The sequence below is a fragment of the Lagenorhynchus albirostris genome, chromosome 3 (assembly GCF_949774975.1).
Source record: "Lagenorhynchus albirostris chromosome 3, mLagAlb1.1, whole genome shotgun sequence".
In the NCBI taxonomy this organism is placed as follows: Eukaryota; Metazoa; Chordata; class Mammalia; order Artiodactyla; family Delphinidae; genus Lagenorhynchus; species Lagenorhynchus albirostris.
The window spans coordinates 145720344-146282420 of record NC_083097.1 but is presented as its reverse complement, the minus strand read 5'-3'; the positions used below and the strand labels follow the sequence as shown (position 1 = coordinate 146282420).

Sequence of the window (562077 nt, the reverse complement as noted above, 5' to 3'; positions counted from 1 at the left end):
GTTCATATGGAGTGGTGTTCTATAAGGGGTGTCAGAGCACAAGTAGGGAAGGAGGCTATCAGTACAGGGGAGGAGTTGGCAGTGGAGTTGGGAAACTGATTGCATACTGGGAAATTGAGGAAATAAATACATTAATACTACTGGAAGCCAGATTTTTCACTGTGGGAAAAGGAAGTTACAAATATGGAAAGGGGGAAAACTAGAATGAACCCTGTGGTGTTGGATTGGAATTAGAAGTATCAATGAAAATTCATGGTTTTCAGAATGTAGAGATAAATACAGAAATAAGTTTAGGTGTGTGTGTATACCTACATATATGCCCTACTGAGAGTTCCTGAGGTCAGCAACGCCCCAATAATAATGAGAACACCTAACATCCAGAACTTGGCCTCTAAATATTATTTTCCACTTGTAGGAACCAGCCACTTGGAGAAACAGCTGATTCCAAGTTGGGGTATGTAAGTACAGAATATGTTTGGAACATTTTGGGTGCCAGAAAGTAAGGAAATCTTCAAAGAATGAAGGGGGCCAGTCAAAAGGACATAAGAGCCAGCTTGAAGGGACTCCCACCTGCCAAATCTAGGAAGAGTCGGGCATCAAAATAAATAATGATAGTAATAGATTATAACTCATTGAATAAAATAAGAAACCTTAATAATATACTAATATTAGTCCATGCTAATATAAGTAAATAAATGAATAAATTGAAAATTTGGTGAAGAATGGAATATTTACATAGTCTCATTGTAGTTCCTCATAAAATACTACTTAAAGAAAGCAAAAAAGAGTAACTTTTCAGTGCAGAAATCTGTCATTCACCACCTTGATTATGTGATTAATGTAGATAATATTAGTAATGGGGCAAATCTAAATCATGTGCCACTTGACAGAATGCAGTAATAACACAGCATCATCTCTGTGATAGTCTCACAGAAGATGCATATGCTGAATCTAACCTTGAAACATTATGATTAACATCATGCAAACTCAAATTGAGAGACATTCTACAAATACCAGGGTAGTGAAAGTCAAGGAGAGGCTGATCCACTAAGAAAACTAAAAGAGAAACAATAATTTAAACGCAATGCATGATTTGAACTGGATAATTTTACAGTAAAGGACATTTTGGGGATACTTGGCAAAACTTGAATGAGATCTAAGAATTAGAAGGTAATAATGTATCAATGTTAATTTCCCGATTTCATGGTTTTATTGCAGTTATGCAAGAGAATGCCCTTGGTTATAGAAAATCAACACGATGTATCAGGGGATAAGATAATTGTGCTTCTTACAATTGATATGTGTCTTAGGTTTGAAGAAGTTCAGTCAATGACAATTTTTATTATCCTTGAGACAACATCACTTAAATAGTTGCATGTTCTATCCATACAGACAATAATCTGTAAAATATTCCAAGACCCCTAGGACTGGTTCCTTGTAATGGCAGAAATCATTCTGAGAAAATAAATCCTCTGAGAGACTGTCTTTACCTAGAAGGCCTAAAGCAGAGCCCACCATGTCTACATCCCTAGGAACATACTTGGATTCCTGTTTTACTGTGGAAAAAATGAAGATACATTCTAGGCACATGCCAGTAACACTTGCCATGAATTCACTAATAAGATCTCATTGGGTGGTAATCTGAGAAGTCAATATGTTGGCCTCAGGAGTCCAGGGGAATCTGTCTGAATGATGGATGTACAACCAAATTTTAGAGTGTTGAAAGGAGACAATGGCTGGGTAAAGCATCAGTCACCCTACCTAAGAAGAGAGGTCACGTAATCATAGTGCTAAAAACAACATTGAACCACTTTCTGGACCAAAGTATAGCGGGCCACCACTCTATAGAGTGATGCTAAAAACCTCTGGAGAAGCCCACTTACAAAATGATCAGAGTATATATTTGGCTGGTGGTTTCTATTTCAAGATACAACTAGCATATTTGAAACTGGAAAAGAACATATGGCATTTCCAAAGGCCCACCTTGAAACCAGATAATTTGAACATGGACTATATCAGAGACACTTCACAAAGGGACTGCCACAGGCTTAGCACCTTCAGCAATGGCCCAGAATTGGCCATTTTGTAAATGAGCCCTTTGTGTGTTCGTAGCATTGGACATTTCATACACAGGCCCTCTTGGACTACCTCACCTACAAACAGCCTGGTGATGACCATTTTCAAGAGACACCAGAATTTTGAAAATGCGCCAAGGCAAGGCATATCTTAAATGAGCTATCCTAATCAAGCTTTCTTCCTCCATCTTTCTACTGCTCTACATTCATCCTCAAACACATACTTAAGACAATCTGTTTTAAACTGGGATGGTGTATGCCATTTTACAGCTCTCTGCTGCAATGCAATCATAGATGGAAAAGCCTTAGTCATTTCTCACACTGGTTCACCAACTCCTGATCTTCGGCTGATGGTTACCTGTAGGCAATTTTTTTTGCAAATAATATCCAATTGCAAATGATTTTATTGATTCTTAGAATATGTAAGGAATGTTATGCTAAGTTATCTCTTTGTGAAATAAAAGGTTAAATTCATTTAAAATTTTAATCTTCTTCAGTTCATGAATCATGCATTTTCAGCCTCTTTCACTTCCTCCATGATGCCTATCAGAGTTTAGTACAGAGAAATGCTTACAGTATCATTTGATTATTCTTGTCAACTGAGATGATATTTGGTCGTTATATGAATAAGGCAAGCTCTTAAGGTAGGAGAATACTGTTAAAAAAAAAAAAAAACTAGATCCTAGTTTGTCTGGAAAGAGTGATTCATTATACCTGAAATTTTGACATAAAATTTGACTTTCAAAATGCTTTGTAATTATAAAAGTAAATATAGGTGACATTTTATGTGAAACATCTACATTCCTATATAAATGTTTCCTTTCTCATAGTCACTGGATTCATATTCTTCATCTTCTTCAGTGTAGTCTCCATAATTCGTATTATTTTTTGTGATTTGGTTCCTTGCAGGAATTTGATATGTAAATGAAGAACCTATAGAGGCAACAAGTTAGAGTTTACATAAGTGAAAAATGCAATGTATTTAATAACTGTTGGCCTGCAAGTAGACCGTTCAGTGCGAGTAGACCTTTCAGTGCTATACTTACCCACACCCTACCCCCGTCTCTTTACCCCTTGTTATAGACTCTTTGTGTTCTGTGAAAATTCATATGTTGAAACCCTCTCCCCAACATAACTGTATTTGGAACAGGGCCTGTGAGGAGGCGATAAAGGTTAAATGAAGCCATAAGAGTAGTGCTCTAATCTGGTAGGGCAGGTGCCGTTATGAGAAAAGGAAGAGACACCAGAGCTCTCTCTCCTTTCAACCGTGTGAGGACACAGAGGAGGGCCATCTGCAAACTGCGAAGAGAGCCCGAATCCAGAAACTGAACCCTGCCAGACCTTGATCTTGGACTTTAAAGCCTCCAGATCTATGAGAAAACAAATTTCTGTTATTTAAACCACACTGTCCGTGGTATTTTATTATGACAGCCTGAGCAGACTTAGACACCCCTGTTCCGCCCTTCCTCCCAATGCACACTCTTCTCCATATATACTGGTACTCATCAAGCCCAGAATTCAACTACATGCAAGCTTCGATTACTTTATATTATCACTAGATCTCTCAAAGTATTTGAATTAAGTATGCACCACACATAATAATATTATTTATTTTTATTTGATGTACAAAGAACTGTGTTCCTAAGTGGCCAAGTTCTACTCTGCCTTTTCAGTTTTAGAATCTGTTAAGGGCATTATTCACCTTATAGCTGAAGGTTTGTATCCTTTTCCCAACTACTTCCTACTTCCTCCACCCCACAAGCCCCTGGCAACCACTTTTCCACTCTCTATTTCTGTGAGTTTGGCTTTTTTTAAAAGATTCCACAGATAAGTAATACCACGTAGTATTTGTCTCTGTCTGGCTTATGTCACTTAGCATAATGCCCTCAAGGTCCATCCATGCTGTCACAAACGACAGGATTTTCTTCTTTCTCATGGTTGAATAATATTCGTATGTATTATATTCATATATGTATATCTTATTTATCCATTCATCCATTGATGGATACTTAGGTTGTTTCCATATCTTGGCTATTGTAAATAATGCTGCAGTGAACATGGGAGTGCAGATATATCTTCAAGATAGTGATTTTCTTTCCTTTGGGTATATATCCAGAAGTGAGATTGCTGGATCACATAATAGCTCTGTTTTTATTTTTTTAAGGAACCTCCATACTGTTTTCCAAGGTGGCTGCACCAATTTACATTCCCACCAACAGTGCCTTTTTCTCCACATCCTCCCAACACTTACCTCTTGTCTTTTTGATGACAGCCATTATACCAAGTGTAAGGTAATATCTCATCGTGGTTTTGATTTGCATTTACCTGATAATTAGTGGTGTTGAGCACCTTTAATGTACTTGTTGTCCATCTGTATGCCTTTTTTGGAAAAATGTCTATTCAGATCTTCTCCCCATTTATTAGTTGGATTGTTTGGGGGTTTTTGCTGTTGAGTTGTATGAGTTCCTTATATATTTTGGATATTAACCCCCTTATCAGATATGTGATTTGCGAATATTTTCTCTGATTCTGTAGGTCGTGTTTTTATTTTGTTGATGGTTTCCTTTGCTGTGTAGAAGCTTTTTAGCTTGATGTAGTCGCACTTGTTTATTTTTGCTTTTGTTGCCTTTGCTTTTGGTGTCAGATCCAAAACATCATCGCCAAGACTGAAGTCAATGAACTTACCACCTATTTTTCTTGTAGGAATTTTACCATTTCAGGTCTTAAATTTGAGTCTTTAATCCATTTTGAATTGATTTTTGTGTATGGTGGACGATAGGGGTCCAGTTTCATTCTTTTGCTTGTGGATATCCATTTTCCCAGAATCATTTACTGAAGAAACTATCCTTTCCCCACTGAATATTCTTGGTTTGTCAAAAATTAATTGACCGTACATGTGTGGCTTTATTTCTGGGCGCTCTATTCTGGTCCATTGATCTATGTGTCTCTTTTTGTGCCAATACCATACCATTTTGATTACTATAGTTTTGTAATATAGCTTGAATCAGGATGTGTGATGCTTCCAGCTTTGTTTTTCTTTTTCAATAATGCTTTGGTTAATTTGGGATCTTTTGTGGCTTGACACAAATTTTAGGATTTTTTTTTCTATTTCTGTGAAAAATTCCATTGGAATTTTGATAGGAATTGTATTGAATCTATAGATTGCTTTGGGTAGTTTGGACATTTAAACAATATTAATTCTTCCAACTCATGAACATGGAATATTAGAATATTTTCCCACTTATTTGTGTCTTCTTCAGTTTCTTTCATCAGTGTTTTGTAGTTGTCAGTGTACAGATCTTTCACCTCCTTGGTTAAATTTACTCCTAAGTATTTTATTCTTTTTGATGCTACTGTAAGTGGGATTGTTTTTGCAACTTCTTTTTCTTATAGTTTCTTGTTAATATTTAGAAATACAACTGATTTTTTATATAGATTTTGAATCCTGCAGTTTTACTGAATTTGTTGATTAGTTCTACCTGTTTTTTGGTAGAGTCTTTAAGGTTTTCTATATATAGTATCATGTTATCTGCAAATAGTGACAGTTTTACTTCTTCCTTTCCAATTTGGATGCCTTTTATTTCTTTTTCTTGCCTAATTGTTCTGACTTAGGACTTTCAGTACTATGTTGAGTAAAAGTGATGAGAGTGAGCATCTTTGTTTTGTTCCTAATCTTAGAGGAAAAGCTTTCAGTTGAGTACGTACCATTGAGTACGAAGTTAACTGTGGGTTTGTCATATATGACCTTTATTATGTGGAGGTACGTTCCTTCTGTATCTAGTATGTTTAGATATTTTATCATGAAAGGATGTTGAATTTTGTCAGAGGCTTTTCCTGCATCTATTAAGGTGATCATATGATTTTTATCCTTCATTTTGTTAATTTGGTGTATCACATTTATTGTTTTACATATGTCAAACTATCCTTGCATCCCTGGAATAACTGTCACTTGATCATGGTGTATGATCCTTTTAATGTACTGTTGAATTCAGTTTCCAAACATTTGGTTGAGGACTTTTGCATCTATGTTTATCAGGGATATTGGCCTGTAACTTTCTTTTCTTATAACATCCTTATCTGACTTTGGTATCAGGGTAATGCTGACCTCATAATATGAGTTTGGAAGTGTTCCCTCCTCTTCTATTTTTTATAAGAATTTGAGAAGGATTGGTATTAATTTTTCTGATCACAGATCATCATAACAAATATAATAATAATGAAAATGTGAAATACTCTGAGAATTACCAAAATGTGACACAGAGACACAAGGTGAGCAAATGCTGTTGGAAAAATGGTGCTGATAAGATGTTGGACACAGGCTTGCCACAAACCTTCAATTTGTAAACAACACAATATGTGTGAAGTGCACTGAAGCAAAGCTCAACAGAATGAGGTGTGCTTGTATTTACTGGGTGCCTACACTGAGCAAGGCAGTGTGCTGGGTGATTGACATATATTCATTATTAAACTATGCTGTGATATTCCTGAGAAGGTAAGGCAACAGGACCAAAGAAGTGAAATAATTTGCTCACACTCTTTTTCATTCTGAAGCGTATTATGCTAGTTATCTATTTATTTAACTGTACTAGTGATTGTCAAACTTTAGAATGAATTGAGGTCATCTGGAACAATTATTTTTAAAAAGTGCAGATTCATGAGGCACACCCCCTGTATCCTCCACTCCAGATGTGGTAGTGGATAGGCTGAAACTTCGCAAGCAATAGTGACATCATTTTGAGTGAAGTTCTCTGTATTTTTAGGAGGCAAAGAAATAATAGGACCTACAAGAAAAAAATAATTAAGTGAGAAATTTGTGTTAAAAAATGGCTCTAGTATCTAAAGAAATGTGTTTGGAAATAATTTGTGCATGTATAAATTCAATTGGCACAAAATAATTGAGGGCTTTTAAAAATCACATAGTCAGTAGACTTTCAGCCAAAATTGCTACAAAAATACATGTGGTGCACTTATGGTCAATTAATCTATGACAAAGGAGGCAAGAATATTCAATGGAGAAAAGACAGTCTCTTCAATAAGTGGTGCTGGGAAAGCTGGATAGCTACATGTAAAAGAGTGAAATTAGAACATTCCCTAACACCATATACAAAAATAAATTCAAAATGCATTAAAGACCTAAATGTAAGACCAGATACTCTAAAAGTCCTAGAGGAAATCATACGCAGAACACTCTTTGACATAAATCGCAGCCATATTTTTTTTGGATCTGTCTCCTAGAGTAATGGAAATAGAAACAAAAATAAACAAATGGGACCTAAGGAAACTTAAAAGGGTTTGCACAGCAAAGGAAACCATAAACAAGACGAAAAGACAACCTATGGAATGGGAGAAAATATTTGCAAACGATGCGACTGACATGGGCTTAATTTCCAAAATATACAAACAGCTCATACAGCTCAGTATCAAAAAACAAACAACCTGGGCTTCCCTGGCGGCGCAGTGGTTGAGAGTCCGCCTGCCAATGCAGGGGCCACGTGTTCGTGCCCCGATCCGGGAGGATCCCACATGCCGTGGAGCAGCTAGGCCCGTGAGCCATGGCCACTGAGACTGCGCGTCAGGAGCCTGTGCTCCGCAACGGGAGAGGCCATGACAGTGAGAGGCCCGCGTATCACAAAAAAAAAAAAAAAAACCAACTATGAGATACCATTTTCAAATACACTAGGAGGGCTATAATTAAAAAAATTAAAAGATAGTAACAAGTGTTGGTGAGGATGTTGAGAAACTGGAACCCTTTTAACCTTATGGTAGGAATGTAAAATGTTGCAGGTCCTTTGGAGAACACTCTAGAAATTCCTCAAGTCGTTAAACAAAGAGTTGCCATATGATGCAGGATTTCTACCTGTAGGCACATACCCAAGAGGAATGAAAGCACGTCCCTACAAGAACTTGTACACTAGTGTTCATAGTAGCATTATTCCTAATAACCAAAAAGTGGAAACAGCCCAAACGCCCATCAACTGAAGAATGATTTTTAAAATGCAGTATATACATACAATGGAATAATAGTCAGCAATAGAAAGGAATGAAGTACTAACACATGCTCCAACATGGATGAACCTTGAAAACATCATGTTAAGGAAAGAAGTCAGTCACAAAGGACCACATATTGCATGATTCCATTTACATAAAATGTCTAGAATAAGAAAACCTATAGGGACTGAAAGGACATTAGCGATTGTCTAGTTCTGGACAGGGTGAGATGATTGGAGGGTGATGACTAAGAGGAGGGGGGCTTCTTTTTTGGGGCAATGAAAATATAAAATTGATTGTGGTGAATAAAATTGATTGTGATGAATGCACAGCTCTGTGAATATACTAAAAGCCATTACGTTGTATACTTTAGATGGGTGAATTGTAGGGTATGGGAATTATATCTCAATTAAAACTGTTTTAAATAAAAGTACCATGTCAAAAAATACAAAAGCCATTTTTTATAATATAAGGGATTAAAAATAGTCATTACTCCAGTATTTCATTTTCACTTTGTGGTTGGGAAAAGGAAAAAAGAATATTTGAACACTTACGTACCAAGCTTTGTACAATTCTTATTTAACACTACCAGTTGGCAACGTAGGTATTTTCTTAGTTTATAGGCGACTTCAAAGATTTTAAGCACCTTGCCCAAGGTCAGTCACATAGTTAAGTGGCAGAGCCCGGAATTAAATAAGGTTTGTCTATCTGCAAAGTAACTGTTTTTCCCGTTACACCATTTGCCCCATTATACCATAACTAGCTTTATAATTTTATTTCAACAATGGAACTAAATCTAAAACAGACTCTTTATTCAGAAAAGAAGTGAAACAATTAAGAATATGGTAAATTCTATTGTGGTGTTATTTTTTTTTAAAAAAATCACATAAAAATACCCTAAACTTGTACAAGTTGCCTCAGAGGACACTTTTATCCATTTAGAGGATAAAATTTAAAATATATGTATTAATATTTGTATTACTAAATTATGTATGCTAAAAATTCTTTTTGAAACATAATGAAATATCATCGTTGCATAAGTGATACAGCATCTTGGAAATTGACTTTTATGGCCCAGGGTACAAAAATTGAGTCATCTTTAGTCCAGCTGTGTGAATTTTCTTGCCCCCTTATTTAACTATTTGTTATAGTATCTATAGCAGTTGATACATGCCAACATTGTATGGTTATTTAATGGCTGATATGGTCCTATAAAGGCAGATAGCTTTTATAAATTTTATATTCTATAGCTTCTTTTCTTCATTTGAAGTAGTTTTTCATGAGAGTAATCTCAGGGAATCAGAATGGGCTATCAGTCAATTTAACATTAGTTTTTCTTTTTTGTTCTGAGAAAGCAGGAATGTCAATGCCAAGAGCACCAAATAAAAAACCAGAAATCACATAAATCCCCCTTTACACAGGCAAAACTACTCTATGTGGCCCTTGGAAGTATTAGTTTGTGAACATCCAATCAAAAATAAATAGGATAAGAAATAAAACAAAAAATGAACTAGTGTTAAATTGTTGCTTCTCAACATTAGGGAGTACATTTTATATCAAGAAACTCATAAAGAATAGATGATTTAGTTCAGCTCTCCTAACCACCAAATTTTCTGTCCTAGCTTGTGCTGAAAGCTTCCAATATTTGATAATACTTTTCATTTTTGTTTTTTCTCTTTTGGGAGTACTTTATGATTGCTAACAATAGTAACCTTTTCTTGGACTTAAATGAATCAAACATATTTAGTTTTAATCCTTGAATTGTCCACAAATCAATTACTCCATTCTTGGCTAAAAGAAACTCTAATATGACTTCACTGTTCCAGCGAATGCCACATATTAATCAGCGAAGTTGGCCCTTTAATTTTCCTGTGTATTACAAACTTAATCTACTCACAATAACCTGTGCTAATATCACTCATAATAAATCTACCTGTCTTGTCCGCAAAAGGTCTCACAGACTTTCCATAGCCCAAGCACGATCAAAGTTCAAACTCAATCTATCATATTATCTGCCAGAACCCCAAAGAAAATCGTACCCAATGGACTGTTAAACCACATTAGGTTTGTATTATTTAGCTCAAGAGCATTGAGTCAGAGTTAAGTAAAATACAGCTTTGAAAATATTTTAAAGGATTGGCTTGTTGTTTCTGGTAAGTGTATATATCAGTATGTTAAAATAAGTGCAAATTGTTTCTTATTGATGTAGGAAAATCGTAATTATGTTGGCAAATTGGTCATTTTGCAAAGCATGTGAATTCAGACCATTACAGGAAGGTATTAACATAAATTAACAGAGTAATGGTTAACTCTGTTTTTGTAAATGTGGTGAATTTTTAAAGGCTTGTCACAAGATTCTGAAAGAATCCTACTTGCTGAATTAATTTTCTTATACTTTACCTTCAAATAGTGCTATTATTCTTGTAGAAATTAGAATGTGGAGGGAGTAACCAAATCAAGAATGGAAGATTTTGTATGCCCAAATCACTGACATTACCAGTCCTTTTAGACTCATATTCTCAGCCTCAGGAACTCACAAATTACCCTGAAAAGTTGTGAATCAGTGATTAGAAATGATGTAGAAAATTCCTGAAAACTAGCTTTGATGACCTGGAAAATGATACTAAAAGAGATACCCTAAGTAAAAAAAAAAAAATTTAAGTGGACTCTGGAAAGCTTAGTCTTATGAATACCCATTAATAATAAATATGATAATGATAGCAGGATCACTACACTTCACGTGTCGCTGTGGTTCTAGTACTCTGGAGAAAACAACTATTGTTTCTCATTTACAACAGAATACTTTCACAATAATAGGTTAGAGCTGATTGGAGATATTATTTTGAACACATGGATTTGAGGCAAAAATATTCTCTTTGCTAAGCTATGTAATTCTCAGGAGTTTTGAGTTTCAGCACATCCAGTACTGCAGCACTCTGCAAACTGCATCTGTATCTGCAATTCTAATACTGTGTTAGAATGGGTTGACATTATTACAGTAGGGGCATTGCTGGTTAAGCTTTATTTCTTTCTAGGAATCTGCTTCTTGAGATCTCAAGCTTTTACCTGTCAGAAACAAATGTAGTAAGGAAAACTGTACCTATGGACTTTTGAAAACTAAGTGGAATATTATGAAATGCAAGTGTTTATAGTGTGAGCATGTGATAACACGGTGGATTCTAGGTACTGAGATAACTGTTGAACTTGCCCTATTTCATTAATAGCTATTAATAGACCTATATTTTGAAGTGTTTAGTGAGCCATTTAGAGCTCTGGAGAGCATGCATTAGGACATTTGAAAATCTATAAGAAATTGCAATGACTCATTTCTGAAGAATGAATTATATTAATATGGGGCTGCAAAACTATCTCTGTGAAAGTTACTGTTGTAATTGCTTTATTTTTCTTCATCTTTCCCAATGAGTATAGTAGTTTTATGTTTACATTGGTTTCTTTCTCCTAGCAAGGAAAATGCAGCCCTATAAGAACTTTGTCTTATTATGGCTCTTAAGAGCACTGAAATAAAAGCAAATGATTTCCCATTGACATAGGAAGTCTTTTCTACTTACTTATCAAGTAATGTAGATTTATAGTCTATTTACATGTAGTTCTTTCAAATGATGTAAGTTTTGACTCTCACACTAAAATGAAATTTCATCCAACTGATTATGTGCCATGTCCTTACTTTTAAAATGTATTGAATCCAGCACAGATATAATTCATAATTATCAAGGCATTTACCTTTTTGCATTTATCTTATTTTAACTCCATGTAGATATCACTAAATTAAAATTTAGTTAATTTTGCATGATAACTATAGAAGAGACAAAGAAAATACTGTTATTGTTGTTAATGAAATATATAAACAGAAACATTTGCTATTACTTGGTGAAGTCACATAGTGGAATTCTATTATAGTTAATTTTTTGATTCTTGTATAATTTTATCTACGGAGCACCACTAAATCAAGTCCTGGACAACTAACTCCACATGCCTGGAGGTCACATTACCCAGAAATTAAGTCAGATTATGACCACAAATGGATACCATTTGTCAGTGTTAGAAATAGAAAAACATATGCAGAGTCCTATATCCTTTATTCTTTAAAAATTCTACTGAATGGTATGGGGATTCTGCGTTACCTGATTCACAAGGTCCTTTGTGTTTTGTGCTAATATTGGTGCTCTGCTGAGAGTTTAGCTTCCTGAACTAGCAAACATTCTCATAGGTCTTTCCTTTCAGCCCACCAATGCTTCCCTAGGTCACACAGATGCATCATGGCTTGGAGATTTGTCCATCCATCAGCACCTCTTCATCCAGGACACATGCCAGGTAGTGCCTACACTGACCATAGAGATGACTATTTCTGTCCAAGTCACAGAGCTGACCTTCTGCATTCCCACTTTCTAAGCAGCAGCCACATTGATCCCATACAGTCCCAGACAAGCAGTTTGCAGGCTGGGAGCAGAGTTCTAAATCATATTTTCCTCAGTCACCACCTCCCGTGAATAATCTCAGTCAGCTCTCATGATGCAAAGTGGGGGGACTTTGCAAAACATGTAGTTGGGCTGCAAACATCACTGTGCTTACCAGAGGCTTCATTCCAGGCAATGAACATGAGCCTTGAATGTTTAGTTTTAAGCCAAGAGGGGGAAAAAGGTACCCATTTCTTCTTTTTCTTTTTCCTCTTTCCCCTCCAAAAAAGCAAAAAATCACAAATCTGCCACAGATGGTTTCAAGCCAATATTGACATCAGATTCCAAGTCTAGAGAAGATAAATAGGGTATTTAAACATCCACAAATGCTCTTCTGGGATGCAGTTTTTATAAGAGCAGTTTTTGGGTTTAAAACAAACTACACTCTTGGCAATAGAAGTGTGGTTTTGCTTCCTGTTGGTTCTGGAAGCCAAATCCTGAGACAGTTATTGTATGAGAATAGAATCGTTTTATACCACTTAATGGTAAAGCCCAAGAAGTATTAATGAAGAAAAATTATGTAAAGTATAAAGTTTATTATCGTGTGTGATTTTTAAAAAAAATTAGAGAATTTCTTTCTTTTTTCTCTCCTTACTTTTCTTCCTTCTCTTCTCTCTTCCTCCCTCTCTTTTTCCCTCCCTCCCTCCCTCCCTGCCTTCCTCCTTTCTTTTCTTCCTTCTGTTCTAGTCATAAGAGTTAGACTAACATTCAATACACCTAGGCTACTATTTTATAAAATACTAGAGAATATCCGTGGCCCAACCTAATTGGTCTCTGTTTATTTGAGGGTCAAGTGAGGTTTTAGGCCATTATTTAACACACTCTGATTCTAAAATAACTGCTAAACAAGAATAAAGCATGTGCATTCTAGTTAAACATGGTAAATTAGTTCTCACATGTTCCCTCCTCCAATCCCACTAAAATGACAGTGAAGAAATTTGGAAAACACACAGTAACAAGGACCAAGAAAAACAGGAGAGGGCTCCATAGCAAATGAGAAAATCAACACAATGTTGGAAGCTGGGAAGCAAATGAACAGGTGGTCACTGATTTAGCACATCAGAGGGAATAGAACCCTAGATATCTGTAGTGGGAGAAGGTGACAAGAAGCCAGCCATGTTGTACTGCAGAACTCCAGAATGTCAAGACTTGAAAGCAGTAGGAACCTCTGGAGACCAAGTTGTAGAGTGGGGCTGAAAACAGGGGATGTTTTGAAAATTAGTCTATAGCAGGGGTCCCCAACCCCCAGGCCTGTTAGGAACCGGGCCACACAGCAGGAGGTGAGTGGCAGGCGAGTGAAGCTTCATCTGCCGCTCCCCATAGCTCGCATTACCTCCTGGACCTTTCCCCTCCCCCCCCCCAGTCTGTGGAAAAATTTTCTTCCTCGGAACGGGTCCCTAGTGCCAAAAAGATTGGGGACTGCTGGTCTATAGGACAGTAAGATCCCTTCCAGGGTAGCTGGTTAAAAAAGATCCAGGAGTTAAATCTTGTAAGCCTTGCTCAGCTGTGGCCAGGAGGTTTACTGAAAGTCAGTTTACTGAACAGCAACACCTCATGCCCATTTTCCCTCTGGGCTCCCAGGATGCTGGCAGCCAGGTTTATACCTTCCGAGGAAGAAATGGGAGGGTCCTTCTATGGGGAAGCTTATCTATGGGAAATATAACCCTTGGGTGATGTCTTTGGATATTAACCAATGAAAAAGCTGACCCACCATCTCATCACCCTTTTATCACTCTCTTTAAAAGCTTACTAGTTGGGTGTTCTGTCCACATACAGAACTTCCTGTGTCATATTTAAGAGTGCGTCACAGTGATGCAGGCAAGTGGAAAAGCCTCTGATAAGAAAGATGAGAATCAAATAAGCAAATAGAAAAATACTACTTGTAGGAAATAGACAATTTAGGGAGTAGAAGAAAACTTTTTTTTTTTTAAACTGTATCTTTAGAGAGAGAAAAGGAAATTTTGCATCCCTGGAACAAGCACAAGATGCCATAATAAACAAACATTCAGAGAAGAAGAAATAGACCTCAGAAATGAAAAATAAAATGCCAAAAATAAAAAACCCACTAGTTTGAAGGAAAAGTTGAAGAAATCATCCAAAATAAAAATTAAAAAGGCCAAAAAAAAAAAATAGGCAAGAAAAGATGAGATAGAGGACCTTAATTCTTTTTGTTTTTTACTTCTTTATTGGAGTATAATTGCTTTACAATGGTGTGTTAGTTTCTGCTGTATAACAAAGTGAATCAGCCGTATGTATACACATATCCCCATATCCCCTGCCTCTTGAGCCTGCCTGCGACCCTCCGTATCCTACCCCTCTAGGTGGTCACAAAGCACGGAGCTGTTCTCCCTGTGCTGTGCAGCCGCTTCCCACTAGCTCTTTTACATTTCGTAGTGTGTATATGTCAGTGCTACTCTCTCACTTTGTCCCAGCTTCCCCAAGGATCTTAATTCTTGAGTTCCAATATCTAACTAGTAAGAGTTACAGAAATAGAGAACAGAGAATTATCACAGGGAAGGAAATTATGTAAGAAACCATACAGGAGAACTTTTCAGAACTGAATGCCATGCATCTCTAGGTCAAATGGCCTACTAAGATCCCAGCACAACAAATGAGGCCCGCTTCAAGAGTGATCAGTGTGGTTTGGGACAGTTTGTGGTTCCAGGACGAATGTTGGGGAAAAACAAAACAAAGCATGCACTCACAGAAAAATGTTAAATCACTTGATGCATTTGACTGACCATACTGAGAGTTTTATGGTTCTAGCAGAGAGCTAAGGATGGATTAGTAATAGAAACATAAAATACTAAAGAAATGGAAAGGTAATGCAATTATTAATTCCAGGGAAAACTGTTATACGAGAAAAGAAACTTTATCAAGATATGCTATTACTGTTGCTCATCTGTGAATAATATTTCTATGTCTAAATCAATGTAAATATTGACTACTGGTTTAGCCAAAAATTCTTATATTTTTATATTAGAAGGAAGAAGAGGGGAGGACATGGTGATTGAGAGTTAATCCTCATCTTTCATAGTAGTCAATTATAATTCGAAAATTTTAAAATCAAGAAAGAGCAATTAAGCATATTTGAAAAGAAAAGATGGTAGGAGGTAAATAGCAGAAAAAGCAGTCGAAAGAGGTTTGCTCTGGGGAATGAGAATTAGAGGTGGGGAGGGATGGTGCAAGGAACTGTTGCTGTTTGTTTGAAGTCATGTGGAACTCTTCAATATTCTTGGCTAAACGTGAATTTTAAATTAAAGGTAATAGTAACGGAACACAGTCGGATAATCGCTTATGGCTTTGAATCTTGGCTCTGCCCATCACCAGCTCATGACCCTGGGCAAGTAATTTCACCAACTTGGTCCTAAAATTTTCTTAAAATTGGAAAACAGTTTGCAGAGTTGTGTTGAAGAGAAAATAAGATACATATGTAAAAGCTTCTAGGGGATACAGAGGCACTTAATAAATAGCGGCTTTTCTTTTTTCATTAGTTCATGGCAATCAATAATTATAGTAAAAGTAAGTCTTCTTAGAATAATTAACCTACTCTGGCACGGTAACCTCTGGCCGAATATCACTCTGGGCAGAATATTGTATTGGCTTGCTTTAGACTCTTGCTAAGTGGCCTGGCTGTTGCCTGAGAAACAGTCATTTAAACTAGACATATGGATTTCTGTCTAAGTATGATAGATGAGGCAAGATAGCAGCTGGAAAAGGGGGACTCTCAAGGAATGGGGGTGGGAAGGGAATTGATTTTGGTTTTGTTCGAAGGGCTGGTGTCATTTTTCTTAGATTTGTCATCATGTCTTGTTTGATCACTTGAAATCTAGGTGTCAAATACCAGCTGCATGCTTTACAAAAGCAGCAGGTTTTATAGAAGAATCGGAAAGGTTTGGGAAGTAAAGAGGAAAGGAGGAGATAGTGTCTGATGCCAGTTGCCATCCTAGAGAAGGACAACTATCACAGGACAGGGGGCATTGAGAGATCCCTAAACAACGAAGTAGGATTAGAGGGGCAGCTGGATGTGAGTCTGGAGGGGACACATAGGAAGTGACCTTTGTGTTCCCAGTCTTGGCTAGTCAGCTTCCTTTGAAATCTCATAACCCCAACCTTAACCCAAATAACTAGCTCATGATATGTGGCTATTTATACTCCCCTCCCCCACTTTGACAAATGAGAAAACTTAAGCAAAGAGGTTAAATAATTTGCCCAACACTGAATATTTAGCAGAGCCAGGATCTGTACCCAGGTGAATCTCACTTCAAAGTCCATCTAGTTTTTTCATTCTGTCATTCTCTCTCTCTCTAGATATGAACTTTTTTTTTTTTTTTTTTTGCGGTACACGGACCTCTCACTGTTGTGGCCTCTCCCGTTGCGGAGTACAGGCTCCGGATGCACAGGCTCAGCGGCCATGGCTCACGGGCCCAGCCACTCCGCGGCATGTGGGATCTTCCCGGACCGGGTCACGAACCCGTGTCCCCTGCATCGGCAGGCGGACTCTCAACCACTGCGCCACCAGGGGAGCCCTGTATGAACTTATTTTTATGAAATAAGTGCATGCGAGCCTTTTGTAAGGCATAAAGTATTATATAAATCCAATATATTTTAAATATTCTTTAACATATGAAAGGCAAAAGACACCTGAAAATCAGAGAAGCAGTTTATACTTGTGTAGCACTCGGTGTATTTTAGTTTGTGGAGCAGGTTGAAAAAAGAGATGGGAATATGAGGCCAAAATGGAGAGGAAGTGGAGACAGAGATGAAAGGTGGTACATTTTAGTATTTCAAGAGAAAAAGAATAATACAATTATTTCTGAGTAGTAGAAATTGCTCAATTTAAACATTTGTTTCTTGCATAAAAAATTATATAGTATGAATTTTCTGGGTATAAAATTAAAAAGGTTGTTTTTTCAAGGCTGATCCACAAAAATGTTAGGTCCTTGCTACTTAAAGTGTATCTCGGGACTGGCAGCTCACCTACCTCACCTGGGAGTTTGTTAGAAATGCAGAATCTGGGCCCACCTGATCCCCGAGAACCCCAGGTGGCATGTATGCACATTTCAGTCTCAGAAGCAGTGCTTTAGGTCAAAAGCCAAAGATTGTGGATGAAGAGAAAAGGGTATGAATTTGGGCAAGGAGTTTGTAGGGTTACATATTTTTTTATGAGAAAAATGAATTTCAGGGAGTATCTTGAGTATTTTTTATGACTAATCAGTATAAACAAATCACTCCAATTGCCACAAAAATGACTGTGGCTGGGGAGTGGCAGTATGGAGGGAAGTTCAGTGTAAATAAAATTCATTAAACAAAGAAACAAAATGTTTGGGTATGAAAAGGGATTGGAACATTTAATTCAGCCTACCATTTGCCAGCTACGTTTTAATGAGCTGAGAAGAACTTAAATGAAATCTTGAAAATTTAGCTTAAAAATTTCCCTCTAATAATGTTATATATGTTATGAATAAAATAAAAGCGAAACTTCCTGGATTTCTTGCTTGTCAAAGCAATTCAGTATCTCATAAAGTTTAGTTTACTCCCATAGTGTGCTAAGGAGGAGGGAACAGGTACCTGGCACTTTGTGAAGAACCCAGGAATGGAGCAGGAAGTGGTACCCTTAGATCTCCTGAGTCCCCACTAGGGGATAGGTCACATTTCCTGGAAGCCTGTCATCACCATTTATGACTCTGCACTCTCAGCAGAGCATTATTCTGGAAGAGATTGGTGGAGACATGAGGCAGGGGGACAGAGATTCAAGGATTCACCGTTATAGCTTCAGGTATCTGACCTAAAGGAAATTACAATCCCTCAAGTCCTCAGGGAGCAAATTAAGAATTTACACTCCTTCAATCAATTCACTAACAGGTATTTAGTAAGTACATACTTTGTGAACAGCTCTGCGCAGTATATCAAAGTATAAGCCATAGTTCTTTTCTTCCAGAATATTCAAATTTCCATGACAGAATTGGCAAAGTAATTCATGGAGGTGTGGGTGATGTGCATTTGGTTAGGAGGGAGCACCGTATTTTGGCCTGTATTTAGGACTTGACAGTAGACAAAGCGCATTCAGAGTCAGTAGTAGCCAGTTTTCACATTTTAGAGCTATGCAAACACGTTTGAAGAGGTTTAGTGACCCATCCAAGGTCATCTCCAAGCTGACAGAGCTGGAAATAAAATCCAGATCTTCCATTGCTAATTCCATGAGGAAGAATAACCCAGAGGATGATGGTAATGATGGTGATTGTGATGACGGTGATGGTGGTGTCACCGAGTCCAAGCTCGTACTGCTTGCGGCTCTACAAGCCAGTAGGTCTAGAGACAAGGTGTTGCAACAAGGAATAGTGACTTTATTCGGAAAGCCAGCAAACCGGGAAGATGGCAGACTAATGTCTTAAAGAACCGTTTTATCTCAACGTAGAATTCAGGCTTCTTTTAGGCTAAGGGAAAAGGGGAAGCAGGAGCGTTCAAGGTTAAAGAGTAAAGGTGGATTGCAGACTTCTTGGAGCCACCTGGCCTTCAAGGAAACCATAACATTTCTTTGTTTTTCTGCTTGCTCACGTAGGCTGGATCACAAGGCTCCTGCAAAGAGTCATTAGCAGTTATTTTTACTTTACCATTCTTATCTCTGCTTATTTGCAAGGCTTTAGGCTGAAAGTGAACTTATCTACCACCCCGGGAAGTGGGATGAGAACTTTCTTCAGGGAGCCTAGTGAGCTATTTGGGCACAAGCAACATTTCTCTAATGTTTAACTCTTGACATGCAGGGCTAAAATAATAGAATACATAAGCTAAAGAACTAGGGAGGCAGTTTCAATATGGTGTTAGTTCTGTTCTTAGAGGTAAGGAAGGATATAAAAGTTGAGAAAAGCATTGCTAAAGACTCTCCTTATGAAACAAAAGGCATTCCTGTTACTTTTTCCACCAATGTTGTTTGTTCTGGCTGAAGGAGAAAAACGAGTGGCTTCAAGGGACTAAAACTGAGGACGAAAAGAGGGACTTGGGCATCCCAATGTGATCTCAGCATAGATGGGGCTTCCCAGAGCTCTGTGAAGTGGCTGTAAGTGAATAATCCTTATTGTAACCCACGACCGAGGTTAAAAAAATCAGGAGCTCCACTAAATGCATCTGGCAAGCATTTCGTCTTCCCTTAAATAAAATAAATTCCCTTAATAAAGCCAATGGAGGCAGGGTTGGTGGCAGGGGTGGGGGGCGGAGAGGGTGTGTATGATTTATTATGGAGCAAGGAGAGGGCCTTGATGGCTCTGAACCATCTATTAGAACTGCTGTTTCTAAAACCAAGTTGTACATTGGTTTCTCTTTTTGTGCCAATCTTACAGTTTTTAAAAAATATAACTTTTATGAATATCATCATTAGTGCTATAAGCACAGGGAAGTATAAGTTAATTCTACAGTAAAGTGATTATTAAATCCATTAGTCATATACAGGGAATCCATAATTAACTTATTCTCCAGCATCAAGTAAATGATTCTACTGTGTGCTTTAAGAAAGCAATTGTTCACTAATATGCAAAATACAGCAGAACTATTAGATCATAAAGCTTTGCAATCTTATAATTAAATTATAAATTTTACATATTTTAATAATACGCTTTATATACTTTAATTGTTTTCTACGCAAGATTAAAAGGAGGTGCCACGGTTTTTCTCAGACATATTGTATCTAGACCTGAACCGTGCAATGCTTAATAATAATTGATGAGTATCTACCAGGGATGACAGTAGTCTTTCAGAAGCATCAGATATTTCTTTGGATTATTGCTGAGGACGAAAATGAAGATGTGCATTAGCCTTAAGTGGAGTTGCAGCTATACCCTTGGGCTTTCTTTTGTTTTCCCCCCTTTTGCTGTTATAACAACCACAGGCATCTATGTTCTCTCTTCCCAGAATGGGCTGGCTTCCGTTCTCACTGCCTTGGCTGTATGCGTGGGTAAGGCAACATGCACATTAAATTCTCTGCAGGGGACTTATGCGCCTACTTGAGCAATCTATTGTTATTATATTTTAGATTAAATAATGATGCCATTCTTTTCCATGTGCACAATTAAATGTGTTTGAAAGACCTGGGAAATACCACAGATCTGTGCCTCGAGGGGTGCCTCTGTAACCTTCTGTTTTTCCAAATCCTGATTGTTGCAGGGGGAACTGTAGTGCTGCTTTCCTTTATTCCCCCTCCGAGTGAACCAACCTTTCTCAGATGGCTTCCCTGTTCCAGCCGGCTTTCCAGTTTTTAGAAGTAACATTGCATTGAAGATGCCCTCCACACAAGACGAATGAGAAGTTCATTCATTCAGCAAACCCTTATTGAGAGTTTACCACATTCCCAGCCCTGAGCTTAACACTCCGGGCATAACGATTTAAAAAGATGAGATTTCTTGACTTAGGCCTGTGAATCAAGCGTATCACTAAGGCTTACACAGTGTATTAGTTTGTTAGGGCTATCATAAGGTGCCACAGACTGGGTTACTTAATCAACAGAAATTTATTTTCTGGAATTCTGAGGCTGGAAGTCCAAAATCAAGGTGACCGCAGGGTTGATTTCTTCTGAGACCTTACTCAGGTGGTCAGCAAGGTGGCTTGCTAATGTCCACCTTTCTCGCTGTTTCTTCGCATAGTCTTTCCTCTGTGTGTGTCTGTGTCCTAATCTCTTCTTATAAGAACTCCAGTCATACTGGATAGGGCCCACCAGAATGACTTCATTTTAACTTAATTACCTCTTTAAAGACTCCTGTCCCCAAATATCATCCCAATCTGATGTACTGCGAGTTAAGACTTCAACATATGAATTTGGGGGAGGGGCACAATTCAGTCAGTAACACTAAGAGATCACCATTACCAAGCCCAGCCTGGAGTGGGGAAGGCTTCTTGAAGTCTGAGTGTTGAAAGATAAATAGGGGCCACTCAGATGACATATGGGGAAGGAGGATAGGTAATCTAGATGGATAGGGCAACATGTGGTGAGTAGTCTTGAGTATGGCCAGAGCTGAGTGCGTAATGGCTCGGGGAATGGATTGACACAATGTTGAATCTGGAAGGTGAGCAGGAGGCCAATGTTGGAGGGCCATGTGAGTCATGCTAAGGGATTTGGACTTTATCCTAAAGGCTCAAAGGAACCACTGAAAGATTCTAAGCTGGGGAATGGTAAGGTCCATTTTATTTTTTACAAACAAGGTGGTATATTTAGGGGCCCAATAGAAAGGTCACCAATGTCCCAAAATATCTTCCCTATGTGATTTGCCACAGGACCTGAAATTCTCAATACCAAAGAAGCACTCCTGTGGGTCATTGTCCTGTAGATGCAATCCTATTTATTTCCTTGATGGCATTAATCAGGATCTATAATTATTGAATTTTGTACATGTAGTTATTTCTTTGATGGTCTGTTCACTGTATTTCCTCTGCATCTAGCACAGAGCCTGGCATATGGTGGTTGCTCAATACATATTTGCTGAAAGAGTGAATGAGTCATCCTGGCATGAACAACATATAAAGCTATTAAAGCCAGTAAATTGACCCAGAGCCCCTGGAATAAGACACAGATCAGATAAGTTTTGGTGGCTGTAAGCAGAGAAGTATAAGCCAGACCTAGGTGAAGTTAGGTAGGACAGGCCAGTGGGAGGAGCCAGCGCACTGGCCACTACCCCACTTAGGTCTGTCACTGGCAGGCTGGGTAGGTGGGAGATGAGGACTAATTGAGATAATGCACATGGAAGTGATTTGCACACTGGACTGGGAAGCTAGATGGCCAGTTGGAATCACATCTCTGCCGGTCACTGTCCATGTGACCTTGGGAAAGTGGCTTACCCTCTCTGGATCTCCATTTCCTCATCTTGAAATGAGGATAATGATAGTTCCTACCTTTTAGGTTGTAGTGAGGATTAAATGAGTTACTATAAGGAAAACTTTTATAATAGGGTCTGGTACATCATAAGTGTTATGTCAATCTTGGCTATTATTATTATAATGTTTTAAAATTTTAATTAGAGGAAGCACAATTAGTCCCCTTGATTCTGATCTCTACTCCTTTTTCTTCAGCTTCTAAGCTACTCTTATTCAGTTTCTAAAACCTAAATTATATTACTTCCCTGCTTAAAAATCTTAGGCTTCCGGCTTCCCTGGTGGCGCAGTGGTTGAGAGTCCGCCTGCCGATGCAGGGGACATGGGTTCGTGCCCCGGTCCGGGAAGTTCCCACATGCCGCAGAGCGGCTGGGCCCGTGAGCCATGGCCGCTGAGCCTGTGCGTCCGGAGCCTGCGCGTCCGGACCCTGTGCTCCGCAGCGGGAGAGGCCACAGCAGTGAGAGGCCCGCGTACTGCAAAAAAAAAAAAAAAATCTTAGGCTTCAAAAAAATTCTTGGCTTGAGTTCAGATTATCACATGTATATCATGTGACTGTCATGTTCCAGGCTCTGGAACAGAAGTTGTGAAAAGGTAAATGCAGCAGCGCCTTATACTGATGGCTTCACATTGTTTCTAGCAGTGTTTCTCAAAACTTGGTCCACAGACTTCCCATTAGCATTTCTGGTGCCGAACAAAACTACAGTGAACCAGGTATGTAAGTGTTCAGAATAGAGTGAGGGCAGAAGTCTAGGGCTCGACGATATCACAAGGGTATGGAGAAAGGTATAGAAAAGAGCGGTAGTAAGTGGGACGCTGGGAACTGCAGTATTCTTTCTAAAGAATTGGTCACATCTTTTAACCACTCAGAAGAGAGCAACTGGGGCTGAGGGTGGTCCAAGCTCTTGGAAAAAAGGAAATGCATGAAGAATTCAGACACTTTCAGGCCGTCCTACACTGTGGCTACCTAAACCAAAACTGGCTTCCTCGAATTGGCTGACAGAGCAAGAGCCTGTTTCATATGTGAGTTCTGGACACAAAATCATTCTCTGTGGCAGCTCTGATATTGGCAGATGGGGGATTTGGCTCTGCCCTGTTTATATAACAGCAGTTGATAGATAGTGACTTCATAGTTGGATATTTATGAGAGGTTTCATTTCAAATAATACAGTTTTGGCCCGTGGCAATGCGAAGGCTGTTACCCATTATTACTGAGAAGCTAAATCTTTAGGATATTGTAACTATAACTGCAGGGTCTGTTTGATCTACCCGGAAGGACTGGAAAAGTTAATATTTTTCAAAGCAATGAAAGCTTTATTATAAAAAGTCTCATTAGGAAGTTATCTGTCCCTAAAACATATAGGCTATCAGAAAGTCAGGTATAAAAAAAGCAACTTTTCATACTTTTCTTTTACCTTATGACCTGTATCACATAACAAGGTAATTAAAAAGAAAAAAAAAGTTTTCTGCTTTCCATTACAGAAAGCAAACACCTTGCCATGCCCTCCATCCAGGTCCCAGCTCTGAGGTGAGCTGGTGAAGTCCATTCTGCACCCTTTCAAGACAATGGTCTTTGCTGTGTTAGGAACTGAGGCTTCTGCTGACATAGTGCTGTTCTCAGACCTAGAAACTGTCATCGAATCATGAGTGTCCTCTGTTTCCTCAGTTGTAAAAGAATACTACCCCATTTTAACACCACCTGGGCATATCTTCCAGAGTCTAAGGGTTTTAAATCCTTGCAGTGTGATGGGAGATCCTCGGCAGTTGGGTCTGGAAAAGATGAGTGGGTAGGGTGGTACAAAAACTCTTTAAGGATGCGTGCTGGGAATCATCAGGGAAACATCATATCACTGCAGCTCTTCTCAAAGGGACACTGGATGGCACACAAGGGCCCCATTCACAGGGGCTCTCTTGGTTTGGGGGAAGCGGACTAATAGCTAGATGGTTGGAGAAAAACTGGGCCGTTAATGAGGGTGATAGATTTAGCAGAGTGGTTACATTTTTTCCTTTTTGTATTTGTAATACAGGAAATTGAACAGGGCACACATAGCAACCCCTGACATTTTTGGAAGGCCTGTGAGGGGAGGTACGCCGGTGTTATGGGATGCATTGGGTCATCCCCCCAATCCCAACCCAAAATTCATTAGTTGAAGTCCTAACCCCTACTACCTCAGAGTAGGACTGTCTTTGGAGATAGGGTCTTTAGAGAGGTGATTTAGTTAAAATGAGGTCATTTGGGTGGTCCCTAATCCAATATGATGGGTATCCTTATAAGAAGAGGAAATCACAACACAGTCATGTGCAGAGGGAAGACCATGTGCAGACGTAGGGAGAAGACAGCCACCTGTAAGCGAAGGAGAGAGGCCTCAGAAGAAACCAACCCTGTGGTCCCCTTGATCTTGGACTTTATTATCCCCAATTGACAGATGAGGCACAGAGAGAGGGATTAATCTGACTAAGATCACACACAGCTAATAAACCTCAGGCAAGTCTCAAAACCAGGCATTCTGACTCCAGGGAGGGATGCTTGGGGAAACTGCCCTAATCTCCCGGGACAGAATTTGTTTCAGTATTCTTGGATTCAATGAATGTATTCATTCACTCAACAAGTGTTCACAGGACACTTTTTATGTGGGAGTCACTCTGCTAGGCACTGTGGATGCTCAGTGAATAAAAGCAGACAGAGTTCTTGCCTGTAGGAAGTTTATATCTCATGGAATGACAGTAACCAACGAATGTTTCAAATAGGTGTAAAATTACAGTTGTGATCAAGTTATGGGGCTTTTTAATGAAAGGCATATACTGCTACAAAATATGGAGACTTGAGCTGTTCAGAGAGAGAGGGAGGTGAAAATTAAGCCTAAAAGTAATTCTATAAGGACCCAGCCCTGTGGGTGATATTTGGTGAAAACTCCCATAAAGACTTGTTTTACTTTTGCTTATCTGAAACTATGGGTTTTAACCTTAAAAGGAAACTTTATGTGGTGCCAGCCCTTGGTCAAATTGTCACTTCCAAATCCCAAGGTTCCCAGCAGCCTCATGCTCCTTCCCACTTCCCTGTTTAAGTGTCTCCCATTCTTCATTCATCCTGAATTAAATGTTTTAAGAGTTATCTTTCCAAGGGGACAGGTACATTTTCTCTTGGATTAAGTCATAAGCGAAAAGACTGCAGGTCTAGTAGAGAGAGCTTCCTTGGGCAGGAGCCCTATTGAGAGGTGGTCTCCGTTTCACCTTGGCATATAGCCAGGCTGCTACTTCATTTTCAGTACATAATCCTATTTAGGCCAATTTTTTTTTTTTAAGTGTGGGAATGGTGCAAATAAGAGCTAAACTTTATTATGTAGAAATAAGAAAGGATGGGATGTGCATTTTAGGGTCTGACATATCAATCAGAAATTCTAGAGACTCTATCTTCACACTCTTAGGAGCACCAGTTTCCTACTTAAACTGGCAGGAGAAATCAAGTGGGTTCTATTTTGAGCTGTCCAACTAAACTTCAGTGTTAGCTGAGCCTAAACAAGAGCATCTGTTCTTGAAAGTAGAAACCCAGTGCTTGATACCCACTCTTTGTTTTTAAGTCTCTCTTAAATCAATAAGTGTAGAACCATTAGGTGCCAACAAAAACCAGTTAAACCAGAGACTGTAAGTTTTTTAACCAATAGTGTGTCTTTTATTTTTATACAGCAACCTAACAGCTAAAAGTTCTAATAAAATATAGATGGCGTTTACTGAGCATGCAACAATATATGCCAGTTATAGTGTTAAGTATACTGTACACTCTGTGTCATTCAAGCCTACAAGGATGTTTTCCTGTTTTACAGAGAAGGAAATAGGTTCAAAGAGGTTAAGTGGGTGGGGTCACACAAGTAGCTAGAAACAGGCAGAGCTAGGGCTCAAACCCAAGTTAACTCAGTACAAAGCTGTAGTTCCTAACCTCTCCAGTGCACTGCTTGGATTTCTCACAGGGTCAGTTTGCTTTTTCTCACCCTTGTGAGTTACTGGCTTTGGAGATGGAAATTTCAGTGGATATTCAGTGGATGAAGGAGACATGTTCTCACTGTTTGCATTTGTTTCATTCCACAGTATCATCTAACTTAGATCCAGATTCTCTATACTTCTAATAGCTCATTGTAAGAGGGAGGCAGTATGGTGTAATGGATAAAGCATGGTCCTGCGACCAAATAGACCTTGGATTCAGACCTCAGCTCTGCCACTTACCAACTGTGTAACATTGAGCCAGGCAGACAATCTCATTGAATCATTGTTTTTCTTATCTGCAAAATGGGTTAACAGCATTTACCTCATAGGACTATTGCCAGGATGAGAGACAGGGTAGGTCAGGTGCTTAGTATATGACTGACACTTAATAAATTGTAGCTATTGACTCTCATTTACACACCATGAGCTCCTGTCCTTTTATGTGACTCATAACATCAAGTCTCTCTAAAATATCTGTGAAGAAGAGAAATGACAAAAATGAGAAACGAGAAAACCACTGATGGACTGCATTGTGGTAATTATTCTTAATTTTTCCAAGAAGATTGAATAAGAGTTATTTTATGCCTCTGTCCTATTTGGAAAACATTATAAAACTTTGAGTAGACAACAGTGGTTATAGCACAGTGCTTATCAAAGCACTGTATGCTTTTTTGATAAAGATATAAGTTTATTGCCCTGTATATACTCTCTTGGTTAATAAAGTAAGCAAATGGGAGATAATTTGAAATAATTCTACCATTTATAGTGTCAGAACATACAACTTACCGTTAAAAATGCAAAAGATTCATTGCAATGAAAGGTATGGCTTATACGCACAAATGCATTTTTAAAACAATTCACCTGTGTGTGCTGAGAGGATTCATGATCTGAGATCTTTCACCTTTGCAGAAATGAAATAGGGTTTTCTTGCTAACTGCATTTGGGGAGCAGCTAGCCAGGTCAGATAAGTTGTGTGGGCAGGATGCCAGCTTTTGTGATCTTCCCTGCAGGGGCTTTGAGAAGGAATTGGTGAAAAGCTGGGTCCTATGTGCTAAAAAATGGCTTCAAAAAGTCCTTTCTGGGGAAGAATGATCTTATTTGGCAGCAAAGATTCCAGAGATACTCTGCCTAAAATTTCTGGGAGTGGAACAGTCCTGGCAGTTTGAGAGAGACCTTCAAAACATAGGCCACAGATAATGACTTTAAATCTGAACAGGGTTGTGGCTTTTTATAACAATACTGTAGATGTTGTCATCTTGCCGTGCTGCTTCTGCACAAGCAGAGCATGAAGCTGCGTGCACAGAACCATTTGAGGAGGTAACAGAATCAGCAAAGAGAACACTGGGCTTAGAAGACATGGCTTCTAGTCCTGGCTGTGTACTGTGTTTGATCTCGGAGGCATTCTCTGATGCCTTTGATCCTTATCTACTAAAATGGCCTATAAGCTGGTCGAATGTCTTGATGTCCCAGCTACATCCCAGTTCTGATTTTCTAGGGGTATGTAATGCATGCATAATCATATGTCAAATTAATTAGGACCCACTTCTATTACACATTTCCAAAACACTTTCATATTTATAATCTCATTGTTAACCCTATCACAAACCTGTGAAATAGGAAGGGCAAATATTTTTGTTCCACTTGACATATTAGTGAATTTAGGCAAATAGAGATTAAGGTAATGGCAGAGCCCAGATCTCTTGACTTTCATTCCTGGACTCCTACACCAAATGAAACTGGGTTAATCTTTTATGATATGTATAAAAGAGTATGCAATTGGATTCTTTGTGGAAAAAAAATAACTGGATAAGTTATGTTAAATTACTACAGGAGTAGATAAAACAAAGTTCTATTTCCCTTGTTGAGAATTTGCCTTTGATTCCCTCTGAAATGGATTAGAATGTTCTGTTAGGATGTAAGAAATATACAAACCCAGGAAAGGTACATCTCATATTCTTTTAAATGGATAGTTTCTCCTGGGACTTCTTTACGTTCTGAAAATTCACTTTATTATTACATTCTAAGGTTCGTGCCTTTAAATGCCACGGCATCTGAGTCTAACTTTTATTGGTGATATTTGTGTTTATCACTTTCCACTGTCATCCTCTCCCATTTCCTTTGTTTTGTTCCATAGATACGATTTGATATATGAATGAGAGCTTTAGATGCTTCAAGATATATTTTGGCGAATTGGTTCAATAACTTGTTATTGAAAAGCAAAACCCATCAGGGACATATTTGCCTACTTCCCCTAAAGAGAAATCTCTCATCAAAATCAACTGTTATTCATCAGTCATGCCACATTTCTGTATGTTATGAGGACATACCCACATTTTTTGTTTGTTGAATATGTCCATAGAAGTTTCAACCTAAAAAGCCAGCTTTCAAGACTACTTCAAAAATTTGGAAATTAAACAAATGTCTTACTCCATAAGATAATAAGTACAGCTGTAATTTGGATTCTGGCTAAACTTGCAAGGCCTGCTTTTTGTGCAGTTGCAGAATAAGTTGGTGAGCCAGACTGAAAGAGACCCTAAGAATGAGAAAGAAATTTGAATTTGGAGATGCCCTTTTATGTCACAACTTTGATAATCTCATACTTCTCAACTGAGTCTTCTCATTTTGTCATTCTGAGAGTTCTTAATGAAACTTTGGGGTCATACCCCTAGCCTCCTTGAGAGCTACCTTCAAGCCTCATTCAAGCCAACTGCCCCTCCTACCCACTGCAGAAGCCAAAGTCTTTGGTTGCATAGAGTCTAACTTTTTGCTTTCCTGTGAAGGTTTTTAGTTCATTACAATGCCTGTTAAGGTTTAGTGTTTCACAAACCAGGCATTGAAATGAAGAACTGCTGCATCCCCATACACCTTCCTAACTCTTCAACCACATGTTTTTTATTAGATGCCTTTTTGTCATGTTGTGGCCATATCAGAAAGAATAGCTGTCCTGTTCCTCCTTGGCACCAACATAGCAGGTTCAATGCGACAAAAGAAAAATTTTGCTTTCCGTCAGCTGTATACATTATTCATATTCAGTAATCATATTGAATTGGACTTTTCCTTTCCATGTGGCAAACACACTGTATTATTTTTTTTCCTAGAAAATATAGCTTTAATGCAGCTGTTGTCTTTTCCACCAAGGGATTTGCCATCTGTCTTCCCTTCTGACTTGACATTGAAAACATCTGGAGAGCTTTGAAAAATATAGATCTTGAGTCCATAGGTCTAGGGTGAGACTCTGGAATCTTTTGTTTATAAAGCTCTACCAGTGAATCTTATGATCAGCCAGACTTGAGAACCACTGTTCCAAAACATGTGTGTTGGGAGTCCCTAAAACCACTCACAGGTTCAGTGATTCTCTAGGAGAACTCACAGGACTCAGCATACAGTGGTACTCATGGCTATGATATATTATAGTGAAAGGATATAAAGAACAATCAGCTAAGGGAAAAGAAAAGCACATGGCGTGAAGCCTGGAGGAAACCAGGCATGGACTTCAAAGAGTATTCTCCCTGTGTCCTCCCTAGGCCATGCTTAATTTTTCCTAGCATGGAATTGAGACAAGTGCGGAATGCTGTCTACCAAGAAGCTCACCAGAGACTCAGTGCCCGAGATTTTTACTGGGGGCTGGTCACATAGGCACCCCCTGCTTAGCATGATCCAAAATTACAGACTCCCAGAAGAGAAGCAGGTGTTCAGCATAAACCACATTGTTTGTGCAAATAGGTTAGGCCCAATGAGCCACTCTTACCAATTAGGGAATAATAGGAACTCTCCCCAAATTCAAATTCCCAGATGCTGGCTAAGGGCCAACCTTGCAAAGAGACCATTCTTAAGGATAGCAGTCTCGGGCCTGTTATGTTAATGATTTTCTACACAGTAAGTGAACCAAGTTTCTGTATTGGGTAGGAGGAAAAACATCCAGATGAAAATGGAGATTTTCATGGTGATGAAGTGTGATATCCTATTCCTTAAGGATTTTAGTAAAATTCATGCCCTGACTTGAATAGGAAACAGGCCATCATGAATGCAGGGTATGGACCACTTGACTCTCCAAGACCAGTTAGGCCATGGCTCTAGTCTGGGCTTATTAAAGGAGAGATAGCTGGCTTGTAGGTGCAGATGTCCTCAAAGATCACAGAGACTTTGGATCAACATGCAGCTATTCACTCACTTTTTATGTTCTATTCCCCTTTCCAGTTTTCCAAATGGGATTGCTTCTTCTCTAATTTCTGGAAAAGCACAATTTTAAGTAATGAGATTGGGTGATCAAAGCCTATTTCACATCCAAGTCACTGAACGCTGTGGGTCACATGACTCCCCTTCAAATGCCCCCAAAGAAACCATAATTTTGGAAATCAACCTTGTGGGCCACCAGGAATATTCTTAGGCATACATTCTTTGTTAGCAATACTCGGTATGACACTTTAGTTTTGTGCAACCAGAGGCATCTCCCGGTATCTACAACCTCCCAAGATTACCTATCAGAACCTTCTGCTTTCAAGTAGGTGGATGGCAAAATCAAAGGGGAGGCAAGGTTATTTATTCTCATGGGAAATTTCCAGATGGAGACTAGATGTTCATCCGAGCATTTCATTATTCAACGGTATTTCATTATTCAATTTGCACATTTTCTTTCTTCAAAACAATTAACCTTTCTTTTAAGTTCGTTTCTATTTACTTTTATTCAGTTCACTTATTCAGGTGAATAGTGGCACAGCATGTCTCGTGTACAAAACCTTCTTGAACCTAATGACAGTCGTCATTCAGCCTTGCTTTTCAACGTGCAAAAGCTCCTTCTTATTGGACCTGTTTTCCATGATTTCAATCACTTCCATGATTTTAACCACTTTTCTCTGACTCTTTTTCCATTTCTGTACATCCTTCTTAAAAGTGTGGTAGCCAAAATTGGACTCAGTGTTTTTCAACACAAATATACTACAGTCTGATATATATAAATTCTCTACAAAAACTTGAAAAAGATGTATATTATATATTTTAAAAACATGAAACATGTATTCATATGTTCTTTCCTTCTTTAAATTCATTGGTAAAACACATAAATTATATTGACCATATATTGGGGCATAATCCCCTGTCTGTCAGGATTCAATTTTTAAAATGTCTATTAAGAAGCAAGGATCTTTGGCAGTAAATACATTACTAACTGGTCAAAATTAAGTATAAGCAAGTAGCTGAGAAGAACAGCTCTGTATGTGTAAGAGTAATGCACAGCACTGAGGAAAGACCACACCTCAATCCCGGTTGTCAAACTTTTCCTAACTACAGATTGTCACTATACTTTCCTGTCACTGAAAGCCCATACTGTGTTTTTTCTCTAATAGTACTCCTTTGTGTTGCCGACTTATTTTCAGCTTGTGGTCCACTGTAATCTCTAGCTCTTTTTTGCTATGCTCATTTCTCCATTTCTCCCTGTCTTTCATTTGAAAACCCTCTGTCATAAGCTTGTTATTGAATACATCTATATCTATATATCTTCCTTCCTATATTGAGAATATTGATATTAAATATTGATATTCTCAAAATCAAAATAATTTAAAATTGTATTTCCATAACTAAGGGTATTCTCAACTTTACCTAGTTTCATGACTTTGAGAAATTTGATGAGGTAGGTCTTGATATTTTCACCCAAGAAATAAATATTTTGAATAAAGCGAGTCAGGGACTGATCTGTGTAGGTAGGATACATGGGACAGATCTAGAGTATTAGGAGTTTCTACTGAGAAGTCTAGTGTTGTAGCCTACATAAATTTCAGAGTGATACAAACATCCAAGAATTTTTTTCCCCAAAGTATATTCTCAAACTATAAAAATATCATTCAACAAAAACAAAAGAGAATTCCAAAACAATGAAGAAGGCTTGGAAGGGAATCCGGGACGTTTTTTGAAAAGTGGACCTTTCAATACCACCAGGCCTAGCTGTTTAATTGCAAGGCAAGTATTGTGGTACAGTGGTGTCAAAGAATGACATTAACTGTGTCACCAGTGTTTATCTTCCTCAGTAGGAAATAGTAGGGGTACGTGTGTGTGTGTGTGTGTCTGTGAATATATATGTATACTGTCTGGGGTGAGTGGAACATGAGGATGGAAGAGTGTGAGCCCACTGAGTTTGTGTTATGATGTATACCTTTTCCAAATGGGATCTTAAAACACATATCCTATGGATGACCACTTGATTTGGGTAGCTAATATGGTATATGTATTTCACCGTTTCACGTCTTTATAGTTGCCTCCATTCTTGAATGGAGTTTCAGGGCAGATATTTCCTTTTAATCCTTTTTAAAAAGAATCACAAATATGATTGAACCATAGAGTCACATTCCACCTCTTTTAATTCTCCTATTCCCACCAGAAACATTTTGTTAAAAGCTCAGGTTTGATAAACCCATAGAAACTGAATTGTGAGAGGTATCGTAAGGGGAAAAGAATGAGAGCCTATGGTATAGGGGATTATAGAAAGCCATAGTTTACTTCTGAAAGGAAGGGTAAAGGGATACATTTATTAGAAAAGGAAGCTAAAGAACTAAAGATGGCAAGATTCTTTTAAAAGATTGAGCCTGAACTGAAAGCCTTTATCATGGCACACTCACAAGCTGCCATTTATGGTACTGTTGGCTGAGCTTGGCCAAGTGGCAGGGATGCACATAAGGTGCTTCTTATGTTAGGGTGAGCGTGGCTGGACTTGGAAAAGATAGCTCGCCTGTAGCCTGAATGTAGATTCTGTAAGAAGTCCCACTGTTACTCAGAAAGCTCAGGACCCAGGATCAACATTCTCCTACTCATGCAGGATAAGCCACTCAAAGTAGTCCAGCTAGAAAGATCAGGTATCTGAGCAAGGCCAAGTTGGCTTGTGATAAGCCACTTGTTTCTGGGTAATACAGCTCATTATCTAATAAGCGTCATTCCTGATCATTAAAACATAGGGATAAAAGCTCCTCTTGGAAGGATCCAGGGGATCTGCTGCTGGCAAAGTGTTGCGCAGTGTCAGAGTAGCAGATAGAATTGGACTTGATTCTGCAAGGCTTCATGACAATAGTCAGAATAAATTTTTTAAAAAGTTCCTCCATTTCTTCCCATGTTATGGGGAAAGGGCTTCAGCATTGTTTAGGACTGGCTTGCATATAATAGTAAAATGATAAGACATGTCAAATGGCGGAATAAAGCCCCAGAGCTCTCCCAGTTTGAGGAATCCATTATATCTTAGAAACAAGAGATTTATGTTTGAGATTACTGATCCACTAAATTTTTCTTCAAAGGTTGGACTTATTGGGAAATGGGGACAGTTCTGCTATGACATTAAATACTGTATTAAAAACTCACCTTGGTATTTAGTGCACTGAGTTCCAGGGAATTTACTTAAGCCCACATTTTATTTTATTTTATTTTATTTTAAACATCTTTATTGGAGTATAATTGCTTCACAATGGTGTGTTAGTTTCTGCTTTATAACAAAGTGAATCAGCTATACTTATACATATATCCCCATATCCCCTCCCTCTTGCATCTCCCTCCCACCCTCCCTATCCCACCCCTCTAGATGGTCACAAAGCACGGAGGTGATCTCCCTGTGCTATGCGGCTGCTTCCCACTAGCTATCTGTTTTACATTTGGTAGTGTATATATGTCCATGCCACTCTCTCACTTTGTCCCAGCTTACCCTTCCCCCTCTCCGTGTCCTCAAGTCCATTCTCTACGTCTACGTCTTTATTCCTGTCCTGTCCCTAGGTTCATCAGAACCATTTTTTTTCTTTTTTTAGATTCCATATATATGTGTTAGCATGCGGTATTTGTTTTTTTTCTTTCTGACTTACTTCACTCTGTATGACAGACTCTAGGTCCATCTACCTCACTACAAATAACTCAATTTTGTTTATTTTTATAAGCCCACATTTCATTGTAATCAAAACCAAAAACTAGAATATGTTATTCCCTAAATAGGCAGCAATGTATTTTATTTTATAAGTACTGTAGAGATTTAGTAAATAGCATGTGTGATTAATTTAGAAACAACCTCTGACACTTGACTCAATACACATAATAGCTTCCTTTTCATTTTTTATATGAGTTAAATGCAGACCAGGGAGCCACTGGGCAGTCAGTCCTGAGTAGGTTTGTAATCTTGGGCACCATGGGAATATCTTTCATTAAAAATAAAAAAGGAATGGGTTGATGTTTCTATTAAAAGATTCTGTAATGCTAGGACTTCTACACAGCTTAAATAATGGTTGGAGGGGGGTCATTGTTTGAGGAGAAATGCTCAAATGTTATTTTAGTCACTTGTGGCGCCATTGTATTAGGATGCACACTTGGCTTAGAATATCGTTTACATCATTACTTTGTTCTGTTGAAGACCTATGGCATGCAAACAATTCAGCATACTCTCAAAAATACATGTAGTATGCCCAGTAAAATACATTGGCTAGCATAAAAATCAAAGGAAATAGTAGTTTGGAATATCGATCAACATTACTGGGGTTTTGAATTGTGAAATAATCAACAATCCTGCCCATCTTATCTCGGAAGATGAACTTGAACTTGTCACTAGTTTTCATTGTCAGGTCACTGTAGTCAACGTTATCGCTGGAAATTTCAATGCTGGCCAAGCTGATCTTCCGTTTAAAGGTGGAGATGGAGCTGTTGATGATGTTAGTGATGTTGACTTCTTCCACTTCTTTTGCCTTCCCCTAGTTCATAAACAGGGCAGTTAGATTGATAGACTTGACTCAGCAAAATAAGTAAGTGGGTATTTATATACTTAGAGGCCTTAGTATTGAATAATTAGGTTTAGGAGAGACCAGTACTGAATGCCTCATAAATTGGCTGGTAAGCAAGATTTGGCAGTCCTATTATCCTGTTTATAGGCACCTGTCCCTAGGTCATCAGCTTGTATAATGGGAAGAATAACCATTGCCCATTCTAGGTGTGCAGGGCTGTGTGGTAAATGTTAATTGCTCAGACCTTGAAGCTAGCTGACCTAGGTTCAAATCCCATTCTGCCTCTCACTATTGTGAAATTTTAGTCACCTTAATCCCTTTAGAACTCAATTTCCTTGCCTGCAAAATGTTGATGACATTAATACTACCTCTTGAGACTGATGGAAAGATTAAATGGCATAAATTATGTAGAGCATTTAGTAGGTGTTTGATGAATTCCGTTCTATTCCTGGGAGGAGGGAATAATTGACTATGAGAGTTAATAGAAATCAGCAGTGTCTTAAGGACTTTGCCACACAAACAGAAATAGTGATGCTCCTTGCATTCCCATGGAGTTGCCATTCTCCACCATGGCTGGGACAACATAGACTTGGAAGAAAACTCCACGGTACGCAGAGACAACCTGGTCTGGGAAGAAAACTCCATGGGACACAGAGGCAACCTGGTACCAGGGCAGAGTCTGGGTGGGGTGGCGGCAGCCATTGTTGACTCTTACTCAGGCAGCACATCAGAAGCAGCCCAGGACTCTGACAGTGGCTGATCCACCATAGCTCACCACCATACCCCATACACACAGAGCATCCACACAAGTCCTGCTTGCCCTGTTGTTTGGCTCCCCGACAGGGCAGGGGTGGCAGAGGCTGGGGGAATGATCAGCTATGAAGGAAGGACAAAGGGGACTTGGACCCAAGGCTTCATCTGAGCAGAGCAAGGGCAACAATTGCTGGTGCCTGCGCAGGCAGTACATCGGAGCGCAGTACACTCGGCCCTCTCTCTGCAGCCTACCCAAGCCGAGAGCCCCCACAGGCCTCCCTTGCTTCAGCACTTCCCCAGTGCTGGGAAAGGGGAAAACATACATTTAAAGGGGACAGAGCCAGCATGGGCCCAACCCTCAGGGCTTCTGCTCCAGCAACTTGGGATCAGATCCCACCACCAATAGGGTGGTGATGGCCACTGAGCAGAAGGGAAGTCACACTTCACAACAGGCTCTAGCTCTAGCCCCTCCATTTCCAGTCCCACCTTCTTGCAGCAGAAGGTGGCAGAAGGTGATAGCTGCCAGCACACCCTGAGGAAAGACATGACATGCGTCAACACCAAATCCAGCAAAAGCAATGGGCACATGCGCTCTGTATAGGGACACATCCACATAAGGATGCCCATGCAAGACTGCAATAGGTAACTGTTTCACCTAAACTCATAGAGGCAGAGACATTTAAGCAAAATGAAAAGGCAAAGGAACTGGTCTCAGTTGAAAGAGCAAGAGAAACCCCCGAAAAAATAATGAAACAGAAATAAACAATACCAGATAAAGAATTCATAACATTGGTAATAAGAATGTTAACTGAATTAGGGAAAAGAATAGATGAACGCGGTGAGAATTTTAACAAGGAACTAAAAAAATATAAAGAAAGATGCAATCTTGGGAATTTCCTGGTGGTCCAGTGGTTAAGAGTCCATGCTCCCACTGCTGGGGGCCCAGATTCAATCCCTGGTCAGGGAACTAAGATCCCACAGGCCATATGGTGTGGCCAAAGAAAAAAAAAGACCCAATCAGAAATGAAGAATTCAATACTGAAATAAAACTCACACTAGGGCGCAGTGGTTGAGAGTCCGCCTGCCGATGCAGGGGACGCGGGTTCGTGCCCTGGTCTGGGAAGATCCCACGTGCCGCAGAGCAGCTGGGCCCGTGAGCCATGGCCGCTGAGCCTGTGCGTCTGGAGCCTGTGCTCCGCAACAGGAGAGGCCACAACAGTGAGAGGCCCGCGTACCGCAAAAAAAAAAAACAAAACAAAAAAAAACCTCACACTAGAAGGAATGAAGCAGACTAAATGATACAGAAAAATGCAGAAGTGGTCTAGAAGATAGAAAATGGAAATTACCCAATCAGAACAGCAAAAAGAAAAACAAATTAAAAAAAATTAGAATAGTTTGAGAGATATCTGGGATAACATCAAGTGTATCTGTGTTCATATTATAGGGGTCCCAGAAGGAGAAGAGAAAAAGAGAAGGGGATGGAAAATGTATTTGATGAAATTATGATTAAAAACTTCCCAAACCCAAAGAAGGACCAAATATCCAGGTACAGGGAACACAGAGGGTCCCAAGCAAACTGAACTCAAACAAACTCACACCAAGACATAATTAAAATTCCAAATGTTAAAGAGAGAATTCTAAAGGCAACAAGAGAAAAACAAGAACCATATACAAGGGAACCTACATAAGGCTATCAGCTGATTTCTCTGCAGAAACTTTGCAGGCCAGAAGAGTGTGGTATAATATATTCAATGTGCTGAAAGGGAAAAACCAGCAACTTAGGTTATATTACCCAGCAGGATTATTATTTAGAATTGAGGAAGAGATAAAGAACTTCTAAGACAAGCAAAAACTAAAACAATTAATCAATAATAAGCCTACCCTAGAAGAAATGTTAAAGGGTCTTCTCTAAGTGGAAAAGAAGAATCTAGAGGAAAGGGAAAATCCCACTAGGAAAGGCAAATATATAGTAAGAATTGAGGACCAACCACTTAAGCCAGTGCGAAGATTAAAAGACAAAAAATTGTAAAAGCAACTATAACTGCAAAAAACAGTTGAAGGATAAACATGAGATGTAAAATATGACATCAGAAACACAAAATGTGGGGGAGGGGAGTAAAAAATTTAGATCTTTTACAGTGTGTTTGAACTTAAGTGACTACAAGTTTAAAACAAGTAGGTATAGTTATAGGTCAATATATATGAACTCCATGGTTGCTACAAGTCAAAAACCTACAATAGATACACAAAAACTAAAAAGAAAGGAACATAAGCATATTATTAAAGGAAATCATCAAACCACAAGGCAAGAAACAAAAAGAGAAGAACTGAGAAGAACCAGAAAAACAACTGGAAAAGAAGTAATAAAATGGTAATAACTACATACCTATCAGTAGTTACTTTAAATGTCAGTGGACTAAATGCTTCAATCAAAAGACATAAGGTGGCTGATTGGATTAAAAAACAAGACCCACCTATATGCTGCCTACAAATGAGGTAAATACAGACAGACTGAAAGTGAAGAAATGGAAAAAGATATTTCATGCACACAGAAATGACAAGAAAGCCAGGGTAGCAATACTCATATCAAACAAAATAGGCTTTAAAACAAAGTCCATAACGAAAGACAAAGAAGGGCATTATATAATGATAAAGGGATCAATACAAGAAGAGGATATTACACTCGTTAGCGTAAATGCACCTAATACAGGAGCACCAAAATATATAAAGCAAATACTAACAGACATAAAGGGAGAAATTGACAGTAATACAATAATAATGGGGGACTTTAACACCCCATTTACACCAATGGACAAATCATCCAGACAGAAAATCAGTAAGGAAACAGTGGTCTTAAATGACACGTTAGAACAGTTAAACTTAATAGATATCTATGGGACATTCCATCCCAAAACAGGAGAATAAACCTTTTTTTCATGTGCACATGGAACTTTCTCCAGGATAGATCATATGGTAGGTCACAAAACAAGTCTCAGTAAATTTAAGAGGACAGAAATTATATCAAGCAATTTTTTCAACCGCAACAGTATGAAACTAGAAACTAATTACAGGAAGAAAATTGGAAAAAAACAAAAACATTTGAAGACTAAACAAAATGCCACTAGAAAACCAATGGGTCAATGGATACATCTAAGAGGAAGTCAGAAAATACCTCAAGACAAATGAAAATGGAAACAAAACTTTCCAAAATCTATGGGATGCAGCAAAAGCAGTTCTAAGAATGAAGTTTATAGCAATACAGGCTTTTCTCAAGAAACAAGAAAAATCTCAAATAAACAATCTAATCTACCATCTAAAGGAATTAGAAAAAGATGAACAAGCAAAGCCTAAAGTTAGCAGAAGGAAGGAGATAATAAAGATCAGAGAGGAAATAAATAAAATAGAGGCCAAAAAAATAATAGGAAAGATCAATGAAACCAAGAGCTGGGTTTTTTAAAAAGATAAACAAAATTGATATAAACCTTTTAGCCAAGCTCACCAAGAAGAAAAGAGAGAGAACCCAAATAAAATAAATGAAAGAGGAGAAATAACAACTGATACCACAGAGATACAAAAAATCATAAGAGAATACTACAAACAGTTATATGCCAACAAATTGGACAACCTAGAAGAAATGGACAAATTTCTAGAAACATCCAGCCTGCCAAGACTGAATCAAGAAGAAACAGACAATTTGAACAGACCAATCACTAGTAGTGAAATTGAATTTGTAAAAAACAAACAAACAAAACTAAACTAAAAAACCTCCCAGCAAACAACAGTCCAGGATCAGACTGCTTCACAGGGGAATTCTACCAAACATATAAAGAAGAGCTAATACCTATCTTTCACAAACTATTCCAAAAAAACTGAAGAGGACAGAACACCCCCAAATTCATTTTATGAAGCCACCATTACCCTGATACCAAAACCAGGCAAAGACACTACAAAAAAAAATTACAGTCCAATATCTCTGATGAATATAGATGCAAAAATCCTCAAGAAAATATTAGCAAACCAAATCCAACAATATATAAAAAGGATCATATACCATGATCAAGTGGGATTTATTCCAGGGATGCAATGATGGTTCAGTGTTTGCAAATCAATCAATGTAATACACCACATTAACAAAAGGAATGATAAATATCACATGATCATCTCAATAGATGCAGAAAAAGCATGTGATAAAACATCCATTCATGATAAAAACTCTCATCAAAGTTGGTATAGAAGGAACATATTTCAAAATAATAAGGGTCAATTTTTACAAACCTACAGCTAACATCATACTCAATGATGAAAAGCTGAAAGACTTTCCTCTAAATTTAGGAACAAGATAAGGATGCCCGCTCTTACCACTTCTATTTAACATAAATAAAAGACATCCAAATTGGAAGAGAAGAAGTAAAACTGTCACTACTTGCAGATGTCATGATACTTTACATAGAAAACCCTAAAATCTCCACCCAAAAATTATTAGAACTAATGAATTTAGTAAAGTTGCAGGATACAAGATTAATATACAGAAATGTGTTGCTTTTCTATGCACTAATAATGAACTATCAGAAAGAGAAAGCAAGAAAGCCATCCCATTTAAAATGGCATCAAAAAGAGTAAAATACCTAGGAATAAACTTAACCAAGGAGGTGAAAGACCTATACTCTGAAAACTATAAAACACTGATGAAGAAAACTAAAGATGATACAAAGAAATGGGAAGATATCCCATGTTCATGAATTGGAAGACATAATATTGCTAAAATGTCCATATTACCTAAAGCAATCTATGTATTTAATGCAATCACTATCAAAATACCCATGACATTTTCCCCAGAACTAGAATAATCCTAAAATTCATATGGAACAAAAAAAGACCCCAAATTGCCGAAGCAATCTTGAGAAAAATGAACAAAGCTTGAGGTATCACCCTCTCTGACTTTAGACTATGCTATTATAAAGCTACAGTAATCAAAATAGCACTGGCACAAAAACAGACACACAGATCAATAGGACAGAACAAAATTGCCTATGGTTAATTAATCTATGACAAAGGAGAAAAGAATATGTAATGGAGAAAAGACAGTTACTTCAATAAGTGGTGCTGGGAAAACTGTACAGCTTTAAAAGAATGAAATTAGAACATTTTGTCACACCATACACAAAAATAAACTCAAAATGGATTAAAGACCTAAATGTAAGACCTGAAACCATAAAACTCCTAGAAGAGAACATAGGCAGAACACTCTTTGACATAAATCATAGCAATATTTTTTGGATCACTTTCCTAAGACAAAAAGAAACAAAAGCAAAAATTAAACAAGTGGGACCTAAAATTAAAAGCTTTTGCACAGCAAAGGAAGCTACCAATAAAATGAAAAGATAACTTACTGAATGGGAGATAATATTTGCTAATGATATGAACAACAAGGGATTAGTATCCAAAATACATAGACAGGGACTTCCCTGGTGGCACAGTGGTTAAGAATCCGCCTGCCAATGCAGGGGACACAGGTTCAAACCCTGGTCCGGGAAGATCCCACATGCTGCGGAGCAACTAAGCCCGTGCGCCACAACTACTGAGCCTGCGCTCTAGAGTCTGCGAGCCACAGCTACTGAAGCCCACACACCTATAGCCCATGTTCTGCAACAAGAGAAGCCACGGCAATGAGAAGCCCGCGCACCGCAATGAAGAATAGCCCCTGCTCGCCACAACTAGAGAAAGCCTGCACACAGCAACGAAGACCCAATGCAGCCTAAAATAAATTAATTAATTTTTTAAAAAAGTAAGCTAAAAAAACAAAATAAAACAACAACAAAAAAAACCCAAAATATATAAACAGTTCATACAACTCAATATCAAAAAAACCAAACAACCCAATCAAAAAAATGGGCAGAGGACCTGAACAGACATTTTTCCAAAGAAGACAAAAAGATGACTAACAGGAAAATGAAAAGATACTCAACATATCTAATTATTAGAACAATGCAAATCAAAACAACAATAAGATATCACCTCACATCTGTCAAAATGGCTATCAGCAAAAAGTCTACAAATAACAAATATTGGCTAGGATTTGGAGAAAAGGGAATCCTTGTACACTGTTGGTGGGAATGTAAGTTGGTGCAGCCACTGTGGAAAACAGTATGGAGGTTCCTCAAAAAACTGAAAATAGAACTACCATATGATCTAGCAATTGCACTCCTGGGTATATATCCAGGTAAAAATGAAAGCACTAATTCAAAAAGATACATGTATTCCAATGTTCACAGATGCACTATTTACAATAGCCAAGATATGGAAGCAACCCAAGTGTCCCTCGACAGACAAATGGATAAAGAATATGTGATATATATATATATATATGAAATATTAGCTAGCCATAAAAATGAATGAAATTTTGTCATTTGCAGTAATGTGGATGGATCTAGAGAATATTATGCTTAGTGGAATAAGTCAGACAGAGAGACAAATACTGTGTGATATCACTTATATGTGGAATCTAAAAAATAAAACAAATGAATGTAAATAGCAAAACAGAAACAGATTCACAGATATAGAAAACAAACTAGTGGCTATGAGAGGGGAGAAAGAAAGGGGAAGGGGCGGGCTTCCCTGGTGGCGCTGTGGTTGAGAGTCCGCCTGCCGATGCAGGGGACACGGGTGCCCCGGTCCGGGAAGATCCCACATGCCACAGAGCGGCTGGGCCCGTGAGCCACGGCCACTGAGCCTGCGCGTCTGGAGCCCGTGCTCTGCAACGGGAGAGGCCACAACAGTGAGAGGCCCGTGTACCGCAAAAAAAAAAAAAAGAAAGAAAAAAGAAAGGGGAAGGGGCAAAATAGGGGTATGGGATAAGGTGATATAAACTACTGTGTATAAAATAGATAAGCAGCAAGGATATATTGTACAGAACAGGGAATATTAGCTATTATTTTGTAATAACTTTTAATGGAGTATAATGTATAAAAATACCGAGCCATTATGCTGTACACCTGAAACTAATATAATATTGTAAATCAACTCTACTTCAATTAAAAAATAAATTTAATTTAAAAAATAAATAATTTTTAAAAAAAGAAAGCCTACAGGGAGTAAAATAAATGAAATACCTATTCTTTGGCTGGTACATATGATCATTTGCCTTTGGTACTTGAGTAATATAATTGTGAAACCTTGTTCACAATAGTTAAACACAAGAGAAAAGGCAACTGGATCTTTGGGCTATTCTGAATCCTCCTTTCCTCACCATTGGACCCTGTGCAGTCCTGGCACCTTGCGGAAGTAGGGCAGCTCTTCTGCACTGGATCCCTATCATATTTTTGCCTGTTAGCAGGAGCTTTCATATGCTAACGTCTATCAAATTGGGCTCCCAAAGAATCCCAGGGTTCCGTAGGCCTGCAGAGAATAATAGTTAAGGGCATGGCCCGTTGCCCACTTCAAGTGGGAATAACAGGTAAGTGTCAGGCTTTGGAGCCAAGCAGATTTGGCTGGTGCGAATCCCAGCTCTGCCTCTTACTGTCTGTGTCCCCTTGGATAAGTCACTTATCTTTCCATACTCGGATCCCACAACTATAGAAATGGAGATAGCCTTACTGGGTTGTTACGAGCATTTTAAATGATATAATATTTTCAAAGAGCTTGTGACTGCGTCTGGCACATACATGCTCAATTGATAATAATCATTACTATTACTCTGAGAGCTGGACCATGGTGTTTCACAGCTAAGTCAGATAATAAATCCTTCCCTGTTAGCAGAAAAATATGCTAATTATGAAATTTGCCACAATTTAATTTTTCCATACATTTTTCAGTAAACCATTACTTGTATAATTTAGGAAAACAAAAATGCGACAAATGAATAAATATTAAATACATATTAATCTGAAACATAAGCAGCTGATCATGTTAGGTTTGATACTGGGTTTTCATGCATGCTTGTTCTTGCAGTTGTGATTTTATGTTGCATACAGATAACACCGTTATTTTCTGCTGGAAATTTAAACATATTAATATCTCACTGTATTTGGTGAAAAGAGCAGTCTTTTTTAAAAGGTGTCATGACTTCCAGATTCCCCCAACTGAACAAGGATGAGAATCACTGGTGCAAACTGAATCACTGGGGGTCGGGAACCAGGTCCAGGTCATCTCTACAGACCAGTATATGGCACAGGTGATGAATCATATATAGGGCCCTCAAAATTCTTACCCTATCTTTGGCTGCCATCTGCTGTAGGGAGCTGTAGTGGGCAACTGCATATTCCAGGAGGGCCCCAAACACGAAGCTAAAGCAGATCCCCAGGTACACGTCAATGGCCTTTATGAAGCAGTTGGTGTTCGGAAGAGAAGTGCGGGACCCAATCATCAGTGTGGTCATTGACAATACAGTGGTCACTCCTGGGGAAAAAAGTAAGCAACGTACCCACGTCAGTGGGCAGTGAACCTTCCATCACCCCGTGGCAGACTGTCTCCCTTCAAGACTTGGCAAGGTGAGGACAGGACTCAGAAATAAAGCATAGCTCATTCTGAAAAGTCTGTGGCCTTCTGGAAAAGGGTTGATTTGTCTATTTTATACAGATATGAGTGATATGATTTTCTAAATGTTTCACCTTCTGTCTTCTCACTGGAGGGAGGAGTTCAGTAAACAAAATAACAGACAATAGGCCATCGAATCACAATTCTCCCTTATCTGTCACTGTCAAACACAAGTTTAAAAATGCATTATTCCTAAAGTAGTCTCTCTGTCTCTCTTTCTCTCTCTGTAAAAGAGTCTCTCAAGAAACCAGCTCCTGGAACTGCCCTGGGAATATCAATGAAAACAATGGTAGAAGGTAAAAAAAAATAAGGACCTAATAACCCAGTTCTTAGAAATCTCCCGTTGGAGCTACTTACCAATGCAGGTTCTTGCAGGAACTGAATCAAGGGAGATCCAAAACGAAACCCAGGATAACACCACCAGGAAAGTGGAAGGAAGATAAGTTTCCAAAATGAAATACAGGACATTCCTCTGAAGCTCAAATTGCAAGACCAGTCGTGTATAATTTCCTGATAGGGTGAACAAGGGATAGGAAATCATCCCTGCTCACCTAGCAGAGTGGTTTCCCTGTGGGATGTTTAACTTCACTATATTCACATGAAGCCATCTGTTGTTCACCAAAACATAGTTAATCATGAACTGTCATCATAGTTTCAATGAAAGAAATTGCGGTTGTAGAGAAGGGGATTTGTGGGAATGCCCTCACCCAGGATCCTCTTCTTGTGCCTTTCTCTGTCATGGTATTCCTGCAGCATCATAACTGCTGGTTTCCTTGACATCTACTTCACTAGACTGTGAGCCCCTTGGGGACCTTTTCAGTAGTAGGTGTGGAGCAGGTAAAAGTGCCAAGCCCAAACCCTCCTGCCCCACCGCACCTCAGAGGGGTTCCTGGGCCCCAAAGGGACCAAGTGGAAAAAAGATGATATTTCTGACTCAGAATACAGCTCAGCTATTTTGCTTTTGTGCAGTTTGTCCCACGAGTTACCTGTTTCCTGCTGCGATCTGGTAGCTAACGTGAAATATTGTTGTACGGTGTACTGAGCAAGCCGCAGGTTCTCCAGCCCGCGCACAGAGTCATTCCCTCTCAGCCAGCTGAACTCCACGTCATTCCCATCATAGCCCCCTGGCAAGTGAAACAGTGCCCTGATCAGCAGAAGGTAGCAGATTGAACTGGTCTGGAAAATGCTGTGATATGGAGGAAACAGAAGCTCTATCTTGATGGTGCTAAGTCCAAGGATGATCCCATGCAAAATTTGGCATGATTTCTCAAGTGTAATTGCAGTGTCTACTCAGAATGAGATGACCTGCTAGGGCTTTTCACCATCAGCTGAGAACCGTTTCTATGCTAAGCATCGTATAGACCTGGTAGATGATAAGCAACTAGAAATGGCCTCTATCATTATTTAAATGATATTTTTGAACATGTATCTGTGAACCCACAAAGGCCTGTGCTAGACATTGCTTTTCAGGACAGTCTAACCCCTCGGAGGGGGTTCTCAGGGACTTTACAGTTGGTCTATTCATATTTTCATATTGGCATAAATGCAAAAACAAAAACCTTCAGCCAGCCACTTTATTGATGTGTGTCAACATAGGTGTTTGATAAATCCCAAAGCAGTTTTACCGATATAGCTGATGATAGTAATAATAGCTACCTTTTATTAAACAGTTATGTCCTTTACACATTATGTCTCTAAGGTTCTCATGAGCTTGCAAGGTAGACCTGCATATTTCTTCATTATTTAAAGCTTTTTTAAAAAATAAAATGGAAATGGATCTTATACTTGATATATATAAAGTAGAGCTTACATTTTTCCTCAAATGTTATTATTCAATAAATGCTGTGCCTTAGAATTGAGGAACTATAATGTTTTGCCCATTTTATACATGAAAATTATCAGATTCTGAGAGGTTGCATAAGTTTCTCAGGATACCAGTGCAAATGAAAAACAAACCAGGATTGTACCTCAAGAAAGTTGAATACCAAAGCCCATGGATGATGATAATAATAATATCTATCATTTAGTAAGCAATTACCTTTCTAAGTGCTTTACAACATTATCATCTCATTTAATCCTCAAATGATACCTTTGAGAAGATAGATGAATGGTTAATACGCATATGAAAAGATGCTCAAGTCATTAGGGAAATGCAAATCAAAACCACGGTAAGATACCACTTCACATCCACTAGAATGGCTGTAATTAAAAAGACAGACAGCAACAGATGGTGAGAATGTGGAGAAGCTGGAGCATTGCTGGTGGAAATGTAAAATGGTGCAACCACTTTGGAAAACAGTTTGACAGTTTCTTGAAGACTTAAACATAAATTTAACCCAGCATTTCAGTCCTAAGTATCTGTCCAACAGAATCAAATCAAATCATGTCCACAAAAGGACCTGTACACAAATGTTACAGCAGTGTTATTCATAACAGGTGAAAGGCGGAAACAAGCCAAAGAGACTTGTACTACTTGTATTCTTTTGTCTGGAATAAAAAGGAATAAAGCAGTAAAAAGGAATAAAGTAACTTAAAGTACTGATATATGCTTCATCATATATGAACTAAAAAACATTATGCTAAGTGAAAGAAGCCGGATGCAAAAGACCACATGTGGTATGAGTCCATTTATATGGAGTATCTAGAAAAGACACATTCATAGAGACAAAAGGTATATTAGTGGTGGTCTGGGAGCTGGTGGTGGCCATGGGGAGTGACTGTAAATGGGCACTAGGAGTCTCTTTGGGGTAATGGAAATGTTCTAACAATGGAATGTGGTAACGGCTGCACAACTCAGAAAATTTACTAAAAACCTTTGAATTGTACACTTAAAATGGTTGGATTTTATGGTATGTAATTTATACCTCAATAAAGCTGTTAAAAATAACTCTTTGAGTCAAATACTATTATTTTTCCTACTTCACTGATGAGGAAACTGAGGTTAATGCTACTCACCCAAAGTCACCCAGCTAGTGAATGGAAAAGCCCAGTGATTCTGGTACCTGTGATCTTAAACCTGGAACTTCATTCTCCAAGGCTACTGAGAAGTGGGATGCCAGTGTTGGGACTAACATTTTGTTAAGTCTTAACCTATGGTATCCACTGTCTGTCAGTGGTTATGTCCGCCTCCATAGCGGGGAGAAGTAGTCATGAGCTCTTAGAGGATTTCCAGGTAAAAATTGTCTGTGCACTTTCCCTTGGAAGCACGCCCTCATTTACTGAAGCCAGCTGTCCAAATAGGCCTAGAATCCCAAAGAAAAAACATATCTACAAAAGTAAGTTGTACAAGCCTCTACTTAGATACTTTGCTATTACAACTGGTAAATGTTCACAGTCATTACATTCTCACTGCTCTGTCCCTGAGTGGATATGGGCAATTGTGGGATGGTATCAATTCTTGTCTAGGGATGGTGTTCAGGAAAAATGCCCTTGGTGAGGTTTCTGTACCCAAATAACTGCTGATAAACATTCAATGAAAGCTTCCTCTGCTCACTGGGGACGATATTTGTGCAAGCGGAGTGCTGAAGTTTCCAAGAGAATCTCACTCCTGGGTTTTGAGATGAGCACAGCCATCCATGGAGGGCAATTGCTTTTTCTATGTGGGGCTGAAAATGAGTTCTCTTTTTGATAACCTCAAGTTTTAGTCTGCCCCCAAACAGCTGTATTGCTTCAAGAAGGTTTTGCGTGCATTTAATCAATAAGGTAATTAATCTGCCTGCCTGAGTCTTTAATTAAATGTCTACCTCTGAAAAACGCTGCCTCATAATGGTTGTGTTTCTTGGATGTTGGCCACTTGTGTCCTTATGTAAGAAGTGCCCAGTGGTTTCCAGCACTTGACTGTAGTTTTTCCTTCTTGCACGAGCCATGCCTTGATACCTTGATAACTCCTATATGCGGCATTTTCTTCCCAGAACACGTATCACTGGTGCCACCTCCCCATGGTGGGCATTTCAGAGTGGTTTACTAAGGAATCATGGAGATCACTCACGGTGCCAGGAGTTCATTTGACACACATCAACTTAGAGTAAAACCTCCTTCCTCATCACAAGAAAATCCCCAGATTGCAGTTTAGATGCCCACTTGCTGACATTACTAGATTAAGCTTTATATATGTATCAAAACAATTTATTTTAGAAGGTGGAAGCACTCTTGCAATAAATGTCAGTGATTGTTTTGTATACTTGCCATTTCTAACTTCTGCTGTGTTCTTTCTGGCTTCCATGAGTTAGCAGATTCTGAGACCCCCTCCTAGTCCTATTGACCCCTGTTTGCTTGGCTGTCTTATCCACTTTTAGGTGGAAATATTTGGTGCCAATGCACAGTGGTCCTCTCCCAAAGATGTAATACTGTAAGGTTTGGTTTTGAGCGGTCTCCAGATCTCTCTGGATGTACACCCAGAAGGTCTGAACCCATTGTAATCAACATCAAGGAGAGAAAGGCCACTATGTATAGGACACTCTTCATGAAAGCACAGATCTAAGTCATCCCAGAAAATCATCTAAGGGGCCCATACGATGTATACTCACAGCTTTCTAGTTGCAACTTGCATGTCTGTGTGTCCATGGGGTATTTAGACAGGTCCATGTTACATGCAACGGTTGTTGTGATTCTAAGAAAGGAAAAATGGATTCATAGAGAGTGTTATGAGGATGTTATAGAAAGTATACACTCCCTCTTAAGGGCCACTCCAAGAGAACTTTCACCTTGACTCTTACAGTGAATGTGTGACTTGGTGCCTACATTCAAAGCAGTCCTGAGTTTTTCTGTGCTAAGTGACACCTGTGAGACTCAGTTAAAGCTTGGGGTCCAGAGTGGAGGAAGTTGGAATGTTGGCAATTCAGAGGCAAACTTGCAACAACATTGCAGAACAGAATCATTCACTGGCTTGTTTGAGATGCTTTTTCATTCAGTTTTGAAACTTATTCTTCAGGAGAGACCCTTGAGGAGTCCGTGCCTATGCAAAATGCTTCACGTAAATTATCCCTTTGAATTTTTAAAGTAGCTTTACTAGGTAGGAAATATTATTATTCTCCTTTTGCTGCTGAGGAAACTGGAGCTCAGAGAGTCAAGTGACTTGCCTAAGGTCACAGAGCAAGAACTTGCCCCCAAATCTGTCTGACTCTAGAGCCAGGCTATTAATCATCATCCATCACTTGTAATCCTTGTACAGGATACTGTGTTATGTGCCATAATACAGACAGACACACACGCACATGCACACACACACACACACACGTGCTGTGGGAATACGAGGAAGGGGCACCTTAATACTGACTGGAGTTGGGGTCAAGGGAGAGGTCTATTGGACTTCTTGAAAGAGGTGCTGGCGTTCTGGCTGACCTTTGCAAAATTCAGTGCAGCTGAGGAGTGTCAGATAAACGGTCCGAAAATTCAGCTCATTGCCTAGCTCAGTCCTTGTTTTATAACTTCAACCTCTCACTTGGGATTTAAGATCAGCCTCATGAATATCTGGTTCCTGGCCTTCTGCTGAAGGCCTCTAGCAGTGTTTGCAGTCCTCGTCCAGCCCTGGCACAGGCAGCGATGAGTCCTCCGCCTGTGGGCTGCCTTACATAGCACTTTGGGGGCATCTTCCCTGTTCCTGCCAACCAGCGGCTCGATGAACGATTGGGTGGGAGGAAGTTTTGGCCTCAGGGATTTGTCGAAGGGGCAAAGGGGAGCCTGTGACTACAGGTGGTGAGGCTTGGAGGACTATGCTTTGCTTCTCTGTCTGTACAAGAATGACCCAGCTAAGTAAAGATGTATTCTTAAGCCACCGCCACCCCGCTGAGCCCCATGAAAGGAAAGTTCTTTGTATCACCTCTCTGTTTGCTCTTGCTGTTCCCCTTACCTCTTCTTGGCAAACTTCCTTTAACTCTTTAAGATTCAGCTCAGAGTCCTGTGAAAGCATCCTCTAACATCACCCCAAATCACTAACCTACTCTCCACCTTGGGGCCCCGGCGCCCTGACTTCCTTTCCTTATGTGTCTGTGTCAGGACAGTGTCTTATTCGGCTCCATATCCGCAGTGTCCAGCACAGGCCTGGCACAGAGCACACATTCTCAGTAGATTCTTGTTGAGCCAAACTGGACTGAGAAAGGGCCCTGCTGCTCTGGGGACAGGGATCTAAGAAGGCAGGCACATGAGAAGGGTAGGTGGTTATTCGAGCGCTGTTCAGAATTCCTTTGCCTTTTCTCCCCGCTCTTTCCCCTCCAACCCTGAGGTCGCAGGTATCCAATTACCTGAGAGCATACAGGACTGTGCCATTGGAGAAGAGGCGGATGAGCCTGTTTCCCACAGTGACTTCATGGAGGAAGGACTTTTTGGACTCCACGATGTAAGTGTCTGGCACCCAGAGGAACTCCACTAGGCGCGCATCCAGAGTGAAGCTCTTGTCGCCTTCGAACACCAGCCGCTGGTCCGTCCAGCGCTGTCTGAGGTATATGGTGGCTGTGTAGTCCTGAGGGGGCAGCCGGTGGGGAGGAAATGGATGGAGGGAGAAAGCTCAGAAAAGAGAAGGAAAAGGGTCAAGTCTTACTCCCCTACCCACCTCCACTGAGGTCAAGAGCACGTACTACAGTAGACATGGGTAAATAAAGTTTGTCTTGAGGTGGTGGCCTGTAGCAATAAGAGAACAAAGCACCTTATTGATTCTGGATAGTAATGCCCACTGCCAAAAGGGGGCCCCACAGGAGCATGTTCAGGGTCTTAGCTTACTTGCCCTCGATCACAGAGGCCACACCAAATTGTTGAAGGTTTTGGTGAGCAAGGTGCTTAGGTTGTCCAGGATTTACCCAGAGTTCACAGTGGACCCTCTAAACTGCCTTTAGTGTCACCTTATCTATAATGTGTTTTCTTAAGTGAGAGGACGGTTGAAAGCAGTTATGTGATTGTTGGTTTTCATCAGCTTGTCTCCCGCTCTGTGAGGGACCATGTGACATTCAGGCTTCCCCCCTGCACTTTTATTCTTGTCCCCCACTTTTATCCCTCACCAAGTACACCCACTCCACTCCCTCATTTCTCCCCTCCTAGCCTTTGAATCCACTTTCCTTCTGATACTCAGAAGATCTGTTTTACAAGCATCTTCCACTGCCTGGAGTTTCAGGATAGGTCTCCAGCTTCTGTCATTCCAAGTAAGTCTCTGTTCTGCTTTGAGTAGCTAGAACATGTGTCCTCATAAAACACAGGAGAGGGGCTTCTTGGGTGGAAGATGAGGGGGCCACACTTACCATGTTACTCTCTGAAATACTGGAAATACTTGCAATGTCCAGAGTCAGTGCTATCTGAACAGGTTCTCCTAAGAATGAAGAAAAACCAGAAAGACTTCCATAGAAACACAAACAGATTTCCTAACCCTACATTAGCACAGTTAAAAAAATATGCATATATTAGAAAATTATGCCTATTGGAAACTTTTAAACAATTTAGAAGTATATAAAATACTTCTAAATAAAAGGTTAATTTCTATCCTCCCCATCTCAGGAGGAACCACTATGTAGAGTGTGCCTCCCTTTTGTATGAAAAAAATACACAAATATGTAGTTAGCTAAATACATAAGAGAGAGACCACACCATTAATTAGTGTATATTTTAAAGAATGTAGCGGTATTTGCTACTTCTTACTTGGAGATTTTTTCCTATGGTGCTTGCAAGGGACTCATTAGAAATGTAATAGAGATTTGGTAATTTGTACACAAATATATTCCCCCCCCAACCAAGTAAATTTACCACAAGACGGCATTCAAGACTGCTCATGGTTGAGCTCCCGCTCACCTCCTGACACTTTCCTCCACCTCCTTTATTCTCCAAGAACCCTAAACTATTTAGAATTGCAGAGCTGTCCACGTTTCATCTGGTGTGCAGATGTTGGGCCTCAATCCTGGAGTCCCAGCAGATGGGCCAAACTCCTGAGAGGGCCTGTCTTAGCTCTCAGGACTGAGGTTTGGGAGCCACGATTCTCGGCGGCCAGGCCAGGCCAGGGACGTTTACTCCTCCTTAGGCTGGACATGCGGAACAAAAGCCCAGGAGTCAGAAAGACGTGAGTTTCGATGTGGGAAAAGTTACCAGATCCTTCAGAACTGCAGTTTTCTCACCTGCAGGTTTGAATATAATGCTAATGACATCAGAGGGTCACGGACAGGGTTAAATGAGACTAGGTGTGTGACAGCTTCTTTGCAGGGTGGTGGCAAGAGAGAATGGACATGAAGTGCCCGCCTGGCTGGACATCTAGAAGGTGCTCAGAAATAATTATCTGTATAAAGCCCCCAGCATTGTTCCTGTCACATCCTACCAGGCACTTAGTAAACAGCATTTCCCTTCCCTTCCCCTCTCCTCCGGTGATCTTAGCTAATTCTGGAAAAGCAAAAACGTTCCTCACCAGGTTAACAGATAGAGTAGCATTCACTTGCAAGATAACTGGGGACGCCTCTGGAAACTGACAACGCGTTAACCAGGAAAAGGAGAGGCCAAATTCAAAGGACGCTTAGAAACAGCACACTGCAGGGAATCAGACAGAGCAGCCTAATGATCGATTGAAGGAAACCAAGCCACAGGATATATAGGTAAGAATTTGGAAGTGGAGTTTTAAAGCCAAAGCAATTAACAATAATTAACTTAATACTTAGTGTTAATACTTGGTGGGAAAGGGGGAGATCTTTGAAGGCAGACCCTGGAGGGTGCTGAAGGAGTTATGGTGCTAAGTGGCTTTCTGCCCCTCAAGGCAGCAAGGTGCAGTGTTAAGAAGAGGAGCTTAGAGTCAGAGTGTTTGAAACCTCTGCTGGCCACGTCATAGCAGTGTGACCTTGAACAAATTGCTAAACTTCTCTGTTCTACGGTTTCTTACCTGTAAAATAGAGCTACTAATGCTAGCCAGCAAGGGTTGGGTTGGGAAGGTTACAGGATCTATCTTATGTGCCTGGAACACAGTGGACAGTGGGTCAGTGCTGGTTGCCCCCCTCCCCGCCCCTTGAGAAATATGGAGAATGGAAAACACACAAGAGCTCCAGCCTCAGTGTGGGTTTTTGTTTGTTTGTTTAGTTTGTTTCTAGGTAGTCTAGTCTAGGCCTTCCTTCCTTTTTTATAGACCGGAGTTTGCTCCTTCTTCCCCTTGAGTTACAAAAGTTATCTGTGCCACCAGAGGGCAGCTTTCTCCTAGGAAAGAGGTCAAAGCCAGGTTCTGGGCAGAGTTCAGGAGGGCCTGCTTGCAAACCTGTGCTGTCCAGCTCAGTCCCTGAAAAACCCTGTAGAGGTCTTGTCGCTCAAGGACATCAGGGTCTGAGAACTGGGTGGACAGACATTACGGAGAGCAACACTCCCTCCGTGGGCCTCGAGGCTGCCTTGTAAATGTAGGTTCTGTAGAAGGCAGCGTGCCACAGGCTCGTGACAAGGGGTGGGGGTTGTGCCTTCCCCTCCTTTTGACTGATGACCCCTTGCCCCATTTTTGCCCCAGGTGGATCTGGGCCTCACGTCCCCTTAGGTCCACTCCAGGCTCAGAATGGGCACCTTGCCCTAGGACTCTGTACCTTGTTGGCCCCTGAGCAACAAAAAGGGCAGTGTTGGGCTTCCCTGGTGGCGCAGTGGTTGAGAGTCCGCCTGCCGATGCAGGGGACACGGGTTCATGCCCCGGTCCGGGAAGATCCCACGTGCCGTGGAGCGGCTGGGTCCGTGAGCCATGGCCGCTGAGCCTGCGCGTCCGGAGCCTGTGCTCCGCAACGGGAGAGGCCACAGCAGGGAGAGGCCCGCGTACCGCCAAAAAAAAAAAAAAAGGCAGTGTCCTGGCCTAATTGTTTGGGATCTGGGAGGCAGAGAAATTGTTGAGTCTCCAACCAGATGTGGAGACTCATGTGCTTGTCGTTAGTGTTCAGTTGCTCCTGGGAAAACCAGAAGAGGTTGAAGCCCCCCAAGGTCCCTTAACATAAGGACCTCAAATCCTAATTGTGTGGCCAGGAAGCTATGTCTCTCAGATCTCCAACCGAAGGGGGTGTGATTGACCCCAGCTGCTGCGCTCTGAAATCTTCCACCACACTTGCTCGGAGGCCATGCTTCCCATGGGCTGCATCCCACCAGGGACTGAGCATGGCAGGAATACTAAGGCAGGCCTGTTCCTGGGAGGCACAGAGATGGGAGACTCCTCTGATGGGAACTTTAGCTCAAGAACTCCCTGGTGGCCTTTGCAAACACACTTAGAATCGCACTGTAGTCTAAGACTCCTCCACCAGCCTTCCTTCCCTCCCTCCCTCCTTCCACTGGGGTCAGACCTGCATTGCGGTCTGACAGTTCTCCAGCTTCCTCCTTTTTCTGCCCCATATTTTGTCATAGATATGGCTCCAATAAATATCTTGCACGGATAATCCCCTCCCAGTGTCTGTTCCTCAGAGGACCTGGACTGACCCACTAATACTAGATCTGACCAGAGAATTTTATCATCTGAAGGGAGGAGCAAGAAGGAAAGGGATGAAAATAGACTGCATCCTGATGCTGTATTTACACACTTCGTTTCATTCAGTCCTCCCTGTGAGGCAGATAATATGACCCCCAATTACAGAAAGGGAAACTGAGGCTCAGAAAGCTAAGATGCTTGCCCAGCAGTAGAGCCAAGGAGCCAAACTCAGGTTTGTTCCACTCCAAGGCTCTTTCTACTAGTTTCTGCTCGAGGTAACAAGACATTAGTGACCACGTTGGTTCAGTCTTGCATTTTACAAACAGAGAGGCTGAGACCCTGTGAGGAGGTATGTGGTGGCCTCATTCTTTCCCTCCTTGCCTCATTCTTCCAACAAATATTAATTGATAATTTGCTATCTGTTAAGTACCGAGATGCTGCTGGGTTTGGTGAGGTAAATAAAGCAAGACTCCCCCAGGGGACTGCAGCCTAGAGCTGAGAAAGACATAAAGCCAGTGACAGTATCACCCGGTAATGGCTATGACTTGGAGATATGTTCAAAACAAAGTGTGAAGAAAGGGGATGGGGCCTGGAGGAATCTGGGTGGGCTGCTCAGAGGAGGAAGCCTTTGATCTAAGACATGAAGGAAAACTGACATTTCACCAGGGAGTCAAATTGGAACAAGCCATTCTTGACAGGTAAACAGTCTCAGCAAAAAGCACGGAGACCAGGGAGGCCAAGGAGGTCAGGGGGCACATTTGTAGCAGGGCATAGTCGGGAGAAGTTGGGGAGATGAGACTGACAGACAGATAGAGGCTGGGCTGGGGAGCGCCTGGTGTGCCATGCAAAGGGCTCTGGACTGTACGCTGAGGATGCTGGGAAGCAGGCAGGTATTCTGAGCAGGCAAATACCTGCTCAGGGGGTCATCCAGGTGGCAGAGTAGAGGGTTAGCCTTGAGGAAGCAGGCTGAGGCAGGAGGACCAGGTGGAGTAGTCCTGGTGAGACATGGTGGGTTCCTTGAATAATGACACTGGAAGTGTGGGCAGAAGGCGGACAGCGTGTGTGAGGTTGTGAGGGGGCTCTAGGAACCTCCTCAGTGGGGGGGAGTATTTCTGTATCCTGCAGGTGGAGAGACCAGAGAAAGTGCTTTCTCCAAGGTAGCGTGAAAAGTCATTGGCAGCTGTATGTATCCATCACTGCCACTCCTTAACAGGTTGCAGGTCAGAAAACGCAGTCGACTAAAACCTCCTGAAACCCTTGTCTGCATATTGTCCCTGTTCCTATCTTTTTGAATTGATGTCCTGGGCAAAAAGAATGACCTACCACCAAAATTGGGCCTGAGAAACTTGTTATATCCTGCTGTGAGATTCTCAAAGCCAGGCAGGGACAGCTTGTCACTTCTGCTGGCCTTGATGGTAAACTGATTCCCCTGGATACACATCCTGGAAAAGAAAACGGGTTTCGGTGCACATGCTTGCTTACGTGTGGATAAACATGCATACACACAGACTTGAGCTTGTGTTTGCATGTCTGTGTGTGGTTGTGCTCAGATACGAGCAGTAACTTCCCCAAAGAGAAATCTCTGATTTTCAGCTGCTGAATTAATACATGTCCCGATCCCACTCCATTTTATTACCCATTTGCTATATATCACAGTGTCATGCTAATTTGGGAACACTCCAAGCATCTTCCCCCCAAACCCAAGGGGTTCATCCATCTATGACCCTTTTGGAAGCTTGACTTCTCCAGATAGAATAACTGGCAAGAAGTTGCATTTGTCCTGGTGCATCAGGGAGGGGAAGGCCTGACGTTCTGTCTCACCGTTGCTAAGTAGAAAGCGCTGCTGCCCCTCCCACCACATGCAAAACCCAAAGCAGTTCAGCTCAAAGCCACCGTGGGGTAGCAAAGCTCACCTTCCAGTGAGGAGACTCAGACACAGGAAGGTCAAGTGGAGACTGTGCCTCATGTTGAGGAGCTGCTTATGCAGAGAGGGGCTGAAGTAGAAATACCTGGGGAAACAGATGGGGTAGGTGAGAGGCAGACAACCCAAAAGGCTCACCTCCTCCCAGCCCAGCTTTTCTGTCCTGTGGGGCATCAGTTACAGCATTTTCTCCACGTCTGTGGGGAGCAGCCTCTTCCCACACCTTTCCGTTTCAGCTCCTGCCCCCTGAATGTCATCCAGGAGTGACTTCATTTTGAAGGATCACATTTTAAATCCAGCCCAAATAAAGGCTGAGGACTTGTTTAGAGGGTGGTTCACCAGAGCAGAAATATAGCTGGTCCACCCTGAGCTGCATATCTGGGGAGCCCCAGGACTGTCCTCACCCTGTCCTTGTCCTGACTTTGCCAGGAAGGACATCCTCGACGACACACTCCCCCTGACCACGCCATGTATCTGAGGGTCTAGGCCTGTTAAGCAGGTCACGTAGCCAGGAAATGAAAACTTCCCGAGGACCTCCATGTGCCAAGGAATGTGTTAGGTACTTTCCCACAGATCTTCTTGCTCTATCCTCACGGTGGCCTTGTGAGATGGGCAGGTTAACCCCTGCATTGTGTTGAGGAAACAGAACTCACGGAAAGGTCACTGTGCTAGTGAATGTCAGAGGAGACTCTGAAGCCAGGGCTGGCTGCCTCAAGACCCAGTCCCACTGGCTGCTCTCCCACCCTCCTGGACCTGCTCCCTGGGTGCTTTGAAGCAGTTCAGATGCTGTGGGTGAGCACTGTATGCGTGCAGACTGTCAGGGTAGGCATGGCCCAGGGGCATGGCCTCCTCAGGTTTGGGAGCTGCTGTCAGATGTCTCTGAGAGAGCAACAGACAGTCAGGCAGGTGAGCCTGTGACCCGTCATGCTGGTGACAGCAGAGTGGAGGTTCTTGGGGTGGGGGTGAGGGCTCAGGTTGCATTCCCAGGCAGATCCAGGCTGGCTCATACCCTCTGCTTTGGTAGCTTCTGTGAACCAGGCCACTTTCTAGAGTCTTGACGTGCTGGGGCTTAGGGTGCAATTCAGCCATTAATTAACATTATTTTACTTACAAAACAAACACATGCTTATTGTAGAAATGGAAATGAGATAGAGATGTATACAGTCAGAAGTGTAAATCTCAGTGATGTGTCATTGTAGGGTTATCAATTTAACAAACGTACACTCTGGTGGGGCACATTGATGGTGCAGGAGGCCGCGCACGTGTATGGGGCTCAGTTTTGCTGGGAACTTAAAACTTCTCTGAAAAGTAAAGTCTCTTAAAAAAACAGTGTAAATCCCTCCCTCACTCCTCTCTAGTCTCATACCTCCGAGATGACCACTGTTAACAGTTGTTTTATCCAAACATCTACTATGTGTATATATACACATATATCTTGGCAGGAAGAAAAATATTTAACAGCAAAATTGGGATGATAGTGTGCATATATTTTTGCTATTTACATTTTCACTTAATAATAAAGCAAATCTTTATTGAATATTGAATGCACACTTGTACTGTGCCAAGAACCTCTCCAGTCCTCACGACAACTTTTTGAAGTAGTAACTACCATTCTCATTTTACAGATGAAGAAACTGAGGCTTAGAGAGGATAAGAAAAGTCCCAAGGTTACGTAGCACGTGAGGGGCAGAAGTGAATCCAGGTAAGCTGAGCCAAGAGCTTTTTTTTTTTTTTAGCATTTTTATGGTTTTGTTTATTTCACTTGCACCTTTTTTTTTAAAAATTGAAGTATACTTGACTTACAAGTGCTTTTAATCACTGCACCTGACACATGCTCTTTCCCAATGTCAGTGGGACCTTTCCATGTCAGTTCCTATAGATCTGCCTCATTCTTTCTGATGGCAGCAAGGTATTTCATAAGGTCAATGTATTAACATTTATATAACACATGTCCTATATAGATACTAAGTTATTTCCAAATTTTTTACTGTTACAAAATCAGTAATGAACATCTTTGCACATATGTAAGCTCCTATAATTCTGCATTCTGTCATGTTTCTCTACCTCAGTCTTTTCCTTCTCACACATCAACAATACCATTATCAATCCACCAATGGTCACAATCAAACTTTCTCCCTTTAGTTCATTTCCTCAACCCTTGTCCTTCCCCTTATCCTCAGCATCGAGTTTAAGAAGCAGAGGTAGTTCCGACATGTGCAGGTTTCCACTCCCATTCCCAGAATCGCTATCACATAAATACCGTGAGCTCCAAACTTGTCATATTAGCCTCCTTCCTACACAGGCACTGTTCCCCTGTCATCAGTCTCTTCAGTACAGACAGAAACACTTGTTGGGAAGCAGGAGTGGATCCTGAATTAGGTTGAGGTGAGGAAAGGCATTATTACCATGGGTCCACCTTGAGCAAATCACAGAAGGTAAAGGTGTGTGGTGTGTGTCCTGGGTGGCAACACAGACAGGAACACCTGTGGCTCAAGTATCAGACAGAAGGTGCTTTACTCTTACTCTGCGCTTGCTCTGAGATTGTATTACTTCTCCCTGAGGTTCAGTTCCCTCCACTGTAAAAGGGATGGGAATCAATAGTTCTTCAGATGATGGTGAAACCTGATACAAAGTAGGTGCTCAGCAAATTCCAGACCCGGCCCCCTTCCCTCAGTCCCAGCAGGGCTTATATTTGGATCCCCTTCCCTTTCCTCCCTTCAGGCACTGGGAGGGGCCAGCAGTTCCCTTACCAGACAGCTGACAAGGCTCCTTAGGACAGGTCCTTCAGGGCTTCACGCTGGGCTTTCAGGTAGGGCATGGTCTTCTGGGTCCCCGAGATTTGCCCCATCATCAGCCCTGACCCCCTGGATGCAGGCACACAGTCGCTCTCTGATGGAGTGGATCTCTCTGCGGGAAAGACAGAGCTTCAAGACCAGCCAGGCAGACAGGTGGGTGGAGCCTCTCCCAGCTCCTCCTCTGGGTGGAGCTCTGACCAGGTTCTGGATGTCTGTGGGAATCCTCAGCTCTGGCTAGGGCTGCTGGCTGCCAGGCCTTTGATTCTGAGTTGCATCTCAGCCATGCTCCTGGACCACAGCCAGAAAAGACTCAAGATCAAAGACCCATGAAAGTCAAATAAAATGGGTAACGCCACCCATCATGTCTGGAAGATGAGTCTCCGGTTCTGAATATGGAGGACACCCCGCTGTCCTGGTATAATGGAATGGGGTTTTGCAGTGTGTATGACCTTGGACAAGCCATTCCACCTCTCTAGTCCTCAGCTTCCCATCCATAAAATAGAACTTGACCATTTCTAAAATTCTGATCCCTGGTTACGTATTTGAAAGCTTCTTTGGGATCAATAGAGAGCCTTGTCTATGTAAAAGAAGACTTGCAAATGCCAGGACCTCGTGCTTTCCACTCTGGGAAGTTTCAAAAAGAGACATAGGGGTCAAGAGAATGGGGGATAGAGGCTGAGCAGGCCAACCCAGGAAGAGATAGGAGAGACTCTGGGAGAAGTTTGGCTAGGTTTCTAGGTTGCTCCCCCTTCCCCATCCCTACCCCTCACACAGAGGATTTTCCATTCCCCACAAAGTCCATTTTAGGAGCATCCTTCTTCTATGGCCAGTTGAACCTCCTAACAGAAGTGCTTCACAGTGTTCTCTGAGCCCTCAGTCCTCCCTGTCACTATAGCCAGTGGCCTCGAAACTCACTCTTGGCTCCAGCCCTGTGGGAAGGCACAAGGAATTCCCTGGAGACTTGGCCTTGCACCCTGAGAGAGCTGGGAGCCAGGAAGGAAGTCAAATGGAGAGGCCCAGGAGAAAGCTGAGTCTATGGCAAGAGGCCCTGCAGCACCTCCTACCCTCTTTTTAAAATTTTTTTTTGCGGTACGCGGGCCTCTCACTGTTGTGGCCTCTCCCGTTGCGGAGCACAGGCTCCAGACGCGCAGGCCCAGCGGCCATGGCTCACGGGCCCAGCCGCTCCGCGGCATGTGGGATCTTCCCGGACCGGGGCACGAACTCGTGTCCCCTGCAGCGGCAGGTGGACTCTCAACCACTGCGCCACCAGGGAAGCCCCCTCCTACCCTCTTGACATCATTACTGAGCTCCTGCCCAGACCCCTACCTGTCTTGGAGGTGGGAAGGTGGGGAGATAGGGAGACAGTAGAAGAGGGAGCAAATGGAGCTTCAGGAAGTGAAAGGAGGTAGGAAGGATGGAGTGGGCCTCCATGTACAATGCCGCATAGATGCCTTTGGCTCCAAACTAGTTTCCTTAGAGTGCCCCTGCAGCCCGGCCAGCCTCGCAAATATTTCTGTGCTGGCTGGTGGGGAGTAGGAAGGCGTCTGGAAGTAGTTTGGGGCTTTTCTCAGAATTTCCAAGATGTTCTTACATAAAACAAAGGCTCAAAAGTAACAAAGACAGTTTGGAGCTGGGAGATGGGGATGGGAGGAGTGGGTATCCTCTGGCTCAGGAACAGTAAGACAAAAGAACATTGGGCAGCTAGCTGGGTGGCTTTGCCAAGTTACTTAACCTCTCTGTACCTCACTTTCCTTATCTGACAAATGGGGATGACATCATTGCCTATCATTCAGCAGTGATAGGTTTGATATCATATCCGAAATCACCTGGCATTTTGTAGATGCTCAATAAGTTGTTCTTTTTATCTGATGTTGTTAGTATCTTCTCATGTTTGTACTTAACCTATTTACTCCTCCATCCATCTAAGTATCTATCTATCTATCTATCACTTACCCAACCATCCAGTATTTAATCTTCCCAATCAGATTGTTAATGCTTTCATTGCATAGGCTTATATTGTACTTCTATGTAAGCATTCAGTAAGTATTTTAATAGACTGATTATATCAGAGTCAGGGCAAGCCAGACCTCAAGTTAATAAAGTAGGTATGATAAGGCTTCTTATCTCCCAGCTTCAAACAATGCTTCAATCTAGTGCCAGCTTCTTTCTTTGATGTCTTTCGGATCAACTGAAGAAATGCTTAGAGTGGGCAGTTTCCGGGAAAGCCAAGTTCTGGGGTCTTCTGCTGGGTCTGCAGAAGACCCAGCATCCTCTTCACCATCCAGGCCTCCTAGTTTCCAAGTGTGACCTCTAGTCTCCGGATGCCTGAGGTCAGTGGTATTTCAATATGCCCAGCTATGCAGGCACGTCGCCCATGGGTTACTCATCCTGGTGTCCACCTCTTACATCACCTGGCTATACACCCTCCTAGAACGTGTCCCAGAAAAACAAAGGCCAGAGTGCCTTGCCTGGGACCTTGATCACTACGCACATAGGATACTAAAAAGCCATAATAATGCTGTGCATTTTTATAGTGCTTTGCAGTTTTCAGAGCCTTTTCATATGCCTGCGCCTTATCTTATTCCAGCCACGTTATAGTTCGGTGAAGCAAACAGGATATGTTCCCTTATTCTCAATTTGCAGATGAGGAATCTGTGCCCGAGAGTCACGCAGCTACTAAGCAGTAGGCCAACTTGGACTAGAACCCAGGTCTTAGGATTCTGAGTCAGCTGCGTACCTCACACATCTGTTCAATGATGATGGGGAGTACAGAGGGACAGAGTTGAAGTGAATCTTGGGATGGAGACAGCCTTTGGATCTTCCCCTGGCCTAGGAGGCCATGGTGGGGCAAGGCTACCTTGTACCTGCTTGTCAGATTGAATACCCCACTGACCTGCAGCCCCAGCTGGAAACTCTAGGCAACCTTCACCCCTTTAGTTTCCCTCTCGCCTCCCCCTCGTCAACACCTGATTGATCCCTACCCCAGGCACCTTTTCATTTTGAAAATGTCTCATCTGCTAGTGCCTGGCTCAGGATTGCCTTATCCTGGAGACTGTGGTCTCCAAAATGAGGCCTCCATGTACCAGGTCCTGTGCCAAACGAGCCTCTGAGGTGTGGGGAGAAAATTATAGAACTTCTATGGCTTCAAACAATGGGAAAAACATTGCACTTTAGTAATATTTACTATGTAGATGGATACTGGCCTCTGACTGCTCTGTTGGTCACACTGTCTGAGGTCACATAGCAAGGTCACACAAGCCTGAGGATGGGGCAGGGTCTCTAAATGTGGAGTGCTTATGCATCACTCCTTTTCTTTCAGTATAACTTGACCTTCTGCAGTGTATATCGGCCAGGTTAAATGGATTTACGATTTGTTTTCGCTAAATTAACCGTAACGAAATGGACACGTGGCTTAAAAATGAGTCCTGCAAAAAGAAACTACTGAAAGAAGATAGCATTAATAATGCAAACAGAAGCAAATAGCAAGAAGACGGTAGTGTTGACACTTCGCCTACCTAATGCCTACCCTAGTTAAACATCTTGCAAATGAAGTTTTATGAGTTTCAAGAAATACCTGTTTCTATAAGTAAAGTTTTGTTCGCGTACAGCTTGCACGTTTGTTTACATGTTGTCTGTGGCTGCTTTTGCACAAGGACAGAGTGAGTAGTTGTGAGACCAGGTGGCCTGCAATTCTTTTCACTGTCTGGCCCTTAAAGGACTTTGCTGACCCCTGTCCTAGGTCACAGTCAGCAGGTCCACACCAAGCTGTCTGACTCCAGGACCCATACTCTTACATTCACAATAGACCCACCTCCTCACACATGGTCCAAGGTTCATATTCCTGAAAGTTCTTGCTTGGAGGATAAAAAGCTGCAAGGTGCTTACCGCCTCATTTTACATGTGTGAATTTTATATGTGTGAATAATTAGCACCCAATTTTATTTGTGCATCCAGGGTGACTCCTGGACACCCAAGGCCGCCCTTGTATGGACAAGGGGATGTCCTATGTACTCCTGAACACTTTAAGTGTTTATTGTGCCCTTGGGTGTGGGAATGAAGAACAAGCTAATTGCACAGAGAACTGAATTCAGTACTCTGTAATGACCTATATGGGAAAAGAATATAAAGCAGAGTGGATATATGTATATGTATAACTGATTCACTGTGCTGTATACCTGAAACTAACACAACACGGTAAATCAACTGTACTCCAATAAAAATTTAAAAAAAAACAAATGAAGAGTTTTAGTGGTTTTGAAGCCTTTTGGTTAAAAATATAAAAAATGCAATAATCAGTTTGCAAGAACAATTGATCGACCTCAGAGAAGATAGGGAGTTACCAGCTGAATTTAAACAGAAGCCTTTGCATAGTTGGTAAGACTGAAAATTTTGTATGTTAGTAAGCACAGCCATTACTGTGATACGTTATCACATTTCCATTTGTGATACCTCTCTGAACCTTAGTGAGATATCTTTTTTCAATTCTGAAAACTATGAGAGCCAAGTATCAAAATAATTTGAGCTTAGGGCTTCCCTGGTGGCACAGTGGTTAAGAATCCGCCTGCCAATGCAGGGGACACGGGTTCGAACCCTGGTCCGGGAAGATCCTACATGCCGCGGAGCAACTAAGCCCGTGCGCCACAACTACTGAGCCTGCACTCTAGAGCCCGTGCTCTGCAACAAGAGAAGCCCCCGCAATGAGAAGCCCGCACACCTCAACAAAGAGTAGCCCCCGCTCGCCGCAACTAGAGCAGCAACGAAGACCCAACGCAGCCAAAAATAAATAAATATTTAAAATAATTTGAGCTTAAAACCAGATGGTCTAAATATCAAATGGCAGAATGTTAATATGAAGATAAAACAAACATAATAAAACATATCAACCACGTTGCACTCGCTGCAAGTATTAGTATTCATAATAATTCCTTTCAGTGAAAAGTTTTTTTGTATGGTTAGCAAAATTGGAGTTTAAAAAGTAGTGTAATTTCATCTCTAGCACATCCATTTAAATACCTTTCTATGTCTTACTGTGATATTGTGATTTACAATAAGAAATATGTATTTGGTCTTCATCCCGTTCCTAGCACGGAGCTCCTAAAACGGTTGGAATTCATTAAGTGATAAGAGCTATAAATGGTATCTTTTGTTATGAGGTGACTTTTGGACTGACCCTAGGTCACCTAGGGATGAGGGCTGGTTGCCAGAGGAGACAACTATGTGATTAGAGATTTGGAACTTTCAGTCCCACCCTGGACTTCCAGGGAGGGAAAAGAGGCTGGAGGTTGAATCAGTCACCAGTAGCTAAAGATTTAGTCAATCATATTTAAGTAATGAAGCCTCCATAAAACCTCAGTGGGACAGGGTTCAGAAAGCTGGGTTGGTGAACACTTGGAGATTGGGGAGAGTGGCATGCTAGGAGAGGAGAGGGAAGCTTCCCATCCTTTCCCCATGCCTTGCCCTATGCATCTCTTCTATCTGGCTGTTACTGAGTTATATCCTCTTATAATAAACCAGTAATCTAGTTAGTAAAATATTTCTCTGAGTTCTGTGAGCTGTTCTAGCAAATTAACTGAATGGGAGGGAGCCCATTGGAACCTCTGGTCTATAGCTGGTTGGTCAGAAGCACAGGTGACAATCTGGACTTGAGATTGGCATCTGAAGGCAGGGGAGGGTGAGCAGTCTTGTGGGACTGAGTCCTTAACCTGTGGAATGTGATGCTATCTCCAGGCAGATAATATCAAAATTGAGTTGAATTGTAGGACACCTAGCTGGTGTCAGAAATTTGCTTGTTCGTGTGGGGGGAAAAACCCACTCACAGGAATTGGGTGCAATCATTACTTAAACATATGTAACGTATATTAGTATATTAGGAAGTGAGATGTGTATATGGTTTCTAAGTAACTAAGTGTATGTATATGGAGGGTATAGGATCAAGAAGGTATGGAGACAGTTGGGCCGGGCTGTTCTTTCAGCTTCCAGTTGTGTTTTGTCTACCACATATCACCAGACTAGTCTTCATAAAAACCCAGAAGAGATCAAATTACTACTCTGATTTCTGCTCTCTGTTGAGCCTCCCTCTCCTAGAAAGAGTGGCAGCCCTGCATACCTTCTTGATGTAAGAAGACAGGCTGAGTGTAAGGCATGGTGGGAACCATGGTGAACAGGAGAGTTCTTTGCCTAAAAACATTTCAACTTAAAGAATTGGACAGACAAGAGAATTGTGACCCTCTGAACAGGTGAAGGCTGACCTTGGGAACTGCTGTCCGTCTCTTGCTGCATCCTCCCAGATGCTTTCTACATTGTGCTCATTGCTAATTCGTGCTGATCTTTGCCCTGTGCTATTCCCTCCTCCTGGCCAAGTAAGCTTTAGTTAAATAAGCCTGATGCCATCTCCTCTGTGGAGCTCCTTGACTTTTCCTCCCTGGAGCTGCCCTCACAGGTTACTTTTGTTGGGTTTTATTGTTCTCAGCATGTCGCTAACCTGCCTGTCTCCATCACTAAGTTGGTGCTCCCTAAGGTCAGGTTCTTTGTCTTCCTAACTGGTGCATCCCCAATATCAAGGCCAAGTGCCTTGGTCACTTAGTGGGTTCTCGAAAAGTCTGCTGAGCCAATGAATGAATGCAAACAATGGCACCTGTATACTGGGTAACAGCAATGTATTTTCAGCTTTAGTGTTTACTTCTAATTTCTAATAATAATAAGTACATAACTTCTTCTTTCACCCTTTCACCCTCTCCCTGCAACACCCCTCATCTCCAAGGCATAAGCTTTCAGACTTTATATGCTTAAAGGACTGGAAAAAAGCAAAAAGGCAAGTGGTGAAAGTTCCTTTCTCGGCATTGTCTCTGCAGTGGAGACAAAGCTTGAATCCGAGACAGTGGTTCCTGTATCACCAGCGGTGATTACAACACGTTTTAACGGGGGTTAAAAACACACCTTCCCGGGGCCTCTCCCCCGATTTGCTGAATTGGAATCTCAAGAAATAAGGCCAAGGAATCTGAATTTTTATAAGCTCCCCAGGTAATTCTTATTCATTCTAAAATTTGAAGACTACTGCTGCCAGGTAGAGCTCCCATCTCATTCACTCATTGATTTGGTATTCCTCAATACCTGCTAAGCCTGTGCCAGGCACTGTGCTAAGTGCAGGTGGAATATTGCTTGCTGACTCAATCACACCTGCTCCTTCCTCTCTTAAAGCTCACAGCTTAGAGATGGAGACAGACAATAAAGAAGTAAAGGAACATATTCACTACAGCTTGTGATAAAAGCTGTGAAGGAAATAAACAGGCTGTAATAATAGGGATTAAGGAGGAAATGTCCCTTTGAGAGTTTGACATTTAAGCTGATCCCCAGAGGATGGGAAGGAGTTGGGAGGGCACAGGAGGCAGTGTGGGGGCTGGGAGGATACCTGTGGGAGCGCCTGGTCCAGGGAAATGAGTTCGGACTGGAGAAGCTGAGGGCTGGCCTCACGCCTCCTCAGTCACCTCCCCATCTCAACTCTTGGAAACTGTAATATCTGCAGTAACATACACACTAGCTTTGACTTTGATCCTTCACATCTCCTGGGGTTCAGCCAGACTCCCATTGTCCAATAATCCCAGAAGCCGGGGGGATGTTCCACTCCCTCTCTCCGCCCCTGGCTTCTTTGTTCTTCTTCCCTCAATCAGCCTTTTCTTCTGAGTGGCTAGGTCACCGACACCTTTAGAAGACTATGCCAGAAGTTGAGAGCATTAAAGACCTTAGAAATCACTCCCAAGCCACAAACAATCACTGGCACTGTTGGCTATAGGGCAGGTGGAGAAAGGTGGACTGGCCTGACCAGGAAGCAGTCCCAGTGGGGGTAGACCATCCGCGCCCGTTACTGTGCGCCCTGGGAAGCTGCTCCCCCTGGGGAAGTGGCTGGAGGAAAGATCTGTTGCAGACAGTGTGTGCCATGGCAATGGAGCTTCAGAGCCAGAAGAGGGCAAGCTGTCTCACCAAGCCTCTGCCATCACTTTATGGTAAAGAGCTCATGCCCAGTGCCCCCAGCCTTACCATATTCCCTCCACGCCAAAGATGAAACCAAGAAAACAAAAACAAAACCTTAATGTCATTGCCAGAGGCTCAGGCTATATACATAGTACATTATCTTTGTTTGTCAAAATGATTCCCTGGTCAGTTTCTGGGGGTCCTTGAACCCAAATATTCATCTGCATTCCCTGCAACGTTGCCCATGTTCCAGAGCCCAGTGGGGCCTCTCATTGCTGTAAAGGGGCCCAGAATATGGCACAGTGGCATAAAAGTTATTTTCAGCAGAAGGCATTTGGGCTCCTGATAAAAAATGTCTTATCTGCCTAAAAGCATTCCTTCCCAAAGCAATTCAAAAAACGTAATTATCCTAAAACTCTTCCCTCAGAACAACCAGGGAGATTAATTCTTTTCGCCAGAGATAAGAAGTTTCCACATCATACCTAAACAGGCATTGTTATAAAAACTATTATGTCTCCCATCTATTCTCATAAGGGCCATTTATCTTTCCTAAAAGTCATTTGTTTTCCCATAAGTGCCTCTTCTCCCTGTCCTACACACTTCTAAGAAGTCACTCTTTTTCTGTAAATGCCCTTCTCCCCCTCCCCTTCCCCATTAAGATGTTATATAAACCCCCAGTTCTAACTGCCTCTTTGAGTCCTACTTCTTTGTGAACTCCCATCTGTATGTGAATTAAAAAAATCTGTCTTTTCTCTTGTTAATCTGTCTTTCGTCAGTTTAATTCACAGGCCCCCAAACACTAACATAAGAGGATAGAGGAAAAGTTTTTTTCTATCCGGCAACTCTATTTCATTTACCAACTTGCCCCTGCCCATCCTGGATCCCTGGCATCTTCCCTGGAAGTCATGAGGAGTTCCTCTGGTTGAGAAAGGTTTGAGGGTCCGTTTATCACAAGGGGATGAAAAGTCTCTGGGGTGAAGCCAGCAGAGTTTGGGGCACTGGGTCTGGTTTGGGATTAGAAGTTTCAGTTTACATGGCTTTGTAGAACAGAACCCAGGTATTGGAGTCAAACCTGGGCTCCTATATCTTGGCTCCGACACTTCCTACTCTGTGATCTTGGTCAATCATCTAATCATTTTGAGCTTTAGTTTTTCATCTGTAAAATGGGGATAACAGTCCCTACTTTGTGGCATTAGCATATGTAGAATACCTTGCCCTATGCCTGGCACACAGGTGGTGCTTAATAAACATTTTTAAGCTGTCATTTCAGACCCAAGACCCTGAGTGGCCAGTGGCACCCTCCCTGCCTAGTGCCAGAAGCCTCCCAGCCTGAAGCACTAGGATCAGCATACCTGGAAGGGATCTTTGCAGGACCTGGTTCTCAGAGTTCTGCCAGAGCAAGTCTGAGGCCTTGGGATACAGATCTCACATGCTTGTGATTTACTTCAGTGACCTGCAGAGCAGCTCATTACTACCCTCAAGGCCAGCCCAGGTCTAGTCAGCTCACTGCTTCAGATAAAAACAGGCCCACAGCTAAGTTTCCTAATTCTTAGAAAGATAGGACTTTTATTACTTTCCCTTCATCCTTCCAACAGAATTTGAGAGCCCACAATGTGTCAGATGCTCTTCTAGGTGTTGGGGATGCAGCTGTGAACAAACAGGCAAAGTCCTTGCTTTCATGGAACTTCTGTTCTAATGAGGGGGGCACAAACAGAAAATAAATAAACCCATATGTAGATGCTAGAGGGGATGGGGGTTCTATTTTATATGGGGTGATCAAGGAAGGCCTCTCTGAGGAGGTGATGTTAGAGGGAGCCCCTAAAGGAAGGGATGCTGCCCCATTCCGGCTTCCCTCCTCCAACCTCTTGTCAATTCCCTCTTGTCAATACGCTTTCTGAAATTCTATTACAATCAGATGTCTTCCCTGCTTAAAAATCCTTCAGTGGATTTTCTTCTAGATAAAGCTGTGCACCTGAAACTATCACAGCCTTGTTAATCGGCTATACTCGAATATAAAATAAAAAGTTAAAAAAAAACCAAAAAGCCCTTTTGGCATAGCACTCAAATGCCTTCAGGATCTGGCCTCCAAGATACTCACCCTCCATCACTCCCTTATTCTGCAATTGTCCTTCCACACTGACTGGCTTACAGACATCCAGATGCCCCCAGGAGGTCTCTTGCACTCTTTCTCTCTCCCCTTCCTTCCCTCATCCATCTTTGCACATACTGTTCCCCTGCCTGGAGCATCCTTTGTCTTCTCCCTCCTACCCATCAGGCCAACCCCAACAGGTCCCTCAGAGTCCCTCCTGTTCTACCTGGTTTTCTCCCCACCCTCTGTGCTGACCTCTCTCATAGCAGGTACCACACCATAAACCAAAGAATTCATCGCTTGTATTCTTGCCTGGCCCCCACACCAGACTATGAGCTTCTAGAGAAACTCTTAACCTTTAATGCCCAGCATAGAACCAGATACTCAGTAGGTGCTGAATGAATTAATGAGGGGAGAAAAGAATTTGTTCTCTGTCACCTTACTGAGCCCGTCCAGCATGGCTTATTTTATTCAGCAGGAAAACTAGATCCAGCCTTTCTCTCCCAAGCAATGTCTCTTTCTCTCCACTGTCTCCTTAGGTTTTCTTTCCTCTGTTTTCTCCTTGTTCTCCTGTCTCATGCTGTCTGTCTCCCTTCCTGAGTCTCCTCTGCAGACCTATGTCTCCAGGTGTAGGTCTGGGGCCTGGGCCTGCACATCTGCAGCTCTGCTCAAACCCCTCCCAGCTGACCGAGACCTTTTTCCTGATGACCCAGACTTCCTCTGGGGACCAAATTTGAGATGTGCTGTGGGTCCTGGTTGGCTAGAACTGAGACCACTTTAAGTTAGAGGGCATTTACCAAGCCAGGTGGAGCCAACCTGGAGGCCACCCAGATCCGAGAACAAAGGAAGGCATCAGAGCTGTCCATGTTGCTGCTACCTAGATCCTAAAGGGTCATCTATGTGGACCACATTGACTGGAGACCAGACTCGGCCTTGGGGATTCCCTGGCCACCACCTTAAATACATGGCCCCGCTCTATTTTCCACTGGTATCCATTTTGGTCTTGAACTTCAGGAACATTCTGACCTGATACTTGCTTAATTCATTCTTTTGCCTTGAACATGGTGACCAGACTGTCTGACTTCTGGTCATTCTCTCAATGACCACATCTTCCTGCTTGCTTTCAATTATTTCACATTCCTTGATTGGGTTGGGCCCCTTGCTAGGTTCCAGGTCAGAAGTCAGCAAATGTTTTCTGTGAAGGGTCAGGTTTTACGTTATTTAAGGCTTTGAGCCCTGCTGTGACTACTCAACCCTGATGTTCTAGCACAGAAACAGTAACAGGTATTAGGGAAATGAGCGGGTGAGGTGACGTTCCAATGAAACCTTATTTACAAAAACAGGCGCTGGGCAGGATTTGACCCAGGGCCTGCAATTTGCTGACCTCATCTCCAGACTGGTGATGAGTCATGAACCCAAGCATGTGCCTGGAGCTCTGCCCACTTGCGGTGATGGGGTTCCTTTGAAATTAAGCGTTTGAAAACTGAATTCATTTCTGCGACTCTCCCCACCAAATCAACAACTGTTCCCTCTTTCTTTAATATAAATTCCCATTAGATTTGTTCCCCAAGGCCTTCCAATCAACTTTCCTTATTTCTTTTCTTAACCCCTTCCCCGCCTCCCTGAGGATACAGTCTCAGGGTTGTCACTTCTCCCCTATATTCCATGGATGACCCCTTGCTTGGGCCCTCAGGACTGCTTGCTGGAGTTGTTACAGTAGTGCGGTCCTAGCCGGGGGCAGCTGGCCTTCACCCCGAGGCTCTCAAAGCTGTCCCACCCAAGGTCATTACAAACCCAAACCAGCTTGGGTGGGAGGAGGTGTTCCTCCCTTCATTGGACGTAGATCTCCTTTTTGAGGCTAAGCAACATTCTTCTCTCATCAGAGAGGAAAACATAATGCTGGGCTGATCCACAGTCCCTCCTTTCATAGCACCCCCCTCCAAACCCTCCAGCTCCTTCCCCAAAACCCACACCCAGTGCTCTGCCTTAGCTTCCACCATCATCCTGGAGTGTGTGTATCATTCACTCAAAAGTATTTGTCAGGTGCCTCTTATATTCCAGGTGCAAACCAGACACGGTCCTTGCCCTTATGAGCATCCAGGTCAGCAAACGTTTTCTGAAAAGGGACAGATAGTAAATATTTTCAGCTTTGTGGGCCTTGTGGTCTCTCTTAACTCTGCTGTTGTAATGCAAAATAAGTCACAGACAATACATACACAGATGCTCATGGCTGTGTTCCAATAAAACTTTATTTATAAAAAGCAAGCAGTGGGCAAGATTTGGCCCACAAGTTGCAGTTTGCCAGTTACAATTGTTGTACCTTTTACAACAGCTTCATCCTGATGCTGTCTAAAAACTATGATTCTGTGAAACACCAACACCTGAGAACTGAGAAGTGCATGATTTCTTAAGAAAATGCAGTAGCACAAAAACCTTAGGACAGTATATTTGATGACTGAAAACTAAAATGGTACCCAGCTCAACTCAAATAGAGGTTCAGAAGTTTGAGTGATAGAAGTGAAGGTAACAATGGGGCGTGAGTCAAGAAGTGTTGCTTGATCCTATCTGGAATGAGAGCTGAGATTCGGGGAAGTTTATAGAAGAGGTAATCTTGAAAGGTGAGAAGGTGTCAGAGGGAAGAAGGGCATTCCCAGTGGAGGGAACAGTGTGAGTAGAGGCATGGGGACTTGACACTAGTGTGGCGTGGGCAAGGTTGGAGAGTAGGCGGGGTGCCTCATGGTCACCTCTGAATGCCATGCCCAGGAGTTGGGACTTTATTTTATGGGAACTAGGGAGTGAAAACAGGGAAGTGACATGATCAAATTTATGTTGTAGAAAGATCACTCTGGCAGCTGCTTTGTGGAAAGACTGAGCTGGAGAAACTAATGGTAGGGATCTCAGCTAGGAAACCAGGGCAGTGGTCCAGGCAGGCACTGATGTGGGCCTGAATGAAGGAGTCTGACCTGGGCCAGTCACTTCCCTGTCTGCCCCTCAGATGTAAATCAGATGATCTCTGAGGCTTGTTTGCTTTGGCCAGGGGCCTCGAGATACTGGGGAGGACACAACGTAAAGTTGGGGCCACGTTAGTTGGGCACTTTGTCCCTGGTGGGTAATGCAGGGAAAAGACTGGGACAACAGTCTCCAGGAGGGTTACGGGGTGGCTGGAGACACTGAACAGGTCCCAGTGGGCAGAGCGAGCCCTGGGAGATCTGGATCCTGTCCCTGAGACACTGAGTCAGGCTGGGAGCCTGTCCAACCAGTTAGAATGGTGAACACTATGCTGAACTATTCAGAATGTTCTGAGGGCCAGACACAGCCATTCCCGTGGAATCATCAGTTACCCACTTCTGGTCTCAGCTGCACTGTCCCCTGCCTGGTTTATGTCAGTGTCTTCCCAACTGCTTCTGCCCAGTCAGCCATATTTCATATTCACCTTCCTAGCCTTTCCAGCCCCCTACCCTGCTCTTTCCTTTTTCTTCGTATCTTATCCCCTTCTACCACCTTCCGTAATTCAGTCATTTACTGTGTTTATTGTTTATCATCCCTTGGGCTCCTCCCCATAGAATGCACGCTCCACATAGGCAAGGCCCTTCGTCTGTTTTGTTCTCTGATATATTCCAGTACCTGGCACAGAGGAGGTATACAAATTTGTTGAATGAACCGCAGCTACTGAATGCTGTTGGCATTCTAGGAAACAGAGAACTGTGGTCCTTGCCCAAGGACACACAGCCAGAGAGAGACTGACTGCCAAGTCCATGTTCCCTCCGCCAGGCCTGGCTGAGGCTGAGCTGAAGTGGGCCACGTGAGGGGGTCTCAGCCTCCGGACTCTCACTGCGCATTCCCTTGACTGAACTGCCTTCCCAGTGTCCTGCTCAGCCTCCCCTCTTTCATATTGAAAAGGGGGAATTCCTAGGCTAAGGAGGTCTGCCCTAGTTGGAACCTGGAGCAAGAGGCTGTACTGTAAGGGCCGAGGTGGTGGGGTTGTGTTAAATTTCCTCATGCTTAAGAATAGAGGTTAGAGACGCTTGGCTGGGGGTGGGGGAGTGCAGGTGGGTAGCAGGCAGGGAGGTGATCTGGCAGAGAGGCAGGGCTTGCACAGAAGAGCTAATTCTAGTGGTGCCTTGAAGACCAGTCCTCCGAGGTTAGAGAAATCAACCCAGCCCATTTTTGCCACAGGTTCCTGGCTTGCTTCCAGCCCGTCTTGCACCCTTGAATATTATAGACGTGTCACTCCAAGCTCAGCCTTAGAACGCGGCTTTCTAATCCCTGTAGTATGCATGTGCTTTGCAAACATTCGTGCAGCCAGTTCAGGTGTGACCATGGAGGTGGCCTTGCCAGACCTTCTCCTGGGCCTTCCCAGAGGTGCCAGCCTGTTGCTGATGGCATCTCTCCAAAAGGCTGGGGCACCTGCCTAGAACTTAACGAGGTGCTGAGATCTCCAGGAAGGTCATTCTGATGTGACCCAACCTTCTCCCCTTCTCCCCCTCTCTGTTCTGCTGCCACTGCACCCCAAACATGCCACGTTCAGTCACGCCTCTGGGCTTTGCATACCCTGTTCCCTCTTCCTGGAACGCCCACCCCGCTCTCCCCACTGAATTGCTCCTCATTCTTCAGGAGCCAGACCCAGTGCCGGTCTTTCCAGGAGGTCTTCCCTCTCTCTGACCCCTTACATGTGCACACACACACACACACACACGGATACTCTGTACACAGACATATACATTTATTTTCCATACACACACACAACATGCACACACAAAGACACACACGCACATACACCACAAACACTATTCACATATACACACACACACATATACACTAAGTATATATATAAAATACATATGTATCCATAATCCCTTCCCCTACACATGTACACACACCTATAGTTCCTTCCAGATACCCCCACTCGCACATATACATATTCCACCGTCCCTACACACATTCACACACCCTCCTGCTCTCCTGCCCCCCCACCACGACGCACGCAGCGCCCAGCCACCCCCTTCTTTATGCTCCATAGCTCACTAGGCAAAGCTGTCTTTTAGCAGGTTCTGCGCTGGACCGTGCTGTGTCATCCCCTGTTCCTCAACCTGGGCCAGAAGCCCTGTCTGAACCCCAGTCCCTAACAGAGCATCTGGCCCACGGGAGGGACTGAAAAGTGATTGGGAGGTGGGGACTGAATCAAAGTGAACTCATGAATGAAGGGTGGGGTTGAGATGAGCCTTAGGAAGGATTCAGGCCTGGTGTTCTTACCAGGAGCATGCAGCCCCGGGCCCCAGTAGAGTTGAGGTAGGACAAGCGTATCTTTACTTTAAAAACCAAAAATAAACACAAAAGAAACAAAGCAATACACCAGCTTCCCAGGTGAGTCTCATGTACACCCTTGGTCAAGGCCGCCAGCCCTGTTGTTTTCAGAGAAGGGAAGTGCCCTGGCGTGATGGTGTTGACTGAGCCAGCCTGACGGAGCTGGCTCGATGTGCAGACATGGTGGAGCTGAGGAAGTGTGCAGGCTTGGGAGTGGAGGGTCATTCGCTCTGCACACGGTGTGGATGGGGACCATGAAAGCCTTTGCTGGGGGAGGTGGCACAGTGTGGAGCAGTTTTGTCCACAGTTGGACAAGTGGCAAAATCAATGTCTGGAGACACTGTCACAGCTTGGGTGGGGAGGGGCAGGTGATGCTGGCGCCTACCAGGAAGAGGCCAGGGACGTTCCTATACACCCTACGATGCCTAGGCAGCCCCACCCCAACGAAAGAACCGCCCAACCTAAAATGTCAACAGTGCCCTCTTGAGAAACACAGGTGGAAAGCAAAGAACATGAGTTTTTGGAAGTGGTGTGAATCCCAACTCTGCCCCTTCCTGCCCATGTGACCTGGGACAAGTCACTTCCCTGCGGCCTCTGAACCTCATTTTTCTCACTTGCAAAAGGGGATACTTATGTCTGTGTCAGGGGGTTATTTTGAGGATCACAAATACACACAGCGGGAATTCCCTGGCGGTCCAGTGGTTAGGACTCTGCACTTCCACTGCAGAGGACCTGGGTCTGATCCCTGGTTCGGGGAACTAAGATCCTGCAAGCTGCGCGGCTTGGCCAAAAAACAAACAAAAAAGAAATACACAAAGCATCTACCTAGCTGAGTCACGGGGTGAATGGAAGGTGTGTGATTAACGACGGCCTCTCTCCAGCCCCAGAGCCTTCCAGAGCCAGACTCCCGAACCCAGGGTAAGCGACGTCCACCTTTTCCCCTGCCATGCCGTTTTCAGATCTTCCTCCTAGTGTCTCCCTGATCTCTTGGCTTCGGAAGGCTCCCTGTTCTATTACTGGCCTTCCTCTCTCCTCTCTTCGAACTCTGTGTCCATGTGGGATGGGGTTCTGAGCCCTTCATCTTCAGTCCCCCACCTTGAATATACATACATCTCTCCTTGAGTGGCTGTGTTAGCTCTAGACGTGTAAACCATTTCCTTGGACGTGGGGCATGGGGTATGCCTGTGTGTGTGCGCTTGCATGTTCATGCTCACATGCCTCTGTACACTTTCCTAGCTTCTCCTCTGGTGTGATTTTTTCAGAAACGAGGTGGTAGGGGAATCCCTGATTTGGAGGTGCAGCATTTTCATTTTTAAACATGTGTGACTTCACATCCTCAAGTATACTCATAATCTAAAAATAAGAGGTTATAATAATAATAAATGCCCACAACTGAAAGTGAAACTTCCCCGTCTTCTCCCAGTTTTGCTGTAACTCTAGCTTTTAGAGAAAACTGTCATCCTTGTTTGGACAGAAAACTGTCCAAGAATACCCAGAAGGGAACTGTGAGTGCCCCTTACTCTTCCTGAGCTTCTCTGGGCATTGACACGTTGTTCCCCCCCCGACACAAATAGTTTGTCTGTAGCATGTATGTTATTTAAAAATAATAAACTTGCCTTTTGATGTTGTAGGGGAGCAGAATTTGCCACCCTAAAATATGTCTCTTAGGCATATTAATTGTTTTAAGCTGGTTATTTTCTGAGAAACAGCAGATGTGAAGGACCTGGAAGACCAAGTAGGCCCTTTTGTAAGAAACATTTACCTTTGCAAGGGAAATCTCCATTTGTAAGGGTGTCTCCCTCTCTTAACCTCAAAAATCACCTTGACAAGGTTGCCAACACACTAACTCAAATCCCTACTTGTTCCTATTGGAGTCTTTCAGGAGCTTCCACCTTGATGCCTTTGCCTCCATTTGCTCCCATCTGCTATACACTACCCCAGGCCTCTTTCCTAAATGCAGATCAGATTATGTGACTCCCTTCCTCAAAAGTTATCAATGGCTCCCCATTGCCTCTAGCAGAAAGTTTGAAATTCCATAATATGCCATTTCAGGCCCTCCATGGTCTCTCCCAGCTGACTTCCCTGGCCTTTACTCCCAATGCAAGCTCACTCTCAACGTGCTGCGTCCTAAGTCCCAGCCATTCCGATGTGTTCCGTCTTTTCCTCCCTCCAAAGTTTTGCTTTTGCTGCTTCCATCACCTGGAATACCCTTTCTTTCCCATTCCCCCCTCTCTAAAGGTTACTCATCCTTTAAGACACACCTCAAACGCTTCTCCCTTCCCAGAACCTCCTAGTTGGAGTGAATCTCCCTGTCCCTAGCCATAGTGCTGGTGTTGATTGGATACACATTCTTCTTCCCCAGTATTGAAAGCTCCTGAAATTCAGGAACTGTGTTACTTATCATTGTGACTGATTTCCCTCCCCCTTCCCTGCATCTAAGTGCTTGGCACAGATTAGGATTAAATAAATTGTGGAATTGAAGGGTTTTCTACAAGCTCTTTTAGGAACCACTGATACTGACAGGTGGGGATGGGGGCTTGATGACCTCCGGAAGTCCTCCCCAGCCAGGAAAATAGCTTGGAGAAAAACCAGGAAAGACTGTAAAAATTTTTGCAAAGCGTATTCCAGTGGTTGGGAACCCACTCCAGCTGATGCCGTATTATTTTCCCATTTGTAAGAGCCAGGCAGCCTCTTTCTTTTCCCAGCCTCTTCCCCTTTTCCCTAGCTCCCATCTCTGGCCGTTCTCCAGGGGAAATTTATGTCTGTAATGGTGGAATAATTAGCTCCCAACCCTGGCATGCATTAACCTCGAATTGATGGTGTCAGCTAGTGAGGGAGAGGTAGCAGGAGGGCTCAGGCATTATGGCGCCTCTGACTGCATTTCTTTCTCTAGGGCCTGGCTTCAACTGAGCCATGGCTTATCAGCTCCCAAGCCCTTGCCCATTTTTTCACTCCCAAGTTAGAAAGATCATTATAGGTTTTCCCATACTCTATGACATCAGTAATCTCCATTTTAGTCACATCTTCCCCCTCCACCTCAAATAAATTAAACAATATATATCTTCCCACAAAGATTTCTTTACCCGTGGACTTCTGGTTGCCCTGGCAACAGGGAGTTGCAAGTCTTAACCCTCACTTACTAACTGTGACCCTGGACAAGCTGCTTGGCTTGAGTTCGTTTTCTTATCTGTAAAATGGAGATAATTATAGTATCTACCTCATAGGATTGCTCTGTGGATCCAATGACCTGCTATATGTGGGTGCTCCATCATAGGGCTGTACTCAATAATGTGAGCTGTCATGATTATTACTTGGTCCAGGTGAACACTGGGACCCTGTACCCTCTCTGGGCCTCAGTATCCTTTTCTCTAAAATAGGGGCCGAGACTTGGCCATCAGTAACTCTCAAGTGGACTGCTGAGATAGGATAGTTCTTTTGTCTCCCCACCACCCTGACTATTTATATACCCAATCCGGTTACTGTTTCTTATCACTTAAAGTCTTTCTTAATTTGTTCCACTCACCCATGTAAAAGATTTCTCTAATAGTAGTCATAATAGTCTGGAGAGAAGGGACTTCCTTAATTAGAGCTGCTCCCTTGCCAGCTGGAGAAGTCGCTGTACTTCACCAATTGCTTCCTCAGATGGTTTTTGTCTCTGGAAACCAACAAGGTCAGTTCACTTAATAATTCTTATATTGATATCGTGTTTTACTGTTTAGAGGGTTTTCCATCTCACTGGCCTCAATTCACCCTCCCAAATAATCCTATGGGATAGTTGGAGTAAATATTATCAATCCCATTTTATAGATGGGAATGCTCATTCAGTCAGTGAACGTTTGTGGAACACATTTTGTACGAGCTGCCCCAGCTCAGATGATTGGTGTAAGTGGCTGAGGTGTCATTGCTCTAAGTTGTGGCTCTGGGTGAGGGTTCCAGGCCTTCCTGTGCTGGGTCCAGTGTGCTTGCACCCCACCACATCTGTCTTCTGGAGTCGGCCCCAGTCACTAACCCCTGATTCCTGGTACTGATGCCCTCACCTGATAATCACGTCCAAGAGAGTGTTTCAGCCCAGGCAGCCCCCTTGTTGTTGTTTGCTGAGCCCGCAGCTCCCTGGTGAATTGCTGCTCACCCTCTAAGCTCCAGCTCCTCTCCTGTGGAGCCTTCCCTTACTTTGCCTTTCTTCGCTTCTCCCAGCACGGTACTTTGGATTCATCTCCATAACCACATTTATCACATTGTCGTGTGATGGCTTATGCACACTCCTGCATGTCTGTACCTGCACCCCACCACCTCCACATACATCCCCATCCATATACCAAGCTACTAGCTGGAAAATTCAGGCGGTCAGGGGCCCCTTCTATCATCCCTGAATCCCCAGAGTCAAGCCCAGCGTCAGCACAGGCTCAGTAACTGTTTGTTGAATGGAGGGAGTAATTCTGAATGGGTCATTCCATCTCTGAGTAAGGTTGATATCTTGTATCCTCTGGGTGTAGTTGAGTGAGGAAGGGGAGAGGATGGGGAGATGGAGAGGGGAGAGAGTTATTAAAGATGGAAGCAGGATACCAGGCCTGGCACCTCTGTGCTTCTTGGGGTAGATCATTTTAATATGGGATGTGTCTTGTTTATAGATATCCAGTAGCCATTAAAGACATGTGTGTAAGTATCCCTCCCAATCTGCTGCCCATGTTATTTCCTCCCAAAAGATCGTGGGTCAGGAAATTAGAAAGACAAAAAGCAGCCAGGCAACTTGCTTAGCGGAAATGAAAGGGAATTTCTTTTCTTTTTTTTTTTCTTTTTGCGGTACGTGGGCCTCTCACTGTTGTGGCCTCTCCCATTGTGGAGCACAGGCTCCGGACGCGCAGGTTCAGCGACCATGGCTCACGGGCCCAGCCACTCCGCAGCATGTGGGATCTTCCCGGACCGGGGCACGAACCCGTGTCCCCTGCATCGGCAGGCGGACTCTCAACCACTGCGCCACCAGGGAAGCCCTGAAAGGGAATTTCTGATGAAGGTCTCTCAAGTGCCGGGCTTCCTTGTTACCAAGTAGTAGTATCCCCATTTTACGAGTGAGTCAACAGTCCTAAAGCTCAAGTAATTTATCCAAGTTTACACAGTAGATACTGGGCCAAGGTGAGATTTGACTTGAGAACCCCCAGCCCCAGGAACACTTAATGTCTCCAGGCTCTTGTTGGGGACCAGGCAGAAGGGTCTTAGATAAAAACTAGACAGGTCAGGAGATGTGAAAGGGGAAGATCTCGGGAAGGTTATGTCGACCCTGGGAAATGGTTGATGTCTTCATAGGTGGACTCTGCTTCGTATCTATCTGATATTATCTTACCTTGTAAATAGTTACTGAGCTCAAGAAAATGGCAAGGAGGGGGGGACAGTCAGGGTCACTTTTCTATCCTGAAGGGACCACCACAGAGGGGCAGATGGGAACTGGTGGCAGTCATCTGAAGGGACCCTGAAGTGAGAGCTCCAAAGCTCCTGTGAGGGAGAGGGCTGTGTGTGTATGTGTACACGCTCACGTGTGTGAACTCCGTGTGTCTGTGTGCATGCCATGTGTGTGGACTCTCAGGAACAGAAACAGTCCTGTTCAGTGTGGTTCTCTAGGCTGTTGTTCCTGGCATCACCAACCATGTGATCTGCAGGAAATCTTCCTCTACCTCAGTTGGCTTCTGCTCCCAAGGACCATTTAGGCCACATGCCCCCACCCTGCAGGGACCCCTCTTTGACCAGCTCTAGAGCAAGATGATTAATTCCATTTTCTCAAGAGTCATGTTGTCTGGAGAATCATCTCTGGTTTTCGGGAAACTGACTGAACTGGGGGCTGGCAAAAGGCTATGAGGGGTGGGGGGACAGTCCCCTGAGCACACAGAGTTCCAGCTCCCTCCTTCGTCTTCTTTGTGCTCAGCACCCAGGTGGGGTTCAGGCTGAGCTTTAGGGCACTCAAGTGATCTACCTGGTCTAGTCCCCTTTCCCCAACCTCCAGCAGGATGACCCCAGCACCATGGATCCTGGACCTAGGACTCTGAGGGTGGGACTCCGGTACTGAGCCTGGAATTGAAGTAGTTTCCCTGCCTGTTTCTTGCCCCCAGTGAGGAAGTCTTGACATCGTCCTGTACTTGCACTCCACCATGACTTTTTTTTCTTTTATTTTTTAAGTGGTTTACATTCTAAATTTTATTTATCATTTGACCCATTGTAAATATCTGGTAGAATTATAATCAGGCCATATATATGTATATATATATATATTTTTTAAAGTAGATTTATTTATTTTTGGCTGTGTTGGGTCTTTGTTGCTGCACGCGGGCTTTCTCCAGTTGTGGCGAGCGGGCGCCACTCTTCGTTGTGGTGCACAGGCTTCTCATTGCGGTGGCTTCTCTTGTTGTGGAGCATGGGCTCTAGGCATGCGGGCTTCAGTAGTTGTGGCTCGTGGGCTCTAGAGCGCAGGCTCAGTAGTTGTGGCGCACAGGCTTAGTTGCTCCGTGGCATGTGGGATCTTCCCAGACCAGGGCTCAAACCCGTGTCCCCTGCATTGGCAGGAGGATTCTTAACCACTGAGCCACCAGGGAAGTCCCACCATAACTTTCTTGTCCCTTCTAGCTAATAAAATAATGGTGTGTACAGGAATCTTCATAGATTATGCACCTCATAGACTTTGAACTCTTCATAGATTATAAACTTCATAGATTACGAACTGACTCATCCAACAGCTAATTTACAGGCCAGGGAAGATGCTATTTGAATTATCTGTGGTTTCTGTATTCACTGATTCAGTCAACATTTATTATACCTATTCTGGTTCAAGTGCTGGGGAAATAAAGATGTTTAAGACATGGTCTGTTCCTTGAGGGGTTCATGGTAAGCTGGAGGAGAGAAAGTTGTCAACAAACAATCCATTATGCAATGGAGGGGGCGGGGAGTGGCATTATAGAGAAAGGAGCCAATGAGGTGAGAGAAGAGAAGAGAGAGGGTGGGACCATCTGTGGGCTGTAGGAAAACTTCACCAGGGAGGTGACAACCGAACTGGTTCTTGAAGGATGGGTATCATTTAGCCAGATGAAAAAGAAGGGCAGGGTCCTTCTGGGCAGAAGGAAGAGTGTGTACAAAAGGCCAGAGGTTGTGATGGGGAGAGTGTGTCCCAGGAAGACACCAGGATAGGGGACATGAAGGGGAGTGTCACCTGATGGGCCTGGGACCCATTTGGAGAAGCCAAAAAGTTTGGATATTATTTGACAACTAGGGAACCAGCAGAGGATTAGTCAGGGAGCTGCCTGCTTTCCGTACATGGCGTGAGAATATGGTTCGTGGGTTAGAGAAGAGCTCCAGCTCCGAGATCACGTGGTTGGTGCCCAAAGAGGCAGTAAGATTTAGGTGGGGAAAACCTCTTCCCTGGGACTACAGACTAACTGTGGTTTCCCATCTCATTAACTCTGCAGATCTGGCAAGAAAGTGTAGACGACCCAACAAACTTCAATCCCTACAGCTGGAACATACAGCAGCACTGAGAATACATCTTGTGCCATGAAGGACAACATATAATAATTTTATAATAGGAATAAATTCTTCATTCTCCAGCCAGTATGAAAATGCAGACATTTACATATACAAGTTTAGAGCAAGAAGGTCCTAATATCTTTTCATTAGATTTTGTTTTTCCAGTGGGTTTCGGGACTAAAGATCCGCCTCCTCTTCCTCCTACTTTTCTAAAAAACCTTTCTTTGTATTAAAGGTTGGAAAACCACTACCCTGAAGATGTAAGTGAATTGCTCCAGATCCTACTGTGTTCAATGGCAGAGAGAGTGTTGGAACTCATGAGAACGGTGGCGGCTGTGGAGGTGGTGATTCCTGAGTATGAAATGACATATCGATGGAGTACTTAAAGGTGGGGATGCACTGATGCAATTGCCTAGGGATTTTTGGAAACGAACAAACAAACAAGCAACCACCCTCTATCTTCTACTTGAATTATCTGGATCCCAAGACCAGAGGCCATTGATTTGCCACCCATGTTTTCCCTAGCTTCTGCAAGTATGGTCTTCACATCCCAGGAAGAGATAACTAGACAGAGGGAGGAGTGAAGAAAACATCTCCCTTCCTGCACTGCTGTCTGCACATCCAAGGAGCCAGGTGGGGCAGGCTTTTTGCTCAGAGCATCTTAGCAGGGCTTTCAGTGGAGGGCAGCATAATAAATAATGTAGGCCCCTCTCTGCTGCCCTTCATGCCTGAGAAGTTTGCAAAGCAGGGAAGCAGCCACTCTTACCCCTCATTCCTGGGATTCCCTACTTTGGTTTGAGGCTGATGCCTCAGTGTGAAGCTTTTGCTACTGTCATGGGGGAATCTCTGCAGCTGTGTTTTTTTTGTTTGTTTTTTGTTTTTTGTTGCGGTACGCGGGCCTCTCACTGTTGCGGCCTCACCCGCTGCGGATCACAGGCTCCGGACGCGCAGGCTCAGCGACCATGGCTCACGGGCCCAGCCGCTCCGCGACATGTGGGATCTTCCCGGACCAGGGCACGATCCCGTGTCCCCTGCATCGGCAGGCGGACTCTCAACCACTGCGCCACCAGGGAAGCCCTGCAGCTGTGTTTTATATGTAACTTATTAAGAAGTGTGAATTAAAAATTTTCTCTTTCACTCCTATATAGGGTAGTCAGATTTGGCAAATAAAAATATAGGGCATCCAGTTGAATTTGAATTCCAGATAAAGAAAACTTTTTAAAATATGAATATGTCCCAAATATTACATTATTTGGTGCTTATCTGAAATTTAAATTTAACTGGGCATCCTATATTTTATGGGGCAGCTCTACTCTCTCCACAAGGAAAATGGCCCAATATCTGTTTTCTCTGACCAGAGAGCAGTTGTTTACATGTTTTTGCCATGATGATCTGCTTTGAGCTTGTTAAAATAATTGGTCAAAATATACATGTGCCCTGGGGAGTTCAGATGTCTGCATTTCCAGAAGAGTGTAGGAAATTCAATCCAAATATTGATATTTCTGATGATTAATCATTAGCAGTGTTTGTGTCTGATGCCAGCGCCTTGTTTTGACTGAACCGATAGATCAGATTAGTGAAAAACAATAGCCCGTCACTTGCTTCTACCTGACCCCGTATCATTAAGCATCTGCACTTTTCAATGGGTTGCTTTGGTGTTTGTAACCATTACAGTTAGTGTGTAATTAAGACATGGAAAATACCTCCTTGTGGCTAGAGCCTTTCTGGCTCTGTAAATAGTACCTTTACTGACTGAACCAATAAACTGTTCACACCTGAGAGAGAGGCTGTCCCCCCCCAACCCCAGTAATTGGAACTAAGGTAGTCCTTTAAGAGTTACAGAGTAAAATTCACACAATATGAATGAAAGAAATCATCTGTAGATGTTATTCCAGAGGATGACAGAGGTGTTTTTGGAAAGCCTGAACTCCAATCAGGGTGACTTGGCAGTATGTTCAGGGGAAGTCCTACCATGGAGGAGGTGACAGGTCTGCAGTAGAATCATGTGGTCTCTGGAAGAACATCAGTTATCCAGAAGGGAGGGTGGGCCTGGAGCCTTGAAAAAGGTAACTCACAGGACAAGAACTTGGCAGTGTTTATCAAGGACCTTCCAAGGGAGAGAGGCTGGAATCTGCCAGGGTGTTTTCAGGTCCTGGAAAGGTGTTGTCTCTTGTGGGGGAAGGATATTTCATGAGGCCTCAGCACAGTTCTGGGTGACAGCCTCCCCCATACCCTCCCAATTTCTCTTGGCTTTGACTTCAACCCAGGAAGTGATGTTCTGTTTCTAATTGGGTCTCCCTATTGGATTTGCCTACAGGGATACCAGCACCGACCATGGAGCATAACTGCTCTGGCTCCCTCCCTCCCTCCATTTCTTCCTTCCTTTCCTTCTCTCTCCTTTTTTCCCTCTTGCTCTCCTTCCTCCTCCCCTCTCCATCTTTTTCTCTTTCTGTTCTTGTTTTTTCTTGTATATCTAGTTCTTAGATTTGATTAGTGGAGTGAATTTTGGTTTGTACATAAACCTCCTGTGAGCCTGGGTAGTCTGAGTCGGTTCCTCCAAAGTCTGGTCAACTTTCAGAGCATCGCCAAAATCAGGTTGCTGGACTTGTAATGCTGGGGGGTCAGGCACTAGAATCCGGCACCCTGAGGTGCCAAGTCCTTCTGCCTGAGGGCTCAACTCAACAGCTCTCCTGGCAAAGTCTCTGAGCTCTACTGAACTGCCACATCCTTGGGTGAATATGCAGTTTTGTGGTTTATAACCAATCCGGTTTTGTTTTACTTCCATAAATACTGCCTGTATTTTTCCAGAGCCTTTTAATCTTATTGTATAAATTCCCATAGATGGGCAGGCATAGATCTCTTCTAGAGTGAAGGGAGTCAAAAACAAACAAATGCTTCATTGACTACTGGGCATCTAATGATAGATAATATCCAGTAAAATTCTACTCTTTTTATTTATTTATTTTTATTCATTTGTTTGCGCCGGGTCTTGGGTGCGGCAGGCATGCTCCTTAGTTGTGGCATGAGAACTCTTAGTTGCAGCATGCATGTGGGATCTAGTTCCCTAACCAGAGATCGAACCCAGGCCCCCTGCATTGGGAGCGTGGAGTCTTAACCACTGCACCACCAGGGAAGTCCCTAAATTCTACCCTTTAAAGAATAAAAGACAAGTCTTCCTCGGGTGAACTGAGGCCAGGGGAAACTGGTGCAGTAGAGAATGCAGTGTTCTTGTGACCCCTGAGCCATGGATTTAGCACTTCAGTTTGTCTGCCAACCATGTGAGAAACAGGCGCCAAAGCCTTTACATTAAGTAGCTGCTCACTGCTGGCTTCCCTTGGCAAAATGCCGACTGGCTAACCTTTCTGCATCACTATAGAAAAGGTGAGTAGCTGTTTGCAATTGCAAGTGCATATAGAGCAGATACACTTTTGTCATCATGTTCTGCATCGTATATAGTGTGTGATGAAGCTGTACACAGAGGCAGGGGTTCTTGTGGCAGGTGAAGGCTGCTGACGCATCAAATTCCATCGCTTTCTGTTCTGGAGACTGTGTTTGCCATGCGGACATTGAGGCAAAAGAAATGACCAGAGCGACATTTCAGGTTCCTCTCCTTTTTGGTTATATTTTGTGTCCCATTGCTCAGGATATTGACTTAATATAAGAAGGAGGCAATTAATTTAATTTAAAGGAAAGCTTATTCATTCATTAAATAAATATTAGCAGAGCACCTGCTCTGTGCCCAGCACTGTGATGCCCTTTCAGCCTAACAGGAACAAACATGAGAAACAAACATTTGTTGCTGGTTCAATGGTGACCAGCAATGTGTGGTTTGGTGGCCTGGACCTATGTCCTTTTGTGCACATTAGAACTACAGGTCACCACTAGGTCATGACAATGGGAATGGGGCTGAATACTATAGGTATAGGACAAAGCTGGGAGGGCAGGGCAGGGATGGTCTGAGAGATGTCCAGACCTGGGCAAAGATACAAGATCACCCCAACATTCCAATCCAAAGCCTTTAGACAGAGTATTTGGGTCTAATTATCTACATCCAGTGGCTTTAGCCAGGCAAATATCTGGCAAGGTAAGTGGTTAAAATATTGGATATGATGTCAGGAGCTAGGAAAACCATAGAAATGGGAGGGGCAGGGTCAAATAAAACTGCCAGTTTAACAGAAGAGAAACATCTCTCCATCCTTCCATTCATCCATTCATTCAGGAAACATTTATTAGTATCTGTTCTGTGAAATTCAAAGATAAATAAAACATGCTACCTACCCTCAAGGAGTTTAGCACCTTGTGGGAAAGAAAGGCAAGTGATAATGATTTGAAATACTAACTAAGCCTTGCTTAGTACAATTTTTTGTGCCAACCCCTGATTTCCTCAGGGTGTTGAAAGAGGGCCAGGTGTCACTTGTACATGTTGTGGATTGCATTACAGGCGAGGAACCCTGAGCTTAGGGAACCCATATCTTTTATAGTGGATAGTAAACCTACCTGCCCTTTGCTTTGAATTTCACATTATCTACCTTCTGATGCTATTTGCTATATAAACATTCTTGAAAAGATAATCTATAACCAAGACAGTGTCTCCATTCACAAGATGTGCAGAAACATGAGAGACTCCTGGAAAACTGCTTTCCCAAGATGATCTTTTATTTTTTTAGGATGACAGCTTTTCTGGAAACAGTGAGGAGATACTGAGGGAAGTCTTTGACCTTGGTATCAAAGTGGATTTTGCCCTCCTCCTGTAGGACTCGATGCTGCTGGGGTATGGCCATGGTGAAACACGTAAATGAGGTCACCAGCGGGAGTGGGAAGGGGGCGTGGTGTAATCAGACACTCTCTCCTATGGGCCAATGGTAAAGGCTTTGCTTTATGAAAAACATGTGGCCCATCCTATTAGCATCTCAGAGCAGATATCTAAAGAGGAAGGCAGTCTGCGCAGGGTGGGCATGGAGGAGCATGTCGCGTACAATTCAGTGTGATGATCTGAAGGAAGGAAGGAAATTGAAATCTGTTGAGGACCTCTTATATCCCAGGCTCTGCAATCGATATTTCTACAACTTCCATTTCACTTAGTCTCATAATCAACTTTTTTCTTTTCTATGGTGGTAAAATACACATCACATAAAATTTACCATTGTAACCATTTAAAAGTGCACAGTTCAGTGTCATTAAGTTCATTCACAAGGTTGTGCAACCATTACCATTATGTAATTCCAGACATTTTCATCACCCCTCTATAGATTTGCCTATTCTGTGTATTCATAACAACCTTTAGATAGTATTGTTATTCCCATTTTACAGATGAGGAAGCCATAGCTCAGAGAAGTTCACATCCTGCCCAAGGTCACAGAGCTGGTAGGTGATGAATGTGATGGGTTCTGTACTGAGCTCTCCAGGTAGAGGAGGAAGGTCAGTCATTTGCGTGGCCCTTGAACGAGCTTGGCTTAGAAAGGCTCTCAGGAGCATGTCCCCTGTTAGTGTGTCCAGGGCGTGGAGCAGGGCAGAGGGAGGGGAGCAGGAATCCTGGGCACCGGGCCTGAATCAGAAGGCAGGCAGGCAGGAGAGGCGCTCCAGGTAGAGGAAGGATCCGACATGTTGTCAGGGGGTGGCCAGTCGGCCGGTAGAGCCAGGACCCCTGCGGGTCTCTCTTGCTAAGGCGGCACCTGGGGCAGAGGCAGCACCCCGATTCTGGAGGTGCTTCCAGCACAGCAGGCCGTGGCCCCTGTACTACAGATCTAACAGCTCTGTTTAGTCGGGTGAGCCTGCCAAGAGAATGCCCCAGGAAGTCAGGTTTCTTTTTCTCCAGGGAAACCCAGACCTGTCTTTGGGTGAAAGTCTCTCTCCTCAGCTGCCAACACCCCCAGGCTGCCTGGGGGGCTGAGTGACTGAGCGGGACTTCATGAATGGCCCCTGGTCAGAGGCAGTTGCCACCTGACGCCTCAGATGGCTGTGTGAGCCCTTTGTTCATCGCCTGGGAACCCATGAGAAGCTGGGTCAGGGCGCTGCACACCCACGCAGCCTCTCCCTTCGGCCTCAGGGAGGTCTTCACCCAAGCCACTGGGACTCAGGGAGGCCCTTTTCTTGCTTGGGGGCATATGGTAGGTGTGTGGGTGTGTTCATTCTTAGATTCCTAAAACTCAGTAGGCTCATGGCCTCTCCCTCTGGGGAATGTTGGTCTCCTACCTTCCCAGCGCCGGGAAGCAGAAGTGAGTGGGGGAAAGCGGGGTTTCTCTGGGGTGCCCTGGCTCACCCTCTCCTCTCGAGTATCTCTCTCAGTAGGGTATGGCATCCATCAGCCCCGAGGGTCCTCAGAAGGGTTAAGCATTCAGCAAAATGAGCCCTTCCGGATGGGCTGCACCGTAGCAGCTGTCGTGAAGGGCCTCCTCCAGCCCCCGAGGGCCTTTGGGACACAATGGTGGCTGCATCTGGCTGTGTCTGACTTGGGAGGTGAGGCATGTGCCTTCCTCCCGGCAGTGACCTGGGCGAGCCTGCTCTCTGGGTTAGGATGATGACCCTGCAGTGCCTCGTGGGGGTGAGTGGGAAGGAAGCGGGCAGGGAGGGCACGGGAGCTGTCTGACTGCCCACAGAGATGGATCCTGGGGCGAGTACCCTATTCTCACTTGGCAGAGCGGACACAGAGGCAGGACTGACCTGGGTTCACCCAACTCCGCCACATGCGGTCGGGTGCACTTGGGTAAATCCCTTGGCCTCAGCGAGCCTTCACTACCTCTTTTTACAAAGGGTGTAATACCCACCTCAGTGAGTTGTTGTTAGGCTTAAATGAGAGAATGCGTGTGAAGTACCCAGTAGATGGGCAATAAATGTAAATTTATTAAAGTCAAGTTATTGGAGACTTTGACCTTCCGTGTAGCATTCATGTATCCTAAGAGAGTTAGTGGATTTGCTCACGGCCCCATATCTCTGGGCCTCGAAGCCTGCCTTAGCCTTTTGTGGGACATTTTTCTGATTAGTCACCCTGGTCCCGGCAAGCTGCGTTTCTGTTCTTTGAGTGAGGAAAGCCCCTTGAGACTCCCGCCCTCTCTGCTTACCTACTTTGTTTAGAGCGATTGAGCCTGCATGTGTCATCCCTACTGTCCTGTGGCTTGGGGGGCAGAGAGAAGGATGGTTGTGTATGCTTTGCAGCTAGATGGCTTGGGCTGAAATGCTGGCTCTACCACTAATTGTCTAGGTGACCTTGGGCAAGTACCTTCACCTCTCTCTGCCTTACTTTCACCCTTTCTAAGATATAGATATGATCATCTTACATATATACGTCAGGGCTATTGGGCAGGTGAGATGATCTAATATACACATAGACACTTAGGACAAAGCCTTTAAGAGGGAAGGGGTTCCATAGCTTTTTGTTGTTATCAAGACCTTAAATTCTGTGGGTTTGCCTAGAAACCCCGTGGGCTGTGAGCAAAGTATGGATGAGGGGGACAGCAGCACGTTCTGTTTTCTAAATATGAGAGGTGGGGTGATGGGAGGGAGGGAGGAAGAAGATGAACATTTCCTGGTGCCTGCTGTGTGTCAGCCTCCATTGCAGGTATCTGTCCTACGTTGATTCATTTACCCTGGCGAGAATCCTGTGAGGCAGGTGTCTGTTTTTATCTTACAGAGGAGGCAGCACGTTAAGGGAGGTTAGACACCTTGCCCAGATGTTAGAGATGAGTCAGGGTTCAACTCCAGGTCTCTCTGAAAAGCACATTATTCTCCCATTCCCCCCTCACCCTTTCCTGTTGACTGAAACGGGCAGTTCCTAAACAGAGAGGGGACTGTTATTTAAGACCTATTCATTGCATTGTGTCCTGGTTGGATATATTTTAAGAGCTACCATAAGTGACTGTGAGGCAATCTATAAAGATTAAATACAAGTTCCTCATCCCAAACTGTCCTGGAAGGTTTCAGGTCAAATTGTTAACATGCCAGTGGTGGTTCTGCCATCAATCTGTCCCTCTGTTGACCTGGAGATTTGATTGTGTATGGTCATCATTTAGGGCCACGAGAAAGTCAGAAAGCTTCACGGCTGGCTCTATGACACTTGTCACTTAATGGTAACTTCCTTTCATTAAAAAGTGTGACTTTTCCCAGAGTAAAAGGAGGCTGCTTTCTTTCACGTTACAAGCCATCTAGAACCTTCTTATGTTTTCTGGATCCTAAAATCTTTAGAAACAGTTAGCACTGTGGTTTTCACGAATGGCAGCTGCACCGGCTTGGGCAGACAGAGCCTACAGGGGTTAAGGATGTAGAAATGGGAGCTTGGGAGGCAGAGAGGTGGTCCGGGTTATAAATGGGAGGTGCTGTTGCGGCGGGCACCTCTGGCTCTGGTGACGGGAGGACGTCTGGGAGGATGTGCGCACAGTCAGGGAGAGGGGTCTGGCGGGGGCGGGGGTCCCTCAGTGGGACAGTGCAGGAGAGTATTTCAAGTCGGGGGTCCGAGTCAGGAGTCCTTCAGTTTTGAAGAGAGGAGTGTTGGGTGATGAACACTCAGCATAGCTGTCTAGAGCAAGCTTCTCCTGCGAATGAGGAATCCACATTTTGGGAGCAGAGCGATTCAGAGGAAGGCTCCCCTCTCTTGGGGAGCCCCTGGGGGAAGTGCTGACATCAGAGACTGCCACTGGAAAGGGAACTCCTGTGCTTGTTCCCACCCTGATATCCCCTAGGTCGGGGATGATTATTCTGGACGAGAGGAGAGGAAGAGGAAGGATAACCTTCTATCAAAATGGGGACGCTTTCCCAGTGCCTGTCATATAAATCACAAGGCCAAAGCAGGTGGAAATGGCTTACCTTAGCTTCCCTCTACAAACCGGCATTCCAGCCCTTCTCAGTCTGTGGACCGTCCACCCCAGACGATAGAAAGGGTGACTGGGTCAAGCCTGACTGGCCTTTGTGGCCTTTACATACCCAGGAGCCACCTCTCCCAGAACTGAGTGGGTGGCAAGGAAAGACATAGCTGGGGATTGGGGAGCTGTGTCTGAGGCCAACAGATGTCCTCACACCAGAATGCTACAGCGTGAGGGACGAAAGAGAGCCGCTGCACCAGCCCCCACTACCCAAAACCCAGAGAGGGAGATGGGATCACACTTAGGTTGGGTTGTCCAGTTTGTAGATTTAGCAGTGGAGCCAATGTCTCTTTGATTGAAGGTGTGAACTAATCCTTGAAAAAATTCTTCCTGACTTACTGCAAATAAATATTTGCATCAGAGGGAGGTGGTTCTTGTGGCCCAGCAGAAATGGGCTTAAGAGGAATGAGAAATACCATCTTTAGCTAAGGTTACATTTTCTTCAGGTCTGTAAGGGAACACCACAGAAATCTCTGCCATCAGACAAATCTGTGAGTGGAGTGGATGTCATTTGTAGCAAAGGGGAGAGCTGACACCTATGCTGTGCTGTCCTGAGCAGTTACAAAGAGTAATGCATTAACCCCTGACCACAACTCTATGAAGAAAGTACTGTTGTTACTTATTATTATTAGTTATTACTAGTTAGGGTCCTTCAAGAAGCAGAGGCCAAAATGGGATTAGATGTGCCAGAGATTTATGGGGCCAAATGGCTGTGAAGGAGAAAGGGGGAAGATCAGTGTAGGGCTGACAGCTGTAAAAACGAGAGAGGGCAGGAAAGATTGGGTAGGAAGAGCCTCAGATAGCAGTGCAGTTCTGAGAAACCCTCAGCCAGGCTGATGGCAGTCTCCATGCAAAAGTCACCTCTTAGAAAGATCAGGTGTCCTGCAGGAATGGGCTGAAACTAACACCCCCTCCGCGCTCAGTCACTGGCTGGGCACAGCCTGAAGGATCATGTGGCCCCGGGCCCAGAAGCAGTCATCCCTAGGCTCCTTCTCTCCTGGGGTGGAGAGGGATGATCACGTTGACATCGTTGCCCCTGCTCTGAAGCCATATGCATAAGGTGGTCAGGTAGGTTCTCTTGAAGGAGTTCTGAGCAGCACATCTCCATGGCTGCCACACCCCCATTTTACAGATGAGGACACTGAGACACAGAAAAGTTAAGTCACTTGTCCCCTGTCTCATGGCTAATAAGTGGAAGAGCTAGCACCCAAACTGGCCTGGTGCCAAAGTCCACCCTCTTAACCACCAGGTCAGACTATGGGCTGTAAGACTATTTGTTGGTTTTTAGGGGAAAGTACTATTGCATTAGCTTTGGAATCAGGCAGACCTGCGTGTTCCTTCTCCCTCTGTCACGCGCGAGCTGTGGCAGATGGAGATTGGAGTATGCAAAGTGCCTGGAACCGTGGCTAGCACAGAGTAGGTGCTCAGTAAATACTAGTTCCTGATCTCATTCCGCCTCCTAGGGGAGGCCACCAGAAGTCACACAACACAAAAAGGGACAGAAGAAACAAGTTCCAAAAGAGGGTGGTGTTCTCAGTAGCATTGTTTCTTGGAACTCTCCAGAGAATCTGAGAAACAACTCCCCAGCCTGCCCCTCCTTTTGACCAACACCTTCAGGCCAGACTCATGCATAAGGCTTGGTTATAAATTGAGCCCCTCCTCCCCTCCTCCCTCGTCTGGTCTCAGCCTAGGGCTCTGTCTCCATGTAGCGGGTGGGAGCGTTAAGATCCAGCTTTCTGGATTATTGCCAGGAGTCCCATATAGAACCCAGCTTGGGACCCGGGACCATGACCAGCAGGAAATGGAAGATTTTCTGTATGGTTTCAAAGACCTGCTTCCTGCCATCTCCCATGTGCAGGGACCGAAGCCTGCAGGCAGCCTGGCTCTAGGAAAGGCCCAACCATCAACCTGGAGAAAGGAAAGGTGCCAGCTACTGGCTCTTCAGGTCAACTCTGTAGTAATGTCCATGTTGTTATATGTTTATGTTGTTAAAAACCTCAGTGATGCTGGCGAGGGATGTGTTCATTCAGCAAAGAATTCCCGAGTGCCTGATATGTGCAGGTGCTGTGTGAGGTGCTGGTACACGTGGGGAGAAAAATGTGATGTGGGCCTTCCCCTTAAGAAGCTTGCCATCCTGGGGGACATGGACGCAGCAACAGTGGAGCAGGTACTCGGCTGCGAAATGTGCAGTGAAGGGGAGGCCATCCACACTTGAGGTCGGGAAGACATCTCAGAAGTGGCTACAATTATATGAGGTCTTGAAGGGTGAGTTGAGGTTTGCCCAGGGGCTAGGTGGAGAGAGCATTCTAGGAGGAGGGACAGTGTGTACAATGGCATGGATGCAGGAAACACTGCAAGGGGAGCAGCCTATAGTTTGGTTTAGCTACATACAGACTCCTGCGGAAGAAGTGTCGGTGGATAGAGGTGGGCAGGAAGTGGGGAGCAGGCCATGAATGGCCTTGTAGGCCTTGCTGAGTAGATGAGATTTTATTATACACATCACGTGGGAGTCTTCTTATGGAATACAACAGAATAGAATCAACAATGACAGTAATTGCTATTATACAGATATAATAATTATTATAATTATTATTCTATTTTTTTATGTGAGTGCTTACTACGTACCAGATCTTTTTCCAAGGGCTTTACCTGAGTTAATGTGTTAATCCTTAAATTTAACACTTAACGCTGTAAAAGGTGTTATTATTAGCTCCACTTTACAGATGAGGAGACTGAGGCACAGGAAGAGAGTAAGTGGCTGGGCTTGAACCCAGGCTGCCGAACTCCAGGGTACACATCTGCCACTGCTCTTTGCCTAGTGAAGAAAAGCAATCGTGCAGAGCCCAGAAATGTGATAGAAACACTACTCCTTTCAGTGATTTGTAATTCCTGTCCTAGCCTTGCCTCTGAGATTCGGTTTTTACTTAGTGTTTTGGTGTCAGACTGCTGCGAAGAGGAATAAATGAGGATTTCAAAGGTTCGGAGATCTTTTCTTCTTTTACCCATTTTTTTTTCTTTTAACATCTTTATTGGAGTATAATTGCTTTACAATGGTGTGTTAGTTTCTGCTGTATAACAAAGTGAATCAGCTATATGTATACACATATCCCCATATCCCCTGCCTCTTGCGTCTCCCTCCTACACTCCCTATCCCACCCCTCTAGGTGGTCACAAAGCACTGACCTGATCTCCTTGTGCTATGTGGCTGCTTCCCACTAGCTATCTGTTTTACATTTGGTAGTGTACATATGTCCATGCCACTCTCTCACTTCGTCACAGCTTACCCTTCTCCCTCCCCATGTCCTCAAGTCCATTCTCTACATCTATGTCTTTATTCCTGTCCTGCCCCTAGGTTCTTCAGAACCATTTTTTTTTTTTACATTCCATATATATGTGTTAGCATACGGTATTTGTTTTTCTCTTTCTGACTTACTTCACTCTGTATGACAGTCTGTAGGTCCATCCACCTTACTACAAATAACTCAATTTCATTTCTTTTTATGGCTAATATTCCATTGTATACATGTGCCACATCTTCTTTATCCATTCATCTGTCGGTGGATACTTAGGTTGCTTCCATGTCCTGGCTGTTGTAAAGAGCTGCAATGAACATTGTGGTACATGACTCTTTTTGAATTATGGTTTTCTCAGGGTATGTGCCCAGTAGTGGGATTGCTGGGTCGCATGATAGTTCTATATTTAGTTTTTTAAGGAACCTCCATATTGTTCTCCATAGTGGCTGTATCAGTTTACATTCCCACCAACAGTGGAAGAGGGTTCCCTTTTCTCCACACCATCTCCAGCATTTATTGTTTGTAGATTTTTTGATGATGGCCATTCTGACCGGTGTGAGGTGATACCTCATTGTAGTTTTGATTTGCATTTCTCTAATGATTAGTGATGTTGAGCATCCTTTCATGTGTTTGTTGGCAGTCTGTATATCTTCTTTGGAATAATGTCTATTTAGGTCTTATGCCCATTTTTGGATTGGGTTGTTTGTTTTTTTGATATTGAGCTACATGAGCTACTTGTAAATTTTGGAGATTAATCCTTTGTCAGTTGCTTCATTTGCAAATATTTTCTCCCATTCTGAGGGTTCTGAGCGTTTTCGTCTTGTTTATGTTTTCCTTTGCTGTGCAAAAGCTTTTAACTTTCATTAGGTCCCATTTGTTTATTTTTGCTTTTATTTCCATTTCTCTAGGAGGTGGGTCAAAAAGGATCTTGCTGTGATTTATGTCATAGAGTGTTCTGCCTATGTTTTCTTCTAAGAGTTTTAACAGAGTCTGGCCTTACATTTAGATCTTTAAACCATTTTGAGTTTATTTTTGTGTGCGGTGTTAGGGAGTGTTCCAATTTCATTCTTTTACATGTAGCTGTCCAGTTTTCCCAGCACCACTTATTGAAGAGGGCGTCTTTTCTCCATTTATATTCTTGCCTCCTTTATCAAAAATAAGGTGACCATAGGTGCGTGGGTTTATCTCTGGGCTTCCTATCCTGTTCCATTGGTCTATATTTCTGTTTTTGTGCCAGTACAATACTGTCTTGATTACCGTAGCTTTGTAGTATAGTCTGAAGTCAGGGAGCCTGATTCCTCCAGCAACGTTTTTCTTTCTCAAGATTGCTTTGGCTATTCGTGGTCTTCTGTGTTTCCATACAAATTGTGAAATTTTTTGTTCTAGTTCTGTGAAAAATGCCATTGGTAGTTTGATAGGGATTGCATTGAATCTGTAGATTGCTTTGGGTAGTATAGTCATTTTCACAATGTTGATTCTTCCAATCCAGGAGCATGGTATATCTCTCCATCTATTTGTATCATCTTTAATTTCTTTCATCAGTGTCTTATAGTTTTCTGCATACACGTCTTTTGTCTCCTTAGGTAGGCTTATTCCTAGGTATTTTATTCTTTTTGTTGCAATGGTAAATGGGAGTGTTTCCTTAATTTCTCTTTCAGATTTTTCATCATTAGTGTATAGGAATGCAAGAGACTTCTGTGCATTAATTTTGTATCCTGCTACTTTACAGATTCATTGATTAGCTCTAGTAGTTTTCTGGTAGCAACTTTAGGATTCTCTATGTATACTGTCATGTCATCTGCAAACAGTGACAGCTTTACTTCTTCTTTTCCAATTTGGTTTCCTTTTATTTCTTTTTCTTCTCTGATTGCTGTGGCTAAGACTTCCAACACTATGTTGAATAATAGTGGTGAGAGTGGACAACCTTGCCTTGTTCCTCATCTTAGAGGAAATGGCTTCAATTTTTCACCATTGAGAACGATGTTGGCTGTGGTTTGTCATATATGGCCTTTATTATGTTGAAGTAAGTTCCCGCTGTGCCTACTTTCTGGAGGGTTTTTATCATAAATGGGTGTTGAATTTTGTCAAAAGCTTTTTCTGCATCTATTGAGATGATCATATGGTTTTTCTCCTTTAATTTGTTAATATGGTATATCACATTGATTGATCTGCGTATATTGAAGAATCCTTGCATTCCTGGGATAAAACCCACTTGATCATGGTGTATGATCCTTTTAATTGCTGTTGGACTCTGTTTGTTAGTATTTTGTTGAGGATTTTTGCATCTATGTTCATCAGTGATATCGGCCTGTAGTTTTCTTTCTTTGTGACATCTTTGTCTGGTTTTGGTATCAGGGTGATCATGGCCTCATAGAATGAGTTTGGGAGTGTTCCTTCCTCTGTTATATTTTGCAAGAGTTTGAGAAGGATAGGTGTTAGCTCTTCTCTAAATGTTTGATAGAATTTGCCTGTGAAGCCATCTGGTCCTGGGCTATTGTTTGTTGGAAGATTTTTGATCACAGTTTCAATTTCAGTGCTTGTGATTGGTCTGTTTATATTTTCTATTTCTTCCTGGTTCAGTCTCGGAAGGTTGTGCTTTTCTAAGAATTTGTCCATTTCTTCCAGGTTGTCCATTTTATCAGGATGTAGTTGCTTGGAGTAATCTCTCATGATCTTCTGTATTTCTGCAGTGTCAGTATTACTTCCCCTTTTTCATTTCTAATTCTGTTGATTTGAGTCTTCTCCCTTTTTTTCTTAGTCTGGCTAACGGCTTATCAATTTTGTTTGTCTTCCTAAAGAACCAGCTTTTAGTTTTATTGATCTTTGCTATCGTTTCCTTCATTTCTTTTTCATTTATTTCTGATATGATCAGAACTTTCTTTCCTTCTGCTAACTTTGGGGGGTTTTCTGTTCTTCTTCTTTCTCTAATTGATTTAGGTGTAAGATTAGGTTGTTTATTTGAGATTTTTCTTGTTTCGTGAGGTAGGACTATATTGCTACAAACTTCCCTCTTAGAAATGCTGTTGCTGCATCCCATAAGTTTTGGGTCATCATGTGTTCATTGTCATTTGTTTCTAGGTTGTTTTTGATTTCCTCTTTGATTTCTTCAGTGATCTCTTGGTTATTTAGTAGCATATTGTTTAGCCTCCATGTGTTTGTATTTTTTACAGATTTTTTCCTGTAATTGATATCTAGTCTCATAGCGCTGTGGTCAGAAAAGATACGTGATACGATTTCAATGTTCTTAAATTTACCAAGGCTTGATTTGTGACCCAAGATATGATCTATCCTGGAGAATGTTCCATGAGCACTTGAGAAGAAAGTGTATTCTGTTGTTTTTAGATGGAATGTCCTATAAATATCAGTTAAGTCCATCTTGTTTAATGTATCATTTAAAGCTTGTGTTTCCTTATTTATTTTCATTTTGGATGATCTGTCCATTGGTGAAAGTGGGGTGTTAACGTCCCCTACTATGATTGTGTTACTGTCGATTTCCCCTTTTATGGCTGTTAGCATTTGCCTTATGTATTGAGGTGCTCCTATGTTGAGTGCATAAGTATTTACAATTGTTATATCTTCTTCTTGGATTGATCCCTTGATCATTATGTAGTGTCTGTCCTTCCTTGTCTCTTGTAATAGTCTTTAAAGTCTATTTTTTCTGATATGAGAATTGCTACTCCAGCTTTCTTTTGATTTCCATTTGCATGGAATATCTTTTCCCATCCCCTCACTTTCAGTCTATTTGTGTCCCTAGGTCTGAAGTGGGTTTCTTTTAGACAGCGTATATATGGGTCTTACTTTTGTATCCATTCAGTCAGTCTGTGTTTTTCGTTTGGAAAATTTAATCCACTTACATTTAAGGTAGTTATAGTAATATATGTTCCTATTACAAGTTTCTTAATTGTTTTGGGTTTGTTATTGTAGGTCTTTTCCTTCTCTTATGTTCCCTGCCTAGAGAAGTTCCTTTAGCATTTGTTGTAAAGCTGGTTTGGTGGTGCTGAATTCTCTTAGCTTTTGCTTGTCTGTAAAGGTTTTAATTTCTCCATCAAATCTGAATGAGATCTTTGCTGGGTAGAGTAATCTTGGTTGTAGGTTTTTCCCTTTCATCACTTTAAATATGTCCTGCCACTCCCTTCTGGCTTGCAGAGTTTCTGCTGAAAGATCAGCTGTTAACCTGATGGGGATTCCCTTGTATGTTATTTGTTGTTTTTCCCTTGCTGCTTTTAATATTTTTTCTTTGTATTTAATTTTTGGTCATTTGATTAATATGTGTCTTGGTGTGTTTCTCCTTGGATTTATTCTGTATGGGGCTCTGTGTGCTTCCTGGACTTGATTGACTATTTCCTTTCCCATAGTAGGGAAGTTTTCAACTATAATCTCTTCAAATATTTTCTCAGTCCCTTTCTTTTTCTCTTCTTGTTCTGGGACCCCTATAATTTGAATGTTGGTGCATTTAATGTTGTCCCAGTGGTCTCTGAGGGTGTCCTCAATTCCTTTCATTCTTTTTTCTTTATTATTCTCTGCAGTAGTTATTTCCACTATTTTATCTTCTAGGTCACTTATCTGTTCTTCTGCCTCAGTTATTCTGCTATTGATTCCTTCTAGAGAATTTTTAATTTCATTTATTGTGTTGTTCATCACTGTTTGCTCTTTCAGTCTTCTAAGTCCTTGTTAAATGTGTCTTGTATTTTCTCCATTCTATTTCTAAGATTTTGGATCATCTTTACTATCATTACTCTGAATTCTTTTTCAGGCAGACTGCCCATTTCCTTTTCATTTGTTTGGTTTGGTGGGTTTTTGCCTTGTTCCTTCATCTGCTGTGTGTTTCTCTGTCTTCTCATTTTGCTTACCTTATGTGTTTGGGGTCTCCTTTTCTCAGGCTGCACGTTCGTAGTTCCCGTTGTTTTTGGTGTCTGCCCCCAGTGGCTAAAGTTGTTTCAGTGGGTTGTGTAGCCTTCCTGGTGGAGGGGACTGGTGCCTGTGTTCTGGTGGATGAGGCTGGATCTTGTCTTTCTGGTGGGCAGGACTTTGTCCGGTGGTGTGTATTATGATTTTAGGCATCCTCTCTGCTAATGGGTGGGGTTGTGTTCCTGTCTTGCTAGTTGTTTGGCATAGGGTGTCTAGCACTGGAGCTTGCTGGTCGTTGAGTGGAGCTGGGTCTTAGCTTTGAGATGGAGATCTCTTGGAGAGCTTTTGCTGTTTGATATTACATGGAGCTGGGAGGTCTCTGGTGGACCAATGTCCTGAACTCGGCTCTCCCACCTCTGAGGCACAGGCCTGACACCTGGCCGGAGCACCAAGACCCTGTCAGCCACACGGCTTTTGGGAAGTCTGAGGTCTTCTGCCACTGTTCAGTAGGTGTTCTGTAGGAGTTGTTCCACAGTAGATGTATTTCTGATGTATTTGTGGGGAGGAAGGTGATTTCCACATCTTACTCCTCTGCCATCTTGAAGGTCTCCTCATTCTGAGATCTTAGGATGAAAGGTTTCTGTCTTTAAGATCCATATTTCAAATAATTCACAGTCGTTCCATTGTTAATGTTGCCTGGTTAATGTCCTGCTCTCTGTGAATGTCAGCTCTTTCCCGAGAAGCTGCCTGCTGACAGCAGGAATGCTTCTGAGCTGACTGCTCTGCGAGCAGGCAGCAGGCCTGGTCCTGGGGTGGCCTCTGGAGTGAAATGCAGCAGCATTTCCCCGCCTTCTCACCAGGGGAGATTAACGTTATTGACCCCTACAATAGACCGGGCAAAGTGTCTAGTGGTCTATAGCTATTATCTCATTTCATCTTTACAACAACCTTAGGCAGGTGGTCTTAACATCCCCATTTTTCAGATGAGGAAACTGAGGCTTATGGAGGTGAAGACTCTTGCTTAAGGTCATACAGCTAATAAATGGCAGAGCTGGAATCTGAACCCAGTCTGACCGGCTATAAAACCTGCTCGCTTTCCCCCACAACATTCTAAGCTTGTGAGTTAAGTTTTATCCTCCCTGCTTTATAAATAAGGAAACAGAGGCTCAGAGAGGTATAATCACTTACCTGAGGTCACATAGCAAGTACATCGCAGCAGTGGGGTTGGAGCCCAAGCCTGTCTGTCTCCAAGGACTCCGGGACAACCTTTCATCCTGGTTCAGCCTGGACTCTAAGGAAGTCACAGTCCCTGGAATCAGGAGAATATTCTGTTCTTCAGTTCCCAGTTCCCAAGCCCAGCACCCACTCCTAGCTTTGTGGGTCTGGCAGAACAAAGAGGTTGTTCTGCCTTTTCTGCCTCTTCACCCCATGGCCTGGAGGGTCTGACTCTGCACTACTGGGGTGAACCCTGAATCAAAAATCAGAAGACTGGGTCAAGTCTTTGTGTCACCCCCTTGACCTTGGGCAAGTCACTCATTTGTAAACTGGGGGCGGTGAGTGCCCTGTTGGCTTCTCAGGGGAGCTGGGGGGGAGAATCAGAGCAAGCAATGTGGACCAGAAAAGGTTTTGAAACCAGCCCAGGATGGTACACCCATGAGGGAGTAGTATGAGTATCATTATCATTTTGTTGTTTTCTTCCTTCCCTCTCCCCTCTTGCTTTCCTGCAGCCTCTACCAGCAGGAAGGCACTGTGCAGGCCTCTCTCCAAACCCACAGTTAGTGACTCCCTTCTGGTGTGGCTTGTTAGACCACATTTCTCACAGTTTTCGGGCCCTCAGCCCTTGGCCCTCCAACTATCTTGGAGACCTCTCTCTCCCACCCCTGAGAATACTTTATTCCCTAAGGGGAAGATTCCGGGGCAGATAACCCAGCTGCTTTCCTGACCAAACCCAAAAGTAAATAAAGGAAGATTTACTGAGTACCTGCAACTTGCCAGGCACCTGAAATGTTTAATAGTGACAGCAACCCTGAGAATTTTTTCTCATTTACTTTTGATGAAAGCAAGGTTCAGAGGGGCCAGATGCTTAGGGCATGCTGGAGAAAGGATTCCAGCTCTGGGCTGTCTCACTCACTGGGAAGCCAGACCTTCTACTCCATTCTGCACACCCTGCCAACGGGCAGGTCCTTCTGATGCCCAAGTCTGTGGCTGTCTGTCGTGGAGGCTGAAGCCAGGACTAACAAGTCCTGGGCTGGGAAGATTACCTTTCCCTTCAGGCTGCCTAGGATCTTTCAATCACCAGAAGAAATGGAGACTCTGGGGACATCGCTATTCCTGGCCCCTTCATCCCAGCCCCACTTCAGCCTCAGAGCACCAGATGGGCCTGAAGGAGGCAGTGGGCCGAGGCCTTTGTCTGCATCCGGTGCCTGCAGAGGGCAGTCTCTGATGTGGGCGGGAAAGGACGCTGTACTTGGGAGTCAAAGATGCCGCTTCCAGCGGGCACCACCAACAACCGGGTGTGATCTTGGACAGGTCTCATCACTTCTCTGAGCCTTGGCTTCTTGGTCTGTGAAGTGGGACCATATCCTTACCTCACTGCCGTGTGGGCGGGATAAATGAGTCACCCTGTGAAAGTGCTCTAAAGGGAAAGCAGGGTAGGACCTGCTGCATGATGTGCAGGACTCAGAGCAATCATAAATGTGGGTTCCCTTTCAAGGCGGTGGCTGCGGAGCGGGACACTAAGCGCCGGGCCCTTGCAAGCACGGGGCCCCCTGCGTGCCCAGGCGCTGAGGTTAGGGGCGGGGGGGCGCATCCTCCCCCTCGCGGCAGCTGAGCACCGCCTCGGCTCCTGGGCCTCATGGTGAGGCCCAGGCTGAGGGTCCCGCGGCTCGTTCGGAGGGGCGTCTGCTCTATCTAGCGGCGCATGGCGAGCAGCACCGCCGCGCGCACCCAGCTGGCCACGGCCTCCCGTGTTCCACTCACCCTACGTGGGCGAGGGAGTGCTTCCGAGTCACACCGGCGGCCTCATCTTCGTTCCGCATCTCCCATCGCTCACCACGTCCTCTGCATTGTCCTCCAGGGTCTCACACTGGCCCTTCCCGGTCATTAGTTCCTTGGTCCACTCAGCCGCCACTCCCTCCCCATGGTTTTGGTCAAATTCACTGAGGTCCCCACCATCCCTCCCAGAGCTGGTCCCTCTTCGGCCTCTGGAGACACCCTCTCCTCAGCTCCGTTCCTGCCTGCATCTCCATCTTCCTCGGAGCCCTGTGGCTCTCTGCCACCTCCAGAGAAAGCCCCTTCCCCCAGCCTGGCATCTGAGGCCGTCCCCCTGGTAGCCCCAGCCTGACTCCTCACCGTCCCCATCTTGGCCTGTCCGTGATCCTTTAAACATCCCTGGCTTCCTGACACCCGTCCCTGACTTGGGGTCCCCTCCTCCTGCCTGTGGCCTCTCCAGGTCCCACCTCTGCTGGGAAGCCTTCCAGACTACTAGAATCCTCAGGGGTGCCATCCCCTTTGCGTGAACAGCAGTATGGGGGTGCTGCTGGAGTCAGAGGTGGCCAGGTCGGGGGCGAGCACAGAATGACTCTTTGTGAAATGACTTACATTAGGCGTTTAGAATGGCTAAACGTTGTTGTGGCCATTATCATCATTATTAAATTCTGTATCCATTAATTACTAGCAGTGACCTTGGGCCCCTGATTTCACTTCGCTGAGCCCCTCCCATCTGGAAAATGGAGGTATTATTTTTATTCCTATCGCAGAGGATTGTTGTGATGCTAAATGAGGCGCTGTACAGAGGTGCTCGGCATGGAGGAGGTGTGCAAGAGAGACTAGTCCTCTCCCTTTACTCCATGCTCTGGCCGCTCATCAAATAGTCCCTTTTCATAGTTCCTTCTTAGTTAACCAAAATTATTCTGCCTCTCTGGAGGCAGAATGCCTTCTTCCCAGGGGACTTTAGTCTTTTCTCTTAAGGCTTTCAACAGATGGGAGGAGGCCCAGTAGTCATGGAGGATAGTCTGTTTTACTCAAATTTAAATGTTAATCACATCTACAGAATACCTTCACAGCAACATCTAGATGGGAGTTTGACCAGAAACTGGGTACAATGGCTTAGCCACGTTAACACATAAAATTAACCATCACAGTGGGCTAACACTTATCATGTAAGGAGATTATAAGCTCATCATCTTATTCTTCCTCTGCCTCCCCGTACACCTCTCTGCTTCCTTTTCTCCATCTTTTACTTATTTTCTACCAGCCGGTTTAGTGCCTCTGTTGCTCTCGTCAATAGAATCCACAGTGGTCCATCTTTCTCCATCTCTCCCCAAGCACTCACCTATTCTGTGTCAGCATGGCAGTGAGGGCCTTTGGCTCCTTGGACTGGGCAGGGAGTAGGGGGCTAGGAGACAGGAGGATTGGGTACTCTTAGTTCCCAATCCTCTGCCACAAAATCCTGGCCACCCCTCAGGTGTTCTAGTATGGAGAAGGGGCCTGGCTTGGGCTTTGGGAGGTGGGTGGAAGCGGTGGACTGCATTTGTCAGGCTTCCTGGTAGGGGTAGGGAGCGATGTAATATAGCTGGAGAAACTTGGCTGGAACAAAGTGGCCAGAAGACAGACCAGGGAAGGTAAGATGATGAAGCTTGTTCATGTAAAGTGCTTCTTGAGGAGCGGAGGTCCCAGAGTGGTAGGTAAACCATGAAAGCTGTTGGTGGTGTGGCCAATTTTTACATTTTTTTCTTTTTTTGGCCACACCGTGTGGCATGTGCAACTTCCCTGACCAGGGATCGGACCCATGGCCCCTGCAGTGGAAGGATGGAGTCTTAACCCCTGGACCACCAGGGAAGTCCCCCCAGACCAATTTTTTAAAACATCTGTAAAATATAATTGACATACAATAAACTACACATATTTAAAGTGTATAATTTAATATTTTTGATGTGTGTATATACTCATGAAATCATCACACAATCAAAAAAATAAATACATCCATCACCCCCAAAAGTCTCCTCTCACCCCTTGGTGATCTCTCTCACTCCTTCTCTCCACACTGACCCTCCCCAGCCCCAGACGACCACTCATCTGCTTCTTGTCACTATAGATTAGTTTGTGTTTTCTAGACTTTTATATTAATGGATGTATACAGCATGTATTCTTTTTTGTCTGGCTTCTTTCATCAGTATAATTATTTGGAGATTCATCCATGTTATGTCTATCAATAATTCATTTTTCTTTATTGCTGAGTTGTATTCCATTGTATGATGGATACACCGCAGTTTGTTTATCCACTCACCTTGTGATGGACATTTGGCATTAGCCTGGTATATTACCACCACTTTCTAGTGGGGAAAAATGGTCATAGAATTTAGGGCAGAGGTTGTAAATTGATGACCTCTGAGCCCAATCCAAGCTCAATCCCAATCGTACACTTGCTTGGTTTGCTCTGCCTGGTGTTTTTAAAATACTGAACTACTTGCCAGAATATAGAAATTCAGAATTTTAGGGACTTCCCTCGTGGTCCAGTGGTAAAGAATCCGCCTTATAATGCAGGGGACCAGGGTTCGATCCCTGGTCGGGGAATTAAGATCCCACATGCCGCAGGGCAGCCGAGTCCGTGCGCCACAACTACTGAGCTTGCAGGCCTCAACTATAGAGAGCCTGCGTGCCACAAACTACATAGCCCATGCGCTCTGGAGCCCGGTGCCACAACTACAGAGCTCACGCGCCCTGGAGCCTGCATGCCACAACTAGACAGAAGCCCGTGTGCGCAACCAAAAGTCCTGCATGCCTCAACGAAGATCCCATGTGCTGCAACTAAGACCTGATGGAGCCAAAATAAATAAATAATAAAGGAAAAAAAAAGAAATTCGGATTTTCAACTTTACTTGAAAAAATTGTTAGGTCTAACACACAGGGCCCAAATTCCAAAAATATGGCAGCAGTCCCTAGAGCTGTGATATAGTTTCCTCCTTCACACTGGGTATATATTCTTTGGTTTTCAACTCATTTCTTTAGTCTGCTTTGCTCTGTATACACATTGAACCTAGCAGTTCCTGTCTTAGTGGTTAAGTGCAGCAGTCAGAAAGTCCTGGGTTCAAATCACTCTATGACTTATTAGGTATTTGATCATGGTCAGGTTATTTAATCTCTCAGTAACCTCATTAGTAAATGGGAATAATAACAGAACTAATTTCAGGGTAGTGAGGATTAAATGTATGAGAGTATGACATAAGTGTTCTGTAAATGATATTTAATATTAGTATTATATTATGGTTGCAAAGTATCAGTAGGTGGGAGAGCAGTGTAGTGGATGTGGCACTAGTCTGGGTTTCTGAGTCCAGCTTTGCTGCAACCCGTCTGTGTAGCTGTGGGCTTTGTTTGCTCCATCTGTCTTATGAAGGAGTGGGGCTGGGGTCAGTTAGCAAGTGTCAAGTTGCAAGTTACAGGAGGTTCAACTCAAACTGCCTTAAATAATAACAAATGGGGCTTCCCTGGTGGCGCAGTGGTTGAGAGTCTGCCTGCCGATACAGGGGACACGGGTTCGTGCCCCGGTCTGGGAAGATCCCACATGCCACAGAGTGGCTAGGCCCGTGAGCCATGGCCGCTGAGCCTGCGCGTCCGGAGCCTGTGCTCCGCAACGGGAGAGACCACAACAGTGAGAGGCCTGTGTACAGCAAAAAAAAAATTAATAATAACAACGAATGAATTTATTGATACATACAACCAAAACACTGGCAGGACATGTAGCTTCAGGTGAAGCTTGATCCAGCAGTTCAGTGAAATCCTCAAGGAGTCCATTTGTTTTCATCTCTGCCTTGACTTCTGTGGTATTATGTTCATCTATAGGTTGACTTTCCTGCAGGTTACAAAATGATTGCCTCTATCTTCCAGGGCTATGTGCTTTTGCATTCATGTCCAGCAGGAAAACTAGGGACTTCGTTTCATCGTTCTCTGTAAACACCCTAAAATTCATGATGATTGCACTGGCTTCAGTCTTAAGCCTACCCCTGAACAAATCACTGTGACCAGGGGCATGGGAGGTAATGATTAGCCTAGACTAGGTCATGTGCTCCATTTCTACAACTGTGAGTACAGTTAGCTGTCAGAATCTCATGGGTCATCAAAAGTCCACTCAGTGGGGCTGGCTACTCCTGAGGTTTTCCCCTTCTCTTCAAGATCTGGGTTTTTTGCAGAGGTGGTTGAGGTCTGCCAATTAGATTGGGCCTTATTTTGATGTGAAGGGACTTATTTCAGCTCCTCTAAGAAACCCATATGGGCATCTTTGTGCATGTTTCCCTTTAGAGGAAGAGTAATTTGGCTTGAATTCATGGACTTGTTTTCATGGCTTTAGTTTTCACGACAGCCGCTTTCTAACACCTTCTGGTGTTTGTATATAATTACAGCTAGTTTTAGGAATAGGTGGAGAAGGTCTTCATGTTCTCTAAGAAATGGAGCTGGGCATGGATTTTGGAGTTTGGCAGGCTTTTAAGCCCACTTCCAGCTGTTGTGGGCAGTTTCCTCCGTGTCTCTGGGCATCCTTTTTTTCATCCAAAGAATAGGTGCCTAGGATACCTACTTCACAAGGTTGCTGTGAGATTCAAGTAGGATCTCAACCACAGAGAGCCTGGCGCCAAGCAGTGGTCCCCAGTCCCATCTACATTTCCTCCTGGAAGCCTCTCCAATGGGCCTTGCTGGCCTCTGCTCAGAGGATTTATTCAGAGATGGGATGTTAGAGAACCACAGGATTGGTCATGATGGGATTCTCCATTTCCACAACAGATCTGATTTCCTTAATGGAACAAGAGATAGAATCTCAGAAGCCTGAGCAAGAAGTCACAGCAAGCCTAGGCCCAGATTTTGTATAAAAGCCTGGTGATCTCCCCCCCATCCCTGAGATCGCATCAAGCTCAGCTCGGAGGAGCCTTCCCCCCCACCCTGTTTAAAGCAGCCTCCCAAGTCATTTTCTATCACATCACACTTTTGTTCTCTTCATGCCACTTTAACTACCCCAAATCATTTTATTTGTTTTCTGTTTCCTCCCATTAGAAAATAAGATTCATGAGAGCACACATATCTGGCCTATTCATTACTTGTCTTAGGTTAGGTTCCTCTAGAATCCAGCCCTGGGTCAAGCGTGTGGGATTAAGTAGTTTATCCGGGAGGGGATTCCAGGAAGCAATGGTAGGAGAATGCAGGAAATGAGACAGGGAAGAGAAAGAGGTCAATAAGGGGTGTACTTTTGAGCAGATTACTATTGTGGGTGATTGGGGCTCAATCCCAGTGGAGAAGTCTGGGAGAAGGTATAGAGTTCTGCCTACTGCGGAGAGGGTTCTGGGGTATTGATTCACCAACTCTCATTGGTCATTGGCTAAGGGCTACTCCTGGGAAGTGCTAACTACCTGATTCTTCCTGCCTGCCCTGCCCACAAACAGAGTGGGGCTATCTTGGCCACAGTCTGTCTGTGACAGTCAGAGTGACAGGCAAAAAGTCACAGGCATTTGCAGCCAGCAGGCGTTGAGTCCACCTGTGCAGTCAGTGAGTGCCAAGCGTGTCTGATAAGTCATCTACTACACGGTTGAATCCCCATCAGCAGGCACGATGACGGACAAATAGTGACAATTTGTTGGATGATTCAGGAGGAGCAGGATCCCTCCAGGAGGCCAAGAGGAGGGTGTTCCAAGCTGAGAACCTCATTTCTCTTAATACCCCAGTTGCTGAGGGATGCATGGATTCACAAAAGCCCAGGCCTCTTTCTGTTTCTGTGCTTCTGTGGAAACTGCAGCATTTATTTTTTCCTTGTTCCTTTATTAAAAGCTTTGATGAGTGGTGGCCCATATCCTTGCAGTTGCTCCAACAGGTTGCCCTTTTCTCCCTACCTCACCAGGACAACCAACTTCCTTTCTGTTGATTATTCATCTTAGGACAAGTTTTGAATCTTCCTTCATTCTGATTTCTCTCTGAATATCTCCAGATGCTGATTTTCCTTTCAGTATTGGGTGCCGAGGACTGAATTGGACTTCTTACCTGTGGTCTGGCCAGGACGGGGAGAAGGGCAGCAGCCCTTCCACTCTTCTAGGGCCAGGGCTCTCAATTCTAGGTGTACACTGGAATCATCTGGGGAGCTTTTAAAGCACATTGATGCTCAGGGCCCCACCTCTAGAAATTCTGATTTAGAACCTGGGATAAGGCCCAGGCATTTGGTACTTTGAAAATTTTCCCTAAGTGTGCCTCCCCAAGTGATTTTGATATGAAGCCATGGTGGATAAACACTAGCCTAAATCTTACATAGGCATCAAGCAAAGGCATCTGAAAAGGTCAGAGGTAAGTGTAGGTTCAGGTGCAGCTTGATCTAGCAGCTCAATGGTCTCATCAATTTCTGGTTTATTTTTAATTTTTTTATTAAAAAAAAACCTCTTTGCCTTGCCTTCTGTGATTCTGGTTTCTCTCCCCTTTGGTTATCAGATAACCTCTCAGAATTCCTAAATCACTACCAACATGTCCTAGGACTGCTGTCTCATTCATGTCCAATAGGAGAGAGAGCATCTTTGCCCCATTGTTCCCAGTGCAAGTCTTGAGATTCATGCTGTGTGGACTGGCATAGGTATCAAGCCTAGCTCTGGACCAATCACTGTAGCCAGGGGGATGGTTCAGGTCCTGTGCTCCATTCCCAGCACTGGGTATGGTCCCCATTGTGGCTCTCTATGCACTTTACAATCATGTGGGCAACTTCTAAGGATTTCTGATGCCTGGGTTCTACACTCAAGAGATTCTACTTCAATTGATCTGGGATGGGGCCCAGGTGTTGGCATTTTTCAAAGTTCCCCAGGTGATTATGCTATGCAGCCAGGGTGGAGAACCATGGCCTAGACATTGTACAGCCTCGGGATGCAAGTTCACAGCCCACAGTGGAAAGGTCACAAGAATAGATCGTCTGCTTGGACCTAAGTATATGCCTTGCTAGGGGCCAGCCACATGTCCAGCAGCCTTAGATGACCACATGGCTGCACTCAGGAAGCTCAAATAGAGGAACAGAGCTGTGGCCTCTATAATTTCCAGCCATAAAGCAGCAGCAGCCAATGGCAATCAGATTGGGAACATTTCATCCATGCAGAGGTGTGGTGACCTGCTCTCGCTAGCGATCCCGGGTACCTGAGGCTTTTCCCTTCTCTATATCTGTTTTCTCCTCTATTGTTTGGATTCAAAGAATGCCTTTGCCTCTCTGAGCTGACTGGAGATGAGTGAGATTTGTGGGAGGTACTCTCAGTTCCTTGGGGCAAGGCAGAATCCCCTAGTAGGAAGGCTCTAGGAGAAAGTGGGAAGAGTTTAATCTCTCTATGGAGCTGTGCTACCTTAGGCAGTTTCCCTTACTTCTCTGAGCTTCAGTGTGCAAACCAGCAAAATGAAGACTCTACCTTCCAGAGCATTCTGCCATGAAATGAGATAATTCATAGAAGTCCCTAGTGCAGCCCTTGGCACATAGCAGGGGTTCAGAAAATTGCTTTTCTTCCAAGAATGCCACTGTTAGCTCTTAATCTTTTTAATGTGATGTCAAATGAGGAAACCAAGACCCACAGTGTCCAATATAAACAATCATTTGCTGTTTATAGGCTGAAGCCTCTTGATCCACTCCTGGACTCCAAGTCCCTCAGCAGGGGGTCCTGACCACCTCTTCATCTCTGTACCCCCAACCACACCACGTGAGGCTCCAGACTTTCTATACCAGAGGGTCTTGGGAGTGACGCTTGTTCTGGAAGCGGGGTGTTGTGAAGAGTCTCGTTTTTAAGCTGCATTTGCTTATGGTCACAGTATTCGCATTTGAGTTGGATGTTTGCTTGGGGGCAGGGGAGGGTGATGTGCTACTTGGCATAGTGCCTGGCACAATGTAGGCACTAATAACCGGATGCCAAAGGAATAGGCTAGCCTCCCCTTTCACAGCTTACCTCTTCTGCCCAATGTCGTGGATGAAATGAAGATTAAGAGTGTAAGAAATAGTTCTATTTATTGATTAGAAGATGGTATAAAATTACAACAATTTGCAGGCATCCTGGGCTTTCTGGGAGGGTCATGCAGTGCTGGGCTCTAGCAGGAGATGAAGTGGAGGCATGGGCCACTGGGCATTGGCTCCCTTCCTGTGCATGTTAAGGGACTTGTACCACCAGCATAGATGCTAATATGAGAGAGCATGATTGTCCTTGCCTCTGGAAACAAAGGACATGTGCAGTTTGGGTCATCAGACAATGCCATGCTTAATAATTCAGTCCTATCCTACATACGTTAGGCGCTGGCTCTCCCAATCTAGTCATAGTAGATTCTAATTGTTCTGTATAATACTCATTCTTCCCACCAAAGAAAGAGAAACAGGCACATTGGTTTGGGAGACCATCAGAAGCTGATGTGCATTTGGCTCAGGTCATCTCGCTTCCAGATACATCAAGGTCTGCTGGACTTGGAGGCAGTAGCCTGGGGCACGCAAACAGAAAAATGTGCACTACTGTTGAAGCTCAAGCAGAGGGACCTTCCATAGGGCAGCAGTACGAAGAGATGAGCATGCTTCCAAAACAAACCCGATTTCATCTTGTCTCTCTCAAGAAGAGGGAGGAGGAAGAGCTGGCAATCAGAGACTGAGCCACGTGATCCTGGGTTCCACAAAATGTCTCTGCAGAGAATTCTTCCAAAGTGCAAAATGTGTTTCTGTCCCAAGAGTCCGCGTGTAAAATCAGAAGGAGGGCCGATCAAGGTGTTAAGTTGGTTGTTTAGTAACGTCTCTGAGAGCCGAATGGCTGTGTTCACAGTTACATGACATTTTGGAACAGCTGGAGGGACCTCATGATGTTGTCATCCTGGGATGGGAGGAGGGGGAGAAGAGGATGGTTAGAATTCTCTGAGGCTTCTCCCTGAGAAGCTCTGTAACTTCTCAAATCTCCAGAGCAAATCTGCAGAATGGGTTTCCTATTCAGAAAGAACTCTGCAAGGGTATGAGAAACAGGGACTAAGGGGTAGGTGGGGACCTAGAAAGTGAGAAGTTCAAAGGGAGAAGCACCTTCTCTGGCTTTAAAGAGGAATTCAGAAAAAAAAAACACCAAATTTTCCAGTAAACAAGTGAGGACTACTTCTTTTAAGAAGCTGTGGGCAATTGCATTTTTATCAAATGCTTGTTCTATACCTATGGAGATGATCACATGTTTTTTTTTTCTTTTTTATTCTATTCTAGTTTACATTTTTCTATTGTATATTCTCTAAGGAGTAAGTATGGAAAGTGGTAAAGCCTCAAATATTTAGATATTAAACAACACATTTCTAATTCCATGGGTCAGAGAAAAATATTTTGAATTAAAATATAATGAAAATGTGACATATCAACATTTTGGGGAGCTAAAGCAGTACTCAGCTAAAGCGGTACTCAGAGGAAAATGTAGCCCTTTAAATGCATATATTAGAAAAGAATGGTTGAAGATCAATGATCTAAACCTCCATCTCAAAAATCTAGAAAGAAAACCTAAAAAATTGAATTAAAATAAAAAAGCAGAAGGAAGGAAATAATTTAGAGCACACATAAATGCAATAGAAAGCAGACCTAAAGTAGAGAAAATCAACAAAGTTGATTATGGGTATTTGAAATCTTTTAAAAGTTTCTAGAACAGGGAGGTATAATTGCCTGACAGTTAAGTATATGGATTCGGAAGTCAGGCTGCCTAGGTTCTAATCCTGGCTCTGTCACTTACGAGCTGAGTGACCTTAGGCAAGTTACTTAGTCTCTCTGTGCCTCAGTTTCTTCGTGTGTGCAATGGCATTGATCATAGTATCTACTTATAGGGTGGGTTGTGAAAAAGAAGTGAGTTAATTAATCAATATTGCTTGCTAATGTGAGAAACTAAATTGATTAAAAAACTGTTAAGCAAAGTCAAAAAATCATGGTACACTAGGGCATGGTATTTAAAATTAGAACGATGGAGTTCAAGTTCCATCTCTATCACTTATTGTGCTTTAACCACATCTCTTAACCTGCAGTGCCTCCGTTTTCTTTAAAATGGGTATGATGAATACTGATGTTCAGCTAGTTCATAATGATTAAAGTGTGGAAACGGTTCTAATCCTGTTGGTAAAAAGCTGCTGACCTGAGCCTCTCTAGCTACCTGGCTACCTGGTAACTGGTCCAGACCCCCTAGACTACCGAAAGATCCATCAACTAACAGGTTAATACCAACTTTAGCAGGGGTTGTTTAGGGCACTGCTCCAGGGCATTGGTCAAAGTCAGTTAAGAATGATCAATCCTCAGTCTACTCTAGTTATTAAATATTTTGACTATATAGTGACCCTACTACTCAGGGTTTTTTACATTACGTGAGGTTTACTTAATGTACTTAAAACTTGGTAGGTGCTCACTACATGTTAATAACGTCTCCCCAGCTTTCTTGCATTTGCAGTTCTTATTGGCTGGAATTCAGAGTAACTGTGCACCTTTCTGAGAAAAGGTAGGAGTATAAATGCATTTTTCTAAATTAGAGGAAAGCAATTATTTCCAGTTCAGTCTCTGGCTGACTCTGGGGCCAGTTTATGCTTTTAGCAACATCAACATCACCCTTGACCTTCTGAATGGGAATCTGCATTTTAACAAGAACTTCAAGGTTTGCACATTAAATGTGCAAAACTTCTGGTTTGCACATTAAAGTGCATTAATGTGCAAAACTTCTGGTTTGCACATTAAAGTTTTAGAAGCATTGGTCAGGGCACTTTTGTTAGCATGAAGATTTCTAGATCCCCGTCCCAGATCTAGAGTCTCTGGGTTGAGGCCTGGAAATGGGCATTTTTAGAATCATCCCGGGCGATTCTTATGCACACTATGGTTTAAGAATCGCAGCTTTAGATTTTTTTTTCCAGCTACTCCCTTTGTAGTCTGGGGAGTGGGTCATCAAGCCAGAGGAAGACTGAAAAATGACAGTGTTGCCCACTTGGAAGTCTTTAGTTTCACAGAGATCCCCTCTGGGCTTTCACATCCCCCTTCTTAGTCTGTGTGGCTCAGCCTGTGCTTACCCAGGACTAGCCACAGACCAGTCCGAGGAGTGGAGATTGTTGAAATTCTGAGTTGTTGCTGGTGATGGTGATGGTGGTGGCTCTAATCTGAGAAACTGCAGGTTTCTCATTTTCTCCCTTCTGCCCCAGATTTCCTTTCCCAGATATAGAAGTTTTCTGCCCCGAGATCTCTCCTTACCTCCTGACAGGATTCAAGAAATTCGTCTAAAGTCACGATGCCATCTTTATTTTTGTCCATTTTCTGAAAGACCCAACAAGAAGCACTTTAAAGAATCTGGTGATATGCATTCCAAAACTTGCTTTCTGTTAACCAACATTCCCCCGAGAATTAGGATGGTCTTTCACTGGCCAGACAACTCCACCCAGGCCCTGGTTACAGCACTTTGACCCCCATGAGCTTCCTTCAAATTAAAAAACTTGCTGTAGATGCTCATCTTCTCATCACCAGATTATTCTGCTGACACCCTAACATGCCTTTCCCAGTCTCACTTCTAGCCTGTCCATTTGGCAGAAAGAACACTGGACATGAGAGGTTCTACTTCTGTCTCTGTCACTTACTGTGTGACCTTGAGTGAATCTTTAAGCCTCTCTGAGCCTCTGCTTTTCCCATCTGCAAAGTGAGAGGATTAGACTAGAATGAGCTCTGATGTTCTCTGATACTCTCCTGCTAGGTTAATTTTTTTTATTAGCGCACCATTAAGATTTTGCCACTCTTCTATTCACGGACTAACAGCACCTACTTTTTACCAGAGCAAGGCTAAACTCTTCGGTCTAGAGAGCTCACCCCAGTTTCCAAGCCACCCTAGTTTCCACCTGATTTCCCCTTACTCCCCAGACACAAATGCTTAACACCTACACAGATGTGCTTAATGACGTCTTCTCTGTTTACTCTGATCCCCCAACCATTTTTATGGAATTTAGAGTCCATACTCTACCACTTATACTTAATAATATTCTTCCTTATTCTCTTCTGTAGTGCATACTTGTCCATTTAATGAGATAATCTATTCCTGGAGGGCAAGATATCTTGTAATTCTTTTCTGTTTCCTACCATCTGTAGTGCAGGCTTGGACACAAACCACTGCTCAGAGGCTCGTGGGTTGACTGATCTAAGTTGAGCTTAAAGCTCACGCACAGGTGTGTGCTCTTACCTGGAAGAAGACATCCACGTGCTGCCTTGGAGTATCTTCTTTAAGCACAGGATACGTGTATTTCCCCATCATGTCATAGATGGCTTTGACAATGTCCATCATCTCCTGGAGAGGGGACATAGAAGCACACAGGGTGGGAACCAGGAAGTTAAGCTCCTCTGGGTGACAGTCTGGGGCTCTTGGTCTCCTTTGAGAATGAAAGTGTTTAAAAGGAACTTCTTCAGCTGATGAGAGGGAGTTAGAAAGCAAGCTGAAGGGGCTATATTCTGGGAGCCTCCTTCCAGAGAGAGGGCAGTGGAAAATTCTCTTTGTCGTCGGAAGCTCTTGGGTAGCTTGCCTCTTCCTGAGCATTCCTCAGTGAGGGGTTGTAAGTGGGATCTGAGCGGACATATTCGTGTACTGATCAGCCCACACCCCATTTTTGGAAGACCCTGTCTCCGCTCCATAATTCCTTTGAATGGTTGGCCTGGGTGGCTGTGTTTGTACCAGGTGACCTGTCACTGTGACCACAGCTGATTGGAACAAATGTGGACATCCAACTACAGAGCTGAGCCACTCTATTTTTATCTCTTGAGAAGTCTGAGTGAAGAGTTGGAGCTGGTGCCATGGGCAAACCACTTCCAGGTTTTAGCTGAGATCAGGGGAGAGCAGACACCGAAAATTATTCTATTACAGGGAAGAACTTCCATAAAGAGTAGACTGGAGCAGGTGGAGTAGAGGAGATGAGAGGAATTCTGGGAGAAAGGGAGAGAAAGAAGAGAAGTGAGGAGAGTAGAGGGAGAAGGGAGGTGGGACACGGGGGAGGACAGAGAAATATTCTCATGAGCACACGTGCACACACACACACACAAACACATTCTCTCTCTCTGAGAAAAGCAGTTGAAGAAGACAGAGGTAGTAACAAGGACCAAGAGAAGCCCCGGAGAGGCAGTGTCTGAGAATGGTTACCCTATCCACTAAAACCTCCTCTGAGGTCTTCCCCCCCGCCCCGCCCCGCCCCCCCATGTTGCTGCCAACCGAACCTATCATTCCTGCAGAGGAGAGTGTGACCAACTTGATCTAAGACAATGCTGGAGGAGGGAGAGGAAAGAGAGGAATAAGAAGAGGAGACTGGTGTGACATGGGGGGAGACTAACAACTTCCTAGCTTGAATGGGGATTAAATGTGTTACACCAAACGACCTATATCTTCTTTTTCACTTTAAAAAATTATTTTTTAAAAGACTTTTTAGAGAAACTACCTATATCTTTACAAGAAATCTCTCAGCTTAAGCTCGTTTATGTTGATGATTTTCTAGCTTTGTAACCAAAAGATCCCTTTCTACAAAGGCAAAAATTACCATTCTTGATTGATGGGGCCAGATAGATGTTACAAATTCTTTCATATTTCCTTTCTAATCTTTCATTGATATGGAATAAGTGATCAGCACATACACATTAAAATAATTAACTTGTTCTTTTTACTGCTCTATAGATCTGTTTCCCCAAGAATGTGAGTTCTGAGGACACATGCTTGATCCTTCATTGCTAAGTTCTCTGCCCCTGGCACCATGCCTGCCATGGGCTGGGAGCCCAGTCACTGTTGAGTGGCTCTGTGGTGTTTTCCTGATCACACTGACCAGAAGTAGTGTTCCATGGGCTTCCCCATCCCCTACTTGGAACGGGGGAAAAGAATGTAGGAAGGCAGTCTTGTCTTCAGGATATCTGATGGAGTGTCTACAGAGACCCGGGGGCCAGCTTCTATCTTGGGTTCCTTGCTGCTACTCCTCATTCCATGTGCTTATTTTATTTAATTGTTTTTGTTTTTTTTTTTGACCTATTATTAATCATTTTAGACTTACACAAAACTTGCAAAAATAGTACAGAGCATTCATGTATACCTTTGACCCAGCTTCCCCTAATGCTAACGACTTGCATAACCACAGCACAATGATGAAAGCTAGGAAGGTAATAATGCTACAGTACTAGGAACTACAACACTATAAACAATGCCACAAAACTATTAAACTATAGAGCTTATTCAGGCTCCATCAGTTTTTTCCCCCAATGCCTTTTTATGTTCAAGGATCCCACGTCGCATTCAGTTGTTGTGTCTCCTTAGTCTCCTCTGATCTGTGACGGTTCCTCATTCTGTCTTTGTCTTTGGAGACCATGACTCTTTTGATATGAGTACTGGTCATTTACTTTGTAGAATGTCTCTCAGTTTGGGTTAGTCCCTGGTTGTCTTATGATTAGACTGAAGTTATGCATTTTTGACGAGAATACCGTAGAAGTGATGTTATATCCTTCTCGGTGCAACATATCAAAGAGGTACATGGTGTTGCTATGTCTTATTACTGGCGATGTTAACCTTGATCACTTGATTAAGGTGGTGCCTGTCAAGCTCCTCCACTGATCTTAGAATCTGTTAGTGGATCTTGCCTGCAAAAATTATTACTGTAATGTTTGCTTAATGGGGATTTTGTATTTCCTTTATTCCTTCTATGTTTATTAATTGGAATTCGTCTTTAAGGAAGAGTTGTCCTTCCCCTCCCCCATTTGTTTATGTATTCATTGATTTAAATACATATTTATTATTTATTTAAATACATAATATATTATTTGTACATATATATTAGTTAGGACTCATGGACATTTACTTTATTTTATAGGTTATAACCCAAAACTATCAATTTGTATTTTGTTGCTCAAATTGTTCTGGCTTTGGCTGTTGGGAACTCCTTCAGGCTGACTTCTGTGGTCTTTTGACATACCCCGCCCCCCATCTTTTCTTTTTTTTAAATAGCACTCCCTTTTTTTTTTTTTTTTTTTTTGCTGTACGCGGGCCTCTCACTGTTGTGGCCTCTCCCGTTGCGGAGCACAGGCTCTGGACGCGCAGGCTCAGCAGCCACGGCTCACGGGCCCAGCTGCTCCGCGGCATGTGGGATCCTCCCGGACTGGGGCACGAACCCGTGTCCCCTGCATCGGCAGGCGGATTCTCAACCACTGCGCCACCAGGGAAGCCCTAGCACTCCCATTTTTTTCAGCATTGCAAGATGCTCCAGGATCATCTCCTTGTATTTTCTCTTTCCCAGGCCTGGAATCAACCAAGTCCAAGGAGCCTAGTTCCTTTTATTGGAGAATGATGTTTAGAAACCAAGGTCTGGGTGCTAGGTCTACTCATTGCTCCGGGAGTGTCACTGCTCTTAGGTCCTAACAATGGACAGAACTAGGAAATGTATATCTCTGTCCATGTGTTTAATTAAAGATGTATGCTTTACAAGTCCTTAACACCCATATGGCTATAGGTTTATTTCCTGAGTAACTTTTATAACATAAAAAACGTAAAGATAAATTTTTTTTTTTTTTTTGCGTTACGCGGACCTCTCACTGTTGTGGTCTCTCCCGTTGCGGAGCACAGGCTCCGGACGCGCAGGCTCAGTGGCCATGGCTCACGGGCCCAGCCGCTCCGCGGCATGTGGGATCCTCCCGGACCGGGGCACGAACCCGTGTCCCCTGCATCGGCAGGCGGACTTAAAGATAAATTTTGATTGCTCTCTCAGGATTTTCATTGCCTACAGTTTTGATGAAACTATTTCCAAATGACTGCCTGGGGAAGATCCAGCTATCTTTTCTAAGATGCTGCTTATTCACACTTTCTTTTCCTTTTAAGGAGTACTTTATTAATCCTGCCATCCAGAAAGGTCTGATGAGTATTAATGGGGACAGTTTTGTCTAGTTTGCAAATTAAAAAAAGGGAGCAGGAGTTAGTAAGATTATTCAGTGATGGAATAATGGTTGAATCAAGGTTGAAGATCTTGTTATAAGTCTCATTTTAGGGTCCTTTCCTTATATATTTTGTAAAGTAGTAGTTGAATATTTTGGAGTATAAGATATTGAGTATATATAGAAGCATTTAATTATTTACAAAGTTGAGATAATATTATACATACTACTGTATAGTGATTTTTAAAATGTAATGTAACATACAATTTTTTTTTCTGATTGCTCTTACATGGTTTTAAATGGCCACCTGTCATTCCATTATATGTATTTACTGGAATTCTTACCACATCTGCTATTAGTGGATATTAGGATTTTCACATTTTGGGGACTGTTCACCACTTTATCTTCAGCACCTAGAACATCTAATAAGCCCTCAAATATATGTTGACCAAATCCATGACTGAATGAATGAGGAATGAGAATTGGAGAGAAACCTGCAGGGTTGAGGTGAGGACTAGAGATGACATTTGTAACTCCAGGCACTGTACCTGGCACACAGGAGCTCAGGAAGTGGGATGCTATAAGATGCTAAATCCAAGCTTTGACTGAGATGCCGGGATACAGTAGATACCAAAGTGAGTTTTGAGATAGACCTGTGGGTATTTCACTATCTAGATACCACATATACTTTGAGGTTCTAAAAGTGTCAAGCAGTGAAGATTCAGAAATTTATTTGTGATGATTTATTTAGAGATGGCTGCACCTGACCCCCTTCTGAGGTTTTATTAGTAGGCAAAATAGGTTGTGGCTATGATTCAACTGGAATCTCCTCTTCCTCAAAGATCGCCCTTTTCTCTTCTAGGTGATGCCTGCAATGCTACTATTCCAGTTTTTACCTTTAACGTGTGGCTTTTAACCTGTTAAAATGCAAATTCCCGTGGGAGGAGTTACTCTACACTGAAATAAATTATTTATACCCCCTTTCGAATGTGCATTGAATAAGTGAGAGTGAATGAATCTGCTTAATCCTTTCTTGAGTGCCCGTGGACAGGGCAGGGTAGGGCAATGGGGGAGGTCAAAGGTGACCTTCATTTTGTCGGGAACCACCTCTGCCCCAAAGCAGATCCCTCCTCATTTGGACCATTTCATCCTCATGACTAAGGCTGTTTTCTCTCTAATTAGGTGCCTTCCCTGTAGCTCTCGCATGCCCCTGGCCTCAGCTCACTTACCTCTTTGTTTATGTATCCATCTTTATTGATGTCATACAAATTAAATGTCCACCTTAGTTTCTCATGGACGGTTCCTCTCAGTAAAATCGACAGAGCAGTTACAAAGTCCTGAGAAGTGGAAGAGGCATGAGAGACATTAACCACCAAGCCATCGGGGGGGGGGGGGGTGAAGCTCTGTCTTTGGGTCAGACTCTGTGACTTCTTTTACAGAATGGTATCTCCCAGGTCCTCTGTCCCCAGAAGGATGTGGCCAAGCTCAGTGAACAGCCCCACCCCCCTTCCACTGCCTACCTTGCCCCATTTTTGGGAAGGAGCTTCTGGAGGAAGAACGGAGCTCAGTGTGTGCTGACACCTACTGTTGCCTTATCGCATGGCTACAATTATTGTACAAGTGGTGGTATCATCTGGTGGCTAAGAACATGGACTCTGGAAACATACCACCTGAGTTCAAAGCCCTCCTTTACCACTTACTGTTTGAACTTGGGAAAGCAACTCAATCTCTCTCTGCCTTAATTTCCTCTTCTGTAAACTGATAATAAATAATAGAACCCTACCTTGTTACGGTTACTGTGAGGATTAAATGAGTTAATACATGCAGAGCACTAAGTACAGAGATTGCAGCATGGTCAGCGCGGTGTACATGTGACCGATTAGACTGTTATTGTTAGTCCCTGAGGTCCTGAGTTCCTGGAGGGTAAGGGCAGTTGCTTCTTCTATCTTCAGGAAATCCTTGTTAAATGGTAAAGGACTGAAGCATTTGATGGTCCACTCCTCCCAACATCTCCATGGTTTAGAGGAAGAGTGATGGGGACCCGGGGCCTCTCAGAGACAAGCATACCTCGAACTTCACCGAGCCCGTCTGCGTGGTGTCGAAGGCATGGAAGAGGTAATGGGCATACGTGCTGGCATCTGCAAGGCACAGAAGGAAAAGCAGGTGATGGGAGCAGGGGTCCTGCAGAGGGGAGATCACTTAAAAACAGTAAGAAAGAGAAGAGAATGATGCTAGGGTGATAGAAGGGAGAAGATTACAGAGTGGGAAAAACTGCTGCTGTGACCTGGGACCCGTTTGGCTTTTCTGGGGTTTAGGTGGGAAGTTCTGGCAAGAGCTGAGACAGGCCCTTGCTCCTAAGTCTAGCCATCCCCAGAGAGAGACGCTCCTGCCTCTCTATGTGTATAATTCTTGTTGGATGAATGACACGGGACTTGTGTGGAGAAGATGCTCTTCTGAGTGGCAGCACAATGCCATGGAATGAGCACCCATTAGGGAGCAGACAGACCTGGTCTTGGAGAGCTACCTAGCTGTGTAACCCCAGGCATCTAACACAACCTCTCTGAGCTTCACCTCCCCATCTCTGCACAATGTTAAACTTTTCATATAGCCATAACATCAAAACCATCAACCAGCCTGCCACATAGTAAAAACTCAATATAAGAGTGGCTCTATAGGACTCAACAAACATCGGTTCTGGGGCCTGCATGGGGTGAAGCTGCCCCCAGCTGGGAGAGTGGTCCTGTACTGGGTCCCACACCTAAGAAGGCTGCTGAAGAGGTCCATGAGAAACGGAGCCCAAGAAGTGTCTGGGACACTTGGATCTCTGTTTCATCAGGACCCGGGGAAGGGGTCCTGCAGGAGAAGGCTCCTGGGGCAGGAAGTAAGTTGGCATGTGACACATTGAAGCCACAGGGAGAGCCTCTGATGCCCCAGACCCGTGGGGTCAGAGCAGGTTCCTGCAGGAGTCAGGCAGAATGACATAGCGGCTGTGAGCCTGGCACACTTGCTAACCTGATTTATAAGCACAATTTTATTCAACCTGCATCTTTTTGGACTCCTTTATTTTTATAGTCTCTGGTATTTACTAAAGTTCTTTTTCAAGGAAAGCTGTTTTAAGGAAAGGATGGAGTATAGCACAATGGTAGGCCTATCTTGGCAAAGCTTTAGACAGACACTTTGGGATCTAATTCTGGTCTGCCACTCACTAGCTGTGCAATCTTCCGTGAGCTGCTTAGCCTCTCTGAGACGTAGTTGCCCGGGTCGCAGATAACAATACCAGCTTTATAGAGCTGTTAGGAGATTTTGTGATATTGCTTTATCACTCTCCTCTCTGGGAGAAGGTCCATTTTCAGAGCTCTTTTCTGCTAAAGCTTCAGTGAATTCCACACCCTGCAATAAGGGAGGAATTCTGCTCGTTCTCCCCAACCTTGAGGAGGAGGCAGATAACAAGGAAGTATGAACTTGGAGGAAGGAAGGCTGCCAGGGGATGAAGAGAGGGAGCCAGGAGGGATCTGTTTCAAGATCGGACTCACCTCCATGCGGGAAAAACTGGGCGTAGATCTGCTTGAATGTTTCTTCGTTGACCATACCACTGGGGCACTCCTGTGTGAAGGGGGGAGAGTTAGCGGGACTGTCTGAGAGCCTTGGGGTTCCTTGTGATCCCTGGCGGGCGGGGACCGGGCAACCACCTGTGCACCTCCGTATCTCCAAGGTGAGTGTCTGGGACTTAGGACTGAAGCTGCTTTGCAAAATGATGAGATGTCATCAGAGAACGGGCACTGTGAGGTGGAAAGAGTCTGGGCTTTGGGATTAGAAAGACCTGGGTTTGGATCCTGGCTCAGCCCCTTCTAAGCTTTGTAACTTGGAGTGAGTCAGTCTCTGATTCTCAGTGTCCTTACCTGTAAAATGGGGCTACCAGTACCTTTCCAGCAAGGCTACCATGAGGTTAAATATATGAAACTGAGGTAAATTAATACATTGGCTATCAGGCTTGTACTTCAGTCTGTGAGCTCGGTTAGCAGCAGACCTAAATCCCATCATTTCTGGGGCACTAACAGTATTGACAGTGTGAATGGGTTACGCTAAGGCTGGTATCTGGGCCAAGGCTGTGCCATCCTGTGAAGTCTCTGGGCTGTTGGCCAATTTCCCATCTACTGAGACTGCCTCATTCTTGCCTGGCATCTTCCTCTAGCCAGGTGACCTTGCTCTCCTGTTTCCTTTATAGATTTGGCCTTCCTTTTACAACTACACATGTGCAAAAATCTCTCTGATGGGTCCCTTTGGCATTTGGGAGAGCTTAGTCCCAAATGGGAGATCCTGCCTGGGCCTTCAGAGGCCCTGTGGGTCTTACATTTTTGAAGCCTCGATAAAGGACTTGCAGCTCCCTCTTGGTGAAGTTGGTCTGGGCCTCAAGCTGCTCCAGTCCCTCAGGCCGATGGCAAACCATGGTCATCTCCAACTCGTCTTCAATCTTATCTGGAACCAGAGGAGATGGCATTGAAGCAACTAACCTTGGTGGTCACTCATCAGCCCACAGTCTGGGCTGTCAAAAGGGTGGTGTGGCGACCTGAGACATAGGTTCATGGGCTGGGGGGGTCACACTGCAGATGACCTTCCTGCTTTGAACCCCGCCTCCCCGCTCAGTCACTTTCTGTCTTACCATCGGTCCAGCCATTACTCCAGCTGTGTCGGATACCACCTAGGGAGGGAGCTTCAGCCTTGGAGATAAATGTGTTCCAAGTGGAGATGAGGGCAGAAGTGCTAAAGATAAGTCCACATGAAAACATTTCCTTTTCTTTCAAAATAACTGCTCTGCATCTTCAGTTTGCTGCCCATTGAACCATCTGAATATTCTAGAGACACAGGTAAGTGAGCAGATTGACTAACATCCTCCAAACAGCAAAGGGAGACAAATTCATAAAAAAACCATAGAGTAAACTCTCACCATTTAGGAAACTAGAGGAAGACTAGCTTGATTTGGCAAAAAGTACAAATTACAGCATGTTAAGTATTAATTTAAAAATATGAATGCACTTCCCGGTATTGTAATACCTACCAGACATCCTTAAATAATAGGAAAATGACTTAAATGGGAGCTACTTTATATAAATGAAAGCTTCTGAAGTATTTGAAGAGCTCTAAAAACAGTTGTTTTAAGTAGTAGTTTATCCCTCCTACACATACTATTATACAATGCAATATAATTTTGCACCAGGTATTTAGAAAGTGTCATTTAAAGTATCCCATTGCTCTGTCCATCTCCTACTGTAGGATCACAAAATCTAAATAAGTGTAACTTACAACGTTTTACCATCACAGAAGGTGAGTGTTTTCCTCCATCTAACCTTCTTGGCCCATTGTTGCCATGCAGGTATCACCAAATCCATGTATTGAGCAACTGTAAATAGGGGCTGGCAAGAGTAGTCATGAGATGGGCATCACTCCATGATGATGGAGAGTGAGGACAGGCTGAGTTTCTATCTGATAGAACAGGATGAGCAGGTGCATTACACTGTGTGCACTTCCCTAGCCAGTGTCAGTCTTTTTGCATCAGATTCTCTCCGCAATTGTCACTTTTCCTTTGAGACGCTGATCTCAATGCAAAAGGAATCCGTCAAAGTGAGTTTATATCTTTTATCTCCTCTCTAAGGTAATGGACGTTTGGGTAAGGTTCCAAGGGAGAGACAGAAGAACCTGGTAACAATTCCCAACTGTCATCTTTCTTACATACTGGGAAATATATATCATCTTATCCTACAGAGAGTAAAGCAGATTATTCAATATAAATAAGACTCTGTTTATGCAAAACAGCTGGAAGTGGCCAATTTCCTTATAATTTGAATAGAGCCTTTAAATACTGTTATGTTTCTAGCTAACAAGTTAAGTAGCAATTACTTAAATACTGCAGCATTCTCAAACAAACAAAAAACCCCACGTAAGTCTAATTCAGAACACTCACATATATTTTCAACTCATTTAAAATTAGAATTCAAGTTGTTGGTTTAAATTTCCTAGCATTAGATTTAATAGCAATTTTATTTTTAAAAATGCACAGATGTTTAACCCTGAAAAGAGGTGAAAGTTATATTAAAATGTAAATAAGGAAGACACAAATGTATTTTTGGAAGAAAAGGTGTATTTTTGAAGGCATCTAGTATACATTTCCGAGTTTATCTTATCCAGAAGCTTAAAAGATTTTTTTTTTTTTCAGTATTGACTGTGATTAGATTCTTCACAAGCTCAGGGAAATCTCTTTGCAGAAATTTGAGAGAATCTTTCTGACTCAGAAACTGCACTTGGTAACTGTCTCTTTCCTTAAGAATGCACTGGTTATAGATATATCAAATATTAAAACCACTTCATTAAGATAGAACTGGTTTGTTTACTGTCTGACCAGCAGGCTCAGTTTCTGTATCGAAGAGATTCTGTAACATCTGAATATTGACTGCCAAGCTTTTGTTTTGTTTTGCTTCTTCATCACCCTCTAATTGTCAGACTATGGTACATCAGTTGCTGAAGGAAATTTACATATTTGGGATTCAAGATGTTGATGCTGGGAAATCGCCCGCACGGTGGGTGTTAGGGGCTTCAACCAGTGGTTCTTGAATTTCTTTTTACTGTGTTTCATAGTAAGAATTACAATTGACATCACAATCCAGTATACATAAAGGGAAAATTTTATAAAATGTTTTGAAGCAAGGGTTTCATGAAATAGAGTACCATTTCATGAAATGGTACTTTCCCTCAGTAATGTGGGATATACTCTGTTCTCAAATTTAATCATTCCTTTATAAAAATGTGCTGATTGTGACTCTCATGGTCATGATTTGGGAATGGAAAACACTAATTTAATTTGCCTACACTTGTAGCAACCGTATGGGTGCCTCTACAATGGCTTCTGCATAATTTAAGCATTCTTTTCCCTCACATCAGCTCTCCCTTCTCTTTCTCTGTATGCTTCGTGGTTCTGGCCACTGTAAATATATTCTGAAGAAACTCTGAAAGGGGCTGTGGAGGTTTTAAAATCCTTGCTTTCCCCCAGGGAGCCTCTGAGTGCTATCCAGGCGGTCCCACTAAGGGAAGGGGGGTGTGGCCCAGCTCTCTGGTTGGAGGAAGAGGAAACAGAATTAACAGATGCGAGCCTCCTTGACAGTTTCTTCTGAGGTTTGTTAAGAGTTTCTGAGGCCAAGTGTTGCTTGTTATTATTATTTTTATTATTAAAAATAATGTTGAGCCAGTTACTAAGTCAGGTTGAGTTTGGATGATAAAGATAAAAATTAACCCAGAGATCTAATACAATGGTGATCACTACCTAACAAGAGTAAATCAGAATACCTTTTGTTTGTAAACTACTTTTGCTTACAAACAGAATACCTTTTGTTTGTAAACTACTTTTGCTCTGTAAAATGTTTTCATGCCCGTTGTCCCACTAAAACTTTGTGTGTGGTGGGAAGTGGGAGAACATTACCCTCTCCATCAGAATATTAGAAAGATGGGGGTCCTAACAGATCAAGAGTTTTCTAACTATAAGTACCTTAAAAAGTGACGAACAATCTATCACTGGGGGCAGTTAAAGCAAGCTAGAATAACCAACTGTAGAGGATGCTACACAGGTAATTCCCAGACTGAAGGAGAGTTTGGAGGAGATGATTCAGATTATGTGGACCTTAATGTTTTGGGGTCACAGACTCTTCTGAGTGTGGATGAAAGCAATAGGCCCTCTTAGAAAAAGAAAATGCACCTAACCATGGCATTTTGCCTGTACTTTCCATGAGTTCCTGTATCTTTCAAACACATGGAGCCCATGTTGAGGACTTCTAGCACGGGAGATGTCTTCCACACTCTGTCACTAACTGGCTTTGCCTGAGTCCTAGGTGACAGAGCCAGCTGGTGACAGGACTGGACCTCAAATCCAGCCAGTCCAGGGCCTGTTTTATAGATCTGGCTTCCATGTGCCTCTACAATGGCTTCTGCTTCCCTCGAGCACAAAACTGCAAATTGATTGTAACCATCCTTGCAGTAGTTCTGCTCTTGACAAGCTCTGTGCCCGTGTACAAGTGAGGCCCTTAGACTATGAGCAACAGGACGGCCCAAGTCTTTGGTCTTCTCTCTGCTGAGGGTCTCCTCTGTTAGGTCCATAACCATTACACAACCAAAGACCATGGCTGTGACCATCTCCTTCTTCCTGTACTGGAAAATATTTTCTCCATCATGGGGCCTCTGGATTGGATTGTGTAACCACCCATTTAGTTTTGAGGTTACAAAATGTGTTGGTCATTGGCATGAACCAGTCCAAAGATAGGTTTTGTTTGGCCCATAAAATGTGTTTTAATTTTGTTTGGAATTTCCAACATTTAAAGTTGAGAGATTCATGCACAAGTTTGGATTTCTGATTTCTCTTTGAAAATGGGATTCTCTGACAACTTTGGTCTCACCTTCTCACAAGGTAACAGCTTATCAGTGCTGAGCAGGGGCTGATCCCTCTGAGCAGTGAAAGCCTCTAGTGTGCCCTCTGTTCACCCCTGGCTCACTTACTTCACTTGTGTTCCCTGCTTGGTCCTGCAGGCGTCTGAGTTTTGGGCTCCTGATCGATACCTACTTGCCCTTCCACCCACTACCATTCTCCTACCTCACATCACCCAGGCTACCGCCTCTCTCTCCCTCACCGTTTGTTTATTTAAACACATTCTGCTTTGTTTCACAAAGGACTTGAAGCTGATTATATGAAATACATATAATAAAATAAAAAGAGATAAGGTAATAGGAAAAACTGCCTCAGAAAATATTGATTAGATGAGGAGGTTGAGACCCCGGGGGAAAAAGAGAACATAGAAATCCAGGTCATTTGTTCTAAGCAGTTCCTACACTTGAGACACAAATTGGCTCTGAGATTTTACATATATCTTATTGTCTGTGAGAGAAAAACATATCAGTTTCTTAAGGGGAGCAAAATTTTTCCTGTAACTTGTCTCTAAAAGAATGTTTCCAACTCTTTCTGTTTAGGTGGGGTTTGTTGTTAAGGGGCCCAGAAAGTTGGTCAGTGAGAAGACTAATTACAAAATATATACTTGATGAAGAAGCTCTCCCGCTGAAAGTAATGTGAGCAAGGTAGTCAAGTTAGTTTACACTTTTTTACCTCTCTGATACTGGTAATACCACCAGGCGATGTCTAGGAAACAGTAAGAAAACATTTTACCAAAACCACTCATCAAACAAGCAAAACACGCTTTTAGTTTCCATGGAAGGTCTGCTCTGAGGGTGTCCAGGTCGCCATCCAGCTTGACATATGCGAAGAAGTCTCTTGTTAGCAGAGCTGGGACTGACCTTCTCCCATGGTCAGAACAGGTAAGAGCAACGGGTCACCTTGCGGTGCCCACGGCTCCCAGCAGGGAGCTCCTTGAGCATGCCCGCAGCCATGCAGCCCGAAGAGAGGTGGGATGGCATGGGGCAGAGGATGAACGGATGTGGATGGGCCTTGGAAATACCTGCATGTTTGATTGAAGAGTGGCTTGTAAGATAAGCCTCCACAACGGAGGCCCCATTGCCACGCTCTGCCACTTTGTGATTTGAAACTGCATTCTTGCAGGATTCTTTATTCACTCACTCAACAACTATCAATGAAGTACCTACTACGTGCATCTCAGTGAATGAAACAACCCTGTTCCCTGCTCTCATGGAGCTTACAATCTACAAGTCTTTGCTTCTCTCTTTCCTTCTCAAGCTTGATAAGTAACACAGATGCAGAAGGGGAAAAAGGGCTACTGAAAAAATGAATTAGCACATTCGGATGAGTGGGCAGGGCGGTTGAAGGCAAAATCCCCTATTACACAGAATGTAAAACATAAGGAAAAACATCAGACCTGGAAAATCCTCCATTGCACGGTGAAGTAGGGTGGATCCAGGTCCCAGAGAGTGGGAAACAGGCTCTATTTGCTGCTCTCCTGCTGGCCTTTTTGGACCGATTTGGGGGTCAGCCTAGTTTCCTCTGTAGGCTATTATGTGAACTTCCTCCTGTCTTTCCAGTATCCCTGACCAAGAGTGCATATGGCAGACCAGCCACCACTTTAAGTGTGTCTTAGTCACTCCTTACCCACAGCCCCAGGCAGGAAAGCCTTATTTTCCTGCTGCCCCTAAATGTGGTGGTATAGGTGGGTGTCCTTTGGTAAGTATTTCTGCTCTCGTCTCCTGACCTGAATCCCATGGGAGAAACTTATTTTGCTGGATTTAGTTGCCGCCTTTTATCACTCTGATAGGTAGCATTTGTATTTATTTGTTTTTCTAGTAGAGGTTTTTTTTTTTGGTTTTTTTTTTGCGGTATGTGGGCCTCTCACTGTTGTGGCCTCTCCCATTGCGGACCACAGGCTCCGGACGCGCAGGCTCAGCGGCCATGGCTCACGGGCCCAGCCGCTCCGCAGCATGTGGGATCTTCCCTGACCGGAGCACGAACCCGCATCCCCTGCATCAGCAGGCGGACTCTCAACCACTGCGCCACCAGGGAAGCCCTACTAGTAGAGGTTATTTTCAGAACGGTTTTAAGTTTATAGAAAAATTGCACAGAAAATAGAGAGTTCTCATGTACCCCACCCTCACAGTGTCCCCTATTTTAACATCTTGCATTGGTGTGGTATATTTGTTACAATTGAAAAACCAGGATTGATATATTATTTTTAATTAAAGCCCATAGTTTACATTTGAGTTCACTCTTTGTGTGGTATAGTTCTATAGGTTTTGACAAATGTCTAATGCCATGTATCCACCATTATAGTATCCTACAGAATAGTTTTACTGCTCTAAAAATGCTAGGGTAGCAGCATTCTTGCAGAGATATGTCTAAAACTATGGACTGAGCTTCTCTGGCATGCCAGGAATGTGACAGGTATTGGGAGACAGATGAAAAGATATAATGTCTGTTCATATGGAGTTCTTAGACTGATGGGTAGGGCACACACATAGACCAAGAATTACAAACTCAAATGCCAATATTAGTTGGTAGGTAATTTAGATGAATTGGATGATGTATGTACAGCCATAGAGAGTGGTGGGGACTGAGAACTGGCGAGCCATTGCCCCATGAAAGGGAAATAGCTGTTATGCAGCCAGTTGTTGTCACGTAGAATTTAAGCCTGGTGAGTCCAGATCTTCAGATTTTTCAAGAGATGCTACTATTAAAAGATGATTTGTGTCCTGATTCCTAGCTGTTATCCATGAATTTAACATTTATACATACAGCATGGGCCAAATATAATATTCCTGTTTGTAGAATATTGTGAATTGCTGGTCTGGAATTCTTCATTGGCAAATCATTCCAAGCAGTGTGGATATGGCTAAGACACTGGGAGCCAAGAGGAGGAAGCTCCTTAACTAATGCCACTTGGATGGAGGAGACTAGAAGGGGCCGCAGGGAAGATTTCAAGGGGAGGTGATAATGTATTTGAGTCTTGAAGGAAGAGGGACAAAGGAACAGCATATGAAAAGGCACAGAAGCCGAAAAGGCCCTGGAATTGTAAACTTTCTTGTAGCAGAGCTGACCTTCCACTGAGAAAAGCTAGAAAAGGAGGATTAAGAAAATCACGTCTGTTTGGAGAGCTACCAAGATAGCCTGAACTTTAGAAGCCATGATTCTGGAGGGAAGAAAAACTCATTAAAGTGAGTCTGACAATCAATGCTGCTTTTTAACTCAAGTGCGTTTAAAGTGGCATGGGTAATGAGATTGAGAAACTGAGCAAAAATGGTCTGCTAAGCAAAGAATGTGAGCAGAACTCTCAGCAATCTGGGAAGACAAAAATTGGATCAGTGCCACAAAGACATTCAGGACTTGAGGGGCCCAGACTGGAGGGGCCACAGAGAAATGAGCCTGGTAGCTCTAGCTGCTTATTCCCTCAAGGCTTTTGCTAATGCCTAAGTGACACAGGTCAAGAGAAACTGAGCAAAAGCCACGGCCAAACAGAGCTTCGGGCAGGCTCACAGTGTTGGGAGTTAAGTGCTGGAGTTCTGGGTCTTCCTAGGAGGAGGGTTCCTGGTAAACACCCAGGCTTTCAGTTTGACCCCTAAAGGATTACATACTAGGAGCAAGAACAAGTTAGAAATAGATCAGGCCTTACAAAGATTGAAATCCAGCCTCAAGATAGCTCAGCCCCTGTTTGGATTAAGTTTATCTGCCCCTACTCTGTTACCTCCTAGAAGTTGAAGGCTCAGCTAGGTAGTTTACAGATTTTTTATTCTAATGTCCACTTTTCATTGAAAACTTGCCAGGCATATTAAGAGACAGGACCAAAAGAAAAAGATAGAATATACCAATGTAGTAATAGATTTATGGGATTTAGATATTGGACCAATCAAGCATGGGCTTTAAAATAATAATGAAAGATGCTCAAGAAAATAGATTAAAAAGGTGAAGAATTCTACCAGAGGACCAGAATATATACAAGAAAGTAAGTTTAAAATTCTAGAACTGAAAAGTGTATTATACAAAATCAACAACTAAATAGACCAATTTATCAGTAGGTTATGCACAGATGAAGAGAAAATTAATGATTTGGTAGATAGGTTGAGAGAAAAATATACTTGCTGATTGATGCACAAGAGAGAAAAAAATGGGAAGTACAGATAAGAGCATAAGACATGATGAAAAATTCTAACTTAGGTATAATTGGAGTTCCAAAAACAAAGGAGATAAAGAATGATGCTGAAGCAATATTTGAAGAGATAAATAAATGAGAATTTTAAAAATGGATGTAATAAATCAAGCCACAGATTCAAGAAGACTACAAACCTCAAGGAGATAATCACAAAGAAAAACCACACTAAGAACATCACAGTACAACTGCTGAAGTACAAAAACAAATAGAAAATCTTCCATACAAGAGAGCAATCTTCAAGTTATAACCAAACCTTGACTAAATGCTGCTTGCAAGCATAAAGACACAGCAAAGGCAAAACTAAAAGAATGTAAAAGGATACAGCATGCAAATACGAATCAAGAAATCCTGTCATGGCTATTTTAACATCAGCTAAAATAAACTTTAAGGCAAGAAGCTTTGCTGGAGAGAAAGAGGGAGTTTTCATAATGAAAGGGGCCATTCACTAGGAAGACATAACAAAATTCTAAATTAGTATGCAATAAGAATGGCTTGAGGGCTTCCCTGGTGGCGCAGTGGTTGAGAATCTGCCTGCCGATGCAGGGGACACGGGTTCGAGCCCTGGTCTGGGAAGATCCCACATGCCGCGGAGCAAGTAGGCCCATGAGCCACAACTACTGAGCCTGCGCGTCTGGAGCCTGTGCTCCGCAACAAGAGAGGCCGCGATAGTGAGAGGCCCGCGCACCGCGATGAAGAGTGGCCCCCACTTGCCGCAACTATAGAAAGTCCTCGCACAGAAACGAAGACCCAACACAGCCAAAAATAAATAAATAAATAAATTTTAAAAATTAAAAAAAAAAAAAGAATAACTTGAAAATACATATAAAGCAAAGGCTAACAGACCCAAAAGGAGAAATAGCAAATTCATAATCAGAATTGGAGATTTTAAAACACCTGTCTCAGAAACTGATAAAACAAAAGATCAATAAGCGTATAGAAGATATGAGCAACGCAATGAACAAACTTGGCCTCACTGACACATGTAGATCTCTTTACCCAACAATCATAGAATACACACCCTTTCCAAGTGCACATAGAACACTTACCAAAATTGATCGTTTCCTGGCTCCTAAAGCCAATCTCAAAAAAGCTCAAAGAACTGAAATTATTCAGAATGTTTTCTGTCCAAAGGGAAATTAAACAAGAAATCAAGAGTAAAAAGAAAACAAGGAAATCTCCAAATGTTTGGAAATCAAGCAACATGGTTCTAATTCCTAAGTGTCCCATGTATCAAAGAAGAAATCTCATGGAAATCAGAAAGTATTTTGAAGTAAATGACAATGAAAATATGACATATTGAAACTTGTAGGATGCCATTAAAACTGTACCCAGAGGGAAATTTAAAAGAGCATAACATACTCGAGCTGCAAATAATTTATGTGACAGTGTGCATGAAATTGAATGCTGTGCTATCTCTTTTATCATATTTTTCGTGTTTCCAGAGATTCATTTTTAATGTTGCCTAAACTATGTTCGTTACATTGGAGACTATATTAGTGATAGCATGCTGGCATTTGAAAATGTAATTTTTTACTCTCCCCTATATATAGTTTGTTGGTTTATTCTGGGCAACTTTAACACCATCTTTTGATTGACAAATTACCCCAAGGTAATCAGGGGTGAAGATCCTTGTTGGTGTCTGTGTGGAGCAGAGGGGGAAATAAGCTCCGTTTGGACCCTTAAGGATAATCCTGGAAGCTGAGATTCTTACAGCCAAGGCTTAGAGGTGAGTCATAAGCTCAAGCAGACACACACAGCACACAACTCATCAGCTCTGAATTTTATAAACTTAACGATGAGTCCCAGGAGTGCTGAGCCTTGATAAAGATTTTTCTGAGTGTTCCAGACATTTTTTTCAGTCTTCTTGGTTCAATAAAACTCAAATCATGTTTTGCTCCAAGCATTGGTTCTCTTAATCTTGAAACCCTCCTGACCCTTTTAAACAAAACTGAATTTATATGTTTCTCATTCATTTACACCTTAGTCCTGAAAATGTTCTGAAAAAAACAGAGTCCTACCAAAAATAATATTTGAGTATTGCTACTTCCATCAGATGGGAGGTTTTCCAGATGAAATGTCTCAAAAATATATATATAGGGCTTCCCTGGTGGCGCAGTGGTTGAGAGTCTGCCTGCCGATGCAGGGGCCACGGGTTCGTGCCCCGATCTGGGAGGATCCCACATGCCGCGGAGCGGCTGGGCCCGTGAGCCATGGCCGCTGAGCCTGCGTGTCCGGAGCCTGTGCTCCGCAACGGGAGAGGCCACAACAGTGATAGGCCCGCGTACAGCAAAAAAAAAAAAAAATATATATATATATTTACTTGAAATATATATATGTATATATGTGTGTGTGTATGTATATATGTACATATATATAGAGAGAGAGAGACAGAGAGAAAGTATTTCAGTTCTCTGACCTTTCTCCTCAAATGGGGGTGTTTTTGAGGGTGGCCTTCAGATCAGCACGCTGGGTGTGTGGAAGGGGCATGTCAGATGCACCTTGCACTTCTTGGGGGTGGTGGTAGTGGTAGAAATTGTCAGGAATGTAACGCAATTATTAAAAGTCCACAAAATCACTACACAGATTGTGATGTAAGTCACCGTTCTTTTGATTGTGTGGCAGTGTAACATTCACACAGTTTTCACCAAGAATGAGAAAACAAAGAAACTCCTGGGAAAGAAGTAAGTCACCTGCATCCCAGGGTTGGCAGGAAGAAGGAGCCCTAAACGGTATTTCAGGACAAGGAGCAAGGCTACATCTATTAGGGACTCTTGTGTCCCCTCATCTCCAAAGCAAACACTTCTGTCCAGCTAAGCCCCCGACCAGGCTGCAGAGTAGAAATAAATGTCAGGTTCACTGCAGTGTCTCAGACACAAGCGAAAATCTCTATATAATGTTGTAAGTGGACCTCTTTGTCTGGAAAAAGTGTCCCAGGATGAAACTTTTGATGATTTATTTAGGTAGCTCCAGCAGTTTCTACAGCTCTAGGGGGGAAGTAGTTATATCCTGCCACCAGCTAGTATTCAGGAAGTAGTGGGGAAACCTCCCACCATGTCTCCTTTGGTCTCAGCTGGACATTGCTCGGAAGTTCCAGCACATGGGGACTGTCAGTTAATGAGCAGTGGCTGCCCTGCTTTGGGGACAGAGGGCATACTACACAGGATGAGTGGTTCTAGAATATTTCTGCAGGAAATCAGAGGATTACATGGGTGGGATTTTGTTACTTCTCTTGACTGGGAGGCTAAAATGATTTATTGCAAATGAGGAAGAGGAAAAAACAGTGTCTAGATGCTTTTAGTATTAAGATGGAAAAATGAAGGTACAGAGAGAGGCTGAAGGAATTACTCAAAGGAAAAGTAAAATTGCCATGTGAATAAGATTTATCTCAAGTTGGCATAGAATTTTCTCATTCATGGAAAGTCATTGGATCAAGGTCAGGCTAAGGTGTCAGTCTTTCAGTCTGCTTTTTGAAGAGTAGTTAACTGCCACCCAGATAACTTGACAACTTCCTGAGTGACGGTTTCCAAGCAGAGGGCTTGCTTTGATGCGCTGGTAAGTGTTTAACAACTGGCTCTTGGGGGAGTGGGGGAGAAGCCTGCTTGACACAATTTTCCAATATCCTTGGTGCAAATATTCCCATCATAGCCTAGTTCAGACTATCAACATGAAGTCACTGAATATGGATTTGGGAAGTGAAACCCATGATTCACCAGTATGACCTGACTCCATCACATTCTAGCTACTATTTTAGAAGAGCTGTCTTACGCTCAACTATCCCAAATTCGTGTACTAAAGACCTGAAAACCCGTTCAATATTCGTGAAATACTCAATTTCACAGAGTAGGTTTAGCCCCTGTAACCCAACCAAATAAACCCTTTCTTTGTTAGTGGAAAAATAAACTCCTGTATGCCATATAGAATAATCACAAGCAGGGAAATAATGGAGACTGGCCAAGTGAGCTTTCTCTGGAATTCAGTATTAATGCATCCTCATAGTAAGTGCCTGTCTTACTTGGTGAGCTCAGAGAGCACGCTAATAGTTTTAGAATTGATCTAATCATCTCACTGTCCCTAGGAGGTATGTGGTCATTAGACTAATTTGAGTTATAATCATACCCATCTTGTAGCTGCGAATCTAAAGAGATAAGATATATAAAGTGCTCTCTGCATACAGCAGGTGCACAAAAATGTTATTCCCGCCTTCTAGTGTATTAAGATTGTGATTTTAAGGGTCATTCTCAACAGCAGAATCCAATAATCCTGTCTGTTAGACACTTTCTAGGTCATGATTACAACTTTTCTGATGGATCTAGTTAATTACGTGTGCTTCTCTTCGATATAGGAAAATTTTCTTGTTCTGTGATTTACTCTGTCAGATAGGCACCCAGTTGCCAGTTCAGGTTGGACGTTAACTAGCTAAAGCGAATATTATCATTCTATATTAACTGCAATGGACATAAGCAAACACAAGACTCTGGATGAAAGAGCTGTTAAGCATCTCGGTCTGCAGACAGCCAGGAAACAGGGCAGAGTTTCTGTGGGTGGTGGACACCAGAAATGCAGGGCCTGCGCTGTTAGCAAATAGACATAATAACTGCCGGTCATTGAGAAAATTTCCTGCCTCTTCTCCCTTAGAGTTATTACATGGCTCTATGCCCTCTGCCCTTAATAATACAGACACAGTGTGCCTTGCTATGGTCCATTTCGTAGCTGGAGAAGGGAATTGGATGTTACCCTCAACTGGAACAGGAGCTGCCAGATGCAAGGACTGCAGCCAGGTTGTCTGAGAATGTCTGCCTGCCTGCCCAGAGGCAGGGAGAAGGTGGCAAGGTGTCATCTCCAGGACTCAGCTCGGAAGCCTGTTAACCGTGCACTTAATAAATGAAGACTTGGCAGACACACCTTGAATTATTAATGAAGTTATTCAGCTTTGATTGTTTCCTTCTTTGGTGGAAAGGTTATTCACTCAAATGCCTTTGATTAGACTACACAGTACATCACAATTGGGCCTATTTTATGTGCAACTTTATGGTGATAATAGTTCTGTCTCATTTAGAAGCAAATCAGACGTTATGAACTTCGTGATTTATTAATGTTTTGATTTCTATAAATGTCAGTACATCTCATATCCCATCAGAGAGCCCGAGAACAATCAGTGCAGGGCCAATAAAAATGTAAAATGAAACCATCGTTAAAAAAAAGGAAAGACTGCCTGTTAAAAAAGCCCTGCTGCCTCTCTGAATTGTTTCAGGATCCAGGTCATTACCACGAAGGCCTCCTCCACCCCACAGCCCCACCCCTACCCCCTGCACAGCCCCACTTAAGCACAGCCTGCATGAGACTGTCTGGGGAAGCTCCGTCCTGCTTGTTTATTCTGTGTGGACTGAAATAAAACACAAGAGGTGAAGAGTCGAAACTGGAGGGGCCCCTGGAGCCTACCCCCAGACTTCTCATCCTCGAGAAAGCAGGATAAGGGGGTCCCTCTCCATCAAATTCACCCCAGTACAACCCACCACCTCTCTGCTGAATCTTCAGGATAAAGCCCAGATTCCCCAGCTGGCGTTGAAGAGTCTCTCCTGGGGGCCCAGTTTAGCTTTCCAGAACAATTCCCCACAACTACACGGCATGGATCTTTTGCAATAGCTGCAGATTCTACTGGTATGTGGACCCCCATCTCTGCCAAAGCATGTGATCAGCTGATCGCAATCCCAGGCACCCTTGAAACCTAAGAGCCATCTCCTCCGGGCAGCTCCCAAAACCCACCACATGGAAAGCTCTCGGTCTGTCCAAACTCCTGAAGCACTTCTTATCTCTGAACAATCACCCAGTAGCTATCAGAATCTACCTTTGGGTGTTGCAGTTTACATTTACAGGAGTGAGGTGAGGTGGAGTGGGGGTAGGGAGACTATGTCTTGTCCTTATTTTTGTTTTGTTTTTAGTATCCTACTATATGATGTCTAGTATCTGCTTTGCATATAGTAGGTGAATAGTAAGGGCTCATTATTTGCTAAAAGTGTGTAGAGCTATTAGGAGCTGAATGGGAATTACATTAAGAGTCCCAAGACAGCAGCCAAGAGACTATCTGGAAAGCAGCTGGCTAATTTAGTGGCTAATTCCATCATTTGACAGTTTAGTTCAGAAATCACAATCTGGCAGTTCCCAGGGTACAGTTGTTATCTCACTCCTTTTAAATGTGAATTTTGCCAACATTTATTTCACATAAAATATGGATTTTGGCTTCTCTCTAGAAATCTGAAGTTACAGCTCTGCAGGCCTGCATTATCCCATAGCACAACTGGCTGGAGTGGAGGAGAAGCTGCTCGCTCTAGACAGAGCAAGTGTACTCTAGTAAACCGCAGACCCTACTACTCCCTATTACCTCTCCAACACTAAGACCAAGGGAGGGTTGTTATCTATCATCATTCATTTACATTAACTGCCTGAGTCTGTGGTCCTGTTTAACAGCCCCTCTCTCCTACCCCATACCATGTTTTTCCAAGTGACTTTTGTGTGTTTTGTGATATTCTAGAAAGGTGACCGAATTTCATTTTTGGGGTTCCAGGCAACATGGAGAAAAAAAGGGTGCCCTGTGATTAGAGAGGACCTTTGTGCAGATTCAGGCTGTGTCCTTAGATGATGCTTCTGTGCTGCTAACATCACATGCATCAAGAATGGGGTTGACATACAGGTTCTGTTTCAGTACATTTCAGCCTTCTATTTTACAGAGCACTCTTCACATCGCTTAGCTCCTGTGAGATACGTGTTATATTATTTTCATTTTACAGAGGAGAAAACTGAGGTTCAGAGAAAATATTATTATTCCCTTTTTTTAAGAGAAATGGAACCAGAGATCTTATGAGACATCCCTGAGGTTATCAAGATGGTGAGTAGAAGTGCGAAGACTAATCTCATCATCTGATTGACAGTCAGATACTTACTGGCATAAAGGACCACCCTATGGGTCTCCCCTGGGCCCACTCCTGTGTCTTTGTGTTTGTTCCTCTGTCTCAGCAAATCAGGGGCTACATTCCTCTACCCAAGCTTCTCACACTTTCTGCACTTGAGGATTTACAGAGCCCAGTCTGTGGCAGGATGGAAGACACCAAGTGGCTTCAGCCTTTTTCTCCCCATAACTTCCCCTGCCTCAAACTCTGCCATCCATTTAGCATTTCTAATTTTGTTTCCTGTTTCTGAGTATGAGGGTAGCCTTCACTATGGGTGACAAGTTGTAGAAGTCCCAGAGCATATGAGTTACAGAGAGGTACACTGATCCTGCCCTCTAACTTCACAGATATGGCTCCCGGGGCCCAGAGAGGGAACCGGACTTGTCCAAGGTCACACACTGGATTCCTGGCAGAGCAAGATTGAACTCAGGTCAGTCCTTCTGGCAATCCAGTATTTTTTTCACAGCACTATTTACTCCTTCAACAAATAATTACTGAGTGCCTACTAGATGCCAGTCACTCTTCCAGGCACTGGGGATAAAGAAGTGAACAGAGGTGGTGATGTGTCCTGTGAATGACGATAACACAGGGTTACAAGACTAGAGAAATGGGTCACGGGAGGCACTATTTTATACAGGGTGGTCGGGGAAGGCGGCAACCCAATTAGGCATCAGTAAGTGGGGAATAATGGTAAGCTTTGCAGCCAAAATAGTCAGGTCTGAATCCCAGCCCTGCAGCTTCATAGTGGACAAGCCTGAGCAAGTTCTGTATTCTGAGACTCACAGTAAAATGGGCACAGTACCACCCATCTCCCAGGCTGTTGGAATCAGAGGAACCACTGCACAGAAAGCGCCTGACTTGTAGAAGGCACTCAGTGAAGTCCCCTCCTCACTTTAGTGCAGGGGCCTCAGCTTTCTAATAGGTGTCTTTGCTTGGCTATGAGAGGGGTGCAACCTACAAAGAGCCCACATAACACTCCATTAGCCAGGGTTGGCCAACGGGAAGGCTTTTGTAGATTAAGAGGATGAAGGAGCCAGGGTTAATTAGCTGAGTTAGTTTGTGAATATGCATTAGTGGGTCACAGGGCTCTGAAGCTATTTAATCTGAGTGGTGGGTGGCAACTGCTAAGCTTGGAGCGATGCTTTGATGAAACTTCCCAGATTGGAGCTGTGGCTTGGAATTCCCAGCCTTTCTGAGAGAAACAGTATTTCTCATCATTAGACATAAGTCTCAAAGTGGCTTACAGTAAAGCTTAAGTTGGATCATAGAAGTCTTTGAAAATTAAGTCTCAAATATAAGAAACCCAAACAGCTTCTGCATGTGCCTTCTCTGTGAAGCCTTCCCAGGCCCCCCACCTTCATCTCGAGGCCTGATAAATTCTGTCTATAGCGGTCAATTCTACGGGATTACGGGGTGGGGACACTGCAGGAGAAGGCACACTTTCTTTTTCACTTTACAGCTTTGTTACCATTTGAAATATTTTTTAAGCTATATGTATGGATTGCTATTATAATTTTAATGTTTTGGTTAAAAACATTACATTTTGAGTAGGATAATGTAAGTAGATGCCATTTATTTCATTGTGAAGCTGGTCCTAGTTAAGTCTGGCCCAGTGCAATCGGTGTTTTGTAGTGCGATGGGTCTAGTTGTGTTTGTTGTGATGTTTTTGTGGAATCAAAGTTTTTTCAGACAAAACATTATATTGCAATGGTCACTGGTGCTCATCACAAACTATTTTTGGTTCTCCTTCCAGGCATTTCCTGCTCCTTTGAAGTTAGGTATGATCATGTGACTGGTGTTGGCCAATCCAATGGGAACAGGGGTGATGTGTGTCCTGGGGTGAAGGTAGAGATTAAGCGAATGATCTCTGAATTACAACTGAGCAAAGTGAAGGAAAAACAAAGGAAAGGTAGGGGATGTCATAGGAACTTAAACAGAAAGACCTAGCCGTAACTGCAGGGCTTCTCTGTAGCAGTCCAGAAGGCCGGGAAGGGGATGGCCAGGTGGAGAGTGAGGGCAGAGGGAAGGAACAGCCTCTCCAAGGACTCTGCGGTGAGAAGAAAAGAGGCCTGCTCTGGGAGGTGACATCTGCATCTAGGAGATGACAGAAAGCCCCCCAGTACATCTGGAGGCTGGGACATGGTGAATAAGGGACAGAGGAATGTGAGGTGGGCATGGACCATATTGTGCCAGGCTTGGGGCCCATGTGAACAGTTTTAGGAGTGGCAAACAGCAAAGCAAGTACAGTACAGAGGGTTTTATCTTTTTGAGAAGCCAGTGGAGAGTTATGAGTTATAATATTAATCACCCAATGAGGGCTGATGTTAATCATAAGAGAACTGATGCATCCTTGACCCCTTCCCACTTGCTGGGGCTTCATGGAGAATGGCTTTGCAGTGCAGGTCTCTGCCTGATGGCTTTGCATCCTTCCTGTCCTTGCTGGCTCCTTGCAATAGAGAGCCTCTGTTAAGCAAACAGGACTGAGACCTTAGACTCGGTCCCAGCTCTCTGCAAGTGAGGGAAAGGGAGGAAAGTCTTTTTCTCCCTATCAGTTAATAATTATACCTACAATTTGAGATATTTGAAGTTTCAGCTGGAATGCCAAGGGGCATGGTTATTCCTATTTAGAATGCCATAGGCTGAGTCAGGCTTGGCTGGAGACCTGACTCCATGGCGTCAAGAAAACTAAAGCTGAAGAAATCTCCTAGGACTGTTGAGATTGTTTTCTAGCTAATCAGTAACTTCCTTCTTTATTCTTATGTTAGTTGGCCTATGACCCTGAAGGGGGAAACAGGTCCTAGTAGTTGTAATTAAAATGGAGAGATTAAATATGCAAAAGAGATGTAATAATTATTGAAGCAAAGTCTAGGAAGCTAGGAAGCAATGGGACATGGATTAAGGATGTGGGTAACCCTGTACATATTTCATATCATTTCTCAGAAATATTCCTAGAAGTGGAAAAAAGAAGGCTTTATAAAATAGGAAATTTCTGTCTATCTATCTATCTATCTACCTATCTCTAGCATATCACATATAAAAATTTTAGCAGTGGTTATCTGTGAAGGTTGGGGTTTGGATGGCTGTTATATGTGTATTTGTTAAACTTTCTGCAATGATTAAGTACAAATTTCTAAAAAGGAGAAATCCATGAAGGTTATTTTTAAGTCGACTTAAAGAACAAATGTGGAACACCTCGGAAGCCCTGGTATTGGGGGTGGGCAGATGAGGATGGAGCACCTCTGGCTTGGGGAATCTTTGTGTAGCCTTGGCAACATGTTAGATTCATCAATCTCAGTTTTAACACTGGGAAACAGTAGAAACCATCTCTACATTTTAGGGCTCTTGTGAGATTTCAATAAGTTGATGAGCAAAGATGCAACTGGCATGGAGCAGGTGATAAACCGTTTCTGATAACTCTTCCCTGACCTGTGAAGAAAAGAGACACAGCCCGGCTAGAAGCAGCGGTTTGGACAGGGTGCCCTCTAGTCTAGAGGAGGCATTTTTCAGATATCAGGGGGTGGGAATGAGGGGGGAGGGTCTTCCATTGGTCAGAATAGTAGCTGACATTTCAGAAGCATTTCCTAGGTACCAGCCCAGCATCTAGGGCTTCATGTATATTATCTCACGTAACCCTTCCCAAACCCTGTGAGCTACCCTTTTAAAGACAAAGAACCTGAGACTCAGAGATGTAAGGTAATCTGCCCAAGGCCACACAGTTAGTAAATGACAGACCTGAGACTCAAATCCAGGTGTGCTTGATGCCAAAACCCATGTTCTTAACTGCTGTGTTATATTGCCTGAGCTTTATAACCACATCAAACCGGGTTGAAATCCCAACTTTGTCACTTGGATGTGATCTAACCCAGGTCTCATGGTCCTCACGGGGACTAAATGTGACAAGGTATGTGCACGACCTGTGCCTGGTGCCCAGGAGTGCTTGTCATGTGGCAGCTCCCTTGCTTCCACATCTGGGTCCCCAAGAGGATATTCCCACAGCTTTTTGGTCTTCTGAGGAAGTTTCTGAAAGCTACGCTGCTGAAAAAGCAATTTTTTGCTGTAGCTGTGCGGATAGATTTTTAATATTTAATTAGGGAGACCTTCAGCTTGGAGAGAGGGCAGGACTTGTTATTAAATCCCTGCTGCTTGGTCTCCCTCACTTGCCCGTGGGATTATTCATTCATTTCCAGTCACACAATTTAATATTGCAACAGCTAATGGGGAGATGTTGATAATTTGTAAAACTGGTTGGTCCCGAGGCCACTGGAGAAGCTCCACGCCTGGGCCCGGTGTGGGGCTAAAGCAGATGCTATGGAGAGAGGGCTCCTGAGAGGTTCCTGCTTATTATCTTCAAACATTCATGAGTGCCTTCCGAGAAGCCATGTTGAGAGCAGTGAAGACTAGAGTGTTCACTGCACAGTTGCATCCTCAAGGAGTTAGGACGCCGGGACACCTGCATTCAATGCATTAAAGGGCTTTTGTGGTAACATTCATACCCAGGATTTGTTTTATTCAGGTACCTTAAGACACACAGACGTGAAAATGACTGTCATGAAGAAGAAGTTTATACTCACAGATCCCTAGAAATGGGAGGCACAGTATGACAATGCAGGGCCACACAGGGAAGCACCAGGGTCAGTCAGGAGGCAGAGCTGGATTAGAGGGGACAGCACGGCGCAGAGCCTTTGCTGGGGGTTTTGTGGGAAGGAATCGGCAAGGCAGGATAGGTGTGCTGAGAAAGCTTAGGATTGGAAAGTTTGAACAATGTGGCAGCCTCTGGGCTACAGGGGTGGTCCCTAGTTGTCTGGTACCTGGCCCTGGGGTGATTTAGGGCAGAGAGAATATCGGCTTGGTGTGTGAGAGTTAGATAAAGGAGACCGCTGCGGTCTGGGCTCTGCATTGGCTGGCTTGCATACAAAGGTACACGTGCAGAGTAGTCATCTGTTATCCCTAGGAATTAACTAGCTCTGTAGGGGGGCAGTCTCTCCAGGATGAAGGCCCCAAATGCCACAGCATCAAGAATACAGAAAATTAGAAAATATAGTCAATGGAGTTTGGTTCTGCAGTTAGATAGACATGGGTTAAAAATGCCTACTTTGACATTTCCTAGCTGGGGCATTGGGCGTGAACATCCCTGGGACTCAATTTCACATACTCAGTATCTTCCCTAAGGGCTACTGCAAAGGTCCAGCCTTCAGCCTGTAGGCTCAACCATACCAATGGATTCTCTGCATGAATAGGCAGAAGGATCTTTGTTAAACAGTCATTCATAGAGCACCTAATGATGGAGTATCTAGTACACGCCAGGCACTTTGACAGGCAATGTGATTACAATGGTGAGCAAAGGCAGATGTGGTTCTTGTTCCCAGTGAGGTTATGGTTTGGAGCATGGGGGACTTAACCTCAGAATCACGGACACAAATACAAAATTATAATTGAGAAGTTCTGTAAGGTGGAGCTATTTGATGCCATGGGAGGGAGTGGCAGGGGGCTCTGGTGTAGTGTAGGCAGTCAGGGAAGATTTCCCTGAGGGAGTGATGGTGGGCATGAAATCTAAAGCCATGGGACCTCACTAGATAGGAAAGAAGGTGTGTGTGTGTGTGTGTGTGTGTGTGTGTGTGTGTGTGTGTGTGTGTGTGTGTGTGTGTGTGTGATTCTAAGTGGTGGGGGGAAGATGGGGTGGAGCTTTTCAGGAATCTCTTGTGTAGAGGCTGTGGGGAAGGAGAAGACAAAGTGGTCAAAGGAAATACATCTGAATATGTCCCCAACTTTAAAGCCTTTAATGGCTCCCCACTGCCCGCAGGACAAAGGCCATGCTCTTTAATGAGGTGGTCAAGGTCCTTTATGATCTGCTCCCTGCTTAGCTTTCAGGTTTTATCTGTTGCTTCTCTCCTACTCACTGTCACCCCGCTACACATCTACTCACTCTCTAGAGGTACTTGCTGTTCCCCCAACACAACTTCCTGGGTGACATTTTCATACCTTTGCATGTACTCCTGCTCCCATCTGGTGCCTGATTTCCTTCTCTCTCTGCCGGCATATTTCCTGGGTCTCCTTCAAATCTATCCCATTGCACTGCACACCTCCACAGGACACTATTTAGACTGCAGTGTGAATGGTGCTTGCTGGCGTTGTACAGCTCTCTATAAAATGTCACCTCAAGGGCTACTTCCTCTGAAATGGAAGTTTTTCTGTCTTCCCCAGACAGCATCAGTTAAGTTCCCTCTCCTGCAGCAACCATCACATGGCATGGTAAATACAGAAAGGCTTTTCTGTCTCTCTTGATCATGGGCTCCTTGACGATATGGCAAGTTCAGTCACTCATTTACCAAATACGTATTGCGCTCCTGTTCTGTGCCAAGTACTGTTCTGGGCACCAGCAACATGGTCACAAATAAGTCAGACAAGTGCTGTGTTCGTCAGGACTGAGATGTTAAACAAATAATCACTCAAGTGAATTGCATAATTATGCAATTATGAGTTGTCTTAAGCGCTGTGAAGGAAAAGAGTGGTGGCAGCATGAGTCAGAAAAACCAGAAGGAACCTAGTTTAAGTTTGGGGGAAGGAGAGTCTGCAGACATATAAGCTGAAAATAAAGATGAGAAAGAGCGGTAAAGAGTTTCAGGGAGAGGGAATAGCATGTGCAAGGATCATGAGATGAGAGCGAGCTTGGCCTTTTGAGGAACTCAGTGGAGGCCAAGTGGTGGAGCAGAATGATGGAATGATGGAAGGAGGACGTATCAGATAAGATGGCAATTGGTCAACTCAGCCAACTTCAGGATTTTATCTTTAAAGCAATGGGAAGCAGAGGTATCAAGTTTATAATTGCCCCAAACTGACCTAATTAAGCTTAAAAGTTCTTGCACAGCAAAGGAAACCATTGATGAAATGAAAATATAACTTACTGAATGGGACAAAATATGTGCAAATGATATGACTGATAAGAGATTAATATCCAACATATATAAAGAGCTCATACAACTCAACAACAAAAAAATGAAAAACTCGATTAAAAAACGGGCAGAAGAACTGAATAGACATTTTTCTAAAGAGGAAATGCAGATGGCCAACAGGCACATGAAAAAATGCTCAACACTGCTAATCATCAGGGAAATGCAAACCAAAACCACAATGAGATATCACCTCACACCTGTCAGCGTGGCTGTCATCGAAAAGAACACAAATAATAAATGTTGGCAAGGATGTGGAGAAAAGGGATCCCTCCTACACTGCTGGTGGGAATGGAAATTGGTGCAGCCACTGTGGAAAACAGTATGAAGGTGTCTTAAAAAGCTAAAAGTAGAACTGCCATGACTCAACAATTCCACTCCTGGGTATATATCTGAAAAAAAAATACTAATTCGAAAAGATACGTGTACCCCAATGTTCATAGCAGCATTATTTACATTTGCCAAAATATGAAAGCAACCTAAGTGTCCAGCACAGGTGAATGGACCAAGAAGACGTGTTTGATATATATATATGTATACACACACACACATACACACACAATGGAATACTACTCAGTCATGAAACAGAATGAAATTTTGCCATTTGCATCAACATGGATGGACTCGGAGGGCATTATACTAAGTGAAATAAGTCAGACAGAAAAAGACAAATGCTTTATGATATCACATATACGTGGAATCTAAAAAGACAACGAACTAGTGAATACAACAAAAAAGAAGCAGACTCACAGATATAAAGAACAAACTAGTGGTTACCAGTGAGGAGGCGGGAGGGGGCAATATAGGAGTGAAGAAGTGGGAGGTATACACTATTGGGTATAAGATAGGCTACAAGGATGTATTGTACAACATGGGGAATATAGTCAATATTTTGTAATAGCTGTAAATGGGGTGTAACCTTTAAAAATTGTGTTTAAAAACTGCCCCAAACCAGGAACTCACCCAAGTATCCATCAACGGTAAAATAAACAACAAACTGTTAGCATGGTCAAGCAATGAAATGCTGCTACACAGTGATAGGAATAAATTAACTACAGCAGCATCTAACAATATGGATGAATAGAGTGCAAAACCAAGTAAAACTAACCTAGGCTATTACAAGTCAGGATAGCGGTTATCCTTGGAGAGTGGAGACCCATGAGAAGGAGATTTTGATTCTCTCTGGCAGAGAGAATCCACCAGACTTGCTGATGTAGTGGACAGGAGTGTGAGGGAAAAGGATGGGGGCTGACAAGGAAGATTTTCCAGGCTTGAACAATTGGATGGATGGCGGAACTGTGCTGTGCAGTGCGGAAGGCTGGGAAAGAGCTGTCACGTTTCTCTCTGTACCCTTGGCCCCAGCAAGGGGCTGTTACAGAGGCTGGGCTGGATTAATGCTGACTTACCTTTGGTTTGTAAGTCAATAACCTAATGATCAGCGCTGGGAGAACAGCTGGTTACCACCCCGTGTTCTACACCTTTCATCTTCTTAGGTTAGTTCAGAACTATTTGTTCTCTAAATTCAACAGCTTTTTGTGGAAGGGTTTATGGATGTTTGTCAAATGGAAAGAACATACCTATTCTCTTTATAGTTACAATGCCAGGTTATGGGCATAGGCACATATATGCAGCAACTTCATATGTTCCTCATGATTCTAGATGTTGAGAAGAGAGGAAAGAACATTAAAGAGAGCCTCTCACTGCAAGTTACTATGTTCAGTGCATTTCGTACCCTGCATTACATACTCCTTAAATAACCTCATGAGGATTACTTTATAAATACTCATTTTCTAGGTCATTAGGGCTTGGTTATTAGTCACCAAGTGACAGAGCTGGAATCTGAACTATGTTTGTCTGTTTGTTTTTAAAGTTTTATTGGCGTATACTTGATTTACAATGTTGTGGTACTTTCTGCTGTACAACACAGTGAATCAGTTGTACAAATACATATATCCACTCTTTTTTAGATTCTTTTCCCATATAGGCCACTACAGAGTACTGAGTAGAGTTCCCTGTGCTATACAGTAGGTCCTTATTAGTTATCTATTTTATATATGGTACTGAATATGTGTCAATCCCAATCTTCCAATTTATCCCTGCCCCCCTTACCCCCCGGTAACCATAAGTTTATTTTTGATGTTGCCACATTGCTTCTATCTGATCAGGGATGAAGTTCTGGGGATCATGTGTCTTAGTGGGTGATGGAGGACATCTCCCCATCTCAGCCTCTATGACGACAGGAGGGAGTCCTGATGCTCAGAAGGTGCTTGGAGACCTCCAAAAGAGAGCACCTCTCAGGTTCTGTTCGCCCTTCTTTTTTTACGGGAGCACAGGCTCCGGACGCACAGGCTCAGCGGCCATGGCTCATGGGTCTAGCTGCTCCGCAGCACGTGGGATCTTCCCAGACCGGGGCACGAACCCGTGTCCACTGCATCGGCAGGCGGACTCTCAACCCAGGGAAGCCCCTTGTTTGACCTTCTTTAAAAAACATTTACCCATAATGTCTCTTTATAGGATAATAAAAATGAACCATCTGTGGTTCATTGGGAAACATGTCTCAGGCTTATTAAAAATATATGAATTTTTACTTTAAGATGGGATGACCGTCTTAAATTTTGAAAAAAGTATTCAAAATTATAATCCAAAATGTATTATATATTAATTTATTTTTAATAGACATATTTCTTATAGATTAGCATTCTAATTATTTCTGAAAAAGTGGGCAGCAACGAGGTAGGGTTTCCAATTAAAATTGTCCTGAAGATAAATTGATGTCTCTGGCTGAGAGCACTTCAGCCTTTTCCCCCATCTGGGAGTAAAAGCATCTGTCATCCTGGAAGGGCCAGGCTGGGATTCTCATTTGTGCTAGATTTGCCCCAAGAGCTTGAGGTTCTCCTCAGGAGTGGACTGGGGTGCTTCCAGCCACGGTTCCTGCAAAGGCACCATCCAAGAGCTGCAGGGGTGAGGGTAAAACCCATTAGGATGGAACTGTCTCCAGCCTGCCTCTTGCTGCCTCTCTCCTCCCAGCCATCTGCCCTCTCTAAGCCCCCTTTCTGCTTGCTAATCCCTCCTCCAAGCGAAAGCCACAACATGCCTGCTGCAGCCATGAGGGCAGCTCTCGTTATGTGATGACAGGAAAATTTATGGGTCTTTCAAATGCTTTATGTAATTGTAAAATCTCAGTATTTATAGTTTGATTTGAAGCTCAGTCACGTCAATTCAAATCAGGTCTGAGAGCCTCCTGTGGTCAGATGTTTGCATCTGTAAAGTTGGAGAAGTGAAAAGAGTTGGATGCTGCCCCCTGGGAGTGTGGCTTGATTCCATACCTGTCACACACTAGACATGTTGCTCCTGTAGTTAGGTCACCTGCCCAATGGCGTTTCCTTGTGTGTGTTAAAGACTCTCCCTTCTCAGGGTCTTCCCAAGGATGAGGTGGATACCCAGGACACAGCACATAGTAGGTGTGCAGGAGGTGTGGCTTCTTTCCTTTCCCCTCCTGCCTATGCCTGTGTGAAGAGGTGGGGTGGTGAACTGAGCTCTGGGTCACCCTGCCTGGGAGTCAGTCTGGCGTCATCTTTAAGGGACAGCATGTAGGAGGGCTGGCCTGACCCCTGGGAGGTTCTTCAGGGCAAAGAACACTGAACCACATCCCTCAACCCCTGATTCAGTGTTCTCTGCTGGGCTGGGCATTTCCATTCTCTGGGTTTTAATTCCTTCTGCAGTGGAAAGAGAGGGTGGGGGGATGGGGCACTGGATTTCTACTCTTCTAGCCTTGGGCAGTTCTCTCTATATTTTTAGTTATTAATCAATTATGGATCTAGTCTCCAGAAACTTCTCTAAAGTCACCTTGAGCCTATGCTATTTTCAATTTATATTAATTTCCTCTTGAGATACCAAGTTTCATTAAGTTTATTGGCTTTGGTAAGTCAAATTTCTTTTAATCGGTCCTAGTTTACTTCTTTTCCTCTAATTTTAGTATATTTAGGATTTGCTCAACATTTCTTTCTTTTTTTTTAACCTGTAAGCATGTCCACACTCTCCATATTCAGATTTCAGGGAAGAGAAGACTTACATAAAAGAAGTTTAATGAACTCCTACTCTGTAAGTTCATGAAGTCCTACTATAGGTAAGGATATGCTAAGTACTTTCCCATTTGTTAATCTCCTTTTATCTTCCCGTCAATCATGGGAAGTAATATTAGTATCTCCAGTTCACCACTGTTCACGTGAAGTCTCAGAAAGCTTAAGTGACTCTCCCAGGGTCCCACAGAGAGTAAGCGCCTGTGCTGGGATGCGGCGCCGGGTCTCTCTTTCTGTGAGGTAATATTGTGGAGGTAATATTTCTTTCTGTGGAGGTAATATTGCTTACACAATGTGGCAACAGAATGTTGCCATGTTGTAATGTTGCACCCAGCTGCTTTCTGCCTTCCTTCTCCTTCTCCTTCTCTCTCTTTACACATCGAGAGATGGAAGTGGTTATTCCTGGAGCTGTTCGGCATTGACTCTTTGCTTCTCCAGACCTGGAGGGGTTTTTTTTGAAGCCTCCATGTCTTGTCTGAAAAGGACTGGAGACTCGAGAGCAGGGGTCCTCCAGGGCTCCCGTCTAGCAGCCCGCTTCTTTTCTGTTGCACTTGGCTTCTGTGGGATCTTAGGATAAAGCCATCACTGCTGCAGCTTAATGCAGACCTGGCTGAACAGCAGCCCATACATTTAATACCATGCATGTTTAATCGCATCTGGCCAATGAGTGCATTACATGTTTGGGGATCTTTACTTAGGTGGTTCTTGGGGAAAATTGAGGGCATGTATATCAAGCAATTTTTGAATTATGTCTCTATTAGCATCTGTGAATATCTCCCCAGGGGAGCCAAGAAAACTCTATTAGCTGAGCATTTTAAAACAGGATTGGAGGAAGCAGTGGGGGAATATCCCATAGGAACAATAACTACAAACAGCACTTCCATGTAAACAGGTCTTAATGTGCCTTCTATATTGAATTCCTGAGAGTGAGGCTCTGGGGTGGTATCTCAGTGCCCCCTCCAGGACTGCACCCCTGAAGTGCTGGGAACTGAGACAGAAGGCTTAGGGGGCCCTGCTGGCTTCCTGGGTACCAGAAGCCTTGCAGACCATGGCAATGCTGAGTTGTAGGCAACATGACAATAACGGCATGGTTGTGTGACCTTGAGGAAGTGACCTTGGGCAAGTCACTTCCTCCCCTTGGGCCCTTAAATTGTTAGCACTGAGCTAAATGCTTTCATACAATTCATTTCAATTAATTCTCCTAATGTCCTGCAAGGTGGGTTATATTACCCCATTTTAGAGATTGGGAGTTAAGTAGCTTGCCCAAAGTTGTTAGTCAGCAAATGGCAGAGCTGGGGTTTAAATTCTGGCCTCTGACTCTAGCTTGAGGATTATTTCCATGACACCAGATCATTTTCATGCTCTTTAGGGCGTTGTCCAGCTAAACATTCTATGAAGTATACCTTTTCGGTACCAGAAGCTTGGTGATCTCACCTCGGCTTTTGCAAAACTCTCTCAACTTATTGACACTCTAGCAGCCATGGGAACAGATATATCACTCATTAGTTCTGTGTTTTATTTATGGCTGCTGCTGGTTCCAGTGTTCTAGGGGTTATGGCTGGGGCCCAGTGCACCCATAAAGCATCCTAACTGATGGTTGGTCATCATAGTGATGGTGCTGTAGAGAAACCCTGGCTGGATCACATCCCTTCTGTCTACCTTGAAAGCAAGTATGTGGGTCTTCTTACATAAAGTGGAATCCTGGGATCATTAAAACTTCAAGGTTGGATAGACCTTAGATCATCCAGTGGATTTTAAACTCCCATAAAGGCAAAGAATTCTTTAATCAAAGGAAATTTTGCTTGGCGGCTAAGTATGTAAAAGAGATGAAAGCAATCAGATGCTAGAGTTGAAGTGAGAGATCAGAAGAATGTTGTTTTCCTTCTTCAAATCCCATAGGGTGGTCTTTCAGATTTTGCAATTCATCGTTTGGAAACTGGTGATCTAATTCAACCTGCTCATTTTACAGTTGGCGAGGGTGAGTTCAGGGAGGGACACTGACTGATGTGCCCGAGGGAAGGGCTGAGGCTGAAGTCCGAATCTATTGACATGCCGCCAGGGGCTCTTTTCTTAACCATGTAAACAATGGCAATGAGTACGCCCCAGGATTGGGCTTGAAAGGATTCTAAGTCCTTTGCTGTGAATAATTTGCATGAATCCATTCATTCATCAGCTTTTACTGAGTATCAGAGTCGGAGAACTTGTTCTATTCTTAGAATATTCTCTAAAATATGAGGGGATTACCCCAGGGTGGGCTAGAAGGGGAATAGCACACTTCTGTCAATATTTAGGATGTATATTAGGAAGGTAATAGAGACATTCGGAGTAGGAGCCAGGCTTTGGAGGAAAACGAAGGCCCACAAGAGAAGAGCGAGAAGTAACTGTGTATGGTGTGGGATATGGGGTCTTTGCTGTGAAGTTGGAAGCCTTTGTCTTGGGCTGCCAAATGCATTTCAAGGTGTGAGGCAGTTTGGGAGATAAATCTCTGGGTCATCCATTATTTATTTATTCATTCATTCAACACTTCTTGAGCATCCTATGTACTGGGCGCTGTGTTGGGCAGAAGGAATGTATGGTGAATAGGACAGACATAGTCACTGTTTTCATGAGTCAGCCTCTCCCCAAGTCTTTTCTTTGCTTATGGGATAAAGACATTTGTTCATTTGTTCATCCATTTAACAAACGTTTCTTCTTGGTGTTGGAACCAACTATCCTCTTAAAGTTGATTCCCTTAGGAGCTACAGCTCAGTGACTCCTGAGGAGACAAGCCACACCAATCATCTTTCTAGTTTTTAAAATAAGCAAATGTGAAAGCAGCTAACAGTCTAAAGCCAGTAGACAGTTGTCCCTCAGTGTCCATGGGGAGACTGGTTCCAGGCCAACCCACCTGTAACAGATACCAAAATCCACAAATTCTCAAGTCCCTTATATAGTAAAATGGCATAGTATTTGCATTTAACCTATGTACCTTCTCCTGTACACTTTAAATCACCTCTAGATTACTTATGATACCTAATGCAATGTGAATGCTATGCAAATACTTGCTCAAGAGCAACAAATTCAAGTGTTGCTTTTTGGAATGTTCTGGAATCTTTTTCAAATATGTTCTATCTGCAGTTGGTTGAATCTTCCTATGTGGAAGCCACAGATATGGAGGGCCCACTGGACTATGTTAGTACCATAATTAAAATAAAAGATTGTACTTGGGTTCTTCCCACAGAAATTCACTGACAAAACAACTGTCTAAGCAGGGATCCGTTTTTCAAGAGTGATTCGAGATCAGTTAGGGTGCAGAAGGAATGGAACACTGTCTAGATGAATTTCGATGGAAATGGATTAGAAGCAGGGAAGTCAGGGAGAGAATGAATGGAAAGACCAGCCCAAGTGGGCATCACAGTAGAAGGCTGTGAGTAGCATGAGAGAGATTTGGGGTCCTGGGGCTGGACAGACAGAAGACCAGAGGCACGGAGAGGGAAGGTGAAGGCAGAGAGGAGGAATCTATGGACAGATTTGACTTTTTAATCCTTACATGTTGCCTTGAGGGAAATAAAGGAACAATACTGCTGTGCTTACTTATTTCAAGGGCATTGGATCAATGAAGGACTGTGCTGAATATACTAAACAAGTGACTAGGTGGGTGACACTGAACTCTTTATTTTGGAAAACCTCAAATGCCCAGCCTGAGAGATGCCCAACGAGGTAACTAGACAGATTTTTTTTTACAGTCAGGTTTATGGACCCTGGATACAAAGGCTGGGTTCCTCCCTGGGGCTGATTTTGTCTGGGGGTGATGGTGTTCTGGCCACAGCTCAAGTGCAAAGTGGGTTGCTGTGACTTTCCTTTGCAGAGTAGAGTCTCTAGAGATGGAAGCACAGAGAGCAGTTGGTAAACTGTTAACTAGCTAAGCAGACTTCTCAAGGCTTCTGATGATAGAATGTAAGTTACTGGACACCAAGTGAACCACAGAGAATCAAGTGCTTGCCTCAAAACTGGCTAAATCTCCTTCCTGTTATTGCCCCCCTCCCTCCATCCTTCCTCACTCACTCCCACCTCTTCACCTCTTACTTCCCTGCCTCTTCTGACCATTTCTCTCTCCTCTCCCCTCTTTTTTTCTCCCTCTCACCTTCCTATCTTATTTCTCCTCTTCTCCTTTCTCTCTGTAGTTGAAGACATTATGGACTTTTTAAGCAGGATAACTTTATTCCTTAAAGAATTTATCTTCACTTTTCTTAATATAAACGTCAGGTTGTGATCCTTCTCTGTGAGTTCCCGGGAATCTGCATCATTATCTTTAGCTTCTGGGCACTGGTGTCACAATAGTACTTGGGAATAAAAGTGGGGATTGGGATGTCAGGGCAAGCTACTGGCACTTTCACTTTATCTGTATTGTAAAGCATTGTTTGAAAAAGTGAGATTTCAGAGAAGGTGGAAGCTCTCAGCGGAGCCGCAGTCCCCGGCTGCCCGGTTGTGCCCTGCTTCCTCCCTCCTGCACCACCACCTCTCTCTAGGAGTGACTGAGGGCCCAGTGGCCCGGCCCTTGCCACCTGGCATGGAGCCTGGGTCCCCGTGCAGCCCTAACTCCCTGCTTGGTGTCTCTTCCCTCTGCGGTCACTGAGCTGCCCCAGAGCCTGAGCGGAGGGCAGCACGACGGCCTAGGCCGACTGTGGCCCCGCGCTGGCCACACTGCCATTGCGCTCTGGTTGGACCCTGCTGGGCAACACCCGGTCCACCCTCGGGTCCCCACACCAGCTGTGTGGCTGACGGGGTCTTGGTGCTCCAGCCGGGTGTCAGGCCTGTGCCTCTGACGTGGGAGAGCTGTGTTCAGGACATTGGTCCACCAGAGACCTCCCGGCTCCACATAACATCAAACGGCGAAAGCCCTCCCAGAGATCGCCATCTCAACACTAAGACCCAACTCCACTCAACGACCAGCAAGCTCCAGTGCTGGACACCCTGTGCCAAACAACTAGCAAGACAGGAACACAACCCCACCTAGTAGCAGAAAGGCTGCCTAAAATCATAATAAGGTCACAGACACTCCAAAACACACCACAAGATGTGGTCCTGCCCACAAGAAAGACAAGATCCAGCCTCATCCACCAGAACACAGGCACTAGTCCCCTCCAACAGGAAGCTTACACAACCCACTGAACCAACCTTAGCCACTGGGGGCAGACACCAAAAACAACAGGAAATACAAACCTGCAGCCTGCGAAAGGAGACGCGAAACCCAGTAAGTTAAGCAAAATGAGAAGACAGAGAAACACACAGCAGATGAAGGAACAAGGTAAAAACCCAACAGACCTAACAAATGAGGAGGAAATAGGCAGTCTACCTGAAAAAGAATTCAGAGTAATGATAGCAAAGATGACCCAAAATCTTGGAAATAGAATGGAGAAAATACAAGAAATGTTTTAACAAGGACCTAGAAGAACTAAAGAACAAATAAAGAGTGATGAACAACACAATAAATAAAATTTAAAATTTTCTAGAAGGAATCAATAGCAGAATAACTGAGGCAGAAGAATGGATAAGTGACCTGGAAGATAAAATAGTGGAAATAACTACCGCAGAGAAGAATAAAGAAAAAAGAATGAAAAGAATTCAGGACAGTCTCAGAGACCTCTGGGACAGCATGAAATGCACCAACATTCAAATTATAGGGGTCGCAGAAGAAGAAGAGAAAAAGAAAGGGACTGAGAAAATATTTGAAGAGATTATAGTTGAAAACTTCCCTACTATGGGAAAGGAAATAGTTAATCAAGTCCAGGAAGCACAGAGTCCCATACAGGAAAAATCCAAGGAGAAACACGCCAAGACACATATTAATCAAATGATCAAAAATTAAATACAAAGAAAAAATATTAAAAGCAGCAAGGGAGAAACAACAAATAACACACAAGGGAATCCCCATAAGGTTAACAGCTGATCTTTCAGCAGAAACTCTGCAAGCCAGAAGGGAGTGGCAGGACATATTTAAAGTGATGAAGGAGAAAAACCTACAACCAAGATTACTCTACCCAGCAAGGATCTCATTCAGATTTGATGGAGAAATTAAAACCTTTACAAACAAGCAAAAGTTGAGAGAGTTCAGCACCACCAAACCAGCTTTACAACAAATGCTAAAGGAACTTCTCTAGGCAGGAAACATAAGAGAAGGAAAAGACCTACAATAACAAACCCAAAACAATTAAGAAAATGGTAATAGGAACATACATATCAATAACTACCTTAAATGTAAATGGATTAAATGCTCCAACCATAGACAGACTGGCTGATGGATACAAAAACAAGACCGTATATATGCAGTCTACAAGAGACCCACTTCAGACCTAGGGACACATACAGACTGAAAGTGAGGGGATGGAAAAAGATATTCCATGCAAATGGAAATCAAAAGAAAGCTGAAGTAGCAATTCTCATATCAGATAAAATAGACTTTAAAATAAAGACTATTACAAGAGACAAGGAAGGACAGACACTACATAATGATCAAGGGATCAATCCAAGAAGAAGATATAACAATTGTAAATACTTATGCACTCAACATAGGAGCACCTCAATACATAAGGCAAATGCTAACAGCCATAAAAGGGGAAATCGACAGTAACACAATCATAGTAGTGGACTTTAACACCCCACTTTCACCAATGGACAGATCATCCAAAAGGAAAATAAATAAGGAAACACAAGCTTTAAATGATATATTAAACAAGATGGACTTAATTGATATTTATAGGACATTCCATCCAAAAACAACAGAATACACTCTCTTCTCAAGTGCTCATAGAACATTCTCCAGGATAGATCATATCTTGGGTCACAAATCAAGCCTTAGTAAATTTAAGAAAATTGAAATCGTATCAAGTATCTTTTCTGACCACAGCACTATGAGACTAGATATCAATTACAGGAAAAAATCTGTAAAAAATACAAACACATGGAGGCTAAACAATATGCTACTAACTAACCCAGAGATCACTGAAGAAATCAAAGAGGAAATCAAAAACAACCTAGAAACAAACGACAATGAACACACGATGACCCAAAACTTATGGGATGCAGCAACAGCAGTTCTAAGAGAGAAGTTTGTAGCAATATAATCCTACCTCACGAAACAAGAAAAATCTCAAATAAACAACCTAACCTTACACCTAAATCAATTAGAGAAAGAAGAAGAACAGCAACAAAAGAACCCCCAAAGTTAGCAGAAGAAAAGAAATCATAAAGATCAGATCAGAAATAGATGAAAAAGAAATGAAGGAAACAATAGCAAAGATCAATAAAACTAAAAGCTGGTTCTTTGAGAAGATAAAATTGATAAGCCGTTAGCCAGACTAAGAAAAAAAGGGAGAAGACTCAAATCAACAAAACTAGAAATGAAAAAGGGGAAGTAACAACTGACACTGCAGAAATACAGAGGATCATGAGAGATTACTCCAAGCAACTACATCCTGATAAAATGGACAACCTGGAAGAAATGGACAAATTCTTAGAAAAGCACAACCTTCCGAGACTGAACCAGGAAGAAATAGAAAATATAAACAGACCAATCACAAGCACTGTGATTGAAACTGTGATTAAAAATCTTCCAACAAACAATAGCCCAGGACCAGATGGCTTCACAGGTGAATTCTGTCAAACATTTAGAGAAGAGGTAACACCTATCCTTCTCAAACTCTTGCAAAATATAACAGAGGAAGGAACTCTCCCAAACTCATTCTATGATGCCATGATCACCCTGATACCAAAACCAGACAAAAATGTCACAAAGAAAGAAAACTACAGGTCAATATCACTGATGAACATAGATGCAAAAATCCTCAACAAAATACTAACAAACAGAGTCCAACAGCAATCAAAAGGATCATACACCATGGTCAAGTGGGGTTTATCCCAGGAATGCAAGGATTCTTAAATATATGCAAATCAATGTGATAAACTATATTAACAAATTGAAGGAGAAAAACCATATGATCATCTCAATAGATATGGAAAAAGCTTTCGACAAAATTCAGCACCCATTTATGATAAAAAACCCTCCAGAAAGTAGGCACAGAGGGAACTTACCTCAACATAATAAAGACCATATATGACAAACCCACAGCCAATATTGTTCTCAATGGTGAAAAACTGAAACCAGTTCTTCTAAGATGAGAAACAAGACAAGGTTGTCCACTCTCAGCACTATTATTCACATAGTTTTGGAAGTTTTAGCCACGGCAATCAGGGAAGAAAAAGAAATAAAAGTAATCCAAATCGGAAAAGAAGAAGTAAAGCTGTCACTGTTGGCAGATGATATGATACTATACACGGACAGTCCTAAAGATGCTACCAGAAAACTACTGGAGCTAATCAATGAATTTGGTAAAGTAGCAGGATACAAAATTAATGCACAGGAATGCTCTTGCATTCCTATACACTAATGATGAAAAATCTGAAAGAGAAATTAAGGAAACTCTCCCATTTACCATTGCAGCAAAAAGAATAAAATACCTAGGAATAAGCCTACCTAAGGAGACAAAAGACGTGTATGCAGAAAACTATAAGACACTGATGAAAGAAATTAAAGATGATACAAACAGATGGAGAGATATATCATGTTGGATTGGAAGACTCAACGTTGTGAAGATGACTCTACTACACAAAGCAATCTACAGATTCAATGCAATCCCTATCAAACCATCCCTGGCATTTTTCACAGAACTAGAACAAAAAATTTCACAATTTGTATGGAAACACAAAAGACCCCGAATGGCCAAAGCAATTTTGAGAAAGAAAAACGGAGCTGGAGGAATCAGGCTCCCTGACTTCAGACTATACTACAAAGCTACAGTAATCAAGACAGTATGGTACTGGCATAAAAACAGAAATATAGATCAATGGAACAGGATAGAAAGACCAGAGGTAAACCCACGCACCTATGGTCACCTTATTTTTGATAAAGGAGGCAAGAATATAAATGGAGAAAAGACGCCCTCTTCAATAAGTGGTGCTGGGAAAACTGGACAGCTACATGTAAAAGAGTGAAATTGGAACACTCCCTAATACCACACACAAAAATAAACTCAAAATGATTTAAAGATCTAAATGTAAGGCCAGACTCTGTTAAAACTCTTAGAAGAAAACATAGGCAGAACACTCTATGACATAAATCACAGCAAGATCCTTTTTGACCCACCTCCTAGAGAAATGGAAATAAAAATAAACAAATGGGAGTTAATGAAAGTTAAAAGCTTTTGCACAGAAAAGGAAAACATAAACAAGACGAAAACGCTCAGAACCCTCAGAATGGGAGAAAATATTTGCAAATGAAGCAACTGACAAGGAATTAATCTCCAAAATTTTCAAGCAGTTTATGCAGCTCAATATTAAAAAAACAAAACAGCCCAATCCAAAAATAGGCAGAAATCTAAACAGACGTTTCTCCAGAGAAGATATAGATTGCCAACAAACACATGAAAGGATGCTCATTATCACTAATCATCAGAGAAATGCAAATCAAAACTACAATGAGGTATCACCTCACACCAGTGAGAATGGCCACCATCAACAGATCTACAAACAACAAATGCCAGAGAGGGTGTGGAGAAAAGGGAACCCTCTTGCACTGTTGGTGGGAACGTAAGTTGATACAGCCACTATGGAGAACAGTATGGAGGTTCCTTAAAAAACTACAAATAGAACTACCATATGACCCAGCAATCCCACTACTGGGCATATACCCAGAGAAAACCATAATTCAAAAATAGTCATGTACCATAATGTTCATTGCAGCACTATTTACAATAGCCAGGACATGGAAGCAACCTAAATGTCCATCGACAGATGAATGGATAAAGTAGACGTGGCACATATATACAATGGAATATTACTCAGCCATAAAAAGAAACGAAATTGAGTTACTTGTAGTGTGTGGATGGACGTACAGACTGTCATACAGAGTGAAGTAAGTAAGTAAGAGAAAAACAAATACCGTACGCTAACACATATATATGGAATCTGAAAAAAAAAAAAAGGTTCTGAAGAACCTAGGGTCAGGACAGGAATAAAGACGCAGACATAGAGAATGGACTTGAGGACACAGGGAGGGAGAAGGGTAAGCTGGGACAAAGTGAGAGAGTGGCATGGACTTATATACACTGCCAAATGTAAAATAAATAGCTAGTGGGAAGCAGCTGCATAGCACAGGGAGATCAGCTCGGTGCTTTGTGACCACCTAGAGGGGTGGGATACGGAGGGTAGGAGGGAGATGCAAGAGGGAGAGGATATGGGGATATATATATGCACTGATTCACTTTGTTATGTAGCAGAAAGTAACACACCATTGTGAAGCAATTATACTCCAATAAAGACGTTAAAAAAAAGTGAGAGTTCATTCATGTATTGCTTGTGAGATTACTATGTAAATAAATAGGAAAACATGTTTTTACAAATCAGGTGAGTTGAACATTTCATGTTTCTTTCTCTGAAGAATCTCAAACCAGTCCCATGCAGTTGTTTTGACTTGTGTGTGGCCGTTACTTTTTCTCAGAATCTGTGGCCTTGGATAGAAAAATAAGTTTTAAAAAGTTTATCGTCCTTGCTCTGACATATTGTGAAATACCAGCGATTTTAGCTCAGCAAATCTTGTGTGTCTTTGTGTTGGGTTTTAGATTTTCTCAACTACAGGATGGATGTGGGGAGGTGGGCAGGTAGCAGAGTGGATGGGACCTGGAGTCAGTCTCATTTTGTTGGTCAGGTTCGGGGTCTTCAGGCTGCAGCTGAATGAAAGAGTCCTGGACCTGGGCGCCTCCGGATAGCCCTCCAAGACCCAGACACTGGGAAGGCTTCTGACCACAGAATACATTCTCCTGACTGGAGGCGAGGAGGTCCTGGCTGTCCTGCTGCTTGTCATACAAGTAGAAAAGGTTTAGATATAGAACTCGGGGGCCACCCAGAGCAGCAAATGGAGTTGTCCTTATGGGGAATGACAGGCCTGAGGAAACCCCTCCCATTTACCTTGAAAGGGGTATTTCTGGGAATATAATAAGCCTTGAAAAATGATAATATAATGAACAGACTTGGTGGAGAGAAAGGTGGGAGAGGTAGAGGAAGTAAGTGTCCTTTTCTCCCAATATTTTAGAGAAGGTGGATAATAGACACTACTTAAAGCCAACACTTAAGTAATCAAGGATTGTGTGCCATTTAAAGTATAATTATATCCACAGAAGAATTAAAAACAACAAACCAAATCTGGAGGTAGAAAGAGGAAAAAGAAGCAACAAGAATATATTGTATAGCACAGGGAATTACAGCCATTATCTTGTAATAATATTTAATGGAGTATAATCTGTAAAAATACTGAATCACTATGTTGTACACCTGAAAATAATATAATATTGTAAATCAACTATACTTCAATTTTAAAAAAAAAGAAAGATGAAAAAGAGAAAAGAGAGAGGTTGGGGTTAAGGTTGTAGAGGAGTAATTCACTTGAGCTGTTTCTGTTTATTCAGTGGTAGGAGGGTATATGGACTCTGGAGATGCACACACACACATACACACACATTTATCAGCAAGATCATGCTCTTTTTAAAGGCTCTAGGGGAGAATCCATTCCCTTGCCTCTTCCAGCTTCTGGTGGCCACCAGCATTCCTTGACTTGTGGCCACATCACTTCAATCCTTGCCTCCATCTTCACATCAACTTCTCCTATTCTGTCTGTGTCTAATCTCTGCCTCTCTTTTATGATACTTATGATGACATATAGGACCTACCGAGTTAATTCAGGGTAATTTCCTCAAGATCCTTAATCATACTTGCAAATAACCTTTTTCCTTATAAGGTGACATCGTTTCCAGGGATCAGGACCTGATATCTTTGGGTGCCCAAGATTCAGCCCACTACAACCCAACTTTATTAGGGTATAAGCCCTTTACCAAAGGGAATAATACAACTATTTGATGAGTAGAAGTGGTGATATTCCCAATGCTCCAGGCACAGTTTAAGGGCAAGTTTCACTGCATTTGGACAATGAAAAGTGCTCTGGAGTGGAACTCAGAAGGCTTGAATTGAGTCGTGAAATTGTTACTTCCTAGTCATGTGGCCTTGAAATCGAAGCCCCAGGACCTCAGTTTTTTTAACACTATAAAATTAGTTCAATGATAATATCGGATTTTTTTTAATTAATTAATTTATTTATGGCTGTGTTGGGCCTTCCCTGCTGCATGCGGGCTTTCTCTAGCTGTGGCGAGCAGAAGCTACTGTTCGTTGCCAGGGCATGTGGGATCTTCCCAGGCCAGGGCTTGAACCCATGTCCCCTGCATTGGCAGGCAGACTCCCAACCACCACGCCACCAGGGAAGTCCTAGGATTTTTATATATCACAGGATTTCTTTGTTGTCCAAGTCAAACATTATATGGGCAATGTTTTCTTAAGCTACAAAATACTAAACAGTCCATAAACAGTCCATAACAAATGGTTAAAGTTGGATATGTGTGGGTAGTTGGCTTCATATGAACCATATTTCAAATCTTTTGCCATCAGGTGGATCCAGCAAATCTCCAGAGTAATACTACATGTTTCACACAATTTAGAATACATAGAAAATGGACTTTCTAAAGGCCCCAATAAACACACCTGGATTCTCATGGTTTCCCCAAGTTTACCAAGTTATTATTGCTATTTTTTTTTTGGTCTGTTGTTCTTGTGTAGCTTGTGACATTCCTGGTTTCATGAATAAGTTATGGTCAGAGACAGAAAAATAACCCTATATTTAGACAGATATAAGATATGGTAGCAGGAGAACCCACTCTGAGAAACACTGATGTGTGCCTCACTGCTTCAGGCAGTGCTTTGAGCTGGAGTAGTGAATCACTTCTGAAGTTACTGTGGCAGAGCCCGTAGACATGGTGCTTTGGGGAGAGAGGGCTCTCATCTGGTGAGGGTGAGGTTGCATAAAGCTGGCCCAGCAAGCAGTGAGAAGAGAGGCAGAGAATTAACTGGTATTGGTCTCTGAATCTTCTGGGGGCATTACTTGTCTGTCACCTCCACACCCCTGTCTTGATCTTCTCTCTGCAGCCCCTGCTGTCCTCACTTTGGTGGAAGGGACGATGAGCTTGATGGATCAGCAAGCCCTGGCAGTGAAGGCTGGGTATGCGTGGTGACATAGCACATAGGGGAAAAGTCATCTCAGTGTTCCTACTCTGGAAGTCTCACTGGCAACTGTCAAATCCAAAGGGAAGGCTTATACTTCCTAAGAGGCCTGATGGACTTTAAATCGAAGACATAAAGCATGGCTTTTGTCTTTTTTGTCTGATGAGTAGTATATTCATTTGATTGGCATGATCTAAGGCTGGAAAGAATTAAACACTTATAAAGTACCTGCTATGAAACAGAAAACAAGCTTGGTACTTCCCCATATGCTGCTTCATTTAATCCTTACAATATGTAGCATTACTACCAGTGTTTTGGGTTGAACCGTGTTATCCAAAAAGATACGTTGAAGTCATAATCCCTGATAACTTAATGTGACTTTATTTGGAAATAGTCTTTGCATTTGTAATCAAGTTAAGATGAGGCCATTAAGGCTCTAATACAATATGACTGGTGTTCTTATAAGAAGAGGAAAATACCATGTGAAAACAGAGACACAGAGAGAAGATGGCCATGTGAAAATGGAGATAGAGACTGAAGTGATGCTGCCACAAACCAAAGTAGACCTGGAGCTACCAGAAATTGGAAGAGGCAAGGAAAGATTCTCTTCCAGAGGCTTGGCCCTGCCAACACGTTGCTTTTGGACTTCTAGCCCCCAGAATTGCGAGAGAATACATCACTGTTGTTTTGAGCCATCCACTTTGACATAATTTGTTACAGGAAATTAATACAAGCATCATTCTCATTTCTCTATTTTTACAAATGAGGAAAGTGAAACCTGGAGAAAAGAAACTTGCCCAGGGTCACACGACTGATAAATGGCACATCCAGGATTTGAACGCAGCTATTTTGACTCCAGGCCTAATATCTATGCTACTTCAAAATTACTACTGAAAAATAAAATAAGAACAAGACCAAGGGCCTAAGAAAGACTACTGATGGGTTCTTTAGAGATGTTCCACTGCTCTCTTTAAACTGACTGCATCCTGTTGGTTCCTCCAGTAGGAGGAGGTCTTCTCCTCTTAATAATAAGTGAGTGAATAGTTTCCCATATCACACACACATTAAAAATGGTGTTTTGGGCCACAAGGTGAAGGCTATAGCATAGGAGCATATGTGTGGTATAGACTTAAAGACAGACCACAGACTCCATCTGGAGGGGGCTTACTTGTTGAGGTACTAGGTGTCCAGGACAGAAGATGAAATTTTAGAGACCAATACCTGCTTGTTGCTGTATCGTTGGAAATTTTATGTAACTTCTCTAAAGCTGTCTTCTTCCTTATATAAAAGGAACAATGATATCAACTTGCAAGAGTTATTAAATTTTTTCCCTTAGAGTGTTATTTTGAGGGTTACATTAGCTCACGTATATAAAAGCACCTGGCACTACACCTGGGACATTGTAGATGCAGAATAAATATTAATCCCTTCCTTCACCTGAGTTCCTGGAGGCAGTCTTAAACATACGTTCTCTACTTTTCACCTTAATCCCCTCATTACCATAACATTAGATGAATAACTGATATCTTCTGTGGTAATAAAACCAAAAGCTGTAACCTTGAGAAGTTAAAGCAGGGGAAGGGAGATGGTCACCTCTGGCTATGGAAAGGAAGGAACAGGGTAATATTTCCACGCACCATTAGCCTTATAAGGAAGTAGGCAGCTCTTGCATTAATTTGTAATCTCGGTGGGTGTCTGCTCTGAAGCTCTGAGTAGGGATGGGACACATTCTCTTGGGATCTGGTGGAGAACAGAGACTTTGCTCAATTGTTATGACTGGCAAGCTGAATTTGGAGTTTAGAAGAGCACGTATAAGGGACTGAGGGACAGGAAGAGTCTCTATTTGCATACAGAACTATTCTTCCCGATTGTTAGATTTCAGGTGGTTTTTAAGAAAGAAAAAGTTTTCTGAATATGTTTCAGCTTTCAAAATCTCAGAGAAACACAATCATAGAGTTGTAGAATCATAGATTCACTAAATTTTAGCTAAAGCTTTAAAAGTTCTTACATAGGGCTAACATATAGAACAGATAAAGTGGAGCTGGTTTTGTGGAAGCAGGAATGAAGGGCTCAGAGTCTGCCCTACCACCTCCTGCTCAAAACCAAATAAAAGAAATCTTTGGTTACTCCAGAATTCCATGAAGCAGAGATCGAAAATCATCACTATTGCCATAGGAAACTGAGATCCAGGTAAAACAATGATTTGAACAAGGTTAAACAGAGACAGATTATTGATAGAAACCAGGTCTTGTAACTGCTAGTCCAGAATTCATCCAACCACATCATTCTGTCCTTCAGTCTCTGGCCTACTTCAGCTCTGATTGGTACTTTAGCTAGTCCTTTGTCTGCAAACGTATTTCATTATTATGCATGTGATACTACCTCTTGGGAGAGGAATTCTGTCTACACCATGCAGTTGTGGAAGTATATACATCAAATATGAATGTACATTGTTGGAGGCTGGTCTTGTTTAATGCATTGCTCATCAAAATTGGAATCTTTTCTGGATCCTAATTTTACGTGATAAGAATTATCTAGAAAAACTATGTTCTATTTGGAGCAAAGTCTCATGAAGAGGAAGAAAATACTCTCTATTTCTTGAGCTCCTTTAACTTTCGGGACCAAACCACTAACTTTCTAGTAATAAACATTAAACAACATGGTTAACCTGAATTTTTAACTATATTCTCACTAAAGAATGGAGTTAAAGTCATGGCTGATTAGGTGGTTTTAGAGTAAAGGTTCTTATGCGGGTTGAGGATTAAGGGCTGGGGAAAGAAACTGATACTTGTTTAATGTCTTCTAGCTGCTGGGCACTGTGATCAGCATTTTACAAAATCTTTTACCACCATAGTCTTCCCAACTACTTCTTAAACAAAGTTAATCAGTACGATGACTTTTGACAGTCATTGACAGTCATTTGACAGTCATATAGACAGACTATACCAACAATATAGTCATCAGACAATCTGAGAGAGGATTTTGATGTATTCTGCTAGTCTCACACAGCTAGTAATCCACCAAGACTCATGCATATAGGGTAGGAACAGAAGATCCTAATTCCCCTGCCGCTCCCCCATCACTCTCCAGGAGCCACGTTTCAGCACCACGGACAGCGCATCACTCGCGCGCTTGGAGAAAGGCCGGAATCAATACAGCGCTGATTTAGCCGGGCTTTTTCAAATCTCTCGGGTCTCCGCGCGCCACTTTCCATGCATATTCTAAACTACTCTCACAACAACCTAAGCTGAAAAACACATTCATATAAAACGGCAAGCTCGGGGATTTGCTTACCGTCTGACAAGTCAATCAGCCCGAGGTAGTGCAAAAGTTTCAGAGAGGACCACACGACCACCACTATTCCCAATGTTTGGAGCCCCTCAGACTCGCCCTCCGCCCACATCCTCACGGAACACTGGCGCACCAGCAAGACGCCAAGCGGGCATTTAAAGCCGGAAAACCACGCTTCCAAGCCTCCTTTCCCGCTGTTCTAAGTGTACGGTTTATTTCCGCCTGTCTTTCTTCCCTCGCAGTCTCTCCCCCCTCCCTCCCTTCCACTCCTCCCCGCTCCCTCCTCCTTTCTCCTCCTCCTAGCTGGCAACGTCTATGTTTTTTCATAGTAATCTTTGCTTTTATTTCATTTTCTCCCAAGGCAGTTTCCCTAAAGGTTTAACCAACCCCTAACCATCTGCTACCCGAGTGTGACCTTAATTGGCAACGTCTCACAGCATATTCTCTCTGCCACTCAGAGGGAATGCATGTGAGAGTAGACATAAATGAAGACAGAAGGGAAGAGACTTAATGCTTTTGATCTGAGATAGACTTAGACGTGAGGGTTATTCTTCAAAAGGACAACAATTTGTTTTTACTTCTTCAGTTACAAACCCGTCAAGCTTATTCTGGGATATAGGTGGTTCCTGCTTTGACATCATAAAATGTCCCTGGAAACCGGATCATCAAGAAGGTAATTGTAAACTGGGCTGGGCCCACAGTTATATTTGTGTTTAGGCAGGTTTTATATCAGTATCAGAAATTATTAAGAGGGTAGTCAGGCTGACTAAATGATCACTGGGCAGCACTGAATGAGCAAAACTTCTGGAAATAAAGCAAAAAAAAAATATGGTGAAGCAAAAGATGATATTCATGTATCCTAAACTTCTCGGCTCTGTGGGGAACTTTACAATTTTCCTGCACGGGATTGTCAGCAGTGAGCCTCGTGGGGAATGGTAGTCAATGTGGTGAAGAAGGAAGATTGGAGACTAATGTCACAAAGACCTTGGGAAAGTTCCTTGATCTCCATGAGGCCCAGTTTCTGCTTCTGTGAATACACTTACCTCAAATAAGAGAACCCATGCCAAGTATGAGAACAGAGTATGCATTTAAGAAATGCTAGTCTCAGATTTTGAGAACACGCTATGCTGGCAACAATGTGGGGAAAAGACACTCTCATGAATTGTGGGTGGGAATGTACATTCATACAACCTCTTGGGAGGGAAAAAAATACATCAGAAATAGTGTATATACCCTTGGGTCCTGAAATTTCACACACAGGGATGCCTACATGTGTGTGCAAGTATATATATGTGTACAGCATATTCACTGCGTCATTTGTTTATAACAGCAAAAGAGTGAGAAAAGTATATGCTTATCATTGAGCACACTGGTTAAATAAATTACAGTGCATACATAAAAGGAATACTATATAGCCATTAAAATTATATATCTTGTAAATTTAATTATAAATTAAAATTTATTCTCTTTTTAGAAGAATACTAAAAATATATAATTAAATGAAAATGTTGTTTAGTACATTACCATTTTAATTTTGAAAAGGGACAATTTACATTTTACCATTATCATTTTAATTTGGAAAGGGACATATACCCATACACATGCTGGCATATACATAACATATTTCCAGAAGGATAACTGATAATTGAGAATTTTAGTTGCTTCTGTAGGGTCTGGGGCCCGAGGGAGACCCACTATGAAAATTTCCTCCCGTGTGTGTAACTGACTTTAAACAACAACAATAACTAAATGTGAAAGCTCTTCTCTCCTTTCTTTCCTTCTTTCTGAAAGGGGGAGACATATTCTACATATCTGAGTGAGACTCAGGAAACTCTTGTCTTCTCTGCTCTGTAACTCCCCCATTGGTTCTATATATCAATCTCCAATTTCACTGGTGCCTGGGCAGTGCCTGGAGTCAGTCTATTCCAGCTTGTGAAAGCTGATTGTTAAAATTTCAGGAAACCAGCAAGACAGTTGTTACACCTTTGGTGTCTTGAAATCAACCACAGCAGGAGTATTTACACCAAGAAAATTGGCAAACACTGTAATTGAGTGCTTCCTCCCCCTCCTCACCATTACAGGTTTACCAGGACACCACTCTGCCATTCCAGATCCCACCTGCCCAAAAGGAAACCTGACAAATTCACCTGCCCAGGGGTTGTCCTGCCTTACTGTGTTTTCTATCCTGTGGAGCCCTAGCGAGAGAAATACTTAACCCAATGAGCTTCGTGGTATTTTAGGCATTAGCACAGCCAGACATGAGGAACTAAATTAGGAGCAGAGGTATTTCCAAGTTTCTGGTAAGTCAGTACTCTGTTCTCTTGCCTTCTCTATAAACTCTCCTGGTTTGCACTGCTCCTTCCTGCCTCTCTGTTGCTTCCTTTCCAACAGCTCTCTACCTTATAAGACTGGTGCTGTCCCTGACTTTCTCCTGCCTCTGCATTCACCCCCTTTGCAAGATTATGTATGCTCACTGCTCTAGATGTCAGCTCTGGGCAGATGGCTCTGGTCTCAGACACATTTCTGTCCTGCATTTTTACCTGTTGTATTATTTCACCTTGCACAAAACATTCTCAGTTCAGTTCCACCAAGATGTATTACTCAGCATTTGTTAGATGCAAGGCCAGATGCTAGAAACTAGACTTAATCCTCTGCCACTTTCTGGAATTTCTGGGAATAAACGACATGAGAAGGAGGAGTGGTGGTTCCCACTTTCTGCCTTTGCTGTCACCATGCAAGGACTTAAATTCGTTCAAGAATTCTGGTCTCAAAGACAAGCACCCTCCTGATTGTCTCCTAACCCTGAGCTTTAGGAACATCTGCCTCTCTCATGTGAGTTACGTCAAAGATAACCAGACAGATTTAACTACTATTTTCTAGAAATTGTGGGGTGCTTTACACAGGCCATTTCCCTGGATTCTCACAATATATCTGTGTGAGTATTTCCACTTTCCCAAGAAGATCACAGAGGGAAATTCAGGTCTCATAGGTGTATGAGTATTAAACCCAGGTCTACCTGCCTCCAAAGTCCACATTTCCCCACACATCCAGCTAATAAATGGGTATCTGTGGTTTGATACTAGTGAGAGATCCATGAATTGTTTATTAAAGAACCTGCTTTTTCTCACATCACATTTCCATCCAGCATCATGGGGTGTCTGCACAAATCTTCCCTCTACATGTAACCTCCCTTTAAAGTTTTATTGAATTTCCATCTTTCATTTGATGAGAAATTCTTACCCTAACGGGAACACTTATGGAATCCATTTCACAAATTGCTTTTTCTTATTTCCATATAGATTGTAAGGTGAATATGTTTGCGTTGCAGATATCAGCCTGCATAGAATTGGACACTTTTCTCGCTTTGTCCCAAATTATTATTTTTTGGCCAAGAATCTTTGTTGGCCCTCTTCAATTCTTTATCAGCACTAGTAGGCAACTTTTCCCCCTCTGAGCTGTTTGCCATAAAGAAACAAAGGACTGGTCATTCATGAGACGTTCCCCCTGAGTGAACGTGGGGTGAAGGTGGTGAACCGACCTCATGTATCAGCTACCGGACTTGTTCTGACCCAGACACCACAAAACACAGGATTCCAGTTCAGAATTGTCACAGTCTGACACATGAGTACTGGCTATGGTTTCCAAAGTCCCTTAGGACTCTTGGGAACCAAGATTCTCACACTCACAAACGACTAGTGTCTATGTCAGCTCAGGATGCTATAACAGAATTCCATAGACTGGGTGGCTTCAACAACAGATATTTATTTTTCACAATTCTAGAGGCTGGGAAGTCTGAAATCAGGGTACTAGCATGGTCGTGTTCTGGTAAGGGCCTTCTTTCTGGCTTGTAACTGGTTGCCTTCTTGCTGTATCCTTACATGGTGGAAAGAGAGAGAGCTCTAGTTTTTCCTCTTCCAATAAGGACACTAATCCAATCATGAGGACCCCATCCTCATGACTTCATCTGAACCTTATTACCTCACAAAGGCCCCACCCCCAAGTATTATCACATTTCAAATTAGGGTTTCAGCATGTGAATTTTGGAGAGACACAGACAGTCAGTCCACAGCACATAGTTTTCACCAAACAATTGCAGGTACACAGAATCTCTGCGTGAGAATTTTAGCTCTGCCACCTGTGTGACCTGGGACAAGTCATTTAACTGTTTGCAGCCAGCCTCCTCACCTGTAAAATGAGAATACTCTTGGTACCCGTATCATAAGATTGTTGCAGTAATGAAGTGCGATAATGCCATAAACTGCTTAGCACAGTCCTGGACATGCAGTGAACGGCAGCGTGACATAGAGGTCCAAAGCAAGCCTCCAGGGTCAGACTGCCTGCACTGACTCTTAACTCTGCCTCTTACTTAGTTCTGTGACTGCTGGTGAGTTACTTAACCTCTCAGTGCCTGAGTTTTCCCACTAGTAAAACAGATATAATCATAGTACATACTTCAGACAGTTGTGAAGACTGAGATGAATGAGTTATTATTCATAGAAAGAACTATATTAGTATCATTATTATTATTCATACACTCCAGGGGATCATCAGCAGCTGGGTCCCATGGAAAAGTCACAGATTGAGTATGTACACGGAGTTTTGGAAAAAGCCTTTTCCATTGGGGGTTTGGATCTGGGGACAGAAAGGAATATTCTTTCAGGTATGGGAATAAGACTTTCTCTGGAAATTTCTGGGTAGCATGAACTTCAGTTTTCTAGCCACAAATCTTCCTTCCAGGCAAATGGTTTCAGTCGAGTCTGATTTGTTGCTGCTTAAAATTCATTTATGTTGGCCCCCAGCAGTCAGAAAAAAAATTCTATTTTAGCTGGCTACTTCTGCTGCTTACAGCTTGCTTTTTGCTGTGTAACCTGAAGTAAACAGAGGTGTCCTGTGGTACAGGGCCCCCCAAGATTGGAGCAGTTCACTTAGCTAACCGAAAACACATGGGCAACGCTGTGTCCACATTCACTTGACTCCGTAGGGCTTGCTGCTGGTATGTGGGTTTCTGTGTGCTTCTCCCAGACATACTGTCTAAATCTCATCTGGATAAACTAATTTGGTAGAGGCCTCATCTTCTGGAATGTTCTGCTGCAGTTGGTATAAAAATAATGCCAATAATTGCATTTGGAGTTCTCTTTTCTTTAAAAGGTGGGAAAGAAGTGAAAGAATTCCTCAGAGCACCATCTCAGAGCTCTCAATTCTACCAGAAGGCGAACTATTAACTGCAAGATGGTTATGATTCAGAGAGAAAATCATTACTATTCCCATTACTGGTCAAAATGCGAAAATTATTCTAGTGTTCTTTATCATAGCCCTTATCTTGGTGCTCCTTTCGGGGCACTGGCTGCATTTGTTTAAATTAGTTTTATAATGAAGATGATAATTGTACAATAATTAAGTAATGATATATCTCTTCCTTCCTTCCTTCCATCTTTCCTTCATTTTTCCCTCCCTTCCTTTTTCCCTCCCTCTCTTTCCTCCCTCCCTCCCTTCCTCTTTTCCTTTCTCTCTCTTCTTTCTCAGATATTTACTGGGCCTGTGTTAGACACTATGCACAGATGAAGAGGAAAGCCTTTTCCGTTAGGAGGGTCACAATGTCTAAAAAATGCTCTAGGATTTCTATTGGCCAGGCCAAAAAGTTCGTTCGGGTTTTTGCATAAGATGTTACGGAAAAAACCAGAATGAACTTTTTGGCCAATCCAGTAATTGGCAAAATTGTTTCACCTTTTACGTTACTTCACATAGTGAGGTTTCTCAACAAATATTTGTTGAAAAATACTGTGCTTACTCTTCATAATAAACTTTCAAATTAGGGTGCAGCATTATTTTCATTTTACAGAGAAGAAAACAGGGGCCAAGAGAGGGAAACTAAATGTTATCTGCATTTTTCCTGGGTTGGACACTGTGTGGGACTTTCACACAGGTATTTTCCTTTTTCTTAATTATCACAAGAATGAATACCAACTGACAGAGGAAGCTCAGACAAGGGTGTCCCAGGAGGTGATAAAACTAGTTGGAGGCAGAGCCAGGCCTGGAGTTCAGGTCTTCTGTGGATTCCTTCATTGAGAGTATTCCCTGACTCCCCAGGACTCCAATTCTCAGTGGTCAGCAGTGGGGGCCATGAGGGGTAGAGTTCAGAGTTGGTCCTGGTCCCCGTTTTTCCTGTTTCTTCTCAGTTCTTTCTCTCAGGCCCTTTGCTTCTCTCCCCAATAATAATAACTACAGTAACACAGCCGTCCCACCCTGGGTTAGAGATTTTATACACTTCGTTAACTCACTCAGTCCCAACAATGATTCCACTTCTTCGCTAGTCATTATTGCTCCTGATAGCATATTTATGGGAAGGGGCAGATGCTGAAAGGTAAAAGCCTCAGTGCATGGAGCTGGAAGCCCTTCTCTCATAAACACATCACTGGGGAGAGATGACCTGCTTCAATCAGCTTCCCGTGGAATCCAATGGGGGAGTTCTCCACGTCTTGGGTCCCAGTCCCTCTGTGGGCAATTCTCAAAGGCAGATCTGTTTATCTGATTTTATCATCAGCTCCATGGAGATGGGGGGCAGGAGAGACAATGGGAGAAAAGCATCCCGGTTTTCTTCTTGGATTTTAGAAAACCCTCAGAAAAGATTATCTCAAGCACCTCACAAGATTAGTTTTAGGAGGATCTTGAGCCCTCTTTCAAGAATTCTGTGTCCTTTGGGATGAACTTCAAGACCTCCTCTCTTCCCTCCCCACGACACACCAAACTTCCAGCCTGCAGGACTCATTCTTCATTCTGCATCTCACCAGCATCTCTTTCCCCATCACAATCCTAGGCTGAGGAGGTGGAAGCATAGGTCTCTCTGCTAAACGCAGGCTAGAACGCAGGAGTTGATGCTTCCCGGCAGGCAAGAGTAATGAGCACATTTATTAACAAGTGCACCATGTTCATGTTGATTGTCAGCGTGAATCATTTTTTGGTTTGAGCAAAACGCAAGAGGGAGGGGATATGGGTATATATATATATATATATATATATACATATAGCGGATTCACTTTGTTATACAGCAGAAACTAACACAACACTGTAAAGCAATTATACTCCAATAAAGATGCTAAAGACAAAAAAACCCTGAACTGTTGTCAGTGAACATTCATTTGTAAATAAAGCCAGGGAATAATGGCATTTAAATGACCACCAACATGGTTCAGTTTTTTACCTCTTTTGCTTCCTCAGGAGGGATCCAGGCTCCGTTGGAATTTCAACACACATTCTTCTCTTCCTTCCTTCCCTCCTCTCCTGCATTGCTTTCTTCCTTCCTGCCTTCCTCTCTCCAATATCATGTTCCCTAGGGCCCAGTGATACAACTGTGACTAAGATCAGTCTCGACCATCAAGGAGTCTCCGGGTCCAGTGACTGTACTTCCAAACAGAACCACAGATGGGCACCAGTTCCAGCCAGCTTTCTTCTAGACCAAATGCATTTGACATTGACTTCCTGGCACAGAACTTGACTTGCACTGCCCTGCCCATTCCCTTGTCTCTCTGTTTCCTCACATGGAATGCTCTCTCCCTCCTCTGCCTGGCTAAAGCCAAATCAGTCATCTTCCAGAGCTGAGCTGAAGTCTGGACTCTCCACGCTCTCTAACCTGCTCTTCTTTCTCCAAATGCAGTGCACGTATTTGTCAATCGTGCTTTTTGGGGAAATCTCTTGCTTTAATTTCTTGCATTGCTAACTAACTCTCAGTTACAATTGTGAGAGTTCTTATTAATGCAGCAAGGTAGCATGGCATAGACACAAGGACGGGGATTTGAAGGCAGGCCTGGGTCTATTCATGTCTCTGACACTCACTAGCTGGATGACCTTCAAATGACTTGACCTTGCTGAGGCTTTGTTTTTTCACCTGAAGGTAGTGGTGCTTCCTGAGTCCTAGGACACCTCTGTGGCCAGGAATACAAGGATGGTTTCAAATACTCTGGCAGGAGCATCCGTCTTCGTTCCAGGAGCATCCCTTCCTACCCCCCAGGGATATACTTGTCCAGGGCCTGTCATAGGACAGTTCATGGGCTGAGCTTTGAAAACTGGAGGGAGGGATGTTTGCTTATGTGTTTACCTACCTAGTAGAACCCCAAATCCTTTTTTTATGGAATCATAGATTATTAGAGGGGAAGAGTAAACCAGAGGAAGCATCCTGAAGAATTCTCCAGTGACCACGGATTCTCAGCCCTATAACACCTGAGAGATGACACATTCCTACTGGGGACAGTGGTCAAGGCGGTGACTCTTGCTTGGGGATATGGAGAGTGAACTGGAGAGAGGATTTCAGAATCTCCAAGAGGCAAATATGCATAATTAGGAAAAGTTCCTCAAGTGATTTTTCTCTGTGCTCTTCCCTCATTAGAACTGATGTACTCTAACTCCTTTAAAAAGTATTATAAAATATTTCAGACATAGAAAGAGGTATAAAAAATAATCTGATGAATACTCATATACCCATCTCCTAGAAATAAAGTTATACCAGTAGAGCTGAAGCCCATGTACCCTGCTTTGATTACAACCCCTTCCCCTCTAAAATAACCATATCCTGAATTTGGTGATTTTCACTTCCATGCATTTCTTTTTAGTCTTACTACACACACACACACACACACACACACACACATATATCCCTTAAATAGTATATAGCATAATTTTACATGTTATTAAACATTACAAAGATAGAATCATATCACATGTAGGCTTCTGAAATTTGCTTTTATTTTTTTGCTCAAACCTATGTTTATAAAATTCATCCATGTTGGCATGTGAAACTGTAGTTCATTCATTTTCACTGTTGTATTAGATTCCATTCAGTGGCTAGGCCATGATAAACACACCATTCACCTGTTAGCAGACAGCTAGCTTGTTACCTCTTTTCTGCTATTGCAAATCTTGTGGCTCTGATCAGATTGAACATGCTTCTGACGCACTTTTGCAAGAGTTCCTTTTGGGCAGTGGTTCTCAATGGCAATTTTGCCTCCAGGGGACACTTGCCAATGTCTGGAGACATTTTTGGTTGTCTCAACTGGGGATGCTACTGGAATCTAGTGGAGAGAAGCCTGGGATGCTGCTAAATATCCTACAATGCACAGAACGTCCCTCACAACAGAGAAATATCTGTCCCCAAATGTCAAGAGTGTGGAGGTAGAGAAACTGCTTTAGGGGAGGAGAAGAACTGCTGTATTACAGGGTTCGTGCATCTTTGATTTAAATATTGCTAAATTGTTTTCTGAAGTGGTTGTATTAATTTACACCCAAACTAATGGTATGTGTAAGAACTCCCATTCACCCCTACTTTATAGATTAAAAACCCGAGGCCTGGTAGAGGTGTGGAGTGACTTGGACAAAGGTATGGAATGATAAGGACATTATAAAACTTTGACAAAGACATGGTGCTATGTTTTCCCAGAGAGAACACATCAAAGGAATATAAATCTAGTCCTTCAACGCAAGAGACATAACAAAGTGTCTATTATGTGCCAGGAATTATTCTTTACATTCATTGTCTCTAATATTGCAAAACTGTAGAAGTTAGTATCAGAGAATAGCACAGCACACTTAATAGCATGAGCTTTGAAGTCAGATAGACCCAGAGTTGTGTCCTAGAACAGTTATTTACTAGCCCTGTGCCTCGGGGAAGTTACTCGACTGCTCTGAGCTTCAGTTTCCTCATCTATAAAATGGGGATCATAATAGTACCTACATCATACTATTGTTGTGAAAGAAATAATGCAATAGGTGATCCATGAATATTAGCTGTCATCATCATCATCACATCATCACTGTCATTTAATAGAATAGAGCCTCTGAGTTTAAGTAAGTTGGCAAAAGGTTACAGCTAGTATGTGGTAGAACTAGAACTAGAATTTGAACTCAGTTCCATCTGACTCCAAAGTCCATCTCATTTTAACTGTCACGATGCCTCCCTAAGAAGGGAGGACTCCTAGCCCCATCCCAGTAATTTGGACTTTTTTTGTGGGGGGGAGGGTGGGTGCAACCCATATGAATTATTAAAAGTCAGACTCTGTCAAAAACTTTTAAATAACACATTTTAATGGTTTCATGAATATTTAGTAACTCAACTAAGTAAAACAAATGCTGCCGAGACATCAGTCCCCTGGGGACCTGCTGTGATAGACAGACAAGGATGATCTGTAATTAGAACATGGACTGCATGCAAATGGTGGGTCTGCAGAGTCTCTTACAGATTATGAGTCTTGTCTTTACCACATTATTGCTATTAACCTGCCCATCCCTGAAGACAAACCAACTGAAACCTATCACCTCTGCAAAGGATCACAAATTTAAAGTTAGTGGTGTCAAAATGAATGATGCTTGCCTTCCTACATCCAGTTTGCAAATCATGTCCTCCAATTTCCCGCCCCCCCCCCCATTTCCTCCTGGGAAGACATTTGTCTTTAGAGGTTGGCAATGAGGCATTTGCCATTACATACATTCTGACATATTTTACATATGCTCCAAGAAGCCGGAGCTAAATTACACTGGTGAGTTATTAAAAACAGCTCTCAATGCTATTATTATTTATTGCATTTCCAACTCTCTGCAGCAGCTGATTACACTGCTTAATCTTGTATTTTTTTTAATTCTCCACCCTGAAATGAACTCTCCCTGCAATGAATAAGCAAGGTCCATCACACCAAGTGCCCTTTGGAAAAGAAAGTTTGGATTCTGTAAAGTAGTTTGATGGACAGCCCTGGAATCGAGCCTGTTTCCCCAGGCTTAATCCTCTGTTTCTGGGGAAACAGAGGCTAAATATTTCCCATGAAGTATGAACATCTCTTCTCCAAAGCATTTCCAGAGGGAGTTCTCCAAATCACAGGTCTCACCACACCAGTCCCTTCCATACAGTGTCCACTGCCACCTTTGGCTGTCATTGAAGGTCCTTGGTGATCTGGTCCCCGCCTACCTCCCAACCTCACCTCTCACAGTACCGCCTTTCCATCCAGGGCACAGTCATCACAGTCGCTTGTGTTTCTTATCAGGACCAGTCTCTGCTTTCTGAGCTTTCCCACGTGCTGGTCCTTTCACCTGAAATTTTTCCCCCACCCTTATTTCTTTTCCCAACACCTTTTCATTTCAGACTCATCTTAGGAACTATCTCCTTTGGGAAGCCTCCCCAGTGGGCAACAGAAGCGTTTCTTACCTGCTTCCATGAAACCCTGCACTTACGTCTATTGCAGCACTTGGCACACTGTATTGTCATTATGCATTTATGTATCTGTTTCTTGTCACACTGTGGACTGCTTGGGAGCAAGGGTAGATCTCGGTTGTTTAAGCTCCCAGAATAAGGCCTAGCCCAAGTGCTTCAGAAATTAAGAAATCCCAAAATGGAAGCAGTAGAGTGGAGTGGAAAGAGACAAAACTCTTGAATTAGGCATTTATTCATTCAATCATTCATTCAGTCAACAAATATTTATTAAGTATCTATTATGAGCCAGGTACTGTGCTAAGCAATAGAAATACAATGATTAAGAATCAATGGTTATAGTGCTAACAGCCTAATGAAGGAGAGGTACATGAGTCAAATAATAGCTCAAGCATTTAATTACAGGCTGTGATAAGTGCCATAAAGGAAAAATACTCAGGGCTATGACAACATAAACGTAGGACCCAACTCAGGCTGGAACTGGTGTAGGGAGTTTCATCAGGGATGCCTTCCTTGAGAAAGTGAGGCTTGAGCTAATTGCTGAAGGATCATAAGGCATTAACTAGATGACAGGTAGGGCAAGAACATTTAAGGAAAATATTGCATGTGCAAAGGTCCTGAGGTGAGTGGGATCCTAAGTGTTGAAGAGGTGTTTGGGAACTGACTGAAGGCTAGTGTTAGAGGCAGGGAATGGGCAGGGCCGGAGGATGTGGAGACAGAAAAGGCTGGGAGGCACTCTAGGGTAGGCCACGCAGAGTCTCATAGACTGTGTTAAGGATTTGTTTATCCCGGGCACAATGGGTTTTAAGCAAAGGAACATCATCATGAGTGTATGTGTCAATGTGTGTTGCATTTTATAATGTCTGCAATGTAGAGGACAGAATAGAAAGTGACAAAGTACACAGAAATTGAGGGTGATGTACCTGCAGACTGCCTCAGATAACACAGTGGTGGCAAGGTGGAGCTGGGACCACATGGAGGTGGGAAGCCTTCTGGAGATCCTCATGGAGATAGCTTGACCATATTTCGCGGTCATAAGCCCTGTCCAGGATGTCCCCCTCCCAAAGCAGAAGACTGTACTGGTGAAGCCTCAGCCTTCCCTGGGGTTAGCTGGTTTGGGGGGGGGGGTCTCTGTTTTAGAGTTGAGCTCTTCTGGGCTGTCATACTTGAGCTCAGGCTAGCTCTATAATTTATATTTATGCCTCTAGGATAAAGAGGTCAGAGAACTGGACTTTAAATTGTAAGTTCTGCCTCTAAGAACTTCTAGGTCTTAGAAGGGTTAGGTCAGCTCCAAACTAGACTTAATTTGCTACCTTGAGAAGAATGGGACCTTGGGATGTGGTCTGGCTCACCTTTTCCTTCCTTGCATCCATCCATCTATCCATCCATCCATCCAACAAATATTCACTGAGAAAATACCAGAAGAGGCTCTAGAACCTGGTCTCTTGATCCCTAATACGGTACTTGTTCCGCCCTGGTCCACACCTGTCATTATGCGTTAGTGTCTCTCAGCTATTGCGAAGGAGATGAAGTTTGGTCCACAGACTGTCACAGAATTTTGCTCTTTCAGTTCTTCGGTTGCTGAATTGGAGCACCAGGCAAACCCTGCATTCTTCTTTCCCAGTTTAATTGGCCCATTATTTTAAACTTTTGTAGATAAGGGAATAAAAAAGTCAGTGGAATATTGTATTCATCACATTCAAATTAATATGCTTCATTACCATAAAGACAAGGAGTGTGGTTGCAATATTTTCTCAAAACTTTTAATTGAACAGAACATGGGAGGGGGGAAAACCGAAAATGGAAACCACCAAGCTCAGATGCTGTTTTTCACTTTCTCAGAATGTGTGCTGTTTGTGATCTGCTCATCTTATTAGTGTTAATTATGAGCTAAAATAAAATGGCATTTAACACTGTGCTGAGACTTTAATTAAAGCCAAATCTCCATACCCAGTAACTCTCTGAAGTCCAAGGTAGTTATTCTAAAAGGGTTTAAATTTCTGCTGGGCCAACGGTACACCTATACCCACTCATTCCCCTGCTGTGTGAAGGCTGCTACTTCTGGAAACCATCCATCCCTTCAACAAATAAAATTTTACTTTAACATTTAAACTTGAGGGACCCTGGTGGCATAGTGGTTAAGAATCCTCCTGCCAATACAGGGGACACGGGTTTGATCCCTCGTCCGGGAAGATCCCACATGCCTCAGAGCAACTAAGCCCATGCGCCACAACTACTGAGCCTGCACTCTAGAGCCTGCGAGCCACAACTACTGAGCCCGTGTGCCACAACTACTGAAGCCCGTGCGCCTAGAGCAACGAGAAAAGGCACCGTAACAGGAAGCCCGCGCACCGTAATGAAGAGTAGCCCCCGCTCGTTGCAACCAGAGAAGCCCATGTGCAGCAAGGAAGACCCAATGCAGCCAAAAATAAATTTTAAAAAAACTTTATATATATAAAAAAATAACATCTAAACTTTAAAGTAGTTTGGGGGGAAGAAGACAAGTATTTGTTAAGGTCTGCTATATTTATGACTTCAAATATATTATCTGAAGCCTAATACAGCACCAGTAATATAAGGAACATTCAAGTAAGGGTAGTTAGTAGTATTGTATACATTATCTCATTTAATCAACAAAACAGTCCCATGACACGGGGACAGATTACTATTATATCTATTTTACAGGTAGTAAAACTGGGGTCCAGAGAGATTAGGTGACTTGCCTAAAATCGTATTCATTCCATCTTTTCCTGCTTTACAATGCGAAGCTAGAAAGAGTCTAAATTCATCTAAATTCATTCATTCGTTCAATCATTCAACAAATATAGATCACCCACTCTGTGCCAGGATCAATGCTGGGGCCTGGAGGGAGCTCAGTCCCACGGCTTCCAGAGTCAGTGGGGTAGGTAGACATTAGATGGAGATGACAAATCCATGTGCTGGGTGCTGAGAGAGAAGCAGAAGACCCAGAGGAGCATGACACAGGGGCACCCAAGTCCAGCCTGGGAAGGGTTCTCCAAAGAGGTAAGACTAGTGGAACAATTTCACCCAGGATTCCTACAGAAGGACCCAGTCAGAAGGGTGGCCTAACAGCTCTTCTTCCAGGGCCTCTGGCAACCCCAAGCCCAGCAGCCCAGCAGCAAACATGGCACAGTGCTCAACTAGCCAGACTGCAAGTGGACCTCCTTTAGATACCTGGAAACTATTCCCACATAGTATGTCAATGACTGACCACAGTCACCAGGACTGCTTGGCATCAGACACCATGGATAATGTTGACACATCAGTGCCTGGCATGGACTAGGCACTAATACATATATATATATATATATATATATATATATATATTTATTTATTTATTTATTTTGCGGTACGTGGGCCTCTCACTGCTGTGGCCTCTCCCGTTGTGGAGCACAGGCTCCGGACGCGCAGGCTCAGCGGCCATGACTCACGGGCCCAGCCGCTCCGCGGCATGTGGGATCTTCCCAGACCGGGGCACGAACCCGTGTCCCCTGCATCGGTAGGCGGACTCTCAACCACTGCGCCACCAGGGAAGCCCCATTAATACATATTTGTATTCCCTTCCTCCCCTGCCATGATTCCTCAACTCTGTCTGGTTCCTGGGTTCTGATACCTTGACTGGGCTCCCCCACTACATGCCACAGTCTCTTTATATGGAAGAGAAGTCGACACAGGAGAGCAATCACTGATATGGTCAGGGTCAGGGATTTCTAGGGCTGACTCATTGCTTAATGCCAAGGGGCAAGGCAGTGGCCCAGACCAGAGCAAGCCACCTGCTCCACGTCAAACAACAGAACCAGAACTTGGACCCAGGACTCCTGACTTCAGTTTGGTGGTATTTCCCTTTTCCTAACGGAGCCCAGTGGGGAACATTTTAGGAGATTCTCTTACACTAGGCAGGAGGTCAGGATGCTGTCGAAAGTGATTTTTGCCCATAGATTAGCTGCCTGTTTGCCCAACTTTGCTTTACTCCTCCTCAGGAACCTTGCTGCAGAGGGACTGTGTGACTTGCCCCATCAGCTCAATGCTTAGCCCCTCAGAAGTTTCTCCTTTTAAGCTTCATCTTCAGGGAAAAGGGAAGCAGTTTCAAGGAAAGTCATATATTGCTTTTGGCATCCCCACATCTATCCCCTGTGATTGTTGTTTTTAGGGGTGAAACCTGTGACTCAGAGTGGCCAGTTGCATCCTAGGGTCCCCTCACAGTGATTAGCTCTGGGAAGGGCACATGACTTGATCACTATGAACGTTTGGGATTCAGTTACATGAGCCAAAAAGTCCCTTTAACTTAAGCAATTTTAAGATAATTTCTCTGTTATTTGCAAGCTGAAGCGTTCTGAATGATGAAATAACAAAAATAGTAACTGATATGAACTGAGTGCTTACTTTGTGCCAGATACTGTTTGAGTTCTTACTTTTGTGAACTTATTTAGTATTTGCTGCAACCTTATAAGTACGTAATATGGTTATTCTTACATTGGGCCTGGTGAGGTTAGACAACCTACTGTATAAAGGGGACCTGGCAGGTAGGTGATGGATCTGGGATTTGAACCTGGGCAGCCCAGCTCTAGAGCCCACGTTCTCGACAGCAATGCAAGCCTATCCCTAGGTGTATATTCTTTTCAGTTAGACCCCAAGGGCCCTCTTTGCCATTTGCTGGTCTTGTAGAGAGGCAGTTCCTCTCCCATCTGCTCAAATTCTTGGGAAGGATCAGATCAGTTTCATGAGGTTCCCGTGGAGGAGGCAATTTGCTTGTGCAAATATTATACCCCAGAGGCCTGCCCACCACCCTAAGCCTGCGCTTCTGTCATTAAGGGATGTATTTCTCTGGATTATTAATAATAATGGTAACTTAAATAATAATAGCTTTTACGTGTTGAATACCTGCTATGTTCCAGGACCTCTTTTAAGCACGTTGTACACATTATCTCATTTAATCCTTAGAAAACAGGAAAAGTGCAGTCAACGATGGTGCCCAAGGTCACTGAACTTGGAAGTATTCTTATCCTCACAGCCTGTTGGAGGACATGCCCTGACTCCTGGGCCTCTTGGACCTATGATCGCCTAGAGGGAGAAGTGGGCAGAGACCCAGTGAACAGGCAACCCAAGATAGGCCAGAATGACTCATCTGCTGCAACCACAGCTGTGAGGCACGGAGGAAAACCAGTTCCCACTCCCTGGGGATATCCCTTGGTCTGATGGAGAAGATCAAGAGTGAAAGGACAGAAAGGACTCCTCAAGGGCCAGCAACTAGCAGAAAAGACCAGGTGAAAATACCCCGAAATGTTAGCTGTGGCTTTCTCTGCTGTTGACTGATTAGGAATACTCATCTTCATCTGTATTCTGTCATATAGTTGCTAAATTGTCCATAATAAGCATGACTTATCTTTATACTCATAAAGAAAATGAAGCGAAACAACAACCCATTATGAAAATTAATACAGGATTCTCCAATAAAAGGAATCCAGGTTCATTGGAGAAATGGCTGATTCTAGGGCTGGGGTAGGAAATATATAAAATGAGCCTAGAGCATCTTGTATTGCCAGAAAGTAAGGAAGTGCTCAAAAACCAAACAAAAAAACGTACAATGATGGGGGTATGTCAAAGACACACAGGAGCCAACTGAGAGAGCTCCCAATGGCCAAAGGTGGAACAATTTGAGCAACAAAAAAGGTAAAAGAATACTGGATTATAACCCAAAGTATAAACATAAATACCCCTGAGTCCATACTAATATAAACAAGTCTCTTGTGCCGGAGAATTCCAAATAATTGACGTAGATACTCCACCCCCAAGGAGGTAGAGCATAACACCCCAATCCTTAGGTGCGGGCTAGGCGTGGCAACTTCCTTCCAAAGACGACAGTATGGAAAAGGGGAGGGAGAGAAGCTTTACAGAAGAGAAACCTGACAAACACTACCTCTGCCAGGTGATCAAAGTCAGCATCATGATACGCCACGCTGATCGTTTGTATCCTTGACATGATGTGATGGAAATGGCACCTTACCTCTGCGGTCTTCCTCCCCGAAGCTAGTCAAAGCATGAGGAAAACTTCAGATGAGACCCAACTGAGGGACATTCTACAAAACTACACGGTAACGCCTCAAAACTGTCAAGGGGGAAACGTCTGAGAAACTGTCACAGCCAAGAGGAGCCTGAAGGGACAAGGTGACTAAATGTAGTGTGGTAGCCTGGATGGGATCCTGGAACAGAAAAAGGACATTAAGTAAAAACTAAGGAAATCTGAATTAAGTATGGACTTCAGTTAATAATAATGGAGCAATGTCGGTTCATTAATCGCGACAATGCCAAGGTGAGATGTTAATAGTAGGGGAAGCTAAGTGTGGGGTATATGGGAACTCTCTACCAGTTTTGCAAATTTTCTCTAAATCTAAAACTATTCTAAAATAAAAAGTTTATTTAAAAAAGTCCGGAACAGGGAGTGGCAGTGGTAGCAGATGCGTGTTAAACAGGCTTGGGGTGATCACTCAGCCCCAGTAGCAACTCAGCTGGAAGGAGAAACTGTTTAACTCCCAGTGACTTTGACTTTGCCTTTTTTTCCTTAGAAAAACCTGGACGTCTGTAAATAAGCCTCTTAGCTGGACTAGAAGGGAACAAGGTTATTGTATCTAACTGGCCTCTCCCCAGGTCCCACAGAGATCGCCTGGCAGTTAAATTCATTAACTTGGTATTTTCTAATGATTAACACTGATCAATAATCTGCTGGGTCTGGTCCTTAAATCGACTCCCCCATTAATAAGGATGAAAGCACCATTTTATTATCATGCCCTGGACCTTTTGCAGAAAAGGCTTCTGAGGTTTTGGGCTTCCATTCCCACTGCTGCATATCAGGTTAATTAAAACTCCCACTCAGGTCCCCCAAGCCTCATGCCTGTGACTTGGAACAATATTAGCTGGAGGGAAAGACTTCTCGAAAAATGGGTTAGAGTCTTTCACTCAGTGAGGCACTCTGTTATTATGTCAACTAAGTTTTATTGAGAACCTACTAAGTGCTCCAGTCTCTGCTCAAATGACCCGTCCCTAGAGAGACCCCACCCACTTTACCACTTTATCTAAAATGTCACTGCTGACATGCTCTATGGCTGCTGTCTTAGTTTTCGTCACTACTCGCTAATATATTTAACGTACTTTCTCACTGTTGTTTTTTTTTTTGTTTTGTTTCCCCACTAAATCGAAAGCCCCACGAAGGATTAATTCTAAAGGTGATGGAGGGCCGTGGAAAGTAGCATGGTAGGACTTGTGTTTTGGAAAGATGACTCTGCCTGGAGTGTGTGGACAGGACTGGAGCAAGGTGTAGACACCGTTGGAGGAGGGTATAGACAGGCCTGGAGGCGAGGGCAGGAATGAATGCACAAGGCCAGGGGAGGCAGTTCAGAGATCTGGTGAGACTGCATGGTGTTGATGGGATAGAGAGGAGAGGAAGGCTGCTGCAGGTGCCAGGAGCTAGAATGGGCAGGACTTGTGGAATGACTGTCTGGGTGGAGAAGAGGGAGATTTAGAGGATGACTGTCAGGTCTCTGGTCCACTGAGACTGGGGACACTAGGGAAGGACACATGGGGAGATGACCTGAGATCAGATGTTATCGTATTTCCTGGGAAAGGGGCATTTGATGTGGAATCCAGAAAGTTCTCTTTCTGTTCTTCTAACTCTGATAGAACCCCCAACTCCTCGTCTTCTATAGGAGAAACCCTGGAGAGTGGGACTGAAATCCGCATTAGCTGGCCTCATGTACAAGCTGGGTGGGGAGAGAACACTGGTGGGAGTGAGGGGGAGGTGGGGTGGGAAATGATGCTCAGGCCACCTGCCTCCTGGCTCCTAGTCAAATGTGACGTAGCACAACTTCATCTCAAATGCGCATCTCACGCATCTCAAATGCGTGTCTGTATAGACACGCAATACAGACCTTCCTGTTGAATTGCAAAGAGATGAGGAGGGTGCAATATAGGGTGGGCAAGCCGTAACCCACGTGCCTTTTCAGCCTCAGCTCCTTTCTTATCGCAGAGCTCAGGGTCCTCTGCTAGGTCAGGGAACACAGCTGCTGAAGGCTCCAGGTGGAGGTACAGGGCCCCCCTCTAACCACTCTGCTTACAGTCTTAAGACTTCCTCCTCCTGATTCCACAAAGAAACCACGATGGCTCTATCACCTTGATTCATCTACTCCCAGAACCTTGGAGGGATCTTAAAGGGCATTAGCGTCATCCCCTTATTTACAGGCCAGGAGAAGGCAGACATGCCTCAGCCAGCGTCAGACAGGAAGTTGTGATGGATATGACCTTCCAAGTCATGTATGTCATTGTACACACATGGACGAACTGTCATGTGTCCCCACGTCCACGGACATGCGCTCTCAGGGAAACACACATACAGACCCTTTCTTGGACTCCCTCTATGTGCTTCAGGCCATGGACAACCCCAAAATGTGTAACGCCAGCCTTGTCTGACCTCTCCTCTGAGCTCCAGACTCATCATCAGCTCAGTATCTCCACCTAAATGGCGAATAGGGAGCTTAAACGTAACAGGTTCAGAACCAAACCCTTGATTTCCGTCTCATTAAAACTGCTCCCAAGTAAATCTTCCAGAAACTGACAACTACCTCATGTCAAAAAACTAGGTGTCATCTGAAGAGGCTTCTCTTTTCTTTACCTTTCCAGTCCCCCTGCAAACGCCCAGAGGGACCTGTTGGCTCCATCTCTGAAATATATCACAAATCTGTATTTGTTAACCTGCCTTGGTTCTCTAGCAAAGTGATCTTCCTGTATGAACAGTTAGCCTGTGCTGGTTCCATGTCTAGGACACACCATAAAGAAGGAGCAAGGGGCAGACAAGGGCAGGGGTCACTGAACCCTGCTGGTGGTGGCGGGGAGCGTATAGACCAGGCATAGCCCAGGGCTCCACCTTGATGGGTCTCTGGGGGCCAGGTGGGAAGGAAGCAAGAGAGAGCCTGGCCCACTCTCACCACGTTCAGATTCTCTAGCCTAGAGGCAGATGCCAAGCGCAGGGCGGAAATCCACGTGTGTGTGGAACAGGAAAGCTGGGACAGAGGCCCTGGGCCTGGAGTCCTGATTTCCTCTTATGCTGGGTCTTTAGCTGCCCCCCAGCTAGTTGGGGAGACATGTAAGGGCAAGTATCCACTAACTGGGCTTCTCATTACAGAAACTATCCATCAGAAGCATTATGCGCTCAACTCTAACTGGCACTGCCCTGGGACCTGCTTTAAGCAGACAAATGACTGCCTTGTATAAAAATCATTCTCCTTTCAATATTAAGGGGAAAACGTTTTCCATTTTCTTTGATGTGGCTTTTATTATATCTTGAGGGGCAAAGACTTCCAATTTCAAAATGGAAATCATTGAGAAACATGATTGAATTTGGGAAACAGTTTTACAGCCAACGGTTCTGGACTGTGTCAGAAGTTCTAAAAGCTATAAATAGATCTATAATTCATTCAAACCTTTTGGAGCTCTGAAAAGTGACTGGGTCTCACTTTGTCATGCACCTGACTTAGAGTGCCCTGTCACTTCAGGTCTGTAATGTTCTACGTTCTTTTAGGACTAGGAACAACTTGAGATAAGCTTATTTCCTGGTACCTTTCTCCACACTCCTCCCACCTCAGTGGGTCATGGGCAGGATTAAATGGGCTAGTGTGCACCAAGACATAGGCCAGAGTGGCCAGTAAATAGTAGGTCTTATCATCATTCTCATCTTGGGACCCCAAAGGGGCCAAGAAAAAATCTAGGGGATTACTAGGAGATGAACAGCAGAGTCATGATGAAATGGAAGTAATTCCAATAGTAAAGCTCTTCTCTCAAGGTTAAAGCTCTGAAAGGCAATTAAAGCATGGAACGAAAAGGCAAGGAGTCTGGTTCAGAGTCTGGTTTAAGACAAAACGCAGAAGGTTCCCTGTGCTGTGCATATTAGTTCTTCATTCCCCTCCACATACTTTGGAACATGCAAGATATTTTCAGCCATGGCAAGACTCCGGGTGAGCCTTCAGGAAAGAATTCTCTAAAGAAACAAGGGAAAAAGAAGAAGGGAATTCTGCAAAAAGTGTCAACAATGCTTCTCTCTGGGTGGCAGGAATTCAGGTGACTTGTTTTTTCTTCTCTCTAATCCTGTGTATTTTCCAAGTTCTCCTTAATGAACATAGATTGCATTCACAACAAAACCCCAGGTTTCTTGCATTCTCTCTCGTGTGTCCCCTGCACCCTCCCACACCTTTGTCATGAGTCCCTTGGAAATATCCTAATTTGGGTTCCCATCTGTTTCTTGTTGGGATCCTGAGATACACTTCCCCTACCTAGAAGGTAATTGTAATCATGAAGAGAGCAAAGCAAAACAGTGTCATGAAATTCTAGTGAGAGGCGGCTGCTTGTCAAAGGCTTTTAAAGCCCTGCTTGCCTTATTTTGGTTATTAAAAAAAAAAAAAAAAGTGGATGGGGAAGACTAGCTTGTATTTGAGAAGTGTTAGAGGCACGCCGGCAAGAAATACAACTTGTCTTTGAAGTACACAGAATGGAAAGAGAATATGGCCCATGTGTCTCAATGTTTTTGACGCTGGGCCCCTGCACCACCTAAACAATCTCACGGACCACAGACCTCATGTTTCTGGAAACATCAGCTTAGAGGGCTGCTCATGTTGTGAGACTGTCAAGTTTGTAGGTTCCCAGGACCCAGACAAGAAGACCTGAGAAGTGTTATGTGTTCAGACCCATTGTGGAAGACATTGTTGTGCTGGAAATTTGGGACTGATGCAGCCTTTGGTGTGACCCTTCTCAAGGCAAATGTGATCAAGTCACTGGCCCTACTCATTTTTTCCTACATTCACTCCCTCACTCATTCAGCAGATACGTCCCACATTCCTGCTGCAGCCCTGCAGGTGCCGTGCTGGACGCTGTGGCCTCAGTGGAGCACAAGATAGACCCTATCTTGGCTCCCCACCAGCAGCAAGAAGGGAAGGTCTTTATACCCGTGGGAGGTCCCCGTAATCTGCCCCTCCCCCTCCGCTTCTAAAACCCATCTCCTGCCATGTCTAAGAAAAGTGATGGCTGGAATGACATCCCGTACTCTTTTACCCTCTATAGAATCCCCCAGGCTAATTTTTTTTTTTTTTTTTGGTCTCTGTGCTTTTGCCTGTACTGATCCCTTTGCCTGCAATGTCACTCCTTTAGGCCCAGCTCGGGGGACCTTCTCCATCACCTCCTTAGAGACCTCTTGGATGGCCCCTGTGGGGGCTCCTATTCCAGCGGTTACCACATTCGAGGCCTCGTCTATTTCCTTCCTGGGGTGTGCTCCCCAATGAAGGAGGTGTGAAGCCAGGGAACCCCAGAAATGCAGGCTGCAGGGTCAGGCCCAGAACTGTCACAAGGACTGAAAATAGAAGTTAATTCTAGGATACTTCTTGCACACTTGAGTCTGTGCACTGAGATTCATTCCTGGAAAAGCGGGAGGAAGCTTTTCATGGGGCCTGGCTCATATACATGCCCCGTAACTGAACGGAGCTGCTGCCCAGTATTAGGACAGGGCTCCCAGGGGCTTGGAGGAGCTGACAGGCCATGTCCTCCTTGGCCCTTCCCCTCAGAACTGCTCTCCTCTGGCTGCTTCAGGAAGTCAGGATGGCCAGAGGCCAGAGCTCTGAGGCTGGCAGTGGGAGGAAAGGGCACACAAGGTCAGTGCCAGCCTGTTCTGCCCTCGCTCTTCCCCTCACTCCAGCTCCTCCACACCAGCCCTTTGGGGCCCCAAGGCCTTTCCAAGCCCAGCCCTTGTTCCAACCACCCACAAGCTTTCTCCCAAATGCAGATCTTCTGCCCTGTGGCAGCATCATCGGTCAGCAAGCAAGATGACTGACTGCTCTGAGAGGGACCCACTTCCAGCACAGGATTCTCCCCACAGCAGGAGCACGGGAATTAACCTGTGCTCTATATAGTTGAGGGGACAGGGTTCCTCCGGGAAGCACGTCAATTCTCAGAGCACAATGGCAATCAGAAGTGGAGTGAAAATAGGGTTGAGATCCCAGCCACAGAATGTGCCTGTTTTCATCACACTGAAAGCCAAGTCCCGCGCCCGCCAACCCCAACTCTGACACACCACGGAGGGACAAAAGCAGTCTGGGCCACCTGAAAATGCAGAAGAAGTCAGCTCTGGAGAACTCACTATACTCTAAAAGGCCATCAGCGCACCCGGGACCTGTTTAGTGATGGTGGGCACAGTGTTTGGGGCTGGCCTTTCTGGGCAGAGCCACCTGAGAGTATAAGCAAACGTAGCCAGGTGGAGGTAAAGCTATTTTTACATGAGAGGGAGGGAGGGAGGGACTATGAGAGAACAGTGAAAATTGAGTGGAGGAGAAATTCAGTCTTGCCACCTAAAGCAATGCTCCACAGTGACTTATGACCTCTCCTGCCTTGCCTTCCAAGTGGTACCTCTCCCAGCGCGCATCTCACCGGGCTGAGTGTGACCTGCTTGCCGACGTCAGCAACCATCAGACCTATGTAGTTTTCATACAGCCTGGTCCCAATACATGCCAACTTCATCTAATGCACAGCTAACAGAGATTTCTCCTAATGTTGGAGGAAAAAAATGACTTTTGTTGGATGCATTTTGAGTTGGTATCTTTCCATGTATTATGTTTTAAGGATGATTTAGGGAATCTCAAGAGTAATTTTGATTATGCCCAGTTGTTACCTTTGGTCTGACTCCAGAGCCACTGAAGTCATTATTTTATAAACTTCTTCATTGTTAACTTACCAGTCCTTGTTATTGTTATAAGTGGTGATGATGTAAACTCCATCCCTGTTTATTTTTGAATTGTTCCAAATTTCGGATTAACATGCTCCAAAATAATGGTTTTATGATACCCATTATAAATAGAGCTCAGAACCAGATTGTGTTAACATCATCTTACTACATTCCAAAAAGCCACGAAGAACATTTCACACCATTAACCAGATAATGTTAATGCAAGTCACGTACCTAAATGTGAAACTACTGACTCTAAGAATACTCTGGAAATGAGTTAACACTGTAATCATCACCAACAAATGACTAACCTAATTTAATCACAGGTCGACTTGAGCTCTATCCAGATGCCTGATATACAGGTGAACCATGCATAATATCTGCACAGGAAAGAGGAATGAACAAACCCAACAGTAGCTGGAAAGAACGCTCTGTTTTAAATATGTTTTACCCTCATTAAATGCATTAATATTCATGAGTAAATGATTATATATATGAATTTCCTATGGTAATACCCCAGATTCAGCCAATCCTCCCTCTTTTTAAATGGCTACCCAGCATCAAAGTACAGCATGATTTTATGGTGGCCAGAGAAGTATACACAGTTTCACAAATTTATTAGCTCTTTGTGAACATGACTGGAATGTGAGTTCATTCAGGGTTTCAGGTGCAATTTACCCTTTGGGCTGTCCCCATGCACTGAGCCACAGAGCCTGGCTCATGGTGGGTGCTTGGCAACATCTGACAAATGGTTCCACCTGAGGCCCAGTTGCCCCTCTCCATCAGTGTGCCTCCGAGAAGTCCTCCCTTTGGCTTAAGGTAAGTGGAACTGGTTTCTGTTACTTGGCATCAAATTAGGGATTTTTATGTGCACCGACAGCATGAGTCTGGATTGGGCAGAGAGGGTCTCACAAGTTATGGCGCAAAACCCCAGGTCAAACCCAGAGGAAGTCTTGCAGATCCAAATTTTACGACGATGATGAAGAGTGAGACGGAGGAAGCAAAGGAGGGGATACGCTCATTTCCCCCGCTTCCTGCGCTTTGCCAAGGTCACACCTGGTAGCAGGAAGACTTCTCCCACTCCCCAGGTACACGCAACAAGACGCGAAATTCTGCGTCCAGAAAACTCTGACAAACGCCATCCCTCCTGACCAGCATTGACAGAAAAGGGGTCCAGAGCTGGGCTGTCTTTCCTTCACTTGCTAAGCAGCAGTCCTGCCTGGCTGGGGCTCTGCCTCTGAGACACCCGGCAGTCTCGCTCCCCACTCCTCCCCCTGGGGGTGGGAAGGGCACTGGGCACTCTGAACACAAGCCCAGACGTTCACTCCTCCTCCACCCCTCCCCCCACCTCCCTGCAATCTGGTGTGTGTTCTCTCATCCTAAGCAAGCAAAACTAAGAAAGAAAATCTGGGCATATTAATGTCTAGAACCAACCTAAATGGCTGTAAGCTTCTGGAAGGCAGGGACTGTGCCTTAGTTTTTGTTTTTTGTGGGGTTTGGAGGGGAGCAGTGTAGGGAGGGGGGATGCAGAGTGGTGTCAGGAAAAGTACTCAGGCTTCGCTTAACCAGTTCCAGCTTCCCCATCTGTAAAATGGGAATGCAGCAACTATCTTTCCATAGGGATGTTCAATGATAAAAAGAGAAGATATATGTAAAGCCAGTGGTACATGCCTGCCATGTCGTAGGCATATAAATAGTAGATGGCAGCCCCTCCCTGCCCCAGCAGGTACCCTCGAGTTTGATAGCTAACGTCACTCAGACAAGCAAGTGTGAACACCTGCCGGCTTTTCCAACCCACCCGTCTGCTTTCCCCCTGAGGAGGCAGTGCCCCCCTTCTTCTGTGTCTGGCCTCCTCAGTGACTCCAGGTCCTCTCTTCCTGGCCCCCGGGAACCCCCTTCCCCCAACACACCACCAGGGACTGCAGCTCTACCCTTTGCTCTGTCTCCTGCCCTCTCTCCTCCCCAACAGCCAGCCCCCTCCCCCATCACTCACCCTGACAGCCACAAGCACCTATTTATTTGCCGACTAACTTCCTGGTGGTTTAATATCCCCTTGAATTACTGTACGATCTCTTTCAAGTTACATTTGATTATTTTTCACATTTAAAAACATGAACACAATTAGCCAACAATGGCGCGTGCCGTTACAGTCAGAAATAAAACAGTATTTGCAATATTATCTGTGCCTCTTAGACAAGGGCTCAGTCCCTGGAAATTACGTCTCCAGCATGGAGTGAGATCTGCCGTGATAGGTACCATATAAATGCATATGAGACAATAGACAGTTACAAAGGGAGAGGATGCTGAATAATTAATCCACTCGCCTCTCCAGGAACGTTCTTTATAAATCTGTCCCAGGCGTTCTTTTTTTTTTTTTTAACAGAAGCAAATATTTAAAAGTAAAAAATAAATTATGTCCAGGAAGGAGAGGTATAAAAAGAAAAATCAGTGGGAGAGAGATAGAAGATTATAGATGGTGAGCGTTCCAAGATTTCTGTAACATCACCCGGATGGCACTTGTAAAGGAGATGGATGAGGTGAGTCAGGATTGGTCTGGGATCAGATCGAAGCACTGGGTATTCATGCTGGATTAATGCTATGCACGTTTTACCTGGGCCCAAGTTTATGCGTAGTTGGAGAAGGAAAAACCCACCAGGACGCACTTAGAAAAATTCTAGAAATCTCCCTTCCCTTGACACTACTGGATTGCCAAGAATCTCAGGATAAGTACAGGATTTTATGTGATCCGGTCCAAATTTGGCTTTGATTTGCATCCTTCCCTTGAGGGGTATTTACCACCTATCAAAGTGACTTGTCTGATCTCTGGCAGCTGTGCCTGTTAGAAAGTTCTTCCTACAGAGACCAGAGTTGTCCCTCTGAGACCCACCTTTCCCTAGTTGTACCCCAAGAAGATCCCAAGTTCTCGGCCCTTCAGATATATTACCAGAGATCATGTCCCACCCACCCCTTCTCCTGGTTAGTGGGCCTAAAATTCCCCAGATCTGAAATTCCTTTGGGTTCAGAAGGTTCCTTTTATTATTTTCCTTCTTTTTTTTTTTTTTTCTGCGGTACGCGGGCCTCTCACTGTTGCGGCCTCTCCCGTTGCGGAGCACAGGCTCCGGACGCGCAGGCCCAGCGACCATGGCTCACGGGCCCAGCCGCTCCGTGGCATGTGGGATCTTCCCGGACCGGGTCACGAACCCGTGTCCCCTGCATCGGCAGGTGGACTCTCAACCACTGCGCCACCAGGGAAGCCCCCCGAAGGTTCCTTTTAAAATATACTCCTTGTACCAGTTACTCATAGCTTAGTGGGAACTATGGTGGTTATTCTCTTTGTTTATTTCGAATCTACATTCTTTATCAGACATACGCTTTGCAAATATTTCCTCTCACCCTGTGGCTTGCCTTTTCCTTTTCTTAAAAATATCTTTTGGAGCAGAAGTTACAAATGTTGATGAACTTCAATTTACTAATAGAGTGATGGTAAGAAAATCCTAAATTGGCAATTTCTTTAAAAGTTATGCATTCACTTATCATATGATCCAATAATTCCAACACCTCTCTTGGTATTTTCCCAAGAGAATGGAAAGTATTTGTCTATATAAAGACTTGTACATGAATATCAGAGTAGCTTTATTTGCAATAGCCAAAAAATTGGAAATAACCCAAATGTCCATCGACAGGTGAATGGATAAACAAACTGGTACATCCATACGATGTAAATACAATACTACTTAGCAATAGAAAGGAATGAAGTAGTCAGCTAGGTAATAACATGAAAATCTCAAAGTAATCACGTTGCGTGAAAAAAACCAGATAAGAAAGAATACATATTGTGATTCCGCTTATATAAAATTCTAGAAAACGCAAACTATAGTGACAGATAAGTGTTTGCCCCAGGTGGAGAATGACAGGATGGGGAGGCATGGAAGGAGGGGAATAAAAAATGGCATGGGGAAACTTTTGGGGTGATGGCTATATTCATATCTTGATTGTGGTGGTTTCATAGGTACAGCCATACGTCAAAACTAGTAAGATGTCACCGTTTAAATATGTACAGCTTCTTGGACTTCAATTATACCTCAATGTATCTGTTTTTCAGCACACAAACTAAACAGACAGTCCTGGAAGAGAAGACACTTTGATAGCAGGCAAAGGCAAATGTACTTGAGAGGAGGGGAAGATTGAGAACACGTTGAAATAAATCTTATCCCCATATGTATTTTTATTTTGCATAATTTATTCACTCAACTACTGACGGGCATTTAAGTTGTATCCAGTTGTTTTTGCTGTTGTAAATCATGCTGCAACAAATACCCTTGCATATGTCTCTTAAAGGACTTACTCAAGAATTTCTCTGGGGTAACTATTGAATAGTGGCGTTGTTGGGCCATTTTGGGGTCATATTCAACTTTTCTAGGCGTTGCCAAACTATTTTACAAGGTTAGTATAGTAATTTGCTTTCCCACCAGGAATGTTGCTCCATGTTCTCACCAATTCTTTATAAATTTCTTAATTCTTGTCAATCTAGTGATTGTGAAATCGTGTCTCATTGTGTTTTTTATTTTAACTTTTTATTTTATATTGGAGTATAGTTGATTAACAATGGTGTGTTAGTTTCAGGCATACAGCAAAGTGATTCAGTACCTGTATCTATTCTTTTTCAAATTCTTTTCCCATTTAGGTTGTTACATAATATTGAGCACAGTTCCCTGTGCTATACAGTAGGTCCTTGTTGGTTATCCATTTTAAATATAGTAGTGTGTATGTGTCAATCCCAAACTCCCTAACTATCCCTCCCCCCTACCCTTCCCCTCTGGTAACCATAAGTTTGTTCTCTAAGTCTGTCTCACTGTGTTTTAATCTGTGGTTTTCTGACTACTAATGAGGTTCAGCGACTTTGCCTAAAATTGTGACCCTTTAAGTTCTTCTGTGACACTACCAAACGTAAAATTGATAGCTAGTGGGAAGCAGCCGCATAGCACAGGGAGATCAGCTCGGTGCTTTGTGACTGCCTAGAGGGGTGGGACAGGGAGGGTGGGAGGGAGGGAGATGCAAGAGGGAAGAGATATGGGGGCATATGTATATGTATAACTGATCCACTTTGTTATAAAGCAGAAACTAACACACCACTGTAAAGCAATTATACTCCAATAAAGATGTTAAAAAAAAAGTCAATAAATGTATTCTGACCACACACACAAAAAAATTCTGTGAAATTATTTTTGAGATCTTCTGCCCATTTTTTTATGTTGGAGTGTTTGTTTTCTTCAACTTAGTTCATAGGCCATGTTCATATATTCAGGATCCTTAGTCTTCTAAGTATCCAGCATATGTGCTTTGGTTATACGTGCTGCAAATAACTTCTCCCCCTCCATGGCTTATACTTTAACCCTCTTTAAAAGGTGTCTTTTGGTGGAGAGAGCTCTTAATTTTAATGAAGTCAAATTTATTCATCTTTTCCTTTATGGTCTGTACTTTTCGTATCTTGTTAAAGAAATTCTTTCCTAACATGAGGCCATACATATATTCTCTTATATTGTCTTCTGAAAGTTTTATCATTTTTCTTTTTCACATTTAGGTGTTTAATTCACCTGGTATTGATTTTTATGTAGGGTATGAAGTAGGAGTTCAATTTAATTTCTTTTCCATTATAGATTACCAATAGTCCCAGCACAGTTATATAGAAGTCTTTTGTTTTCTCCACTGCTCTGCATGTCACATATCAGGTATTTGTATCTCTGGGAGTCTTCTTCTGAGCTATTGTTTTCCACTGTTCCATTGTTTGTTTATCTCTGTACAACCACACTCTCCTCGCCACTCTTGCTTTATCCTGTCTTACTAATTGGTTGGATCAATTCTCCTATCACGTTCTTCCAAAAGTATGGCTGTCATTCTTGATTATTTGCATTTCCATAAACATTTTGGGGGTCGTTCTTAAAGTTCCCAAACCGTTAGAATTTTGATCAGAATTTCATCAAAATCATTTTCCACTTTGGGGTGAACTGACATCTTTACTGTGTTGAGTCTTCCAGTCCAAGGTCATGGCTCATCTCCCCATCTATATAGATCTTCCTTAAGGCCATCAATAAAATTTTATTAATTCCTCCACAAATGTCTCGCACAACTTTTGTGAGATCATTCCTAGATATTTTAGATATTTAATATTCTTTTAAATGGTATTTTAAAAATTCCAGTTTCTATCTTTTTGCTCTTGGTGTTTGTCTTTTCATTGACTTTTGTCCAAAAATCCTGTTGAATACTGGAAATCTAATAATATATCTTAGATTATTTGAAGTTAGGCAAACATATCACCCACAAATAAGTTCTCTTCTAATTCTTACACATTTTGTTGATTTCTTTTGCCTTCCTTTGCTAGCTAGGATTTCCAAAACCACATTTAAAAGAAGGGATGTCAGTGCCCCCAAACTTAAGGGCATGCTTTCAATGATTCTTCCTTAGGTATGATGGTTGCTACATGCTGTTTCCAAATATCCTTTAACAGGGTAAGAAAGTTCTTTCTATTCCTGGTTGCTATGTTTAAAAAGATAATGGGCAGATGGTAGATTTTATCAAATGCTTTTACCTCATCCCATGTGTTGATGAGCCCATGATTTTTGTCCTTTAATCTGTTAATGGAAATTTCTTGAAGTGACTTTCTAATATTAAACCAACCCTACATTCCTGAGATAACCTCAGGTTTTTTATGTTGCTGGATTCAGTTGGATAGAATTTTGTTGAGGATTTTTAAAAATTATGTATATCTACATGAGTGATATTAGCTTTTAATTTTCCTTTCTTGGTCAGGATTTGATGTCAAGCTTATGCTTGCCTTGTAACAAGTTGGGAAGTGTTCCTTCTTAAAATTTTACTTGAATATGCATTACAATCAACTGGTAAAAGTGTCTGGGCCTGAGGTTTGTGTTGAGGAAAGGTATTCATCAACTGATAATTTCTCTGAGGTTATAAGTTTTTAACTTCATCTTGAGTCAGTTTTGGAAAGTCTCTATTTTTATAAAAATTTTTATATGTCCTATACGTTTTCTAATTGCAAGAAGTTTGTTCAGAATATCCTCTTAAATCTTTTAAGGTCTTACGTTTCCTTTTTCCTTCCTATTTCCTTCCTATTTATGTGTTCTCTGTTTTTCTTGATGAGTCTTTTAAAAAGTTTATCTAGTATTTTATTTATTTACAAAAGTTAATTTCTGCTGTTATCTTTATTAGTTCCTTTTTTTAACTTTCTTTTCTTTGTGTGTGTGTGTTACGCGGGCCTCTCACTGTTGTGGCCCCGGACGCACAGGCCCAGCGGCCATGGCTCATGGGCCCAGCTGCTCCACGGCATGTGGGATCTTCCCGGACTGGGGCATGAATCCGTGTCCCCTGCATTGGCAGGCGGACTCTCAACCACTGTGCTACCAGGGAAGCCCCCTTTTTTTTACTTTCTTAAGATTTATTCTGTTTTTCTTTTCCTAATAGGTTGTCCACTTTGTTCATTAATTTTCAGCCTCCCTTCTTATATAAGCATTTATGTCTTCAGGGCCAAGCTGCACAGGGCTGGGGGATTCCCTTGAGGCCTGAGGCTTGTCCTGCCTTAGCTCTGGGCCCTGCTTCACCATAATCACTGCAGCAGAGGTGCTTTATGTTTTGTTTTGTTTTGTTTTAACATCTTTATTGGAGTATAATTGCTTTACAATGGTGTGTTAGTTTCTGCTGTATCACAAAGTGAATCAGTTATATGTATACCCATATCCCCTCCCTCTTGCGTCTCCTTCCCACCCTCCCTATCCCAACCCTCTAGGTGGTCACAAAGCATGGAGGTGATCTCCCTGTGCTATGCGGCTGCTTCCCACTAGCTATCTATTTTACATTTGGTAGTGTATATATGTCCATGCCATGCTCTCACTTCGTCCCAGCTTACCCTTCCCCCTGCCCGTGTCCTCAAGTCCATTCTCTACGTCTGTGTCTTTATTCCTGTCCTGCCCCTAGGTTCTTCAGAACCCTTTTTTTTTTAGATTCCATATATGTGTTAGCATACGGTATTTGTTTTTCTCTCTCTGACTTACTTCACTCTGTATGACTGACTCTAGGTCCATTTATGATAAAAACCCTCCAGAAAGTAGGCACAGAGGGAACTTACCTCAACATAATAAAAGCCATATATGACAAGCCCACAGCCAACATCGTTCTCAATGGTGAAAAACTGAAACCATTTCCATTAAGATCAGGAACAAGACAAGGTTGCCCATTCTCACTGCTATTATTCAACATAGTTTGGGAAGTTTTAGCCACAGTAATCAGAGAAGAAAAAGAAATAAAAGGAATCCTAATCGGAAAAGAAGTAAAACTGTCACTGTTTGCAGATGACATGATACTATACACAGACACTCCTAAAGATGCTACCAGAAAACTACTAGAGCTAATCAACGAATTTGGTAAAGTAACAGGATACAAAATTAATGCACAGAAATCTCTAGCATTCCTATACAATAAGGATGAAAAACCTGAAAGAGAAATTAAGGAAACACTCCCATTTACCACTGCAACAAAAAGAATAAAATACCTAGGAATAAACCTACCTAAGGAGACAAAAGACCCGTATGGAGAAAATTATAAGACACTGATGAAAGAAATTAAAGATGATACAAACAGATGGAGAGATGTACCATGTTCCTGGATTGGAAGAATCGACATTGTGAAAATGACTATACTACCCAAAGCAGAGGTTTTTGCTGAACTGGTTGTGACCTGAGGGCAAGGGCAGGCCAGGGCTTGAAAGAGCCAACCGCACCCTGGGCTGCCAGCTGGCTCCCTCTGCTGGTGGTCCCAAGTCTTCCAAAACCCCTTCAGTTTCTGAAGGCTGCAAACCTCAGTCATCTTGAATTCTCTTTCCCTACCTTGTCCCCTGAGCACTCACTCTGTGACCTGCCTGGCTGCTGGGGACATGGGCACAAATCAGCACTAGTCTGGATGAGAGACGGGCACTCACGCTCCTGCTGTTTCTCAGCTCAGCCCCTTCTCCCCTCAGCCCTGAACAGATGCAACAGAGTTTTGACTTGGCCTCTGGACTCCTCCACTCTGCTGCGCTCTCCCAGAAAAGCCAGACGGGTGCTCACAGATGTCGACATGTTCAGTCTCTGCTCAAAAGTCATACTGTGCCTTTTCCATTATGGTTTATCCCAGGAGATTGGATTTGGTTCCCTGTGCTATACAGTAGGACCTTGTTGTTTATCCATCCTAAGTGTAATAGTTTGCATCTACTAACCCCAAACTCCCAGTCCATCCCTCCCCCACGCCCCCTCCCCCTTGGCGACCTCAAGTCTGTTCTCTGTGTCTGTGAATATATGTCTATAAATGGAGTCACTTGGCTATATAGCAGAAATTAACACAACACTGTAAATCAACTATACTTCAAGGAAAAGGTCTACTGTGGCTTGATCACTGACTGCCTTGGGCATCTGTCTGGCCGCTCCATGAGAGCAGGGATCCATCCTCAGCCCTCGGCCCTGCTGGGCTTGATGCAGACATAGGTAGACAAGTTTAAAAGCAAAATGAAGGGGACGGGGCTTGAAGTAAATTCCGTACGGAACTCCCCCGCGTCTGTCCTTTAGACCTGGCTGTGGGCAGGAGGGCACTGGCCTGTGGGCCCCGAGCCCTCACTCTGATAACGATACTGGGAAAGCAGGACTGGAGGCCGGTGGAGGCCCCCTGTTGCCCCCAGGTTTATTCAATGAACTGGGACCATTTAACAACAGTGCCCATTGGGAGAGGGGCAAGTGGGGGGGGCGCTCCGTCTGCTTCCACAGGCTTTGGAGGTCTGTGACACTAGCAATGATGAGTATCAAGTTCATGGTACCGTGTGCATGCAGTAAGTGCTCAATACCTGTGGCCCCTCCCCTTTTTCCTCTTGCCCACCTGCTTCTTGAGGGCAGCCCCTGGGCTCTTCACGCCTTTCCCTTCTTAGGTCTAGAGAGAAGCCATGAGGAGTAGCAGAGATGTCAGCCAGGAGTCACCTGCAGCTCTGCCGCCCACTGGCCTGTGATCTGGGGCAATGGCTTAGCTGCACTGTCCTCATGCACCTGACCCAGAGGAACTGAAGACACCTCCAGGGAGGCCGTGAGGATCGAGGGGGACGGGAGTGGCAGGGAGTAAGTGCTCCGCTCATAAATGCCGGTGCTGATAGGAGAGCCTGCGTCTTGCCCTTCTCAGGGCTATTGCACTCTACAGGAGAGGCGGGGTGAAGACCCTGCCGGGGAGGACAGTCTGGCATGGGGAAGGGTTAAGGGCTGTGGGACTCAGTGGCATCCTCAGAGGACCTGAGTCACTTCTTACAGGGGCACCCTCAGCTAATGTGAGGAGGACGCTCATTTACCCCCACTTCACAGGCAGGAGGGATTCGGGCAGGCTGGGGCGAGCCTGGGTGGTGGGAGAGGTTGGAGGGGGAAGGTCTGTGCACCGGGTTAGGCCGGTCCTGCAGGAGGCGACACTTTGGGGTGCCTCACTCTGCCCTCTGCTGATGTCGTTTGTTTCCTCTAAGGGTTTTGCACCTTAGTCTTAACAGTAGCCACACCAACTGATCACCTTACGATCATTTTCAAAGAGACTTTTATAGGGCTTAAAAATGAGCTATACTTATGCTTGTAGGGCTTTCGTGGGCATCAAACTAGGAAATGCACAAGGGAGCAACCGGCCCCTGTTATGAAATGCTGGGCGTTTCAGTTACACCCCTCCCCCACAACACTGCAGGATCCAGGGCTTCTGAGCCCTTTTTCCAAAGGCCTCCTTTACGCCAGAGGGCGGAGTGGTTTCTGAACAGAAACATCCCATCAACTTGATTTTGGGAAACCAAAGCCGACCGAAAGGCCGAAACAACCCCAAGAGGATGGGATTGCTTTTGAGTCTCGGCTGGGACCCAGGGGATCAGGCCTCCCCTACCCCAGCAGACGTGAGGGTCCAGGGTCTGGGACAAGGTGTTGAGTGTATGGGTCTCCCCTGGGAGACATCCACTGCTGTCTGGGGAAGGTCCTGCTGAGATTCAGGCCATATCCTGGGGGCCAAACACGTGCCTGGTCTTAGGGATATTTCATTTGCTTTTCAGAGAGGGCATCCTGGGTTTCCTGCCAGGAAACTAGCTTTGGTTGGGGGAGGCGTGGGGTTAAAGCTGGGGGTTTTGGAGGCATCTATCTCTCCCTTCATCCCGTATTCCCGATGGATAGAGAACCCCAGGAGCAGCCACCCCAAAGCACCCTGGGAGAAATCATATGCAAGTCTTGTGGGAGCACCTCTTTCTAAAGCATCCTGGGAACAGGATTCACATCCCTGGCATGTCCCGTTCCCTTAAAATCTAGAGAAAATGAATTCGCCTAGCTCTTCGGGGAAGCTGTCCCGAACTCCCTTCCGGGCAAGAGATGGCCCTGTCCACAACAGGGTCCTGAGGCTCGGAACCACGGAGAAGGTGAAGGGGGTCAGGGCGAGGGTTAACAACCAGGTCCTGGGGTTGCACACACAGGTGCCTCTTGAGCCTTGGACGTTTTAGTGCCAGAAATGAAATGTCACTAGAAACCCGGCCTTACAGTGACGTCCCAGTCCAACATCCCACATGCGCATTAACTGTCTAAAACAGTTTAAAACAGTTTTAGACTGTCATTAACAGTCTAAAAATTGTTCCCATCGGCTGGAACTTTGACGTGAGGTGATGGGTGGGATACAGTGACAGGAAGAGTGTCAGGAAGAGACACAGTGTCAGGAAGAGACACTAAGCCAGGGGTGGGTGACATGGCTGGGGGGATGCCATGAGCTTGGAAACGGCCGAGGCTGCATGCCACAGAGGTCGAGGGTCTTTTGGAGCGCCCAGGTGGGATTGATGAGGTCCCCCAAAGTTCCCTGCATCCTTGCAAACCATGCCAGTAGGTCTCAGCCATTTGAAGCTGCCAGACGAAACTCTTCAGAACAAATGTCACAGATCATGGGGAGATACCCCCTTGGGGCAGGCAGCCCAGTGCCAGCCACATGCACAGGCCTTACGGTACCTTATGGTACCCAGAAGCCACCGTCCCCTCCAACCAAAAGCCACGCCTCCCCCAACCAAAGCTAGGGGCCCTCCGCGGGACCCCGAGGTTTGGCATCCCCTTTCCAGACCCAGAGCAGTCTCCTCTGGGACAGGAGAAGCCTGCACATTGAAACCACCCTAGCTAAGAATTGAGATGCAGTGAATCACTCGTGTCTTACTGTGGCCGCTTTTGCTCGCAAACTGCCAGCGTGTCATCACACAGCCCTCCCGCTGCTCCAGTCCGACTTACCTGCAAGAGAGAACACAGATGGGGATGACAGACACCTTCCCTTGGGACCAGCACAGCCTCCGGGACGGGGCCAGTGCAGCCCCTCACACTGAGGGAGAGGTGGCTCTGAAAAGGCCTCCCCAGCGTGGCAGAACCCTCAGGGTAACCCTCACGTTTCTCTCGATGCCTTGACCTTGACCAAGTCAACAGCCTGAGAGAAATGTGATGAGGCTCAGAGGTGGAGTCTGGAAAGAGGCTCTTCCCAGGAACCCAGGGTGATGGGGAGGCCGGGCCCACGGACCTCCACGAGCATGAATGCACAGGGAGGCCACAAAAGAGATTTGCCTTCTGAGCGGAGAGGTGGGAGCTTCCTCTGCTTGGACCCTTTCCTTGGGGCAGGGAACATGGGGACCAAGATATATTCTTTTCCTAGCATCCAGGGGCTCTGTGGTTCAGTGAATACTTTATCCTCTGCACAACTGCAAGCCAAAAGGAAGTAGCAACTCCAGGGTGGAGTTTGGATTCGCCCTTAAAGAAGATGCTCCCCTTGCCCGTTTCCTGTGCATCCAAAGGAGGCAGGAGTCCATTCTGTTCATGCCACGCCGAGCTGCCTTTCACTGTTTCCCTGGCAGGATACTCCCAAGTTTTATAGTTCTCCAGACTATGAGGTGTGTTGGGGGCTCAGGCAATGGCAAGACAGCGCTGAGAGTTTTAAATAACGAGGCTTCTCCTCAAATATATATGTACATGCCTAGCACTCACTAGGAGATTTTAGTAAACACTGTTTCTCCTCCCTCAATGTTATGCTCCACGTTTCACTGAGTTTATATGCTCGGTGTGTGTATAGACTAACAGATACGCCTCTGTTGTCAAAAGCCTGAGGTACCAGTCGAACACTTTCACTGCCAATTTTTCTCCTGGAATGATTACTTTTAACCCAGTCCTGGATATTGACCTGAGTTTGGGAGCACCATCATCCAGGGGTATACAGCCCAAACCATAAGGCAAGTAAATGTTCACTTGAAATTCAAGATGGCAGCTCTGGGCTCAAGCTCACCTAGATTTAGTTGACTTTTCCATACCTTGCTAATGTCTAGTACCAGGCTAGACTACGTATCTTCCCTGCATGCTTTCTCACAGTGTTGATATGCTAACATACATTGTGACACTTCCTGGCTATTGGACCACTGTCCCTGTCTCAGGAGATGGGAAAAATATCTAACTCTCATATCAACCACTCAGGAGTCAACCTTGACACCTCCCTGGTCCCTATTTCCATGCTGAATCCATTACCAAGTTCTGTTGATTCTACCTTCTAAAGCTCTCTGGAACCCACTGTCGCTGTCTTAGACCAGGTCACCACCATCTGTGGAACTGATGGCTGGTGCTCATGCAGCCTTCTTGGACCATGAAGCATCCATGGACTGATGCTGGCAGAACAGGAAGATGGAAAGAGCCAGAGTTCTTGATTGTTTGAAGCTGCCATCCCAGCCCTGTACCAACCACCTCCTGCTTTCTATTATGTGTGAGGGAAAAAAACTTCATGGTCTAATTTAATGTTATTTTGAAATTTGATCACATGCAGCTAAACCTTGTCCAACTGAATCACTGCAGCAGACAGAGGGCATCTGACCTGTGAACAAGAGTATACCAGGTGGAACACACATGACTCTTGAGTTAGAAAGTGTCTGGGCAGGGAGATGGGAGGACAGGAAGGTTCCACAGGTGAGAGTGGGCCGTGGGGACGTGTTGGGGAAGTTATCGCTACCACATATGGTTGAGCAATTAGTCAGCTCCGGTACTATATGTCCACCTGTATTACCTCAGCTACTCCTCACAACACACAACCTTATGAGTCTGACTCGTTATTATTTCCATTTTATAAATGAGAAAAGTGAGTTTAGGGAGGTGAAGTAACTTGCCAAGGTCACACAGTCAGTAGTGGGGGAAGGATTCAACCCCAGGAAGCCTGGCTCCGGGGCCTGTCCCTCAGCTACTGACTTCTGGAGGTGTGTTTATTTTCTTAAATATGCAACAGATGAGTGTTTTTTATTTGCTTGTTTTTTCTGTTTTTTTTTTACAAGTTGCTGAAGTACAAACAGAATTGACTGTCAGTCTTGAAGAAAACCTAAAGATCATCTAACTAAAGGCTTTCAGTTTATTATATTATTATTATCATCATTATCATTATTAAAATTACTAATCAGTAGCAGTAATACTAGTAATAGCAGCTGGAGAGCCTCTGGTCAAACACAGTCTCTTGTGGAAGCCTGTGAAGAAATAAAAAGTAGGCTACCCTAGGTGAAGCAGGGTGTGGGACCCCAGGGAATCTAACATGCTTTCCTGTCTCTCCCACCTGCAGAGGAAATGACACCAATGCTCTTCCTGGGCCTTCCCCAGGCTGCTTCTGCCCTCTGCTGGTCACAGCTGGAATTGGCGGACATCTCCTCCCAGCGCTGGGACACAGGAAGCCCCAGACTCCAGCAAGAGGGTACTGCGGAGGCTTCCTCAGCATCCACTGCTCCCACCGCCCTGTCCTCGTTGTGTGCGGAAGTGTCACACGACTTGTTAGGAGCAAAAGGGAGAGACTGCTTTATGTGAGGCTTGGTGCTCCCAGGAACTGCCCACAAGGTTACTCTGGACATCTGGACCAGGATGGAGAGGAGGAAGAGCCCGACTGGAGTGGGGCAGGGGCTGGGAGGAGAGAGGGAGGAGGAGGAGGAGAGGAGGGGAGGGGGAAGAGGGGGAGGAGAGGAGGGGAGGGGAGGGGAAGGGGAGGAGGAGGGGAGGGGAGAGGGTGGAGGGGGAGGAAGGTCTACTGGAGAGACTGGGACAAGGTCATTATAGCCTTTAAGTGACTGACAGACCTACATCCCGAATCCAGCAATTATTACTTATTTTCAGAAACTGCCACTGAGAATGGTAACATAATTTCCATTCCACAGCTGTCAAGACCTTAGACTATGAGGTCAAACTATCTAGATTTGAGTCTTAGACACTGGATGTGTGCCCTTAGCAAGTTACTTAATCTCTTCAGGGCCCACTTTTCTCTTCAGGAACTGGGGATGCTCCAGGCCATAGAGAGGTGACCGAAAGGAACCCACGAGCAGATGCAGGTGGAATGCCAGCGCACGCCTGGCACGGGGCAGAGCTCAAAACCATGGAGCAAGCGCAATTACTGTCCACACAACACTAGCAAATGGCTGCAGGGATGTGAAGCCGGTCTGGCTTCCTGCCCCTAAAGGCAGGGAGCCGTGAGCAAGGACGCTGGAGCGTGGGCTAAGGTAACAGGTGCTGTCCTCTGAAACGCAGACTGTAAACCTGCATCTGTAAACTATAAGCCGTCTCAGCTTGCCTAAAGTCTAGGTCTTGGAGCTCTCTGAGCACTCGCCCTGCTCAGGGGCCACTTTTCTTCCCCCCTTTGGCACCTCTCACTTCCCCCTGGTTTCAGCTGAACAGAGAGAGCAGAGCATAGACAAATCTTTCTCCTGGAGTCCCGGCCCCATTTTATTTGACATTCGTTGATTCAACAAATATTTACTGAAGGCCTTTTCTGAGCCCACCACCATTCTAGGGGTGGGGGAGTGAGCAGTGAACAGAATAGATGATCAACGTGTCTTCGTGGAGCTTACACTTAAGTAGGGGTAAAGGGAGACAGGAAATCAACATGTAAACAACTACAACATGTAATGTGATGAAGAGTGAACACATCAGGGAGAAACAAGAAGGCAGGGAAGGGGAGAGGAGGGTTGCTGTCTGAAACTGGGAGGGGGGTTGTCAGGGACTGTCTCCCTAAGGGGACATTTGCACAGAAGGAGGTGAAAGTCTGAAGCTGTGCATGTGGATGTCTGGGGGAAGAGTACTCCAGGCAGAGGGTGATAGCACAAGCAAAGGTCCTGAGGCAGGGGCGGGGGTGCCACGTTTATGGACCAGCAAGGAGGCTGAGTGGCCGGAGCAGAGTGAGTGAAGGGGTGGGGATAGAAGAATTAATGGAGGTGGGGGGGGGAGCAGTTAGGATCACGTCAGGCCCTTGGCCTTTATGCTAAGTGAGATGGAAAGCACTGGAGGGGTTCTGAGCAGAGGAGGGACATGGTCTGATTGATTCTGTAGAGTATCCCTCTGTCTGCTGGCAAAGAATGAACTAAAAGAGTGGGAGGCAGGGGCAGAAGTGGGGAGCCTCATGCAATCATTCAGAACAGAGATGGGGGTGGTAGCTTCCCAATGAGAAAGGCTTGCCAGACATTTAGTGTCTGGAGAGAAGAGGGGAACAGGGGTGGTAGAGGGATGTCTGAACCAGTGGGTCCTGGCCCACAGGACTCTAAGGGGGCCAAGGAGGAGCTGGAAAGGCCAGAAAAGTCCATATCCCACCAACTAGCTGGAATTCATGCATATATCTTCATTTTGATCTAGGTAGATGCTGTGGTCCTAAAAATAACGTTAATTTTAAAATGTTGCTGATTCGTTGTCTGCTTTGAATGCATTCGTGTTTTTGTTCAGTGGATCCTACCCGTTGTTCTGCTGGTGGTGTGGATGGATTGGGGGTGAGGCCAGCCCACTGCAGACACAGAGGTGGACTTTGAATGCAGATAGCCTGGTTTGCAGGCCTGGCTGTGCCACTATAAGCCATGACCTTGAGCAGGTCGTTTCCCATCTCTGAGCCTCTGTGTATCCATCTGTGAAGTGGGGATGGTAGGACCTGCCCCAGGGCGGTCGCTACTGTAGGGGGAGCACTTGGAATTCTGGAGGTGTTTATAGGAGGTGCCCCACCTCCTGCCCCAGAAAAGCCAGCCTCTGTTTTTGCTTTACCATGGGCTTGCTGTGTGACCTTGGGGGACCTGTTCATCTCTTTGGTCCTTCATTTCCTCGGGTATCAAACAGGGATAAATGCAAGATGGAAAATACCTGTTCAGAGGGCTGGGATCAGAAAGTGTGACGCGTCATATTGGTTGAGTCACTGATGAGGTCTCTGCATGCAGAAGGCGCTCAGTCAATACTCTCCTTGCGGATGAATCAGTGCTGCTGTCCCAGAGAGGATCCTCGGGAGAGCCCAGCCGGGTTCCAAGGGCTCGGGCCTCTCCAGGCAATTCCCTGTGGTCAGAGCTCTGGCCCTTGGAGCAGGTGGCCTGTTTGCCCTCTGCTTTCTGCCTCTGTTGTCCCCGTGCGTCCTTCCTGCCTCCAGAGTGTGATGGGCAGGCCTCCAGGGCCCAGGTCACTCCCAGGTGACCTCATCCAGCATCACGGCTCTACACACCATCTCTACACCCATGATCCACAATTACCATCTCCCGCCCAGCTCTCTCCTGAACTCCAGACTCCTGCTTCCAGCTGCTTTCTTCCCATTTCCACTTCAGTGTCTAACAGAACCCTCAGACTTAAAACAAGACCCCTGAAATTTTCCCCCAAACCCGCCCTATGTCTTCCAGTGGCATTTAATGGAAAGTATTCTCCCAGGCGCTTGAACACAACTTTCGGAGACTTCCTTGACGCTGGCCTCTCTCACACCCACATCCAGTCCATCAGTGTCTCCTGCCGGCTCTGCCTTCCACATCAACCCAGAGATGGTCACTGCTCGCCACTGCCACCTGCTCCCCTACCACCCCTGTCCAAGGCGCCACCTCCCACTGCCTGGTGGCTTCCTAACTGGTCTCTATGTCTCCCTCGTCCAGTCTTATCACGGCAGCCCAGTGACTCTTCTGTAAACTGAAGTCAGATCATTTTATAAATTATATAAATTTAAGCCCAGAAAGTTTCTGCTCAAAATCCTTCAGTAGCTCCTAATTTCACCTCAGAATTGAACAAAGAGCCTTGAGAAGATACTTGTCTTGGCTAGAGACAAAACTTGCAACAAGAAACTATACCTACGCCCTGGAGCTTACAGTGTGGGAAACACAGACAGCAAGGACTACGCACTGATAGTTTCATATTGTGATGGTTCTATGAAGACCTTGCCAGCACTGGGGGAGGGACGCTCTCTGAGGAGGTGTTATTTGAGACATGAAAAAGACTGAGAGCTGAAGGGGACTCTTGAGACATTGACTTTAATAATTCTTCCTGCCCCATTTGTATATGGAGGAAAAAGAAGCCCAGAGTGGTGAAGTGACCTGCCCAAGGCCACATAGCATATTACTTACAGAACTGGAATTCCAAGGCAGGCTTCCTGACAGCCTGGTTTGTGGCTAATGAATGCCGGCCTGGAGCTGCAATTCCTGACAGTGATGTCTGGGAAAGCTATGAGATATTAATCTTCTCTTAAAAATGTGTGTGTGTGTGTGTATGTGTGTGTATATATTATATATATATATAATATATATATTATATATATATAATATAAAAATATATTATATATATAATATAAAAGAATAAAAGGAGTATATATCTCACACTTAGCATGTCCACACCTGATACTTCCTCTGATGAGCCACGATACTGATGTTACCCACTGGGTTAATGGTGACTCCATCCTGCCGTTTGCTCAGGCGCAAAAGCCCCTTGCGGTCAGTCTGGATTTCTCTGTCTCAGCCTCGCACCTGGTCTCTCAGCAAATCCGGTTGGCTCTATATTCACAGTACATCCAGAATCTGTCCCCTTCTCATCACCTTCACTGCTACCATCCTGGTCGGAGCCACCATCACCTCCCACAAGGTCCTTGCAGAAGCCTCCCAGCTGCTTCCCTGCCTCTGCCCGTGACCCCAGCCCCACCCCCAGTCCATCAGTCCGTGCACAACACAGCTGTTAACATGCCATTTGGGTTTCACTCCAAACCCGCCACCAGCTCCCTTTCTCATGCAGGGTAAAAGCCACAGCCCTACCCCTGACCTGCAGGCCACACACCTTTGTCCTCTTGTCACCTCCCTGGCCACTTCGCCTCTACCCTCCCCTTGATCCTCCGACCCTGGCACATTCCTGGCCGTGCACTGGCTGTTTACTCTGCCCGGAAAGCTCTCTTCCCAGAGACGTGCACATTCGCCCCTATTACCTTTGGGTTGTACTCAACCAGGCTAGGCTGTCCTGACCACTCTAGCTGAAATTTCAGGTTGTTCCCTGCTTGATTTTTTCTTTGCTCTTACGATGAGGTGTCCTACTTATTTTTCGTATCTTGTTTGTTGTCTACATATTTAATAAGGTGTCTGTTCTTCTGGGTGTGGCTCCCTGGGTACCCCTCTCCCCTAAACTGCTCCTGGCTTCCTGTACCACTCAGCACAGATTTCCGGTCAGGTCTGTCTAGCCCCCTTTGGACACCAGGTGGCGCCCATATCACGCCAAGCTCTTGGCTTCCAGGGTCCTTGAAGGAATGAGACCCTGAGAATCTGCCCAGGAGAGGCCAGTGGCCTGATCCCTCCCAGACACCACCCCTTAAAAAGAGGATGCTTTTTTTGACCCCACGATGAGGACTGGCTTCTCTTAGACCTGGGGATTCACAATTCTTCCCCGTGGAAGAGAAGGAGGCCTCTTCCTGGCTTACTCTGGACTCAAAGTTCCCTACCCCCAACCCACGCCAGGGAACCCTGCGGACAGCCGACTGTGTGCTAGGTGCTGTGCTGGGTGCTTTTCTCCGGTTTTCCCACTCAATTCTCACCATAGCTCTGTTCCCATTTGTAGATACTGTAGATGTGGAAATTGGGGTTCCGAGAGGCCAGGCTGCTTGTCTGAGGTCATACAGCTGGTAAGTGCAGAGCTGGGATTCCAACCCAGGCTCCCTTGACTCAAAGTCAAGGCTCTTCCACTGTATCAAACGTCCCCCCCCAGCCTCACCCCCAAGCAGAGAATGGCCTGCAGAGAAGGCAAAGTCGGAAGCTGGTCCATCCTTAGGTTATCACATTTCAGGAATCAGGGAGGGGAAATGACACTTGTTTGTGCTGGCCCTTTTCTTTCATTTTCTGCCCATGTCCCCGACAATAAGGACGTGTAAACTGAGCCCAGAGAGGTTCCGGCACTCGCCCAAGGTCACGCAGCAGAGCTGTGTTCTTTCTCCCCACCTCCCTGCCTCAGGGTCTCTGCAGAGATGCTGAGGTGGAGAGGCAGAGCCTCTGCAGCCTGTGCCAAAGGAGGCCATGTGCAGAGAGGGATGGGTAGATGCTCTTCAGAGCCTTGCAAGGAAGCACCAATGGGGGGGCCTCGGAGGGGGCCTCGTGAGGTTGAAAGAGATATAGGATTTGAAGACAGAATAGTAATTACAGAAGAATTAATGATCCAGGAGGCTTTGGTTGGGCAGGGTCTGATCTCAGGGTTCTCCTAGGGCAGGGGTCCCCAACCCCCAGGCCACAGACTGGTACTGGTACCAGACTGCGGCCCGTTAGGAACCTGGCCACGCAGCAGGGGTGAGCAAGCGAAGCTTCCTCTGCCGCCCCCATCACTGCCCACAGCTCCCCATCTCTCCCCATCGCTGCCCATCGCTCACATTACCGCCTAAACCTTCCCCCCAACCCATGGAAAAACTGTCTTCCGCGAAACCGGTCCCTGGTGCCAAAAAGGTTGGGGATTGCTGTTCTAGGGCTTTCTGAGTCTCTTCCCTGTCCTGTCACCTCGAGTATTTATTTCCCTCACTACTTTAAATATTGATTCAGATGCTTGCTCTCCTGCCCCACAGGTCCAGATGAGTCTGCGCTGTGAAACAGGCAGGAGGACAGGACAGGAACGAAGGGCCTCTGCTGTGGGGAGGGCTCAGTGCTGAGGGCAGACTGCTGTCCGGCTGTCCTGGCCCCCAGGGGAGGCACAGCCCTGACACGCTGGGGATGTCCCCGGGGGGTTGGTGGGTGTGGCCGTGTGGCCTGTCATTGCCATCGTGGCATCTGTCATCACTGAGCTGTGTGTGCAGCGCTATCCTTTCTCTGGTCAGGACTGGGGCTGTGAGCTGACAGGCCTGGCCCTGGTCACCAGCTCATCAGTGGCTAAGCTGGGATACCTCCTAGGTCTGTGGTCTCACTGGCCCCCAGGGCTTAAAGGTGGGAAGGAGGGGAGCCAGAGGGCCCCCCCCACACCAAGGAGAGACTGGGAGCACATGGCAGCCCCAGCTCCAGCCCAGCATCTGGGGGAGACGCAAGAGATTGTATCACCACTAGAGAGCCTTTTCCTCCGCTTCTGATGAAAAAGGAAAAATCAGCAGTTTGGGGCCTGGTGGCTCCATCGTTGGGAAGATGGCTCTCCGTCTATGCAGGGAGATAAATCTGTTTTCTGTTTCTGTTTTTTCACATAAATTCTGTCCAGGACAGCTTTTCTTTGGGTCTCCAGCTGCTTTTGAAAAGTCTTTGATATGGAGAATGGCAGAGACAAGTCACCAAGGCTCAGACTTGTCCTGGATTCCTGAAGCCCATTTGTGGCTCCTGGGGCCATGCAGGTAGATACCCTCAGCGTTTCTTGAGCACCTACTACGTGCCAGGCACTCACAGACGTTTTCTGCTTCCATCCTCACAGCTGCCCTGGGAGGGAGGAATTCTAATGCCCATTTCACAGATGAGGAAGCTGCCTGTCCAGTGCGCTCCAGACAGGCGCTGCTCTCTCCTGTACCAGGCAACTCTGCAGACATGCTCTCACAGAGCTGACTGTCCCTGTTCGTAGAAGAGGGAACAGAAGCTCAGAGAGGGAATCACCTGGGCAAGGTCACACAGCAAGTCACTGACAATCTGTAGCCCTGTCTCCTAATTCCTAACCCAGTGTCCCCTCCACTGTCCCACACTCAAGCTGTTCTCAGTTGCTTATACCTGGTATGAATGGGGGAAGGAGGTAGCCTTGGAGATGTGATTATCTGGACCCAGCACCAATCAGAATGGCTCCCTCTGAGCCTCAGTTTCTGGACCTGTGAAATGGGAGTGATGCTGCACTCTGGAATTATATCTTTTTTTTTTTTTTTTTTTTTTGCAGTACGCGGGCCTCTCACTGTTGTGGCCTCTCCCGTTGCGGAGCACAGGCTCCGGACGCGCAGGCTCAGCGGCCATGGCTCATGGGCCCAGCCTCTCCGCGGCATGTGGGATCTTCCGGGACCGGGGCACGAACCCGTGTCCCCTGCATTTGCAGGCGGACTCCAAACCACCAGGGAAGCCCCGGAATTATATCTTTAAGACAAAGTCTCACAATTTATTTCTTTTCTTCCAACCTTCCTCCTCGGACATTTCCTTCTAGATCACAAGGCCATGCTTGTTCCCTTGGGGTATCATCGTTTCCTAGGAGACTCCCTCCACACCTGGTCTCACTGTTCCTTGAATGTGCCGTGCTCATTCACACCCCCATGAGGTGCCCAGGCTGACCCCTCTGCTGAGAGTGCCCTTTTCTCTTTTTTTTGCTTTACATCCCTCCCTTGTTTCAAAATTTACATGGCTCCAAATTAGTTAGCAAGGGCCTTTTCTTCTGCCCTCCCCCAAGTCCCAAGGCACCCCTCTCCATTCCATTCATATAACTACACTCTAGATTTCCCAAATAGGCCAGGCTCTCTCTTGCTTCTCTGCCTCGGCACTTGCTGCCCCTCTGCTGGGCCGCTCTTCTCCCCTTGTGCACTGGGTGAACTCCTACTCATCCGTAAGACCCAGCCCAAATGTTCCCTCCTTTGGGAAGTCTTTCTTGGTCCTTTGGCCCACCTTGGGTAGAGGCAATTGAGACCACACGCTTGCTTCCTTACTCGTGTTCACCAGCGCATCGTAGAAACAATAATCATATGTTGATTGAGTCATAGCATTCAGCACATTGAATTATCAGTGTCTGTCTGCTGTCTGTCTCATCCACCCAGCAGTCATTAAGTAAATATTTATTGAGCCTTACTACGTGCCATCTATCTTTAGCCTCTTTTTCTGATGTGGCTGTGAGCTTCCTGAGGGGAGGGACTGTGCCTGGATCACCCCTGTATCCCCAGAGTCAGCCCTCAAAATTCTCACAGACTATTTACCTACTATTCACATCACACTCATTTCTGCTCTTCACCAGAGGGGCCCAGCTAACCCCTGACCCCAGCTCCCTGCCCTCCCTCCACAGGCCCAGACTGGCCCCGGAAGTGGATCAGGTGTTCCCAGAATACCTAGCAGCCTGGGCAGGGTCTGCTCAGCACTTGCCCGCTGCCCCCTCCTCAGCCCAGCTCCTGGGCGTGGAAAATACCCCATGTTGCTTTTTATGACAGTTATGAAGCAGACAGACAGACAGACAGACAGACAGGTCCAAGTCCTTTCCTTGGGGCCAGTGGGAGAGGGGATCATCTCCTTTCACAAAACCCATTGTTTATAGGGATTCCGGCCTGTCTGGTTTCCCTTTTTCAGGTTCAGGTTTAATCCATTTCCCAAATATGTTTGGGGGTGCCTTTGGTGTCCCTGCTAGGCGTGCCTGTGCTGGGGATTCAGAGGCTGGGGCGACCGGGGGGTGGCAGCCCTGAATGCTGAGGCAATCCTGCATGCAGAGGGGCCAGCTATCCAGAGGAGGGCCAGCCGGGGCTCCAGGGTGTGGGGAGCATGATGTAACTGAGCACTGGCAAAGAGGCCAGGGCTGCTGGAGCAGGCAGAGGGAGCGTGTAGCAGAACCAAGGCATCTGACCGCAACCTCTGGGCTGCAGTAGCTTCGCAGCTGCAGGGCCTTCTATTGGCTGCCTGAGGCCCTTCTTCACTCACACCCAACATCGGGCAGATGGGTCTCTGACTGACTTGGTGGGGCCTTGACTGTCCAGGGCCCCTCTCAGGGCAGGTCATGTTCCCCTTAGACCCCTGAGTTTCAGCCTTACCCCTCTGATCTCTCTCTCTCCTTCTGGCCCTGACCTAGGACCTTAGCCTGGAGGTCCCTGTGTGGACAAGTCCCCCTTCCCCACCCCCATGACTCCCCTTGTCAGACCCTCAGGCCTGCCTTAGAGTCCCCAGACCTGTGCCGGGTCAGGAAAGAGTGTCTGTTTCCCAGGGCCGCGAGTTTAAGCAGCTGGGCTAACACGAGATTGATGCTTATGTCAGGGGTGAAGGAGCGAACAGATGTTTTCTGAACAGCAAATCCATAGATGCAGGAGGCGGGAGGGGATGAGAAGGAAGGACAAAGCGATTTTGCATTCTGGAGTCAGCCTGGGGGCTGGTGGATGGAAGTGCTCAGCGGGGGCTGCGGGGAGGGCAGTCTGTGGGAAGCACCGGGTGGGCTCCGGTCCAGAGCTGCTCTCAGTGCCACGGGCTGCAGGCTGGAAGGAGGCCAGGAGGCCAAGGGTGCGGATTTTCTGTCTGACCCCTCCGTGCATGGCCGGAGGTCCCCGCCAGGGGACTGGGGGCCAAACCTGTGCTGCTCACAAAATCCTGCAAATTAACCCTGAGCTCTCCTCAAAGAGACACTCCCTTACCAGAAACGTATGTACCGCAGCGCTGTGTGTGTGTACATATTCACATAGCGATGGGCGTCTTAGCGGGACAACCAGACCTGGAGTGAGATCTTTAAATCATGGCTTTAGAGCCCAGCTCCTGGGCATGGAAAATACCCCATGTTGCTTTTTATGACAGTTATGAAGAAATAAGTGCCTTCTTCTTTATTACATGTGTTATTGATTTTTTGCCCTGCAAACAGTGTTCCTGGAAGTTTTCTCATAGGGTCTGGTGGGGGGCATTAGAGCCAGGGAAGAAAGCAAACCCAAACCCTTCGGAGTCAGAGAGACTGAAGTTGAAATTCTAGCTCTAATACCTATTGTGCAATTTTAAGGACCTCAACCTCTCTGAGCCTCAGTTTCCCCACTTGTAGTAATGGGGCTTGTGATATGCACACGCTGCTGTGAGGGTGAAAGGCCCTGGCTTGAATAAAGAGAGTTGGGCTCACAGGAGCCCTGGGGCTGATTTGTCCTGCCTCTAGGTGATGGAGGAGGCCGCGTGCGTGTCTGACGGGGGGCAGGGGGCAGCCGGCCATGGGCGTGATTCGTGCTTGCCTGGGAAGTCCCTGGGCCCAACAGTTCCCCATCTGGACCAAATGCCACAGGAGAGACCCTTTTGGCTGCATTCTCTTTTTCGAATGCTGTGTGTGTGTGTGTGTGTGTGTGTGTGTGTGTGTGTGTGTGTGTGTGTGTGTGTGTGTGTGTGTGTGTGTGTGTGTAGGGGGCGGAGGTGATCCCAAAGGCAGAAAATCCCCACGTGCTTCTCCACACAGCTGGGGAGGAAGAAAGGGTGGGCCAGGCCAGAATCCTCGACACTGTCAGAATGACACCAGGCATGGCTTCGGGAATGAAGACTTTTCATTAAAAGCTCTGACATGGGGCTTCCCTGGTGGCGCAGTGGTTGAGAGTCCGCCTGCCGATGCAGAGGACACGGGTTCGTGCCCCGGTCTGGGAAGGTCCCACATGCCTTGGAGCGGCTGGGCCCGTGAGCCATGGCCGCTGAGCCTGCGCGTCCGGAGCCTGTGCTCCGCAACGGGAGAGGCCACAACAGTGAGAGGCCCGCATACCGCAAAAAAAAAAAAAAAAAAGCTCTGACATGTACTGGAGAGAGGACACCTGACCTCCTCATCCTGCTGATACGTTTCCTCAGGGGCCCCTGGACCCTGGAATCAAGGGAAGGCCCAGGCCCCTCTCCTCTCCAGCTGGTCCCTTAAAGCGCGAGCCTGCCCCCCAGCCTCGGTGCTGGGTGGGGCTGAGGGCAGGGTGCGAGCGGGGCTCCCACCTCGGCCCTGGCAAGTCTCAGCCTTTTTGTACATCACTTGGGGAGAGCTAAACACCACAGGCTGGTTCGAAACAGACCCTCCAAGCTCTGTCTGCACGTCAAATCAAAGTACTCCAGGCTTTGGTGGATACCTGAGGGCCAGGAGCTGCCCTACAGCTTGGACACCGGGGTCCGTGGGGTCAGCCAGGCCCTTGGGCATTGGCAGGAGGACCTGGTATTTTGCGATTTTTCTGGGACTTGAAGTCATCTCAGCCCCTTCCCAGCGCAGCTTGGCATCATGAGAAGCAAGAACCAACCCCTTGAGCGTGGAGGGTAGCAGCCCAAACTAGTATGGGTCAGGCCGGCCTGGTGCTGGTTCCAGTGGGGAGTGCAGGGGGCTTGCTAAGGGGCAGAGGAAATCTGCTTGAAGACGCTCGAGAAGCAGAGCTTGCTCACAATTCAGGAGGCATGTGACCCAGCAGGGCTGCCCCGTGAGGGTTCCAGCCCAGGTGGTTTGCGATGCAAGGACTGTGCCTTGAGCTGCTGACGCAGAAAAGGGATTAATGACCAGCCCTGGGAGGCCAGAGAGCCAGGCCTGGAGATATAGATATTCTCTGTTACGTAAGAATTTTTTTTTTCTCATACTGTTCAGGGCCATTAACAGCTTTGTCACGGGAGCATTCTTTGAGAGCCACTGGGCAAACAGTGCCCTATGCCAGAGGCTGGGGTCCTGTTCCTGTCTTCCCCGCGAAGCCCACACACACACACACACACACACCCCAAAAAGGAGGCGGGACAGCCAGGACCACAGCCCACATCGGCCCCCAAGGAGGACACTGGCTACAGCTCCTGCTGCAGCCACCAGGTCACCTTCTCCCTGGAAGGTCACCTGCCTGTCTCGGGCTCCCCAGCCCACGGGGCTTAGGACACACACACACACCCTCTCTGCAAGGGAAGCTGGGAAAGTGAGTATCTGTTCTTCCGGACTTCTCGAGAGGGAGGTGGACCCTGCCTCCCACCAAAACTTGTTAGGTGGGGGAGTTTCTCAAATCTAGGAGACGTTTTCAAATGCTGAAGCAACCATGCCCATCCCTCCTCCGCCCAAAAGATAAATGTCACTACACGGAACTTGTCTGACAGCCTCACTGCAATGTGCCCCTCACCCGCCCATGTCTCAGTTTGCAGCCCTGAGAGGTCCAGCTTCTGACTCCTGCCTGGGCAGCAGGAGGGCGGGGCAGGGTGCCTTGGGGCTCCAGATTCAGGGAGAAGACCCTTCCCACCCCTGCCCACCCCCGTGTTAGTGTCCCTGCCCCTGGTCCAGTGTGGTTAGCTGCACAGGGAATTTCTAGTCAACTTGAAGCACTCACGCCAGACCCTCCCTCCCAGCAGCACCCGTTGGTTGGTTGGTTGGTTGGTTTCCTGGTTTACTGTCAGAAGCAGTGACACCAGCTCAGGGTGGCTGAGGTGAAAGGGGGCGGGGTGCCTCCTGCACCCCTCTCGGAAAGCCAGCATGCTCTGATTGGAAGAGCTAAGTGCTGGGAGCCTAAGAGTCCTGGGCTTGAATTGCAGCCTTCGCATCTAACAGCTGGGGAGGCTTGGACACGTGGCCGAGCCTCAGTTTCCCTGTTTGTCGAATGCAAGTACTCAGACCCGAACGGCACGGTGATTCTAAGAGTTAAAGGAAACAATGACTCAAACGTGCTTAGCATAACGCCTGCCACACATACAGTCCGGTCTCCACAAGGGTTACCAGTGTGGTCATACCCCCCTCTGCTTCAGACCTTCCAGCGACTTCCAAACTCCTCGCCATGGCCTGCAACTTCTGCAGGGCAGGGTCCAGCCTCCTCCCCGGCCACTCACTCCACCGCTCACTGCACTTTGGGAAGCTTTCGTTTCGTTATGCCCAGCGATGTTGTTCCCACCACGGGGCTTTGCCCAAGCTCTTCCCCAGGTCTGTGAAGCTTGCGCCCCATTCGTGGGGGTGTGGCTCCTCAGTGAGACCTGATCCCCGGGTCCAAAGCAGCACTGCTGCCCAGTTCCCAGCCCAGTTACGCTGTAACGCATTATATTGTTTTCCTGCCCTTCAAAACCTTTGTGTCTCTGTAATCATTGTAACAGGAGGTGGATGAAGACATCCTGCTGCCCAGGATTTTGGCTAAAGCTTACAATCTGGGGACAGCGGCTGGGAAGTAACCCTAGATACATAAATAGAAAAGAGTTGGTGGATGCGTGTTAGACTTGCTGAGAGAAAGTGCGACGGGTTTTGTGACTAACCACCCAAGCCAGTGTACAAGAGGATAGACGTTCCCAAGGAGATGGGGGGAAGGGAATTTGTAGGAGTAAGTGCACTTTTGATTCTCCTCCTTCCTTTCCATGAGGGGGCTCTCCCCGGGGTCACAGCCCAGTGATGGGGAACCAGAACTCCTCCCAGAGGTGAGGGTGCCCACGTGAAAGGGAGCCGGCATTTCATGCCGTGGTAGGGGGTCCTGAGCGGCAGACACCTAGTGCAGCCTCAGGCCTGAAGCTTGGCGACAGAGCCCTTGGGAGAGCTTCCTGAGTCCCTGGGGTCGGGGGGGTGTATATGAACGTAAGATTGGAGGCTGCATCCCCCTGGAGAATTCAGGAGGTGGGGGACTGTGCTGAAGCAGCCTCAGGTGACCTCCTACAGAGAGAGGGCAGCTGGGCGCTGCCCTCTGGTAAAGCGGAAGTTTGCCAGTTTCTTGCGGCCAAGGGGGCTGAGGAAGGTAAGCAGGCTTGAGGCATTTGCACAAGATACCCTCCCCCTCCCCCTGCCGAGAGGGCTGCTGCCTGGACAAGAGGACCCCCAGGCAGAGAGAGGCTGTGACTAATGGGGTGAAGGTGGCCCAGCAGCTGGGGGCACAAGGATGCTTACAGGAGCTCAGCTGACAAGGGCATCTATCTACAACAGGCTGGGAGAAAGAAAGTCCGCCACCAAGAAGCCCCACGAAAGAGCCAGCATTTGGAAGATGACAGCATGCCACGTGATAGAACAGCCATGCTGGCTGGGAGAAAATCAGCAGCAGCTCCAGCCACGTCCGAAGACCCTTGTCTCTCCTCGGCCAAGCCTCCCCGCTGCCCTGCACCAGAAACCGGAAGGTTAGGAAGGGAGGGAAAAGTTGGGAAGTGCAGGCTGGCTGTGCCTCCCCCAACCCCCCCCCCCCCGCCCAGGTCTGAGTGCTGAGACAGGCGAGAAATTTCAAACTGCACGTAAGACTTAAGTTCTAACTGGATGGGACTTTCAGACACTTGAAAACTGAAATTATTCCTGAGACGAGAGCTGAAGTGATTGCAAAGCTAGGAGAACAGCCAGAGACGTTCTAAAATAAAGACGGAGGGATATGAGAGACAAGAGGATGGTAAACAGTTTGGAGAAAATGAAGCTCTCTGTCGTCTGTACCCCATTGTGTTTAGACCAATCCATGGAACTGTTACCTCCTGGTTCCCTTACTTATTCATTCATTTCCTGCCTCTCCAGCCCCCACTTGACTCTACGCTCCACCAGATCAGGAATCTTCTCCTTCAAGGTCACTGCTGCGCCCCCAGTACCTAGAACAATGGCTGGCGCATAGTAGCATTCTACTGAGTTTGCCCCCAGTTAAAGAGACTTGGAATCCCCAGCCCCAGAGGCTGAAAGGTGGGCTGAGCAACTGATTGCCCAGGTCAGTGCATGAGGCAGGGCCCTTTCCCCCAGAGACCAGCCATCAGGGGCAGGAGGCCCAGAGCCTCGGAGGGTCTGGGGGTGGAGTGAAGGCTGGGCCTGGCTTCCCGCCTGGGACACAGGTGTCGCTGAGCTCCTGCTAAAAATGGCTCTGCGGGGGCTGGTGGCTCAGAGTCCCCAACAGAGCACTCCTGATGCTGGATAAGGAACTCTCCCCAGAGCCCTTCTGTGGGCCCGGCGCTTGGCATGCCCATCCTGTTAGTCTGCAAGCCACCACCAGAGGGCGATGCTATCACCCCCATTTCCAGGTTCAAGCCCTCCTGCGCATCCTTACAGCCCCTTGCATCCCACACTTCCTTAACCTGGAGCCTTATGAGGTGGTTTTCACATCTGCTTTGTTTAAGGGGAGAGGGTTGAGGCAGAAGGGGTATGTTAGTTTCTTAGGGCTGCCGTAACAAAGTACCACACACTGGGGTGGCTGAAAACAACAGAAACGGATTCCCTCCCGGTGCCGGAGGCCGGAAGTCTGAAACCAAGGGCCAGCTGGGCCACGTTCCCTTGAAGGATCTAGGGAAGAATCCCCCTTTGCCTCTTCTAGCTTCCGGTGGCCCTGACATTCCTTGGCTTGTGGCAGCAGAACCCCATCTCTGCCTCTGTCTTCGCAGGGCTGTCTTCTCTGTGTCTCCTCTTCCTTTTGTAAGAACACCAGTCATTGTATCTAGGATGATTTCATCTCGAGATCCTTAACAGATTCAATCTCCAAAGACCCTATTCCCAAATAAGGGCACAATCTGAGGTTCTGAGTGGACATGAATTTTGAGGGGACACTACTCAACCCAACCCCCAAGGACTCTTAATTGAGCACCTACTTTGCCCCAGGGCCTGTGCAAGCCACCTGCATCCTCTACTTTGCATTATGTTTCCACGCATTGGGCGACATACGTGATTATTTCCTCGTGGTTTTTTTTTCCCCAGAGGAGGAAACCGAGGCTCAGAAAATGGCCCTGACGTGCCGTAAGTCACATGGCGGCTCAGCCGGGGAACCAGGGTTGAGCTCAGGGCTGTTAGACTCCAAAATCATCTACCCTGGTTTACGAGCAGCTTTTGGTCTTATTCATCTTTTCGTCTCTCTTCTCCCATCATTTCTGGAGCCAGTGCTCTGCACATTGATAGCTCTGAAAACTGATCAAAAGAAAGGCACCCCTGACCTTGAGAAAGACCTGGAACAGGCGTGTCACTGACTTGGATACTGAACCTTATGTGGCTGCTGGGTGTGTGCTGACCATCCCCCTCACACCTCCCCCAAACAATGCTCTGTGCTGACGAGTGACACCATCTCTTATCACCTAGCTGCTTCCGCCCCACCGAGAAATCTGCAGCCCCTACCATCTTAGATCCGTGCTACCCCTGGAAAACAGGAAGGGCAACCACGATAATGATAAAAATCTAAACAACAGCTACAGTTTGTGAAATGCCTACTACCCCACAGGCTCTCAGCCAGGTATTCTGTACATACGATGTCTTGAAATCTTCATAGCAGCCCATATAGGTATTATTATCCTTGTTTCGCAGATGGGAGGATGGAGGCTCAGAGAGGTGATGTAACTTCGGAAGCTTGGAAGAAATAGAGGCTGGATGCTGACCTGAGTCTCCCTGACTCTGAAGTTGGTATTTCTGCAGCCCCATCTTGCTTCTTTCCAGCTTCCCTGCCACTGCCTCCTAGTACGACCAAGAGAAGGACACCTTTGTATACTACAGCAGATCCCCTGGGCAAAGGGAGGGAGTGGGAGGGTCCAGAAAGCTGCGTCCAGGTTGTGAGTCAAGAGGAATCCTAGGTCCATGGGGAGGGCCCCTAATAGCGCTCTGAATTTGCATATCTAAATTGGTTCATGAAAAACAAGCTCCCAGTGGACTGGGGGTGGGGAGTTCAGGAGTGTTGAATAATGAAGATTTTTGTGTTAGTTAGGTTGGTTTGTTTATTTGTTTGATGTCTCCTAAAATTTAACTTCACCTGGCTTGAAAAATAGAGAATTCACTGGCTTGTGGATCTGAGAAGCCCAGATGCTTCAGGCAGTTTGATCAGGACTTCGGCAACATTTTCTATGATGCTTGCCCCCTCCTCAAGTTAGTTTTGTTCTCATAGCTAGTTTCTTCACAGTAGCAAAATGGCGATAGCAGCTCTAGCTCTCACTCTCGGACCAAACTCCTTCTAGAGAGAGCTTTTCTCTTTCTGATCAACAAACCAGATTTCTGAGCTTAAATCTTACTGAACCAACTTAGGCCACGTGCCTTCCCTGCATCAATGATTAAGGCCAAGGGAACTAATGGGATTAAACTGCTGGGTTCAAGCCCATGAGTGACCAATCCCAGTGCTGGAGGTGGGAGGATGACATCTCAGCTGCTACGGGACAGGGAAAGCGTGGAATGGCTGTTGGGAAGACACCACAACATCTACTACAAAGATCTCTAAGGGGAAGGAAAATGGAACTGACGTCCTTTGAACATCTATGAACCAGACCCTGTTTTAATTTTTACAACACATTGTATGGTAGGTGTTTTTATTTCCATTTTCAAGGTGAGTAAATTGAGGTTCAGAAGCTTGTAGTTCAGGACACTCTTGACATTAGTAAGTGGTGGACTTTGGGTCTGAATCTTGGCCCACTTGCCCCTGCTCCTGCCATCTGCTGAGGGGGTTCTGGCCCTGTTTCCTCCCTTTCCTCTATCTCCTTCTTCAGACCCCTTACCCTTCCTCCCAGTTGGAACTCTGTGATTGGGGATGGCGGCACAGAGGTCTGAAGACCCCCGACTGAAAGGTGGACAGAATCCAGTGTTAACAGTGTCAGGGACTCGCAGGATCCTCTAATCTTCCCTGGTGCCATGAATCAACATTCTTCTTATCAGACTGTTACATAAAGGTACAGAGAGGGCAAGACGTTTTATTAAGATCACACAGCAACTAATGAAGGGGCAAGAACAGCAAGAGCTGGAAGGCCTGTATTCTAATCATCTCTTTTCTCAGTTGCTTTCAATTGCTCCCAGTGTTGTGGGTTAAAGCAGCACATGTAGTGTTTCTGCACTTGGAACAGGTGGACCCTGCTGGCACCCTCCGCCAGGCTTCAGGGGTGAGAAGCCCCTTGGCCAAGTCCCCTTCACTCCAGGTCTGATTTTGAGCTCCTCAGGTCCTGCTAGAGACTCACTCTAATCTAACAGACCTCCTTACGTGCCTCCTGCCTATAGGCTCCCAGGAGGTCATTTGCATCCATCATCTCTTCAAACATCACGACCGCCCTGTGAGAGGCAGGGCTCACTCTCCAGTCATAGAGAGGGGCAAGCTGGACCTCAGAGAGTTTAGCCACTTGCCCAAGATTAGGAGCCAGGCTCTGAGCCGGGTCCATCAGATACCAGTGCCCGACTGTGCCACTTCTAATGGAGGTACTGGGAAAGGATTTGAAGGGGAGGTGTTCTGAAAGATGAGGCTATAAAAGAGTTCCCTCATTGGTACAGTGCTTTTCAGACTCGAGGGATATTGCCCACAGAATCGCCAACTTACTCACTCATCCCACCATCCCTTCAATAATTATTTATTGAGCACCCACCCCATGTCAGCACTGTTCGGGTCTGAGCATCCAGTGATGGACAGGACAGGGTCTCTGTCCTTAGGAGGCTTCTGGTTATGTGATGTCTCACAACAGCGTGAGGCAGGCCAGATGTTGAACTCTCATCCCCATTTGATAGACTAGGAAACTGACGCTTAGCCAAGTGATGTGACTGGTCCAAGGTCACACACATTAAGCGAGTAACATTACTAGGATTTGAACTTTGGTTTTCCAACCCCCTCAGTTACACCGCCCTGTACACCAATGAGATGTCAAAGGAGAAAATGGCAGCTTTCTTTCTTTTTTTCTTTCTTCCTTTCTCTCTTCCTTCTTTCCTCCTTCCTCTCTCCCTCCTTTCCTCCCTCCCTTCTTTTCTCTCTTGGCAAAAAAATAGAGAGAGCGTGATAGTGTATTCTTACAAGGCTCTATGTGGAGAGCTGCAGTCATGGGGACACTAGGCCTGGGGACCCTCCCTGAGCTCCCAGAGCTTTGGAACCAAGGTCCGTGCAGGGAAACTATTAGCATGCGTGCAAGTTATTGCAGGCAACCCGGGGCTTTTAATCAGGCAGCATTTAAACTGTCCCATTTTGTCTGTGATTTCGCCGGATGTTTACATCATTTGTAATGAGACAAATTGGGACAAATTGCCAAGGACACTTATGTAAATGAAACCAACAGAAACGCTCCCATCTCTAGTGGTCAATGGAGGGCTTCTTTCACTTCTTCCCTCCTTTCTCTCCAGGGATGTTGTAGGGAAGAAATGGTCCTTTATATTCTGCAAACCTTCTCCCTGGGCAAACAGAATATTCCTTGTAAGACAGCCGCTTGACATCTCCGGTCGTAATTCTCTCCTTCGTCTCATTTACTCTCTCACCCACCTCGAAGGAAAAGTAATGGCACAATCAATGTGATTCTTTTAAATTTCTCTGTTGTTGCCCGCACAGAGAAGGGTTAGATCTGCTTTGCCTGGAGTAGGTCTGCAGAACCTTCGGAGAACTCCTCACTCAATTAAGTTTGGGAAACGGGGCTCCTAAGGTTAACCCAGAGTCTTCCCTGCAGGACGTTTCAGAGCCTTTGATATGCTAATGAGCAATGAGACTCTCCCAAAGCAGGTGTGGCTTATAGGAGACCTTTTATGGAACTGGTCCTGAGCAGAACCAGCTTTGCAAAAAGTTATGTGAACTCTGTCTCCAAAAGGTCCAGCCTATCTGGCAGCAGCCTGGACTCCCTCTGGCCTATTATACCTTGTAAGTCTGGCTGGTGATAAACCCAGATTCTGGAGGGTGAGGTCCTGACCAGATAGAGCAGGCATGACTGGGATATTTGGGAGCAAGAGGATCGTGGCGTGCGGGCCTGGAGGGGGCGAAATCTGACCTCGGCCAAGCATTCCACTCATCTTAACCTGCTGGCCGCATCAAGGACTTGTCATTTGTGGCCTCCTGGCCTTTGCTCCTGCTGTATCCTCTGGCCTCTATGCCCTTCTCCTCTCAATGCTTTGTAGTGAAGGCACATTATCCTGTTACCTCATCTTGTCTTGCCATCCAGACCTGAGATGTTCAGGGCAGAGACCCTGCATTCCTATCCTGAGATTCCCTAATCTCCAGCTCAGGGCAAATACTTATTACATGCTCACTAGGTACCAGATCCTGGGCCCTAGAGATGCCAGAACAAGTAAGACATCGACCTGCCCAGAAAGAACATGCTACTTAGTGGAGGCGCAGACAGGGGACCACAGTTACAATCAGCGTGATCACCGAAGTGATGGGGACAATCAAAGGGGGTAGGCAGGGCAGAGGGACCCTACCCAGCCTGGGGACAACCGGGAAGGCTGGATTCCAGAGGACAAGCAGTGACATAAGGGATAAGTAAAAGTTAGGCAAGTGAAGATGGGTGTATGGAAGTGTGTTCCAGGCAGATGGAGCAGCCTGGGCTAAGGTCCAGAGGCAAGAGAGGGCTTGCTGGATTAAGAAACTGGATGAAGGTCCGTGTGGCTCTGCGGGGAGCATGAGAGATGCAGAGACTGAAAAATGCCAGATGGGGTCTCTAAGCAAGAGGATGCTGAAGAGGGAGCTCCAAACCCTGCCTCTTTCACATGCAGAGGGGAGCCTCAGGCAGAGGGAGTGCCGGCTTTCACAGCTAATCAAATGTGCGGACAGGAAAACAAAGACCTGCCCCCTTACCCAGCCCCTATCTGAATACCTAGGCCCTGTGAGCTCCTGCCCACACCCCTGTCTTGTTGGCTCTGGGGAGGAAATTATTTGAAACTACCAAAAAAAAAAAGAAAAAGAAAGGAAGGAAGGAAGGGAGGAAGGGAGGGAGGGAGGGAGGGAGGGAGGGAGGGAGGGAGGGAGGAAGGAAGGAAGGAAGGAAGGAAGGAAGGAAGGAAGGAAGGAAAAGAAAATGTTAGTGGCAAAAGCATGTTCCAGCTTTTGTACGTGCTGTTCCCTCCCCCTAAAACTCTTCCCCCTTATGGCCACATGGCATGCTCTCTCGATTTATTAAAACCTCTCCTCAGATGCTCAGGTATCACCTCTGGCAAAAGACCCTCTCTGAACACCCGTTCTAGAAGCAGTCCCAGCCTTCTCTGTTCCCCACCATGCTTTATCTTTCCTCCACTGCACTTACTGCCTCCTGACGTTCATTACACGTTGATCTGTCCACTTGGTCACTGTCCAACTTAACTACTGTGATGGAAAGCTCCAAGGAGATGGTACTAATTTGCTGATATCCAGTGCCTAGCTCAGTGCCTGGCCCACAGTAGGTGCTCAATAAAAGCTGTTGATTGAATAAATAAACAAAAGACCAGTTATAAGCACCAGATGCTTCCATTTGTATTGTCTCATCAGATTCTCAAAACTACCCCAGAGGGGCTTCCCTGGTGGCGCAGTGGTTAAAAGTCTGCCTGCCGATGCAGGGGACACGGGTTCGAGCCCCAGTCTGGGAAGATCCCACATGCCACGGAGCAACTAAGCCCATGAGCCACAACTACTGAGCCTGCGCGTCTGAAGCCTGTGCTCCACAACGGGAGAGGCCGTGACAATGAGAGGCCCGCGCACCGCGATGAAGAGTGGCCCCCGCTCGCCGCAACTGGAGAAAGCCCTCGCACAGAAATGAAGACCCAACACAGCCAAAAATAAAATAAATTAATTAAAAAAAAAAACCTACCCCAGAGCATAAAAAATATCACCCTCATTTTTTGGGAAGGCTCAACAGGGGAAGGCACTTGTGTAGGGTCGGTCCCCAAGTCAGCCACTGGTGGAACCAGGATGTGAATCCAAATTTGCAGATTTTCACTACTCGCAACTTAATAAAGCCCTGTTAAGTGGACATTATAGTGCTCCAAAGCCTGCCTTCCCCTACTAAAGTAGCCCTGCTCCCAAACATGCAGTTCTGTGTCTTCTAAGGCGATGCAGCTCCCTGAGCTTTCTGGAGGAAAAAGACTAGAACAGCAACCGAAATGAAATAATAATAGGCATTATTTACTGCGTGCTTACTGTGAGCCAGTTGCTGTGCTCAGGACATTACTTGTACCAACTCAATTAATCCTCCCATCAACCTATGACATAAGGATTATTATTAGCCCCATTTGACAGATAAAGATACTGAAGCAGTTGAAGTAGCTCAAGGCCCCGGCAGTAAGTGGTGCGGTCTGGATTCAAGTACAGGCAGCCGGGCTCAGAGCCGGCACTCCTCTGTTCCCAAGGCCATGTGGGGTGACACGGGGGCAGAGGATTCTCCCTTTGACCTTCACCAACTCCCATCCAGTGGAAAACCTCAGGCCGCTGGGATTCTCTCTGCAAGGAACTAGTGAGATCAAGATTGTGATGGTGATGGGTTTTTTTTCCTAGGGCAGACAATTAATCAGGGGTATTAATGAAAATGCCAGCTCCATGACTGCAGAAACTTAAGTGATTTATTGGGAATTGGACTCAGGCCATTAAAATGTTATTACAGGCTTGTCAGTCAGCTCTCCATGCCTCAATGAAATTGTTTGGTGCTCCCGACTAGGAGCTGACTATGCCAGGGTGTGCTGTGCCTGCGACAGTGACTGTACCACAGCTGCACCCTGCATCGGGTCCCCAGGCCCGGACAAAGCAGCTTTCATGTTTCGTCTTGCTTTAATGATCAGTGAAGCTCCTACTATGTGCCGGGCACTGAGACAGGAAGTAAAGCACAGAGACACAGGTTCTGCCCTCAAGGAACTTGTCAACTCAGGAGGGAAACATGTATGTAAAGACGGCCATGTGAATGTGCAGGAAAACAGCACATGCAGTGATGTTAGAAAGCTCAATTCTGGCTCAGGGTGGATGGGAGGCTTCCTGGAGGAGGTGTCACTATGCAAAAAGAATTTCTTTCCTGGTAAGTTGCTTCTCTCCCCTAAAATCCGATGGGACTGATAGCAGAAATTGGTTATCTGAGGGTTTAGTGTACATGTGTTCTCAATGGGAAGCATAGCATCTCCACAGGGGTAAAAATTTGTTCTTCTGGGTGGGGTGTGTGTGAAAAAAACTTAACTCTTTTTATATTTAAAGCACAGGTATGCATATAGTACACAAACCAGTACAGAGCATATTTTTGGTATTAAAATTTCATGGTGGGGGGAAGAACAGGGGGAAAAAATGCCTAAAGACGTTAATGAAGAAAAAATTGAGAAGCTGGTATGCAACCAGCCCTTGGACTACGGCTCCCAGCACATAGATGGGGTGAGTGTGCCCTCCAGGCCATCTGGCTGATCGTAAACTGCATGAGTTATAGCCCACAGTGAGGAGGTGGGACCAGGGCTTTGGCTAGCCTAGACGCTGGCCAAACGAACTGACAGCTTTACTTCACTCCTTTTCTGCAGTCGTGCCCAGTGGAATCCTGTCAATGGCCCCACCAGCAGGGTCTCCGGCCTTCCTCTCGGCTGTGGCAATGTTTGGGAAGCAGATGAAGGCAATTCCCAGGGACTGACAGTCCTTCCCAGTCAGCTGTCTCCATCTGCTTTGTGACACAGCCAGATGAAGCAGGTCTCCCCTGGGAACACACACTTAATCATTCCACCTCAGGTGCTCTCCGGTACTTGATGGTTATTTGGGAATCAGGCATTTCCATTCATCACTTCTCTCGTGGGCAGCCAGAGCTGGATGACTTCCTGTTGAACACACTTAGTCCCCTCATTCTGTTCAGGCTGCAAGCTCCTGGCACATTCACCATGTTTCCTCTCCTGGGTCACAAAGAGCCAGCCACACAGAAACCAACCAGCCCCTGCTGAGGACTGACCAGGCAAGTCCTTGCATTCTCTTTTAGGGAAGCCCTCTGTTGTCTTTCCTGATCAAGTAGTCCTTCTTCTAACGTGTCTACACGTTGTTATTCATTCTATCAGTCAGGACAAGCTAGGATCTGCCACAGTAACAAACAACCCCCAAACCTCAATGACTAAAAATAGCAAAGATTCATTTCTAGCTCTTTCCCCTCCCTCCCTTCGTCCTTTCTCTTCTTTCTCCTGTTCCTGTCTTCTCCATCCATTTCTCTCCCCCCTGCTCCTTTGGGTTCAAAATCTTGGCTCTCTTACTTATTAGCTATGTAGCTTTGGGCATGTTACTTAGATTTCTTTAATGCCTCAATTCCCTAATCTTTCAAGCAGGAGGTAACCATAGTGCCCATTTAATGGAATGTCGAGAAATTAAGTGAATTAGTGCATGTAACGTTGTCAAACCGTGCTGAACATAACAGAAATACTCAGTGTTTTGTCTAATTACTAGCTATATTATTATGACTCTTTAGAAAGGAGTCAAAAAATGAAGACTGTGTGAACACCCGCACAGTCCTGATGGATGGGAGATGGATGCTGGACGCATACAGGGGGTGGCAGTGGTCCACACTAATTGGGTGGGAAGGGAGGTAGGGGGTAAAAGTGACAGAGAAGCCCTGACAGAAAAGGAGATTGGAGCTGGGATTTCAGGGAGAGGCAGGTGTTTGCCAAGTGGAGACAAGGAGAAGAGCAACAAGGATGAGAAGATCAGACACTACAGTCACGGCACTGGGAGGAATCAGCACAGCTCAGGGTGTGCTGGGGCGTGGGTGGGTGTTCCTCAGGAGACAGTCGTGATCAAGTGTGACTTCCAGCAACATCTCCGCTGTGTGAAAAGCGGATGAGACCAGGTGGGGACTGTTGCGACAATCAAGGGAGAGACAGGAGAGACATTGGGGAGGAGGAACCAGCAGAACCTACAGACTGATTGGCCCTTAGAGGTGGGGGGAGGCGTCAGCCATAGGTTTCTAGCCAGCCCAAGGGGAGTAGGACAGAGCACACAGCCATTATCAGAAAGAGGATACAAATCGAGTTCCCCTGAATTATGCTGGCCACGTTCACTCCAAGCCAAACCTAACATCGTTAGTCTGGGGCAGGGTGATCGGGCTGCTCTCCTCCTGCCACCATAACAACGAGACTCCACTCCATTAAACCAATTTACTGCATCTCCTGAGACTCAGGAAAACGGTAGCAATCTCTGGGGAGCGCTGTCTGATCCCTGACCTCCGGCTCACCCCGAGAAGCAGTGCGTTTTCAGCCCTGTAGGCAGAAGGCCTGTTTGCTGTCACTCATCCACGCTGTTACGGAGGTTCCCAGGATGTGTGATTCAGCCACGGGATCTGTATCCTCCTCTCCAGTCACCCCATTCGTCTCGGGAAGGGAGGGCAAGTGCTCCTTACTCGTGATGGCTCAGTTTTGCTCACTGCACTTAATTCCTCTGCACTGTGCCCGGCAGGGGCCTGCTGAGAGCTCTTGATCGACTTTCTGCAAAGCTGGCTGGCCTGGGTCACTTGAAAACCTGGCCCGTGTCTGGGAAGGAGGTCTGGAACAGGGAAGGGAGGGGAGAGAGGCTCCGAGAGGGAGTGTGCTTTGTGCCAGGTGTTTCTGGAGCTCACACATGCTTGTTGCCTCCTGTCCCATCTGTGTTGTAATTGGGTGTCTATATGTCTGGTTTTCTCATGGGCCAGGAGCTCGCTGAGGGCAGAGGTGCTGCTGTGGACATCTGTGTCTCCAACGCCCGCCCAAACCACTCATAAATGTTTGTGGATAAATCAGGGGGTTTATTCACTAGAATGCAAGCTCCAGGAGGGCAAGGACTTGTGTCTGTCTTGTTCAGTGCTACGTAGCCGGCACTTAGCACAGTGCTTGGCAAGTGTTCAATAAATACACATTGAATGAATGAGTGAACAAATCCTCTCTCCCAGCAACCTTGCAAGGTGGGTGTGGTAGGCTGCATCACTAAGTCATAATTCCTCACTCCCTCCCTGCCCTTCCCAGCCCCACTGGCATTGGGCTTGGCAGTGTGACTTGCTTTGACCGATGTAACAACTGGGAACCTGGGCCTGATTCCAAAATTGCTGCTCTTTGCTGTGAAAACCGTTCCTGGGAAGAAGAGTGGGCTCGGGACGTGGTGGTCCCAGGTTCTAGGAAAGCAGCCGTGGCCATGAACTCCAGGGGAGAAAGAAGGCTTGCCAGATAGCTGTCTCTGTGGCTTTGACCACAGAGTATATGATACCTCCCACAAGCACTATGTGGATGATTCCACATTTTCTGACATTTTGTTACTCTCAGCAACTGGCTCTAACTCCCTGCCCTGCCCCTCGGTCTCATGCTAACTTTGTTGTGCTGTGCTTTTCATGGGAATTAACCTTGCCTTTCAAAGATGCCATGAGGCATGGGGCAGAGAATTGAGTACCAGATGTGGACAGCTGGAGCATGGGCTCTGCAGAGCTCTCACTATAGGACCCCAGGCAAGTCAAGCCCCTCTAGAGCCTGGACAACTGGAAACCAGGGGCTCGAACCAGATAAGCTCCATCGACCTGTCCTGCTCCAATTCTAAAAGCTACCTTCCTCCCCCACCCCCAGCTGGGGCTGAGAACCATCTTTCTCAGAACCAAAGTTGACTAGAACTGGGATCTGAGAAGGCATCTCAGAGATCCTCAAGAAATGATTGATGAATCTGGGTCTCACTGTCAAGCCAGAAGATCTGAAATCACTTCTTACCTATGTGACTTTAGAAAAGTCAGCTCGTCTGGGGAGACCTCAGTTTCCTGATGCAGAAAATGGGTAATAATAGCTACCGTGGAGAGCTGTTTAAAAGATGAAAGGGTATAATACATGTGAAAGAACTCTGTATTAGGTGCCCAAGAAGTTTGGAATATACAACTCTAGAGTAATCCTCTGGGGGAGGTGGGAAAGGGTATATATCACTGTTGATGGAGGCCGATGGAAACAGGCTGACGGTTTGCTGTCTCACCTACAGGACATACGTTCTACTAGTTTATAACCACTGGACCACTTATTAAGGACTTATTAGTATATTAGTGGTCCTACTAAGCACATTACCCATGAGCTCACTGTGTTTTTTAGAACAACTCAATGAAATAGGTAGAACAGTTACTCTAATGTTACACATTGAGGAAACTGAGGCATCAGGAGGGGATTAATAGAATTGGCCAAGGTCACTCAGTGACTGAAATGCACAGCCAGGATTCAAGTCTGGATCAGCCTGGCTCCAGGCTCCTGCCTCCTGATAGCTATGCAAGGACACTCTCCAGGCTTCACACTACTGGGGACCGTGTGAGAATAGGAAGCCTGGCCAGCATGCTGTGCCTGACAACACTGCCTGACTGCCTGGGACTGCTTTCATTAAACTGTGCCTTAAGGCACATGGGTCTATGCTGAGGGGAAACTTAAGAAGCACCCTACAAAACTAATGATGGTGTTTACAATAGGGATTTGGTTAAAACACTAGCTCACTGCATCACACAGGGCTCAGGGGAGAAATTTCTCTCAGACGCCAATGTTAATAACTGGTATGTTCTCATTTGAAGGTAAGTGGTTCTCAAACTTAAACGTGCGTCACCATTACCCGGAGGCTTGTTAAGACACTGATGGCCAGGTCTCACTCTGAAATTCTGAGCTGGGGCTTGAGAATTTGTATATCTCACAAATTTCCGGGTCATGCTGAGGCCACTGGTCTGGGGATCACATATTGAAAACCACTGCTGTGGAGGTTTGCATAACAGATCATGTTTCGTTCTTTGCAGGGGCCGCTGGGAAGCTCAGAGACAGATTAGGGACCACCCCAGCAAAAGATCATGCGCTTTCTATTCTAACTTTACACCCAGCTTCCTTTTATTTTTTTTTACTTGCATTTTCCTATTTGTCACAACTTCCTGACTCACATAAATAAGCAAGTTAGCATTTAACAGTTTTTGTTCAACAGTACATGTCACCAAAAAACCCCTGTGAAATTCAAGCATGCGCGCGCGCGCACGCACACACACACACACACACACACACACACACATAATTAATCAAAAGACTCAGTGAAATGGCTAAATGCTTAGATTCCAGCATTAGGCTGACATGGGATTCACATTCAACCTCTCTATTCCTCAGTTTCCTCTTCTGTAAAACAATACTTCCTGCTTCCTAAGCCCTTTGGAAAGATTTTTCATGTGATAACGCATGCAGCACGGCGCCTGACATAGCTAGCTCGATAAATGCTAGTGATCATGATAATTATAATCTGCCAGAAACACAAATAAATAGCCATGTGGTTGCCATTGCTCTCCACTGACTCTCTCACTGGAAGGAAGTGAGGAAAAGCTTTCTCATTCTGTGTGATAAGAAGCCACCGTGGAGAAGACGGCTTTTTCTTCTCTGGTCTTTGCTATGTATGATTCTGCAGGAGACAGAGTGAACTCCACACACTGGAGTGCGGAGTGGTGAACAACTTTTTCCTGCCCAGAGCATGACATTGTGGGGCACAGCAGGAGGCCCTATTATATTACTGTCACACCAGGGGAAAACAGACGTCTCCCTGTTGGAGAGTGATCACAAGTAATGTTAAAACACCAAATCCAAGTATTCAGAGCCTGATCAGAGCCAGAGGAGCCTTCCCTGCCTCCACCCAGGATCATTCTTCCCACCAGGACCTTGATCCTGAGTTTTTAACTTTTCCTCCAGCAGAGAAGATTTTACAGAGCATGGAAGGAGCTGTATGGCTTTGTCATTTCTCTGAATGAAGAAATTTCACCTTCATGCTGATTTCATCTTCATTATGAGTCAGTCAGGTAGACATAGTTCTCCCCACTTTATGCATGAGTAAACGGAGGCTTGGAGAAGCAAAGTGAGTTGCTGAGGTCACACAGTTGATGTTATCTGACTTCAGCAACCATTCTCATGTGACTACAGGGTGAAAGCCAGCAGATCGGCTGCCTCAGGGTTCAAAGCTCTTTCACATTCTTCTCTCCCCTCTTGTGTTTGCTTACCAATACGGATGACAGCTGGCTGAAATGGGGTCTTATCTGGAATGAATTTAAGGGTGGCCTCATTCCCAGGAGGGCCTGAGGCCTGGGCAACAGTGGTGGAAGACAGGGAAAGATGGCAGGATATGCGGGGTGTGTCAAACAGGCCCCTGGGTCAAGTTCTGGTGCCCACTCTTTTCCTGCCTCGACTCCCTGGCCCTAGTACAGCCTTGAGGTAAAAACCTTCCAGCTGGTATCCCGGTGACCCAGACAGACCCACATCAGGGGACATGACTATGGAAGACCCAGCAAAACAAGAGGCAGGAGTGGTATGTTACAGCGAAGGGAGCCTTGGACCCGGGGTCAAGAGGCCCGAGTTCTAGCCCTAGCTCTGCCACTTGCTAGAGGTAGTAAGATCTTGTGTGTGAGCTGAGAGTGATGTGGCCCCCCCAGACAGCCTGGCCTCCAGCTTTACACTCATCCTGAGGCCGTTCTCCTTCATTCTATCCTCCCCCCTATAGTATACTGAATAATGGCCCCCAAGATGGCCATATCCTAAGCCCTGAAACCTCTCTGAATGTTCTTATCTGGCAAAGACTTTGCAATGTGATTAAGTTAAAGATCTTGCGATGAGGACGTCATCCAGGATTATCCAGGTGGGCCCTAAATGAAATCCCATTTATCCTTATAATAGGAAGGCAGAAGGAGACGACACATACAGAAGAAGAGAGGGGGGAGAGGTTGGAGGGATGTGGCCACAAGCCAAGGAACGCTGGCAGCCACCCAAATCTGGGAGCAGCAAGGAACACATTCTCCCCGACAGGGAGTGTGGCCATGACAGCACCTTGATTTGGGCCCAGTGATACTGACTTCAGAATTCAGCCCTTCAGAATGGTGAGAGCATAAATTTCTGTTGTTTTCGGCCCATCTAATCTGTGGTAATTTGTTACCAGCCATAGGAAGCTAGTACACCCCCACGCAAATTCAATTCTAAAAGCATTGGCGAGTCATACAGGTTTTACTGAAGGTTACATGGGGAGATGAGAAAGGAATTCACATTGAACATGATACAGCTGGAAATTAATCAGGCTCCACATGGAGATCTCTGTCCTCCAGGAACCCTCCCCTCAGCTGAGACCCTCATCTCGTCTCCATACAATCCTTCCGTGACCCCGGAGTGTCCAGGGCAATTTATCTACTGCCACTCTCGGGCACACACAAGAGCCTCCTTGAAACAGAGCACTCAGCAAGCCGGAATGGACCCCGCATAAGAAGACACTGTATTTTCTTTGCCATGAGTGGACCGAGCAGGGACTTCAGAGTCGGACAGATCCAGAGTCCTCCTCCAGGCTCTGTCACTCACTGCTGGGAGACAGTGACCTCTCGGCAGGTGCCTCATGATCTCATCTGTTAAATGGGGTTTGAATACCTACCTCTTGGGGTCACTGTAAGAACAGGAGAGGCACCCAGCCTTGGGTTTGGCATACAGTCATCACTCAATGATCATTTATGTTAGATAATGATGCTTGGATTAATTTGGCAGTTACTGTGGGTCAGGCATCACTCTAAACTTTTTACAGGGATGAGCTCATTTATTCCTCACCTCTGCTCTACGAAGCTGGCATGAGAGGCACAAGAGGCTAACTACAGTGAAAGTGTAGGCTGCTACTGAAAGTGACTGTGGCTGGTATGTGGATCCAAACCAGGGCGATACCACTCCAAAGCCACATTTTTAGTCTTGAAGGAGATGGGGGCGTCCCGTCAAGAACCTAAGCTGGGACGTGGCTGTGTCTGGGCGTGCTGGCGAACCAGGGGTGGCCCCTCCACCTGCCTCAGCGAGAGGACCTGAGTGTTTCCCGCAAGAGGACACATCCCGTTGCCTGCTGAGGTTAAAATAAGATAGGCTTCATCCCCACTAGGATGACCGTAATTTTTTTTAAAAAAGGAGAATAACAAGTGTTGGCAAGGGTGTGGTGAATTGGAACCCTTGTACTGATACATGGCTGGTGGGAGTGTAAAATGGTGCAGCTGCTATGGAAAGCAGCTTGGCAGTTCCCCAATAAGTTAAACACAGAATTAGCCTATGATCTGGCAATTCCACTCCTGGTATGTACTCAGAAGAACTGAAAACAAGTGTTCAAAAAAAAAACAACATAAAAAACCCCCTATACATGAAAGTTTGTAGCAGCACACTAGTCATAGAAGCCAACAGGTGGAAAAATCCTAAATGTCCATCAAATGATGAATGGGTCAACAAAACATGCCATTCCCACACAATGGAATATTATTCAGCCATCAAAAGGAATGACGCACTGACTCATGTTACCGCATGCATGACCCTTAAGAACATGATGGATGCCAGACACAAAAGGCCACATATTGTATTATGCCGCTAGTGTGAGATACCCAAAGGAGGCAAATCCATAGCGACAGAAAGCAGACTCGTGGCTGCCGGGGGCTGGGGGAAGGGGAAGGGTGGTTACTGGGCTTCCGTTTGGGTTGGTGAAACATTGGGAAATGAGGCAGTGGCGATGGTGGTACAACACTGTGAACATACTTCATGTATGTATTGAAGTGTCCACTGAACTGTACACTTTAAAACGGTTAAAATAATGATACACATGGACTTCTTCGCAACACAGAAGCAGACTCGCAGACTTGGAGAATGAAACTTGTGGTTGCTGGGGGCAGGGGATGGATTGGGGGGTGTTGGGATTGACGGGCACACACTGTGATATTTAGAGTGGATAACCAACGGTCAGGTGGGGTGAAACTGCTGTGTGTATAGTGCGGGGAACTCTGCTCCATACCCTGTAGTAAACCAAATGGGAAAAGAATTTGAAAAAGAATAGATACATGTATATCTATAGACACATATACATGTATATGTATAACTGAGTCACTCTGCCATACACCTGAAACTAACACAACATTGTTAATCAGCTATCCTCCAATATAAAATAAAAATTTTTAAAAAGAAAAGAAAAGCTAACACCAGAGGTCCAAAAAGTGGTTAAAGTAGCCAGTTTTATGTGATGTGTCTTTTATAACAATAAAAATATGAAGATGGGCTGATGTATATGATTCTACCCCGTCTTCTCTCACAGAAACTGTCACTGGAGGATGCCAAGAAAACGTGGAAGTTGGAGCAGAGGCTAGAAGACCTTGAGGAAGCGTAGACCCAGAAATCCTGGATCAGCTGCAGTGATGAGGACGCAGGGAGAAGGTTGAGCAGAGACAAGACAGAGGGAAGAGGGCAGGCTGCTGGGGCAGAGAGCACGGCAGAGCACCTGGGACGACCTACGAGCTCTCGCTCCTGTGGGAACCCAGCTCAACTTACAACCTGGGGGAACCGAGCCTCAGAAAGGCGAGCCCACCCACGTTGCCCATTGACACGGGGCAAGAATCAAACACAGGCCCTTTAGTCACTGTTCCATACTGCACCCCAGGTTGGGTTGATATCCTGCCCAAGTCATTTCCTGAGCTGGAGGAGGAAGAGAAGGAGACCCACTGGCTCAGAGAACCAGATCTGCTCAGAAAAGAGGCGCTGCAGGCAGCCCAGTGCAAAGGGCCTTTCTCTTTGCTGAGAGGTTGCCTGCAGAGACCTTCCCGGCCTGTGTGGTGTATGGGGATGCCCCAGCCCATCCTCTCTTGGGGGCTGAACCTGTCTCGGTGCCATTCTCAGTCATTCTGGCCAGATGAGGCCACCGAGTCAGTTCCTAGGGAAGGACAGGTCTGGGAAACGCCTGAGCAGCCCTCCGTGGAAGGCTCCCGCACTCAGCCCCTGCAGGAGGGCTCTCCAACCTCTATCAAGTACCAGCCGTGAGCAGAGAACAGGGACTTATTTTTCCGTGGCTTTCTTGCCTTCAGGCGCCATCTGGCTGACCTCCATCCCCCTCCCCGGGCTTCTTGGAGACCAGACTGCCCACGTGTGCACAAAGCCTTGCCATTCCCAACTGCCATTTGGCTTCTCCCTACAAGTGTGACATGGGCCACAGTGACGGTCAGGATGGGCTCTGGGCGAAGGGTCCTCCTCAGCGTGCCATCTGAGGTTTCTTTCCTCTGCAACTCCAGATCCCCTCCACTGAACCTGCTTTGTCCAACCTAAACAGCTGCCCCTAGGGCCTTTGGCACTAGAGAGGACTACTCAGGCTCTGACGCATCCCTACCCCACCCTCCCTACATGGCATGGCTCAGTCCACTCCCCAAGCGCATTCCAGTTGGCTTGCTGTCACTGGCAACCAAGAGAATCCTGATGGATAGGACGGGAGGAAATTCCCCGAAAATCACACCTGCCCTTCATCCTGCCCTCCCCGTTTCAGTAAGTGGTACCAGCCGTCAGTCAAATCAGACACCCGCGAGGCTCTTATTGTCCCTCACCCTCACCACGGATCCGTCTCCATGCCCAGTTGACTTTATTTCCTACCTCTTGAACTCGTCCCTTACTCTCCACCTTAGTTTGGGCCTCATCATCTCTTGCCTTGAGCGGTTTTCCTTAGTAGTTTCTCAACTGACTTCCATACCCACGGTATCTTTCCTTCCAACTTCTGCTTCTCCCCCAGACCACTCTCCAGTAGTAAGTAAAACCAGAGTGATTTTTCTGAAACCCAAATCTCATGCCCTGCCTCTGCTATCAGTAACATTCATTGTCTATGTGCTAAAATACAGACTTTGGCCTGGCATTCAAGGCCCTGCCCGGCCTGGGTGCCACTTATCCTATAGCCCCAGCAGAAGCACCCCCCGCAACCCCGCCGAGCCCCCGATCACATAGGATTCGAGAATGTGCTGAGCTCTCTCACCCTCATCCCTTGCTCATGCTGGCCCCTTTCTGGGACATCCTCCGCCCTCCTCTGTTTGGCTAACTGGTCACCTCCATGACCCCTGCCTTCACATGCCCCCCCATCTGTGTCACTTGCTCTCCTTGGGGCATCTACCCAGACCCCTGTGCACACCCTATCCAGTCACATGTCCATGACCCTCTGTTTACTTGTGTGTCTCTGGGGCATCTGTCTCATCTGTCATCATGGGCCTGGCTCCCAGCACAGGGCCTGCCACATAGTAGGGGCTCATTAAGGAATCAGTAAATAAGTTAATAAAAATGATCAGTGAGTCTGAGCTCAAGGGCTCTTGACTCTCAGGTGAGGAAAGTGGAAGCTATTCCTCCCGCCCCTCCTTCCCTCCAAGGGTGTGATTTGAACCGTTGAGGCTCCTCTTTGCACAAATTCGGCTCAGCAGAACCTCCAGGGACACTTTGAATTCCTGTAAATTACTTTCCTGCTATGACTTGTAAGCTGGGTTGCCAAGCAACGAGAGGGGATCTGGTCCTTATCAAAGGGCCTCATCCGCACATTATGCACTCGGAAGGTGTCCTAGCGTGCAGGTCGGGGGCGGGCAGAACCCCACTCCCTCAGCCCCTCTGCCCTGCTGGGCTCCGCAGCCGCAGTCTCATCCCTGGCCCTGAAAGGAGCTGGCCACGTTGGGGGCACCCGAGACAGTCTCTTTCTGAGCCTCTGTGCTGACTGGCTCACTAGGCTAGGGGGTCAGGAGAGGAGAGAGAGCTCATGAGCTGTGACCTGGTGCAGACCCAGAGACCACGCACTTTGCAATCAGGAAGCTTAGGGTTTGCAGCCCAGAACTGGTGCCCGGCCATGTGCCCTCGACTGTGCTTCTCCTTGCTGGGTCTGGTTTGCTCATCTGGTCAGTGCAGATAGTAAGACCACTCGCCAGGGCCGGGGGAGGATTAGATGAGATGATGTGAATCCCGCAGTGACGCCTGGCACTGAGGAGCAGCACGTGAACGGCTGCTGTTGGTTGTTATCTAGGAGGCCTGCTGCCACCCTGAGTAGTGGAAACCACAGCCTTGTGTGGTCAGGCCTGGAGCACGCGTCCCTCCTTGTGTCTAGCACCGAGCCACCAGAGGGAAATGAAATTAAAGCCACCACTGTGGCCTTTTGGGAAAGTCCTGTCACCTACCCTAGATGTCACAGCCTACATGGCAGACCGGCAGATACATGACTAGTCTGCAAGTTCCTGCGGCCGAGGAGCAGAGGGGGAGGTGATGAGAGGTGGAGAGCTGCGAGGCCAAGAGGGAAGGCTACTTCTGTGGGCTGGACCAGGGCCAGGGCACAGAGTCCCGTGGTAAATATTTGCTGATGGACTGGCCTTAAAAGCAAAGGAAATCCATGCATTGTGCAGGATCTGATCTTAACCTTTCAGAGCCCTGCACATTAAAGGCATCAGAGGAAGGTTTGAGTGTGGTGCAGAGTGGCGGCCCTTGGGCTTGTAGGGTCTCCGAATCATACATGGAGGGAGCTGCCGGCCTCACCCAAGTGGTGAGAATCCACGGTGAGGTCATTTCATGCTGGCCTCAGCTTGGTCCCTCTGGCACCATCCCATCTCATGGCAGCTTCTAGCCCCTGCTGCCTGCTTCACCGCTCTTTGCCAGGGTCAAGACCCAGGTTAGACTCCAGGCAGGCTGTGCCTCTTCAAGGACACCTTACTGGATGCCTGAAGGCTGCATGGTGGTCCCTTACTGTGCTGCGATGCCTCCATGATAGCAGGAAACACACGTTCCAACTTCGTTCTTGTGACCAAGCACAGGAGCCAGGTCTGGTCCGCGTTTGGTCTGCAGCCCAAGCACAGGGTGGGAAAGAGCAGGTGTCTATTACAACAGGTGAGAGGTGGAATGAATGCAGTCTCTCTTTCTGGTTTCTCCACTGCTAATGCATTTATTGTTTCTGCCTCTCCCTGCCCTCAGATTTCACTCTATTTCTTTCTTCTATCTTGCACAGCTTTTTAATACCACTTGTGTCCTATTGGGATTAAAAACTAAAAGAAGCCCTGAACAGCTAACCTGCCTCATGGGTGATGGAGCCAGAGCCCAGGATTCTCAGGGCAGAGCTGAAGCCAGGCTGAAGTTTCACGGGATGCTCTAGTCCGGCTCCCAGGCAAGGTTCCACCTTGTGCTTCCATCTCTCCCTCTGTCTCTGGGGATGGCTGGCAGCTGACTGTGGTTCTGATCCATTGCTCCCATAATTACCTCCAAATGTTATTTTCGTGAAGCCATATTCTCCTCCACACCACTGTGACTCCCAGCCATCCCCACCACGTGCTCCATTAGTTTCAAACCTGTAGCTGGTGTATTTAAAGGGCACCGCAGCCCAGTTCATAGCCCTGCATATGAACTGGGACAAGGCTGCTCTGGAGAGAGGGCAGGAACAGATGTTTATCGAACACCTACAAGGTGTCTTGCACTTGCCAATGGCAGGTGTGCTCTTTGCAATGACCTGCGGGGTTGGTACTGCATTTATAATCCCTGCTTTAAAGACTGAGGAAGCTGAGAGGGGATGCAAATTGCCCAAGGCCACGCAGGCCGTCCATGGCAGAACGTGGGCTCACACCAGGGCTGTCTGCTCCCGAGTCTGTGCTCCATGCTCTGCCCACAACTCCTCCCATGTCCCGTTCAGAAATGCCAGAGGTGACCCAGGATCACCTCTTGGGAAAGGTGCATGTGTAAACTCGAAAGAGGCCCTTTCTTGTCCAGGAAGCTCTGTCCCCTCTCTCTGTCTCCGCAGAGCCGGCAGCTGGGAGTCCGACTCCACAGTCTTCAACTTTCCTGGTGAAATTTCCTGTCACTAAATGTAGAGGTGTGCACTCATTGCCAAGTTCATGGCAGGCCTAATTCAGTAAACGTGCACTTATTTGTTTATTTGGACAGTAAGCAGGCTCACAACAGTCTTCTGATTTAAGCCCCAACAGAAAGCCCATCTTCTAGATGAGAAAACAAGCTCAAGGAGGCTGGCTAACTTGCCCAAGGTCACAAAGATGGTAAGTGGTGGAGCTCAAATTCAAAACTAAGTCTGTTTAACTCCAGCCCAATTCTGAAGCGCAGTATTTCCAAACATTAACTGGCCATCTGCTGGCTGCGTGATAGGCACGGCGCTACTCAATTTTTATGAGCTCTCTCATTGAATCAGCAAGTGGCACTGGACTATCTGTTATTAAATCATATTTATAAAAGGGGAAACTGAGGCTCTGAGCATCTGGCTGATTTGCCCAGGGTTGCACAGCTAAAGAATGGTGGAATGGAGGTTGGAATCAGGCCCTTTTGGTTCCAGAGGTTAAACTCTAAGCATCTGCTGTCCTACCCCTGCAACAGGACATGTCTATCAAATGCAGAGCACCAAGCTAGGCTCTTGGGAGGCAGCAATCAATGAGACGCGTTCCAGGGGAGGATGACAGGAAAGTCCTCAGTCACACTGCAATGTGAGAAGGGTGGGCTGAGGAGTCTGTCCAGGGTGGGGGAGGTGGAGAAGGGGAGGCCATGGGTGCATGGGGGCCAAAAGTGGCTCCCAAGAGTAGAGGAAGCTTAACATGGATCTTTAAGGACAAGCACGATTTGGGTGGGAAAAGAAAAGGAAGAAGGGAATTCCAGGCAGACGGAACAGCCTGTGCTAAGGCCCAGAAGCGAAATAGAGCATGATGTTCTCAGGGAAACGCAGGTGATTCCATGTGGCACTGGCCAAGAGTTCCAGGTGGTGAGCAACTTAAGAGGCAGGCCAAGGCCAGGTTGAGTAAAGTATGAGGTTACGAGCAGCGGTGCAATCTTATGGTCAATTAATCTACGACAAAGGAGGCAAGAATATACGATGGAAAGAGGCAGTCTGTTCAATAAGTGGTGCTGAGAAAACTGGACAGCTACATGTAAAAGAATGAAATTAGAACATTTCCTCACACCATATATAAAAATAAACTCAAAATGGGTTAAAGGAGTTGTATGGTTTCAGGACCCTCCAAGTCCATCCATGTTGTTACAAATGGCAGAATTTCATTCTTTTTTTATGGCTGAATAATACTCCATTATACACACACACACACACACACACACACACATGTGATATATATATCACGTCTTTTACATCCATTCATCTCTTGATGGACACCTAGGTTGCTTCCATGTTTGTCCTTATTTAAATACCTCATTCAGGTCAGTGCTGGAGGAAGGAGGAAGTGAAGAAGATATTCAGGTGAAATTCATATGCCAGCTCTTGGGTTCTCCAGTTTCTTCTCCTTCGCCCACTCACAGTGTTCTAACTTTTCACTCCCCCCTCCCACACCCATCACATGCTTATGTCCACCCCACAGTCCTAAGCATCACAAAATCTTGGGGTGGGAAAGCACCTCTGCATTCCTCCTGGCTATTGCCTCCTCTTTCACATGTGACCAGAAATATTCTACTTGATTGCCTCCAGGGATGGGCAACTCATTATATGAGATAAAGGACCTGTAACTGTCTAGTCGGGCAGTGGTTGGACATTAGTTGCCCTGATTTCATTTGAGATGTAAGAAAACTAAGCAGGTGCTACCATTAGATTGCACAGGATTTCTGGGGAAGAAAAGGGCCTCCTTAGCTGTGTCTGGGTGAGAGGTCACAGGTCAAAGATGAATGCATTGTATGCTGCAACAACTTCGCTCTCCAGTGTAATCACAATAGCATTTATTGAGCACGGACCGTATGCCTGGCATTGTGTATTAGCTCATTTTAATTGCTGCTTCCACTTTTACCCACAAACTGATGTCAGATTTTAGAGGTGACATTTGCAAGAGGAAGGAGGAATGAATTGGTTCTGTCTGGCTCCTGCTCTAGTGCCCCTTCTGGCCTCTGGTTCTGGCTAAGGCAGTATCAGTGGACCTCAACTCCAGGGCAGCCTGTAGGTCTATGCAGGCCTATGGGATCTCTAAACTGCCTTACTTATGGTCCAGGGCCTCAGCCTTGTGTTCTCTGCCTTCTCTTCCCTCCCACCTGACCCCCTGCACACACACAAGTAGGGGCACAGGAGGGAGCATTTCAGATGTGGTTCAGGGCCCGTCTGCGCTCTCAATATCCCGTTTCGGCTTCAGCATCTTAGATGGCAGGAAGCCTCTTCCCCTCTGGTCTCAGCTGGCTTCTGTCCCCTGGTCCCATGCAGAGCAGGACAGAGCCCTGTTCCTGCAGAAGGTCCCACAGAGGTGTGACGGGGCCCCCCGGGCATCTCCCAAGCCTCCCCTCCCTGCGCAAGACCAAGATCTCCTCTTCTGCAACCTCGGAGCCTCTGACCTGTGGGAGTCCTTGGTAATGGGCGGTGCTTGGGCAGGCAGCAGAGAGAAACCCTGCCCTGGCTCTGAGTGTGTGCAGCTGCGGTCAGACAAGCTCACCTGATCCCAGCGTGCACATGTTCGCACAAGGTTCCTAATGCTGAAATAACACCTCTACCTCCCACTTGTAACATCTCAAGCATGCCCGTCCATCTCTCTTGCTTCTTTGACCCTCATAAAACCCTGTGAGAGAGGCCAAGTACGTATTATTGTCTCCACCTTACAGATAGGTATTATTGTCCCCCTTTTACAGATTAAAAAATGAGGGTTGGAGAAGTGAAGTGATTGCTTCCCGAGAGTTGGAGTAAAAAAATCAAAGTCAGGTCCACCCAAGTCCTGGTTCTCTGCTTCTTTCATTCATTGTTTCCATGGGTTTGCTTCTATACCCACAGGGCTAGGTAACTTGTCTGGGGTCACATGGCTGAAAGATGGCAGCAACAGAATTGAAACCGAGAGACCACGGACAGGTATCCGGTGCAGGACGTGTGGAACTGGATGACGACCCTTCTCAGCCCCTCGCTGGCTGGTCGCCTCCTCACCTGCAGGTCCCTGCTGGTCTGGGCTCCCGCTGGTGATGTATGGGGCAGGGAGCGGGCTGGCAATTCCTTCCTTCTCTCGGCTTCCCTGGCTGCCAGAGAGGCAGGTGGCTTCCTCTCATTTCCCATTCAAAGGGCATTGAGCTTGCAGAAGGCAGATGAATGAGCTCTTCAGCCAGGGAAGATTTTGTTGCTAAAATACACAGTCTGATTATGAGTGATTGAAGGGCTAGGAGAGACTGCAGTTGTCTCTGATTTGTTCTGGTTTGAAGTAGTTCTAAACAAGTCACCAGGACGCAGGAGCGGGGGCTGCAGAGTTCAGCGTTGCAGGCCTTTGGCAGTGACACATTTCCTGAGGACGCCAGGGCCGTTTCTGACAATCCTGGACAGGGTTTTCAAACAGTTTTTGAAATCAGATTCGGTACATTTATCTTGTCTCCTTTCCATGTGGCATGAAAGCTTCCCCATTTTCTCTCTCTCGCTTTCTTTTCTTTCTTCCTTTTATACATATATATTTTATTTTATTATTTTCTTGTCCTCTCCAGCATCAGAAGTGAGCCGCAAATTAAGGGAAGGCGGCTTGGGGAACCGAAACCAGCCTGGTGTGGAATAATGATGTTATCCGTGGCCTGAGATTCGTCGTGCCACTGCCTCCCATGTCTGTCTGACAAGGAGAATCTGCTTGAGAGAATTCATCCTGTCAGGATTGAAGGCAGTAATTCAGGCCAGTGATTCATGACCCCTTTATGGGCCCATGAATCCATTCATCTTCCAGATTGATCTCATTCCAAAATCCACGATCGTCCATTCCAGCAGGAGGTGGCAGAGGGAGTGCGATGTGTGGGAGACGAGCCTCTCGGCCAGCAGAGACGAAGGGGGACCCTGGCGGCTGCTCCGCGTGACGGGAAACGCGGCTCCGTGAAGACGTTTCAATTAGATGGTTTGTGAGATGCCCGACTCAGCCCCGCAAGAAGGCTGGACAGCTCCTTCCTCACCAGGAGAGGATGACAGAGTAAGACACCTCCCGCCCCCCCACGCCCATTTGTCACTTCTGCCTTGGTTTGAGTCATAGGGTTGCTGCAGCTGCAAGCGACTGTCCTGCTCCTGCCCTTTGAACCGGACTGAGCCAGCCACCCACCATTCGTGAACTCTCCGGGGTCCAAATGCTTGTTCAGGGATGATGGCCCTGCCCGACCCCAACAGAGGCAGGATGACCAGACGTGAGGAACACGCACAGACGCTGGAGCCAGGTCAGCTGGGTTCAAACCCTGGCTTTTCATTCCGGTGGCTGCTGTGTGAACGTGAGCATGTCACTTCAGTTCTCCGCGTCTCAGTTTCCCCACAAAGCTCACCCATGGCCCGACTGTGTGGCTGAAAGGAGTTGAATATATAGTAAACACTGAGCGCTGCCTGGTACACAGCCAGTGCTCAATCAGTGTTGGCTAACCCCACACGCTCTCCCGCGCTTTGCCCGCTGGCTTCCTAGAAGCTCTGCCCTTGACTCCGATGTCTGCTTCCAGTCCCATTGGTTTGGGAACTCCCTGGACAACCCCCTTTGGCTTCTAGCATCTTCATTTCCTGTATCCATTTTGGCCTTGGTCACAGCTCCAGCTCTGGTCCACCAGAATGCCACCTACTAAGCAGGCCCCAAACTGGAGGGGTGTTCAGACAGGATGAGAGCTTTGGGACCGCTGTCCAGTGTTTGCACAGCTGAGGCCCAGAGAAAGGAAGGCACTCGCCCAGGGGCGTTCACCAGTGACCCCTGGAGCTGGCGTCCCGGCTCCAAGTCTGATGCTGTCTCCACTGTCCCACGATGTTTTAGAAGGTGCTTTCTTAGTGATGTCACTTCTCTTTTCCTTGACTGTACCTCAGGCAGGAGTCCTGCCTCGTGGACACCGCTCTGGAACACACCTGAGTCTCTCAGGTGACACCCAGTCTGGCACGGGTCTCAAAGGTAGGGTCCCTCAGTTCTCGATCCGAGAGGCGGCTGCCAACTGTGACAAGATCTCCACGTGGCAGCCGTGGCCTCACAACCGGTGTAGTGGGTGGGCTGGGTGGGTGTGTCACAGGGTGTCAGCATTTGCAGAGACATGTGCTTTTTTTTTTTTTTAAACAAATGGACAGATGAGCTTCCCTGTATGGGGGTGGGGGATTCCAATGTTCTAGAACAAGTTGTTTGAATTACTGTCTTTTTATTGCGTACGAGAGAATAAACAAACCCTTTGCATGTGCTTCCCTTCTTTGTTTTCAAAGCCATGTTCTTCAAACCTTGGAGCTTCAGAAACAACTTTTTTGGGTCCCTGCATCTTTATGTTGGAAGGAATGTCAGCTAGCCTGGTAAGTACACCACTGGCAGCCCTGTTATCCAGGCAGGTGTGGAATGAGCTTGGATGAAGCCCATCACCCTGACATTCCCCTGCCCCATTTTCCCCACACAGGCCTTCCTCAAGGCTACAAGAGAGCACTGCCTGTCAAACGCTTGCTCTACACCCATGGTGCAAACTTGCATAATGTAGGGGGATGATGGATCAGTTGTAAAGAGCCTGGCTCTTTGGAGTCAGAGCCTTGAGTTCAAATCCAGCCATTTGTTAGAAGTGTGATCTTGGCAAAATTATCCTTTGTCTCTAAGTCTCAGCTTCCCTTCGGTAAAGTGGGGTAAAATACCTATCCTGCGGAGTTCTTAGGAAGATCAAATGAGCTAACACGGGTGGTAGTTCCTTCTCCTCTCCCCTTCCTCTTACATTCTAGAACCTAAGCACTGTGGCCCACCACAGGCTACACCCCAGAGAGTTAGTCCTGGAGATGGGCAGGGAATCAGCCCTGAGGGGCCTGCAGGGGAGAGACGCAGGGGTCTCTTCCTTCCATCATCTTGGGGTCTCTACCACAGATCTTCCAGGCAAAGTGCTCAGTGCAAATACAACGCCCCCTTGCTCAGTAGATCGCAACCTTACCCTCGGGGGACAGCTCATCTTTTGAAATGCTCGGGATGGAGCCTGGGGAAGGTGGGCCTCATGCAGGGTCCTCTGCTTCTCTGGCCAGCGACACTTGCTGTGAGTTATTTTCACAGATTCCCCTACTGATGACACAAGGCATGGCCCTCGCAGACACAGCTCCCTGACCTGAGGGCTGTCCTCCTGGGCTCTGCTTCAGAGCAGACTCACAACTAGGTCGCACCACTGCGTCCCCTTTGCCTGCACCCCTCCTACACTCCATCGCCTACCCCCACCTCCATCCTTCACCCTTCCAACCCCCAGCCTCAGCATCTACCACAAGCAATGAATACCTGTCATTCAGAACTCTTGGAAGAAGCCAGGCCAGGGGAGCCGCTTGGCATGATTTTGGTGGCCTTGAAGTGGACTCTCGCACGTGGACTGGGGGGCTTGTCTGAAGGAGGGGTGGCCTAGTTAGATTGATCTGATGCTCCATCCCATCCAGTTGTGCACACAGCACTTAAAACCACATGGCCAAGTGGTACCTGCTACACTCTTCATGAGAAACCCAGTGGGAACAACGGCTAATGTTTACCACATGTGGACCTCGTGGTACTGCCTTTCACAACTCATTGAGGAGACTTGACAATTGTTATTTACGTTTAGAGAGAAGGAAACTGTAGTTAGAGTCTGTAACACCCAGCCCCATAGCGGGAAAGGCCGTCCTTGAACCCTGGCTTTCTGACTACAAAGTACTGTGCTCTTAGCCATGTAGATAACACCCGTCTCTTGGAGGAGGAAGAGACAAATGCCATCTCTTTCTGAAACCCAAGGCAACGCTGATCCAGGATGCTCCCCAAGGTGTCCAGCACCCTGTGGCTGGCTCTGTGCATCCTATATAATCCCAATGGATGTGATTTATTAGGAAGAAGGAGGCACCAACAAAAATAAGGAAAGACAGGAACATTTGTGGAGCTCCTACCATGTGCTTTATACCATGTTGAGGACTCAGAAATCCTGGCCTTGCCCACTTCTAGTTGTGTCATGTAGGAGAAGCTGCCCTTTGGGAGCCCTGGGCCTGTCATCTGTAAAATGAGAAGCCCCCCTCAAACAATATCAAATAACTCCTCATTGAGCAAGAATTATATCTTGACTCAATCTCTTAAGGGTAACCTTGTATTCCGTTATACAACAGAGGTCCGGAAAGGCTAATTGACTTTTCCAAGCTTATATCCCTCTTGAAGCTAGAGCCCACTCTCCCTTTTCTACAGTAATGGCTGGGAAGGGAAGCCCCCCGACACATGTTCCCAAACTCCAGCCCTCTATGAGGCCCCCCGTGAGGTGACAACCCCTTCATCTCCCTCTACTTGGGAAGAGCGACTGAGAGAACACTGGGGAGAGGGACCCCCAGCGAGGGGTGATATCTGTTTAATGAGGGGCCGTGGGAGGGTGGAAAACATACCTGATTTATCTTTGTTCCCTAAATACCTCTTAAATTCTCCCTCGAATACTTCTAATTCAGCAGAATGTGAACAATTATAGCGGGAAGCTATTCATAGGTAGAAGGGGGCTGATGGAATTATTTATCAAAGTGACATTTTAATTATAGTGAAGAATGAGTTTGTTGTCACCGAGATGGAAGGTGGTGGCACCAGGCCTCCACACACCCCTCCAGAGTAAATTAAAAATGCTCCCCTCTCCACGATAACTCCATTAGGTGCTGGGGACGCAGGGAGCAAATGGCAGGTTCTTTCCAGTACACATTTCTGAGAGTTGGTGTGACGTGAGGGGTTCTGCTTCACGCTGGGAGGTGGGAGGGTCTCCAGGACACGTGGGGTCGGTAGGCAGAAGCCAGATGGATTCAGAAGAGACTCCTTCTGCTTTCAGGGGGCTCTCCTCCCCACCTGATCGTGGACCAGGCCACTTGCCCACACTATCCTTGTGTCCCGCTCTCTTCTAGAAGAAGAGATATCTGCCTAATCAATTCCAACCATGCAGAAGTGTATACAGCAAAGATTAAGCCACTTGAAGTAAATGAACCAATTTCCTTAACCTCCCTGACTCCTGGGTCCCCTCCTCTGAGGCATCCAGCGTGTGCAGATTCTCCTGAATTGGTCCTGAGATAATCTACACACACACAAGCCTGTTTGTAGTCTGTGCTGGCTTCAATTTTCCCCTTTAGTTATTGCTGGGCTGTTTTGCCTCCCTAACTAGAAGGAAAGCGAGCAGAAGGCAAATTACGTTTTGTCTGTCATTCACCGACACCCCATAGCATGGCACTGTTCTTGGTTTCTACCATTTATTTAGTCAGCACCCGAGACACACCAGGCACCATGCTTGGCACTTGGCAGAGGTGTTAGTTCTAACCTTCCAACAGGCCACGGAGGGTTGAGTTTCTATCCCCATTTTGTAGATAAGGAAACCTAGATTTGGAGTGGCTAAGTCAAGCCTTCCAAGTCATGACATGCAGTTTTTGGGTGTAGCCCTGGGCCTGCATCTACTCATTCAACATTTCATATATTCTTACATGTGCCCGTCACTGCATCAAAGACAATTAAGAAACGGTCTCTGATCTCCAGGCATGCACAGTCTACCTGTGGGCGGGACAGGGAGGACAACAGATAAGTCAACATGCTATTAATGGTGTAATAATGGTCGCCTTCATAGAATGTGCTTAGTGTTTGGAAAGAGGAGGGTTGGTGTTTAAATATAAGCCCTGTCACTTTCTACGTCACACACGACCTTGGATAAGTCACTTCGGTTTTTTTCAGGGCTTAGTTTGCTTAAGTGTAAAATGGGCATAATAATACCCATCTCGTTGGGCTGTTACAAGCAATGAGGATAATATTTATAAAGAATTGAAGGGACTAGAATTTTTCCAAAAAAGATACCCAAATGGCCGATAAGCACATGAAAAGATGCTCACCACCACTAATCATCAGGGGAATGCAAAGCAAAACCACAATGAGATATCACCTCACACCCATTAAGATAATTATTGTCAAGCAACATAAAATAACTAGTGTTGGTTAGGATGTGGTAAATTGGAACCCTCGTGCACCACTGGTGGGAATGTAAAATGGTGCTGCTGCTATGGAAACGGTATGGCGGTTCCTCACAACGTTAAAAACAGAATTATCATATAATCCAGCAATTCCACTTCTGGGTATATATGCAGAAGAATTGAAAGTAGGGACTCAAACAGATATTTGTATATCCATGTTCATAGCAGCATTATTCACAATAGCCAATATCCAAAAGGCGGAAGCAACCCAAGTGTCCATTCAGGGATGAAGGGATAAACAAACTGTGGTATATACATACAATGGAATATTAATCAAAAAAGAAGGAAATTCTGACCCATGCTATACCCTGGATGAACCTTGAAGACATTCTGCTGAGTGAATAAGCCACTCCCAAGAAGACAAATACTGTATGATTCCACTTACATGAGGTCCTTAGAGTAGCGCAACTTACAGTGACAGACAGTAGAATGGGTTTCCTGGGGCTGGAGGGAGGGGGAATGGGGAGTTCGTGTTTAATGGGTTTCAGTTTCAGTTTTGCAAGATGAAAACCTTCTGGAGATGGTTGGTGGTGGTGGTTGTACAATGTGAGTGTATTCAGTGGTACTGAACTGTGCCCTTAGCAATGGTTAAGATGGTAAATTTCCTGTGATGTATATTTTACCACCATTGAAAAAAAAGAATTGAGAGATCTCAACAAGTGCTACTTCTCTCTCCTCTTTTCTTTCCCTTCTTCTTCTTCTTTTTTTTTTTAAGACTTTATTTATTTTCTTTATTTCTTTGGCTGCGTTGCGGCACAGGGGTTTCTCTCTAGTTGTGATGTGAGGGTTTTCTCTCCCTAGTTGTGGCGTGCAGGCTCCAGGGCACATGGGCTCTGTAGTTGTGGCTCACAGGCTTAGCTGTCCTGCAGCATGTGGGACCTTAGTTCCCCGACCAGGGATCACCCGCGTCCCCTGCATTGGAAGGTGGATTCTTTACCACTGGACCACCAGGGAAGCCCCTCCCTCCTTCTCAAACAAACTAAACAGAGCGTCCACCACAGTCCCGGTTCTGGGAACACAGCTCCTGCCTCCCTGTGGCTCAGACTTTACTGAGAAGAAGGACATACAGGCAGGTGATGATCACTCCCTGTGATATGTGCTTTGCTGGAGTTCAGCCTAGGGCGTGGGGGAAGCACAAAGCGTGCCTGATGTGTGTGTGTGTGTGTCTGTGTGTGTGCACGCACACACCTCGGGTTGCTTTGGGAAGGTGGAGGGGGGCAGAGAATGCTACCTAAAGGGGGTGACACCTCAGCACATGCTCCATGAATGTGGTGGTCAGCCTGACAGAACCTAGAAAAGCTCCTCTGTATCCGTGTTGTCTTCTCCTCCAGGCCTGCTCCATACAAACTGCTCAGGCTAACCCAGCCTCCCTTTCCCCATCCAGCAGCATAAGGGAGAGGGCTTAGAAGACACAGAAGAGGGAGGGACCACAGATGGAAGGAGTCTGCATGGAGCAGAGGCATAGATGCACTGCCCCCTCCACTCTGAGCTGCACTGGTGAGAAGTAAACTGTTACCATCTTCAGCCACTGAGACTCTGGGGCTGTTTGTTACAGCATATGTACTGTTAAAATAATAGGACTAATACAGTCCGGCAGGGGACCCTATCATTGAAAATACAGATAGTCTTAGGAGTGGTCGTGATAATAGTAAATCCTGCCCCGTCAGGTTGGTGACGAGCTGGGGGTGGAGGCAGTTTGGAGTGAAACTGGAACCTCTCCCATCCCTCCCATCACCCTCGAACCCAGTGTCCCCCAACACTGACCATCACCAAACCATACACCAGAGCCCAGCCACTAAGCCTCAGCAGTTAGATGAGAACATTTCAGCTGCAGTCAGCCATCCGGTCACTGGGGATCTCATTTCTGACTCAGACTTGCTTGCCTACACTCTTTTGCTTTGCCTCCTAGCACTTAAGTTCAGTTTGCAGGATGTGGCTCCCTGGTCCCCAAGCCTTCCCTTCAGGAGCTGTAGCTGGCAACTATCACAGTGGTTGATTAGTGCCAGGAGGCGAGTGACGTAGGCCAAAGCCGGGATCAGGGTGCTCTGGGATGGCAGCTCCCCTGGTCTCTCCCAGGCCGGCCAAGGGAAGCGTGAAGGTTTCCAGCTGCCTCTTATCCACACTCAAGGTCATCACTACTTGCTCCAAGTTGCCAGACTTGCATCGCATAATACGAATACCAGCACTCACCAATTACAGAGCGTGTACTGGATGCCAGTACCCATCCCCTACCCCATGTTGCAGAGGAGGAAAGAGACGCTCAGAGAGGTAAGGCCAGCCACTCGAAGCCATGCATCTAGAGAGTAGCAGAGCTGAGATTTGAACCCTCGACTGTCTGACCGCAGAGGCTTCTGCTCTGGGCCAGGCCTCACGACTTATGTTGAAGGTCAATGGGCTCCCAGGCCATCCTCAGCCCACAAAAAAGACTAATTTAAGTACAGTCATCAAGTACCTGCATATACTCCTCTCATTCTGGTCTGTGCTCCCACGTCATCTCTTCCGAGGGGCCTTCCCTGGACCCCTGTCTAAAATAAACAGCCCCCATCATCCCCAGTGTAGGGTATGCACAGAGTAGGTACTCGGTAAATATGTAAGTTTATTAATTTGAGACTCTGAATACCTAATTAAGTTAGGTAATAACAAATACCACTTATTTGGTACCTTTTAGGTATTAGGAACTGCACTAATGCTGACGTGAAAGTATCATCTAATTTTAATTGAAGAGGTAGAAACCATTATTATGCCCATTTTATCAGATGGGAAAACTGAGGGTCAGAGAGGAGAAACAATGTACTCGAGGCCATCAGCAAGAAGCAGAGGAGGTAAAAGAGCCCTGGTCTAACTCCCAGGCCTGGATGCTGAGCCTCTGCTCTATACATCCCTTCTCTCCTTGGGCTGACCTTGGTCCTTGACCTGTGGCCATTTGTAGTCAGACTGAGTCACAGGAAACAGTCTAGATATGGACATGGAACAGGGAGTGGTTTGCTCTGCAAAGCTACTGGGCTCCCTTGGCGACCTCTTGCATTTCCTTCCCTAGGGGAGCTGTGCCAGGAGCCTCATTCAGGGAGCTGAGGGTTTAGGAAGGCAGGCAGGTGTGTGTGTGTGTGTGTGTGTGTGTGTGTGTGTGTGTGTGTCTCCCTCGGTCCTGGTCTGAGGCTGCCCTCCTACTGACACCACCTAGTAAAACAATAGAGGGCATTACCGTAGGCGTGAGTGAGTGACAAGCACCATCACAAGCCGATACTTGCTTTTTAAAATCTTGCAAGAAACGAATCGTACATAGAATCCAGCAGGGAAATAGGAAGTCCCCTTGAGGACAATGCTGGGTGGCCCCAGGAGTGGGTTTATTAAGTGTGTGGGATGGAAATAAGAGCACTGGCCCTGCAGCCAGGCAGCTGGCATTAAGCCTCAGTGGATCTGCCACTCACTGGCTGTGTGGCCTCAGGTGAGTGACTGCACCTCTCCGTGCCTCAGTCCCTCATCTGAGAAATGGAGACAACAGTGGCTGTTGAAACAGAGGACCATGAATTCTATGAAACACCCAGATGAGGCCTCAGTACGTGGCTGGTTTCTTAGGTCCCTCCCTGACTTTCAGCTCCAGGGCATTGAATTTTTTACATTATGAACTTGAAAGGTTTAATTCTCCAGTGGGTCTGACCCTTGATGCCCAAGGGCAGATCTATGAGCAAAGCAACAGGTTCTCAGGGGACCCATGAGAGCCCATTTCAAGTCTGGACTGCTTGGAACAGGCTGGCTTTGTCTCTCTCCCTCTCTCTTTCTCTGTCATTTGTCCATTCATTCATTCACTAATTCATTCATTCATTCATGGCCTCTGTTATGTGCTAAACTTGGTGATGTCCAGAACAGGACGTACCTAAAGTAGATTCCCCCTGTGCTAGGCTGAATAATGTCCCCCTAAGGATGTCCATGCCCTAATCCCTGAAGCCTGTTACCTACGTCGTCAAGAGACCTTGCAGTGTGATTAAATTAAGGATCCTGAGATGGGGAGAGTTCCTGGAATTATCCAGGTGGGCTCAGTGTAATCAGAATGGTCCTTATCAGAGCCAAGAGGATAAGAGTCAGAGAAAGGCAATGTGATGACAGAGGCAGAGGTTGGAGTGATGCACTTTGAAGATGAGGAATGCAGGCAGCATCTAGAAGCTGGAAATGGCGAGGAAATGCCCTCTCCCCCGGAGACTCCAGAAGGAACACAGCCCTGCAACACCTGGACTTTAGCCCCTTAAGACTCATTTCTGATTTCTGACCTCTAAAACTGTAAAATAATAAATGTGTGCTGTTTTAAGCTACTAAAGTTGTGACAATTTGTTACAGCAGTGGTAGGAAACTAACACCCACCGCCCCATCCCACATTATTCTGTATCATGCAACTTTTTGGTTTCCTTCTGAGCATGCACTTGTAATTACAGACTTGTCGTTCATCTGTCTTCCCCACTGGATTGTGAGCTCCATGAAGGCCAAGATCCTGTCTGTTCTCGTCCCCACCGTGTGCTGAGCGTAGTGGCAGGCACACAGACACTGCTCCATGAATAGCTGTTGGATAACTGTTCTGCCCCTGTCCTCAAGGACCACGTACAGAGCAGTGTACAACCTGCTCTCAAGGGGAGTGCTGACCCATGGGTTGGGGAGACCAGAAATGTACTGACAAAAATAACAGCAATGCCTACTCGAAATTGAACGTCTACTAGGCCAGGTACTGGGTAAGCACTTTAGAAGCATGGCTTCATTTACTCTTGCCAGCAGCCCTATAGAAGATGAGGGAATGAGGCCCAGACTAAGAGAGATGAGGTTACTTCCCCTGGTCACACAGATGGGTAATAAATTTAAGTTCAACTGTCTGGCTGCAAAGTTCATGCAATTTCTATTGCAACAAACTGCTGTTTCTAAGGCCCATTAGGGCCTTTACATTCTCATCTATTCTCCTCCCCACCACCGTCAATCATGATCATCAGTTAGCAGCAGCAGAAGCAGCACCTTAATCTCAACACCTTACTACAGCACCTAATATACGCAAAGTGCTGTGAAGGTTATAAAGAAGTAACTGCTATTATTGTTATTATTATTATTGCAATTGTTTATTAAACACCTACTGTGTACCAGGAACCATGCCAAACACACATATGATCCCATTTAATTCACATGACCACGCCATGGGATAGGGATTCATTCTTCCCCTTTGACAGATGAGGGCACTGAGACTCAGGGACATTGACCAGCTTGACCGGCAGGGAGGAGGAAAGCTGGAACTTGAAAGTAGATTCATTTGACATCAGAGGCTGTGCCATCAACCGCTATGCTCTCCAGCCTCCCTAACTGCAGGGTCAAGGTTGCTTGCTTGAGAGGCACTGTCGGAGACATGTGGAAACACCAGCTCCTTCAAGACAGGGCTCAGGAGGTCCATGGTCTAGGATGGGGAGCGATCTGAAGCATGGCCAGCCTGGGAGACAGGCCTGCTCCTTAAAGGAGGGAAGGTGGCCCTGCAAGTGGGTCCCATGTGGACGTCTGTCATGGGCCACTCAGCCGATGGCCCCGTCTACCCTGGGAGGAATATTCGCCATGGATGCATTCAGCTCTATTTCCTCCATTCACTATGCCATCGTGAGCTGAGTTCTAGATGCCACTGGGTGCACTATTGCTCTAGTGACAACAGAACCATCTCTGCCGCAGGAATGAGAGGCGGGGGCTGATATGTTCACGGGTAACAGGCAGGAAGGGTGTGCCTGGGAAACATGCTGGTGGAGTTGAACATCTCTGAGCAAGGAGGATGGGGAGCTCAGGGGCTGAAAGGCTGGGGAGACGTCATGAATTCAGTGCTTGTTAAGGCCTTGCCGGGGAGCTAGGTGTCAGGATGCACCTGGTCAACGTCCAATGGGGGCTGGGGGTGGGAAGAAGGTGGTGAAATGTGGGAGAGGATATCAACAAACAGGCTGCAGAGTCAGGCTTCCTTCCTCTATTGGGTTCAAGTCCCAGCTCATCCTCTAACTCACTGGTGACCTTGGACAAATCCCGTCCCCTCTCTGAGCCTCAGATTTCCCCTCTGGAAAGTGAGGGAGTCGGATTAGATATTCTCTAAGGACACTTCCACCTGTGAAATGTTATGGCTTAATTAGGCCAGAGGCATATTGTTAAGGAAGCTAGCTTTGAACTCAGATTTTATTTTATTTTATTTATTTATTTTTTGCGGTACGCGGGCCTCTCACCGTCGTGGCTTCTCCCGTTGTGGAGCCCAGGCTCCAGAAACGCAGGCTCAGCGGCCATGGCTCACGGGCCCAGCCGCTCCGCGGCATGTGGGATCTTCCCGGACCGGGGCACGAACCCGTGTCCCCTGCATCGGCAGGCGGACTCTCAACCACTGCGCCAACAGGGAAGCCCCAGATTTTATTTTAAAAAACGATTTTTGTTTCTGGATTTACTACTTATTGGTGATGTGACCTTAGGCAAGTTACTATGCCTTTCTGAATCTCAGTTTTCTCATCTGCAAAATATAGATACTAGTAGTTCCTACCTCCTAGGGCTGCTGGGGATTAAAGGGGATAATGCCTAGGAAGGGTTGACCCTGTGCTGGACACTGAGGGCACTCAGTAAATGGGGGCCACTGTGATGACAGTCATGAAGCTACAGGCCGCTGTGCTCCAGGCTGTCAACTTATTTTCTTTGGGAGGATGGGGGATCGTTAGGTTCCAGGAGGTTGCAGAGGGAAATGTGGAGCAAGGGAAAGAAAGCACCTGGATCTCTCTGTTATCACTGATTAGAGCTGAAAATAAAACTGAAATTCAGCTAGAAAGAAGGAACATGTGAGTCACTGGGGAAAAGAGTCCTCCGCCAGCCTCCGAGACCTGTGAGTTGTCCCTCCACGTCTTCCTGTCCTTGTCACCGTGACCTTCCTCTCCCATGGGCTGGGCATCTCCCCCACACCTCACACAGATTACAAAGCTCTCCAGGCTGGTCCTTCAGCCTCAACTGTTCGCTGCCCCCTGCTGTTAAGTGCGACTTTTCTTACGTTATTCCCCTGAGCCCAAACCTTTCGCAACTCACAGGCTTCTGAGTTTGGAATTCCAAGCTCTTCCAAGTTCAAGTCCCAATCCCTCCTGCCATTCTTATCTCTAACAGTCCAGCCTGGCCTCCCAAGACCGCTGTGAATCGACCGTGAGCAGCCTCTCTCACTTCCTGCCTCAAGCCCCTTCTCTAAATCTAGCACTAATGAAGTAGTTCAGGCATTCATTAATTTATCTAGCCAACAGATGCGAATAGAATTTCTAAGACGCACGGAGTCTAGGGAGTGAGGCTTGGCACTGGCAGCCCGTGGCAGGCTGCTGTCCAGTCCAGTGCCCATGGCAGACATTACTAATGGATCACAGCTCTTTTCTACTCAGCAAATTCAGATGCAGCCTCAAAATTCTCAAAGCAATTCCTCAGGCAGCCTCTACTTATCAACTGAGCTGGCACAACCCAGATTCCATCTTCAGGTAATAGAGTCAGTCAGATGGGGGCTCTGGGCCCATCCCAGTGCCACTGCTCACCCTGTGAGACCTCAGACAAGGCAAATGTCCATTCTGAGCATCCACATCCTCAAGGTTAAATAAGGACAATTATTTTGACCTCACAGGGCTACTGGAGGATTAGAGCTCATGAATACTGCGAGATAACATTTTGGGGTTTTCTCATTGCTTTCCCCCCGTTTGCTCAGCAGCATTCACCGCCACAGGGGTGGGAGATGCAACCGGAAAGGTGAGAAAGATTTTCAGTTTATTAAGCCTCAGGTGCCTGAGCCCTGGAGATCATTTTGTGCCCAAAACAATAAATTTTGAAGAACAGAGGAAGAGGCAGCCTCTTCTGCCCTCAAGTTCAATAAAGCTTCTCTTAAACCAGGGCAAGGAGGGGAGGGAAGAAGAAAACTAAGATGTTTGTGGTCACTGAGAAGGGAGGGGAGGAAAGAGAACCCCTAAGTCAGTTTGGAGATAAGAATGCGACTGAAAAACAGGCTGGGTGCTGGGGTTTCTGCAAACAGCCCGGCACGAGAGCAGCAGAGATCCTAGGAAGACAGGCTGAGGCAGCCTCCTAGCACATGCATGCCCTGGCACAGTGCCCAGAGCAGTGGACAGTTCCCAAGCGTTGCCCGGAGGTGCTGGCAGGCGGGTGGGTAGCCCTGATGAGCCCACCTTTGGGGTGGGACAGAGAGGAGGCACTGATGACTGCCCAGGACTGGATGGGAATGAGGACGTCTCTGCATTTGCTGAGGTAGATGAGGGCAGCCGAGCTGGGTGTCCTGAACCCCCGCTGACGCACTGACCCAGAATGAGCTCCTCTGTCCCCGCTCCCAGCTCCGGCCCCAAACTTAGATGCAGCTTTTGGGAAAGAAGTTGGGAGAGAAACTGAAAAGACAGAGGTTAAGGTCCTGCTACCCAAAGGGCTGGGGGCTCAAAATGGTATGAAATTGAGTGATATAAAAACTACATTTCTTCCTCCCCTGAATTTGAGGGCTGCTGTTTGCTCACCACATATGCAAAGTAGCTGGTGTCTATTAGTATTGCAAATCTCAGCCATTTCACAGCTAATTCTTATTGCTAAACGGAAGTATTATTAAGTGTTTTTGTTGTGAGGATTAAATGAGATAATGTTCTGTAAACCCTCTGAAACACAGTAGGCGCTCGGTAAATATTAGCTTTCCTGTTTTCCCTTCCCCATTCGTGGAGTTAAATCCCTCCTACCCACAGATTCTGAGAACCGTCATTTCCATCGTGTAGGCAACTTCTCAGGGGCTGTGAAGACTTGATCTGACTGGCCTGCTGGCTCTGTTGTCAAGTACATTTGATCAGTTCATGAAGGGGTCTTTAAAAAATGCTTTGTGTTTTGATAAATTTGGGAATAGCAGGCTTGGGAGGCAGATCGCTCCCTTGTAATTCAAGGAAACGTGTAATCCTTCAACATCGAGCCTGCAGTAAACTTCACATTCATTGTCCCTGGCTCTTCCTCTACATTTAGGACCAGGAGTGTAGACTTGGAGAATCCCCAGGGAGGACTGGAAGGTGAAAGGTGTTATGGGGCTAAGAGGTCTACCCTTGGATTTTCTGGTCTTCCCTCCTGGCTTTCCCCTTCTCAGTCAGCTGGAAAGCTAGTCCCCAACTCTTTGGGAACAAGGGACTCCAAAAATCTGCCCCAGACCAATAATCTGGAGTTGATGACCTATGTGTCCCGTGGCAATCTGTTTTTGGGTGGCCATTGCTGCTAACCCTTTAACAGCCTGGAAAGATGCTAACACAGAGAGAAGGGGTAGATGCAATATTATATTGCTAGCACTTGCTACAATTTATTGAGCAACTGCTAAGTGTTAGGCTGTGCTGAGTACTTATATTTTCTCTGTTCTTCAATGGCACCCCTGAGAGAAAAACCTTATCCCTCATTTTACCGATTAGCAAAAGGATCCGGGAGAAGTACCTGCTTATGACTTCCCAACATGTAAGGGGCAGAGCCACCTGCCACCCAGGGCAAAGCACCTAGGTCAAGATGAACTAGAAATTGTTATTCAAACCATCTACATATCACCTGTCATCTGTTCTATATTGATGGGGCTTAAGGCAGCTGTGTATCTTTCTCATTCCATAGGTGGGTTTAATCATCATACAAGGATCCTTAAATCATTTTCCTAAATGAGGTGGCTAAGGCCTCATCTCACCTCATAATCTCTTCTGCGATGTTCATATCGCTTCTTGAGAGCTCAGCTTGCACACCCAGAAAGTCGCTGAGATGAATGAGCTCAAGGAGCCTTGGCACACAGGTGGTTACTTCCCCACCTATGCCCAAGGCATTAATGACTCACAGATCTCTCTTCCACTGAACCCAGATGCGGCCCCAGAATCCTTCTGAAACAGCCCTTCAGGAAATCACAGCCAATGAATTACAAGCTGGCGCAGGGAAGTGAATCCTATTCGTCATTGCAGATTGAGAAGACTGCTGGGGGCCCTTCATACTCTGATGCTCTAGGAGGCCTTGTGGTGTGGGAAGTGTAGCAGTAAGCTGGGGATCTGAAGCCCTGCATCCAGCCCAACGTGGCACTCGCTAGCTCTGTGACCTGGGACACGTTAGTTGCTGTCTCCAGGCCTCAGTTTCTTCACCTGTATCATTAGCTCTGTGGTCTCATGTAGTTCCAGTAATCCGTGATTCATGACACATCACCTGATAAGGATTGGATATGAAGTAAGCCCACAGAATTTTGCATCCCAGGCCAAGAAGACATCATCTAGGAGTGATGATGCCTATCTTTAGGCTTATTAAGAAGGAGTCTGTGTTAGGCATTTTAACGACAACGTAAAATGCTGTTTGAGGTGAGGCTCCAGCAAATCACAACCAAATGACATATACTCAGGGTCAAAAGTGCCTCAAAAATTATTTGTGTCATCTGACATTGAGACCCCTTTATACAAGACACTGCCAAGTCTCTGCTTGTATGCCTCCCATGACAGGGAGATTCCCAAGACTTCCCAAGGCAGTCCAACACTTTTTTGGACACTTCTGAGTATGTGAAAGCTTTTTCTTATATCCTGGCATTACTTCACCTCATTGGACATTGTAACTCTTGGGCTCATACAGGGCCATCTAATCCTTTTGTCTCTTAATAGATCATCAGGTATCTGCAGTTACTTTTCATGTCTTATGCCTCTATACCCTTGCTCAACCCCTGCCATGAGACCACCTTGTCTTCACGTTAAAACATCTTCAAGTCCTGCCACTATTCCTTACGTGATGTGGTTCTGAGTATCCATGCCCTGGATATGCCTGGAGTTGTCTATGTCAACATCCAACTTGAATGGAGTCATGTAGGCATGGTCTGCTCAAGGCAATGTGAAGTGGGAGCTGGTGAGGTAGCTGGTGAGGGGTCCTAGGGTCAAATGACTTGGATTCGGACCTCAGCTCTGTGTGACCTTGCATGAGGGACTTTTCAGAAGCTCAAATGCTTTGTCTGGCAATGAGAGTGAAAACAGTACTTGCCTCATGGGGTTATTACAAAGATTAAGTTAGCTAATGCATGCAAAATACACGCAGGAAATGCTCAAGTAATGTTAGTTATTACCACTCTGTCTTCCTAGAGATGGTATTTCTGTCAGTATAGACTAAAGAAATAATTATCCAGTAGTGTTTCTAAGAAGGTGCAGATCCCTGGGAGCAGTTCTGTCACTTTTGGAGTGGGCCATAGACCAGTGTGTTGTGGTGGAGGGGTTTGGAGGGGGTCAGCACACCTAAGCAATTAATGGCCAAGGGACCAATAGCCAACTCTCCTTAGAGGCTCAGAAAATAAAGTTTAGAGCAGAGAAGGCTAAACCCTGGCCTGACAGAAAGCACCAGGGATATTTATGAACTTGTAAGAAACTCGTTATTTTATTTTTTTTCTTTCCCGTTTAGGGCTGTTCATCCCACGGTGTTTAAGAGCTGATTCAGGGCAAAGTATGTGAGCTGTTAATGAGCTTTTGGGATGCCTTTCCCCACTCTGGCAGGGGATCAGAGGAGAAGCACACAGGGCTGTCAGAGGAAGGTGGAGAAAGCTGGCTTTGATTCCTTGTGAGCCACTCTTAAGTCCTGGCCCAGGAGGTCTTCCCACCTCCAAGCTAAGAGCCAAATCCAGCTCTGAGCAGGGGATGAGGCACCTTGGATTTCCAAGAAATCTCTCGAGCTGTTTGAAGAACCTCTAACTTCACTTTGAAATGCTAGAGGATCCAGCAGAGCTCAGCGGGGACCAGAGCCCTAGGGGAGGTTTATTATACCCAGGAGATGCCATTAACTCAGGCTTTCCCCGCTGGGCCAGGAAGATGGCATCACAGTGAAGAGATGTGCTCGCTAAAAATGCCCAAGGGTACTTCATGACACTGGCAACTGGTGGGGTCAGGGCAAGCTTCTGCTTAACCCTGAGGGGAAATAGGCAGGGTCGTCTTTCTGGCCTGCCTAAGGCTGTCTTTGGTGAATTTTTCATCGTTGATTCTCCAAAAGTGGTACATCAACCACCTTCAACATAACTAGGTGCAGTTACTTTTGAAAATGCAGATTCCTGGGGCTTCTGCAGTCCTGCTAAATCAGACTCTTGGGGGCAAGGCCTAGGATATTATATGCTTAACTAGCTTAATAGGTATTTTTTCATCTTTATTGGAGTATAATTGCTTTACAATGTTGTGTTAGTTCCTGCTGTATAACAAAGTGAATCAGCTATATGTATACATATATCTCCATATCCCCTCCCTCTTGCATCTCCCTCCCACCCTCCCTGTCCCACCCCTCTAGGTCATCAAAAAGCATTGAGCTGATCTCCATGTGCTATGCAGCTTCTTCCCACTAGCTATCTATTTTACATTTGGTAGTGTATATATGTCCATGCTACTCTCTCACTTTGTCCCAGCTTACCCTTCTCCCTCCCCGTGTCATCAAGTCCATTCTCTACATCTGCGTCTTTACTCCTGCCCTGCCACTAGGTTCATCAGTACCACTTTTTTTTAGATTCCATATATATGCGTTAGCATACGGTATTTGTTTTTCTCTTTCTGACTTACTTCACTCTGTATGACAGACTCTAGGTCTATCCACCTCATTACAAACAACTCAATTTTGTTCCTTTTTATGGCTGAGTAATATTCCATTGTATATATGTGCCACATCTTCTTTATCCATTCATCTGTTGATGGACATTTAGGTTGCTTCCATGTCCTGGCTATTGTAAATAGTGCTGAAATGAACATTGTGGTACATGACGCTTTTTGAATTATGGTTTTCTCAGGGCATACGTCCAGTAGTGGGATTGCTGGGTCATATGGTAGTTCTATTTTTAGTTTTTTAAGGAACCTTCATACTGTTCTCCATAGTGGCTGTATCAATTTACATTCTCACCAACAGTGTAGGAGGGTTTTAATAGGTATTTTTATGCTTCTTAGGGTTTGAGAGCCATTGCATCTAGATGCAGGACTAGTTCTTATGTACTTAATACATTCTGAGGCTCTTGTGGTTTTCAGAGCAGATAGGTTGTACATAGAGAGGTGGTGAATATGGATGGAAGAGAAGATAGTTTGGAGAAATTCATACCTGGGTTCTAGTCCCAGTTTACTGTATGCTGCTGAGTTTTGGGGTGGCTTGTTACACAGCATTATAGTGACAATTACTGACAGATAGACTTAAGCCATTTTCAAATTAGCTCACTAGGCTTCACTCATGGCCATCTTTCTGCTCCTCAGACATACCAAGCTCATTCCCACCTCAGTGTTTTTGCTCTTTCTGGTCCTTCGGCCTAGGATCTCATTCTCCCAGTCTATTCATGACTATCCCTCTCTCAATGTTCGTTTTTTAGCTCAAACATCCTTCCTCATAGAGATTCTCTTTGCCCAGTCTATCTAAGCAGACCTCTCCCCTCCCCAGCTCTCCTTAATTTCTCCATGGCATTTACCATTTTTTGAAATTTGTTTGTTTATTGTCCATCTCTTTCTGCTTTAAGATACCTTATTGGTTATGGTCATTTCTGCGTTCTCATTGCCTGGAACATAGCCTGGCATTAGTAGGCATTCGACAAATATTTGGTGACTGAGTGAATGTACCACATTTCCCAGCACCACATTTTGGGGAACCACTGCTAGCTCTGAGTGATTCTTCCAATGCCCTCTGATCTGTGGCACTCAGAGATGCTTGTCTAGCTTCTCCACCATTCTCAGCCCCCTCCTTAGAACTCACTTCTGTCTTTGAGATCCCTCTAGTTTTCATTCCTCCCTTCTCACTCTGTTGGCTCCATGAAGGTGGGGACTTTTTCTCCCCCACTGAGCCCCAGTGTAGAGCACTGCTGCCTAGCACACAGTGTCACTCAAGACATGCTTGTTGACTGAACGAATAAACAATACAATATGCACTTTGTCCCAACAATTCCACACCTGGCGATCTATCCTTAGGAGGTAATAACACCTGCACCAAGTCATTCACTGAAACATTTTTTAGAATAGCATAAAGTTGTAAATAATGTAAAGTCTATCGTGATGTGGAAGAACATGGAATTTGCAGCCAATATAAATGAAGCTCTTGACATATGTGCATTTAGGTGACTTTTAACTTTTTCTTTCCTGTTATAAGTAACACTGCATTGAACATCCTTGCCCTCAAAAACATATGCTCATCTCCCCTGTGTCCTTGGGATAGACACCTAGAATTTGAATTATTGGGTTATTTGGTATGAATTCTCTTTAAAAGCATCCTACTTTTTTCAAATACACCATGCCTTCTCCAAAAATTAATCAACAAAGTTACTTAGAGCACCTGAGAGAATACTGTTTCTTGGTTTCTTTAACTCTTTTTAATCAAATGAAAACAGTATTGGCCCAGAGTCAGAATTAACAGGCGAGACATTCCATATTAAAAGATTCAGTTAGAATGAAGACAAAGGCATCATATGAGCTCTGACATTCACACGCAACAGACACACAAATGGATTTCTCACTCGTTCCAGCTTTTGACTTAATGTATCCAGGCAACAGAAGTCTGGATTTAATAACAGATGTTCGCTGCATAGCAATCACCATATAATGCCAGGGTAGACTAAAACAGCATTTTATCAACCAATAAATGTGCTGTTTGCTTTATTTTACCATGTTGTTCTTCAGTTCCCTTCAAAACCGAGAGGACAGATTGAGTCACTCGGCATCTGCTGGGAGCAATATGCTTGGCTTCATTTAAAATGAAAAATCAGGTCTGTGTTTACATTTTTCACCAAAGCATGGGATCTGATGTGCTAACACTCCCAACTGGGCTAGCCATGGGGGTTTTCAGGAAAATCTCAGGGGAACTGGGACGGAAGTGGAACTCAGTCACCCTTCTGGGAAAGACATATGGTGGTCCTTCCCCTTCCATCAGCCCCACTGGAGGGAGGTCCGGATTTCCCTCACCCATAGACCGAGTGTGGGCAAAAGGACTCCTGCAGGGCTCCTTCCCACAGCCAGCAGCTTTGAGAACAAGAGTCTACTTTGAAAAGACCAAGCACCCAGCAATGTTTGAACAACACCTTTGTGTAACCTGTACATTTATGAATACACGGACACATTTTCTGAGGGAAAATGCTTCCAAGGTGGCAGCCAAGAAGAAGGTCATTTCGAGTCAGTGCAGGTTGGCTGAGACGAAGTCGGGGAAGAGAGCAAGAAGTTAACCTTTGTCAGGCATGTATTCTGTGCCAGGTATCAGGCTAACTTTTTATATATTATCTCATTTAATGATCATAACACGACCCTGAAGCAATACTCACTTGTCCTCTCTTTAGTGGAGGAGATAGAAGCTTGGAGAGTTGAAGTCACTTGCCCAAGCAGCTAACATATGACAGGGAATTGTGTCAGGGTGGAAGGTCAATCCTAAGCTAAATTGGATGTGACTGACTGTGTTTTCCAAAGATGCTTGTAACAATAGCTTCCATCGCACATACTCTTTTAGCACCTTGCCACTTCTCCATTGAGAGATAGAGTCTATGGCCCCTGCCTCTGAAACTGAGTGGGCTTTTGCAATAATACCAGCCAACAGGTGTGGTGGAGGTGATGCTATGTGATTTCTGAGGTTAGATCATAAAAGGCACTATGGCTTCTACCTTGCTTGCTGGAATACTTGTTCTTGAAATCTTTAGCTACCCTATAAGCAGTCTGGCTGCCCTGAGGTCACTATCTACTGTGAGGCCCAAACAAGAAGCTTATGTAAAGAGGAAACAGGCCCCTGACTGTAGCTCTCAGATGACAGCCAGTACCAACTTGCCAGCCACGTGAGTGAGTCATCTTGAAGGTGGATCCTCCAGTCCCCAATTGAGTTACCTCAGCTGACTCCACATGGAACAGAGACAAACGACCCCTGCCAAGCCCTGCACAAATTGCAGACTTGTGAACAAAATAAAGAATTTATATTGTTTTAAGGTATTACATTTGGAGTGATTTGTTACACAGGAATAGCTAACTGATACACTGGGGAACTCAGAAGAGGGTTAAAAGAGCTCCATTCATTCTCTGATCGTCAATGCCTGGGTATAACTTTTCAGTGAAGGAAAACTATGTTTTTTATATAACAGTTGTAATAAAGTGAATTTTTAAGAAGAAAGGGCCATTGTTAGCAGTCCTCTCTAACTCCTTTGCCCAGCCCCACACAGGAAAGTCAAGCTAGCACTGTGCTTCTAAAGGTTTATTGAGAAAAACTGTGCTCCCTTTTTTCCAGAAGGAGAGAGAATAAAGGGAAAGTGGGCTGAGTGGGTGGAAAGGAAGCAAGTGGGAGGACTAAGTGAGGGGCACTTTTGAGCCATTCAGCAACAGAGCCTAAGGGGTGAATGGTGGGGATCAGCACATACAAATGCAGTATAGACACAGGAGCAATAGCAAAAAATGGTCACCACCCTAAAAGGAGAACCTGGTCCCAACTTAACCTAAGAGTTTTTATTTGACACTCCCCATTCTCCTCAAACTGGGGAGGGGACCTCCCAAAATAACTGAGACCAAATTTTCTGCCAGGGTGGCAGGTAGCAATTTATACTCGATTATACTGATTCAAAGGTATAATGTAATTGACCCTTCTTGCATCCATTTTTCCTGCTTATAACTTGAGTAACATATGCCCTATTAAAGGGGAAAACATTAAGTGTTGACTCAACACTTGACTCAACCCTTTTGTTGACTCAAAACAGTAAGTGTTGACTCAAATTATTCATATCATAATGTTACTTAACATAGGCAAACATAAAGCTAGGTATAAAATCCTTACTCATAGCTCTTATTGAGCTATAAAACAGAAACAAATTTCCAAATTAAGCACAAATAAGACTGCAAAACTAGTAAACTTCAAATTAACAACATTAGTTTAATGTGAGGTGGTTTGGTTGAAAGTGAACTTCTGCCCGCAGTGTGACTATGGTGTGGAGTTGACATTTTTTTACATTTTACTTCAGCCTGCTGGTCTACCTCATGCTATACTGGCTCAACTCTCTCTTGGCTTTCTCCTGGAACCATCAGAAAATTGTACTCGATCACATGAGGACACTCTAGAAGGTACCTAAGTTCTTCTATTTTTTTTCCTTATTAGCTCGTAACAATAAAAATGAAAACAAAACAAACTCCAAAATAAACAGATGCCTAACTCAGTTAAAAGCATAAATGAAAATATGGACACTAAAATCACATTGCATAAATCAGGGATCACCAAACTTTTTCTGTCAAGAGCCAAATAGTAAATATTTTTGGCTTTGGGGGCCAGATGGTCTCTGTTGAGACTACTCTACTCTGCTGTCTTATTGGAAAAGTAGCTCTGGATAACAGGCAAACAAATGGGCACTGCTGTGTTTCAATAAAACTTTAGGTATGGACATCGAAATTGGAATTTTATAAAATTTTCAAGTGTCATGAAACATTATTATTCTTTTGATTTTTTCCCCCCAGTGATTTAAAACTGTAGAAATAATTCTTGGCTTGTAGGACGTACAAAAATAGGTTGGGCGTTGATTTGGTCCATGAGCTGTATTTTGTGGATTCTTGGCATAGATTGTGACAAGGTGGTTACAACCGATGATCTCGAATATTAAACTGATGTTTAAATAATTTACTATTTAAATGAGAAATTAAAAATTTTAAAAAGATGTTACCCTTGAGAATTCGTAGACCCTGGAGAATATCTCCAAGGATTTGAATTGAGAGGCAGAGCCTTAGAAAATTCCCAGAGAGCAAGCTCACCATGTTTAACTGGAAAAAGAAAAATGCAAGGGTGGCTGGAGTAGATTTCCTCAGTCCTCCATAGTATCTCCCTCCCCAACCCCCAAGCATAGGTGACACAGTAGGTGCATAAGAACAGTACCAGCAGTACCCCAAGACCATCCACAGAAGCACTGTAGTAACTGCAGCTTTTGCAAAAAAATGTTCCTTGCCCAGCCAGCTTGGAAAAGACTCTGTGGGTCTGTGTCTGGGCTCAGGTAAGAGAATGATGCCTGAGTTCAGGCAGGAGCCCTGATCACCAAGCTGGACTCTCTACTTTATTGCTTATTAGCTGTGTGACCTTGGACTTAACCTCTCTTTGCTTCATTTCCTTCGTGTGTAAAATAGTCACGTTGCCGCCAAGGTTCTTTGTCCTCTTTCTCCCCAAAGATATGAGGGGCGTCATGAGGCTTAAATGAGATAGTAGGGCTTTCCTGGTGGCGCAGTGGTTGAGAGTCCGCCTGCCGATGCAGGGGACACGGGTTCGTGCCCCGGTCCGGGAAGATCCCACATGCCGCGGAGCGGCTGGGCCCGTGAGCCATGGCCGCTGAGCCTGCGCGTCCGGAGCCTGTGCTCCGCAACGGGAGAGGCCACAACAGTGAGAGGCCCGCGTACCGCAAAAAAAAAAAAAAAAAAAAAAAAAATGAGATAGTAGATGTAAGGCGCTGGGCACAATACCCAGAATATAGTAAGCATTCACGAGATAGTAGCCATTAATAAAGTCACAGTAATGAGAGTTGTTGGGTAGTTGTTTGAGCCTCCCTGAGCCCCATCCGTAAATGGGGGGGCCCGGGGTAGTCTCACCCAGTCTCAGGGGTGGGTTGAATCAGGTGCCACAGGCCAGCAGCAGCCCCTCCCAAGACTTGCATTTGTTCCAGAGAATATTTCTGTCCCAGTCAATAACACTGTACAACTTGTGGTGAAAACTGAGAGGCGATTAATCATTGAAACTGGAAGCATTTGATCCTACAGCAGAGAGGAAACGGGAACAAGGGGCCAGTGATTTCAGCATGCCATGTATGCCTTGATCTTTTAAGTGTTGCCTGGTTGGGTTATAAACATTTCTCCTTTGGTGTGGGGATTCTGCAGGATCCTCAAGAAAGCATTGTGAACATAAGAAGGGAGTGTTTGGGGTGCACACAACCCTAGGCATTTGGTGGATTCCGGGTGTTGGGGGGCCCCCAGTTGGGTCCATCTGCAAGGAGCTTTTCTCTACTCGGCAGGAAAATGTGTGCAGAAGTTCCAATCTAAGACCCAAAACCTCTCAGCAGATGTTTTATTGGGCTCGTTTTGTTTTTGTTTGTGTGTGCGTGCATGTGTGTCTGTACGTACATGTGTTTGTTTAATTGAGGCAACTCTTAAAAATTGGGACATTATGCATGTAGTGTATTCCCAGCTTCTTTTGAAAAGTCAGGAAATCTGGCCACATTCCCCTGGGTAACAGCAGCCTGGGGTTGAGAAGCAGCTATCCCTTTAGACAGGGTCCGTGTGCCTCTACTCACCATCCCCTGCCCCACTCCCTTTCATCTTTTCTGACAAGTAGACTACTTAGGTCGTCATTTATTACTGTGCGTGGGGTGCTATTTGTCTTATAGTAGAGACATAGTTCTCTGTATTCACATCTCTATTAAATGTGGGGAAATGAAAGATCAAGAGGGATGCATTTTTCAAGGAAAAATGATGGAAAACATATCTTCTTGTGATATTGAAGAATATTCCTCAGTACTTTGTATGCAAATGGCCATCCCTGCTCACTTGCATGCCTCATCTGGCCCAGAGCTATGACTCTGCCCTATTTTCTAAGCCTCCAGAAATCCCCACCTTTAAGCCCAGTCTTCTTATTCATGTAACGCACTCAGCCAATGTCTAACCGATGCGTGCTCTGCACTGGGTACCCTGCTTGGCCCTGGACTGCAGTGGCGAATCAGGCAAACGTGCCCTCTGCCCTCTCAGACTGGCCAGCCAGAGGAATCCCAGCAATGCAAACAAGCCATCCCCCACAACCCGCCTCCCGCCAAAAAGACTGGTTGCCTTCATAGGGAGAAAGCGATAGCGGTATCACCATGGTGGGAAATGCCTAGTGAGTCAGCCATCTTTCCAGGAAGAACTGGTGTTTCGGCTGAGACCTGGAAGGGGAGGCACAGTGCAGTGTTCCAGGCAGGGGAAAAGCACGTGCAAAGGCAAGAAGGCAAGAGAGAAAGGTGTTTGAGAACTGCACGAAGCTAGGTCCCACGGGAGTACGCAGTAAGGAGGTGGACGGGGTGGAGGATTGTCCAGAAATGAGTCTAGCGGGGTGAGCAGCTGGGCTGTGATGTGTAAGCTGTTGGAAAGGATTAATGGCTCGCTGGGGGGCTGAAGTGCATGGATAAATCCCAGGAGCCAGAGGAGGGCAAGAGTAAGCCAGAGGGAATAAGATATTGCAGTGGGGGAGGGGGAGGGAGGTGAGCAAAGCTGCACAGACAGTGAGGCTGCAAGAGGGAGGCAGGGCATCTAGGGTAGCAGTCCCTCCGACATCCCTGCAGCAGGCCCCCGAACCCAAGGGTGACGGAGGCCCAGAGGACAGAGTGCAGGCTCCAGAACAGGACATATCTGGCCGTGCCACTTTCTAACGGGCCTTGGGACGTTACTTAACATTTTTTAGCCTCAGTTTCCTCGCGTATAAATTGGATAATGATAAATACCTCCCTGACTTGCTTAGCGGGTTAAATGAGGCTAAAAACATCTGGCACTTAAGGAGGTCTTAATAAAAGTAAGTTGATTTGCAATTGATTTTGGTGTGCATTTAAAAACCCGGTGCCTAACCTGGGATGACTTAGCTTCATTTCCTCCCATGAGGCTTCTCCTGTTCGGGGGCCCCCACCTGGGAAGAGCCCTCCCCGGTGCCTCTGCCATCTGTCGCTGGTGCCCGCTCCAGTGCTGACCTGGAGCCTGGCACGGGGCCACAAGCATAATTACCACTTCTGAATCGATTCCTTCGAGCCCTTTTGAGCAGGCTGAGGAAGGCTGTGATTAAAATGATTAAAAACCTGCCTCCTATTTCACAGCTTTTAATATTTGATAAGCTTTTGGAGAGAGGGATGAGAGCAGGGCATGAAATCTGGCAGTTCACAATCCCTGCTTCCAGCCCTCTCAGGAACCTATCAGGGCACTGAAAAAGGGGAGGGAGAGAACGAGAGCCAGAGCCAGAGCCAGAGGGAGAGAGCCAGAGAGAGAGAATGAATATGGCGAAGGGTTAGCTAGCATGCATTCTCCAAAGAGGGAAAGCACGGGAAGAAAAGGGGAGGAGATCCTCATTCTTTCAGGTTCTTTGCGGTTTTGAATGCCAGTAATAATTTAGATTATTATCATGAAAATAATGATAAGAAGAAGATAATAGCAGCTACCATTTATCAGGTACCCAATATATGCCAGGCATGTGTGTAAGGAATAGATCTCCTTTAATTTTCCCAACGATCTTATAAGGGAATAGATGTCTTCTTAATTTTATAGAAAATAGAGACTCAGAGAGGTGAAGTGACTTTTTTCTGGTATCACTCGGCCAGTGACTGGGAGAACTGAAATCCACATTGGGTCAATCGGACCCCACCCTCCACCAAGTACAGCCTTGTAGAACGTCAGAGCAGAAACAGGGAAATGCTGCAGAAAAGCAGGAGACTTTAGATCTCTCTCCTGTCCCCATCCATAAGCATGACAGTCAGTTTTCTTTGGAGAGAACAACTCCAGTGGTCAGATATCAATGCCTGAATGTTTTGCTATTTCTGTTCCTGCAGCTCCTAGCCTCTCTCCATGCTAATATCCTTCCTTTCAACCTGATCTTGATGACTCTGCTGGAATGTCAGGTCACCTAGGACAGCTTCCCTGTCTTGATTCAAATAACCCTAACAAAGCTTAGCACGGGGTTGAGCACTTTACTAAGTCCCGGGCACTGTTCTATCTCTTTTCCCCACCTGTTATCTTGTTATGCGCAACAACCTGACGAGTTAAGTAGTATTATTATCTTTATTTGACGGATGAGGAAACTGAGGCTCAGAGGTGTTGGGAAGTTTATTCAAATAACTCCAGTAGGAATCTGGACTGCCCTCCGGCGTGGAAAAGACAGCATGAGGCTTCCCAAAGCAAGGTCTGGGAGGGTCACAGAACGTCCACCAACAGTGTTAAAGAGTTCGTGGTTCTAGAAAAGCTAGTCAGCGAATGTCTTTCCTCTGCTGTGCATCTGGGGCCAATTATGTGGAGCTCAAACAAACTGCGAATGGACTCCTTAAGAGAGAGCTCGAGAAGTCGCTTTGTTCTCCTGATCTTGGGAAGGTAAGAGAATGTTTCAGATTACTGGGAAACAGCTATGTCTCTGTCTTTCTGAGGTTACCCTGAGCGCCCTGGAGGCTATGTCTGTTGAGGGAAGGGTCCCAGGGTTACAGCCATTGTCTGCTTTCCACTTGGAGAGGGCAGAGATACACCTGAGCCCATTCTGGGGAGAGTCACTCAGTGGTGGGGGACCTAAAATCCATCCTGTCTGACAGAGTACATTAGCCATTGAGAATTCTGAATGGGATGCAATGTGGGAGAGGGAATGAACAAGTGTAGGCAGTTTCAGAGAAAGAGCCAGGACCAAGAAGATTTCAGCTCAACACAGGTATGAATGTTCTCATAGAGCAGCCTGTGAAAGGAGACGCGAGCCGGCCACCGCTAGAAGTGTGTGAGCCAAGGCTGCGCATGTATGGGGGATGTCGTAGAGGGTACTTAAGCCTAGGACACAGTTTATGAACTTTAAGATCTCTTTCAACCTCGGGAGTGCAGTAAACACAGAACCGAAATCAATCTCTGTTCCTCCAGGTCATTTTAGCAGTCAGCACGTGTTTGGGACATACTAGATAACGAGGAAGTGTTTGTCGAATGGATGAATAATCTGCTGCAATAGATATGCACCAAAGTGTTCAGAAACACCAATGAGGGAACTATGTTCCAGTGGTAATAAAAGCCACAAAGTCCTCTACAGTTCAGGTAGTTCACATGGATAATCTCCTTTATTGTTCCCATGTTATCAATCAGGAAACTGAGCTTCAGAGTCAAAGGTCACACATGTAGAAGGTGGCAGAGCAGGGATTCAGAGCTGCAGGCATCTGACTTCTTAGCCATGCTCTACACACTAGGGCTGCCCAGACTATGGCTACAAACCTCACCCTTTGCTGAGGATGTAGCCTGGACCCAGGGCAGCTCTTCATTGAGACTCTGCCTGCAGTGGGGAGTGTTTCTAGGGCCAGAACAGGAGATGCTGCCTCCATAGTCAGGTTTTCTATCTGGTTTCCATTTTTCTGCTTGGAGATTCTTGGTCAGGTCTCTGCTCTCCTGAGAGCATTACCAATACTCCCAGCATTGGTGGCATCTTCATCCCCCTCGGGGCTCTCCCTGCTACTCCTCCTCTCAGCCACTAACTCACCTCCAACCAGCGACCTGCCTGGACTCTTGGGGCCCCTGACCCTTGTTTAGACCCCATAGTCCATTGCTGGCTCCTTGGCTTTGTTCAAGCTTCTGGCCAGGGCATCATCACCTTGACCCGCATCCACCATGCTTACTCTCCACCCAAACTCCAACCAGGATGGCCCGGCAAGCCCCCTTTCTTCCTGGCTCTGGCCTCAACTGTCTTCCTCATTGCTTCTTAATCTTTACTTCTTCAGTGATTCGATCCTGACCTTCTGTCTGAGCTCTGAAGCCCATTTCCATCCCTGACTTGTTGCCTGACCCATATGAGATCCTAATCTGATTCATCACTTCACCTCCTTTTGTCCTCTTAACTCTTCACCCTTGGTCTGACCTCTTTTCCTCCTAACTTCCCATCTGATGTTTGGTCTCATCTTCAACTCTTTCACTTCCTGTCTCCCACTCCAACTCATGCCCTAGACCGGGTGTGTCCACAGTGACACTTGAGGCACTTGGGACTGTATAACTCTCTGTTGTGAGGGGGCTTTCCTGTGCATTGTAGGATGTTTAGCAGCACACCTGCTCTCTACTCTCTACAGACCAGTAACACCTTCCTCTAGTTGTGCCAATCAAACATACTTCCAGAAATTCTCAAACATTCTCAGGGGCAAAATCCCTTTATGTTGAGAATCACAGTGTCTCACCCATGTGCCTACCCCTGCACTTCAGACACTGACCTGTATTCCATTCTCTTCCACAGCTGGACCTGATGCATTTCTGTTTCCAGCTCTCCTAGGTAACAACTATTACCACCTCTCAGGCTACAGACTCCTGACCTCCAGAATCCTGAATCAGATTCTTTTTCTGAATATCTGGCTGCTTGCCACAGACTTTCTGTTCTCCATACTCCATGCCACAGTTTCCTTCTTCCTGATCCTTCATTTTCCCCCTCCTCCTGGTTTATGATTTTGCATTTTTCTCATTTTCTGTGTCATGTGGAGATGAGGCATTGGACTTAAATACACTACCTAGTTTCTCCTCCCAACAATCCTAGGAGACAGGTATTATTTCCTCCCATTTTGTGCATGAAGAATTTGAGGTCACAAAGTCTCCTAGGGAGAAAGTGGCAGGGCCAGGATTACAATCCTAGATTTTCCAACTTAAAGCAAATGCTTTGAAAAATAAAGCACATTGTTTCTCATTATAAAATTAATGGATTTGAATGAGATGATGTATATAAAGTGCCTAGGGCTTCCCTGGTGGCGCAGTGGTTAAGAATCCGCCTGCCAATGCAGGGGACACAGGTTCGGGCCCTGGTCCGGGAAGATCCCACATGCCACGGAGCAACTAAGCCCGTGTGCCACAACTACTTAGCCTGTGCTCTAGAGCCCACGAGCCACAACTACTGAGCCCACGTGCCACAACTATTGAAGCCCACACGCCTAGAGCTCGTGCTCCACAACAAGAGAGGCCACCGCGATGAGAAGCCCGTGCATTGCAACGAAGAGCAGCCCCCCACTCACTGCAACTAGAGAAAGCCCATGCCCAGCAACAAAGACCCAACGCAACCAAAGATAAATAAATAAATAAATGTGTATATATATATTTATATATATATATATTTTAAAAAATAAATAAAGTGCCTAACAGTGCACACAGTGGGTACTTATCAAATGTTAATTCCTTTCTTTACCTATTTTTGGGGGGTAATAAATAGAAACTGTTAATTGTTTCAAAAAGAGCAGAGGGCCTTTTAAGTTCTTCCCTCTACCTGGTCCCACTCTCCACGGGGCTCTAGGTTCTTTAGGCAGAGGTATTACACGTCCCCCATGCTTCCTTCAGCATGTTGGACAAGGTCGAATAAATAGTTATTGATTGAACCATTGATTAAAGCAGCACTGGGGGTACCAAGTCACCTCCATGGTGACTCTGTGGGGAGAGATGTGGCCAGTGTACTGGCCCATGGCTGCTCTCAGACAAGGGTGTTTGCATAACTGGAACGTGCTGTCCCCATCTCTAATAAAGATCTGAACATCACTAATTGGCAGGCAGAGGCTGTGTTCCCTCTATGGGATCAGAAGGGAAAAGAACGTGCCCTGAATGTTAATTTCCTCTGCAGCCTGCACTTGGGGGTGGGGGGCGAGAGGGGGAGAGGAAGAAGGGCCGAGGGGGTACAATACATTGCACAGGCCGAGCTCTGGTTTTGTGGCCATTTCATTAAAATGTCCTGAAATAAAAATTAAAAGGGCATAGGATTTGGGGCCAGGTAACTTGGGTTAAGTTTCTGAATCTATTTCTTACAAGCTAAGTAAGAAACAAATCCCTTGGTCTCTCTGGGCCTCAGTTTCTGTATCTGTCAGGTGAAAATAAAATGATAAATGTAACTGGTAAAAACGTTTGTTGGATGAATGAATGAACCTGATACGTTTTTCAAAGGGATGCGACATCAGCAATATAAATAGTCTGTTTGTTCTGCAAGAGCACGAAGAGGAAAAAGTCTCATAAAAATAGAAAATAATGACAAACCACATGCAAGCTTCTGGGTGAGGTTGGCCAAGACTCTCTTGCCTCCTGTGGTGAAGAGCGACACCATGTCCTAGCCCAGTGGTGCCCATGTCTGGTTGGGCAATTATTTGAGGTGCTTTTAAAGATACAGATTCGTAGGCTACATCTCCGAAGAGAGTGTGGTTCAGTAGGTCTTGGGAGGGTAGGGAGAATGCAGGAATCTGAATTTTTATTGGTGCCCCCTAGCGATTCACCGTAGAGGCAATGCTAATTCAGGACCATGGTCAGCTCCTCCTCCTCCACCACCACCACCACCATCACCCCAACCCAGCCTTTTCTCCTGCCACCAACACCATTGATCACTGGGAAGACCAAATGAAGTATCATAGGAAAGACGCTGTTCAAATAATTATTGTTACTCTCAATTTACCGTCCAGGACCCTTAGGGAAATTTGAAGGACATATGAGCAGGGATGAGAAAATATGATTATAAGAAAAATATGGCGCTACACTTTTTGAACTCCCCCAGAACATGAGTATAGTTAATATATTATTAGCACCGGCTACTGTGCTAATAAACAATGTACTTAGCAAAGATGCATAATTACAGAAATTAGGCATGATAAAAAAAATTGTCAATAGTAGCTCAATGGTTTCTTCCTGCATCTCTGATGAACATTTGTGTACCTCTGGTGTGTGGGCTCCTCTATTTGATGACAACTCCTGTCGAAGATTCAGAAGACCTTTCTGGTGCGTCCGCTTCTTGATGTGTTCACAATGTGCTGTGACATGGCAAAGGAGGAAGAAGGATTGAGGGTCGTGGGGGATTGTGTGTGTGTGTGTGTGCGTGCGTGTGTGTGTGTGTGTGTAAGAACAATGTTTGAGAGCAGGGATGTGTTGGGATTGGAGCCTTCCTGAATATGTCCAACATCATAAAACCTCCACTTCTAAACTATATAGTATACCTTCCCATTCCTCTACAGGTAAGATATAAGAAAGAGGGAGACAAAGGAAGACTTTTACTGCATCGCTTACACCAAATATTTAGCACAGATCCCCTTGCCTCAGAAAACTCAGGCCGGAGTGTGAGGTGTCGGGGGAAGGACAGGTAAGGAAGCCCTGTGCTTGGGCACGTGATATCATCAAATTGAATTTAGGACCATGAACCTGTGTCCAGCAGGCTCCGGGTACCACTCCATACAGTTCCGTCAATAGCAGCCACTGGGATGTAATTCCAGGAAACTGAGCAACTGATTGAACCAATGCCGGCGCAATCACTAGATTCATTCCTTTCACCACTGTGGCTGCGTGGTCGGGGAGTGTAAACCGTGCCCCAGCCAAGATGGAGAGGAGCTACACCTGCCAAATCAATAGGCAAGATAGGACCCTGCACTCTGGGGAGGCTTCTAACCGAGAGTGAGGATGAGTAAATGATAGGTTGATGGATGGAGGATGGGGAAGCTCTGGGTTTTACAGGACTTCCTAGGGAGTTTCCAGTACTGTAGTATCCAAGACTGAAAAGGCAGATTATGGGGGGAACTAGATCTGGGTGTGGAGGGTTGTGAGTGGGGAGTGAAAAACGGCTCTGGGTAGCAAACCGACAGTCTAGAAACTTGGTGCCCTGGCCCTGGGCTCCCTTCCCAGAGTGGAGGGGAAAATGAACACCTGCGTTAGGACCAGGGACCGCAAGGGGCCACAGGACTAGACCTGGTCCCATGTGTTATTCCAGGGCCTGAACCCCATTCTGGGCAGATGTTCCACTTGCTGTGTTTCATTCTTCAGCTGCAGCTTAGAGCCCTGGGCTCAGGAAGACAGATTTCTCTGTACGACAATTCCAGGAAATTTTAGATGACAATTTGCCTCTTGTTGAACAGACTTTCTTGAGAAAATAGAGCATGTCGTTCTCAGACACGGCAGCTCAGGGGCTGGGAGATGACATGCAGGGGATGAGGGGATGGGGTACCCACAGGGTGCCAGGCTTTGAGAAAGGCTCTTGCAAAATAAATGCACTTGCAGGGACCCACTGGGCTTTGGGAACTGGACAAGGGAAGAGAGGCCAGAGAAGACAGCATTTATTTATTCATCCAGCACATGTTTATCAAATGTGTGCAGTGTGTCAGGCACCCTTCTTGCCTCTTGGGAACAGCTGTGAACAAGGCAGCAGAGGTCCCTGCCCTCACAGAGCTCAGGTACAGTCACGTGGTCCCTGGGCATGGATTTCACAGTGAAGCTTTGTGTCCTGTTGCTGTCTACTCCTTAATCCTTGTCACTGAACACTCCTGGGCTCACCTCTCCCTCCACACATGTGCTGGGCCCGCTGCCTAGAATCCCCCCCTGCCTCTTATCTGCCTGGCAAACACGTATTTGTTCTTTGGGTCTCAGCTTCCTTTGAGCTCCCCCAGGAAGCCTTCCCTGTCATCCTTGCTGGGCCAGCTGCCTCTTCTCTTTGCTTCCATTTGTCTTAGCGTTTGCCTTTTCTGTTTGCCTTTCAAAACATAATACAGCCTTTGAGGTTAAGTCTGAGTCTTAATCATTTTTGTAACCTCAGTTCCTAGGATAAGTCCTGCTACACAGTGGGAACTCAGGATATAAGTATTGCATGAAACTGAATGGACCACTCCTGTGTACCTACTGTGTGCCAGGCACTGTGTGCACTAAGCATCATGGGTGGTGGAGAGGTGAAGGAGACGTGGACCGGGGCCTTAAGATGCTCTCAGTCTAGTGGAGGGTGATCAGAGGCAGACTTTGCACCTAAGTGATAAGTAACAGATGAGCTTTAGGCAATGCCCTGAAGGGACAGGGACAAGAGGAGAAGCAGGCAAGCGCTGCCTCTAGTCTTGCTTCCCAGGTATCCCCTTCATACACTCGCTCCAGCTAACTTCCTGCATGTTTCTGCTCCAGCCAAGCGCCAACTCCCTCCCTGCCTCTTGTCACGCTGTCTTCCACGCCTGGAATGCTCTCAGCCCGTTCAGACTCTGCCCACCCCCACTGTCACGGTCACTGTGGCTGCCATGTCATCTACACGCCAGTGGCCCTCAGTGGGGCTGGTGAGGCAGGCGGGACGGCAACAGTCATCTGAGGATCTAGGGGCCAGCCAAGCAGAACGGGGACTTTTTAATTGACATTTAAATGTCAGTGTACCACATTAAATGTTACGGGTGTTTCCCTGCAGCCCGAGAGGAGCATAAACACATCTCTGCCTCCTTAACCACTGCCCACATTAATTACAGATGCCCTTTGTAAGTGGAAACAAACCCAGGGCAGATGCTACACTCCGGTCAGGACCTGGACAGCAGGTATGTCCATCCCATGTAGGATGCTTGGCCTGGCTGCTGGGCCCCAAAGGGGACCTCTTCTTATGAGAAGGATGGACTGTTAGAGAGAGAAATAGAGAGAGACCTGTACAGAGGGAGAAGCAGGGAGAGCAAGGGAGAGTAAGGGAGATAGGTGAGAGGTACAAGGAGGCGGAGAGGAAGAAATATGCAGCAGAAAACCCAGAGAGAAAGACATTAGGGACTGGAAGGGGGTGGGGGACAGGATGAAGAGATAGTATAGGACAGAAAGAGAAAGACAAAGAGAAAGGCAGACAGAGATAGAAAAAGACACAAAGATTCATAGAGAAGGACAGGGAAACTAACAGAGACGGAGAAAAAGAGACAGCAACTGTCTGTTTATAATAGCCAAGGCATGGAAACAACCCAAAAGCCTATCCACAGGTGACTGATGTAAGAAGATGTGGTATATATGTGGCATACAATGTATGTATGTATATGCAGTATACAGTGAAATATTACTCAGCCATAAAAAGGAACGAAATACTGCCATTTGCAGCAACGTGGATGGACCTATCATACTAAGTGAGTAAGTCAGACAGAGAAAGACAAATATCATATAACTTATATGTGGAATATAAAAAATAATACAAATGGATCTACCTACAAAACAGAAACAGACGCACAGACATAGAAAACAAACTTATGGTTACCAAAGGGGAAAGAGAGGGGGAGAGGGGTACATTGGGAGTATGAGATTAACAGATACAAACTACTATAAATAAAATAGATAAGCAACAAGGATTTACTGTATTTAACACAGGGAACAATATTCAATATCTTGTAATAATCTATGGAATATAATCTGAAAAAAATATATATATAACTGAATCCCTCTGCTGTACACCTGAAACTAACACAATATTGTAAATCAACTATACTTCAATTTACATAAAGGAAAAAATGATTTAAAGAAAGAAAGACAGGGACTGAGAAGCAATGACCTGCAAATGAAAATGATTCTTACTAGAGAGTCCTGGAAACTCAAATCTCTGGGATACCCACAGGCTGCCTGCCCCCTTCCCAAGTCTGGACCACAGGGGAAGGGTAGGGGGAGACAGAAATACTGGTAAACATGAGGTGGTCCTGAGAGGGAGAGGGTCAGAGAACTCACAACACTGTGGTGTGACATGGAAGTCTCACTGCCCCCATGGGGCAGCTGAGAACTGAGGCCCAAGGTCACAGGGTGAGACACCCAAGGTCATAGGCAGAACTAAGCCTAAGACCCAGGTCTCATCTTTTCCAAGGCTTTCGCCACGAGGCTGCACACCTGTCCAGACACTCTGGTTCTGTCCCTGATCAGATCTGAAGCCTGACCCATGCTTTTAGCCCAGATCCAGACTGGGAGTAATAAGTACCGGGGCGTGCACAGCTCGTAGGGTCAGGTCATGGGGAAGAGCACAGAGAATTCCCTCATGGGGCTTCCAGCTGGAAACCCAGAAGTGGCGAGGGAGAACTGGAGGGCGGTGAAGGGTTAGCTTATGAGCTCTGCCTGCCCCACAGCGAGCTTATTACCCTGAGAACTTGGCTCTTCCTGTTGCTCCTGCCCAGTGTGGGCTCCACAGGAGGACTTTAGGAAACTTCCGGAACCTGTGTTACGCTGAGCATAAGCTTTATCAATCTAAAAATGTTGTCACATAAACCTTCTCTTTACAAAGCAGTTGATTTACAGGAAATGAACATAGTATACAACGCATGCCTATGTTGCAAAGCTTACTACTGAGCATTACCTATGAAAGCCCTACTTTCCCAACTTCAGAAACACAACAGTGACCAAGTAGCTGAATGTTTCCTTGGAAATACTGTCAGCCTTATTTACACGGATGAGGGAAAAGCAGGAGGGAACTGGGAGAGTAGGAAAGGTGGTCAGGGGCTGGAATGGCAATCAAGGTGCTCTCTAGGGCTCGGGCTGAGGAGCCTACAGCTTTGGGGGCTTGCTGGGTTGTGGGCATGTCTGGGTTTATATGTCAGAGCTCTGACACATCTGTTTAATAGTCCCACCATTGTCTGGCAATTAAGTTCAGTTTCCCTAACATGCACCAAGGCCCTCACAGATCCTGGCCAAGAACACTGGGGATGGATGCAGAGGAGAAATGTCCAGAGTTGCTTCTTCAAGGAGCCCCAGCCTAGAGGAGGGTAAACAGACAGTAAACAGACCCTGGCAGCATGCAGTGCCCCCTGACGACAGAAGGCGTATAGATATGAAGAAGCCCAAAGTAAGACTCACTTAGCCAAAGGAGAAAAAGGTTAACAGAGGAGGGGATTTGGAGGTTGGACTTTGAAGGATGAATAGGAGCCTGCCTCAAGGCCAAGGTAGGGGAGGGCCATCCCAAGAAGTAGACAGATAAGGTGTAATGTTATAAAGTTTGGGGAACTATTTACTATGTTGTAAATAGTTCCTGTGCTAGGTACTGGGGAGGGAGCCAAAAATGAATAATATATTTGCTGCTTTGTAGATAATTGGATATATATGAAAATAACTAATTGTGGGTTTATTGTGATAGCTTGAATCAGAGTAATATAAACAATATTAGCCCTTCGGGGCTACAGGAGTAGAATTTTGAAGACAATGCATTTATCTTTACTTCTAACAAATTTGCAAAGGGAGTTTACTTTAATAGAGAGGAGGTGATTCTGTCTAGGGTGATGACGGATGCCACATTGAGGAGTGATGTTTAAGACGGGATTGGGAAGAAGATTCTCAAGAGCAGATCAGACAAGGTGTCAAATAAAGATACTGCATAGTCCAGGGTAGACTTTCCCTAAGAAATACTTAGAATCAAAGCCTGTCTGGGATAGAAGAGAACACAGGGATCCCTGTCTTTTTTTTAATCCTTATATTTTACAGATGGAGAAACTGAGGCCCTGGGAAGGGAAAGGACTGGTTCAAAGCCACTCAGCTTGTTAGGGGCTAACAAGCTATAGCTCCATAGGGTGAGCTGCAATTTCTGGGTTTTAAACAACTCTTGGATTTATAAGCACTTGATTTTATTAGATTTGTGTGTCACGGCTGATGCCCTTAAGGATTTCAGTTTCTGCTTTTCTAGCTCATTAAAACATAATAATAGACTTGGAGACCATTAGGGTTTTAATTCCCTGAATCAGAACTTGGCTGCCTCTTTCAGGGAAATGCACAGGTGGGTTGGATGGCAGCACCCAGGGTCATTCCCAACTAGCCCCAGGGGCTGTACAAGCTGACAGCTTCTCTGACAGCTGTCCGGGTCACTCTGAGAGTCTTCCTATGACCTTGAATGGAGTCACTCTGTCCGCTCCCAGTGTGCTCTGACCTTTCTCTACAGGTGAGCTTGGTGTCCCACCTGTCCGATGATGCAGCTGAAAGGGACTTTTTCCCCTGAGGTCCCAGCCAGCTTCAGTCTTCTGATCTTAGATTGCAAGAGCAGTTTAAATAATAAGCATCTTTGACTGTGGCGCTTTACATTCCAGTTCATCGTCCCAACCACCTGGGCAGGGGATGTGATGTAGCCATTTTATAAACACTCCAGGGAGGAAGGGGGTTTATAAACACACAGAGCTGAGACTTGTTGCCCAAGTCTGTGTAACTTTAAGTACAGTGCACTTTCCTAAACCAGAACGTCTGTAGTTTGCTAATAGACAAGAGAAAGCCTCAGTGCTGAGTGTGGAAAGAGGAGGAGAAGCCATAATATGACTATTATTTAGGGCTCCAATATGCCAGATGCTGTTCTAAGCACTTTACCACTCTCCTCTCACTTAAACTTCACAACAACTTTGTGCTAGAAAACTCAGATTAAGGCCCAATTTGTCACCGTGGCTCTATGATTTGACCCCTGGCGATGACTCCAAACTTATTCCTACCCATCTTCTCTTCCTCACTCCAGTCTGGCCACTCTGATCATCTTCCTGTTCCTCACACATGTTCCCACCTCAGGGCCTTTGCACAAGCTGTTTCCTCTGCCTCGAAATGCTCTTCCTAATAATGGTCACATGGCTCACACATTACACTCTTAAAGTGGCCTTTCCTGATCTCCACCAGCACTATATCACAATCCTGCGACTGTTAGTCCCTCAGAGGACAGGACCCACATTGTTCACTGCCGGGGACCTAACCCCAGGGGCAAAGCTTGGCACATAAGGGGCCTCAGGAAACGCTTACAGCATGAGCTGCGTGAAGAAGGCCAGGGGGAGGCAGGAGAGAGGAGGTAGGGAAAAAAGGCATGAGGTACCAGAACCTCCTACATATTTTCACTCCTCCAGGCCACATCTGTTTGAGATGGCTTCACAGTGGACAATTTTCAGGAGAGAAAATTGTTGACTTAAGTTTATCCATATTCATTCCAGAAAATAATCACCACGCCCTAATAGCGGCTAACACATTTGAGTACTTCCTGTGTGCCAAGTCCTTTCAATGCATGAATATGCTTCATCCTTTTGACAACCCCACACGGTGGATACTTGTAGAATCTTATTTTACAGCTCAGAAGAGAGGCCCAGGGGTGTTGAGTCACTTGGCCAGGGTTGCACAGCTAGCAAGGGGGCTGCACAGAGAGTGGGGATTGGAGCCTCGGCAGGCTTGGCTCTGAAGTCCACATGCTTAACCTCTATATCGCACTGCCTCTCAAGGGAGGCTGAGGGACCTGTCCAAGGTCACAACAGCTGGAATATGGAAACTTTAGGATATAAACCCAGGTCTGTACAAATCCTAAGGGAGAACAGCCCAGGAAATCTTTAACAGGCAGCATCAGCAACTGGAATCCAGGCTGCAGACCCGCAAGAATTCCCTGATGTGGCAGCTGGAGCCGACTGCAAGATGAGGGTCAAGAAATATCCTGGTGCATTAAGGGGTGCCTCCCCCCACCCCCAAGTGTTCCTGCCTTTCCTAATCACAGCTCAAGTTCTGGGACAAACGCCCAGGGCCTCCCTCACGAAATGAGCCATCCGTAGATGGGGCTGAAAGGAGACAATCGGAAGAAACACTTCAAATTGTCAGAGCTGGGCGGCTGGCTCCATCCTGCTTCTGGGCCCATCTGCCTCACGCCCCACCCCTCTCCTCCCCTCCCCGTCCGTCCCTCCGCCTCTTCCCCGCTGACAGCAGGCCCTTCCCCGCCTCTGCCCTGGCCTGGAGAGGAGACTCCAACCATAGGGAAGGGAAGGGTTGACAGCACCTGAAGATGCTGAAGAGGGTGGGCCCCTGGCGGTGAAGCACCTAGAGCAGCACACAGAGCAGGACTCCAGTAATCTCGCGAGACTGGCAGCTCAGAGGCATTTTTCCGCATCCTCACTCCCAAACTGTCTCTTGTAGCTCCTCCAAGAACTCTAGAGTTTGGGGACCCCGGGACACAAGCAGTATGGAGGGAGGTTTTATAGCGCAATGGTTTAGACGAACTCTCAGGCCAACCATTTGCTGTCTGACCTGAAAGTGGCCTGATGAGGCTCACTTTGCTCATCCGTCACCTGGGGATAACAACACCTGCTTTATGGGTTCTTGAGAATTAAGTGCACTGATGTGTTTCCAGCATCTATACCCAAGAATTGCTTGGGGCAGAGCCCAGGGGGCGGGGGGTGGCATCCCTGGGACACAGTGCCATAAAGTAGAAAGAGCAGAAGCTGTGGGGCCTGCTGGCCCTTGGGGAAAGTCCTGAGGCCACTGCAGCTGACAGTGTGGCTTTGCCTCTCAGAGCCTCAGTTTCCCCATCTGTAATATGGGAAAGGTGGCTGAGAAGGTTAAACATCAGACAGGCACAGAAGGTGCCCCATACATGTTGGCTCCTGGAGGAGTAACCTGTGTCCTTTTGGAGGATGTGGTTCCCACCTCCATCCTTCTGCCCACAAAGATCTTCCTTGGGGAGCAGTGTCCCTAGTGCACGGATCAGGTGCTCCAAAGTCACCCCCACCGACACTGCTGACAATCTGAGCGGCACATCTGCATTAACTTCAGGAACGGCTGAGCTCAGTCTTAGCCTAACGGGCGAAACTAGGTCTGCAGATTGTTTATTGCTGGAGCAAAGAAGAGCCTGAGTACTCTTGTTCTAAGAAGATGGGGCTGGAAGGAAAGCGATTCTGCTTCTCCTGCCAGCGATGAGGGATAATTACAGCTCTTGTCAAAATAAGATGTGGAGATAGAGCCCATTCCCCTGCCAGTCGGTTTCTCAAATCCCCTGGGAATCCCTGGTTTAATTAAATACCTGGTGCAAACGCTCGCTCGGCGCTGGGTGTTGGCAAAGGCAGCAACATGCCTGGATTAAAAGTCCACCCCAAACGGAGCCAGGATAAGCGCATTCCCCCTCCCCTTCTCACAGGCTCTGGCTGGTGCTGGGGAAGGGGGTGGGGGACAAGAAAAAGGAGAGAGAAGGGGAAGGAGAGGATGACAAACATGGGAAATAAATAGAACCAAAGGAAGCTCTGGCAGCAGCAGAAGGGATTAAATGGAACATAAAAAGAATTTCCCAGCTGGGAATCGTGCCTGCAAAGAAATTTTCTCTCTTGATTAAGAAAATAAAGCTCACATCCTTGAGTCTGGCCACGGGTGGTGAATCTCCATTTGGGGAAGGATGGCTGGGCTGCTCAGCCCTGGTTTCTAAGATGCTGCAGTTCATTAGGTTCATTCATCAAGCCACCGTCCCCATTCCTCGGGCCTCAAAAGCCACTGCCCTCTCTTTACCGCCTTGGCCCAGTTCTGTACATAAGAGCCATCCTCTAATCCCTTGACAGAACCGACTGAGCTTGGCTGCAGCATTAGACAAGACAACTGAAATCCTGAGATGACAACCGGAAAATTAACACTGATCATATCCTGAGTCTGTATAAGCCAGTGAGCAAACTGAAACTTCCTCTTAGAGGCTCCTGGGACCTTCCCATCTTTCTTAGTGGTCAACAATCCAGACCCCGTTCCGGCCCACCACCTACTGATTCTAGACTGGGTGTCTCAACGCAGTGGCCCAGCGACTTGATCTATCTAGTGCTTAGATATATTTTCTTGGGGACACACAGTCTTCTAAAAATCAGATAATTTTGTATGACATCTGGATATCCAGATTCTCATGAAAAATCAGAAGACATGGCCACACAGGGCCACATTCCCACAGGCCTCAATGGTCAGCTGGAACGGAGGACAGGCCACGGCCTTGCAAGCATTAGACACTGGCATGCTGAACTAGACCCTGGAATGTGAGGGCAAGAGCCAAGACACGGCCCTCCCACACTGCCTGCCCGCACTGTGCCAGGTATTGTTGGATCAGCTGTAAAAATCTCGCAGGAAGGATACGCCCGTGTTCACCCTTTTATCCATCCATCCACTCACTCAACACATGTTATGGAGCACTTCCTCTGTTCCAGGTACTCCACTAAACCTAGAGACAGAAGGTTAAATAAAATAGACAACCTAGGTCCGCCTTCTCACTCTGCGTTTCCAGTCTGAGACCTTCTCGTTACCTGTAAGGAACTGTAACTGGAAATGAACTCCTCTCAAAGACAGGCCAGCCTTCCTAGGAGGAGTCCTTACTCTCCCAAGATGATAACTGTGACACTGAACAACTCGGCAATACCACTATGTGTACAAGAGATGTGTTAGCCCTCTGAGGGGTAGGGTGGGGTGGAGATCTTTCCATTATTCTAGCTCACGAACAATAGAGGGGAGAGAGCAACAGGTAGAGTTAGAAAGAATGTGGATTCCACATGCTTGGGTTTAAATCTTGGCTCAGTGCTACCTCGGGCAAGTTACTTAGCCTCTCTGGGCCTCAGTTTTCCTCTCCTGTTAAATTGGGACAATGATAAGTCCTACCTTATGAAGTGGTTATGAAAAATAATATTTGCAAAGTGATTAGGACATAGTAAGAGTTCTACTTAAGGATATGATTGATAAATAAATGAGAACCAGGGATACACACAAGCTCTGAGACAGGAGGATGGGTCATGTGATTTCCAAGTATCCTTCCCTGATCAGGATTATAGGATTCATCTGCAAAACAGAGCTGTCCCTCACAGGGCTACTGTATTATCCAGAATGTGCTGGATAATGGTGCTGGACTCAGTGTCTAGGCCACAGGAGGGGCTCACTGGGGTTTTCTCCCTTCATCTCTCCCTCCAACACACGCTGGCAGCTTCGTGCTTTGGTGTATGGCCTCGGCACACCCTTGGGATGTGTTCCCTGCATATCAAGCACCCCAGAGCTGAAGATGATGTCATTTGTTGGGAGCCCTCCAGGGCCAGCTGGGTTTCCGAGGAAGGAAGGCGGGAGGAGGGAGGGAAAGGCTGCATCTCACCACTCTGAGACTCTGAGCGCTAACCCCTGCTCCTTGTCAGCACCAGCCCTGGCCTGGACAGCTCCTGACTGCCTCTCTGGTCCACTCTGTCCCCTCTGCAATTCCTTCGCCACACAGCTTAGCTTCGAAAAGCATCCATGGGAGCTTGTCATTCCTGCTTAAAACCATCCAGCAGCCTCCCACTGCACTTAGAATAAAACCCCAACTCCTTGGCGTGGCCCACAAGGCCCTGCCTGGCCTGGCCATTGCTTGCCTTTTACCTGCTTCTTCTAGAACCCTCCCTCTCATTTACTGTGGTCCAACCATGACTGCCTTCCTTCTCTTCTTTCTGCCTGCTCTGGAGTGGCCTTCCATCTTCCCCCAGAGGTTTACACATTTGGCCCCTTCCTGTTACAGAAGCCTGAGGACAAATGCCGCCTCCACTGGGAAGCCCTCTTGGATTTCCCCATCAAAGCAGCTCTCCAGTCTCCCCGCATTATCTGCCCATGTCCCCCTGTGTTATTTCCTTTGTAGCCCTTATCATTGCCCCCAGTTATCTTGTTGGTTTGTTACTCTGATTGTTGTCTGCCCCCACCCCCACGAGTAGGGCAGCTGATCATAAAACCCATGAAAACGAGCACTTAGTTCTGCTCTTTTTTGCTCAGCTCTGTATCCCCAGTCCCTAGCACGGTGCCTGGCACACAACTGACTCAATAAATATTCGTGAAATCAATGTGTGAATGAATGGATTCATTCCCTTCAGAGGCCAAGAGATGTATCCTGGTCCCCCCAAGGGCCTGATGCTGCACTGAGCCTTCCTGTGACAAATGGTTCTAATTTTAATGTCTTGCTAAAGGCTAAGGAGAATGCAGTGCCCTTGATCTATAGCACAGAGGACTGAGTCTCCCTCCAGCCCATCCAGACTTCACCATGAACAGGCACACACAACCACCTACACACACATCTTTGTGAGAACAAGTGAAACTGTGTCGATGAAGGAAAAGAGGATGGAGTTTGGTCTCAGGCTCCCCTGGATTACAAACCTGGTGAAGCCCTGGCCCAGGATTGTCAGGAAAGAAAGTGTCGGCAACACAGATCCCATAAGAACAGGGGTCTGGCTCTGCAGAGCTATTACTCTATGGGGGTGCAATCACCCAGCACTTTGGTGACGGTTACACAAATGTCTCTGGGATTCTGCACTGTGTGGGATCTACAGTGGACTGTGAGTCCAGATGTGGCACACGCCCTCAAGCAGCACCTCCCACCCAGGGTGGACACAGACAATAACATGACCTTGCACGTGGCGAAGCCCACACAGATACCTGCAGAAAGCATTACAGGAGGCCAGGCAAAGGAACGTTACAGTCCATTCCGGGGCTGAGGAGGATGCAAGGCCCCAGAGAGTCTCTGAATGTTGAGCTGAAGGATAAGTGTAGGTTTTGCTAGAAGACAAGAAGGAGAACAGACAAATAAAGAGAAGAGCACGAAAGAGGCATGGAAGTGTGTGTGTGCGTGGTGTGACTGGGGTGCAGTGGGCTGAGTGTAGTTGAGTTGAGGATACATGACGAGATGGGGAGATATGGCTGGGGAGGGAAGCTGTGGGGAGTCTTTAATCCCTGCTAATCCACCCAGGCACCTTCAGCACAGGCCTTGGGGAAACCTCAGAGGCTGTTTGACAAGGCAGAGTTGTGGTCAGACAAACTTTAGGAAGATTACATTAGCACAGTGTGGGGTATGGATCAGAAGAATGGGAGTTAGAGGCAGGGAAGTGAGACAAGGTGGCCATTAAGAAAAGATCAAGGCCTATTCCAAGGAAATGGAATTTCAGAGAGAAATGAGAGGATGGATTTAAGAGTAAATTAAGAAGTAGACTCACAGTTCTTGGTGATCAACTGAAAGCAGCATTGAAAGAAAGGAAGGAGTTGAAGATTCCTACTACTGTCATAATCATCATCACCAACACAATCAACATCACCATCATTATTACTGTCACCGTCATCACCATCCTCATCACAGTCATATCACCATCACTGTCATCAGAATCACCACTGCCATCATCATCACCATCCAACACCATCATCACCATCACCATCGTCATTACTATCGTCATCACCATCTTTATCATCACCATCATTGTCACCATCAATATTATCATTGTCCTCACCATCATCATCGCCATCACCACCATCATCATTCCAGCTAACATTTACTGAATTTGGTCTATGACTCAGACACTGTTACAGAGCTTAACTTAGAAAGAATCCTCAGATCCATCAGAGATTCTGTGAGCCTTAAAACGACCTACTTCCTTACCAGTCTTTCCTGCACTTCCTTTCCTAGATAAACTCTGCTGTTCCAGAAACAAATGTGATTGTGCTTAGTCTTCTTTATGGTTCTCTTGAGTGGTACAATTATGTCAGTAAGTTTTGTAGCTTCTAGGCTGGGTGCAAATATCTGGCCAACTGCCCAACTCATGGGCCTGTTCCATAACTTGAGGAGCATCTAGGTTCTAACCACTTGATGTTTCTTTCTTAATGCTTCCCATGATGGTCCAATGCTCCTATAAGCTAAACAAGACAGAAACCATTGTCTGTTCTATTCATCAATGTATACCCACAGTGGTAGGCATGGGGACATTCAACAAATATTTGCTGAATAAACGTTTCTTATCTCTATAACCCACTTTTCAGTGTTCGTTGAGGGTTGACCAATCTCTGTGACAGAAGTGAATTCTATCCTAAAAGATGAGTTATCACTGTTCCAAGTTCCCTATATTTCTGTGGTTAAATATGATTTGAAAACAATGAATCAAACAGGCTTTTTTTTTAATCATAGGACTTCTCAGAGCCATGAATGTTCTAATGTATGTTGTGAATCTCCAAGAGAAGGTTCAAGTATATAACATTCCTTAAGCTTATTTAAACACAGAGACCCTTTGCATGATCTAATGTTCAAGGAACACACTTTCAGAAATGCTGGAGTTAAATCAAGTGTCTGGTGATTTCATCAGCGGTAAAATGGCTATCATTATTGTGGTTTTCCTTAATTATATTCTTAACATGGTTAAGAGACAGACAATCAATATTATCAGTTAGTTGTATGAATGTCAGTTCCTCAAATCAGAGCAGGTTTTCTTAGCCAAGAACATGATCGTGGTCTAAGGTTGGGACTAAAATCTTTTTGTATTAAAAAGAACCCAGGAGAAGCGCTTCCCTGGTGGCGCAATGGTTGAGAGTCCGCCTGCCGATGCAGGGGACATGGGTTCGTGCCCCGGTCTGGGAAGATCCCACATACCGCAGAGCGGCTGGGCCCGTGAGCCATGGCCGCTGAGCCTGCGCGTCCGGAGCCTGTGCTCCGCAACGGGAGAGGCCACAACAGTGAGAGGCCCGCTTACCGAAAAAAAAAAAAAAAAAAAGAACCCAGGAAATCAAAAAGGCTGATTTATGGCATATACTTTTTCAGGCCAGGTGAGAATTTGTTCCCTTAGTGTGACTACAGCTTCTGACAACAGGACCCCTGGATCTGGTGGAGTGAAGCGGATACAAAAGGGCTTACCCTTGGGTGTGCAGAAGGCAAGCAGGGACTCCAGCTCCAATAGTGACCATGGGTTTGCTAGTGCATTGCCTGTCTTCTCTAGCCCAGTCCCCATGCTGGAGGTCCCAGCATCAGGATTCTCCCATCTAAAGAGGGACAGGAAGGTTTAGCCTGGGGCAATCATGAAATCAGTGATTCTGAAAGCAAGTCTACTGCCTTTAAATAATGATTTATAAAGAATTAGTTATGCACTCAGGGGCCACTGCAAGCCACTGAAAATCTGGCTCGGAAACCGGTAGGTAAAACCTAGGCTCCACCAAGTAGGTAAAGCCCTCCACTTAAATCTTAGGTCTCAAAGGGTTAGACCTTTAATATAAAGGTGAATGAGAAATTAATTCACATGGAAAATCTGCCTGACCTGACTTTGATGAAGATTGGGGAAGTGGGGAAGGGAGGGGAAGTGGGGAAGGGAGGGGACTCATGTTCCTTGAGAATTTGTAACCCTATGCTAGCCCTCACTTGGGTTTGTGGTCTGAAAAATCTCAAGTAGAAAATTTAATTTTAAATGGTTTAGGATTGGGACTTCCCTGGTGGTCCAGTGGGTAAGACTCCACACTCCCAATGCAGGGGGCCCGGGTTTGAGCCCTGGTCAGGGAACTAGATCCTGCATGCATGCCACAACTAAGAAGCTAGCATGCCACAACTAAAGATCCCAAGTGCCGCAACGAAGACCCAGTGTAGCCAATATAAATAAATAATAAGTAAATTTTTTAAATGTTTTTAAAAAATGGTTTAGGATTGGTAGCTTCCCCAGGTGACTGCAAGATGCAAGCACAGTCCTTTCTGGAGAAGTGAAACTTTAACTCAGTCCTCAAAAAATTCTCAAAGATATAGTTCCAAGGAAAATTCATTGTCAAAAATTACAAAACATACAAGGATATAAGGCACTGTGAGAGAGAGCCAGCAGGAAAAACAGATACCAAAATCAGATCAGCAAAGCTTTAGATATTAGAATTTTCATTAGATACAGAACACAAGATGACAATGTTTACATGTTTAAAGAAATAAGAGAGGCTTCAAGATATAAGCAAATAATAAGATACTGTAAAAATGTCTTGGCAGATTTGAAAAAGAATCATATGGAACATCTAGAAATAAAAATATGTTTATTAAACAAATGGAAAAGCCTCAATGGATGGTTATGGATAGGTTAAAGGGCAAATTAGAAACAACTAAAGAGAATTAGTCAACAATTAGGTAGTTATAAAGTAAAAGTATCTAGAAGGTAGGCCAGAAAGACAAAGATGGAAACAATGAAAGATGTTAAAAGATGTGGAGGATAGAGTGAGAAAGTCTAACACAGGGCCACTGCTTATGATCATTCCGATAGTAAACAGCTCAATTCTAGAAGGTGCAGGAAACACAATCTATGACAGAGAAATATTAAAAGCAATCAGAGAGAAAAGTTAGACCATCTACAAATAAACAGCAATTAGGCTAACAGCTATCTTCTCAACAACAATGGAAGCCAGAATGTAGTAGAATAATGTTTTTGGTGAGTCAAGAGAAAACTATTGACCACCTGCTAATGTACACCCAGAGAACTATGGAATTTAAGAAAAAAAAATGTCATGAAGAACCTAGGGGTAAGAGAGGAATAAAGACACAGACCTACTGGAGAATGGACTTGAGGATATGCGGAGGGGGAAGGGTGAGCTGTGACAAAGCGAGAGAGAGGCATGCACATATATACACTAACAAACGTAAGGTAGATAGCTAGTGGGAAGCAGCCGCACAGCACAGGGAGATCAGCTCAGCGCTTGGTGACCACCTGGAGCGGTGGGATAGGGAGGGTGGGAGGGAGGGAGACGCAAGAGGGAAGAGATATGGGAATATATGTATATGTATAACTGATTCACTTTGTTATAAAGCAGAAACTGACACACCATTGTAAAGCAATTATACCCCAATAAAGATGTTAAAAGAAAAGAATAAACATTAAAAAAAAGAATGAAAGCAAACTAAAGACATTTTTTGATGGATAAAAACTGAGAGTTTAATCACCAACAGATCCTCACCAAAGAAGTTCACTTAATTAGAAGGAAAATTAATCTAGATAGAGGGTCTGAGGAATACTAAGCAAATATGTGACCAATATGAGGGTAAATTTAAACTAATATATGAATTAATAATGATAATGTTTAATTTGTTGACTTAAAATAACAAGATAAAATACTGACTTCAGGTAGGATGTAGTAATATCATAGCAGGCCAATTCCCCTACTGCAAGAGCCTATAAAGGGAAAAAAAAAGCTGCAAAAATAGAAATTTTGAGGATATCAAAGAGCTGTGGAAATGAGAAGTAAATGGACCTAAGTCACAGAAAAGGAAGAGCTCTTCCTAAATAAGCTGATAACTGCTGACAGCTTTCTTCCCTGGGGGCATTTGTGATTCTGGACATTAACTGAGGCTTAAACCTTGGCCCAAGCAGAGGTCATCTGCTGGGGGAAACGGAATCTAGCAGAACTTTAAGGCAGGGCTGGTATGATAGACTGGAACCTATAAAAGCCAGAAATATGAGGCTAATTTTCTCTATAAGACACTGCTGAGTGCTGATGCAGCACAGGTAACATGGAAGCTGAGGTGGAAAGTTGGAATAAAATGTCTTATGATCTCATGATACTTCGGAGACAGAGTTCCACTAGAGGGAGAGGACATGACATAAACGCCTGACTCTTTTCCCCTTCTTGGGAATGAGGAGACAGAAACCAGTGTGGTTCTTATTCAACAGTCTTGGAGGGCCACACTCAAGGAACAGGGACAAACCAGAGGTGGTGGACTTAGTCTGTTAAAAACTACAACCCATCAATGACCCATCTCAAATCCTGACTGGGCTGAGGGACTCAGCCTTTTACCCTGTCCCCTAACAGAGGAAAGGAAGAAGCTTCTCTGATAGAATAAATCGTCTGGAGCCTCCACAGTTCTTTAATACACAATGTCCAGCATACAGTCAAAATCATAAAACATGTGAAGAGGCAAGAAGAGGAAGAGAAAAGGAAGCAAACAATGGAAACAGATTCACAGATGATCTGGATATTTTAGTCATCAGATAAAAACATTAACTACGATTCCTGTGTTAAAAGAGAAATGAAAATGATGGATGAAACGGATGAAAATAGGAGCCTTCTGAAGTCTCCTACCTTTCAACAGTTACTTGGAATCAGTAAAAAAAAGTACAAACTTACTAGATGGATTTAACAGCAGACAAAACACAACAGACTACAGGATCAGTGATTTGAAGACAGAACACTAGGAAACAGCCAAACTAAAACCAGAAAGAAAAAAGAAAAGGACATTAAAAAAAACAACAGAGTATAAGCACCATGTGGCTCATGTCCAAGGTCCAACATACACATATTTGGAGTCCCAGAAGCAAGGAGAGAAATTGGGTAGAAGCAGTATTTGGAAAGATAATAGTCAAGAGTTTCCAAACTGATGAAAGATACCAACTCACTGATTCAAGAAGCTCAGTGAACCCCCAAAAAGGATTAAAAAAAAAAATCACATCTACACACTTCACAGCCAAACTGTTAAAAACCAAAGACAAATTCTTCACAGCAGTCACAGAGAAAAAGAGACAAAATCTTCAAAGAAACATGAATGAGTCTGTTAGCTGACTTTTCAACAAAAATGGATGAACTTTTAGAAAACATCTTTAAAATGCTGAAATTTTAAAAATAACAAAACTACCCCTAGTATTATATAAATAGCAAAAAAAAATCCTGCAGAAAAAGGAACAAAATAAAGATATTTTCAGACAAATGGAAACTAAAAATTAACAAAAATGTAATGTCATCAGACCAGCCCTAGAAGATATACCAAAGAAAATTCTTCAGATTGAAGAAAAATGATTCCAGCCAGAAACACAAAATTGTAAGAAGGAATGAACACTACAAAGGAAATATTTAGGCTAATATGCAAGAATATTGACTTTAAAAATCATAATATAAATAATGTCTTGTGGGATTTATAACATACGCAGAAGTCAAATTTTTAACAACAATAGCACAAAAAGTAAGAAGGGAAATAATGGAGCTTAATGGTTGTAAAATTCTTACATTGTTCAGGAAGTAGCAAAATAAACTGTCACAGGCTAAGGATGTACATTGAAACTTCTAGAATAACCAGTGAAAAATAATTGCAGAATGTGAAACAAAAAGCCAATACAAGAAAAACATAGAATAATAAAAATATTTGTTTGATTTCCAAAAAAAGACAAGAAAGAAGAAATGACAAAGAAAACAAATAGCAAAGTGGTAGAATTAAACCCAACTATATCAGTAAGTGTATTAAGTATAAATGGACTATAAATCACAAGATAGAACTAAAGTAATGAACCACAGCATTTAAGTTGGGAGGGAGGTGTTGGGAGGGCAAAACTTCCTCCCTACCCTGCTTGAGTTATTTTGGCTGATCTAATAATGAAATTGACACAAGACAGATTAACAGGAAAAAAAAAATTCATATGCATAGAGGTTCCATAGAAATGAGACCCCAGAGTGACCAAAGCAGGCTGTTTATAGATCAGTTTTAGACAAAGAAACAATTCTTTGTAGAGATTTAACAAAACAAAGGAGTTTGTGCTTAGGGTAGCAGACTAATGAAGAAGTAACCAGGTTGGTTTCTATAGTTTTCTTAGCTTTGAATTCCCTAACTCTGGTGATAAGGATGCTTTCTCTCCTCCTAGTACAGGGAGGATACATTCAAATGGGAGATTTATCTCCCACTTTCATGGGGAAAGAGATGGATCAGAGTGGTTTTCTTTTTTTTAATATCTTTTTTTTCTATATATATATATATTTTTTTTTTTTCACCAGCTGTTTCTCAAGCAACTTGAGTGTGGAAGAATCAATGGCATATTTGGGGGTAGCCTGCTCTGAGTCCCAACAGAGATAATTAGAGTCCAAACATTGTAAAGGTATTATTATTCAGGAGAAGAGTAAAGATATCAGTAAGATTTAGACCTTGTTAAGTGTGCATGTTAAAATAGGATACCTACTTAAAAGAATCAACCCAGTAAGCTCTCTATTCTGAATTCCTTTAGAAATCCTAGTCAGTTACTCTGAATTTGACAATTATTATTGTACAGTTACAAGGTTTGTAGAGAAGTAAAACTCTTACTAACACTAAAAGATTTACTAATGGGCAGAGTTGAACTAGTTAACAATCGAAGAAGAGAAAACAGATAAAGATGCCAGATGTTTCCAAAGAAAATTTTACCATCTAATGATTGGACGATACTCTTGGGAAAACTGATAAATCTCTAAAATATCTGCACAAAATGACACTATTATCATGCTGTGAAAATCAAACACAAAATGAAGAATGTTACCTTATACTAAGACATGATTCTCTCTGAAAAATTTCATCCCCTTCCCCACAAAAAATCAACACTCAACAATTTCTATTTTCAATGGAAAAAAATTCGCACATTTGACACTATAACCTACATTTTGTTAACAGAAGATTAAAAAAAAAAAAGACTTGTTTCCATGCTTTCGGGTTCAGTTTTTCAAGGTATGGCCCCCATTCAAACCTTTTTCCTTCACCATTTATAATGGATATTTTGACTCTGGTTTTAAGAAAATTCTCTTTAAGCGGTATTTTACTGGTACCAATTATCCTTAGAAAAAACAAAGACTGCCTGTGTCTACTTTCCTTGACCTGAGAAGCATCTTTCTGTGCGTTGATATATGTATGTGTGTCTTATTTTCTTTTCCACACTGGATTGAGTCTTGGTACTTTCTGCATTTTAATAGTTGCTATGAGTCAGGCACTTGCTAAGTACCTCTCGTGTAATCCTTCCAGCAGTTCTGAGGCATCTGAGATTTAGAAGCTGAGGTCTGGAGAGTTTAAGTGATGAACTTGCCCAGTGCCACACAAAGAGTTTATGACTCAATCCAGGCATGTCTGACTTCCAAACCAAGCTTTTAATTTCAATGCTACACTTTCTTATCCATCTTTCTCTCCCCAGGGGTTATCACAGAGCCTGCCACACAGTAGGTGCTTAGTGAATGTTGGCAGGTCTGAACTGTGAGTTAACTCAGGTCCCCGGTTCAGTGTGATATGGCTGAATAACTATTATTATCACTGCTCAGTTTGACTTTTGGGTGTATGGCTAGGAGCCCAGGTGCTATAAATCTATAGATGGGGATGCCTCCTTGGAATAGGAGCTGATAATGGAGCATCTTTTTCCCATCTGGCTTTATAGATGATATTACGGGGACAGGAGAACTGAAAGGGAACCAGCAGGTCCTGAGCTTCTACAATGTGCCAGGTGTTGTCTGAGGTGTTTTCAATTTGTTCTCCGCATCTCCTAACAACCCTCCAGGAGGTGTTACGATCTCATTTTTGTAGATGCATAAACTGAACCTCAGAGAGGTGAAGGCACTTGTCAAGGCTGCACGGACTAGAAACAGGAGAGCCAGGGTTCAAGCTATCTAACTGCAAACCTCTTTGCCTCTTCACAACATTACTTATCACTATTGTTTGGAGCATCCGAACAAGATCAGAAAATGGAGGGGGGAGCTTTACTTGGTGGTTCTGCCACTGCTGATAAGAAGGAGGGTAAGGTACTCAGTCACCTGGGTGGCCAGAGGGTGAGGTTTCAGGAAGAGAGCTTGCTGGTGACAAGTACTGAATAGTCCAGCCCACATTTCTGGGGCAAGGCTCAAAGCATCACTCATTCAGCCGAGAAAGGTGAATCCCTCCCAGTAGGATTAATGGAAACGATAGTAGTTGCCGTCCAGGACTGGCTAAAAGCTTGTTTGAGTTCAGATAGAAGCCTCACATTCAGGGGAACTGAGAAACAATTGCAACAGACTCGAGAGGGTCAGGGTGAGAACTGATCCATCCGAGAGGAGAGCCTCAGGCCTGGCACACAGGACAGAGAGGCGAATGGGGACGTGTGGAGCGTCAGGTCACTTGCAGTGTAGAACTGTATATGGAAAGGGGCCTCAGAGGTCAGCCTTCTTCCACCCCCCACATTCAGCCCATTTTAGAGACAGGAAACCAATCCCCAGAGAGGGGAAAGGACTTGTCCCAAGTCACAGAGCCAAGATGATCAAGCTCATGGTTTTTTGTGTGTGATCTTTTGGTGTGATTCCATTTATTTAAATTTCAAATTAAATGCAATATTTTACAAATGTATTATTTAGGGATATGTCCATAAATGGTAAAATTAAGAAGAATAACAAAGAGGAAAATAGACAGGAAAGTTTTTACAGAGCTAGAACAAAAAATCTTAAAATTTGTATGGAGACACAAAAGACCCCGAATAGCCAAAGCAGTCTTGAGGGAAAAAAGCAGAGCTGGAGGAATCAAACTCCCTGACTTCAGACTATACTACAAAGCTACAGTAATCAAGACAATATGGTACTGGCACAAAAACAGGAATATAGATCAATGGAACAAGATAGAAAGCCCAGAGATAAACCCACACACTTATGGTCAACTAATCTATGACAAAGGAGGCGAAGATATACAATGGATAAAAGACAGTCTCTTCAATAAGTGGTGCTGGGAAAACTGGACAGCTACATGTAAAAGAATGAAATTAGAACACTCCCTAACACTATACACAAAAATAAACTCAAAATGGATTAGAGACATAAATGTAAGACCGGACACTATAAAACTCTTAGAGGAAAACATAGGAAGAATACTCTTTGACATAAATCACAGCAAGGTCTTTTTTGATCCACCTCCTAGAGTAATGGAAATAAAAACAAAAATAAACAAATGGGACCTAATGAAACTTAAAAGCTTTTGCACAGCAAAGGAAACCATAAACAAGACGAAAAGACAACACTCAGAATGGGAGAAAATATTTGCAAATGAATCAACGGACAAAGGATTAATCTCCAAAATATATAAACAGCTCATGCAGCTCAATATTAAAAAAATAAACAACCCAATCCAAAAATGGGCAGAAGACCTAAATAGACATTTCTCCAAAGAAAACATACAAATGGCCAAGAAGCACATGAAAATCTGCTCAACATCACTAATTATTAGAGAAATGCAAATCAAAACTACAATGAGGTATCACCTCACACCAGTTAGAATGGGCATCATCAGAAAATCTACAAACAACAAATGCTGAAGAGGGTGTGGAGAAAAGGGAACCCTCTTGCACTGCTGGTGGGAATGTAAATTGATATAGCCACTATGGAGAACAGTATGGAGGTTCCTTAAAAAACTAAAAATAGAATTACCATATGATCCAGCAATCCCACCACTGGGCATATACCCAGAGAAAACCATAACTCAAAAAGACACTTGTACCCCAATGTTCATTGCAGCACTATTTACAATAGCCAGGTCATGGAAGCAACCTAAATGTCCATTGACAGAGGAATGGATAAAGATGTGGTACATATATACAATGGAATATTACTCAGCCATAAAAAGGAACGAAATTGGGTCATTTGTAGAGACGTGGATGGATCCAGAGACTGTCATACAGAGTGAAGTAAGTCAGAAAGAGAAAAACAAATATCGTATATTAATGCATGTATGTGGAACCTAGAAAAATGGTACAGATGAACCGGTTTGCAGGGCAGAAACTGAAACACAGATGTAGAGAACAAACGTATGTACACCAAGGGGGGAAAGCGGAGGCGGGGTGGGGGTGTGATGAATTGTGTGATTGGGATTGACATGTATACACTGATGTGTATAAAACTGATGACTAATAAGAACCTGCTGTATAATCAAAAAAATTTTAAAAAATAGATGGGAAAGGGAATGGAAAGAGGATTGATACTAGAATATTCTAGCTTTGAGCAAGAAGGAATATACATAGTGTATTTTGTTTTTATAGCTCTCCCATACAGTATCTCATAGCTGGGGAAACTGGGGTTCATAAAGAAGTCACTCACCTAAGGTCACCCTATGAGATCACCTAGCATCCCCATTCTATAAATGGGACCACTGAGGCAGAGATGACACATCCCATGTCCAGCACAGAATGGCACAGTCAGAGGCACCAGATCTGTCAGCTTCTGCCCATCTTTTGGTGTCACCACAAAGACCTTCTCCACCAGGGACAGCGAGATGTGCTTGGGGTTCCTATCCCTCTGACGGCACACTTTACCCCTGTTGCCTGCCCATCTAACTAGAGTCTTTTTTCGACCCCACCTTCTGCAGTTGGAGGAGGGTTAGCTTGAAGAAAGAGCTGCTGTCCTGCAACCATTAGGGCAGGCATGGGAACTTGGTAACCTTGTCAGTGTTTCTGATCTTTCAGAAGCCCCAAGCCCTGCTAGGGGTGGGTCACTATCAAGATCTCATTACTGAGGTAGGGGCACTGCTCACCGTTCTCAACCTCTATTCACTGTGCTGTGCTAAGGGAAGGACACGTCTTCATCATGTGGTGGGTTCTGTGAACTTGCCACCTGTTATCTGAAAAGCACCGTGGTGGCCAGCATAACTGTGGATAAGTTATAGCCCCCGTGGTCCGTGTAGCAGTGCCGGACGGCAGCTACTGCTGCACTGACTCACCCCCGGGACGCTGCATGAGGAACGGGGATTCCTTTTCTATTTGCCGGTCCCAGGGCTGTACTGATGCCTGGGCTCCAGCAGCCACCTCACTGTGCCTCAACATAAACCTTCAGAGACTTTCGCAGGGTGGAATGGGGATGGCTTCTGGGCAGGCATGCCCTCTAGGAAGCCCAGCTGGTCTCTCTGCAGGACGGGGGCTGTGGGAGCCATACCCCAGGAAAGCTCCTGGGCTGATGTCCTTGCCTGAAAATCCTGGTTTCCTCACATCCGAGTTTTCCTGGGTGGGTGGTGGGAAGAAGTTTCCCTAGGATCTAAAAGGGAAGCAGCATGTATTGGGAGCCCCATTTTACAATGAAAGAACTCAGGCCCAGAGAGGGAAAGTGAACAGGCCATGTCCACACAGCAGGCTGCTGGGGCTGCTGAGGCCAGAATCCAGGTTGAGACAATTATTATTCTAAGAAACCAATCTCTTCTCACTTCACCTCGGGCATGAAGTCACCGGGGAGGATAAATCTGTATCCACCCTGTGTTCTTGACACGCGACATACTTGCCCTGAGAAAGGGGAGATCTGGGTTCAGAAGATAAAACTTGTAGAGATGCCTGGGCTGTTAAGCAACACCCTGGCGGCACGCTTGGCATCGGCTCCTTAACAGATTACTTGCTGAGCACCTATGCTGTGCCAGGCTCGGGGCCAGGTGCTAGGGCACAGCGGTGAACAGGCCAACCAGGTCCCTACTCTCCTGGGGTTCGAAGTCTAGTGGCGGCGACAGACAACAGGCAAGCGAATACATTCACAAGATACGATTAGGTTGAGATGAGAGCTCCTGGGAAAATAAAACGGGGCGATGAGATGAGACATCTGGTGGAGGCAAGGGCCACTTTGGCTAGAACGGTCAGAAATATGAGGAGGGGGGCAGTTTTGCTGAGACCGGAAAGCTGAGAAGGAGCCGCCAGCCGTGGGAAGGTCAAGGGGCCAGAGGCAGGAAGAGCCTGGTGTTTGCAGAAGCCCCAGGTAGCCACAGAGAGGGAGGGGTCGGGGGGGTGGGTTCAGGGAGGTCAGCAGCTGGGGTGGCCTTCAGGGTCACGGTCAGGAATGTGGATTTTACTCCAAGTGCCGAGGGAAACCATTGGAAGGTTTTACACTGGGGAGCGACAACCTGATATGTGAACTGCCTGTGACTTGTAGGCCGCAGTCCAGACGCTACTGCAACAGCCTAGGTTAGACATGAGATTGGCTTGGGCTAGGGAGACCATGGAGGAGGTGAAAAGAATTGGGAGAGTCGAGGTATATTTTGGAAGTCACATGACTTCAGGTCCTGCAAATTGTATACGGATGGTGTTTAAGGCTGGGAGGAGAATGGATGAAACCACGGAGGGAGGGACAGGAAGGCAGTCCAGAGCTCTGGGGTCAGCCACTGTGTAGTGGGTACCATTGGAGGGGAACCCAATGAAGGAGGCTGAGAAGTGGCCAAAAATGGATCCACTGAGTAATACTGGTTCGTTGAATGAATGCGTGAGCGCCAGGGGCCAGGTGTTTGCCTTAGAGGAAATATGGCGAAGGGGTCTTTCTCTGGGCTTGTAGGAAGGGGGACTCCCGTCTGCTGGAGCACCAAGCATGCTGTGGTCATTGCTTCAGGACCGTCCCCTCCATGGACTGAGAGCTTCTGAGCAGGGCCTGGGCGTCATTTATGCATCTCCGGTGCCAAGGACACAGCTTGGTGCAAAGGAGACTTCTGGAAGGAGGACTGGATGACACACCATGTATGTCATGGGGCCGGAGAAGTGCCCGGGGGGTGCCTACCCTAGGGTCCCTCACCCCTCAGCTCCTCAACTCCCCTCACACCCAGTAGCGAAATTCCACCTTGACTCACGCCAGGCCTGAATCTTTCACTCTGAGCTGAAGCCGTGACTCTAGTTACATTTCACATCCCAGATGTAACGGCGTGTTTTCTCCCATCTCCCTAGGCTCCGTGCAGAGAAGGAGAGAAGCAGGTGACAGAGGGCCCTAGAGGCAGGCTTGGGGATGAGGAAGGACGGGGCTAGGAGTGAAGGAGGAGGAAAAACTGTGTGTGTGGAAAGACCCTCCCTGTGGCTCCCGACCCAGCAGAGTCCAAAGTCAAGGTGATCAGAAGAACAGGGGCTGGTGAGGCTGTGAGGAAGGAACTGGCCTTAGGGGGACTTCCCACGCCTGCCCTACTGTAAAAGGGTTTTGGAATAATAATAATCATAATAGGGTGTTTAGCATCTACGGCGCATCTGCTATGTCAGGCTATGTGGGCTTCATCAAATCACCCTGCTTAATCATTCACCTGACTGCAGACTGACATGTTCCTCAAAGTGGCTGTGGGGAGGACACGTCCACCTGAGAACGTGCCTTGGAAGTCTGCACTGCCTGCACTCAGAAGCTCCTCTGCCCATGCTGGGGAAGGAGTGCAGGACAGATAGTTAGAGCCCTGGCTGAGAACAGCTCTTGGAGCCTCAGTTTCCTCATCTGCAAAATGGGAAGAACCACAGTAACTTCCCCCCAGGGCTATTTGAAAGATTAGGTGAGGTTGCGAGGTTTCGGGGTATACAGGGCGTAGCATAGAGCTGAACTCAGCTGTGGGGATTCTTCTTGCTTTAAACACCTAAAGGGCAATGGAGCCAGGTCTGGGGCCAAAGGGGCAGCTGCTTCGGTCACAGTCTCAGCAGGACACAAAGGCCCACTCAAATAGAGTAAACTGAGGCAGCATAACAAAGGGACTGTTTCCAGTGGTGAGGGCAGTACTGCATGGACGGTGCAGTACTCGGGACAGGGAACAGTGGGTGCCTTTAACACCCCAATCCAAAGAGTGAAGGGCAGCTGTCAGTACCCAGAGACAGAAAGATCTGGGTGGGGAGGGCTGCCTGAGAGGGACCTGGCCCTTTTTTGAGGGCCCGCCGGGCAGCCTGCTACAATGCCAGGGGAAGGAGCCTGGGGGCAGGTACCTTGATGTCACTCTCCTGCCCTTAGTCTCCTGCTGATGCCTCCATTTAGAACAGCCAGAAGCCAGAGGCAGGCCCTCCTTGCTAGCGTCCTCCCAGGTCAGCCTCCCCGGCACACATGGAGGACGAGGCAGAAACAAAAACTATCCAGCCCAAGGGTTAGTACAAGCAGGAAAGGCGGAAGCAGACACCTACCCAGGCCCTTGTTACAGATGGAGAAACAGGCTCAGAGGGGTGACTGAATCACTGAACCTGGGCCGCCTGACTCCCTTGTCCTTGCCCTTAACCATTGTCCCACATGGTTCCACCCATCCGTACCCTGAGCTGGGTGTTATTTTCCTTATTTACAGTTAAGGGAACATGTGCTCAGGCAGGTACCGTGACTCATCCAAGGTCACACAGCAGAATCAGGATGGTAGAAACCAGGCCTGGAGGCCCCAGAGCCAGGCCGCTTTCCTCACTCGGCACAATCCTGCCTTGGCAGGAGGAGGTGTTTAGACCGGAGCTGCTACCTTTCTGAGCCACCAGCCTGAAGTGTCAAAGGATGGCTGTGAGGGTGGGTGTCTGGGGAGAGCTGGTTGTTGCCCCACCTCTCTTTGCGAAGCCCCGTTCTGGTGAAGCTCTGGTACTGTAATCTCTCCTCAGCAACGATTTTTCCAGAGCAGAGCTTCACAAGTGCGACTCTCCTCTCCTTAATCCATCTTGCCTAACACCTCGGGGACATGTCCTGCCATCCTGCCTCCTTCCTTTCCTGCCCTTCCCAACCCCACTAGCAGCTCTGCAGACTTCCGAGTGGGTTTTCTTTGACTCTGTTCTCTGTACCAGACGGATAACACATAAGGCTGTTCGCCAAGTTCATCTTTAACTCAGGTGCGCTGCGGGTGTGAGGGAGAGTTAAATCACTGAGAATCAGCCCAGGGCCGCCCCGCTTTCCTTAAGGTCTCAGCAGGTGTGGGGCAGTGGAGGGGGAGGCTCTGGTCCCTTTCCTCTCCTCACTCTAGCTTGACCGGTGGGACGGGGCTGGCAGCAGGGGAACGTTTGCCTTCCATTATTTCATCCTTGGGGAGGGTAGAGAGAAAAGTGGAGGAGAGGGTGGTTTTGATGATGGTAGACAAAAGGTTGTAGGCCACAGTCTGGACAGAAAATGGTCAGCTCTTGGTAAAGGTGGGGCAGGGCTTGGCCTGTTTACTAAGGTGGAGGTATGAGTCTCTCGCTAACAATACTCCCATTCTACTGATGGGAAAACTGAGGTCCAGGGAAAGAAAGGTGGTTTTCAAGGTTATAGACAGTAGTAATTGGTGGAATGCAGCAAAGCACACCTCTCCTGGGTGAGTGGAAGGAGCTCCCAGGTTAGGACCCCAGAGGTCCTTAGTTTGAATCCAGACTCTGCTCTGACTTGATGTGTGACCCCGGGCAAGCCACTGCCAGATTCTGGGTTTCAGAGTTTGACGGTTTTGGTTTTGTTTGTTTTTTTTAATCAAGCACCTACCATGTGTGAGGCACTGGGATTCTTCAAGGAACAAGCAAAATTCTGCCTTTATGGAGCTTACATTCAGGAGGAGACCCTCAGCTGGGCACTCAGTGGGCATCATTTCCAATCCTTGAGACAACCACCAAAGACTGGTATTATTAATATCGCTTCACAGGTGAGAAGACTGAGCGCCATCTCTACACCGGTGGGACAGGAGGAGACACTTCCTCCAACGATTCCCTCCCACCTCCATCCCCACCCCACAATGTTCTCCTGGCAGGGAGAAGCAGAACCCAGTTCCCGTGATGCTGCACATCTCAGATACTTAAAATTTTCTTTATTTGGTCTGGAGATGTGCAATCAAATCTTTTTTTTCAAAAGTAGATTTACCTTCTTAATTATATTTGAGGTAGATTTACAACGCTATTAATTCCCACTCCCTGAATAAACATGGGAGGCCAGTGTGTGCTCAGGGAAAAGCCTCAAGAAGTATGAGAGGCAAGGGGCGGGGATGGGCAGGCTGGGAGTTTAGCATTTCCTGCAGGTTTTCAGAGGGTGATCGTTCACACAGGAGAGCAGCTGGGGTAGGGGTGCTGGATTTACAAAAAGTTGGGGGCTAAGTGGGAGGGGGGCCTCTGAAGGCAGTCCCCTCCCCTCCCCTCTTTTCTCTGGTCCTTTATCAGTAGGAGGTGGGTGTTCATGGTACACCTACTAGATGTTGCTGGGGAAGCAGAGAGATGTACAATCCCCAGTTCCCTGGTGCCATGGTCCGAACGTTTGTGTCTCCCAAAAATTCATATGTTGAAACCTAACCCCCAGCGTGATGGTATTAGGAGGTGGGGCCTTTGGTGGCTGATTAGGTCATGAGGATGTGGTCTTCATGAATGGGATTAGTGCCCCGATAAAAGAGGCCCCAGAGGGCTCTCTTGCCCCTTCTACCACTTGGGGACCCAGTGAGAAGACAGATGTTTATGAGCTTATAAATCAGGAGGTGGGCTCTCACCGGACACTGAATCTGCCAGAACCTTGACCTTGGACTTCCCAGCCTCCAGAACTGTGAGAAGTGACTGCTTGTTTATAAGCATTTGTTATAGCAACCAGAATGAAGACGACTGTCTTCTGGGTTTTTCTATCCCATGAAAAATGCCAGCCTTTCCTTGTGGCCTCGAGCACAGAGTAACAACACTGAAGAAAGCTCATATCTTCCCTCCTCTTCCCCCCACCCAAGGGCACCCCATCATGTTCCACTGAGTTACAAGGCCAGGGGTCAGGCAGAACTTTCCGCCCCTGCCTACCCCCATGAAGTCTCCGAGGACAGGAGCCAACCTAATTTGCATCCTCTGAGACAGAGCCTGGCAGGCACCACTGCTCCTGACCTCCCCCTGGGTCACTGGGATGGTACTGGGACCACAGCCCCTGAAGCCCGCACAGCCCCCGCTGGCTGAGTCAGGGACGACAGGATCTGCAGCCATGGGACGATTTAGCAGCTAATGAGAAATGGAAACTACGAGGACAAACAAATGAAGCGGCCACTGCTGTGGGAGAAACACGTTCATCAGACTCTCTGAGAAGCCGAGGCAGCCAGCACAGACCACTGCACACAGGAGGGGGCTTCAGCTGCTCAATGATCCATCCTGGGCCGGGCAGCTAGTCCTGTCTGGAGCTTCTATGGGGCAGAGACTGCAGGGTGAGGCTGGGGTGACCCTGAGCCAATGAATGAACAACTGCCTAGGAAAACACTTGAGGGCCTGAGCCCAGCCAGCCCACCCGGTCTAGCCCTTTGCCCTCCTGACCCCACTCCCTGCTGGAACCAAGGCTTATAAGTTACTGTCTACCAGAGATGTTGGTTGTACCCATTTTGCAGGTCAGGAGACGGGCATTGGGAGAGGAACCGTGACTTCCGAAGGACTGCAATCTAAAAGATGAAATGTGAACTTCATGCACTCACGTCTTGGGATTCAACGTTGGAGCTCTGTCCGTCAAACAACTTGAACCTAAGTCTCTCTGTGTTCACATCTTCCCCACACGTACGACCCCCATTCTAAAGATGAGGAAAGGGACACTTAGAGGTGTTGAGACACTGATCCGATGCCACACAACTACGAAATCACAGAGGCGAATTCCAGGCACTGTGCCAAGTGCTGGGCATATGAGGCAGTGGAACCCAGTGGTTAAGACTCTGAGCTTACACTGCCTGGGGTGACTGTGAACCCTGGCAGCATGGCCTTAGCTATCCAACCCTCTCTACATTAGTTTCCTGGGCTGAAGAATCAGGATAAAAATAGTACCTGAGGCATAGGATTGTGAGATGGTGTAGGGAGAGCAGTGCCACGCTCACCAGAAACTCTCCATAAATGTTGGCTGCTTTTAACCCTTGTTACGCTATGCCTGGTTCTGGAAATGTCGAGATAAGGGAGGCACTGCCTTTCCCCTCTCTGAGCTCTCCGAGTCTGTTGTGTTCTCCTGTCTTGTTATTCTCAACATCCAGAGACCCCTCCCCAATTCGGGGTGCAGGTAGGGCGTTCCACGCTGACTGCGCCCAGAAAGCAGAGAACAAAGAAGGCCCTGCTTGACTTCTGAGTCTCTAAACAGAATCTGACAACTGCAGGCAAAGACCTACAGTTGTCAGAGAAAAGGCTTTTGATTCCGTGGACTCTCTGAATTCCACAAGCCCAGAGCTGTGAAGGACTCCTGGAAAAAACCACGGATCTGAAAGCTACCTTCTTGGTCAGAGAAACCTCTGCCTCACCACCCCCTCCCCTGGCCTGTACCTAAAATTTGCCTGAACTGGGGCAAGCAGGAGAAGGACAATCTGAGGGGAAGGAAGACTAGGTGTTTGTTGCTGGTCACCTGAAAAGGGACCGTGACCCTCCCCTCCAGCCGAGTCTCTAAGGCAGCAGGAGGGGCGGGTCTGAGAGCAGAGGGCAGCCACACAGCCTTGTGGCCTGTGATCTGGATACCAAGACGGCCTCATGGGGCGTCCCGGACAACGTGTCTGAGGTGGTGTCAGAGCACCTTATCCCAGAAAGCCCACTATCTCCTTATGCCCAAGAGGGTCTCAGGAATATCAGAGAGAAGAGAGGGCATGAACTAGACTCAGGAGGCCTTGAGGCTCAGATATGGAGAATACCCCAGGGATCCGCATGGACCTGTGACCTGAAGCAAGATGGGTCAAGGACATCAGAGTGGATGCCAGCACAGAGAGAAGACTGAGGACCAAATCCCCCCGCCCCCGCCCCATGCTTTGGCACCCCTGCCTGCCTGTGACGGCAGAAACTTCCTGACACAAAAATGCAACTCCAGAGAAGTGGGGGAGGAACCTAAATTGACTAAGATTTTGTTTCTTTCATTTGGCAGAATGAAGGCCTGAAGTTGAAATTAAGCTTGGTTACCTAACAATAAAGAAAGCAACGTTTCTTGCATACCCAAGTCTGTGGTCTGAGTTGGCTGCAGGCTATAAGCCAGGAAGAATTTTTAACATGAAGTACTGATCTCTAAGATTTAGGTCAGTCTAAGGGCTAGAAAGAAGGAAGGTCAAGGAAAACTTCCTAGAGGAGGTGACCCAGGAACTGGGTTTTGAAGATCATAGAGGAGTTGGCCAGATGGATAAGAATGGCAGTGGTGATGACGTTCCAGGTTCGGGAATTGCCTGTGCACAGGCCTGGCAGAGAGAAAGGGCTGTCCTGCTTAGGGAGTTGAGAGTGGCCTGAGGCCAGGTGACCATTGGAAATAGTGTGAGCTGGGTCTGGAAAGATGTGGGGCCAGGACTTGATGATTTCAGAGGCCGTGTGGCTGCTTCAAGGGCCTGTTCCCCCTGGGTTGGGGTACTGGGGCTCCTGCAGTGCCTCACACATTTTGGCCTGCCCTCGATTGAGTCAGAGGTAAAAATAGCAAACCACATTCCTCTCGTGCTGCACTGTGGGGTAAAGGAACCTATCCTGTTTCTTCAACAAAGCAAATTATTAAAATGTCCTCATTAGGAGCAGGAATGGTATAACAAAGCATGCTAATTACGAGATCTGAAACTCCCAGTGCCATAGAACTGATATTACCAAAGACAGGAATAATTGTTAGTGGTGGACTTGCCAGAGGAGGACTTGATCTCATTACTTCATGAAACTGAAGTCGGTATTTATGTAATGCGCAAAGTTTTGCCTGAGGCCACCTGAACCTCACCACCTCACTGGTGATCCTCAGACTACCAGCTTCAACAAAACCCAGGGTAGCTAGGCATTGGGAGCACAGGATTCTAGGTCCCCCGCCCAGACCTCCAGAATCAGAATTTGCATCTTAACAACACTCCCAGGGGATCTGTGTGCACAAAAGTTTGAAAGGACTAAGGTAGAAGGCAAAAGCTTCCAAAGACCCGTCAGCATAACAATTCCCCTCTTTAATTTTCTACAGATACTGCCTTGTCCTCGCCTGATTCTACAGATCGTCTAGGGCTCATGCTGCCTTCACACAGGGTCAAGTCTTAAACCCACACACTCTGTCCTACGAGGATGCACCTATCAGGTAAGGCTCTTGGTTGCAAACTACAGTATCCACTCTAGTTGGTTTACACAGAGAAAGAAGTTATTAGAAGATACTTGGGAAGTCAGAGAATCTCCAAGAGGGTCAGGGTGTTAGGTTTGGAAGCCACCCTACCTGGAACAATGTTCAAGCCCTCTCTAGGAGAGACGCCACCCACATTCCCATTGCTCGGTATAGGCACCGTGGCCACACTAGGAACTGGACACCAGAACATCCCCACCACTGCCTCTACGAAGCTGTTTGCCTCTGCTGCCACCCTCGCCAAAAAGGGAGTCCATACTTCCTTAGGTGAACCTCTTCCAAACAAAGCCTCATGTGGGTCCCTCTGCTATCTTAGCCCTAGATGCAAGGGCAGCGGAAAGTCTGAGTGTGAGTTCCCACCTTGGGCAGGGAGAATTTCTAATGTCAGGAATTTTCCAAACATAGGGAAAGTGTTCAATAGATTCTGGGATGCCAAGAACTGTTGAAGGGCCAATCTTGTGGGCAGCTGTCTAGGTATGAGAGGCAGAGGGTATGAAAGCGTCAGGCAGCCCCATCCTTGTCCTTGAAACCCAGCTACACGATATGCTATTCTTCGGGCAAGTCATTTCCTCAACTTGAGCCCCAGTTTCCTCACCTACGAAATGAGAAGAGCAGCATTGTTGGGAGGATTAAAAGGAGCAGTTTGCAAAGCCCCTAATGTAGTACCTGACACATATGCTATCATTAACATAATACTCATAGTTGTGAGATCATCACCACCAATACTACTCCTATCCTGGAGTCCTGGCAACCATCTGTGCTTTGATTCTATTTATGTTGCCATCTAAACAATCAACCCATATCTCATGAGCAACGAGCACCTACATGTGCCGGGCACTGTACTAGGTGCTGGAATGGTAAATGAGAGATACGGTCCCTGCTTGCCAAGAACTGACCATCCAGGAGAAATAAATACACCCACAGCATTCTGCAATGGGCTGGTGACCACGGTGCCGTAGAAAGCATTAATCCCGAAGAAAACTATTCAGATGAGACAATATTCAAGGATCGGTTTGGCGGGAATTCCCTGGTGGTCCAGTAGTAAAGAATCCGCCTTCCAATGCAGGGGAGGCGGATTAGATCCCTGGTCGGGAAACGAAGATCCCACATGCCGTGGGGCAACTAAGCTGGTGCGCCACAACTACTGAGCTCGTGCGCCTCAATGAGAGAGCCTGCGTGCCGCAAACTACAGAGCCCACGTGCTCTGAAGTCTGCACGCCACAACTAGTGAGAAGCCCGAGTGCCACAACGAAGACCCAACGCAGCCAAAAAAGTAAAGAAAATAAATAAATAAATAATTTTTAAAAATATAGACTTAAAAAAAAAAGATAGGCTTGGCAAGGGAGTAAGGATGGGAAGGAAAGGAAGGCATTTAAAGTCTAGAGACCAACAAGAACAAAGGCATAGAAGGGGAGAGCTGTGAGGCAATTTGGGGGAAGACTCTATGCCCTGGTGACTAAGAGTCTGCACTCTGCAGTCAGACTATCTAATGTGGGTTCAAATCCCAACTCTGCCATTTATAAGCTCTAACCCTGGGCAACTTTGGTATTCTACCCTGTAAGTTTATGGTTTGCCATCTGTCAAATGGGAATAATGATAACAGAACCAATCTCAGAAGCTCCTAAGAAGATGAATGTTCAACAGTAATCACAGTGCCTAACATGAAGCAGGTGTCCAGCAAATGCAAGAGAGAATGATTTATGATTATTCAGGCTGGAGGTTAGAGTGAGTAGTGCCTTGGGGTGAGATTAGTCCTTGGCAGAAACCTTGCATCCTTTAACAAGGCAGCAACATCTTTTGCTTCCACCAGCCCAGCGGCCATTCCTCTTCTTCTAGGATGAGCTCCTGGGTTTTCCCACTCCTCCTCCAAGTACAGTCCACTTGGTTGTTAAGGCAGAATTGTCCTTCCTCCTAGATCCTGGCCAATCAGAGTGCAGTGTGTGGCCAATGTAGGCCAATGAGAGCCAGCCCTGGGATTTTCCTGGAACTACTGAGGAGAAGCTCTTTCCCAGTGGGGTTGCTAAGCTGGCAGATGGTGAGTCTGGGGCTGCTGGTGGCTGCTCTCAGAACCCCAAAGCTAGAGCTCTCTTGAGAATGAAGCCAAAAGAAAGGAGAGCAGACCTGAGAAATGGAAATCCACAGACTCCTGTTGACACTGTCTTTGAGCACCTGGATTCAGCTGTGACTGAAGTTTACCCTACCCTGGCCTTCTTATTACATGAACCAGCAAGTCCTTATTTTTTTCTTAAAGAGTAAGAGTTGGCTTTCTGTTGTTTGGAATTGAAAAGGTCCTGACTAATGCAGATGGGACGCCCACTCACCCTTCATTCTGCAAATGGGCCATGGGCCCATCTTTGAGGCTAACAATCGTCTCCTATTCAATAACTGCTAGCTCTGCTGAATTGTTGAAGGGAGGCCAGTGGGTTCCATTCTCAAATTCAGAGCATCACCCTGTCTGGAATGACATTCCCCGCGTGCATGTGCATTCAGAGGCGGTATCAGCACACAACCCTGCACGACGTCTCCTCCTTTCCAAGTGAAAAATAACCTCAAGTCCTTTTAGACCCTTGGATTTCTCTGATTGGGTGTCCACGACCCTGTGACATCTTGAGGTCCCAGAATGAGTAGCAGATTTCCTGCCAATAGGCAGAGAGAGGGGGGAATAGAGGGTAAGGGGCCCGATTTACTCTGACATGCCACAAAGGCCTCCGCTCTCCAAATAAGCCTGGCTCTTGCCGCATCAGCAACATTACGCCCTTGGACATGCGTTTCCAACTATCTTGCAGATTCCTTAGGAAGACCGACTACATTTTCTGAACTCCTGCTGTGCCCCAGGCACTAGACATAACACTTCTCATGATTTCCTCATGCCAGCTGTGCAGGATGGCCCATTCTACAGATAAGGAAGGCCATCCAGCTAGCAAATGCCACGGTGGAACTGAAGTCTGGCCTGCAGCTCTTTGCACAAGCCCATATGGTGCTGGAAAGGTCTAACAGGCCTTCGAAACAGCTATCCAGCTACCCAGAGACCACTTGTAGCTCACTCCTGAAAAAAGGGCCTGCCGACTGCAGCAGGGTACTGGGAGAGGTGAAGGGCCAGGTAGCGGGGTGAGAGGGGGTGAGGGGTTGCCAGGGAGCCACTGCGGCCTCTGGTTCCAGAGCAGCTGGGAGGCTGAGTCAGAGCAGCCTGGGTGGGATTGGCTGCTGAGACACAGGTTCCCCCCCGAGGGCAGGCCCCGGGCAGAATTTCTCATGCAGTCAATCCTTAAAACTCCAAGGTGAGCTCTGGAAGCCTTCCCAAATCCTCCAGCTCACAAATACCACTGCAGCATGCCCTCTCCCTGATGTGCAGTGAAAGATAACAAAAGTAAAATGACCCCTTTAGAACCACTGCGTTTCTATAAATACAGGGCGATAATCATTTTTGAAACTATTAAAATAAATTTTGCCCCCCAAACAAATACTGTGTGGCATTAGATTACATCATTATTCTCAAAACAAACGTGTTTTATTTATTTATTTAATGCTTTCACTGTTACCAGGAACCCAAAGACAGACAGAAGAAAATGAAGTTGTCTTAAGATGCGCATGCTGGGGGAGGGTATGTGAGCGTGTAACCACGTGTGCAAACCTCCAGCTCAGTGACCCTCCCTCACCTTCAGGCCTCCAAGGAGCACCCTTCAAGTGTGTACCTTTGCAAAATAACTAGTGACCACCTGCTGTGGGTCTTCGGGTCATTCCTGAATAGTTTGAAAGGCCAAACTCATATGCCTGGCTCTGCGTCAGCTCTGAGCTGCTGAGTTTGGCGTGTGGCCTCACGCTGGGTCCTCAGAACCTTCATAGCCCCACTTCATGGGTTATGAGCTCACTGAGGTTCTAAGGAGGAAAATGACTTCTCCAAAGGACTACAGAAGCCACAGGGCCACGATCAGAATTTTCCCCCAGGTCTTCCTGATGCCATGCCCATGTGGTTTTTCCTGGGCCAGCACCCCTGCCTCCTCAGTTTAATTCAGCTCTGCAAACATTCATTCATTCAGTTGCCTCAAATCTCCTTTGTAACAGGACAGAATATCAGCAAATAACGAAGTGAACACGTCGCTTTATTTACCTCCTGCCATATGTCAGGCACTGTAAGTTGAAGACACCTTGAACTCAGACCTTCAGGCTTCATGGTCTGGAGCTTCATGCTGGGCTCCTGGTGAGCAATGGTGTCCTGGAGCCTGGAGAAGGGTCACCTAAGCCCGCTTTGGGATGGAGGAGAGACACGGGAAGGCTTCCTGGAGGAGGTGATGCCTATACCAAGCCCCAGAGGATAGGAAGTAGGTAGTCAGATGAAGGGTGTGGGTGCGAGGCTGGGCGGAGGTGTCCCAAACAGTGAGGATGGGATGAAAGCAGCTGACACTGTCTCAGTCTTCCCCTCCCACATGTCACTACCTGGGTTTCATTGGTGACTCTCCAATTCCAGCAAATTTGCAAGGCCCAGAAGGACAGATCTCCAATTGGAGGGGCATGATCTGGGTGCAGCACACACTCGATATGCAGGAGAATGAATGAACCTCTCCACACCCACCCCCCGACCCAGACCGTGTCCCTCGACTGCATGGACCTCCCTTCAGAAATGGGCTGCCGTGTAGAGTTGATGACGACCAAAAAAAAAAAAAAGCTGACTTTTATTGAGAGTGTGCTGTGGGTCAGGCCCTGTGCTAAGCACTGCAGACTTGGCGCCAGCTTCATAGTCACAACCGACTTTTACAAAAGAGGAAACTGGGTCCCAAGAATGGGACATGAGCTCCGCAAGGTCACACAGCTGGAAGGTGGAAGAGCCAGGTTTTGAACCCAGCTGCAGGAGAAAGTGCCTGATGATCCAGGGCAGATCGTGGGTGCTAGTACTGGGAGACTCAGCAGGGCTGAGCCGGGGCCTGGCGCCTGGGAGAAACTCCAAGGGTGGTTGTGAGACGGAATTGCATGGAGTACAGAGTCACCCCAGGAGAGCAGCCTGGTCAGCTCTGGCATTTCTGGGCTGTGGCCCCGTTCCCCTGGGGATTGGCAGAGATGAGGCTGTGCAGGGGTGAGGCTTCTGAACATGGGACAGAAACTAACCCTCACCCCTTGTTGAGGGGGACGTCAGACACGATGACTGGAATTACTCCCTTCACCAGGCGGACCCTGGGGAGTCAGATGGCTCCCTCCACCCTCCCCTCCCTCCCACCCCAGGAGAAGCATTCAGAGCACTCCTGCCTCTGCTTAGTTGCCTAGGAAAGGGGCTTGTCACCACGTTTGGCTGGCACTGCGATACTGCAGTCTGAGTCAGAGACACATGGCAGGAAAGGTCAAGGCTCCCAAATTAACTCAAGGAAAAACTGCCGATCGGCAAAGATCTATGTAGGGTTTTCACGGAGGTCTTCCTTCCTCCGCATTCCAGGAAGGGAATGCACGTTGATGGCATGCCAAGAAGGGCACACTCCAGACACTGGAGTGCTTGGTTATTCCCTTGTTAGACTTTGTTAAGTCTCAGGCACCACCTGCGGGCTTTATCCTCACAACACCCCTATGGGGGATTTGGATCCCCCATTTCACAGAAGAGCAAAAACAGGCTCAGGGAGGTTAAGCCACTTGCCCAAGGACATCCAACTGGTAAGTGCTGGAGCCGGGTTAGGACCCAGGCAGTTGGCAAAGTGCGGGCTCAGCCCCTCAGAGACCAGAGACAGGGACAGGCCCACGGATGCAGCCGTTTCCCAAGCCCAGGCACACAGCAGGGACCCAGTAAATGGGGCACCTCAGACTGAGCCCAGGGCCTCACTAAGACTATAATGTCTCAGACAAAGTTCCCCAGGCCTGGCACCTGCCCCCTCATTTCATTCAATCTGGAACAAAACCAAGTTGCATGTTTTTCCTCCCCGGCCCCAACCCACTTCTCAGAGGCAGGGGTTTTGTAGGGGTGACAGCCCTCTCATGCCTGGTGAGCCCTTGGAGAACTCAGAGCACGTGACCATCTAGAGGGAAGCCGTCCGACTCCACACTTGGTGGGCTGGGCCTCGGAAGAGAGAGCTCCAGGCTGGGGTTCAGGAGTCAGGCTTCTGGGGTGGAGAGGGGTAGGGCCCTTCTCCTCTCAGGACCTCAGTTTCTCCCTCTAAATTGAAAAGGTGGACTGGTTCAAATCTGTTTTTTCTTTTTGGATTTGCCGTTTTGTGAGTATCCACCTCGGCACCTGCAGCAAACATTCGATAAAAGAGCTACTGTGTACTAATTCGGTTGAGTGCTTTACATGAATTCTTTCATTGAATCCTCCCAACAATCCCACGGGGTAGGTTCTTTTGTTACTATTATTTGTACGTTGTAGATGGGAAGAAAGAAGAACAGTGGGGTCAAGTGACTTGCCCAAGGTCACCCAGCTAGCAGGTGATGGAGTCAAGATTCAAACCAGAGTCCAGCTTCAGAGCCTGGAACATTCACCCTTCCATCCTTCCATTCCACACTTACATTTTCAGGCAGCGCAAGGTCACGTTTGAGGAGCTAGGGGAAGGGCACAGTGGCATCCTATAGGGGTGGTTGTCATGAGGGTGGCAGGTGGGGGTCTGGTCTGGGAGGATGGGGTGTTGTCGTCCGAGAAGAGAATGCGGCTGAGCAGCAGATTGGGGTAAGAGGAGTGGAGCTCAGTGTGGGGCGTGATGAGTGGCAGGAGACATCCGAAGGATGATTCCCGGCATGCCAAGTCCTAGCCCTGCCAGCTGGGATTCTCAGGAGGCCAAAAAGAGGACCCTCTTCTTTAAAACTCGGCCCTGAGAAGCAGCGATCGGTCACAGTCCCAAAACCCTGCCTCTCCGCTCTGGCACCAGCCCAGGATTCTCCAGCAGGCTCTGAATCGTGTAATTACCCATGCAATAATTATGCCTGGCAGAAGGCGTCAGCTTTCCTGGGGGAGGGCTTCCCAGAGCATTGCCTAGCAATCCAATCACCATCAGCCTGCTCCGAGGAGGCTCGCCACAGCCCGACTCCCTTCCTCCGAGCGCAGTTCCTGGCCCGGGGGGAGACCTCCTGTGCAGGAGCAGGTGGGCGCCTGTCAGTCTGACGGGGGCACCTGTCAGTGTCACTTGGTTTGGCTTCCTGGATGTACGCAGCCCCATCTCTTGACTACTGCCACCCAGCAAGCTTCCACCATCTCCCACGGCCCTATTTATGATCCAGAGGGGGAGAAAAAATCTATCAACTAGGAGCAAGCAACTAATCAGTTTATTCGGTTGCCTCAGGTCTTCTGATGTAATTATAATTCCTTCTGAGGCACCGGTGTCAGGCTCGTTTCAACAACCACTGCAGACACGATAAGCAAAGCACCGGGATTCCTTTGTTCCAAATCCTGTACAGATGGGGCTCACAAGGTATGCTTTGGAGGGAAAACGAAGCATGTTTTTTTAATTTTTTTTTTTTCTCTCATCTCCTCTCCTTCCTGTCTCCTTCCATACAGAGATCAGGGAGAAGCTGCCAGAATGTCCCACGTGCAGCTGGAAACAGACCCAGGCCGACGGGGCTGTGAATGTGGCTCTCATGTGCTCACGGGCCAGCGGAAGATGCCTCGTGATGAGGCAGGAGTGGTGCCCAGGAGAGGCTGCTGGCTGCTTCCCAGAGACCTCACAAGGTGGCATTTACTTTGGTGAACTCCCCAGCCCCTGGCCCCCAGCCTTGGAGGTTCGGAAACCTGCTTTCGCTGGCACGCCCAGAAGGGACCCATCTGTCAGGAGAACACTCCCATTAACCCAGATCACGAGACCAAAATATAAACCACACTGAGAAAAGGAACTGCCGTGCAAAGCAGGACTGCTGAAGCTGTCGTGACCTGTGCTGTCTCTCCCTAGAGGCAGAGCTGCCTGGGAAGGCGTGTTATAATAATAATAAAGTTTCCTGATGAACCTAGAATCATCTGGGGTGCTAGCTGAACCACTAGAAGGTTTAATAGCATCAGACTCTGACTGTTTGCTGCATCCTTTCCCCAGGAGGGAGACAGTTGACCCTAGGATCACACAGGTGATCTGACCTTTTTTATGCTAAAGAGGACCCAACAGCATCTGGACTCAGACTCCTTCCCCGGGTAGGACCCTTACCCAGCTGATTGGGTGCCCATCCCTGAACTGCTGTCTGTGGCAGGCCTGGCTGTGGTCTTCACACTTCCTCCATCTCAGCTTCCCCAAGAGTATAAACGTGCTGTGGAGCCAACCAGCGACCGCATTTTCTGCCTCCTTCCCCTACCCCACCTCCCCACCACATCTGGCTGGGGTTAGGCGCAAACTCCCCCGGTGAAATCTGTGTATAAGTGATGTCTGTCATGGCTGGGTCACAGTGGGTAAGAAGCAGTGTGTTATCTCTACCCCCTTCACCTAGATGTAAAGGAGGCCCTAGGGTTGGTGGAGTGACAAGACAGAAGGAAGCTGGATCCCTGAGTGACCACGTGGAAGAAAGCTACTAGCTCACCAGGAACACCCACATTGAACAGCTATATGAATGATAAATAAAATTCTGTGTTAAGCCATTGAAATATCGGGGTCTATTTGTTATAGCAGCTAGCATTACCCTAAAGAATACATTTTTCTATTCTAGGCCTGCATCCCTGAGAATATAGTCATCAGCCAATGGAGTGTTAAATCTTCTGAAACTTCAAATTCGTACCCAACCACCATCTCTTGTGTCATTCGGCTGATGGTGCGTGCTGTGCATGGATTTGCTTTCCCAAGTTCTAACTTGATTCCCACCTGCCATCCTTCCCAGATACGAGCTGATGTTACTTGCAGATCCCAAGCCACAGGCATGACATGGCAAATGGGATTCTGAAAGTATAGAGATTTGTACATATACAGCAACACACAAATGACTGGAATGGTCTTTCAGCCTGGAAGAAGAGTTTAAATGCGCGTGCACGCGCGCGCGCACACACACACACACACACACACACATGCACAGAAATGCACTCACAGGAGCAGAATGGAGACAGAGCAGAGAGATAGCCTGGGCTGTACAGAGGGAGCAGAAAATGTGAACTTGATCAGAACTGCGATGCAAATAAATTTCAACTATCTCCACGTCAACTGTCATCAATTGGTAGTGACTGCTTGGAATGCTGTGTTAAGAAGGATTCTGAGTCACATTCTGGCTCAGAAGGAAAAAGTACTATGATGGATGATCAATTTCTGCCATGGGTAATAGATAAGGGAATGATAGCACATACCAGGAACCATCATACTTGTGCTAGGGACTAAGATTGTGGCTGCAGAGAAGCCTATATTTATGAAGTCTATAGCCCAGAACTCACTGGGTCAAACCATAACAACCAAAACCACTGTTAACCCTCAAATGAGTGCCTATTACGAGGCAGGTGTTTTATGTACACCTTTTCAGTTAATCCTTACAACAACCTTGGAGGGAGCTATTAGCCCTATTTTACAGAAGACAGATCTGAGGTTCAGAGAGAGTAGATGACTTACCCAAGATCACACAGCTCAAGAGAGACAGAGCCAGGTTCTAGACAGGAAGTGCCTGGCTGTTAAGTGTGTGCATTTCACCATTACATGGAACGCTCTGTGCATTCAGTGGGGTCTGGATTAAGAGGAACAATATATGTCAGTCTTTTCGTCTGACTGCTGCCCACTGACATGAGAGCAACGGTGGCAGGAGAAGGGCTTGTCTCCCAGGCAGCTCAGATGGAAGTTGTGTGAAGACCAAATTGGTTTCGGGTTTGAGCTTCCGACAGCCTTTCTGTCTCTTGAGCTAGTTTACTGCTGTTCCAAAGTTTTGGAAGAAGGCCAAGAAAGGCAGGAAGAGAAGGAGAGAAGGGATGGGAGACTTTTATGTTGTCAGTTCCAATGATGTGCGAGCTACCAGGGAGAGATCACAGAGCTCGCAGCCAGGAGAACTGGGATTAGTCTTGCGTTGATTTGAGCTCCCACAGAAGCAGCTTTCCTGAGCCTCAACTTCCTCAAGTGTCAAATGGAGCTAATGCCAGGTAGCAGGTGTAAAGTCTCTGAGCGATGGCACTACAGAGACCTAAGGGACAGATGGGCCTGGGTTCAACGCCGTCCCTGCACTTTGGCCTTCGGCCTTGGGCAAGTCAGTTCTCGCTGAGCTTCAGTTTTCACACTTCTAAAATAGAAATAGTAACAGTATCTACCTCAAAGGATTGTGTGACAATTAAATGAGATAATTTAGGGGACGTCCCCAGCCCGGTGTCCGATGTCCCATTCAAGGTAGCACCCTTTACCTCTCCCTACACAAATGCACGTGCACCAAACACCCTTTAAAGAGTCACTGGGTGATATGAGACGTCTGGGGAAGGGCGGGAGCCTGCCTCAGTTTCCATCCTTTCCAGATGGCACTCGGTGCTTTGTAACCTTGAATAGATTCAGCCTAGCTTCTGTCCATCCCTCTATCCCCTCACTCGGTGTCTTTGCTTGAGTTCTCCTTTCTACCTGGATTCTCATACACACCTTTGAACAACAATAACAGTCGCAACAGTAAAAATGCCAACAATGAATGAATTCTCTCTGCATCGAGTGCTTGCTACGGGTAGGCAGCCTACAACTGATACCTGCACTCTACATGTTTACATTTTCTTCCATACTCTTATGACCCCACTCCCTCCCTTCATCCCCTTCTTGATTCTGTTCCAGGGTTTTAGGGGACAATAAATCAACTCCATAACAGATAAGGCTGCAGGCAGCTCTAATCCCAAAACCACTTTGGTCTTTCCATTACCTCCTGTCCTGAGCTGCCTGGGAGACAAATCCTCATCCTTAGCTCCATTTACACTTGATTTTTCATACTCTTCTAAGGAGCTGATGTGGTCGGTATTATAAACCTCACTGGACACACAAAGAAACTAAGGTTCACCTAGTAACTTACCTCGAGTCACACAGCCAATAAGAGGTAAGCCTGGGATTTAAATCTAAGACTATTTGGTCTTCAAATTGAATTCCTTATTTGACAGAATAGTACCCGGTCCCCAGGGCTGACAGGTTATCCTCATTTTTCTAAACAACCCCACCAACAATATGTGATCCATTCAGGGGACCCCCTCAGGCTCAGAGTTCCAGGACCAGAGGATTCAAGGTGAATGCAAGCCATAAAGGTTCCACCAAAGAGGGACACACAAAATCTCTGGTCTATCGTTATTCATCACCTATTATATTAATCACTCCATTAGTGACAGGAATAATCAATGCTACCAATATTAAGAACCATTACCATGCATTGAGCCCTTACTATGTGCCACATACCTAAAAGCCACAAGAACCCTACAGTGTCGGCATGTGATTATTCCTTTTCCAAGATGAACAGAGGCCCTACAGGTGACTCTAACTTGCCCAGGGTAAAAGGTGGGCTATGGAGATACTGGACTTGAAGCCACTTCCATAATGCCTCCCTCCGGGGGTGGGGGGAGGGATTGCTGCCAAGAAGAACTTTTCTAGAAGCAGAATGTGCCTCTCCTTCTTACTACACAAAAAACGGGCGCTGAGGAGGAAGCACGGACCCTTCAGAAGCAGCTGGTGGGAGATGCCATTTTCTCCACTGTTGCTTGTATTCAGAAGTCAGTGCAGAATCAGGGCAGAACGTGGTTGGGCCAGGCTGACCTCCAGGGCCCCCCCGCCCCCGGGCAGTCTTCCCAGCTTGCCAGGTAAGAAGGGCTGCTGCAGTAACCACCCTGGTCCTGGCGTGAGTGCAGGTACATTCTGGTGTTCTGGGGAGCTGCCTGATCACCCCACATACCTTTGGAGATGGGACATTTAACTGATGAGTTCATCTAAGAGCACAGCCTCATCCTGCAATTTTATTCTTGCCTTCCACAAATATTTATCGAAGACTGACTATGTACCAGGCATGGCAATGTGCTCCATGCTGGGAAGGCAAGTGTCGAGAAGGCAGCTTATATGAAAAGCATTCTGAAAGTACCAACCACGAATAAGAGTAGAAGTGTAGAGGCATGGGCTGAACTGTCTTATTCATTCATCTGGGGGAATTCAAATTCTGGGGGTTGGAAACCTTTCTGTGCAGTCTAGTCAAGGAAGATAGTTTGGACAAAGGGAATGACAGCCTCAAATCCACCTGTGCTACTACCTCCATCAGCACCGTTAAATTACTACCACCAGTACCACCATCATCCTGCCACCAACACTACTATTCACACCACTATATCACCACCACCACCATCGCCAACATCCCCCCTGCCATTATCACCACCACCACTAATACCATCCCTCAACACACTACCACCACCAGCGCCAACATCCCCCCTGCCATTATCACCACCACCACTAATACCACCCCTCACCACACTACCACGATAGCACTCCTATCACTAACATCACTAACACCACTAATACCACTACTCATACCCTATCCTCATTATCCCTACTCTAATCATCATTATCACCATTAAGATCATCATGCTCCAGCATCACCATAAATACCACCTATCATCAGTACCACTACTTCCATTAATACCACCAGTCACCAATATCATCGGTCACCAACACCTCTGCCATCATCAACATTATCACTACCACTTATAACATCGTCCCTTATGACTATCATCATTGCTACCACCAACACCGACACCACCACCATCATCACCACCACCGTCATCAAGATCATTACTACCACGGTGACCATTATCACCATCTACATATTGATACCCACATTTATACATTGCCTTACAGTTTGCCACATACATGTACATTGTCTCACTTAATCCCCATGACAATCCAATGAGTTGATATCATGATAGTTATTATTTAACAGATGAAGAAACTGATGTGCAGAGATGGGTTAAGCAATTTTCTTAAACCACACAGCTCATAAGGGGAGTTAGACTGGCCTCTGGTTCTGTTTTACTCAACACCCCACACCTGTTCTTTCCTCCATTAACTCTAAGTAAGCAGTTATGGAATGGCCCCCAATGCTCTATGTTTTTGCACTAAACCACAGTCTTTGACATTCAGATACTGTGGATAGGCACAGGGGGTGGTGTCAGAGTTATGTCCAAGCTTCTTCGCCACACTGATCCCAATTAGGGAATCCCACGTCCTCCTGCATCTCTGTGAAATGTCAGTTCAAGTCACCAAGTACCACTCGTGGGCTCAGAACTGTGTCGAGCTTCTCGGAGGAGCTCAGAAGGGCAGAAAGAAAAGTTCCGGTCGGTTGTTGAGGAAAATGTACTCTTACTGGAGAGTGATGCATGTTTACAGGGAGTGATTATAGAGCAATTCAAGGCGATCAACTGCTAAATCATGCAGGACAAACAGTGAGTGCATTGGGAGGGTGGGGGGAGCGGAGGCGGGCGGAAGTGATCCCTGGGAGGCTTTTGGGGAACAGGGGGGGGTGAGAAGGGACAGTTCTGATCCCCACTTCCTTTGTCCTGTGCTCGTCCTTGCTCTCTATCACCTGCCAGGACCCTTTCCTCCACCTCAATAAAGGTGGACAGCCTGACTCCGGTCTCTGCCTCCATTCTCTTCCCTCCCATTTCTCATAACAGCCTTTCCAGTGACATCCTCCAAGTCACAAACGTGCCAAGCATCACTGTCATTGTTTATTCCTTCTCCTTTCTTGCTGTCTGCTTCACTGACGTTCTCACGCTATTCCTTCCGCCTAGAACTTCACCACCTACATTCCTGCCTGGGCCAAGCCCTAGCTCTGTTATCAACCTCAAACGCCACCTCTTTCGGCCTTCCTCTCCGACTCTCCAGCCCTGCCCCTCAGGAGGAGATGCTCTTTCCCGCCCCGGAAGCCCCACAGCATAACACAAGCATGCGGGTGCTGGAATCAAACCCTCTGGGTTCACATCCTGGCTTGGCCACTTATGAGAGATGAGACATTGGACATTGCCTTCCTCATGCCTCAGTTCTTCAGTTTCCTTATCTGTAAAGGGTCAAGTAACAGTGCTGACTTCCTCATGATGCTATAAGATTTACACAAAAACCAAGCTGCTGAAGTGTCTGGCACGTAGTCGGAGCTCTATAGATTTGGGTTAATATTATTATTATTGTCCCGGTGTGAAGCTCCTTGAGGGCAAAGGCAGTGTCCTACATCACTCTTATCTCCTTCTGGCAGCTTCTCCTTCAGGGGAAGGAGGTGGGAGCCTGACGTGGCTCCCGGACAGGCTGCACGATGTGGACCAATGTGCAGAGGGGTGGCTCAGGCAGGTCAGGAAGACCCAGGATAGTAGCACAAGGCAGGGACACATGCAATAGGCAGCAGGGAGTGAAGGGTGCCCCTGAAAAAGTTAGGACAGGATTCAATACTCAGTCTCTAGTCCCAGGCCTTCCCACCCATCCTTATAGTGCACCCTGGGGACATATCAAATAAGCAGGGTGCTTCTAGGAAATGAGTGGGGCTGTATTTGGAGTCAGTCAGAGCTGGTGTGAACCCTGGTTCTTCTACCAGCCACCTGGAGGGACTTAGGCAAGGCACTTCCTGCCAAGTCTCAGTTTTCTCATCTATAAAATGGCGGGATGAATGCCTACCTCTCATAGTAGGAGAGTTCATTTGCTAGATGGGGATAATTATAGTATATACCCCATAGGGTTGCTGTGAGAGTTAAATTAGTTTAATGTATCAAAAGTACTTGGAATAGTACTTGGTACAAAGTGTTACACACGTCATTTCTTTTTACTATTGTTCTTCTTATTATAAAAGCTTTAAGAATATTGTTATATTTGTCAACACCTTGCAGAGTGCCTGGCACACAGTAGGTGCTCAATACAGATGAGTTTTTTCTTTTTCCTGTCTGGTTCCAACTCCGAGGCTGAAGTGCCCAACAGGCACATTCAAGAGGTGCTTAAAGCACCAGCAAAGTAGAGGCATCAAAACTTGTGAAAAAACCTGTTTTGAAAGTATATTTCAAAAAATGATCCAAAAAGTTATCATGGGAAAAATCTGAATTTTATTTCATTTCTTTAGACTTATCTTACTGTTTCTGTTTCGAATTATCTAAGTAGCAAATGGTGAGGCAGTTGGTGGTGGGGACACAGTCTTTTAGCCTTTGGGCCTTTAGGGCTTAAGAGTCTAATCGAGCCCAGTGTCAGCACTAAGAAAGGGAAGGAAGAGAGCGGGGAAGACTCTCTAAGAGACCCTGCTGATTGTGCAATTTGACCATTTGACCGTCTGGGAGAGTCTTACAAGGAGTCCCAGGGATGGAGAGAAAGTGCAGCCTCCATCACAGGAATGCTAATGCACTGGCTTCCCAAAGGCAGCTGGGCGCCCTGTGGCCTCCAGAGCCCACTCCTGGCCGCCAGCCGAGCCCTCCTCTTCTTCTGGTTCCAAGGTCGGATGGGTGAGGAGGCCAGTGGCTGTCATTTCCTGTCTCTAAAAGCTCGGGAGCAGCCACAGTTGTTCAACCTCTTCTTGGGGGTCAGAGGCCTGCTTGCCCTGGATGTGCCCTCAGGCCGGAGGAGGTAACTTGGAATCAGACATGCTTCAAATCCTTGCTCTCTAATACTGGATGATCATAGAACCTCCCTGAGCCTCAGTTTCCCAATTTGCAAAATGAGGATAACAAAACATCCATCATGGGACTACTACAGAAATGAAAGAAGATTCGGCACGCAGAAGGCTCTGGGACATGGCAGGCCTTCAAAAGTTAGAATTCCTCCTCTTCAAGCAATGCTTCCCCATCTCTCCAATTTCTACCCTATACAAGCCTATTTACCCTGGAGGAGTCCTGATTAATTGCTTAGTGCAGAAAGCTTCCTACCATAACTAGGATGGTTCGTTTGTTTTCCAACAGAGACATCCTACTAGGCCCCCTGGAAAAGGCATTTGACTTTCACGCTTCAGGCCCTTCCTTTGTCCATTAGATTCCTATTAACTTCTGTCAAGTCTTCGGGCTTCAAATCCCACACAAAGGCTTTTGCTCAGAATCCGGGTGGCCAGCCTACTCTGCCACACTGAGCATTGTCAATGAAAACCCTTGTGGAGAGATGTCAGTAGTTCACACCAGTCTGTCCTGCACCCTGTCCTGGCCTACGGTCTTGGAAGCCAACTAGATGAAGACCTAGAATGTCCCCTTGTCACACCTTCAGGTAGCATAGATCTTGGAGGTAAAGCTAAGGTGATGGCTGGTAGAAGCAAGGTTCAGGATCTCACTTGGCTGGAATAACATTTTAAATTAGCAAATGAAAACTTAACGGGCATACGTGGTCCCACCCTTCTGTTTCATTTAAGGAAAAAAAAGAAAAAAGGATCAACTGCAGAAACGCCGATCTGGGGAAATCTGACTTCCTGGCAATTCATATAAAAACAAGCAGTGCTGGGGAAGCCTGGGGTTCAGATCGCAGGGCTGACGCTCAAGCTGTGTGACTGTGGGCAGACCGCTCACCTTCTCTGGACTTGTTTGGTTATCCTAAAATGATACTTAAACCAGAAGGCTTCAAAGGTCCCTGCCAGTTTGATATATAATCCTATAATTACATATATACATATATATCAATATATACACACACATGCGCACTATACTCTGTGCTCTAAGTCAATGTTTCTCCAACTGCAGTGGGCATCCAAGCCACCAGGAGATCTTGTTAAAAATGCAAGATTCAGTAGGGGCCTGAGACTGCATTCCTAATAAGCTCCCAGGTGATGCAGAGGTTGCTGGTGTGAGGACCACACTTTGAGTGGCATGGCTCCAAACAACAGTAACTTGCCTCTAATTCACCCTTGCTATGTTCTGACCACAGTATCTTACATGCATTATTGCATTTAATTCTCATAACGACCTTGGAGGTAATTACCATCAATATCTTAATTCTCTAGATGTGGAAACGAAAGTTCACAGAGGCAAGGGGACCTGCCTGAGGTCACATAGCTAATAAGTTGCACAGCTAGGTTTTGAATCCAGGTCTGTCTAATCAAGAGCATGTGTCTGGGGGCTTCCCTGGTGGCGCAGTGGTTGAGAGTCCGCCTGCCGATGCAGGGGACACGGGTTCGTGCCCCGGTCCGGGAAGATCCCACATGCCGCGGAGCGGCTGGGCCCGTGAGCCATGGCCGCTGAGCTTGCGCGTCCGGAGCCTGTGCTCCGCAACGGGAGAGGCCACAGCAGTGAGAGGCCCGCGTACCACAAAAAAAAAAAAAAAAAGAGCATGTGTCTGTACCTGCTATACCACATATATATATGTGTGTAATATAGATTTAGGCCAATGTGTGGCTAAGGACGGGAAGGGAACTAACGAGAAAGCAGAAAGCAAATGCACCAGCAAGTTCTTGCGTTCGTTTCCTTTGCAAGGATGACCACTCATCCACCCACTGACCCCTCCCTGCCTCTCTGGACCCTGTGAAAACACAGACTGATTCTGGGGTCCGATTCTGATGGTTTGAAATTCTAACAGCCTTGGAGGTACTTAAGCGCTCCATCCTTCTCTGACAGGCAACCATGGCTGTAACAAAGGGAGAAGACTTTACTTCACAGAAATGATTAGCACAGAGGAGAGATGTTTAATCCTATTAATGAATTTGCTAATTGACCTTCTGCCCCCAATCATTTCATATTCAGGCTTTTGGAGTGTCAGATTAAATGGAAACAGATCCAGGGGCTGTTGGAGATGGGGTGAAAAGCATTTTGCTCAAGGCCTGCAGATGGCTCAGTAGTTCCATATGCTAATGAGGTGCTTTGTCTATCCCTGGATGCCTTCTCCCCCGTCTCCACACACCCTGTTCTTCCTCGAGGGGAGGCCAGGAGGGGAGGAGGCTGGTGAGGTTAAAAGCTCAGGCTCTGGGATCAGCCGGAACCAGGTCCTGCTATCCGTACGCCGTGAGACTCTGGGCAAAGCACTGCCCTTCTTGGAACCTCAGTTTCTTCATCTGCAAAATGGAAACCGTAGTAGGGTCTGTTCTCCAGGGCTGGGAGGAGGTTAATCAAATAACACAGGAAAAGGGCAGAGCAAGGCGCCTGGCACAGAGCGAGGCCAGGTCAACGTTAGCTATTACTATTATTATTAACCCTGCTGATGACCCCTGTTCTCCTATCTCACCGTTGGGAATTTCGTCATCATCTGCAACTGACGGCTTCCCACAGAAGTCACCGGAGAAACTGCTTGGGATTCCAGTGGCCATAGTGATGATGGCTCTGGGGCCCACGGGGTGGACTCAGAGGCCACAGCTCGAAGGCACAGAGATCACCAAGGATCACCAACATCCATCCGCGTGCAGACTGATCGTCCAGTCACAGTGCAGACGGAGCGACAGAGGAGGAAGGGACCTGCCCTGAGATGGGACAAAAGGCAGCAGCAAAGCCGCTACTGCCCCGAGCTGCTAGAATCATCTCACCTTCTGTGAACCACTGTGCTCACCACCTCCTGGGCCCCTCCCACAGCCCTAAGGAGATAAGGGAGACACCATCATTGCCCTCATCTTAGAGAGGAGGAAACGGAGGCTCAGAGAGGTTCAGCTAAGAAGTCACAGAGTCGAAGTTTGAACCCAAGTCTCTTACTGTAACCCAGTGGTCCTAACCATTGCACACCCTATTCCTAACTCTGATTTGACTGTAGCTCCCACTGCCACCCCCCATCCCCCAACTGCCCCAGTGAAGCTTTCAGTTTGGCTTGGAAGAAGAAGAATTAATCCAATGCTCTGCTCCCACGGCTACTCTAGTGATAGCCCAACTGATCACAGCTACTCCCTAAAGGTGACCTATTTAAAACACTACCTGGAGGGAGGGGAAGCATTTAAAGATAAGTCAAATTGTCTGAAAGTCTCAGCACTCTCTCAGTCTCTCTCTCTCTCTCTCTCTCTCTCTCTCTCTCTCTCTCTCTCACACACACACACACACACACACACACACACACACACAGTATCTCTCTCTCTCTCTCTCTCTCTCTCTCTCTCTCTCTCTCTCTCTCTCTTTCTCTCCCCCCATCCCCCAATACTGCTCGGCTTCTGCCTGATGAATGGGAACATCAGCTCCAGGGCCATTATGCAGAACTTTGCAGCACTTCTCCCCATGAGCGGACCGGATTTCTCATCTGCGAGGCCGCATTCCTGCACTCCTTGGAGCCATCAGGGACTCACAACTTGGTCTATCCATCCTTATCTCCATGCAGACAACATCCATCAGCAACAGGCCTTGACAGAGGCCCTGAAATAAGACTCATTCCCTGAGAGCTAGTCAGAGAGACGAATGCGTAAATCCATAATCACATATTGTTCGGGACTGTAGCCAAGGGAAGGAGCAACAGCTGTAGGGGAGCAGGGGAGGGAGAAATGTGCTCTGCCCACAAGAGCTTGGGAGGAGGTGACATTGAATGAGGTCTTGAAGGGTGTGTAGGAGTTCACCTTGGGAGGTGGAAGTGGAGGGAGAGTGGGGAAGCCAAGGGGGATCTTGGGTAGAAACATCAGGGAAGCAAAGTTAAAGGACACTTACGGGATTACTTAGTGAACAAATAACTGAGTGGACAGATACATAGCTTCTTGATCTCACCTAGACAAGACAAAGGGGAACCTGAAATACAAGGGAGGGCATTGAGGGTCGGTCCTCACTTTCGTTTTTTGAATGAATCAACAAAAGAGTGAGAGCCTAAAGATACTTTTCCATCTTCCCACCTTCCCCAAGGTACAGATATCCAAAAAATTACCCGAACTCTTCTTGACTGAACTTATAATTTTCAGCTCTTCATGAAGCACTTGTTGTAAGTTTACTATTAATTATCTGTACCGGGGCCTCCTGTACCACTGACTCCTTCCACGTTCCACGGTGGGGGGCTTAGATCCAGGATTTGGGTAGCATGACTATCCATGCTCTTCATGCAAAGACAGCCTCCTATCATAGCCTTTCTGGGACTTCATTAACCATTCATTAATTTATGGATTCATTTACTCACTCATGCACTGACTTCTTCAACCATTCCTTCTGTCATTCATCTGCTTCCTCATTCATTCACTCATTTATTTATCCCCTCATTCATTCAATCATTCATTCTTTCGCTCACTTGCTAATGTATGTATTCACTTGCTCATTTGTACATTTACAAACGATTTATTGAGCAAAACCCTTCCAGGCATATAAGGAAGTCCAAGACACGATCCTTTTCCAGGGACCAGGCCAAAAAAAACCTCAAACAGTAGTCCTTTCACTTCCATCTTTCAGTCTTTACCATCTCCCTCTCCCCATTCGCTTTGAGCTTCCTTGACTTCCTTCTGGGATAAAGGGACCAGAACTGTGCCCGGCACTGGGTATGGTCTCCCTGTACTTTTGTGACTCTCAGGGGGGCTGGGGAGCAGGAACGCTGTTCTCAGCACTTCCCTGCTTAATGGTAAACAGACTCAGTACATTCTGTGGACAAAGCCAATTCAAAGCCAGCAGACCAAAGAAAAGAATTCATTCCAGGCAGAGGGCTGGTAACTGAAATTCCAGTGGGAAGCTAACTTTTGCTTCAGGGTGGGCAATTCCAGGAAATAACAGAAAGTGGCCAAGCAGTCCATTATTTATAAGTTCCTCCAGAAAAGATTTACGGAGTACCTACTATGTGCAAGGAACCAAGCCGGGGACTACGAAGGATGATTCAGAGTAGCTCCCCTGAGAAGCTGATGCTCTGGGGATGGGGTGAGGGGTTAACACCTCCATCAATTGCCTAATTCAAAGCATGACTTGAGAGTCATGAGAATGTACACCTTAAAAGATTAAGGAATTTAGATGGGAGAAGTTGCTTCCTTCCAGGGCTTGGGGGAGCCTTCCTGAATGTGGAAATAGCTGAGTGAGGTCTTGGAATGTGGGTAGAATTTTAACTATTAGACAAGGAAGTGGGGGGAAGGGTAACACAGAGTTAAAAGGATGGATAAAGATGCAGAAATGGGTAATGCTCAGGGCATGGACACCTCTGTAAATCAGTATTCCTCTTTCAGACATAAGAACACTGACATTTCCAAGGTGAAATGACTTGCCAAAGGTCCCTTGAGCCCAGGACAGTGTGACGGCGGGGCTACTGCTTCTCTACGCCTGGCTGCCTCCCACTGGTCTCCCAGATTTTTCCTGGGAGAATATGCTGGGAGAACATGCTGCCCGGAGCAATAACCCCCAAACCTGGCCTCATCAGGAATATTGTGCTTCCATCAGGTCTCTAAGGTTCATTGCTCACTGGTCTAGGAGTGAGGGGACCAGTCCCATCTTTGTCTCTAACTTGCCATGTAGCCTTGGAAAAAGCATCTAAAAGCTGTGCGATTTTGTTGGCTCATCTATTCAATGAACACTCTGGAGATCCCAAGCTCAGTCCTTCCTGAAGGTTCTGAATGCTTTCCCTCGGTCACGGCGGATGGATAACCCAGCCACCCCTGCAAAGTAGGCTTATTTGCTTATAGGCAAATTTCCATTCAGATGCCCTTGGGCTAGTGACGTTCTCCCTAAATTCTCTCGCCCCCTGCCCCTCACAGAGGCCCAGCCACTGCACCTGTGTGATCCTCATCTGATCACCCCTGATATCCCAACCCTTTAAGCCCAGAGCCGTGTCCTTCGTATGATAAACACATACAAAACTGTTGGAGCCAGAAACCCTACCCGGGACTGGGATGCAGAGGCTGAGTCTCTGAGGCAGGACTTTTCTCATTCTTACTTAACGACAAACAAAGGTCCCAAACGGAGAGAAGGATAGGAAATGAATTTGAAACTTTCTTATTCAGTGACATAGCTCTTAAATTACTTTAGATTTCTGTGGCCTTCTGGAAGCTCTCCCTGAACACCCAGGTTGGGCTAGGCATGTCCCTCGCCACTAAATCATGTGCAGCTTTATATGTATGTGATTCCAAATTATATTTTCAAAACACGCAGGGTATTTGTTAAACAAGATTCAATGTTTTCAGAACCAGCCACAAAGCAGAGGTCAGCAGGGGCTGCAGCAACAGGACCAGCATCTGAGCACGTGAGGTTTGGGTCCTAGTTTCCTGGACACGGCAGAAGGAACGCTCCAGAACTAAGCTGTGAGGATTCCAACAGGCGTGGACTACTTCCAGGATGGCTTACTCTAGGCATTTGGAAGCCCTAAACACTAGAGCCATAAATTGAATAGTAGTTAAAATTTGCTGACTACTTATGTAGCAGAGCTCGTGCTAAGCATTTGATTTGCATTATTCCTGAAATCCACACAGCACAACAGCTATTTTAAGATGGTAACTACTACTGCCCCTGTTTTCCAGTTGAGGAAAATAAGGCTTAGTCACGCAGCTAGTAAGTGGTAGAGCCTGGATTTGAACCCAGCAGGGAGACCGATTCCCGAGTTGAAAATCTCCACCACTCTCTTCTGACTGTTTGCAATTAGCTCTGAGGCTGGTGTCTCAGACATCATAGTGGCAGCTCTGGTAAGAGCATCAGCAACAGAAATCTTCAAATTTGAGAACTGGATGGAACCTGAGAAAATGTCTAATGTAACTTCCGCCTTTTACAAAGGTGAAACCTGGGTCTCCATGGGGCAAGGAACCTGACCAAGAAGTGATCCCTGATCACTAGCCTTTCCAGCCAGTTTCCAAGCCCTGACGAAAGGGTCTTCTGCTGACCAGCATTCCACTGAGCTAGACAGGAAGATAAGACTCTGCTCCAGGATAAAGGCCTGGGGGGGATGTACGTAGCTGGAGCCCTGGACAATTCCAGCCAGTGTGGTGTGGCTTTGTGCAAATGGGGCTGACCAGACACCCCAGGCTCAGGGCAGCTTGTCATGGCAGCCCATCCACTAGCCCTGGACCCGCAATGAGCTTCAAACAAGCGTTGCTGGGACAGTTAAGTGAGAATGCGCAGATAAAGCACCTGGCACTGTGTCAGGCACACAGCAGGGGCTCGCTGAAGGCTGTGCCCCCTCCTCTCTTTTCTTAGACTCCTAGGAGAGAGAAGCAAAGAGCTCTGGCCTCTTGGAATCCTTTGGGAATCCATCTGGGGTGACCTGCAGTTTTGTGTAGGAAAAGGGAATGGCAGACAGTAACGTCTGAGCAATGTCTCAGCTCATAATCTTTACCCAGCCCTAGGGGAGGAACTCCACATCCATCGTTCAGTTGATCTTGGCATCTTTCAGCAATCTCCTCTGGGTCCCTGGTAGCTGCAGCCGACACAGTAGATGAGGCGGGGTCCTCCCTCTCTCCACTCCCTCCACACCCTGTTTCCTGCCAGGAGATAGTATCCTGTCCATTTTATGGATAAGAAACTGAGGCTTAGGCAGGTGAAAGGATCTGCCTGAGGTCACGTAAGGAAGGAGCGATGGAGCTGAGATTTGCACCCAGAATCTGTTGGACTCTAGGGTCCAAGATCTTTCTGTGACACCTAGCTGCCTCCCAGGAGTGCCACAGGCATTGAAAATATATTAAAACAAATCCCTGAGTTTCTTATCCCCACAGTCCCCTGGCCTCTGGGACCTCATGGTGGTCAGATGGTGGGGAAGGAGACCAGGATTTGCTGCTGAACGTTGTCCCCAGTCAAGCAGTATCTGAGGATCCGTGAGAAGTGGGGCTGTTAACGTCAAGGTCCTGGGCCGAGGCTTGCAGACCTGTCCTGCCTAGGACTGGTAAAACGGCACCCAGTCTCTTCCCTGCCAGGAGGATGTACAATGCAGCTGGACAAATGGGTCGAAGCCTCTTCCCATGTTCTAGGCTCTGAATGCCAACCCAGCTTCATCACATGAGATCTTCACCCAGAGATCCTATTCCTCAGTATTCAGCCAGCCTGATGCCTCTGGGGACTGGGCCAGATGTCGAGATCCCTCAAAGACAAGTTATTCATGGGGAGCTATCTCTGCGATGCAGACTTTCCTACTGAATCAGGAAAGACCAACCAAGTCTTGAGAGTGGACTCATTGTGCACCCTGGGGTCCACCATTATCCTACGGCTGATCTAATCACTAGCCAGCATAAGGGGTAGGAACTGTAACCTCATCTGTCACCAGAACCTGGGTTCCAACGGCAGAACTTAAAGGTTTAACTGTCAGGTTACTGAAAATCCTTCTACCACTCACAGTAGTATTTGAGCATGAAAACCAAACAAACCAAACCCATCATATTCTTTTCCTAACTGCATCCAGTGTCTTTATTCCAACAACCAACTTTCAAACAGCTGGATAGGAGGCCTGCACAGTCCGCCGCGGTGCAACACGTTTCCCCCAACTTCACATGGACCCGTTTCATGACTGTCCCGCTGGTGAGACTGGACTTATCTCAGCCGAAGTGCAGGCAGGAGGGACCCAGGGATATTATGCTTTCTAATCCCTGATGTCAGCTCACCTCTTCACCAGACCTTGACAGTGCTCTCAGCTCTCAGGCGGCTCCCAGAGCACGGCAGCACCCTCGTGTGATGCCCTGGCTCCCAACTCCCTAAAGCCACCAGGACACGAGCCCTGAGAGTTTTATCACCTGCCAGAAGCTGATTCCTTTTGGCTTGCAGAAAGCACTCTCCCTGATGATGGACCCCCAGGTCTGCACAGCATCGCTGCTGGGGGTGGGGGTGGGGGGCAGTGAGTGAATACGTGAGCACCCTCGCTGGATGCCCACAGTCGCGCAAACACCAACGGTCATGGGAACGGGAAGAGCTTCCCAACATGTACACTCAGACAATATCGTCCCCACCTCCCACCTGTGAATTTGTCTCTGCCTTCTGTGCCTAGAGATCCCTCCAGGAGTAGGGTCCTGGCACCTGGTGCCCCGGACAGGTTCCGTGGCCCCTGAGGCCGCAGCCCACTCTGGGTCCCTCCTCTGCCAGCTCACGGGTATTCACACCAATCCTCCCGCCGGTTTCTTACTCCTTTGGTTACAGGAACCTGAACCCACTCCTCATGGGGAGGGGGGTCCGGGCCAAGGGGGGCAGGAGGCACACCCCAACCCAGCACCGAGCACCCCCAAACCCAGCCAGGAGAACAAAAGGAAGAAGGAGGTGGCTTACCTTTCGAGGGTCGTCTTTGTTTGGTTTGCAGAGACGAGAAGGTGCCCATGACGGCCCCCATGGCAGCGAAGACTTGTGTGCGACTTGGGACCTCGGGCCCTGCCCCTCCCCTCCACTGGAAGGAAATCAGTGTGGCTCTTCTACTCCGAATTGGAGGAGGTAAAAAAAAAAGCCCCCCGCAGCTCGCCGCAGCTTGGTATTCAGCGAGCGTGGGGCTGGGGCGCTGGGAGCCTTTTCTATCCTTCTTCAGCCCCGCACATGCACTGACTCACAGGGCTAGCCGTTCCTGGCGAGCCTTCGGACCCGGGCCCTGCCGCTTCCCTCGCCGAGGACCGAGAACGATGCCCCGAAGCCTGCCTGGCGCTGGACACCGGGCCGGTGCGCCCGCCCGGCCGAGGCTCCTGAGCCAGCGCCGCGTGCGCTGCGGGAGCCGCGCTCGCCCGCCCCTCCTGCCGCACGCTCGGCTCCCCTCCCGGCGCTCGGGCTGGGTCTCGGGGGGCCGAGTACCAATCATGAATGAACAGAGCGGGGACGACGTGGAGCGGAGCCGCGCGCGCCTGCCTGCCTGCCGCGCTCGAGGCGAGTCTGAGGCGCGCGGAGAGCGGCCGGCGGGTAACCCCGGGGGGGCGGGGCGGGGCCGGGGCGCACGAGGGGCGCGGGGTGCGGACGCCTGGCCGATGGGTGGGGCTCAGGGGGCAGCAGACTGCTTCTCGGGAGAATGTGTGTGTGTGTGTGTGTGTGTGTGTGTGTGTGTGTGTGTGTGTGTGTGTCCCTGCGTGGGGTGCATTGTTTCATTTGACTTCAAGGGAAATCTTTATGGGGTGGGGCAAAGTCTGCTCCACCCACGGGATGGGATGTCTTAGGAGGAAGGCGCCCTCCTGCTCCTCCGGCGCCAGAGCCACCTTTGAATGACAGGGAATTGGGAAGGGGAAAGGAGCCCTCAGCCCCTATGGACACTTCCTTACTCTCTTGTTTCTTCCCTCTCTCCCTCCTTCATCCTTCTCCCTCTTTGACCCCCAAGAACTTACAAGCTATCGTTAGGGGGCAGGACCCCAAACCCTATCTTGACTTCTCACGCAAAAAAACAAAGTTTGGGTCTACCCGTTTGGATTCTCCTCAGCCCCCCCGGTGGTGCTGAAATGCAAGGTTTGCTCCCCCGAAGCCTGAGGAGGAGCTGCCCTTCCTGAGCTGCCTGGGTCCCCACTATAAGCAGTGTTTGCAGGTCATAGGGTTTCCCGACATATGGCCTCATGCACACAGTCACACAAACATATGTGCACAGGTTCCACAAGTCCACACAGATGTTGCTGTTGTACACACAGACTCATAGTCCATAACAGCCACAGGTGCATCCCTAGGACTCCACACAAGACGCAGACACACAAACACGCAGGTATGCAGACGCACACACGTTCAGTGCAGAAGAGCATCACAGTCACCCATGTTTACACTGACTCGAAGCCATACGGGCATACAGTCCTACCCCAAGGATACAGAGCTCCCCTTCGTTCCAGCCCATTAGCTGCCATTCTGCGGGACACAGCTGGTCTGCAACTTGGCCAGGGACCCTGACTGGTTTTATTCACCTATTCAGCACTTCATGCTTTCTCAAATCCCAGCACTTGTCCTATCTGGTGCAACAGGGAAGGTGCGCTTAATAACACCCATCCCTTTCATTCGCGTGGCCTGTTGCTATATAGCTCACGTCACCCCACACCCTGTGACTATTAGTCTGGTCGTGTCTAATCATCACCACAGACAGAAACTGAGGCTTACCGAGGGCAGGAAATTTGCCTGAAGTTACCTAGCCAGGATAGGGGATTAGAACTTGGACCCCAGGTCTCTGTCATCACTGTGTGATGGGGACACTCCTGTTGGCACATGAGGATACTGTGGGCCACTGAGCTGGGGAGCTCTCCTCTGGGTCCCACCAGATTTAAAGCCTCAGCTCTCCTAACTGCCAGGTCAGGGCTTATCTGTGTCCATGAGGCCTGGAATCCCGGATGATGGAGCAGGACAGGTAGGGGCCGGCCCTGCCTCCCTCCTGCCCTCCCTGCTAGGGAAGAAAAGTGGGGGTGGAGCTGAAGCCTGGGGTCACAACAGGACCCACTAGGATGGCCAGGACTTAAGGAACAGAGGGATCCTTGCTGGGGAGACAGTGATGGTACAGCCCCCAGTTTTCTCAAAAATCTCTGGACGGAGCACCAAGCCATTTCACCTTCGGGCCTCTGCTCAGCTCCACACTACCTGAGTGACCAGGACCGGCACTTGAGCGTTTACAAAAGGCTAGGATGCCATTCTCTCATGTCCTTCGCCCCCCAAGGCCCTCTGAAGAAGCAGATGAATTGCTCCATTGTACAGATAGAAATAGTAAGGTCATCTAGAGGAGTTCACAACTGGCTGTATCTGAGCAGTGGGAATAAAATGAAGCCACCGAGACAAAGTTCAAACTGCTGAGCAGGAATTATGAGGCCCTTTAGTGGTCTGGCTTCATTTCCCAAGGCCCCTGCTCTCTTTGGGGCTCTAGCCACACAGACCCTCACTAGTCCCCAGTGTGCCCTCAGTGGTTGTGCTTCAGGGCTGTCCCTCTGCCTAGAATGTCCCTCAACCCTTTCTCCATCTGACAAACTGAGCTCACCCTTGAAGATCTACTTCAGGTGTCAGTTTCTCCAGGAATCCCTCTCTGGGCCCCAGTGGTATCCCCCTTGGGGTTCCTACGGCACTTGGGGACTTTCCCATCAGAGCACTCACTACCTTGGTTCTCATTGTCCCCTTCCCTGTCTGTCTCTCCCTCTGGACTGCAAGGTCTTTAAGAGCAGGGACTGCTCCTGATTTAGCTCTACACGGTCTGCCTAACCCTTGGTTTCTGACAGGGGTGCAGTCAGTCTATGTTCAATAAATGAATGAAGGAAAGAATGAACTAATAATTTTCTTTGCTCAGTGACCCAATTAGTAAGTAACAACTGATGATTACCAGATCATCCTTGCCTTTCAAAGGAAGAAGCACACTCTCCCAAGTGAAGATTCATTCATTCAACAAATATTTGTTCATTCGTACACCTACCATGTACCAGATATTTATTATACAGGCATAAAAGTTCATTTATTCCTGATGATGCCCTGTGTGGTAGGTATTATCTACAGATAAATACACACACACACACACACACACAGTACAATGCAGCAGACATCACCCATGAGATGCTCACAAAGAATGTGTCTAAGTAGGAATACACAACAAGTATGAGGGACAAGAGAAGAAGAAAACAACAGCCTGGATCCCTGCCTCTTGGAGACTTGCAAGAGAGAACTACATGGAGAGAGAGGGAGCCTCCCATCACTCACCTGGCTGTAGGGACCATTTTTCCTGCTGTCCTGATATAGTGTACTCGCTTAGGTGATCTTGCCAGTCCCAACCAACATGGATTTCAATGGCTGTGACTCCCTCTACCCTGGAAGGTGAGTCAGCTCAGGCACCGTCTCTGGCTCTGACTGCTCACTCATTCACCCTGTTGTGGGTGAAATGTTTGTGTACTTCCCACATTCATATGTTGGAGGCTTAACCTCCAGAGTGGCTATATTTGGAGATGGAGCCCTTAAGAAAGTAATTAAGGTTTAAACGAGGTCATAAGTGTGGGGCCCTGACCCCATGAGATTAGTGTCCTTAATGATCTTATAAGAACAGATATCAGAGGGCCCCCACTCCCACCACCACTGTGTGATCAGCAAAAGACCATGTGCACACACAGCATGGAGAAGGCAACCACCTACAACCCCAGGGGAGAGCTTTCCCCGGACGCCAACCCTGCTGGCACCTCACCTTGATCTTGGACTTCTAGTCTCCAAAAGTGTGAGAAAATAAATTTCTGTTGTTTAAGCCACCCAGTCTGTGGCATCTTGTTATAGCAACCTGAGCAGATACATACACACTCACAGGGCCTGTGCATGCCCTCAGAAGTCTCTGGAGGCAAGGCCTTGCCTTTTCTCTGACATGAGCACCCATATAGGACTCCTTAGGGTACCCCTGGGAGGGTGCTTACGGGGGGAAAGGGTGAGATCCTGTTGAAGCAGACACGTGCTTGTCTGTTTACGAAACACACAAGCTGTGTTCCTTGCTTCCCTCTCTCCTCACTGCTCCCTCAGCCATGTCTCTTCCCATCCTTGCGGACAAGGGCAGTTCGCTGAGTTCCCACCACACGGTCAGCAGTGTCAGATTAAGAGCATGAATCTGGGGGGCTGCTAGATCTGGGTTCAAATCCCGATTTTGTCCCTTATTAGCTGTGTGACTTTGGGCCTGATGAGTCCTTCCTCTGAACTCTACGTTCCCCTTCTGTGGACTGCATTAGTACCTGCCTTGCAGTACTGCCATGAAGAGTAGTGAGGTCATGCGTGCGAGGTCCTGAGTAGGCGTCCGGCACTTAGTGTGGCCAGTTAGGGAGAGTGGACTGCTGAGGGCCAGACATCGTGCCGGGCTAGAGCCGTGTGAAAATGAGTAACTCACAGCCTTCCCCTTGGCTTCCATCTTGCTCTTCATCTATTTCAGAGGAAATCTATTCTCAGGGTCCCCATCTGGTATTAAAAGACTCAGATTAGTCAAGGAAGGGAAAGTGGTTGGCACCTGATCATGTGCAATTCAGCACTCTGCTAGCTGCTGTCTTGTACCATTTCCCAAATTTTCCACATGCATGTCTGGCCTCCTCGAATAGACTGTGAGCTGTTAGAAAGCAAAGCATACACTCTCTTCCCCTGTCCCCCTCCAGCACAGCTCAGCCTGGCCCAGGACGTCCTAAGTGTTCCACAGATACTCACACTGAGGTCATTCAGGGCAGGGAAAGGGCCCCATCCTTTACACCTGGGATCAAATCCCACTTGCTTCCTACATGTGAATTTGGCCTGGGCCGCTTCATCTGTAAAACGTGAACAGGTCCCCTTCAAGGGTGTTGGTGTGAGGATTGAGTTGGATAAAGTAAAGGGAAAGTGTTTTAACTCTCTGTAAAGCACTCTGCAAATGTCATTTATTATTATTTGCTCTGGGGCTCATTTAGTTATTCATTCATTCATTCAACATATATTTATTAAGCACCGTCTACCTGCCAGGCGCTAGTTTAAATACATGGATCAGTAACGAACAAGAAGAGGCAAGAGTCCCTGCCCCTCAGGAAGCTGGTGATCTAGGGCTGAAGACAACCAGATGCTCTCATCATTACAAACTGCAATCGGGAGGGGGCAGGTTAGTATGGGATAAGTTGGTGGGGGATGCTCAGAGAAGCCAGGTAGGATAATTGTTTGCAAACTACTGGTGATGTCTTGAGGAGGAGGAGGAGGAGGAGGAGGAGGAGAGGGTGGGGGAGGGGGAAGGGGAGGGAGGAGGAGGGGGAGAGGAGGGGAGGGGAAAGGAGGGAAAGGGGGGGGAGGGATGAGGGGGGAGGGGGAGCTCTCCAGAGGGCAGGGAAGTAGATAGAGCTTCAGGCTTCACATGTGGTGCTTGTTTTGTGACCTTGAGCATGTTCTTTGACCTTTGAAAGTCTCACTCTCTGCACATCTGCAAGAGGAACCATCCCACCAATGTCAGTGGCAAGGTGAGGCTGAAAGAGGTCATGATTGCAGAAGCACCCGGCACAGGGTTTCCCCAGCTGGAACACAGTCCTGGCTCAGAAAATGCTAACTCCATTCCTCAGTTTCCCCTTTGGGTCTCCTTTGCAAGCACCTTCTTCCCCATCTTCCCAGGAGCAAGAAAAGACCTTGGAATAGGACTTGGGCCTAGGAAGGGCCTCTCCTGGGCCATGTCCTCACGCATCAAGCGTGGCCTCATCCGTCGAGGCTGATCACGCCCCTTGAGGGAGTGGGGCTGATGGGGGCTGCAGGGAATGCAGGGGAAGCCAGGACACAGGCTCTGCCCTTTATGTCCTGACCGCTGCGCTGCCTCAAGTGTTTCCCTTTCATGCTCCAGTGTTGGAACAGTCTCCACCAGGCGCTGAGATGAGTTCAGACAGAGTGCAGCCACCCACGCAGCCCAGACATTGGCAGCAAAGCCCTTCTGAATTACCCAGATCCAGGGAGGTGGGAATGACATTTCAGAGCACCTCAGCTTGCATTATCTGAAACATTACGTGTTGTGGAGGCCAGAGAAGCCATGGGTGCCGCCTAGACCCGGCACAAGGCAGGTGCTTCATGAAATTGATCAAATGGCTCTCGGAGGTGGATGGAAGGATGGCTGGAAGGAGGAAGGGTCAGAGACATGGAATCAAATACGTTCAGACATTTAAGTATCTGATGAAACCTGTGAAACTGCTTCCCCAAAATAACTGTGCCTGCCTGCACTCACACTTTGCATAAAGTTTTATGGCATTCACGACTCTCCCCACTGAAGCACATCTCTGGACACCTAGTTAAGAAACTCTTTCCTAAGGTGGAAAATTATATGAAGAGATTTGATCCAGTCATTTCTTAGCTGTGTGACTTTAAGTTCTCTGAGCCTCAGTTTCAACTTCTGTAAAATGGGGGTAATAATTATGCCCATTTCTTAGGGTTGCTATGAGGGTTAAATGAGAAGAAGCATTCAGGTGCCTTAGCATAGTAGTGCCTGGCAGGTTGCAAGGCTCCAGGAAGGATGCTGGTCATCGTTAACATCATCATTAACCTTCATTCACTCACTCATTCATTCAGTCACAATTTGATGAGTGCATTTAGTGAGTGCCTCCTGTTTATCACACCCTGAGTGGGTCTCTGGGGTTGCAGAAGTTTATGCCCACTGGCTTGGAGAGCCACAGACCAAGGGGCAAAGGGCAGATAAACAACTCCCTATAACATCCCAGATTTCATCAAGAAACAGTGGGAATGACCTCTCTAGCTCTGCCAGTGAAAAAACTGGCCCTTGACCCTGGCCAGGCTGGCCTGTCCACCCAAAGTCCCTACCCAAAAGTTTGGACTCAGCAAGAGCAGGGACTTAGGGCAGCTTAGGAGGGCAAAATTCAGGGTGGAGGCAGGGTGGAGAAATTAAGGGTGGAACTGGGTAGAAAGGGATGGAGCTAGAGGGGGTGGGGGTGAGAGCAAGGGGCAGAGCAAGGCTGAAGTGGGGTAGGGGTGCCCTGGATAATTACCATAGTGGTGTGGCAGGGTGGACAGGTGATGCTGAAATGGCTGGGGCAATGGGGACAGAAACCATGGGCAGAATTTCTTATCTTTTTAAAGTGTGTGCAAAATATGGATCCATAATTTTGGGTAAATGTCCAGGAGTCAATTGCGTTCACTGCCCTTCTTTATTCTCCTTAGGTTATATACCAATTACAGTAACAACGGCAGGCACCATCTATGCCATTCTTACTATGTGCCAGTCACATACCTAGTCCCACTTAATGATTTCGATACCCCATAAGGTAGGTACTGTCATTATGCCCCATTGTATATACGAGGCAACCAAAGCACAGAGAGGCTAAGTGACCTGCTCAATGTCACACAGCAAGGAAGTAGTAGACTGGCCTTGAACTCAGGTGATCTGACCCCAGAGCTCACACTCCCTGTCTAGCCCCAAGTCCTCCAGCTACTGTTGCAACTGATTTCTTCTAGCACCGTTTCTCTGGGGATTCATAGGAATGGTGTAGCATCTTAGAGCTGAGGGACAGATATGGAGGGGAGTCTGGCCCTCTGACTGGCAGGTGCTGCTCTCACCCATACCCTTAGGGCCTGGGAGCTGCAGCCCTGGCCACCAGCCTTCAGGGATGCACACTGGGTCTGTTTTCCCTCCAGGGCTTCTACCGACTGGAGACCCTGGAGGAAGTGAGCTGGGAGGGGAGGAGGGAGCAGCTACCAAGCTGCGTGATGATTAGTAATAACGCCAGCGATGAACGCTCCTGGCCCTACACAGCTGGCTGAACCTGTCAGCACCGGCTCCCAGCTTCCCAGCACTGCTGCAGCAACTGGAGCCTGAAGAGAGAGGAAGGAACGTGGAAAAGAATCGTGGCTGCTGTTACACGGAGGGCTGACTCTGGGACAGGGCTGCAGAATTGAGGCAACTTAAAACTACAAGATATTGGGAGGTATTTCTTGTGTTTTGTCCTGTGACCACATCCCCTCCTCCACATTGAGACCTGTGGCATTTACTGCCTGGGGCAAAGATGACACAGAATCAGTGGAGTCACCTTCTTGGATTTTAACTTACAAAGGCTCTGGCTTAAGATGAAAGGCCAGTTGGAGAGCGGATAGAAGAGTGTGTCCTTGACCCACCTCCAGTGGAACATTCAGCTCTAAAACCCCAGACTGTGGTGGCATCTGGGGGCAGAGGATGCCCCGCCCCTTTCCTAAGTAGAGCGGATTGTGGGGGGATGGAGGGGTGAGAGGACATGGCCCTGAGACCCACTTGCAGCCCCACCAGCCCTCTATGTGGAGTGTCGCACACGGTGCATCTTTTCTGGGAGCGAAGTCCTGACCCGTCTCTTCCTGTCGAGTCTGGCAAGGAGAAGACTCTTCCCCCTGCGATCAGGAGGGGTGAGGCCCAGAAAGCCCCAGAGAACCAGCAAACCTAGGTTCTAGGCTGGGGGGCCCACCCCTGAGCTGGATGGTGCTGTGACCACAAAATGTACAGGAATCAGGACCTCTGGAGGCTGCCTGCCTGGAGAGGCCGCACACTGATGGTTGAGCCCACTCCCTAGCTCAATGCTTCATAACCCCCAGGCAACCCTACGGGGGATGGGGCACCCTGAGTTTATTGAGATTTCATTTCTTCCCTCCAAGAATGGGAACGTGAATAGAAATTAAGTTCAGAATTTAAGAAATAAACAGAGTAACATTTCTAGCACACCAGAGGATGTTGCCTGAAATTCTTAACTCCTCAAAACTCGATCCTTGCAATACCTCGATGGCTCTGCTCTCCTCTCCATTTTACAGATGAACAAACTGAGGATCAGAGAGGTGATGTGATTTGCCTAAGGCCACAGAGGTGGGTGGAGTGAGCTATAGCATCAGGGTTTGAACCCAGTTCTATCTGTCATCAAAACTCATGCTTTTACCCACCAAGGAAAGAAAGCAGAGGAATGGGTAAGGGAACAGAAGGAAGTTAGAGGAAACAGAGGACAAGTGGGGTGATGGGGACCACTTGTCCTCCCTCCTATGGTGACTATCCCAGGTCAGAGGAGAGTATCTGCAAAGAGCCTTGTCTTGGCTTAGAGGACACCACGGGGCATGTGCACTTGAAGCTGGTACCCAGGTGACCTGGCCTGCAGGTGGCCAGGTAGAGGGGAAGGCAGATGCAGCACGTCCAAGAGCAGGGACCCACCCTTTCTCCCAAGCACCCCTGGGAGCCCCCTTCCGGAGCAGCCAGGCTGGCCCTCTCCTCGCCCCGTATTGAAGCTCCCTTCCCCGGGCTGCCACAAGACACTGGCGTGACAACATCGGCTTTTCAAGATGATTTCTGTTTCTGTTGTCCCTCTTGCACTGGGCTGGCCCTAGTGACTGAGGGGGTTGGGCGCTCCAGCTAGCACTGGGGGAGCTAACTGACAACCCAGGGCTCTCTTTCTCTGGGCTGGCATTTGCATGGTACATTAGTATTTGTGCCCGCAGCTCAGGGCCGTTCTGGATGGAGGATGCCGTGCGGATGAGCGGTGCGCCATAAGGACCTGATGCAGTTTGCTAAAATCTAGGCCACTAAGAGGAAGCTGAGGAAGTCTGCAGGCGACACCAGGGCTCCTCGCCTGCTTCCCACACTGCCAGACCCGGAGTCTGCTGTCTACCATGTATGAGCTCCCAGCCAGTCCCTCCAATGATTTGGCCAGCATCCACTGAGGCCCTGCTCTGCCACGCCTGTCTCATGATGGTGCCAGAGATGCAGAGAGAGGAGAAGTGGCTCACTCCTGGCCCTAAGGAAGCTCACTCTCACGGTGGGGCCCCGATGGGCAGAGCAACAATGCCTCACCAACCTCATTTATGGATTTCCTGAACCTACAGCTGGACGGACTTTGGAGAACGCAGGTCCTGCTACCATGGGTGACTTGATGTGATAAAAACCTGCAATAGATGACTGAAGTGAGCGACAGTCATCCAGAAGCAATCAGATCTTCCTGAAGATCTCCAGGGTTGGAAACTTCCTGGCGTCTGTATGCAGCTTGATCTAGCATTTTACCATTTACCCAGAGCTAGACTCGCCCATGTCTCGCCAATGTCTGCTAATGTCTCACTGATGTCTGCTAAACTGAAGAGCTTTAACTCATAGTTCTCCCAGAAGCAGAGAATTGGGGCGAGAGAACCTGAGTTGAAGGAAAGAGCAAGGCCCAAGCCCTGCAGAAGGAATGAGCTGGGAGCTCCAGGCACAGAGAGGAGGGAGGGGGAGAGGTTCCAGAGGAGGCCAGGGGCCCGTTTGTGCAGGGTCTGTGGTCCTTGGCGCAGTTTGGATTTTATGCTGAGAACAATGAGGGGCCATGGGAGATTTTTTTTTCACTTTTTATTTTGAAAAGATGATAGACTCACAAGAAGCTGCAAAAATAGTACAGAAAAGTCCTGTGTACCCTTTATCCAGTGCCTCCCAATGGTAATAGCTGCCGTTACCGTAGTTGTACAATTGACAAGTATAATCGTCGTTTGTGGATTGACACTGGTGAAAGCCACAGACCTTGTTCAGATTTCACCAGTCTTACATGCACTCATTTGTGTGTGTGTGCACGTGTGCCTGTGTGTGTACATGCCTATTTCTATGCTATTCTATCACATGTGTGTACATTGGTGTAACTACCAACACAGTCAAGATCCCCAACTGTTCTATCACAACAAAGGAACTAACTCCCTTGAGCTCACCCTTTATAACTGCCCCATCGCCCTGCACCCTTGTCATCAGGGAAGAATTTTAAGGACGGGAGGAGGGAAAGGATCTGAGCGCTGTCAGCTGGGTCAAGGACATAGCCTCTCCCCTCTGGATGCCCTAGAGTCCTCTCAACAAAGCAGGTTCACCATGAATATAGATTGCCTTAAATGCCCGCACTTTGCAGTTGAGAAGCAAGATTAGAAAGGTTAAGCAACTTAAACAAGGTCACACAGCCTTCTCATGGCTTACTGGCTGTCTCTATTTAGATGAGTCCAACAGCTTTCTGCAGAGCTTGGTGTGTTGACCATGTGTCCTGGAGAAGAGGCCAGGAAGCTATGCAGAACCTGGCCCTACCACATCAAGGCCTCATTCCTTAATCTCTTTTTTTTTTTTTTTTAATTTATTTATTTATTTTTGGCTGTGTTTGGTCTTCATTGCTGCACGTGGGCTTTCTCTAGTTGCAGCGAGCAGGGGCCACTCTTCGTTGCCATGCGCGGGCTTCTCACTGTGGTGGCCTCTCCCGCCGCGGAGCACGGGCTCCAGGCGCGTGGGCTTCAGTAGTTGTGGCACGCAAGCTCAGTAGTTGTGGCTCACAGGCTCTAGAGTGCAGACTCAGCAGTTGTGGCGCACGGGCTTTGTTGCTCCGTGGCATGTGGGATCCTCCCGGACCAGGGCCCAAACCCGTGTCCCCTGCATCGGCAGGCGGACTCCCAAGCACTGCACCACCAGGGAAGTCCCCCTTAATCTCTTTGTACTTCCCTATCCCCATAGGTGAAGTGGCTTCTCACCTACCTCAAATAGTCACAGTGAAGAATTGATTAGAAAATACTTGCAAAGTGCCAAGCGTAAGGAAAAAGACATTTTTGTTCCCTAAATGCCGGCAATGACCCAAAAGTACTGGAGAGAAATTGCTGTCCCTCCTTACCCCTTCCACTCCTGTCCCAGTGGGGAAGGTAGAGATCATCTCAGTGGGAGAATGGCCAATGGCCCTCAGATCTGTAGCTCAGCCCCTTCTTATAGCTGCCTCAGCTCATGGTCCCCGCACGTGTCACACATCCCAGGACCCGCCTGCACGGCTATGGGATGAGGGGGACATACAGGAGACCCCCAGCTCTCCAGTTGCTCTGCTTGGAACCCTAGGCTAAGTGTACTTCGGGGCTAGAAGTTTTGGCTTCAGGCCGTCTCCTCCGATGCAGCTCCCAGCAGTAATAAAGGAGGTACCTTCATCCACATTCAACATCTCCACCTATTTCTCAAGTGGTCCACAGGAAAGGAGTGGGATTGATGATTACCTTTAAATTCCAAAACCAAGCACAGTTCTGGGCCCGGAATCCCTGCCCTAAATACTGCCACAGTTTTGTTTGGAGTGATTTGCTCAGAACTGCTCAGAGATGTGGCAGTGTGTTTGGGAGTGGGGAGGGCAGGGGATAAAAAGAAAGGTCAAGGAAGGTGGAGGAAAAAAGAGAGAGATTGGAGTTGGGCAGCTCCGGGGGCTTCACAGGGCGCTGAGGGAGATTGGAAGGGTCAGCCCCTGCCCTGGGGTCTCCCTGCATGAGGCCATTAGCCCAGGTCAGCACCCCCCAAGTCTACCCTGGCCCAGCGTCTGGCAGCCACCAGACAATCTCATTCCTTCTCTGCCCATGACGGCGAAATCTTGATTTCCGGTAGCACGGCTTCTCCTTTCTCAAGGGGAATTTCTGCCTCTTTCTGGCAGCCGTCTTCCATCTTTTGGTGTAAGTGCCGAGGTAACGGATGGACTCTTGTTCCCCCTCCCTGTTCCTTTAGCGCTAGTAGCCTCCCAGGCTGCTCCATCACCACTAAGGGGCCATCGGGTCACCCTCCCCGCCTGGCTAGTCTCCTGCCCTCCAGCCTCCAGGGGAGCAGGCACATGCTTCCTCTCCAACACTAGTGAAATCCTCCCTCTGTTCTGTGCCCAGCTGGGCTCGGGGTCAGCATTTTTACCCACTCAGCTCTGCCCTGTGGTCCAGCTTGTTAATCACACCACACACCGCATCACAGACAGGCCCAGCTCAGCCCACAGGCCTGGCCTTTCTGAGCCATCACCTCCTGGAGACTTAAAAAGTCCTCTCTGGCTATAGGGACTGTTGGTGTGTGAATTCTCTCCCTCTTCAGGTCCTCGATAGGCCAGGCATCTGCTCACAATGATGCCCCTCCCCCAACACACATACGCAGGACCCCCCTGCCCAGGTCTCCATTCCATCTGGCTGAATACTAGTCCTCATTCCTGGCTTCACTCATGTCACGTCTCCCCCAGGAAACCCTCCTAGACTTTACCACATCACCTCCCTCTATATTCAGGGAGCTCTGATACATGCAGTGACTCCTTGCTTCTCTGAGCCCCGGAACAGCCAGCACTGGGCGTGGTCTCTTGTATGTGCATAAAATGAATCATGAATGGACAAACTGATGAATGGGTGAATGGGTGAATGGGTGAATGAATGAAAGAGTGTGCACTTATGTATCTATCTTCCTCCTCCCAACTCTTAACCATATGTTATTTGGTTTTGCTTTTTAACTGCTTCACAGAGAAAGATGATGGAAAACCTTGAAGGAAGGGACCTTTTCCTAAATGTTATTCATTCACCGCCCAGGCACATTCAGTAAGCCTCATACTCTGCACTAGGCGGGAGGCCATAGAAGAACTAGTAAAGTAGGCTCCTGCCCTTAAGAAGCTCTGTCCAATGTCATGGCTCCTGACTTCTTGGGACCCTCTTAAAAATGTTATAGAATCTGTGGACCTCTCCTGAGAAACATACACACACACACACTCAGGTAAAACATGGGTCAATTTCAAGAACTCCTGAAATCCCTGGCCACAGTTTAAAAGCCCCTGGCCTGGTGAGAAAGAGAAACACATTAATAGACAATTTTAATATCTTTTGCTAAGGGCTATGCCAGGAGGCATGGCCAGCTTCTAATTGGGGGTCAGATAAGATAGAGTGATTAACCACTTTGAGTGGGATGATGTGTCTCAGGGAGGCTGGAATCAAGGAAGAGATCTGAGGAGGGCTGGATCTTGAGCAGAGAGTAGAAATTTACCAGGCAGGCAAAGAGAGAGGAGGAAGAAGGTGAACCAGCACGTGCAATATACAGAAGCCTTTAGTGATTGCCAGGAGCTGAGGAGGGAAGAATGGGGAATGGCTGCTAAAGCACTGGAGTTTCTTTCCGGGGTGATGAAAATGCTCTGTGATTAGATAGGGGTGATGGGTGCACAACTTTGTGAATAAGCTAAAAATCCCTGAATCGTATACTTTAAAGGGGTTAATTTTACGGTATGTGAATTGTGGTGGTTAATTTTATGCGCCAAACTGGCAAAGTCATGGTGCCCAGTTGTTTGGTCAAACACCAGTCTAGATGTTGCTGTGAAGGCGTTTTTTAGATGAGATAAACATTTAAATCAGTAAACTTTGAGTAAAGCAGATTACCCCCTGTATTGTGGGTGGGCCTCATCCAATCAGTGGAAGACCGTAAGAGAAGAAGACCAAAGTCCCTTGGGGAAGAGGGGGTTCTACCTCCAGACTGTCAAGTTGCCACATCCATGCTTCCCTAGGTCTCCAGCCTGCCAACCTACCCTGTGGACAGATTTCATACATAACAGCTCCCACAGACATGTGAAAATCTCTCTCTCTCTCTCCCTCATTCTCTCTCTCTCTCTCTCTCTCTCTCTCTCTCTCTCTCAATATAAACATATCCTATTGGTTCTGTTTCTCTGGAGACCTCTGACTAACACCTTAATTATAACTCAATTTTAAAATGTTCATTACATAATTGATGGTAAAACCATAAAACACAAGCGCACAAGCATGAAGCAGGATGGAGCACGCAGGGTGTAGCCAGACAGCTCAGCACGACTGGCTCAGGCAACAGGAAATTGGTCGGGGCAACCTGGGGCAGGCACAGCCATGCATAGCCTTGATTATCATGCCAGGGCTCTATTGCAGGATAGTGAGGTGTTAGTTAGGATTATTTTTGGTTGTAAGCAACAGAAACTGACATTGGCTAACTTCAACAGAAGAAAGAAATTATGAGAAGAATATGGGGGCTCACACATCCAGAAAATGCTTAACAAACAAATCCAGGACCTGCCAGGAACCAGGGCATTTCCAGAAGTCTTGGCAACAGGAACTCATGAGTAGGGTTTCTTTAGGATAAATCAATTACCACTACTTTTTGTTCTAGCTTACTGTGCTCAGTCTCCGGAAAGAGGATCTGATTGGCCACACTTGAGTCCCTGTGCCCAACGCTTAAACAGAGAGGGCAAGGCAAGACCCCTTGTACAACTTTCCTGCCAGTTGGGTGGCATCTGGGAAGCATAGTCAGGATGCTGCTGCTGGGAAAACGACGACAAAGTGCTGGTAGGTGGACCAGCTGGAGTGCATGGTGCAGAGAACACTGGGACCCTTGCCCAGCCAATGAACATGAACAGGGGCCTGGTGCTCACTGAACTGTATTGCTGAGTCTTCATTCCAGCCATGACAGTGCCCCTGTACCCCGGGCTGTGTCGGGACCACACACCCCCCTCTTGCCAGGGAGCACAACTATTTAGCGGGAGGACTGGAGCTGCTCAGGGCTTCTAGCTGTGTGGCCTTGGTCAGGTCACTTAACCTCTCTGAAACTCAGTATCCTCATCTGTCTGGGGCAGGCCATTGTATACATCTTCTAGGCTTCCTAGGAGGAGACACATGGGACAAAGCCTGGTCCAGAGTCTGACAAATTCCAAGGGCTCTGTTCTTCTTTCCTTCAGGGACCGTCTCTAATCTTGACGATGATGTGGAGTCTAGCAGAAGGACGTAGGGGCCTTGTCAAGTTGATTTTCAATTAAATTGAGACTAGCTGTGATCTGAGGCTGGGCCTGGGGCCAAGGATGTGGGTCTTGGGACAGGAATCAGTTCTTTTATCTTTGGGTTCCCCGATTTCTCCACTGTCATGTGCCAGGCCCTGTCTAGAGGCTGCCTGCCTTCCTCTGAGGCTGTGTCTTCAGCAGTCCCCTCTCCCCAGCCCCTTCGGGAAGGGAACAGAGGCTCAGCCCCTGAGAGGCGGAGGGTGGGTCCTGTGGAGACTCAGACCTGCCCCAGCTGCTTCGCAGATTCCCGGAGGCGGTTTCCAGAATAGTCCCTGCAAATCCACACGACACTGAAGGTGGGCTGTGAGTGCGGGGCGGGGGGGGGATGCTGTTGTCCTACAAGTCTCAGCTCTGGGCCATCAGACACCCTCTTTGTTCAGACCCTGGGCTCAGGGCTGGGCTCTGTGTGCCTGAGTTTGGAATATGGAGGAAGAGGTGTGGTGAGAGAGGGGACAAAGCCACCTGCTGGAAGGAAGCGGGGATTCTTCTCTAGACCACCCAGGGCAGGATTTATGTAAGAGTGTGAAGAATCAGCTCTGACCCCCACTGGGTATGGTTGGAGATGGAGGGTAAATAGGCAAGAAGCTGAAAGGGGAGACAGAGCCAGAGAGATGGGCAGAGAATGGGATTGAGAGAAAGAGAGAGGATCAGAACGCTGAGAGAAGGTGGAGAGATAGAGGAGACAGAGGCAGAGGGAGGAGACCAGCTGAGAGATTTTTTTTTTTGCGTTACGCGGGCCTCTCACTGCTGTGGCCTCTCCCGTTGAGGAGCACAGGCTCCGGACGCGCAGGCTCAGCGGCCATGGCTCACGGGCCCAGCCGCTCCACGGCATGTGGGATCTTCCCGGACCGGGGCACGAACCCATGTCCCCTGCATCGGCAGGCGGACTCTCAACCACTGCGCCACCAGGGAAGCCCTGGCTGAGAGATTTGAGAGAGGAAGAGAGGAGGGAAAGAAGGAGGGGAGAGAGGGAGAGACAGCAAGGGAGACAGAAAGAGGAAAGGGGGAGAGAAACAGGCAGACAAAAACGGAACTGAGAGATGGAATGAAGGAAGGAGAGACAGAGGGGCGGGGAGGGACGAGAGAGTGAGTGAGTGAGCCTTGGAGGTGGAGATGGAGGGGAGTGACACTGACACCCTGTGACCTTCTGGTTCTTACCAGCCTCCCCCAAAGGTGTGTGGCGGAGGCGTGTGCTGGCTGGGGGTCGCCCACCAAGGCTCAAGGAGGGCACGCATGCCTGGTTAGCTTTCGCTCTCTGATAAATGACATCCTCTAAATGATCTATCAGAGCAGAGCTGAGTTCTACAAATGCCTCCACCCACCGCCGCCTCCTGGGGAAACGCACTATATACGTTATAAGGTGGCTCACCCTGTTGCCACAACCCCTGGGCATCCGAGGCAGAAGGCTTGTCATTAATTCACCTTCCAAAGGCCACAGGGACAGTAGGGACAGGCCTAGAGGAGGTGAGTGTTTGTGCAAGGAGAGATTCAGATGAGTGAGTTTGTCAGTCCTATCCGGGTGGTGTTCATCCCAATGACCCGGCAGGGCAGTGGAGTGATGGCGGAAGAGTGCTGACCTGTCTGGGGATGGCTTGACGTCAGTGCTCCCCTGTTTCCTCTTTCAGGATCCATCTCCCTGAAGGACCAGAGACTTGTCTAAGAACTTACGTTTCTCTTGGAAGCAAAGAGATGAGGTGGAAAATGGCTGGTCTTTCTTCTGGTCACAACTCAACCCCCATTGCAAACTGTCTTAGTACCACCTACCTTTACTTCATTGCATTCCCAGGGGCATAATAGTACATTTATTGGTGAGGTATTCTCGTTATCATTAACACCTGTCATGCCCAGTCGACTGAAGGTTGGTGATGGGTTTGGGTCAGTGTTGTGTCCTTAGCATCATGGTACCCTCGCGAGAAGCATTTACAGAATGAACAAGCACAAATGTGCCATTTTGGAGTCTCGTGATGCTGAGACTTTAGTCCACAGAGGTATTTGAACAGTTCTTTTGCAAACAAAGAAGGTGAAGCTCAGAGACATATAGGAACTGACCTGAGGGACAAAGCTAGAAAGAGGAAGATGGGGGCTTTACCTCAAGACCGTCTGATTCCAGAGTCATCGTAACCATCACTCTGGAACCTTGCAGCCCCACGCAAATCATCATCGACAGACACTTGCACGAGTTATACGGTGATTTGTACTCTCCCCTTGCATGCTAATTCCATAAAACAAGTTCGATGTCTCTAAATAAAGAGAAGCAAGAGGGACTGTGGCAGATAGGAGACATGGTCTTAAAATGGGGAGGCTGGCTCAGCCCATTTTAAGGGGCTCAGAAGCTTACCTGGTGCAGATCTGAGCAATATCCCAGTGATGGTCACAAGAGAGCCCAATGGTTGCATGTCCTCCTGGGGAGGGGATTTTGGCTTTCATCCTTTTAGTCAGAAAGCTCCCAGACATGGATCACCCTAGATTATCCCCATCACAGCCCAGGTAGCTCGCGCTCTACAGTCACCTGTAATTTCTGGGCCTGGGAAGGTGTAGCTCCAAATAAATACCCATCTCAAGAGCCTGCAAATGAGATCCCTCACGGTCCAGATTTTCAAGCAGAAGACCCACTTTTGACCCCATTCATGCTTGGAGAGAAGATTAGAGTAGATAAACGTGAAGAAAAGGCTGTTTCTCCCATCTGATATTTTAAATTTAGAATTTAGGCTTAAGTCTGCTAAGAGACACAGGGAATCTAGTTATGACCTATTTGAAATACTGTAAGACTAGATAAAATTTCTCAGGACAAAGGGACTGGGACAATAGCAGCAAAATGTTTCTCCTGACAAGTATCCCACGTATATGGCTGTGAATGTCACCAGGGCTGTACTGGTGGAGAAAGGAATCGGTGGAGAGGGCTTTGCAAGTTATTACAGTGTTGGAGTTACAGTGTTGGTCTCCCTCTCCCTCTCTCTCGCCCTCTCTCTCTCGGACTTAGCCTTGGGCATTCTTCACTTTCCTAACATACTAGATAAAATCTCCCATAACTCTGCCAGAATTCTGTGGACTTTTAAAATACCAATGCTCAAGTGGCAGCAAAAACAAATTCCATCAGAATCTTTGTAGGCTGTGGCTTTGGGCAGGGGGCAGGATGCCTCAGAACAACAAGGTCACATATACCTGCTTCTGGGCTCTGCCATCTATCAACTGTAAGTCCTTGAGAAATTACTTCAGTTGACTGATCCTTGGTTTCTTCAGAGGTAAACTGAAGCAGGTAATTGTATAGATTTCATGTGACAGTTATAAGGATTTTATGATATAATAGCTGGAAAGAGGCTCATATCGTGCCTGACACAAAAGAGGGGTTCAAAAGTTGGCCGTCATTGTAATTATTGTTGTTATTCCTATTAGTAAATATTGACTAATCCCTGGCAAAAAGTCTACCCTTCCTTGAACCTCCTGGGAAAAGACATGAACTTGACCTGAAACATCAGAGTTACAGTAGGTGGGGCACTGTTGAAGGAAGATGAATGGTGTTACACAGGAAGTGTCTTGTGCTATCTAAGTGGTAGATCTTTTTTCCCAGAGTGGATTCCAAACAGGCAGTGTTTCCTGCTAACAACTCTTTTAAAAGTGTTAATAACTCCTGTATTCTCAATTGGCCTGATAACACCATTGCCAGAGAGAATGCCAATACATCACACTCGGTGGAAGATATGGATTGCAAACCATCCCATAACCACAACCAACATTCTGTTAACCAAGTTGGAGGGAAGCAAAATGCTTTAGCAGTTGATAAAGGACTAGGATTCGAAAAGTCACTTTACTATATACATAAGCAAAGAATAAGATTTAGAAATATGGGCTCAGAAGCAAGAAATGTCCGTTGCAGTTCAGATATGACCACATGGACCCCTCAGAAAAGAACCCATCACAGAATAGGCCCTTCTTTCCACTATAAAATAAACTATAAACTCCTATCATTATAGTAGGTGGGCGGGGTTCTTCTCCACATGTCTTTCTGTTGTGGTAATAAATCTTAAATAAAATAAATAAGCTCCTTTAGACGTGATTGGATGTAGACCCTTCATTAAGGGTCTTACTTAACTTGATCTTACTTCTACATTCTTCAGTCAACTGACTACAGATGGAAGAAGAAATGTCAAGTATTTTTATATATTTATTTTATAAATATAAAACAAAATAAAAGTGAGGTGCAATTTACAGCTTGGATGAGAGGTGAAACTGTTAAGTAAGTTTGTCACTGAGAAAATATGTTTGAAATTTTTCCATCAGGACGACATAATTAAGCAATGCTAAAGTTAAATTGGAAACACTCATGTGGACTCGACTTTAACTATTTTGCTACCTCTGTCACTGAAAGTGACTGCAGCAGCAGCAGAACTTATGTTCAACCACCAACTCTCATGGGCCCCCTAATAGCCAGATTTTGTCTTTAATACTTTTCTCCACTGAAGGAAACAAGGGCTTTTTGGAGGGTGGCCTTAGGCAGGAAGGAAGTTCCTTTTGTGAGGAGAAAGCAAGGATGCTCACTACAGTAACACAAGGCAGTTCTGGAAGGACCAAGAAGGTGGATTAGAGAGGCTTCCAGTGATCCAGCTCTGACACTTGGAGTATAAAATGAGACCGATAACTGTAATTAATGGGAATACATGGGATCTGTGAAGGGCCGTAAGTTCCCAATGAAGCTCGAAAGAGAAAAGTTGATGCAAATTGTACAAAAAGGGTGAACCTGATAGAGTTTCATTTTACATTATTTGCAAGAGCTGCCTTGGATTATACATGGGTGATGCTAGTTCTTCTATTACGTATATGCTGGTTTATTAAGCAACAATAGGCACCTTTCTCTGTCCTTGTAAGGAGGAAAGAGTGGATTTTGAATACTTTTAATAGCCTTGGGGAAAAAAAATAGAAATTAGTAGTCACGCATGATAAAAAGAGGGAACCGGTAATGTGTAGGAGATGCTGAATTGGGCAAATGTCTTCATGAAGACACCAAACTGCTCATGTTTATCCCTGGTTTCTTAAGAAATGAAACACTTTAGGAAAACCCTCTGGTTCAGAAAAGAAGATCTATGAGAAAGGCATGGACTTTTATAGTCTGAAGTACAAAAATCTGAGAAGACTCTTTATTGAGGTCCCAAAGAATAATCAGTAACCCCCAAACTGCTGACCTGAGATGATATTCTTTTTCTTTTGGTTCTGGAGGAAATCTGTAATCCTAGAAGAAATTGGATTTTTTTTAAAAACCTAATCCTAGGAAGCTATCATTGTAATTCTAAGAAAGTAACTCTGGAAAGCGTAAGTATAAACCTAATGAAAAATCTGATATATATCCATGACCTATATACTTTCGATTAGTTTAAGGGTAAGTGTAAGCATATATATTTCAATCATCTTGATGTTCTGTGTGCATTTTGGATGACTTTTTAGGTGTTTGAGATGTTTAGGAGAGTCTGCACATTAAAATAAGTGTTTTAATTAACAGTTTTGGAGAGTGTGGTAAATAACTTTGTAACCAATGTTTATAAGTTAGAGTAATTGTAATTGGTTCAATTTTTAGTAAGTTTTGATTTACCAATTATGCAAATAGTGTTTGAATATCAAGAGAAAAATTGTTTAATAGATTCACAGGGTTAGTAAGTTGAATATTAAATAAAGCACCAAGAGGTGTGTGTGTTCTTCCTGGTGACAAATGTCCCACAGGCATTAAAGGACCTACCAACGCATCACAGCCAAAATTCCTGAGCCCCTGAGTGGGCCAGGAAACGAGATGTTATCCTTATGGAACCGTACTGAGAACGGAAGGGACTGATGATTATTTTTGCCTTGGTAAAACGTGCTGTGCTGTTTGCATTTTAATATGGAGATGCTTGCAAATGGAGACATCTTCATGCCCAATAGGAATTGACGCAATGGAGCTTTTCCAAGTCCTATGTAGAAGATGCGCGGTGTCTTTGAGGCAGGCGTCCTAACCTGTCACCCAACTGCTTCCAGTGCTCTCCGCTGGCTCCCTCCTACGGAACCTAAGAGTCACTTCTTTCTTTCCTCAGCACTCTGGTGTTATCACTACTAGTATTTTTAACCCAGAAAAACAGTATTTTATCTGATAGGAACAGTAGGCCGTTTTTGTTGTTGTTGTTGTTGTTTTTGCGGTACGCGGGCCTCTCACTGCCGCGGCCTCTCCCGTTGCGGAGCACAGGCTCCGGACGCGCAGGCTCAGCGGCCATGACTCACGGGCCCAGTCGCTCCGCGGCATGTGGGATGCTCCCGGACCGGGGCACGAACCCGTGTCCCCTGCATCGGCAGGCGGACTCTCAACCACTGCGCCACCAGGGAAGCCCTAGACCATTTCTTGTTCAGTGCCTCCAGCTGGTAACCTCTTCAAAATGCCTACGGGCAACATGTCCCCAGGTCTCTTGAAACCAAAGATCTTCTCAGAAGGCCCACCTCCTGTATGACCCAATTTTGGAATCCTCTGGTTTGATGCCTCCTTGACAGATTACTTGCAATCTCGGTTTTCAAAATCCAAAGAAAACAGGATTAAACATTTGGGGGCCAACGCCCTGGGTATCCTGCTGACCCTTTGTTTTCCTTTCTTTTTCATTAATTGCCTCGAGAGTCATGCATGGGACTCAGATCCATACTGCTATTTCATTTGGAGGAAGTGTTCAGTTGTCAGTGTCATTTTATTCACCTTGCAAGTGCCACCCAACGGTAATCTCGAAAGCGAACACCTCGCAAGAACCTTTTCTTTTTCACTTTAGAGCTCACAGCGTGCACTAGTTAAAAGGAACCCAAGATGCCAAAATTCTCACGTAGAAACTGAGACAGGTAGATGATTGTTCAGACAATAGAAAACTGGGCTTGATGGGGAGATGGTTTCCCGGGGAAACTGAGCATGGGAAATTGAACTTGGAGTTACACAATCTTGCAGTAAACCCTCAGACGCGGGCTGAGATTGGAGTTTCTGGGGTCATTGTGAGCACCCAGGGGGTAAGACACCCTTGTGAGAATGTCCAAGGGAGCATCCCAGAGGCCTGAGGGATCCACACCCTCATCAGGACCGTCATTAGCAGCAGGTGCCCTCGTGGGACTTGAAGGCCAGGGAAGTTTTTCCTCCCACCATGAGTGCGGTTGCATTTCCTAGTCCACTGAAGGAGTCAAATGAAAGGATCTCATATCCTCTGCCTATATCTGTAATATCTTTCTGGCCATCACGCTGCCAAACTTCATGAGAATTATGTAAAAATTAAGAAAGGAGCTTACAAAAGGTATCAAACAAATATGACTACCATAATATCTATTTGGATAAATCCCCAATCATTACCTGGCCCATCAGGCCTTGAAATAGATGTCTTGAATTCAACCTGCTACTCCAAACTTCCTGGAAGAATGAAGAGCTAAGATCTGCCTCGGTGACCCTTCTCTGAAGCTCTCCCTGACACCTCCCCACCACAAATTTCCATGTTCCCACCCTTGGATGCATGTCCATTGGAGTTTTGGACATAACTCTTGTAAAAATTAGTAAGCAGAAAGCGCAATTAAATAATTGGGAGACCAGAACGGGGAGCTCTCACGTCCTGTGATGATAACTGAGCACAATGAGAAAAAGAAAGGCTCCACCTCTTTCTTGGCAAGGACTCAGCCAATGAAAAGCCGTGGACTCTTTGTTTTTTATAACCCTCCCAACTTCCTTTTCCCCTCTATAAAAGCACTCTCCTTCCCTTGACAGGCGGGAACTTGCACATGGCTTGCCATGGTTGCAGAGCCCAAATTGCAATTCTCTGCTGGTCCTGAATAAACCCATCTTTGCTGGAGAAATATCTGACGGTCTATTTGTTTTAGGTCAACGCTCTATTGCAAATATTAATTCACAGTTCTCTGAAGATGTGAACTCTGAGGACAGAGCTGTGCTGGATTCATTGCTGTTTCTCCAGTGCCTGCAGGGAGCCTGTGCTTGGTGGCACTCAAACACATCTGTTCAATGAATGAACCGTGACCAATAGCCACCAATGACTCTAAACCAGGCTATTAGGTAAACAGTTAAGAGCCAGCCCATGAAATAAATAGCTTTCAAAGGTAGTTATATCTTAAACTTATGAAAAGAAATATTTACTTTCTGATAGGTATAAAATCCCTGAGTAAATTTACAGGTCCTCGTAACATATAGGAAATGTCTTCATCTCTGAGCCCGAGGGAATGCCATTTATAATAAAATACTTTGCATTTCAAAACTGTCTTTGTGTTTTGTAATTTATGTTGAGCATTACTGCTAGGACATGCTGAGAATAGTTCCATTTTTTCCTGAACCTGAGGAATTTGAGACTCTTTGCTACATAGTAGGAAGGGACGTGTTAATTTGTAGGATAACAATGCTTTTCCCTGAGAACGGATTTCCAAAGGTAGAAGTCAGCAGAAACAGGTTATTTTATTTACCAAAATTTGCTCTACAATCAAAATTTCAGGCTAGTAACCATTTCAGTGAGTCCTATCACTATCCCAAGACAATAACTTAGAAACAAGCCACTGATGGAAGGTCAAATGACAACATGCCTATTTTTTAAAGCTAAACAAGAATCTTTTCTATTCATTGTTTATCGACAGTACGCCTTTAACTAATTAATCATGAAGAGGGGAGTAAAAACCCAGGTTGGAACAGAAAGAAGTCTGCCATCTAACGTATGACACAAAGACAATTAGGTCAAAATCTAGAGAAACAGAATTTGTTCATTCCTGTGGGGACTGAGAAGGCAGCTCTACACTTTGATATTTCATCATCTGTTAGTGTAATTAATCAGAAATATGAGCCTCTAAAAATTTGGAACTGCAAATTAGAAACAAGTTGGAACCCAAAACAGCCTGATAATAATGAAATCATCCCCTAGACCCCAGGAAGCATCAGTCGCATGCCACCCCTAAGCCTATCATTGAAGTAGAGGTGATACTGAATCATTCAGAACTTCATCCTGAGCTGAGGGGAGGGTCAGTTTTCCTGGGGGGTGGATTCCTGAATGAAATTGGGTCTGTTAGCAAGGAAGTATCAGGAAAGGGAGGGAGGAAATGGAAGTGGGGTAGATAATCATGTGTCTTTTAGGGCCCTTGAAACTCTGCAGATAAGAACCTCTGTCAAGGGGCCTTTGCGCCAGTTGTGTTAAGAGAAGTATGGAGAACAGAAAAATATCTTGAGACTTCTTGGAACTTTGTGACTTTCTCCTTTTGTTTTGTTATTTTAATCTCCTCTGTTTCCTTGTCTTCCCAGCCATGAGGACTCTTAACTTAGAAAAACCTAAGAAAAGCTGCCTGCTTGTTCCCAGGACAGCAGCGTGGGAGACCACCTCGCTGGGTCTGAGATGGGAAGCCAGGAAGACCGTCTCTGCAGACCCTCCTCTTCCCGGACAGAAGTGAGCAGACCAGCACGTACAAAGAGCACTTGGGCCACTGCCTGGCAAACAGTAGGTGGTGAATGTGAAGCTGGGGTGAATGTGTGGAAATGGATATGATACAGAGGGAAGCAGAGCAGTGGAGGAGAAAGGCTTTGAGGTTGGTCAGAGCTGGGTTCAGCTCCCAGCACTGCTATTGTCTGGTTGTGTGATCTTGGGTAAGTCACTTATGCTCTCTGAGTCTCAGTCTCTTCATCAGCAAAATAGAGGCAATACCACGGACCCCAGAGGAGTCTTGTGAGAGTCGGAAATGATGTGTATAAAGCATACAGCAGGATGGGGCCTGGCACCTGAGAGATGTTCCTTGAATGGAAGCTGACTTCCCTCCTTTTGGACATGTGCACTGTAATTATTTTCAAAATTAATACGCCATAGCCTAGCCCTGTGTCGGCCATACCAGCACGAGCCTGTCTCCTTGCTCACCCCCTGATGTGGGGTTGGAGGCAGAGCATCGACCAAGGTGCCAGGACCAGGTTGCCATCATGGGATTTGTAGATGAAGTGACAAGTGTGGAATCCATCTCACTTGGAAGCACCAGAGGTGTGCCCTCATGTCCCACACCAAGCTGCCAGGGACCCTGGTGCTCAGCTGAACTTCTGCATTCCCCTCGACTTCTGGGAGAGGTCACCCTGATTATAAAAATTCCTGGTCCCTCCCTGATTTCCCGCAGGACATTGCCCTCATCCGTAGGAAGATGGACTCTGGAGTCAGCCAGAGTTCAAATCTGGCTCCGCCATGAACTAACTCAATAACTTTGGACACAGTGCTTTTGCTTCCTGTGCCTCTGTTTTCTCATATGTAAAATAGGGATAATACTAGTACCAACCTTATAGTATAGTAACATGTCTTGTGAAAATTCAGTGAACTTGTGCACTTAAAGGCCTTGGAAAATACAAAACACTTAATAAATGTCGGTTGTCACAGTGACTATTGGGGACCCTACCATCTCACCCCATTCCTTCCCCGGGCGAGCTGACTCACAGGCCAGCAGGGCAGATGTCACCACAGCCAGCTGCCACACCTGCGCGTCTGCCGCCAGCAGCCTGCAGGGGAGTCCTCTCGTTCTGCGATCTTGCTTCTGACGCTCACAATGTGTCTCTCAGTTTTGGACCAAAACCATTCCCATTTTGCAGATGAGAAAGCTGAGGCCCAGAGAGACTGGATACCTTCCCGGAGATCTGCCTGGCAGTCTGGGGCAAAAGCAGGACTTAGTCCTAGGTCTCCTGACTCCACGTTTGGTGCTCTTTCAACCTCAGCCCCCAGGGGTATGAAGGGTCAAGGCTGTGCTGGTGAAGAAGGCGTCAGGGACTTGCTTCCTCCACCCCAGCTCCTTTGGGGGCCTGAACGGGCTCTGACACTTCCTGCCCCACAATCTCCACTCCTCCCACCTGGCTGCCAGGAAGCCTCCAACGTAGAAGTGAAAAATGAGCCACTAAATGTATTATGACTTGTGAGACTGTCTTCATAATTAAATTTTATTAAAACGAACATCAAGAGATTTCCTGACGTGGCCTGCCTGGCGGGGCTCATCAGAAGGTGATAAATGAGTGGGTTCTAGACAAAGAGATATCTGGAGGGGGAAGCAGAGACACAGAGAGAGGCCTCGGAATGGAGGAACAGGAGGAATGAGGCCGGAGTACCTCTGCCCCAGCAGTGCAGGGCCAGGCCCGCTGCGTTCCTGCTTTGGCCAGGATTCCTGCCCAGGCCGAGGGTGGACTTGCAGAGTGGCCTGGTGAGCGGAGCCTCCTCCTCAGAACAGCCTTCAGAGCCCCGCTGGGCCACCACTACCTGGGGTAGTCTGCCTCTCCGAGCCTCCCTGCCTCCCTCCCTGAGCTGTAAAAGAGGGATATGAGTAAACTACTCTCATGTAAAGGGAGGTGAGCAGCCAGCCATTGTGGGAAAGTTGGCCAATTCTTCAGCAGACATTTACCAAGATACTCATCACGCTGTGTGGTTTCCTCTGGAAAAGGCACTGGGACTGGGGACTGGGGTTATTTAGAGCAATTCAGTAATCTGGATCTTCTACGATGAGCATGTATTGTTTTTATACAGAAAACCAATGAACACCTCCATCCCACATACATCCCAGAGGGCTGGGCTGAGGATCAGTGCAGGATAGAGGGCGCAAGTCAACCCAGACCTGGGTCCTGCCCTGGGGAAGACCACGGTGGTCTCAGGGGGTGGTTTAGGGGCAAGACGGGATTTCACTTACTGTGTACATGTGCGAGGGGCTACGGCAGAGCTGAACCCAGGTGAGCAGCGCAGAGAGGAGCCTCAGCAGAGGTTCCCTGGGTAAAGGCATGCCTGAGCTAAGGCTTGAAGGCTTGGACTATTTAGTAGAAGAAAGGAAAAGAAGGGTCCACGCAAAAGCCCAGAGGCATGAACAAGCGCCGGGAATCCAAAGACTTGCAGCTCGTTCTGCGAGGAGAGGGGTTGCGTCCCTGCTGGGCTCTTCGGTTTCTGTACAGCGATACCAATTCTGCCATCTCCTTGGCTGAAAACTCTGCCCTCAATCGATAGCCCAGAGTAATGGCCTTCTGGACATCACCAGAAAATAGAGTCCCGAACCTCTGTTATTCTCATCTCTCTCTTTTTTTTTTAAATTTATTTATTTATTTATTTTTGGCTGCGTTGGGTCTTCATTGCTGTGCTTGGGCTTTCTCTAGTTGCGGCGAGCGGGAGGCTATTCTTCGTTGCGGCGCGTGGGCTTCTCATTGCAGAGGCATCTCTTGTTGCAGAGCACGGGCTCTAGGTGCACGGGCTTCAGTAGTTGTGGCATGGGGGATCTTCCCGGACCAGGGCTGGAACCCGTGTCCCCTGCATTGTCAGGTGGATTCTTAACCATTGCGCCACCAGGGAAGTCCCTCCTCACCTCTCATTAAGAACAAAAGAGAAAAGCTCTGTAGAAGGAATTGTTGTTTATGGAGAATTGAGTAAAAGGTATTCATGCCCTGGAAGAGTCTACGTTTTATCCTTGAATCAAGTCAGGCCATCAGAAAACTTGTACCCAAGGAAAAAGAGATCAATGAAACAAGATGGAAAGGCCAGAAATAAACCCCGACACAAATGGGAAGTCAAGGCCAGCTCAAGGTAGGTTTGCAACTCGGAGGAAAAGATGGCTCAGCCAGGGGAGGCTGATGAGGCGTTTGGAATAAAACAAGGCTGGAGTCTCACGCCTCACGCCCAAACATTGATCAAACATTTACATGTAAAAAAAAAAAAAAGAGACTATGAAACATACGAAGAAAACATGGACGATGTTTCTATAAAATCATTCTAAGAACACCAATTTCAAAAGCTACAAAAGAAAAGATTGACCCATTCGATCCATTTGATTACAAAAACGTGAAAGCTTTCGTATGTCGGAAGTAACATGCAAAGAGTCAACGAAAAAAGATTGCGTGGGAAAGACACTTTCAATGGGCAGCAGCTAAAGGGTTTGAAGCAAAGGATTGTTATGGAATGGGGGATGGGTTGTCACGGTTAGCTTTATATTTTGAAAAAAATCATCTCTCTGGCCATAGTGGGGATCATAGAATGATGTGGAGAGGAAGGTAGTGTAGGGATCAGAGAGAAGCCTATTGCAATAGGCCAGATAAGAGATGACGGCCCTTGGGGGCCGCTCCTGGGGGGAGTGGAAATCTACATGGGGGCTTGGTGGTACCCTGGGTAATGCGGCCGTACAGGAGAGGGTGTGTCAAGGGTGACTCCCGGTTTCCAGGCTCGCATAACTGGATGGTGGTGGTGCTATCTACTGAGACAGCAAAGACAAGGACGAGTGCAGGGCTTCCCTGGTGGCGCAGTGGTTGGGAGTCCGCCTGCCGATGCAGGGGACGCGGGTTCGTGCCCCGGTCCGCGAAGATCCCACGTGCCGCGGAGCGGCTGGGCCCGTGAGCCATGGCCGCTGAGCCTGAGCCTGCGCGTCCGGAGCCTGTGCTCCGCAACGGGAGAAGCCGCAGCAGTGAGAGGCCCGCGTACTGCAAAAAAAAAAAAAAAAAAAAAAAAAAAAAGAGTGCATTTGGTGGTGAGGTAGGACGTGCATGTATTTTCAGGTTTGGGTTTGAGATACCTTTGAGCAGGGCCAACTTCACGTGTGCACGACTTGTATGGTCACTTAGGGACCCACACTTGCTTTAATGCTCTTCTGTCACCACCTTGAAATCCATAATAATTTTTTTGACAAGGGGACCCGCGTTTTCATTTTGCACTGGCTCAACAAATTGTGTAGCCAGACTTGCCTTTGAGCCATCTAGGACCAGGTGTTGTTTAAGCAGTTGTCCAGATCTATAGAGAGCTTGGAGGAGGCTTCTGGGCTGGACATATAAAGGTGTGGGTTGGGCTTCCCTGGTGGCGCAGTGGTTGAGAATCTGCCTGCCAATGCAGGGGACACGGGTTCGAGCCCCGGTCTGGGAAGATCCCACATGCCGCGGAGCAACTGGGCCCGTGAGCCACAATTACTGAGCCTGCGCGTCTGGAGCCTGTGCTCCGTGACAACAGAGGCCGCGATAGTGAGAGGCCCAGCGCACCGTGATGAAGAGTGGCCCCCGCTTGCCACAACTAGAGAAAGCCCTCGCACAGAAATGAAGACCAAACACAGCCATAAATTAATTAATTAATTAATTTTAAAAAAAAAGACCAAATATACAGTTCTTACTATTAAAAAAAAAAAATATGTGGGTTGTCTGCATATAGCAGGGAACGGAAGCCCTGGGCAGGGAGGCAGTCACTTAAGGAAAAGGTCTAGGATGACAAGAGGATATGGAAGGTCTGGGTTTTGACGTCCTTGTAGATGTAATGTCTAGGTAGGAGAGGATATAAGAATAGAAGGTGATGGAGCATCAAGAGAAGACGGGAGAAGATGGGAAGCCCAGGAAGGGAGAAGAAAGAGAGCAAAGCCTCAAAAGCCACAGATCAGGGCAAAGCAGAGCTGAGGCCTCTCTGGTGGATTTGGTAACACGGAAGACATCGGTGTCCCAGGTAAGCACCATTTTTGTGCAACGAAGGGGTTTGTGGAGTGAGCGGGAAGGGGAGTGGAGACAATGAGAGCACCAGCTCTGGAGAGAAATTTGGCCATGACCTGGAGGAGAGAGATAAAGCCATATCCCCATAAAGGGGTGAGGAGTGAAGGCAGCAATTTTTATCTTTGTTTTCATGAGAGACCCGAACACGTTTCTAAGGTATATCATCAAGCAAAAAGACAATATAGTATATTAGACAGAATAAACCACTTTGTGTAAAAACAGTGGTGGCGCGGGTGGGGGGTAGGAGGGAAGGAAGATTATATGCGTATGCAAAGAAAACTTCTGGGAGGATACACAAGAAACCAGTAAATATGGTTACCTGGGGGATGGGCCTAGGGACTTCACCTCTTCCCTTCTATATCAGTTGAATTTTTTTATCATAATCATTTTTCTAATAATAAAAAACTATTAATTTGATGTCCTCAAAGGAAGCTCTTGGGCGCTGAACATACTACTCAAAGGTTTCGTGGGTTGTCAAAATTAATATTCAATTTATTAAAGTTACAAATTCATACAGATCCAGGTTCTTCCATAAGCTTTAAAGTTCAGTTTACCGATTTTATTATTTATTTATAAGTTTAGCAAATTTCAACAATCACTTTTTTTTTAACTTTTTTTTTTTTTGGCTGCGTTGGGTCTTTGCTGTTGCGCTCGGGCAATGTCATCCTCTGTCCTCCTCCCAAGAATCTGTAGCACGTTGGCTCAGCCAGTTCTGGGTGGTTGCTTCTCTCTCTAATGCCAGCAGACCCCAATACTCATGCGTCACAGAGGTCACTCCCGAGGCTTAGCAGTTAGACAACTGCATGAGAATCACCGGGGATGGGGGGGAGCATATGTACGGAGCACTCACAGGCACACAGGTGATGCAAAGGTGGGAGCCCTGGGGCTTGCCTCCTGACCACCTGCGCCACGGGGACAGAGACAAGAAAGGAGACTATCTATTGGGTGACACCTCAGGAATGGGGACAAGGATGACATATAATTTCAGGTGACTGAATGAGGTTCCTGCAGAGGGGCAGGGCTGAGGTGGAGGTCATTCCACAGCCCCTTTGGGGGTTAGGAATCCATGACTCTCAAGCCTTGCAGGCTGTCTGTCTGCAGGTCCTATGTTAGAGAAACTTAGGAGTGGAGTGGGTGGTGGCTAAGGGCACGATAGGGCTTTGTACATAGGGCAGACACAAGTGTGTACTTGCATTGGTGGCTTCCCAGCTCTCGGACCTCGGATAACTCCCCCAAACTTCTTTGAACCTGGGCCCTGCACCTGATACAACAAGACAGCCATTGGACCTGACTGCATCATTGTGAGGTTTTGAGGCGATAAATACACCATGCTCGGCTCAATGTCTGTCACGTTAATGGAAGTTGTGTCTTGCTGAAGATCAGGCTGCCCATGCCCTGCATATCACGCCATCCTCGTCAAGTTGACTGTCTGCCTTGAAGGTGTGCAGGGCTGTTTTCTGCACCTTCTCTTCTGTTCCTTCTTTCAGGCTGACCTCCATGTTATTCTCTCCCCTCTTCTGACTCTGAACACTTGCAAACTAAAGCTGACAGCTGCCTCACAAATTCATATCCTATATTAGGAAAGTATAGATTTTGGAGCCAGACAGACCTAGTAGTAAATTCTGTACCTTCCACTGCCTAGCTCAGAGACCCTGGACAAGTGACTTAACTTTCTAAGCCTCCATTTCCTCATCTGTACAATGGGTATAAGAATACATGTTGGAGAAGGGAATTCTAGGCAGAGGGAGTGGCATGGGTTGAGACACAGAGGTGGGAATGCAGGAACTAGTAGGAAATCTGTTTTCTGAGGAGAATGAGTGACCAAGTGGGGGTAGCTGGGGTCAGGTAAGCCCAGCGGGTCATGCAGAAGCATATCAAGCTGGGCTTTATCTCTCGAGCTCAAGGAGCAGTAAGGGAGTGATGTGGTCTGATCTAGTCCAAACATGCAAAAGATGTTTATTGAGTGCCTACTATGTGCCAGCTATTTGGGATAAATCAGTGAACAAAATAGATTTAAAAATTCCTTTTCCTGTGGAGGTTATATTCTAATAGAAGGGCATAGACCCAATAAATAAGTTGATTAAAGGGACTATTGAAAGAGATAAGTGCGATGGAAAAAGTATGAATAGAATAAGGAAAGGGAAATTGAGAGGTCCTGGGGTGGGGTGGGGGAGACGAGTACGAGTTATATTTAAAATAGTGTCTTCAGGGTGAGTCCTTGTTGAGAAGTTGACTTCTGAGGAAAAACTTGAAAGAGTAAGGGAGTGAGGCACATAGTTATTTGAGGAAGGGGCGGTCCAGGCCAAGGGAAGAGTTAAGGCAGCTGTACTGAGGCAGGAACATGCCTGGCATTTGGAGGAAGAGCAAGGAGCCCAGTGTGGCTGGAGTGAAGCAAGCAAAAAGGAGTGGGGAGAGAGATGAGGTTAGAGGTAACACGGCCAGATCATGCTTCGCCATTGTAATGACATTGACTTTGGATGAAGTAGAGAAGGATTGGAGGCTTTTGAGCAGAGGAGGGGCACGATCTGCTTTATTTATTTATTCATTCACCAATGTTTTAATTATTCTGGTGTGTCCAGGAAGGAGATTGAGGGTGGGCAGCTGGAGGCAGAGTGATCAGCCGGGATCCTAGGCATAGCTCTAATATATGTTTTTAATGTAACAGATTTATTGAAACATAGTTCACATTCTGTACTGTTTACCGATTTAAAGCTACAATTCAATGCTTTTTAGTATAATCACAGAGTTCTGCAATCATTAACACAATCACTTTTTTTTCTAACATCTTTATTGGAGTATAATTGCTTTACAATGGTGCGTTAGTTTCTGCTTTATAACAAAGTGAATCAGCTATACATATACATATATCCCCATATCCCCTCCCTCCCACCCTCCCTATCTCACCCCTCCAGGCCGTCACAAAGCACCGAGCTGATCTCCCTGTGCTATGCGGCTGCTTCCCACTAGCCATCTGTTTTACATTTGGTAGTGTATATATGTCAATGCTACTCTCTCACTTCGTCCCAGCTTACCCTCCCCCCTCCCCGTGTCCTCAAGTCCGTTCTCTACGTCCTGTGTCTTTATTCCTGTCCTGCCCTTAAGTTCATCAGAACCATTATTTTTAATTTTTTTTTAGATTCCATATATATGTGTTAGCATACGGTATTTGTTTTTCTCTTTCTGACTTTCTCTTTCAGGAAAGGCTTGGCTAGATGCTGGTTCAGTGTCTCATACAACTGCAGCCAGATGGCTGGAGCTGGGGCTAGTTGAGCATCCTTCTCTCGTCAGGTAGCATCAGGGACTCTCATGTGGTCCCTGTTCATGGACAGGTTTTGGCCTCCTCAGAGCCTGGTGGCCTCTGGGCAGGCCGACTGCTTATAAGTCAGTTGAAGGCTTCAAGACGAAGCATTCCAGGGAGCAAGGTGGAAGCTGAGTCACCTTTGATGATGTAGCCTTGGGGATCACATGGTGTCATTTCTACTGAACTCTATTGGTCAAACAGTCAAGTACCACCCAGGTTTCAAGAGAGAATACACAAACCCCAGTCTCAGTAGGAGGACTGTCCAAATAGCATTGTAGGTGGAGCACATGGGATGAATGCAGTCATGCTGGGAAATACAGTCTGCCACACCCACTTTGGAGGAGGAGGGCCCCAGGCCCAGCCTGACACGGGTGCGTGCATGGTGCCCCGCACACTGGGACTTCCTCTGCTTACTTCCTGCCTTCACCTTCCATACCACCCCCAGACTAGAGCCTGAGGCCTCTCCCTGAAGGCCAAGGGTGTAGGTGGCTGGGTTTTAGCCTAAGCTGCTTGGCATGGGGCTGGCATCTGGGCAGGGTTTTTAAGCTCCGCTCCACCCTGGGGACTAGAGACAGTAAGCTGAGCTGAAAACGATGCTCAGTAGAATTCTGTTGGCTAATGAGTATCAGGGGAGAAAATTCATAGATATTCTATCTGTTGGTGAAACAGACAGACCTTCTGTGTGATCCAGACAGGGCTAGATAGCGGTTGCAGAAACGACGGTGGCAGAAAGAAACATTTCTTGGACATCGTTTGTGCGCCAGGCACATCGTTGGTATATCGTAGGCATTCATCTCATGTCACCATCCCAGCAGCGCCATGGGGCAGGTACTGTGGACTTGTAGAAATGAAGACACAAAGTCTCAGAGAGGTGAAATAATAGGCCCCAGGTCACACAGTTGACAGGAGGCTGAGCCAGGACTGCAAAGAAATTCTTCCAACTTCTGTTAGAGCACCCTTCAAGAGAAATGCCCCAAAGTTACTTTTAGAGCCTTTAAAAAGCAAACCGGAACCAGGAATGTGGATCCCTTCCTACCTGGTGCCTGGTAGGGTAGCTGCTTTGTTGGTACCACAACAAATCCATGGTATGGGAGCCACGGACATTTGCAAACTGCCTTCCGCAATCCTTTAGCTCTAGTCTAGCATCTTGAAAGACACAACAAAGACCATTAGATTGAAATAGGGGCTGCTTCCCCTAATACAGTAACTTTCCTTAAATTGAGAAACGAAGTGACTGGATGATATCCTTTTAATAGCTGCTGAGTGTAAATGCATTTTGAGAGCAAATGCTCCTTCAGAAAAGACCATTTCTAATGTTCTTTCAAATTGTCAGTTTGGAGGATGAAGGGGAATGTGATTAGGAGACCAAAATAACAAAGAATTTTGAGACCAGCAAAAATGTTGCCTGCGCAAATGTATAATTTAAACCGCCAAAGTGCTCCCGCATTTTCGATGCCAAATATACTTAATCAGTAATAATCGTGTCCCTCAAGAAGGCTCCTAATTTGCTTTATTGCCTTTTTAGATTTGTCCCCTTTCATTTTCTAAAATATAATCATAGTTCAGTGACTCCATCTAGGAGCGATCCGGCAATAAATTCTGGGTGGTAATGATGTACAACCAGCGAATAACAATTCCTTAATCACGCTGTTTCCTCTATTGCCACCTCATTAGAATTCATGGTTTTCAGAAAATTCAATGAAATTTGAAATTTCCTCAGGAAGTTACTCCGATAAATAACTGACAGGGTAACAGTTCACTTATTTGTCAGGCACGAGGCAAAAGGGAGAGGGGGCAGAGAGAAGAAATGACAGAAGACAAATTGGATAAAAAGCATCATAAAGAAGTTTAGCTTTCCTGAGAGGCGAATGGGAAGTGCGGTGATGTTACAGCTGCAGACGTCAGCTTGGCCTGTGGATGGGATTTGACAGGAGTCCCTGCATGAAACCTCCTCATAGATCAAGCCCTGGCTTAACGTCCCTCTCTGGAGCCATCACTGGCTTTTGCCGACAGTTTTGATACCCTGGCCCTCATTCCAGGTAGAAATTTATGACGGGACATTTACATTTGTGACCTCATCGCCACCTGTGTCATCTGAGTTTCGTATTGGATTTCTGTTGTCACACACTCCAGCTGCTTTCTGGCTGCAGAGGAAAGGCCTTACCTTGACCTTAACCTTACACATCAAGATTCTCTGAGTTTCCAAGAAGAAAATTATCACCATCCACAAGGCAGACTAGCATCTGTTGGCCTTCTGCCTTTGTTGGAGGCACTCGGCCAGTCATCACACTGTATGTCTCTCATTTGCACTCAGAGCCCAACTCTGTCTTATTCTCAGTCCCAGGTGCTACCAACCAGGCATCCCTCTAGATGTTCCCATGGGAAGCAGGACTAGGGGATGGAAATGGAGCCACAGTGGTGTCCATTGTAGTGAGAGCACTAGGCATTTTTTTTTTTTTTCTTTTTGCGGTACGCGGGCCTCTCACTGTTGCGGCCTCTCCCATTGAGGAGCACAGGCTCTGGATGCGCAGGCTCAGCGGCCATGGCTCACGGGCCCAGCCGCTCCGCGGCATGTGGGATCCTCCCGGACCGGGGCACGAACTCATGTCCCCAGCATTGGCAGGCGGACTCTCAACCACTGCACCACCAGGGAAGTCCTAGGCATTTTTTTAAAATAATTTTTTTGTTGCTTTCTTTTTTTTTTCGGCCTCACTGCATGACTTGTGGGATCTTAGCTCCTTGACCCGGGATTGAACCCACACTCTCGGCAGTGAAAGTGCAGAGTCCTAACCACTGAGCCGCCAGGGAATTCCCTCACTAGGCATTTTTGAGGCTGGCCTTGCAGACGGTTACCACTAACCTATGACAACTGCCACCAGCTTAGGCCCTGTGCAGGGCAGCTCCTGGGACAGACAATGCATGCTCTGTGCTCTCCTGGAAGCAGATGTAATCATATAAGGATAACCTTCTTTTGTTTTTCAGGGAATGTTAGCTGATGTTCTTCCAGAGGAGACATAGCCAGTCACAGATGCCCAGGACAGCAAAGCTTCCTTTCTCCTCCTGTCCACTTACACAGTGGCGGGGAAGCTAAGGCGACCCTGTAGAAAACAACAGTATATTCAAGGTTCTCTACTCTGGCATGTGCCTCCTACCAGAAATATATTTATCACCATCAATTAGTTTACAGATATTTTTAAATTAAGATGAGTTTTTAAAAGTAAATTTGGGGTGATGGGAACTAGATGACATCAATGCCCTTTAGCCAAAGATGTCCAGGGACACAGTATGGTTGAACAGAGTGGGGTTGGTTGGCTCATTGCAGTGAGGAGGAATGTCCACTAGGGGCAACAGTGAGGTACCTTGGCAAGAGGGTGCTAAGGAAAGACAGGAAAGGATTTGAGTCTTGGGCTAGGTGATTTTAGGGAGGGTTCAAGGAAGAGGGCATTTGCTCTGGATTGGATGCTCTCAGGTAGCAAGGGTGACTCCATCATTGGGGATCTGTATAAGTCTTATCTGTAAGGCAAAAGGAATGATAGCGTTATTGGTGAACAAGCAGCAAGCAATGACTCGGATTAGCCAGAAAAGGGAAGATATCGGTCATTTTTGTGGTTCGGACAATGTTCTTATTTTTGTCTGCGTTCATGTTATACGTTTATGTGACATGATTATGAAGTGGTCTTATTCATATCAGGCTCCATCCTGGTCAGTGTAGCTTTGCCTGATGTCCATCTTCTGGGAAATCATTTATGTTCATAGAGGTAAACACCAGGACCCAGCTGTGAGGGCCAGGCCAACTCCTGCCTATGGGGGTGCTTATCTCGTTCTGAATGATAAACTTCTCCAGGGTCACGGACACTTTCTTCATACCAGTGTTCTCAGTCATTTCACACATTCTTCTAAATATTATCAAACACTCTATTGCAAGTGTCAGGTGCTGGGACCATAGAAACACACAAGTCAGCCACAGCTCAGCCCTCCCTGGTCCTGCAGAGGCGACAATTACAAGGGAGTGGGGTGAGTGCCCTGCATGAGATTCACAAGGACGTTATCAGCTATAAAATGCGAGGCACACTGCATGGCCAGGAGATACTTCCTCTTCCTGAGCCTTAGAGGAAGCTTACAAACAAACAGGAGTTGGCCAGGGAAAGAGAAGGGAACAGCTGTCCCAGTGGGGGGGTGGGGAACAGCTGTGCTAGAGCTGTTGAGTTTAGTGGGGCAGGAGTGAGGCTGGATGGTAGGCACGGGCTAGGCCAGGGGAGGCCTCCCAGGCCCTTCAGAGGAGTCTGGCTGGAAATTAGCCTTATGGGGAGTGATGGAGAGTTTTGGAAGACACTTGGTCTGACATGTTTTTCCTGAGAGGCTGAGAGTGCCTGGGAGAAAGGAAGACAGGCTTCAATGGCTGACCTGGGCATTTGTGAGAAGAGGCCCCAGGCTCCATACAACTGCTTCTAGTTATCAAAGCAGGAGAAGAAACCACACGAGGAGGTGAGCCTGAAGGTAGAGTTGAGAGAACTGACCCAAGACTGAGCACCTGCCCCTCGGCTACTTCTGATACTAGCTGATGCACGCTTGGCACTTAATAACCCCCCAGCACTGCTCCAAGCCCCTTACATGGATTATTTTATTTTATCCTCACAATGACCCAATGGAGATGTTACTTTTTTTTTTTTTTTGCCCTAAGTCATAGGTGAGGAAACTGAAGCATAGCGAGGTTAAGCAATTTGCTGGAGATCATCCAGTTACTAAGTGGCGGAGCAAAAATTCCACCCTGAGTAGCCTGTTTCAGGATGTGTGTTACTTTCCTGTGGGCTCCACCAAGCCCTCCAAGTGCTGGGCTCTGCTCTGGACGCTTCGCAAGCTGTGGCTCATCTGGACTTCACAAAACTGTGGACAAAGTGTGTGTGTAGCTCTGGGTGGCAAATCGGGACCCAGAGTGCAGTTTGGAAAAGGAAGGCTACTTTCAGGAGTGGAGGAGAGGACTGGAAGCTCAGTAGTTCTGGAGAAACTTTTTTAACTTACAAGTGTGCTAGCTTTGGGTCCAGAACGCCCAGCACAGGGCGTGCTGGTTTGACACTAACAGTTGGAAATTCTTATGTACACATAAATGTATATATATTGATAAATGAATGAAGGAAACAACCGACAGCCTGTCTTTGAAATAGATGGCAATAAAACATGGTGGAGATAAGGCGGGAGAGGGCTGGATTCTCATTTCAGAGGAAGCTTTCTCATGGAGATACTGTGACAAAGTTAACAGCACAGGGAGAATGTGCTGCTTTGAATAAAGCACAAAATGCTGCCTCTGCCCTTCCCAGCTGTGCAACCCTCCATAGGTCTTAAACTCTATGAGCCTCAGTTGCCTCATCTGTAAGATGGGAATAATGACACTCACTTTGTGGGGTTGTTTCCAAGATTGGAGAACACATTTTATGTGTCTTGTAGGGTACGTGGCACATAATGGGTGCTGGGTAAATGACAGTAAGTATTAAAAACAGCAATTTTAAACAGTGCTATAGATCACTGAAAAGTACAGCTTTATTTCTCTGTGATGAGAGCGGAGGAGGAGTGAGGAACACGCCTTGAATTGGGTCCAGACCAGCTCATGCGCTATTATTTGCTTGAAGTATCTTTTCACTTGTGGCTTTATATCTTGCCCATTCTTGAAAACTGTTAGATATAAATGGATACTTCATTGGTAATTGTTCCCTTTTGTGGTCATTGTTCCTCAAGCAACTCTCTCCATTAAGAAGTCACCATGGCAGCCTGCCCACTTACGAGGCTTGCAGCTGGCCCACGCTCTCCCAGGGATCATGTGGTCACTCTTCCAAGTGCCTGGGGCTTCCATGACTGGGCAGAGGAGGAGGGAGAGCCGCGCTGTTAGTGTTTCTACCTGCAGGATCTGAAATGTGGGCGGAAGAGGGCACAGGGCCTGGCACAGAGTAGATACACAAGAAATGCTGGTGGAAGGGGAATGAGGTAATATTATTTGTGGGAGGGGTTTCTGGAACAGGGCAATAGCCCTGAGTCCAGAAACTGAAGATGCCTCATGCTGCCAGAAAGTGATGGTGGGGTCTCCACTAAGAATTATTCTGGCCTGGGACAGTTCCATTCATTCATTCATTCGTTCATTCATTCATTCAAGAATATTAATAGACTAGGCACTTATATGATGAAATACAGTTTCTATCCTCATATAGTTCAGAGAGTAGTTAGGGACACAGAAATAGACAAACCCAGCCGAGCAAGTGCTACCAAGAGGAACGTGTGGGGATTGTGGGAGCCCAGACTTGGGGTGATCTGGGAGGGTTTCTCAGAGGAAGCGTTGTTAAGTCTGGGCACTTGGATGGATGAGCACGAGTCATCCAGGAGGACAGGGCTGTGGATGCCTGCTCCCGGTGGAAGAAATGACATATGCAAAGGTCCCAGGGTGAGAGGGAATGTGATGACTCCAGTCAAACCCTCAAGGCCTTCTGAGTCAGTCAGGGTCTCATTTGTAAGCAATAAGCACTAAGCCTGGATGATCTGAGGGGACGGGGGATTCGCTGGCTCACTGAGAAACACTAAAGTCAACTTGGAGGCTGTGTGCCAGGAACAACCCCTTAAATAGCACTGAAGAACTGGTCCTAGGAAGACGCCCCCCTGGCAACTGGCATGGATGTGGTGGCTTGTTTGGCCAGTATCACTGAGGCTCAATTCCGGATGCTGCCCCTGGAAACCAGATGTGGTGGCTCCCCTGCCATCTCCTTCACAAACAGGTCCTACTTGGTTCTGGTTTCTTCAAGTCACAACTTCCAGCGCAAAGCTTGGGTCAGGAGGGTTTGGTTTACTGGGTAGGACATTTTGTATTCACCGTAGCTGCAAAGGAGGCTGAGACAGAGGGTATTTGGCATCCCCAGCTTTATGGTGGGAGGTGGGCTCTGCTCGTATGGGGGGTTTTCCAAATACAGTGTGGAGAGATGAGCAATGCCAGTGAACTAACAAGGAGAGCTTCGTCATGGGAGACACTGGGCCTGCAGAGGTGAGTAAGACATGGTAATTGCCTTCAATGTGACGGAAGTGACAGTCCTTTCCATAAATAACTCAAGAGACTGGAGAAAATGCAAGGAGAGAGCAGTGCTGAAGTTGGGCAAGGAGTAGAATGAGTCAGCATCAAGGTTCCAAACTGGAATCTTGTGATTGTGAGGTGGTGGGAACCACTGTTGATGCCCCACATGACTCATGCCGACCTTGAACCGTTCTGCCCCCAAGGTCTGTCTGAGTAAGTGGGACCAGGAAAACATAATCGTCTCCAAAGAGAGGGCTGTCCTCCAAACATCTGGTTTCCCTTCATCAGCCGTTAATCTAACCCTTCCAGAAACAATTTCTGCTTCATATTTGTAATGACATGTTGGACGCTTGAACCTGCAGGGCTGCAATTTCACACCTGAGTTCCCCCCAAAACATCCACTCAAATCTTTTGGGTTATTGCCTAATGAAGGTGGCAGAACTCTTCCAAAGTCCTGATGGATCTGGGAGCCCTTCAGCCCTCTGAGGATAGGAGAAAGTTGCTGAGAGAGGCTGAGAAGGCAAATCTTAGTATCTCAATAGAATTGGGGAGCTATAATGGAGCCCCACTTATAAAAGGATGGAGCATCTATATTCCTAACTCTTTGGACAGGATCTCTGTTCTCCAGAATTGGATACACCAAGTCCCTTATTTCTTAAATAGGACCATTGAGGGGCACCTGTATTTCTTTTTGTTCTAATTTCACCTTACCTTGCTCCTTTTAGTTGTAATTTGTACAATTATGTATTTATGTATTTCTGCCATTCTTCTGACTTGCTGATGCCAAACAGGGGTTGATGACAAAGTCCACGTTCACCTAGAATTCTCTCAGTGTCTGTGGTCAGTGGAATAATGGTCACCCCAAATATATCCATGTCCCAATCCCTGGAACCTATGATTATTTGATGTTACACGGCCATGAGGAATTAAGATTGCAGATGGAATGAAGGCTGCTGATCAACTGGCTTTAAAATGAGATTATTCTGGATTATCCAAGAGGACCCAATGTAATCACAAGGGTTCTTTAAATATAGAAGAGGGAGCCAGAAGAGTGAGACTCTAAGAGAGATTTGAAGATTCTATGCTGGCTTTTGAAGAGGGAGGAATGCAGCCATAAGCCAAGGAATGAAGGTAACCTCTAAAGATGGGAAACGCAAGGGAATGGATTCTTCCTTAGAGCTTCCAGATGGAACCCAGTCCTACTGAAACCTTCATTTGAGCCAAGTGAGATCCACTTTGGGCTTCTGACCTTCCAAACTCTAAGATAATAAATTTGTGTTGTTTTGAGCTACTGAGTGAGTGTTAGTTTGTTAGAGCAGTAATAGGTAACGGACACGGTGCTTACTGTCAGGGCTTCGCTATCAGGCGAGAAACCACCAAGAAGATGTTAGGACCAAGACTCTTGAGGACATAGAGTTCTGAATAGGGAACAGGAGCCATATTTGTAGACTTGTTCCTCCTGATAAATCATGATCCCAATTTCTTGTCATGGGCTATTCGACTGTTACGGTCATGGGAAGAAGTCTGAACTGAAAGGAGCTATTTTCACTGTGTGGGCAGATTAATCTTAAAAAATACAGTCCTTTGAATTGGTCCTGAGATGCTGCATCCTTGTTAGTCCTCATGAAATCAAAACATTCCCTGAGGTTGTCAGCCAGCTGGGTTTCTGTTTTCTGTTCTGGAGGGGTCATGTCTGCTGGAGGTGGTGACAGAGCGGAGGGGCGCTGGAAGACAGAGTGAGTTGAGGGGGAGGCAGGACTTCTCTGCATCCTAATGGAATACTTGGGTGATCTGCAGCCTGGAGGGTGTGGCTATTAGAGGGCTCCTCTTAGCTTGGTCCTGTAGTCTGAGAATAGAAGAGGACAGGATTCAAAGGTTAATATAGACCTTATGTGAAAATGCAGGAAAATTTGGAGTAAGGAACCTATTCCTAGGCATTTGGTGAGAACCAAATAGGTAGTAAATGTGGCTGCTTTTACGGAACCCAAGAGACTAGAGCGGATAATCTCATTCTTGCATGTCAAACGTCCATTATTCCCCCTCTGCTAAGCAGTATTTTCCCCATCCCCCTTTGAGAAACTACCCCTCTCCTACTCATTCTTTTTGGCTAAGATGGAGTTAAATACACCCCCTCACTCCAGGGGCCACATGACCTACAACTGGCCAATCACAGAGTTCCATTCCTCTGGCCACAGTGATTGGTTCATCATTGGGCACGTGGCCCAAGCTGGCCAATGAAAGCCCTCCTCCTGATGGTTGGGATTACTAAATGGACAGAAGGTAACTTAGGTATCGCTAATGACCATCTTGTTACCACCGAGAGGAGAGCCTTCTGGACAGTGAAGCCAACACAGTGGAAAACAGCCAAAGGGAAGGGAAAGATTCTTGAAGACATTACTTGAACGTCTAGCTCTAGCTACCCCTGGAGCCCTGTCTACTCAGTCATTTGGGTCAATAAATGTCCTTCTCTTAGTCCAGGTGGAGGGGGGTTCATCTCTCTTACAGTCAGAAGCTCTCTTAGCTTGAAGCTCAGACAGGAATTCAACACACAGTTCCTTCTCTGGGTGCAAGGCACTGTGCTAGGCGTGGAGGAAGATTCAGCTGAATTAGAAGATGGGGCTTCACCTGGATTTCAAGGAGTGAAACATCAAATAGGAGATACAGACAGCTAAAGAATAAAACTAAATCTAAATCACACCATTGGAACCCATACTATGCCTTGGGCGTCTAGAGAAAGGAGGTTGAATTCAGCCAGGATCTGGAGGGGTTCACATGCCTTATCACAGGATCCCAGGGCAGGGATGTGAGGACCCAGTTGGACCACTTGGTAGAGTGCTGAGGATGAGGAATGGAGATCCGGACGTGTCACAGGTCCTGCCTCACCTGGAACCAGGGATAAGATAGAAGGGGGAGAGGTGGGATGTTGGGAGCCGTGACCCCACGATTTCCGGGCAGTCAGGTCAAAGACTAGAACACTGATTACTCACGCCAAGACTTGAGCTCAGAGGGAGGATGTAATTGCCCAGTTACACAGCCAGTGGGGGAGTTGACTAACTCCAAACCTGGTGCTCTGCATCACTCCACAGCAGCAGCCGTCAGAAATAGATTAGTCCAGCCAGAGTTTTCCAAGCCTTATCAAATGAAACAGAAAGGGAGAAAACCCCTGTTCCCATCCCCTCACTGCCAGTAAAGGTATCTAGTGATGGCTGTGCCGTAGGGATACTTGCTGGGGATACAGTAACAGCCGCTCCCACTCAGAGCATGTTCCGGGTAATCAAGGGAGAGGCAGGAGCTCTCAGTATACTTTAAACTGCCCGTCTCTCTAGGCCATGCTGCTTGCTTGTGAAAGATTGAGCGGAACAGATGATGGGTGGCGATCTCCCCGGGGTTGGTGCAAACTCACTGGAAACTGCACAGATCAAGCCCTTCTATCTTTGTTCGAGGGAAGTTGCCGAGAGGGATTGAGGGGAATGAGTTAGGAATAAAGGACGTGAACGGTCTCACCCCAACTAAGCCCTGTCACCTTCTTTAGTTCCCACCGGCAGCGTAACCTGGCCTTGAGGCCCAATAATTCAGACCCAGGGAGATCTCTGGAGACAGGAAGGGAGCAGAGAGTAGTGGAAAGGGAGAGGTTAATAGCTGCTGGATGGGACCTGGGGAGAGCATACCTGTCCCTGTGAGAGAAGGAGGCAAGCTCCTCTTCTTGGAGAGAGTTCAGGTTCAAATCCCAGCTCCAACTCTTACTAGCTTGTGGCCTTAAGTAAGTTTCTTCTTAGTACCTCAGCTCCTTCATTTGTTAAGTGGGAATGATAATAGGAGTCAACTCATAAGGCAGCTGTGGGGATGAATAAGATCTAGCAAATGTTTTGTAAGCGGCAGTGGGAATCCACCCCAAGACTCCTCCTCGACCCCCCTCCTACATTGTCTTCTGGTTGATCTGATACAGTCATCAGCTGTCAGGTCAGGAAGGGCCATCCACCCGTCCATTCATTCAACAAACGTTTACTGAGCATCTACTACACGTTCAAGGCTTTGGGAGAGACAACAGTGAACGAGAAAGGTGAGGGTGCTGCACTCATAATGGGACTCTTTACTGGCCATCTAGGTGTTCATGAAATTGATAAGAAAACAGAGGCACAGAGGGAGGAAGGCCCCTGCCCACAGTGACAGAGCTACGAGGGTGGGACCCGCGTGTATTTACCACTTCAGGTTCTCCAACTCCAAGTACTAGGCCTGGCAAGACTAGATGATACTTCAATATTTGCTGAACTGGTGAGTAGCTGAATCAATAACTCCCAGTCTAGTGCCCTTTTTATGGCCTGCCCCCAAATAATTGGGTGGTAAGTGCATGTATGGAGAGGTAAGTGTTAGTACTTTCCACTGTGTGGCCCCAATTCCCTTCTCCCTCTGTAAAGCGTGGGCTGAGAGAGTTGGAGAAGCTTTTATCTCTACTCTTGGACATTGCATCAGGAGCCGAAGTAACATAATAATGTCATTCAGAAATGGTGGAGCTCATGCCCAGGCCTGCAAATCATGTCAGGTGTATAGAACTGATGCCTAAAGGAAATCAGATGCTGAGGGGTAAGCCTTTTTTTTTTTTTTAAAGGAAAAGCAATTCTCAGGCACTAATACTATTCTTTCAGGATTCAACAAATCATACCCCTAACTTTTGTAGGACTTGTGATGAGAATACAAATGGAGGATGTGTGGGCACAGTAGCAGCCCTCCCTCCAAAGATGGCCACATCCCAATCCCTGGAACCTGACAGCGGGGTATCAGGTTGCAGATGGAATTAAGGTTGTTAATCAGCTGACTTCAAGTAGGGAGATGATACTGGATTATCTGAGTGGGGCCAAGCATCCCGAGGGGCCTTGTAAGTGGAAGACGGGGGCAGAAGAGGGAACCAGAGAGATGGCAGTGTGAGGAAGACCTGGGGAAAAGGCCACAGGCCAAGGACTGCAGGCAGCCTCTAGGAACTGGAAAAGGCAAGGAAGCAAATTCTCCCCTAGAGCTTCCAGAAAGAATGCAGCCCTGCTGATGCCTTGATTTTAGCCCAGTGAGGCCCATTTTGGACTTCGGACCTCCAGAACTGTAAAAGAAGAAATTTGCATTGTTTTAAGCCAGGACGTTTGTGGTAATTTGTTGCAATAGCAACAAGGAAACAAGTGTAGAGGCCCACTTACCTTATGTCAAAATATTCAAAGCTATAAATCAAGTCAGTTACTTGTGAAACAAAATATGTTCTTTCTTGCTACATTAACAGAGCTATCTTCTTAACCGCTTGGGTTTGCACATTTTGAGACTCGGTGGAATTCCTCCCTGGAACATGGCAGTGCAGGGAGTGCAGGCCCCAGGTCCCACTCCTGACCCATGGCCTGAGCCTTTTTCTCTCCCTTCCAATTCTCACTGGTACTCAGCGCGAGCTTCGGCGCACCAGCCTGCCGTCCAAGCTCATACACAGCTCCCACAAACAGCTTCTCAGAAAGGCAAACCCAGAAAGTGGGCCCCTGAGGCCCCAGAAGCAGTCTCGGGGCTATTTGGAGAGGGAATTGGGGGTCCTGGTGCCCAGAGTGTGGTCCTGGTGGACAAAAATCCCATGTTCCCGGAAGTCGCGCTGCGCCATCCCGCCTCCACGTGCAGCAGCTCGGGCGCGCAGTTGCCGTGGCCTCCCTTCGTCTGCGCCGCCTCTAGCCCTGCTTCCGCATCCTACCCCCGCCTCCGCCGCGTGTGTTCTGGGTGCCCGGCTGTCCTCGCAGCCCAGACGGGCACCTGCGCCAGCGAAGGTCCATCTCTCGGGCTGGCCCCGCTGCCGCCGCTGCGACCTCGGGACAGTCTCTTCCTCCGGGGGCGGCACAGTTCTCGTCTGCAGAGAAGCGGCTTCTCGCGCGCCTGAAGGCCCGGCTCCGACCGCGAAAGCCCGCTTGACGCCGGAAGCAGCCGCGAGTGCCTGGCGCCCGGGCTGAGAACAGAAGACCACGCCTCGCGATTACACCCCGGCGGCCTCTACAGCCCGGCGGCTCCCGCCTTCGCCGCCCGCCCTCACTCCTCGCCTCCGAGCTGCGACGCGACACCCTGCCTGCAGGTGGAGGACCCGGCCCGAAGACCCCGACCAGAGACTCAAGATGGCGGTGGCCGCGTAACTGAGCATCCCGCAGGCTTCGCTCCGAGAACGCGGAGGACTGACACTGGGGGGCAGCGGAAGGATGAGAGCAGGACTCTGCTGTCGTTTGTTAATCGTGGTGGCGTGAAGCTTGACTCCTCGGGCATATTGCGGGGGAGTGTCTGCTGTTGTCCTAAGTCCTAGAGCACAGGGAACCACAGTAACCCGTATTTTGTAAAATTGGGGCCTTTGATAGTTGGCAAAATGGCGATGACACTGTTGGAAGACTGGTGTAAGGGGATGGATGTGAACTCCCAGAGAGCCCTGATGGTCTGGGCGATCCCAGTGAACTGTGATGAGGCTGAAATCGAAGAGACCCTCCAGGCTGCGATGCCCCAGGTGCCCTATCGAGTGCTTGGGAGAATGTTCTGGAGGGAAGAGAATGCCAAAGCAGCCTTGTTAGAACTCACTGGTGCTGTCGATTACACCGCGATCCCCAGGGAGATGCCCGGTAAAGGAGGGGTGTGGAAAGTGGTCTTTAAGCCCCCGACTTCCGATGCTGAATTTCTAGAAAGGTTGCACCTCTTCCTGGCAAGAGAGGGGTGGACCGTGCAAGATGTTGCCCGTGTCCTTGGGTTTCAGAACCCCACTCCGGCCCCGATCCCAGATATGCCAGCAGAGATGCTAAACTATATTTTGCATAATGTTATTCCGCCTCTTGTTGAGTCCATAGGGTACAGGAAGCTGACACTCTTCTCCGGGAGGGACATCCTGGGGCCTGGAGAGGAGACATTTGATCCCTGGCTGGAACACACTAATGAGGTCATAGAGGAGTGGCAGGTGTCAGATGTGGAAAAGAGGCGGCGGTTGATGGAGAGTCTTAGAGGTCCTGCTGCTGATGTCATACGCATCCTCAAGACCAGCAACCCTGCGATTACCACCGCCGAATGCCTGAAGGCGCTTGAGCAAGCGTTTGGGAGCGTGGAGAGCTTTAGGGATGCGCAGGTCAGATTTCTGAACACTTACCAGAAGCCGGGAGAAAAGTTATCTGCTTATGTCATTCGTCTGGAGCCTCTTCTGAAGAAGGTGGTGGAGAAGGGGGCCATAGGTAAAGATAACGTGAATCGAGCCCGCCTGGAGCAGGTCATTGTCGGGGCCAACCACAGCGGGGCCCTCCAAAGGCTGTGGCTGACCGCGGTTGCGGAAGGGCCAGCCCCAAACCTCTTCCAGCTGCTGGTGCAGATCCGCGAGGGGGAGGCTGAGGAGGAGGAGGCGGAGGCTGTCCTCCTGCAGTTAGGCCTGAAGGGGCCCCTCTGAGTCCCCATAAAAGGGGCTTTAGTGCAGACCTAGATCACAGCTGCTTTCGTTCGTTGTCTCTGTGCTGTCTTACACGTGTGTCTCCTAGTAGTAAAGACTTAGCCATGTTTTTTGGGGGGGAGGGAGTCAGGCCTGCGTATTCATGTGACATTAGTAAAATCGTGCAAACAAGCACCAGAGCTGCTGCGGTACGAGTCATGCTAGCTACGATGCCAGGGAAAGGTCTGGACACGAGTGCTCAGTGCAAGCTGTCATCAGCTTGCATCATCATCAGTTGTGGAAAACGTGAACTCGTGACACTTCCCGTCGAGGTAATTAAATGTGATATTGCATGTTCAGATGTTTAGTGCAGGGCCTGGCTAACACAAGAAGTGTTCAGTAAAAATGTGAGCTGTTGTTACTACTATCGTGAATAGTTGTTGTGTTTACTGTAAATTGTTCCTGATTTACATTAACGTAAAGAAATGTGAATTAGATATTCAAATTTAGAGTGCAAATTTCTTATTTTTCATCTTTAAACATCTCAATCAGTTTAACTGTAAAGTGTTCCGAGACTACAAAATGGGTTGTTAGAAAAATACTGCACTTGTAGAGCTGTGTAAATCGTTTTCACTGGACAAGATACAGATACAGATTGCAAGGGGAGGTTAATATGAACCAGTTACAGTATCTGTTCCCCCATTTCAAATCTTTGTCATTGAAGTGTAGTTTACCTTGTTCATGCTGATTCTAAGTGTTCTAAGTTCGAAGTTATCAAATACATGTATATTAATAAAAATATTAAAAAAAAATCCCATGTTCCTTTCTCTCTCCACCCTTCTTCACCCTGTGGGGTGGGGCATGGCTGGAGGAGAATCAGAGGGGGGTCCTCTAAAGCAGGGGTCCCACATCAGGTACCCCTCTTGTCCAGACCTCAAGGTGATCCTCATATCAATAAACTTTTGTAAGCCCAGGGGAAGTTGAGTGGTAAGTTGATGGGCAGCTGGGTTTTGTCGCCACATAAGAATACCTCGTTTTTACCCCTAAACAGCTCTTTCTGGATTGGCATTTCCTTTACCAATGGAGTAAACCCCACTGAACCAAAGTCTGCTATTTCACATTAGGTGAGAAGCCTATCTTCAAATCCTTGGTGAGGCCTAAAAACCAAGGAGGACTGAGGAGTCCAAGGTTAGGGACCCATCTCTGGAAGTGGGAAGAAAACAGGACTGGTCTCAACCCTTCACTATCTGAGAGACTGCTGTGTAAAGTAGTGAGCCTCCCATGGAAGGGAATATTCAAGAGCAGGTCAAATGGCTATTTCTCTGGGTTTTGTAGACGGGATTCCTGCACACAAAGGCACAGGATTGTGTGTTCCCTGGAGCATAATCACATCAGAAAACTTGATTGAGTCCCGGCCTCCACCCCCTCCATGTTCTGGATTCTCCTCTCTTATGAAACATGTCTGGGCTGATGGCATCATTCTATGTATGTCCCTCTGTCACAGAGCCAAAAAGGCCTCCACCTAGAAGGCATCAGGTGATGGTGTTGTCATCTCCAGATTCATTTGGCAGAAACGGCACACCATCCTGAGTACAGGGATGAAGTGTCTTGAGATTTGCCTGTGGTCCATGCATTCAGAGTCCCCAGGGCCAGTGGGATGGGTTTTCCTCGGAGACACTCATCCTGCACACTGGGTGAGGACTCATCTCTAACCAAGGCAGAGGCCCAAGGTCAGGCTGGACCCTAGAAGGCCAAGTCCAGAGCCCTTGCAGATGCTCAAACTGCAGCTGAGACTAGAGGAGGGCCTTGACCTCAGGCACTGTCTAATTGGTACCGACTCCTTATCACGGCTACAGGGCCCCTCAGGATCCGGTCCTGCCAGCCCCTCCGGCTTCACAGAGGCTCTCAGCCACATGGCCTCCTTTGGGGCCCCAAAAGGACCCTGCTTACTCAACCCTGAGAGTCTTTGCAATGCCATCTCCTCTGCAAGGAGCTGCCGGAAAGGGAAGGTGAGTAACCAAAAGTCACAGAGCTCATCAGGGGCCCAGCTGGGTTGTGATTCCAGCATCGACCCCACTGCACAAGCCCACAGGGGACGGGGCTTAATAAAGGTTCAGAGAATGGATGACACTTGAGAACCAACTGTGGTCCCAGCTCTGATCAGTTGCTCCCTCTTGTAGAGTAGCAGCTGTGCTTACAGTAGTAAACAGTGTCAGTGCTTGTTCATTCATTACAGATCTTCTCATTTTCTCCCAAGAACCAAGCACTGTAATGGGTCCCAGGGATACAGCCCTGGGGCAGGGCCAGAGCAGGCTCTGCGGCTACAGATGCCTCTTGCCTCCTGTGCTCCTCCATCTCTGACCTGAGTCCCTGGCTGGGACAGAAACACACAGAGGTGCAAAGTGCGTGCACAGAAACCCACACACAGGGCACACCTGCACCTGCCGCTCACAGGCAGGGAGTCCCGCCCAGCATGGCCCTGTAGGTGCAGCCTCTGAGGTGTCTCTCCCCTCAGGGGGCCCTTTGTTCTATGCTCCCTGGAGCTAGCCCTGTTATCTGAATCACAAAACCTCGCTACAAAGATGCCATGTTCTTTCTGCTTCCTACCAGAAAGATTTCAGGCACGTAATTGGCCTCAGATGAATAATAGCGGCTTCAAGGTCTGGTCCCATCACTGCATATATGCTGCTGGCCTGGGACGGCACCTGCAGGAACATTAATGCAAACTGAAAATAAAGTTTACTCATCGGATATACAGGATGTCACATTTCTTGCACACCTGAGGCTGCAGACTGAAATTCACACCAGTCACACATGCTCAGACTGATTACTGATGCAGATGGAGAGAGGGAAGCGAGAGCAAAGGTATGGAAAGAGGGTGCACGGACAGGGTGCTGGGCTGGGACAGATTCTGCACTGGGGAGAGAGGGAGAGAACGCCTGCGGGTCCAGCCTCAGCCTGGCAGGCGAGTGTCCTCAGCTACAGATGTCCGCCTGATCTTGCGGTCTTCATGGCCACTGCGCTTTGTCAAGCCACCAGACGTTGTTGGGTTAAAGTTCCATTCGCATTTCTAAGCAGTCCCATCTCTGCTCCAACTCGGGGCAGAGCCATTGCCAAACCCCCTGGAGCCCCCACTGAGCCCCAATCCAGGGAGAGACAGGTTTAGTCGGAGGTCTCAGGTCTTGGCTGGAGGTGGATGCGGAGAGGCCCCAAGGTGTCCACGCCCCCTAATATCTAAGCCCCAGTCGCCTGACCCTTGGGTCCTCTGTGCCGTCCTGGGCAGGGGCTTTATCAGGGACAAGCTCTTCTCTTGTCCATTGTCTTAGAGTTCACGGAGGGGTGTGTGTCATGATAGCATTCGATCCTGCCAACTCTCCTTTGAGGCAGGTACTGCTAATTTCTTCACCTTAGAGATGAGCCAGGTGAGGACCAAGTTAACACCACAAAACTGTGGCGTGGCGTACTTGAACTACATCTATGTTCCTCTTTTAATACCACCACCAAGAGGCCTCTCGTATCAAATTCCAGTCTGGCTTCTACCCCCATTACTCAATCAGATAAACTCTTTCTAAAGGCACAGATGACCCCCCACGGCCCTCAACACAGCAGGCTAACATGGTCCTCATTCTGTTGGCCTCTCAACTGTGCGAGACACTCTGGGTCGCTTCCTGTTCCTCCAAACACTCTCCTCTTTGGCTTCCTCGACACCACACTTGGGCTGTTTTTTTCTCCTTCCCCCTCCCCGCCCCCCCCTCGGATCCATTCTCTGCCTGCTCTGTCCCCATGGCCTGTGCCACCCTGGCTGCCCTGCCCTCTAACTTCTGGCTGGGTTGGCCAAGGAGAGAGAGGCACCAGCAGGTTGGGGAGTGGAAGGAGGGGAGGGCAGACATTTGTTACCCCAACTCCCTCCCTGTCCAGCTGCAGTTCTGGTGGTGGTTGCATCCCTGAGGTTACAGCTCCAACCCACACTGGACTCCAGCATCACTCCCCTTCCTTGACCCATCAGGCCCAGGGATGCTAACGACTCCCTCCGTTGCTAGACCTAGGGCACATCAGCAGCTGGTGTTTCTCTCAACGCCGCCCATGGCTCTATCCATAGTCCTTCATTAAACCCTCTTCCCTTAGACCTGCTGAGAGTGCCACCCCTTTCCTGCAGGCACTCTGAACCGTACAACACTCTTCCAGTTTCCTTCTACTTCCCAGTTTCCTGCTCTGCCTTCTTTTAAGGCTCACGTCCTTTATCTGACAATTCAACACAGATGATCCTCAAGGACTGGTCCGAGATGCTCTTCTCTTGTCAATCCACACCATCAACCTGGGTGATCTCATCTGCCCCCAGAGATGCAATTGCCACCCACCCAAATGACTCATCAAGGCCTCTCTCTAGTCCAGGTTTTTCTGAGCTCCAGCCTGGATAATCCAACTGCCTCCTTGACCTACCCCAAGGCATCTTAAACTCAACATCTCTTAACGAATGAGGCCGCCATTGACCTAGTTGTGCAAGCTGGCAACCCAGAAATCATCCTGGACCCCGCCCTCCCGCTCCCCTCCTACACTCAGTCCATCACCAAGTTCCATCCACTTCTCTCTACGACTCCCACAGAACCAGATGACCATCAGATTTTATCTTGGTGCTTGGTCTACCCACAGTCTTGTTTCTCCCCACTCTCTGAGTTACCCTTTGCAATGTAGTCAGGGAGATCTTCCCACAGTGCAAACTGTATCAAACCACTCCACTGCTTAGAGACTTCAGTGGCTCCCGGGTGCCCTTAGATCTTGCACGGTCTGTCCCTGCCACCCTCTCCAGTGTCCTGTGCCTTTTTTGCCCTCGATCTCTCCCCCTCCAGGAAGAGTGGTCTGTAACCCATCCCTCAAACTCATAGGCACCCTCCCTCCACAGCAGCATCTACGTGCGTTGTACCTCACCCCCCTCCCCTCTTCAATTCCTTAACTTCTACTCATCCTAACACCCTCAGCTCCACGGTCACAGCTTCAAACAGCTTCTCTGAGCTCCCTGACCAGTGACACTGTACCACTTATTACAGTTTTAGTTTTACGCTTACTTGCATGTTTCATGAATATCTGTTTCCCCACCTACTATGTAAAGTCTAAGAGGGTAGGGGCCCATCTGTCTTATTTATTGATCTCTGTAAGCCCATCACCCAGCCCAGTGTCTGGCACATAGTAGGAACTCAATATTTGTTGAACGAATGAATGGATAGATGAATGAATGACTGGACCAGAGAGCAAAAGGCCTATTCTACTAGCCTTTTACTAACAGCCGTAAGTAGTATTGTTTATACTGTACTGGGATGTATAGGAGTTTTCCACTTAGAGACAAAGGAAAGGACGTTCTCATAGAGAAAGAACCTAAATGATTGATTGTAGAAGGAAACTCGGTCCGAATTACTTTAGGCAGTGGAACGTCTGAGTTTTTCATGAGAGATATGTAAAATGCACTTTTCTAGTTGAGCTTCCAATGATACAGCCTGGCTCCACAGAAGTCGCTCCTTTCCAAAGACCCCTGTCATGGATTGGGACCCCATACTAGGATGTTCTGATCTCAGCCCTGAGCCATAGAAGTAGGCTGTGCATTAACACTTCCGGGCCGACCACGTGTGTGCCTCCCAGGTATCCACGCTCCTTCTTACCGCAGCAGCCCTGAATGTTTATGTGTTGGTGTCTTCCCCTCCCCCATTCCGTGGGCCAGGCTTCACCACCATTCCAGCGGAGGCCACATGGCCTAGGCCGAGTCACTTGTGTGTCTCATGTCCCTGGCCTCAGTGATTAGTCCAGGGGTGGACACATGACATAAGCTGTTTGATCAGCAAGAAGTCCGGGAGTTTTTCAGGAGCTACTGCCAAAGACTCTGCCTCTTCCCCATGGGACACACATGATGGGATGTGAGGCTGGAGCTGAGAGGCCGGTTTGCTTTCTGGAGGGAGAAGGGAGCCACCACGTGAAAAAGAAGCCCACACGGGAAAGCAGAGCGAGGAAATGGAGAGAAGCCAGTCCTGTGGGCGTCACTGGACACCTGGATCCAGCAGTGCCTGAATGTCTCCTACCTCTGAACCGGCTAATTATGTGAACCATTAAACCTTTGCATTCCTTATGCCAATGCAGAGCTAGAGTTTTTGTCACTTGAACAAAACAGAGTCCTCACTGAAACAACCTCTACGTGTCCTCTCTGCATCCCAACGCTCCCAGAAGCCTCCCAAGTTCTCCCAGGAAGGGGTCAGGCAAGGCCCTCACCTGAAATCAGTTTGCTTCGGTTCCACTTTGCCTCTAATTTTCTGTGTGATCTTGGTGAGGTCCCTTCCCTTAGGATCCTTCAGATCTGTGAAATAACTGAGCCTCTGCTCCGGGATTCATGGTTATCCCGTGCTTTTTCTGCCAGGGCTTTATGGTGCTTTTCTATTTAATTACCTGTGGCCCTCTGTGGACAGCCAGGCAGAGCCCTGGTTGTAAGAAGGAAAGGATGGACCACTCCTTCGGGCTCTGAGTCCTCTGAAGTCTTCAGGCCCATCTGCCCTCAGGAGCTCCTAAGCTGCCTGCGCCCCAGGGGAAGAAAAAACAGAGCTACACATGCCATCCCAGGATTGAACTGGGGACGGGGCCTGCAAAGCCCGGGGAAGGGCTATGTTGCCTCCAGTCTTAAGGCTTCCCCACGCCCCGTCCTGCTGCCTCAGCTTGGAAATACTGAAGCTGAAGCCCCCTCAGGCTAAAACATGCCCCCCAAGGCTACCTCGGAGGGCCCCGCAAAGAGCTGGGGCTCCACCTACCCCGCTCCTGCCGCAGCATCAAGTCTCCTTGTTGAGAGGCAGCAGAAAGTGACAGCACAGAGGCCGAGCTCGGCCCCTTCCCCTCCCTCTCATCACTCCAGCTCTCCTGACGCATCTCAGGAAAGAGCTGTGATGGCAGGTGGTGACTTCCCGGAAGGCAGGCCCTGGCGCTAAGCTGAGCCTGCACACTTGTTCCCCACCTGCGCCTGCCTGCCCGTTAGCCTGCCAAGATTCATGAACGCTACAATTTGCAGAAGCAAAATTTCCTTCTTATCTGCATCTTGCAGCATGGCGGCAGGGAGCAGAAGAAGGGGTCGCTGGGGGCTAAAGGCTTCTGCTTGGTCCCTGGGCCTAGAGTAGAGATGCTAAATGCCATGGACCACTCCTGCCCACCTGACTCTAGCGACACGGGGCACACATGAACTGAGAGCCTCCACTCCACCAAGGGACGGAGGCAGGGGACAGACATAGGTGAGGGAAGGGGGCCAGGAGCACCGGCGGCAGGGGTTGGGGTGACGGTGGGAAGAGGCCCAGCACAACTAACCACTGCAAACCCCTCCTCACGGCTTTGAGCTCTGCTGCCCTCGGTCTGTCTTACGCGGCTGGCCGGGGACAAATCAGCCATGACGCCCCCTTTGTCTTAGACCAGGTCTCCAGAAGCAGACCCAGAGATGAGAATTTGTGTGCCAGAGATTTATCAAGGAAGCGCTTCCATGAGAAATCAGCAAAGGATGGGGAAGAAGAAACCAGAGAGGTAGGCGCGGCGCCAAGCAAGGCTGCTGTCTCAGGCCTGATCCCGGCAGGGACTCAGGAGGAGCACATGCGCTCCAGGCAGGGGAGCTGGGCTTCCCCGTCTCTCCGTGCAGCAAGGTGCTGGGGGAGGACGGGGGAGAGTGGGAGACACACTCCCCAGTACTGCAGGCTCCAGGCAAGGGAGAAAGCAACGCCAGCAGCCTGGGGACAGACCTCGGAAGGGTGTGACAGCGATGGGCTTGATGGGACAAATGAATGGCAGGAGGGCAGCCTTGGTCTGTTGCCAAAAAGCAGACCCAGAATTTGAACACAAGAGTCTTGTGTCCTGTGCCCAAAGGGGCTGGAAGGAAAACCCTGGAAAGACAGAGGCTGGTGGCGGAAAGGACAGCAGAAGCTTTGTGGACAGACCGAGGCCAGGAATGACAATGGCATGAAGCTGGACCTCAGGCTCAAGACCAGCTCTGGGCAAGGGGCTTCTTTCAGCAGCATGAGGTTGGCCTAGGGAACACACACACACACACACACACAACCCACACGGGAACTTGTCAGAAATGCACATTCTCAGGCCCTACCCCTGACTTCCGGAATCAGAAGCTCTGGGGTGGCCCAGCCATCTGGGGACCAGTGGGCCTTCCCAGGGGATGCTGACGCTTCCTCATGTTAGAGAACCGCTGAGTAGGACAGGTGGCCCTTCCCGGTTCTGGCTCAGGCCTAGCAGCTGTCCCCTGTTGCCCAGCATGAGGCCTGTCACCCTCTGAAGTAGCTACTGAGACCTTTTTGTTCATCAGGCAGAGCAGGAATTGGCCCTCTGGGACCAGCCACCCCACTCTGCCTGGTACTGCTGACATTCTTTCCCTGGCTCCATGTCCTCTCCCAGAAATGAATAGCCTCCAATGGCCGCGTATTTGTATAACGGCTCTCCCGTGCCCTTCACTAGCCTGAATTAATTGTTTTGGAATACCGTTGCCCCAATATGTTGGCCTAGAGCTTTGGTTCTTTCACTGTGGGTCTCAAAATCACTGGGGCAGCTTGTGAAAATGCAGATGCTTGCCCCACCCCCTTCTAGCTCCAGAATCCTGTAGTGTAGCTGGAATGGTGCACTGTATATAAAATTGAGACAAGGCCACGGTCTTGGCCAATGAAGGGGGGCGAGGGAGTACTGGGGTGGCATTGGCATGGGGTGTGTCTAATTGAGTTGGAGGAAGCAGCCTTACAGCAGCCTGCAGGTGCTTGGGGCGGGTCAGGTAGTGGTGGGCTCCCTGGAGGTGGCAATGGGCAGCTGGTGAAGGGAAGAGAGAGAAATTAGGGAACTGGTCCCTGAAGGAGCGCATCCCTGGGGGGCAGCTCTGCCAGATGTTGCCTGAAGAATAGCGGTGTTGTTTCCTCAGCACTGTGTAGGGATCTGTGCACGTGGTTTCTCATCTAATTCTCCTGTAACCTCGAGGGGTAGGGCGGGGTAGGGATTTTATCTCTGATTTCACAGAATTTAAGAGGCTTGTCCAAATCACATCACTCATCAGGATTAAGCAAAGCCCTGTCCTGTGTCCAGCCTGTTCCTTCAGCACCATTTCACACTTGCTCCTCCTCGAGAATGTCAAGGATGTAGCTCAGTACCCTGCACAGAGTCAGCTTGCAAAAAAAAAATTCAGACTCACTCCCTATTTGCCGTGAAATTTCTAAGCAAGCTAACAGGAGTCAAGAAAGACTTCGGGTGCTGGGATGAGGAAGGTAGGAGATGTCTTCGGCCTATGAGGAATGTTCAGGACTTCTCCAGCCGGCTGGGAAGACCAGAGACACTGAATCCAAGAGGCTGGACTTGGTAGTAAAACCTTGCTGGGAAAAAGGCAGGCTGTGGTGGGCGGGAGCCTGTGGCCTGTGCTGCCCTCTGCTGGTCATCAGTGATACTAACCGCAGCTGGCCAGGGCCAGTTCCCCAGGCTGGGGGCGCCTCCGGCCAGGGCACAGGGGGAGATGGTCTGAGACCTGACCATGGCCAGTTCCACCCCAGCTCAGACAGGCGCTCCTCAGCGGCATGCAAGGCATGAGTTGGCAGCTATCTGGGAGCTGAGAGCTCCCTTCCATCTTGTTCTTAGAGGAGGTCGACTGTCATTTCACCCTCCTCGTCAACCCAGGCTCCTAGCTGCTGCTCTTCCTCTCCGCAGGGGCTGGCAAACTCAGCAGCTGCTGTGGCGCACATCCTACATGGGCCAGAATTCCTAGGCCCCCCTAAAGTTATCCATCCTGGTTTCCTGGGGAGGGGCTTGAGAACACCCTACCCAGGATGCCCTCTGATTTGGGGGGTAGGGAGCAAAAGCCCCAGGAACACTCTTACTCCAGCCCTTGGAAAATATTAAAAGCACCTGATGTTAACTGAGCGCTGACTATATTCCGGGCACTTTTCTAAATATGACAATAGATATATCTATATCTTCATCTGTGTCTGTATCTCTATATCTCTATCTATCTCTATCTATGTGTATATTTATATCTGTCTATCTATCTATCCATCTATTGAGAGAGGTTAGGAAATGATGGTTGAGGCAAGCAGGAAGCACCTCTGGATGGATGGAGATGCAGACGTCAGAGTAAAGAGTGTGGCCCCTAAAGCCAGAAGTCTACAGTCCCAGCACTGCCCTTGATGAGCTGAGAGTCCCGGGCAAATTGGTGCCCTGCTATAAGGCCTCAAGTGCCTCATCTGTAAAATAATAATAGCATTCCTTTCTCTGAGGGTTTGGATAAATGCTAAATGGAATAATGTGAAGGATTTAGCATAGTACGTGATGCACAGCAAGCCCTCAACAGGGGCAGGTTTCTCTCCTGCCTTTGAAATTGGACTTAAGGTACTGAGCCGTCTGGAGGAAGCAGAGGTGATAATGATGACGGGAATGCTGCGGATCCCACTTGCTCAGGATTATTGAGCATCTACTATGTTTACCCAATAGCTATGAATGGCTATTGTCAGTGAGCGTACGACTGTTTGCTCCATCTCAGTGGTTCACACATGAAGCTTTTAAAAACTCTGGTACTCAGGTCCTACTGATTTAACTGGGCTGGCACAAGACCAGGTATAGCTCCCCAAGAGGTTCACATTGTGCATCTGGGATTGAGAGCCCCTGAGAATATTTCCCTCCTGCCTGCTCTCCCCTTTACCACTTAGCATTCAGATCTCAGCTTGGCTGCCACCGCTTTAAAGACACATCCGCTGACCACCAAGACCAGGCCCGTTTTCTTTGTTCTATACCATGGTAAATCCTTATTCCTTTCCTTCAGAGAGAATTTATCTCATTTATACTTATTTATGTGGCCATTTCAACAATGTCCAAGAGATCCTTCACTAGACAGTTTTCCCATCTGTAAAATGGGGAGATTAATTCCTACCTCACAAGGTTCTTGTGAGGATCTAATAACAAAAAGCAGGTAAAGAGCTTGGTGGTCTTCTAGGTGGTCCCTGTGAATCCCAGGAGTCCCTTGGGGTAACACACTGTCATCTTCTAATTTCCCAGCTTCAAAGCATGGACCTGGCACGGTCTTTCTGGATTCTGGACACAAGGTGGTTCTCATATCATCTGAACTTCCTTCATGATGTGTCCTTATATCATAGCCTCTAAGCTGTGAAATTCTGCAAATAACTGAGCCCTCTAGTGTCAGCTCTGAGCTAGTATTCTTATTTTATGTGCCCAGCTGGTCTATCTTTTTAATTATCAGATTATTTGCTCAACAAATATTTAACTAAGGCTCAGTTAGGTGGCAGGCACCATTCCAAATGCTTTACATATATCTCATTTAAGCAGTTTTGCTGTTTAAATAAGGCCAGTCTTCCTGTTGCTAGTTAAAACCTAAAATAAATGTGCAAGGACAGGAGATGATATAAATGAGTGCAGGGAGGGTTTTTTTTTTTTTGGAGGGGACGGGTAGGAGAGATGGTCCTTTGGTTGCTGGAAGCTCAGGCCTTATTGAAAGACCCTGCTCTTCAGTTCCACCTAAATCGTTTCTACACAAGTCCATATAAGTATGGTATAAGTAGATTACCCTACTTATAAAGAGAAAGTAGCAGCCTGCATTTTTCTATGGAAACTTCAGCTTTTAAAAAAATGGCTCAATTTGAAAAAAAAGAACCCAAAAAGACAAAGCACTGTTGAGAGGAGATAAAACTCAACTGTGAGATGGGATTTGGCCCGGAGCAGCCTTGAGTCCCTGAGAAGAAAGTGTTTTGGAGTGTAGGCAGGTGTGGGAGCGGCAGGAAGCTTGGGGGCCAAAAGAGAGAAAATGGAGACTGAGTCCTCATGTCCAGAAGGGTGTGGAGCCTGTGGGTACTGCAGGGCTGGGGGCAGAGCCTTGGTGAGTGTGGTGGTTAATTTCACGTGCTGACTTGGCTGGGCTAAGAGATGCCCAGATACCTGGTAAAACATCATTTCTGGGGCTTCCCTGGTGGCGCAGTGGTTGGGAGTCCGCCTGCCGATGCAGGGGACACGGGTTCGTGCCCCAGTCCGGGAAGATCCCACATGCCGCGGAGCGGCTGGGCCCGTGAGCCATGGCCGCTGAGCCTGCGTGTCCGGAGCCTGTGCTCCGCAATGGGACAGGCCACAGCAGTGAGAGGCCGGCGTACCGCAAAAAAAACAAAAACAAATAAAAACATCATTTCTGGGTATGTCTGTGAGGGCGTTCCCAGAGGAGCTTGGACTGGGTATTTCACAAGTGTGAGTGGGTTTCATCCAACCCCTTAAGTACCTGAATAGAACAAACAGGCGGAAGCAGGGTGAATTCGCTCTCTCTGCTCGAGCTGGGATATCTAACTTTTCCTGCCTTTGGACATTAGTGCACCTGGTTCTTGGACTTCCAGACTCAGACTGGAGCTAACACCGTTAGCCCCTCAGTTCTATCTAGGGCCTTAGAACTCAGGTTGGATCACACCACCAAGCTTTCCTGGTTCTCCAGCTTAAGTCATGGGACTTGTTGGCCTCCATAATCACGTGAGCCAATTCCTATAATAAATTTCCTCTTATATATGTCGCTCTTTATATCCTATTTGTTCTTTTTCTCTGGAGAATCCTGACCAACGCAGTGGGAGGGCCTGGCTCCCTGTGCACCAGGTCTGGGGAGCCCAGTTTCAGCAGAGACTTGGTGCCCTGTGCACCCCAAATACCAGAGCCTTGGACTTTCAGGGCCCCTGGGGGTTTGGACAGTGTGATCTCAGCTGTGGATTGGAGCCCTTTTCCTGCTTTTCTAGCACCATCTAAAGTCTCCCAGACTCTTATGTAATGCCAGAGAAGGGGGAGCACAAATAACGAGAGAGGAGGTTTTGCACCTGCCCAGAGGCTGGGTCTTTCAAGAAAAAATAATAAACAAATGAACGAATGGATGACAAGCAGATGGGTGGTCATTTCTCCCACTGTGGACTGTGGAGACTATGATTTGTCCACACTCCTCACTCCCTCCGCAAACAGCCGTGGAGTAAAAAATGGAGAAGCAGCAATGAGCAGCGAGGTCGGCTGGTTTCTGTCGAGCTTGTAAACTTTAATGCCCGCTTCGATTCACAACCCAATTGTCTGTAAAGTGAGGCCACTTTCAGCAGGTCCCTTAATTGGAATACGTTTCTCTAACTCAGGGGCTGAAACTGCTTGGCCAGCATCTATTGATGGAGTGAGACTATGGGGAAATCTGTCCTGCAGGAGGGGAGGGTGGGACGCTCTTCCTCCCCTCCACCGGGGGGACAGGATCCTGCCTGGATGTTCTCAGTCATGGGATGAAGAAGGTCAGTGAGCAAATTCTGGGAACCAGGAGGCAGCTGGCTGATTAAAGGTCAGTTAAAGGAAGGGCTGTGATCCAATAATAACACAACAACAGCAATAGTAACAATATCAGCTACAGCTACTATTTCTGGGCCACTTCTCACTAACCAGGAAACTGCACATCATGTCACAAATTCCCTACAACAACTCTTTCAAGCTCCATCCTTGACAGGGTGCTGGGGCTCCCAAGGTGAGCCTTTGCTTTAGGCAAGCTTTTACTGAGTGCTTGATTTAGGCACAAGGCTACAAAGGTGCTTGCCTTATAGGATCTTCTGGTCCTCGGGTGAATATTTTTTGGAAAGCCATGAAGCACCAAATAATGCTAAGTGCTGTATTAACTGCACCAGGTATGATAGAAACCAAGGATGCAACTATGTAATCTTCAGGAGTAATAGTGCCAGGGAGGGGCCAAATGAACTGGGCTTTGAGGGGTGTGGAGGAGTTTGCCAACTGCGGAAGAGGGAAGAGAATACTGGGTAAATAGAACAACTTGAACAAAATCATAGATGCACTGGGGGAATAACAATCACTTCCATGTGTTCTTACCTAAGGTATAAGAACATATGTGTTGGATGGAGAAGAATAAGGAAGAGAGACCTGGCTGGAGTTGGACTGTGATGAGCCTCTGATGCTATGCCATGAAGTTGGACTTTATCCTATAGACATCGGGGACTCTCTGAAGGGTTTTAGCCAGGAGAGTGACATATCCAATCCAGCCCTGTGTTTTAAAATGTTCCCTCTGGTAGCTAGTGTGGAATATGGGCTGTTGAAGGAAGTTGTGGGTGGCAGGACCAGAACGAGGAGGGAAGTTACCACGAAATCACCTTGGGCTCGATGGAAGGAAATTCCTAACACTTCAAGCTAACACAGGATAAGAAACAGTGGTGTCCAGAAGTAACAGACTCCCCGTCAGTGGAGGGATCCAGGCAGAGGGGAGCCCTCTTTCATCTCCTTCTCATCCTGAGACACCATAACCGAGTGGATGTGAGAAGGACCTTTGTGGCTTATAAGCGCAATAGAGAAGGGCCCTCCATGTCCCCTCCGAAACCACCCCTGCCCAGTCACTGGAGGATGCCTGACCCCCTCAGGCTGCCCTGCTGCCGGTTGCTCATGCAAAGGCCATCCCCTGCCCCCTTGCTGGCGGAATCTAGTTTCCACGATAGAGCTGGCAACCACCGGCCCACTGCCCCAAATCACTTTCCCACACTCCCAGCAGGGACATAGGACCAAAGTCTGATGAAAGGGGAACTAAGAAGAGGAAATATTTTCCTCCCCATATACAGGGGGGAAGTTGAGGGAGATACACACCTTTCTCCCTGTCTGGCTTTGGATGGAGTGGGTTGCGTGCGATGGGATGCCTGCAGCACACTCAGCTGTCCTGTGACTGTTGGCGGCACAGCAGAGAGTGTCAGAGAAGCCACTCCAGAGCCTTGACATGATGGAGCTGCCCTAAAATTGTCTGCACCCAGACCTCTTCTCCACAGGACAGTAAATATCACGGCCTATGCCATTGTTAAGTCAGATATTATGTTCCTTGTTGCTAAATCTCAGTTGGGCGGGAACATTATTTTTATAAAAAACAGCAAGACGAAATTAAACACAGGTTCAGCTCCAAAAGCATTGGTGAGAAATATAGACTTTGATCTACGACATTATCACGGGGAGACTGAGGAGGGCATTACAACCTACATTTTGCACTTTGGAAAAAACCCTTAACTATTTCTGCCCTTTCTCTTGAGTTCAGGTGACTGCCACATCATCTTTCCCAGCCTGCTTCTATTTCTGGATTTCCTTTTCATTAAAAAATTTTTTTCTATACGAGCATTTCAGACTTCTCCACTGAGGAAAACTAAGGTTCTCCCCAGGACACACCCACATCAGAAGGTGGGTATGGGAGGAAATTGGTGGGAAGGGAACATCTGAGCATGGCTTTGAAGTATGAACAGGAGTTCATTAGGTGGAGGAGGGAGAAAGGCATTCTGGAAAGAGGGGACTGCCCTTGTAGATATAACAAAACTATCTCCTTTCTATCATGCACTGAAAATGCTAAATTTGAAGTCAACCCATAGACTGGAGAGGCTCTTGACAGTTTGCTAACTCCAGGGATGGGGATTGGGTCCAGATGCCGCTGGGAGATGCCACCGGGAAGGGAAGAGCTGTCCCTGGCCATCTGACCCCAGCAGCCTGGCAGCATGCTTTCCCCAGAAAGGAAGTGAGGGGGTGGGAGCTGCTTCTCAGGAGGAAGACGGGGCGTGGGGTGAGGGGATGGCAGACCCCATGGGCGCAGCCTAAGCAGCCTGGCGAGGTGGAAACAGAGGGAGCCACTTGCATCCCTGTCTGCACTGGCTGGGAACTCGGGGGCTTGGGTCAAGGGTCCTGAGCTGGGGAGGATTCCCTTCCAGACCCTACACGGTAGGCTGTGCTGATTAGGGGCCAGATCTTACCAGTTAGAGGCTGTGTGAGCCTGAGAAATCATTTCACCTTTGTGTCTTTCTTAAAACTGGGAAAATAGGAACGCCCAGCTCATAGGGCCAGTGGTGAGGATTCAGGGAGGAGGTTGTGGCGAAAGCACTCATGTTTGGGCTCAAGAAGAGGGTGACCATGAGCCTCTAGCACCTGGCCTGGGGACTTAACCTGACGTCTTTCTTTCCCAGCCTTTGGAGGCCGCAGAAGTAGCTGAGAGTGATGGGGCCCTGGCTGGCAGTCCTAATGCCCCGGAAGTACGTGCCTTGGATGTGTCCCCCGGGTGACTCTCAGCACCTTATTAAGGACATGGCCTTGGGGGAGAAAGGTGTTTTGCCTCCATTTTGCAGGTGACCCCACGGAAATTCTAGGAGGCCCCTGCCTGTGTCCACCACCCTCACTGCAACAGGAGGCACGGAACGCGCTGTCCTGATTCAGCTCTCATCTTCTTCCTCTCACTGTGGAGATGGTCCCGCAGTCAGTACAAGGGCTGCAGAGAGGATGGCTTCTTGCCAGCTTCCTCGTCCTGAGGCCAAATCATTGCTTTCTTTTATGCAAGGCTGGCTTGTGGGAGAGACGGGCTCTTGGCTCAGCCCTCTGCCAAGTCTCCTGGGAGCCTGAGAGACGATGCCTCCCCGGGAGCTCTCTCTTGGCTCCTGCAGTGGAAATTCAGGCCAAGTGTGAAATATTTCTTTGGGTAAATCAGGCAGTGCTGACCCGAACTGCCATTTACTGAGGGCATGCGTGCGCGGGTGCTGTGTTAAAGACCGTGTGTGCACACTTCCCTCCGTGCTCACCAGGCTCCCTGTGCTGGATGCAGTCCATAGCTCCATTTCACAGATTAGTAAACTGAGCCTCAGAGGGGTAATTGACTTGCCTTTGTGACTCAAGTCCATGCCCTTTGCTGTGTCCCAGTATCAGCTGCCAGCAAGAGGCAAAACAAGAGAAGATGGGACTTTCACCCTGAGCTGGAAAATCAAACGAATAGGACATGTGCGTTATTAACAGGGTTTGTCAGGGACACAGCAGCTGCCTCATTGGGCTGGGGTGTGTGTGTGTGTGTGTGTGTGTGTGTGTGTGTGTGTGTGTGTGTGGTGGTGGCTTTTCAATCACAAAGCATTAACAATCTCCTTATCAAGCACGCTAGACCCTTTGAGGATACAAAGACCAGAAATGAATAAGAATAGTCCCTAGCACAGAAGAGCTCTGTGTCAGACTCAGTGCAAGAAAGAGCAACCACCTGGATGTTTTACGGAGGAAGGGACTTCCTGAAAGGAATCAAGTGTCTATGAAATTACTAGAAGGGCTGAAGAAGTAGCCTCCAGGGATGACCTTCAGAACGCTGCAGAACTGACCTGCCAGGGGGCACCCTGAGACTGCCACTGATATCAGGAGCACGTTGCTGGAGCCGCAGTTCAGGAACAAGGAAGCTGCCAGCACTGCTGCCAGCATAGCAACTTCCTCTGGTCACCTAGAAGCTCTGGGACAGACAGTGGCCGTAGCACACCTGTGTCTCCAGGACCTTACCTGCTGGCAGAAGGCTAACAAAAAAGAGTGGGAAGATGGCTTCTGCCTTCTAAATCTTGCTTGAGAATATCCGATTGACATCAAGAGCCCCAGCTCCAAGAGGTCTGGGCTTAGCTGTCCAGCTTCCATTGCAGAGGAAAAGACACTTGCAGCAGGGAGGGTAGAGTTTGAGCCAATTTGGGGGCCATGGCCGAGTTTCTCTCCAGCCAAAATGGGGTGTCTGGGGCCTGGACAGTACCGGCAAGTCCTCATGTTCAATTTCCCATTTAGATTCAGCCTGCAGACCTGGGAAAGCATGGATTTAGGGGACACTGTTTGTCCCTCCTCCCTGTGAATACAGGGAATCTCAAAAGATCTCCTGGATTTTCTTTACCAGCTCTCTGCCTCGCCCCATGCCTGACATCCCCTGCGTGGCTGGGATACCTGCTGGGAGCCTGGGTCTGGAGGCGGCAAGTGGTTTTCAGAAACAAATTCTCACTTTCTAGGGGCTAGGTTAAGGGTAGCCTAGTCTGGATGCAGGGGAAATGGATGTGGCAAGTTAATTTACTCATTCAATTCATATTTATTGGATACCTGCTCTGTTCTAAACACTATCCTAGGACTGGGGAAACAGTGGTGAATAGCCCAGAGATTTTTTCATGGAGCTTACATTCTAGTGAAGCAGAAAATAATAAGCAAGTCAAGAAATTGAGAAAGGGATATGTATTTCAAAGTAAATGAAAGAGAGCTATGTGACAGAGAGTGTCTAGGGGAGAGCAGCTTTCATTGGAGGGCACAGTGAGGGCCTTTCTGGGGAGGTGACTTTGAGCTGAGGTCTGGATGATAGGCTGGAGTCAGCCATAGGAAGATGCCAGCATGTGCAAAGGTCCTGAGGCAGGCATGTGCTTAGATTGTCTGAGGATCAGACAGAAGCCAGGATGTCTGGACAAAGGAGAGTGGTAGAGAAGAACAAGCAAATGTCAGCAGGTGTCATTTCATTCAGGACCTTGAGGGACATGGGGGGAGGTTAGACTTTATGCCAAGAGTGGTGGGACGCCATTGGAGGCTTTTAAACGGGAGGATGGCATGACCTGATTTACACTTTTAAACGATGCCTCAGGCTACTGGGTGAATGATGGATTGAGGTGGGCAAGAATGAAGGCAGGGAGGCCTGAAGGAGGCTGTTATAGTGAACAGGTGAAAGATGATGGAGATGTGGACTAAGGTGCGGGCCCAGGAAATGGAGTTCAGATCAGACTCTTTCCTTTCCCATCCCCCCACCCCAGCCCAAAGGATTCCCTGGGTCTCTGAGACCTGCTCTGGCCTTCTTTGGTCTCATCATTGCCCAGAGGCATGAGGTGTGTGGAGTTGAGGGGAGGAGGTGATGTGTCCTTTGTTCTTAGACAGCCTGGTATGATGTGCCAAGGCTCAGACAGACCTGGGTTCAAAGACGGGCTCTATTACTTACCGTGGGACCTCAGATGAGTTATTTCCATTGGCCTCAGTATTCACATCTACAAAATGGGAACAATAATGCCTTCTTGTGAAAATGCCAGCCCAACAGTATACATGCAATGCAGGCCCTTCATTAATGCCTGCCTCTCATTCCATATCCTGTCACTGATGCTCCTCCTACCCTGCACGTGAGTACAGGGGGGAACCCAAACGGCTTGTCTGAAAAGTACCACTGTAATGGAAATGTCAGCAGCAGAAGAAAAGGACCCTGTGCTGCTCTGACGGCAGTGATGGCCATGAATGATTTATGTCCAGGGTAACGGTTACATAAGCAGCTGTTACATTTTAAAAGCGTCATGCAAACAATATGAAACATTCATTTAAGTGGTTCTACACTATGGGGAATTTGATTTAATCAGCTTTTATTTCTGTTCTCATTAGAATGAAGTCTGGCAACTCTAGTAGACAGCCCTACCTCCGTTCGGTAGCTTCCAGCTACTGAAGGCAAATATTTTTACTGTGCCACAATTAAACATTTATACAACACCCGGCTCCCCATCTGGCCTGCAGGTAGGAGGGGAGGTGCCGTGAATTCACGTCATGAAAGTCTCGCATGGAATGAAGCAAGAAGCACCCCTATATCTAACAGAATTAGTAAACCATATGAAGAGCCGATTTGAGAATTAAAAAATACATTTCTCTGATACGGTGGGAGCTGTAGGTAGGTAATCCGAGGATTCTTGAGGTGTATTTTTAATCTTTGCTGTTCCAGGCTGAGGGGGATATTTCATTTTTGTTTTTAATTCTAAGACCATCAAAACTCACAAACCATGAAAGATGTAAGAGGATTCTCTGAATATGATGTGATTTATTTGAAATTCGACTACGATTTCCAAGAATGATGTCACCAAATTTAGGATAGGAGCTCTCCTGGGAGAGATTTGGGAAGCATACATAAGGGGTTTTTACTGCATTGGCAATGTTTTACTTCTTAGGGTGGTGGCACATGAATATCTTGTATAATTCTGTAGATCTTTTTGCATGTCTTAAATAGTGTATAATACAAATGGAAAAAGAAAAAAGAAAAAGAGATTCACTGGGTATTGGAGTCAAAAAACCAAAATCCCAAAAAAAAAAAAAAAAAAAAAACCAAAATCCCACTCTTGGCTCTACCATTATCTTCGTGAACCTTGAACTTGCCTCCTGTTTTTTCTGGGCCTCAGTTTTCCTATCTGTAAAAAAGCAGAGCTGGACTAGAGCAGTGTTTCTCAAAGTACGCTCCCTGAAACACCTCCCAAGTGATGTCCCTTCAAAATAAACTGTTCCATAGTTAAATAAGTCTGGGAAATGCTCTCTGCCCTCTGGGAAAATCATAGAATGTTAAAGGTTCTGAAAAGTCCTGTGGCAAAGAAATCTGTTTCGTTAAATATCTATTAACATCACAAGGTACTAGCATTCTGTAAACCAGTCTTTGGGACCTGTTACTCTGGTAACAGGTCTCAAAGATCCCTTTCAATTCTAGATTCTATAAGTCAAAAATTTAGGCCAGTTTTCTGCCTCTGAACAGGAAAATCTGTAACCATTCCTGAAAACAGAGAAACTAGACATCCCAGCCCTTCACTTTCCTCTAGGTTTTCCAGGTAAGCATCCTTCCTTCCTGCTCCAAGTTCCCCTCTTTCTGTATCTTGGCTCATGCCTTCCCACAGCTTAGAAAGTCTTCCTGAGACAATCATTGGAATTCTTGGATGTCTGTTTTTCTTTTCTTTTTGGCTCCCCACCCTAGAAGTATAAATTGTCCAAACTGTCCATAGCTTAGTATGAAATGATAAAGCGGAGGACCAGAGAGGCTGCGTGACTGAGACATGGTCACACAGCCAGGGTTGTGGGGGTGGGGTGGAGGGCTGTGACTAGAACCTACTTCCCTTCTCATTCTTTTCACTCTCTCTCCTTTGCTTTACATCCAAGTTGCACTCGGCCCCATGCTGCAATTTAAGCACATCTGTCCTTGTATGTTACCATGATGCTGTTTGTTTTTCTTGTTATTGTCTAAGATGGTTTTCATATCTCTCCTGGGAGGATTGTATCTCCTTAAATGTGGAAGCAACATTTCTGCACAAAATCCAACAGTATCCTGAGGACAGCGCAGTGCTGAAAACACTCAATGCCAAGTCAGAGAATGCCCCACTGGCTTCTTACTCTCCTTGCCAAGGCCATCTCAGCGCCAGACACTCCTCTCCTGAGTGACATAGTTACATCATTCTATTCAAACAGAGCCGTGTTTAAAGCTCCCCTTCAATTGCGGATAAGGCAGGAGTCTAGAATCACATTAGCCCACATCACAGATTCTTGATCAATTATTCATATTGGAAAAAAAGAAAACCCTTGGTTAACTAGAATCCTCAAATAACCACACCCAATTTGAGCAAGAAAGGTAACACTTGGAAGAAACCAAGATGTCACAGGAGATTAAAAGAGAAACTAGGGAGAAGCCCTTGACACAATCACCATACAGGGAAATTGGGTGCGAAAGAAAGAAACTCTGACTTTTTGAAGGATTATTTTAAACATGCGTTCTGAAAAACCATCGTTCTCTGCTAATCTTTATGTGACTAGAAAGTGAGAATGAGACATGGCCAAGGTTTACTGACAGCATGGTGACTTGAGTTTCCTCCGTGGCTGTGTATCTGCCCTGGGACAAACTCAGCAACAACCCCTACCTCAGTAAGTTCCTTCAGGGGAGCTAATCCCGAGGCTGACTCTATGGTTACACTGAATGTGGATTGTTTTGTTCCAGGTGCTTTTCCAGGCGAGAAGCACTTGTCCACTAGATGGCAGTGTGTCTGCAACCTGCTCTTGCCCGGCCTGCCCCTCAGATCCAGCTACTTGTGGTTACGAAGCCCTCCAAATTGAGATAGGCTGTAAGAGTAAGACGCCCCTGATTTCAAAGGCTTAATGGCAAAAAGTAAGTAATATACGTCATGAATAATTATTTTCTATTGATTACAGTTGAATGATATTATTTGGGATATATTTGGTCAAATAAAACATACCGTTAAAACTGATTTCAACTGTTTCTGTTTATTTTTTAATGTGGCTACTAGAAAATTTAAAATGATGTATGTGGTCTCATTATATTTCTGTTGCCAGAGAAGAGAGAACAAAGTGGAGGGGAGGGGGACGATAGAGCTGGGTAGAGCCAGCCTGAGGTTCTATGCAAAATATGGGGTTTGGAAAAGGACCACTTGGCTTGAATTGGGGCTGCCTTGTTAATTCTGGACTCAAGATTTAATCATTTAAGCTTTGCAAATGGGCATACAAATGTCACCTTCTTATATGAATTTTGAGAGGGTTTGCTGTAGTATAACCAGAAGTCATGGTTTGCTCAGACCTGAATCACTATGCAGCTATTAATAGCACCCCCTTCTATTTCAGAATTGTCCCAGTTAAAGCAATAAATTTTATGGTCTCTCTAGTTAAAAGAGATCATGCATAATTGGCCCCCGATACACTGTAAGGGCACGATTTTATATACAAAAAGATCACACAACTCAGATATGCAAGATGATCACTTTCTTTTCTGTAATTCCATGTACTTTCTGACTCGGAGCCAAAGTTCTGCTTGAAGAAAAAACTCAGGCTAGTCATTTTCAGGTAAATTAGGTTATTTCAGAATTATGTTCAAATCCAGCTCCTTCCTTCTTCCAAGTGTAGCATTTAAGTTGGGGAGGCCATGAAGGGATATTGGCCATTTACTTGCTTTTCCACCCGACTTTATTCCTCTGCCTCTCTGGTTACTGCCTCTACGGCTGATGACGTCATATCTACAGCTCCTCACCTACTGTGGAACCTCCATACCTCTCTGGGGCCTCTGCCTCCACACCCTCCTGGGGACTGGCCGTGATTTGCCTTTGCAGAGGTTGCAACCGGGCAGTCTCTGCTGTCCTGTCTCTGTGTTAGCTCCTTTTCTTCCATTTGCTCAGACGATGACTCTACACTGTAGAATGGGAAGATCCATTGTTTCCATAACTACATAGACTTTGTACTGGCTCTGACCCAGGCATTTGGCTGAGTTCATGGGGTACAAAGACAAAAAAGAAAGGCCACTGGCCTCAAGGAGAGCACAGTCTCAACCAAGACACTCACCCAAAGGACCAGTGGAAGATGATGTCTTCCAGGAAAGACGTGCACATGAAGGGCTATGGGATGGGGAAGGAGGAACTGGTTCCTTGTGGGAAAGAAAACCAGGGTCGGGGACCGTGTGTGGACAAGCTGGTGCTGAACAGTCTTTGAGGGACACCTGGAAATGTGGAGGGCAGTGATCCAGGGGAGGACCCAGCATGAGCAAAGGCTTTGCCTTTTTGTGCAAAAGCTCAGTGATTGGTCCATCCACACAATGGAATACCGCTCAGAAATAAAAAGGACTTCACTATTTATACATGCAACAACTCGGATAAATCTCAAAGGCATTAGGCCAAGTGAAAAAGCCAGTTTCGAAACATTACTGTATCATTTCCTTTATATGACATTCTTTCTCTTTTTTTTTTGGCTGTGTTGGGTCTTCGCTGCTGCACGCGGGCTTTCTCTGGTTGCGGGGAGCAGGGAGGGGCTACTCTTCATTGCAATGCACAGGCTTCTTATTGCGGTGGCTTCTCTTGCTGTGGAACATGGGCTCTAGGCGCGTGGGCTTCAGTAGTTGCAGCACATGGGCTCAGCAGCTGCGGCACACAGGCCCCAAAGCGTGTGGGCTTCAGTAGCTGTGGCACGTGGGCTCAGGAGTTGAGGCATATGGGCTTAGTTGCTCCGTGGCATGTGGGATCTTCCCGGACCAGGGCTCGAACCCATGTCCCCTGTATTGGCAGGCAGATTCTTAACTACTGCGCCACCAGGGAAGTCCCTATATGACATTCTTGAAAAGACAGAACTATAGAGATGGAGAACAGATTAGTAGTTGTTAGAGGTTTAGGGTGGGGAGAGGGTGTGACAATGAAGCAATAGTGTGAAGGGCGTTATTGGGGTTATGGAATTGTTTTGTATCCTGACTGTGCAGATAGTTATGCAAAATTACACATCTACTAAAATTCACAGAACTGGATGCCAAAAAGTAAATTTTACTGTATAATATAAAATAAATATTGCATAAGATTTAAAAAAAGACTCAGTGGTTTGATCTCAGGAAAGATTGTTAATGAGGGTGTGCATGTGAGAGGGAGAGACATCTGGCTGAAAAGTGTCCTTGAAGGCTCTGGATGGAAGGTTGAGGTGTTTGGGTTTGGTCCCACTGGCACTGTTTTTTGAGTAGGGGAGTGGATAGGATCTGAGCTGTCTTTTAAGGACTCTTTGACAGAAGCCACACATAACACAGACCAAAGACCGAGGCAGGAGGTAGAGAGGAGATAGCAGGCAAGGCAGCCCCGTCAGGAGGCCTGGAGGACGGAGGGGGCTGGAGAAATGGTGTGAAGCGTTGTTTGGAAAAGACAGAGCTGAAGTTGATTTCATAAGCTTTGGACACTGAAAGGATGTGAAGGAGTGACAGACAGAGATGCTTTTGAGGTTGGGAGTGGGTCGAGAGGTGCTCATGGAAAGCAAGAGAGAACTTAGTTTGGGAATAGATTAAAAAGTCCTGTTATGCAGGATGAATTTTCTGAGTTCCCGCGTTGTCGAAATGAAGATGTCTGATGGGCAAGACCAGATGTCAGGAGACAAGGTCAAGATGGACAGATCAGATTGAGAGGACTAAGGACAGGAAGAAAGAGTGAAATAGGGTAAAAGGATCAGCCAGATTCTCAACAGGAAACATGCTGCACTAAATTTGAGTAATTTGAGGAGGGTTTATTCACAAAAGGACTCATGACAAAGGTGTCAGTGATGTGTAGAGAAAACACAAGGGAGAGTTCAGGACCTGGACCAGAGCGGCAGAACTTTACCTCCTACACTGGGAAGGGGAGGTCACTGGAACCCAGAAAACAAGAGGGTGTGTGGAGCCAGACACCTTGAAAGCGACCACCTGTCCAGGCGACCTCATGCTCTCTCCTACTCTGATCACCTGCGTCATCTCCCCATTGGCTGAAAACAGACCCTGGGAAACAAATGAAGTTTCCAGAAAAGCAACCGCAGCCCTTATTGTCAGGGAAGATGTTCACTAATTCCTCAGGAGAGAATGCTTTCTGGCTGTTTATTCCTTTATTCAATAACTTTTACTGGGTTTCTTTCTTATTACAAATGTAGTACATGTTCATTGTAGGAAAATTAGAAACTATAGACCAGCAAAAAGAAGAAATTAAAAATCATTAGGAGTCCCACTGCATAGACAAAATCGCTGTTTACAAAAATGCGATTTTTCTGGACTCTCCTGTTAAAATATATAGTGTAGGGCTTCCCTGGTGGCACAGTGGTTGAGAGTCTGCCTGCCGATGAAGGGGGCACGGGTTCATGCCCCGGTCCGGCAGGATCCCACATGCCGCGGAGCGGCTGGGCCCGTCCGTGAGCCATGGCCGCTGAGCCTGCGCATCCGGAGCTTGTGCTCCACGACGGGAGAGGCCACAACAGTGAGAGGCCCGCGTACCGCCAAAATATATATATATATATATATATATATATATATATATATATATATATAGTGTAGATGTCTTTATAGGTTGGCACATATGCATAGATGTCATTTTGAACCGTTTCTTTTATATAAAGGCACCACAGTTTACCTAAATAACCCCCTTTAATAAAGATGTGGTTTGTGTCCTATATTCTAAACAACACTGCATCTCTGTAGCTAAATATTTATAGCTCCTTAGGCTCAGCTCCTAGAAGTGGCATAGCTGAGGCAAAAGGTATATTCATTTAAAAAGATGTTGTGACATATTTTGGCATTAATTTAAAAAAGAGAATATAATTCAAGGGTTAGAATGTGGATTTTTGGGCCAAACCTGGTTTAGCTTCCTTAGTGAATCTGGGCAAATTACTTAATCTCTTTGGGCCTCAGTTTTCTCATCTGTAAAATGGGGGTGATGATGATAGTATGATCCTTACATGTTTGCTGTGAGGATTCAGTGAATTATTATGATTATTTTAAAAATTTTGTTTATTTTCGGCTGCGTTGGGTCTTCCTTCCTGTGCGCAGTCTTTTTCTCTAGTTGTGGCGAGCGGGGGCTACTCTTCGTTCAGGTGCGCGGGCTTCTCATCACGGTGGCTTCTCTTGTCTCAGTGCATGGGGTCTAGGGCTCGTGGGCTTCAGTATTTGTGGCGCACGGGCTCAGGAGTAGTGGCCCATGGGCTCTAGAGCACAGGCTCAGTAGCTGTGGTGCATGGGCTTAGGTGTTCTGAGGCATGTGGGATCTTCCCGGACCACGGCTCGAACCCGTGTCCCCTGCATTGGGAGGCGGATTCTTAACCACTGAGCCACCAGGGAAGTCCTCAGTGATTATTGAGTGATGTATTTAGAACAGAGCCTGGGGCCTGGTAAGTATTCCTAACAAAGTTAGCTGTTATTTTTATCGTCAGAAGTCTTCTTATGCAGGAGATATTGAGTGGCCCACTAAATGCAGAAATGCAGCTTTTTTCTTAAAGACCTTCAATACTAGCCCAGACACAGCATTGCAGCACAAAGCTGGACAGGCAGCTCTGACAGGGCAGAATCAACATGACCCGAGAGCTCCAGGATGGCTTACCTGGGAATAATGAGTCTCGTCAATGCTCTTTCCTACATATCACTTCTTTAACCTGATATTTGAGGAGTTGGAGCAGAGAATCCCTGGCCTTCCTTGCCAATTCCTGGATTTGTGATTTCTACATAGCTGACTAAGGACAGGTCCATGCAGGTTCAAAGAGGGGCCAGCTTCGGCTGAGAGCAGAGTGGCCCAAACATCTGAGCCTCTCGGACAGAAGGGCTCTCTCCCATTGTGAGATATGGCTTGGAGGCCATGTCAGCTCTTACTTTAGTCTCAAGAGTTCAGACCAGATTTATGAATCCTCCCCAACCTGTCCATACTGAGGCTGGAGGACAGGGAGAGAGGAGAAGTTGCTAGTTGTCTGCCAGGGGCTGACTCTCGGGGCTTCCAGGGGGTCTCCGAGGGCTTGCTGTTACTTTAAAATAAAGTCTGCACTTCTCATCCTGGCCTCCCGGGCCCCCTAATCAGGCTGTTTCTTTTCTTTTCTTTTCTTTTCTTTTGTGGTACACGGGCCTCTCACGGCTGTGGCCTCTCCCGTTGCAGAGCACAGGCTCCGGTCGCGCAGGCTCAGCGGCCATGGCTCACAGGCCTAGCTGCTCTGCGGCATGTGGGATCTTCCTGGACCAGGGCACGAACCCGTGTCCCCTGCATCGGCAGGCGGACTCTCAACCACTGTGCCACCAGGGAAGCCCCAGGCTGTTTCTTGGTTCCTGGCCCAACTCCTCCTATCCCCCTCCACCTCTCCTCTCTAGCAACCTTCCACATGCCAAACCCATTCCGGCCTAAGAGCTTTGCAATGGCTGTTCCCTCTGTCTGGAATGCTGTTCCTCAAACTTCCCATGGATGACAACCTCATGCCATAGAGATGTGACCTCCAAAGTGAGCCTTCCTTGATTACTTCCTCCTTGCCTTTATCCATCCAACACGATTATCAAGAGCCTACTAAGTGTTAGGTACTTCTGGGCCCTGGGATGGAGAGACGGTCAATAGAAAAGCCCCTGATGGAGCTCATATTCCAGTGGGGACAGGCAGACAACAACAGACAACATCTATGCCAGGAAATTACAGGGAGACACAAGTGCTCTGCAGAGAAATGAGGCCTGGTGGTAGGATGCTGAGCTCTGAGGCTGGGGTTGGACCAAGTGGTCAGAGGCTCTCTGAGAGGGTGACATTAATGCTGAAATTGCTCAAAAAAGAAGAAATTAGCCATGTTCCCGGAGAGGCTAAAGCAGTAGTTCTTGATCTGGGAAATTTTGTCCCCCAGGGACCGTTTGGCAATGTCTGGGGACACTTTTGGTTGTCACAACTTGGGATGGTTGCTACTGGTACCTAATAGGTAGGGGTGAGTGATACTGCTAAACATCACATAGGCACAGGATAGGCCCGCATGACAGAGAATTATCTTGCCCCAAATGTCGGAGAGTTGAGGTTGAGAATCCTAGGCTATGGGATTAGGGATCCAAGAATGAGGAACCTCTGAGGGGAAATATGAGAAAGAGAGACAAACAATGAACAAGCAAATACATAAGTGGAATAATTAACAGTAAAATCCCTCCTCTTTCCAGTCCATCCCCTCACTCAGAAAAACAACGAACCAATGTCCACATGCGTTATCCCAATTAACAACCTTCATGTCTGCTCACAGAGAAAAAATATGACAGTAGATAACATATTACACTGAAATTCAGCTCAAGTGACAACATTTATGAATCATGGAAAAATACACGGAGACTGAGTTCATCCTTCAAAATTCATGCTACAAGTATTTGCTGAGCACCTACTATGTGTCAGACATTAGAGACCTGACCAACACATCGGAGAAACTCCTCCCCACTTCCACCTCTTCCTGTTTTTGCTGCACACAGAAGCCAGAAACAGCCAGAGTGAGAAAGCATGGGTAGAGTCAACATATTTATTTATACTCCAAAGAATGCTCATTGAATTTCTGGTTGAAATGCTCAAGCCAATTTTGGTACAGAAGGAATAGCAAATAATAATTTTCTTCTTTCAAACACACACACACATTTGTGTTTATAAGTTTGAAACCTGGATCCATCCAATAACCAACATCTACACTTAATATTTAATATTGAATATGGACTCTTTTGGGAAAAACTGTCATTAGGTTGATTGCAGGTCTCACAGTAGATTGGGAGATATAAGGAGGGTCTATTATATATGACATATACACCTTAGTTCCCCCACCCATGCCTGGGGCAGACATTGCTAATCGATTGCAGCAGTCTTGACTGGATGTGCGGAATTCCGGACCCAGCCTTACAGTTCTTCCCAGTGCAGAGCTCTAGGCACTTGGAGCCAGCAGATCTTAGTTACCACGAGGATGAAACATCTTTGCCTTCTGGCTCTTCTTCGCCTTAGACCATTTATTCCGCATCCTCAACTGTGCAACTGTCTTTATAAAACCTCAGCTCAAGAATGGTTGCGGATACATTAGACAAGATCAGGGGAACATTCCGGATGAGTAAATGTTGCGGTTTGTTGGTTTTCCCACAGGAGAGAGAGGTGACTGTCTCTGAATTTGTTGATGGGTTTTGACTCCTTCTTACTGTGAGGGCAGGTCCCAGGGGGAGGCTGGACCAGGGAGCTCAAGGGCACAGCCAGACCATTTTTATATATTTCTGTTTACAGAGTCACATCCAAAGAGCTGGGCAACGCAGGAATGGGAGCCCTGGAGCTGAGGGCAGACCAGACATGAGGAATGAGCCGGGCCCTAGGACTAGACACTGAACGATGTGGAGACCCCCTCCCAATCTCCCCACCCCTTTTCAGGACCAGTTCCCAGTTCCTGCACAGGATGGTTCCCAACAGATGGTTCTCTCCCAAAGCCACCCAAGTAGGGCTAGAAACTTCCTTCCGTAGACCACTGCACTGCCTCTTCACCACCCTTTGTCCAGCTCAAACTGTCACCGTCCTTGTGCTTTAAATAAATTATTCCCTTGAAAGGGGCTCAGTCCCTCAGCCCCATCTCCTTCCTTCTATCTCTTTCTCATCGTTTCCCAGGCATAAGTACAAAGCAAAATAAAGGAAAACAAAACATCAAGAGGTTTTACTCCCCCAGGAAACTCTGAAACAGCTCGGATCTCTGCTTGCACTCAGACCCTGAAGACAAAGAAAATGAGGCTACAGAAAGACCACTCGCATTGGTAATTCTGGACTGAGGTTGAGTAGCGAAAGTCCAGGAAGCGTCCACTGTCTGTCCCGCACACCGCTCTCGCCTCATCCTCACTGGCCTCAGACGCACCCTCACTCATAAATTAATTATGGTCCAACCTGGCCTCATTCATATAATAATCACACAATGTCGGGTTATATTTGTGTGGTGCTTTTCAAATCTATACAAATCCCTCATTTCGGTTAATTCCTTGATCTTCATGACACCCCGCAAAATAGCTCCTCTAGTGTTATTCCCCTTTCACAGAGGAGAAGACTGAGGTTCAGAGAAGGGAAGGGCCTTGCCCAGGAGAGAGACATGGGCAGGTATTTGGGATGTGAGTCCATCTCTTCTGACTTAGGGCCAGGAAGTCTTTTCTAGCACAACACAGCTGCAGTGTAAGTGCTGTCACATTTTCATTGCATGTGGCTATGTTTAGAAAGGTTTCATTATGACAGGAAAGGACCCATTGGGTGCCTGTCAGGCCTGATTAATTTCAAAGTGTCCGTCACAACTCTGCCTTCTGACCCCCCGCCAGTAGGGCCCTGAGGTACCCGGGTCAGCCTCCCTCTGCTGTGACCCTGCAGCCCTGAAGTAGCAAGGTGCTGCCCTGGCCCCCTCCCTGGTGCCCAAGCTGAACTCATGTGTAAGCCGCACACTCACATGTCTACCTACCCATGATTCCTTCATTCCTTCAGAAATCTTTATTGAGCACTTACTATGTGCCAGGTGCTGTTCTGCACTGGGGGAGAGCAGTGGGCAAAAGAGATAACAATTCCACTTGGTGCATTTTACATGTTAGTGGGCATGTGAGTAGGGGATGGTGGCGACAGAAAATAAGGGAAATACAGAGTATGTCAGATGGCAATAGGTGATGGGAGGAAAACAAAGCAGGGGGCATGGGGTGGCAGGTATTATGGGTTGGAGGAAAATAGAATAGGTTGGTCAGGGATGGTGTCACTGAGAAGGGGGTGCTTGAGCAGAGATGGGAAGGAGGGAGTTACATCACTAGATGTGGGAAAAGCATTCCAGGCAGAGGGAACAGCTGGTGCACAGGCCTTGAGGCGAGAGGGGAAGAGAAAAAGCAAGGAGCCTGTTGCGGACGCCAGCTCGCCCACTGCACCCCTAGAGGGAGCTACATGCCAATGTTCTCTGTCCTCCACAGCAAGGATCTCCGGAAATGGCTTTCTTCCACGCTCGTTCAGTGATCTTGGGACAAATGTCCGGAAATCAAATTCTGGATCAAAGGGTTTGCAGAGTTTAAGTGGTAGCAGTCACTTTCTGAAGCTCTCTCTCACAGCATTTCCCCCTTTCCTTTCCACCACTCAGTGCATTTTGCTTAGAGCCAGATGAATCTTCCCCTGATGTTTTCCCTTCTGCTTCTTGAATGTTCAGAGACCTCGGCGGCTACCACTTGCTCACAGGAAGGCCCCGGCATTCCAGGCTTCCTCCATCTGCCCCCACAGACTTCTCCCACATTTCCTGCTGCTGCTCCTGGCACAGAGCCTACTCACCTCTTCAGCACACATTGCCCGAGGGCCTTATGTGTGTCTGGCCCTGGAAAAACTGAAAAATTGAAAACTGAAGGACGTTAATCTGATGGGTAGGGTCACAAGTCAGTTAAACTGCACTTGGTGGACAATTAGAGGCTCAGTGGCCTGCCGTCCCTGATAGAGTCACACCTTACCTGTCAGCCACATACCCTTTATTTTCAGTGGACACAACACTGATTCATTCAACAAGCACTTATCAGCACCTGCTAGAGGCAGACTGTCTCCTAAGCGCCCGGGACCCCAGAATGGGAAAACCTGGGCCCTGGCTCTGGTGTCATTCCTATCTCTCCCTCTGAATTCCTCTAACCCCGCTGGGATTCCACCTACACGTGAAGGCACCTTAATCGGCCCAGAGCCCAGTCAGCTGCCCCCTCTGACCTCCCTCAACACTTGGTCTCTGCCTGCTGTTTGACACTTGGCATGAGTTTATCAACACTGTCACTAATCCTTTTTTTTTTTTTTTTTAATATTTCAGTGTTTCATCTCTCCAGCTAGACTGAAGCTAAGAGAGGGCAGGGGCTACATCTCATTTTAGATTTCTACAACCCTCTCTGTGTCTAATAGATTATCTGGCACATAGTACTTTCTAATTAAATATCGGTTTGTTGACGATATGATCATGCCTCACCTCTGCTCAAAAAACACTTGTTAAAATCTAAATCCCCTAGCCTGGCACTCAAGACCTTTCCTTTAGGACTCCAGTAGACCGCACCTCCTCCAGGAAGTCTCCCAGGAATGCTTATCTCAGGTAAACTCAGAACCATTGCCATACACACATGGACACGTGTACGTAGACACACAGACACAGACAGACAGACAGACATTCCTCCTCTGCTCTCTTCAGAACAGCTGGCTGCAAGGTGGGTGAGAACTTAGTCTTCAAAGTCACAACACCCCTGGGTTCTAACCCTGGCTCTGCCACAACTGGCTGTGTGGCGGTTCCCTCACCTCTTTGCGCCTCAGCTGCCTCATCTGTAAAATAGGCATCATAATCACCTCGGTGGAGGGCGATGCTGGGAGAAGAAGTGAGTAAATGCTGCCCAGAGCCAGCACCGCGGCCCACGGAGGGCCCAGGAAATCAGTCTCATCCTCTCACTGGCCACATGATGAGTCTGAGTGCTCCCTGAGGGCGGCCCGGAGCTGGCTCTGTTCATCCCTGAGTCACCAGTGCCTATCGAGGTCAGGGACAGAGAAGATGCCTCATTAACAGTTGCTGGGTGGGTGACCGTGTACATTGCCTTGAGAGAAAGTCTGATAAATACAACTATCTGTCATCCCTGGACCACAGCACTAAAAGCCCATGGATAGGACATCGGTAAGCAGAATGAGACCAAACTCAACAGTTGACTCTGTTTGGGGCGCTAGTTTACCACCTGCCAGACGTCTTTGTGCTGAGCTAACCTCAACATCCTGCCGACAGATGTCCTCAGATTCCTTTAGACTCCATTGGGTTCTTCCTTTCTATCCTCATTCGAATAACGTATATTTTAATTTAATTTTCTCCCTTCCTCCCAAACCAGAGCACTTTGCCCACAGACATATGGGCCACTGTTGCATTTATAGCATCTTTATTAATCCCTCCCAGACCTCTGGGCTCAGACAGCAGCCTGGGGAAACAACGTCAGTTCCCTTTCCACAGGGCTATTAAAATGCCTTTCTTTTAATTGGTCCAAAACAGAAGATGAGCTTAAAAAAAAAAAAAAAGCCAGCTTTCCGTTTCCATCTCAGGGTGTAAGGAGGACATGTAGGTGCACCTGTGTTGCCGGTGGTGCCCTGTGTGAAGGATTCGGCCGACCTGCGCAGGGCAGGCTGACGAGGCAGGCTGGCTGGTGGGCTCCTGGGCCCGCTGATGGTTTCTCTGGGATTCTGATGGTTACCTTGGAGCTTAGAACAAAAAATGTAAAATTAGATAATACTGTGGGTTCAAAGTTGGCCACCAGCAAAACTATCCTTTAAAAATGCTGGTTAGGTACTATGGCTAATCCTTCAGATACTTGCCACGCTCTTTGAGCATTTCCTATGCTTTAGACACTGTTCTAAATGCTTTCTGGGCAACCAGCCCTCGACGCCTCACAACAACACGTTTGAGAAATATATTATTTTTTCCGTTTTTCAGGTGAAGATATTGAGGCACAACGAGGGAACACAACTCAGCCAGATAACCTAGCTCCCAGCAGCAGATGGTCATGGCTGGTGCACGTGGGTCTTTTCTGGAACTGATGTAAGACCCCTTGTTCTTTGGGTAGAGGCCCGGGGACCCGGTGACAGGAGCACCGGGCACCGGCACTCTCCTGGCCGGGAGCCCTTGCTCTGGGCATAACCTACCCAATACTGCATGGTGGCCCTGGTGGCAGAGAGGGGATCTGAACTCACACTGGCTCCGGATTCTGTGTGCACAACTCCTGTACAACCCTGCCTCTGCCAAGCTCGCTCAGGGCTCTTTTGCTCCTGCGTCCCTGGAGCCGTGAGCAAACCGGGGGACGGAGACTGACTCGTTCTTGTAGGTTTGCTAAGAGCAACGGGGCAGGCAAGTTCATGCACACCTCGAGAACCCAGGTTCTAAATCCTGAGGGCGACTCTTTGGGGTCTCAAGATCCTAAAGGCAGGTCCTCAGAGTCTCCACATGGATTTGTGTGGGCTAGGAGCCTGTTCCCTGCCGAGGAGGGCACTGAATGAGGCCGTCCAGTTTGAGATGTCAACTCCAGCAGACGACACGGTGGAAAAGGAAAGGCATGGTCTTAAGCACCAGATGGACCAGAGTTTCCGCCCTGCTTCCCAATGCCTGGGTGAGCCGGGTGCGTTAGTAATATCGCTGAGCCTGAAATGAGCAGCTGTGATCGTTGGCTGCCTGGAACAGAGTCTACCCCCGCTCTGTTTCTCTACCTCTTCAGCTATGCGGGCAGCTCACACCTCCAAACCTACCTACCTCACCAGCCACCCCTTGTGCCCCCACTCCCCAGGCCCGCAGGCCCTCACCTATGCGCCCAGGGCACTGTGCGCTGTTAGTGAGGCCAGGCTCGCCCGCCTTCCAGAGTCCGGCTGCTCCAGGAGTGAAATGCTTCAGAGCAGTCAGACTCTCCCCCTAATGCCTTCATTTCTATTTAAATTTCTCACACACAGAGACCTACAGGCTGAACGAAGCTTCACTCTGCTTCTCTCTCTCTGTGTTCTCTTTTTTCTTTACAATGGAGACTTTTTGACAAGGGCTGCGGTGACAGCGGTGAATGCTTTCTTCAAGAAGCCATGGGGCATTGAAAATACAATTCTTCCTTTGCCCCAGTAAGAACTACCAAACCAGACCAAACCAAAATGAAACATTTGGAATTTTACCACGTTTTCCTTGACTGGTCCACATTGCAGTTCCTGGGGTCACCACTAGGGACAAATGTAGTTCTGACAGGGCCTCTTCTACTCTCGGAGTTTGGGCGCAGAATAATTCTGCTCACACCCTCGCTCCTATTGTGTTACATGACAAAGAGCTCATTCGGTCAGCTTTGGGTGAGAGCAGATTACAGATGAGGGTCTGGCTGAGCCCTGCAGATGCCCTGAGGAATAATGAGTGAGCTCACAGCAAGTGACTCTCTCCCCGCAGTGGCCGCCTATTCAATGGAGGTCCCTCCAGCCGGTGACTCTTCCATAAGCAGCTGTCTGCTGGCCAATAATTCTAATCTCCTTCTGTTATCCAGTGACCCCCCTTTCATCTAACAATTTCCTCTTCCAATTAATACCGTCCACCACTGACTACTGGGGGATTTCAAGATGACAATAACAACAAAATGACAGCAACAGCTAGCATCAGAGCTCTTATCTCTTGATAGGAGCTCTTATCTCTTGAGTGGTTCCAAGGGCTCTACCCATATTTATCTCCCCTAATCTACCCTGGAAGCTAGAAACTGTTATACTTCCAGTTTACAGATGGGAAAACTGAGGCTCAGAATGATTAAGGAACTTGCCTTAAGTCAGGCAGCCAAACAAGATGTGATTCAACAAGGCCCTCACCTTTGAAGGTCTACTTCCTTCCTGGTGAAGGTCACTCTCACTACCCTGTGGAGGACGAGGCCGTATTCTGAGCAGCAGTGTATTTCTGGGACATCACTTTTCTGATGTATCAGTGATTTCTATGAAGCTTGCCCTGCCCTCAGGAAGCATGTGGTCTAGGCAAGAAGGCAAGATTAGCAAATGTGAAACGATCAGAGAAACAACACAAGGTGGATCCTAAAATAGGCTCCACAGATGATAAATATTGTGGGGAATGCTTTCCAAAGTGCATTTTCTAGAAACGTAGTTCGTTGGAGTGTTACTATGTCTTTTAAAAAATATTCAGGAGTTAGAGTTCATTTGTGAAGCATTGGGCTCAGCACTGTTAGTTTTGTTTCTCTGCTGCAGGACTTGTCAGGACCTTTACTCTCCTAACCTGCCTGACACCTTCCATACCGCATTTCCTTCATTACAAGATGCCATTGGTTGTAAGATGCCCCATTTATTTCATAATAACTTTCCCAGGAAATAAACATTTTCACATTTCATATGTATCAAATGAAACAGGTGCTGATTTCCAAAGCATTAATAGGTGGATATCAAAGAAATCAGTTAGGCAGGGTTTCCCAAAACTTTGGACCAAGGAACCATCTTATGCAGGACTGGTGCTCCTCAGAAAAATCTTTGTAAACCATTGGTTGGAGGAGAAAGCTGCTTCAGACCTGGGGAAGCCAAAGGGACATGGTTGGGGCAGGGGCAGCCTGGAATTGGGTCCCAAATTCTGGACAGGAGAGGCTGAGGGGAAGAGAGAAGGCAGAGAAGGATGGGTGCTGGAGACCATTAAAGGGCTGCATCCTGCCCTCAGGACCGGGTCCCACCTAGCACCCCATCATGAAGGGGGAAGAAGAGGACATTCTCAGGACAGGCTTCCCCAAAGCATCCGGCTAAATGCTGAAGACAGTCCAGGGGGCAAGACTCCACACCTCACAGTCTGTATGGAGACAGTGCAGCCAGCAGTTTCAGCCCAGGCCAGGTGCTGTGGCAGGGGAAATGCGGCCTCTGTGAGAGCCCAGAGGAGGGTGCCCCTCCTGTCTGGGAAGTGGTCAGAGAAGGCTTCCTGGAGGAGGGAGCTTTTAAGCCACCTGAAGGATGAGAGGAGGTGCACATTATTAGCAATAGTAGCCTAGATGTTGGGGTAGAGCACAGAGCACTGGGGGAACTGAGAGCAGTTCAGTTTAGTGGGAGAGGAGGGGCCTCGTGGGAAGCAGGGAGCAATAAGGGAAAAGGTGAACAAAAGCCAGGTCCTGGAGGACCCCGAAGACCATGAGAGGACATATGGATCTCACCGTGCAGGCAGACATGGTGGGCATAGGTTTAAGACCATGGGCTCTGGAGACAGGCCACGCCCTGTCCAAATCCCTGCTACAGATATCCTAACTGTGTGACCTTGGGCAAGTTAATTTCCAGCACTAAGCCTCAGTTTTATCATCTGTAAAATGGGAGTGATGACAGTACCCATTGCACAGTTGTTGTGAGGATTATATAGGAAAGTGAATGCCAAGTGCCTGGGCTGGAGCAGACTATTATTATTAAAGGGCATTGGCCCAGGCCCTGGAATTGGACAGGTGAAGTCTGGCTCCTTCACATGTTAGCTGAGGGCCTCGCCGCCTCCCTGGACCTCCCTTTTTCACCTGTTCAAAGGAGAAGATGTTACCTGTCCAACCTCCCACACTGGGTGCAGAAAATCAGAGTGTGGGAAAGAGCTTTGAAAAAGATGCATTACAAGAGAAAAAATTCCGGGCGGGAGGCGGGAAGCAACCTAGAAGAGAACTCACAAACCTAACAATAGTTGCTGTGATCGAGGAGTGGGACTGTGGATGATTTTTTTAACCTCTTTCTTTCCATGGTATGTTTTAAAAAGAAATTTTTGGGGGTTACCCTTGTTAATAGGAGAAAAATTAAAGTGTCAGTCAGCACAGTTATTATCTTTATCTTTCTTTCTAAATTCCTGCCCTTCCTTAAATCTATAAATGTTCCTCTCATTTACATCAACTGCTCCCTCTTTAGTTGTGGGGAAACACCTGCAAACCCATCTCTCTCATCACACAACGTGATAGAGAAAGAGATCCAGCCTGAGGTCCTTAACCACAGGGCCTGCTGGGCCCCCATTAGCAACATGCCATCACATACAGGCTCTGCCTCTCCTAGCTGGTCTGTGGTGCGACCCTCAGACCACCAGGCACACCCTCAGAACCCAGCAACTTCCCCCCACGGGAGGTGGGGGCACTTTGAGTCCCGAGACTCCATCTGGATGTGGGACCAACCTCAGTGTTGCTAAGCGTGTGGGGTTTCCATGAGGATCACTTGGAATCATGGATGAGCAGGGGCCTCATACGCACGTGGGAGGGGTTGGCAGAGCCGGTTGGTATGGGAGGCCATTGGCAGTCCCACCTGCTCTCCCGCTCAGGGTGTAGGTGGTTAATGTCACGGGTCCAGGAGACACACTATCCTGACAGACAAGAGGTAAGAGATTGCAGGGCCCTGAGTCAGTTTGTGTCCACCTCAAGGTTGACCCTCAGCCACCGACCACAGAGCTAACACTGGAGCCCAAGGAGGGACCTGCCCAGCCGGTGCTTCATTCCAGCTCCCGGCCTGGCCAACCAGAAAGCAAGAGGAGCCACGGGAAGCTGGGAGGCCCTGCAGGAAGGCTTGCATCCAGGTGGCTGCTGAAAATCTCACTCATCTTTGCCCTTGGAGGCAAAGCAGCACTCCTTTGCCATGCCTCTTGATGATAAGTACCCAGAATATTAAAAACCATTTACACTTTTTTGGCTCCACTTCTTGGAATCTATTCCAAGGAAACGATCAAAATTACAGAAATGGCTACCTGCATAAAGATGTTCTGTGCAGCCTTATTTATAACTTGGAGAAAGGGAAGTAATCTTTATGTTGAACAATTTGGACATAAAATTGAGATAGTGGAGTGAATTGTACTCTGCCTTCTAACTGTCATGCAGACAGTAAAAATATTGTCATGAAGACTTTGTATAGATAAGGGAAAATGATTAGAGTACAATGTTAAACTAAAAATTAGAAGAGTATATGCAGAAATACAGAGGATCATGAGAGATTACTACAAGCAACTAAATGCCAATAAAATGGACAACCTGGAATAAATGGACAAGTTCTTAGAAATGCACAACCTTCCAAGACTGAACCAGGAAGAAATAGAAAATATGAACAGACCAATCACAAGCACTGAAATTGAAACTGTGATTAAAAATCTTCCAATAGGGCTTCCCTGGTGGCGCAGTGGTTGAGAGTCCGCCTGCCGATGCAGGGGACACGGGTTCGTGCCATGGTCCGGGAAGATCCCACATGCCGCGGAGCGGCTGGGCCCGTGAGCCATGGCCACTGAGCCTGTGCGTCCGGAGCCTGTGCTCCGCAACGGGAGAGGCCACAGCAGTGAGAGGCCTGTGTACCGCAAAAAAAAAAAAAAAAAAAAAAACTTCCAACAAACAAAAGCCCAGGACCAGATTGCTTCACAGGCGAATTCTATCAAACATTTAGAGAATAGCTAACACCTATCCTTCTCAAACTCTTCCAAAATATAGCAGAGGGAGGAACACTCCCAAACTCATTCTACAAGGCCACCATCACTCTGATACCAAAACCAGACAAAGATGTCACAGAGAAAGAAAACTACAGGCCAATATCACTGATGAACATAGATGCAAAAATCCTCAACAAAATACTAGCAAACAGAATCCAACAGCACATTAAAAGGATCATACACCATGATCAAGTGGGGTTTATCCCAGGAATGCAAGGATTCTTCAATATATGCAAATCAATCAACGTGATATACCATATTAACACATTGAAGGAGAAAAACCACATGATCATCTCAATAGATGCAGAGAAAGCTTTCGACAAAATTCAACATCGTTTATGACAAAAACCCTCCAGAAAGTAGGCACAGAGTGAACTTTTCTCAACATAATAAAGGCCATATATGACAAACCCACAGCCAACATCATCCTCAATGGTGAAAAACTGAAACCATTTCAACTAAGATTAGGAACAAGACAAGGTTGCCCACTCTCACCACTATTACTCAACATAGTTTTGGAAGTTTTAGCCACAGCAATCAGAGAAGAAAAATAAATAAAAAGGAATCCAAATTGGAAAAGAAGAAGTAAAGCTGTCACTGTTTGCAGATGACATGATACTATACATAGAGAATCCTAAAGATGCTACCAGAAAACTACTAGAGCTAATCAATGAATTTGGTAAAGTAGCAGGATACAAAATTAATGCACAGAAATCTCTTGCATTCCTATACACTAATGATGAAAAATCTGAAAGTGAAATTAAGAAAACACTCCCATTTACCATTGCAACAAAAAGAATAAAATATCTAAGAATAAACCTACCTAAGGAGACAAAAGACCTGTATGCAGAAAATTATAAGACACTGATGAAAGAAATTAAAGATGATACAGATAGATGGAGAGATATACCATGTTCTTGGATTGGAAGAATCAACACTGTGAAAATGACTCTACTACCCAAAACAATCTACAGATTCAATGCAATCCCTATCAAACTACCACTGGCATTTTCCACAGAACTAGAACAAAAAATTTCAAAATTTGTATGGAAACACAAAAGACCCTGAATAGCCAAAGCAATTTTGAGAAAGAAAAACGGAGCTGGAGGAATCAGGCTCCTGGACTATACTACAAAGCTACAGTAATCAAGACAGTATGGTACTGGCACAAAACAGAAATACAGATCAATGGAACAGGATAGAAAGCTCAGAGATAAACCCACACACCTATGGTCAACTAATCTATGACAAAGGAGGCAAGGATATACAATGGAGGAAAGACAGTCTCTTCAATAAGTGGTGCTGGGAAAACTGGACAGCTACATGTAAAAGAATGAAATTAGAACACTCCCTAACACCATACACAAAATAAACTCAAAATGGATTAAAGACCTAATTGTAAGACCAGACACTATAAAACTCTTAGAGGAAAACATAGGCAGAACACTCTGACATAAATCACAGCAAGATCCTTTTTGACCCACCTCCTAGAGAAATGGAAATAAAAACAAAAATAAACAAATGGGACCTAATGAAACTTAAAAGCTTTTGCACAGCAAAGGAAACCATAAATAAGATGAAAAGACAACCCTCAGAATGGGAAAAAATGTGTGCAAATGAAGCAAGTGACAAAGGATTAATCTCCAAAACATACAAGCAACTCATGCAGCTCAATATCAAAAAAACAAACAACCCAATCCAAAAACGGGCATAAGACCTAAAGAGACATTTCTCCAAAGAAGATATACAGATTGCCAACAAACACATGAAAGAATGCTCAACATCATTCATTATTAGAGAAATGCAAATCAAAACTACAATGAGATATCATCTCACACTGGTCAGAGTGGGCATCATAAAAAAATCTACAAACAATAAATGCTGGAAAGGGTGTGGAGAAAGGGAACCCTCTTGCACTGTTGGTGGGAATGTAAATTGATACAGCCACTATGGAGAACAGTATGGAGGTTCCTTAAAAAACTAAAAATAGAACTACCATATGACCCAGAAATCCTACTACTGGGCATATACCCTGAGAAAACCATAGTTCAAAAAGAGTCATGTACCAAAATGTTCATTGCAGCTCTGTTTACTATAGCCAGGACATGGAAGCAACCTAAGTGTCCATCGACAGATGAATGGATAAAGAAGATGTGGCACATATATACAATGGAATATTACTCAGCCATAAAAAGGAACGAAACTGAGTTATTTGTAGTGAGGTGGATGGACCTAGAGACTGTCATACACAGTGAAATAAGTCAGAAAGAGAAAAACAAATACCATATGCTAATACATATATATGGAATCTAAAAAAAAAAAAGGTCTGAGGAACCTGGGGGCAGGACAGGAATAAAGATGCAGACGTAGAGAATGGACTTGAGGACGTGGGGAGGGGGAAGGGTAAGCTGGGACAAAGTGAGAGAGGGGCATGGACATATATACACTACCAAATGTAAAATAGTTAGTAGGAAGCAGCCGCATAGCACAAGGAGATCAGCTCGGTGCTTTGTGACCACCTAGAGGGGTGGGATAGGGAGGGTGGGAGGGAGGGAGACGCAAGAGGGAAGAGATATGGGGACATATGTATATGTGTAAATGAGTCACTTTGTTATAAAGGAGAAACTAACACACAATTGTAAAGCAATTATTCTCCAATAAAGATGTTAAAAAATAAATAAATTAAAATTAGAAGAGTAGCAAAAAAAAAAAATTAGAAGAGTATAAAACTCTACGCAATTGTGTTAGATTGTAAAATGGTCCACCATTTTGTACGAGGACCACAAAGCTAACAGTGTAGCCCAAAGAAGAATACTTTGCAGGTCCTCCAGTAGTCTTTCCTTTCTCCCTTGAATCTGGGCTGGCCTTTGATCTGCTTGGACTAATAGAAAATGGAATAAATGGCACAGCACAGGACACCAATCCTCGGCCCTGAGAATATTTGCAGCTTCTGCTTTTCCTACTGCTCTTGGAACCAGCACCATGAGAACAGGCTCATCTAATCTACTAAGAAACACATGGCATAGTCACCCACTGTCACCCCAGCTGATAGCCAGCCAACCATGCAACATAAGAGAGGCCTTACAGGGTCACTGACTGCAGGTAGCATGAGTGAGCCAGCTGAGATCAGCCAAGCCCAGCCCAGACCAGAAGAAACATCGAGCAGAATCATGAGCCACTGCTGTTGCTAAATTTGGGGGTGGTTTGTTACACAGCAATGGATACCTGATACACCAGCCTATGCTTATTCCTATGTACAGAAAAACCATTTAGAAAGGAAAAACAATCCTGGATGGAAAGATTCCAAGGTGCAAAAATAGTGGATTTATTAAATGGTAGGATTACAGGTAATTTAAAAAATTATTTGTTTCAAAATTACAAGACTCTGCTTAAGCTATTTACAGTGAAAAACAAAGGCACATTTTTAAAAGTGAAAATAGGAGCTGAATTTTCCTCTCTGGAGAGTTCTAATTCAAACCTCTCTGGCATATTCCTGTTCAGAATTGGGACCTCATCATCAATCTCCTGCCTTTGGCAGATGTGGGAGGAAACTTGAGCTGTGTCCTCCACTGCAGGGCCAGGATGGTGGGCTCTGGAGGGCTGCCCCCAGGCCCCCTCAGCCTCTCCCTTGTGGGTTTTGAAGTGAGAAGCTTGGGAACTGTTGTCTGTTTTTGGCAGCCATCTTTAGCTCCCCTCTCTGAATCCCTGTAGCATTCTCAGTCCATACAATGCAAGCAGCCCAATGCCCCTGGTTACCTTGAATTGTTTCCCTGTGTTTGGAGAGCTCCAGAAGGAGAGCTGGCAAGCAGGATAAGCCTGGCATTTGGAGTATAAAGGCCTGGACCCAAACCCCAGCTCTGCCCTTCTTGGCTCCTGCATTCATTTCTTGGCACCTCTATGCTCCACGGCCGGGGGTGTAGGCTGGACATTCAGAGATGAACTAGCCACAGCCTGTGCCCTAGGGAAGTACTTGGTCTTGTGGGTGAGACCTACACACTCAAAAGCCAAAGTTAGGGTGACCGCATCATTTATTGTTCAAACGGGGACATTTCGGGGAGTAAAGGGGCTGACTACAGTCAACAGGGGCTGTCCAGGGCTAACAGGGACCTATGGTCATGCTATCCACAGCCCAGCTCCTTCATATGGAGTTGCAGTCAACAGATGCTGTCCAGCAAACAAAAGGAATTTAAACAAATTAAAAAGAAAATCACTGCTCTCCTTTAAACGCGTAAAAGTGGATACCATTCATAATTCATAGTTACACCTCTGCTTTTCCTTTGCTGCTGAGTTTTCCCTAACTGAAGCTGCTCCAAACATCTGACATGTCAAACCAGAGAGAATTTTCTAGGACACCTGGCCCACATGGATTTTCTCTCTTTCTGCCACACCCTCCCTTTTCAGCTCTTAGCTCTGTGTTACCTCTCTGCCTCTCTAAAGCCAGCTCTCTCTCTCTCCCTTCTCCAGAGGGACAGGCAGGAGGAGGGGAGGAGAATCTGAGAGTCAAGGACAAAGGGCTGACTATTTGGGGGGTGGGGAAGGAACGGGAGGTCCGCGTAGATAAATGTTATCAATCTTATTCCTGGCATACACATAGATGCTCATCCAAGACTACATTTCCCAGGCTCCCTTGCAGCTGGGTTGGACCATGTGACTAGTCTCCACAAATGGAATGTAAGGATAAGTCTTGCATGTCACTTCCAGGCCAAGGTGGTTAAGTATCATATATTCAATCATCCACATTCTCTCTCTGTACCCACTCCCTCCCTGCAGTCTACCAGCTGGATAACTCCAAGGTGACCTCAAGGCCACAAGACAGTGGAGCCACAAGATGTAAGGGGCCTGATTCCCCTGGCAGCCAGCTGTAGAAAAATAAAATAAAAATGGAGTCAGTATTGCTAAGAGAGCTCTCTAAAGGGGATTCAGGAGGCCATTAAGGAAGTGTGATTTATATACATACCAGCCTGGATGGAATCTGACCTTTTGGCCACTTATTGTCCTAATGAAGTCATCCAGAACATCTGCCAGAAACAAGATACTTTCCAAACTCTTACCCTAAAGTAACTTGTGAAAGTCCGTCTGCTTATTGGACTCATACCCTAAACTAACTCGTGATTCCTTAAAGACAGACATTTCCTGACTTGCATCAAAGTCAAGCACAATTCTCACCAGGCAACTTTTAGCAACCTTGTGGCTTTTCGTCTTTACAAGCCGCTGACTCTTTCTCTTCCCTGGAACATTCTTTCGGTTTCACCAGAATCTGTGTCTCCCGAATTGCAATTCTTTTAATTTATTTAATTTTTGGCTGCATTGGGTCTTTGTTGCTGCGCGCGGGCTTCCTCTAGTTGCGGCGAGCGGGGGCTACTCTTCGTTGCGGCGTGCGGGTTTCTCATTGCGGTGGCTTCTCTTTGTTTCGGAGCACGGGCTGTAGGCGCACGGGCTTCAGTAGTTGTGGAGTGTGGCCTTCAGTAGTCGTGGCATGCGGGCTTCAGTAGTTGTGATGCGCGGGCTCAGTAGTTGTGGCGCATGGGCTTAGTTGCTCCGCAGCATGTGGGATCTTCCCGGACCAGGGCTCGAATCCGTGTCCCCTGCATTGGCAGGCGGATTCTTAACCACTGCGCCGCCAGGGAAGCCCCCCGAATTGCAATTCTTAAGACTCCAAATAAACTCTTTTCTTATTTTCAGCCTCCTGCATTGTTTTTTGGTCGACTTACCTAGAAAAGGAGCCGTACAACCAGTAGCATACATATTGGGCTTTCCAAAGGTGAGAAATGTTATTGGCGAGAGCCATTAAAATCTTGAGGTTGTTGCAGCAGTTAGTCTATCCTGGCTACTTCACCTCCCTCTCAGGGCTGTTACATAGATTAAATAAAATGAATATAATGGCTTAAATGGTGCTCCCGCCCCACAATGATATATCCATGTCCAAATCCCCGAATCCTGTGAATGTGGCTTTATGAGGTGAAAGGGTCTTTGCCCATGTAAACGAAATTAAGAATCTTGAGGTCATCCTGGTTTACCTGTTACCTGTGTGGGCTCTAAATCCATTGATGACAGCCTTTATAAAACAGGAGAGTAGAAGACACAGACAGAAGAGGAGAAGGTCATGTGGAGACAGAAGCAGAGATTGGAGTGATGCAGCCACAAGCCAAGGAATGCCTGGAGCCACCAGCAGCTGGAAGAGGCAAGGAATGGATTCTCCCCTAGAGCCTTCCTAGGGAACATGGTCCTGCTGACCCCTTCATTTTGGATTTCTAGCCTCCAGAACTGTGTGACAATAAATTTCTGTTGTTTTAAGCCACCCACCCAGTTTGTGGTCATGTGTTATAACAACCCTAGGAAATGAATATAGTGAGGTGTGCACAGGGGCTAGCACAGGGCCCAGCACAAAGTAAATGATGACAGTAAAGGGTGACAAAAAAAAAAATCATCCCTTGAATGCCTCCACAGTTCCCTCCTTAGAGACAGGTCTTCTAGGAGATTGTGTCCGCAGAGAGCAGGAACAATTGAAATCTGTATTGTTAATTCCCAGAGAAGTTTCTAACGAAGCTCATAATAGTATTTGCACTGAGAGTAAATGTAGACCTTGAGTTTTGTGGGAGCAATTTAAAGATGACAGACATACATTTTCATTAATGTGTGACCAAAACAATTAAAAAGCCTCTCTCTGCAACATCTCTTTTTAAATGCCTGCGGAAGCAGCTACTGGGACCGTCTGCCTGGGGCAGACTAAAAACCAGCCTCAGGCAAAGGGATGTGAGTCCCTGGACCTTCGGGAAGGCCATTCCGAGTCCCTCTCGAGGCTGGGGTCCAAAAGGGGTTGGGAGACACTTCACAGGACCTTCCTGAAAGCAGATGTGACATAGCAAAGAAAAGGCCATGCAGGGGCAGTGGAGTGGCCAGCTGCTTACGACTCTGGAGATGTTTGTTCAGTAAGGTAGCACCAGTCACATGTGGCTATTTAAATTTAAATTCATTACAATGAAATAAAATTTAAAATTTAGTTCCCCACTCACGTGAGCCACTTTTCAAGGGTACAATAGCCATATGTCACTAGAGGCTACCACATTGTATGGCTCGAATTTATAGAACTTTTCCATCATCACAGAAAGTTCTATTGGACCACCCTGCTTAACCAGGAGGCTCTGTGAGTTACCAGCACTGTGACCTCAGACAAGTAGGTCTCTGCTTGTCTCGGACACTGTCTCTGCCTCAGTGTCCCCATCTACAAAATGAGGATAATGACAGTATTTACATCATAGGATCAGGATCAAATGAGATACTAGATTCCAGTGCTCAGCTCAGTGTCTGACACGTGTTAGTGCTCAGTAATTGAGAGTGTTCCTTATGGGTAGAGAAATAACCTACAGCAGAGAAGTAAGGCAAGCACATGGCCCGGGAGTCAGGAGTTATGGGCTCCAGGCTAGGTTCTGATATTTACCAGAGGCTGTAGAGAAAGACCTTAGTTCCAATTCCTGCTCCATCAAAGCTGTGTGGCTTTGGGTAAGTCACTTCCCCTCTCTGAGTTCATATGGCTTACCAATAGAAGGGAAGTTCGTATCTTATAGGATCCTATACTTCCAGGAAAAGAGAAGGGCTTTCAAAGCATAATATTCTTTGACCCCGGTCCCTGCTTTTAGAAATTTTTTGGAAGAATCAGAGAAGTGAGCAAAGATTAAAGTTCAAAGATCATCATTAGAGAATAGCTAATAACAACAAAGACTTGAAATTAGCCTAGATTTCTCCTAATAAGAAAATCAACACTTTATGGCATATCTGTATGATGAACTATTATAGACATGCCACATCATTTTGTAAAATATTACCTAAAAGGGAAAGTGTTTCTATTTAAAAAAAGAACTTATTTAAAATTATACAGTGTATTCCTAAATTGACTTTTAGAAAGCATTCGCATCTATCTGTAGAATAGAATCCACCAATATTTTGAAAGTATTTTCTTCAAGATGCTGGGCCTTCATTGCTTCTCCTTTTCACCTTTCTGTATTTATCAGATTCTCTAAAACTTGCCTCTATTAATTTGTAAATGGAAAACCTTACACATGCAGATAGCTGATGACCTAGATGGTCTCTGAGGGCCCTTGGAGGGCTGACATTCTATGACTCAGCAAACGGGTGGGAATAATCTGTTTACAGTTCAAAGCCCCCCACCATGCAGGGAGGTGGAAGGCAGTGGGTGAGGGCATGTCATTCAGTCTTTAGACTCCATCTTGACAGGTGTCACTGAAAGCAGCTGATGCAGGTTGAGGCCCTGAATCTTGCCAGAAAAAAGGAGAGTCCAGACATCCTGTTCACCCCTGACCACACACGGTAGACAAGTCATGAATGTGACGTCAATGACTGTGGGAAGGAGTGAACTGTAAACCAACAGGGACAGGAGTTCGCTATGTGCTGGTGCTGTGCTAATTGCTTTCATAGGTTCTTTTCTTTTAAATCTTTAAAAAAGGAAATTTGGGACAAATAAAATTTTCGTTTCCAATAAAAATATGAAGAACTGTTTAACTTTGCTAGTAATTTAACCAAAGCAAATTAAAACTGGAACTAAAGATTTTTCACCTAGCCAAGAGGCAACTCTTTCTATGTTTTTTTTTTCCACTGCACCATGCGGCTTGCAGGATCTTAGTTCCCTGACTAGGGACTGAACCCAGGCCACAGCAGTGAAAGCGCTGAGTCCTAACCACGGGACTACCAGGGAATTCTCAAAAGGTGACTATTTCTAAATTTAATAGTGTCAAGTACTGGTGAAGATGTGTGGAATCAACCACTCTCATGTGCTGGCTGTGTACACACATTTATCAATTGGTATGAATGTTCTGGAAAAAAATATACCATAAGTATCAAAATCTTAAAAATGTAGAAATCCATTGCTCTAGAATTATTGCTTGGAGGCCTGGTCTTTTTTCTAGGGAAATAGTCAGAAATGGGCAAAAATTATATGCAAAGAATATTGAGTGCGGCTCTCATCAGCTGGAGGTTACAAATGAGCCGCATTTATCGTGATTTACTAATGCTTCAGCTCAGAGGTCCCACCCGACTCCCACAGGTATTCTTAGGGGGTTGCAGGGACTCCCCCATGTACTTAGGCACCCTTTGCTCCCACCTGCTTGTTGGTTCTCCCGCCCAAAAGTCACCTAGGGGAGATGGACTCATATCCTCCTGTGTGACCCCCAGACCCACTCCCACTCTTCTCCAGACTGTTCTCTGCCCTGGAGGCTGACCATAGGACTACATCGAATCTACCAACTACATTCAGTCAGTGGGGCTGTGAAGATCAGAAGACAGGTCTCCGGACAGTGAGGTCAGCTCTTCATTACCCAGCTGCCCCCTGAGGGTCTCAGGCTGGAGGTACCCCTCTCAAGGAGACTCTATTTCTGATGCTGACACAGCCCCCTTCCCTCCTCCCCCAGCCCATCGCGACCAGCCCCCAGGGTACTGCACTAGTCCCTGTGCTTCCCTACACCCTGCCCACACTTTTGCAATAGTTCTAAGACCTCCTTGAATCTCCCAATTTGTGTGCCCTCTGAAGTGGTGTGCTGGAAAACCGGCTCTCCAAAAAACAAACGTCCTGATTTGCAGTGCTTGTAGATTTCCGTGGTATAAATACTTGCACCGTGGCTGATGACCAGCTCCCAGTGTTTTAACAACTGGGTGACAACGGCTCAGCACACCAGCGGGCCTGCCTTTTCTGGGGACTCTGACTGGTGCAGTAGTGTCCGGACACTGCCTCTGCTGCAGCTGTCTTCAGCAATGATGCAGATTCCCTTTCTAGGGGGACACTGCCCAGGGCCACAGCGTCACTCTGAGCCCTCTGTTCTTATCACCCTAGAGTCTGAGTCCCACAAACTATGGCATGAAAAGAGCTCCATCTGCCTACATCTACCTACCTCTCTTTCTCTCTCTCTCTCTCTCTCTCTTTCTCCCCTTCCCCTCCCCCTCAGTCTTAAATCAGGCTGGGGCAGGGCTAGGAAACTGACATCTTCCATCTTCTATGGCTCTCTCATCTCTATCCCCAGGTTCTGATTCCTAAACTGTGTCCTTATAGATCCAACCTCCTGTGTACCTGTCAACTCAGGGAAAATGACTTCGGATGCCAGTGAGGGTGAGGGTTGGGGTGGAATAGGTCTGATAACCAGCAGAGGGCAACTCTGAGTTCCAACAAACAAGCACCATTCTTAAATATCCCACAATGGCATGATCAAATATATTATGGTTTACCCATAAAGTGGAATATTATACAACCTTAAAAATGTCATATGAGGGCTTCCCTGGTGGCGCACTGGTTGAGAGTCCGCCTGCCGATGCAGGGGACGGGTTCGTGCCCCGGTCCGAGAGGATCCCACATGCCGCGGAGCGGCTGGGCCCGTGAGCCATGGCCACTGAGCCTGCGCGTCCGGAGCCTGTGCTCCGCAACGGGAGAGGCCACAACAGTGAGAGGCCCGCGTACCGCAAATGTCTTATGGGATGGGAAAATGATTATAATATTGTGTTATAGTAAAAAGCAAGATTTTTTTTTTCCCTGGGCAAATGCTCCAGTATGGAAGAAACTTGAGGACATTATGCTAAATGAAATAAGCCAGACACAGAAGGACAATGACCGTATGATTCTATTTATATGAGGTATCTAAAGGAGTCAGACTCACAGAAGCAGAAAGTAGAATGATGTTTGCCAGGGCCTGGGGGGAGCCGAAAGTCGGCAGTTGTTTAATGGGTACCGCGTTTCAACTTTGCAAGATGAAAACATTCTAGAGATCAGTTGCACAACCATGAGAATATAGTTCCTCCACTGAACCGTACACTAAAAACACGGTTAAGAGGGTAAACAAAAGTTTTCAAGTAAGAGATTTTTTTTTTTCCAAGCCAAACAACAAACAACAGCAAAATCCCAAGATTCTCTATTTATTCCTTTGGGTGTTAGAGATGTGGCAGTGAACAGGAACGGCTCTTGCTCCGGATCTCAGGAAGCTTCCATCCCCATGGGTGATCTGTTAATGGAGAATGCACGCGAATAAATGTAAAATTACAGAAGGGAAGTGTTGTGGAGGCGGTGCACGCAGTGCTCTGAGCAGGTTAAATCAGAGCACTGACCCGGCCCAGTAGCTGAGGGGGGTGGCTAAGGGCACAGGAGGTGAGGTGAGGACCCCAGGAGTGAGTCCCGCTGGAAAGGAAGAGCTCACTAGCAGCTGGGGCCAGAGGGGGCATGCTCTCTGGAGAGAGAGCACCTGCACCCTTTTATGAGTGTCTGGAAGGATGCATGCCCCCTCCCCTCACCAGCAATTCCCTTCGTATGGCGTGGCGAGGTTATCATTGAGCCTTCATCTTCCTCCTGTCCTTTTCTGTTGCCCACCTTTTCCACAGTGAGCTCAGATGATTTTGCAGAAAGGAAAAGGCATAAAAAAAAAAAATCTCACCTTACTACACAGATGGACTGCAGGGCTCTTGACCTATGTTCCTCCTTGTTTCAAAGAGGACTTCAAGCTGCTTACAATTATGTTTACAATCCAGCAGGCTAAAATGCCTTGTCGTTAAGTAAGAAAAATGCAGCAAGGGGAAAAAGTGGCTAGAAGAGTCAGGAAAAAGGAGCGAGGTAGCCCTTCGCTCACAGGGAGAGAGCCTGTCCTGCTCCCCGGCGGCAGGGCTCCCCTTGTCATTTGATTCGAATATTGGCATTTCATTGTCTGTTTTTGTATTGATACTTTGTCTTCTCAACTCTATTGAAAAATCTTTTGTTGTGATTTATTCTGCTCCTCATTACTCTCTCTCCCTTAAAACATGTTATTTTATCTTTTCTGTTGTGACTTTTCGCAGTGTTAAAAATCCATCCTCGCTCCCCTGCAGGGAAGGAGCCACATCTGACCCACAGGTCAGCACAGTGACAGATTCACAGCCTGTGCACAGCAGGCCCTCAAATATCTGTGAGCGGATGGCTTATCTAGGGCTGAGAGCTCCTCACACCCTCCCCCTGGCAGCACTCAGCCAGTGACACACCCTCAGCAGGGGCTCAGGACACGGGTTGCCAGTTTGATTTATGGGACTTCTCATCCCAAGTGGCCACACAGAATAGATGTTGATTCAAAGGGTTTACATAAGTAAGTGGGTACACAATCCAGAAAGGGCTATAGACCGAGTAGAAGGGGTGTGTAAAGCAGCTGAAGCAGACATCATAAAGAAACTCTGGTCCTCTCGAAAACAGCATCTGGGGGAGACATGGAGGGACAAGGATGGGCTGTGGAGCCAGCAAGCACAGGTGCACATCCGGCTCCATCACATCACATGCCACGGGAGTGACCTTGGGCAAATAACTGAAACAAGAAGACCTCTTGTGAGGACTGCCAAGAGGAACGTATGTGTGTATGTATTTGTGTATGTGTATGCATACATGTGTATATGTATATGCATGTGTACGTGTGAGTGTGTCTATGTCTATCTGCATATGCATATGTATATGCACATGTGTGTATGCATGTGGATATGTATATATGTGCATTGCATAGTATATGCACATGTGTATGCACACACATGCATACATATGTACACAGATATAGGTACATGTATATGTGCATACACACATGGATGTCTTTGCATTATGTGTATGCATACGTGTGTATATGCGCATGTGTGTGAATGCACACATGCAAGTACATGTGTACACACGTACCGGCGCATATGCGCACACACATGTACGTATGCATATGTGTAGCACGCATGTGTGTATGCACATGTGTGTTTGTGTGTATATGTATGCACACACATGCATGTATATGTGTATTTGCATATATATATGAATCATGCCCTGGCGCAAGTAGATGCTTGATAAATGAAAATGCCCTCCTATATCACTGCCCTTCTATTCCTTTTGTGCAGCAGTGAACAACCTGATAGAAGACTATACAGAGCATTTCTAAAGCTCCCCATCACATGTCATACAGCAATCTCAGGCTTTTTAATCCTGGTTCTGTACTACCACTGTCACCAGCAACAATAACAGTTCCCCTTCCAAATCACTTACAACATGTTCCCGTTACTATGGCTGCATAACAAATCCCCCCCCCCAGAACATAAGGGCATAAAACAACCACTTAATTTGCTCATATGTTTTGTGGATGGGGAATTCATCGAGGGTGCAGAATGGTGGCTGATGTCTGAGGCCTCAGCTGGGGGACTTGAAGGCTGGGGCCTGGAGTCATCTGCAGGCTCCTTCACTTATATACCTGGGAGGTGCTGTTTGCGAGAGAACTGAGCTGGGGCTGTCAGGTGGAACACCTACATGGGGCCTCTTGGCTTCTTCACGATACGGACAGTGTCCGGCGAGAGAGTGCCCAGTGAAAGCTGTACCACGGTTTACGACTTAGCCTTGGGAATCACAGTGTCACTTCCGCCACATGCTATCCGCAAGACAGTTACAACGCTCTGCCAGGCTGAGGGGAAGGGGACAAAGATGCCCCCTCTTGATGGAGGAATGTCGATGTCACAATGAAAGAAGAGCACATGGGGTGGGATGTGTGTTGGTGTAGCCATCCTGGGAAAATGCAATCTGCCACATTATGTGTCAGGTAGCTCAGATGATCTCTTATTCCTCAAAAAACACTGAGGGGCTACCTATACGTATCTCCACTCTAGAGATGGACAAACTGAAGCGCAGAGAGGCAAAGTAACCTGCCTTGGGCGGTGTATTTAACGTCTCTGAACCTCAGTGAGCCCCCTCTATAAAATAGGTAGAAAATCCTCTACCTGAATGGATGACTGTGAGCCTGCAGTGCTTATTACCTTATGAGGTTGTTGGAAGGTTGAAGTTGGGGAAGTGATTTTGTGATCTCTCATCTCAGTGCAAAGTACCAGTCTTCACTGCTGTGGCATCATTATTTCCTTGCCTTCCACATACAATCATCTGTCCCACACAAACCCCACAGCCAACCAGGGACCAGGGTTTCCACCCGCATACCGTGAAGAGCGAGTATGTCAACGCCTTCTGGCAGGGGTTAGCTTTGATGCAGCAGAAGGATCGCACCCTCCTTCCCTGCCTGTTCCTATCTTCCAGGAGGGAAAGTACCTTGGGAAGAATGCTAGTGTTTGTTTATAAATTCCAAATGTATAACCCTTAATACCTCATTTAGTTGGTTAAATGTAACCCTTTAGTCATATGAAAGGCCATCTGTTGTACTGTGTGTCTCTCCCCCAGGGGAGCAGAAGGAAGGACCGGCATTTTTGCATGAGTTCATGGGCGGGAATCTTCTGGCTCCCGGGGGTGGGGGTGGGGGTGGGGTGGGTGGGCCAAGGACCTTCTTGGAAAATCATTCCTCTGGGGATGCGTTCCAGGCCCTATGTCCTTTGTTGACAATGCAGTATCTGTAAGGTCTGAGGCCTTAAGGGACCTCCTTTGCTATGATGTCTGTTATATAGATGATTTACTCTACTGTTCACAGGATTCCATTAGGAAAGGGGCAGTGGAAGGGAGCTAAGTGCTGGAGAGTATGTAGCGGCCTGAACATCGCTCTCATTTCATGGCCTGCCGGGCTGGCTGCCTCATAGCAGCGGAGGCAGGAGTGAGGGAAGGGCTAGAACACGTTCAGCAGGCATGGCTGGGCTGTGCTCACCTCCCCAGGAGCTGGGGGTACTCAGGTGACCGCCAGAACCTCAGGTGGCAGGTGTCTGTATAACCGAGGTGAGCTTTTATATTTTAGAGAAACACCAGTCTCAGCAGAGAGAGCCCCGGCTCTGCAATCTGGAAGGGCCAGCTTTGAATCCGGCTCCTGCCCTTAGAGCAGGGTAACCGTGGACCAGTAACTTACGGCCTCTGAGCCTCAGATTCAGTTTCTTCGAGTAAAGTGTGGGGCAGAGGCATGCTAACCACCCGCATCATGCCTGATACTTAGGGGAGGCCCAATACATGGGGTTTGCTTTTGTCGCTGCTTTTTAATCCTTACAGGAAGCGGAGGGAAACATGGTTTTGCCTGCAGACGCTGCTGCTTGTCTTTCCTATTGATGGGAACACGTCTCTGCCCATGAGCCCAAAATGTACAGTTTGACAGTCTCTGGGAGGCCATAGGGCCAAGAAGGCTATTCCTGGACATGGCTGGCTGGAAGCAGCGGTCCCTCTCTCACTGCTCCCAGCTTCTGCTTGGTTGGTCTTTAAAAGGTGAGTTTCTTTTCCCCTGCCCCAAATCTCCACCATCTCTAACCCTCATCACTACCCTGAACAAAGTAAGATTTAAAAATCCCAAGAGCACAGATGGGAAAATTGAGGTTCAGAGAGGTGCTGTGACCTGCCCAGGGTCACACAGCACACAAACGCCAAAGGCTAAGGGTTTTCGGTTGCTCTAGCGGGGAAATGCCAGCCCCTCAGCGGCTGACAAGCCCAACCCCTCAGAGCTTCAACTCCTCCTCCCTCCCCCATGTCAACAAAAAGAAACTCATTTTCTATTCCTGGCTTCTCTGCCAGCTCAGAGAAGGGACTGAGTGAAGAAGAAATGTCTCCAAATATACCCAGATGGTCTTTCCTGACTTCTCAGTTTTGCTGTCTGTTTTACGAAATCTGTTTTCCACTAGACTCTGGGAACTGCAGGTGCAGGGGCCTGGGTAACAGCTGCCCTCCTCTGGGCTGGGTACCTGCTCTCCCGAGTTTGTGTCCTGGGGCTGTGTGCTCAGACTTGACCATGTTTGGGCATGGAGGCTCGTCTCAGATGGGAACCAAAGGCCACTTCCCCAGAGACGGACTGGGAGCCCAAACTTCCTGCTGGAGCTCAGGCGGCCTCTTTTGGGGTGGGGGCTGGGGGCCAGGCAGAAAAGTGTCTGCCGAAGACTCACAGGGCACCAGGGAGACTGTGAGTACCAAGTTCAAGGGCACTGGGGAAGTGGTTTCTCCAGAGACTGGGGCTGGAGGGGAGATCTTCGTGGAGGGAGGCTGGCAGTGGGAGCTCCCTCCCTCGACGGGCTGTCCATCAGGATTCTGGGCTCCAGACGAGTTGATGTTGTGTCACTCGGGACTAGAACTGCTGGACTCATGGTCTGGTGGCCTTCGGGGGGCCAAGGGTAAGGGTGGGCGCTCCATGGCCCAGTCACTGTAGTAACTCAGTGCTCTGGCCCTCAGGTCTCAGCTCCCAGAGCAGCCAGAGGGCAGCAGCCTGGAGATCAAGACCAGTCCTGGCACTTGTCACCAGGGGAGGGGGTAGGACAGAAACAGGCCCAGCAGGAGCACTGGGGACTTCTGATCCAAACCTTCAGGGTTTTCTTTGTTAATAGTAAGAGTTAATATTTATCGAGGGCTTGCGTTGGGCCAGGCGCTGTGATAAATATGATGTTCGATACATCCTTTGCTCTTTGTCAGAACTCTCGGAAGCAGGTACTATCATACTCGTTTTACAGTCACAAGGTTGCTAAGTAGCAAAGCCAGGATTTGATTCCATGTCTGATGACCTCAGAACACCCCCTGTCCCTCACTCCACCAGACCCTTAAACACTGTCCTCTATGCCCTGTCCTCTTCAGGAAAAGGAGGTCAACCCAAATACCAGGTCACACAGGACCCTCCAAAATCTTGTCTTGCTTGGCCTTTCTTCATCCTTCCTAAATCCACCCCAGACCTCTAGTGACTTTTCTAAATGGGAAGCTATATCCCCAAAGTCCAGAGATATTTAGCAATTCTCAAAACTGAGATAGTCTTCTTAGAGTCTAACTGAAATCCTTCCTTTTACAGCTGCAACCCATTTCTTCTTGTCCAGACCTCAGGGGATGTCAGCAGCTCCCAACCTTCCTCCTGTCTAAAGGCTCTCACTGTGGTGGTTGTATCCTATGACCATATCCGTATCCATATCATCTCCCCCTTCTTTTATCCTGCGTGGTCTTACGAGGATTTATCGAAACTCTGAAGCCTACTCCTTCAGTGCGGGCCACAGTCTCACCAGAGCATTGCAGACAGGTGGGATCTGAACGAATGGCAGATTCCAGACTGTTCTCTGACAGGGAGCCTCCCATCTCTTTTCCTCCTGAGTTCTCAGACCCGGTAGCACAGGGTCCTGCCTTCCCCAGCCTCGGGAGTGCCCAGGGGCTGGGAGGATATAAGAAGCTGTGCAGCAGAAGGGCCAGTGCCCCTGGGGGCTGATTAGCCAGGAAGGCAGGGCAGGCCTCCCCGCTTCAAGGATGCGCCGACTCTCCCAGGAAAAGACTGGTTTTGTTGTGAGCGCTCGGCCTAGGTCCTCCCTCCAAGGCAAGATTCCTTCTTGGCCCCAGAGACTTGTGTTCCACAGTCCTGGGGCTGGGACCAGGCACCAGTGACCATAGACAGTCCTGGGGAAGCAGGCCACGTGGGCTTTTAGCCCATCCTCAGGTGGCTGTGTTCCTTTACCTGCAAAAACGTGGACGGGCTTGTTAAACTGGCCCCAGGTAAACAGTGATGTGGACTGTCCCACTCCCACAAGACGCAGAGACAGAAGGACAGAAGTAATAGGACGGAAGTGAATTGAACAGAACATCTTTCTTTGTCAAGGGAACATTTTTTCCCTTGTGAGTTCGTAATGTCTGTTAGAATGTAGGGAAACCCCACTTCTCAGTGCCCCAAATGTGGAAGGAAAAGTCATCATTGGGTGAGGGAGTCAATCATCTTGGAGGGAGTGACAGGGCTGTAACCTTGGTATCTGACGCTGGAATCCCCTCTTTAGGACACTAGGGGAGGGGGAACAGCTGGAGTGGGGAGGAAAGGGGGTCAAGCATCTCTGATTGGACACTTGAAACAGTCCAATAGTTAGGAGAGAAGCCTGAGTAGAAAATGAAGCACTTTGCTGAAAATTCCTTTGGACTAATAATGCCTATCTCCTGGATACTCACTAATTCATAAAAATATTAGGTTTATTACTTTAGGGACCTGGTGGGGAAAATAAATTCCTTCCTGATATCTGGCTAAAATTTCCCCTACAACAGGGATTACAGAGAAAGGCTCCACGGCCCCTGCATCCTTGGTAGAACTGCTACCTTCAACAACAGACGAAACCCCAGCAAAGGAATTTACCACAGGCTGTGAGGCAATACACAGAGGGATGGGAAATCCATACAAGGACAGAAGCCAGGCACCTCTGGCTCCAGGCGGCACACGGGTGGCAAGAGTGACACTGCTGGAGGGTGTTCAGTGCGCCCAGCAGGGGAGGGAGGGGCCCCGCTTGCCCTGGGGAGAAGCAGATTCCCAGAAGAAAAACGAGGGGCTTCTGGCCCAAGAAGGGGGAAGGGAGGAAGATGCCTGTCACTCCCGTGCAATCTGCTTTGGCCCAGGGTAGCTCAAGTCCCCGTATAAGAGAGCAGTTGCTGAGGCCACATAATGCCTCCTGCCCTTGCTTGGAGCAAGGAGGAGGCTCTTACAGGATCCCAGTAGTGGAGACACCTCCTGCCACCCCAATGCCTGTGGCTGCCCTCTGGGGGCCCTGCTGCCCCTTCTCTGCATGCTGCCCACGCCCAGCCGGCCCTGCTGTGGGACTGTTTTGGTAGAACTGTGAAATGCTCCAAGCTGTTCTGAGACAAGTATCCTAGGAGAAAGAGCACAGATGGTCCACTTCTGCAGGGAGGATATTAGTTTATCTCCAGTATTAGCTTCCTATCAGTGCTGTAACAAAATACCACAAACTTGGTGGCCCCAAACAACAGAAATTTACTTACACACAGTTCCGGAAGCCAGAAGTTTAAAATCAGCAAGATGTTGGCCAGGCTAAGTCAAGGTGTCAGCGGGGCTGTACTTCCTTCAGAGGCTGTAGGGGACAATACGTAATTCCTTGCCTCTTCCAGCTTCTGGTGGCTGCCCGCACTCCCCGGCACGTGGCCACATCACTCCAATCTCAGCCGCCCTGGTCATAGCGCCCTCTCCTCTTTTGTGTCTAATCTCCCTCCACCTCCTTCCTATAAGGATTCTTGCAATTACATTTAGGTCTACATGGATAGTCTAGGATAATCTCCCCATCTCAAGATCCTTCATTTAAAATCTTTGCCATGTAAAGTAACGGTCACAGATCCTGGGGCTGAGAACATGTGTACCTTGGGGGCCACTACTGAGCCTGTCACACACTATGTGACCTTGGGCCAGTCACTTTACCTCTCTGAGCCACAGGTCCTTCATCTGTAGAATGGGGATGATAGTACTTGCCTCTCAGAGCTGGGGGGAGGCTTACATGGGGTCCAAAGAACCCTCTGAGGTTGCCAAGCTCCATATAAAAGTAAAGATGATGTTGATATTTGAGCACCTTCTTCTCTCACCTGTCCTCCCTTCTGTGGTTTACCTATCACCTGTGCTGATCTCACATCTGTTTGCCTCCATGGTCCTAGAAATGACTGCTGTCCCTTGTGGACATGGGGAAGAAGTTGGTGATGGCTCAGAAGCGGGGAGAGACCCGAGCCCTTTGCCTGGGTGTGGCCATGGTGTTGTGCGCCGTCATCACCTACTACATCCTTGGCACGACCATGCTGCCCCTCTACCAGAAAAGGTACGGAACCCTCCCGGCCTGGCCCCATCCTCCGGCCTCTCCCCTAAGGGTCTGGTCTGCAAGGAACCCCAGGCTTCTTCTTACCCTTCCCCTTGACCCTCACACCAGGCAGGAAGGTCTGGACAATCCTCATTCTTAGGGTCAAGGGTTCAAGTGCATGGAGGGTAGGCCAGACTGGGCCCTGCACGTCTGGAATTCTGGAACTTGGGTGTAAAAGATGCAGGAGGCCCTTCTCACAAGAAACAGCCAAGGAGGCCAACACCTCTTCCCTGGTGGTCCAATGGTTAAAATCTGCCTTCCAATACAGGGGACGTGGGTTTGATCCCTGGTCGGGGAACTGAGATCCCACATACGGCAGGGCAACTAAGCCCGCGCGCCGCAACTACTGAGCCCACATGCCTCAATTGGTGAGCCTGCGTGCCGCAAACTACAGAGCCCATGCGCCCTGGAGCCTGCATGCCACAACTAGAGAGAGAAAACCCGCACGCCACAACTAGAGAAAAGCCCACACACCACAACTAGAGGGAATGCCACGTGTCTCAACTAGAGAGAAGCCCGCATGCCACAACTATGACCTGACGCAGCCAAAAATAAAAAAATAAAAAGAAAGAAAGAAAGAGCCAAGGATCAGAGCAAACGCCCCAGTGTGAGTCTGATCCCAGGAGGAATCAGAGAGTCACAGAATTTTGTAGCTCATCTGCATTTTGGTTCTCTTTCACAAACCTCTGAGTCAAGTGGGCATCTATCTTCCTGTTGAATATCTCAAGTGATGGGGAGCTCACTACCTCAATTGTATACACCTTTCTGATAAGTAGGGAGTGTCTACACCGAGCCAAAAACTGTTACCCTGGAGCTCTGCTCTGGAATCTCAGAGAATGTCCCATGCCTTTGCTGCCTGACATGTCAACCACTTAAGCTTTTAAAGGAAAGGCTGTGAAGTCCCCGATCCATGTTCTAATGGGAACAAATATGCTCCGTTCTCTCAGCCTGATCTTAGGATAAGTCTCAGACCCTTGCCTCTGGCCGCGTTCCAGCGGCTGACAGCCCCCTCGGTCTGGCAATGTGTCTCCTGCCTGGTAAATGGGAAATGAGTCACAATTGATTCACTGGTGTGTTGATGAGCCTGTTATGCTCTTCCGGGCCTGCTCCTGCCCCACTTTTTACAGCCCTGGAGCCATTCCAGGCTGGAATCTTACCGAGTAAGGCACCGCTCAGAGCAGCCATGTGCCTCCAACACGTTTTCTCCGGGTTAAGCATCTTCCCCTCTCGGGAAACAAATCAAGCCCCTCCTTCATCTACTCTTTTTAAAGAAAAGGGCACAGATTCTGAAGCCATCCATACCTGGCTGCATGTCCTGTGTGGCCTTGGAAGAATCACTCGACCTCTCTGAACTTCTCTGCCACCCTCTTCAAGACGAAGATGGATGTGGCTAAGGTGTCTGAGGTCGGGCTGCCCATCAGAATCACTGAGAGGAGTTTTAAAAACACACCAGGGGGCTTCCCTGGTGGCACAGTGGTTGGGAGTCCGCCTGCCGATGCGGGGGACACGGGGTCGTGCCCCGGTCCGGGAGGATCACACATGCCGCGGAGTGGCTGGGCCCGTGAGCCACGGCCGGTGAGCCTGCGCGTCCGGAGCCTGTGCTCCGCAACAGGAAGGGCCACAACAGTGAGAGGCCCGCATACCGCAAAAAAACCCCAAACAAACAAACAAACAAACAAAAACACACCAGGGCCTGGAGCCCACCTACCTTAGAAATTCTGATTCACTTGTTCTGGGGTGTGGTTTGGCCCGACAATCTTTACAAGCTCCCCAGGGTATTGGGTGAGCAGCCAGGGCTGGAACCACTTATGCAGATGTTGTCCAAAAGGCCCCAAAGCGTTGATATTTAGATTCTACGATTCCTCCCCTGGGCCCAGGGACTCTGGGGTCACGCTCCTTTAGTGCCAGATGCTGAGGGTCTCGGCCCTGGGTCTCTCTAAAGGGGTTCACACTGGGCAGTCTGTGCCATCCGGGTTCTGAGATGTGTGTGTGTGTGCATCGTCTCCCCAGTGTGTGGACCCAGGAATCCATGTGTCACCTGATTGAGACCAACATCAGGGACCAGGAGCAACTGGAGGGCAAGAAAGTGCCCCAGTACCCGTGCCTGTGGGTCAACGTGTCATCCGTGGGCCGGTGGGCCGTGCTGTACCACACAGAGGACACTCGGGACCGGAACCAGCAGGTACTGATGGGGGGGGCGAGGTACGCATCCCCTTACCCCGGCAGGCGTGTGCGCCTGTCCCTAGCTGGTTCCCTATCCCCGCTCTGGAGAGCGGAGGCCGGGAAAGATAAACCCACTTGACCAGGGGCCACAGCTGGTATGAGGTCCAGACAGCCTTAGCTCTTCTGCACTGGAGTCAGGCAGACCTGCCACCAACCAGCTGTGTGGTGGGCGCAGCCAGCGCGGCCCCCCTAAGCCTCAGTTTCTACATCTGTTGAAGCGCTGTTATGAAGTCAGGGACTGTTTATGATGTACCAAGCTCGATGCTGGGTGGATAGCAGGCACAACAAAGAAGCTGTTAATGGTCTTGCTTCATCCTGTAAAGTGAGTCACATGAGAGGCCGGACCCAGAGCTGACCCCACAGAGAGGAACCCCTGTGACTCCCCCCTGCAACTCTAGGAAACCAGAGGCCCAGGTTTGGAGCAACCTTTGGAGGCCAACACTTGGGAGATGTACCCATCACTGCCTCTCAACAGCCCCCCACCCCAAATCCACCATTGTAGCCCTTTCTATAGGAAACACAAGTTGGCCCATTTTCATTCACTCATTCCCTTGCTCTTTCATTCAGCCATCGCTGAGCACTTCCTGTGTTAGGGGCTTTGGGTTCAAGAGGAGAGAGCTCATATGTGACATAACACCTAGTAGAGAGGAATCAGTGCCATAGGGAGAAACCAAAAAAATTATGGGCATTAAAGGAGGAAGTGACATTTCCTAGCACATTGAGGTGAGGGTATCAGAAAGGCATTTGGGTTAAAAATCAGGCAGGTACAGTTTACACAGAAATACGGGGCGGGGGACATAGATATCAAGGGGAGGCAGAGAACAGGCATGAGGAGGGAAGGCCGTGTAAGAGAGAGGTTCCAACACCGGCACAGACAGTGCCACAGGATGGGGTGTAGCGGGAAAATGTTTCAGAGGTAGCCTAGGGTCTGTTCTCAGAAGCCCCCCACACTACCAAAGTGGACAATTAAACTGGGGTGGGTTTTTTTGTAGTTTTTTTCTTTGTTTTTTGAGAGAAGAAGAACTTTAATGAAGAATGTTACATGTTATAGAAGGTAATTAGCCCCCATATTAAAAGAATATTACAGAAAACACTTTCCTGAATTTTTTTTTTTTTTTCTAAAAGGACAGTCTTCAAGGGTGTCTGAGAGTGATAGCAAACACAACACAGTAGGAGAGAAGGAGGGGAGGTTGAATTCCAGCATTCCCGGACACAGCACAGTTAGGGAAGCACGTGAAGGAACCATTTTACAGAGAATGGGATTAGGCATTCATATTCAATCAGGATTTTTTTTTTTTTTTTGAGCTTTAACAGTTCAGCATAAGGAAGGAAACTGGGAAGGAAAGATGGAGGAAGGGTTAAGCTTATCCACAATTGCCATTTTACAGAAAAACACACTGGTTCAACCATATGAGATGCGCAGGTTAGTCTTCCCCGTGTAGCCCTGCAAATACGTAGAGCAAATGCCAAGGCGGCCATCTGGGCTCGGGGTTAACGTACTGGGTACACAGTTTGAAAGAGACTCTGATTCCACCAGGGCTGGTCTCTCATCAGCCTGGTCTGGGAACACATGAAGTTCCTTTGCATTTGCATCAAAAGGCCAGAGCTTTGCCTGGAAAAACCTCAGACCAAATAATGCTCGTGGTGCTGGCTGTAACAGGGAGTAAAGCCATTTGCAACTCCTAATAGACTCCACCATTTCCTGGGGGAAGGTTCTACTGATTACCAGGGATTTAAATTCAAGCAAACCGTAAAGAAGGGAAAGACTAATGATATTCTGGAGCTGTATAAGCTGTGTGCCTGACTTCCCTGCCAAGGACTACCAAACTGTGGAATTAAAATGTGATCAGGGAAGCTGGGGTTCCTCACCTCTGTCTGTGGGTTAGATCCATCTGGGGGACTTAGAACCAGGGTCCCACACCAGACCCACGGATGCAGAATCTCTGGGCTCTTCAGGTGATTCCGAGATTCCTTGGGAATTACTGCTGTGAGCAGCTGGGAGTCTTTAAAGGATTTGGGGTCCTGGCAGCATGATCAGAGTGATGTGGAGGGCTGTGGGGTTCAGTTACTGGCGAGGGAGGTGAGGGCCACAGCAAACACCTGGGACAGCTCGGGCAGGGATGGATGCAGACAGAATTTAGCAGCTGATGGGATGGGAAGGGGAAGGGTGCCGGAGGGACAGTGGGATCATTGACAGTGCTAGGGGGTCATGGAGACGTGGGTCCGGGCAGTGCAAGGCGGCCTGACTTGTTCTGTCATCACTAGCATGACTCGGCCATGCCAGATGGAGCTAGAGCCTCCAAACCTACCTGAATCAGCTCCTCCCATGACCCCTGCCTCTTCTTTGGCATCCAGGGGCCCCTGATTTATTCAAGGATCAAGAAGCACATTTTCAAAGACAAGCAGAAGTGATCACTGGTGCAACGGGGGCTGGGAACAGGCTGGTTTGCAGGCTGCCACCCCGGTCCTGAGGCTGCCAGAGGAGCGAAAGGCCAGATCTTCTCCCTAATGGGCTGTCAGCAGCCTCTCAGACATGCCTCTGTCTGGCCTTGGAAGGACAGCACTGGCAGCCGCTGGATATTCTATCTGTTATCCCATAGCATCCAGGCACCACCAGGAGTGTGCCAATGGCAGGTTGCCACTCTGGCGTGACAGCGGAAGTGGCCTTCACGGTTTTGCCAAACAGCTGTGTTGGTGCACCAGCTGTTCCTCCCACCTTTGTTCAGCTCCTTGCAGTGCAAGGAGCCAGTGTTCCAGGCCAGCTGGGTGTCTTCTGGAATCACATGTGAAAGGCCTGGCAAGGCTGTCTCCCCCAACCCCTACTATGAGGAAGGGTGTCGCCAGCCCACTCTTGTATTCTTCCATGAGACTTAGCCTGGGGGGGATTCTAAGCCCCTCCCCACGGTCTATGCTGAGAACAGTGACACTGCAGGGCTTGGGGGGAGAGGCTAGATCATTTAAGATCCTTTAGACAACTCACGGTTAGCTGGACCCAAGGCAGGGGAGAGAGGATGCAAGTGGGCCCCAGGCCTCTGAGGTTGGCTCTGCAGAGTAAACTCCTGTCCAGTGTCTAGAGAACATTAAGGATCTAGAGTAATCCCAAACTGGCAAAGAATACAGTGGGACCCCAGGATGGGCACAAGTTCCCACTTCGGAGCTTGTCCATAGGCCCCTCCTTAAGGGAAAGAAGGAGTATTGTTTCAATTTCATAGTTAAGTCACAATACTATTATTAACAGCATCTTCCATTTATTGAGCACGTAATATGTCCTGGGCTCTGCGCTAAGCGCTTAACGTGCATCATCTTGGTTAACCGCCATGACAGTTCTGCTAGGCAGGCACCCTCACAAACCCAATCTACAAGGCTCAGCGAGGTTGAGACATTTGCCAAGGTCACACAACTTGGAACTTGTAGTTGCACTCAGGCCTGTCTGGTTCCATCGCCACACCTTTGCTCCGTGGGCTAGGTAACCCAAGGTCACAGTCAGAGACTTCGGGGAGATAGGACTAGGCCCTCTGAGCTCATGACTCTGGATCCACCTGCTACTGGGACCTATGGTACCCAACAAATCTGAATGCCAGATTCCTCAGGAGCCGGCTTCTCCCCAGCCTCGGCTGCTCCCTGACTGGCTGGGGACGTGAATCTGCCTCTGGATGCAGCTCTCCCACTTCCCAGGCTGTCAGAGCTGTGATGCAACCATTCTCTGTACTGCTGGACTGAACGCTGTCAGGGCAGGCAGCTTGGGGGCAGGACCTCATTTAAATACAGGGAGCAACCCAGGCCCGGGGAGAAGCTGGCGCAACACTGTCACTCGTTTTGATCTGGGACGTGATTGGACGAGGACAGTGGTCCTCGAACTTTAGTGCATGGAGGAATCACCCGATTGCTGAACCCCACCCTCAGCCGTTCAGAGTGAGGAGGGAGCCTGTGCTTATGACCAGCCTTCCAGGTAGTCTGCTGCGGAGCCCGTGCGGGGGACCACCCTCGCAGAACATCTGCCGGAGGCTCATGTAAGCAACATTCAGACCTCCTAGCACGGAAGAGGGATAAAACCAGGGTCTCCACTTTGTGCCTTCTCTGCAGAGCTTTCCATCTGGACCTCATCTGCCCAGGCCGGAAGCTTCCTAATCACAAGGATCAGTGTCAGAATTAAACGTGTCCCAGGCTCTGCCTGCACAAATGTCTTTTAAATGCATGCTCTCTTTCCTTTGAATCTCGGTGTCAGATACCAGCTGGCCGACATCTTTTGCTCGGCTCATGCAGAGTTAGACCTCAAAGGGTTTTCAATTCAAATTTTCGCCAATATTTTAAAATGGTGAGAGTTCACATTAAAATCTGGTTTTCTGGCTTCTCTACAAATATTGGAGGTCTGGCTCCAGTAGGTCTTCTGGATGGATGGCATCAGTTGTCCAGATGGGGTGATGCCTGCCAGTCTAGACGCGGCTGGCTCTCTCCAGCTCACCAGGACCACCCATCCCCTGACACCAAGTGTCAGCTGGCACCTGTCATCCTATTCCCTCCCCTACTGCACCTGTGGACGTTACCTGCCTGCGCTTTGTAGGCAATTGAGTGTATGACTTCTGCCCTGAATCGAAATATAGAGCCCACTCAGCCTGTGTCCCCCATTGGTCTCCTTAGACAGATAAGTTTGAAGTTCTTTAATAAACTCCTTTGAAAAAGCTATTGCTATTAACCCATTTAAGTGATGAAGACATCAAGGCTCAGAATGGTAAGCAATTTGCCTAAGGTTCTGAAGCCAATGGGAGCAGAGCCAGGGCTCCAGCTGGGGCCCCTGTCTCCAGGTGTGCAGCGTGTACCCTGAGCAGCTCCAAGGCCACCACCCTCCCAGACGACACTGTGTACACACCTTCTAGAAGCACGCAATGTGCAGCCTGCCAAGCTTTGGACAGTCTTAACTCCCACCCAGGGGCCTGACTCCAAAGCTGACGCTTTTCTTTATTCCATGCCAGGCCCTAAGAAAGAGGGATTTCCAATCCCATGGGTGCTCTCGCTTCTCCCTACAGTGCTCCTACATCCCAGGCAGCCTGGACAACTACCAGATGGCCCGGGCCGATGTGGAGAAGGTTAGAGCCAAACTCCACGAGCGCCAGGTTTTCGACTGCTTCTCCACGACTCGGGAGAATGAGACGAGTGTCCTGTATCAGCGCCTCTACGGTCCCCAGACCCTCCTCTTCTCCCTCTTCTGGCCCACCTTCCTGCTGACCGGTGGCCTCCTCGTTATCGCCATGGTGAAGATCAACCAGTCCCTCTCCATCCTGGCAGCCCAGAAGTAGCCCCATCCACACCACATCACTGCTCGGGCCACCAGGGGCTGGATGGGTCCCCGGGCTGTTCCTCACTTGTGTCCCCATGCCTCCTCCCCCTGCCTTCCCACTCTCCCCCCTCCAATACATTCTGTCTTCTGCTGCCTGGATGGTCTTTGGGAAATCTCTTTGTTAAGTCATTTCCTACTCAAGAATGTTACAGTGGCTTCCCCGGACCCAGGAGAATGCAAGGCCAACCAGTGATAGGTCTCCTTTCCCTGTCCCCGCCCAACTGACTCAAACTTCTTTCCTGCTGTGCCACTGTCCACTGCACCGAGGACAGTGATTCTGTGCCTGTGTCCTGGCAGTTGGATCAAAGACCTGCTGGTCCCACCCAGGAAGCCATCCCTGGGAAAACTCTGTTCCTTCTTTGAATTCCACTCTGAAAACAACAGCAGCCCTCATGGGCAGAGCATACTTAGAACATTGTTTGTTTTCAGGATTCTCAGAGCTATATACATTTTTATACCAATATTATCAGATATAGGTACAAACTTCTGGTCTTAAAGCCATGGGGATATAACGTACAGCGTGGTGACCATAGTTACTAATACTTTATTGTATATTTGAAAGTTGCTAAGAGAGTAGATCTTAAAAGCTCTCATCACAGGAGAAAAAATTGTCACTGTGGGGAGATGGATATTAGCTAGGTGTGGTGATGATTTTGCAATACATACTACAGATATCGAATCATTACGTTACACACTTGAAAACTAATATAACCTTATATATCAATTATACCTCAACTTAAAAAAACCAAATATATAAAAAATAACAAGAGGCTATAAGGAAATAATGCTAAAATACATCAAAGTAGTAACAGTGGGATGGTGGTTAACTGTTACTTTCTTCCCTCTTTTTATTTTTTTTTAATTTTTAATTTTATTTTATTTATTTATTTATTTTTGTGGTACACGGGCCTCTCACTGCTGTGGTCTCTCCCATTGCGGAGCACAGGCTCTGGATGCGCAGGCCCAGCGGCCATGGCTCACGGGCTCAGCCGCTCCGTGGCATGTGGGATCTTCCCGGACCGGGGCACGAACCCGTGTCCCCTGCATCGGCAGGCGGACTCTCAACCACTGCGCCACCGGGGAAGCCCTCCTCTTTTTATTTTTGATACTTTTCTAAATTTTCAACACTAAGAAGGTTTGGTTTCATTGTGTTTGTTTTTAATCAGAAAAGTAACAGTAGATGTTACTTTCGAAGGAAGTTTGAAAGGGTGAGCTCCCCATCACCAAGCAGATGCAAGTGGCCTGGGGAAGGGGTTCAGCTCCCATCAGAGACAGGTTTTTGAGAACACACAAGTTTAAGAACGCTGTATGGAGGGAAGGTAACCGCCGAGATGGGGAATTATGATTTACAATGCAGATAAATACAAGACGCTGGCCCTGCAGGGGAAGTCCATCTCAGTCTTAGAAAGGGGATAATTGGGGGAAGCTGTCATCTCTACCATTACCACTCCAAACACTTGGCCTAGAGCAGTCATTCTCAAACTGTGGTCCCCGGACCAGCAATATTGGCATTCTATGGAGGCGTGTGAGAAATGCACATTCTCAGGCCCTCAGCCCAGCCCTACTGAACCAGAAACCCCAAGGCGGTGTGGTGGGGAGTGGTTTCGTGGGGTCCCGAGGAGATGGACAGCAACTTTGTGTTTTAACAGTGGCTGCAGGGGACCTGTGCTGGAGCATGAGAACCACTGGTGTACAGAACCAGGGTCCTGTCACTGGGCTTTTTGGAATGAATCAATGACTTTTTGTCAGCTCCAGTCCTGAGCTGGACATGAAGTTAGGCTGGTGTCCCTGAAGCTCCTCCCGGAGCTGTGATTCCAGGTGCAGACCCTGGGGGTGAATCCTATCTCCACTTCCGCCAGACTGCACCCCCCTGATTCTCACTTGTTTCATCTATAAAAGAGAGACTCCCCATTTTGGGTAGTTGGGAGGGCTAATGAAGGTTTGACACATAGTAGGTGGTCAAAATGGAAGCTGTTGTTATAACAGTAACAAGTAATGAATACTCAGAAACTTCCAGAAGAAATTATACCAACAATAATGTTAACTAGCATTTATTGGTGCTTATTTATTCCATGCCAGACACAGTGCTAAGCAGTGTGTCTTGTAAAAATTCAGTGAGGCACTACTGAACCCACCTCACAGATAAGGAGAAGCAAAATAAGACAGTGGTTTATATATGTGGACTTGTGATGCCTACGGCCTGGCTTCAAATACCCAAACCTGTTATTCTCTAGCTGGGTGACTTTGGGCAAATAACTTCTCTGTGCCTCAATTTCCTCACTTGCAAAATAGGAACTAATAATAATATTTCCCTTTTGAGGGTTGTTGGTATTAAATGAGTTATTGTATAATGTTCCTAGAATAACGACTGACACATGCTAAGTGCTATATAAGATATTATGAGAAACTGAGGCTCTAAGAGATCATTGGCCAAGGTCAACCATATAGCAAGTGAGGAACTGGGAATCAAGCCTTGGGCTGGGTGATTCCAGAGCCTGACCTGTCAACCACAGTATTTGAGCTGATTCAGCTGAAGGGCTGAGGGACCCATCCATCCAAAGACCCGGGGGCCAGGTAAGGAAGAGTTTTGCATCCTGGGAACCCCATGGTGTCCTCATGTAAGTCAGAGATCTGAGGGAGCACCTGGAATCTGCACCACTTCTGTCACTTGCAGCCAGGGATCCCTGATGCAGCTTCACATCCTCCAGGTTCTTACTGAAGACAATCCTTCCAAGGGGAGGTAGCACACTATTCCCTGGAGTTTCTTCCTTCTGAGGTCAGGGACTTCTCAAGGGCCTTGTGAGTCTAGAAAGTCCCAGTTGTGATACTGTCCTCTAGTTCTTTGGGGGAAATTAGGTAAAGGGTACATGGGACCTGTCTGTGTTACTTCTTACAACTGCATGGGAATCTACAAGAAGAAAAAAGTCCCCATCGTGAGTCTCATTTACAGGGCTTCCTTTGCATATGCTTTCCATGCACCTGCATTTGGGGCTGAAATACAGAGAAGCTCAGATTATCCAAACCGCCCCTGCAGGGGAAAAGGCCATGACTTTCTAGCAAAAAGTACCTGGGGATGCCCAGCCCCACTGATCCATGCATTATTAACAATGATCTTCATTTGCTTGAGACAATGCCGTCCTCCTGTCAACGAATTTGGCCCACTTCTATCAAATCCCATACCTGCCTGTTGCTCACAGAACTTCATGGTCAAGACAAGAGTGACATAATGGGCATTTAAGCATGATGGAGTTAGACACGGAGGAAAATGGTTTTGGAATAATGGCTGCCTGGGAGCAGAGAGCCCTCAACAGTTCTTAAAAAAATCACTCTGCTAATGAAGTCTAGTGCTTCCATTGGTTTTGCTTTTTCTCTCCTGAGCCAGTGACTCACACCTGAAGAGGTGCACGTGGATCACTCCCTGCAACCCCCCCAACTCAGATCGCCTGGTGGAGGTCAGCGGCAAGGAGAGGAGGAGGGGCAGAGAGTGCCCGTCTTCAAGGAGCTGATCATCTTCTTGACACTCCGTCTCCCTCCTCCCCTACCATTATCAAGGGCTTCCTTCTCCACAGCGAAGAACGTAATTTATGCAAATTCAAAATAATGCAATGTAAAAATATTAGTAAAATCTCAATTTTTGTGACTTCTTGAAATGATGCCAGCCTCCCCGACCGCCATCAACAATTCATCTAAAATTCCTCCTAATTTCAAAACTCCTCGGGTGTGTGGATTGTAGACTGCATTCGCTCTATTACTAATTGGCAGTACAGGCTGGTGCATAAGAATAGCCAATGTCTTTTGCGTTTGGGGGAATTTGAATTATATGTAATATTTGCAAAGATACTGTTTGAACAAAGTGCAGCTGTCTTATACCTCACCAGCCACTGCCCTTTCACACGTAGGGAAAAGAGTAAGACCAAAGGAAAATCAGGAAGACATGAAGAAATTCACTAGAGACTAGGGTAATGGTTCTCAAAGCAGAGGACTGCAAGGTGAAAACTCTTTTTATAATACTATTTAGATACTATTTGCTTTTTTTGCTCTCATTCTCTCACCAGTGGAATTTTTCAGAGCTTATGCGGCATGTGATATCACAAAAGACTGAATGCAGACATGAGAATCCGGCAGTCTTCTACTGAACCAGACGTTAAAGAGATTTGCAAAAAGGGAAAACAGTGCTACTTTTCTTAATAATGTTTTTGAAAATATAATTATTTCTCATAAAAATATGGTCTTTTTGTTAACATGTAATGGGTATATCATTGTTATTTTAAAATAAATTCATTTAAATGAAACCTTCTGAGTTTTCATTTCTAAATGGTAAACATTAGTTAATATAACCCATATAAACCAAATCTCTTTGGAGTCCCAACATATTTTAAGATTGGAGAAGGATTCTGAGACCAGATAGTTTCAGAACTGCTGGCCTGGTGAGTCCAGAGACAGACAGGGTCCCCCTGCTCTTCCCAGCCATGCCCTGTGCACATCCAAAACCCTCCTCTAAGTTGCATCAGATTCCCACTGAGGGCCAGGAGGAGAGCATCCATTTTCCCCATCTCTCTTGGTTCCGGGTTGTCTCTTCTACAGGTGGGTCAGTTTATGGACTACCTTCCTATCCACAGGTGCTTTCCTGGAACTTCGTCATGTCGATTCAAATACAGAATTCAGCACCTTCCTAGATTTCCACAACCCTCCCTTCCCACTCATATCATGCCTGTGCTCATCAGCCAACTTCCTTAAGTGCTAAGGAGGTCGGGGAAGAGATGTCTATAAATGCAAAGCAATCGACTCCAACTGAATGTTGGACCAAGATGGTGATTCATCCCAAAGCTTGCACCTTCTGCCTCCATTAGAGAGACTTCAATCTCCCATAATCTCCCGCGTCTCACACCAACCTCCCTCGATATACATAAAAGAAAAACAGGGGTTTACTTAGCATCTGCAGCTTTAAGACCCATCTTCTCTCTCCACTCCCAGTGACACTGTTGCCCTGAGCCCTCGTCTGTCAATTCTGCAGCCTCCACTTTTCGACACGCCTTTGATTTCTTATATTCAAATGAAAACTCATCTTCTCTGAGGGTCAGTAGTTCTTTAAAGATCACCTAGTGCTTCTTCACTTTCTGATCTGGTGCTTGAACCCTCCCTATAACATTCCCCTTTAGCAACAACCTACGTCAACATCTCTTTTGACAAATAACTCACTGTACTGGGAGGTAGTTACTTCCATTTGGGGATGTATTTAGCAAATTACATCTGGAACAAGAATCTATCACCTGTAATAATAATAAGACTTAACATCTGTTGAGCACTGTAGGCCAGGATCCGGGCTAAACCCTTACATGTAAGGTCCATTTAACCCTAACAATATCCTTTAGGCTATTATTACTATCTCCACTTCAGAGATGAGGCAACGAAGGCACAGAGATTTAACTTGCCGCAGGTCGGAAGTCAGTAAGTAGCAGTTAGTGAATAGCAGAGCTGGGATTCAAACCTGAACAGTACGGCTCCAGGCTCTACTCTCTAACCACTGTGCGTCCTGCCCGTTAATCTCTGCCCCGTATCAAAAGTGGAAAATTCCCAGCAGGGCAAGCTCAGTACTGAGAGCTTTTTAAGGGCCTCTATATACATTCCCATGGAGCCGAGGCTCTCGAACGGTTCCCTGGAGCCACACCCCTGAAGAGTCCACAGCTGTGGAGTGAGGCCCCACCATATGCATCCGAAAAAGCTCTGCGAAGATTCGGATGGGGAAAGTGCCAAGATGGACAGGCAGATGAGGTTGGCTACAGTCTGCCTGATGCGGTGATCACCCAGCCCACAGCCCATGAAACACCTGGCACCAACCAGGCATGCTATGGCCACAGAAATCCCTGACCTGATGTCTCTACTAAAAAGCAGAATGGAGGAGAGGCTGGGCTGACTTGTCCCTTTCTCAGAGATCCCACACTTCTCTCAGTCAACCCTGCTTTTTTTCCCCAAGTGTTCCCAAATCCCTGGTTCACTAGTCCATTCTAGGATGTGTCCAGGAGCTGACAGCATGCTTATTTATACATAGCTTTAGAATTTGCTTTTGCAATCATTAATAAAAATTGAGCTATGTGACACTTTCTTGGTCTCTAACTAATTTTTCTGTGACTCTGTTGGCCATGCAAGTGGTAGTCTTGGAAACGTCTCATATATGTGTGTCTTTAAACACTGTTTTATATGCCCTCCGTTGGTTCTTTCCAACTCCGGGAACTGAAATTTTCTGAGCCCCAAGCCAGAACCTCATTGGTTTGGAGTAGCCTGAGCCCTCTGAGCACCTGTGAGCCTCTTAGCCACGCTGGACCATCACGTCCAGTCTTTCACCTTGTGGGGAAGATGGGAAACCCAAGCAGAAATAGGTGTCGTTTGCCCCTCCATCAGATCACGTGCCCCAAGCAAACTCGGTTATTTTTACTGAGTCAGTTGTTTTTACTCTCTCTCTCAGAACATGTTTTCAAAGCCTTTTTCTTATTCTTAAATTTTGCGGGAGGTAAGTTTCAGCTTAGTGTAACCTTATTCTTCTGGTTCTAAACTACATGTTTCATTTGTGTTTGGAGAGGGAGCCTGCAGGGAGGAAAGCTCAGAAAAACGAAAGTTCGAATCTGGCTTTTCTATGACCCTGGGCAGTTTATTCAATCTCCCTGAGACTCCGTTTCCTCAACTGGAAAATGAGCATAACATCTTTTGTTTTATAGGGTGCTTGTGATGACTCAGTGCAATACTGAATGTGAAGCTCTCAGCACTGTGTCGGGTGTATAAAAGATGCTCTGCAAATGTTCACTCTCCATTTGAGCAAACATATCTCCTTCCTCTGATTATACAGGTTCTTCTCTGTTTGAGCTCAGAGAACTTCCCAGCACCCCTCTTTTCTCATGCACAACTTCTCACTTCTCTTTCTTGTGAGCATCATTGAGGACCATCTTGCATCTCTCTCCCTTTCAATCTGTTTCTAGCTGTGTTCTGTCTTAAGAATTTCTGCCACAGAGAGATTGTCTTTGCTTTGAACTTTCTTGAATCTACTTGTTATAAACTCAGTTCTGGAGGAAAAGCAGAACCTGGTTGAACCATCCAAGGGCCAAAGGACCAGTTTCCATGATAGTCCCCTTCATGGGAGAACCACCAACATTGACAACAATAGGTCTGGCTGGAATGATTCTCTTAGTGTGAGGCAGGCAAATCCCTCGGCCCAGAAATCAGGCTTAATTGGAAATTAAATTGCATTTCCATGCCAACTGCAGGGTGCTTATATCCACAGCTAATTTATCAAGGTGATGCCTCATCTATGGGAATAGAGTGGCTGCATCAGCAAGGTTACAAGCTTGTGTCTGATGAGATGAACTTTCTTTAAAGCGCAACTTGAACGCTTCAAGCTCCTCATTTTGGGGTTTCTGCACTTACTGGCTGCCTCCTCTGTGCCAGGCACTGTGCCAGGGCCTGGAGATGTGGATGCTGGCGGGAAATGGCACTGCATTCTCCCTGCTCTGTGCCGGTGGCAGAAAGAAAATCCCATAAGCAAAAGATTCCCAAACCACAGCACTTTACTTAGTTATCCAGGGTTGAGTTGTTTAGGAAGGTAGAGAGCATTATGGATAACTTCATGGTTAAGAATCTGATCTCTATATTGAACACTGACACTAGTCGTTCACAATGAACAAGGGTGGCCAGACTCTTCACCAAGCCCTTTACACTCATGTATTCCATTCTCCAGGCAATGGTGGGAAATAAATACATGATGATTTTCATTATCCCCATTTCACTGATGAAGAAATTGAGACCTAGGAAGTATGTAACTTGCCTGAGGTCATTGTCACCCAACTAACAGGTGGTAGAGCTGGGATTTAAACTAAGGTCATCTCATAGCAGAGCCAATGCCTTTAAATGCCAGATTATACTGCTCCTTTATTTCCCCCGACTTTAATTCTAAAAGTGTCCAACTATAGAAGAGTTGCAAAATTAGTATATAGGAGACGCATACCCTTCACCTTGGTTCACAAATTATTATCAATATTTTGCCATATTTGTACTCCTTCTCTGTGTGTGTGTGTGTGTGTGTGTGTGTGTGCATTTGGTTTTCTGAATCATTTGAGGCTAGGTTCAGGGACATAAAACACAAGTCTGGTTTGGAAACCACATGGGGACGAGTTTGGCTGGAGAATGTGTTTGTAGTTGGGGAGACACGAGCTGGAAGCAGGCTGAGACCATGAGATGCCAGCTATGACAGCCGGGTCTGGAAGTTTCGGGTATGCTCTAACATGGTGAGGACAGGCAGTGACACAGTGCAGTGAAAGCATAAATTTTATTGAAGGTATTGGGAAGAATTAAAAAATTAAAGATGTGTATTCAGGGAATGGTATTTTTATGGTCTGATTAAATATACATGCTTATTGAAGGTAAGGCAGACAATACGCTTCCTCTATCAAGAAGAACTTTAAAATATAACCATTGATCTTAACTAAAACCCAGGATATTTCACTTTATTTCTTTTCTGTTTTACTTTTTCTACCCACCTATCTATTCACAGATTGGAACCTCATTGTACTTATAGTTTTGTATCCTGATTTTTCACCTAATATTACGTCAATAGCATTTCTGCTTGTTATTAAGTAGTCCTCAAAATAATTTTTCAAAGGTTTAATATTATTGCATCAGATGGATGAACCAAAATTCAGTTAACCCACTATTTTTTGACTGAAGTTGAGATTGTCTTCAATTTTTCACTATTATAATGTGGTACCATGATGAACCCTGCTGAAGGGTCTTGGTGTACATCTCTGATGATCTGCTTAGAACAGACTTCTAGAAGTAGGGCTCTCTGGTCAAAGGGTTGTATGGACTATCTCTTTGTTTTGCCCTGGTGTGGAGGAGACAAGAGGGGAGAAGTGGAAAGAAATGCAGTCTGCGGGCTGCAGCAAAGCAGTGAGACGTGATGAGAGTTTGGACTTTGGGGACAGCACTGAGAATGGAAAGAGTGACAGACAAGAGAAACACCAGGGAGAACTAATCAATAGAACTCAGTGAGCAAAGATAATGGAAGGTACAAACTGGGGACACATACAGAGAAACAGTGAAGTCAGGAGAGAGAGGTCTGCTTTGCTTTTACGAGGGTTGAGTAGAGAGCACAGGAAGACATTCAAATCGAAGGACTTATGATCCATCCTCCCTCCCTCCCTTTCTTCCTTTCTCCATTCATCCCTCCATTGAGTCAGGATCATCGACACTTTGCTAAGGGGGTAAGTGTAGTTGGAAAGATGGACTTGGGAAGGCAGAATACAGAACCGGGGCCTTTAATGGGCACGCAGTACAGAGACTTTCAGGAAAGGAAAGTGGGTTCAGAGGCCCAGGTTCAAGGGCCAGCTTTGCCACCCACCAGGTGGTCTCCTCCTGGGCTTCTCGTCTGCCTGGTGGACCTCTCAGCTTCCCCTGAGGACTTACTATGTGCTGGGCCCTGTGCCAGGTGCTGGGGAAGCAGCAACGGCCAGGACAGTCCCTGCCCTTGTGAAGCTGCACTCTCAGGGCACAAGCCAGACCAGAAACAAATGAGTAAATGTGTGATGTAATTGCAGGAGGGTTATGCGGGAAAATGAGGCAGCGTTAGGTGGGAGGAAATGCCACTGTGCACAGCGGGGGCGACTGTAGACAGGAGGGGATCTGAATGAAGTGCGGGAGAGAGCCAGAGGAGAGCTGGCAGAGGGTGTCCAGACGGAGAGACAGTAACCGTCAGGACCCAGAGGCTGGAGGAGCTGGGGTTCCAGCAAAAACAACATGGCCTGGTGGCTGGGGTGCACTCCTGGAGGAGAATGCCACCAGAGCAGGAGGCCAGAAATGCAGGGACAGATCACGCAAAGGCTGCAGACCAGAGACGAAAGTCTACATTTGACTCTGAATGTGGGAAGAAACCACTGGAGACAGAGTTGTGAGCAAGGGGATTATGTCTTTTAAAAATATGGGAGTGGATGAATAGCAACGGTTGAATGGATTAAAAAAAAATGATGGTATATCCCTACTCTGGGGCATTATTCAGCCTTAGAAAGGAATGAAATTCTGAAACATGCTACAACATGGATAAACCTTGAAAACATTATGCTAAGTGAAATAAGTCAGACACAAAAGAGCAAATACGGTGTGGATCCTACTTACAGGAGGTACCTAGAACAGTCAGTTCATAGAGACAGAAAGTAGAAGGCTGGACAGGGGCTGGGAGCGTGAGGGTGGAGGGAATGGGGGATTCTTGTTTCATGGGGACAGAGTTTCAGTTTGGGAAGAAGAAGAGTTCTGTAGGTGGATGGTGGCGATGAGGGTTGCACAACAATGTGAAATGTAATCAATGCCACTGAATTGTACACCTCAAAAGGGTTAAAATGGTAAATTTTATGCTATGTATATTTATGACAATAGAAAGATATGCGAAAGGATGCTATGCAAAGAATTGTCTCGGGTGCATTACTTTCCTAGGGCTGCCTTAACAAAATACACAGACTGGGCAACTTAAACAGCAGAAATTTATTTTTTTCGTGGTTCTGGAGGCTGGAAGTCCAAGGTCAAGGTGCTGGCTTCTGGTGAGGCCTCTCTCCTCTGCTTGTAGATGGCCACTCTGTCCTTCTTGCTGTGTCCTCACATGGCCTTTTCTCTCTGTGTGCGTCTCTCCCTCTTCTTATAAGGACATCGGTCCTATTGGATCAGGCCTCCACCCTTAAGACCTCATTGAACCTTAATTTCCTTTTAAAAATCTTACCTCCAAATACAGTTACATCGAAGTTAGCACTTCAACTTATGAATCTGGGGGGACACAATTCAGTCCATCCCAGGGGTGATGCTGCTGAGGGATTTGACACAGAGTGTTCCTTTGGTACTGTATGGGATCTTCAGAGTCACAGCTCTGGCTTTGTGACCGTGGGCAAGTTATTCAACCTCTCCCAGCTCCAGGATGGGAATAACAAAAGTAGGTAACTCGCAGGGCCAGGGCTGGATGGACTGCAGTCCAATATGCCTGGTGTCTTAGGCGTATCCCAGGCTCCAAGGCACAGCGGGTTCCCAGCTGATGTTTACAGATAGCGAGCTGCAAGCCTGGGCTTGGCTCTGCTCGTCAAGCACAGATGGTTTGAAAAATGACACCCAAACTGGCTCAGGGTTAATCAAAAGATTACAGAAAGAAAATTGGGGTGGGCTAACCCCAGCCTCTCAGACACAAGCCGCAGAATCACATCTCCCTCCCTGATCCCTGCCCGATTACCTGCCTCTGCTTCTAAACCTGCTCATGCCAGCAAAAAGTGAAAATTGCTAGACTGGAATTACAATAGCCATGCTTGCTGGGTGGTATTTCATTTCTTTCCCCTCTGTGCAGTCTCAGCTGTCAGGCTAGTTCTCCCATATTTTTTTGTGGTTTGACTGGAGAAGGGGTGTTTGTGGATGATGGTCTGGGGTGTAATCTGGGGGGCACAGGTCTCAGCAGAATCTTCCAAGCTGTGCTGCTTCCGTCAGAATAGAGGCCTTGAAACCTTGATTTCTCAAATAAGAGCATGTGTCGCCTCTTGGTCAAGCTGCGGAAGAACCCGTTTTGTCTTTATTACTTTCCTATGCCGGATCTGAGTTTTAGAAATGAAGGGAGCGTCATATAGGAAGTAGAACTGGAACTTGGAGACAGACAGCCTGACTTCCAATTCTGACCCTGTCCCGAGCTGGCTGTGTGACCCAGAGCCAGGCCCTTCCCGTCCTGAAGCTCAGAACTTTTTATCTATAAATTGGGTTAACGAGAGCTCTCCACCTTCTAGGGTTCTTGTGTGTATTAAATAAAATTGTGTGTGCGGTGCTTAGAGCAAGGTCGGGCACAGAGCAGGTGCCATGCGTAGTGTTGCAATGATCGCTATAGAGTCTTAAAATTCCAAAACTGGAAGGGACGCTTGAAGCCAGAAACTCCCTCATTTTAGGGATGAAGAAACGAAGGCCCAGAGAAGGGGAGGATCTGGAATCGAAGGCCCCGCTCCCAATCTGCTGCTCTTTGTGGTTCTAAGACCACAAGAAGGAACACAATGGCTTCAAGAAGAGAGGACCATGGTTGGCTTTAAGTTCATGGTCCTCCTGCCCTCATCCCAACAGGAGGAAGGCTTCCTTCCGCCTCCAGACTCAGGAGTACAGGGATTGGGATCACTGGCAGTGGTAAACGTTCTCCCTCATGTCTCTTCCTGGGGTCCTAGCTTCCATGGCATCCAGATGGCCTGGGATGCCTGTACAAGTTTCTCATCTCTGCTTCTTCTGCACAACTCCCTGCCCTCCTGTGGGGCCCTCAGAGCCTGGGTCCTCCCTCCTGCCCTTCCAGTTGGGGAGCAGATGGACACTGAGGGGGAAGCCGACCTCCCCTCTGCACATCTGGCCAGCTGTAGTGGACGGGCAGCGAGGGCCATCCCACAGGGCACCGGAGAACTGGGGTGGAAAAATGGCCAGGCCCCTGGTCTTGCTTGCACTGATCCCTCATCTCATCAAGGTCACTGTGGCTGGTGGCTTCTGTCAAACTCTTGCAAATTCAGAACAGGGAGATGGGGCGTGGAGGCCTCTGAATCAGCCTGACAAAGCCCAGGCCTCAAAAAGGGACTCCAGTCTCACAGCCTGATGTTGCTGGGCAGGAAAAGTGATTCGTCATCATTTATTCAACATGCATCTGGTGCTCAAGGCATCACCAATAAGCCCCATGCAGTGAGCGCTCATGTTCTCACAGGGGCGAGGGGATGGCCAATAAAAACGAAAACCACTAAATGAAAAGGATAATTTCGGCTGTTGACAAGTTCCCGATTACGGAAGATGTAATTGAGAGTGACTGGGCGTGGAGGGGGCAACGTTGGAGGAGCCGTACGTCTAGAGAAGAGCCGGAAGAAGACTTGACTCATAGCCTTGTTTCTTTCGGCTCTGCCTCCTTTCTGTTGGCTATGAGTCCGAGGTTTAATTGCATGAAAAGAAGAGAAGGGTGGGAAGCTGACTTTTCCTGGGCAGCAGGTATGTGCTGGGTGCTGGGTATGCCACGTGCACCATCTCCTCGTAGCCCCATGAGGAGGGAATTACTGGCCCCATTTCCCAGGGGAGGACACAGACTCAAGGTGGGACATGGCTTGTCCCTGGCTATCCTGCCAGCAAGTGGCAGGATTTGAACCCAGGACTGTCTGGCTCCAGAGCTGTGCCCTTGCTTGCCCTGCATCTTCCTGCCATCCATGGCTGCCTCACATGACCACGTCCGCTCTCATGAATCAACAGCTGTCTGGGACTTGGGACTTGTGGTCCGATGAGAGAGGTGGTCTGGGGAAGATTCTGTGGCCTGGAAGATTCTGGAATCCTAAGAAGAAGGGGGAAGGTGAGGGTCACACTGGCAGGGCCAGGGACCTCTGGGCCTCCAAAGGCTGATGAAGACCTGATTTGATCCACTCCACCCTGTGTCTTTGTACTGCAGCCCTCCCGCCTGCCAGAGGGGCCCATTTCCAGCTACTTTTAATTTGGAACAAACCAGCCGGTCCCCCGTGGTCCTAGAGTTAATAGGATGTCTGTGCAGCAGGGCTAGGATAAGCAGCTGAACAAATTATTCCTGTCTGGTATTGGTGTCATTTGGAAGAAAGGACCAGTGGTCCCAGAGAGGGACAGCCTTGGCAGGTGACGGAGGTCCCACCTTCCTCTCTCTCCTCTGCTATGGGACTACAGGGACCCCAGAGAGCTCCTGGTCAGCAAAATGAATCAGGGGGTGATGGGTCTGCTACAGAGGGGCAAGGACAAGAGACCTGTAGGCTGGGATGAGGGCTACTGGACGTGGGAGAGCCAAAGCGAGCACACTGCCCACCCTGGCAGGTTCTGGCTTGGGACTGGAGAGGCAGGAATGGACCAGAATATTGGAACTTTCTGCCTATGACAAGGCACAAGCACTCAGAGGTTCCCAGTTGCAACCAGGGATGGGGCTGAGCTAACATGAGCCCGGTGCTCGCCTGAGTGGCCAGGAGAGCAAGCCAGCTGGGACCCGGGTTGGTGGGGACTCTAACCTCCCCAGCGAAGGGAAGTGCACACAAGCTGAGCTTCTCAGGAGGCAGGAGGTGCCCTCCTTCTGGCAGAGGGCACTGTCACATCTCACAGGTTCCAAGATCCCCAGAGTCAAGGTCATTGCTTTTTTTAGACAATTCTAGTAATTCCAGACTGCCTGGTGCCCTGAAACTTGTGTATTTCTCCACTGGCAAGACAACTTCTCACACTTGCCCTGTAAGGATGCAGAGCAGTGAGGGAGGGTCCCACATGGGCGAGGAGCTTGAGACAGCAGGTGTCTGGGCCCCAGCGCACCTGTCCCAGAGGTGACAGTGCCGCCAGGAGAGCACGCATGGGTCTGTCTTGCTGACCTTGGCCTGTGGGGTGTTCCCTTTCCCCATCAAGCTTATTCCTTAACCCAGGTCATGCCACATAACGGAATTTGTCCCAACCCCTTGCAAGATAGGTGGCTGCCCTGAAGCACCCCAGCAGGTACAACCATTTCTGACAAACCCACCTACAAAATTAGTGGGGAGCTGGTGGCACTCTGCCGTTGACAAGGTGGGGAGCAAAGCCCGCAGGGGCATCCTCTCCAGCCCCGTGGAGAGGCAAGCACCTGGTCTTGACCTCAGTAGAACTCAGGTTCTTCTCCAGCCCTGCCACTCATTGCCAGCTGGGCGACCTGGCTAAGCTGAAGGTCCGTTTCCTTAAAACAGTTAAAATGGAGATTGCAGTGCCTACTTCCAGGGTCAGGATGGGGCAAGGCAAGAGAGGTGCCTAGGGCATGCCGTTTAAGGAGCTCAGCTCCCTGCAAGTGCGGGGTCCCCTCTCGACGCTTGCTGCCAGCCTGTGACTTGTATTATCCTTGTTAAATTAGAAAACAGCCTTGCGTGGTTGATATTGCTATTATTGCCAATGATCAAGGAAGAACCTTGGTTTTGGGAGGTTGTGCAACTCACCCGAGCTCACACAGCTGGTGGACCACAGGGCTGGGACTCCAGCCCAGTCTGCCTGAGGGCAGAGCCCTCCCCACGTTCAAGGTCATTTTCTTGAGGCTCCTGAACAGCAGTCGGGGGGAGGCAAGAGGAACCGCTTGTCTCCGTTGGGTCGGAAGCTGAGGTCTTGCCTAGCACACAGAGAACCGACCTGGGCCGGGAGGGAGGGAGAGCTGGGGCTCCAGCGCAAGGTTCTTGAGACAAATCTTACACGGTCAGCACCGCCCCCCTGCCGACCCCGCCTTCCGACCCCGCAGCTACGCGGGTGGCCAGGACAACTAGAAGCTCTCCTGGATTGGATTTCTCCCTCCTGCTTTGCGTTGGCTTTGCCATCTGTGCCTGGGGTAATGGATGGGTCCCCAAAATGCAAAAGGAAATGGGCTTAAACCTCACCAGCCAGAGTGGAGCCTGCACAACTTCTGGCTCCCGCCGCCAGCCCCGGGGTCTCTGCCAGGGCTGGGGAGCTAGCTGCGCAGGAAGAGGCACGTTCCTCAGAGCCCGGTGTAACTGGGCATCCAAGGCAGGAGCTGAGCATCTGGTAAGCTCTTCGTTAGAGCAGGGGAGGGCCTGGCTCTGGGAGTCACACTCCTAACTCCTAATCAGGGAATCAGGTGTGGGAAGTGGCTCGTGTGTCAGTCTCTGCACTGGGTGGAGCCGTAGGAAAGCAAGTTCAGCGGAGGGGAAACAGCAAAAGTGCTAGAGACGAGAAGCTGCTCTCAGAGTCTGCGTCAGGGGCTCAAGGAACAAGCAGTGAGTGAGAAGTCTCTGCCTTAAGATGCTCACAGCCCCGAGAGTACCAGCTAATCACTGTAGCAGCCCCATGGAGCATTGCCTCAGGACTTATTATGCGGATATCTTTTTTTTTTTTAATTTTTATTGGAGTATAGTTGACTTACAATGTTGTGTGACTTTCCGCTGTACAACAAAGTGAATCAGTTGTACAAATACATATATCCACTCTTTTTTAGATGCCTTTCCCATATGGGCCATCACAGAGTATGGAGTAGAGTTCCCTGTGCTACACTGTAGGTCCTCATTAGCACAGGAAGCTTTACATGCACAATCTCATTAAGTCCCGTAAGGAGGCCATTTACGATTCCATTTTATAGATTAGGTACCTGAGGCCAGAGAGAGGTAAGGGACCTGGCGCGAGGCTCCCCAGCCAGTATGCAGAGAACCCAAGATGTCCTAGTCTGGCAACCAGTTGCCTTTGCCACTGCATAATTTGTTTGCAAACTTTTTTTAAGCTTTCTTTTTTTTTTTTTTTAACCTTTTAAAAACTCGTTTGTTAAATTTCAGAGAAGTCCAGTATGTGAAACAAATCAAAGTAGAGCTGAAGGGGCAGGAGTGAGGGTGCTAGGACACTCCCCCATCCCCAAAACACACACAACCTCCCCTCTTCTGACAATTTAAATGCCCTTCCCAAGACCCTAAGAAGCTCAGGCACGGTTCTGAATGATTTGTCTGGCTGGAGGCTCACCCTCTGACCATAGACTGAGCACCTCTGGGACAGGTGTGTGCACGGTGCTTCCTAGAAGCTCAGGCTACTACAAGCATCATCTCAGGGTGTCACGTAGCGCTGCTTCATTCATTTAATGCTATTGGTGGAGTACTCACTCTGGGCTGGGCACTGGAGGCGTAGCTCCGGCTACAGTGGTGAGGAAAATGCGCGTGGGCCCTGCCCTCACAGAGCTTAAGTCAAGTGGGGAAGACGGCCTTAAGCAAACATGTTCCTAAGAGAGACACGGATCACATATTGTGATCAGAGCTATGAAGGAAAAGGTCAAAGTCAAGGGGGAGGACCTGATCTCTGAAAAGGACCTCCATGAGAAATCTGGGCCACTGGCAGCTGAGAGCAGTGGAACGGGGGATTGCTGGCATCAGGGGGAGGTGGCCAGGACAGGAGCAGGCAGGACACAGAGGGGGTGTTCATGGGCCCACCCTGTTCCCCAGTTATTCCCAAGGCAGGTTAAGAAAGAATACATTGCCCCCAGGACCAGCAGGAGGTACCTGGTCCTATAGAATCTTTACATTCCTCAATCCTGAAAGGAACAAAGAGAAATACTTCTTCTAAAGGTTGGATTATTGCAAATCTAGGACTCAGTGTGATGAATAATGAATAAGTGAAATCACAACGGAAACCAGAAATCGTTAGGCAAATGTCACGTGTCCATGTAGGGTGTAATCTAAATTCACCTAGGGCCGGTCTATACATTAGAAAGACTGTTCTCCACTCTCCTGCTCAAGGCTTGACTCTGCTCTCTCGGTCATTTATTTTAAAAATATTTACTGAACACCTGGGTTGGGCAGCACACTGGCTTCCCAGCCTGTGCCTGGCACAGAGCCAGGGCTGTGTAAACTCTCGGTGCTCTCTGTGGAGCCAGGAGGCAGGATCGTGCCCTGATGCCTGCCGTGGGTCGCCTCTCACACGAGTCTGAGAAAACTCAGTGGTGAAGCAGGTCAGAAGGAGTCCAGGCGGCCACTCAGTCCCCGCTACCGGTCCCTGTGGAGCCCTTTCTGTGTCACACGGATCTTAGTCTTCCGGGATTCTGAGCAGAGAGAGGGGGCCGTCCTGACCCACTGGCTGGTTTCTCTGCAAAGGCTGACGCTCCAGTGCTGCTCCCTCTGGAGCACCAAGCTCCTTCCACCGCCCAGCCCTGGCCCTTCTGCTCGGCTCAGTTTAGATGCCACTTCTGCAGGAGCTTCTTCACCTGCTCAGGCTACTTTTCTCTATGCCCTTTGGCCCCCACGCCTCCCTCCTTCTCAGCACTCAGAGTGATGTCTCCGTGGGGTCTGTGTCTTTGGTCTGTGCTCCCACCGGAATGCACGTTTCTCGACGGAGGGCTCGAGTCCTATTCATCCATATGTCCAGCGTCTAATGAGTGTGGCGCAGAGCAGGTGCTCAGTAAATAAATGTCAAGGGGATAGTTGTGGGCAAACGTGCAGGCGAAAATATCCTCCTCCTCATTTATTCAAATAGCCATCCGCCCTTTCTCTGAATCTCTCTGTCTCTCTCTTACACACACACACACCCTCTTGCATACACTCTCTCTCCCTGACTGACCTCACCTACTCACACTCACCCACTCTTGAGGCATTATGTCCTTCTGTGATCTCTCTTCCCCTCTGATGCTGCCTGGAGTGTACAGACCTGCCTGCAGTCGGCTACATTACAGAGATTTTGACCCTGGGCAGGCAGAGGGGATGGCCTGGGTCACCCTCTCCAGACCTGTGCCCATCTCAGTCCCTGACCTCTTCTTCGTGTGGGGTCACTGCCACACACTCCGTAAAGGGATCCTGTGTCTCTGCTTCCCTGGATCCTTGAAACGGAGCTGGGAGGTAGATAGGTTAGCTTCATTTTACAGATGAGGAAACCGAGGCTCAGCGAGGCTGTGACTTGCACAGGGAGCGAAGCTGGAGTTGAGACCTAGGTTTCCTAAGTTCAGGCCAAAGCTCTTTCCATTGCATTTCTGGGAAGCAGAGACTGGGATAGGATGCTGTCCCTCACCCATCACCCCCTGAGATCCCGGGATCCTTGATGAGAGGATTGAATGGGGGAACCCTGCACTATCCCCTAAGCCCTCTGCTCTCTCCGCCTCACCTCAGTCTGTCCCACTTGGAGCCCCTAATAATTCTGCCTGGCAGCCTGACCCTTAGCATCGGGCCTTCAACCCACCTGAGCTTCCTGGAGGGGCAGCGCCCTATTTCAGAAGTGCAATGGGAACAGAACAGGAGCTATGAAAGGGCCAGAGAAAGGAAGTAAGCCAAATCTCACCATTCCTTCTCCCATACCCACCTTACAATTTCACCATGCTGGACCTGCCGGGCAGCCGGGGACCTGAACCAGGTCATTAGAGATAGCCATACACAGTCCTCATCTTCTCTCATTGTCATTTAAAAAAATCCCCGATCAAGAGTATGTGGGCCTCCCTCCTTCCCCAAATACCCTGCCTGCCACTTCCAGTGCATCTCCCCCAAAGACTCTTTCCTCCTGAACGAAGGGCATGAATATTTAAAGACACTTTTTCAGCCAGTGCAGCCACATCACGCCGCTGCTCCCTCTTTAAATTTTATCTCCAGAAAGTTTGCCAGAGTGTCTCTGAGTCCCTCATACTCCTTGGTACAGAGTGTAACATGGGGCCCCAGAGGCAGGGACGTCCCTGAGAAGTTAGCCTCCCCTCTGCATCCTGGGGCTGAAATGCACACATGCAGTCCTAGTTCCGGTCCACAACCATCCCTTCTGGGCTACCCAGGCAGTCAGACCTGAAAACTCCCTGCCACGCCTGCTCCTGGGGAATGGGCATAGGTAGGAGATGCAGAGAGACAGGGGTCCAAAAAAAGCAAAGAAACGATGAACAAAGACCCAGAAACGCAAGACCCTGGAACCCCGTGAGAGGAAGCTCTTGGCTCCTGACATCAGACCCAGAGCTGATATAGACCCTGTATTCACCAGTGCACGGTGGCTTCCAGCCCCGAGCCACCTCCTGCTGGCGCCCCCTCCAGCCTCTCTGTTCTGCAGAATTACTCACAGCCCACTGCATCAAATCTCTCTTTTATCACAAGGCACAACACTCTGTGGATAACTTCTTGAAACTCTAGTCATGCTAAGCTGCTTCTAGTGCTCTGGGAAGGGTTCTGTCCCTCTGCCCGCCTGTAACCAATCAGCCACACACCGCCAAACCCATTTCCAAAGTTCCAGGCAATTACAGCCGGCTGAACTCCCTGGCCTGGTGCCCGCCTGCTTGCAGCCAGGACCCAGGTTGTCAGCAACCCTGAAATCCAGCCCCCGATTTCTCCCCAGCTTCCTCTGAGACCCAGGCGCACGGGAATGGCCACACTTAACCGCACCGAGGCACTCTGACCAGCCAGACCGCACCAATACAGAAAACGAGGGTCAAGGCCAGGCTCCCTACCTTTGCTGAGGGTCCCAGTGATGAGCTTAAAGATGGTCCGAGCAAATTTCACGAACCCAAGCTTGCATCTTTTGGAGCAGCCGCTCATGGTGGCAGAGGGAAGGCAGGCTCTGTTGTCGGCACCCAGAAGGAAAGGCACCCACCTTGCGTGCCCCTGGAACTTGGAGCCTGCCTGGGCGAACCCTGAGAGAAGGACGCACCCCAGAAGCTACGGGAACAGCACAGCTGCCTCTGCAGTGAGTCCGGCTTCTGCATCCAGAGAGCCTGCAGGGCACGATATCTGCTCCCTTCCTTCCTCCCTCCCTCCACTCCCTCCCGCCGTCCACCCAAGTCCTCGCCACAGGAGGATCTCAGGATGTCAGGGCTGGGGCAGCACTGCCAGGGCACAGGGCGCTCTGAGGGGACGGAGGAGGAGGGTGAAGCTGAGCAGCGTGGGGAGGGAGAAGCTGGAGCTTTCCCAGGCTTTGCTGACTGTCTTTCTTACATGGCAGTGGTAATGTAGCAATTAATACTCGAGTCAGAAGGGAGGGGACTGCTACGCAAAAACACTCCACTCCACAGCCTCCCGGTTCACTCTCCCGCTCTTTCCTTCCTGGTTAATCTAATAGATCAATTTTCTGTGCCGTGCCTTGATCGGGATCTGGGAGGACTTCCCTCCAGAGTAGGAGACCACTGCTTTGCGCTCAGTGGAAAGTTTGCAGGTAGCTTCTGAGCGGCCTGGTTTGCATCACGGAGAAGTTGGGCTGAGTGGGGAGCCCTGGGGGAGCTGGCTTGTGCAGCTCTCTGGCACCAGCAGCAGAGGCTGTCTGCCTCCGTTTATTTGGAAAGTCAATGACTCTGCTGCTTCCCGGCTCCAGGTGCCCCGCCCTCCACCCCAACACACACCCACTCAAAGTCGGGGGGTTCAACTCCAGCTCCCACCCCTACAGAGCAGCTAAGAGTCTGTGCTCTCTCATCAGGATAGCAGAGGAGTGCAATTAGGGCTTTTCTTGATGAAGAAAGTACTCCTCGGAGATGCCATAAAGGAATGACCGAAATTCAAACAATCTGACTACAGTACAATACTCTTAGAAGTAAAACTGCATGGTAGTATGCAAATATGAACCCCAACTATTGCTTAATAAAAAGTCTGGCTGCTGTTCAGTAGCATGGACCATGTGGGTTGCCTGGAACGTCAGGGGGACATCTCATCCCACCCTCTACACAGGGCCGTGAACCTCCCCCATGACATCCCCACTTTACTTTCCCTGGTGATTTAAAGGGTCCCCATGGGCCATCACCATGGGTACCACCCACCAATGCACCGTGGTTCCATTTGAACAGCAGATATGAAGTCCACCTGGCATTGAACTAAGCCATGCCCTGGGAATGTCTTTCTCTTTCTCTCCATCGGCTTGTCTATTATCTGTTTCTCTGGGATGTTTGAGAGCACTAGATTGCTTAAGAGCCAGAGAAGGGAGACCACCTGTTGATAAAATGCCACATATGCCAGAACTCATGCTTCGTGTCTAGTTTCTTCCCCATCTTCTGCGAGTCATGTGGAAATGAATCTTGAAACGAACCTCAGCCCTCAGGTCACCAACAAATTTCAATTCCACGAACAGACCACGGAGACAGCCCACTAGCACAGAGCCTTTCTCCAAGCCCTAAAGTGGCCTGCGCTCCCTGACTCACCGGCATGGTATGAGTCACAACACATACAACAGAAAGGAACCCCGGAGGAAAATACCCCATTGCGTTTGATGTCTTAAGGTTTGAAACCGCCATGTTATTCACTCTTTGTCTTAAGGTATTGAAGGTCCCAGTTAAAATGCATGTGGTATCTGGGAATATTAATGGCTCTTGTTCTTTTGTACACTTGCTCGTATATCCAGTACTTACTGAGCTCACAGTCTGTAGAAAAGGGCTGAGCAGCCTGGGTGCAGGAAGCACTGAGGGCCCTGGATGTAGAAAATGCTGAGCCGGGCACACTAGATAGACATGGTCGGTGCCCTCCTGGACCTAACGGTGGCGTGGACTCATCATCAGATGTGAAGCCCTTGTCAAGAATCGTTTATCCAATGAACTTTGCTCACTTTGCAGAATCTTAGTAGGATGGAGACGCAGGGCAGGTAGAGGTGGAGAGGAAAGAGGAAAGAACTGGGGTGTGAGACATCACTGGGTAGGCAAGCAGCCGGCCAAGGGCAGCACTACCTGGGCACCAGGGAGGAGGAGAAAGATTAGAGAAAGATTAAAAGAGCATGTGGTACCCACCTGACCGTTTTGCCAAGGAGAGTACTGCTCTCTGAATGGAGAATTCACTTCGTAGGACATGGAACTCTCAGCTACACCCAGCTGCTTCTCTCTTCCATCCCACACAAGGGAAGGACACTGAAAATTGAGAAGCCAAAAAAACAAAGGCTGTGACTTTAGTGACGTTAGCTGACCCTGAACTTGGTCTTTCGGCTGGAAACCTGGCCAGGAACATTGCTGGTGGAGGTACTTCTGGAAGGCTGTTAGCAGTGTCTATCTGGGAATGATGAGAGATGTCCGGAGGGGATTCGTATTTGGGCTCCAGCTCAGGAATCTGGAATCCCAACATTTGAACACACAGGGGTAACGAAACAACGGCACCTGCTGTTGGAAGGATTAGGCCAATCTTATAAACAAGTATCTCATAACTCCTCCAAGCAAGACAGATAATGGTTAAGACCATGGATCTTTGCACCTGGTATTTAATCACTCATTCATTCTACACCCATATATGTTGAAAACACTGTTACCATGACCTCTGCTCCAGCCATTGAATATACAGTGATGGACAAAACAGAAAAAGTCCTGTGCTTGTCAGGTTCACGTTCACATGGTGGAAGGACAGACGCAGTCAACCAATATGTGCATATATCGATTGTGCTTTGAAGAAAAAGAAAGGTAAGTGGATAAGAGTGACAGGAGCTCCTATTTTATAGGGTCATCGAGGAAGTCTTCTCTCTATTAAAATGACACTTAAGCAGAGATTCCAAACCAGCCATACAGCTCCCTGAGGTAATGACTGTTAGGGCTGAGGAACAGCAAGTAAAAAAGCCAATGACAGACCTGAGATCCTAAGGTCTGCAATTTAGCAATTGTTGGAGCAAGCCAAAGAGCCTCAGTTTTTTCATCTGTAAAATGGGAAGAACAATTCTTCCCTCCTAAAGTTTGGGGGAGATTTAAATGAAACCAATGTGATTAATTTAGCTTCTGGCATAGTAAACCACTTTGTCAGGGGCAAAGGTCATTCCTGCTGCTCCTACTACTGCCACTGTTGTTGTTAGTGCCACCACTCCCGCCCCGTCCCCTAAAAGAATTCATGCTGTGTAGGTGAAGCTTCATGGTCACTGGAAATCGTGGAGCCAGGCTCCAAGGTTTAATCTCCCCTAGTAGTAACCCAAACACTAAGCATTTCAGATCCTCCTCTGAACACAGCAAGGCAACAAGTATCTGAACTCTCAACCTTAAATAAATGACTCAGGCCCAGAGAGGGTCGACAGCATCCAAAATATCACACAGCAAACCCCCCAGGAATGTGAGCAAGGTGTTTAGTGTGCCAAGAAAATTCCCAGCGAAGGAAGGCTGGTTGTGCCTATATTACATTCATGATAGGAGAGTATAGGAGAGGATCCTTCTCTGCTCAAGAAACACGGTATTCTGAAAACAAAGAACAGAAGAGGCCACACGGTATTCAGGTGGCTCCAGGGAAATTAAACCGTCAGCAGGCTTATAATTAGTCAGCCTCCTTGTACCAGTGTGCGTTAGCCAAAGGAACTTGGGAAGACAGTTATCTCTCCACTTGAAACTGTTTATGGGAATCTTCACAAACTAGTTCCAGGGGGAAGGAGGAGAGGCAGATGGGGGCTCCAGAGGGCGTCTGGGCCCAGGAAAGTGCACTGACCTCTCCGAGTGCAAGGCTAAGACAGGACAAACATGCTATTCTTTAGAGGGTGGAGAGGCTGTCCTCACAATGATAACGATGACAGCAGGATTCATTGAACGCCTTCTACGTGCAGGTGACTGCTCTAAATACTCACTTTGCCCAGATCTAATCCTTATGACTCTGTGAGGCAGGTACTATTATGTTACCGACTCTACAGGTGAGGAAAGACTCAGAGAGAGAAAGTAACTTGTTGATGGTCACACAGCCATCTTGAGTCAAGACCATTTGACATTTGACTCAAAAATTCACGGAAACTTATTTAGTATCTCATCAGGGTTCAAAATTAAAGCCACTGGCAGTGTGAGAGAGATGCGTTTTGCCTCGCTATTAAAAGCAAAAAGCAGCTGTCCCTTAAAATCATAAACTCCCCATCCCTAAAACATCGTGGAGAGAGAATGGAGACATTCATCCTGGAGGGAATTCCCTCCACGGCCATAGCTGTGGGGATGGGAGGGAGGTGGAGAGTAGGCACAGATTCAGTCACAGAGCAGCCAGGAGACACAAGCCACACCAGCTATTTTAACAGAGAGAATTTCATATAAAGACGTGTTAAGCAGGTATCGGAGGACCGGAAAGGCAAAGGGGGACAGTGAGGCCTCACAGAGGTGGTAACTGCGGGAAGCAGCTGCCTGCTCTAGTGCTGGGGCTGGGGGTAGGGGTGACGACATAAAGAACTGGGATCCTCAGGACCTAGAAGCCTGGAGGAGGGACTCTGTGACAGTGAGACTCAGACCTTTGAGGAAGGGGTGCTGGCTGGCTGGTGCTAGCATCTCTGAGGCAGAGCTATGAGGTTGATTCTGGAAGTTCAAAAAAGTATATATCAGAAACCGGAAGCTGCCGCCACTGCTAGGCTAAACCACTGTGGCTGTGGGGACACGGGCAGGAGCAGGAAGCTGCCTGGAAGGGACAAGGCCCCCTCTCCAGCCTGCAGCCTCCCTCTCCGCCATGGCACAGGCTGTCCTGGCACTGCTGGCAAAGCAGAGAGGTGGCTGGCAGAGTCCCAGCCCAGCATCACGGAGCAGGGCAGGGAAAGGAGCCCTTGAAGCTGAGGGTCAGTAGCTTAGTAACCGGCACAGTCTAGGTGTCTTCCCTTCTAAAATTCTAGAATCCCACTATGTGCCAGGCACTGGGGATGCACCAGCCAAAAAGACAAAATCCCTTCCCTTGAGGAAATCGCATTTTCCAGGTGGAGTGGGGGAGGGGTGCTCAGACCATAAACAAACACATTTATAAGGTAGAGAATTTCAGAGCATGAAAATACTCTGAAGCCAATAGGGACCCGTGTCTGTTTTTCTGATCAGAAGGACTGAGTAGTCTCAGAGCTCACTAAACAGCTCATAATAGAACGACCACCAAGAGGAAAAGGGCAGATTCCACGGGGGTCGGGATCATTATAATCAACAGGACTTGTTACTCTGTGCTGGGGGTTGTATTTGGATTATCTGGGTCTTGTCACAAACTCATGAGGTTGGTATTATGAGTTAATGTTACCCATTTTACAGATGGGGAAGTGGAGGCTCTCAGGCAGACTTGGTGATTCACTCCAGGGGAGGAAGTGGAGTCAATGGGACTGGTGACTGATCAGAGGAAAGTCTCAGGGATGGGAGGGAGTCAAAAGCCACCAGCGTTCCTAGAAACAGAAACAGGAAGGATACGAAGAGGATCAGGTCCGGGGAGTGAAATGGTTACAGATTCCATTTGTCTTAGGGAGAAAAAAGTCTAGCTCGTCGATGGAAATGAAAGTGAGGAACTCAGGAGAGAGTGTAGGAGCTAGAATTCTCATAAATAAATGATTTTTTGTTTCTGCTTAGGAGAAAATAAATGTGGCATCCCAGCAGGCCCAAAATATTAGCATTTAAATACAGGCTTACACAGGTGGGTAAAAAAGGCAATTTCCTCAGAATTAAATCAGTTTTTGTTTTCCTTTTCCTCGGAGTCTCAGAAAAATCCGTTCTGTGCAAGTGTGGTCCTCAGAGAGGGATTCACCTTGCTCTAGGTCTCCATGTTCCCAGTGGGGCTCCGTGTCCTTCTCCATTATCATTATGAGAAATGATGCCTAAGAGCTGATGGAGATTCATGAGTGCTGTTGGCTGGCGTTGCTCAGGCCCATTTGTGTTGAGGGCGGGGCACCTGGTGTTGGGGTCTTGCTGCCCTTTGCCCTCAACTGTGTCAGCACGTCTGCAGGGTCTGGCTCAGAGCTGGAGAACCACGGTTTTGCTATGCAACTGGCGAGAAGGGGGATGGTGCAGCTGCAGAGACTTCCAGGGAAAAGATGGGGAGAGACCAAGGGGGTCCTTGAAACCTCCCCTTCTCCGTCTGGTGGCCCCAGATGCTACCCCACTGCTACCCATCGACACGTCCGGCCCAGTGCTGCCTTCTCCTGACCCCCACCCTTGCGTACTACGCTCAGAACTGGACTCGGACCCCCTGTGTTATGTAAGCGTGGAAAGAGAAGAGCCAGCTTCAGCTGGATACCAAAGGCCACAGGTGTGGTCTGGCTGCCCCAGGCTGACCAACAGGGAGCCCTATAAGTGAGGCTCCCTGTGTCTCACCACTGCGTCCCGGAGGCCCTGAAAGCAGGACACAGCTTCACAAAATGCACATTTTAGGGCTGGGGTCCCAATTCCTAGATACAAGTGATTCCGTTCTGTGCGATTCCGTTCCGTTCTGGATTCTTCTTTAATTCTTATGTTCCCATCAGAATATACCTGTCCTGTTTCTGCGTCTGCAGGGCCCTGCTCTTTGCAAATAGCCCAGATGGCTTTCCCCATATTCTTTAGCTCAGCAAACCACATCATAGCCTCCCAGGATACCCAGGTCACAAAACTGGGGGTCATTCTTGATTTCTCCCTCATCCTCTTTCCCCTCGGTATTAGTTTGGGGTGGCTTAAAACAACAGAAATTTAGTCACTCACTAAAGTTTAGTTCTGGAGGCCAGAAGCTGGATATCAAGGTGTTGGTAGGGTTGGTTCCTTCTGGAGGCTGAGGGGGGGATCCGCTCCCTGCCTCTCTCCTAGCTTCCAGTGATTGCCGACAGTCCTGGGCATTCCTTGGCTTGTAGATACATCCCTCTCAACTTGCTTCGATCTTCACGTGGACTTCTTCCTGTGTGTCTGCTTTCTCTTTTTATAAGCACAATAGTCATTGGACAGTGGTCCCAATCCAGTATGACCTCAACTTAATTTAACTAATTGCAACTGCAAAGACCCTATTTCCAAATAAGGTCACATTCTGAGGTGCCTGGTGGACATCCATTCTGGGGGAAAACTACCCAAGTTTCCCGTCTTTCCATGCCATCATTAGTTCCATCCAAGCTATCCCCCGTTCTCGTCACTTCTGCTTCCTTAGTACCTCTCTGATTGGCCCATTTCTCACAGTGAACCTGCTTAGTCAGCGCCTCATTTACATTCCATCAATGACTTCCCATTGCCTTCAAAATCACACCCACGCTGCTTGGCAGTGCTTTCAAGGCCCTTGTGATCCCACCACTGTTTATCTCTCCAACTTCATCTCACCTAGGATACACAATTGTATTCATTCAAATATAAATGTGGACCCCTTTGTGTGCCTGTTGGTTTAATGACAGCCTCTCTCCCTGCATGTAAGCTGCCCGGAGAACAGGGAGAGTGTGTCTCTTTTGTTCACATTTCTATCCCAGGCCTGACACGTACTCCATGCTCCCTCAGATCCCAGCACAGTGCTGGGCACGGAGAGCGTCTTGAGAACTTTGATGCCTGGACAAAGGATTCTGACCCTGGAGTGATGCTGAGACGAGGAGGAAGGTAGACTAAGGGAGCTGAGCCACTTGACCAGGGACACAGGGAAAGGTACTCCTCATCACCCCACCCTCATCTCCCACTTCGGTGGCCCTGGCCCTGAGCCACCTGGCCAGAGGAGACCACAGCCCTGGGGCCCATGGAGACATGGATGCTGTGGCTGAGACTGCAGTGGGGGGCAGGGGCTGATCTCTGTCACCTCCAGTTCACAGTCCTGTCTTTCTCCTGCCCTGAACCCTCCAGCAGCCTCCCTGCAAGGCTCTGGGTTAAGGTCCTGGCAGCCTCTGCCTCGCTCACTCCCTTCCAGCCTCGCGGGCCCCCTGGCTGTTCCTCACACAGGCCAAGCATGTTCTGGACTCAGAGACTTTGCACTGCGCTTCTTCGGCCTGGAACGCTATTCACACAAAGTTGTTCTCACCTTACTCAGGTTTTTGCTCACATGTCACCTCCGCAGAGTGGTCCCTCCAACAACTCCATCGGGAAAGCGCCCCTCTGACCGCCGATTCCCTTACCCAGCGGGGGCAGGTGTGTGTGCATGTATCTTTCTTCAGGGCACTTGGCCTTCCCTGACTCTATTTTATATACGTGTCTGCCTGATATCTGTCCCCCGAGTCTGCAAGCTCCCAGACAGTGGGACCAGGTCTGTTTTCTGCTCCATCCCCAGTGCCAAGGGCAGCCCAAGGAAGAATGCCCACCTCCCCACTGTTCATGGAGACAAGCTGGGTTCCTCTAGCCACCAAGCTCTTTTGAATAAATTCACCAAAACAGACTTGAAATTTTGCTCTGGTTGGGATCTTGTCTGGTTTAGAGCACCATGGATAACGTGGGTTTTGGAGCCATGAGACTTCAACTTAAGTTGCCACCGTAACCACTCATTAGGTGTGTGTCCATAAGCCAGGTATTCCAGCTTCCTAAGCCTCTATTTCCTTATCTTTAAAATGGGGATAAGACCTCCCAACTGTCAGAATTGATTCTGGTGTTAAACGGGCAGGATGACCAACCGTTCTGGTTTCCCCAGGACCAAGGAGCTTCCGGGGAAGCAGCTACTTTCAGTTGCTAAAATCACAACAGTCCTGGATCACTCTAGGGGCCCCTGCACAGATAGAGAGGCGGCCTCTCCCACAACAATGACAATGAGAGTGGAGAGCCTGCGTTTTTAACCCAAATTCTACACTGCCTTCAGATTTTGGGTCACTTGCATTTTATATTTTACTACATATATTGTCACAAATGACCCAAATCCCTTGTGACACCAAGGCGGGTGTCAGAAATATTAAAGAGGTAATTCGTCATGGGTGGCCAGTCCCCTCTGCTTCTATGGTTGTCTCCCTTTCTCTGTACCACTCACAGTCCTGTTTCCCCAGATCCGGTCATGGAGAAGAGAGGGGCTGACCCTGACATTCACAGCCAGGCCAGACTGACTAGTCCCTTCTACCTTTAAGGCCACCCACCAAGAAAGCCGGGAGAATGGTCACATGACCAAGGCCAAACCACAGGCAGCTCCGGGTCTAAGTCAGAACAATCCTTCTAGAAATCCATCTAGAGGCAGTGATGGAGGGAACTTGGAGAGGAGGCACTTACCGGTTAAATAAAAGTCCCTTTAAATAGTCATTCTCATATTGGTAATTACATCAGCCCCCAGGGGGGCCGGCAGAGTCCTGGGTGGCTAGTGGGCAGGAGGGAGACCCTGGGGCATTTGCATCGGTGCAGTGCTGAGTAGGGGCTATTTCCCAAACTCTGGTGTAATGCTCACTGCAGATCCGAGAAAACCCGCCCTTGTCACTGTGCCCAGAGCCTCAAATAGTGAAACCAACTCAACTCTTAGAGGAATTCAAGCTCAGTGCCAAGCTGGCGTGTTCCCAGAAGGGCAGGAGGCAATGGCACACCAAAGGGGATGTGAAAGCTTTTTGGGTAGTTTGTGTTGTTTTTCTCCACCTAGTCCGTAAGCTTGCTCATGCTGGGGAGGGAGATGCTCACCCCTTTAATATACACTCCCGCCGCCCCAGGTTATCTTTCCACTACAGAATGTCAATACCTTTCACCTTGGCATCGCCCTCGAATTCCAGTGAGCAAAGGAGAGGCGGACGAACCCTGTCATTTGTCTAAGCCTCGTTTCCTTGTCTGTGACGTGGTTGTAACATAGCTTCCAGGTTGGGTATATCGAGGTGAGGGGTAAATAAAATAATACCTGAGAAGTTCATTTCTAAGTTGAGAATTGATACGTGTTCAATGGTATACTGGTTAGGAGGCAGGGCCATGTGATGGTTAAAAGCCCAGTTCCTACACCTCCGAGCTATGTCACCCCTAGACCAACGAAACCTCTTAAGCCTCGGTTCTTCCATTCCTCATTCTGTAAAATGAGGGTAGTTACATCCTATGATTACCGTACTCAATGAAAAATGTGTGTAAGGACGTGGCACATCATAAGCACTCAAATAAGGACAGCTATTATCATTTGCAGTTGCTGCTGTTGTTATTGTTATGATGTTGACCACTATACAGGTGAAGAGACCCGCGCTGCCTCTCCAGGGTGTGCTGATTCCACATGGAATTATCTGGAGTCTGCAATGACTGTGCGTCTCTCCTCCTTACTCACAAGCTTCAGTCACATCTCCTGTCTCTGTCTCTGGCCATGAGTCTGAGAGCTGGGTGTCCTTGGGCTTCAGAGGTTCCAGAGCAGTAGGACAAAGGACCAGACACAATGGGCCTGGAGGCGTTTCCAGGGCCCTTTTGCTTCTGTGGCTTCAGCTTCGGTTGGAAAGAGTATGGGTCCTGCCTTCCTTAATATGTGAGTGAACTAGGTGAGCTCAGGACAAACCTTTATTAAGACTCTGCCGTGTAGAGGAGAAAATGCTTGAGTTTGATTCTCTGACTTGAGGGGCTAAGACCCCCTCCAAAATAACTATGGGGCAGAACTCTGTGCAGCCTTGGAGCTCCTCTCTGCGACGTCCTCACGCTCTGCCCCTGCAGTAGCATCCCATCAGCCCTCATTCTTTCCTATCTCTTACCCACATGAATGGGGAGTCCAGAGACAAAGTGTAGTGGAGAGAAATAAGTTATTATCCCCTCAACTGACACCTAAGCTCCTCTCAGGGAAGGGATTGCCTTTGTAGATACAGGTGTGGGTCCTTGAAGAAAGAAAGACCTAAACTTCTCTGTGGTAGGAATTTGGGATGGGAGAGAGCTGAAGAGGGCTTAAGAAAGTGGAGATGGAGGCTGGCCTCCAGGTATTGGGAATAACCAAGGGATGTTTAGGGAGATGTCGAAACTCACCTTTAAGTTGTCTGTGTGGCTGTGAGGTAAGCTCCGTCTGTCTCCCCAGACTTCCCGTGACGTTGGCTACATACAAAGGATTTGTCAGATTTTTAAAGTGAAAATTAGGAGAAGGGATTGAATTACAAATTCAGATGGATTTGATGCGGAATAGAATCAGGGTACCTATGAAACCAAGCAGGTCCCTAAGCTGGCCTAATTCAGTGTTAGCAGGTGCTCAGAAGTCCAGGTGACTGGGAATACCCTGACCTCCGTACACCTCTCTCCACATCCACATAATAGCAGAGAGACTGAGAGCAGAAGGGGCCCACTACATGGTCGTGGTGGGGGGACTTCCAAGTAAAGCCATTGGAATCCTAAAGGATAAGGCATCTCAGCTGATTTCCCGGTTTCAAACATAATAGAAATACTAACAGTGGCTTGTGCATTATACTTTCCAAAGTGCTTTCCCATATTTTGTCCCTTTTAACCTCAGCCTTTTGTTTCAGTTTTCAGACAAGGAGACTGCAGCCCTGAGAGGTCACGAGACTCATTCGAAGTGACACTGCCCACGGTCTGTTCTCCACTGTTGTTGGGACATCTGCTGACTCAGCAGAGCCCAGGCATCTGGTTGCAAGAGTTTGCTAATCATTAGGATGTTAAGTGACTCCAAAAATACTATGGGGTGGCTTCCAGGAGGAAAAGCTGAGCACGGAAATGGGGCTCAGGGCCAATCTCTGTCATGGCCCACCCCCAGTCGGAAGGGAGCAGCGGGGTGAGCAGGAAGGGGCCAGGGGCAAGCCCAGCCCAACGGGCCCAGCAGGGAAAGCAGTGCTTGTTTGGTGTGGCAAAGAGTATGGTGTGGAGGCTGAGGGAGCTACATGGGGCCAGAACTCAGGGATCTGTGTGTGCACAGCTGGGGGAAGTTTAGGTGCAGAGGCTGAGGGAGCTACATGGGGCCAGAACCCAGGGATCTGTGTGTGCACAGCTGGGGGAAGTTTAGGTACAGAGGCAAGGACCTCAGAAGAGCGAGCTTTCCTGACAGCTCTGCTGGGGAGTTGTTGCCGTTCTTGGCAGCCACAGGAGGGGCTATTTTTGACCAGGACTCTCTCAACCCCACCATCTTCTTGACAGGGAGGAAGTCCTACAGAGAGGCTGCTCTGCGCCTAGAACGCAGGTCCCCCACTGTCTCACTAGAGGGAGCCCAAGTTCCTACTCCCTGATCTGCAGCCCACATGGCTAGGGGTGACCACCCTTCTGATCCTGAGAAGATGTAGGTCAGGGGACTTGGGGGAGGAGCAGGTATCCTTCCTAGTGATGGGGAGATCTCAATGCGCTTTGGACACGTTTTCAGGAATCACAAGCAGCAAAGGCTAGATCTGACTGTAAAATGAGTACTGTTTCTACTCACAGTTTTTGAGACCCTCCAACACTCACTCTGAACCTGGTGGTCTGTATTCTACCCTCAACCTGCTTCCCCATCCCAGGATCAGAGCTCTTCTCAGCAAGTCCCACTCTGTTCCAAGTACAGAGTCCCAGGACCCAGACGCAGCGACAGGAGATGGGAGAGGCTTGGCCGTGTGCTTGACAATGATCATAAGACCCATCGCCTATGAAGAAGGCAGTACGAGTGGTGGGCAGACATCTGGGCTCTGGAGTCAGACAATTTAGAGTTAGTCTCCAAATCTCCCTCAAACAGACGTGATTGCCAAGGGACCAGAAACCTTGTCTTTCTTGTTTTCCACAAAATCCCCAATGCCTTGCATAGAGCCTGGCACACACAGAGCCATCAATATTTTATGAATAAACCAGCGGCTCCAACCTTACTGCTTCTTTAACCTAGCACCACTTACTTCATCTCTTTGAGTCTCAGTTCCCTCCTCTGTAAAATGGGACAAAAACCTACTTACCAGGTGGTGAGGATTTGATGAGGAAAATCCAGCTATGGCACTCAGCACTGTGCTTAGAGTGTAGTAAGCCTCCAGCAACAGCAGTCAATTCGCAGTTCGCAGGTGCCCGGCACTTTGTGAGGTACCATGTGTTCATGCACACATGTTTGTGTGTGCGCATGCATGGGCGTACATGTGCATTGGTGTGCATGTGTCCCATGTAATCGTAAGTTATCCTCCCAGGAAGATGGTTCTGTTATTGTCTTATTTTTACAGTTGAGGAAGGTGAAGTACAGAGAGGTGCTGCAACACGTCCAAAGTTGTCCTGCTGGTAAGTGATGGTGGAACGAGATTCTGAAGCCCAGGCATCTTTGTTCTCACGCTCAGAAATTGCTTGCTTGGAGTCCTTCTGGATCTGACTCTGCAAACGACAATGTACTGGCTTGGGTCACTCTGTGCAGAGGACAAGGCAAGCCTTCAGCCAGCCTTTTCTGCGTCTGACACTTCCAAAGTTGGTGACCCCAGGCATCCAAGAGGTGAGGAGCTGAGTTGCCCAAGGATGCAATGACGGATCGCCAGGTGTCAGACACTGGGCCCAGCCTTGCATCTTGCTGCCATGTGGAAATAGGATGGGCTCAAGGAGTTTATAGCCCACCGTGGGGGGCTTTCGGCCTTCAGCATCTGTGAGCATCTCCCGGGCCACTAGCCACGTGCAGATGTCAGTGCCCACACCCCAGGCGGCAGAGGCTGATTCTGTAGGTCTGAGGTGAGACTTTGGGGCCTGAATCTCTGACAAACACCCTGGATAATTCTATGCAAGTGTTCTTTCTACTTTTGGAAATTATGAAAGAAAAAGAAAGATCTGTCAAATAGGTATGTGCCCTACAGTTATCTGTTAACCAGGAAGGAAGGGGAGAGCAGGCTCTGTTTCAGCTTTGCAAGAAAGGGGGATGTCAAAGAGATGTCACTTTATGGGTAAGTCACCCACCAGCTCCCCCTCCCCCGTTGCCCCCCAAGCACCATCCCCGTGGCCACCCTCCAAAGAAGCGCTGAGTCGGCTCCCAGGCAGCCGCCCATCTGAGCTCCCTGTGTCGTGCTCCTACACCTCCCTTCGCTTCCACTGGAAAAAAGAAAATTGCCAAGTAATTGCTCTTCGACAGCCCCTGCCGGTCTCGGTCCTTTCCTTCTTGCTGAGATTATAATTAGGGAATCAGTAAATTTAAACAGAACATCCATGAGCTGCACAGAGCCTTCATCTTTCAAACGCCGTTTTACGTACCCTGCAAGTGGCACTCGTACCCGGTATGGACAGCGGTGGCAGGACGAGGCCCTGAGTCAGGTGGGGGTGGGAAGCCCGGGAGCACAGCCCCTCGGCTCTCAGCACGGGTACAGGGGCAGCAGCGTGGATGAGCATTTGCTGTGCCCTGGAGGCTGGGCCAGGTGCTTTCTAAGCCTTGCTTTATTACATCTACCCTTGGAGGTAGCACTAGTTTTATTCCCATTATGTAGATGAGGAAACTAAGGCTCAGAGAGACAGTGACTTGCTCAAGGTCACACAGCTAGGAAGAGACTCTTAAGATGGACTTGAAGCCCCACATGTCTGATCTCTCAACCTATGTGTTTTATCCTGAAATTTGACTGCTCTCAATGGACTGGGGGCCTAAACCCCAGGTCAGAGTAAGTTTCAGGTTGTGTGGTCCTCCTTTTTCCCCTTCTAAAGTCTGGGTGCAGCCACAGCCCGGCCTATGCCCCGAGGGTCTATAGGTCTAACAGAGGCTCTTGGTGGGGCTGAGAGAGAGGAAGAGAATTCTGCCCTTCCTGTGAGCTGTGGCTTTTCTCTGTACTGATAACACCACCTCCCTACCCTGGGTCCTCGAAATAACTTGTCTGGGCAGGAAGACCCTTAGCATCACCTCTACTTCCATTCCTCTGATGAGGAATCAGAGGCCTCAGAGAGAGAAAATGATTTTGCCCAGGGTGCCTCCGCCAGCTATTGGCTGATGGATTTGGGACGAGGGTGCTTCCCGATGCCCTCCAAGGCTGGGCTGCTTCTCCAGGGTTCTGCAGCTCTGCAGGGCTGGACTCCAGCTGCAGGGAATGGGCCTGTCCAAACAGAAAGCCAAACCATTGGTAGGTGGAGAAGGAAAGGAAGCTCACGTATCTTGTTCGCCTATGATGTGTTGGCTGTGAAAGGGAAGGGTGTTGGAGCCACCCTGTCAGCGGGAACTTTTGTTTTTGCCTTTCTCAGTGTCATGTAAAAAGTGAGAATGTTGGGCTTCCCTGGTGGCGCAGTGGTTGAGAGTCCGCCTGCCAATGCAGGGGACACGGGTTCATGCCCCGGCCCGGGAGGATCCCACATGCCGTGGAGCGGCTGGGCCCGTGAGCCATGGCCACTGAGCCTGCACGTCCGGAGCCTGTGCTCCGCAACGGGAGAGGCCACAGCAGGGAGAGGCCCGCGTACAGCAAAAAAAAAAAAAAAGTGAGAATGTTTGTGGTCCATACCTGGTGGAGGTGATGTGAGGACAACTTGGGATCATGAATGTATGACACACACCTACAGTGTGGTGTTCAGTATGTGTTGGTTAAGAGCCAAGACCATTACTTGTTTCCTTGTTTAATAGTGTACTAATATTATTAATAATTCTTATAATAACACTGTGGGATATTAATACCTCCATTTTCCAGATGGGAAAACCAAGGCTCGCAGAGATTAGGGAATTTAGTTCAAACACATAGCTAGTAAGTGGCAGGTCCTGGGTTCCAGCTGGGATATGTATGATCCTGGGCCTGCACTCCCTGCTTTAACACGTCATCTACAGCTTGAGGGGGAGAGGTGTTAGTAGGACAGGGATATCTAATGGGATGGGAGACATGAGACACCTCAGACACATCAACCCATGACCTGCCTCTTCAGGACAAGCTTCAGTGCCTGGTCTACCGTACTTTTCAACCACCCAGCACCACAGAAAAATGCAGAAGGTACAAGTTGCCCTGTAGGCCAGGAACAAAGGCTCAGGGACCTTGCCACTTAACTGGTCCTGGTTCTTATGGAACTTCCCCTGGTCACCAGTCACCTGCTGCAGGGGTTCTTTCATTTAGTAGTAAATAAGGGGAAAAATCCCTTTTAAACCCTTTCCCCTCTGTTCAAATCTTATTTGTGATTTTTAAACATATTCAAGACTGCCACACCTCTTTCTTTCTCTTTACCCTTTGGAATTTTTGTCTCTCCCCTCTCTGGTCTCTCTTTGTCTCTCTGGCTCTCTCTGTGTCTTGCTCTGTCTCCCTCTTTCCCTCTGTCTCTGTCTCTTGGCTTGGGAACATGGAGAAAGTTAACCATGATTCCAAGGGGGAACCTTAGCCCCCCTCCTTTCCGACACCCCCCCTCCACAAGCCCCTCTGTTCAGAGCTCAGTGGCCGCTTGGGCACACAGCACCAGCTCAGCACCTTGGTGAGGGCATCACTTTTAAGTATCACTGTAATTTTCCCCGGCCTCAGAAACTCCCAGCTAAGCCTCTCTCCTCAGGTTGCTAAATGTAAATAAACAAGTCCCTAGATGGGAAGGGCAGGATCGTAAATTGGCTGTGTTTCTGCAAAGCAAAACTTCTTAACCAGAATGTGGCACGCTCTTCATCTTGCTGCCTGGAGGGGGCAAAGAGATGACAGAGGACAGAGGACCTCGAGAGTAGGAGGAAAAGAGAAACAACAAGCAGAAGCCAGGGCAGAAAGAGAAAGGGTGATTGAGGGGGAGGAGAAGATATAGAAAGGCCCATGGGAGTCACACCCACCTCTCTCATACCATAGGTGATGAGTTTAAAATGAGGTTTTCCATTTCACTGCCAGATAAACTGAGGCTGCTGGAAGCTCAATGTCGATGCTAAGAGAGGGCAGAGTTTCCTCCACAATTAACAATGGTGCAGCAAGGGCAGAGAGAGAGAGAGGGAGTTTCTGAGCTCCCTAAACCCCAGGAACTAGAAAACCACATTCTGCATTGTTTTTCTTCCCACTGGCGGAACTGAACTGGCCTCCAAGTCCAAGCCCACTGTTCTGCTGATCTAGCTCTGTCTGGCAGATGCATTTGGGGCTTCTGCAGTTTTCCTGAGAAACAGCACATTTCCTAGGGAGTAAACACCATCCTTGATTCTTGTTCTCTTCAGTTTTGGGGGCCAACCGTTAAACATCACCTGGACCCCGCTTTGCTAAAGAGGAAACGTCATGCAGTGATTTCATAACCTTAGCAGGAGACAGACGCCAGACAGGATTTAAATGGGGGCAAGGGTGTTGATTAAGGCCTCGGGAGAAGCCGCACGCTTTCTTTCCAGCCTCACCATGGAAGGGATGGAGGCGAACCCAGGGTGAAAGAGGCTTCAGCCCCCACGCACACACCCACACTCCTGGCACAGTCCACAGCGCTGATGCTCGAAGCAGTAACATCAGCCTCTTTGTAGCACCTAGGCCAGCCGAAGGCCTGGAAGCAAGTCAGGCTTTCAGCTTTTCCACCCAAGGAAAAAAAGCCACATTTTTGCTAATGCTCACCTCCTCTGGCCTTGGACCTGGCGCTGGGGTGGGGAGAGAAGAGAGCAATGTTGCCCTGCCCTCTGCTGGGGTAAGCACAGCAAAACAGCACTTAATCCAGGGGCTGAGGAGCTTCACCCGTTTCCTGGGTTTCAGGTTATCTGAGTGGAAACCCTCTTTAGCTCCACATCTTGAGAGTGGAAGGATCTTTCTGAGACCGCAGCCTGGATGGCAGAGCAGAGGCCATCGTGGACTCTTGGCACTGAACTTGGAGAAGCCAGTGACCTGGACTCTGGACTCAGTGACCCAAAGTGTACCCACACCAGGACACATGATGTGAAACACTTTCTTTGCTGAAGAAGCTTTGCTAAGAATACATTTTTCATGTTCCCCTTTCTTCTAAAAGTCAGACACGTAGGCATTTACCTCATTTGGGTTCAGTGGAGTGTCTTCTGTTTACTGAATTTCTCTTCTTCCTGTGGTTTGGCTGGGCAGGGTGCCGTCTTGCATCAACTTGCTGTCTGGGATTGGTACCCTCCCACCTGCCCACGCTGGGCGTCAGTGGCCAACAGAAGCCCTCTGTGTCCTGAGACAGGCACAGGTCCCTCTGGTCAGCAAATGGCCCCATAGCAGCCTTCCAGTGACCTGGGCTCAAAGGGCTTCAGGCAGGGCTGGCCCCTGGGGCAGCGCCGGCAATCGGAGCTAAGGCTGCTTTCGAAGCCCACTGGCTTTGCTTGGTTTGTCTCTCTCCTCTCTGTCCCTTTCAAGGGTGGTGGGCAGCCTGCAGGTGGATCACAAAGACAGGGATGCATCATTTCCACCTGAGAAAGGAAAAGAAACAGAAGATGCCTGGTATGAGTCTTCCTGAAGACTCATCTTGACCATCCCCAGGGAGCCGTCGGGACAACTCTCATGGATTCAGGGAGAGTCTTGTCCCCCCAAGTAGGGCCCTTCCTCTCCTGCCACCATGATGCGTTTTGGGGGAGGACCACCACCCTGTTTCTTTGCTTAGTCTGAGCTGATTTGAGGAAAAGGAGAACATTGTGTGAGCAATGGACCTGACCACCCTTCCTCATGGACCCACCAAGGTGGAGGGAGAGGGGAGAGGGACTTTTCCTTTATTCCCTCCGCAAAGGCAGCAGCTCCTGGAGGAAAGTTTGAAAGCCTCAGTAACCAGCTGCACATAAGTGTGTGTACACACACACACGTACATACACACTCCCCATCATCATGTGACCCTGGGCAGCCTCTGCTGAGGAGCCCACAGTTCATATTAGCCCTCCTTTCCTGCACCTTCTCCCTAGCATCCACACACCACGTTGCACCAACCCCTGCAGACATCAGTCCTTGACCAGGAACGAGGGCATCCTTGACCCTTGAGATGGCTGAGAAAAGAAACTGTGCTCTTCCCCAGCCACGGTACAGACATGGGAATTTCCTTCAAGGTCAGGACCACATCTCCTTCTCAGCAACCCCTCGTGGCCCCAAGAGCGAGAGGGAAGTCTTATGCCCCCAAAGAAAACGGAATTGCCTGTGACTCATACCCGGCCCTGCTGGTTGAGAAATCTACTTCCTGCGGTTGAGGGTAGGGGAGTGGTGTGGAACTGGGGCAAGGGGAGGGGTGTGCGTGCGTGTGTGTGTGTGTGTATGTACATGTTCTACATTGGCCCCCCTAGTGAAATGTGGCAACTTGCTAAGCTTTCCTGAGACCAGGGCTTTCAGAAAACCAGCTCCCAAAACACTGAACCCTAGATGATCCAGTGTGGCCCACAGTCTGTTTGGACATTGTTTTAAAGAGCAAGACAAAAAGAACTAAATGAGAGAGAAAAATAATTCGGCCACATGAATTGCTGCTCCCACAATAATCTGAACGATCTGCTCCCACGTGACGTGGGGAAAGGGGAGGGTATTGTACAAGCCAAGCTCACGGAGGCCCTCGGAGGCTTGGTCCAATGCCAGCGCCCGCCGGCTTCCCAGCTCTTGTCCTCGATTTCTAAGCCTTGGAGTGATGCCCCCTTGCCTTCTGAAGACTCTGCTGCTTCTTTTGATTTGCAGCTCTGCCTCTGGAGGGATTGTCATGCTGGATCTTGAGGGAAGGGGAAGTGAAGCCGTTTCGAGTTTTCTTTTCCTTTTTTTTTTTTCTATTGTGGCAAAAGGGAAATATCAACTTGGATATAAACGAAATGGGGAACTGAGACTCACCACATGGTTTTTGGTGTTTTCTCGGTTTGATAGAGCAGGAGCAAAGAAGAAAGGTGCTTTCTGACGGTACAGTTTAACTTCTAGGCAACGGGGTCATTATTTGTTTAAAGAAAGGAAGAGCAAATAATGTTTGTCTAAACCTATTATTTTACTAAACGGTCTTATTTACTCTTTCCCCCAAACCCAATGACTTGTGTCCCCATGTCACGGTGGGGAAACTGAGCCTGAGAGGTGAAGAGGCCTGTCCAAGGTCATTCATGTAGCGATGAATGCTCAAGAAAGGATCCAAAATCTTTTAAAAAAAATTTTTATTGACGTATAGTCGATTTACAATGTTGTGTTAGTTTCAGGTATACAACAAAGTGATTCAGTTATACATATATATATATACTCTTCTTCAGATTCTTTTTCCATGTAGGTTATTACGAGATGCTGAGTATAGTTCCCTGCGCTCTACAGCAGGTTGAAAGGATCCAAAATCTGCTCTGTTGCCAAACTTCCTGGGTTTTCCCAGTTCTTGCCCTGTCCCTGGCCCTTCCCGCCACCCTAGTCTATGACCTCGCTCTTCACCCAGGAGTCCTGAGGGATTGCAAGGACATCAGCCCTGGACCAGGAGGTAAGGGCTAGCCCCGGGCTGTTTCCAGTCAAGGGTGATAACTGTCCTTTCTGAGATGGGACCTGGGGCATCTCAGTTTGTCCAACAGCAACGTGCCTGGCGTTCAGGACAAAGGTTGTCTTACCTGACACCAACCAGGTGGTCAGAAGAGGGTCCAGGTAAAGGTGGCACCGAGGGCTCAAGGCAGAGACACACCAGAGACAAACTACATTTGAAACAGTGCACATGCATCGTGTTTATGTGTTCATTCACTCCTTCACCCACTCAACAATTACGTATGCCTCTGACTCACTTCCAATGAAGTCCAGACTCCTTTCCATGGCCTGCAAGATGCTGCATGGTCTTGTCCCTGCAGACCTCTCCACGCTCACGTCCCGGCCCTCTCCCTGTTTACTCTTCCTACCCTTTCCTGATCGTCGAACATGCTCAAGTCGTTCACATCAGGACTTTCTATTCCTCTTTGCTTGGCTGTTCACACAAAAGTCACCTTCTCGTAAAGTGACTTGACCATTTCTTCTAAAGTAGCACCCTCAGTGACGTGATTTTGGTTAATTTATAGTACTCTCCTAACTCACCCATCTTGCTTATTTGTTTCTTCCATCTGGCTGTTCCTGGTTATATCTTTTTATCATAAACTGATGATCTAGTAAGTAAAATGTTTCTGTGAGCCACTCTAGCAAGTTAATAGAACCTAAGGAGAGGGCTGTGGATATCTCTGATCCACAGCCAGTAGGTCAGAAGCACAGGGGACAACCTGGACTTGAGATTGGCCTCTGAAGCGGGGGGCAGGGGGCAGTCTTGTGAGACTGAGCCCTTAACTTATGGGATCTGATGCTAACTTCAGGAATATAGCATCAGAATTTGAACTGGGTTATAGGACACCTTGATGATGCCCTGAGCATTGCTTCGTGGTGTGGGAAAACCTCCTCACCACACACACACACACACACACACACACACGCACACACATTGGAACTGGGTCCAGAACCCTTAGTACTCAAGAATTATTTCTTGAAAAAAGGAACAAAAGGAGAGCACAGTGAAAAGTAAGCCTGGCAAGGCTGACCAGAGTTGGGAAATGCTAGGCGAAGGCATTTAGACTTTAGCCAGAGGAAAATAGGGAGTCATAGCAGGGTTGATGCGATGTGTGTTTCTGACGGTCACCCTGCTGCGGCACTGGAAATGTGTTGGGGAAAGTCCAGGCTGAAGCTTCAGGACTCTGAACCTGATTTTGTAGTCACTATTTTCTTTTTCTTTTCTTTTTCTTAAAGAGTTCCTCCCTGTCCAATTGTAGAAGCAAGTATAGAGCCTCCTCTAAAAATACAAGGTGGGGAAAGAATATGAGTTCCATCTGGGGCATGTTGAGCTTGAGGCAAATGAAGACACTCCAGATGGAGATGTTCTGCAAGGAGAGTAGTGTGGTGGTTACAGCATGGGTCAGCGTTCAAATCCTGACTTCAGGCTGTGTGAACTTGGGCAAATGGGATGACAATCATAGTACCACCCTCCTAGGCTTGTTGTAAAGATCAGATGAGACAATGTATGGAAAGTCCTTAAACGGTGCCCAGCGTGTAGTAGGTCCTCAAAACAAGTTACATGTCAGCCCTTTGTATTGTGTGGGGAAGTGCAGATCTGGGCGTCATCAGAATGATGGAGACCTTGAGAGGAGTGGGGTCATGCAGGAAGAGTGTGTTAAGGCATGATAAGAAGGTCAAGGACAGAGCTCTAATACCTATCAGGGTGACCAGAGAAAGAGGAACCAGCAAGAGAGGCTGACAAGGATCAGACAAAGTGGTGGTGGGAGGAGAGCGAGTCCTAGAAGCCAGGGGAGGCGAGAATGCCCAGCAGGCACTGGATCCTGAGGGTCCCCTGCTGCTGACAGTACAGGCTGCTATTGTGGGCCTTGGGGAAGCCAGCAGTGAGATGGGCAGAGGCTTCGGTGCAGAGCTAGGCACTGGGGAATGAACGTGTGTGCAGATGGCAAGTGTAGACCGTGTCCTCCTGAGAACCCTGGCTATGAGAAAAAGAGGGGAACGGAGGCAGAGGGAAAAGACTTTTTGTGGTTGGTTTGCTTTGCTTCTGGAGGACTCAGTTCGTTGTTTAAAAGATGAAATTCACAGGCTTGGGGGGGCTGTGAAGAGAGTTGGTAGAGAAGATATGAAGATTTGGAAGAGAGATAAATTAATGGATGGAAGATATGACTGTCTTGGAAGAATTAGAAAGGGGAGGATGGAGGACAGAGGGAGGAGTCAACTCGAAATAGCTCTCTGAGTCTGGAAGGAAGGGGCGAGTGTGGGAAGGTTATAAATACGTTTGTAGGTAGGAGGACAGGAAGTGGGGGAGTTAGGCCTGGTAGCCTCAGTTTTTTGTCTGTGAAGTAGGATACTAGGTCATCTGCGGAAATATGTAAATATGTAGCATCTCTCCAACTGTGGGGCATTCAGGAGAAATTGTGATTAAGAATCTTAAAATCTCAAGAGGGGGTCCAGGGTTGGGGAAACCAAAGTTGATGGGAAAGTTATTAATATCCTTATAAATGACTTTACATTGAGTAATATAAAGCAAGGAACATAGCACACCAAGTGAGGACGAGACCTCAGAGGCCATTTGCACATCTTTATTAGTGCTGTGCGGTTCATTTTGATTTATAATCTTTTGTTTGCTTGCTAGGTGCTTGAAGCATTTCAGGATTTTCCTACCCTGCAGTTTAAACAAAATGCTCACACATTCATTGTTTAAATACTTTTTAAAATTATGAATAATTTCAAACACACAACAAAGTCGGAAGAGTTGTACAGTGCACACCAATATTATCCACCACCTCGGTTCTACCATGAACATTTTACTAAGCTAGTTTATTTAAACAAACTTTGAATCGTTTTAGATTTAGAGAAAGACTGTGAAGATAGTGCAGAGGTCCCTTGTACTCAATATCCTCTGCTTATTAACATCATACATTAGTATAGTACATTTGTCATAATTAATGACCTAATTTTTTTTTCCCTTTGGCCACTCCACGAGGCTTGAGGGATATTAGCTCCCCACCAGGGATTGAACCCAGGCCCTTGGCAGTGAAAGCAAGAAGTCCTAACCATTGGACCTCCAGGGAATTCCCATTAAAGAGCTAATATTGATGTATTATTATTAGCTGAAGTCCACACAGTTTTCAGGTTTCCTTACTTTTCTGCCTAATGTCCTTTTTCTGTTCTAGGCTCCCATTCAGGACACCACATTACATCTTACGGTCCTCTCTCCTTAAGTTCCTCTTGGCTCTGATGATTTCTTAGACTCCCCCTGTTTTTGATCACCTTGACAGTTTGAGGAATAATGATCTGGTACTTTGTGGAGTGTCCCTCAATCAGGAATTACCTGACGATTTTCTTTCTTTTTTTAAAAAAAAATAATTTATTTTTCCAGCTTTATTGAGATATAATTGACATATAAGAGTGTATTAAGTTTAAGGTGCACAATGTGATGATCTGATACACTTATACATAGAAAAGAGCAGGGTGAGTTGTAGGAAAATTATAAAAGTTCATATCCTTGACCAGCAAGTCTACATCTAACAACTTACCCTAGACATAATCATGGATAAAAGAAGGCTCATTTCTGAGTTGTTTACAGTAGTGAAATTTGGAACCCACCGAAATATCCAACCGTAGGGAGTTTTTGAAATAAATTCGAGTACCTGCATACTACAGGGTGCCCTATAGCCATCTAAAAAGCTGCTCCAGAATGACATTCAGCCACATGGAAAACTGTTCACAATATGTTGCATATATTTTAAAAAAAGAGGTTGTGAAGAATTGTAAGAAGAATGTGATCCTATTTTGACAGTGCAAAAGGAAAAAAATTTTTTAAATTTCCTTTTTAAAAAGGAAACAGTAAATTTGAAGTGTTTACTTTTTATTATTCTTGTTTCTTGCTTATATTTTATTAAAGTTTCCATAATGCCTGTTTTACCTTTGTAGGAAGAAAACAATCAAAACTTTGTTCAAACAGTATAAAATATGAGGGTAGCAGACAACTTGAAGGGATTTGGGGGCTGCAAGGGCGTGACGCCATTTTCCCCATCCCCCCCCCCCCCCCCCCGTATCTTCCAGATCTCTGCCGTCTGACCAGCTCAGCACCCTAGACAGCGCCGGGGAGTCACTGCATTCTTTTTTAACATCTTTATTGGAGTATAATTGCTTTACAATCGTGTGTTCGTTTCTGCTTTATAACAAAGTGAATCAGTTATACATATACACGTGTTCCCATATCTCTTCCCTCTTGCGTCTCCCTCCCACCCTCCCTATCCCACTCCTCTAGGTGGTCACAAAGCACCGAGCTGATCTCCCTGTGCTATGCGGCTGCTTCCCACTAGCTATCTATTTTACATTTGGTAGTGTACATATGTCCATGCCACTCTCTCACTTCGTCACAGCTTACCCTTCCCCCTCCCCATATCCTCAAGTCTATTCTCTAGTAGGTCTGTGTCTTTATTCCCGTCTTAATCCTAGGTTCTTCATGACCTTTTTTTTTTTTCTTAGATTCCATATATATGTTGGATGAGTGGATAAAGAAGATGTGGCACATATATACAATGGAATATTACTCAGCCATAAAAAGAAACGAAATTGAGATATTTGTAGTGAGGTGGATGGACCTAGAGTCTGTCATACAGAGTGAAGTAAGCCAGAAAGAGAAAAACAAATACCGTATGCTAACACATATGTATGGAATCTAAGGAGTCACTGCATTCTAAATAGGGGTGTCTCGGAGTCTTCCTGGAGATACAAAAATCCCCATATGCCCTTTCAGTTGTGTCATAGAAAGTCTCATCTCCCTGCTTGTGATCAGAGGGTGCTCTCGACTTAAGTGCTTCTGACCTTCCAACCCTGGCTGAGCCTACACATCCCCCAGCTGTACTTTTTAAGAGAAACCAAAGAGGAAGCTGAAGTGGCACTACCGTCTGGAAGGATTCCCACATCCTGGACAGTTAGAAACGGAAACAATCGCATGCTCTGGTTTCCCAGGGTCCGGACAGCAGGGCTGCAGCAGCCTCAGACTCGGGCCAGTTGGGCCTCATAAGGCTCACCTGTGCCAAGAACCCTGCCACTCCTAGAGATATTGTGTTGACCTGCCCTCAAGGAGACCCCCTTCCAGTGGGAGAGATGAGGGGTCGGGTGGCCACTCCTGGGTGGGGCTACATGAGGGGTAGGTGCGGCACTCGCTGGAAGCACGGCAGAGGGACCCTGACCCACATTTGGAGGCTCGGGGAAGTTTTCCCAAGGAGGTGATGCTCAGCATCGGTAGGGAAGGGAATTAGGGAGCGGGTCCTTTACACATGCTCCTAGAAGGGACAGGATAATGTTCTCGATCTGCATCGGGTCATCTGAAGTGATTCTGCTGTCACTTTCCGGGTAAGTGGGGTCTGGGGGCTCTGAGTCTAATCATGGGGCTCTAGACGCCTTGTCAGGTGACCAGACAAGAGCTAAGAAGAGCCGGGAGGGGTGATAAGCATGGGGGTGTTGGGGGAGGGCGCCTGGCATCAGGTCTGACCAAGTCTCCGGTAAAGGGGTCTGGACCGAGAGGGCAGGGAGCCAGCGGCTCAAGGAGCCGCGGAGCGCGAGGGATATGCAGTTTGCAGAAAGGCCACCAGGGGGAGCTCGAGGTAGCTGTTGCTGCTGCAACTTCTTCCCTTGTGATGGTGGCTTTAAGGTTCCTCAGCCTTTGGTGTCAGGAGGAGAAAAACCCATTAGGGGACCCAGCCGGGCATGAAGAGGAGAGAGGGACCAGGACAGAGGAAGAGATGTTTGACATTAAACCTAACAGGGGAAATGGTATACACCACTTAATCAACACGGCTGGAGGTGAAGAACAAAGATGCCCCTACGTGGTTAGTGGTTAAAATAGAGACACACCACCCCATGAATTTCCCCAAGGTCAGCCATGCACCCCCCACAACCTCCTGACACCTTGCCTCAATCCGTGGCCCCCTCCCGAGGTGGACCACGGCCTTCTGGTAAAGTGTCTCCTTCCTGCTGTCTTTGGCATCCATCAGCATGAAGGAACCTCCCCCAACCACCAAACCGAGAAGCCCCTGTCCTGTGTTTGTTCTCTCACACGGGCTTGTTTCAATGTGTCCATGGCCAATACATCTATTGAACGTGACCTCTGGGTTCATTGTTTACTTCTTGTTCATTGTTTTCTCTCCCACTGGTTCTTCCAGGGCTGGACCTTGTCTTGTTGATCATCATAACCTGATGCTTAGAACAGGGCCTGGCACATAGCATGGCTTGATAAAAAATTGCTGAATGAGTGAAAGGCGATTGCGTCTCAGGGAAGAAAACAAGCTCCAGATTCAGACACAGACAGACCCGAGGACTGAGCCCAACTCCACCACTTACCCACGGGGTAACGTTTGAGTCTTCGTTTGTAAGATGGGCTATGCAAGGATTGTGGATTTGCAAAGTGCCTAATATAGAATAAGGGTTCTAAAGTGTAACTTTTAATTTTTAATATTATGATAAATAATAAAACAGAGAATTTTGCTGCTGTTACCAGAGGTGGGATAGAACAAGAGTTCAGAATTGCCATCAGACGAGCTGGAGAATTACCTCCTTCCTGCATGGGTCAGGAAGGGGAAGCGGGAAGGGGCATGATGGAGTGACCAGCTCTGAGGACCTCTCTGCCATCACACAGAGGGAAGGGAAGAGAAGGCTGAGCTGTCGGGACTCTGCCCGTGAGGGCAAATTGAATGAGGTTTCTCGGGGCGATCCCTGGGCTCGTTGTACCAGAGCAAACGGCAAGACTTCCGTTTTTGCTCAGCAGCTGTAGGTCTGGGGGGAGAATATGCTCAGCTCAGCTCAGCACCTCCACCCCCTGCCATGGGGCAGTGTCTCTGCATCTTCCTGGGCAGACTGCCCTGGCAGGGAAACCAGATTGGGCATCATGGCTTCCTGTTTCGTCTCTTTCATGTGATGCAGATGACAATCTGGGTATTGCAGTTGGGTCAGGCTTGCAGAAAAAGTGAGAGTTCAGCTGAACAGGAGAATATATTCCGGAAAATATGGAGAAAGGGAGTCAAGACACAGCTGGTTCAAGAGAAAAGTGACAACTAAACATGGAGAGAAAAATGTTTATTGAGAGCTCCAAGAATAAAGGAAAAACTTACATGAGGTGGTGGGGGAGCAGGGACAGGACAGGACCAGGGTTGGGAGGCCTGGGTTCCAGTACCAGCTCTGCCCTCGACTGCTCTGTGGATTTAGGCCAGTGACTTTCCCTCTCTGGGCTTCAGTTTTCTCAGTTATCACTCCTCCTTCTCTCTATAATTCATACACCGGTTCAGTCATTCAATGATATTTCAATGATATTTCAAATATCAATGATATTTCTCAAGCACTTAGTTTGTGCTGGGTACTGCTTAGGTGCTGGGGATTGAGTAATGAGCAAAGCTGATAAAAATCCCCACCCTCGTGTTTTCTTTCCATAGTGAACAAAACCAAGAAAATATGCTGTATCTTAGATCAGGATAAGTGGGAAGGAGTAAAAGGGGTGGGGAAAAGGGGACAAGAAGGCTCTTCTGAGTCAAGAGCTGAGGAGGTGAGGGAGCGAGCCAGGAGAACATCAGGGCAAAGGTTCAGACAGAGGGGACAGCGGTGTGAAGGGCTGCTCTGAATATGAAACCCTCTCATCTTCACTCTTTTCCGTGCCACCAGCTGCCTGCCTCTACTCCTGCCCCCTTGGCCCTCCCTCCATACATGGCTAGGGTGACTTTTTAAAATAAAAGGCAGATCCCATCCCTTCCCTGCTCCAAACCCACTGGGTGCCCCTACCACTCTCAGAACAAGCGCCAAAGTTCTCCCCATGGTCCTTCGGTATCTCCCGAGCCCTGCTCTCTCTCCTCTCTCGCTGGCTCACTCCTTCCCAGCTTCTCTGCCATGATGCTGTTTCTGGACCACACCAAGCAAGTTGCAGCCTCACAGTCTTCATCCACAGCCTCTACCTGGGTGTCCTTCCTGGTTACCCAAGTCTGGCTTCCTGACTTCACGCAGATGCCACCTTCTCAGGAGGACCTCCTTGACTGACCTTGCAAGTGCCCCTCATCTTCTGTCCCCTGTCTCTGCTTTATTTGTCTTCATAATATTTATCACTCCCTCCCATCATTTTATATATTTATAATAATAGCTATAATGGATCAGATGTTTACTATGTGCTGAACGGTGTTCTAAACAGTCAAGAAATAATTCATATTCCCCCAAACTCCTTGAGAATGGTGTTATTACTAACTACATTTTATAGATCAATAGCCTGAGATTCAGAGAGCTTGAGACATTTGTTCAAGGTCTCCCAACTGGTGAGTGTCAGAGAAGATTCAGTCCCTGGAGCTTCCATTACTGATGACGATACTCTAGACTAGCACTGCCCAAAAGAGCTTGGCAATGATGGAAAATGCTCTGTGTCCAAAATGGTAGCCACTGGCCACAGGTGACTATTGAGTGCTTGAAATGCATGTAGCTGAGGAACTGAAATTTTAATTTTATTTCGTTTCATGTTAATTACTTTTAATTTAAACAGCCAGATGTGGCTAGTGGCTACCATATTGGAGAGTAGAACCCTAGAGTCTCTTATTTGTTCCTTGTTAATGTTTATCTCCCACATACGCAGGGAATTTCTCTGTGCCTCAGTTTCCTTATCTTATAGTGAGGGAAATAGTTTATAGGGCTGTTGTGAGGAGGAAATAAACATACATATATATATATATATATATATATATATATATATACACACACACACATATGCACTGAGCAAATATATATATATATATATGGCTTAGAACATAGCCTGGCACAAAGTAAATACTCAGTGCTTGTTAATTACCATCATCATCATCATCATCACCATCTTGCCATTGCTATTTTCATTATAAGGCCCCATAAGACTAAAGACTTTGTTCTCTGGTGAATCCCCATTACCTAGAACATTTTGGCATGTAGTAGGTGCTCAGTAAATATTTCTTGGATGAATAAATAAGTGAATTGAATTGAATGTGGGACTTGGATAAGCGTCAACTGTCCCAAACTCAAACTCTTTTGGGGGCTTGGCGGGAATGTGAATGAGTGAAGGGTGATGGTATAAGATAAAGGGGGAGGATTGGGGGCTACAGCAGACTGAAGAGAACATGTCCCAGGTAAAAGTATTCAAAGTCCTTTTCTGGGAGTGGGGCAGTGGGGAGAAGCACTGTGGTCCAAGCAGATTACCCACATAGCTAAAAGACACCCACGGGCGGCCACTTTGGGGGACTTTATTGCTCTAGAATGACCAGTCTCTGGTTCCATTTTCCAGAGGTTCAACTTTAGACATTCCACAGCCCTGATAGGTGTCCTCTGAGTATAAAGCATCACAGGACCCAGAGCTTAGAAAACCAGTGCCATAGATGCTGCTGCTGCTGAATGAACACACGGTCATTCATGCTGCCACTCAGTGCAGATCTTTCCGGGGAAATGGATTGGTGCCTCAGAAATTACACGCACACACACACGAAAAGAATAAAATATGACTGGCTTGAGACACAGGAACATTAGTCTGGGAAGTCGTAGCCACGTTGACAGCAGTGACAGGGGAAGGGCCCCTCACAGTGCCCTGTGTCTAGAAGGAAGTCTTTTCTTAGACAGGATTCGTGTTCTGAAGACAGAGACTGTAGTCAGACTTTGTGAGCTCACCCTGGTCCATTCATTTGTTTTCTTAAAGAGATCAGTAGGCCAAGTGACCCACACCATTGAAACTGTTATTTCTTGCTCTCTTCCCAGCCACGTACAGGTGTATTTACGTAAGGCACGGCGCACATGATGTGAATGTCACGACGGCCGGGACTTCACAGACATAAGCTCACCTCCATTTGCTTTCCGCCAATGCCCTGGGTAGTGACATGAGTCTGCCCTAAGAATCAGCATCCCTAGCGTGAGTCACAGCTGTGTGATCTGGGGCACCTCTGGGCAATGATTAGGCCAATGAGTTATTCCAATGAATTCTATGTCATTCAGTAATTCTAAATCAGAAGTGGCTCGCAGGAACAGATACCAGGTGTGATTTGCTGGGCCCACATGTTTTTGTTTTTTTAAGTTAGTTGATGTATTAGTTTTCTACTGCTGCGATAACAAATTATCACAAATTTAGTGACTCAAAACAACATAAATTCATTATCTTACAGTCTTGAGGTTGAAAGTCTGACATAGGTCTCACTGGGCTAAACTTTGGGGTTTTGTTCCTTCTTGAAGGGTCTAGGAGAGAATTCTTTTCCTCACCTTTCCCTGTAGCTAGAGGCCACTCACATTCCTTGGTTTGTGGTTACCTCCTCCATTTTCAAAACTAGTAGTGTCTCATCTCTCTGTGTCTTTCTCCTATAATCACATGTCCCACTGATTCTTTCCTCTTCTGCCTCCCTCTTCCACTTGTAAGGACCCCTGTGGGCCCACCCAAGTTTTCAGGATAATCTCACTGTCTTAAGAGTAGTTGATTATATTCTGCCTAGCACAGTAGATTGCATTTCCTTTTTCTTTTTGTAACATGCTTCTAGACTTTCTTAATCAAGGATCTGGCAACACTGGGCCCCATTCTTACACCAGCAGGCTCTCCTTACAATACAGCAAGCAATGGGCTTGGACTGAGCTGCTCCTTGTTTGCCCTAGTCCCCACCCCTCTTTATTATCTTCCTGACTAATGCCCAGATTAAGTTTCCATTTGTCATTGCATTGGGTTATCATTTTTCCTACCAAGCTTACTTCTCTCACCTGCATTTCCCCTGGCCTCATCGGCCTTTGAGCTTGCAGCATCTTTTCTTAATTCTTAGGAAATCTCAACTCTACCACTCTTGTTATCTGTCTACATCAGAAGAATCACACAGTAGTGTATGTAATGGACCCTACCCACATATGACACAGGAAAGGGGAGCTCAGTGTTGTATGCAGCCCAGGAACCCACAGAAATATAGAGCTAACTGCTGGTCTCTGGGGAAGGACGAATGAATCAGATATGTTCACTACAGTGAACAATGCCAGCAAGAACCACCATCTATGGTGTGCCAGGGACTGTAGTCATTGCCTGAAATTTTATTTCATTGACTCCTCACAACCACTTAATGAGGTCGATGCTATTATTTAGCTTTTCCCATCCCCCTCTGGAAATTGTGGCACAGAGAAGTTAAGTAAGTTGGCCAAGGTCACACAGCTGGTGTGTAACAAAGCTGGAATTCAAACATGTTATTCTGACTCCAGAGTCTGAATCTCAATTCCTATAGATTCTGCCTTTAGAGAGAGAGAGAGTTAATGGATTTTTTTGTTGTACTATGGTCTGAATGTTTGTGTCCCCCCAAAGTTGATGTATTCAATTCCTAACCCCCAGTGTTATGGTATTAGGAGGTGGGGCCTTTAGGAAAGGCTTAGATCATGGGATGGAGCCCTTGTGAATGGGATTAGTGCCCTGATAAAGGAGACCTCAGAAAGCTCCCTCGCCCCTTCTACCACATAAGGACACAGTGAGAAGGTGCTGGCTATGAGCCGGGAAGGTTCTGTTCGCCAGAACACAGCCATGCTGACGCCTTGATCTTGGACTTCCAGCCTCCAGAACTGTGAGAGAAAATTTCTGTTGCTTTAAGCCACTCAGTCTGCAGTGTTTTGTTTTAGCAGCCTGAACTAAGACAGATTACAAGCAACAGAGCCCAAACTTGTGCTACCTGAGCAACAGAGTACAGGGGAACTTACATTATTCAAAAGGATGGTTTAAGAACAAGACTTGAACACGAAGATGCCAGACAACTCCAGGGGTCTCCACAGCAGAGCGATGCAGACTTCTTCAGGGTCCCAGGATGAAATGAATGAGGGTCGGTCATTTCCCTCCCTTACTTTACTCTTCTCCTTGGCCACCCCCCTCTCCCCACACAGCCTGAGACAGCCAAGCCTGTCACCCCAAGTAAATGTCTCCTTACCTGCAGGGTACAGTCAGGGGATTCGATGAGCCTGCACCACACACTCACATTCTTAGCATTCACATTGCTAAGCCTGTTTTTTTTTAATTAGAGAAAAATGTAGGCAAACCAAGAATCGTTATTTTAGAAGAACTCAAAGACAAAATACCCTTTCTTTCATCGCCTAATAAATATGGTTGGTACAAACTGTTCTAGGTAAATATTGGTTATTCACCTAGTAAAGTTTCCATCTATGGAAACGACATCTCTCAGTGGAAACAGTCTTAGCATCAGACAGGTTTGGTTTCAAATCCCTCCAGTTATCTGTGAGGCCTTGGACAAACATTTGTTCTTTCTCTGCAATCTGTAAAATGGGTGTATATGCCCCTATCTCCCTTTCACAAAGAGCAGTCATAAGGATCACATGATATTATACATATAAGATTCTAGCATTTTTTTTCTCCAAACACTTGAGGTCTCACAGAAGGGCTAGATAGACACACTACCAGTTTTCTAGATGCATCTTCTTTTCCCCAAACCCCTAACCCCCTCTTTCTAAGGGATCCATCCTCTGTTCCAGGAACATGCTCACAGGAAAGCTCTGACACTCACCCCCAGGAAGGTGTCAAGGACTGAAGAGGCCAAACAAGGTGACTCTCCCAGGACAGAGTATTGGAAGATGCACTCTGTCTGCATCAAAAATCTGGAAGGTCATATATAAACTGGTGGTCAGGGCACTGATATTGTTAAGACAGGTAATGCAGCCAACATCAGGGGCTCCAGAAGTAGTGTGGCAGCCACAAGCACCTGGGCCACAGTTGAGGCAGGAATGTCCAGACTCAAAGTCAACAGCTAAGTGACTTGCCAAGACTGAGGGAAAAGTGGTGAAAGCAGAACAGATGGAAACCCACCTGGCCCTGAGTTGGCATTCCTGCTCCATACTGACTCGCCATGGGAACTTGGGCAAGTGAATTCTGGTCTCTCAGCTTCCATAAAATTGCCATCTACTTACTCATACGTGTCTTGTGAGGGTGAAATGTGCTGGGAGCTATAATGGATTTGAGCCATGCTGGGCTGCTGGCCTTGTTGGTCGCAAATTTTCTCTTCCTCTTAGGGGCAGGTATGGGCTTCCTGGGCCCACAGCTCTCCCTGGGAGAGTGCAGCCAGAGTAGGCCATGGTCACCTTTGCTGGGCTATGGGTAAAATTGCTTTTGCCTTTCTGGCACCCACTCTGCCCACTCCTCCACTGCCTTTCTCCAGCTTGCCCAAGGAAGAGGGGGAAGGGGGAGGGGGAGGGGGAGGGGGAGGGGAGGGGAGGGGAGGGGAGGGGGAGGGGGAGGGGAGGGGAGGGGGAGGGGAGGGGGAGGGGAGGGGGAGGGGAGGGGGAGGGGAGGGGGAGGGGGGCAAGGTTTTTTCTCCTCTATCAAGCAGAGAAGCTTGTCTTCCCCCCTCTGTTCCCCTGCCCACAACCCACTCACCCTTGCGGGCACCTGGGGAGTGTCTCTTCGCAGCAGAGCTATCTGGGGATAGGCTGCCCGAGTGAAAAATAGGGCAGACAAGGAAGAGAGGCTTGACAGGAAGTCCAAATAAGCAGTTCCTCCCACCCACCTTCGAACATCTGACGCACCTCAGCCCAAACGGCAGAGAAAGAGAGACACAGAGAGAGGATGAAAAAATTATACATATATTTTTGAAACGAATGAAGTTGTCAGGTCTGAGGAAGTGGAAAATACTGCTCTTCGTTGTCTCACATGCAGCAGCTCGTTCATACTTTCCTCCTGCATATCCCAGGCTGCGTGTGTGTGGGGTTGGGGACTGTGTCCAGACTGGAGTGGCTCTCAGGACACAGAGTGCAGTGAGGTCTGGAGAAGGGTTGCCCGGGGCTTGCCTGAGCCCCTCCCCCTGTCCCTCCCCCCCTCCCCCAGCCTCCAGGAGTGATGGTGAGGACGACCCCTGCACATCTGGGATGGCTGTGTGGCAGACCAGTCCTTCCTGACACACGCACTCCCAGGCAGGGTCCCCAAATTCTGTCTTAGTGTATGGCTGCCAGGTGCATGGAGCTGTCCCCGCTCAGCCCAACGGTCAGGGCCCCTTCCTGGCTCTCCTGGCTGGACCCTCCTGAGTGGGTGGAGCCCTTGGTCACCCAGAAGGATTCCACACAGATGGTGCTTCTACTGCCAGCCTCTGAGAGTGGAGGGGAAAATAGTTCCCTTCCTGCGAAGGTGACAGCTGCAGCTCTGGTCCCCACTATAGACAAACCCACCGAGGCCCTACGGGAAGTTCCAGTAGAGATTCATCTCGGCCTCAGGTGATATAAATTTGGTGGAGGTGAGACTGGAGTGAACCCACATGAGGACATTCTCTCCATGGTTTGCGGTGTCCCTAGATGCCACCTTCTCTGAGCCACATGCCACCACCTTTGTCTCTCTCCCCCAGACAACACCCTCTGTCCAAATCACATCCAAATAAGCACATCCTCCCTTCCACCTTCTAGCTTTGTAGGTACCTCTCCTAAGAAGGTCAACACATTCTCTCCTCCAAAGTACCTACTTGCCATTCTCTCCTGGTCTCTAAGTGACAACTCCTTCCCATTCCCCCAGAGGCTGCAACCCACAAGACTCTTCTAATAAATTGCATATTTTTCTCACCTCTACGATTAGCTGTGAAGAAAAGCAGTTATCTCCTCATCTAATTCTTCTGCGGGTTAGCAGGGAAAAGAGAGAGCTTCAAGTCTGGACGGTATAGGGTGTGGCAGGGGGGATATTGGGGGATCCTCCCCCCAGCTCTGGGGTGCAGTGTGCTGTTCCCATATCCATTCTTCGTCTCTAAGATCTAAAAATCTGACATGTTACTCCCTGCAAGATTTGCTGTCTTATCCACAGGCTCTGTGGGAAGCACATTTAAGATTCTCTACGCCATGAACCCCTGTCCCCGTGTACTGATACGACATTGTTCTTACTGTGCACAGACTGCCCCCTTCCTAACCTGCAGACAGAGATTACAAAGCCTGAGAAGACCTCCACTAAACCTTTTAATTTGCTTCTTCATGAGTTCTTGGTTTCCCCACCTGCCTGGGGGAGACAGAGATGGGAGAGGGTATCTGCCCCCGAGGCCATGGCTCTGCATCACTGTGCCTTACCTGCTTCCCACTCTCTGCTCTGCTTTGTGCTTGAAGCCAAGACCGATGCTCTTTGGAGGATCGTTGTGAGTTGGCCCCAGCCTTCCTCGCCATGGCATACCCTCTGCTGTGGGCCGTTCCCCGAGGCTGCTCTCATGACCGCCCATTTTACAGGTGTGGAGACTGAGGCTGGACCAAGTGAGCCAGCCTGTCGAGGGTCACTCTGGTGTCCTGAGCCTCTCTTGGGGGTCAATTAGCCCTGCCCCTGGAATTTCTGGAACCCTCTAGCTGGAGACTGGAGATGTGAAACTCGTGAGTGTTGGGAAATTACCGAGGACCGGGGAAACGTAAAGGTTCCAAGCTGAAGCGAGCCCCTTCCCCTTGTGCCACCTGGTCTCCCGGCTCAGCTGCCCTTTCTGGGGAAGGGGCCCGTGACCCTGTGGGGAGGGTGCACGCATCAAAGTCCTGCCCTGCGGAAAGTGCTGCATCCTCTTCTTAACTGCTCCTAATTGCCAGACTCCCCTGCTCTTTGTGGAAGACAGACTGATAGAGAGGAAATTACACAGGCTGGAGACAGAGCTGGGTTTGAACCCCTGTTCTGCCTTGTGCAATTTACATAACATCTCAGAGCCCCGAGGTGGCAGAGAGGTGAAGGACAGGGGCTCTAGACTCAGAGTTCTAGACAAGACCTGGCCGCACAACCTACTTGCTGGGTGCAAGGGGGGCAAGGAGCTTCACCTCTCTGAGCCTCAGTTTTCTCTTCTGAAAAGTAGGAGAGATAATAGTGCCAACAATGAAATGCCAATTAGTGGAGAGTCCTTAGCCCACCCCTTGGCACACGTGAAGGATTCCACACATTGATTCGTGGTGATTCTTAGAGCCATCATCACTGTCATCCAGGTTTCTTAACTGCTGTGTCTGTCTTCCAAATGGGCTCTACAGATTGTCCATCGTGGCCACATTTATTGGATGATTCTTCCAAACGAGCCTCATGTTTAGCTATACCTTAATTCCAACTTCTGCTTTTCTATAGATTTGCATTCTTTTTTTTTATAGCAGTGTTTATTGTGTATGAAATTTGGAGTGAGTTTTATTAATTAATTTATTATTTTTGCTGTGTTAATTTATTATTTTTGCTGTGTTGGGTCTTCGTTTCTGTGCGAGGGCTTTCTCTAGTTGTGGTGAGCAGGGACCACCCTTCATCGCGGTGCGCGGGCCTCTCACTATCGTGGCCTCTTTTGTCGCGGAGCACAGGCTCCAGACGCGCAGGCTCAGTAGTTGTGGCTCGCGGGCCTAGTTGCTCCGCGGCATGTGGGATCCTCCCAGACCAGGGCTCGAACCCGTGTCCCCTGCATTAGCAGGCAGATTCTCAACCACTGCGCCACCAGGGAAGCCCCTAGATTTGCATTCTTGTGAGTGTGGGTGAACATCATTGAAAGAAATTGCTTCTCCTTCTAAGGATGATCTTGAATGTTCCTTTCCACAGGTGTGGTGTGGTTTTTTGCTCATGAAGTAGAACCCAACACACACACACACACACACACCCCATATATCACACACAGGTTCAGAATGCCCTCCCTTGGCTACATCTTCCAAGGTCCTGCTTAAATCCCAGCTAATTCCATGATATTTTCTTTGATTGCCCTACTTGGAGGCGAATCCTCTCTCTTCCTGTCTTTTCAAATGGTTTTTTATCATTTGCTTCTCTTCTGGGAATTTGAAAAGTGAAGTGACCTCTCCCACCAGCGGCAGAGTTTTGAACAGCAGGCCGTGCTTTCTAGAGCACAGTCCGTTGCTGAGAGCTCTTAGGTACCAGCCCTGTGAGGGGTGCTCGGCCTAGGCTGCCTCAGCCGATGCCCCTGGCACCCTCTGAGGTGAGGATGACATCAGCTCAGGTTCATGAACCACTTCCATAAAGGCGCTTGGCCTGGGACAACGTGCAGATCTCATTTACACAACGACCTCGCGAGGCTGGTACATTACAGTGAGGGTCCTTAGATTGTGCGTAAGATGGAAACTGCACGGCCAAAGCTATCCTTGAAGAAGCTTCAGGAAGGCATCACCTCAGGGGCCCACCTAACATCACTCGGTAAGTGCAACAGAGCTCTGTTCTTTCTTTAAGCGTCGGGACAGACGGTCATCTGTGTGTGCCTGTGCCTACAGCACTAAATGAGTGGTGAACTTGTGTTTGGAGGCTGTGAAGTTGTACAAATAGGTTTGCTTTTGACACTGGACTCACCCCCAGTCAAGGAGATGCTCAGATATAGGAAGCGCACAGGGTCTAAGAAACCAACTGAGAGAACCCAGATTCCCATCTCCTGTCTCCAGGGATGTGCTCTTTAGATAGAATATGTGGAGGCATAAATAGTAAGTAGCACATACGGTGGGAACGATAGTGACTAGAATATATGGCAGCATCGATAGCAATCGGAATTTTTTTCTTTTAACTTTTTTCCCTTAAGTTTGTCTAGTTAAATGCATCTAAGTTTTATGTACATAGGAAGCAATTCTTCTGTTCCTGTATTTCAGATATGGAAACTGAGTTTCCTAGAGTTTCAGCCCTTGCCTGAGGTTGCCCAGCATGGAAAGAGTCATAGCAGAAATTAAGCCCGGCCCTGCCCAGTGGATCCCCTTTCTCAGTCCTGGGTGCCCAGCTCACTGGCTCACAGAGTTTGTAATAACTATAAGCAAACAGCGAAAGAAGCTCAAGTTTATCCATTTGAGAGAAACTGAGGGGTGGCTGGAAAGCATTAAAAGGTCACGCTCCTTCCCCTTCACTGATGTGGGAGATTGTCTATATTTTAGGTCAACCGTCAAATTAGATTTTCATCTGCAAAGACCCAGCCAAGAAGGAATGTTGTTTAGACATATGGTTGCCAGGGATTTTAATGGAAACATACTTGGACTCCCACTGGAGTCTAAGTTCTCTTCATCGCCCCTCCCACTGGGCTGGGGTAGATGGGGCCAGTGGGGAATTACCAGCCTGTAGCTCTCTCTGCCTCTCAAGCCCCCAGAGCTGGGCTTCCTTGTTTACTTATTTAGAGCCCAGTAGAGGAAGTGGTAAAGGAAACTTGCTGAGTCGTTTTCTGAGAAGAGACCATATATGTTCTCAGAGGAAGCCGTTGCTTTCTGGGATCTGGCTATAGCAGAAAGGACATCGGCTCCAGCAGAGCTTTTCCAGAGGGTACCTGGGAGTTGGAAGAGCCAAAGACGCCTCCACACTCTGGATTTGGGGTTCTCTGTCCATGGGTGCAACACCCGTGCTCAGTTTGTGAGCTTCGTCCCAGGAGAGCAACCATGGCACTCAGGAACGTGCCCTTTCGCTCTGAGGTCCTGGCCTGGGACCCTGACACCCTTGCAGACTATTTCAAGAAGGTGAGCCTTGATGTTTTGGGGGTGGTAGGGCTGGGCAGAGGCTTGAAGATGGAGTCTGGGCAGAACATGAGAGGCGTGAAAGATAGCAGTGGAACTTCCAACCCCATGCAACCTCGCCAGTTGAGTGAGCACCACGGAGTACCCCGGCAATGCATTTTGGGGAGATGGGAGGCCCTCAGAGGGACAAATATCTACTGTGTGCCAGGGCTCGGGTCTGTGCTCTTCAGGTACAGTCCCATCTAACCCTCTCCAAGACTGCTGTCCTCCCAGCTCAGCTGCAACATAAGCTCAAGGAGGCTAACTGGTCCAAAGCCCCAGGGACTGCATGTGACAGAGGTGGGATTCTAGTCACACCTGTCTGGTTTCAAAGTCCTTGCTCCGAGACTCAGAACTGCTGTAACAACTAGTGAGATCAAGGCTACTTGTTAGAAAGGGGAGATATGGAGTAGGAGAGAAGAAAGGAAAGGTTGGAGGCTGTGATGAATGATGCTGGGGATGGCGTCAGGGCACGTCATTGCTCATGACCTTGAAAGAGGGCTGTTGAAGCCTTTACCTGGACAGAGTGTCACTGGAGCTTTATGAGGGTCTTAGGAGGCAGTCTAGGAAACTGACATGAGCCTCAGACTATAGCTGGGGAAACTGAGGCCTCTGAAGAGGAGAAGGTTGGCCAGGAAGGGTCAGGGGCCAAGCTGTGGCAGAGCTGAGTGTTGCTGTCCTGGCTCCCAGCCTTGGAGGTGCTCAAGGATCCCTGTGTTTGGTCATCTGCTGGTGGGACCACAGGTCACATGTCTGCTTGGGCAAATCCCAAGTCACATGACTCAGGGACCCTCTATCCCTGTCCGAGGGATACGATGTCTCGTGAGGCACATTGAGCTTCTAACACTCCCACCTCTGGAGGCTGGCATCAGATTCAGTTGTTACTCCAGATTTTCACAAGCATAAGATTTTAGGTCAAGACCTTAGAGGTTGTCTAAGTCAACTTCTTGTTGTTCCTGGGATGGAGTAGGCTCCCAGGGACACATCGTCTAATTTGGGGTCCATATGGTACCAAGGTATTTCCTGTCACAACTGTTCTTCCCTAAGAAAAATGTGAAAATGTTGAATTGGGTGTGGCACGATAGAGGCACAGCCCACAGATCTTGTTACTTTCTGCTTTTTGTGCATCTCCTTTCTGTTATTTTTCCCTTATGAAAAGGTCATAATAAACTTAGCTTTCAGCATGGTGGGTGCAAAGATCACTGAGGTAACTGACTTTTGAAAGAGTTTTCTAAATACTTTTCTTAAATGTAGACCAAATAAATTAGGGCCACAAGTGAAATTTGCTAAGATGCTATAAAGCGGCATATTACCTCAATAAAGAAAGGAGAAAAGAATTGAGAATTAACAAGGCATACCTGAGGATGGGCTGAGAGGCACAGATAGGCCCCATCTCCAATGTGGGAAGGACAATTACACAGATAGTACAGCAGCTGCAGAATCCAAAGGTAAAGTTCCCCTTAGTAGAGAGAGCTGGACTATAGGTCAGGGATGATATGGGACAACTGCCTGAGTTGGAGGAAGGGAGAATGTTCTTCTTGGAGAGTCCAGACTCCAGGTCAAGTCCACAGAATCTGGACAGCTTTCCCCTCCCAGCATGACGGGACTGAAGGCAGGAACGAGGAGACTGAGGGGCACCTGTGATCCAGGAACCCACAAATCCAGGTAGACATCCGTCAAACGTGAACATCTCAATTCCCCCAGAGGGAAAACGCAGAGGACTGACCGCGGAGTCATTTGGGGATGGATCTTGGCCAGCAAAAGTCCTGTTAGCAGGTGTAATTTCTAATGAAGCACTGGGGCCAGGTCCTCCTTGGAGACACTTCCCCGGCCAGCTCTGGAGTCAGACACACCTTGGTTTGAATCCTGGCTCTGCCACCTGCTAGCTTGGTGACCCTCCTTTTTTATACTTCACCTCTGTGCCTCGGCTTCCTCGTCAGTAAACCAGAGATAGTAACAGTGACTAACCTCATGGGATTGTTGGGAGAAATAAAGGAAATACGTGTGTGAGGCCTCCAGCAGAGACAGGGGTCCAATTCATGTTCAGTCTTCCCTTTCTCCTGCTCTATTCACTGGACCCTAGCTGGAGACTCCATGCAGAGCAGTGGGCCTTTGTGTCTTACTGTCTCAAATATGTGCAGCTCATCCTCTGTCTGGAACGTAAGACCCTGAGGACTGAGGTCATGTTTTCTATTTCTTTAACTCCTCCAATTCCTTTTGACTTGGCAGGAAGGCATCCCTGGGCCATGCAGTGGAGAAGACTCTGGCTCAGAGCCATAAATTCTAATCCTAGCTGTGTCCCCAACTCACTGTGTGACCTTAGGCCAGTCCCTTCCCCTCTCTGGGCCTCAGTGGTCCCATCTGCAACACCAGGTACCTGCTCTAGACCAGCACCAACCAAAGCTGGGCATTCATAAGAATCGTCTAAGCGTATGCTAAAAGAACAGAGTCTCACCCTCCGGCCTAGACATTACTGGCTCAGAATCAAACTCCCAGGCAGGCCCCAGTCTGCAGGACTGTCTGTCTATCTAGAGTCCAAGTCAGCACTCTGCAAAATCAGAGATTCAGCTGATGATGAGGACAGTTAAAATGATGAATTAAAGGCAGTCGAAAATTCCAAGAACCATGTCACCGCACGGCTTATGCATAAAAGGGGTGTTTGGGGCCCTGCAGAGACTGCTTGCTTTCTATATGACTGCTAAATCGCTTTTTCCGAGCTTTCTAATATTCATCCTACCCTGTCAGGCCACGAGGTTACAACAATTGCTCTCACTCTTTAGATTCGTTGGCCATAAGAAAAGGTCATGATTTGAAGTTTGCCCCCAAAGAAGGCTGCCACAGACTGTGAGACCCATACTTGAGAGGAGAAGCTAGAATTCTCAAGGACAAATATTTTACCTTAAATACTCTATCTAGAAACATCAAATTTAGAGATATTTCAAATAGAAATGCTTATGTTGTTGAGGGTGAGGCGAAACAGACACCTGCTTCAATTGTCCACTGATGTGACTCTAGGAAAGCAACCAGGCCCTAAAAATGATCATTCCTTTTGATTCTATAATTCTATTTTGAGACTCTAACTTCAACTACATAACATAGAAGAAAAAGCTGTATGTTAAAGAATATCCCTGATGTTTTTTGATCTGGTATGTTAAGCTGCACTTAAATCTGTTCACTTACTGTATGTAAGTTTTACTGTTATTAACTAAAAGGAGAACATTCCTGGCTCTGCAGCCCGGTTGTCACCTCTATCACCTGCCTACCCATGGAACCTTATACGAGTTACTTGACTCTTTGTGCCTTTGACTCTCCATTTGAAAAACATAAGGCTTAAATGACTTAAAATTGGTTTAAATACTTAGAACAGTGCCTGCCATATAGCAAGTGTCCAGTAATTGCTAGAAGTTTCTATTATCATTATTGGAACAGCAGTTTGGGAAACAACTTAAATGTTCAGCAATAGGGAGCAAACTCAAATAATGTTCAAAATCAGTTTGTAATAACATGAAGCAGTGCCTATATGTTTCAGGAGGAAAAGTCAAGATAACCAGATTGAATACGAATGATAACCTCGATTATGTTTAGAAAGATGCTTAGGAAAAACCACTGAAGGAAAGACATCGCCGTTTTCACCGAGGTTGTCTTTGGGTAGCGAGATGAGAGATGTTATTTATTTTCTTCTTTCAGCTCTTTTCTGCTTGCTAGAGGAGCGTATGGCCATCCCTTTGAAGCTCTGAAGGCGCTCTTTCTGTACCCCAACCCTTAGGGGTTGGCCCCAAGGCCTTAGACAGGCAATTTCTCCATTTCAGGGAGTCCCAAGGGGTTAGTTAGTGAAAGCAGGGCTGAGGTAGGGATGGGGCCCCTCTGTTAGACAGGGGAGGGGAGTGGGGGACCTGGCTAGCCACAAGTACCACAAATTGCTAAGCTTCTAGGGCAGGCAAGGGATGGGAACCAATGGCACGAACTGCCCGCACTGACAGCACCTCCCCTCCTCCTTTTCAGCTGAACTACAGGGACTGTGAAAAGGCTGTGAAGAAATATCACATCGACGGGCTGCGGTTTTTGGTGAGCGCTGGCTAGTCTGACCCATTGAGAGCAAAGCTGTCCTGTACTTTAATCAATGGCTGCAGGGCCAACTGGGCTACCCTGTCCCTGGGGATGCCCAGGGGCAATGCCTGTCTTCAGGATCGCCACACAGCCCGTGGCCTTCTTCAGTTTTGTATGAACGTCTCTCTCATCACCTCTCAGGATCCTTCCTATTTAGGATACCTCCCAGATTTTTCACCCATACCAAGGTACATTCTAAAGTCAAGGTATAAGGAGGAATCCAATTATAGTTAACACACACACGCCTCTTGAAAATCTATTCAAATACCACTCATACTTTGAGAAGGCCAAGGGGGAAAATGATCGTATGGGAGAATAGAAGATTCTCTTTCTCTATTTCTCACTCTGGGGTACATACTCACTGACTAGAATAAAGGATAGAATCACCCTCCTTATTTCAATATGTCCCTCTTTCTCTACTAAATTCACATAGTTGGTTTTGTGCCAATTAAACACACATGGGGTATGGCTTTCTCCACTCCATTATATTGCAAAAAGCTTCAAGCGTAAGACTAAGATGCAGCTGTTATTGAGGACTAAGCCATTACATAGAAAGGGATGCAGCTCTAATTGGTGGAGTTAGAGGCACTGGGTAGTGGCTGGGGCGGTGGTCTGAGCATTTCCCCTAAAATGACACCTTTGCCAATGGGTAAGAGAGACCCTGGCTGCACCAATCTATCCCTTCTGGTCATGTTCCTTCATCATTTAAAAAAGAAGTAGGAAAAAGACTTTAAAGGTCTCATGGGGTAGATGTTCCCAAATTGGATTTGGAGTCAGGGGGCAAGTTAAGCTGTGTTTCCTTGTAAGACCTAGTCAGCAGCAGTGAGGGAACTGAACCATGAGACTTCAGGGTTGGAAGGGGCCAGAGAGGGGGCATGTTCTAGTTTTCCACCCAGCACACCAATCCATTTCCTGTATTGCATCTCTGCCACCAAGAGCTTCTTGAATTCCTCCAGTGATTGTGAGCTCACTACCACCCATAGTCATATGTTCCTTTCTGGTCAATTCTTAAGTCTCATGCCAAGACCAAACCTGTGCCCCTTTTGGTCTGAGTTTCGTTTTCATGTGCCATGTAAGACATGTTTATTCACTGTCCCACCTAAACCATTCAGTCATTCACTTGACAAGCATGTTCCTGAGTTCCTTTTACATACCAGACCATGCCGTGTGCTGGGAATATAGAGATGATTAAGATGTGTTTTCTGCCTTCCAGAAGCTTGTTTTATAGCAGGAAGTTATCTTCAGGAAGGCTCCAACCACTTCAGGTGCAATTGAAGAAACATGTACAGAGGCGTGATGTGACTTATTCTAAGTCACGCACCTAGTAATTGGACTAAAGCACACATTTAATTTAATGTAACCATGCATAAGTTTTTAACAATGCTATTTCTTTATACTGAGCTTTGAGCCAATAGAGTTCGGGTAGTTTTATTGTTCTTCTTTTTGCAAATTACTGCTCAATCTGAGTATTTCCTTCTGGTGCCTTTAGCACTGAGAACAGAGACTTCTCAGGGCTGAGTCGAAAGAGAGTAAGACATCTTTCTTGAGGATGGTCCCAGTTGTGGTTCTGATGCCCTGGGTCACCTTGAATAAGCACTTGCCCTCTTGAGCTTCTCCTTGCTCCCTCCTCTGTTAACAGAGCACATTGAACTGGGTGGTAGTGGGTGACAGTCCCTTCCAGCTCTGGGAGTTCCCCCCAATGCTCCTCTTGTGAGCTTCAGGCCTGTTAGGACAGGGTTGTTGCCTTGGTCGAGGAGCTTTGCCTCCTCTGCCCCAATATCTGGGACCTGTCAGCCCCTCAGAGAATATGCTGCATGCTCTAATCACTGTGCAAACAGGAAGAAGTGGAAAGAGGGGCTCGAGGAGCCAGGAGAGCGGGCAGCAGAACGCAGACCTGATCCGGCAGCTTCTGCTGAGACCACTCTCCGCCCCAGGTGCTCTGGGTACAACTTGGGCTCTGATCTGAGCTGTAATATCTCATCTATATGAGATGTTAGACTTCAGGTTGTATCTCACCCTTTCCAGCTTTATAATATCCAGGACCATTCTGCTATTCGAAGTAGAAGTGGAAGACCCCAGTCTGTATCCCTCTATCCCTCCTTCCTCTTTCTTTCTTTGATTCCCTCCTTCCCTCCCTCCCCTCCTCCCTCCCTCCCCCCCTTCCTTCCTTCCTTCCTTCGTTCCTTCCTCCTTTCTTCAGTGTAGGATCTAGCAGGCCCTTTGAATCTGTTTTGCTGCCATTTCATTTTCGATTGAGAAGTCTGGTGAGGGAATAGGGGTGCTGCGCTTCCAGAAGCTTGAAGAAGAGGAGGCCACGTGCTTGGAAGCTGTATCAGTTAGAAAGGTGTGCGGGTGCATGAAACAGAAACTGAACCACAGTGGCTTAACCAAATAGGGGCCTATCTTTCTCAAGTGATAAGAAATCTAGAGTTACGCACTCGAGGCTGGTGAGCTGCTAAAGGAAGTCATCAAGAACTCAGGCCCCACCCGGCCAATGGAAACCGTTGGTGCTTCTGTCCTAATGGTTACAAGATGGCTACTCCATCTCCAGGCATCACATCTGCATTCCAGGCAGGAGGAAGCGGGGAAGGGCAAAGAATAAAAAATGCAGAAGAGCATGGGGAATGCATTCCCCCTTATTTTCAGGGAGACTTTCCCAAAAGCTTTATCCAGTTAGACTTCAGGTTATATCTCACTGGCTGCAACGGAGTCCCGTGACCTTGGCCATATGCAAGGGAGTCTAGGGTGTTAAATATTTTGAACTGGGCACATTTACTGCCCTGAACAAAATGCGGGTCCCATCAGTAAGGGAGAAAGAGTATGGATATTGGGTAGGCAAGCAGCGGTCCCTGCCACATTGCCTCTCCAGGTGGGGTCCAATTCTCAGCTTTCCTTTCTCCCGTGTCTCTCTTGAGGACACACTCAGCATATAAGTGTACTCCTGCGAAGCCACAAGTCTAACTCCAAGTCATTGTACAAGTAACCCAGAGTTTCCAGACTTTGCTAAAGGCCTTTCTCTTTCCTAATATCCTCTGCCTCTATGTCTCCAGCCATGCTCACATGCTCACCTTCTCCTTCACATGCTTCCTGAAATCCCCTCAGCTTATGTCCTTGACTCAGCAGAACAGAAACTGCCCAGTTCTCAGCATTCATCCCTCTGGCAACTCCCAGGAAGTCCTCCACTCATCATGCCACACTCTGAACAAGAGTCTTGGTATCCTCCCTGAGGAGGTGGCTCTGGAGGGAGGGGATGCCATAGCTCAGTGATGCAAAAATAAATAAAAGAAGTTAAGAATTTTGACCAAAGACCTGATTGTCTCAGGACTCTTGGCAAACTCCCCCCCCCAGCCCTGCCGCAGGGTCAGACACTGCTCCTAAGAAGTGGAGCAGATGAGGCCATAAGCACATTGCTAAGATGCCCCAGCCCCTGTGCTTAAAAGGAAGCTTGCCCAGCTCATCACAGAAGGCAGCCAACAACCTGCCAGGCAGCTCCCAGCCCAGAGCGGAAGTAGAAGCAAAGACACTAACATCCAGGAGCCAGCCAGACCCCAGCTGCTCCCTCCCCCGGGACAGAAATTACTCACCTAACCTCCATTTATCACTCACAAAAGGTATGTCAGGCACTGAGCCAAGCACAGGACATACGTCATCTCATTCAATCCTCACAACCCCTGAAACGGGGCTATTAATATTATTACGCTTCCCATTATACAGATAAGGAAACTGAGGCTTAGAGAGACTAAGCGTCTGTCTCAAGTCAGACAGCTGCTAAGTGAAGGAACCAAGATTCCAAACCAGCCTGTCTGACTCCAGAGCTCCCACTCTAACCACTGGGATTCTGACCTCAATTAGAACGTTAAGGAGGCCCCTTCCTTGCCTCGGCATTGGTTCTATGGAGAGCGTGCCCACCCTCTTTTCTTCCTCCTCCCTTTCAGGTGCCTTCTTCTCTCACCACCTGCCCCCAGTACAGGTCACTGGGACCCTCAAAGGGCTTGGACATGATAAAAGTGAAGCTTGCAGGAAGAAAATAGACATTGGATGCCATAGAGCAGGGTCCCAGTGCCACCTCCATCACCTACAACCTGGAATCCCCTTACATCCCCGGGCCACAGCTTTCTCACTAAAATGGGAACGATGCTGGTAGTTTCTACATCACAGGGTTGATGTGAGGATTAATCAAGATGCTGTAAGGAGAGGCCCAAAGTCAGTTCTTCACAAATACGCGTTTCTTTCTCCTTTCCCCTCTTGGTTCCCTCTGGACAGCCTCTTTATTGCATCCTTACATCTAGAGAATTCTACTAATAACCCTGGTGAAAGAGGCAGTTGGGGTGTGATGATGTTATAAGGGCACAGATGCCTTCGCCAGGCTGGCTTCTCATAGCTGCTCCATACGGCTGCTGAGAGGGGCCCTGGAGTCTAAGAAAGATGTCATGACATGGCCAAGTTCAGCCCACAAAACAAGTCCTGTGCGGTCCCACAGATTTGGCTCTCATAGTATTTGCTGTTTGCTTCAGTTAAAATTATTTGTCAATATTTAGAACTCAGGACATTTCATATAAGATCCAGGTTTCGGGATTCCCTTTGAAAAAGATCTGGCAACACTAGGCCCACAGGCTTTTATGCACCATCTAGAAGCTGCCCGCTTTGGATGGGTGAGTGGGGTGTACTCTGCAGTTTGCTGCAGTCCCCACTGTTCCCTATTGTTTCATACCATACTCTACTCACCAGGCCCAGAACCCTTTCCTGTGGGTTGTAACCTACTGTTGTCTTCATTTCAGAACCTGGCAGAGAATGACATCCAGAAATTCCCTAAGCTCCGGGTGCCGTAAGTACACCCCCTCATTCCTTGGGTAGAATGGGGAGTAGTCCAGGGGGAGCTGAGTCAGTTATCTATCACTGTTGGTTTGAAATAAGAAAGTGAGGAGGAAGGGTGAAGGCAAGGACAGGGTTTAGTGAAGAGAAGTTACAAGACGACTTGAGAAAAAGAAATAACAGATCTAGCCCAGCTGGTGTATTGGCTGCTCTTGCCAAAGATAAGCCTGACTCTGGACCACGTTTTCATTTCCTCTCTTCCCAGTGGGGTGGGTTGGCCTTTGAAAATAGTACTAGAATCAAAGATCTGAGATTTCCTCATGGTGTCATCACCAACTCAGTCATTGCTTTAGTTTTCTGGACCTCAGTAAAATGAGAGAGTTGGATCTGATGAAGGATGGCAATGAACTTCCTTTTGTCTGTCAGTACTGACTGTTTGGAATGGCTGTCCCAGGCATCGTGCTGAGAAGAATTCTGAGGAAAGGGGGGCCATTTCTTGGGTGTGACATGGGCGCTGAAACGGGAAGTTGCAGTGTGCCTATTGTACCATGGGTTTTCTGTCCCTCAAGTAGGACCCCTACACGCAAATGCTTATAGGAGCCAGACAGCTAATAGAAATGGGTGAAATGGGTCAGGTTGAAAAGTACAAAGCCCTATCACTTTCCACCTTTGAATAAAGCATGGATATGGAGAACTATTTCTCCACTGTAAGAAAAATAATAGCACGATTATGATGATAAAAGGGGTAATCAGCACAAAGCCTCATTGTTGGTGAACAACAGGGAGTGGTGGAGACTGTGGCAAATTGGAATCATAGTCTCCATCCAAAGGGAGCCGCAGCTACTCAACTCCAGTCAACGTGGACCCAGTGATGCCCAGTCTTCGAACTTAACAAAAGTAGCAAGAAATATCCGTTTTATGCAATGTATCTCAATTTTTAAATGTTGCTCAAATATCTTCAAATGTTGTGAATGCCAAAGTGAACATATCTCTGGGTTACATTTAGTCTGGGGGCCACCAGTTTGAGATCTGTACTCTAGACATCCTCTGAGGTCCTTTCTCTCGCTCTAAAAGTCTCAGAGCTCACAATGATAAAAGGGAAGTAGGTCAATGAAGTAGGAGGTTGAAAAGTCCCATGTGTAGGTAGACTGCCAGGGAGCTCAAATAAGGAAAATATGACTCTCCAGTTTCCCTCATCGGGAAGGGTGAAGAAAAAGAAAGGGAAAAAAAAGGAAAAAAAAAAGAAAAAGAAAAAGAAAGGAATAAGGATTTGCCTTTGGTGCCGCCTATCTCCAGGGGCAACTATTGTTGAAGAACCCTCGTTCTTCTTTAGAGTTTTTTCTAGACACAAATGGCTATTTAAATCTAAATTAAATTAAAAATTCAGTTCCTCAGAGGCACTAGCCACATTTCAAGGGCTCAAAAGCCAGATATAGTGGAGACTACTATATTGGAGAGTACAGATATAGAACATTTCTATAACTACAGAAATGTGATGCTCTAGAAAAAGACCATAGCTCCATGTAAAGGAGAGACCTTAACGTACAGGAGTGAGAATTAGTGGCTGGTGGGCCAGAGTCAGCCTGCAGACATGTTAAGTTTGGTCCACACAGAGTTTTAAAATCAAGATATGGCATTAGGAAAGACTTTGGGGAAGAAGGGAACTTAACTTGGATCTTGAAATGCATTAGGAGTGATCAGATGAAAAATGGTTAAAGGACATTCTAGAAATGGGGACTATATTGCGAAGGCATGGCACCAGCGCCTTTACTGGAACTGCAAGTAGGTCAGAGCAGCTGTGGCGTATACATGGGGAAGTAAAAAGTAAAGAGACCACGGTGACGGGTCACAATTCTGAAGGATGCTTTGAGCCGTTCTAAGGAGTCTGAGAGTGTTGGCGAAGTGAGTTCACCAGGGAGAACACCAGGTCAAGCCTGCATCTTGACTCTTCCGGGGGCATGTAAAGATGACTCAGAGCAGGGCTCAGCTGGAGGCATGGAACCCAGTTAGGAGATGACAGCCATGATCCCACTATGAGATGGGAGCTTCTCCTAGGCTGTGGCTATGAAGATGCTGGAAGGAGGGGATTTCATCAGAGCGGTAGAAGAAAAGCGATGAGGCAGGCACTTTTAACTGGGAAGATGCTTTTTAACCTTAAGGCTGAGCTCAGCTGACATCTGTATGTTTGAGAGTCAGGAGGAGGAGGTGGCGTGAGAAGCAACTGCTAGTTAATGCAGAAGAATGATTCTAAACCCTCACATGGGTGAGGTAGAGGTGTGGGATACTTCTTCAGTTATTTGAAAACTTAAACAACTTGGCCTGCAGTAAGATCTCACTCTGAGGTCCTTGAATGTGTGCCCCAGACAAGCTATGGCGCCTGCCCATGGAACACGAAGGGCGAACGTGGGGAGTGATGGGGAAGGCATCTGGGGAAGGTCTGGGCTGCCCTGATTAGGTGAATCTGAGAGTGACCGTCCCTGGCATAGATGTATAATAAATACCAATTCCATCTCTACTTCTGTGAGCTCTGTGCCCGGGATGAGTCCTAGACCACCCTCAGTTTCCAAGTCTATAAAAGGAAGGAAGGGGTTACATGAACTGCATGGGCTCATTCTTTTAAAGGATATTATTTAAGATCTGAACAGGCAGACAGGAGATCTTAGTGAGTAAAATGCAGGCTCTGAGGTCAGACAACTTGAGACTAAATTCTTCCATTCACTAGCTGTGAGTCTGTGGACAAGTTATCTGAGTTCCCTGAGCCTCAGCTTCCTCATCTGTAAAATGGGGACAATAATAGAACCTATCTCAAAGGGCCAGTGGGAACGTTAGAGGAAATAATGGGGAAATAATAAAATGTACTGAAGATGTGTTAGCTATTCTAACCATTTTATGCAAAATCCCAATAAGCACAATTTCAGATGTTTACTAACTATTTTATCCTGCTAACTGGGGAGGATGAAAGAATAGAAAGGCATGGGCTTTGGAGCAAGGGAGATCCGGGTTCTAAGGTGGGCTCTGCCTCCTACCAGCTGTGGGACTCAGGCAAGCTGCTTCAACGCACTGAGCCTCAGTTTCCTCATCGATAGATGAGAAAGAAGGAACTCTCAGGGAACGGTGTATATGAAGGAGACAGCCCACATATAAGCTGCCTGGCGCCGTCCTTGATGAGTAGAGGTAATCAGTGCTTATTTGTTCCATTCCCTTGTACACAGGTTCGTTTGCCCTGGATCATTACCCTAAAGGGTTATAGAAAAGAAATTGTGTTTAGGTACAGCAGACCAAAACAAGATGACACTCCTCTGCATACCTCAATTTCCTTCCCTGATGCTTAAAAAGTCAGTACTAAATAGATTTTGTAAGCAGGCGGGTTCTGGCCAGGAAGCATTCTCTGTCTGAAGATATAGTCGCTCTCTCAGGACATAGTTTTTCCCACAGACATCAAGGAAAATGTAACGGAGGAGGGTTTTAAAATAAAACAATGTTAACCTCCTTTTAGAGGACCTAGCCTAAGACCAGTGGTATAGCTGAGCGTGCTCTGGTTAAATCGATAGAACACGTGATAAAATCTGTTGATGACCATTTGGAGTTTTTTTTTTTAATGCTATAAGTTTTATATTTAAAATAATATAGTGTAACTTAAAAAATAAGGAGAGGGCAGCAATGTGGTGGTGGCAGCACATAGGCATTGGATGATTCTGTTTATAACATTAATGCACACTGTACCCATTTACCGATAGTGAAGTTAGGCTGGGAAAAGCTAAGATCCCATCAGAGAGGTAATGCAGGCATGCCTGTTCATTTGTCTGTCTTCTGATAAGGCTGTCAGTCTCCTAACCTCAGAGACAGCCTCCTGTCTCATCTACTCAGTGCCTACCTAAGATAGAAAGACAGCAGATGATGGGGGAGGAAGGATGCAGGAGGGCCCCAGGGCTGAACATGACATTCTTGTGCCCATGAAAGAACGTGCCCAGCCCCCAGCAGGATGGAGACAGTGACAAGGTCCCTCTCTCACACGCGCCTCCCTGCTCCCATTCACTGGCTAATCCCTTGTCCAGCTGCCCAGTCCTCCCCGCATGAAAAGCGCGTCCTCTCCACCGACTGCCCCTCCTCTTCCCCAGTGCGAACCCAGGACACTTGACTTCTGGCTCAGCTCCATGTAAAAACCATCATGGGACCTTTGACAAACACTTCCCCAGCGCCTTGCTTTCCCTGTTGGTAAAAGTGGGGATAATTCTTCTTGGCTACTACCCAGACGACTGTGAAGTACAATTAAAATAAAACTTGTAAAACTGTCAGGCGGAGGACATGCCTGAGAAGTGGGGAGACCCTGCTGTGCCCTTAAATTCTTGTTTCCCCCTCACGTGCCTGGTTCTACACGGAAGCCTGAGTCCTGAGACCCATGTCCTGGTGTCTCCCTGGCTTCTCAGGTGACAGGACAGAACTTTGGAAGGTTTGGTTCTTGGTTCAAGGAGGCTGACTTTTTTTTTTTTATTTTAACATCTTTATTGGAGTATAATGCTTTACAATGGTGTGTTAGCTTCTGCTTTATAATAAAGTGAATCAGCTATACGTATACATATATCCCCATATCCCCTCCCTCTTGCGTCTCCCTCCACCCTCCCTATCCCACCCCTCTAGGTGGTCACAAAACACCAGGCTGATCTCCCTGTGCTATGCGGCTGCTTCCCACTAGCTATTTTACGTTTGGTAGTGTATATATGTCCATGCCACTCTCTCACTTTGGCTGACTTTTAAAGGAGGAGTTTTGTTCCTTTAATGAAGGGTGACACGCAGAGCGAGCGCAAGTTTAGGACAGAGAATGTGGGCTGGGAGGCGGGCCAGGGGTCACAGAGGTGGTGTCAGAGGACAGAGAGGCTTTGAGGAGCCGGAGAGGGCAGCGTGGAGCAAACGCAGACTTCTGCCCAATTCTGGGCGTGGGAGAGACTAGCGTGCCCCTGAAACAGAGTCAGGAGAGCAACTCCCCGCCTCCGCCCGAGCTCCTGGCCTCGTGGGAGACAGGGGAAGCTCATCTAAAGCTCAGGCTATGCAAGTTTTGGTAAGAAATACATTTAAGTTGTGTGCTGGTACATGTGACAACACAGGCAACAAGAATAGAGTGTTCACGAAATAATATCGACTCTTACTGAGTGCTGTGGGCTCTGATAGCTTCTATCTGCTCTGTTTCCTTCCTCTCTCCCTCCTTCCTCCCTGACTTCCTTTCTGCCTGCCTGTCTTTCTTTCATAGCTTCCTTCTTCTGTGTGATCAGCAAAGTTGACTTCAAGACGCACTTCAAGACCCTCTACCCACAGCTGCTGAAGTATAGGGACCGTTGAAAGGGAGCCCCAGGTCTCCTGGGAGAATCCTACAGGGACCACGTCGAGACAGACCCAGATCCCGTATTCTGCTCCCGCTGCCCTACCTCGTTCGCCCTCCTCTTCCTCCATCTCCTTTTCCTTGTCCTCTTCCTCCATTTTTTTGTTTTTAAAAAACAATTCCAGGGGCTTCCCTGGTGGCGCAGCGGTTGAGAGTCTGCCTGCCGATGCAGGGGACACGGGTTCGTGCCCCGGTCCGGGAAGATCCCACATGCCGCGGAGCGGCTGGGCCCGTGAGCCATGGCCGCTGAGCCTGCGCGTCCGGAGCCTCTGCTCCGCAACGAGAGAGGCCACAACAGTGAGAGGCCCGTGTACCACAAAACAAAACAAAACAAAACAAAAAAAACAAAGAAAAAAACAATTCCAAGAATACCAGAATGACAGGAGTGATTTCACAACCTTTGCAGACGGTAGGAATCACCCGTGTTACCAGGGTGCTTGTGTCACTGCCACACCCCACCCGCACCCCGAGGCATCTCTCCTGGAGGCTCCGATGGGTTATGTCACCAGTGGGCTCAGTGTCTGTAACATGTAATCTCTATGGTCAGGCCGATCACGGATTCTCTAAGTAGGGCCAACCCTCTTGTTTTGCTGATGAAGAGGAATCCAGGCCAAGGGGTGGGGGGCGGGCAAATGCCTTGCCTGAGGTCACACTGCCCTTGGGCAGGGTGCTGCAGTCAGACTCAACAAGGACCCACCGTCCCACCCTCCGTACTTTCTAACATCACCAGAAGAGGCCTTCAACTGAGAAGTCAAAGACCGGCCCCCATCACACAGCAAGCTAAGGGATGTAACAGGGCTGCAACCCAGGTCATGGCAGGATTCTGTCTCCTGCCATGGCCTGACTTCCTGTGGAAAATTTCGCTCCACTTCTGGGGCTACAACAGATGAAGCAGAGAGAACTGTGTCTACCAGCTGCCCAGCCCCCTCTGCCTTTCCCCCTGGTGCTGAGTATGGCCTGGGGTTTGTGGGGAAGAGGGGGAATGAGTCACCTCTGACCATTCACTGTCACTCGGTCCTCTGGGGAGGTGGGAGTCGGGGACAACCTTGAAGGTTTGCACACAGAGGTGGCAACAACCTGCTGCTCTGTCCACCAGCACCGCTACCCTCTGCACTCACCCCCAGCAGTGGTCCCAGCTGGCTGGGAAGGTTGCCCCGAGGCCCCCCAAAGCAGGAGGCCCTGGGCGTCCATGTTTGCTGCAGGCTGGGCTGCCAGCCCCTCTCTGGCTCTGCTTGCTCTCAGCTCTGTGCTGCTCCTCTGTGTGTTCTGTGGTTTGACATTTCCTTCCTTCACCAGTTAGGAGCCCAGCAGCTTCCAGCCTGGCTGCTGAAGATACCAGTAAGCAGAGGAGCTGCAGAGAGCAGGAGGTCTTTTCAGGATCAAAGCAGCTGTGCAAGCCCTTCAGGGTCTCCCCCTCCCCCCTCCCCCACCCTCTCCACCCCCCCACCCCACCGCTACATTCTGCAGGGATGTGCTGCCCAGCATCCCCCAGTTCAGGTCTTGCTGAAAAGTCACCTCCTCCCAGAGGCTTGCTCATTTTCGATTGCAACCGCACCCCACCTATGCACTCCTTCCCCCCTCACCCAGCTCGCACCTCTGCTGCATGCGTGTACACACAGCTCTCATCTAGAATTTCACTTCCTTAAATGTTCGTTGTTTATTGTCTGTCTCTCTCCGCTAGCAAGTAAGCTCCTGGAGGGCAGGGATCTCTGTTCTGTTCACTGAGGCACCCTGAGCCCCAGCAGAGCTCCTGGCACTTAGAAGCCCTTGAGTGCGCGCTGTTGAATGAAGGTGTGACTGCATGGGGATGAGTGCTGCAGCCATCACAGACGCACCTGGCCAGGGTGTGGGACACCGCACGTCAGAGGAGGGAGGAGAGGGACTCCCACCAGCTTCTCAAAACCATCGCTTAAAGGAAACAGAAGAACCAGGAATAAGCGTTCTGGAGGTGTGATCAGGAGGCCACTGGGAAGCCCCATCCCCAAGCATCTCCCAGTGAAGTGTGAAATCCCAACAAGGACATTATGATGGAGGATTAAACGCTGCCCTCCCTCCTTCTCTGTCCTCTAAAGTTCCCAGTGGATTTATTAACAATTCATTTACCCTGTCACTCTAATGAGTTGGAGGGTTCCGAGCAGCAGGTCCCGGGGAGCAAGGAGAAGTGGGGGGACTGGGGGCCTGGGGGATGATGGGGGAAGCAAGAAGTGGTAGATGCCAAGACTACTTCTGCTAACTGAGCAATTTTGTCTTAGGCCAAGCTTGTTACCTTGAGGTGGTCACTTCAGCAGAAGCAGTGTAGACCCCGGGCCATTTTCAGAAGGGCTGCAGGCTCGTTCACTCCCAGGGGGCTTCTGGCATCAGGGGCACGGACAGGGGATGTGGTGTGTTGAAAGTGTGCTGCTCTGGAAACCAGGGAGCCTGGCTTCCGGGGCTGGTGCGTGTGGTGGGGAGAGGGTGGCCTTCATCACTAACCCGCGGTGCAGGCCGGTCCCTTCCCCCGTCTGGGTCTCTGTGGTGCCGTCTGTAACATGATGTTGGACTAGATCACCTCTGAGGCTCCTCCAGCTGCCCAGATCTCTAGGGGACATGAGCCTGTTTACTGATGAGGGCTCCCTTGGTCACAGCAATGGTGCGAAGGGAGGCTGGAGCTGACTGCTAGGGTGTACCAGAGGTGCCGTCCCACTCACAAAGGCCCTTCCTGTCCTGGGGTTTGGGGATTTGCTAGTTTACAACATCCAAGGAATAAGAGGGTCCTGGCCAAGGGTGGCCTCCGGGCGTGGGTGATTCAGGCAGTCTCCCACTCTGCAGGCTGGGCCTAGATCGGGAACACTTCACCAAGTGTTTATAAGAATCCATGTCAGGGCTTCCCTGGTGGCGCAGCGGTTGAGGGTCCGCCTGCCAATGCCGGGGACACGGGTTCGTGTCGCGGTCCGGGAGGATCCCGCATGCCGCGGAGCGGCTGGGCCCGTGAGTCATGGCCGCTGAGCCTGCGCGTCCGGAGCCTGTGCTCCGCAATGGGAGAGGCCACAACGGTGAGAGGCCCGCGTACCGCAAAAAAAAAACAAACAAACAAAGAAAAGAATCCATGTCATGAACATTTTTTTTTCCAAAATCTTCAGTTAGTTAAAAGCTGACTGAGTTTCATGAGATTCCAATTCTCTCACATCCCTGGATATTTCCTGAATGTTTATAGTAATTTGGTTAATATTAAACTTTTGCCATTCTAAGATTGCTAAAGAAAGATGGAAAGATGTTATTTCTTAGTTCTTGCTTGGGTTTAAGAGAGCTTTTTTTAAAAATAACTTTAAATCATTTCACAGAACTTCAATCCCATTTTGAAGGAAAAGAAATTGTTGTTGACAGAGCTTGAGAAATTAGGATTAAGCTGCCAGTAACCTTGCTGTCAGGCAGTGGAGCAAGCAATAAAATAATGACATGTGAGCCTTATCGTGGACAAGGTCAGTCCCAGACCTCCCCACCAGAATCCGTTACAAGAGCATTTCATTTATTGATTTATTTGTGTGCTTGTATAAAAGTAAAAATGGGTCTCTTTCATTCTAAATGTGACTTAGAAATTACATAATTTTGGTCTGTTGACACTGCCCTTGACTTAATTAGTTAAGAAGAGCTATAAAAAAAAAAAAAAAAAGAATGCATGTCACCAAGAAGGAGTCAGGGAGCGGAGAATGGAAGGAGATTTCAGACCCAAGAAGCGCACGGGAGCTCTTGTCAAGAGTTATGCAGCAAGCAGCTGATTCCTCCCGGTCTCAGAGATGGTTTGAAGATTCTTAGAGGTTAGATATCACTACAGGGATGCCAAACCCAGAGTCAGGGGACCTCAGCCCCGGGGAATGCTAACGCAATAAAATACGCAGTGGTCATGTCCAGATCATAAGGCTGCAGGATTTCAGAGGAAGAGGAGCCAGGCGTGAGCTGACCAGTCTCCACAGACGGGCTCTGAGCTAGACCGAGGCCCCAGCAGAGAGCTTCCTGAGCAGGGACTGGTAGGGGGATGGAGGTGACAAGCTCTTCAGGAAGCGAGGAGCAGAGGCCCCACGGGGAGGGGCCTGGCTGGAGGCCAAAGGAACAGAGGCTGGCCAATACTGGCCCAGGTTCCTGAGGTCACACAGATCAGGGAACTTCAGGGCTCCGTGGGAGGAAGTTTGGGCCAGCGGGGAGATGATTGTTTTGTCTCCTCCTCTGTCCCTTTATCTTGCAGCATTCTCAGTAAGTTGAGTCAAGAAATCAACAAGAATGAAGAGAGAAGGAGCATTTTCACACGCAAGTGAGTGGGGCAGCTGAGGTCCTGGTGTCACTTTAATGAAATGCAAGGCGTTTTCAAACCCAAGTCTAACTTTAAATGGGAGTCACGGGACTGGTTTGGCCCCCATTTCTGATCCGCAGTGATCCTTCAGTCCAGGGGTCCCCCCCCCGCCCTGCATCCTGCCCTGTGTCTGGGACATCAGGGGAACTTCCCCTAGAGAGTCAGACAGTCACAAGCTCCCAGTTGTGCCACCAGCATGGCTTTGGTGGTTTCCAGAATTTTCGGGTAGTCTGGCCCTGGTTTCAGAGCAACAGGGACCGCGGTCCTGGGTGGTGAGACATACCCTCCCCCGGGGGCTCCCCTTGCGGGGCTGGACTGAGGAAAGAGGGAGATCTCCCTAAGTCAGTAGGGCCATTAATGCAATGTGTTTGTCTTTACAGACCCCAAGTCCAGCGGTTTCCTGAGGAACCAGGTAAAGGTCTCAGGGGTGAGAGCAATGGCTTTAGGAGGTGACAGGTGCTTTGGTTCTTCTGTCTGCTGGTCCAGATTGAGGGGAGGAGAGATGTCACTATGCCGGGACACCTGGCTATGGCCCCTTCTCAGCTGGGACCCTCTGCAGAGACACAGTGAGGGACTCTGTGGGGTGCATGGAATGACCCGGGCCAGGCTTTGAACTGAGCACCTAAGCAGAGCCAGCCCTCCTGCTTCTGAGTCTTTAAGGCAATTATTCAGTTGTTAAATTGCACATCCTGTTAAAATGCAGATTCCTGGGTCCCACTCAGTCCTGCTGAATCAGAAGCTCTAGGGATAGGGCCCAGGGTATCTGCATATTTTAAAGCATTCTCAAGTGACTTTTATGCATGTGAAAGGTTAAGAACCACTGCCTCTGTCTGGCAGAATGAGCCCCTCAAGTAGAAATTCTAGAGCTGATACAGAATTGTTAACCCCCAGGTATGTAGCATGAAGGCCTGGCATGGGGCAGTGGTGAGGAAGGACCCCGGAGTGGGGAGCGGCTCTGACGTTCCTTCTTGCGGCTTCTTTTGGTACCGATGCTGGTGTTATCCTCTTCCACAGAAAGCCATGAAGAAGACAACGGAGGCTGGTCATCCTTTGTGAGTATGGGGTGGGCCGTTCTTCCACCTTACAGCTGTTTCCAGAGCGCCTTTGTCATAAGGAACCAGCATGATGCTGAAAGGAGCAAGGCCCTGATAGAGCCACCCAGGGCTCTGTGAAAGCCAGAGCCTTCTAGTAACTTTCTGGCTTTGCGATCCACGGGGTCTCTGGCCTCATCTACTCCCCTCTGCCCTTGTAGCACGAGAGCAGCTGTAGACGACACCTGAATCAATGGGCTTGGTTTTGTGCCACCAGCCCTTCACTTGACAAACAACACACAGCGGGCTGGACTCGGCCATGGGCTGTGGGGTGCTGACCACGCCGTTATCCACCGTGCACACCTCCATAGCAGGGCCCTCCCCCAAACCCCTCCTCCACACGGTCTACACTAAAGTAGATTTAAAGTAGCCTTTCTCATAGGCTTACGTGCCCACCGGTGACCCAGAGGGAAAGGGAGTTCAGAATTAACTCTCAGCCCTGGAAAGACCTCAGGGATGGGCTGATCCAACTGGGTTTTATATTTGAGGGGTCATGATGACGCCTTTGAGAGTCGGATGAATTCTGCACACCTTGTCCCCAGGAAACTGCATATGTAGTCACCACGCTTGAAACCAGAGACTCAGGCTAAGAACTCCATTACGGCTCGTAGCCCAGTCTGCTCATTTTACAGATGAAGCAGCTGAGCCCGCTGGAGAACGTGACTTATGTCACACGTCTAGTTAGAGGCAGGCCAAGGGCCCGGGTCGCCCACCCTCCGTCCAGGGGTCTTTCTGGTAAGCGGCTGCCTCTAGTGCCTTTAGGAAGCAGGCACTAACCATCCCTTGTCCTGATGGGATTCTGGTAAAAGAAAGCATTGAATTTGGAAAAAAAAAAAAAAAAAATAGTGCTAGCTAAGTCTGTGCCTTCTACGTGAGAACAAAGGAATATGACAGATTAATTTTGTTCCAAAGGGAAAATAGACCAGTTTCCCCCCAAATGTTTACATTTTTAGGCAGAAGCTGCATCTTTGCTGCTGCTTGCCATGCAGTCCCTCCCGTGAGCTCAGCCTGAGGCTAGCCACCTCCATCTTCTCTGTAAACAGGGAGTCTCCACCAGCCACTGGCTACAACATTTGGGGTTCCATGAAGTGCCCAGCATTGCACAGGGCACTGGGGGGTGGGTGGAGATGAAGAGCCCAATTCTATGAGCATTTTCTAGCTTAGATAACACATACACAGGGCAGAATATGATTAGGAACAAAAACACACATAGAAATATTCAAGTCAAATCACTGGGAGAAAATAATTTTTCTAGAAGCAGAGAGGAAAAGTCTATTGTTGAGAAGGGCTTATGGGGTAAAGGCCTAGTGGAAAGTCAGGAGCCACAGGGCTGGGATGTGCAGGCTGAGAGATTGCAGGGAGCCCCTGTAGGTCTAGGGGGCAGTCGGCATGGGCTGCAGAGGCGCTGAGGCCGTGGTTCTGAAGTCCCTCCCATTCATCAGGGGTTCCATCCTCTGTTCTCAAGTTATAGGAACACTGATGGCAGGACGAGGTCTGTTTTGGAGTTCGGGAAGGTACTCAACCTCGTCTTCCAATATTAGAAATATACATATTCTGCAAGTCAAAACATCAACACATGCATCTTTCACTTGAGCACCTTAGACAGGCTTCCTTAAGCCACCTAGTAAGGTTGTCAGGATTTCTAGGCTCTCAGTGTGCACCTCTCCTCGTCAAGTTGCAACCTCCTGTCGCTTCTTTCCACGCTGCCCTCGACTTTAGAGAAGTGCCCTGGGCTCATTTACGACCCACTTGACCTTGACCTGAGAGTGATAAGCTAGTCATTGCTTGGCAGTTGATGGTGCCACTCCTGCCTGGGAAATCATTACTGTAACTGTCCACTTTCATGGGTTGCTTCAAAGGCAATCACCCAGCCCCTAGGGCTTAATTTCCCTGAGACCCACAGAGAAGCCTATGTAAAACACGACAAGTCATTTAAAATTTAGGAAGAGTCTCTTCCAAGACAGCAGCTTCACACTCAGTGCCAGATGTCACGAATAATAAGCTGCTGTTTTTATACGCTCAGCTCTCAGCAGAGGGACTAGCCCAGCCCTGACTATCCCCTCTCAGGCACAACTTAACCTGCCTTCTAGTGAACAGGCTTTGGTTATCTGGTTTCCCCATTAGGGAAGAAAGTTTCGAGCACAGGCACCCTAAGAACAGAACTGACAATTAACTAGGGGCATCACAAACACTCCTGATGTTTAGTCTTCCTCTTGGCAATGTCTAGAGTAAAAAACGTGTTTACTCAAAACAGCGGACTCTCCCATCCCTCTGTTCCTGTATTCTCCAAAAGCAGTTTGTTCTGCTTTTCTCTGTTATGCAAAAAAAAAATGTAGAGAACAATGCACTTGCCTAGCGGTCTGAAGACCTTGACGGGGGTCCCACGTCTGCATCTTGCTGGTCCTGGGATTTTGTACTCCCTGAGCTCAGTATTCCTCATGTGTAGTGGGAGGGCCATGCTAGTGCTGACTGCCCCCAAGTGAGGACCCCTGTGAGGCTTGGCAGAGAGAGAGTAGATGCGGGCACGCCTACTGCCAAGGGACCTCTACACACCGCGTTGTCCCCATCACCGTGTTGGCAGGATGAAGATGACTATGAAAGTCCCGATGATGATCAGTATGGGGAGGATGACGGTGACTATGAGTCCCCCAATGAAGAGGAAGAGGCCCTCGTGGAAGATGACGCCGATTATGAGCCGCCACCCTCCAACAACGAGGAGGCTCTGCAGAACTCCATCCTGCCTGCCAAGCCTTTCTCCAACCCCGGCTCCATATACATAGGTAACGGCCCTGGCAGCCCAGCCCCCAGCCCCCACTGATGTATGGGAGGCCAACGCCCATGGAGCAGAAAGCTTGGCATGCTGATGCCTGCTAACCTGCTGTGTGGCTTTGGGCGAGTGACTCCACCTCTCTGGGCCTCAGTTTCCTCATCTTTGAAATAGGACAATAACAATACAGACCACATAGGTTCGCTGTGAGGATCAATAATATTTATGATTTGCGGACAAATATTTATGATTGCAGACAAATCATTGCTGATGGTGGATGATACTGATCTGCCAGTGAAGGGTATATGGAAGTAATAGCTTATTTTGAGTGTTACTTTGGTACTCAAGAGGACTTTCCTGTTCCTCCCCACCTTTGACCAATTCATGATTAGGGGGCACCACTACACACAGACTGTCAGAATAAATACAACAATATTGAATGTGGTTTGGCCATAACTTTAAAATCTTTAAACAGTATTCAAGATTTTCATTGTCTATCTGCTCCTGTCAGCCCTTTTCTCCCTCATTCATTTATTCATTCATCCATTCAACAAAAATTATTGGTCTTCTATTATGAGCCAGGCATCATTCTAAATGCTGAAATTTAAAATCATCCGGAAAGAAGACACAGCCCTTGCCTCACAGGGCTTACACTCTAGCAGTGGTGGTAACAGCAAGTAGGCACATACACACTCGCATATCAAGGAGTGAGCTAGAAAGTTGATGATCCGTATCACAAAAATTAATACCACTAATCCTTTAGGCTGTATAACACGTGGCAATTTTAAAGCCCTTTCATGCTTTGTCGGCATTTCATTTTGTGTTTTGAAGCACCCTGCGTGATACAGGCAACAATTATCAAGCCTGTTTCATATGTAGATCCTGAGAAGAAACAGGTAACTAAGTCGTTGAGTGCCTCATACATGCCAGTTATGAGCATACAGAATGAACGAGACGGTAGACAGGCCTCACCCTAAAGAATTCATAGTCCAGGCAACATCAAACAAATGAGTCGCAAAATGACTTAATTAAACCATGATATATACTCAGGAAGACAAGCGCAGGTGATGAGGCTGGGACATATGCCTGATCTGGACTTGCTTCACTGAGGATATGATATTTAATCTGAAACTTAAAGGGTGAACAGGAGTTGGCTAAGTGAGCATAGATGTGGGAAGGAAAGAGCATTCTAAGCAGTAGAAATGGCCGTGCAAAAGCCCTGAGGCTGAAAGGAGCATGACAGGTCAGAGGAGCTGACAGATGGCCAGAGTGGGTGCATTGGTATGAGATTAGACCAGGCTTGCTGGGTTCTGAGCCCCATTCTCTGTGGAAGAGTGTTGCCTCCCCAGGACTGGGGCTAGGGTGAGGCAAAATAGGCACCCAGGGCACAACATGTAAGAATGCTGTCACTTCCTCACAGTCCTGGCCTGGTCTTTCCCTGGCAAAGGGATGGAACACTGCCAGCCTATCTATCTGGCCCGGGGATACTTCTGTGATGACCAGAAGAATGTGAGGTTTCGTTAAGAGTCTGTGGTTTGGTTACAGGAGTCGGTGACTGGCTCCTCCCTTTAAGAAAGGAGGAAGTGGGAGGGGGGAGGACAACCCAGAGCATTTGTGAGGGGAAGGAAGGGGACCTAGAACAGGATCTTCAAGAGCCATGACGGTGGACTTCACCTTGCCCAGGCAGCTGGGTGTGCCTGAGTGTATGTGTGTCTGCGTGTGCATGTGTGTACATATGCATGTGTGCATTTGTGTGTCTGTACACGTTTACTTCTTTACAATTTTGTCTGAAAACACTCCCTCATGGTACTGGCTGAGTTAATGACTAAGAGGCCTTTTTTCATGCTTTCATCAACAAAACCTCTGATGAATACCTGTTCCCCAGAGGTAAGGTGAGTGTTGCTCCGAAGTATAAGAGTAAGACAAACTGGACAGGTACAGAGAAGGCAAAGGGCCAAGGACTCCCCACCCTGTACCACCCAGGTGTGGACACATCCCTGCCATGCTGGCTGGGGCTGGCCTTGGTGCTGGGGGGAGTCCGTGGGATCCAGCGATATGGAGATGCCCCCAGCCGGCGCTGGATGGGCTCCTGGAGAGCCCTGGGTGTGGCCCACACTTGCCTAGATGTAGCATTTCTCCTTTCATTTTAATGTCTTTGCATTTCCACAGACCGGCCCCATTCCGGGAAAGTGCAGCAGCCGCCCGTGCCCCCGCAGAGGCCGATGGCCGCCATCCTTCCTTTGCCCTCCGGCAGCCGGGCTCACTCGGTAGGCTCCGTACTTTGTTATGCCACTTTGTGTCCACTCGATGATTTCCTCTGCAGAGAGAAAAAACTATAGACATCTTTATCCAATTCTAGCCAGTAAGAAAAAGTTATATGTAGGCCGGGAAAATGCATTCCCAAGTACTCACAGTGGGCTTTTTGGAGGATGAAATACTAGTGATTTTTATACACATCATAATGCTTTTATCATCGGTATTTTCTCTTTACCATAAACAATATAAGCTATTTGTATAATAAAAAGTCGCCTTCTAGTATTCATTGTGCTATTTTTTCTGACTTTTGAAATAAGTGAAAAATAAACTAATGGCACCTACTAGTATTTGGGTCCCCAGCCTTCCCTCCTGCAAGAAGACTTGCGCCACCTGCTGGCCAACATCTGAAATTCCACGGACAGAAGGTTTGAGACCCAAACGTGCAATGCCATGAACCCAGGGAGAGAGAGGCAGCAAACTCCCTTTCTTCTTTCTTCAAGCTTACAGTCTCAGATCCCGTGGTTCTACTTAACTAACAGGCACACCTCGTTTTATTGCATTTTGCTTTATTGCGTTTCACAGATACTGCATTTTTTTTTTACAAATTGAAGATTTGCGGCAACTCTGCCGTGTCAGATGATGGTTAGCATTTTTTAGCAATATTTTAAAAGTAAGATATGCACATTGTTTTATTAGACATAATGCTATCGCACACTTAATAGACTTCAGGATAGTGTAGATGTAACTTTTATATTCAGTGGGCAATAAAAAAATTTGTGTGACTAGTGTTAACGAAAATTCAATTAACAATCGAACTAAGAAGAAAAAAAGAGAATTTTATTTGAGCCAAACTGAGGATTATAACCTGGGAGACAGACTCTCAGAAGCTCTGAGAACTGCTCCACCAGTCAGGAGCTAGAGATTCCGTTTCATACATTTTTTGAGACAAAGAATCATGTATCATATTGACAGGTTAGTATTAAACACAAAGTTCATCAGGGATGTTTTGGTCAGGGGTGTACCTACAGAGTGAGCCTTTAGGTCAGTGTGACTCCCTGACAGGATGAGAAAGAAATACTAACCTTCAAAGTCACAATGGTGGTTTCAGAAGAAAGGTACCATTGTTCTCAAAGTTTGTTTATATCCTCCTGCCTTGAGGAGGTCTGGTTAATGTATAATACAAATGCACATTGCACATTAGGAAAGGCCCATCACCAACGGAGGCATATTATATGTGTTCCAGTTCTGACTTAGTTTGATTGCCCTGTCATAGAGAAATTTATGATTTTTCCTCATTACTAGGCTTCTTTTGATTTTTGCTTTATGGCGGTGGTCTGGAACCGAACCTGCGATATCTCCGAGGTAGGCTTGTATCCAGAGAGGCCCGGAGAAGTTCAGGATCAGAAGTCAATAGATGCAAATGTGCTCTCTTCACAAAGGACCAGAGCGCTTTGACAGCTGTGGTGAATTCCGAGTGTCAGGGCTAGGAGGAGGGGGAGGACATATTTTCCCCAAAGTTCACAATCCAGATCACACCACAGTTGGGACCCCTCATCTAAGAACAGATGGCTTCCTCCTGCTGTTGCAGTTTTATTACAAAGGGGGCTCATGGAGCTGAATTTATCTACACATGCATTTTGCCCTTGAAATCTGTAGCGCTTCACCTCACTCTTGGGATGCAGAATTCATTCATTCAATCTACAGACATTTATTGAGCCGCAGTGCCCAGCAGTGTTCTAGCTGCTGGGAATAGAGTGTGAACAAGACAAATAAGATCCTTGCTTTCATAAAATTTTTATTTGGGTTAGGGGTAGATGGATGATAAACAAGTATAGAGATGTAGAAACAAGGTAATTTGAGTAGTAACGTGTGGTTAGGGAGACAGAAGACCAGGGAACATGGTGGTAGGTGGAGAGGTGACATTGACCTGGACAGGATGAGCCAGTTGTGGCGAGAGCTGGGAAAACAACATCCCAGGCAGAGGAAAACACAAGTACAGAGATGCCAAAGAGTGCATAAGCTTGAGATTTTGCAGGAACCGCAGGAAGATACTTATGGTGAGAGTCCGGTGGGCACTGGAGAGAGGAGCGTACAAAGGTGTTGGACGGGTGGAGAGGGGGCAGCTCAGGCAGAGCTTTGCAGACCATGGTGAGTTTTAGTTTTGTTCCTAATGTGATAGGAGCAACTAAAAAGCTTGACAGGGGAGTGACATGCAGAAAACACTCTCACAGTGTGTGGAACAGGGAGCTCAGTTCAGGTGAGAAATGGACAGGTATGCGTGTGAGTGGAACATGGGGATGGAGAAAAGTGAACAGCTTCACACCTATTTAGGGCGATAAAGCCCTCAGGGCTTGCTGATGGGTTGGAAATGCTTCCTAATACATGGATTTCTTTTAAAGCAGCCACTACCGCCACCCCAGCCCAACCACGAAGAGCCTAGCAGAAGTAGAAACCACAAAACAGCAAAGCGTAAGTATAGGGGCTGCCCTCTCTTGCCCACCAGTCCACCCACACCCCTGCCCCAGCCGACTGCTCTCTTCTTTGAACTGACTTCAGTGTTTCCCTTTCAGTCCCTGCCCCTTCCATAGACAGAAGCACGAAACCACCCCTAGATCGTTCCTTAGCTCCGTTTGACAGAGAGCCCTTCGCAATAGGTTGGTATCTTTTATATTTGATGCATAGTAACAGTGGCCAACATTTATAGAGCGCTTACTGCATGCTTTTCACAGGGACCATCTCGTTTAACTATCTCCACAATCCTATGAAGTGGGGGCTATTAGAATCATCCTCATTGTACAGATGAGGAAACTGAGGCATGAAGAGGTAACTTACCAAGTTTACTCAGCTACCAAGTGATGGGGGGGGGGAAACCCAGAGTCAGAGAAGGCTGATGCGGAGCTCCTGTCCTTAGCCCTGTGCTTGGTCTGCTTCTCCATGGGTGCCATCTGTGTACACACATCCATCCCATGTCCTCCTGAAGGAGGATGGGGAGGCACCTGGGCTAAGAGGCAAGAGGCCTGGGACAGCTGTTGTTGGCTGCCTTGGCTGCTAACTTAGCAGCTCACTGACCACAGGGATGTTGCTTTCTCAGAGCTGTCTCCTTATTTGTAAGGTGGGTGCTCTGTAATGAGAAAATACTTTATAAAACTCTAAGGTGCTATTCCAATGTCAGAGTTGTCTTTTGTTGTATGGGTGGTTGACCAAACTGTAGGTATACTACAGTTCTTTCCTCCAGAATTGGCCCAGAGTATTCTTGGATTGCAGGTCCCTCTACATAAAGCTATTTTAATCCAATTCTAAACCTTAGCTACAATTTATTGAGCACCTACGATGGGTCAAGTGCTTTACTTACCACAAATAAGTTACAGTTGTCTCTCAGTATCCACAGGGGGGATCCCTGGATGCAGGATCCCTGTGGATATCAAAATCCAGGGATACTCAAGTCTCTTATATAAAATGGTGTAGTATTTGCATATAACTTATGTACATCCTCCCGTGGACTTTAGATCATCTCTAGAGTACTTATAATACCTAATACAATATAAATGCTAAGTAAATAGCTGTAAATGCAACATAAATACATGTACATAGTTGCCAGTGCATGGCACATTCAAGTGTTGCTTTTTTAGAACTTTCTGGAATTATTTTTCCAAATATTGTTGATCTGAGGTTGGTTGATTCATGGGTGTGGAACCCATGGATATGGAGAGTTACCTCTACATTATCTCTAGTCCTCACCCAAGCCCAACAAAGAGGGAGTATTCTCATCCTCACTTTGCAGATGATAAAGCTGAGATTCAGAGAGGTTGAGTAAATTTCTCAAATTTGCATAATTAGGGAATTGCAGGATTTGAACCTAAGTGTTTCTGACTTCACAGTGGGTGCCCTTTTCCACCACATAATGCTGAGTTGGATTAAAGACACCTTTTCCTGACAGTACCAGCTCTACCCTTGAATTACTCCCTTATCCGTGATGTTTTGGGGGAATTAACCTCTTACAATGCTGAGACTCTTATCGGGAGACTCCTAACATGCCCAGGGAATATGCATAAATCAGCAGATGTTTTTAAAAGAAAACCTATTCATTATAATGATACAATTTATATCATGATATCTAATGATATAAATTTAAGTTTTCTGGGTACCCCTCTGAAGTAGGGTTTCCACCTCAAACCAAAATTTTATAAATAAGGAACATTTTTTATACCACCCAACTCTCTCCCACTAGTCAGTGAGCTCTTCAACAGTGGAACAAGAGTCTTAGGGCCTATCATGGACCAGGGATGTATTCAGTCTTTAAGGAATAAATCATGTTGCGAAAATGCAACTCCAGAAGGATGTATCACTATTCACCCTAGGGTGTTAACTGAGCTGGGGTTGGAGGGAGTGGAAGAAAGAGAAGCTGTCTAACAATTGTCAGCACCCATGGGTCATTGCCTGGCCCTGCATATAAATTGTCACCTGATCCTTAGAGCAAATCTATGCAGTTTTAAACTATAATTCTTATAGCAAACCTACAATTCCCATTTTACAGGTGAGGAAATTGAAACTCAAAGACTTTAACTTGCTCAACATCATACAGGATTTGCTTCTAAACCTGGTTGAATCCAATTAATTAATGCTTTTATTACATTGAAGGCATAGGGCATATCTACTCAAGGGAACTTCAGACAGAATAAAAAAAATACATTGCTTTGAATAACTTTGCAACGCAGAGTTCTCAGGTATGTCTAGTATTTCTTCAGGGAGCCTGCATGTCATCTGTTCCAAGAGAAAAGGAAAAGGAAAAAAGGAAGGAAGGGGAGAGGGGGAGAGAGAGAGAAAGAGAGAGAGGGGAAGAGAGAGGGAGAGGGAGAGAGGGGGAGACAAAGAGAGAGAGAGAGAGGAAAAGAAAAAAGAAAAGGAAGGGAAAGGAAGGAAGAAAGAAAGAAAAACAAAAACCAAAACAAAATGATTTGCAGCCCACCAGGAGAATCTCCTGAAACCCTGTACCCCAAGTTAAAAAATTTTCCAGAAACTAAGTGTAATACCTTACATAATGGCAAATGTACCAGAGGACTGAAGGCAAATTAACCCCTCCACGGCAAATGGGTTTATTTCAGATATGAAAATAAACTTCGGCTGTATAAAGAAGTTCTGGACAAATGAAAGAGACATAAAATCTCAAGAGGGCATTAATCCTTTTCATCATCAGTTATATTAAAAAAAAAATGGAAAGCAGCACAGAACCCACAATACTGTTCGTATGTACACAACACTGTGTGACCCTTGGGCAAAGTCATTTAATTTGTCTGAGCCTCTAAAATTAGGTGCTCTGTAAGGGACACCTCCAGGTCTAAAGTCTATGATTCCTCAATGCTAAAACCCAAGCAGCCCTCCAAGGGGCTTGGATTCAGGTTCATCAGACAATGTTTTAATGCTTAGCTTTTAAACTCAAGGCTTACCTGCTGTTTGTCACTTACAGGAAAGAAACCAGCGATTTCTGACAAGGTAAGCTTTCTCCTTGTTTTGTTTCGTTTGTTTTCGTTTTTGTTCTGTTTTGTACCTTGTCTTTATCTTGTGGAAAGTGCTGAGGACACTCACATATCTTCCTTCCTGCCTTGTAGCTCTCCGCCCCAGCGGGAAGGTGAGTGGTTCTGGACACCTGCGTGAGGGTACGTGGCACGTGTTGTAAGACTCTGGTTTGTTTCCCACACATCCTTTCTCTCAACTCTGCAGGCCTCTCGGGGAGCATTTACCCAAGATACAAAAGCCCCCGTTGCCACCAGCCATGGAAAGGCATGACAGAAGCAGCCCCCTGCCAGGGAAGAAGCCACCTGTGCCAAAGTAATTGTCTTCTGTTGCTTGAGCTTGTCGTGCAGAGGGGGTGATGTGAACTCCTGCCTCATAGAAATAGCTCTGCGTAGGGACCCAAGACCATGGTGCTCCCGGGTGGGAGTGGACTCATTTTGCTGCTGGGGCTTGAGGAGTGTTCAGGCTTCTCAGGTTGGATGTAGAGTGCCTGGGTCACTTGGAAGGACGTGGCAATCTAGCACAGAGAGACGTAGAGAGATGCTTCCTTAGGAGCACAAGAATGACTGCCATTTGTGGAGAACTTCTCCTCAACCAGTCAGATTTTTGGTTGCATTTTCCTTCCATCACAAGGTGTAGGAACTATACCTACCATTCTGTATTTCCATATAGGCAGTGGAGAGGAAATCACTGTGGGAAGTGTTAGGTCACTGTTAGTGTCTTCCTCACTGCTCAACCACGTTTTATGGTGACAGAATACCAAAGTCAGTTCTAATATTTCTAACTTTACAGTCTTTTGGGGCCTATTTAGCCAATGGCACAAACATATCTGGGGTCGGGCCCAACTCTGCTCCTTACTAAAGACAAAAGCAAAGCTTCCGTTGACCTCACCTGTGCAATCAGGATTCATAACTATGGCCCTTGCTTGGCCAGTGTGAGGACTAAATCAGGGCCAGGCTCAGGGTGCATCAATAAAACCTCCGTAACTGAGTTAATATTTTAATGGACTCTTCTAAAAAATCAAAATGAATGTCAAAAATATCATAATGAACAAAATATCAAAGTTTCAAAGAAACACAGGATGCGATGACGTGAGGCATCCGACAGGAGGCGTCCAACAAATCGTCCTCCTCGTGTCCCTCTCTCTAAGGAGAACATGAAGCGGGCCCAGGCAGCTGTGCCCACCACAGCTCTCAGGCCGCTGTCATCAAATCTGTTTGACCAGCTGGTGCATCAGGGAAAAATCCCGAAGCAGCAGCATTTCCCAATTATCTTCACTTCACACGAAGGGTGAGCCCCACGATGGCTGTTTTAAAATATCGGCAAAGGAGAATGTCTCCTAAAATGTTTTTATTTGCTTGGAGAAACATCTACTCAGTGAAATTTAATAGCTACTAAGAGTTAGTTTGTTGATTAAACATTTTTTTCTTTAATGTAATGACTGACAGCAGTAGCTACACAGAATAAAGGTTGTCTAGCTCAGCTCACAGTGATGACAGAACATTGAGTCACCGAACCTCCCTCTCCCTTGCTTCCCTGCTGGGGATTTTGCTTCCCATTTTACCACGGCTCATGGGTTTGATTTCTCGTTATTAGATTAAGTGAAACCATCTATATTCTTTGAAAGTCTTTATACTCAGTTCTTTTCCTTTGCCCTGATTCATTTCAGGCATGGATGGGGATCAGACAGAAGAGAGAATGTAAGTACTCAATGTCACGTGGTGAATGCTTGGCACAGGGAAAGCGCTATAGGCTCTGAGGAGGTCGAGGCTACCTCTGCTCTGCCTTCATTGAAATCCAGCACTGGGAGCCAGGCCTGCACACAGTAGGCTCCTGAATACCGCTGCCTGGTGGGGCCTCCATCTTCCCCTCCTGCCCACCGTGCTGCATTGCTTAACTCCTATCCCTCTGAAGGTTCCTAGGGAGGATGCGTTAGTCTCAGCCCCATTACCAGGTGGTAATTAGCAAGATGAAGGGGCAGTAGGTAGAAGGGAGAATAAAGGGAGAGTCTGGGCCTCACAGCAAAGTTTCCTAGGCCTCTGTTTTCCCCTTTAATACCTCCATGGCCCAAGAAAGAGGGGAAACAGCATTTATTGAGTGCCTACTATGTACATGTTACCAACCTAGCTACTTTTGACAAGCTGTTTGCCTGGGACTTGCCCAGTTTTAGCAATGAAAGTCTCACGTCCCAGGAACCCCATCACTTTCAGGCAAACAAGGACCAGGACAGTTGGTCATCCCAGCTTTACATATGCTTTGCATTTAATGTCCCTGTGAGGAGTCACTGTTTCTCTTTCACTAAGAGGAAATGGAAGCTTAGAGGAGTAAGATACTCGCTGTAAGTTGCACAGCTAGTCAACAGCCAGGATCGAAATCCAGGTCTGTCTGAGTTCCTCGATACTGTAAGCTGTCTGAAGGCCATCACACCCCTGCCATGTTCAAGGGCTCAGCCCACAGGTGCCTGGTGTTTCATAGCTCTGTGCTGGATGCTGTGCTAAGATATGATGGAGACAGGCAAACCCACGGACCACGTGCTAAGGAGCATATGATCACAGAACGAGCTACAGAGGCGAAGGGAAGAAAGTGATATATGGGGCTTGAGGAGACAAGGGTGACTTTTAGAGATGTGGCCATTGAATGATGGGAAGGACACAGGATAGACACCCCAAGAGAAAGCTCATTGCGTTCCAGCCTCAGGAATGTCCTCAGCAAAGGCAGGTGAGTGGCGATGCCCGTGGAGCCTGTGGGGACGGTGAGGACAGCAGTCTGGCTGCAGAGCCATAGGGACAAAGAGGAGATAAGGTTGAAAATGAGGGTAACGTCACATTCCTGAGGTTCCCTATCTCTGGAAGGACTGACACTTGTTGTCATGAGAATCCAGAAGTCTTATGTTTTGGACCAGAGGAGACACGGTTGCAGAAGTGACAAAGACCAATTTCATTCTGGGGATTCCCTGAGTCCCTGTGTATTTATCTACGCAGCCCTTTGCTGGGACTCCTTCCCAGTTGGCCAACTGGGATGAGGGATTCTGGCTCTCATCCTTCTTGCCTCATCTCCGTGGTAGGACTAGGGACAGCAAACTTTACTGAGCACTCCACATATACCAGGCACAAGTAGTAACTAATTTGATCCTCACAACAACCCTTGACGAAGGTGCTCTTTCACCACCACTGTGCTAGCCTAACAAAACAAGTCCAAGTTGGCAATTTTGGTCTACTAGTCAACGGCAAAATCATTCTTGCCTCTCTGAACATCATTTCCTATCTGAGGAGTAGAGCAAAGAGCCCCTCCCTTATCTATATCAGAAGGTTGTCCTAAAGATAAATGTGCTGAACCAAGCGTACACATGTGGGAAGCTATTTACGAATCAGTAAGGTTGCATTGCTTTTAAGAGGAGCGGCCATTGCAGAAGAAGGTTAAGCTTTGGGTCAGGCAGATGAGGTCTGAATCAATTTCTGTAACTCTTGGCGAGTTAGGAATCCCTCTTGGGTAGCATGTTTCCATTTGTAAAATGAGAATGTTAAACTCTTGAAGGGTTGCTTGAAGAACGGGATGAAATATTGTATATGAGTCTTTGGGGCACATAGTAGATATCATCATTATTAGTGTATCTTTGGGTCCTTTTAGACACCTCAGAAGCTATTTTATGTTAAATATATAAAGAGTGTCTCAGATTGGAGTGTCTTTAAATGATCGTTTGTATTAAGAAATCATAAATTATTTAGCAAGTTTTACTGTTCTCCACAGTATCTTTATTATGGAGACACACAACTGCTAAAGAAAGAAAACAGAGACATTTCTATGATTGAGAAATACCGAAATATAGTTACTCTTTGAGAAATTGTGTTTTGATGATAGATTAATGTCTTTTTTTTTCTTCCCCTTACCAGGATGAAGATGATGGTATGTTCAGAAAGGCTTTCTTACAACTTATAACCCGTTCCTTCATTTTTCTGCTCAGGCATTCAGATGGAATTATTTAGTACAGAAACTCTATAGTATCCATTATAATTATAAAATTAGTATTAAGTAGAGGTATGTCAGTTGGTATACTGCATAGTTATAATAAAATGGAGTTATTCGGCTGGGTTACCGAAGAGAACTGTTAAGTTCATGCATAACAGGGCAGATTACTAGTACAGCAAAACTGAAAATTGCATGTACAGTTTGATAGAAAACATTCTAGTATTTATGCTCTCTAACACATGTGGCTAAAGGATCACTAACTGCAGATGAATGACATAGCATAAAATTTGGCTTTCATAAAACAAAACTTGTGAATCTTTTCTGAAATTCATACGGTTTCCAACTGACAATTTTCTGCCAAGTTAACATTTCAAAAATGAAAAAAAACGTAAAATAAATGTGTGTTATGGAGAATGATATAGAATGGCAGCATTTGAAACTGCATTCTAAGGCGGTAAATCATCTAGAAAAACCTTGGGGGGTGGGCTTCCGACCTACCACTTCCTAATGACATTTGATCTTTTGGATTTTTGTATCTCCCTTTAGACTAGCTATTTCTAACTGGGGAGCAGTGCTGGGATGTTCCTGTGACACTTGGATCCTGACAATCTGCTTTCTTTTTTCTTTTCCCCCGAAGTACATCAGAGATCTCTGCCCCAGCCAGCACTGCTCCCCATGAGCTCCAACACCTTCCCTTCGAGATCTACTAAGCCATCGCCCAAGCACTCCGTCCCATCAGCTCACCTGCCCGGAGCCTTCTCAGAAAGGTTTGTGCTGACGTCATTCAGTTCTAACCTAGCATTACGTCTGGGGCCACTGATACTGAGCGAAGGTCGGGTGGGTTGAGAAAGAAAGAAATGAGCCGCTGGTCATAGGGTCGGAACACCTTGGGTCTTAAGAAACAAAACCAAGCTGAGCATAAAGAATTGCATATGTTAACTCACTGCTGACCTCTGAGTCTCTGTGCTTGGGGGTCAGAGGGACACAGAATTGACTGCCCTGTCGTGGCCCCAGACAGAATGGACTCTTTGGTGGGAAATAGGGAATGTTTTCACTCTGTGAGCTAAAACAAAGAAACAAACACTCAAGAAACCCAATTAATTTAATTAGTTGGAGTTCACCCTGCACCTTGGATGGGAAGACTGAGAAAACGCACCTTGTACCTAGCAGGTGGGGAGAGTTCACTGCACAGGCTCTGTCCCCAGCAGGTCTGTTTTCTCAGTAGCAGGAGTGTTTCTCAGGGTCCATGATTAGGCAGGCTGTCAGAGGCAGAGGCACGGACAGGAGGAAGACTCAGGTCGTGTCTCATAAATAAGCCGTCGGGCTGCCTTGTAGTGCCCCCGAGGGTCCATCCACCAGCGCTTTGGGCTCATCTTCTCCTTCACTACCCAAAGGGAGAGGCTCAGTCCCCACCCTAATGATGGGAGAAAACTCACCCACCAGCAAGACCCCTCCACCCCTGCCAGATATCTGGAAGGATTCTCAATTTTTTTCGTTTTCCCTGGTTGCCTCTTGCTCTGATTTTCTGCTGCTTCCTCTCATTCTTCCAGCTGTTTTCCTTCTTCTGCCATGTCTGCCATTTTCTCATGCCACCTCATCCCACCTGGGGCCCCAGCCCTACCCTTCATTCTTACAAAATAACACTCACACGAGATTTCTGAGCAGAGCAGACTTTTACAGAAGGTTTGGGCTAAAGGCTAGGGAAATTGCCGCTCAGCGTGGAGCAGACAGCATTTCGGGGCCTCCCTCAGGCCCTCGTCAGCACCACCCCAGCCCCCAGAGATGCTGCTTCTGTCAGCTGCAGCACCACCGAGCCCTCTCTGTGTTTCTCACCTCCCTACCCTCTCCTTATAAACCCCTAGGCCCTGGGGATGCACCATTTCCAAACAACATGCCCATTTAATATATTTTCCTAACTGAAAGAGAAGTCCTCTCCCCAGAGGACTTCTGTCATGCTGCAAACTCAAAGTCCTCAAACTGCAGCTGACTTTTTAAAGTAGCTTTTAAAGCCCTTTACACAGTTCTTTTGTTGCTTTTGCTTTTTGGCTTGAGAAGCTTGTTAGACCTTGAGATGGTCCATCTTGGGACAGCTGTGAAGTATGTCCAACAAGTTCCTTCTCTTTGCCCTGCTTCCGTGGTTTCAGGGAGGGAGTGGGAAGTAATAGCAAAAGAGGCAGCATTTCCCCAGTCCAGGCTCCCCCTCTGGCCCCTTAAACCTAACCCAACTTAAAATCCATTCTTTTTCTGTCTCCACAGCAACAGTGGTTTTTCGCAGAGTGCCTCCCTGCCGCCATACTTCTCTCAAGGTTTGTACTCCGGGCTCTAGCGGTCTACTCCTGCCAATATGCCATCATGACTGGACGGCCAACCTGTCCCAAAGCCTTTTGGCAACGGTTTTGTTGTTTCCTAAAAGTATCTGACTTCCTCATTCAGCCCTTAACTCGGTTTCTGCAGTGTGCCAGAGGCTGTTGGAGTGATAGGATACTACACAGAACACCACAGACACACGTGCGCACACACACACACACACACACACACACACACACTTCCTCAGGAAGGCAGCCTTGGCATTCATCTTCCCACACAGAGCTTTTCCTCCCTGCTGTTTTTATATGGTGCTTAGGACAGTGCTGGCTTTCTCTGTAGTTTTGGTTTCTATAATGAAGCTAACCTGGAGGTGCTAGCTGAGGAACAACTTTAAAATACAGTTTGAGAGACCCCAGGCCCCAAGATTCTGATACAGTAAGTCTGGGTGAGGACCTGCATTTTCAGTAATACCTCCTCTGGGTGTCCATGATAAGTATTTGCTGAGAGTGTCCTCAGACTTTAAAATGCATACAGATCACCTGGGAGTTGTGTTAAAATGCAGATTCTAGTTCAGTGGGTCTTGGATGGGACCCGAGGTTCTGCATTTCTAGTGAGTTCCTGTGCGATGCTGGTATTGCTGGTCCATGGACCGCTCTGAGTAGAAGCAAAGACCTAAAAGGTAGGACTAGACTGTGTTTATTTTTTATCCTTAAAGACTTGCAAGTAACTAGCACATGGTAGGCACTTTAAAAATATTTGTTGAATGACTGACAAATGACTATGGAAAGTCACCCAACTCTAGTAAACAGATTTTTTTCTCATGCTAGGAAACTCACCTCGTGTTACCAGATTTTCTGATTTTTTTTCAAGAAAAACTGGAAATATGGCTTTTAATGTGAAATTACCCAATTTTTAAAGGTTGACTTAAGACTTTTAAAAGTCCTGTGAGGAAAAAACAAAACACTCTTCTTTTTTTTTGGCACTCATGGTACACATACAGGAACACCAGTACTGTATGTGTTATAAATAGAAAACTACTTTAGTAAGTTTAAATGATAACTCAAGGGTAGAACTTTTTTCAGGAGCACATCTATTACGTTCAGTTGGGTACATCATCCCATGTATGTGTGAGACCCTACTGCTGACACCAATGAAATCCACTACGTTTTCAATGTTTCCTAAGCATTTGAGGATATAGTGTCCATATTCACTATATGGCTTCCACAGTTCCTCCACACACACCCCTCAATTTTCCAGTGTCCACAACTCATTATTTTGTGAACCTACGTTGTGTTCCTTGCCTGGCCCCTGCAGGCATCTGAGACACTTCACTTATAGCAGTATCTCACAAAGTGAATTCCAAAGACTTCTATGAGTTGGTGATGGGCATTATTAATATAAACAGTTGGTTAAGTTTTTTGGAATAGAGTCATCCCTCTAATATGGGAGGGGGATTGGTTTCAGGACCCCAAAGATAACGAAATCCAAGGATGTTCAAGTCCTTTTGTAAAATGGTGTAGCACCATCAGACCTTCACATCCACAGGCTCCACATCCACAGATTCGACCAACCCACTGGCTGAAACAATCTGCAGTTGGTTGAATTCACAGATGTGGAACCTGTGGATGCAGAGGGCTTACTTTACTACCTTAATCAAAATTGAACCCTTTTCTCCTAAGAGTACCAGGACACCTGGTCCTCAGTCTAATCCTCCACTGGCTGTCCCAAGGTCAGGAAGATAAAGGATGTGCTGCTGTATATTGTCCAAAACCCTTGAGGATCTAGATGTTAAGGGTGGTGGGTGACTGCAATGAAAAGTAGTATATTGTCTGTCATGAATAATGACTTTGTAGTGCTAGCCTGCAGATGCGGAAGCAGAGAGAGAAGAATTCCTCAACTCTAAAACAGCCATGCACTGTAAGCCTTGATTACACTGCTCTCCCATATAGCTAGATTTCATTCATTCAACAAACCTTATAAAAGTGCCTGCCGTGTTGGACTGCAAAGGTGGGCATGGGGAAGGTCTGTTCAGGCACCTGGAGCCTTAAGAAGGAAGATCAGCAGCTCAGGCTAGCCTGATCTGCTTCTTTAGAAACAGGGAACCTCATCTCAAGTAATCCAGGTGACATGGCTGGGAAGACTCTGGTTCTTCCCAAGTAACTCTCCTCTCTCAGTGGCCCAGCGGCAGGCAGTTTGCCCCTCGTGGTGTAGTGTAGATGGAGTAACAGCCCTGGTGCAGAACCACCTGGAGTGCTCGTTAAATGCATATTCCTGAGGCTGGGTGATACTGGGTCCCCCTGGAATTCTCATTTATGCACAGTAAAGTTCAAGTCCTGGCGCTGCCACTAAGAGCACATGCTTTATTTAGACTCGCTGAGCCTTTGTTTCCTGATATTCAAAAAAGAAGATAATACCCACCTTGCGGGGTTGCTGTGAGAATGAAAGGTAGCATACACAGGTGCCTTACTCAGGGCCTGGACAGAGTAGTGCTGACTAAATGTCTGTTGAATGAACGAATGAAAGATGCATGAATTATTAAGAGAACATTCAACTCACAGAACTCCCCAGGCTTTAACAGCCGTTCTGGCACACAGGAGACAGCCTTGGCAACTGTAAATCAACCTAATCAATCCTTTCCTGAAACACATCCCCTTGGAAAGTTTCGGGGAACTGTCAACAAGAAAAAAAGGTGTTAGAAAAGGCGAAGCACGAGTGCTGGGTAATTTATAGAACCCAATACAGACTTCCTGATTGATCAGATAGTTGGCGGGGCTTTCTGTGGAAGTTGAACCTTTCTACCTCTGTAGAAAATTTGGTAAAGAACAGCAGATAGTAAACTCTGGTTCTAAAAGCTAAAACTATTCTGAAGGTAACTTCACCTCCTCTTGGGTAACAAATTTCTTTTTGTGAAAACAATGAGAACATAATTATTTTATCACCGCATTGTCATCCCATGGGTGGTATATATGTAATGTGCACAATGAAGCAATCACTCAAATGTGTGGTAGTGTCTCAAAATTTCACTGGCCTGGCTACAGAACAGCCCTGTGGTTTCGAACAAGTGACATTTTTTTTTTTTTTTTTGCATTATGCAGGATCCCAACCAGGGATTGAACCCGTGCCCCCTGCATTGGGAGCACGGAGTCTTAACCACTGGACTGCCAGGGAAGTCCTGAAAATTATATTTGAAGCTGTGGTTTCTTGAAACGTTAACTGCTGGGAATAACTGCAAGGGCATTTTTGGGGGGGGGGGAATGTGTAATGACAAGTGAAAAATTGCTTAAAGTAAATGAACTTTCAGAATGCTCTACTTTTGAAGGCCCTAGCAACAGGCCACCTCCCAGAGGTGAAGGCAGGAGCTTTCCCTCGCCAGCCCCGACCAAACCTCAGCTGCCATCGCCTTCGGAAGGAGAGGTAAGATAAAGCATATGTTCCTACTTTCTTTCCACCCCAGGAAATGAATCATCAGAAACTCCCATTGAATACTCTCTTGTTCTTTTATCTCCTATTAGTCTTAATTTTTTTAGCGAAAAAAATCAAGAGGAGGACTCAGATGAAAAATAATATGTTCTTTTTCCCTTGGTGTTCCTCTTCCAATGGCAAATGCATGTTTTGCATTAAACAGTGAGAAAAATAATCCTGTTTTTCATCTGTTTCTTGGTTTATGACATTGCATAAGTCACTTAACTGCTCGTTAACCTAGTGTTTTTCATTAAATATATTATTATACTACACTGAAGAAATTATTACATTTATATCGTTCCTGATTAGAGGCTTCATTATATATGAAATGCTTATTCACTGCTACCTTTGCAACTAGTGTCATGAAAAAAAGCAGTTCACACAAAGTATCTTCTGTTTATCCTCACCTGAATGATTCTATATTCAAATTAAAATAAATGCTTCAAACTTCATGGAACTGAGGTGGTGATTTACGGTAATGATTACTTGGAGGCCTTTCTTTTCACTTACATATGTAACTGCAAAATTTATACCATTTTTAAAAATTTACATTTTCAGAATTCATTAAATGAAGACTGGTATGTTTCGTATATTACCCGAATAGAGGCAGAAGCGGCTCTTAGAAAGATAAACCAGGTACTGTGCTAAAGTTTATTTTTTAAGTAGTTATAAATATTAATGGAAGAAAAGAAATGGAACTGACTTTTACCGAGTACCAATTATGGGCTAGGAATTCTGCTGGGTGCCATTCATGCTGTTATACCAAGGGGGCCAATTAGTGCCAGCTTTCCACCTACCCGTGTCCTACCAGACTCTTAGGACCCTGGGAAAAAAATCTAAATTAAGGTAGTCAGTCATTTGGCTGGCAGAATCTTAGGAGATTTTATTAACTAAAATGGTCCATCTTTTCACAGGAATCACACAGCATCAAAAGGAGACTCTCTTTCCCCCAAATTTCCAATGTCTTATCGGTTCCATCTTCCTCTTGATACACAGTTGCCATCCACATCAACGTGAAGGGACCTGTATTGAGAGAGACAACAGCAATTTTTTGTCCTTTCCCCTAGAAATTTCTAGCTGTCATTTAATATGAAAGATCTTAAACCAGATTTCCTGTCTTCCAGTGCTGAACATTAACCTTAAATCTATATATCAGAGACAGGAAAGCAAAGATCCTTCCTCTTTCACACCTTTCCCATCTCGAGACTGCAACAGTAGTTCTCAAGCTTGGCTGCACATTGAAATCACCTGGGGAGCCTTAAAAAATTCTGATTCTGGTCTCACTTGGAGAGATTCTGATTTAATTAGTCAGGGGTGCTGTGTGGGCTCTGGAAGTCTCCAAAACTTGAAATTCTAAAGTGAAGCCAGGGCTATGAATCGCTGGTCCACACGTATATTTGTTCAACAGAGATGTTCCAACTAGAATTTACTCAATCAACCTGGAATAAAAAGAACAAAGGAAAGCCATTATTGCAGATGGATAGCTATTCAGAACCATCCTGATTCAATATACAGAGGAGGGAGTAATTTAAATGAGTCCTTCCTAATTCATTTTATTTTAATATTAGGTCTTTATAGTATTACTATTATGTAGATAATTTATGGAATGAAATTTTAAAGTACAGGACAAATCACAATACTATTTTGGTAAATATCAGAAGAAAAAGGGAGATAAGAACACAGATGGTCCACACTGGATTTTGTTCAGGTGTTTGATGATGAAACACTGTTCCTGGATACCATGAGGTTTTAAAATGGGTAAATTTCTTAGGAATTTGGGTGTTTTCTGACTTTGACTGTGGAAGGAAAGAGTTAGGGAAATAGCTCTCAGCAGTAGGAAGATATATCTTTAGTTAACCAATAAAGTCCTTATTTCGCTGGCCCTTTATCCACTCAACCATCTGTCATTTGTTTTATTACTGAAAAAGAGATTCCTTTTTCATCAAGAGACTTCAAAGAGGTCTCTTTGAAATTTGGAAATTTCTCTAACATAATCTCTGCTGCCTCTTTCTTGACAACCAAGAAATCCATGCCACATGGGACTGCAGCTGTTTGGGGAACTAAATGTTCACTGAATTGTCAACTGGTAGGTTCCCAGATCCCTAGAGGCTTGTCTACTGCTCTCACGGGCCACAGGAGTATTGACTTTTGCTGCTCCCATAATAACAAGAATTTATCCTTTTAGGATGGCACTTTCCTGGTTAGAGACAGCTCTAGAAAAACAATAACCAATCCATACGTCCTCATGGTTCTGTACAAAGAGAAAGTTTACAACATTCAGATCCGTTATCAGGAGGAAAGCCAAGTTTACTTGTTGGGAACTGGACTCCGAGGGAAAGAGGTAAGGACTTCTAGTTGTAAAATTTCCCCCAGTTCTCTATTTATGCTTCTCTGCATACCTACCTACATGGAACCTTGCTGTAGCATTCTTTTGGGGTCCATACTGCCTGACAACTTTAGAGTTAAGTCACATTGGTGAAGCCCTTCATTTACTGGAAGGAAATAAAATGCTAACAGTATCTACCTCTGCTACTTATATCTTTTATTCCAAATAGTCTAAAATCACATGTGTAACTTAAAAAATATATGTATGTTAGCATTTAAATTTTTAAAAATCCAGTTAGATGGTGCCAAAGGCAAGTCCCTTCTGTGACATAGAGGTGAATTAAGTCACCCCTGTGACTTAATAATTTTAATGTAAGATTACAGTGTATTTATAGGGCTGTGTCTTAAATGGACATCTGGAAAAATGACTTGGGTCACTGCTTACGAAAAATGGAAGTAAGGCCAATGAACGTGGCCAGATTGCCAAAGACATTTTCCTCTATTTTTCCAAGGTTTATGCTAGTCGCTTTTGGGGTAGTTATCACAACTGGTGTGAAGGAAACCTTTCCCGGCTGCTTTTTGCAAAGGAAACTATAGCTAAACTGAATGTCCCAAACATGTTCTTTAAGTTCAAATTTCCAGGAGGAGGATCAGCTGAATCAAACATTGCCAGAATGAGAAACAACATACCCATAACTTCCACTTCACTCCAAATATTTTTAAGTTATGGTAATGTAAACCAGTAGTAAAAAAAACCCCACATGATTTTGGTCACATGTTTGAATCACTGGTTCAGCATGGGTAGAGCTGCATAGGTCCTATAGAAGCACAGATGTCTGCCCTCCAGGAATTCTATTGGTCTAGTGTGGAAACACACAAATACAAACCACTCATTGCAGTTGCCCTGGAGGGAGGCACCTAGCAGTGTAGTCTTGGAGGAAGTGCATAACTCTGTCTGGGGGTACCAAGTGACCTCTGACCCATATCTAGATGGATAGATGGGGGTTTCCCAGTCTGACCATCAGGGACAGGGTGATCTAGGTAATGAATGCAAAGACTTGCTACAGACCAAGTGAGTGTGGAGGTGGCAGTGGGGACACGGCAGAGATCACAAAGGAACTATTATGCATCTTCAGACACCGGCAATGCTGTCTGACTTCCTGATTCCTTATACCTCCTAACGTTGTTCGTGATTTAGAGTAAAGTAGGGATACAAAAACCAAAACCAAACCACAGATAGAATGATCCTAAGGTAAGGCTATCATAATTAGACTCTCCCTGTCTCCCTCTCTCCCTCTCTCTATCTCTATAGTATATATAATTTCCTATATGAGGTTAAAAATATATATACCTAAATACATATTTGTCTTTTATCCAAGGTTTGCTAGATATTGGTGAGGAATTATTTTTTCAATGTTCTATAGCAGAAATCATTAAAATATTTGCCAAATTTTACATGTTTTTTTCCCATAATCCTCATACTTCAAGAGGTAGGATATTATGCAGATAAAAAAAACTGAGAGTGAAATTCACACTACCTATTCCAATGTTGATTTATCTCCCTATTTTGAATCTTTCAGGACTTTCTGTCTGTGTCAGATATTATCGACTACTTCAGGAAAATGCCACTTCTGCTCATTGATGGGAAGAACCGAGGTTCCAGATACCAGTGCACATTAACGTATTCTGCAGGTTATCCCTAGCAAGTTAGCCAAGCAAATGAACCTTCCTCCTGCCTCTGTCCCAGCCTGGGAAGATCAATCAACCTTGGTGAACCGTCAAACACTCAGGGATGATTTGAACCCCTCAACACGAACACAAAGGTTTTGTCCTTTCCCTTAAGAAAGTGTTTGAAATGAAGACTGTCAAAGATCCCATAATTTATTCTTCAATATTTGCAAAGTGCATGAGTAATAATGTTCACACTTGAAGTCTAGTAGTGCACTGTAATAATTCATTTTAAAAAGATGTGTATTTGAACACCCATTTCCACGTACAGTGGTTTACATACCTACAGAAACAATTTGGGGTAAGTTTCGAAACACTGAAATGGTACTAGTTTTTGGTAACACGTAAAACTGATTTTTTAAATAGCCAATCCTTTACCATTCAAAGCAATCATCAGTTTTATATGTATAATTTGAAAATTACTAAAATTTAATTTCTCAAGAGCAATAATTGAAGAGGCTTCAAAAGTGTTTCATACTTATTTGGTGTTTTTGCTGGGGGGATTTTTGTATACTTTTTTAATGAAGAAGATAAATGCAGTTGGGATAACTTCCGGGAATTAAAATTAATTTGCCTTTTGCTTCACTTTTCGGTTCCTAAAACAACTTTGTTGACTTTATTTCATTCACAGTATTATTTTTCTGTTTTAAAGCAAATTTAAGCGACAAATACCAAAAGAAAACATTTTAAATTTAGAGATGAGGCTTTGGCGTCATATACACCTGGATTTAATTTCATCACAACCGACACCCACACCCTACCTCCTCCACCCCTACCCAACTCCAAAAGCATCATCAAGTGATGTAGATTTTTACCAAAGTCTTCCTGGGAAGATGAAAAAGCCATGTATATATACATGGAAAAATTTGATCAGACTTTCCAATTAGATACTTTTTTTCTATTTTTATCCCCCTGACAACTGTCATAAAGCCCTCTCTTCACCCTTCCCCAAAAGGCTTTATAAATTCTTCAAAGCAATTCACTTCTTTCCTTCAACCTACATATCTCATTTAACAAAAAGTAGTAGGCATTTCACAAAATGAAAACCTCGCATTTAGTTAAGTTTTCCCCTTTGAGGCCTTTGTTGTTATTCCAAAACTTTTTAAAAAAATAATTAATTTATTTACTTATTTTTGGCTGCGTTGGGTCTTAGTTGCTGCGCGCGGGCTTCCTCTAGTTGCGGTGAGTGGGGGCTTCTCTTTGTTGCGGTGTGCGGGCTTCTCATTGCAGTGGCTTTGCTTGTTGTGAAGCATGGGCTCTAGGCATGCGGGCTTCAGTAGTTGTGTCACACAGGCTTCAGTAGTTGTGGCATGTGGGCTCAGTAGTTGTGGCCCGCAGGCTCTAGAGCACAGGCTCAGTAGTTATGGCGCACTGGCTTAGTTGCTCCGCGGCATGTGGGATCTTCCCAGACCAGGGCTTGAACCCGTGTCCTCTGCGTTGGCAGGTGGATTCTTAACCAGTGCGCCACCAGGGAAGTCCCCAAAACTTTTATTAACAAAAATATTTGGCTTCTCTGTTTAACCTAGGAGTTTTCTGAGTCACAAAGAATATCTTGCATCTTCACTTTCATGAGCTAATAGAAAGACCACTGGCACGATTTGCTAAGATAATGAGCATGTGGAGACTTAATCAATGATGATAAAAAGGATGCTTCACAAAACTTCATCCTTAGAAACTGGAAATTCTCAAATTAGGGTCCAGAACTCAGGAATTCTAGAGCTGAAAATCTTGCATTCATTTACCTGTTTATTCAATAGGATATTCAACAAGCGTTTATGTCATGCCTATTCTGTGCACTGAGCTAGGTGCTGGGTAACGAGGATAGAAAACGCTACAAGTTCTGCTGACCTTGTGTCTTGCTTCATGGTATTCTATACTTTATGTTCAAAATTATCTAAAATGAAGGACATGGTAGAATTCAAAGCAACTATATAGTAGTGAATTATGTTTACAAGGTAAACGCTTATTATTTTAAGTTTTCGTTGGTGGAAAGGGACAGAAATTAGGAAGTTTTAGAATAAAGGTATCCTAAAACTAAAGCCTATTCCACTTCAGTGACTGAAATGAGTGGTATCTGATGTTTTTATGACTAGCATTGTTTCTCCCCTTCTTCAGGCCATGGCAACTCTGTTCTTTTGGTGGGGTCTCTCCTTTGCTACAGACCCTGGCATATGATACGAGCCTCACCAAACACAGTTGCTCAGGACCCATCTTAATCAAAGCTGGGCCAATCAGGATCTTTCTCTGGAATGTTAAACACTGAGACAGAGAAGATCTCTTTCCTCTGGGATCCCCAAAAGATACTGCTGTACACCTGGAGTTGTCTACCATACCTCTACCCCCTTCTACCTGGCATATGGAGGAAATCAGCTTTTAATAGGAGAGGATGAGGCCAAGTACAGAAACAGAACCAGGATAGAGACATCTGATGAATTAGTGGAGGCCCTGAAATCTATCCCAACCATGGACTTCCAAGTCACATGACCCAATAAATGCTTCAGTTAGCTTGAGTTGCTTTTGGCACTTGCTACCAGGAGAGATCTGATTAATATAAAGTCATACCATACATTTAGAATTTAGTAACTCTCTTTCAACCTAAGCCAAATTCAGGCATAGGGTAAAGGATAAGCAGTGCCTCATGGCCAATTTCCTATGTCATACTCTTGCCATTAATGAAATAAATTAGCCATTCCTTGAAACATTAAAACAAGAAAATAACAGCCTTCAAGAGCATGAAATGATTCTTTACAACTCAACATATTTTTATTTTGTTTTTTATTATATTAAATATATTAGTAAACTCAATTCTCCTAGGTATGTGTTAATTCAACAATAAAAAGTTATAAATTCACAACAAATAAATAAAATATCAGATTAAAAAACTGTTAGAAGCAAGAGATACATCTGACATTTTAGACTCTTCAAAGAGGGGGTTGTTTCTTTCTGTTTCCTTTAAATCATCCGTCTTCACAGGATGACTAAAACATAGGGTAAGGTCACAAAGCAGTAACTGGGAGAGCTCTGTGTAAAACAAAATAATAGAAGACATTATATTGTAGCACATATGTCATGGGCAACTATTATTACTTTAAGGAGCTTTTTCCTAATTCTTAATTTAGCTTTCTTTTAAGTGATTATTGCTCAAACCGCAATTTAGATGTGCCCAATTTTGACTTAGAGTCAAATTTATATACTACAAAATAAGCATGATATAGAAACTTACTAGAAGGGCTCTTTAGCTCAAATTGTCAGTTATCTTAACTAAATTGCAATTTGATTTATGCAAATTTATGTATTTTTAAAATTACTATTTTTATCTGTTATACATGCACATAGTATAAAGAATCAAATAAGGCATGTTGCAAAAAATAGCAGCTCCTATTCTCCCAGAGGCAACCACTTTTAACTTTTTTGGAGCCCATTTTGTTTTTGTCGCTTTTGTGGTTCTCTTCTGTGTTTTTTTGTTTGTTTGTTTGTTTGTTTTGGGAGGGGTGGTATTTAACCTCCATATCTCTAAATGGCATGCATATTTCTTTTTCAATTTTAGGTATTATCTATTTGCTTCTGATCACAGAAGATTAAGATATAGCTCTTTTCACTTATACCCATTCCCCCACTGTACTTGAGGGACAATTTTTCTTAGCTCAATATTTAATGTTTAAATTTTTCTTGATTATATAATCTTTACAGCTGAGTCTTACATGTTTCCCTTCCTGCAAGCTACCACTTAACCACAGTTAATAATTGTTTCCTTTTTTCATTGCTTAATTATCAAATTTCTGCAGTTGGGTAAATCTCCTCTCAGTATAGTCAAGTGCCTTGACTATTCTATTGTTGAAAGCCTCTCCTCTCCTAGAGCTGTCTGATCAGCTCTAGTCTGGACTGACAGCTCTCTAGGACTGCTGTACAGCTCACATCTTGGGAACTCCCTTCACCATTATCCTAGGGTCTCCTTTCACCCCTCCCTTATGTGGAATATCTTTTTTCCAGAATCTCAGGTCTCTCTTTTTTTGGTCTACTCCTTTGTTTGGTGGAATGCAACCTAGGTAACTTCCTGAGGTGGGGAAATTTATGTCTGAGAATTTCTCTCTCTACACCAGTGCTTAATTGACTGGCTACAGAAATCTAGGTTGGACATCATGTTTCTTCAGATTTCCAAAGGCATTGCTGCATTTTCTTTTAGCTTCCAGTGTTTCTATGGAGAAATTTCATACAATTCTAATTCTTAATCATTGTTTCTCTTTAGAAGATTTAAGAATCTTTTTTTCTTCCAGTGTTCTGAAATTTTGTACTATTGTTTTTTTAGTATGGGTCTATTTTCAATCTACTGTGATGGGCTCTTTCACTGTAAAAAATCATATCCTTCAGCTCTGGAAATTTTTCTCGGATTATTTCTTTAATGACTTCCTCCCCATCCATTGTCTATGTTCTTTCTTTCTAGAAATCCTATTTATTGGATGTTGGACTTCCTTGTCTGTGTTTTTGCTCTACACTCGAATTTTCTTCATTTTATCTTTAAACCCTTCTCCAGAGTTTATTTCTATGCCACACTTTTAACTTTGTTCTCTAAATATTTTTTATAGTATCCTATTCCTTTTTCATGAACATAGCATCTTCTCCTACTTCTCTGTGGATATTAATGTAGTTTCTTGGAGTTTAATCTGTTTCTTCCCCGTTGATTGAATCTATTTATTGGTTTTGTCTCTGCTTTTCCTTCCATTAGATGCTTTCCTCAAATATCTGTTTTCCATACTTGTCTGCTCGTATTTAAGACTATGGTACTAAAAAGACAATTGGAAGTTCTTTGCCCATGGTGGTCTATATTGTGGGGTGATCTGGTTGGGTGTTTTGTTGGAGGAACCTCTGCTATCAGTATCTTTAGGTCTTTTCTCTTAGGCTGGTCTGATTCCTGAAAGAAAAATCTGCTTGAGGGTATAAATCTGGCTGCCAATGTCTTGTAGCCAAGTGGGTTTCCCCACTGTGGGTCTTGTAACTCAATATGTAAACTTTGTCTTAAGACCCTTGTTTTTAGTACTACTCTTTCCCTCAACTTGTAGGACTTTAAATTTAAATCTCAGGTCTACCAGTGACTAGTTGTGTAACTCTGGGAAAGTTAGTTAAACTCTCTATATCTGTTTCTGTATCTGTAAATGCCAATGGTATTATTTCCTACCTCATAAGGTTGTTATGACGATTGAGTCCATTTATGTAGAGCTCTTAGAAGAGTATCTGGATTATGGTAAACGCTATAAGTGTTAGCTATTGATATTATTACTTTTGGGAGAAAGTGGGGATAACAGTGTTCGTTTAATCTTCCCTGTTTACCAGAAGTCTACCTTCCTAGTCTAGCTCTACAAGTCTTGTATCTTCATGGCCTGCCCTACCCCACAACTTTTCAGAAACACATTGATCATATTTATTTTATTTTACTTCATGAAAGAATAATTCCCAAACCAGAACAGTTAGATAATAAAGTTTGAGAAGAATCTAAAGCTTCTGTAATTGTTTTACATGAGTGCAAGCATCCGGAACCAATTATTCATTTAATCGATGTTTTTCAAGAGCCTATTATATAAAGGCACTGTGTTAAGTGCTAGGAATACCCTTAAGGAGCTTACAGATGAGCAGGGATAAGAAAAGTAAGTAGACATTCAATTACAATACAGTGATAGCTAATATGAAAAGGTAGAAGAGATGATATACTGGCTTAAAAAAAAGTTTTCCACTGTAAGCAACCTTGACTAATAAGTAGTTAACCTGGTGCGGTGGAGGTAGGGGTGCAACAGTAGGCATTGCAGGAGGAGGTGTTAAGGCACAGGCACAAAAAAGAGCAAACGTGTAGATATGCAGATAGTTCAATGTGACTGGAACACAGAACGTGCAGGGAATAAAGAATGAGGTAACAGACTGGAGAGGTAGGCAGGGCCTGATCTCAAGGTCTTACAGTCCATTCTAGGAGGTCTGGACTTTATCCTGAGGACAATGGTGAGCCAACGAGCATTTTCAGCAGATTTACATTTTAGAAACCTAATCCTTGCCGTAGTGTTTAGATTGGTTTTGAGAGATGATGAATTAAGCAGAGCTAACCCGATTCCTTTATATCAGACTCCTCACAGCCTCTCTTAATATGTACTGTGAATTTGTGAGAGAATTATATAGCATAAAGCCCTTCCCAAACTTATCTGATCATCAGTTGATGGACTCCGTTTTTATTGCACACCATCTACTAACATCTTCTGAGACAGCAGTGTTCCCAGATCAAAGTCTGGGAAATGCTTGGGAGAACACATAGGAAAAGCATAACAGGCACTCACTATTCGGTGCCTAAGTTACAGCCACTCCCCTCTTCTTCCTGGGGGCACAACTTGATTGCACTCGAGGTGATTCTTTCTCCAGCACCAGCAGTAAGTCCTGACTGGTCCAAATTGGTCTGTTCCCCTTGGTGGTGGCTGCTGTAGGATACACATGTGGCACAAATCTGGCCAATGAAAGGAAAGGGGAAATGCGCCGGAGGGATCTGGAGAAAGGCTTATATAAGAGACACAGGCAGGGCTTCCCTGGTGGCGCAGAGGTTGAGAGTCCACCTGCCGATGCAGGGGACACAGGTTCGTGCCCCGGTCCAGGAGGATTCCACATGCCGCGGAGCGGCTGGGCCCGTGAGCCATGGCCGCTGAGCCTGCGCGTCCGGAGCCTGTGCTCCGCAACGGGAGAGGCCACAACAGGGAGAGGCCCGCGTACCGCAAAAAAAAAAAAAAGAGACAGTGTCTGTATACGGTCATGTCTGCAGGTAATGACCATGAGAAGTGACAAAGAGAGTGAACATAACAGAGCAGAAATATGGAAAGAACCTAGTACCTGATGAAGTCTTTAAAACTCTGAGTTAGCTTTAGGGCTGCCCAACCTTGGAATCTTCTTATTATCTTCCATATTGTATAAGCCATGTTAAATTGGTATTTTGTTACTTGTAGGAAGGTCTCATAACTGACACAGAGACTGTCTTCAAATACCAAAGGTTTTCATAAGAATAACCACTACATATTCAGTGGTTTTCATGGTTAGAAATAGGACCAATGGATGAAAGAAATAGGGAAAAAGATTTCAGCTAGTCCATGAAGAGGAATTGTCTAAGATGGAATAGATTGACTGGTGATATAGAGATTTTCCCAACATAGGAAATGTTTGGTCAAGAATAGGTGAAATATTCAATCATGGAAATTTTACATGCCTGGGATAAAATTACAGAATATGTCTCTAAGGTGAGTGACTAAACATCATAACCTATAAGATCTAATCCTACTAGAACCATTAATTCACACAATCAAGCAAACTTACAAGTTTTGACTTGGAGGGAACTTTAGGGGCTTAGTAATGATTAAGGGATTCAGGGATGAAAATTCAAGTCTGCTAACGTCCAGGTCAATGCTCAAACATAATGCATCTTCAGAGATCTAGTTCATATTACAGTGTAAGCATTTCTTAAGAAATAGAAAAATCCTAATTAGTTGGCAAAATTCAGTTTTGCCCCAGCAGAAGCACAAATTGACTCTACTATTTATTTTATAACAATGACATGCAAACATTTTAATTCATGTTTAATTTAATCCATACTTACCTTTCATTTTCTTCAACTCCAAAGAAATTATGTTAATATTTTTAATTATGGCTTCCACATTTAGCTTATGGTTGGTAACATTATTGTCAGACATCTGATTTTAAAAGAGAAACGAAAGCAATGTATAAATCAGGAGTATTTGTGTATACTTTAAAAATACTTAAATTTTCAGCATTTCTGAAAGGAAAAATCTGTTATTTCAGAACTAAAATATTTGTGAAATTATAGTCTCTTTAGAGAGACTATAATGGCTAGAATTCTAACATACGAAAGAATCAACTTAATATTTTTCCAACTGAAAACACCTGTAACTGGAATTCTTAGGATGAGGTGTCTTCTTTAATCAAACCATATCCACAAGATGGGGCCCTTACAATGGAAATGCAGATGTCCCCGTTTCAGAAAGCCTCAGCACTTATAAACTACCTTACCATTTAGCAATCTCATATAAGATCGTCTCTAATTTTGTTTATGTAAGTCAGCATCTTTTTCTAGCTTATGCTTGAATGACAGGGTCCGTACATGGTTTCTTTAAGTACATAGTAAAGCTTAAAATAAGATTTGATTATAATTCCTTGACTACAAAGATGGCAACATGGCCACTTCTATTTTAGCTTTGGGATTTAGGGCAACACACATTTTAATTTAGCTGAAATGTGTAAATCAACGTGTTACTATGTTATATATAAAGTACATATATTTAGCCAATTGTGTCAGATATAAATATAGAGAGATGTTTCTAGGTGATTCACTAGAAACTAACCTTAGCCATTCAAATATCTCGAAATAACTTGAATACACCACAATTAGTGCACACAGCTCCAGAAGGTGGGCAGTTACGCGTGAGGCTGCTTGTCCAAAAATTGAAAACAAACTAACCTTGAAATCAATTCCTTGCCTCTGCCTTTTCCTGAGTCAGGGGTATTTATCCTATTTCACTCACTTCAGAGCCACTGTAAAGGAAATACATTTTTTTCATCTCCAGACAATGAAAAAACTACACTTCGCATCCACCTACGAGCCCCTAGGCACTGAAAATGGAATGGCAGCTATCTTATTTGGGTAAAGACCCAGGTTTGAGGAGAAAGGAAAGATGATAAAAAAAATAAAGGAGGTAGGGTGGGGATTAAAGAACCTTAAAGATATGAAGGTAAAAATAAAATACAAGTAAAAACCAAGAGGTAAGTAGAAACTAACTGGATGGAGAAATGCCCAAGAAAGTTGGCCCTCTCCACTCTGGGGTCAGGTTATCCAGGGCCCTCAGGTGCCCGTAGGTGGGGTGGGGTCAGAGGCCAGAGTGGCAAGGGGACCCTAGTGGACCAGAGCGAGGCCAGAGCTGGTCAAGCCTTCCCCAGGGAGCTCGGTCAGGATATCACTCAGAGAAAGGAGAGGCTGGTCAAACAGTGCTTCCCCAGGAGGTGGGAAGTTGAGACCGGGCTCGGGGGGCCAAGGGAATAGGGGGTCGGAGGCCACGATACCACACTGAAGGCAGGAACGCAGCTTAGGCACTAACCCGGGGCCAGAGGCCAGGAGGCCAGGCCCTCCCCCTGAGGAGCGATTATTATCCCTTAAGTTTTCCTTCTAAAGGCCAAGTCCTCCTCCTCGGCGTGACACGCGTGAGGAGCCCCACGCCTTAGGGGGCCACAGGCTGGGGCCTGAAGATGGAGCCGGAGGCGACTTCGAAGTTTCCGCAGTGCTCCGGCTCCCAAACCTATTCAGGACAACGCGAAACGTGCTCAGCAGCCTTGACCACCGGCCCTCCCTGGAGGCGCCCAGACAACCGCTCCTTCTCGACCCAACAGATGACGATGGCTTTGAGGAAACCGGGCTCTTAGCCACGGGCTAGGAGACCTGGCGACCCGCCCCGCTTGGCGGCTGAAGATGGAACCTGAGGCAGCCTGGACATGTCAACGGTCTTCACCTCCAGCCCACACACCAAAACTGGATTAAGATTATTTAAAATCTGGTAACCCTGGGCAGCCCACAACACTGACCCCGTCGGTACCCACCGCGCCAGCCGTCACCAAAGTTCTAGCTGCTAAGTGGGGAGACCCGGCAGTGGAAATGAGACTGGGCTTCCTGATTGGCCAGTTTCTCTGCCTGATGCATCCTGGGAGTTGTAGTCCCTGGCTAGGCCCCTGCAGAGAAGGTTCTGGATGCCAAGGAGGATGTGACTAGCACTACTGCATGGGCAGAGAGGGAAGGTTGAAAGGCATTTTGCCGCCTATGTGCCAGGCACCTGGCTAGGTGCTTTGCAGCCCTTGTTTGTGTTTAATTTTCACAGAATAGGATTGTGGTTAAGGTCAGACTCTGGACTGAAACTGCTTGGGCTTGAATTCTACTCCGTTGCTGGTTTAGCTGTAGATGTCCTCAGCTATCTTATGAGGGTAATAATAGCTGCTTTCTGTCTTCTTTTGAAGGTTAAGTGAGATAATGCATCACATTGGGCTTGGTAGATGATGTGCCCCATAAATGTTAGCTATTATCATTCCTATAAATCTGTACAGATGAGCTGAGAGGTGTACACTGGTCTCTTGCCAAGTAGAGAAGTTGGGATTCAAGCCATCTCTGCTGGATTCCAAGAGGAATCGCTGTCTCGACACCCTCGGGAATTGCCTTAGGCTTGATGCACTCCAGCATCAGGTTCTATACAAGTCTGCCTTCACTAAGTCTCCCTTATAACACTCATCAGCCTCTTCAACCAGTCCCTTCCCAACAACCTTCAACACATAGTCTGTTTTTATTTTATATCCAATTATCTTCAGTTTAACACTAGAGTTTGTCTGATGCAGAGTTAGATAAATGAACAGCGGCATAGAAGGACTGAACTTCAGTCCTAAGGATAGCTAGCTATGTGATCTTGGAAAAGAGTAACTTCTTTTCTCTGAATCTCATTTTACTCCCCCGTTTCCTTATGAGAGAGACGGGCCTGATCAGTGTTTTCTAAATTTTGCTCATTATTGGGCCACTGTTATGATTGGTTGCCCTTGCTGTGTACCACCTACATTATTACCTTAATGCTTTAAATTTACTTCCCTTTAACATTTAAATCTACTTAAAATTTTTTATATCATCAATGTGAATGAAATAAAATTTAAGCAGAAGGGAATGGGAAAAATAAAGACAATGAAAATAAAACATTTTTAATCATTTAGATATTTCTTGCTTCTCAATGGCTGTGATCCTGAAGCCTGAAATTCTTTGTTAAAATGGGTTATTAAGTATTAGAGAAATGTTAAAGATAGTCTAGTACAAACTGAGACTTTCTTCTTGATGTAGTCAGAAGAATTGAAAGAGTTGGATGGGGAATAACTCTAACAGTGTGACTACACATTGTTTAATGCCTCTGTACCATATAAAACATCACTCATATCCTTAGTGAGATATGCCCCACACGTTGGTGAATGTAGGATTAGCTGCTGTCCAATACACCATCCCTGTGTAAGATTTCTTTATGCTTGTGGAATCTAAAAAAAGAAAGCAAACAAATGTATAAAACAAAACAGAAAGAGACTCACAGAAACAGAGAACAAATTAGTGGTTACCAGGGGGGAAAGGGGAGGAGGGGTGGTGTAAGATAGGGGTAGGGGATTAAGAGATACAAACTACTATGCATAAAGTAAATAAGCAACAAGAATACAGCACAGAGAAATATAGCCATTACTTTGTAATAACTTATTAATTGGAGTACAATCTATAACAAATCTGAATCACTACGTTGTACACCTGAAACTAATATAATATTGTAAATCAACTATACTTCAATTTAAAAAAAAGACTTCTTCATACTCAACGGACTTCAAAACTCACCTCAATCCTGGAAAGAGTCTTCCAGAATTAACCCTACCCAACTCTGCAATTTCCAACTAGTCTCTCTGCCAATGCTTCCTTCACTCACTATTTTAACTGTAGACACTTGCAAGCGTCAGAGTCTTGCATTTTCTTTTTTTCTGATTTGTGTACTGAGCGTTTTTTAATCTATTTCTCCAAGTGCTGAGTAGGGGGGGGACAAAAAGAGGCACAGAAGTCCAGGGAATCAACATTCTTTCAGCATTCACTATATTATACATTAAGTTAGAAGTGTTCATCTTCTGACAACTCTCTGAGGTAGCTGTTATCACCCTCATTGTATGGAAAGTGAAGCTTGAGCTCAGAGAGCTTAGTGCCTGCTCAGGGGCCACAAGAACCAGATTCAGTTCCAAGCACAGACCCTGTCTGTGAGACTCCAGAACCTTCTGTGCTTTTCATTGTACCAAGTTGTCTGCCAGTCCAGGACACCATCTTTTGAAACATGATGGAAACAAGTACACCATGGCTTTGAAATGATTTGAGCTTCACAGACTATTGAATTGGAACACACACACACTAATATACAAAGGAGCATATAAATATGTGACCAACATAGGGTGAGCAACATTTATTCTCTGAATTAAGGATATCATTAACAAAACAAAAATAACTGCCACTACTGTTTTATACGAGCAGAGATAATTTAACATCAAAAAGGAAGGAAGAAAGAAAAGGAAGGAAGACAGAAAAAGAAGGAAGATCATAATAATTTTGGAATAGGACTACCTTAACAAAAATCTTACTGGATGTGTCTCTTTGCCTCTCCTTCACTGATGCAGACTAGTGAAAACTTCACCTCAGATCTGCATGATCCTGGATGTGTGTTTGGAAACTCCCCATAGATAACAGCAGGAGAAGAGAAGGTGTTTAAGAGAAGTAGGGTGAAAAAGGTAGGTGGGCTAAGATAGCATTGAGGCGGAGAATTCTGAAAATCAAGTGACGATGGGG

The 562077-nt window shown here is 46.4% G+C and overlaps 5 protein-coding genes across 10 annotated transcripts; 2 read left to right on the top strand and 3 right to left on the bottom strand.

The window, feature by feature from the left end:
- Positions 1–34767: 34767 nt before the first annotated feature.
- On the bottom strand, positions 34768–56726 carry GABRP (gamma-aminobutyric acid type A receptor subunit pi). 2 transcript variants are annotated; one of them, XM_060146556.1, is made up of 9 exons: positions 56674–56726; positions 56084–56202; positions 51612–51679; positions 50625–50842; positions 48912–48994; positions 45372–45509; positions 44743–44895; positions 44060–44247; positions 34768–35070 (listed from the first exon to the last, which is right to left on the bottom strand). In XM_060146556.1, exons 1-9 carry the CDS (start codon positions 56724–56726, stop codon positions 34768–34770), a joined length of 1323 nt encoding a protein of 440 aa, XP_060002539.1. The 2 variants fall into 2 exon arrangements, with proteins under 2 accessions (XP_060002539.1, XP_060002540.1); XM_060146557.1 differs by lacking the exon at positions 44060–44247 and having other exon boundaries at positions 35033–35070.
- Positions 56727–111052: 54326 nt separating this feature from the next.
- On the bottom strand, positions 111053–467051 carry KCNIP1 (potassium voltage-gated channel interacting protein 1). Of its 5 annotated transcripts, none has more exons than XM_060146550.1 (9): positions 466964–467051; positions 127350–127382; positions 122565–122689; positions 121747–121816; positions 120281–120351; positions 119443–119550; positions 114510–114614; positions 113537–113599; positions 111053–111167 (listed from the first exon to the last, which is right to left on the bottom strand). In XM_060146550.1, the coding sequence occupies exons 1-9, from the start codon at positions 467049–467051 to the stop codon at positions 111120–111122; spliced, it is 711 nt and encodes a 236-aa protein (XP_060002533.1). In that variant the 3' UTR covers positions 111053–111119. The 5 variants fall into 5 exon arrangements, with proteins under 5 accessions (XP_060002533.1, XP_060002536.1, XP_060002535.1 ...); XM_060146553.1 differs by lacking the exon at positions 466964–467051 and adding an exon at positions 333402–333462; XM_060146552.1 differs by lacking the exon at positions 127350–127382.
- On the top strand, positions 435650–447148 carry KCNMB1 (potassium calcium-activated channel subfamily M regulatory beta subunit 1). Its single transcript, XM_060146549.1, has 4 exons — positions 435650–435820; positions 439297–439454; positions 441504–441675; positions 446741–447148. Exons 2-4 carry the CDS (start codon positions 439321–439323, stop codon positions 447008–447010), a joined length of 576 nt encoding a protein of 191 aa, XP_060002532.1. The 5' UTR covers positions 435650–435820; positions 439297–439320; the 3' UTR covers positions 447011–447148.
- A 38282-nt stretch (positions 467052–505333) lies between the features above and the next one.
- Positions 505334–550206, top strand: LCP2 (lymphocyte cytosolic protein 2). The gene is made up of 20 exons (XM_060146548.1): positions 505334–505602; positions 509641–509703; positions 514524–514570; positions 524151–524216; positions 524636–524667; positions 525270–525307; positions 527928–528126; positions 530283–530380; positions 532772–532838; positions 532940–533023; positions 535834–535879; positions 536088–536195; positions 537550–537580; positions 539771–539783; positions 540484–540613; positions 542103–542152; positions 545473–545567; positions 546174–546251; positions 547801–547956; positions 549521–550206. The coding sequence occupies exons 1-20, from the start codon at positions 505525–505527 to the stop codon at positions 549641–549643; spliced, it is 1602 nt and encodes a 533-aa protein (XP_060002531.1). The 5' UTR covers positions 505334–505524; the 3' UTR covers positions 549644–550206.
- A 2331-nt stretch (positions 550207–552537) lies between these two features.
- Positions 552538–558052, bottom strand: C3H5orf58 (chromosome 3 C5orf58 homolog). The gene is made up of 3 exons (XM_060146547.1): positions 558044–558052; positions 557281–557374; positions 552538–552689 (listed from the first exon to the last, which is right to left on the bottom strand). The coding sequence occupies exons 1-3, from the start codon at positions 558050–558052 to the stop codon at positions 552538–552540; spliced, it is 255 nt and encodes an 84-aa protein (XP_060002530.1).
- Between the last annotated feature and the right edge of the window lie 4025 nt (positions 558053–562077).

Excerpts from the sequence above, each read along its gene's own strand:
- KCNIP1 (XM_060146550.1), bottom strand. The coding sequence starts at position 467,051 with ATGAGCGGCTGCTCCAAAAGATGCAAGCTTGGGTTCGTGAAATTTGCT. Across the intron at positions 122,690-127,349 it reads GTATTACCAGTATCAGAGAG|ATAAGATTGAAGACGAGTTG; the intron begins GTAAAAAAGTGT and ends CTCTGGTTCCAG. Across the intron at positions 114,615-119,442 it reads ATGGATACATAAACAAAGAG|GAGATGATGGACATTGTCAA; the intron begins GTAAGTGAGCTG and ends TCCCCTCTCCAG.
- GABRP (XM_060146556.1), bottom strand. The coding sequence starts at position 56,726 with ATGAGGCACAGTCTCCACTTGACCTTCCTGTGTCTGAGTCTCCTCACT. Across the intron at positions 51,680-56,083 it reads TCTCAGGCCCAATTTTGGTG|GAGAACCTGTTCAGATAGCA; the intron begins GTAGGTCATTCT and ends CTTCATTCTTAG. Across the intron at positions 50,843-51,611 it reads GTATTTCAGAGAGTAACATG|GACTACACAGCCACCATATA; the intron begins GTAAGTGTGGCC and ends CTGCCCCCTCAG.
- C3H5orf58 (XM_060146547.1), bottom strand. Across the intron at positions 552,690-557,280 it reads GGAGTTGAAGAAAATGAAAG|AGCTCTCCCAGTTACTGCTT; the intron begins GTAAGTATGGAT and ends TGTTTTACACAG.
- KCNMB1 (XM_060146549.1), top strand. The coding sequence starts at position 439,321 with ATGGGGAAGAAGTTGGTGATGGCTCAGAAGCGGGGAGAGACCCGAGCC. Across the intron at positions 439,455-441,503 it reads CTGCCCCTCTACCAGAAAAG|TGTGTGGACCCAGGAATCCA; the intron begins GTACGGAACCCT and ends TCGTCTCCCCAG. Across the intron at positions 441,676-446,740 it reads CTCGGGACCGGAACCAGCAG|TGCTCCTACATCCCAGGCAG; the intron begins GTACTGATGGGG and ends TTCTCCCTACAG.
- LCP2 (XM_060146548.1), top strand. The coding sequence starts at position 505,525 with ATGGCACTCAGGAACGTGCCCTTTCGCTCTGAGGTCCTGGCCTGGGAC. Across the intron at positions 505,603-509,640 it reads TTGCAGACTATTTCAAGAAG|CTGAACTACAGGGACTGTGA; the intron begins GTGAGCCTTGAT and ends CCTCCTTTTCAG. Across the intron at positions 545,568-546,173 it reads CATCGCCTTCGGAAGGAGAG|AATTCATTAAATGAAGACTG; the intron begins GTAAGATAAAGC and ends TTACATTTTCAG.